At 53.2% G+C, this 441318-nt stretch overlaps 178 protein-coding genes across 178 annotated transcripts; 96 read left to right on the plus strand and 82 right to left on the minus strand.

The window, feature by feature from the left end:
* Positions 1-643: 643 nt before the first annotated feature.
* SIT2 (Siderochrome iron transporter 2) lies at positions 644-2560 on the plus strand (the record flags this gene model as incomplete). Its single annotated transcript, XM_064838145.1, has 3 exons — positions 644-906; positions 964-1577; positions 1626-2560. 3 exons carry the CDS (start codon positions 644-646, stop codon positions 2558-2560), a joined length of 1812 nt encoding a protein of 603 aa, XP_064694230.1.
* A 1147-nt stretch (positions 2561-3707) lies between these two features.
* Positions 3708-5845, plus strand: LTS14_005448 (uncharacterized protein; the record flags this gene model as incomplete). Its single annotated transcript, XM_064838146.1, has 7 exons — positions 3708-3831; positions 3859-4121; positions 4194-4377; positions 4439-4719; positions 4770-5111; positions 5193-5220; positions 5274-5845. The coding sequence occupies 7 exons, from the start codon at positions 3708-3710 to the stop codon at positions 5843-5845; spliced, it is 1794 nt and encodes a 597-aa protein (XP_064694231.1).
* A 282-nt stretch (positions 5846-6127) lies between these two features.
* On the minus strand, positions 6128-8005 carry LTS14_005449 (uncharacterized protein; the record flags this gene model as incomplete). The annotated part of the gene is made up of 1 exon (XM_064838147.1): positions 6128-8005. The coding sequence occupies one exon, from the start codon at positions 8003-8005 to the stop codon at positions 6128-6130; it is 1878 nt and encodes a 625-aa protein (XP_064694232.1).
* Positions 8006-8290: 285 nt separating this feature from the next.
* RPO26 (subunit common to RNA polymerases I, II, and III) lies at positions 8291-9000 on the plus strand (the record flags this gene model as incomplete). The annotated part of the gene is made up of 4 exons (XM_064838148.1): positions 8291-8349; positions 8403-8726; positions 8785-8904; positions 8964-9000. 4 exons carry the CDS (start codon positions 8291-8293, stop codon positions 8998-9000), a joined length of 540 nt encoding a protein of 179 aa, XP_064694233.1.
* A 456-nt stretch (positions 9001-9456) lies between these two features.
* On the plus strand, positions 9457-10376 carry LTS14_005451 (uncharacterized protein; the record flags this gene model as incomplete). Its single annotated transcript, XM_064838149.1, has 2 exons — positions 9457-9522; positions 9588-10376. The coding sequence occupies 2 exons, from the start codon at positions 9457-9459 to the stop codon at positions 10374-10376; spliced, it is 855 nt and encodes a 284-aa protein (XP_064694234.1).
* An 840-nt stretch (positions 10377-11216) lies between these two features.
* Positions 11217-12202, plus strand: LTS14_005452 (uncharacterized protein; the record flags this gene model as incomplete). Its single annotated transcript, XM_064838150.1, has 4 exons — positions 11217-11593; positions 11666-11770; positions 11825-11973; positions 12030-12202. 4 exons carry the CDS (start codon positions 11217-11219, stop codon positions 12200-12202), a joined length of 804 nt encoding a protein of 267 aa, XP_064694235.1.
* A 366-nt stretch (positions 12203-12568) lies between these two features.
* Positions 12569-13084, minus strand: LTS14_005453 (uncharacterized protein; the record flags this gene model as incomplete). Its single annotated transcript, XM_064838151.1, has 2 exons — positions 12569-13018; positions 13058-13084. The coding sequence occupies 2 exons, from the start codon at positions 13082-13084 to the stop codon at positions 12569-12571; spliced, it is 477 nt and encodes a 158-aa protein (XP_064694236.1).
* A 2964-nt stretch (positions 13085-16048) lies between these two features.
* Positions 16049-20857, plus strand: LTS14_005454 (uncharacterized protein; the record flags this gene model as incomplete). The annotated part of the gene is made up of 1 exon (XM_064838152.1): positions 16049-20857. One exon carries the CDS (start codon positions 16049-16051, stop codon positions 20855-20857), a length of 4809 nt encoding a protein of 1602 aa, XP_064694237.1.
* A 690-nt stretch (positions 20858-21547) lies between these two features.
* Positions 21548-26557, minus strand: SIN3 (Transcriptional regulatory protein sin3; the record flags this gene model as incomplete). The annotated part of the gene is made up of 3 exons (XM_064838153.1): positions 21548-24919; positions 24979-26299; positions 26463-26557. 3 exons carry the CDS (start codon positions 26555-26557, stop codon positions 21548-21550), a joined length of 4788 nt encoding a protein of 1595 aa, XP_064694238.1.
* Positions 26558-27048: 491 nt separating this feature from the next.
* FCY1 (cytosine deaminase) lies at positions 27049-27737 on the plus strand (the record flags this gene model as incomplete). Its single annotated transcript, XM_064838154.1, has 3 exons — positions 27049-27210; positions 27365-27648; positions 27695-27737. 3 exons carry the CDS (start codon positions 27049-27051, stop codon positions 27735-27737), a joined length of 489 nt encoding a protein of 162 aa, XP_064694239.1.
* A 40-nt stretch (positions 27738-27777) lies between these two features.
* On the minus strand, positions 27778-29084 carry HEM12 (Uroporphyrinogen decarboxylase in heme biosynthesis; the record flags this gene model as incomplete). Its single annotated transcript, XM_064838155.1, has 3 exons — positions 27778-27872; positions 27931-27996; positions 28058-29084. The coding sequence occupies 3 exons, from the start codon at positions 29082-29084 to the stop codon at positions 27778-27780; spliced, it is 1188 nt and encodes a 395-aa protein (XP_064694240.1).
* A 268-nt stretch (positions 29085-29352) lies between these two features.
* On the plus strand, positions 29353-32352 carry msh1 (MutS protein 1; the record flags this gene model as incomplete). The annotated part of the gene is made up of 1 exon (XM_064838156.1): positions 29353-32352. One exon carries the CDS (start codon positions 29353-29355, stop codon positions 32350-32352), a length of 3000 nt encoding a protein of 999 aa, XP_064694241.1.
* Positions 32353-32826: 474 nt separating this feature from the next.
* On the minus strand, positions 32827-33456 carry LTS14_005459 (uncharacterized protein; the record flags this gene model as incomplete). Its single annotated transcript, XM_064838157.1, has 1 exon — positions 32827-33456. The coding sequence occupies one exon, from the start codon at positions 33454-33456 to the stop codon at positions 32827-32829; it is 630 nt and encodes a 209-aa protein (XP_064694242.1).
* Positions 33457-33906: 450 nt separating this feature from the next.
* On the minus strand, positions 33907-35133 carry LTS14_005460 (uncharacterized protein; the record flags this gene model as incomplete). The annotated part of the gene is made up of 1 exon (XM_064838158.1): positions 33907-35133. The coding sequence occupies one exon, from the start codon at positions 35131-35133 to the stop codon at positions 33907-33909; it is 1227 nt and encodes a 408-aa protein (XP_064694243.1).
* Positions 35134-35340: 207 nt separating this feature from the next.
* Positions 35341-35606, plus strand: LTS14_005461 (uncharacterized protein; the record flags this gene model as incomplete). The annotated part of the gene is made up of 2 exons (XM_064838159.1): positions 35341-35364; positions 35400-35606. 2 exons carry the CDS (start codon positions 35341-35343, stop codon positions 35604-35606), a joined length of 231 nt encoding a protein of 76 aa, XP_064694244.1.
* A 2946-nt stretch (positions 35607-38552) lies between these two features.
* On the plus strand, positions 38553-40552 carry LTS14_005462 (uncharacterized protein; the record flags this gene model as incomplete). The annotated part of the gene is made up of 2 exons (XM_064838160.1): positions 38553-38631; positions 38919-40552. 2 exons carry the CDS (start codon positions 38553-38555, stop codon positions 40550-40552), a joined length of 1713 nt encoding a protein of 570 aa, XP_064694245.1.
* Positions 40553-41595: 1043 nt separating this feature from the next.
* LTS14_005463 (uncharacterized protein) lies at positions 41596-42857 on the plus strand (the record flags this gene model as incomplete). Its single annotated transcript, XM_064838161.1, has 5 exons — positions 41596-41770; positions 41817-41904; positions 41977-42065; positions 42128-42557; positions 42611-42857. 5 exons carry the CDS (start codon positions 41596-41598, stop codon positions 42855-42857), a joined length of 1029 nt encoding a protein of 342 aa, XP_064694246.1.
* A 163-nt stretch (positions 42858-43020) lies between these two features.
* Positions 43021-44018, minus strand: LTS14_005464 (uncharacterized protein; the record flags this gene model as incomplete). The annotated part of the gene is made up of 2 exons (XM_064838162.1): positions 43021-43733; positions 43805-44018. The coding sequence occupies 2 exons, from the start codon at positions 44016-44018 to the stop codon at positions 43021-43023; spliced, it is 927 nt and encodes a 308-aa protein (XP_064694247.1).
* An 876-nt stretch (positions 44019-44894) lies between these two features.
* On the plus strand, positions 44895-45523 carry LTS14_005465 (uncharacterized protein; the record flags this gene model as incomplete). Its single annotated transcript, XM_064838163.1, has 2 exons — positions 44895-45273; positions 45333-45523. 2 exons carry the CDS (start codon positions 44895-44897, stop codon positions 45521-45523), a joined length of 570 nt encoding a protein of 189 aa, XP_064694248.1.
* A 37-nt stretch (positions 45524-45560) lies between these two features.
* On the plus strand, positions 45561-46691 carry LTS14_005466 (uncharacterized protein; the record flags this gene model as incomplete). Its single annotated transcript, XM_064838164.1, has 2 exons — positions 45561-46349; positions 46407-46691. 2 exons carry the CDS (start codon positions 45561-45563, stop codon positions 46689-46691), a joined length of 1074 nt encoding a protein of 357 aa, XP_064694249.1.
* Positions 46692-47197: 506 nt separating this feature from the next.
* On the plus strand, positions 47198-48418 carry LTS14_005467 (uncharacterized protein; the record flags this gene model as incomplete). The annotated part of the gene is made up of 2 exons (XM_064838165.1): positions 47198-47223; positions 47335-48418. 2 exons carry the CDS (start codon positions 47198-47200, stop codon positions 48416-48418), a joined length of 1110 nt encoding a protein of 369 aa, XP_064694250.1.
* A 523-nt stretch (positions 48419-48941) lies between these two features.
* LTS14_005468 (uncharacterized protein) lies at positions 48942-49905 on the minus strand (the record flags this gene model as incomplete). The annotated part of the gene is made up of 2 exons (XM_064838166.1): positions 48942-49830; positions 49901-49905. 2 exons carry the CDS (start codon positions 49903-49905, stop codon positions 48942-48944), a joined length of 894 nt encoding a protein of 297 aa, XP_064694251.1.
* Positions 49906-50223: 318 nt separating this feature from the next.
* Positions 50224-51768, plus strand: COQ6 (putative ubiquinone biosynthesis monooxygenase; the record flags this gene model as incomplete). The annotated part of the gene is made up of 1 exon (XM_064838167.1): positions 50224-51768. The coding sequence occupies one exon, from the start codon at positions 50224-50226 to the stop codon at positions 51766-51768; it is 1545 nt and encodes a 514-aa protein (XP_064694252.1).
* Positions 51769-54799: 3031 nt separating this feature from the next.
* SNF3_1 (Plasma membrane low glucose sensor) lies at positions 54800-56342 on the plus strand (the record flags this gene model as incomplete). Its single annotated transcript, XM_064838168.1, has 2 exons — positions 54800-56024; positions 56080-56342. 2 exons carry the CDS (start codon positions 54800-54802, stop codon positions 56340-56342), a joined length of 1488 nt encoding a protein of 495 aa, XP_064694253.1.
* A 572-nt stretch (positions 56343-56914) lies between these two features.
* On the plus strand, positions 56915-59741 carry SSB1 (Heat shock protein ssb1; the record flags this gene model as incomplete). Its single annotated transcript, XM_064838169.1, has 9 exons — positions 56915-56957; positions 57012-57062; positions 57119-57411; positions 57463-57841; positions 57916-58400; positions 58459-58499; positions 59070-59136; positions 59202-59261; positions 59316-59741. 9 exons carry the CDS (start codon positions 56915-56917, stop codon positions 59739-59741), a joined length of 1845 nt encoding a protein of 614 aa, XP_064694254.1.
* Positions 59742-60234: 493 nt separating this feature from the next.
* VPS53 (Vacuolar protein sorting-associated protein 53) lies at positions 60235-62881 on the plus strand (the record flags this gene model as incomplete). The annotated part of the gene is made up of 2 exons (XM_064838170.1): positions 60235-60280; positions 60333-62881. 2 exons carry the CDS (start codon positions 60235-60237, stop codon positions 62879-62881), a joined length of 2595 nt encoding a protein of 864 aa, XP_064694255.1.
* A 298-nt stretch (positions 62882-63179) lies between these two features.
* LTS14_005473 (uncharacterized protein) lies at positions 63180-64460 on the minus strand (the record flags this gene model as incomplete). Its single annotated transcript, XM_064838171.1, has 1 exon — positions 63180-64460. One exon carries the CDS (start codon positions 64458-64460, stop codon positions 63180-63182), a length of 1281 nt encoding a protein of 426 aa, XP_064694256.1.
* Positions 64461-66066: 1606 nt separating this feature from the next.
* On the plus strand, positions 66067-69634 carry LTS14_005474 (uncharacterized protein; the record flags this gene model as incomplete). The annotated part of the gene is made up of 2 exons (XM_064838172.1): positions 66067-68232; positions 68285-69634. 2 exons carry the CDS (start codon positions 66067-66069, stop codon positions 69632-69634), a joined length of 3516 nt encoding a protein of 1171 aa, XP_064694257.1.
* A 1261-nt stretch (positions 69635-70895) lies between these two features.
* Positions 70896-73286, plus strand: LTS14_005475 (uncharacterized protein; the record flags this gene model as incomplete). Its single annotated transcript, XM_064838173.1, has 2 exons — positions 70896-71080; positions 71135-73286. 2 exons carry the CDS (start codon positions 70896-70898, stop codon positions 73284-73286), a joined length of 2337 nt encoding a protein of 778 aa, XP_064694258.1.
* A 557-nt stretch (positions 73287-73843) lies between these two features.
* Positions 73844-74366, minus strand: LTS14_005476 (uncharacterized protein; the record flags this gene model as incomplete). The annotated part of the gene is made up of 4 exons (XM_064838174.1): positions 73844-73899; positions 73955-74080; positions 74190-74249; positions 74324-74366. The coding sequence occupies 4 exons, from the start codon at positions 74364-74366 to the stop codon at positions 73844-73846; spliced, it is 285 nt and encodes a 94-aa protein (XP_064694259.1).
* A 231-nt stretch (positions 74367-74597) lies between these two features.
* On the plus strand, positions 74598-76396 carry ECM39 (alpha-1,6- mannosyltransferase; the record flags this gene model as incomplete). The annotated part of the gene is made up of 2 exons (XM_064838175.1): positions 74598-74613; positions 74829-76396. The coding sequence occupies 2 exons, from the start codon at positions 74598-74600 to the stop codon at positions 76394-76396; spliced, it is 1584 nt and encodes a 527-aa protein (XP_064694260.1).
* Positions 76397-76465: 69 nt separating this feature from the next.
* LTS14_005478 (uncharacterized protein) lies at positions 76466-77009 on the minus strand (the record flags this gene model as incomplete). The annotated part of the gene is made up of 2 exons (XM_064838176.1): positions 76466-76724; positions 76879-77009. 2 exons carry the CDS (start codon positions 77007-77009, stop codon positions 76466-76468), a joined length of 390 nt encoding a protein of 129 aa, XP_064694261.1.
* A 313-nt stretch (positions 77010-77322) lies between these two features.
* Positions 77323-77965, plus strand: CYP3 (Peptidyl-prolyl cis-trans isomerase H; the record flags this gene model as incomplete). The annotated part of the gene is made up of 3 exons (XM_064838177.1): positions 77323-77528; positions 77587-77716; positions 77774-77965. 3 exons carry the CDS (start codon positions 77323-77325, stop codon positions 77963-77965), a joined length of 528 nt encoding a protein of 175 aa, XP_064694262.1.
* Positions 77966-78131: 166 nt separating this feature from the next.
* LTS14_005480 (uncharacterized protein) lies at positions 78132-80348 on the minus strand (the record flags this gene model as incomplete). The annotated part of the gene is made up of 1 exon (XM_064838178.1): positions 78132-80348. One exon carries the CDS (start codon positions 80346-80348, stop codon positions 78132-78134), a length of 2217 nt encoding a protein of 738 aa, XP_064694263.1.
* Positions 80349-83178: 2830 nt separating this feature from the next.
* Positions 83179-84395, plus strand: LTS14_005481 (uncharacterized protein; the record flags this gene model as incomplete). Its single annotated transcript, XM_064838179.1, has 2 exons — positions 83179-84289; positions 84343-84395. 2 exons carry the CDS (start codon positions 83179-83181, stop codon positions 84393-84395), a joined length of 1164 nt encoding a protein of 387 aa, XP_064694264.1.
* An 86-nt stretch (positions 84396-84481) lies between these two features.
* LTS14_005482 (uncharacterized protein) lies at positions 84482-84885 on the minus strand (the record flags this gene model as incomplete). Its single annotated transcript, XM_064838180.1, has 2 exons — positions 84482-84539; positions 84605-84885. The coding sequence occupies 2 exons, from the start codon at positions 84883-84885 to the stop codon at positions 84482-84484; spliced, it is 339 nt and encodes a 112-aa protein (XP_064694265.1).
* A 1784-nt stretch (positions 84886-86669) lies between these two features.
* LTS14_005483 (uncharacterized protein) lies at positions 86670-87115 on the minus strand (the record flags this gene model as incomplete). Its single annotated transcript, XM_064838181.1, has 2 exons — positions 86670-86990; positions 87041-87115. The coding sequence occupies 2 exons, from the start codon at positions 87113-87115 to the stop codon at positions 86670-86672; spliced, it is 396 nt and encodes a 131-aa protein (XP_064694266.1).
* A 1065-nt stretch (positions 87116-88180) lies between these two features.
* On the plus strand, positions 88181-89346 carry LTS14_005484 (uncharacterized protein; the record flags this gene model as incomplete). Its single annotated transcript, XM_064838182.1, has 4 exons — positions 88181-88201; positions 88255-88533; positions 88608-88853; positions 88906-89346. The coding sequence occupies 4 exons, from the start codon at positions 88181-88183 to the stop codon at positions 89344-89346; spliced, it is 987 nt and encodes a 328-aa protein (XP_064694267.1).
* Positions 89347-89795: 449 nt separating this feature from the next.
* On the minus strand, positions 89796-91188 carry PEX13 (Peroxisomal membrane protein PAS20; the record flags this gene model as incomplete). The annotated part of the gene is made up of 2 exons (XM_064838183.1): positions 89796-91090; positions 91143-91188. The coding sequence occupies 2 exons, from the start codon at positions 91186-91188 to the stop codon at positions 89796-89798; spliced, it is 1341 nt and encodes a 446-aa protein (XP_064694268.1).
* Positions 91189-91883: 695 nt separating this feature from the next.
* On the minus strand, positions 91884-93321 carry TOS1 (target of Sbf; the record flags this gene model as incomplete). Its single annotated transcript, XM_064838184.1, has 2 exons — positions 91884-93008; positions 93073-93321. 2 exons carry the CDS (start codon positions 93319-93321, stop codon positions 91884-91886), a joined length of 1374 nt encoding a protein of 457 aa, XP_064694269.1.
* Positions 93322-94190: 869 nt separating this feature from the next.
* On the minus strand, positions 94191-95342 carry TVP38 (Tlg2-vesicle protein; the record flags this gene model as incomplete). Its single annotated transcript, XM_064838185.1, has 1 exon — positions 94191-95342. The coding sequence occupies one exon, from the start codon at positions 95340-95342 to the stop codon at positions 94191-94193; it is 1152 nt and encodes a 383-aa protein (XP_064694270.1).
* An 822-nt stretch (positions 95343-96164) lies between these two features.
* LTS14_005488 (uncharacterized protein) lies at positions 96165-97190 on the plus strand (the record flags this gene model as incomplete). Its single annotated transcript, XM_064838186.1, has 3 exons — positions 96165-96255; positions 96311-96912; positions 96978-97190. The coding sequence occupies 3 exons, from the start codon at positions 96165-96167 to the stop codon at positions 97188-97190; spliced, it is 906 nt and encodes a 301-aa protein (XP_064694271.1).
* A 150-nt stretch (positions 97191-97340) lies between these two features.
* Positions 97341-98683, minus strand: LTS14_005489 (uncharacterized protein; the record flags this gene model as incomplete). Its single annotated transcript, XM_064838187.1, has 2 exons — positions 97341-98495; positions 98549-98683. The coding sequence occupies 2 exons, from the start codon at positions 98681-98683 to the stop codon at positions 97341-97343; spliced, it is 1290 nt and encodes a 429-aa protein (XP_064694272.1).
* A 509-nt stretch (positions 98684-99192) lies between these two features.
* LTS14_005490 (uncharacterized protein) lies at positions 99193-99583 on the minus strand (the record flags this gene model as incomplete). The annotated part of the gene is made up of 2 exons (XM_064838188.1): positions 99193-99369; positions 99428-99583. The coding sequence occupies 2 exons, from the start codon at positions 99581-99583 to the stop codon at positions 99193-99195; spliced, it is 333 nt and encodes a 110-aa protein (XP_064694273.1).
* A 24-nt stretch (positions 99584-99607) lies between these two features.
* On the minus strand, positions 99608-100294 carry LTS14_005491 (uncharacterized protein; the record flags this gene model as incomplete). Its single annotated transcript, XM_064838189.1, has 3 exons — positions 99608-99781; positions 99847-100071; positions 100127-100294. 3 exons carry the CDS (start codon positions 100292-100294, stop codon positions 99608-99610), a joined length of 567 nt encoding a protein of 188 aa, XP_064694274.1.
* A 609-nt stretch (positions 100295-100903) lies between these two features.
* Positions 100904-104512, minus strand: CPA2 (carbamoyl-phosphate synthase (glutamine-hydrolyzing) cpa2; the record flags this gene model as incomplete). Its single annotated transcript, XM_064838190.1, has 3 exons — positions 100904-101011; positions 101064-102418; positions 102475-104512. 3 exons carry the CDS (start codon positions 104510-104512, stop codon positions 100904-100906), a joined length of 3501 nt encoding a protein of 1166 aa, XP_064694275.1.
* A 2197-nt stretch (positions 104513-106709) lies between these two features.
* Positions 106710-107777, minus strand: ARC35 (Arp complex subunit; the record flags this gene model as incomplete). Its single annotated transcript, XM_064838191.1, has 3 exons — positions 106710-106939; positions 106996-107657; positions 107713-107777. The coding sequence occupies 3 exons, from the start codon at positions 107775-107777 to the stop codon at positions 106710-106712; spliced, it is 957 nt and encodes a 318-aa protein (XP_064694276.1).
* A 193-nt stretch (positions 107778-107970) lies between these two features.
* Positions 107971-110952, plus strand: DIP2 (beta transducin; the record flags this gene model as incomplete). The annotated part of the gene is made up of 2 exons (XM_064838192.1): positions 107971-109135; positions 109169-110952. The coding sequence occupies 2 exons, from the start codon at positions 107971-107973 to the stop codon at positions 110950-110952; spliced, it is 2949 nt and encodes a 982-aa protein (XP_064694277.1).
* Positions 110953-111181: 229 nt separating this feature from the next.
* Positions 111182-112127, plus strand: LTS14_005495 (uncharacterized protein; the record flags this gene model as incomplete). The annotated part of the gene is made up of 2 exons (XM_064838193.1): positions 111182-111472; positions 111537-112127. 2 exons carry the CDS (start codon positions 111182-111184, stop codon positions 112125-112127), a joined length of 882 nt encoding a protein of 293 aa, XP_064694278.1.
* Positions 112128-113483: 1356 nt separating this feature from the next.
* On the plus strand, positions 113484-117186 carry LTS14_005496 (uncharacterized protein; the record flags this gene model as incomplete). Its single annotated transcript, XM_064838194.1, has 2 exons — positions 113484-116875; positions 116937-117186. The coding sequence occupies 2 exons, from the start codon at positions 113484-113486 to the stop codon at positions 117184-117186; spliced, it is 3642 nt and encodes a 1213-aa protein (XP_064694279.1).
* An 840-nt stretch (positions 117187-118026) lies between these two features.
* LTS14_005497 (uncharacterized protein) lies at positions 118027-119235 on the minus strand (the record flags this gene model as incomplete). Its single annotated transcript, XM_064838195.1, has 1 exon — positions 118027-119235. One exon carries the CDS (start codon positions 119233-119235, stop codon positions 118027-118029), a length of 1209 nt encoding a protein of 402 aa, XP_064694280.1.
* Positions 119236-119852: 617 nt separating this feature from the next.
* On the minus strand, positions 119853-120612 carry LTS14_005498 (uncharacterized protein; the record flags this gene model as incomplete). Its single annotated transcript, XM_064838196.1, has 4 exons — positions 119853-120019; positions 120079-120213; positions 120272-120540; positions 120593-120612. 4 exons carry the CDS (start codon positions 120610-120612, stop codon positions 119853-119855), a joined length of 591 nt encoding a protein of 196 aa, XP_064694281.1.
* A 1913-nt stretch (positions 120613-122525) lies between these two features.
* LTS14_005499 (uncharacterized protein) lies at positions 122526-124454 on the plus strand (the record flags this gene model as incomplete). Its single annotated transcript, XM_064838197.1, has 3 exons — positions 122526-123041; positions 123100-123175; positions 123229-124454. The coding sequence occupies 3 exons, from the start codon at positions 122526-122528 to the stop codon at positions 124452-124454; spliced, it is 1818 nt and encodes a 605-aa protein (XP_064694282.1).
* Positions 124455-124693: 239 nt separating this feature from the next.
* CFT1 (mRNA cleavage and polyadenylation factor subunit) lies at positions 124694-129296 on the minus strand (the record flags this gene model as incomplete). The annotated part of the gene is made up of 2 exons (XM_064838198.1): positions 124694-125925; positions 126278-129296. 2 exons carry the CDS (start codon positions 129294-129296, stop codon positions 124694-124696), a joined length of 4251 nt encoding a protein of 1416 aa, XP_064694283.1.
* Positions 129297-129745: 449 nt separating this feature from the next.
* On the plus strand, positions 129746-131618 carry LTS14_005501 (uncharacterized protein; the record flags this gene model as incomplete). The annotated part of the gene is made up of 2 exons (XM_064838199.1): positions 129746-130301; positions 130354-131618. 2 exons carry the CDS (start codon positions 129746-129748, stop codon positions 131616-131618), a joined length of 1821 nt encoding a protein of 606 aa, XP_064694284.1.
* A 462-nt stretch (positions 131619-132080) lies between these two features.
* On the minus strand, positions 132081-132915 carry RPS13 (ribosomal 40S subunit protein S13; the record flags this gene model as incomplete). The annotated part of the gene is made up of 4 exons (XM_064838200.1): positions 132081-132254; positions 132369-132415; positions 132586-132618; positions 132714-132915. 4 exons carry the CDS (start codon positions 132913-132915, stop codon positions 132081-132083), a joined length of 456 nt encoding a protein of 151 aa, XP_064694285.1.
* Positions 132916-133751: 836 nt separating this feature from the next.
* On the minus strand, positions 133752-137197 carry LTS14_005503 (uncharacterized protein; the record flags this gene model as incomplete). Its single annotated transcript, XM_064838201.1, has 3 exons — positions 133752-136699; positions 136753-136824; positions 136876-137197. 3 exons carry the CDS (start codon positions 137195-137197, stop codon positions 133752-133754), a joined length of 3342 nt encoding a protein of 1113 aa, XP_064694286.1.
* A 638-nt stretch (positions 137198-137835) lies between these two features.
* LTS14_005504 (uncharacterized protein) lies at positions 137836-138531 on the plus strand (the record flags this gene model as incomplete). Its single annotated transcript, XM_064838202.1, has 2 exons — positions 137836-138269; positions 138330-138531. 2 exons carry the CDS (start codon positions 137836-137838, stop codon positions 138529-138531), a joined length of 636 nt encoding a protein of 211 aa, XP_064694287.1.
* A 289-nt stretch (positions 138532-138820) lies between these two features.
* Positions 138821-140785, minus strand: RRN3 (DNA independent RNA polymerase I transcription factor; the record flags this gene model as incomplete). Its single annotated transcript, XM_064838203.1, has 1 exon — positions 138821-140785. The coding sequence occupies one exon, from the start codon at positions 140783-140785 to the stop codon at positions 138821-138823; it is 1965 nt and encodes a 654-aa protein (XP_064694288.1).
* Positions 140786-141316: 531 nt separating this feature from the next.
* LTS14_005506 (uncharacterized protein) lies at positions 141317-142378 on the plus strand (the record flags this gene model as incomplete). The annotated part of the gene is made up of 1 exon (XM_064838204.1): positions 141317-142378. The coding sequence occupies one exon, from the start codon at positions 141317-141319 to the stop codon at positions 142376-142378; it is 1062 nt and encodes a 353-aa protein (XP_064694289.1).
* Positions 142379-142739: 361 nt separating this feature from the next.
* LTS14_005507 (uncharacterized protein) lies at positions 142740-144092 on the minus strand (the record flags this gene model as incomplete). The annotated part of the gene is made up of 2 exons (XM_064838205.1): positions 142740-143497; positions 143570-144092. 2 exons carry the CDS (start codon positions 144090-144092, stop codon positions 142740-142742), a joined length of 1281 nt encoding a protein of 426 aa, XP_064694290.1.
* Positions 144093-144375: 283 nt separating this feature from the next.
* On the minus strand, positions 144376-145212 carry YTH1 (RNA-binding component of cleavage and polyadenylation factor; the record flags this gene model as incomplete). The annotated part of the gene is made up of 1 exon (XM_064838206.1): positions 144376-145212. One exon carries the CDS (start codon positions 145210-145212, stop codon positions 144376-144378), a length of 837 nt encoding a protein of 278 aa, XP_064694291.1.
* Positions 145213-145874: 662 nt separating this feature from the next.
* Positions 145875-148193, plus strand: LTS14_005509 (uncharacterized protein; the record flags this gene model as incomplete). The annotated part of the gene is made up of 1 exon (XM_064838207.1): positions 145875-148193. One exon carries the CDS (start codon positions 145875-145877, stop codon positions 148191-148193), a length of 2319 nt encoding a protein of 772 aa, XP_064694292.1.
* A 1967-nt stretch (positions 148194-150160) lies between these two features.
* On the minus strand, positions 150161-152044 carry LTS14_005510 (uncharacterized protein; the record flags this gene model as incomplete). The annotated part of the gene is made up of 1 exon (XM_064838208.1): positions 150161-152044. The coding sequence occupies one exon, from the start codon at positions 152042-152044 to the stop codon at positions 150161-150163; it is 1884 nt and encodes a 627-aa protein (XP_064694293.1).
* Positions 152045-152477: 433 nt separating this feature from the next.
* ATP3 (atp3 gamma subunit of the F1 sector of mitochondrial F1F0 ATP synthase) lies at positions 152478-153524 on the minus strand (the record flags this gene model as incomplete). Its single annotated transcript, XM_064838209.1, has 3 exons — positions 152478-152737; positions 152791-153389; positions 153469-153524. 3 exons carry the CDS (start codon positions 153522-153524, stop codon positions 152478-152480), a joined length of 915 nt encoding a protein of 304 aa, XP_064694294.1.
* An 807-nt stretch (positions 153525-154331) lies between these two features.
* Positions 154332-156985, plus strand: TOP1 (DNA topoisomerase 1; the record flags this gene model as incomplete). Its single annotated transcript, XM_064838210.1, has 2 exons — positions 154332-156794; positions 156851-156985. 2 exons carry the CDS (start codon positions 154332-154334, stop codon positions 156983-156985), a joined length of 2598 nt encoding a protein of 865 aa, XP_064694295.1.
* Positions 156986-157387: 402 nt separating this feature from the next.
* LCL3 (putative endonuclease lcl3) lies at positions 157388-158260 on the plus strand (the record flags this gene model as incomplete). The annotated part of the gene is made up of 2 exons (XM_064838211.1): positions 157388-157804; positions 157862-158260. The coding sequence occupies 2 exons, from the start codon at positions 157388-157390 to the stop codon at positions 158258-158260; spliced, it is 816 nt and encodes a 271-aa protein (XP_064694296.1).
* Positions 158261-159452: 1192 nt separating this feature from the next.
* Positions 159453-160254, plus strand: LTS14_005514 (uncharacterized protein; the record flags this gene model as incomplete). The annotated part of the gene is made up of 2 exons (XM_064838212.1): positions 159453-159624; positions 159689-160254. The coding sequence occupies 2 exons, from the start codon at positions 159453-159455 to the stop codon at positions 160252-160254; spliced, it is 738 nt and encodes a 245-aa protein (XP_064694297.1).
* Positions 160255-160791: 537 nt separating this feature from the next.
* Positions 160792-163128, plus strand: LTS14_005515 (uncharacterized protein; the record flags this gene model as incomplete). The annotated part of the gene is made up of 1 exon (XM_064838213.1): positions 160792-163128. One exon carries the CDS (start codon positions 160792-160794, stop codon positions 163126-163128), a length of 2337 nt encoding a protein of 778 aa, XP_064694298.1.
* Positions 163129-163177: 49 nt separating this feature from the next.
* On the minus strand, positions 163178-164339 carry LTS14_005516 (uncharacterized protein; the record flags this gene model as incomplete). The annotated part of the gene is made up of 2 exons (XM_064838214.1): positions 163178-163894; positions 163944-164339. 2 exons carry the CDS (start codon positions 164337-164339, stop codon positions 163178-163180), a joined length of 1113 nt encoding a protein of 370 aa, XP_064694299.1.
* Positions 164340-165853: 1514 nt separating this feature from the next.
* LTS14_005517 (uncharacterized protein) lies at positions 165854-166546 on the minus strand (the record flags this gene model as incomplete). Its single annotated transcript, XM_064838215.1, is given in 2 exon segments — positions 165854-166236; positions 166255-166546. 2 exon segments carry the CDS (start codon positions 166544-166546, stop codon positions 165854-165856), a joined length of 675 nt encoding a protein of 224 aa, XP_064694300.1.
* Positions 166547-167031: 485 nt separating this feature from the next.
* MRPL44 (39S ribosomal protein L44, mitochondrial) lies at positions 167032-167431 on the plus strand (the record flags this gene model as incomplete). Its single annotated transcript, XM_064838216.1, has 2 exons — positions 167032-167249; positions 167293-167431. 2 exons carry the CDS (start codon positions 167032-167034, stop codon positions 167429-167431), a joined length of 357 nt encoding a protein of 118 aa, XP_064694301.1.
* Positions 167432-167885: 454 nt separating this feature from the next.
* Positions 167886-169484, minus strand: LTS14_005519 (uncharacterized protein; the record flags this gene model as incomplete). Its single annotated transcript, XM_064838217.1, has 2 exons — positions 167886-168183; positions 168241-169484. 2 exons carry the CDS (start codon positions 169482-169484, stop codon positions 167886-167888), a joined length of 1542 nt encoding a protein of 513 aa, XP_064694302.1.
* A 289-nt stretch (positions 169485-169773) lies between these two features.
* Positions 169774-171354, plus strand: LTS14_005520 (uncharacterized protein; the record flags this gene model as incomplete). The annotated part of the gene is made up of 2 exons (XM_064838218.1): positions 169774-169864; positions 169952-171354. 2 exons carry the CDS (start codon positions 169774-169776, stop codon positions 171352-171354), a joined length of 1494 nt encoding a protein of 497 aa, XP_064694303.1.
* A 77-nt stretch (positions 171355-171431) lies between these two features.
* LTS14_005521 (uncharacterized protein) lies at positions 171432-173397 on the minus strand (the record flags this gene model as incomplete). Its single annotated transcript, XM_064838219.1, has 3 exons — positions 171432-172890; positions 172943-173213; positions 173277-173397. 3 exons carry the CDS (start codon positions 173395-173397, stop codon positions 171432-171434), a joined length of 1851 nt encoding a protein of 616 aa, XP_064694304.1.
* Positions 173398-174039: 642 nt separating this feature from the next.
* Positions 174040-177702, plus strand: prp10 (U2 snRNP component prp10; the record flags this gene model as incomplete). The annotated part of the gene is made up of 1 exon (XM_064838220.1): positions 174040-177702. The coding sequence occupies one exon, from the start codon at positions 174040-174042 to the stop codon at positions 177700-177702; it is 3663 nt and encodes a 1220-aa protein (XP_064694305.1).
* A 181-nt stretch (positions 177703-177883) lies between these two features.
* On the minus strand, positions 177884-183025 carry LTS14_005523 (uncharacterized protein; the record flags this gene model as incomplete). Its single annotated transcript, XM_064838221.1, has 1 exon — positions 177884-183025. One exon carries the CDS (start codon positions 183023-183025, stop codon positions 177884-177886), a length of 5142 nt encoding a protein of 1713 aa, XP_064694306.1.
* A 707-nt stretch (positions 183026-183732) lies between these two features.
* On the plus strand, positions 183733-186339 carry KEX2 (pheromone processing endoprotease; the record flags this gene model as incomplete). The annotated part of the gene is made up of 1 exon (XM_064838222.1): positions 183733-186339. One exon carries the CDS (start codon positions 183733-183735, stop codon positions 186337-186339), a length of 2607 nt encoding a protein of 868 aa, XP_064694307.1.
* A 449-nt stretch (positions 186340-186788) lies between these two features.
* MEX67 (nuclear mRNA export, poly(A)+RNA binding protein) lies at positions 186789-189003 on the plus strand (the record flags this gene model as incomplete). Its single annotated transcript, XM_064838223.1, has 2 exons — positions 186789-187226; positions 187459-189003. 2 exons carry the CDS (start codon positions 186789-186791, stop codon positions 189001-189003), a joined length of 1983 nt encoding a protein of 660 aa, XP_064694308.1.
* A 615-nt stretch (positions 189004-189618) lies between these two features.
* Positions 189619-190167, plus strand: LTS14_005526 (uncharacterized protein; the record flags this gene model as incomplete). The annotated part of the gene is made up of 2 exons (XM_064838224.1): positions 189619-189890; positions 189912-190167. 2 exons carry the CDS (start codon positions 189619-189621, stop codon positions 190165-190167), a joined length of 528 nt encoding a protein of 175 aa, XP_064694309.1.
* Positions 190168-190304: 137 nt separating this feature from the next.
* LTS14_005527 (uncharacterized protein) lies at positions 190305-191593 on the minus strand (the record flags this gene model as incomplete). Its single annotated transcript, XM_064838225.1, has 2 exons — positions 190305-190965; positions 191028-191593. The coding sequence occupies 2 exons, from the start codon at positions 191591-191593 to the stop codon at positions 190305-190307; spliced, it is 1227 nt and encodes a 408-aa protein (XP_064694310.1).
* A 1602-nt stretch (positions 191594-193195) lies between these two features.
* LTS14_005528 (uncharacterized protein) lies at positions 193196-193750 on the plus strand (the record flags this gene model as incomplete). Its single annotated transcript, XM_064838226.1, has 2 exons — positions 193196-193300; positions 193358-193750. 2 exons carry the CDS (start codon positions 193196-193198, stop codon positions 193748-193750), a joined length of 498 nt encoding a protein of 165 aa, XP_064694311.1.
* A 457-nt stretch (positions 193751-194207) lies between these two features.
* On the minus strand, positions 194208-194792 carry LTS14_005529 (uncharacterized protein; the record flags this gene model as incomplete). The annotated part of the gene is made up of 1 exon (XM_064838227.1): positions 194208-194792. The coding sequence occupies one exon, from the start codon at positions 194790-194792 to the stop codon at positions 194208-194210; it is 585 nt and encodes a 194-aa protein (XP_064694312.1).
* An 881-nt stretch (positions 194793-195673) lies between these two features.
* On the plus strand, positions 195674-198427 carry LTS14_005530 (uncharacterized protein; the record flags this gene model as incomplete). Its single annotated transcript, XM_064838228.1, has 2 exons — positions 195674-197503; positions 197552-198427. 2 exons carry the CDS (start codon positions 195674-195676, stop codon positions 198425-198427), a joined length of 2706 nt encoding a protein of 901 aa, XP_064694313.1.
* A 723-nt stretch (positions 198428-199150) lies between these two features.
* On the plus strand, positions 199151-199757 carry LTS14_005531 (uncharacterized protein; the record flags this gene model as incomplete). Its single annotated transcript, XM_064838229.1, has 2 exons — positions 199151-199438; positions 199599-199757. 2 exons carry the CDS (start codon positions 199151-199153, stop codon positions 199755-199757), a joined length of 447 nt encoding a protein of 148 aa, XP_064694314.1.
* Positions 199758-200126: 369 nt separating this feature from the next.
* On the plus strand, positions 200127-201270 carry LTS14_005532 (uncharacterized protein; the record flags this gene model as incomplete). Its single annotated transcript, XM_064838230.1, has 4 exons — positions 200127-200383; positions 200444-200571; positions 200619-201185; positions 201236-201270. The coding sequence occupies 4 exons, from the start codon at positions 200127-200129 to the stop codon at positions 201268-201270; spliced, it is 987 nt and encodes a 328-aa protein (XP_064694315.1).
* Positions 201271-201665: 395 nt separating this feature from the next.
* Positions 201666-203224, plus strand: LTS14_005533 (uncharacterized protein; the record flags this gene model as incomplete). Its single annotated transcript, XM_064838231.1, has 2 exons — positions 201666-202879; positions 202933-203224. The coding sequence occupies 2 exons, from the start codon at positions 201666-201668 to the stop codon at positions 203222-203224; spliced, it is 1506 nt and encodes a 501-aa protein (XP_064694316.1).
* A 211-nt stretch (positions 203225-203435) lies between these two features.
* On the minus strand, positions 203436-205331 carry SNX4 (intercellular trafficking and secretion; the record flags this gene model as incomplete). The annotated part of the gene is made up of 2 exons (XM_064838232.1): positions 203436-205212; positions 205246-205331. The coding sequence occupies 2 exons, from the start codon at positions 205329-205331 to the stop codon at positions 203436-203438; spliced, it is 1863 nt and encodes a 620-aa protein (XP_064694317.1).
* Positions 205332-205777: 446 nt separating this feature from the next.
* On the plus strand, positions 205778-207517 carry LTS14_005535 (uncharacterized protein; the record flags this gene model as incomplete). The annotated part of the gene is made up of 2 exons (XM_064838233.1): positions 205778-206199; positions 206260-207517. 2 exons carry the CDS (start codon positions 205778-205780, stop codon positions 207515-207517), a joined length of 1680 nt encoding a protein of 559 aa, XP_064694318.1.
* Positions 207518-208292: 775 nt separating this feature from the next.
* Positions 208293-210397, plus strand: LTS14_005536 (uncharacterized protein; the record flags this gene model as incomplete). Its single annotated transcript, XM_064838234.1, has 4 exons — positions 208293-208435; positions 208489-209195; positions 209256-210190; positions 210248-210397. The coding sequence occupies 4 exons, from the start codon at positions 208293-208295 to the stop codon at positions 210395-210397; spliced, it is 1935 nt and encodes a 644-aa protein (XP_064694319.1).
* Positions 210398-211096: 699 nt separating this feature from the next.
* On the plus strand, positions 211097-212119 carry LTS14_005537 (uncharacterized protein; the record flags this gene model as incomplete). Its single annotated transcript, XM_064838235.1, has 2 exons — positions 211097-211152; positions 211231-212119. The coding sequence occupies 2 exons, from the start codon at positions 211097-211099 to the stop codon at positions 212117-212119; spliced, it is 945 nt and encodes a 314-aa protein (XP_064694320.1).
* A 178-nt stretch (positions 212120-212297) lies between these two features.
* Positions 212298-212879, minus strand: LTS14_005538 (uncharacterized protein; the record flags this gene model as incomplete). Its single annotated transcript, XM_064838236.1, has 2 exons — positions 212298-212520; positions 212575-212879. 2 exons carry the CDS (start codon positions 212877-212879, stop codon positions 212298-212300), a joined length of 528 nt encoding a protein of 175 aa, XP_064694321.1.
* A 509-nt stretch (positions 212880-213388) lies between these two features.
* On the plus strand, positions 213389-214441 carry RPP1 (RNA-binding RNA processing protein rpp1; the record flags this gene model as incomplete). The annotated part of the gene is made up of 2 exons (XM_064838237.1): positions 213389-213523; positions 213581-214441. 2 exons carry the CDS (start codon positions 213389-213391, stop codon positions 214439-214441), a joined length of 996 nt encoding a protein of 331 aa, XP_064694322.1.
* A 1176-nt stretch (positions 214442-215617) lies between these two features.
* On the plus strand, positions 215618-217810 carry DAL81_2 (Fungal specific transcription factor; the record flags this gene model as incomplete). Its single annotated transcript, XM_064838238.1, has 1 exon — positions 215618-217810. The coding sequence occupies one exon, from the start codon at positions 215618-215620 to the stop codon at positions 217808-217810; it is 2193 nt and encodes a 730-aa protein (XP_064694323.1).
* A 435-nt stretch (positions 217811-218245) lies between these two features.
* tfs1 (transcription elongation factor TFIIS) lies at positions 218246-219281 on the minus strand (the record flags this gene model as incomplete). The annotated part of the gene is made up of 2 exons (XM_064838239.1): positions 218246-218315; positions 218449-219281. The coding sequence occupies 2 exons, from the start codon at positions 219279-219281 to the stop codon at positions 218246-218248; spliced, it is 903 nt and encodes a 300-aa protein (XP_064694324.1).
* A 255-nt stretch (positions 219282-219536) lies between these two features.
* On the plus strand, positions 219537-220514 carry LTS14_005542 (uncharacterized protein; the record flags this gene model as incomplete). Its single annotated transcript, XM_064838240.1, has 3 exons — positions 219537-219634; positions 219686-220106; positions 220161-220514. The coding sequence occupies 3 exons, from the start codon at positions 219537-219539 to the stop codon at positions 220512-220514; spliced, it is 873 nt and encodes a 290-aa protein (XP_064694325.1).
* Positions 220515-223298: 2784 nt separating this feature from the next.
* Positions 223299-223901, plus strand: LTS14_005543 (uncharacterized protein; the record flags this gene model as incomplete). The annotated part of the gene is made up of 2 exons (XM_064838241.1): positions 223299-223706; positions 223800-223901. 2 exons carry the CDS (start codon positions 223299-223301, stop codon positions 223899-223901), a joined length of 510 nt encoding a protein of 169 aa, XP_064694326.1.
* A 1639-nt stretch (positions 223902-225540) lies between these two features.
* OGG1 (8-oxoguanine glycosylase ogg1) lies at positions 225541-226773 on the plus strand (the record flags this gene model as incomplete). Its single annotated transcript, XM_064838242.1, has 1 exon — positions 225541-226773. One exon carries the CDS (start codon positions 225541-225543, stop codon positions 226771-226773), a length of 1233 nt encoding a protein of 410 aa, XP_064694327.1.
* A 1934-nt stretch (positions 226774-228707) lies between these two features.
* On the plus strand, positions 228708-229761 carry LTS14_005545 (uncharacterized protein; the record flags this gene model as incomplete). Its single annotated transcript, XM_064838243.1, has 3 exons — positions 228708-228858; positions 228916-229035; positions 229088-229761. The coding sequence occupies 3 exons, from the start codon at positions 228708-228710 to the stop codon at positions 229759-229761; spliced, it is 945 nt and encodes a 314-aa protein (XP_064694328.1).
* A 471-nt stretch (positions 229762-230232) lies between these two features.
* VMA21 (vacuolar ATPase assembly integral membrane protein vma21) lies at positions 230233-230679 on the minus strand (the record flags this gene model as incomplete). Its single annotated transcript, XM_064838244.1, has 2 exons — positions 230233-230369; positions 230529-230679. The coding sequence occupies 2 exons, from the start codon at positions 230677-230679 to the stop codon at positions 230233-230235; spliced, it is 288 nt and encodes a 95-aa protein (XP_064694329.1).
* A 335-nt stretch (positions 230680-231014) lies between these two features.
* FUN30 (DNA-dependent ATPase fun30) lies at positions 231015-234794 on the plus strand (the record flags this gene model as incomplete). The annotated part of the gene is made up of 1 exon (XM_064838245.1): positions 231015-234794. The coding sequence occupies one exon, from the start codon at positions 231015-231017 to the stop codon at positions 234792-234794; it is 3780 nt and encodes a 1259-aa protein (XP_064694330.1).
* A 471-nt stretch (positions 234795-235265) lies between these two features.
* On the plus strand, positions 235266-237138 carry LTS14_005548 (uncharacterized protein; the record flags this gene model as incomplete). The annotated part of the gene is made up of 3 exons (XM_064838246.1): positions 235266-235439; positions 235496-236557; positions 236611-237138. 3 exons carry the CDS (start codon positions 235266-235268, stop codon positions 237136-237138), a joined length of 1764 nt encoding a protein of 587 aa, XP_064694331.1.
* Positions 237139-237693: 555 nt separating this feature from the next.
* On the plus strand, positions 237694-239461 carry ALD6 (aldehyde dehydrogenase (NADP(+)) ald6; the record flags this gene model as incomplete). The annotated part of the gene is made up of 2 exons (XM_064838247.1): positions 237694-238986; positions 239045-239461. The coding sequence occupies 2 exons, from the start codon at positions 237694-237696 to the stop codon at positions 239459-239461; spliced, it is 1710 nt and encodes a 569-aa protein (XP_064694332.1).
* Positions 239462-239872: 411 nt separating this feature from the next.
* On the minus strand, positions 239873-240850 carry USB1 (poly(U)-specific 3'-to-5' RNA exonuclease; the record flags this gene model as incomplete). The annotated part of the gene is made up of 2 exons (XM_064838248.1): positions 239873-240537; positions 240595-240850. The coding sequence occupies 2 exons, from the start codon at positions 240848-240850 to the stop codon at positions 239873-239875; spliced, it is 921 nt and encodes a 306-aa protein (XP_064694333.1).
* Positions 240851-241168: 318 nt separating this feature from the next.
* On the plus strand, positions 241169-242464 carry LTS14_005551 (uncharacterized protein; the record flags this gene model as incomplete). Its single annotated transcript, XM_064838249.1, has 3 exons — positions 241169-241199; positions 241258-242078; positions 242135-242464. The coding sequence occupies 3 exons, from the start codon at positions 241169-241171 to the stop codon at positions 242462-242464; spliced, it is 1182 nt and encodes a 393-aa protein (XP_064694334.1).
* Positions 242465-242931: 467 nt separating this feature from the next.
* LTS14_005552 (uncharacterized protein) lies at positions 242932-243973 on the minus strand (the record flags this gene model as incomplete). The annotated part of the gene is made up of 2 exons (XM_064838250.1): positions 242932-243700; positions 243756-243973. 2 exons carry the CDS (start codon positions 243971-243973, stop codon positions 242932-242934), a joined length of 987 nt encoding a protein of 328 aa, XP_064694335.1.
* Positions 243974-244730: 757 nt separating this feature from the next.
* Positions 244731-246701, plus strand: LTS14_005553 (uncharacterized protein; the record flags this gene model as incomplete). The annotated part of the gene is made up of 4 exons (XM_064838251.1): positions 244731-244843; positions 244905-245199; positions 245255-245545; positions 245601-246701. 4 exons carry the CDS (start codon positions 244731-244733, stop codon positions 246699-246701), a joined length of 1800 nt encoding a protein of 599 aa, XP_064694336.1.
* A 314-nt stretch (positions 246702-247015) lies between these two features.
* LTS14_005554 (uncharacterized protein) lies at positions 247016-247784 on the minus strand (the record flags this gene model as incomplete). Its single annotated transcript, XM_064838252.1, has 3 exons — positions 247016-247113; positions 247176-247392; positions 247458-247784. 3 exons carry the CDS (start codon positions 247782-247784, stop codon positions 247016-247018), a joined length of 642 nt encoding a protein of 213 aa, XP_064694337.1.
* Positions 247785-249641: 1857 nt separating this feature from the next.
* On the minus strand, positions 249642-252396 carry LTS14_005555 (uncharacterized protein; the record flags this gene model as incomplete). Its single annotated transcript, XM_064838253.1, has 2 exons — positions 249642-252280; positions 252339-252396. 2 exons carry the CDS (start codon positions 252394-252396, stop codon positions 249642-249644), a joined length of 2697 nt encoding a protein of 898 aa, XP_064694338.1.
* Positions 252397-252978: 582 nt separating this feature from the next.
* LTS14_005556 (uncharacterized protein) lies at positions 252979-254455 on the minus strand (the record flags this gene model as incomplete). Its single annotated transcript, XM_064838254.1, has 2 exons — positions 252979-254323; positions 254421-254455. The coding sequence occupies 2 exons, from the start codon at positions 254453-254455 to the stop codon at positions 252979-252981; spliced, it is 1380 nt and encodes a 459-aa protein (XP_064694339.1).
* A 189-nt stretch (positions 254456-254644) lies between these two features.
* MPH1 (3'-5' DNA helicase) lies at positions 254645-258472 on the minus strand (the record flags this gene model as incomplete). Its single annotated transcript, XM_064838255.1, has 1 exon — positions 254645-258472. The coding sequence occupies one exon, from the start codon at positions 258470-258472 to the stop codon at positions 254645-254647; it is 3828 nt and encodes a 1275-aa protein (XP_064694340.1).
* Positions 258473-258946: 474 nt separating this feature from the next.
* LTS14_005558 (uncharacterized protein) lies at positions 258947-259502 on the plus strand (the record flags this gene model as incomplete). The annotated part of the gene is made up of 2 exons (XM_064838256.1): positions 258947-259257; positions 259316-259502. The coding sequence occupies 2 exons, from the start codon at positions 258947-258949 to the stop codon at positions 259500-259502; spliced, it is 498 nt and encodes a 165-aa protein (XP_064694341.1).
* A 76-nt stretch (positions 259503-259578) lies between these two features.
* Positions 259579-261006, minus strand: LTS14_005559 (uncharacterized protein; the record flags this gene model as incomplete). Its single annotated transcript, XM_064838257.1, has 2 exons — positions 259579-260837; positions 260901-261006. 2 exons carry the CDS (start codon positions 261004-261006, stop codon positions 259579-259581), a joined length of 1365 nt encoding a protein of 454 aa, XP_064694342.1.
* A 159-nt stretch (positions 261007-261165) lies between these two features.
* Positions 261166-266018, minus strand: LTS14_005560 (uncharacterized protein; the record flags this gene model as incomplete). Its single annotated transcript, XM_064838258.1, has 2 exons — positions 261166-261875; positions 261926-266018. The coding sequence occupies 2 exons, from the start codon at positions 266016-266018 to the stop codon at positions 261166-261168; spliced, it is 4803 nt and encodes a 1600-aa protein (XP_064694343.1).
* Positions 266019-266042: 24 nt separating this feature from the next.
* Positions 266043-266314, minus strand: LTS14_005561 (uncharacterized protein; the record flags this gene model as incomplete). Its single annotated transcript, XM_064838259.1, has 2 exons — positions 266043-266075; positions 266126-266314. 2 exons carry the CDS (start codon positions 266312-266314, stop codon positions 266043-266045), a joined length of 222 nt encoding a protein of 73 aa, XP_064694344.1.
* A 743-nt stretch (positions 266315-267057) lies between these two features.
* On the minus strand, positions 267058-270277 carry LTS14_005562 (uncharacterized protein; the record flags this gene model as incomplete). The annotated part of the gene is made up of 3 exons (XM_064838260.1): positions 267058-267430; positions 267487-269605; positions 270052-270277. 3 exons carry the CDS (start codon positions 270275-270277, stop codon positions 267058-267060), a joined length of 2718 nt encoding a protein of 905 aa, XP_064694345.1.
* Positions 270278-270610: 333 nt separating this feature from the next.
* LTS14_005563 (uncharacterized protein) lies at positions 270611-271599 on the plus strand (the record flags this gene model as incomplete). The annotated part of the gene is made up of 2 exons (XM_064838261.1): positions 270611-270670; positions 270736-271599. 2 exons carry the CDS (start codon positions 270611-270613, stop codon positions 271597-271599), a joined length of 924 nt encoding a protein of 307 aa, XP_064694346.1.
* Positions 271600-271844: 245 nt separating this feature from the next.
* Positions 271845-272710, plus strand: LTS14_005564 (uncharacterized protein; the record flags this gene model as incomplete). The annotated part of the gene is made up of 2 exons (XM_064838262.1): positions 271845-271929; positions 271986-272710. 2 exons carry the CDS (start codon positions 271845-271847, stop codon positions 272708-272710), a joined length of 810 nt encoding a protein of 269 aa, XP_064694347.1.
* A 249-nt stretch (positions 272711-272959) lies between these two features.
* On the minus strand, positions 272960-273628 carry LTS14_005565 (uncharacterized protein; the record flags this gene model as incomplete). The annotated part of the gene is made up of 1 exon (XM_064838263.1): positions 272960-273628. One exon carries the CDS (start codon positions 273626-273628, stop codon positions 272960-272962), a length of 669 nt encoding a protein of 222 aa, XP_064694348.1.
* A 361-nt stretch (positions 273629-273989) lies between these two features.
* On the plus strand, positions 273990-275414 carry LTS14_005566 (uncharacterized protein; the record flags this gene model as incomplete). Its single annotated transcript, XM_064838264.1, has 2 exons — positions 273990-275235; positions 275383-275414. The coding sequence occupies 2 exons, from the start codon at positions 273990-273992 to the stop codon at positions 275412-275414; spliced, it is 1278 nt and encodes a 425-aa protein (XP_064694349.1).
* Positions 275415-275544: 130 nt separating this feature from the next.
* On the minus strand, positions 275545-277857 carry VPS33 (Vacuolar protein-sorting-associated protein 33; the record flags this gene model as incomplete). The annotated part of the gene is made up of 3 exons (XM_064838265.1): positions 275545-277256; positions 277525-277720; positions 277771-277857. 3 exons carry the CDS (start codon positions 277855-277857, stop codon positions 275545-275547), a joined length of 1995 nt encoding a protein of 664 aa, XP_064694350.1.
* Positions 277858-278192: 335 nt separating this feature from the next.
* HTS1 (Cytoplasmic and mitochondrial histidine tRNA synthetase) lies at positions 278193-279779 on the plus strand (the record flags this gene model as incomplete). Its single annotated transcript, XM_064838266.1, has 1 exon — positions 278193-279779. One exon carries the CDS (start codon positions 278193-278195, stop codon positions 279777-279779), a length of 1587 nt encoding a protein of 528 aa, XP_064694351.1.
* Positions 279780-283585: 3806 nt separating this feature from the next.
* LTS14_005569 (uncharacterized protein) lies at positions 283586-284752 on the plus strand (the record flags this gene model as incomplete). The annotated part of the gene is made up of 1 exon (XM_064838267.1): positions 283586-284752. The coding sequence occupies one exon, from the start codon at positions 283586-283588 to the stop codon at positions 284750-284752; it is 1167 nt and encodes a 388-aa protein (XP_064694352.1).
* Positions 284753-284982: 230 nt separating this feature from the next.
* On the minus strand, positions 284983-285795 carry LTS14_005570 (uncharacterized protein; the record flags this gene model as incomplete). The annotated part of the gene is made up of 1 exon (XM_064838268.1): positions 284983-285795. The coding sequence occupies one exon, from the start codon at positions 285793-285795 to the stop codon at positions 284983-284985; it is 813 nt and encodes a 270-aa protein (XP_064694353.1).
* A 583-nt stretch (positions 285796-286378) lies between these two features.
* On the minus strand, positions 286379-288444 carry OSM2 (Osmotic growth protein; the record flags this gene model as incomplete). Its single annotated transcript, XM_064838269.1, has 4 exons — positions 286379-287945; positions 287995-288232; positions 288285-288353; positions 288411-288444. The coding sequence occupies 4 exons, from the start codon at positions 288442-288444 to the stop codon at positions 286379-286381; spliced, it is 1908 nt and encodes a 635-aa protein (XP_064694354.1).
* Positions 288445-288965: 521 nt separating this feature from the next.
* Positions 288966-290993, plus strand: LTS14_005572 (uncharacterized protein; the record flags this gene model as incomplete). Its single annotated transcript, XM_064838270.1, has 2 exons — positions 288966-289046; positions 289569-290993. 2 exons carry the CDS (start codon positions 288966-288968, stop codon positions 290991-290993), a joined length of 1506 nt encoding a protein of 501 aa, XP_064694355.1.
* Positions 290994-291437: 444 nt separating this feature from the next.
* On the minus strand, positions 291438-292211 carry LTS14_005573 (uncharacterized protein; the record flags this gene model as incomplete). Its single annotated transcript, XM_064838271.1, has 1 exon — positions 291438-292211. The coding sequence occupies one exon, from the start codon at positions 292209-292211 to the stop codon at positions 291438-291440; it is 774 nt and encodes a 257-aa protein (XP_064694356.1).
* A 523-nt stretch (positions 292212-292734) lies between these two features.
* Positions 292735-293849, minus strand: BUD16 (putative pyridoxal kinase; the record flags this gene model as incomplete). The annotated part of the gene is made up of 2 exons (XM_064838272.1): positions 292735-293729; positions 293786-293849. The coding sequence occupies 2 exons, from the start codon at positions 293847-293849 to the stop codon at positions 292735-292737; spliced, it is 1059 nt and encodes a 352-aa protein (XP_064694357.1).
* A 547-nt stretch (positions 293850-294396) lies between these two features.
* On the minus strand, positions 294397-295366 carry POL30 (proliferating cell nuclear antigen; the record flags this gene model as incomplete). Its single annotated transcript, XM_064838273.1, is given in 5 exon segments — positions 294397-294414; positions 294465-294754; positions 294811-295240; positions 295295-295335; positions 295354-295366. The coding sequence occupies 5 exon segments, from the start codon at positions 295364-295366 to the stop codon at positions 294397-294399; spliced, it is 792 nt and encodes a 263-aa protein (XP_064694358.1).
* Positions 295367-299685: 4319 nt separating this feature from the next.
* LTS14_005576 (uncharacterized protein) lies at positions 299686-301618 on the plus strand (the record flags this gene model as incomplete). Its single annotated transcript, XM_064838274.1, has 2 exons — positions 299686-299734; positions 299790-301618. 2 exons carry the CDS (start codon positions 299686-299688, stop codon positions 301616-301618), a joined length of 1878 nt encoding a protein of 625 aa, XP_064694359.1.
* Positions 301619-302028: 410 nt separating this feature from the next.
* LTS14_005577 (uncharacterized protein) lies at positions 302029-304323 on the minus strand (the record flags this gene model as incomplete). The annotated part of the gene is made up of 2 exons (XM_064838275.1): positions 302029-303692; positions 303801-304323. The coding sequence occupies 2 exons, from the start codon at positions 304321-304323 to the stop codon at positions 302029-302031; spliced, it is 2187 nt and encodes a 728-aa protein (XP_064694360.1).
* A 1611-nt stretch (positions 304324-305934) lies between these two features.
* LTS14_005578 (uncharacterized protein) lies at positions 305935-308067 on the plus strand (the record flags this gene model as incomplete). The annotated part of the gene is made up of 2 exons (XM_064838276.1): positions 305935-306704; positions 306762-308067. The coding sequence occupies 2 exons, from the start codon at positions 305935-305937 to the stop codon at positions 308065-308067; spliced, it is 2076 nt and encodes a 691-aa protein (XP_064694361.1).
* A 712-nt stretch (positions 308068-308779) lies between these two features.
* LTS14_005579 (uncharacterized protein) lies at positions 308780-309939 on the plus strand (the record flags this gene model as incomplete). Its single annotated transcript, XM_064838277.1, has 2 exons — positions 308780-308820; positions 308931-309939. 2 exons carry the CDS (start codon positions 308780-308782, stop codon positions 309937-309939), a joined length of 1050 nt encoding a protein of 349 aa, XP_064694362.1.
* Positions 309940-310968: 1029 nt separating this feature from the next.
* On the plus strand, positions 310969-312835 carry RLM1 (resistance to lethality of mkk1p386 overexpression; the record flags this gene model as incomplete). The annotated part of the gene is made up of 2 exons (XM_064838278.1): positions 310969-311018; positions 311086-312835. The coding sequence occupies 2 exons, from the start codon at positions 310969-310971 to the stop codon at positions 312833-312835; spliced, it is 1800 nt and encodes a 599-aa protein (XP_064694363.1).
* A 768-nt stretch (positions 312836-313603) lies between these two features.
* Positions 313604-316870, plus strand: LTS14_005581 (uncharacterized protein; the record flags this gene model as incomplete). The annotated part of the gene is made up of 1 exon (XM_064838279.1): positions 313604-316870. One exon carries the CDS (start codon positions 313604-313606, stop codon positions 316868-316870), a length of 3267 nt encoding a protein of 1088 aa, XP_064694364.1.
* Positions 316871-322004: 5134 nt separating this feature from the next.
* CKA2 (Casein kinase II subunit alpha') lies at positions 322005-323616 on the minus strand (the record flags this gene model as incomplete). Its single annotated transcript, XM_064838280.1, has 4 exons — positions 322005-322454; positions 322519-322596; positions 322648-323441; positions 323502-323616. The coding sequence occupies 4 exons, from the start codon at positions 323614-323616 to the stop codon at positions 322005-322007; spliced, it is 1437 nt and encodes a 478-aa protein (XP_064694365.1).
* Positions 323617-324778: 1162 nt separating this feature from the next.
* PFA4 (Palmitoyltransferase) lies at positions 324779-325566 on the plus strand (the record flags this gene model as incomplete). The annotated part of the gene is made up of 2 exons (XM_064838281.1): positions 324779-325034; positions 325097-325566. 2 exons carry the CDS (start codon positions 324779-324781, stop codon positions 325564-325566), a joined length of 726 nt encoding a protein of 241 aa, XP_064694366.1.
* Positions 325567-325669: 103 nt separating this feature from the next.
* Positions 325670-326872, minus strand: LTS14_005584 (uncharacterized protein; the record flags this gene model as incomplete). The annotated part of the gene is made up of 1 exon (XM_064838282.1): positions 325670-326872. One exon carries the CDS (start codon positions 326870-326872, stop codon positions 325670-325672), a length of 1203 nt encoding a protein of 400 aa, XP_064694367.1.
* Positions 326873-327277: 405 nt separating this feature from the next.
* Positions 327278-328532, plus strand: LTS14_005585 (uncharacterized protein; the record flags this gene model as incomplete). The annotated part of the gene is made up of 3 exons (XM_064838283.1): positions 327278-327329; positions 327416-327669; positions 327732-328532. The coding sequence occupies 3 exons, from the start codon at positions 327278-327280 to the stop codon at positions 328530-328532; spliced, it is 1107 nt and encodes a 368-aa protein (XP_064694368.1).
* Positions 328533-329037: 505 nt separating this feature from the next.
* On the plus strand, positions 329038-329698 carry BNA1 (3-hydroxyanthranilic acid dioxygenase; the record flags this gene model as incomplete). Its single annotated transcript, XM_064838284.1, has 2 exons — positions 329038-329099; positions 329161-329698. The coding sequence occupies 2 exons, from the start codon at positions 329038-329040 to the stop codon at positions 329696-329698; spliced, it is 600 nt and encodes a 199-aa protein (XP_064694369.1).
* Positions 329699-330982: 1284 nt separating this feature from the next.
* LTS14_005587 (uncharacterized protein) lies at positions 330983-333073 on the plus strand (the record flags this gene model as incomplete). The annotated part of the gene is made up of 2 exons (XM_064838285.1): positions 330983-332468; positions 332529-333073. The coding sequence occupies 2 exons, from the start codon at positions 330983-330985 to the stop codon at positions 333071-333073; spliced, it is 2031 nt and encodes a 676-aa protein (XP_064694370.1).
* Positions 333074-333365: 292 nt separating this feature from the next.
* Positions 333366-334134, minus strand: LTS14_005588 (uncharacterized protein; the record flags this gene model as incomplete). The annotated part of the gene is made up of 2 exons (XM_064838286.1): positions 333366-333919; positions 333969-334134. 2 exons carry the CDS (start codon positions 334132-334134, stop codon positions 333366-333368), a joined length of 720 nt encoding a protein of 239 aa, XP_064694371.1.
* A 234-nt stretch (positions 334135-334368) lies between these two features.
* Positions 334369-336966, plus strand: NOP14 (nucleolar complex protein 14; the record flags this gene model as incomplete). The annotated part of the gene is made up of 1 exon (XM_064838287.1): positions 334369-336966. The coding sequence occupies one exon, from the start codon at positions 334369-334371 to the stop codon at positions 336964-336966; it is 2598 nt and encodes an 865-aa protein (XP_064694372.1).
* A 446-nt stretch (positions 336967-337412) lies between these two features.
* LTS14_005590 (uncharacterized protein) lies at positions 337413-340205 on the minus strand (the record flags this gene model as incomplete). Its single annotated transcript, XM_064838288.1, has 1 exon — positions 337413-340205. One exon carries the CDS (start codon positions 340203-340205, stop codon positions 337413-337415), a length of 2793 nt encoding a protein of 930 aa, XP_064694373.1.
* Positions 340206-340628: 423 nt separating this feature from the next.
* Positions 340629-341245, plus strand: LTS14_005591 (uncharacterized protein; the record flags this gene model as incomplete). Its single annotated transcript, XM_064838289.1, has 3 exons — positions 340629-340704; positions 340738-341117; positions 341168-341245. 3 exons carry the CDS (start codon positions 340629-340631, stop codon positions 341243-341245), a joined length of 534 nt encoding a protein of 177 aa, XP_064694374.1.
* A 1475-nt stretch (positions 341246-342720) lies between these two features.
* NPL4 (nuclear protein localization protein 4) lies at positions 342721-344571 on the minus strand (the record flags this gene model as incomplete). Its single annotated transcript, XM_064838290.1, has 2 exons — positions 342721-342834; positions 342901-344571. 2 exons carry the CDS (start codon positions 344569-344571, stop codon positions 342721-342723), a joined length of 1785 nt encoding a protein of 594 aa, XP_064694375.1.
* A 536-nt stretch (positions 344572-345107) lies between these two features.
* Positions 345108-346038, plus strand: sec66 (Translocation protein S66; the record flags this gene model as incomplete). The annotated part of the gene is made up of 2 exons (XM_064838291.1): positions 345108-345629; positions 345706-346038. The coding sequence occupies 2 exons, from the start codon at positions 345108-345110 to the stop codon at positions 346036-346038; spliced, it is 855 nt and encodes a 284-aa protein (XP_064694376.1).
* A 513-nt stretch (positions 346039-346551) lies between these two features.
* ZRC1 (Zinc resistance conferring protein) lies at positions 346552-348207 on the plus strand (the record flags this gene model as incomplete). The annotated part of the gene is made up of 1 exon (XM_064838292.1): positions 346552-348207. One exon carries the CDS (start codon positions 346552-346554, stop codon positions 348205-348207), a length of 1656 nt encoding a protein of 551 aa, XP_064694377.1.
* Positions 348208-352679: 4472 nt separating this feature from the next.
* Positions 352680-356868, minus strand: LTS14_005595 (uncharacterized protein; the record flags this gene model as incomplete). Its single annotated transcript, XM_064838293.1, has 2 exons — positions 352680-356207; positions 356263-356868. 2 exons carry the CDS (start codon positions 356866-356868, stop codon positions 352680-352682), a joined length of 4134 nt encoding a protein of 1377 aa, XP_064694378.1.
* Positions 356869-358000: 1132 nt separating this feature from the next.
* LTS14_005596 (uncharacterized protein) lies at positions 358001-359233 on the plus strand (the record flags this gene model as incomplete). The annotated part of the gene is made up of 3 exons (XM_064838294.1): positions 358001-358334; positions 358391-358761; positions 358817-359233. The coding sequence occupies 3 exons, from the start codon at positions 358001-358003 to the stop codon at positions 359231-359233; spliced, it is 1122 nt and encodes a 373-aa protein (XP_064694379.1).
* A 644-nt stretch (positions 359234-359877) lies between these two features.
* Positions 359878-361251, plus strand: LTS14_005597 (uncharacterized protein; the record flags this gene model as incomplete). Its single annotated transcript, XM_064838295.1, has 3 exons — positions 359878-360001; positions 360086-361118; positions 361143-361251. The coding sequence occupies 3 exons, from the start codon at positions 359878-359880 to the stop codon at positions 361249-361251; spliced, it is 1266 nt and encodes a 421-aa protein (XP_064694380.1).
* Positions 361252-362001: 750 nt separating this feature from the next.
* LTS14_005598 (uncharacterized protein) lies at positions 362002-363047 on the plus strand (the record flags this gene model as incomplete). Its single annotated transcript, XM_064838296.1, is given in 2 exon segments — positions 362002-362930; positions 362948-363047. The coding sequence occupies 2 exon segments, from the start codon at positions 362002-362004 to the stop codon at positions 363045-363047; spliced, it is 1029 nt and encodes a 342-aa protein (XP_064694381.1).
* Positions 363048-365564: 2517 nt separating this feature from the next.
* Positions 365565-367229, plus strand: LTS14_005599 (uncharacterized protein; the record flags this gene model as incomplete). The annotated part of the gene is made up of 1 exon (XM_064838297.1): positions 365565-367229. The coding sequence occupies one exon, from the start codon at positions 365565-365567 to the stop codon at positions 367227-367229; it is 1665 nt and encodes a 554-aa protein (XP_064694382.1).
* Positions 367230-367605: 376 nt separating this feature from the next.
* On the minus strand, positions 367606-369529 carry LTS14_005600 (uncharacterized protein; the record flags this gene model as incomplete). The annotated part of the gene is made up of 4 exons (XM_064838298.1): positions 367606-368647; positions 368699-368836; positions 368892-368996; positions 369057-369529. The coding sequence occupies 4 exons, from the start codon at positions 369527-369529 to the stop codon at positions 367606-367608; spliced, it is 1758 nt and encodes a 585-aa protein (XP_064694383.1).
* Positions 369530-370283: 754 nt separating this feature from the next.
* Positions 370284-371344, minus strand: LTS14_005601 (uncharacterized protein; the record flags this gene model as incomplete). The annotated part of the gene is made up of 2 exons (XM_064838299.1): positions 370284-371221; positions 371278-371344. 2 exons carry the CDS (start codon positions 371342-371344, stop codon positions 370284-370286), a joined length of 1005 nt encoding a protein of 334 aa, XP_064694384.1.
* Positions 371345-371655: 311 nt separating this feature from the next.
* Positions 371656-375216, plus strand: LTS14_005602 (uncharacterized protein; the record flags this gene model as incomplete). Its single annotated transcript, XM_064838300.1, has 1 exon — positions 371656-375216. The coding sequence occupies one exon, from the start codon at positions 371656-371658 to the stop codon at positions 375214-375216; it is 3561 nt and encodes a 1186-aa protein (XP_064694385.1).
* Positions 375217-375950: 734 nt separating this feature from the next.
* On the minus strand, positions 375951-377379 carry TIF1 (translation initiation factor eIF4A; the record flags this gene model as incomplete). Its single annotated transcript, XM_064838301.1, has 4 exons — positions 375951-375961; positions 376024-377025; positions 377117-377260; positions 377343-377379. The coding sequence occupies 4 exons, from the start codon at positions 377377-377379 to the stop codon at positions 375951-375953; spliced, it is 1194 nt and encodes a 397-aa protein (XP_064694386.1).
* Positions 377380-377815: 436 nt separating this feature from the next.
* On the plus strand, positions 377816-379413 carry LTS14_005604 (uncharacterized protein; the record flags this gene model as incomplete). Its single annotated transcript, XM_064838302.1, has 2 exons — positions 377816-378171; positions 378306-379413. 2 exons carry the CDS (start codon positions 377816-377818, stop codon positions 379411-379413), a joined length of 1464 nt encoding a protein of 487 aa, XP_064694387.1.
* A 99-nt stretch (positions 379414-379512) lies between these two features.
* Positions 379513-380301, minus strand: LTS14_005605 (uncharacterized protein; the record flags this gene model as incomplete). The annotated part of the gene is made up of 2 exons (XM_064838303.1): positions 379513-380178; positions 380254-380301. The coding sequence occupies 2 exons, from the start codon at positions 380299-380301 to the stop codon at positions 379513-379515; spliced, it is 714 nt and encodes a 237-aa protein (XP_064694388.1).
* Positions 380302-380812: 511 nt separating this feature from the next.
* On the minus strand, positions 380813-383861 carry ALA1 (Alanine--tRNA ligase; the record flags this gene model as incomplete). The annotated part of the gene is made up of 2 exons (XM_064838304.1): positions 380813-383718; positions 383765-383861. The coding sequence occupies 2 exons, from the start codon at positions 383859-383861 to the stop codon at positions 380813-380815; spliced, it is 3003 nt and encodes a 1000-aa protein (XP_064694389.1).
* A 259-nt stretch (positions 383862-384120) lies between these two features.
* LTS14_005607 (uncharacterized protein) lies at positions 384121-384843 on the plus strand (the record flags this gene model as incomplete). Its single annotated transcript, XM_064838305.1, has 2 exons — positions 384121-384241; positions 384296-384843. 2 exons carry the CDS (start codon positions 384121-384123, stop codon positions 384841-384843), a joined length of 669 nt encoding a protein of 222 aa, XP_064694390.1.
* A 992-nt stretch (positions 384844-385835) lies between these two features.
* LTS14_005608 (uncharacterized protein) lies at positions 385836-388106 on the minus strand (the record flags this gene model as incomplete). The annotated part of the gene is made up of 2 exons (XM_064838306.1): positions 385836-385901; positions 385998-388106. 2 exons carry the CDS (start codon positions 388104-388106, stop codon positions 385836-385838), a joined length of 2175 nt encoding a protein of 724 aa, XP_064694391.1.
* An 829-nt stretch (positions 388107-388935) lies between these two features.
* Positions 388936-390389, plus strand: SEC9 (Protein transport protein S9 plasma membrane t-SNARE; the record flags this gene model as incomplete). Its single annotated transcript, XM_064838307.1, has 2 exons — positions 388936-390173; positions 390227-390389. The coding sequence occupies 2 exons, from the start codon at positions 388936-388938 to the stop codon at positions 390387-390389; spliced, it is 1401 nt and encodes a 466-aa protein (XP_064694392.1).
* Positions 390390-392102: 1713 nt separating this feature from the next.
* On the plus strand, positions 392103-393331 carry LTS14_005610 (uncharacterized protein; the record flags this gene model as incomplete). Its single annotated transcript, XM_064838308.1, has 3 exons — positions 392103-392148; positions 392205-393056; positions 393114-393331. The coding sequence occupies 3 exons, from the start codon at positions 392103-392105 to the stop codon at positions 393329-393331; spliced, it is 1116 nt and encodes a 371-aa protein (XP_064694393.1).
* A 2991-nt stretch (positions 393332-396322) lies between these two features.
* PWP1 (rRNA-processing protein) lies at positions 396323-398034 on the minus strand (the record flags this gene model as incomplete). The annotated part of the gene is made up of 2 exons (XM_064838309.1): positions 396323-397444; positions 397498-398034. The coding sequence occupies 2 exons, from the start codon at positions 398032-398034 to the stop codon at positions 396323-396325; spliced, it is 1659 nt and encodes a 552-aa protein (XP_064694394.1).
* A 255-nt stretch (positions 398035-398289) lies between these two features.
* LTS14_005612 (uncharacterized protein) lies at positions 398290-399809 on the minus strand (the record flags this gene model as incomplete). Its single annotated transcript, XM_064838310.1, has 2 exons — positions 398290-399714; positions 399738-399809. 2 exons carry the CDS (start codon positions 399807-399809, stop codon positions 398290-398292), a joined length of 1497 nt encoding a protein of 498 aa, XP_064694395.1.
* A 527-nt stretch (positions 399810-400336) lies between these two features.
* LTS14_005613 (uncharacterized protein) lies at positions 400337-401170 on the plus strand (the record flags this gene model as incomplete). The annotated part of the gene is made up of 4 exons (XM_064838311.1): positions 400337-400834; positions 400883-400941; positions 401000-401064; positions 401118-401170. 4 exons carry the CDS (start codon positions 400337-400339, stop codon positions 401168-401170), a joined length of 675 nt encoding a protein of 224 aa, XP_064694396.1.
* Positions 401171-401668: 498 nt separating this feature from the next.
* Positions 401669-402751, minus strand: TRR1 (thioredoxin-disulfide reductase; the record flags this gene model as incomplete). The annotated part of the gene is made up of 1 exon (XM_064838312.1): positions 401669-402751. One exon carries the CDS (start codon positions 402749-402751, stop codon positions 401669-401671), a length of 1083 nt encoding a protein of 360 aa, XP_064694397.1.
* Positions 402752-403568: 817 nt separating this feature from the next.
* LTS14_005615 (uncharacterized protein) lies at positions 403569-404885 on the plus strand (the record flags this gene model as incomplete). Its single annotated transcript, XM_064838313.1, has 2 exons — positions 403569-404169; positions 404224-404885. The coding sequence occupies 2 exons, from the start codon at positions 403569-403571 to the stop codon at positions 404883-404885; spliced, it is 1263 nt and encodes a 420-aa protein (XP_064694398.1).
* A 480-nt stretch (positions 404886-405365) lies between these two features.
* On the plus strand, positions 405366-406835 carry LTS14_005616 (uncharacterized protein; the record flags this gene model as incomplete). The annotated part of the gene is made up of 2 exons (XM_064838314.1): positions 405366-405527; positions 405621-406835. 2 exons carry the CDS (start codon positions 405366-405368, stop codon positions 406833-406835), a joined length of 1377 nt encoding a protein of 458 aa, XP_064694399.1.
* Positions 406836-408223: 1388 nt separating this feature from the next.
* LTS14_005617 (uncharacterized protein) lies at positions 408224-410854 on the plus strand (the record flags this gene model as incomplete). The annotated part of the gene is made up of 2 exons (XM_064838315.1): positions 408224-408718; positions 408740-410854. The coding sequence occupies 2 exons, from the start codon at positions 408224-408226 to the stop codon at positions 410852-410854; spliced, it is 2610 nt and encodes an 869-aa protein (XP_064694400.1).
* A 249-nt stretch (positions 410855-411103) lies between these two features.
* Positions 411104-411734, minus strand: LTS14_005618 (uncharacterized protein; the record flags this gene model as incomplete). Its single annotated transcript, XM_064838316.1, has 2 exons — positions 411104-411353; positions 411538-411734. The coding sequence occupies 2 exons, from the start codon at positions 411732-411734 to the stop codon at positions 411104-411106; spliced, it is 447 nt and encodes a 148-aa protein (XP_064694401.1).
* A 538-nt stretch (positions 411735-412272) lies between these two features.
* ERV46 (ER-derived vesicles protein erv46) lies at positions 412273-413787 on the minus strand (the record flags this gene model as incomplete). Its single annotated transcript, XM_064838317.1, has 4 exons — positions 412273-412440; positions 412515-413615; positions 413679-413715; positions 413777-413787. The coding sequence occupies 4 exons, from the start codon at positions 413785-413787 to the stop codon at positions 412273-412275; spliced, it is 1317 nt and encodes a 438-aa protein (XP_064694402.1).
* Positions 413788-414578: 791 nt separating this feature from the next.
* On the minus strand, positions 414579-416411 carry LTS14_005620 (uncharacterized protein; the record flags this gene model as incomplete). The annotated part of the gene is made up of 3 exons (XM_064838318.1): positions 414579-414817; positions 414903-416248; positions 416269-416411. The coding sequence occupies 3 exons, from the start codon at positions 416409-416411 to the stop codon at positions 414579-414581; spliced, it is 1728 nt and encodes a 575-aa protein (XP_064694403.1).
* Positions 416412-417052: 641 nt separating this feature from the next.
* Positions 417053-422272, minus strand: LTS14_005621 (uncharacterized protein; the record flags this gene model as incomplete). Its single annotated transcript, XM_064838319.1, has 2 exons — positions 417053-421272; positions 421297-422272. 2 exons carry the CDS (start codon positions 422270-422272, stop codon positions 417053-417055), a joined length of 5196 nt encoding a protein of 1731 aa, XP_064694404.1.
* A 2111-nt stretch (positions 422273-424383) lies between these two features.
* LTS14_005622 (uncharacterized protein) lies at positions 424384-425979 on the minus strand (the record flags this gene model as incomplete). The annotated part of the gene is made up of 1 exon (XM_064838320.1): positions 424384-425979. One exon carries the CDS (start codon positions 425977-425979, stop codon positions 424384-424386), a length of 1596 nt encoding a protein of 531 aa, XP_064694405.1.
* A 320-nt stretch (positions 425980-426299) lies between these two features.
* On the minus strand, positions 426300-427518 carry PPE1 (Protein phosphatase methylesterase 1; the record flags this gene model as incomplete). Its single annotated transcript, XM_064838321.1, has 2 exons — positions 426300-427284; positions 427340-427518. 2 exons carry the CDS (start codon positions 427516-427518, stop codon positions 426300-426302), a joined length of 1164 nt encoding a protein of 387 aa, XP_064694406.1.
* An 890-nt stretch (positions 427519-428408) lies between these two features.
* LTS14_005624 (uncharacterized protein) lies at positions 428409-430106 on the plus strand (the record flags this gene model as incomplete). Its single annotated transcript, XM_064838322.1, has 2 exons — positions 428409-428600; positions 428655-430106. 2 exons carry the CDS (start codon positions 428409-428411, stop codon positions 430104-430106), a joined length of 1644 nt encoding a protein of 547 aa, XP_064694407.1.
* Positions 430107-441318: the final 11212 nt, after the last annotated feature.

Consider the following 441318-nt stretch of genomic DNA (forward strand, 5'->3'; position numbering starts at 1 on the left):
ACAGCCGTCCGCACGTGCTGCAAGCATGGACTTCCTGCAGCTGAAGTTGGACTCTCTCTGTCGTCCCTACCAGCTGCTCCAGTCTTGCGGACTCGTGTCGCTGCGCCAAGACATGGACGTTCATGAGACCGCGCACGACGCGACAAGAGACTGGTAGTCTAACTCCATATAAAACGGGACCCGTCGCTATTTTCTCGGCGATTTACGGACTGGCCGCGCAAGCAAGGCGATCAGATAAGATCGTCGATTTGCCCAACTCGGCATCTCGGAAATGAAGTAGTAGCATCGAAAGCCCACCGACCTCGGCGCCTAAAATTGCTCATTGACCGATATGTTGAGAAAAGTGGACGGGCCAAGAGGCTTATCAGATCTCTTGATTTGGTGGGAGGCCAAGACCAGCTCCACCCATGACCGCATATATCGGACCACCCTCTTCGCATGGTTACGTTGGTGGGATCGCTATATGTCGGACGAGCCTTGGTCGAGTGTCAAGGCGTGATGCTGACCTTTTACGCCAAGTTTTGTATGCTTCCTCGCTCTGATACAATAATCTAAGCGGTGCAAAGCTTTTTCTGCGCGCTGTTTTGCCCTCGTGCTCTCCCTTTGATCTTTGCGCAGCTCTGCTTCCCTACTTGCGCTCAAGATGGGCTTCATCAACACAGTCCGAATGCGTAAGGAGCCTCACATAACAGGCGGAGCCAGCCAATATGACGAAAAGGATGAGCCATCAGACATCGAGACCGCCACTCCGAGTGACTCGGATACTTTGAGCCTGGAAGCCAGGAATGAGAAGGAGGTCCAGCAGCACCCCGATCGAATCACGCAACAAGCAGAACTAGGTGTCCAGAAAGCCGAAGCTGCAGCGTTGGTTTGGGGCAAGAAGACTGTATATGCAACTTATGCTTGGTATGTTTCTTGACATGCGGGCTAACCGTTATCAGATCGTGGCTGACTGCCCGTTAGGATCTGGCTATGCTTCTTCATGCTTGCCTTCCAGCAATCCATTCAAGGTACTGCTACCGTCGCTGCATACGCCAGCTTCTCTACAGCACCTGCAATCACGACAGCCAGCATCCTCGCCAACATCATAGGAGGCGTCCTCAAGCTACCGATCGCCAAGACACTGAACTTGTGGGGTCGAGCAGAAGGATATTTGGTCTCCTTCGGGGTATACCTTCTCGGCATCATCATTCTTGCCGCTAGCAATGGCCCTAGTAGCTATGCCGCTGGTTACGTGCTGTACTGGATCGGCTACGATCAACTCTACCTGATCATGGACATCTTCGTTGCAGACATCTCCGGTCTGCGCAATCGCGCCTTCGCTTTCGCCTTTGTCTCGACGCCTTTTATCTGCACGGCTTTCACAGGTCCATTGGCAGCGCAAGCATTCTTGACCACCGGCACCTGGCGATGGGCACTTGGTGCTTTTGCCATCATCCAGCCTTTCCTTTTCATCCCGCTAGCAATCGTATTCAAGTGGCATCAGAGGAAGGCTGAGAAGATGGGATTGTTCAAGCACGAACGCAGTGGACGTTCGATTGGCGCCTCTGTACTTTACTACATCCACGAGTTTGATGGTAAGTGCATCAGCATGATCTTGGCAAGCCTTTCTGACAGCTTTGTAGTGATCGGCGCCATACTCCTCATCGCCGCGTTCGTGCTCTTCCTCTTGCCGTTCAGCTTGGAGACTTATGGCAGAGCAGCCTACAACAGTGGGTCCTTTATTGGCATGGTCGTCGTTGGCTTCCTTCTCTTCTTCGTCTTCGCGGCCTGGGAGAAGTGGCTCGCTCGTGCTCACTTCATCCGATGGGAGCTCTTCCGTCAGCCGACCGTCCTTGGCGCCTGCTGCTTGTCCGCCATTATATATTACAGCTTCTACTCTTGGGATCTCAACTACTACAGCTTTGTCAAGGTCGTCTATGCCCTGCCAATCTCAGAGGCTAGCTACATGACGCAGATCTACAACGTCGGCTCTACCTTCTGGGGATGTGTCTTTGGCGTATATATCCGCTATGCTAAGCACTTCAAATACTTTTGCTTGTTCTTCGGTCTACCACTCATGATGCTTGGCGCCGGACTCATGATATACTTCCGAAGCTTCGACCGCGGCATCGGCTACCTTGTTATGTGCCAGATCTTCATCGCCTTCGGAGGTGGCACTCTTGTCATTGGTCAGGACATGGCCGTCATGTCCGCCTCTGATCGATCTGGCGTGCCAATGATGCTATCACTCATCAGCTTGTCTTCAAGTGTCGGAGGTGCGATTGGCGATGCTGTCACTGGAGCCATCTTCTCCAACACTTTCCCACAAGCACTCGCTCGTGCGCTACCTGAGAATCTTGCCGGTCAAGCTACTGCTATTTATCTCGGCGGCTACACGACACAAGAAATGTTCAATCCAGGCACTCCAGCACGCGTGGCGATCGACTATGCTTGGGGACAGTACGAAAAGTATGCCGCCGTCTCCGCTGTGGCTAGTCTGGCGCTTGGGATTCCAGCAATAGCTGTATGGAAGAACTATCGGGTGGACAAGCAGCAGAATAAGGGCACCATGATTTGAGCAATTGCTGGCATCCTTTGTGAAGACTGGTATATGTGAATAGCCTTTTACTAATAGGAAGACGTGCAAAGCCGTTTGCAACCGCATATGCTGGTGCCTGTGCTTCGTCCTTCTCGATCCATGAAGCTGGCTTGTTACTTGGCAGTTTGTTCCTCTCCCTTCGTCCTATAGCACTTTCGAACGCCGATAACGTACCCGTCTTCGACCATTTCATCAGAGCCCTGCGGCAGCAGGTCCATGGCAGTACGGTCGTCGACTTTGAGGACAAATAAATAAGGCTCGCCACAACCTAGACGGCATCCATTCGCATCTTTTAGCCAGACTGTCCATCATAACTCGGTCGATCGGCTCCGCGCCACGGCCATCTTGCCGCTGGGTGACTATTGTTCTCACTCAGCTACCCAGTACGCAAGTTCCTTACCCTCGACACAGCAGGTCCACATACGATGCTACCTTGGGATCCTAGGGCTGCATTGCTTGTGCCTGATCCGCGGATGCAGTCTCGCACATACACTGTGAGGTCGTGGGCGAAGGTACTTTTAGAGTCGGCAATATGGGGAGGCAACCAAAGGGTCTGTGACGAGTAGGGTTGACGTTGATGGACGGCGGAGAAACACAAGCGAGTATCACATGGTTGCAAGTCTTCGACTTAGAACTTGCATCATGATGTACCGCTAGTGTGCATGGTGAAAAGATTGCAATCTGCTGATGATAGGATACGCTACTCTTAGCTGATCCGGGTGCGCTTTTCCTGGCCTATTAACATACCGAGCTTACCTTGAACGCCACCAAAGTCAAAGTCTACCACCCCATGGGGCTGACTGCACTACCACTGCATGTTTGCGGAGAGACCTAGACCATGAGATGTCGAAGGTGATCAAGTGGATGTTGCCAGAATCGGACGGCATGGGAGTCACAAGCTTCGTACGTCGCTTGAGGTGCCCAATGTCTTGAACAAGGGCGCCTCTTGCCCAGGTCCAGGGCTATCTTGATACGGTACGCGTTATCCGTCAGACAATCGAATACTGTGCGTACGTATCGTCGATTGATGCTTGGAGTAAGATAAAACACTGATCTATCTCCGTCCTCCTTGTCAGCACTCCAACACTACGAATCTTCCGAAACAATCCTTTCCACAATCGTCGATATGTACGAGCCACAGGAGAAGCCACAGGACATGGTCTCCGAGCATATCGAAGAGCTACCACAAGGCCATGGCGAAGAACCAGAAGTCGTTGGCTTCGTCGCCGACACCAATGAGTTACCACCAGGTAAGCACCACTCATTGGCCTCCATAGGTTCGATGAATCTCTCACTAACATCCGCGATGGGATACTTCCGTTCGAAATATTTCCTCGGATCCCTCTTCGCTACCGGCATGGGCCTCCTAGCAGCAGTAGGACAATTTGGATACGCCGCTCCGGTCCTGGGTATAATCGACACCGATCTAGGTCCAGATCCGAACTTCATCTGGATATCTCTCATCTACAATGTTGCGTTGTCTGTGTTCCTCCCGATCGTTGGTAGACTGAGTGACATCTTCGGGCGAAGATGGTTCTTTGTGAGTGTGACCACCACAGAGCACGGGAGCCGCGTCATGGTCTTGTACTGACAGTGCCTTCGCTGTTGACAGATCGCCGGAGCAGTCGTCGGAGTCGTCGGAACCATACTCTGCGCCACAGCCAAAAGCATCAACATGCTCATCGTCGCCAATGCCATCTGTGGATTTGCAAATGCAACACAGCTCTCCTTCCACGTCGTCATGGGCGAGCTTGTCCCGATCAAACATCGTTACCTCATCAATGCCATACTATACGGTAAGCACGCCTCCTGTCTGCCACTCTCACATAAAAACATACCGATGCTGACATGAACAAGTCTTCTGTATCCCAGGTAGCGGCTTCGGCGGAATCATATCATACAGCTTCGCAGTGCACTACCCATCCATCTCCTGGCGTGGACCTTACTGGATACTCGTTGGTATCAATGCCGTTGCTCTCGTCCTCTGGGCATTATTCTACTTCCCACCGACCTTTGACATGAAGCACAAAGACCAAGGTACAGCAAGCAAGAAAGCTTTCTGGATCAAGAACTATGACTATGTTGGCACGGTTCTCTTCACGATTGGTTTCGTCATGTTCTTGATCGGACTGAATTGGGTAAGTCGTGCCATTGAGTTGTGGAGGAGGCCATGCTGATGTCAAGATAGGGCGGCTCAGTATATCCATGGACTTCAGGCAAAGTCATCGGCATGATCGTCGGTGGCTTCGCCGTCCTTGTCGGCTTCGTGCTTTACGAGATCTATATGCCTCTCAAAGCACCCTTTATGCCAATGCACTTGTTTCGGAACACTGGTTGGGTTGTCGCCAGTATCCTCCTCGGCATCGGTGCAGGTGTCTACTACGCTTTCGCAATCATCTTCCCAACACAGTCGGCGGTGCTGTATGGCAACGGCGACATGATCTATGTTGGGTGGCTCTCGTGCATCCCTGCCTGTGGGATCATCTGCGGCCAGATCTTTGGCGGTGTGCTGGGCAAGCGGGTTGGGAAGGTGAGGTATCAATGTATGGCCATGGTAGGTATACCCGTCACTATTCCTCCGAAACCAACGAGCTGATGCTAATTTGTGTAGTTCCTCGGCGGTGGCGCATTCTTAGGTTGTAAGTATTGCCTGCTTCGTCTCTATCTGAAATCATGCTAACAACCTCCAAAGCCGCAGCAGTAATCAACACAACCAACAAGAACATAGAAATTGCCCTCGTCTTCCTCGGCTGCTGGTTCATCGGCTGGAACGAAACCATCTGCCTCGCAAACGCCACAATCATCGTCCACGACCAGCAGGAAATCGGCGTAGCAGGCGGCGTCGCAGGATCGATCCGCGGCGCCATCTCAGCCATAAGCCTGAGCGTCTACTCTGCCGTCCTGACAAATCGACTTACCAAGACCGTTGCGAGCGAAGTCCCGACTGCTCTGGTGGGGGCAGGTTTACCGGTGTCCTCGGTGCCGGCGTTTTTGAAAGCTATTGAGGCTGGGACGGCGGCGGCTTTCCAGGCTGTGCCGGGTATTTCGGCGGAGATCATTGCGACAGGTCTGCATGCTTACAAGGTGGCGAATGCGCAGGCGTATTCGACTGTCTACTTGACTGTGATTGCTTTTGCTGTTCTTGGCTTCGTTTCGACCTTCTTCGCCGCGAACACGGAGGGCAAGATGCTTGATTCCGTGGCCGCGACATTGCATGGGCAGGAGGCGTTGGCAGACGAGAAGGATAAACGAGATGTAGTCTAGGTCGTCGAGATGACCCGCCGACTTCCTGTCCGCATTGAAGGATATATCAATGCAGTAACGTATCCAGAATAGATAGTGCGGCAAAACAAGTCTGGACGCCTTCCGTCTTCAAGTACTCGAGGCATGGGCCAATTCAGCTCTAGGCACACGACCCTGGTGGATCGTCTCTTCTCGTTGAGCTTCCGATGCCTATTAAGATACTACACCGTCATTACACCATGTCAGTCAATGATACATGCTTCGTACGTAACCTCCGTCATTTGATCTGAGCTGTCGTGTCTTCTACGACGTCTCCATCAGCGCAGGGTCAATGATCAACCCATGCATCCCCCCACCGCCATATTTGCCACCCTCGGAGACATCCTCACGCCTAACCAAACCAGCCAAATCGTTCTCCTCCTCAACACCCCTCAACCTCAGCCCCATCATCTCCTCAACCTCCCGCCCCAAAAACTCCTGCTCTCCCGCCTCCACCTCCATAAACTTCCGCTCGCGCACCGGATCTCTTGTCAAAGCCGCAGTCAAACTCATCCTCAAAGCCTCCTCCTGTTCATCAACAACAGAATCCGACAAATTCTCCGCACCACCAACCCAGAAGTCGCCTCCGGCAAGAGCGTCACGCTCAGCGATCCGATCATTGATATCGTCGATTTGCCAGCCGTGCGTCATATCCAGATGCTCGGAGAGATGGTAGTCGGTTGCGAAACGATGCTGGCAGCCTGAGACGAGACAAGCGATGCTGCGGTTCGGAAGGGAATCGTAGCCGTGTCCAGTGATCATAGCCAGAGTTCCCGTGACTGTATCATCAGCTGGGGTCATGACCTCGTCCCACTCGGTAGGCGTAGTCATCGCCGTACTGGCGTCCTCTTCTGCTTTGATGGCCTTCTTCCGTAGTCGGACTGGCTTTATCTTTGCTGGGATACCCAGGTGCTGCGTTCGGATATGCTCCTCCAGATTCGCTTTCGTCCCGAAGCCATGACCACATCCTACTCTGTTCCAGCCTTCAACTTTGTTACTGCTCTCAAGGTTCGTCTCGCCGCAGATGAAGCTCCGTGATTTCTTGTGCACGGATTGGTAGTGCACTTTGAGGTTTCCGGATTTGGTGAAGCCGCGGCCACAGCCTGGCCAGTCGCAGATATGAGTTTGCCGTTCTGATAGAGCGGAGTGCTCGATATCCATGTGGGCTTTCAAAGCACGGTTTGTTTCGCATTGCTTGCTACACTGAGCGCAAGTAGGAGGATGCGCGAGGCGAAGATGTTGCTGGAGTTCGGTGTATGTGGAGAAACCGACTCGCTCAGTGGCTGCTTGCAGCATGTCAAAGTCCAGATCTGGCATGCTGGTTGAGGGTACAGGAGAGCAAATTTCGCAAAAGTAGCGGACACCAGAATGCTCTCGTGCGACATGGTTCTTGAGCTGCTCAGGTTTGGAGAAAGAGGCGTGGCACTCTTCCACCTCACCATTGCTCAACATCTCCATATGCGAACACTCGAACGGCTTCTCGTTGAGATGATCGGTCTTAATATGTCGTTGTAATGTCTCCTGCTTGCGAAAAACTTTGCCACATCCTGGGTGAGTGCATGTGGTCTCCTCCTTCGCTTCATGCGCCGCCAAGTGCCTTCGAAGTCGCGTCGCGGTCGTGAAAGTTTTTCCACAGGTCACCTCGTTGCCACTGTCGTCTGTGCTGACTACATGCGTGCACACGTGATCTCGTGCTTCGCTATGCACGTCGATAGTATGCCGGGTCAAATGCTCATTGCGCAGAAACGTCTTTCCACACCCCTCCTCATGACATACAAACGGTCGTTCGTTCGTATGACTCCGCATGTGGATCTGCACTCTCGCTGGCCTGTCAAATGCCTTTTCACAGCCAGCCACTTCACATAAGAACTTTTTCGGCTTTTTTGATGTCGATGTCGCCGTGGTCTCGGCTACAGACTGGCCTACAGAAGATGGGATTGAGTATGCCGGTGAAGCCGATACGCTGTACTCCCGTGCTGGCGTGTCCACTTCCATGTCCTCTACAATGCTCTCCCATACCTTCTCCTCGTCGCTGCCGGTTGTGTTGGTGCTGGCATTTTTGCGAGCTCTTTTCGGCGTCAAAGTACCAGACTCGTGTATGGCAGCTTTTCGCTTCCGAACTTGGGGCGGTGTTGTCGACATGTCTCCTCACATCTACTTCGGCTCCAGTCAATACTATCAGCTTCATCTCGAAGTCCACCACAAAAAGTTTAAGAGCGCGCCAAGATTTCGCGACGCTCGGCCTCACGTTTCGCCGAACATCCGAGAAACTGGAGAAGATGCATGTGAAGCAAAAGTTTGGGAAGGTGCGCGCGACTGAAGCAGGTACGATTGTGCATCTTAATCTTCTCTCACCATTTGAGCAACACACCCTCCCGCACCCGATTGCCCACTCGCTGCAACGTTGGATTGGATTAGAGCGCCATCATGTCCGACTACGGCGGAGGAGGCGACGATGATCGCATGAACGATTTCGGCGACGGAGAGTCAGTAACCCAGCAATAACAACAACCAAGCAAAAACTAACAGCGAGTCCCAGAGACAACGCCGACAATCTCATAGAAGAAGACGACCTCCTCGAAGACTACGACCGCCCAAATGGCGAGGGCAACGGCACAAACGAGAACGGCGAGCCTCTCGACCCCGACAACCCTGCCACGAACGGCGAAGGCCTGGACAGCACTGATTTTGGCGCAAATGGTGTGGTAGAAGTGGGCGAGCAGGGCAATGCGCCGAATGCGGCGGATAATACTGTCAAGGGGGTGAAGAGTAAGAGGATTCCGGCGGAAAAGAGGACGACGACGCCTTATATGACCAAGTATGAACGGGCGAGGGTGTTGGGGACGAGGGCGTTGCAAATTAGGTTAGCCGGAGGACACTGTGAGGTGGGGAGTGGTCGGACGAAGCTAATGTCATGACAGTATGAATGCGCCTGTTTTGGTCGATGTCGAGGGAGAGACAGATCCGCTGCAGATCGCTATCAAGGAGCTGCGGGAGAAGAAGGTGCCGCTTGTCGTGCGGCGGTATCTGCCTGACGGATGGTATGTTGTTGCATGACTGTATATTTCATTCAGGCGGGCCTGCTGACAATACTACCCAGGTACGAGGACTGGACGTGCGAAGAACTGATCAACTAGGAATTGGCAGTTTCTGAGCCGGCCGATTTATTCTGAGTCGTTATCAGGCATCGTCAGCGATATCGATAACCAGCACGAGGATCATAGAGGAAGAGGTGATTGCTACTAGCGAGGCGTTTGGCGCGCATCATGCTCAGATTAGCATGCAATATTGTTACGATACTGAAGCAGAAAGGACATCAAAAATATCATTATTCGACCCATCAACCATAGCTTCCTCTTTCGGCACAATGGAAGCTCTTGCCGCTTTCACAAAACATGTGAAACAATTAATGCGGCTCTGCTCTGTCGACGTTAATGCCGGAGCTTTCTACGTCACTCGAATGAAGTCAAAAGTCCAAGATCCCTTTAAACCCCGCCAACACTCCAATGCCAAAGGACCATCTTTACCTCACGATCTGGACATATAATCTCCTACTCGTCTTGACAGTAATCCAGATCTGATCATATCACAACATGTCGTTCGAAACCACCGGCACCATCGCCAGCTTCGGCGGCAAGCTGCTCAAACTCGCACATCAGGTACATATTTAACCATCATACAAGGAGCAGAGTACAACAAGTCATACTAACACGATCATCCTCAGTCACGAGCAACCGCCTGCCAAATGAAACTCAACCTCTATCTCCCACCCGGCGCCTCCTCCTCCAAACCCGCCCCCGTCCTCTTCTACCTCGCCGGTCTAACCTGCACAGGCGACAACGGCGCGGAAAAGGGTTTCTTCCAGCACATGGCGTCCAAAAAGGGCATCGCGATCGTCTACCCGGACACCTCCCCCCGTGGCCTTGGCCTAGCAGGTGAGGACGACGCATACGATTTCGGCTCCGGAGCCGGCTTCTATGTCGATGCGACAAAGGAGCCGTACAAGCATGGGTATCGGATGTACACTTACATTACCGAGGAACTACCTCATGCGTTGTTCGGGGAGTTCAAGGAGCTGGATGGGAAGAGGATGTCTATTACCGGACATAGCATGGGTGGCCACGGCGCCTTGACGCTTTTCCTGAAGAACCCGGGGAAGTACAAGTCCGTTAGTGCTTTCGCTCCCATCACCAACCCGACGAAATGTCCCTGGGGCGAGAAAGCATTCAAGGGGTATTTCGGCGAGGAGGATAAGAAGCGGTGGAGTGATCATGATGCCACGGAGCTCCTGAGCCATTTCAAGGGCGACACGGATATTCTGATCGATGTCGGCACAGGCGATAATTTCTACAAGCAAGGACAACTTTTGCCGGAGAACTTTGAGAAGGTGGCGAAGGAGAAGGGGAAGAAGGTCAATGTGCGGTATCAGGAGGATTACGATCATAGTTATTTCTTCATTTCGACTTTTGCCGATGATCATGTGGAGCATGCGGCCAAGTATTTGGGGGTGTAGTGAGTCTCTCACGCTAGGTCTGATTAGAGGATGAGGATAAGGCTGATGGGCTTAGGGTGCAGTGACAAAGGCGACTCACGAGCGAGTGCTGCGACGAGGGTGAAATTGTGACGGGAATATAGAATGGTAGCGTATACACATCGTGGACAGAAGGATCCACTTTGTTCGTCAAAGACAACAATAATGCTCAGCCAGTTCAGTTCAAGTTCATGCTGACTCGCGAGCTGTCTCATCGCCATCTCCGACTTCCGTCCGCCCGTCTTGGCTTTCTCACGTCGCTTCACGAATGAAACGACTTGGCGGGTGGAGATTCTCCTCTCGCTACAAACATCTTCCACAACATATATGAGGAAACACATCTCTCGCGATCTTGGCTGTGCACTTCTCCGTCTTGGCCAGTGTCGTTGAAAGTTTCAACTTCCACTTCCACTTTCTTTTCTGTACGGTGAGCTGAGTGGGCGACAGGCGATAAGCTCAATGACACGCTTCAACTCTGCCACAGGTGTTCTTGGCTGGAGCTCCCCTCTGGACCCGGAGAAACACAGAGTCTTGGAGTCCGTTGCCATGAGTTCTGAATAGATGGTCTGCTCGGGACACTTCTTCGGCTTGGCATACTGGCTCGCTTTCGTGGTTGGTGGTGAGCTGACAGGTATATGTTTAGAAGCAGTCGTACGATCCTGATATTTGACAGACCGTATAGACTTCCCTCATCATTTCTCACTCGCCCGAATATAGCGGCCGGCTCGCTATACCACACTCGCTAGTTTATATTCATTCGCCCTTCTCCATTGCCCGTCAAATCGAACGCTCTCATACCCACAAAGTCCAACCTGCGCAACCATGCACTTCACGACCTCCGCCATCCTCCTGGCCCTCATCACTACCATCTCCGCCAGCGCCATCGCCAATCCTCTCCCAACGGCCGCTCCACTCCTCTCTCGCCGCGCCACCCGCGCCTCTTCCGGCAACGGCATGCCAGCCTCCTCCGGCACCACAGCTCTCAGCGCCGTCAAGACCATCGCCGCCGGCCAGACCTTCGACGGCGGAATGAAAGTCTATGATCGTGGCGTCTCCTGTACTGGACAAGCGGAGGGAGGCGACAGCGATGCCGTCTTTATCCTTGAGAAGGGAGCGACGTTGAAGAATGTCATTATTGGGCCACGGCAGATTGAGGGCGTGCATTGTAATGGCGGGTGTAAGCTTGAGAATGTTTGGTGGTATGTCTTCTTTCCCTGCTGGATCAGGGGTATTGCACCACGTTTGGGTGGAAGCTGACGGTATGAGCTCAGGTCTGCTGTTTGTGAAGATGCGTTTACTGTGAAGAAGCAGGCTGCTGGCGAGACCACTACCATCAAAGGTGGTGGAGCCTTTGGCGCTGAGGACAAGGTCCTCCAGTATGTCCTCACCCTTGCTCAACCATCTGATCGACTTCTGATCATGATATCTAGGCACAATGGCGCAGGGACAGTCTCCGTCTCCGGCTTCACCGTCGACAATTTCGGCAAACTCTACCGTAGCTGTGGAAACTGCAAGACCATGTATGAGCGTCATGTGATCCTCGACAGCATCACGGCATCCTCGGGCAAGATCCTTGCTGGTATGTTTCCTAAAATGTGCGTGGAGGTGTTTATGAAGCTGACACAACCCTGCCAGGTATCAACTCGAACTACGGCGATACAGCGACCTTCTCGAATGTCAAAGTATCTGGTGTCAAGGATATCTGTGTCACCTACACTGGCAACAGCAAGGGTGACGAGCCGAAGAAGAACGGTTCTGGACCGAGCGAGAGCTGTCTTTATGATAGCGGTGATGTTTCTGGTGCATAGATGTGGTGATCATAAGCGGACGGTGGACGATCGTGAAAGAACAGTAAGGCCTTTGTACTGATCGACGAATGGTTGTATTCTGTAGGAGATTTGATGGACTAGTAGTTTCTGCTCTGCGAGCAAATCTCGGCTATGCACCATTGCATATCGACTCTTAGCTCGCCCGGTACTTTCACTGAGAGAAAATGATCCCACTCATAGAATCACGAGCTTATGAAGTAGGGAGGACCTTGGTATTTCGCCAACGTTGGTCTCATATCTGAAAGCGGGCAGCCCTGCAAGCGAGGCATCATCAATCTCGTAGTGATCGTAGTAGTCGTAACCTCGTTGCGGCTTCCCTCCCCGCCAGAACAAGATAACCATATCTTATGTGCAGTCCTCGCATTCTTTTGCGTCGGCTTTCGTCGGTTCTGAATTGTTGTCACCCATAATCGCACTAGAACTCTCGGCAGCGGAGGCAGTCGCCACCAAGGCGTCATTGGCTCCAGGAGCCGGACTGCTTGTTGGTGCACTTGACTCCGTGGCTTTCGCAACTTTCGAGGAGGGCCTGTCAGAGTGACCCAGATCCTTCTCTGGCTGGATGTGGTCGCGGACCAACCTCTTCAGGATCTTAGTCTCTGGGAAGCCTCCTTCAGCCTTGCGGTCCCAGAGCAGTACTTCTCGTGTCTCAACAGGTCCTTCAGTGGTAGTGTTGTATGTCAGGTGCACAGTGAAGAGTCCTCCGGTGGCTGGTATCAGAGCGATTTCTCCTATGCTCGTGCCAAAGGTAGAGAGCAGTTCCTGGCCAAAGTATGCGGCACGAAGCATCCATTTGCACTGGGTACAGAATGTGATTGCTATCCTTGGGAGATGTACGGAAGCATCGTGTGTAGTGGACTCCATGGCGGTAATATTATCTAATATCGGTGTTGGGGATGAGATGAAGATTTGTGAGGCAAAGGTGGGGCCAAGATTACAGAAGGAATTGCGTGCCTGCCGACAGCGTCTCCACGAATATTAGTAGACGTTCGCTGCGCTCTCCATGTCGGTGACAGGTGGAGACGCTTCGAAGCAACTCTTAGAGCACAGGAAGACAAGCTTTGGTAGGAACATAGATTCACCACAGAGGGGCAGGTAGCGTAAGAGCTTTAAATTAAACAGAGTCAAGATGAAGGAGCATTAGCCTCCCCAAATGACCTCCTATAGAGTTGGGCACCTGGGGCGGTATGAGATTACATCTGCACTGTTTTGCATAAGCTTCTTAGCTCTGGTAAGAATGTCGTTCATGGATATCCCACAACAGCTACATTGCCAAGTATCAGTTCCGGCGAATGAGTTGAGCCTTGATGGCACTGAGTACGGTAACACATCCTTCCAAGGTTCTCATTGTGAGTGGTGGTATGTTGGGGTTGAGTGTCATGTTACTAATATCACAGCTAATGCTCCCTCAAAGGGGATTGCGGCCTTGCCATACCTACGGAATGCTGACTGTTTTGTTAGCCAGCATACTGTAGATAGGCTAGTGCGGTGCCTATCCGGGAGCTTTCAGATATACTGATCACGCGGGTCGAATCTGTGCCCTGCCAACCGAAATGCATTGCAATTGCGTGAGGGTTCGTGGGCACAAAGCATCGTGCTCTGCGCCCGAGTTCCAATCGGCTTGTGGATGCTACGCCAAGCCATGACCGGCTCGAATGTCGTCGGTGGAGATGATGACTTTGAACAGCCGGCAGTGTATCTCGTAACATCACCTCGCTTGACGATGGTTGAGATAGCGAAACAATCTCAGGACTCCCAAAAGTAACGGCAACAACCCGGATTCAGCGCCATGCAGAAGTCAGCGAGCCATACCCCTACTCGAGCAGGGGAAGCATCCGGTTGTATGTTGCGCGAGTATGATGTTGGTACCCAAAACGAAGAGGCACATCTAAGGTGGGTGAGGTCGAGATAACGAGTCACGGTAGGAGCCCACCCTGCACCACAAAATCACCTGACCGCGCGCTCCTGTTGTCTCCCGTTGCTGGCGTATTAGGCTCGACCATTCAGGGCGCGTAGAGACGTGACGACCAGGATTCCGGTTCTTCGGCGCTTAGATGCGGCACGGCACATGGCGAATGTGTAAACAATGTCAGAACGAGTCCACTTTGCACTGGGCGTGGGGAGACCTCGTGGCAGACTGTGTCAAGCTATGCTGTCATGATAAGGACGATATGCATACCGCCAGTATCGGACTGTACTTGAGGGATGGCGGCCCTCATGTACAGCCAGCGAGGACAGAGTCACATTCCACCATGCAAATGTGTGCTCGATCTCGACCGGACGATCAAGATATTAGCCGTTTTCACACCTACTAACATGCCAAGTACTTCAGTGGAGGTTGGCTTTGACCTGGCCAGAGCCTCGTCTAATCCTTCTGCTCTGGCTCTTGCACTCTCATCTATCAACGGCCGGCTCGAGGCGCGTCTGTCGAAACTGCCACGATCCGTCGTCGGACCGTCAGCATTGTGGAGGAGTAATGTCTCGAGAGTTCGATTGCTCCGAGCGGGTGTTCGCGAGATGAGCTCGACTGGATGTCAGCGACTTCGTCTCACATCGGCCCGCAACTCAACAGAGGACTCGGGACGACGCATGTCAACCTCAATCTCGACTTCAGCACCTCCACCAAAAGCATGCTCTGCTCAAGCAGGCATTCTGCAGCACAGGTATCGTCATACGCAGGCAGCCTCGTGCAGTCGTCAGCTGCGACGTCCACACGTTGTCTTTCCAAACTCGAAATAGTGGACCCGTGCATGAGCCCACGCTGGCTCCGCGCTCATGCAAGCACTTATGCAAAGGCATGACTAGTCAGCGAATCGAAGTGACCTTCGCCACATCTCCAACGTGACTGGTTCGCATATCATGCAAGCAAGCCTATTGCGAATCTCTTTAGCATGCAGATGGCACGATACTTTGAGCTGTATGAGCCGCAACCAGTGTTTACGCAGTGATCCTGCTCGTGTCAAAGGATTCGCGGCGTCTAGCTGACCAGATGGAGAAGCGCCCTCAGCTCCACGCGGCCGCGTATCGGCGGAGTGTGTGTTGCGATGATGGGCGTGGACCTTGCTCAAGTGACTCTACCTACAGCCCTCTCCGCTTTCTTCCTCACTCTGAGTGCTTGTTATGTTCCCAATTTCATCCACTTCGTCCACTTTGATTTACCATGAACTGGGCCCAACCCGCGAATCAAAGTTCACCAGGGTGCAAAAACCAACATTTGGAACGCTAGAGGGCGAGCCCGACGGGGCGATTGGCGGTACCCCACAGCACGATAAGATCGCAGCTCGTCGTCAGCACGAGACAAAATATCGTCTGGTTTATTCTGCTTCTCACCAGTGTCCTTCTGCCACGTCACACAGAGTCGCCCGACTCCGGACGACTGTGGCACAAACCTGCGGCGCAGGCTCGATCGACGTCTGCCGGCAGCGCAGACATCGTATCGGTACCTCCGGTAGTGAGGTGGCGGTGCCTGCAGGGCGACGTAGCGGCTCTGCGACACCGACAGGCCAGCACATGTCCGACATGCGACTATTCTGGCAGCCTGCTAGAACAAACCTTCAAAGTAGGTTCTTGTCTTTCGACTACATTCTACTATACTTAGCTACCTAATCTTTCGTATTGTATTGCTGGTTGTTTGGCGCTGGTCGCTGACGGCGTTGTGTCATCTTAGAGCGGTTGTCATCCTGCGCCTACACCAAAATATTAATGATCGCATCCTCCGAACACGAATCTTACGAAAGCGCACAACATATGTCCTGATGGTTGCCACGCTTGGAAGTTGCAGGAACATTGTTACACTGCGTGGGAGGGATCCGAGAACATTGAACTGCCATGTCGGCATCGTTTCGATCACATTTTCGAAGCACACCTAGCCAGCGAACTAGTGAAAAGGTTTCTGAAGAGCAAAGGAAGCGGGATCGTCGAACATCGACGGCATTGACGCCTGCTGTCGATGCGACCAGGAGATCTGACCAGAATGAGGCCGTCTTGACGAAAAGAGCCAGTCGGAGTATCACACCTATTGCGGGTTCTGAACATGGCACAAGATCATCCTCCCGAGCTGCGACGACAGTACCAGCCATACAACAATCTTCAACTGCAGGTCGACGATTATCGGTTGCACCGCCCTCGGAAGATGGTGGTCCCGGCTCTTCCGCCCCTTCAGGGCACCGCCACATCTACTCTCCTCCGCCTCACAACGTACGCACGCCATCACTCTTTTCTGGCTCTTCGGCTTCGACCTTCGACAGTCCAAGGTCTAATGTGTTACGAAAGAAACCTTCGATGGTTGACGGTCAAGCTATACGGAAGCCGCTCAATGCCGATGGTCTTGGGCTTGAGCGAGCGACGATGAGTAGTAGGAATGAAAGCAGGCATCGTGTTGCTGATAGCAGCGTGCTGGGCATGTTGCCACCGAGTGCAAAATTCGATGATATCAGAGGCGCGAATAATCGCAGCCGGAGCGATTCGAGGAATTTTGCCACACCTCCCTTGGCTACTCTCTATGCCCCGTCGGCGACACCGTCGACACGATACACGGACTCACCCTTCAGCCATATCCCGACCCCAAGCTCCGCGTCAACATATTCGCCCGCCGTCCTTGCAACCTCGGATATAAGCAGCACAATGAGACCTGAAAGCCCTGCTCGGAAACGCTCGTCATTTGGGCGCAAACAGGATCACGGCCAGCTAGGCTTACCACCAGTCCGCGAATCCTCCACATCTTCATCGAACTCCACTATCAAGCCTGGGGCCGCTTTGACGTCTACAAAGCCGAATGAGATACATCAACACTCAACGGCTGCAAGGCCTTTGGCTTCATCAAGGACACCTTCATATGCTAAGCCAACAGCAAGCACAGCTGCGCGCAAAGTCACGCCACCGGTGCAAGTGCCACCCGAACTAGCACACCTGAACGTCGACACACCTCGCAAGCCTTCGTTAGACAAGCCTCTCCCGCCTCTACGTCCGAGCAGGGATGGTACGCCCAGCCTTCCGGACATATATCAGCAGAGCAGGGTTGTACAGAGCGATCTGCCAACACTATACACCACATACCACAAACGTACACCATCACAAGAGACACCAGTCAGCGCTAGCTCTCCAGGCTTTCGACAACGCTTCGGCTTGACATCCAAGTCATCGTCCAGGCAGCCGTCACCACGAATTGACTCTGCTATCTCACCTCCTCCATCTGCCAGACTCTTTGCTCGTGGCCCGACGCCTGATTTGCAGCAATGGCAAGAGAATAAATTGCGCCGCCAAGACTCACCAGCTGTTGGTCCTGCGCCGAGTCCTAGCAAGTCACCACGATTCGCCTTCTTATCCCGTAAGCCGAAAGCCGACTCCAACAGAACGACGGAGAAGCCCAAACGTGAGCTGAAGAAGGGACCCGTTGCTGGCACTGGGCATGAAGGCTATGGCCGATTCGGGGCACGCGGCCGTAGCGGCAGTGTAGCGAGTAGTACTGGCATCAGATCACCAAGTGCCGACAGCGAGGCGGTCAGCGTACCTCACGTACATCCTCCGCGAAAGTCAAGCGTCGCCAGCAGTGGCGATAGCTCGGAGGTGGAAGACTTCATCCGGGAACGTCAGAAGCCCATGGTCCTTCGTGGCAGTGGCAGCACGTACAGTGTTGCTACGTCGACTTCTGAAGTCATGCCAGCAAGCCGACACGATTCATCGAACTCATCGTCCGTGGATAGCTACCGGCTGCAGCTATTGCCGTCGGCCATGCAAGGCGCTCATGGAGGTTCTCCCGTCAAAAGACCACTTCCGCCTCGGCGTCTCCCGTCCGACAGTAGCGAGGACGATATGGCGGCACGGTATCCGAGTCTTGCGACGCGACGCTCGCTCACTCGACTGCCGCCTTTCGACACCAGACAGGTGAACATGCCTGCACCAATCAACACAAACCTCCCTACTACTCGTCAGCCAATGGATAGCGATGACACTAAAACATCGGCGACAGACTTGCGTAGCGATGAAAGCATGCTATGCGGCAATAGGAAATACGCATCACCTACACCAAAGCAGATCCCCTCTGCAGAGACGAAGCCATCGAGAAAGTGGAACTTCTTTCAGCGCGCACAAGCTTCGCCAAGGTCGAAAGGCAAGGGTAAAGCGCTTGACCGGGACTACAATATGCTTGAGTCTGGCGAGCGACCATACGACCACGTTGCACCATATGCTATGCTAGACGCAGAAGAGCCGCTCGACCTCTCCGATGTTCAAAGGATCCTTCAGCAAGCTGATTCTCTTGCGGAGGAATCTGCATCTGAGGACCACCGTGTAGTCAAAGTTGTGCCATATGAGCATCGGCACTCCAGCCTGCTGCCATCACCGCCCGGTCTGGGCATGTCTGTGAGCGGACTCAACATCAAGGTCAAGCCGTCGCCACCAAAGCTTATCGTACCGCAGTCAGCCTCTCTGCCTCACAAGGTGACCTACGTGCAATCTTTTGCGCCCAAGTCGAGCCATGTACCGGCAGCTTCCTCGACTACAATACCACATCAGGAAGTCATGTCGGAGTTCAGGAAGCCTGAGGGATCGGAAGGTGAGACCGCACAGATCACTCCAGAGATGCGAGCCTCACCCTTCCTCACATCGGACAACCCAAGTGACGACTCCCCGAGACAACCACGACTCTCACCAGTCGGACGAATCCCGCGAGTTGTCTCAAGGCGCGACCGAGATCGGAAGTTACCTGACGTATCCTTCTCCAGGCCATTTGTAAACACGCAGCCACGGCCGACTGTGAAGCCTCCAGGCGCATTGTACAATCAGATTCGAGAGCTGGCCAGTCCGATTGAGCCCAACTCTCAGCCCACTTCGAGCACCAGTGCACAGTCAGATGGTTTGGCGGGTGACAGGAAGAGCAGCTTGAACACTGAGCCACCAAGCGTGTCGACCAACCGGACAAGCATGGAAATGACGCACAGCAAGGATTTCAGCGCTTTCACGCCGCGCAAGAACTCTGACGTGTCTTACACAAATACCAGCTCGAGCACTGCCTCCTGGATGGCGTCCTTGGTGCGGCCAGGGCTGCAACTTGATGACCACTGGGCGGAATACAACGACCTTCTTGATGACATGCTGCCTCAAAGGACACCACTTTCGACCGGATCGTCTCTCGGTGCGCCTTTCCAATACTCGAGCATGCTGTACAACACCAACAGTCCAGCACTGCCAATACCTTTGTACTACAGTCAGCCACCATCGACGGAGCTGCCAGCTCCGCCACGGTCTCATACAGTCCCTGCTGTACTGAGTGTGCCCCAGCAGATCGCACGTTTCATGCAGCCGTCGATGTCACCACTTGCCACTCCGCATACATTGTCTGATTTATACGAGACGTATGGCAGTCAGTCAACGACCCAGCTGGTACCAAGCAGAGCGAGTCTACCACCGCCATTCCGTGAGTCGGCCACCAAGCCAAACCGGACAAGCTTGCCATCTGCACGAGCGAGTACTGGCTCTTCGACTCATAGCCGCTTCTCCGTGCATTCCCGTTCAGCGTCTGTGCCTGATGCCAACAACAACATTCGGAACTCTGTTTCCAGTCTCACTGCAAGTGCACGTTTCAAGCGTGACACACAACTGCTCGACATTGCAGAGGACGACGGCGATAGTCAAGTAGGGACCGCGAATTTGCGCTTCGCAGCTCTGATGACGAGCAAGTGGCTTTCGTTCGGCCAAGTCATGTTCAGTCCTGCTCAGAACATGCTTTCAAATGCTGCCAACGAGCCAAAAGTGCTAATCCTGGACGGCCTCGGGAGCGACTGGTCGTATTACGTTGCTCTGACATACCCTGGCGTTGCCGTTCACAACCTCGGGCCCGGTTGTGCTAACGGATCGACCTCGTGGCCTGGCATCTATCAGAAGCCGCCGGCTAATCACAGACACTACCCGCTCTCAAGCATATCGGCCGTCTTCCCATTTCCCAAAGGCTGGTTCACGGCCGTCTCGCTTCGCTTCCCTGTAGCTGCCCCAGACAGCGCATACCAGGCCTGTATCTCCGAATGCAAGCGTGTACTCAGACCAGGCGGCCATCTCGAAGTCGTAACCCTCGACCTCGATCTTGTGAATATGGGCAGCAAAGCACGAAGTCTAGTCCGTGGTCTTAAGACAAGAATGCAGAGTCGTGACCCGGATGTCAGTCTCCGCAACGTCAGCGATGTCTTCGTGCGCATGATCGGTCGTCGTGGGTTCGAAGAAGTGCAGAGGTGTATCGTTGGCGTACCAGCCGCCGGCCGCATTCCATCGAGCCGCGACATCAGCAGTCGAGGCAGTTCTGACGAAGCCAGCAAACGCCGTGCCTCACGTGATAATAACAAGAACCGAAGTGATAGTTCCGACCAGGACTTTAACTTTCAAGCCCTTCTCGAGGACGCCAGGAGCAACAATATCACCAAACCACACAAGAAGAGCGACGACGAGAATATTACGAAGATGGTGGCTAAAGTCGGAAGATGGTGGTACTCGACATGCTACGAATCTGCCATGCCTTCCAACGATAGAAGCATTTGGAACGATCATGCTCTGCTGCGCGAGTGCGAGAAGCAGGGCACCAGCTTCCGACTACTCATCTGTCACGCGCAGAAACCTGCCCAAGCAAGACGACGCACAGTCAGTGTGTAGTCATCTACCTTACAAACTTTCCTTTCATCTACTGGAAGGCTGGACCTAATAGAATATTTCGGGGAACATATATAAGACGAACGGACGGATGGATGGGCAGAGTGAGACTTTCTTTCTTTTCGAGCGTTCTAGCGACCAGTGCTTTTCATGATACCAACGAGCGTCGCGCATGTACTGTGGAGGATCCTCCACTTTGTTTCCGGTCTATATGGAAATGCATAGCGCTGGCACAAATGGGACAGGGAGAAAGACGCATCTGGCTTCACAGCCACGGGCTCACGCCTGCATCGTTATCTAGAATATAGGATGAGAAAGCAACATGTCGGTCTGCATCTCCCAATACTATACTCTCCGGCACCGCACGACTGAGACATAACTTGAACCAGCTTCGATCTCGTTTGACTTACGTTCTCGCGGTCTCATCATGTAAATATATATGAGGACAAGGACAAGGACGAGACGGCCGAGAGGAATCCAGGTTGGTGTGGAGAACATGACACAAAGCAAGCTACCTCCATATATGGCCGTGGTACCATCATGCATGAGACCAACCTGATGGATGTCTTCTGCTCTAGCCATGGCCGTAAGCACAAGATAGTGGCGCAGCCACCTCCCAAGCAAAGATCCTCTGAACGCCTTGAGTCCCAGATCCACATTCCACCCAAGTAAATACCTCTCAAGTCAACTCGATTAACTCTCATCCATCGCCTCCGCCTCCCCATCAACTCTGTCCTCACCATCAACATCAGTGCCCTTCTCCACCAAATCCCCAAACCTCCCATTCCTCCTCTCCACCTCCTCGCGTGACAACCCCTTCATAGCCCCATTCATCATCAAAAACCTCTCCCGCATCACCTCGCTCCTCTCCTCCCTCGCACCCTCACTCCCCCTAATCCCGTCCATACCCCCACTCCTCTCCCCCTCCGGCTCAACCCACCCTTCATGCGTCCCCGGGGCGAATTTGGCCAGATACCGATCGACCTCGATTCTAAAAGTCAAATTCTCTTCGCTCTTGGCCCCAAGAAGACGGTTCATCAACCGCTCATTCAATGCAGCCGCGTTAGCCGCAGCGCTACCACCCGCACCCATCCCACCATCGACCGCAGACCCGCCAGCACTGCCGTCGGGGTCCGAACTCTGCAACGGCGGCGAAGGCGGGAAAGAAGAGCTCTTCGGGTCCAGACCCAGACTTCTCGCATTCCTAAGCAAGAAGGGGAGGTGCAAGGCACTGCGGGGCACATTATCCGTGTCGTCGATGTTGGAGTAGGAGGCGATATAAGCACGCCACTTATTATCGCGGTCGAGCGGCGAGAGGGCGTCGTCATAGTAAGCCGGATCGTCCTTCCTGGTGAGGAAGAAAGAGATGGTTTGCTTGCTCTGGTCCTGTGTCACAATCTTGTCAGCACGCAGATCCCATTTCACCATCCCTCCTTCTGAGAAAGGAGTACTACTCACAAAATCAATCCGATATAGATCCCCCTCCCTAATCCCCTTCTCCACCGCTCGTCTATACTCCATCTGCTGCGCCACCGTCGTCGTCTCCCGTACCCTATCGCGACGAAACGCACAATAAATCTCCCAACTCTTCTCCTTCCCCTCGTTCGCCAGAACCAACAACGCGAACCTCGACGTGGCAAGCACCATCTTCTCAAAAGCATACATCGGATAACCGGACTGCAGATAGAACCGCCTCAGACACTCCTCCACCTCACTAAATTCAAGATCGCCCTTGATAACATCGGAGAACTTCGCAAGGACTTGAGCGTAATAACTCGGTCCTCCTTGCTCTGGAGTGGTGGTGGGGAAGAAATCAGAAGGATGTCGATCGATGATCCCCAGATCCGTCGCAGGCTTCGGCTTATCCGCATGCTTGACCGTCTCCGCCACGGCAGCCTCAGCGAGCTTGAGTTTGAGCAGGCGCTCGTACATGGTGTAAAACATGCGGACGAAGCAGTAGATACTCGTGTTGGCCCAGAAGCGATAGACGTCTCGTTTCTGCGCCTCGTTGGGGTCGATGGGCGTGTTGTTGTTGATTGCCTCGTTGCCTTGGCCGGGATGCGCATACCATTTCATCGTCGGTTTCTCCGCAGACTTCGCAGTCTCGGAAGCGTCTTCGGTGGGTGGGTCGAGCGTCATATCCTCCGGGTCACCACCGGCATTAGACGCCACGTCGGGAGTAGACGCTCGCGAAGCAGAAACCGCACTCCCCTCCCTCTCCTTCCGTCCCATCTTACTAGACCTGCCGCGATCGAGAGCAGTCCGAAGCAAATTATTCCCCTTGCCCACCTTTCTCCCTCTCATCACTGCGTCCCTCTCCTCACCACTAGACACCAACCCCGCCTCCTCAACCAACTCATTCGGTGGCGTCTCCCCAAACTTCTCCCGAATTTTCGCACTAAACACCTCAGCATCCAGTCCAAAGAACAAAGGAACAAACTCCCTAATCAGCGGGCCCAGCCTCGGATGCTCCGTCTCCATAGTAACATGCACATGCTGCAACAGCAAAAACGCCACATCAACCACGACCTCCACATCCTCCACCACAAAAGCCAACTGCGGCCTCCTCATCGTCCCCGGCGCACCTCCCTCCTGCCGTCGCATCTCCTCATGCTTAGTCGCAATCTCACTCTGCAGCGACTTCGTCTGAAACTGTCTCTTATCCCCCTTGGAATTATTCACAGCCTGATGATCCAGACTCCGCCAGAACATTTTCTGCGTCTGTTCGCGCCACACCTTCTCCCATTCCCTCTGGCCCATCTTCCACGTCTCCAGACGCTCTTTGAGTCTGTTGAGCACGACGGGGATGACTTGGTAGGGACTCGCGGACAGCTCGGTGACGACCGTATGGCCCTTCTCTCGTCCGTAGATCTTCATGATGATCCGTTTGTAGATCGTCTCGCTCTGTCCACCAAGACCAAGCGGAAGGGTGAAAGCCTTCTGCTCCGCTTCGGTCATCCTTCTCAATTGCTGCGCCAGCGGCTCCAACAGCTGGATGGTGCGCGCACAGGCATCGATGTTGTAGTCGTAATCATGTCGCTCCTCCTCAATCCGGTGCAAACCCTCCTCATGCACATTCTTGCGATGAGCAATGAATCCACTATCCTCCGACGCCCACGTAGGATGCGAAGCCCACTCGTCGTTAAGCACAGAGTTGCACAGCTCGTCGCGACCACTACACGTCTTCAGTCTTTCGCGCTTGGGTAGATGACGGTAGCTGGGACCCAGACCGCGACAATTGCTCAGACTGACTCTACCAGTCGGTATGCGCGGCTTGTTCTCGATGAGCAGATCTGCGTCTTCGGCGCCCAGGAAATTCTCAAAGTACTTCATCAATTCCGGATGTCCGCCGATGAAAGCTCGGCCGCGGTGAGCGAGGGTCGAGCGATCAATGAGGTCTTGGCTGAACAGGTTGCAGAGCTTCAGGAACTCGTTGAACGTGCCTTTGTTACTGATAGCCTTCTTGACGCGATCAAAGAAAGCCAGCTCGTCATGCGTCGCAGCAGTCGTCGTAGTCGGCGGAAGCGGCATTGGCAGAGCAGGAATAAGCGCAGGTGAAACGGGTGGGAGATCGGTGGGCGCCTTCGGCACAGCATGCGTCTGCTTTTGTCTCTTACCCGCCGGGCCAGCAAACGGTACCTTAGCACCAGAAGGTCCAGCCATACTATCCGCCGTGCCCTGTCGTTCAGGCTTCCTCTTCTTCGTGTCCTTACTGATCGGCGTAGGTGCAAAGTTGCCGACCGGCGGCAGTCCACCGCGTCCATGACTCGGCGTGCCCATGTGTGCTTCACGCGACATCACTGGACTGCCATACATACCGCTTGTATCGCGTACATTCGACATCATCACACTTTCTTCAGCAGCCTGGCGGGCGCGTTCTGCAGCTTTCGCTTGCGCGGCAGATTCCGGTAAGAATTGCTTGAAGTCCTCCAGCAGATCTGGCGCGTTGTTGAAGAGTCGCGTGACTTGACTGTAGACGTCTTGAATGGGTTTGGATTCGCGTTGGTATGTTTGCAGGATTTCGAGGAATTGCTTGTAGATATCCGGATGCGCGGCGAAGCGGTTCTGCGTGAAGATAATGTCAGTGCGCATTTTCACGTGTGATAAGGAGTTCGCTCACTCACCTTGATCTTATTCACATAGCTGATCGCGTGATTGAACTCCACGGGACCACGTTTCTCCATACCAGCCTCACCTTGACCTTGTGCATCCTGCTGCCCAGGCAATGGTGTGGCCCGAGGTGAGATGCCAGCGCGCATCCCGGCCACACCCGCAGCAGCAGAGACAGCACTCTGCAAAGAATTGACCCCACGCTGCTCCTGCGCATGCATCGCCTGCTGCTCCTGTTGTCTAGCAGCCTCCAACGGCGATAGATGCTGCCCCGAAACGGCCGGACCAACTGGTCGACCACTGGGACTAAACATCATCTGGCTACTCGATGCACCAGGCTGAGGAGTGAACGTGCCGTTTGCAGGCCTCAGCCCATCTGGACCATCCTGCCTGCTAAGCGGACGAGGTTGCGGCATTGATGACACCGTTGTGCCCATAGGCGTCGTCACTCGAATCGCGTTCGGGTCATCTCCAGCACCGCATTCGATCCGATACCCAGGTGGCAAGAACGTGTTAAATCCTTGTATGAGCTCCGGATTGCCTGCGAATAGCGTGCTGACCCTACCAATGACGCCTGGGGTATCTATTGCGCCTGACTTGAAGTCCTTCATGATATCCAGAAAACGGTTGTACACGTCCGGAACCTCTGCAAACTGGACCTTCACCTGATCGAGATAGCTCAACGCGTCGTTTAAGATGGGCTGCTGGCCTTGTCCCTGACCCTGACCCTGTGCCATCTGCTGTTGCTGCTGCTGTTGTGGAGGCGCGAAAGGCATTAACAGACTCGCCTGCATGGGCTGCCCAGGCGGAGGTCCCTGAGCAGGCTGTACCGGTCCACCCGCAAACACATTCCCAGGTCCGGAAGGCGCACCGAGCGGTATCTGAGCCAGAGGGCCTGCAATAGCTGGATTGCCAAGAATGCCGTTCGGACCGTGTACTCTGCCTGGGCCCACAGCGACGGGCTGATGCAGCATCGGCGGTCCAGCGTGTGCTTGATGAGGCGGCGCTTGTTCGAGCCTCTGACGTTCGTGCTCGCGTTGCCGTCGATCCTCCTCTTCTTTGATGTGTATCTCTACCTCGCGTGCTCTTTCCCGTTCAGGAACGGGTGGCTGGCCTGTTGCTTGTGTGATGCCTGGGAGAGGGAAGCCGGGTGGTTGTCTTTCACGCTCTTGTGGTTGTCGCGGAGACTGTTGGCTGAGGTTGGCTAGACCTGCGATGCTGTGTGATGGGTGTGAGGATTGGTGGAAGGCGTACTGGGCGCCAGGTGGTGGAGGAGGTGGTGGTAGCCCACTCAGGCTCGATTGCGGCGAGTGTGCGGTCTGATGCTGAGGTGGGCTGTGAGACAGTGTTAGCTTGACGCTTCGTACGTCCTCCCACTTCACAATCTCGTTCGGCTACAATATGCGGACACCCGCAGTGTGAAGAGGACAGCTGCAGCGCCGAGGCGGATGTGGTGTGTGCGCTAGCGATGAGATGAGGGCAAAAGACATAGACATACCCAAAACTCGCTCCAGGTCGCGGAGCTTGGGACTCGTTACTGGGACCATGTGTGTTGCTCCCTGGTGGACCAGGCCATCGATGGCTCCCTTCCATCTTGTCGCTCCAAGAAACTGCCGCTCACTTCACTTCTACTCTTTTCCTTCCGGTGAGAAGCTTAGTAGCTCGTCCCACAGCTCTGTCAATTGGTGTCTCGACGCGCAAATCAAACCCGTCGTCGCGTGCCTCCCGCGATCTCTCGTCACAGCAAGCAAACTCGTTACTCATACACGACAATCGACAAACGAAGGAAGACCAAGAGGGTGTCGTTAGTCGTTAGAGATTGCAAGACTTGGTGGTGCTGGTGGTGTACTGAATATTAATGGAGTAGCTGGAGAGTCTGCGCCAGAGTAGGGGTCGCATCACCTTCCCCAGTACTGAAACCACAAATCCATCGCAACGTCACTTGCCGATTGCGGCTCGGTCCTCGGCAAAACTCAATTCGTCAGGTACGCATGAAACAAAATATCCACCTCGCTCCGCCATCACTGCTTTCCTACCTTGTGAAGATTGTTATGACCATCTGTAAACCCTGGTCACCGCCCAGCATGTCAGAACACGATGCAGGTTTCAAGGCCGCTCTGGAAGAAGCCAAGCAAGGTGCAAGCGAAGGCGGCATCCCGATCGGCGCATGCCTTGTTTCGAAAGAGGGAAAGATTCTTGGACGAGGCCATAACATGAGAATCCAGAAGAAGAGCGCTACTTTGCATGTACGTGGAGAACTCTATGCCCGTACAAACAAGTCCACACCATCATACCATCTATGCTTTTGTTAAACCCCGGTACCTCGCAAATACCATGATTTTGCCACCACGCCACATCTCATTAACCATCAAACCATTTCCACTCACACCCTCCATTCAGGCCGAAGTCTCCACCCTAGAAAACGCCGGCCGCCTCCCCGCCTCCGCCTACGAGGGAGCAACAATGTACACCACCCTCTCCCCCTGCCACATGTGCACTGGCGCCTGCATCCTGTACAAACTCTCCCGCGTGGTGATGGGGGAGAACAACACGCTTGTCGGAGGCGAGGAGACGCTCAAGCGGGCTGGGGTGGAGTTGGTTAATTTGAAGAATGCCGAGTGTGAGGCGTTGATGAAGAAGTTTATCGAGGAGCATCCGGATGATTGGTTGGTTTTGATGCGTGGGTGAGTTGGCGTGTGGAGAGAGTTGTTGGCTGATGTGTTTGTGTAGGTATGAGGATATTGGGGAGCCGCCGAAGAAGGGTACGGAGTAAGTTGGCTGGTTATGGTGGTGGGCGGTCCGGGTGGGACAGACTACCAGTCACTACTCATGATATTGCGATCGTGTATCCGCTGCTCGGCCGCTTCGACGTCGACTTTAGTCGGGACAATGCCTTCTTGGTAGAGTTCTGGTGAAGTTTTCTGGTTGGTATGGAGTCTCTCACAAGACAGCACGGAGTCATGTACCTGATAACCTATGGATCTCTTCAAAGTAGAATTTGAGATCGTCCGGGTTGACGAAGGGTGTGATGCCTGTACACGTCGTTAGCATACTCCAAGAATTCATCCCAAAGACAACCAGGTCTGTGCTCACCATGTCCCAAATTAGCGATCCACCCCTGCTTCCCACCCCCGAACCCTTTGACCATCTCCTCCACCACTTTAGTAATGGCCTTATGCCCTCCGTAAAGAACACCGGGGTCAGCGTTTCCCTGCAAGACCTTCCCATGCTTCTGCGCATCCGCATGCGCCTCAGCGGGAGCATGTAGCCAGTCCAGCCCAATGACATCATATTTCGTCTTGCAAAGATCGTCCAGTGCATACCAAGCACCCTTGGCAAAGACCACCATCGGCACAACTTCTTGCTCCAGCTCCTTGAGTCGAGCGGGGAGGTGATCACAGATGTGCTTCAGATACGGCAACGAGAACTCCGCAAATTGCGTGGGTGCGAGTTCGCCCGCCCAAGAGTCGAAGACCTGAATGATCTGTGCTCCAGCCACGACTTGTTCAGCCAGATATTCGACGCAGAGCTCCGCGATCTTCTGCAACAACCGCTTCGCCTCGTCCGCATACTTGAAGATCCAGGTCTTGGTATGTCGGAAGATCTTGCTGCCGCCGCCTTCGACCATGTAGCACATCAATGTGAACGGGGCGCCGCAGAATCCGTATAGTGGCACTCGGCCCTCCAATTTCTGTCGTGTCATGGTAATAGCTTTGTACACATAGTCCAGTTCCTTCTTGACATCCACACTCCTCTCCATGACCTCCTTGTACTGCGGGTCCTCAGGCCCCTCCAACGGCTGTGGGAAATGCGGCCCTTTCTCCGGCACCATCACGACTTCCATCCCCATCGCCTGCGGTATGACCAAGATATCCGAGAATATGATCGCGGCATCTATTAATCCTTCGTAGCGGTCTATTGGTTGGAGCGTTAAAGTGGAAGCTATTTCTGGGCTGCGACAGCATTCGAAGAAGTCTTTGTTGCCTTTGGCTTCGTGGTATTCGGGGAGGTAGCGTCCCGCCTGACGCATTACCCAGCATGGAGGGCGTTCGACTTTTTGGCCGCGGGCGGTGCGGAGGAGGAGGTCGTTTTTTAGAGGGGCGAAGTTGTGTTGTGCCATGATTGCGGTCGTGCGGGGCGTCCGTTCAACTGTGGTGTGTGGTGTTGCTAGGTGAAGAAGGATGTCGATGTAATCGTATGCCGAGGCCTGAAGAAAGTGGCATGTGTCGTAATTTGATCGAGATGACATCAAGGGAAGGCACGAGCTTTGTGGGGCGATTGAGCTCGGACAAGGATCGCGAAAGTCGCGTCTCCTGGAACTTCGACAAGTCAAGATCCTATTGATGGTCTCGGAGTAGGCCATTGAGTGTGGTTATCACTCTACCTTCATGAGACTGCGGACATCGCTATGTAGTGCTGCTGTACGACTAAGATCAGTGTCAGCTCGTCCGACACTCCACGAACCAAGGCCACTCAGACCTCATCAGAGTGCCGTACCGACGACATGGCAGCGAGGCGCCAAGACCAAGACAACTGTCAAAGCCAGCAGTTTACCACAAGGCATACTACCACCTTTACCTCCGGATGAGAGCGAGAAAGTCCAGGCCAGATCATACCCGCCAGTCCTACAACAACATCTCAACAATGTCCGGAAGTTCACCGACTGCGTCGTCCTCACTCGTGTGGGAGACTTCTACGAGATGTATTTCGACCAAGTCGATGAATATGCTCCTCTGGTCAACCTCAAAAGGGCCAAACGAGCTACAGCGCTTGGTGATGTGGCGATGGCTGGCTTCCAGCATACTCAACTAGATCGCTACCTGAAGATGTTCGTCCAGGATCTCGGAAAGCAAGTCGCCATTAGCGAGCAGATCCGTTTGCCTGACGGAGAGCGTATTGGTAAGGGACCGATGTATGATCGAAAAGTCACGAGAGTGGTGACTGCGGGCACACTCATCGATGAGAACTTTATGGATCCGTTCGAGAACAATTACCTTCTGGCTGTGCACTTTGATGGCGTGCTACCAAGCCCGACAGGCCAGGCTTCTGATAAAGGAGCGTATGAGCGGTATGCTCGTAGCATGAAAGTCGGCCTTAGTTGGGTTGACTTGTCGAGTGGCGAATTCAACACACAGATCAGCGATCTGGCCACCCTACCAAGCCTGATCGCGCGGATTTGCCCACGCGAGATCGTGCTCGATGCAGGCCTTGAGGATGCAGGCCAACCACGTTTGCAGAAGCATCTCGGAGATGGTAATCACGCTATGCACTTCCACGCTGCTACGACTGGGATCACAAAGGTCTCAGACTGGACACCGATGCTGGAGCGAGCCGTGGCAGACGACAAGATCGGAGACTTCGCATCGCAAGAAATTGCGGCCGGTAGTCAAGTACTGGACTATATTCGTGAGAAGCTTGTGGTCACGAATCTGCGACTGCAGCCACCTACGCGGAAGTCGGATGAGGAGTACATGTCTATTGACAAGCAAAGCCTGCGAGGTCTCGAGATACGTAGCACGCTTCGTGATGGCACACTCCAAGGCAGTCTACTGCATGCTGTACGGCACACGGTGACCAAGAGTGGCGCTCGGTTGCTCAGCCAGCGACTCGTAGCCCCATCTATGTCCCTATCTATGATCAATGACCGACTCGATCTTATTCAGGAATTGCTCAGCAGCGATGCGCTGCGTGAAGATATCGTTGCGCTGCTGCGGCAGACTGCAGACACATTACGGCTGTTGCAGCGCTTCTCGATTGGCAAAGGTGACGCGGATGATCTCCTCAACCTCGCAAGGACTGTCGACGTGATGGGTCAGGTGGCAGAGCTCCTTCATGACCATATCATAGCACGTCAGGAGCCTCTAGAGGTTACACCCGAAGAGCCTAACGCACGGCCCATGGATCTGGACTTTTTGTGGGACATCTTGCACCGTCTCGACTTGGAAGGACCTGCTAAGCTAGCCAGAGTCATCGAAGACGCTATCGACGAGGAGTCTCTGACACGTCAGCACACCATCGAAGCTGAACAGCAGGAAGAAGCGGAAAGCGTGGTCGAGGGAGTGATCAAAGCTGAAGAGGCAGGTGAGGAAGCGCCAAAGCGTGGAAAGCGTGCCTCGAAAGCTACGCCCAAGACAACAGAAGAGACCAGCAGTGAAATATGGATCATGCGCAGAGATGCATCCAAAACACTGGAGCGTGCTCATGCCGACCTGGACAAGCTCGTACAGATGAAAAGCGAATTGGCCGCAGGCCTGCGAAACCAGCTGAAGTCTGAGAGTCTGACGCTGCGCTGGAGCGCGCAACTTGGCCACTTCTGCCATATCAAAGGCAAAGATGCTAATGGCAATCTAGCAGCATTAGCTGGTGCTCGCGTGATCGGGTCAACAAAGAGCACACGATCTTTCTACCTCGCAGATTGGACACACCTCGGCGTCCGCATAGACGACTGCAAGTTACGTGTTCGCACAGAAGAAGAACGAGTCTTCGGCAAACTGCGTGCACAAGTCATCGACAACCTAATGAAACTCCGCCGCAACGCTGCTGTCCTAGACGAGCTAGACGTAGCCTGTTCCTCCGCCACAATCGCCAAAGAACGCAATCTTGTCCGTCCCATCCTCAACGAAACCACAACCCACCATATCATAGGCGGCCGCCACCCCACAGTCGACCTGGGGCTCAAGACTCAGGGCCGACCGTTCACATCGAACGACTGCACAGTTGGCGACAAAGAGAAGATCTACCTCATCACCGGCCCCAATATGGCAGGCAAGAGCACCTACCTCCGCCAGAACGCTCTGGTAACTATCCTAGCACAGACAGGTCTCTTCGTACCCGCAGACTACGCTTCCATCGGCCTCGTCGATAAGATCTTCTCTCGTGTCGGCTCGGCAGATAATCTGTACCAAGACCAATCAACCTTCATGGTCGAAATGCTAGAAACGGCCGAAATCCTGAAACAAGCTACACCTCGCAGCTTTGTCATCATGGATGAGGTTGGTCGTGGGACGACGCCCGAAGATGGTATCGCGGTGGGCTATGCTTGTTTGCATCATTTGCATCATGTCAACCGGTGTCGAGCGTTGTTTGCTACGCACTTCCATGCATTGGCGGATATGACCAGAGATTTCGAGAAGTTGGCTTGTTATTGTACCGATGTTGCTGAGGAGACAGATGGTAGTTGGGCTTATGTGCATAAGCTGAGGAGGGGCGTGAATCGGGAGAGTCATGCTTTGAAGGTTGCGAAGTTGGCTGGTCTGCCGGAGGAGGCTGTGCAGGTGGCGAAGGGGGTGCTGGATAGTCTTGGTCATGGTCAACAGGGCCGGCGGAGCTCCGAGGCCAAAAAACTTTTGGTGCTGGCGCTGGCTGAAGCAGGAACCAATGGACAATGACGTTGTCCTCGACTCTCGCACCCTCCCCGTCGTACACAGCTTTCTGCGTCATTGTGAAGTCCCACGAGCTCTCGCGACAGTCAGTCTAGCGCTGTGGGAAGTTTCCAGACCGGAACGTATGACTGTCGTGCGAGCGCAACGCCACAGTAGGCCAGATTCGGAAGGAAAGCACACCTATATTTCGGCTTCCACACTTATGCATGCGGATCCAGTCATGAATTGTGAGAGATGACGAGTCAAAGTATAGGACGTTTTCGAGTCTCGGATCACTTTTGGATGTCGAAGAAGGATAGATCACACGTGCAAAACTGCGAGCGAGGTTGATCGAGCGTGCGACATCAGACTTGGCAAGATGGAAGGCAGAGGTCGCTTCACTCATGCACGTTTATATGTAGTGGTATGGCAGCACATGATATACCTGGCAGCATTCCACATTTGAAGGCACTAACCAAATTGTGCCATGTCTAAAAGATATCAAGCCAACTTCTTCCGCCTCAACATAATTTCCTCATTCCTCCTCAACTCCTCCCGATTTCGCTCTACCGCCATATCAAGACTCGCCTGAATTCTGCCCGCAATCTCCTCAGCGGGCGTCTCCATACCCACCAACCCAATGAACTTGCCCACTTTCCTTCTCTTGATCCTAATCCTATCCTTCTCACTTAGACCTGCATACGGGTTGACTCTCCGACTACTGCCTTCGCCATTGCCTTCATCCTCCGGCTGAGAAGGTAAGACGGGATTCTGCAGATCCTCCACCGTCTTCATGACATCGGACAAGAAGTCCGTTTCCTGCTGACTCAGACGTCTGGCAGCCGTGGCGACGCTGTTGAAATCCGCGATCGATGTGGGCTTGGCGAGGAACTCTTTGTCCCAATTCATTTTGGCTGGGTAATGTTGGGTCCAGGGGCCAGGGGTGGATTGGTGGTAGTGGTGCGCTATGCTGTCCAATTCGTCTTCGGTCAGGAGGTGGAATGCCAAGAGGGTTCTTGGAAAGGCTGGGTGAGGTGGGCCAGAGGGTAGCGGGACGAGAGGGGCGAGGGTGAGTTGGAGTGTTGCGATTTTCTTTGCTAGGATGCTATTGCGACGGGTAGTTGGAGCCATTGCTGCGGGTTGTACGTTCACAATGTTCGGTTTCTTCGATGATGGCGACCAGCGCTATGTGTAAGCACGGGATAGGAGGTTCCAGCAGATTAAATACTGTACGAGTCTTATATCTTGGGGTGTTGCGAGCCCTCTCACGGCTCCCCGACCAGTGACCTCTTTGTTCGATTGAGATGAGATGCCGGCTTGGGTACTAGAATCATGACTATGGTGACAAAGGATCTGGAATGTCTTGTCTTGACGACACTCTTTGTCTCACCTTGGCAAGAACATTACCTGCCGACTGAAGTGGAACACGCCCATATGGCACATGGCATAACGCATCTATACAGTGCGTTTAGTTGGTGCAGGTGAAGAGGAGTCTTGCATTCGTGGCGTTACGGAGTGTGGTATCATGCCTGTAGATCAACGCCTTTAGCCTTTACCCGATCACTAACTCATTAAAAGCACTCATGCTTCTTGCTCGACTCTCTCCCACGTCAAACTTCCTTGACTGCTCTGCATAGCTTCATCCCTCGCGTTTTGTACGACTTCCGGCTTCCTACCGGCACCCATCATCCATCCAATGATGGTGGGTGGCATCCAGCTGCCGATGATGTTGTAGACAAGGCTTCCGCGACCGACGTGGAACGTCCTGCTTGGTCGCTGGCTGACGAGCGCATCGAAGACAGAGTCGTGAAGTACACGTAGAGGTGTACCCTTTAGCCTAGGCTGCGGCACGCCCTCTCGTCGTTGCTTGATAGTGACGGACGGGATCTCGATGTTACCAAGCTTGAACTGAGAGACACTGACACCGTCCTGCTTCAGCTCAGCGGCCATTGATGCAGAAAAGCCCTCCAGAGCACCGTATGTCGTGCTCTCAATGGCGTGCATAGGTGGTCTAAGAGCAGGTGTGACAGAGGGCGTGAGAAGGAGCACTTTGGCCTTGTGCTCAATGATGGACGGCATAAACAGCTGAGTGGTGGCGATGGTGTTCAGGACCTTAGCATTCAAGGCGTCGCTCCATTCCTCAGAGCTAATATCCTCAATTCGGGCCGGCATACTCTGCGTATCCGGCACCATGATCAAGCCGGCCATAAGCAGGCGGTGCGGCTCGGCGCCATCAAAAGCATGGTGGTCGCGTTCGAGCAAGGCCCGGAAGCGAGCCACTTGATCCTGGGCAGTACATGGGTCGACCAAGTCAAGCTGAAGAGGTAGCAAGTCGATCCGCGATTGGGCCCGGATGTACTGCTCATCTTCGCTTGTATTGGCCACCACATATACTACGAAACCCCTCCGTTCGAGATCCAAATACAGCCCGCTAGTAATCGGGTTCGCCACCGCACCCGCGATGACTACCACATCCGTCCTCGCACCACTGGCACTTCGTCGCGCCCTCCGCTTCCGCTTGCTGCCATTGTTCCGGATGTAGATGAATGTGCCTATTGATCCCGTGACAAGGAATGCGATGGCGGCGGCTGAGAGGCCTTTATGCCTACTAATCCATCGCTGTACGATTTGGAGAGTCGTGGGTGGAGGAAGTCGCTTTGGTACAGGTAATTGTCTGGCGAAAGGCGTGTCCGCAGGCATCCATTCCCTCAGCTGCCCAGCAACCTGCTCAAAGTGCCTCTCCACATCGTCCGCAATCTCCGTAAACTGTTTTCGTGCGTAGTCGAATAGCTGTTGTGCGTCCGTCATCGTTCCGAACATGCCTCTTGGAGGATGTAATGAGATAGACTTATGATGGACGTGGATGAATGAACGATGATCGAGCGTCCAAGCTCGAGAATCACATGCTCGAGGTCAAGTGTGGGGTCACGTCTCCACTATACACTCACATACCTTGCATTGACAGCGATACTGATCGAAGAGAGGCCTGTAGCCAAATGACATTTTCAGACCTTCATGCTAGGATTAGAAGCTTGGGATGTCAGTTGCTTTGCCTACACTCGAGGATAGAGTAGCCAGTCAACCTTCTGGCGACCAACAAATTCCAGAGCCGGAAGCAGCTCATGTTCGAGATCATGGTGACGCGGTCCAAGAGGATACGGACGACGAGCGAGAAGCTAGCGAACTACGCACACCGGCTCAGCTCCAAGCGACAAAGCAAGGACGCCTTTCTCGGATTATCAGTCCTGGACTACCTCGGACCTTATGGTATGGTGGCGTAAAGAAGCTATGGATGCACAATGTACAGATAGCAGTACCTCATGTGGACTGCCGAGATCACCTAGGTAGGTGCGTCCACGTGAGACTACTCCAGCGCATGTTGTCATCGGATCGCCACTCACTCAAGTACAACATCATTCTGACCAGTGCGTAGCGAACGAGCGTACCTTCCTAGGCTACCTACGCACCTCAGTAGCCCTATCTATCCTCGGCGTAACAGTCGCACAGCTCTACCGACTCCAGCATAGCCCAACCCCATCTGCGACCTTTGGCTACTACATCCTCAGCAAGCCTATAGCAGGTATCCTACAATGCGCCGCGATCCTAATGATCCTCCTCGGAGCCATCAGATTTTATCGTCAGCAGCATGCTATGAGTGTTGGTAAAGTACACGCTGGTGGCTGGGAAGTCTATTGTGTGATATTATTAATCTTGCTGGTAAGTCAGTGCTCTACTGCTTGTTGCCCTTTCGGACAGGCTGATGGGCTATATAGGTCTTGTTTGCAATGTTTGTTGTAGACGTTGGCGCGACTTGATTCGTTGATAGCTCTGGACTAACGGGAATGTTCGATAGATACTTGTCGGTCTCTTTGTCGTACATGTTGCCGTGGACGTCTACAAAGAGGATACTTGACTGGGAATATTCGAGCGCTCCCGCTGGGCAGCAGAGCGCAGCACGTCAGCCGGCGACCAATCAACTAGAACCGTGCCGTCGCTAGGATTGCACGTCCTAGATAGAAGAGGGTGCAGAAGACGTTCGAAACGGAAAGGTCGGGTTCGTCACTCGATACTCACCTCAAGTTTGAACCATTCCGAAAGTGCCTATGCTTTCTTCCACGGACTGAAAGTTACTCGATCTTGCACAAAGCGGCAGAAATCCAGCAATGCTTTACCAGTAGCATATGTTACAGCAAGCCCATCACGTAATGAAAGGTAGCCAGATATTCTCCGAGGTCGACGCGGCAAGCAAAACAGTTGTGACGGTCGATCTGGGCTTCTAGCATTCTGTATCGCTGGGACTCGTGCCGTTGAACCGTTTGCGGCGCCTACGATCACGTAGACCATGTGCCGCAGAAGACACCAAGCCACTGAGATCATGCGGAAGTGCTTGCCAGTGAGATTGTTGAGAGAGCAGTCTCTGCCGGGACGAGACTCCCGACATCGTATCGTTGAAGTGGTATAGTCTTTTACCATTGCTCCAGTAGCCGCACGCATTCGTTACCTGATCGCGTGCCCTCGTCCAGAACGGTCCTTCACCTCGCCCAACACGCAGGGGTACCCCAATCCCCTGGCTCTGTAAATTGCTGGATGCGGTACGTAGTCAGCAATACCATGACACTGGGAAACTCGTGCTTTCTGCAAACGGCAAGCTGATCTGACGATATAGAGCGAAAGGAGCTCTAGAGAAGACGGCCATTCGGAAGCGAAATTGAGGCTTCTATGTTTGTATTGGTCGAGTCGTGATGGAGCTAGTGAGAGCCGAGGTGAGACTTTCAACGGCGAGGCGGCGGCATGATAGACGCCATGCATGACTCTCTGCTGTAAAGCCTCTTCGCCGTTCCCACTGGCTGTTGGACCGACGTCGAGCGTTGAATGCCTTCACCTCAGCTCGCGCGTTGCGGCTGGGAGTGGACCATTTCTTGCGCGCTTGTATTTTGGGGCACGGCGCAGTACAGCAGTTTTCCAGTGGGACTGCTGCAGTGCTGTGGCATCTCGCCATGACATGCAGTCTTACGAGAAATGGCGCACGGAGCTGATGCCTAGACCGGCGGACTCCGTCGCGAAGGATTGCACGAGCCTCGAGCACGCGAGATGAAACAGAAATTGACACCCGAAGCCCATGATGGAAATCATCGAAGATCAAGCAACGCCACGACACGTTTCCGTGGTGGGCTGTCACTCGCGTGAACTTGCGCATACGGAGAGACACAGTCGAAGTATCGCCCCTACTTGTCCAGAGTCTAGAGAATGCCATCTGGTCACAATTATCACCAACGGTCCAATCACGTTTCGCAGGCCATTTTGTGCAGCAAGATACCAAGAGAACAAGATGCAGGGGATATGCAGGTCCGAAAGACTAGAGCTAACGCTTGTAGGACGCTAGCGTTATGCACGTCGTTACTGGCCGCTGGGATCTTTGAGCAACTGACTGCACGGCAGTGGCCAGCCGCCTCGATACAGTAGTAGCGAACTTCCTTCGCTGTCCTGTGCAGGGCGACCAACGCCATCCCGTTCATGCGACCGGCCAGTGGTTCTCAGCATGGTCGGCTCCGCTTTCGACAAGCGTTGGCGACTGACGCGACGGCTGCATGGGCGTTTCTGTCCGCGACTGCGCGAAGGACACTACTATCTGCGGCTTGGGGCCCTGGTGCACTACTCTGGGTTGCATCCGCGCGAATGCCACCAGTTCGGGCGTGAAGGGGCAGGTCGCGAACATGGTTTGCACGCTTTGGTAGGCCAAGGACATCCTTCATTCGCGTGGCCAAGTGGGGGAGATGTGGACGATCATGTTCTGTGCACCGTACAAGGCTGCTGACATCTCTTCCTCTTCCGTCGCATCCCTCTTCTGCTCTATTTCGTACTGCTAATACTGCTTCTCTCATTCACTGTACTCTGCGCCGTACCTGGGACGACGAACACACTCTTTTACTCTTGATAATTTGGACGCTTGGTCCATGGTACCGCTGTGTATCCATCCACCATCAACGCCACTGTAACGTCTGGACCCGCAAAACCTTTACTGGAGACCGCATCACTGTGCCTGGAGCAACCTCAAATATGTCTTCCTGAGCGGTCAACTACGTCGACACTGTACATACGATCATCCAAGACAAATACAGAGCGCAGGCTCGCTATTAATTCGGTCACTGCTATAATCGAGCATACACCTGGCTCATCTGGAAGAGTGTTCTAGTGCTGAGGTCTGAGCTGGAAGGACAGAACTCACCATGGCGAATGAGACGGCGTTGCGAGGTGGTTGCGTGGCGCCCTTTTACGATGTCTCTGCTTTTCCACAGGATGGTGGCTGTAAGTAGTGGATCACTGGCTGTTCAGACGTCAGACTGCTGACGCACACGTAGTCATACAAGGACGATTCTGCGCACCACTAACAGGACTCCTCCCCGGAAACCCTACCTGCTGCCTACCATGCCCTGCGAGCGATTGGGCCTACTCAGATTCCTTCAACACATTCAACACTGTCGCAGACTGGCTAAATGTAACTGGACTAATACTGCTGGTGTTCATGCTTGTATCATATATCATACTACCGGCGCAGAAGACCCGAAGCCATTACCTATCAGTATGTCTGATAGTCTCGGTCATGATGATAGCACTGGGCTTCACCATACCGCTCGCGGCGCAACCGGAACAATGCTATGACCAGATCACACCAAACGACATGTACTCTTCGACCGAGTGTGCGTGGAGCGGAGCATTCATCGTAGCTGGTGGGCTTTCCGCAACCATGTGGATCTTCATTCGAGCACTATCGATGAACCTACAGATCTGTTTCGATATCGTCCCCGGAAAGAAGTTCTTCTACATTTCGCAGGCGCTGGGCTGGGGCATACCAGCAGTACTTTTCACGGCCACAATGACCGTGACGGGCGTGAGCTTTCGATTCGGCTCTGCTTGTCACGTCAACCACGAGACCTCAATGCAGGATTTTTGGGGACCTTTGTTGGGCTTCGCCGGTGCGGCTGGTATACTGCAGCTTGCGACTTTCGGATACTGCATCAATGTGTACCTCAAGAATCTGTGGCGCGACCAAGCGCAAGGTTCCACCCACGGATCAAGCTCTGGGCTTCCATCCTTCAATGGCAGCGTACGCACACAGACCGCGCGAGCTGTTTATCAGCGTCTCAAGAAAGTACTTTGGTTACAATGGCGAGGTATCTGCATCGTCACTATCATTTTGGTCGATGTAGTCTTCTTCTCGATCGTCTTCGTGGATTTGGACAGCCTGCAGGCTCAGCTCACGCATGACTTCGCCAAGGTCGAGCCCTGGCTAGAGTGCCTAGCATTCAGCCCGACAGATAAGGAACCGTGCTTACATTTGGTCAGCGACTGGCTGGTTAACGAGCCTACAGTCATCGCCGTCCTGCTCCTGCTATCTTTGACGGGACTCCAGGTCTTCCTATTCTTGATCCGTCCATCGGTCATCACAGGATGGGGCGAGTTCATACGCAACAAGTTCTCTGGTGAAAGGCAGGAATTTGTCAGTCTTGATGCCCGACAAGACAACATGCGAGCAACGCCACAGCCTGGAGCCGAAGCGCCGAAATACGACCACGTCCGTGGCCACCAAAGTACAGTCTTCGAGATGCAGAAGCCTCAACTGAAGGCATTGAACATAGATCTGGGCTCGAAGTCACCCTCGACTGTTTTATCGAGCCCCGATGAATCATATCGGAGTCCACTGAAGTATGGCGAGAGTACTACCAACGTAAATGAGGGACGAAGCATATCGCCGCCACTCGGAGGCTATGTAAAGGGAGTGATGCCGCCAGAATACTTCGGGAGTGTGACACCGGATGTCTCGCAAGCCTTCAATGCTCCGTCGCCACCTCCGGTCTCATACCAGGGCGCTAGTGTACAACAAAAACAACCGCAGGACTACTTCGAACAGCATCAAAGAAGAGGGTATCATCGCCAAACGTCTACCGAATCTGTAGGATACCAGAACAGAGGTGACGGGTTCACACCAGCTTCGACAACGCACCAGCGGGCTACTAGCCAGGACAGGCAGTATAATGCGCCGACGAATTCGTTCTCGGGACCAAAGACGCCTTCGCGGCAGTCGAGTACGAGATCGACGCTGTACGAACGAGATACAAGGGAGATGTATAGTAGAGGCGGTCTGGCATTGAATCCTCCGTCGGAGATTGGCGAGTCGGAAGAAGATCTTTCGCTCGAACGACGACCTTTGAGCATGCCTCGATCATGACCTTGGCGTGATGTTAGCACCAGGGTGGAGCTACGTACATGACATGAACATAAGAATTTGTACATATTCGGCTGTATATAGATACCTGTCAGGTACGCCACGAAAAGCATTCTTGCCAAAGCATTGAAATGACCCTTACGGATCTGCATCAATCTATAAGTCTTTGAAACCTGTGGCAGACTTCCAGAAATATACATCGGACGATCTACGTCCTAGTTGTGGCTTCCTAACCGATGCAGCACTGTATGACGCTCACGCAGCTGAGCTGGATTAGTCTGCTAGGTGTGCTTTCGTCCCAGCCATCCCGCACGTCATATGAGCAAGCACGACTCCAGCCGCAAGCTCATATCTCCGACGATAGCCACGGGATGCGTCGACGATTCATCCTTCGGTCCTTCCCGTCTGACTTGCGCCCAACTTGGAAGCCACGAAGTCGATCGCAGCGGTGTAGCCAAAGACTCCAAGGCCGCAGATTACACCAACAGCCTTGTCGCTCAGGTAGCTATGATGGCGGAATGCCTCTCGAGCATGTATGTTACTTGCATGAACCTCCACGAATGGTATCTCGACGCCTAGGAGAGAGTCCCGAAGCGCCACGCTAGTATGTGTCAAGCCTCCGGGGTTGATGATGATGAAGTCACAGTTGCCACGAGCCTGGTGAATTCGATCGATGATAGCTCCTTCCCAGTTCGATTGAAAGACGTGCAGTTCGAGGCCCAGCTTTTCTGTTTGGGCTTTTGCTAGGTCCTGAACGTTTGATAGGGTAGTGCTGCCATAGATGTGAGGTTCCCGAGTACCAAGGAGATTGAGGTTTGGGCCGTTGATCAGGAGGATTGTCTTGGCCATGGTTCCTGGTATCTCAGCGGTGCTGTGATGTCTACGTTAAGCTACATCGTACTACAACTCCTTCAAACGTGTGGTGTGTGTACAGTGAGAGATCAGTCCTTCGACCGGAAGAAAGCTCTTCCAGCGATGGAAGTGCTCAACTTCACCACCACTGAATTCTACCGTATTTACTTCTCACAAATCAATGTCAGGTGACTATGCCGCAAACGGACGACGTCAATCTTGAAGAGGTGTATGCGTTCGCCTTGCAGCTGGCTAAAGATGCCGGCAAGCTTCTCGATGATGCCTGGCGTGCACGATGCAATGGAGACGGTCTGGTCGATCAGGTCGAGAAGGAAAGCTCTGTTGACATTGTCACCCAAACCGATGAAGGTGAGTAATCTGGGATTTCTTCTCTGCCCTGGCTGTACACCTCCAGCGCGTGCTGGGAGTCATTACTCACGAACCTTCAAAGACGTCGAGGCCTTCGTCAAGATGAAGATCGAAAGCAGATTTCCCGCCCATCAGTACGTTTGTCTGCCATATGACATAGCCCTCGATGGCGTAGATCTGATCTGATTCGCGCTGACTTTACATAGTTTCGTGGGTGAAGAGGCGTACAGTAAAGGAGCCTCAAGAGACTATCTAATTGGACAGGACCCTACATGGTGTGTAGACCCATTAGATGGTGAGTAGCATGTCTGCCATAGTATTGCCATGCGATCACCGCACTGTACTGACTAAGGTCAGGGACTGTCAACTATACCCACATATTCCCCATGTTTTGCGTGTCTATAGCATTCTTGCTTGAAGGTGCACCAGTCATTGGTGTGATCAATGCACCTTTCATGCACCAGACATTTTCAGCTTGTCGCGGGAAAGGCGCTTGGCTCAATGAGACTCAGAGACTACCGCTACTGAGAAACCCCATTCCGCCCATGCCAAAAGATGCTCCAAAAGGTTGTGTTTTCTCGTGTGAATGGGGCAAGGATAGACGAGATCGACCTGATAGCAATCTTCATCGGAAAGTCGAGAGCTTCGTGAATATGGCTGCCGAGATCAGTGGTAGAGGTGGCAAGGGTGGTATGGTCCACGGTGTCCGGAGTCTTGGTTCTGCCACCCTGGATCTAGCGTACTGCGCCATGGGATCGTTTGATATTTGGTGGGAGGGCGGATGCTGGTACGTGACTACTTTCCAGACACTATGGAGAGTCATGCTGATAGCTTATCTAGGGAATGGGATGTTGCGGCCGGCATCGCCATATTACAAGAGGCGGGAGGCCTGGTCACGACAGCAAACCCGCCAGAAGATCCTGACACAGCTAAAATCGAAGAAGTCAAAGTTGGAAGCCGACTGTATCTTGCTATACGACCCGCTGGCGATTCTCCGACGGAGACCGCTCGCCAGGGCCAAGAGCGTACAGTGCGTGAGGTCTGGAAGCGTGTCAGGCATCTTGACTATGTTCGACCAGATGCATAGACAAGTAGACAATGCGAAGTCTGCCAAGATATAGAGCAGGCTTCCAACACTCGTGAGACGGCGTTTGGATGAAAGCAGCATACCATAGATATACATAGCCCCCTTGTATTGTGGAAGATACGCTAAATGACAATTCATAGACAACAAACCTGTACACATACATTCATAAGCGTGACTTGCTCAGCTCCCCAGCAATAATGTCTTTGACTTTCTGCACAGGCATATCGGATATCTCTTTGCCCGTCCAGTATCGCTGTGCTTCCAGCCCTTGATATATGACCGCTTCGGTACCGAGTATGACCTGCCACCCTGCCTTCTGAGAGAGCTCCGCAATCGCTGTCCAGGGCGAGGGGTGGTAGCACATCTCCAGTATCGCACCCTTGCGCGATTTATCGAGGAACACTTCAGTGACTCGTCTGGCTTCTTGCTCGTCGGGAGTCTTGGGAGGAAAGTTCGGCACGCAAGCGACGATAGCCCCTGGGCCTTCAAGTTGCTTTGCCTGATTGGCAGACGATACATGTATCAGCCCGTCCCCGTAGCCTTGTGTTCGACACCAGTCCACAACAGCATCGACTTCAGCCTTGTCGCGATTCACGAGATAGACAGTAGAGCAACCCATAAGCTGGACTAGAGCATAAACAGCAGCACGTGCTGCTCCACCTCCACCTATGACCATTCCTGGCCGGTCCTGGAACACGGGTCGTTGGGTATTATGAAAGAAGCTCTCTGCTACGCCGATGGTATCGGTGTTCGTGCCAACGTACTTCGAACCACGCCGAAAGATGGTGTTAACCGCGCCGACCGCGCGTGCTTCCGCCGTTAACTCGTCCAGATATGGGATAATAGCCAATTTATGTGGCATCGTCACTGATGAGCCTGGGGCTGGATTAGCTTGAGCACCTAAATATTGAACGGCGGACCTGCTATTCTCCAATGGACCAACTAACCATACAATCTGGGGTTCCGCAGTAGCTCAAGAAAGTGTTTTATGTCTGTGGATGGCAGGAGTTGTTGGCTCCAATTGAGTCCAAAGTGATCGAAACATGTCTGATGGAATAGCGGACTCATTGAATGTGCAATCGGGTAGCCGAAGAGATATCCATGGCGATCCAGAGTGTCTATCGGAGGATCTGGACACGTTATAATCGTGGTTGTTGACATCGTGGACGCTCTACGACAGTGCTTGGAAGGCGCAAGGTTGAGGACCTGATACTTCGGGCAATTGGCAATCAAGACCAGAGAAGGTGAGAAGGCACCTCTATGGTGCTACGCTGTCTCACGAACGAGTTGTGCGTGTTCCGCCATTGTCAACGGAGGTCTTCCCTTGCCTTGCTCGGCGCCATGCTGGTGACAGACTGGAAGTTGTGACAAGTCGTACCAGTGGAAGAAACCTCTTCCCAGTCCCACAGTCGGGGAACTTAGGGCTTCTCGGCGACAGCCGGTGGTCTCACAGGAATCACATCTGCTCGGGAACAACTCTTCGCTGCCTTCGGACTCCCTCGGGCATAAAGGAACAACAACAACACTTGTCTTCACTTCCATCACTACGTTCTGCCATACCAGAAGAATATGCAATGCCAAGAGAATTGTCAAGTCAATTGCAAGACTGTTTTGTTCATTCATTTATCCTAGGCTTAGTGTAGGACTGGGGGCGCTAGTGGAACCTACGCGGTGCCAAGACTTCTCTAGCCGACTTCACTTCTGCTGGTTGCCGACGCCGTCTTCTCCACCTTGGGCTGCAGATCATGAGCGTTGATCCGCCCGAATTGAAGCCGCCATGGGAAGGTATCGTGGCAGGGAAGTCTCTTCTTCCCCGCCGATTCCGGAATGCGCCTCGTGAACAAGGGACAGGGCTGGAAGATCTGAGCCGAGAGTGACTTCGACCTGTACACACTTCCACGGAGCAATACATATATAGATACCCCAGCGGGGACTCCGCAATCGCAACGACTTCCTCTTCCCACACTCTTGCATCTTTTTACCCCAGACACTGCGACTACGCTCTTCGTCTGAGCCTGGAACCAACACACGAAGAACATGGGTCTACTTACCCTCGTCGAAGACAGGCCTACGCCTAAGGCTGTCTACAACTGGAGAGTCTATGCCTGCGCTGCGATTGCCTCTTTCGCATCATGCATGATTGGATATGACTCTGCTTTCATTGGGACCACGCTGGCTCTGCCGTCCTTCACAAAAGAATTCAAGTTTGCCGCCATGGCCCCGGAACACCTGCTTCTTGTTAAAGCAAACATTGTCTCTGTGTATCAGGCTGGTGCTTTCTTCGGTGCCATCTTCGCTTATGCTTCGGCGTTCTACCTTGGCCGTAAGAGAAGCTTATGGGTGTACGCCACGATATTTATCCTCGGAGCTGGTCTCATGTTAGGCGCTAATGGGCAGCGCGGCCTTGGATTGATCTGTGAGTGTGCAATGGAGAAACTCCGTTGTCCAGCGTAAATTACTGACACCACTGATCAGATGCTGGTCGTGTCTTGGCTGGTTTTGGAGTCGGCGGAGCAAGCATGGTTGTGCCCATCTACATCTCAGAGCTGTCACCGCCCGCCGTAAGAGGGAGGCTGGTCGGTCTCTACGAGCTTGGATGGCAGATTGGTGGCCTGGTCGGCTTCTGGATCAATTGTGAGCATAATTCTTACTGGGGATATGTGTGAAGGGAGGCTGACAAAAACAGATGGTCTCACTGAGACTATGGCTCCTAGCCACAAGCAGTGGATCATCCCGTTTGCTGTGCAGTTGATTCCAGCAGGGCTATTGCTAGCAGGTGCTTTCTGGCTTAGGGAATCTCCAAGATGGCTGTTCTCCAAGAACAAGCGAGAGCAGGCTCTGAAGAATCTGGCGTGGATTCGGAACCTCCCGGCCGACGACCTCTATATTGTGGAAGAGGTTGCATTCATGGACGCCGCTCTCGAAGAACAACGTGCTAGCATCGGTAATACCTTCTGGTCGCCGTTCAAAGCTGTTGGTAAGAGCCGACAAGTCCAGTGGCGCTTTTTCCTGGGTGGTATGCTCTTCCTGTGGCAGAATGGCAGCGGCATCAATGCCATCAACTACTACAGTCCCACAGTGTTCAAGAGCATCGGCATCACCGGCACCAGCAGTAGCTTTTTGACGACCGGCATCTTCGGAGTAGTCAAGACTGTTCTCACCTTTGTATGGCTTCTATACCTCATCGACCGACTGGGTCGACGTAATCTCTTGATGATCGGCGCTGCCGGGGGATCTGTATGCATGTGGATTATTGGTGCCTACATCAATGTCAAGGGCACGAAGACAAAGAGCACCCAGCTTAGCTCTGGTGGCATTGCTGCTATCTTCTTCTTCTATCTATGGACCGCTTTCTACACACCTACTTGGAATGGTACACCATGGGTTTTGAACTCCGAGATCTTCGATCAGAACACTCGCTCGCTTGGTCAAGCGAGCGCTGCTGCTAATAATTGGTTCTGGAACTTCATCATTTCACGCTTCACACCTCAGGTAAGCCTTCCTCACCAGAAACTGACAGCGACGAGCTACTCTAACTCACGCCCTCAGATGTTCGCGACCATGGGTCCATCAGGATGCGGCGTATACTACTTCTTCGCCAGCATGATGATCCTCTCGATCCCATTCGTGTATTTCTTGATACCGGAGACCAAGGGAATACCGCTTGAATCCATGGATCGATTGTTCGAGATCAGGCCAGTGCGCAAAGCTCACGGACAAGTCAATGCCGAAGACAGAGCAAGGGAGGAGGACTTCCGACATGATGCAGAGGGAGCAGGATTGACCGTGGCAAAGGAGAAGCTCGAGCACCGAGAGATGACAGAGGAGGTTTGAGATGGGATCATTGATCTGGCTGGGAGAATTGACCTCTTGCACCTGAAAGATCATGTTTTGTACATAGTGTATCACTGGATCCTGCAGGACGATGTCGATCCAGTTCACTTTTCCCTGCTCCATCACGAACGCATACCCATTGTTCACGAATGACCAAGGCCATCCACTATCACCGAATCCTTCGTTATAGTATACATGAAACGCAACTGGTTCGTAGACTCTTGATCCACCACATTTAGGCGTGGGAGCGAGTGTGCTGGAATGTCTTCATCCATCCGAGCGGGCGGCAAGTGGCGGCGATTGAAAGAAGACTCAATACGGCCGGGGTTTCGCCAGTGGCAATGGATCCGGAAGAATCTTCTGCACTCCATTAGGCTTCTCATTTCTCCTACGGGACAAAAGTGGACAGTGGATAGTCAGGGTTATGTGTTCTTCAGTAACAGACGAACCTCACGTCTTTCTGAGCTGGACTGGACGCACTAGCGTCTTCGATTATGGATGAGACGATGGCGTGGTACAAGGGTGGTACAAGGTTAGTACGGTCTAATCTGTTGATATCTTGATATACACTCTCTTACTGTCCTCATCATTCAGTCGGAACATCTGTTCAAAGTCTGACCGAGACGTAAACTATCATATCCAGCACTCACCTCAGGACACTAGCCAACATGCCTTGTCGACCGGCGATATCCTCACATTCTTTAGGTCGAGCATGGGTCCACGACATGCCCAGCAAGCTCGACCAGGCTTTGAAGTATGGTTTCGACATTGAGCTGTTCTACGAGGACCTTATCTACGTCGCGAAAGCTATGCCGGATGGACCCACACCCCAGAACCTGTTGGCCGCAGCACAAATCATACGGTCATTATGCGATGAGCGAGACATTGCTATTGTCTGCCTGCAGCCATTCATGCACTACGAAGGCCTCCGAGATAGGCGAAAGCACGCTGAACGGATAGATGAGCTCCAACTGTGGATCAGGGTGGCGAAAGTGCTCAATACTAAGATCATCTCCATCCCGTCAACTTTCCTTTCCTCATCCAGGGCGAGCGGCGACATCGATCTCATCGTAGCAGATCTGCGAGAAGCTGCCGACCTAGGCGCAGCGGACGACATCCAATTCGCATACGAGAGTCTTGCTTGGGGTACATACGCCGACACCTGGGAGCAAAGCTGGGAAATTGTACAGCTAGTCGATCGCCCAAATTTCGGTATCTGTCTGGACACTTTCAACATGGCCGGGAGGATGTACGCCGATCCAGCCTCGGACACACGAAGAACGCCGAACGCTGCCGCGGAGACAAAGGCATCCATAGAACGACTAGTCAAGATCATCGACCCCAAGAAGATCGTCTATGTCCAAGTCGTGGACGCAGAGTACCTTGCAGAACCTCTCACAGAGGGCCATGAATACTATGTCGAAGGCCAACCAGTTCGTATGAGTTGGTCGAGGAATTGCAGGCTTTTCTATGGCGAACAGGATCGTGGAGCATATCTACCCGTCAAGGCTATACTGAAAGCTATCCTGACTGATCTCAAGTGGGAAGGTTGGGTCAGCGCTGAGCTGTTCAACACGAGCCTGACTAGTGCTTCGCCGAGTGTGCCTGCAGAACATGCTGAAAGAGCGGCTGTTGCGTGGGAGAAGATGGTGCGAGACTTTGATCTACAAAGCGACTTGGTTCGTGTCAGGAGTAAAGGTCTTGACCTGCCACGAGCGCAGCTATAAGCTATGGCGTCCGACAACAGAGGCTATCGCCATGAGCGAAGCATATCCAGCTACAGATCACAGCATCGAATCGAGGTTGAAGCAAAGAGTACTGGTAATTCCCTCGCCCAGGAACGTGGTGCCATTGTGCTTGCAAGCGACAGAGGAACTCGACACATCCAGCTTCAGTCATGATGGACTAGGAGCCTCTCAAAGACAATCGAGTGAAGATGAGGATCGATACGCCGCTGGCTGTGCCCTTGGCTGTGACTGTGAGATTCCTGAGAGCTCTGTATGGCCTGCTACGGACCTGTATGCGAATATCTCGTCGGGACCCGGACCGCGCAATGGCGGTGGAGTCCTGTTCGATAGGCCAGGGTGTGGGGAAGTTGATGGGGACAATTTCATGACTACACGAAGTGACTGCTCATTAATACGCGCCCAGCAGGTGTTGGATGCACACGGTATAGTTGAGCAGCGTGAACGGATCAAGAGACCAAGACACATTACAGTACAATGATAGAATACCATACCGTACAACCCACTACTTCCCCTTCTTCAGCGCCTCCAGATGCCACGAAAACACCTTCTCAAACACCCACTTCCCACCCTTCTCAATTACATCCCCGTGACACGGCACAATCCTGTCGAAATCCCACCCGGCGATCTTGCCCATACTCCGGTTGAACCCCGTCCTATCACTGGCACTAAGCGCATACCACAACAACCGCTTCTGCCATATCGCGGAACCGTGCGTGGTATTAATCGCATTCACAATCCTCGTCAAGATACCCGAGGTGGCGCTCACACCAGTACGGCTGAACTGTTCCGTGGCCGGCAAGTTGAACATGAGATCGGCCTCGATGAGCGTCCGCGTGGGTTTGTGGTGGAACACCAGTTCATGATTCGCATGGGCAGAGACGTACTCGTACTCGAACTCCCGATCGAACTCCTCGCTAATCGTAAACGCTGCCTTGCCCTCAGCATTGATAGGAAAGACCCTCCACACATCCTTGGTGAAATTCGAATACCCCTGCTTCGCCCTACTCTCAAGCAACGGCTCCGGCCCTATCACCACAGCGTCCGGGAATGCTTTATGCCATGGTTCAAGGAAGATGTGGTGTTCCTTGTCCAGAGCGGTGATGTATTTGATCTGGCCGTTGCCGAAGGATGCGACTTCTGATTTCACGGCATCTGTCAGGGCGACGGGGCTGAAGACTGCGAGATTCCCTGAGGCGAGCTGGACGATGGTGCCGCGGCCACCGACTTTTATGCGGCCGACGCGGAGAAAGGGGGCGGAGAAGATTTTGATGGTGGGCGCGAGGTTGCGGGTGATGGTGACTTTTTCCGGGTCCGAGGGGATGAGTTTGGAGGCGTTGGAGGCCATGGTTGTATCTAGTTTTGGGTGAAGGCTGTTGATGTGGAAGGCCGTCCTGTATGCCGCAAGATATATATGGAGGACGCTCCTGCCTTTTGTACACTTTCTTCGCAGTCTGCTCTTACTTCATTCGGAACTTCGGCGGGTTGGTAAATGCGATTACGATTACTATACTCCGACGCCTCAAGACAATAGAATACAAATAAAGAGAAGTAGAGTGCTGACAGGGCAGGAAGAATTTGATATCTTTGCTCGTTATCGTTTCGCAATCGAATGATGACCTGATGTCATCTCATCGCTCAGTCAGCCTCGGCCGTATCGCTCAATGAGGTAGACCAGCGCGCCGAGCCGAGTAATGCATATGCTTGTGCAACGACTATACACAATAATTGTCAGACGATAAGTAGTTGCATTGACCATATCATCGTCTCCGGATCCTCGGTCAACAATGTCCTCCGCAGCGACGTTCAAACGATTACTCGCTCTTCCTCCAGCCGTCAGACGAAGCTTCTACTCAACAGCAGTAAGCAGCAGCGAGCCGGAAATCTACGATGTCGTCTGTGTCGGAGGAGGACCAGTGGGATTATCTTTCGTCTCGGCCTTGCACTCTCATCATTCCACACGACATCTGAGGATAGCTCTTATCGACTCGCAAGACCTCACCGCGCCTCATTTGGATTCTCCCGGAGGGACATATTCGAACCGATGTTCCTCCCTCACTCCCGCTGCCGTACGGTTCATGAAGAGTATCGGAGTATGGGAGAAGATCGATCAGCCACGGATACAGCCGTATCACGCTATGGATGTGTGGGATGGAGTGAGCGGGAGTAAGATTCATTTCGATCAGCAGCAGGGTGCTGGATTGATTGATGCTCTCGCTGAAATGGTCCCTGGGAACAGGTTTCAGGCGAGCAGGAGGAAGTATGAGGCTGGGGAGATGGTTGTGGCTACAATGTGCGAGAATAGAAACCTTACGGGCGCGCTGTTGAAGCGGATCGAGGAATTGAAGGATGAGCGGTCTTCTTCGACACTGAATATGCTTGCCAAGACAAAAGTTGACTCTATCGCTCTTGGCGCAGAAGCGGCAGATGAATCCTCCCCTGACTTCTCACAATGGCCCATACTATCCACCTCGTCCGGCCAAAACTTCGCTGCTCGCCTCTTGGTCGGCGCAGATGGCGCAAATAGCCCTGTCCGACGCTTCGCAGACATACCCTCACCCGGCTGGGACTACAACCAACACGGCGTAGTCGCCACCCTGAACCTCGACCGCGACCTCAACGCCTCCGAACTCCGAACGGCCTACCAACGCTTCCTCCCAACTGGTCCAGTAGCACTTTTACCCCTCCCAGGCAAAAAAGCCAGTCTCGTATGGTCCACCTCACCGGCTCACGCCACGGCCCTGAAAGCCCTCGCACCAGAAGAATTTACAGCAGCAGTAAACGCTGCGTTCCGTTTAATGCCTGTAGACATTAATCACATGCTCTCAGCATCATCAGACTCCACCCCAACCTCCGAGCTCTCCTGGCGCGAACCCGCCACCCCACCAACTTCTACAGGCCTGCCTACCAACTTCCCTCGCATTCAAAGTCTCCAACAAGGCAGCTTAGCATCCTTCCCTCTCCGTCTCCGCCACGCCAGCACCTACACAGGCCACCGCGTAGCCCTGATAGGCGACGCAGCCCATACAATTCACCCACTAGCCGGGCAAGGTCTGAACCTCGGACTCGCTGACTCCGAGGCCCTGGCCAAGCAGCTCGTCTACGGTGTGGAGCACGGGATGGATATTGGATCTTCTTGGTGTCTTGATGGGTATAATAGTGAGCGGTGGGCGAAGAATAATGCTGTGCTAGGGGTGGTGGATAAGTTGGAGAAGATTTATAGCGCGGGTTCGGGGCCGGTGGTTTGGGGTAGGAGTGCAGGGGTTGAGGTGCTGGAAAGATTGGGGTGGGTGAAGGGGTTGATTAGTGGGGCGGCTGCTGGGAGGGGTTGAGGAGGTGGGTTCACGAAATGGGTGCGAGCAGTGATTGCTGCTCTGTACGCTACGCTATCTTGACTTATGACAGAGCTACCTCTGCATACATCAACGGACGGCGTTGCGAAGCGCGCAGGCAAGTTCACAATGGTTGATTGGGGTTGAGAGGCATGTCGAGTAGGCGGCACCGCACACGAAAGAGTCTCGGATGCCATGTACTTGTTGTATGGTTCCCGAGTAGAAGGAAAGTGAGTCTCCAGGAGTCCGAAGCTCGTGGGCTCAACGTCACTACATGCAAACCTGTTACAATTATGATTTATGCACGGACCCGGACTCCGCTACCACACACGTCTCCCTCAAGCCAAACTTATACCTAATGATGAAGAAGTGTAGTCGATGGTCTCCCATCTATATGCAAGGCTTTCCGCGACATTTCGCTCGATTGCGGAAGGTATGGGGACAAGAGACAGACTGCCATTCGGTCCCTGGACCTTCACCTTGCCACCATGACGATCAGGCGATAAGCTCTGGGATATGATTACCTCATCTTTCGCCGCGAGACTAAGAAGAAAGCTACCGACTTCTCACGGAGCGGCATATCCCCGCATTCAACGTCTGAAAGCAGCCACCAAGGATGTTAGCGACGGGGAACATTATCTGGAAGCCAACGATAGTCTCTTTCACCTTGGAAGATACGTGGGCAGCCCCTTGTGGATCCCCTTCCAGCTCTTCCCGTGCACTCTGGAATCTGATCACATGCAAGCAGGAGGTCACGGGCTGAGAGTATCGCGCAAGATGGGCTTGAAGGCTATGACCCTTCTCTTCATGGGCTCCCACGACGACATGGCTCAATCGGGTGTAGCGATAGATCGCTCGTGTGGGATTCGTCATAGGAGTGGTATGATCAAGCCGCCATACTCTTGGACGAAAACATAGCTGGCAAGTTGTAACGAAGTCCGACGAGCCAGGAGGAAAAGCGTAGACTAGCGGTAGCATCGTCCCTCGCACGAGCGATGCCATTGTACATACCACTGCTAGTCAATGGAGGCTCCCACGCGACCAGCTGTCGGAGTACAACCTGCATTACTTCGATCATGAGTGTTTCTTGACATACCAGGTCTGAGCCTGAAGATCATCGCCCGCCCATTTTCATGCCTATGAAGGTTATGTGACTCAGGCAGTAGTGCTCGTAGCAAAGATATGCAACTATTGATCTGAGCTGGGGTTTCGTAGTCATTGCTCTTGAGGATTCGTAGCGAGGATAATTCTGGCCGTGAGCAGTACTTGGAATTGAGGAACGAAGGATGATCGTTCGAGCAAAGATCGTGATCGCGTATCCGTGGCATGGCCGACTACATCGCCAGTCGTCTCGATTCTACATCGCTGGTGATCCTCAATGCTGCAATGAGACGGAGGCTTATGTTCGTCATGCTCGCCGAGTACCACGTCGACACATGGCAAGGAGTCGGTTCCACGGTGCTATGTATGCAGCACTTCGGCTCAAGCCTGCTAGGGGCGGAGGATGGAAGGCGGATTGATATGAGCGATATCGATTGGTAACAAAGATGGCCAGAGCCGCACAGCCGTATACTCTCGACGCCATGGCTGGATGAGACCGAAGCTCAGACGCGTGGGACGGCACAATTCTCGGTGAGATTGTTTGAGCGGCGGACTGACTACGGTGTAATCTCACCACTACCTCCACGATGCGGAGTGCTTGTGGACTTGATGGCGCACGCACGTCGTCTCATGAGCGGATTAGCGAGAATGTGGGCAATGCCATGTACCAGGATGAATATTACTACACTGTGAATATGATCATCACATTATTCATGCTCGTCGTTGGAAAAGAGATCTGGGAGGCTAGCATGCACCCCGCACCGGAGCGGGTGTGGCTTGAAATCTGCCGTTGTCTTGCGATGACCTCAATCATCCTTTCTTTCAACTTTAACGATACACAAGGAGGCAGCTGATCGCACGTAGCCTACAGTGTTTGCTCATCCCACCGATTGATGCCGGTGTGAGCCCCGCTCGAACAGGAGCCACCGCTGCTGCACTACTGCAGCTCCATGCAGACGACCCATGTTCAGAGGTGTGGAGGAGAAGGGCCGAAACACATGCGGACGTATGCGAGGACGTCGGCCAATGTGGAGACGAAACTCGATCGGAACCGAATCTCGAACATCACCGTGAAAGCCTACAGCCACCGATTCGCACAGGTCTTCGATGCAGCCTCAAACCGTGCATGCCGCCACACACCGCATGAACAGCTACAGCAAGCGAGTGCAGTCTGTTGTGACGAGCCGTCTAAAGAGCTTCCCCACGTCGTTGTTGGCACCTTGCCGGATCGACAATGCAGTGACCGGCATCGTTGTATTGCAAGACAAGGTCCATTATCGTCAGTCGAGGTCCTTCTCGTCTCTCCAGGCTGTCCATAACGCTCGAGCATAACGCTAAAGACCAGGTATAGTCATTTATGATAATGGGGATTGTACTAGCCCACGCGAAAGTCATGCCATCACGTTGCAGTCAAGCACTTTTGGCAAGGCGGCTTGTCGTACAGACAAGAGGCTAGGCCTCCTTAGTCGCCTTAATGTCACTTGATCAGTTACCAACGGAGGGCAAGCGTACATTGGCGCGCGGGCACGGATGGCTTAAGGTTCGGAGCTACCTGGAGGACCCCAGAGCTTTGGCGTCTGGAAAGGACTGCATATAAGACAGAACGGCTGTCCTCGAGAAGACTTCTGTGATCCAGCAGACTCTTTGTGCTCGATCCTGATCTGTCACACCGTATTGTGCTACTCGACTCACAATGCCTATCGCTATTCGACCGCCGCCGGGTACTCCTGGCAAGGCCTGGCCGTAAGCACTGCTCACTCGATCCAATTGCAGACGGTTGCTAATAAAAGTCAGAGCTATCGCCGTCGGCTTATTCGTCGCTTTTGGTGGCGTGTTATTCGGATATGACACTGGTACTATTGGCGGCATCCTGGGTAAGAGCAGCAACCTAAAATTCTGGTTTAACACCGACTGATCTCTCTCTCCAGCGATGCCCTACTGGCTAAAGCAATTCTCGACTACGAACGTCATCGATCCCAAGACTGGTCTACACACCCTCACTGCCTCTCAATCCTCCGAAATCGTCTCGATCCTCTCTGCTGGTACCTTTTTCGGTGCTTTGACTGCTGCCCCGGCATGTGATTTCTTTGGACGCCGAATTGGGCTCATGATCTCTACTTTGGTCTTCACGATCGGTGTCATCCTTCAAACCGCCGCCACTGAAATTCCGCTCTTCGTCGCCGGTCGCTTCTTTGCTGGATACGGCGTGGGCATGATTTCTGCATCTATTCCTCTTTACCAGAGCGAGACTGCACCGAAGTGGATCCGTGGCTCGATCGTCGGCGCATACCAGCTTGCTATCACCATCGGTCTGCTCCTCGCATCCATCGTCGACCACTCTACCCGAAATCGTCAAGACAGTGGGTCTTACCGTATCCCGATCGCCGTCCAATTTGCCTGGGCTATCATTTTGGTGGGCGGCTTGATCATTCTGCCCGAGACGCCAAGAATGTACATCAAGCGTGGCAAGCCAGAATCAGCCGCCAAGTCGCTGAGCAAGCTTCGCCGACTCGATGTCGACCACCCAGCGCTGGTTGAGGAGCTTGCTGAGATCACCGCCAACCACGAGTATGAGATGTCACTCGGCAAGTCGTCCTACCTTGATTGCTTCAAGGGCTCTCTCGGCAAGCGTCTGGCCACCGGCTGTCTTCTCCAGGCTCTGCAGCAGCTTACTGGTGTCAACTTCATCTTCTACTACGGCACGTCCTACTTCACCAACTCTGGCATCAGCAACCCGTTCATCGTCAGCATGATTACATCAGCCGTGAACGTGTGCTCGACTTTCCCAGGTCTCTATATGGTCGAAGCCTGGGGTCGCCGCCCACTTCTTCTCTTTGGCGCCATCGGCATGGCTACCTGTCAGTTCATTGTCGCTGGCGTTGGTACAGGTATTGGTGTTGCAGATCAGGTCGGACAGAAGGCTCTCATCGCTTTCGTCTGTATCTATATCTTCTTCTTCGCCTGCTCGTGGGGTCCTTGTGCCTGGGTCGTCACCGGCGAGATCTTCCCGTTGAAGATTCGTGCCAAGGCGCTCTCGATGACCACCGCATCAAATTGGCTGCTCAACTGGGCTATTGCCTACGCCACACCATACATGGTTGATAACGGCCCTGGCGATGCCAACCTGCAGAGCAAGGTTTTCTTCATCTGGGGTGGTAAGTCTCAACAATATGACGGCCTTTGAACATGAATACTGCTGATTCATCGTAGGATTCTGCTTCATCTGTATCTTCTTCGTCTGGGCCATGATCTACGAGACCAAGGGTTTGTCTCTCGAACAAGTCGACGAGCTCTACGCCAAGGTCGGCAAGGCATGGCAATCGAAGGGCTTCGTTCCCACGGTCTCCTTCCAAGACGTTGCCGATGTGGGCGCTGACGGCAGCGCGAGGAAGCAGAGTCTTACGGATTTGGAGAACAGTGCTATGAGGAAGAAGTCTGTCTCGCATGGCGAGTACGGGCAAGAGAAGGTGTAAGACGCCGTTGAAATACCCAAGATGAGGTGTGTATGAAGGAGAGCGAGGCAGAGATGACTCGTGGGATCTTTGGTATGGCTGAAGCACATCAATTCAAACTACTGTATCATGAATTGTATTCGACGAGAATGAGACCAAGACAACTCTGAACCAGACCACATCAGGTCAAATACCATTCTCCATTGAAGTGTAGGACTAAGGAAGTCTGTGACGGCTTTCAGTAGGATTGAATAGCTGTCATGCCCCAAGAGATCCTTGTAACCCGGGCATGAAGTGTAGTAGCGTCATGTTCAGGAATTGTGCTGTGCTGTGCTGCTCTTGTCATTTCCTGTTACAGTGGCAAAGATCAGAATCCGCTTCTGTTGGCGGTGAGTGCGGACAGTGAGGCTCAAATCCTTGTCTTGGCGCTGGCTTGAGTGAGAGGGCTCGGAAAGCGGACCGAGGCGCTGATCAGTTTTTTGAACAGCAGAATTGTGGTGGGCCTCAGAATCGCAGCGAAGTCGAACTTTTTCCCATTGCATTTCTGCAATTCTTCCCACACACCTCCACATCACCCTACACAACCACACAATATGGCGGACGAAGTATACGATGGTGCCATTGGCATCGATCTTGGTACGAGCTGGAATTGGACGGAAGAATGAGGATATATGGCTGATGTTTGTACAGGCACGACCTACTCATGTGTGGCCAACTATGAGGGCGCCGGCGTTGAGATCAGTGAGCACGACCGAGATATATGAAGATTCGGATAGATACTGATACATCTTGCGCAGTCGCCAACGAGCAGGGTTCCTTCACCACCCCATCCTTCGTCTCTTTCACCTCCGAGGAGCGCTTGATCGGTGAGGCGGCGAAGAACCAGGCCGCCATGAACCCCGAGAACACCGTCTTCGATGCCAAGCGTCTTATCGGCCGACGATTCGACGACCCCACCGTCAAGAAGGATATCGAGACGTGGCCATTCAAGGTCGTGGATGATGACAGCAACCCTAAGATCGAGGTCCAGTATCTCAACGAGACCAAGCAGTTCTCCGCTCAGGAGATCTCCGCCATGGTTTTGGGCAAGGTCAGTCGCATGTTGGAATTTCGAGGAAGCTCATGGACTAACGATTCGCAGATGAAGGAGATTGCTGAGACCAAGCTCGGCAAGAAGGTGGAGAAGGCCGTTATCACAGTTCCAGCTTACTTCAACGACAACCAGAGACAAGCAACCAAGGATGCCGGTGCCATCTCTGGTCTCAACGTCCTACGTATCATCAACGAGCCTACCGCTGCCGCCATTGCCTACGGTCTCGGTGCTGGCAAGTCTGACAAGGAGCGCAACGTCCTCATCTACGATCTCGGTGGTGGAACTTTCGATGTTTCGCTTCTTAATATCCAGGGTGGCGTCTTTACCGTCAAGGCTACTGCCGGTGACACCCATCTTGGTGGCCAAGACTTCGATACCAACCTCCTCGACCATTTCAAGAAGGAATTCCAGAGGAAGTCCAAGAAGGGTGAGTTGCTTAATACTGCTCCATCGCTTTCGTTAGCTTTTGAGGCCATGACTGACTGACTTCGTACTTGTTAGACATCTCTGGCGACGCTCGTGCCCTTCGTCGTCTGCGGACAGCCTGCGAGCGTGCCAAGCGTACCCTTTCCAACGGCACCCAGACCACCATCGAGATCGACTCTCTCTACGAGGGCGAGGATTTCAACGCCAACATCACCCGTGCCCGTTTCGAAGAGATCAACGGCAAGGCTTTCAACGGCACCATGCAGCCAGTCGAGCAGGTGCTTAAGGATGCGGCCATCGAGAAGAGCAAGGTCGACGAGATCGTGTTGGTTGGTGGCTCCACTCGTATTCCTCGGATACAGAAGCTCCTGTCCGACTTCTTCAACGGCAAGAAGCTCGAGAAGAGCATCAATCCTGATGAGGCTGTTGCCTACGGTGCGGCTGTTCAGGCTGGTATTCTCTCTGGCAAGGCCACCTCCGCCGACACCCAGGACATGCTCCTGCTCGATGTCGTCCCACTCTCGCTTGGTGTGGCTATGGAGGGCAATATTTTTGCACCAGTGAGTATCCTTTGGTCACAATACTTTCCCGTCATTTACGATGCTAATATGCTATCAGGTCGTCCCTCGCGGTAACACAGTTCCTTGCTTGAAGAAGAGGTACAACAGTCCCGTTTCCTTTGTTATCATCGTCTTGTTATATGTTTTGCACTTCCTCGACTTCCCGCTGGCCCGTCCCTCACCAAACGCCACAACTTCGAATCCCGACGAGCCACCACAGCACGATCATACCGGAGGACGTCTCGGCATATCATGTCGACTCTCGCGACCCTGAGAACATAATGGCGCGTATGCAGCCGATCCTTCACACTGCCACTTGCGGGGTGGTGTATCTCAAGCATTCTATGGCCTTCTAGTGCGTCTGAGTCGGCCTTCAACGTAGCACAGCCGCTTCATCCGCCACGAGATCGTCATCTTATCTCATTCGTTGCTTGGATGGCATCGGCATCGCTATCAGCTACATCTCCGACATCTCACAACCTCATGAACCTTCCCGGATGGCCATCAGCACATGATTCTAAGAGGACTTCCGACGAGAACGGCAATGTGCCCCCCATATCTCGGGATCCTTCGGCACCTGCGAACCCTCGGACATCCTTAGCATATCATTGCGTTTCCTACTTTATCGAGACTTTGTTACGCATGCTAACCCTTCTCGCCACGGTGTAGGACATTCACCACAGTTGCCGACAACCAGCAGACTGTCCAGTTCCCTTGCTACCAGGGCGAGCGCACTGTAAGTTTCTACCATACTCAGAAAATGAATGTCAAGACTGCATGATCACTGATATGTTCTGATAGAACTGCGAAGACAACACCTCCCTCGGCGAGTTCACCTTGGCTCCTATCCCCCCAATGAAGGTATCACCTCCCGGCGCACCCATTGTTAACATGTACACTCACTGACTACTTCAGGCTGGCGATGCCGTACTGGAGGTTGTATTCGAAGTGGATGTCAACGGTATCCTGAAGGTCACCGCCACCGAGAAGACTTCCGGCCGCAGCGCCAACATCACCATCTCCAACTCCGTCGGCAAGCTCAACTCGGCTGAGATCGAGAAGATGGTGGAGGATGCCGCCAAATTCAAGACCAGCGACGATGCTTTCAGCAAGAAATTCGAGTCGAGACAGCAGCTCGAGTCGTACATCAGCAGAGTCGAGGAGATCGTGTCTGACCCAACCATGAGCATGAAGCTCAAGCGTGGCCAGAAGGAGAAGATCGAGAGTGCACTGTCCGATGCCATGGCCCAGCTCGAGATCGAGGATGCCCCCTCGGAGGACCTAAAGAAGAAGGAGCTGGCGCTTAAGCGCGTGGTCACCAAGGCTATGTCTACCCGCTAAGTGCTCAAAACCAAGCACGGGTCACGATAGGCTGGTCTGCTTCTGCATGGCCGCCACACCAGATGTCTCTTGCATGCGCATGAGCCGGCGTTCTCGGCGTCCTGCTTGTTCGCATGTCTTCCTTTTCACGATGGCGAGCATATAGATTGCAACGAAGCAACGGCCCAACAAAAGTTAATGCGTGGGGTCGTTAGTGGACGAGGTAGCAAGATTGTATGCTATTGAGAGAAGATGACAGACAATACTTCGATCCATCATCTCAAGTTCTCAAACCGTTCCTTGCTACATATCATCTGTTCGGATATCTCGTGCCGTGAAGCTGTTCCTGATATACGTGAATGTTCGCCGATGCTTTGCCGTGATTGGCTGTTTATTGGAGGTGCTCACATGCTATTGACATATGCGATCTAAATGCCAATACCATAGAAACACAACAGCATTGCCAGTACGAATCGTGGAGGTCGAACAGAGCAGGACTACCTGAGCACTACTCATGCAGCAGACGAATGGCATAGCGCCGCTTGATGCTTTAGACTCCGGTAGCGTGAGCGCCCTTGCTATTGCGCCTGGCCATATACTGACCTGAGGCAGTGGACTACGACCCCATCGACCACCTCAATACTCTCTTCTCACATCCGACTACCCTCTCGGCAGTACCTCAAGTCGGGACTGCACTACGGCGCCACCAAGATGAACTCGACCACGACATCTCCACGCTTGTTAGGACCCAAACGGACCCGGACGCAGACAGCATACAACGCATACAAGATGCCAAAGCAGAGCTGGAACAGTTGTTTGCGAAGATCGAGGGCGTGCGGGCGAGAGCGCTTGAGGCGGAGCGGACGATCACAGAGATGACGGCGGATATCAAGCGGCTGGACAGCACGAAGAAAAACCTTACACTCTCAATGACAGCATTGAAGAGGCTGCAAATGCTCACGACCGCGTACGAGCAGCTCCGAGGCTTGAGCCATTCTAGGCAGTATCGAGAATGTGCGCATCTGTTACAGGCCGTCATACAGCTTATGGCACACTTCAAGAGCTATAGGAGTATAGACCAGATTGCAGCTTTGAGCAAGAATGTAGCAGATGTGCAGCGAGAGCTTCTGGAGCAGGTGTGCGGAGACTTTGAGGTCACGTTTGCCAAGGGCGAGGTGCAGCAGAAGAGGGGTGTGCTAGCTGAGGCTTGCCTGGTGATGGATGCTTTGGGCGACCAGGCGAGGTCGAGACTGGTGACGTGGTATTGCAATACTCAGCTGCGAGAGTACCGGCAGGTGTTTCGTGGCAATGATGAGGCGGGGTCTCTGGACAATATTGCTAGGAGGTACAGCTGGTTCAATCGCATGCTTAAGACTTATGATGCTGAACATGCGATCTTATTCCCGCCACAGTGGCGAGTGAATGAGATGCTTGCAAACGCTTTCTGTGAGACTACGAGGGACGACTACAAGGGCATTCTGCAGCGGTCGATGAGGAGGACAGATGGCCAGCCACCGGATGTGAATCTACTGCTGTCCTGTTTGCAGGAGACGCTGGATTTTGAACACAGCCTTGAGCGGCGTTTTGCCTCAGGAGAGTCAAGATCATCCATCGATACGATCACGTCCAGTGAAGAAAAAAGGCATGGCTTCAGTCAAGCCATTTCCGAGGCATTCGAGCCATATCTCAGTATCTGGGTTGAATCGCAGGACAAGCAGCTTTCTACGCTGATACCCAAGTACCGACAACAGCCGATAAAAGCGGCAGATGAGGAGTTCCATGCTCAGCTTGTGATACCTTCTTCTACCGAGCTCTTTCATCACTACCGGGTCACGTTCGCACAGTGCGCTAAGCTATCGACCGGCACTAGACTACTGGAGTTGTCACAGACATTTGGCAGATATCTGGACGCCTACTCACAACAAGTGCTGTTCTATCATCTGGCTGAGAAGACAGGCGGCCCATCCGTGGAAGGCGCAGTCATTGTACTCAACACCGCCGACTACTGCTACCAAACTACCAACCAGCTCGAGGAGAAGATCAAGTCCCGTATTGATGACGACCTACAGGACAAAGTCGACATGCAGTCACAAGCCGATGCGTTCATGGGTGTGGCTTCAGCTGCTGTGCGAGCACTCGTGCACAAGACTGAGATCGACTGCGAGCCTGCATGGCGAGAGATGCGAGCAGTACAGTGGAGCAAGATGGACAGTGTTGGTGACCAGAGCGGCTATGTCTCCATCCTTCTGCAACGAGTGAAAGATCGCAGCAAAGAGATTCTGCGCTACCTACACAAGCCGCAATATGCACGCGCTTACTGCGACAACCTTGTGGACAGCATCACGAATACCTATATCAATAATATCGCAGCCAGCAAGCCTATATCCGAGACTGGTGCGGAGCAAATGCTACTGGACTCGTACGTGCTCAAGAAAGGTTTCCAGGAGCTAGCTACACTCAATGCTGAGCCTGGCACACCTCCCAACCAAGCCTTTATCAAACGTGTTAACCAAAGCACTGCTAAGCTTGACCCACTGCTTAAGACTCTACAAGTGCGATCATCGCCATCCGAAGCGTTGGTGCAAGCCTACCTCATTCATATACGCGACCGCTCAGAGCCCAATTTCCGCAAGATACTGGAGCTTAAAGGCATCACACGAAAGCCAGAACAGAGCCATCTAATGGAACTGTTCAATGCGCACAAATCTAGCTCAGCGAATGAAAGTCTACAGGCTACGAATCCGCTCATCGGCTCATTGCAGCTTTCAGCCCAGCCTACTGTTGCCGCTGGAACCTTACAGGCCATCAAGGACAGCACTCTGCCGACATCGTCGCCATCATTACCCGCACGATTTGATCCGTCCAACTTTGGCACTGCGCTTATGAACGCTGCTCGTGATGCCGGTGATCGCATAGCTAGCCCGCATCTTGGTGTGGCCGCTGGGATTGCGCCATCGGCTCACAATACTGCTGCTGCTAGCCGTGCTACTAGTCCACCCGCTCCTGGCGGTGATATGGACATGAACGGGGATGGAGAGAAGGTAGCGAGCTTGAATGAGAACCTGAAGAATATTGGGAAGTTTTTTCGAAGAGACGTGGGCAGTTTTGGTGGCTTCGGACGGAGAGAAGATGCTTCGCGGAGGTCGTTGGATAGGAAATAGTGCTATTACTAATGCACCTCAGGCTATCACTGCAAACTCTTCCCCCATGCCGTGTGACTTTTTTGACAGCTGCCAGCCGATGTACTAGCTTACGTTACTCAGCCCCTCAGATGAAGAGACAACATATAAGTACTGCCAGTGTGAAGTGATATTGAGATGAGTTTGGTTGCTGCTAATTGCAGCCTATCTTAGCGTCAACGTCACAGCAGATGACAGGAAGCACGCAAAGACAATGATCAACCGGCCTTGAGGTGACAATGATCACCAGTGCCAATGGTAGACGACTTCTGTGGTAACCTCAAACCTTCCACACGCTCCCCTTCTCCTCCAACCCGAGCACCTCAGCCAGCAAACCCAGCTTCTCATTGCTACCCTCGTACAAACCATGATGCACAGTCAGAACAGCGAGGGCATTCAAGCTTCTGCGAAAGTGCTCAGGCTCCGTGGAATGAAAAGCACGCGTATCGCGCCCGTGGACTTGCTTCACAAGCTGCTTGTTCTCCTTGCTGATAAGCCTGTAGATGTCGTCCACCACTCGATCGACCCAAGCGGCGGGGGCAGGATGAGTGGGCAAAAGCTTGCTCACCGCCTCGTCGTAGTATGTGGCTGTGAGTTCCTTGACAGCATTGTTGGCTTGTTGGCTGTTCGGCAAGTTACAGTACTCGATCCAGAAGCGATTGGCGACGGTGTTGCGCAGACTGGTACGGCGAGTGGCGATGGCTTCCTCCCACTCTTTGTGAAGCCGAGTAAGCTTCTGCCTGATCAGACGGTCTTTCTCGCGCTCGATGCGAGCGGCATCCTCTTTGCGAGCGCCAAGACACTCGATGCAGAGTAGGCCTTCACCAATCGGATCATCCTTCTTGACTGGCATGCAGTGCTCGTGCTGCAGACGAGCGCATCTAGCACACGTCATATACCCACTGAGTTTACCAGCTGGGCTGCCCTCACAGTCACACAGAACCTCGGGCGGAGAGTTGATACCTTTCCTCCACTCCTCCAAAGGATCACCAATCTTGGCAGCCAACTCCTCGAGCTTGGTCATGATATGTCTTGATGACCTACGTCTGCCCGATGTTTCTTGCTTGATGGCCGGACTGCTGACCACGATCTCATCGTTGTCATCGTCGTCTTCATCTTCTGCCTCAACGGGGTCAGACGAGGATGGAGCGGATTTCCTGGGCGCCATAGTAGCCTTACGCGGCGCCGTCTTGCGTTTGCCCCCTACTGAGTCGTCAAAAGCTGAATGGCGGCGCTTGATGCTCGAGGCCGAAGACTTCTTTCCGGCACCCGAGTTCTGCAGCCTCGCATGGTAGCCCTTCCGCGCATTGGCGCTGCGGTTGACGGTCCTGCAAGCGCGGCAGATGAATCCCAGCTCGGCCTGCTTCTTGCCAAATTGTGTCGATTTCCCGAGCTGACAGGTCACATGATGCCACGTCACGCAGTCGACACAGAAGACCCAGGTCGTCAGCTCCTGCACAACTCCACCTTCGCAGTCGCACTTCTTCTCGCCTTCAAGCTCATCTGCACGCTTGTTCTCGAATGTGAGGCCGTTCGATCTCGACTTTGGTATACCTGCCATCGCGGCGGTTGCTGGCGAGCTTGCCGCCATCAGATGTGAAGTGGGTGTGCAGGATGATATGTAGGTGTTGTGGGTGAAGAAATTATAGCTTTCCTGACTTCAAAGGTCGCGATGACGTTGAGGCAGTTTCGTGTCCGAAGTTTGCGAGCGTTGTTCTCACGCTCGAGGTGCAAGCTTTTATATGCACGATCTGGCGAATGGGTGAATGGTGGGTCTTAGCTCCCAGATGTCATGCGCACCAAAAGCTTCACTTCCGACGTCACTCAATAGGTATGCCCTCTTGTCTCCTCTCCAGCTTCCGCCGTATATCATCGGCATACTTCATAACGTCACTGCTTCAGCACAGAAGAGTCCCACGGCGCTCTCGTCCAGCACAACCTGCAATGCATATATTACCAAACGCGGCGTGTATCATTCATCCTGCTCATTAACGGGCAAACAGTCTGAGAGTCAAAGGGGTACAGAGCTTGCGCTAAAGTCTGATGGTTGGGCTGTGGCACTCCGCAGTCAGCATCGATTTATCCAATATCACGTCCCACAACGCCTACTCGTTATTGCTCACTATCTACTTCCAGGTGCTTGCCCGCTCAAGGCATTTGCGATTGGAGCCATCCTGTGCCCGGTAGCAGCGAAGTGGCATTTGAGTGCTAATCCGTCCTTTACTGATATTTGGCCCCACATTGGTGTTGTATGATACACTCGCGTGCACTATAGAGAGCTGTTGTGGTGTTGTGCAGAGTATGGTACTGTGCCAAGGGTTCGTAATTGACCCATCGTCCAAGGTAGGTGGAACTAAACTCTGCGCACGTCAGCAAATCTTCGCGACCGACCGATATATCAAGAGGGACTCACTTTATTCGGGGTTGTTATCTCGACCACGTCGCGAAGATAGAATTAGAAGGAGGGGAACAGCATGTAGACATGAGAAGCGCATACTTAACACCATCCCCGCTCTCGATATACTACATATCTCGTAGATACATTACAAGCCTCGCCGCTACCATCACCCATCAGGTATTTACACGTGGTGAGGATTATAGTACGTAGCGTTTGGAAGACGCAAATATTGTGGAACCGCGGCGCTGACACAGAGGGTTCGGTCTGATATGTGATTACAAGCAAGCCACCTCTTGATATTTCATCTCCGAAAGTTGTCCACCTTAACGTTGATATGGTCAGAATGTGAGTATACGAGGTGCTGGGTCGAGGGCGATGGCTACGGTGTGTTTGTGGCAATGGTATGTGTCGCTGCAATGAGCTGAAGTGGAAGACGTCTCCACTCAACCCGCAGAATTGGTGTCCCGTGAGGAGTCGGATTCTCCCACCTGTGCCTCGCCCTCCACCATTGCATCGATGCCTACATCGTGATATCTCCATCAGACTCTGCGTTGTTTTTGTGCCCTACACTGATGAAATGATCCACGCCCACCGCTTGAGCAAATCTCCTCCACAACCTGTTTTTGCCTCACACCTTTCGGCTCCGCTCTCGGCAAATTGCGTGGTCCAGACGCCGTGAGCATTCACCTCAAGCCTCCGATATACGGATGTACGAAACGCAGATGGCGCAACACAACGCCGCCCGGTAGAACGATCAGTGAATGCAGCAATGGCTCACACGATCGAGATTGGAGTGGGAGGTGGCGATATCACTTTAGCAGCGCCTCCCTCTGCTGATATATCATCCCTCGGCATGGCTATGAAGCCTTCATCAACGGCAGATGAGGATGACTCAAGTCTTTCCTCTACCGCAACAGACATATTCGACAGTAGCGATGCACATCCGAAGGCAGAATGGACATTGGACAGCAATGGGGCTTGGCGCCGATATGGCTCATCTGAGTCCGCCACTAGCACCGGCATATCATCAATGTGCTCGTCTATCGTGGCCGACAAACCCGACGATATAACGATCACCGTCAGTCCTGCAAGGAAACGAACGGCAGATGGGTTGATAAAGCATTCTAGCAGCATTATCAAGATCAAGGCCGAGGACAGTCCCGCTCCAGTAATAAGCACTGAGGCAACCACGACAGTGACTACGAACGACACGCAATCGCCACCTCGGAAAAGAAGAGGCAGGCCACCCAAAGACAAGACAACTGCCAGTATACCTGCTGGAAAGCTTCGCAGGGCTTCCTTGATATCCCAGCTGCAGGACCGCGTGCGCCCACGATCTTCGATCCCTGCGTCACTACCCAAGGACATCTTCGCAAGCGAATGTATAGAGGCTACACACGCCTCTAGACTTGATCCCTATTCCCTCCACATTGGTGAGCATGAACTACTCTCCGATCTGCTGATGAATACGGAGGTCACAATATACCTCAACATCCGCAATGCCATTCTTCGAATGTGGAATCAGAATCCCCTCTGCACTATTACTGTGGAGGAGGCAGCAGGTTGTGCTCGTGAGGGTCGCTTCTTTGGTCTGGCTGAAGTAGCATACAAGTGGTTGGCGAGGAATGGTTACATCAATTTCGGCTGTTTAGAGGTACCACGAGAAGCTGTGTCACTACGAAAAGGCACGAAGCAGAAAACAATCGTGGTCGTGGGAGCAGGCGTGTCTGGCTTGACGACCGCAAGACAACTAGAAGGTCTCTTTGCACAGAACAGTGAACATTGGACGGACGCTGGTGAGCGGCCGCCACGTGTCATCGTCCTCGAAGGCCGCAGACGAGTAGGTGGCCGGGTATACTCCAAACCTCTTAGGAGCCAGGTTGAGGGTAGTTTACCAGGCAATCTTCGCAACACGGCCGAGATGGGAGCCATGATCGTGACAGGATTCGATCACGGCAACCCACTCAATACTGTCATTCGTGGCCAACTCGGGCTCCGATACCATTTGATGACCGATGCGCTCACCATCTACGACACGGACGGCGAGCCTGTGGAAGAGAAGACGGATCAGATCAATACAGAACTGTACACCGACATTTCAGATCGAGCAGGCGACTTCCGTGCGATGCCCCAGAAGCACAACACGCTCAAAGGCGATGAAGAGCTTATCGATCGTGCTCGTGATCCCGTCGCAGGCGGCTTCTCTGGTTTCCAGCTCGAACCTCTATTCCCTGTCGACAATGCGAAACACCGAAAGCCCGTGCTGAAGAGAGGCAGAAGAAGAAACGCACCACCAGGCACGGAGAAGCTCACCGGCAGAAGTCGAGTCATAGAGGAGAGTGACGCCACCCAAAGCGCTGCCCGAGCGGCAAAGATCATGGGCTGGCAGTTAAAAGACGGTGTGGCCAGAGATCAGTCGATATCGCTACGACGCACAGCGCAAGATAGTCAACACCCGACTCTTGGCAGAGTCATGGACGAAGCGATCGAGCAGTACCAGGACATCGTGGATCTTACACCACAAGATATGCGGCTGCTCAACTGGCATCATGCCAATCTGGAATACGCGAATGCTGCACCAGTATCATGGCTGAGCTTGTCTGGTCACGACCAAGATACGGGCAACGAGTTCGAAGGAGCGCACTCTGAGATTATCGGTGGATACACGCAGCTTCCTCGTGGCCTAATGCACTTGCCCACGAAATTGGATGTACGCTTCGACTGCACCGTGGACAGCATACACTACAACGAGAATCAAGATCCATCGCTCAGCACGAGAGTTGTCTGCACGAATGGGGAGGTCTTTGAAGCGGATGAGGTCGTACTGACCGCTCCTCTCGGCGTTCTAAAGGCAGACGTGGTTGACTTCGACCCACCTTTACCGGGCTGGAAGCAGGGTGCTATCGATCGCATGGGGTTTGGCTTACTGAACAAGGTGTGTATGCCATATTTTAGACCATTAAAGCATCGCTAATTATTGTGGACAGCTCGTTCTCCTGTACGACAAACCATTCTGGGACAACAGCCGCGACATGTTCGGATTATTGAACGAAGCCGAATACCAAGACAGCCTCGATCCTGCACATTATGCCAAAACCCGCGGTCGCTTCTATTTGATTTGGAATGCTTCAAGAACAAGCGGGCGGCCCATGCTGGTGGCACTCCTGGCGGGACATTCGGCGCATGAGGCGGAACAGACGGATAGTAGTACACTCCTCGAAGAGGTCAATCGCCGACTACGAAAGATCTTCTCGCCTGCCATCATACCCGCGCCTATCGAGGTCATTGTCACGAGATGGAAGAGGGATCCGTTCACGAGGGGCACGTATTCCTACGTGGCGCCACAGACACGGCCGGGTGATTACGATCTTATGGCTGAGCCGGTCGGCAATCTGCATTTTGCTGGTGAGGCGACTTGTGGCACGCATCCTGCGACTGTGCATGGTGCATTCCTGTCTGGACTGCGTGTGGCTGCGGATGTTATGGAAGCGTTGACTGGACCGATCTCACTGCCCAACCCGCTTGTTGGCCCCGCACCTGTCAAGGCAGATCCATCCGTGCCTTATCACTATTCACAGCGCGCATATACAAACAGTAGCGCCACCACGAACGCCTTGGTTTCGATGAACTATACTAGTCAAGCTACGTTGGGAGCATCGGATGTGACGGAGCCAGTAATCAAGCAAGAGCAGGACACCACAACTCTCGCCGCCGTACCACCTGCGACCGCTGCACCGGCAGCATCACTCATCAAACAACCCTCTGGCCCACCACGCAAGTCAGTCTGCGCCGCCGATACCTCCTTCTGGGTCTCCTCCGCTGCCTACGAATCCAGTGATCTCGACTACGAAGCCGGGGTGATCGGCGCGATCCTCGTAACCATAGGTGACCAACCCGTGAAGCCTACCCGACCAGGCGTCAACCCATTCCTCCTCTTCACGAAAGAAAAGTGGGAAGAATGTAAGACCTACTGCGCGGCGAACAGCACGCCTGCTCCACGTAAGAATTCTGCCGGGAGCACTGCTCCTGCCGAAGGCGCTGGTCGCGATCAGATCCGCTCGACGATAGGTAAATGGTGGAAAGCTGCTTCTGAGGAAGTGAAGGAGCCTTATGTGGCGCAGGGACGCCAGGCGCAAGAGGTGGCGGACAAATTGCGCAAGGAGTATGAGACGAAAGCGCAGTGGTGGGATGCGGAAGCGAAGAGGATAAGAAAGGAGTATGTGGAGAAGATCCCGCCGCCGCAGGGTGTAGGCGGTGGGGGTGGGGGTGCCAGCGGGCTGGGTGTGAGTAAGAGGAAGACGAATACGAGCAATTGTATCGTCCTGGATCGTGCGTAGGTGTGGAGGTGCGCGATGGCCGCACTACCTTGAGCGGTAGATCTGTGCATGTTTGCAATTCTTCATCACACCCACGACGGCGTTTCTTGGTATCGGTAGACATTTCTAGCCTTGCTTTCCCGAGACCAAATGCTATGTATTCCTCCTTCAACTCGTTCGCTGCTCCCATGTCGTTCTGCCTTCCCATTGTTGAGGCTTGATTGGTTAGATCCTCGTGTCGAGCCGCGGCCAGAATGTTACGACGTCGCATCTCTAGCTTCACACTCTTCGTATCGTGATGGTATAGGCACGCCATGCCACCTGCTGTACCATTAGCTGCAAACATTATGTACGTCCCGTCGACCAGGCCCACCTGGCGGCCATTGAGTCTAGACTGCAGATTTTGACGCCCGATAGAGTTCCAGAACAACTTGGCCTATTTCCTGTGCCACTACTGCCGCTAGACCACGTGGGTTGCTGTCCCTCGTGCTTTGTGACAGGCTTAGCCGAGTGGTCGGTATCGTGGTAAACCAGCTTCGTGGTGTGCCCGGTGGACCAGTACGCAGAAGTACGCAGGTACATAGCGATATTGTCTCACGCAATCTCAGGTCGGATGTTCGGCTGGGCGGCAACGCCACTGTCATCATCATGGGTCAAGCTGATGGGGCAAAGACTGCTCTCTGGCTGGTGTGCAAGGTTCGTAGATCGTCGCGTGTCTATTTATCCAGTGGGTGGTCGGGGCACAGCTTCTCCACAACCGAGACCCCATACTGGCATTAAATCGATGTAGCTCTAGGTACTGGCCTGATGCGGCACGGAAGTAGTGGTGGTGGACAAGGCTACTCGAGGCGACTATCCGGACTGTTTTCGATCTGCAGATCGAGTCCATCCTTGCCTAACTCTCCCAGCAATCACTATACGCACCAAAGGTGATAGGCGATATTGACATCGGATCGATACTTCGTCAGGCCCCTCCTTCGCGCCAAGTGTTGGTTCATTTGCGCCTCGCAGATCATTTGATGGATGGGTAATGCATGGGATTTATTGAACGACAGCATACACACCAACCCTCGTAAACGCAAGACCGGGCGCCTGGGCAATATCTCCAGTCGTGACTAGAGCGAACATCACTACCTAGACGTCAACAATACATCACGGCTGTCCGATGAATGCAAGGGCTCGACCAAGTCACGGGATATTGCTTGGGTGGAGATATATGGACTACAGCACATCACTACGCATAAACATAATAGCATCATAAGCACCAGCATAGCACGCAAACATGTCTTTCTTCGGCAAGTTCAAGCCCGGCTCCACGCCTTCGCAGGCAGCTGGTGCGGCGCAAGCAGCGAAGAAGGACGTACAACAGCCTACACCACTGGAGAAGCACTTGTCTGACTTTCCGGGACCTGTACGGCACGATGGTAGCGACAAGTTCTTTGGGTTTGAGAATTATGGATCTACATGGTATGGAAGCAGCGATAGCATTCCCACATATACCAGCTAACACCTACGCCCCAGCTACGCTAATTCAATAATACAATGTCTCTACTACTCGGTGCCCTTCCGAGACAATGTCCTCAACTTCCCATCCAAGCCTTTCCTCGAAGCGATGAATCAAGAAGTCGCCAATTCGCAGCAGACAAACGGCAAGCTTGCTAATGGTGGGCCTGCGCTACCACGGTCACCAAGCATGACACCCTACCCGAACCCGACATCGCCTGCGCGGAAAGTGTTGCAGCCGACATCACCTGGTGGTCCAAAGCCAGAGGAGAACAAGGACAGCCCAGACTATCGCAAGAAACAGGCGTTGGCTGCGGGTCCTGTACTGGATATGGTGAATGGCCAGGCTTACCAGTATGGCATGGACGAGTCGCTGTTCACTTCGCTGAAAGACATCTTCGAGGCGATCATCAACAACCAGAGTCGGCTGGGTGTGGTGTCGCCTCATAAGTTCCTAGAGATACTGCGGAGAGAGAACGAAATGTTCCGAAGTGCGATGCATCAGGATGCGCACGAGTTCTTGAATCTGCTCCTCAATCAGGTGGTGGATAACGTTGAACTATTTTCGAAACAGCATCCAGATCTGAAAATCCCGCAGGCAAATGGTGGCGCGCCCGAGGAGACTCCAGCAGAGAAAGGACTCGCGAGTGCAATGTCTTCGGCTCTTGCATCTGCTCATCCGACGTCTGCGAATGGTCTCGATACACACTGGGTCAATGACCTGTTCGAAGGCACTCTCACATCAGAGACACGATGCCTCACGTGCGAAACAACCTCTCAGCGCGACGAAGCTTTCCTTGATCTTTCTGTCGATCTCGTGGCACACGCAAGTGTCACGTCCTGTCTACGGAAGTTCTCGGAAGAGGAGATGTTGTGCGAGCGCAACAAGTTTCATTGCGATGAATGTGGTGGTCTGCAAGAAGCGGAGAAGAGGATGAAGATCAAGCGACTACCCAAGATTCTGGCTTTGCATCTGAAGAGATTCAAGTATACTGAGGATCTGCAGCGATTGCAGAAGCTGTTCCATCGGGTAGTCTATCCTTTCCATCTGCGACTCTTCAACACAACAGACGATGCCGACGACTCAGACAGATTATACGAGCTATATGCGGTGGTTGTGCATATTGGTGGTGGTCCCTACCATGGACACTACGTCTCCATCATCAAGACACAAGATCGAGGCTGGCTGCTCTTCGACGATGAGCTGGTAGAACCAGTCGACAAATCATACGTCCTCAACTTCTTTGGTGGCGAGCCAGTGCCTGGTCTTCAAGATGCGAAGCAATTGGCCTGTGCCTACGTGCTGTTCTACCAAGAGACGACACTCGAAGCAGTGCTCAAAGAACAGGAAACAGAAGGAGGTTTACATCCAGTCCCGACTCGTGTGAGCGATGCCGAGACAGCACTAAGCGGACTCTCGCCAGTCAAGACGACAGGCCACATCGATCTCCGCCAGACCCAGACAGTGACCACACCCATCCTCGAGCGCATGGAATTCATGGATCCCCTGGCCCACGCCGAAACAGCGCCCGAAGGCGTCTCGCCTCCTGTGACAACAGACAACAACCGGGCATACTTCCCAGCCATGCCGAATAACCCCATCCTATCCAGCAACAGTCCGGCGACCGCGGGTACGCCAAAGAGCAAGAAGGAGCTCAAGGCAGAGGAGAAAGCCAAGAAAGTCGCGGAGAAAGAAAGATCGAAGGCTGAGGAGATCAGGAGGAAGGAGGCGAGTGCTAAACGAGTCGAGGCGTGGAAGGCGCAAGATGCTGAGTACAAGCGTGTGTTGGAGGAGAGTAAGCAGACGGCTATGGAGGAGACGAAGAAGAGAGCAGACGATCCCAATGCTCCTGCTCCCCTAGATGGCGCAGCCGCGGGCTCGACTACTGCAGGTGTTAGTGCGGCGGCGGCCGAGAAGGAAAAGGGTGGTGCGCTGAGCCGGTTCAGACATGGCAGTATGAGTCTGCGAGCCAAACCGAAATTCTTCGCGGGTAAAGAGGGAGGAGAGAAATTAGCGACTATCCCACAGGGTAATGGTGCGAGTGGTGGCGAGGTCGAGGCTAGTGATGGCGCGAAGGCGCGGAGGAGGGAGAGCGATGCCCTGGGTGATGAGAAGAAGATGCGGAACCGGTTCAGTTTGGGCAGGAAGAAGAGTCAGTTACTGCCGTGAGGGAAGTCTTTGAGCATTGGCAGTGTTTGTGGAGATTTCGTGCATATGGACGATTCGCCGCGAGGCGGGAGGATTTTGACATTGGAGCGATGGCGTTCTGTGGCGTATGCGGATCTTGAGAAAATGTTGTCTTCGACCCTTGAACGTTTGTGCATAGGAGGGAAGGAAAGTGGAAAGCACGATGTTCGTGGTCTTTTGGTGAAGTGCTGCGTATGCTTGGGCACGTTTTCAAGCTGTCTGTAGTATATCTAATCTTCTTGCTGCTATGCTTTCTTTCTCCTGTGATACGCTCGAATGAGTCGCTTCTTGTGTGAGCCGAGTAAGGATCCGCACGGCGGATTGACCCTCCTCGCGATCTCGAGCTGGTGGTTGTACGTCCGCGGCGCCGCACTGTTTGATACATATCAGAGGACAGGACGGAGCCAGAGCATGCACATCCTGTTGGACCTGATGCCGTGAGGTCTAGACGTCTTTGGCCTCTTCAGCACTGGCGACTCGGGCTGTCTAGTCGGGCTTGTAGGTGTATTTTCGGATTTGTATCTTCCTCTTGCTGTCTTTCAACCAAACGCAATGGCCCAGACTATGATGAGTAGATTCAGGAAGATGAGCGGTACTATTTCTCATGTCAGCATGAAATAACGGTGGGTGTGTGCTACAGGGCCACGTACTCCTCATCAACGTCCGCACAGAACTGATCAGGTTGATCATCTTGGCCTTGACGCTGGTGTTGTCTTGCATGCCGCCGCCAAAGGATGGCTCGGACTGTTGACTTGTGCCCCAGCCGACTGTTGTAGCTGTTGTGTTAGCCTGTGCTACTCATGCATATGCACTGATATTTCGTCTGCGGATTGCCTTGACAGCCTTCCGATTGAGGCATGGATGTATGCAGGTAGTGCGTCTTACTTCGTGCAAGGAATCGATCTTCGGAAAGGATGGCTATGGCATTGACGACTAGTATGGAGGCTGTATCAAAAGTCATCAGTCATGGCGGTCCGTCACATGCTGACCATATACTGTGATGTTGTTCGAGCACATACCTTGGAAGAGGCCGCCGAAGTTGGGGAAGAACAGAGAAGCCATGTTGATATGAGCCCTTCCAAGATTCTGGAACGCAGGTAGTCGTTGCTACAAATCGCTGATATTTGTGTCGTCGTGGAGGGGTGAGTGCTGGCTTGTGGTGGGTGAAAGTTGTCAGGTCCAGCTTTCGTGCCTCTGCGCCAATCACTCATGTCCCTCTCACAACATGCAACGTGGCGAGCAATAGAGATCGGTGCGTTTCGAGGCACCATCAGTAGAGGAGGTGGGAGCACGATGGGCATGTCTACTGGTATGTATACTTGCTATGACTGCGTGGTCTTTGACCATATCACAAATCGATTCAACAGCTTCTCCCTTGGCTTCGACCAGGGGACTATGAAAGGCCTTACGATATATGCGTCATCCTTCGAGTCGTGTGATAAAAGCCATCCGACTCATGTTCTCGACATTCGAGCTGTCTGCGAGTCGGAATAGACAAAAAGTCACCGTATTAACACATCACAGATATTGCTCTGGGAGCATTGCTCACCTCAGTAATGCTCCTCCATCTGTTCGTCTCACCATATACCAAAGTCGAAGAGTCCTTCAACGTTCAGGCGACTCACGACATCCTCCGCTACGGCCTGCCCTGGAGCAACACTACACTCAACCACTATGACCATGTCGACTTCCCAGGCTCGGTACCAAGGACGTTTGTCGGTGCCTTGCTCCTCTCAGGCTTGACGATGCCTCTTGGCGCAGCTCGCCTTGTCATCTCGGACCCCCCGTTCGTGCAACTACTCGTACGATCCGTGCTGGGTGTGCTCAATGTCTGGTCGATATCGAACATCCGACTATCTGTCAATACAGCCTTTGGTAAAACAGCCGGAGTCTGGTTCATTCTTCTCACAGCCAGCCAGTTCCATATCATGTACTACGCTTCTCGGACGCTGCCCAATATGCTTGCCTTACCTCTGACGAACTTGGCTCTCGGTAATCTGGTCTTGGTCAAGAGTGTCAATGCAAAATCTGCTCGGGGAGCAAAACGAAGACGATTGGCGCTGTACCTCCTGACGATTGCTGGCATTGTCTTTCGGTCCGAGATCGCCATATTACTCGCTGCTGAGACAGCGTGGATGCTGCTAAGACAACGAGCAAGTCTGAGAAAGGAAGTTATACCGGCTGGGCTTGCTGGAATTGCAATCGGTCTGGCCACTACCGTTAGTGTGGATACATTCTTCTGGCGCAATGATTACAGCGGCAATCCTGTCTGGCCCGAATGGATTGGCTTCTACTATAATACTGTCCTAGGCAAGAGTAGTGAGTGGGGTACCAGTCCTTTCCACTTCTACTTCCTCAACGCTCTGCCGAGACTACTTCTGAATCCGATGAGTCTTGTTCTCATACCATATACGCTGTCCTTAAAGGCTGTGCAACATATCGGCTTCGATATCCTGGCTCCTCAAATCCTGTTCATCGCAGCATATAGTCTGCTCCCACATAAGGAGTGGCGCTTCATCATCTATAGTATACCTGCCTTCACAGTCGTGGCATCAGCTGGTGCCGGCTGGATCTGGACGCGAAGAATGAAGAGCACGCTTTACAGTCTAGTGGCGCTCACACTCGTCGGCTCTACGATCGCTTCTTTCCTCGCATCTATGGGCCTCCTCTATATCTCAAGCCTTAACTATCCAGGTGGACAAGCGTTGGCCAAGCTACACAGCCTCGCGCCCAAATCTGCCTCGCAAGGACAAAAGGAGGGCGTCAGAGTGTACTTGGGTAATCTTGCGTTGCAGACTGGCGTAACACGCTTTCAAGAGTTACACCCAGCGTGGTTATACGACAAGACAGAGTACGAAGAGAGCACTATGCTTGATCCGCTGTTCTGGCAGGAGTACGATTGGGCGGTAGTAGAGCACCCGGAACGCATCATCGGGTCATGGCAGCCTGTCGATGGTATCGAAGGCTACGCAGGCCTGGCACTACGAGACGACAGTGGAAGGATATGGCCGCACGTGCGGAAGGAGACAAAGCTATGGATACTGCGTCGTGAGCTCACGCCAGCTGAACAGAGATCAGGAGACGTAGTTTGAAACTCTGTGGAATGCTGTCAGTCACACAAACGAAGGCATGTCGATCTCGTACCGCGGGAATAGGGAAACTCACTCAACCAGATTTCCGTCTGGATCACGGCAGTACACACTCCTTAATTTGCCAACAGCCCCCGTACGATCCACAACTTTGCCACCCTCGAGGACTTCGATACCTGCAGTATTGAAGGAGGACAGCACTTGGTCGATAGAGTGGTCGGTGATGAAGCAGAGGTCGCCCGAACCAGGTTGAACTTGGCTTGCTTTAGGCTCGAATTCCTTGCCTAGTTGATGGAGATTGAGCTTCTGGTTGCCGAAGAGGAGGGCGTGCCTAAAAGGCAGGTTGTCAGTCATGCGAGTGTACGGCGGAAGCTAGTCGTAGGAGAAGATAGACAGTGGCGGTCACGAAGGGTAAAGAGAGCCGGAAGGTTGATGACCATGTGACACGCATCAACGCTGCGAGATATTGCTTAAGATTGGCATACCTTTCTACTCCACCGCCGGTGAGCTTCTCGTGCTTCATGCCCAGTCGGCTTGTATAAAAGTCGACAGTCTTTGGGATATTTCGGCATGTGAGAACGACATGGTCGAGTGCTTTGACGGCAAATGAACCCATCACTAGATCGAGGACGGGTAACAGCACTTAAATGTAGTGGTGACGGAACAACAGCCAAAAGCTATGCCGAGCTCGGCGGATGGTCCAAGCTGAAGTTTTGACTTCACTTTTGGATTTTGCTACAGCTTTGACATGACTCGTAACACTATCTGTCGGTATAATTCATCCTCGCCATAACAGATACTCTCCTTGACAAGCCACCTCCCGTCACGATCTCTCAATCAGCCAGCGGATCGCCGGGACTTCTCCAACCCTCCAGCACTTGGGACTTCCACGATCACTGAAGCTATTGGCTGAAACAGCAACCAGAACCATGGCCGCCACAGAGCCAAACCCCGTCACGTTCTTCGACATCACCTTGGGTGGCGAGCCACTAGGTCGTATCAAAATGGAGCTCTTTGCCGATGTTGTGCCTCGAACCGCTGAGAACTTTCGTCAATACTGCACTGGCGAGACCAAGGATCATTTGGGCAAACCACAGGGCTATAAGGGGAGCAAGTTCCATCGAGTCATAAAGGAGTGAGTATCGCGAGTCATTTCGCGAACGCACTTCCAGCACGCTAATGTTTCTGCAAAGATTCATGATCCAAGGTGGCGACTTCTTGAATGGCAATGGCACAGGTTCGATAAGTATCTATGGCACGAAGTCATTCGCGGACGAGAACTTCAAACTACGACATGACACCGCTGGACTGCTTTCCATGGCCGTGAGTATCATGTTCTGGCGTCATACTCGAATCTTTGTTAATACTGATGATATGTAGAACTCAGGACCGAACACGAATGGCTCACAATTTTTCATCACGACTGTGCCAACACCTTTCCTCAACAACAAACACGTGGTATTCGGCAAGGTCATCGACGGCATGGATGTGGTCAAGAAGATCGAGAACGTCAGGACGAGGGATGAGAAGCCAACCCCTGATGTTGCAATAGCGCAGTGCGGCGAAATGTGATGAAGCTTGCCTAAACGCATCGTTTGGTCGTGTTGAACTTTAGCACGGTGTCCGGCGAAAGGGAGAACATCAAAGCCATCAGTAGTACTCGTGGGGTATCTGGAAAGTGACACTATTTACACACCACATCAACGTTGTTCATTCTCGTTCCACTCATACGATCAACTCAGACACTGTATGTGATCTTCTCGACGCCGGTATACCAGGCCGGACGACACTTGTACGCGGCACTCGTGTGGCCGGAGTCTGAGTATACGGGCCCAGGTAGCCGCTCGAACGTCAACAAGCCACCAACACTCTTATCGGTATTAGCAACAGCAATCTCCTCGCCTCCGTCTAGAAGCGCAACACCAGCCACTGACCCGACGAAGCGCAGGTCCTGCCGTTTGTTGAAAGTCTGCGGATCGTAGATGCTGATGATGTCGTCATTCTCAGCGACCACCAGAGCCCCATCGTCTGTAAAGTGCAGGGATCTAGGACAAGACATCATACTGGGCAATTTCTGTAGTGGTTGACTCCAGTTCCGAGCATCCCAAACCAGAGTCTTGCCATCTTGTGCACCACTAGCGACGTGAACACCGTTCGAGGACCAGGCGCACGCAAAGCCATGGTCGGTGTGACCACTCAACGTCACCAGAACCTCGCCACGCTCAGCATTCGTGATGTAGGCATCCCGGCAATCACCAACGATGGCACGCAAGCGTTTGTCTGGTGCTGTGGCCGAACAGTTGATCGCGCTAGGGTACACAAACTCGGAAGCAATTCGCAGAGTCTCGACGTCTAACAGTCGTACATGATGGTCGTTTGAGCAAAACACGGTCTGTGGTGTGCCTCGTCGTCCAGTCACTGTGTTTGCATGTGTCACAAGGCCGTTGTAGGCGTGCGTAACATGCCCGTCATGTATAGCCGCACCATGAGCGCCACCGACTTTGAGCAGAGCATATTCTCCGTTGAAGCCGCCCGCCACCATGAAGCTAGCTGTGCACGCTTCTTTGTATGCCGCGAGGCACATAACACGAAAGTCCGTAGGAAGGTTGGCAGCAGTGCCGCTCTCTACTGCTGGGTCTCTCATAGTCGGGCAAGCAAGTGAAGTTCTCATGACCTTGTTCCCGGTGGCATAAAAGACGTCGGCTCGACTGGTGGCGGCAAGGACATTGCGTAGCTGATAATGTGATGTTCGAGCGCGATGTTGCGGTGTAAACCCGCGGAAACGATATGCACTTGGCGCGTCTAGAACATGACTTGCAGGCCTACCACTACGTGCTAAGGCGACTGGACTCGAAGGGTGCATCTGTATCCTGGCGGCCAAAACATGCTGTCGATCTGGGCCAATCAGCTTCCAGCGTATGCCTTGCCAGTCCAGGTCATCAGAAGCAATATCATGGCGCGCCAGGTGTTCAGGAGGTCTGCGTAGCCGTAGTGATGGCTGAATACCGACCGTATGCGGGATAACATCTCTTCGAGTCACAGATCGTAATCGCCAGTGATCCAAGAAATCAGCAACATCGTACTCGCGTCGTGGATCGTCAACTGGCAGCCACTCTTCTACCTCCATATCAACAGGGTCAGCTGCCACAGATCGGTCATGCAACGAGTCTGGCTCCGAGACTTCCGGACCAGTGTTTCGTACTGCTGGTAGGAGACGCGACTCAGTCAGAGCTAGTATCACATCGGGTGTTAAGGTCAAAGGAGGTCGAGTTGATGTGGCCTCCAGTCCTGTGCGCACAGCCACGGGCTCTTCGGATCGCGTGAATGCTGCGGTCTCGAGGAGGAATCGAGGCACCTCATCGATGTCGAACCCATCGAGTGCGAAAAGTAGCCTTCGGCTGTCCTCTTCAACCCACAGTTCTTGTGTGTGAGGGCGTGGGTGAGCAGTGCCAAGTACTGTGCTTTCGCCTGGCTGTATTCTCGAAAGGACCGCTCGCTCCAGCGGTACAAAATGGTCATGATCTGTTCGCGCGATAGGTCCTGATCCAAGTTCAGCAGGTGGAGTAGCATCTTGCGATGCACGGTCGGAATCTGGCTGGGCTTCGGTGTCGCTGACGTTGCCTTGTATGGTGGTCACCTCCGCGTCTTCCTGGTCAAACAGGGGAACGCCACCGGAATCGTCTTCGTCCTCGTCTTCTGTAAGATCAGGTGTGGGCAAGCTAGCATCGCCTGAGAGTCCATGAAAGTTCCATGAATACTCGGGAAATAGCACAGAGATCTCGCTGGGACAGAAAGTGGGCTCGTCCAGTACGGCCATACAGGCGTGCGCTCGAAACCCGTCCATGGCTTCAGACTTCCGCTTCTTGCCCGAGAATGCTGAGTTGTGATAGTAGGGTGACCGCCGAGGTGGCGAATATGATATTTGAGGGCTGTTGAAGTAGAACATGCCGTCCATCGCGATTACTCATACCGATGTTGCGGTGCACAGCCGACGTGCAGCGTTCCTCGCGCTAGAATGCAGGGAGTCCACTGGCATCAGCTGTCAGAGGGTATGCTTGCGGTGCCAGATGATGTGCAGGAATCCAGAGCCAAGGAATGGAAGCTGAAAAGGCGAGCACAAGAGGTGTCAAAGATCTTCCTTCTAGTGGTCCGAACCGTAGTTTCAGCTCCTGGGCCACGGATAGCTGCAGATGCTGACTGGGATTCGAATGAGACGCGTGGTATGCGGACCCGAGCAGGCGAAGCGAGGCCGACTTCTACGGCAGATGTTCCATTGTTAGACTCCTAGTTGTGCGTCTGTCGACCACTGCAACACGGAAGGGTCACAGAAGCGTTGGCGCGCAAGGTATGAAAGTTGGTGGCAAGGGTAGGTGTTCTCGTGGTCAGGGTCTTCACATCGCCCCGCACGACGAGAATACCACGTGCCGTCAAGACGACACTGACACCCTGCGCTTCTGGTAGCGACCTGGGATGTTCGGCGACGTGCAGAGTGCAGAACAATAGTGGCAACGGCACTTCTATTGCGTACTGCACTCTGAGCTCAGCCAGCAATTTGCCCCTCGACTCAACGGTCGTGGCCCGCAGCGATCCTCCACCTTCTTTGACGTTTCGAGAGTGGGCGACCAGAGATGCAACACCGTCACCTTGTGTGACTGGAAGAATCCCACCCTGGCAGGCGTCCTCAGCGCCCGGTGAGCGATGGCGGCACGCAGGTTTTGTCCACGCGAGCTCCGTCACAAAGGGCGGACAGTGTCGATATGCGGAGAGCGAGAAAAGGTATCTTGAAAATTGCCCAGCTGTCCAAGCAAAAATTATGGCCCGACCAGGCAGAATGACCAGCGACTTACCGGTAAATTACGAGTGGATGCATCTCGCCCGATACGAAAAGCACAACATGCGCGAGCGGCTAGATTTAGCAGCCTGCAGCTGTCAACGAGGAGCCGGACTGGGGTTTGCAAGATTCTTCGACAGTTGCATTACTGGGACCAATGAGACGATCACGAGAGATGTTTCCTGCACTTGAGCCACTAACAAGGCAAATGCAAGCCGTGGCGGTATGCCAAGCGACTGTTACACAGCATTCAATGTTGGCCAAAGTCGCCGAATCAAGCCACTCACGTGAGCGCAGCATGGCGTCAATGCCGCCATACAGTCCAAGGTCAAGTTGTTGTAGACCTATACGCCGGCATGATTATAAGTCCTGAAACACATCAAGAAGCTAGAGGATCGAGCTGGCATGAGACCTGTCTAAGAGTATACCCAACGCAACTTATGCACAAGACCGACATTAAAATTTGTCTCGCCTCATCCAGCAAAGCTAGACTCCTGGAGAGTGACAGCTGCAACCAGATTGCATTGCGACCGATATGCCAATAGGTTAAATATTAAGAGGAAAGATATCACGAAACAATAAGCAACGACAGGAGCTCTGCTCTGGTACACTGGCGCTATTGACTGAATGTAGGATGTTGAGATCGCATGTGTCTTCTGAGATTGTCCTTCCGCAAAGCACGAGTACTTTCATCACGGGAATGCTTGCAACCCTGTACTGGACAAAAAAGGTTGATGGGGGAAGGCACAACCGCGGAATGTTTTGTATCACAGTGCCTGCGCAGGTCGTTTGCAAATTCGAAACCGTATTCGCAGCCTGCGTGCTCGCACTTGAATGGCCTGGTGTGCCGCTTGATGTGTTTACTGCGTTAGGTAAGCGGGACATCCAATATATATCTGCACTGGCAACCGTCTCGCTTACTTGAGAAGGTACTGCTTGGCAAATGTCTTGGAGCAGTAGTCACAGTGGTATTCGTCTCGTCCTACTTGGTCCTGCGATATGTGTCTATCGCCGAGCTCTGGTTCGTTGTTTTGTATTGGTGGATGGACGCTGGGTGATGGCTGCAACGAGGAGACATCGTGTGAGTTCGAGTCTAGATTACCGCGATGTGACAATGACTGATTTGTTGATGAGCTCGAGCTCTCCTGTCCAGCAGGATTCGCAACTGTCGGTAGACTCCACGGGACCGGTGGTAGTGGCCCTGGATTTTCGGGATTCAGCCAAGCTGGTTCGATAAGTCCTTGACAAAGTAGATGGTGTTGATGGCTTGGGCTGGTCGAATCTAACGAGGACTGTCCTGGAATCAGAGGTCTCTTCTTGCTGGTGAGGTCGTTCTACCGGACTTGCTTGGTGCAGGAAAAGCTGCGAGAACACGTCCAGGCAAAGTCAGTCAAGTCACAATCGAATCCGACGGAACAGAAAACAAATCGAATGAGTGTGGTGAGTCGTGCCACCAAGGCGACTGGAGAGAAAAGAAGACGTCCATCACAGGAATTCAATGGCTTCTTAATCGACCGCTGGACTTGCACCCCGCGAAAGCTGTCTGTGCGAGAAAAGCCGACGAGAGATTTCTCTGTGCTGTCATTGGATGTGCTGCCCATGGTAGGCCTCATATTCCCCCACTGCACCCATTCCGCATGAGAGACTGGTATTGTCATGGTCGATGCCTGGCCTGCATATTGCATCCGCTAGCACTGCCCAATCGTCTAGAAGCCACGAGACATGCCTGTCTGTGAAGACCAATCGGGTACTCGCTCATTCCAAGAAGCCCAGCATTTGCTTCTCCAGCACGGTAGGAGCTAAGGATACAGCTCATGGCCGCATGAGAATGTGCCTCTGTCAACACTGGAGAGAATGAGGCATATAAGCCTTGACGATCCCCAAAGGAACCTACTTTCCATCACAATCATCCGAAGTCGTTCACATCCAAAAAGCGGGCACGTTATCAGTCGGTATGGACATACTTCTGGTCGGCACGGTCGAGCTCTTGCGGACCTTCCTCGATAGCGTCAAAGCGTGTCCCAACGACCCACCCAGCTTCTACATCGATCTCGAAGGGGATGACCTTTGCCGACATGGCACGGTGTCCCTCATCACAATACTGGTCGTCCCGCATCATAAAGTCTACCTCATCGATGTCGCGACACTGGGCCGATCAGCCTTCGACACCTCGACAGCGGACGGAAACACGTTGCGCCAGCTTCTTGAATCTGACAGGATCGCGAAGGTCTTCTTCGACATACGCAACGACTCTGACGCTCTCTACAGTCTCTACGGCGTGAACGTGGCCGGCATTGAGGACATTCAATTGATGGAGCTGGCATCCCGGAACTTCTCCAAGCGCTGCGTCCATGGTCTGGCCAAATGCATCGAGAATGATGCTAAGGTGGACTATGAGACCCGCCGGAACTGGCGAAATGTGAAAGACAATGGCCGTCGGCTCTTCGACCCTGCTCGTGGTGGTAGCTACGCTGTCTTCGCAGAACGTCCCATGTCAACAGAGGTCCGCGACTACTGCGTCCAGGATGTCGCTCTGATGCCGAATCTTCGCGATGTGTACCGTGCCAAGCTGTGTGATGCTTGGTGGAGGAAGATCGAAGACGAGACCAGGGCTCGCATCCGTCTATCACAGAGCGTAGGCTACAATGGCAAAGGCCGACACATGGCTCTTGGTCCCAGCCACTGGATAGGCTGGTCTCCGAGTATCTCTCAACGTAGCGAACGCACACTCTTGGAGCGGCCAGTCCCAGCAAGCGACCACAAGGAAGATCCAACTCCAAAGGCTTCAGAGCAGCAAGCCACAGACACATCACCAACACTGAATTCAGGTCAAGCGAATCCTGAGACTGAAGATGCGTCCCTCGGACCAGACGGTCGCGCCTTGCAGCAGTTGTCTCTGCTTCGGTCTCACGATGTTGATGACGATTCTGAAAACGGCAGCAATGGAGATCGGTACGGCACTTCATATCATGGTGGAGGGTTACACTACCACAACAGCAATGAAGACGATGATCAATACAAGGACCTCACAGCCTGCGACTCCGAATGTGGCTACTGCGGGCAGTGTCCGTACTGACATTCTCTGCTCCCGAATATTTGCGACGAAGCTCCTTGGCAGCTATGAGAGCCGATTCAACACGGTTCGGGGAGCTCGTATGTATGGTCGTCTAAAGTTGGATCATGTAGCAACCTCCAAAAACAGTTCATATAATCGTATCAGAGCTCTACAGTGTAATGTCGTATCACATGATCAGACTTCAGAACCCAATACCAGGATAAGGACTCCTCGCCACAGTAGCATCGAACACATCCGACCTAGCGAACAAAATCAGTCAAAGCCGCACCATCTACCAATGAAATCGAGGACGCAAGGAACATACCCAACACTAAGCACCTTCAGCATACTCTTCTGCTCCTGTTGTCGTGATCTATCATCTTCAGCCTCTTCGTTGCCGACTACACCATTCGCGCTGCCGTCGCCCTTGACTTTCTCCTTGACCCATTTGCCAACAGCTTTGATGGGATTCGTTGCTCGCTTTTCGTAAGACTTGCTTGAAGGCGATGTGGCCACCGAGCTACGACGGTCGTCACTTGTATTGGACTTGCTGATGTGTAGAGGTGAGGCCTGTGGGAGGGTCATGTTGGGTGCGAACGCTGACATTATGGTTATTGCTGTGAGAAGCAGTACCAGATCGTTCGTGGAACAATTTCTTGTGGTGAGTATAGCGTGGAGCGGTAGTTGATCACCTATGACAGTACCGGGGGTGGCTGGCTACATGAAGTACAGCACAATGATATCTCAATACAATGGAAGGCAGAGTTCAAAAGGCATTGCAAGCATAACACAGTATATCTATGCTGAAGGGCGGCGCAATGCCAGCGTGCTCGATGGTCGTCACTACGGCCCCTCTCCGAGCTATGTGTAACACATGGCACGCCTGACAGATCATCGTGCCAACCGACAAGGTCACAACATCTGTATGGCCTGAGAGAATTGCAGCCAACTCCTCTCATGCTGACTTCGGTAGTGATCGGCATCAGGGCTTGCTGACGAAGACCGCGTGGCTTGAACCCTGCGGCAGCCGTGCAGCCCGAACGTCCGCTAGTCTGAGTGGTTGCTTTCAACGACTCGACAGATGATCACATCCTCCTCCGTCCTTGGCTGCGCCTGCTCGCTCCCTAGAGCTTCAGCCTTGGCTTTTGTTGCTCTCTTGCTTGTCTGACCAGTGGCACATTGTCGCTGTGCATGCCATTTCCATGTCTGAAGCTGCCCTTGAGCACTGATATTGGTCTCGTGTTCTTCGGCGAATGCTGCGTTTCAAGACGAGAACTGCGTGCTTGGATGCGAGATATTTCGAATATTGTTGCTTGATGCTTCCAGGGATTCGAGGAATTACGTCTGCGTGGCTTTTTGGCTGTATGGCGAACCTTGATCCGACAACCTTAGAGGTCTCGCTTGCGGCCATGGAAGCGGCCCAGCTCTGCCAACGACACTCTGTGGCCCGATGCTTGGACGCCTAATGGCCATGGAGACTAAAGCGATTCGTATAATATCCGAGTCGACGTCATCTGTGTTGCAACAAATGTGCCAACGCATGGGACATGTGGGCGCTCTCATGGCTTCCACTCAGACATGTGGAACCAGAGACAAGGCCGGATTGGGAAGTCGCTGGAACAGCTGCACTTGATGTGCTGTCGACTATTTGAACGGCGCATTGTTGAGAACCATCTCATGTTCGAGCGCTTAGTCATCGTCGTCTTGACGCTGGTCTTCGCCATTGGGACGTAAGATTGAGCTGGTACGTCGCTGCTGCCGCGAATATGTCGAAGGTGGGCGGGGCTTTGTTCACGAAGACGATGTAGGGTCGTGGACACTTATAGTGGTCATCTTGACGGCCATAGCTTTGTCCGTGAATCCTGGGCATAACCTGGCATGATCACCCTGAAGCAACCGTGCTTTCAAAGCCGGTAATTTGCCTTATCGCAATCCTGCTTTCCTGAAACAAATACGTGCACTTGTCAGCGACTCGGACATCGTGTTGCGGTAAGGCGAGTCATGTTCTGTTGCCAAGCTGTCATAACCATGTAAGTTCACAGGGTCCTAGCCTATAGGGAGTAACGTCGCAAGTTCGGCTTGTCCCTGAATCTTTGCGGGTGAATGCTCGGGCCGGTGTAGAATCAAGGTATGGCTGCTGCGCCCAAACCGCAGTATATCAGCTGAGTGTCTCAATGTGGAAAAGATGTTAAGAAGTAGGCGCCGCTATTTCCTTTGTAGTGTGGCAAATCAGTGCACCAGTGCGCCTGCCAGCCCGCTGTATGGGTATCTCTTAGACTGGATATGCTGAACCAGTGCACCCAGTTCTTGCGCCGTTGCTGTGCCCATGAATTGACCACTGTCCCATCGCCAAGTCTTCTCGATCGGCAAGTCAAATGCCTCTTATGTCCTCAGCCTTCGACTTCCTTGCTCCTGTCCCTCAGGAATTCCGACAGCCATAGAAGTGGCTTGTCTGGCTCATGCATGGCGATGTACTTCATGCCTTCGAGTAAGTGCGGTGTGAGATGTTGGTTGAGGAATTGTCGAGTTGGTCCTCCGTGAGCTACTGGTTGAGCCGGTCGCGCAGGAGGCATCGAGTTTGTTCGGGTTGACGCTGCGGGGGGAGTGGGAGCTGCGAGGGTCTGCTCCGGTGGAATGACAGCTGGGAGGTTCGAGATGGGTTGCGGAGGCGGTTGCGCATTCGTGGCATCCGGGAGGGCCTGCATGCTGGTCTGCGTTTGGGTTAGTAGATCACTGTGAAGGGTGAAAGCAGACTGTATACCTCGTTTGCGGATTCCATCTTCATCTCCACATCAGCACCATTAGCAGAGCTGCCATTGGCAAGAGACTCAGCCATGATGAGGGAGAGGCTGCGCTGCAATGGCGACGTAAAGAAATGTTAATCGTGAAGAGCGCGCACGTGAATCGCGTCTAAACAAAAGTGCCAAGACCCCTCCTCGGGCTCGACGTCACCTCACGATACACCTAAGCACAACTTCACCTTTGATATACCCCTGAGTACATAGACAGGAACGTGACGATCAAGCCTTGCAGTTGAATGTACGGGAGGATCTTCCATGCTTGCACCACATCACTGGCCTCGTCCTCTGCTCCCCAACAATGCACTCGGGATTTGGATGCCAGCATCTCCTCAAGCGCAACCCAAATAACATATGTCAGTGAGCAAAGACAAGGTCTGTACCTCACAATCATCTCCAGATCGTTCGGCAGCCATGTACAGTATGCTAGTAGAGAACGACCAATGTTACTACCGAGCTTTGAGCGCCACAGACAACAGAGATTGTAGCTAAACAGCATCAAGCACCACAACATATCCATCTGTGTACTTGGGGTCCCACCTTTGCTACCAGGTTGGTATGAAAACAGGAGCCCACTTCGCAGACTGCATCGACACGAGGCTAGGCCTATCCAATGGTATGTGATGCTAGAGAGATGTGCGTGCCGCCCTGTTTTTGATCAACACATGCTATTCTTCATCCTCGACAGCAATATCTTATGACCTATGAGAAACCATACAATCGCCGACAAGATTCCCATCGATCTGGCACACTCGCGATCGTGGTAGGCCGACAGGCCTACCAACGGCTCAGTCATGTGATATCAAAGGTTCACTTGCCCTTCTCGGACTGCATGGTACCTTCGCTTACGTAGTGGCGTACTCTCTCACATATGTGCGACCTTCGATGCTCTTTACAAGGGCTTAAGTGCCCACCACCTTCACCCTTCGACCTCGAGCCCTCCACGGCATTGCCATCCTCAAGGATCGTGACTCACAACTTGATTCATCGAGGTCGGTAGATGATATATATCTGCCTGTACGATATGCTCATACTGACAGACTATAGTGGATCACTGTCCTCTTCGCGCTTCAACAAGCCGCCTCTCTGAATCGTCTCACACTATGCCACCCAAAGGCAGCAAGGTAAGGCTGGGATCTTATCGAGGTCGTTCTCAGCTTGCTGATATGTCCTGTAGAAGTTGAAGGCAGAGGCTTCACCAGAGCCGGCGCCCAAGACGCCAACTAAAGCGTCGAAAGCTGCTCCCAAGGACATACCTACCAAGCAAACACCCAGCAAGAAGCCAAAGGAACCTACCGTCTTCACGAAAGTTCCAAAAGAGACGACCACCACTGGTGTCATCCCCATCGACGTTCAGCTCGAGGGCTCTTCTCAGCAAGCTCTGCAGACCAAGACTGGTGGCTATCGCGTTGGCCTAAAGCTCGACTCGAGCATTGCCTTCTCGGTTAGCAAGACTGTGAGTTCTCTCCTATTCGCCCCCAGTAGTATCGGCCTCTGAAGAGTAAGTATGACGGCTGACGACTGCGCAAGTACATGATCAATGGCGGAGATCTCGACGGCTGTCAGGTCATCCTGCTCAAGCCCGCCAAACCCTTCAAGTTCCTCGAACTTCCCAAAGAAGCTCGGAAGCGCGTCTACATGTTCTACTTCGCTCAACGTGGTGTCATCAACGAACCCATCGTCCTCGATGCGAAGCGTACGAACAAAGACGTCTACTCCAAGACCTACGCCGACGGCAGCAAGAACCGTGTCGGACTCTTGGCAGTCAACAAAGAAGTATCCCGCAAATCCACTACTTCAGCATGCGCAAACACTGATAATCCTCCAGGTCTACGACGAAGCCATCCAAGTCTTCTACGCCCACACTCTCCGCCTCGAATCCACCACCACTCTCCTCGACTTCATGGGCCAGATCCCAACGAACATCAAACCTTACCTCAAGTCTCTCACAATCAAGAACTACATCAAAACCTCGTCCCGGAATAGCATGCACTTCCTAGCCGAAGCCAAGAACCTCACTCGCCTGCACTTCGAAGCCGGCGTCTTCGGTGAAGGCGACCCAGTCAAAGCGGCCAAGCAGTTCTACGCCGACGCTTACAAGTTCCTCGAGGCCATCGGGGCGGGGAAGGGGGATAAGACGGCGGGGGTGGATGTGTTGAGTTTTGGCAAGGAGGCGTTGCAGTCCAAGGATGACAAGAAGAATCTGAAGCCGTGGAGTGACGTCTTGGTGGAGGAGTTCAAGGAGAATCTGAGGTTGAAGGTGAAGTGAGTGTTTCAATTTTCTCTCTTTTTCTCTGAGCACAATGGGCGCCAGATGACTGATATTGATCACCCCAGGTGATCTGAGATCTTGACAGCTCGTTGGCTTACAACTTGCTCAGGGGCTTGGACTTTTCCCCGTGGGTCTGCATTTGCGGGTCCAACAAGCCCGCGCATACTTGCGTGGAAGAGATGCAGCGTGGTCCCGGCGGATGGTGAGCTGTCAACGGACAGCAAGCAACGGCTTCTACGACCTAAGCGCCGCCTCACGCGCGTCCATGAATGATGACAGCATATTAACCTTAACGATCTGTGACTGAATTGACATAGTACAGGGAGATTTGCGGAAAGCTGATTTCTTGCCTTTGTGTACACATTCACTCACTACCTACACCCGCTTGAACGCTTCGTGAAACCCTATGCGCCACACGCTAAGTACCCAGATATACGAACAAGAGACTACGAATTAAAAGCTGCTCGCTGGAAACTCTCAACACTGATATCGCCAGGCTTCCCTTCCACTGTCGGCGGCGTCTTCGCCTTGACTTGCGCCTTCTCCTTTTCCGTGATAGTCATGCTATTCGCCCTGCTGCCGCCACTGGTCATGCTTCCGGTCATTGTGTTCACTCGTGAATGACCAGGGCTTGACACATTGCTCTTAGCCGCGATCTGCGCTTGCTGCGGCCTTCGCGCAATGGTCTCCAGGTATGTAGATGGTAGATATCCCATCTGGCCGTTGCGAGCGCGACATCGCCACCAATCGCTCGCTTGGCCCATTGGATCTGTCTTGGATAAGACCGCAACGAGATCGCCTTTCTTCACTTCTAGGTCAATGCTTTCGGTGAACTGCTGTCCGGGTTGTTGCTGGGGTGTGTAATCGTACATGACCTTGCAGAAATCGAGTTTGCTTGGGTCGAGTGGCTGCTGACCATCTGTTCCATGAGGTGACATGGCGAGCTGTCGTTGTTGTTCGGCTTCTTGTGATGCGGCGAGTGCTCGTATGAGTTTACTCATGAGATATGGTAAACCAAATACAGCCACGATGAAGAAGATGAACGGCTTCCGGCTTGGTTTTGGTTGTGCTGCTGCACCATCTGGTGGTGCACCGCCACTGAAAGCGGCAAAGTTCGCTGGTGTAAGTTCCTTGCTGGATGCAGGTGGAGGCCGGCCTGTGAGCTTCGCAATCGCTGTTCGTATCCACCTCATAACGGTGAAGATACCCAGTATACTGCCCAGCGTCTGCTTCAAGGTCGAGAACTGATCTGCCACGCTTACCATAGCAAAGAAGCTGGAATGCGTGGCCATATACGTGCTCTCCAACATCTGTGCAAAGCCACCGAAAGCTCCCACGATACTCTCAATCATCTGGAAAGTGGCTTGTGTGCTCTGTGTCATGGACTGAGTCATGCTCGGCTGCTCTTGTCCGTACATGCCCGGTTGCCCGTATCCTCCCATGCCATATCCACCACCCATCCCGCCATATGGGGAGCCGTACATGCCGCCTCCTCCCATCCCGCCGAAACTCCCATAGCCACCTCCACCAAACCTGCTGTAGGGAGAGCTATAGGACGAGCCCATGCCGCCATATGGGGATGAGTAGGGTGATGCCCGATTGAGTGGTGAAGAGTATGCTGAGGCATTGCGCGTGGCAAGCTGATTGAGGGAGTCGGGTCGTGTAGGTATTGATGGCGCGGCGGCTGATTCGATGGCGCTCGTGGTGGCTGTAGTTACCGGTGTGGATATTGGTATGGCTGCTGCTTGTTCGTTAGCGATATTGTCGTCCGAGCGCATCTCATCGTCGCTGACCTGATCCGCTCCTCGCCGTCTCCCAAGGCTTCGGCGGCGAGGCCATTTTGATGGCACGTGAGGTGAATGGGGTGAACGCTAGGCCGGACCTCTACGCTGGTGCCCACCGGCTCTCGGGTCTACTCCTTGCGATTTGCGTAAGACTGGCAGCGCGCTCACGTCTTCGGTATCGTTAAAGTCCTCCAAACGTCATATCCACTTCTTACGGTAGGTGAATAGTATCTGCTCGTGCTTCCAGTGTTGCGCGACTGTTTGCTCACTCAATCCAGTCAACAAACGTATGCGATAGTAAGGTCAGCCGGTCAGTAGGAACTCGATATCTCAGCTTGCTACTGTCATAATAGTGCAATAGACTTTGCGATGTTCAGCCATCTCGGCGGCGTTTTGCGTTGCCTCGGCTCAAGATTCACGAAGGCGACAGGACTCAACAACTATCACATGTCGCTATGCTCTGCTAGTATGTCTGCGTCCGATAGCAATCTAGCATCAAGATGCCGACAGACATAGCGTGTCACAGCGAAGTCCACTAATATGATACCGAGTGTCTCCAGACCGCTCACGATATGCCTTTGCCACCAATCTACTGCAGCTACTAGAAACATGTACAAGAATGCAACCACTGAAGAGCATCATCCAAGATGGACAAATTGAATCAAATTATCCAGCGATCTGACCCCATCATCTTGCACATAACCGTATCCCAGACTCCAATGCGCCACGACCACCATATTCAAAGCATGTTCAGCTACCCAACTTGAACAGAGAGACAGTCTTCGTCTGCTGAAGCGTCGACCCACAGATATCATTGATCACATCCGCATCCATGGCCTCTCCAAAATCCGTGTCATCGCTCAGAAGCTTGATATGGATATTGTTGTTATACAACACCATAGCAGCCTTCATCGGCTTCTCAGCAGGACGATCAAAGTAATCGCTGTCGCCACCAGCGACGTTGCCGTGCAGCGTACTCTTCATACGCTTGTCACCCGGTGCCAGAACCTCAAATATGTCGAATTCTCCGCAGCCAGAAGTCCAGCAGGAACATGTGGCTTGGCCGTATTGCAGTGTCCGTGGGATCTGAGCATTGAGCATCCAGACTGCGGGCATGTCCACGGGGTCATAAATGTTGCTCGCGCTCTCACCAGTATATGGCATTTGGAACTCGAAGAAGAAGGCTTTGCTGGGCCCACCGAAACCGTGGTAGGCAACTGTCTGGGACCGACTGTAGCCACAATCACTTTCCCCACACTCTTGGTTGGACATGATCACGACCTCTGCGCTGGAGGGCAACGTTGTAGCAGCCAGGGTTTGGTTTGTGGAAGATCCGCCTTTGCCGTCCGCGCTTGCGTATGACAAGGAGTTGCCAAAGTGGTAGTCGAAGGTGCCGGAGCCTGAACCGCCATTGTGGTTCAGAAACACAAGGCCTTCGCTTGTCTGAGTGGAGGCGTTGTAATATGCTTGTCGACTCCAGCCGCCAGATGATGAAGCTATACTTCCACTGGGTGATGAAAGGGAGGACGGAGACGAGGAGGGTGCACTGCTTGACGAAGATGCCGATGATGCTGCAGCCTGCATGTCTGATGCAATGTCTGCTGCAGGCGCTGACGATGCAGCAGCAGGTACAGGTGGTGCGGAGGTCGACTGCCCACTCCACTCGTTCACCCAAGTCTGCACGATGCCATTGATTGTGGCTGTCACCATGTCACCGACTGCAGCATTTGCCTCACGTGCCTGATGGCGACGTGCGTGTGCGTGAGCATGTGGATGCCGCTGTGCTGGTGAGTGACGCTTCGGTTTTGAAGAGCTGAATGGCGTATACACAGCAAATTGATTGATCTGGATCGGTCCTCGGAAGTGCATCGATACCTTGTGACTCGAGTCAGTACCAGCACTATCAAAACGATACCGCGACTGTGATGAGTGAACATACCTCCTCGTCCAGTGGCGACAAATTGCCAGAATACGACTGCGGCGCACTCTGACACTGGCCATTCGTGGGATCCATGCTCGTGATCCGGTTGTACGACCCAGTACCACCAACACCTGTATATGTGATCGCCTTCACGGCCTGGCAATACCAGTTATTGTTGTCGTCCGTCGATCCATCAGCACACAAGTCTCGCTTGTCGGCGGCGACAGTGGCTGCAAGCAGCGCAGTTGCGGATAAGATGTACTTCATGGTATGATTTTGTCGCAATGTTCAATGCTCGTTGCGTTGCGAAGTCGTGGTATGTCTTGCCACTCAACCCGGCTCCCTTTACTGCGATCTGCTGATGATGTCGTTCCTCAACAGCCAAATATCCCGTAAAGACCGACAGAAGTGAACATGTGTGTGCGCGAGGTCGAGTGAACAATGAACGGAGTACAAAGCCCACGAGTATCGGAAGCAGTTCGTTGCCAAATGTTGTGAAACGTCCTATATTTATTGACGGACCCGCTGTTTGAGCCTGATCGACGCTATCCTAGGCATTGTCGCAGGCTGTCATCTTTATGCCGCATCCACTTCTGAATCCTTGTAGATATGTATGATGGAGCACGATGCACTGAAGGGTGCCTGTAGCCGACCATCTTGCATGATGTTTGGATCAGCTGCGCGTTCTGGAATGCTTCGGGGTCTAGAATGCGTGTCCGCTTTCGTCGACCATCCTATCACGTGGCACTCATGTACCGACAACATGTTTACTGCTGTTAGCAGACTAGATGAAGCCAATCAATGCGACGAGATTACCTGGACCGATGCCATGAGCATCCTCGTGGCGCCGAGGTACGCAGTCGGTCTTGGGAGTACTGAACCACGTCAGCAGCCGTGGCGCCACGCAGTGAAGCCGAACGGTTATGCTTGCAAGCATGTGCGACAGGAATACGGAGAGAGTCAGCGCAACGATGCACAGATCGTAGCCGTAGCACATACAAGGTGTCTCTATACTGTACAGGCCATCAGATTGTACAAGCAAAGCTGCATCAATATTCGCAGCGTCTATCCAAGGCCAGCCAAAAGTGACCAACACCGTCCAAGACCAGTAAATGCTTCGCGCGGGCTCGAATGTGCTATCTTCTGCCATGCCTCGGCTCATCGTCAAGATGGCCATCTCCATCGTCAAAGACATCACGCTCGTGAGCATCTTCGTCGTCCGTGAAGTCGTCTAGATAGCCTCCTCGACCACCTTCCAAGTCATCCTCATATGTGGTGTGCAGCGATACATCGTCGTCCCTCCGGAGCACATTGGTAGCATACCGCGCACTGGGATCATCAATGTAGTCACTTCCTACTCCAGCCGATCTACTGCCATCTGCCACTGCTGCTGCCTCTTCTGCCTCCAGTTGGGCCGCACGCGCTTTTGTCCTTGCATATATCCAGTACCCAGTGCCCGCCCCAGCAATCATGCCTATTATGATGCTCATGTATGATATCATCTTCGTCCTAAAGTCCATCTTGTCACCATGCTCGGCCAAGTCGCCCAGTCTGCTTCCAATGAAGATGTGCAGCAGCAGCTTCGGCGACACAATCGCCGTTGCAATCATGAAGTTCAACCACGTCACAGTCGGAATCGTGCTGATAGCACCGTTGCTCAAGCTGTATGGGAGAGGACACAGTCTGATCATGATCAAAAGCTTCAGTCCATCATGCTTTAGTACCAGTGCCAGCGCAGCAAACCGCTTGTTCTTCTCCGTCAAGCGACTAACGAACCCCTTTAGCACTGATCTTGACGCAATGAAAGCTACTGTCGAACCTGCCACTGATGCCGTGCTCATGATGAACCATCCCTTCATACCAAATACAAATCCAGCAATAGTGACGCAGGTGCTGTATCCGATCATGGGAGGGAAGGATACGAAGAAGGTCATAAACCAAAGGATCAGCCATCCGCCTGGTAGTTCTCGCCATCTCTTCGCTCCAGGCGCAAGCCATGCGAATATGCGTTGGTTGTAGATCAAGCCCAGTATTACGAATACAAGCAGTACTATGTTCAGGACTACGAGCCCAATCTGTTGTATAGGTGTGAACTTCAGCCACAGCTTCACGGCTCTTCGTTGAAGGTTTTCAGCATTCTGTTGCCATTTGGGTCTTTGTTCGATGGACTGTGAGTTTGATCGTCGTCGCCACGATGGCGCATTTGATCCCCTGCTGTGTGAGAGTGGTTCGTCCTCGTCGTCGATCTGCGCCGCAAGAGCGCGGGCAGTGTCGGAGTATGCGGACATGGTTCAAGTGAGGATGGAGGAGGTAGGTAATGGATGAGGAGAGTGAAGCTAGAGATACTGGTGAGAAGTGTTTATACAAAGGCGACCTTAAGGCGCCAGCAATAATATTATTGATGCATTGTTGTTGCGCATTGGACTGACTGTGGCTGTGTATGCGCTGGTTCTGGTTGCTGACGAACCACGAACGAGCAACCTCGCATCGAGCCCGAAGGATTGGCACGACGCCGCTACGTTCCGCGCCGAGAGTCATGTCTGGGTCGTCTTTGGTTTGACTTGAGACGCCCGTGCTCGATACGTGTCGAGGGAGAGCGTGATCTGCCAGGACCTTAAGGGCGAGCATTCATGAGAACACATATCTCCCTGCACGTACATCGCCCTTGCCAGCCTCAAAAGGATCTCCTTCGGCCTTGGAGATGATGGATCGTGGGGATGCTGCCAGGGCTCGATCAAACGATCATCGTGACGCAGAGATCCAGCCTGCCATTCACCAACACACTGCAGGCATGTAGGAAGTCTCAAGGTAAGTAATCGTTGATGATCATTCCAAGAATCACTCCGTAGCCCCTCACAATGCCACCACTCCTCTCCACAGGCCTCACTGCGGCCCGATCAGCTGCAGCTGTCCAGCAACGACACATGGTGACGACAGTATTGAAATGCACATCCACAACACCTTTTATAGGATTCACAAAATCTCAATCAATCCGGTCAACGTTCAACTCATCTTCCAAAGCAAGCAAAAGATCACAACAACTTAACCATCACTTCTCGACGACAGCAATCGCCTTCACGCAATTCAAAGGCACTTCAGGCGACGTCAGCATGGCTTCCGACGATGCAAGCGCGCACAACAACCAGGACTTCACCTTTGACGCCATCTTTGGTGTCAAGGGCAAGGTCGCGTTGATCACGGGTAGGCTCTACCAATCTCCGTCGATCGATGTCCAGATTAACAGATCATCTGCTAGGTGGCGGTTCTGGTATTGGCCTCATGTTTACCCAAGCCCTTGCCGTCAATGGTGCCAAAGTCTACATCGTAGGCCGTACGGAGGAGAAGTTAGAGACCGTGGCAAAGACCTACAGCCAAGGCATCTCTGGCGAAATCATCCCATTGGTAGCAGATGTGACGGACAAGGCTCAAATCTCCAAGCTGTATGAGCAGATTTCTAGCAAGGAACAACATCTCGACATCTTGATCAACAACGCTGGAATTATGAGCGGCAACACTGTCCAGACCGAAGGCAAAGACGCCAATGAACTCAAGAAGAATATGTTCGACTCCGAGAAGAACAGCTTTAGCGATTGGGACGACATCTACCGCACGAATGTGTCAGCATGCTACTTCATGTCGACCGCTTTCTTGCCGCTCTTGGAGAAGGCCACGGAGCATGGCCATGGCTGGAGCGGAACGATTGTCAATACTTGCTCCATCTCCGGCCAGGTCAAGACGATGCAACATCACCCACAATATAATGCTAGCAAGGCGGCCACTATCCACTTGACTCGTATGCTTGCGAACGAGCTAGCACAAAACGGCATCAAGATTCGAGTGAATTCCATCGCTCCAGGTGTAAGTAGAACGATATCGGATCCAAATAACAGCCAGGATCATTGAATGCTGACCCCTAACTATAGGTCTTCCCATCTGAGATGACCGCTGGTGGCGAAAGCGGTGCCAATCAGAAGAGCAGCTTGCCTAAGGACCAGTTCGAGAACAAGGTCCCCGCTGCAAGACCTGGCACCGACAAGGACATGGCATCCGCCATTCTGTTCGTCGTTACCAACACTTACCTGAATGGCCAGACCATTACGGTTGATGGAGGCTACACATTGATGTCTGGCAAGTAAGATATGGCCGGAACTCGATCTATGTGTATTCATACTACAAATTTTAGTTTTTTACCACACTGTACGATAGGACGGAGTGTAGCATGCATGATACAGCTGTTCGATATCTCAAGAGTGTTGTACCAAGCATCGCTGTATCTGCTTGGTAGATCAATCATGCTTGCTCGCTTTGCCGTTCATTATATTCTGCGAAGTTGCCTGCCCGATCGCATCATTTCCAGCCTGCTGCCTTTGCAAAGCCTTCCACTTCTCTTCTGGGATGGTTAGACAGTTTATGCCCAAGTAGCTGCAGATAGCATCAATGACCAGGAAAGCCCACCGAAAGTAGACGACCACCGACAAGATGAAGTATGCCCAGAGATAGAGGTGCTCGACCGTCGCGGACATAGCGGGCAAGCCGAAGCGTGGCAAGTTGACAAGCACAGCACCACCTATCAGCGGTGCCAGTAGTCCAGTCCAGTATGGAAATGGCTGGTGTGTGAGATGTGCTAGGATCGTCTTTGTGGTCATTCGGCCGAAGACGAACGACAATGTGAGACACAGTAAACAAAGATGATTATCGTTGAGCAGATTCGAGTATGGCGAGCCTAGCCAAGCGATGATAGATGCGGTGAAGACTACCATAGGGATCCATTCTAGAAAGACTGGTGCAAGTGGCAGACCTTTCGCTTTCCGTGCTTCCCATACATTATAGACGCAGCTCGGAAGATGCGCAATAGCGAAGCTGGTCAGCAGCAAAGGCGCCCAAATGTCTTTGAAGGACAGCGAACCAAGTATGCTCTCGAGTCCAATATAGTCTGCCATGGGTTCGTGCCAGATGTGCGGACCATACACACCCGAAAGTATCATGATGGTGGAAGCAATCATAAGGCCTTCCGTAGGACCATTGAAGTATCCCAGGTAGAGCGTGTGCGTATGATATGTCTCCCAAGTTGAGAAGAACATTGGTAGGCAAGGGATCAATGCTGTCAATGCTCCCAGCGGCGTCGGACCGAGAGCCATAGCGGAGACCTCAAGCAGGGAGGCGAGGGTGCAGTTCAGTGAGTCGATACCATGGTCGAAGAGCTCACCGAGACCGGATGAAGTGCCAGTCCGACGTGCTTGCTTCCCGTCGATATTGTCCATGGTTGAGTAGGCCCAGACGCCAAAGGCATAGCTGTAGCAGACCCAGCCATACTTAGGTCCTTCGAGTGCCGGATCCAGCAACTCAAGCAAGGCGACATTTCCGAGTACGAAGAAGAAGCCGAGCAAAGTCACCATGTTTGGAGCGAGCCATAGTGGCAAGAATTCCACACAGGCGTTCCACTGCATGCAGTCTTAGTCCAGGATTAATGGGCAAAGTGTGGTAGAGTACCCACATAATGTCGAAGGACATAGTATGATACTGGCGACTTGTCCACAGACGAGTACTTGTACGTCTTGAAGTGTTGCAAAGCATCTTCAGATATGCATTCTGCTGCCGCCTTCTCTAGCACAGTTGTGAGTGTTGGCATCGCTTGGCCTGCTGTTCCACCTACTTTGGTCGACCATTGCTATCGTGCCTACGGGACGTCTAGACCAGGAGTACGTTACGGAATCATGATTATTTATGAGCACAAGATACTGTTATTGATGTTGTTGGAAGCGATTTTATCGCCAACCTGAGAAAGGGAGACGTGACATCAGCATGAATTTGAGATTGACACGTGAACGCGCTACGGGAAACGAGGCATTGGCTGGCCATCCAGACGGAAGAAATACAAAGTGACATACCTATCGGTTGGTATGTCATGAACTTTGCCTAGAGAGACGACGGAAACGGCTTTAGAAGAATCTGACGAGATGGGAGACGCAGGACATCGTCTTGAAAGCTACAGGTCCTCAGACCGAGTACACGGATGATCTTGACGACCATCATTATGATGAATGCAGAGCAAAAAATCCTAGCCTTGTCATGAAACCAATGCGGCTCGTTCTTCGGAGTGTCTTCTTATATTGCTCCGCCGACCGCCCAAGCTCTGCTCTACTGTGACCGCTTGGCGTCTTTTGCGGCCCTCACCAGCGACTTCGCCTTAATCTTTGTGCTTAGGTCGACGAGTGGTAGCGAGGGAATCGGTACCTCCTGGATCTCAATAATCGCGGCGAGCGTTAAATACCACCCGAATACTGCTGCAGCGAAGAAACATGCACCGGTGCCGATCTACATGCGATCATCTGTAAGTAGCTGTCTCCGCCTTTGGCGTCTCTTTAGTACTTACAATCATCTGTTCGCCGTAAGCATTGTTGGCCAATGCTAGTGAGAAGAAGCCTGCCGCTGCCATAGAAAATCCGATCGTTGCGACAACGAAGATGAGAAGAAAGACTATATTCGTCCGTAGCGAGCCAATCAAATAGATGAATGACAGCAGAGCCATAGCCACAGGGTAAAAGCCTAGATCTCAGTCAACCAGACGCTCACGCGCATGCTGCCGGGCGCCGTAATACACACCATAGCTTGCGTAGAACTGAGCTTCACCGCCTCCTCCAGTCGCTGTATATGCATCTACTGCGTTGTAATATGGGATGAACGTGACGCCGAAGGTGAGGAAATGACAGCCATAGCCGAAGAAGACCTGACGGTGCTGTTGTCAGAGACTACGACATCTTGTATGCGGCAGAAGACTTGTGCTATACTCACATAGCAGGGGAAGTTGTTGCCGAGGATCCACTCGCCAACTCCAGCAATAATCAGGAGCATGCCACCGAACCAGAGTGTCGCACCCGTCGTTGCCACAGCGTTTCCTCCAGAGCCGCGCCATCCCATCAGTGCAATGGAAAGAGGTGTCAGGCCGACCGAGAAACCGAGGAGCGCAATGGGGGTAGGATTGCCGAATCTCTTCCTCAAATCACCAGCAACAGATGTCTGGACAGCTATTGTGTTAGCATATGCGTTGGGGTTGCAGGTTCGTAAATCGTACCTGAGGCTGTAGGTAGAGGCGTTCGAAGACGTCTGGTGGCATTGTGCCAGATGTCATCATCCGGCGAAGCGCATCTGGGCCAGCATTTCCATTAATCTGGCCATTGGTCGCATAGTCGTCGTGGTGGGCCGTATTGCCCTCCTCGGTGTCTTTGGGATCTCGCTCCATGTCGTCTTACGCCAGTCGTTCTGTGTATCGTCGATGTCAGTCGCTATAGCACAGGAGCAAGTGCAAAAAGGATGAGGGCGGCGACGACCTCTTAACTCCCTCGCCTAAACCTCCACTCCACGATCATCGCCATGGACGAGAACTGCCAATGGCCAGTGCCGAGACACACGGACCAAAGTCTGGAGGACTCGGCCAACCCAGCTTCCAAGCCCATGGGGAAATGTAGATCGTTGTTGCTACCATTTCTGGGGACGCGATTGATTCGATGGGTAATAGACTTCAGCGCCAAGGTGAAACGGCAGCTTCCAAATGGATGCATATTAAAGAAGGCCGCAGCTACTCGAACTCGAAAACGCGGAGCACTTGTCATTACAGAGCCGTCGCGGTGTGATTATAATGGACCGGCCTCCACTCCGACCTCATGCTGTGCAGTGCGTAAAGATCAGCAGACCACGGCTTTGCTTGTGTCGGAAATAATGTTTTCATGAAGTACCTCGGGGAATAGAGCTGATCGAGAATTGTGCTTTTGCATATCTCATACTAACTTAATGTATACGTTGCCCATCCGACCGGATATGAACAAGCCGATGCTATCGCAGGGAGATAGACCTACAATGGCTTTCCACCGATGAATTCACTCCAACTGCGAACTTCAGGCGGAATGCCTTCTGCTCTTGGCAGCTTCTCGCTCATGCACTGTGCGAACAGTACTGCGGTCTATTGAGATGTTAGCGACCAGATCTGATGGAATTCAGCTGCTTTTCCTTACCTTGGGCTCCATGAACAGAGGCACACCAAAATCAACTGCATTCCTGCGCATGACATAATCTTCGTCAACCATGCTACTTGCCCGCCTCTTCGCAAGGTTGAAAACACCCTTGAGGTTGTACTTCTCGAACACTTCTCGCAGTGCCCTCTTATCTTCCTTAGGGAACTCGATGACCTCAACACTGACACTGCCATCTTTGCTGCCCTGTTCCAAATGGTTCTTCACCTCATTATTGGCAGCGTAGAACTTATAGCCAAGAGGATTGAGGTAGTCGACGATGATGGCAAGGTCCGGGGTCTCAGTCGTACCACCAAAGAGTAAACCAGTCCCCGGCTCCGGCATCTTGAAGTTCATCGTACTTTGCATCGCAGTCCAGTAGGCTTCGATCAAATTCTTGCCAAAGCAAGCCATTTCGCCTGTACTCGCCATCTCCACGCCGAGGTAAGGATCAGCACCGGCCAGACGAGTCCAGGAGAATTGTGGCACCTTGACGGCGACATAATCACGTTGCTCCTTCATCGGGTCCACGGGCGCCGGCACATCCTTGTCGACAAGTGCATGAGTGGCGACATCGATGAAATTGGTACCAAGAACCTTGCTGGAGAAGGGAAAGGATCGCGAAGCACGAAGATTACATTCGATGACCTTGAGCAATTCCTCGCCACCATCAGGATTCTCGGCGCAGATAATCTGCATGTTGAACGGTCCAGTGATCTTCCAGGCCTTTGCGACCTTCTCAGCAATGTCCTTGCAGCGGTCCAAGATCGCTCTAGAGAGGTCGGTGGGTGGAAGTACGAGAGATGCATCGCCAGAATGAACACCAGCTTGTTCAATATGTTCGCTGACGGCATGAATGAGAAGCTTGCCATTGGAGGCGACACCATCGACATCGATTTCCTTGGCACCCTCGATAAATTTGGTAATCACGACGGGATGATCGGGAGAGACACTACTGGCCGCGACGAGCTTCTCCTCGAGCTCCTCAGGGGTCCGGATGACGGTCATAGCAGCACCAGACAAGACGTAAGACGGACGAACCAGGACAGGATAGCTGACAGATTCCGCGAAATCTTGCGCGTCTTTAAATGAGGTGAGTTCCTTCCAGGCAGGTTGATCGACGCCAATGGAATCGAGAATCTGTGAAAACTTGTGTCTGTCCTCAGCCTTGTCGATGTCCTTGGGATCGGTGCCCAACACCTTTGCCTTCCCAGTCTCCTGCAATTTGAGAGCGATATTCTGCGGTAACTGGCCACCAACGGAGACGACAACACCAGAAGCAGACTCAAGCTCATAGATGTCCATGACACGTTCATAACTAAGTTCTTCGAAATACAGGCGGTCAGGGCAGTCGAAATCTATGTGGGGAGTCAGTCAGTATATCAAGGACAATCTCATACAACTGGGAACATGCCTGTCGAAAATGTCTCGGGATTGTAATTTATCATCACAGTCTTCTTCCCCATATCCTTGAGCGAGTTGACAGTATTGACGGCGCACCAATCGAACTCAACCGAGCTGCCGATCCTGTAAACACCAGATCCTAAGACCAAGATCCCATGATCCTTGAACTCGACATCATGGCTCGAAGCGTTATATGTCGTATAAAGATAATTTGTCTCAGCCGGGAACTCAGCAGCAAGAGTATCGATCTTCTTGACCCAAGGACGAATACCGAAGTTCTTCCGACGAGCACGAACCTCTTCTTCAGTACAATTGACAGCTTTCGCAATCTGTATGTCACTGAAGCCAAGCTTCTTGGCCTTGAGCATCAACTCCTTCTTGACGCCGAAGAGCGATCCAATGGCTTCGAGTTCGTGAGTGCAGTCGACGATGTTCTGGATTTTGTACAGGAACCATTTATCGATTTTGCTCAGTTCGTGGACGCGGTCGACAGTGTAGCCTTCGTGGAGCATAGCTTGACCAACAGCAAGCCAGCGACGGTCAGTAGGATTTTTCAGGACGTCGTCCAAGTCTTCGAAGTGGTCGCCCTGTAGGCCATGGAATTTCGGATCGACTTGTCGGATGGCCTTTTGGAAGCTCTCTTCGAAGACACGGCCAATGGCCATGACTTCTCCGACAGACTTCATGGATGAGCCGATGGAACGGTCGACATTCTGGAACTTCGCCAGATCCCATCGAGGGATCTTCGTGACTACATAATCCAGCGAGGGCTCGAAGTTGGCCGTGGTAGTCTTGGTGACAGCGTTGACAAGGTCAGGAAGATCGTATCCGAGGCCGATCTTGGCGGCAGTGTACGCGAGCGGGTAGCCGGTAGCCTTAGAAGCAAGAGCAGAAGATCGAGACAAACGAGCGTTGACTTCGATGACACGGTAGTCAAGACCATCAGGCTGTAGAGCGTACTGAACGTTGCATTCACCAACGACACCAAGATGACGGACGATCTTGATAGATGCAGTGCGGAGCATATGGTACTCCTCGTCGCTAAAGGTCTGAGACGGTGAGACGACAATGCTGTCACCGGTGTGAACTCCAAGAGGGTCGAAGTTCTCCATGTTGCAGACAGTGATACAGTTATCGTTGCCATCTCGAACGACTTCGTACTCGGCCTCTTTCCAGCCCTTGAGAGACTTCTCTACCAAGATCTGAGGCGAAAGAGTAAGCGAACGGGCGGAAAGATTACGGAGCTCTTCTGCGTTGTCCGCGAAGCCAGAGCCCAGGCCACCAAGTGCATACGCTGCACGAACAATGACAGGGTACCCGACTGTCTCGGCTGCAGAAAGCGCGTCGTCGATGGTCTTGACGGCGATACTTTCAGCGATTGGGATATCGATCTCCTTGAGAGCTGTGGCAAACATGTCTCGGTCCTCGCTGGTCTCCAGAGTTTTGACACTGGTACCGAGGACTTGCACACCAAACTCTTCCAGAATGCCCATCTTTTCCAAATTGACGCCAAGATTCAATGCAGTCTGCCCACCGAAAGAGAGGAAGATGCCATCAGGTCGCTCGCGCTCAATCACATGTCTGACGTACTCCACAGTGACTGGCAGGTAGTAGACTTCATCCGCCAGCACGTGAGCCGTCTGAATCGTAGCAATGTTCGGGTTGATCAGGATGGACTGCACTCCCTCCTCCTTCAACGCCTTCAGTGCCTGAGATCCGGAATAGTCGAACTCTCCAGCTTGTCCAATCGCCAATCCTCCAGATCCAATCACCAGCACTTTCTTTACATTCGTCTTCTTCTTGGTAGTGTCCACAGCTCCACTAGCCAGATATGCCTGCGCATTCGGTGCCAGCTGTGGCGATGCTGCCGCTGCACCTGCCGTAGACTGTGTGAGGCTGCGGATTTGTCGTGTGACTGGGCTCATGGGGTTCAACAGTGGCTTCCTCTGTGAAACAAATGTTCGTCCCGCAGTCTGAGGCAGCCTTCCTTTGCTCATATTAAGCATCCCATGGCGCAACTGTCGGGAAATACACCCGCTGAGAGCCATAGCTGCTTCTGCTTATGTGCTCGTGTGGTTGGCAGTATGAGGGTCTTCTCCGTCTTCTTATTGGTAGTTTGTAGATTTATCTGGTGCCGTCCTCGGCGGTAATCAATTCACGTTCGCCTTCCACAGATGGTCGGAGATGTAGTCTGTAGCATATACAATCAGCGACCGCCTGTGTACTATCGCTGCCGTACAATGCCTATCTCCAACGGCACGTCTTCGGGCACGTGCAGTGGTGAGGAGAAGCGATTGTCGTACCTACCTTGGGAAGTGAAGATGGTGGGCGCAGAAGTCATGAAGCCAATTTTGAGCCTTCACAGGCTATGGTGAGAAGTGGTGAGGAGGATACCAGACGTGGTTATCTGGAGCGATAGCTGTGAAAAACAGAGTCACAGATTTGCTGGTCTGCTGCTCCAGAAAATCTTGAGCTAGCCTGCAGCGTGTGGTGGAGCTTTGATCGCGGGCCGCACCTTTCTTATCTCTTGCCATTGGGATTGGCGACACTTCATTCTTACACTATGATACGCCACATGTATCTACCTCTATCGTCAAAACTGCCATGCCTACTTGAAAGTGATGAGCTGGCCATGTCGAAGGCTTACTAAATCAGCTTATGGCATGCCTTCTCGAGATATAGTCCTGAATCATAGACTACCACTCAATTTGGTGGACACTAGCGATATGTCAAGTGGACGATCTGCCGATATTCCGTGATCGACGGTCAATGTAGGGAGACAAAGGCAGAGATCGAAAAACTCGACCGCAAGAATTCCGTCAATCAATAAGACGAGGCTGTACTCTAGCTGAAAGCCGATGATGGATGTCTACCTGCTTAAGTTCGTCTTGCTTTCGCTCGTGGCTCCCATAGCCCCATCATGACGGAGCACAACATGGCGCAAGCACAATACCTGCTCTTCACTTGTCGACAAAGTTACTCGTCGTCCAAGTCGAAGTTCCCGCACTCCTTGCCGCATTCTGCATACCAGTTCTTAGAGGATCCGTGACGCTTGCCAACCCAATTTCTCATTGCATCGTGGGCCCCAACCTGACGCTCTTGTGCCCTCTTCTTGTATCGTGTCTGACGGTGAGGCTCGAGATCATACTCGGATCAACCCTGTTCTGGCAAGCGGCTATCAAATAAGTAGCCACGTAGCCTTCCGGGCATCACCATGTAGTCGCTCTCCTCGAAGATATCATCGTCCACGGGTGCAAAATCCTCGTGTGAGTATCGGCACATAGGATCCGGACAATCATCTCTCGAGGAGGGAGAGTAGGGACACCAGCGATGGATGCATGCAGTCTCACTGATGAGGCACTGTTCGCAAATTGGAACTTCGGTACATCGAAGCCCGTGTCCGTGGCAATGGTCGCAAACCATAAACTTGCCTGGCACATGGGCATACGGGTCGACAGCCTTGAAGAATGATGTGTCAGCAACAATGCTATGAAGCACGAGAGGTCTGTACTGACCTCGGGAGCTCGATAGCTCTCATTCTCCTCCCAGGGACTCTGCTCGCTCGATCTAACCTGACTCAGATTCTCCTTTGTGTGGTGATCTCTGTAGGGGATAGCATCAAACTACTTTCCGTCAGCAGACTCAATCTCGCCACCTCGAAGGTCTCAAATACCTCTTCCTCTCCATCAGAGTATATCTCCGGCTTGTGCTTCTTGTGAGTGTTCCTCAAGAGATCGAAGATCACACGTTTAGACTTCTCGGCGCAACATTCGACTTCAACATCACCCTCAGAACGTGCTGCGATCTAAGCAGTGTACAGGAGGCCCCAGGTTCCCCGTAGCTTATCGCAAATGCCACAGTGACAGGGGCTTAGTATGAAGGGTGGTATGTTCGCGGACATGCTTGTCAAGTATCGTTGTCTGCCCTCTGGTACTCGTCGTGATGGCGCGCTGCGGTGAGTCGCGTATGAAGTTTGAGAACTGTGCTTCCAGTAAATGCCAGCAAAATCAATCAACGAATCCAGCTGATGTCAGAGCGCGAGAAACTTCGTCCTCATTTCCGAGCAAGGAAAGCGCGATCGACGAAGGCACGTGATAGAACAGAACCACTAGTCGGAACTCAGGCTTGCATCCATTTTCTTTGACAGCAGCTTCTTGGATTCAGGAAGCCGTCAGATGCTGAACAGCGGCTTCAGACATACTTACGGAGACTACCTACGAGCCAGCGTCGTACAAGGCCACTCGCTCATCCTTTCACGGTGAATGTCCTGCCCGATGCAGTCTTCCTTTCCTTCTCCTCTGCTTCGGGCCTCGCTCTCCGCAGTACCTGCAAGAAGTCTGCTGTCCGCCGCCGCATCCTCGAGTGGATATACGCTTTCGATGCTTTAATGTGGTAGTGGAAGTAGTCTCGGAAAGTCTCAATGTGGGAGATGACTTCTGCTCGTCTCTGTGGGGTCAGGTGGCGAGGAAAGAGCACTACATTTCAGTCAGTAAAAGGCTCACGTTACCTGGAGATGATCGATGACACGCACCAAATGTGACGTAAGTGACTTCGCCCTTGCCAGCCTTGATACCAGGTATGCCTTGCAACTCCAATGGCGGATCGTCTCTGGCGAGCACTTGCGGTGCATTCTGGACGCCTCGTTTCCGAGCATCCACGAACTCCTGAAGGAAGACCTTGCCGTACACTCGATCCGTCTCTTCGCGGAAGATCGTACTGAAGATGACAGTCACTCGATCATGACTCGCTTTGATGTATATCGCTTCCTCCTCCCGGTAGTGGATCGCCCGCACCTCACCACCTTCTCGCACGCCTTGCGGTGCAGACTCGGATGTGTACTGTCGTGCTTGCTCCTGTAACGATGCGAATTCGTCGAAGGCCTGCTCGAAGGGTGCGGCTAAGGCATTGCGTTTCATCAAGCTTATTCTTCGAATGAGATCGGTCTTTTCCTCTTCACTTTCAGGTAGCTGTTCGAGATCGACTCCGACGCTGAAGTCGTATCCACTCTCCGGCTGAACGATGAGAGAACCATACTCTCGCTGTAAGACTTCTTCCGCGCCGTACTTAACCAGTTCCGGGTAGCACTTTATGGCGAGAGATATGAGGATCTTAGACTTTGATTCTGGTGTAGAGATGTGGAAGGAGGTGTTGTCGAACTCTCCTGATATCTGATCGATCGAGGTCGGGGTTGCTCTACAAGTCTGTTAGAAGGCGTCTGGTATGCACACAAGAAGCAGTTCTAGCTTACCCGGGCGCAAAGCGATCCTTGAGCAGGCTCTCTATGAGCAAGTTGCCATAGTCTAGAAGCAACATGCTGGTTGGACTCGCTCAATATTTGGTAGACAATGCGCAATGGCCGTGAGAGTTCTACTTTATAGATATCAACCTATTGCGTTGGACGGCGTCGTCACTTCTCGAGTGGGATATTCGATGCGGCTCTGCGGACCCTCGGCGATAAGATCCACCGAAACGCGGGGTGCATGAGCCGACCTCGATTTTTTGAAGAATGGCTTGTGAAGGCGCAGGACGTGATCGTCTTGACTTTGCTACCGCCATGGTCCGGTCTTATAGGCGCTACGAGCCTTTACACACCTTCGGTACGATATGTACTGGCTTCGCCAATGCTCTCTGGACCCCGGATCATAGTATATTGAACAGCAGCACTGCAAAGTCGACCGGTGCAGGACGAACATATGTCGGCGCGAATGAAGATGTGCTTTGCTGGGATGTAAAGAAAGGCGAACTGTTGTCGCGATGGCATGACAAAAATAACAAGAGCGAGGTGACTGCTTTGGCTCAGTGTAGTGCACAGCCAGACCTCTTCGCTGCTGGATATGCAGACGGTGCAATACGAATATGGGATGGTCTTTCAGGACAAATTGTAGTCAGCTTCAATGGCCACAGAAGTGCTATTACACAGTTGCAATTCGATCTGGAAGGAGCACGATTGGCCAGCGGAAGCCGCGACACGGATATCATCATCTGGAACTTGCTTTCCGAGACCGCGGTATTTAGGCTTCGAGGCCACAAGGATCAGATCACTGGACTATCATTCCTGAAGACTGCTGTGCGCCGAAGACAGAGTCCACACACCGACAAAGGCATCGATGTGGGCGAGAGTGAAAGTGAAGGAGAGGTCGAAGAGAAGTACCTTGTCTCTACCTCAAAGGATGCTCTGATCAAGCTATGGGACCTCACAAGTCCTCACTGTGTCGAGACACATGTTGCGCAGTCGGCTGGTGAATGCTGGGCTTTGGGTATCAGTCCTGACGGAGACGGTTGCGTCACTGCAGGCAATGATGGCGAGCTCAAAGTGTGGCAGATGGACCTCGAGAAGCTGGCCCAATTGAGCAGTAGCATCAATGATGGCAAGAAACAAGATATACTCACTAGTCAGGGTATATTGCAACGGCAGGGACGTGACAGAGCCCTCAGTATCATTTTCCACCCTAAGCAGGATTATCTTGCGGTGCACGGATCAGACAAGGCTGTGGAGATATGGAGACTGAGAGCGCAGGACGAGGTGCATCGACACATGCAGCGAAAGCGGCGAAGACGAAGAGAGAAGGCAGCTGCAGCTGGCGAAGCACCTCTACCCGAAGCAGATGACGTAGATAGTGCACCTGTTGTAGACGATCTCTTCGTCTCGTACGTGACTGTACGGACTGGGGGTAAGATAAGATCAGCCTGCTGGGCAAGTGTAGGCAGCCGAACAAGCAAAGCTCTACAGCTGGTTGTCTCGACTACGAACAATCAGATCGAGCTGTACAACGTCGCCACATATCGAGCTCAGCAGAAGACAGCTACTAGGGAGGCACCGGAGTACAGTCGCAATCTAGCGGTCGACATACCAGGCCATCGCACCGACATCCGAACCCTTGCTCTTTCTTCCGACGATCGTATGCTGGCATCAGCTTCGGCTGGCCAGCTGAAAGTGTGGAACCTGAAGACGCAATCATGCCTACGCACAATCGATTGCGGGCAAGCATTATGCTCAGCGTTCCTACCTGGCGACCGAATAGTACTGCTCGGCACCAAGACCGGTGATCTCGAGATTTACGACGTCAGCACGAGCACCTTGATCGAAAGCATTCCTGCCCACGAAGGTCAAGCCATATGGACATTGGCTGTCCACCCGGATGGCCGCAGCGTAGTGACCGGCTCGGCCGACAAGAGTGCGAAGTTCTGGCGTTTCGATGTCGTGGATGAGGAAATACCTGGTACGCGACGGACGACACAGAGGCTCAAGCTCACGCAGACAAGGCAGCTCAAGGTGTCGGACGACATTCTAAGCCTATGCTTCAGTCCTGATCAGCGCCTGCTAGCTGTTTCGACACTCGACAACACTGTCAAAGTCTTCTTCGTAGACTCGCTGAAGCTATTTTTGACGCTGTACGGCCACAAGCTACCTGTGCTCAACATCAGTATCAGCAGTGACAGCAAGCTCATCGCCACATGCTCGGCCGACAAGAACGTCCGGATATGGGGCCTCGACTTCGGCGATTGCCATAAAGCATTCTTTGCACATCAGGACAGCGTGATGCAGGTAAACTTCATCGCTCATCCGCCCGAGCGCGACGAAGCACATCTACTCTTCTCCGCATCAAAAGACGGTGTCCTCAAGTCCTGGGACGGCGACAAATTCGAGCAGATCCAAAAGCTCGAAGGTCATCATGGTGAAATCTGGGCCATGATCTTGAGCCGCACTGGTGAGACAATTGTGACAGCCTCTCACGACAAGAGCATCCGTGTATGGGAAGTAGGTGATGACCTCGTGTTCTTGGAGGAAGAGCGGGAGAAGGAGCAAGAGGAGATGTACGAATCGACACTCGCCCAGAACCTAGATCGTGATCATCAGGATGAGGATGGTCAAGCACAGGATGAAGTTGCGGCTGCGAGTAGACAGACCATCGCCACCCTCACACATGGAGAGCGGGTCATGGAAGCACTGGAGATAAGTCTCACAGATCTCGAACTCATGCGAGCCTACGAACGCGACAAAACACGGAACCCAAAACTTGCCATCCCACAGCGCAATCCCATGTTCCTCGCCCTCGGCAACATATCCGCCGAACAACATGTTCTCAGCACCATCCAGAAAATTCCTAGCGCTGCTCTTCATGATGCTCTGCTGATCATTCCCTTCACCACTCTTCCCACTCTCTTCATCTTCCTCTCCATCTTCCTACGCAAACGCATGCGACCGGATTTGGCATGGAGGGTGGTGTACTTTCTTCTGCAAGCACATATGCAGCAGATCGTCGCGTCGGCGCAGATGAGAGATGTGCTTGAGGAGTGCTTGGAGGCATATGAAGAGTGGGTGGAAAGTGAGACGAAATTGATGGGATTTAACCTGGCTGGTTTGGAGATCATGAGTCGGGATGTCAGGGAGCGGGAAGTTGTGAGTGGGTACTTGGACGAAGTTGTTGAGGAGGAGAGCGAGGAGGGTAAGGGGAGGAAGAAGAGAGCCTTTGCGAATTTGGCTTGAGCATCTTCACCAGGCGTCCGAAAGGCCGGTGTTTATTGGAAGGTGCGACTGTGTATGATCAGATATGAGGAAGGCGCAACTGTTGCTATGCTAAACAGGACCATGAGACCTTGACATCACTGCTGTTAAGCTCATGTGACGAACATCTGCCCACGACTTTAGTGGCATTGCATTTCATCACCCCTTCACTCTCTTGACCTAAGTCACGCTCAGTATACCGTACCACATCATGGCTACACTGAAGGAGGCCATGGCTGCTCGAGAGGCAGAGTGGCAAGCAAAGAAAGAAGCAGAAGCCGACAAGCATGCCGAGGAGCCCGATTCATGGACTCGCAAACCAGTTAAGACCCAGCAGAGACTCTCTACACCTATCGCAACTACGACACGACGCCGACGCATCGAACATGCCCTTGACCAAATCAAAAGCGGAGGCTTCCATCTTGCAGACTTGCAGAAGGTCTTGGAGAACATCGATGGTGACTATGCCGCGGACGGGTACAGCGACGATGCTTCTTCGCAGGTATGTGCTCCAGCGCTGTTCCATATCTAAAAGTGAGTCCAAACCTCTCTGACCTCATTGCCAGGACGACGCCAGCGATGCGAGTGGCAGTGCAGCAGACTACCTCCTCACCGAAGGCTACAGCAAGAAGAATAAATTCATAGTGTGTGATCACTGCCGCTCGCACGGCTTGCCCTGCGACGAAGACGCCGTGTGCTACCAGTGCATCTACCACGTCGTCGCTTGCGTCCATCACTGGTGCAAACTCTCCCGATACAGCAAGGAAGACTGTCCTCGCGGAGATTGCCATTACGTGCATAAGGACTACATGCCCACGAGCGACTGTTTCGAGGATATCGCGTGGCTGGTCCTTCCGGGGAGTCTTAAGGGGTATATGTCTGCTGGTCGCAAGGGGAAGAAGTATCGTTATGATAACTACGACAGTGAGACTGCGGAGAGCGAGGAGGGTTGGAACTCTCAAGCTGTCAAGGAGATTCAGCAGGCTGCTTTGGATGAGATGTCGGCTGTTGTGGCGAGGGGCGAGGCGAGCTGGGAGAGTGTTGTGATGACGTGTGAGTGTGCGACTATGGAGGCCGAGGAGGGGGAGAAGAGGTTAGGGGAGAAGATTGCGAGGAATAGGAGGGAGGATGTTGATATGTTTAGCTGGTTGGGTTGAGTGAGTGCTTTGTTATGAGGCTGTAGCGAGGAGCGGGATGTCAGTACTGAGGTGAGCGACGAGGATCGTGGGAGCCTGCGGCAGTATGGCTGTTGTGATGTCCTGTCTACAGCTGTGGACAGTGAAAGTACTGCAATGTCATACTTTTGGCTTTCCTCAATGACCCCTTGCCTGATCATGTGCAGTGGTTATTAGCGGTTCCCTCGTGCTTCTGCAGCTTGCCATGTGCGTGCACCCAACATTGGTACGCGTTTCACAAGGTCCATGGTTGCCACTCCGAACCAGGGATGGCTGTTTGATCTCTAGAGGAGGCAAGAGACGGAGGATTCCGTTTTTCTCAATGCTAGGTTGAGAGTTGTTTGAATCTAGACACGTCACTCATCCATTTAGGGAGTTATCGTTCATCGTAGGTGAACAATTCGATGTCATTTTCCTGCTAAGCCTATCGATCTCCGCCAGAAGATGGCCACAAGTGGGGAGCACGATGTCCTGCGGACTGCTTGACGAGCAGCAAGACTCATGATAATGGCTCCGGCAAACAGTGTTTGTATTCGTAACGATCCAGCCTCCATAACGATCATTGGTGTCCCGGCGAACCTTGTGTTGTTTTGTCCCACTCCAGCAACCAGCCCATGAGCCCGCGAGAGTTTCGTGGCCGGGCAGCGCTTAGCCTCGCACGAAGCACATGTCTTATGAGCACATGTCGTCTCGGTCAGTCAGACAACCATCGCATGTCTATAGAAGTTCCCTCACTGTCCAAACTCTCGTCATATCGTCTCAGCCGTTGGTCGTCTAGCGATTGCGCGGAAATTGGCTTTCCGAAGCCAAGAGCCCACCCAACGAATCAGCAAGCTCAAACACTCTCTTCAAGTGGCCCCTGCACGGAGCCGTCGAGGAGGAGACAGAGTGGAATGAGAGACGCGAGAACATCCTTCACTACACCTCGACATACGGCCACATCATATCATATCGGCGGTCGATCTCACCACAGTCACTCTTTCACGGCATTCCCATCATTACGACTGACATATAGCGGGCCTGGACATATATTACCTCAGCAATCTAACCAACCAAGCAGCAGCTGCAACGCCGGGCGCGATCTGCGGAGTGCGGACTCGATCGAGCTTAACTGGCTGCATGATTGCATCGAAGGCACACGGCACAACTGTACCTGACCAGCAAGACGTCATTTGTGTGACAGCTACTAGCTAAGGCAAGGTAAGAGGCACGCCCACGCAACCAACTCTGGCACACGAGCTTTGTCTGGAACAACTGCGACAGGAATTGGAGATTGGGTGGGAAGCAGTGGTTCAGGGTGGTCACTCCAGAAAGTCAGCTTCTGCATCGGACTTGCGGATGCGCAGTCTCCTTCAGCAGCTGCTGGCCGTCGGCCCAGAGCTGGCTGCCTTCATCCTCACATCGCCACTCCTCAATGCGCGAGGCGCACATGCGATAACACAGGTTCCATCACCGAACCTCGATCTTTCATCGTTGGGACGCGTGGCGCTCGCGGGAGACTTCGACAGCATCTCGCTATACAACTACGAAGGCCAGAGTGAGGCGTCTTTCAACACCAATGGCAGTCAATCGCTGCTCACACAATATCCCGATGGCTCCTTTCAGTCGTTGGCCACGGCGGACGCCAGTATCATGACCATGTGTCCCTTCGTGCAAAAAGACGGATCGTTAGCGGGTGTGGTCATAGGAGGCAACTTCACGAGTCTAGGAGGCGTAGAGGCACAGAGTATAGCGTTATGGAACCCGAATACTACGCAGGTCACTGCATTGCCTGGTCTTAGTGGGAAGGTATCGACGGTGTATTGCGATGCGAGCTCCGGGACCGTGTACGTGGGTGGATCTTTCATGGCAGGGAACAGCACGAATGCAATGGCATGGACGACTGGGTGGACCAATCTACCGTTTGCTGGGTTTAATGGACCAGTGACTTCAATTACGAAGAATGCGGCGGGTAATATCGTGTTCGGTGGTGATTTCGATGGCTTGGGGAATACAACTACACCACAAAACCCTGATGGTCAGGTCATCAATATTGGTTCTGGGAATATTACTGCGCAGGGCTCTGCAACCAACAGCGATCCGCATAGTATCATCTGCAATACCAACAGCGGCACGGACTGGCTACTTCAGGACAATACTGCTGGGTACTGGCAAGGCAACTTCTCGTATGGCTTCAACCCGACGAAGCTACGGCTGTACAACGCGCAATCTGGAGGTCGTGGTACGAAGACTTTCTACTACGAGGACCTCAACAGTGGAGGTATCTTGAACCTCAACTATTTGGACGCCAACGGAGAGAATCAGTCATGCTCGTCTTCCTGCCCACTCGCAAACAATGCCAGCGCGCAAGACTTCCACTTCGTACCACCCGTCGGCATGAATGCCTTTCGCATAAATATTGTGCAATGGTATGGATCAGGTGGAGGATTGAGCGGAATCGAACTATTCCAGGATGACATCTACTCATTCGCTGTAAACGACTATAATGAACCAAAGTGCGACGATGTCAGCGCCGGCTCGGCTTCTACTGCCACGCCGTCCAACTTGTGGCAACGAGTGAACAACAACGGCAATTCGAGCTCCGACTACTTGTCGGCCTCCTTGCAGAGCCCGGATCAGGTCAGCCCGAGCACTGCTGTCGTCTTCACGCCCAACATCCAGCAGTCTGGCAACTACTCGATCACGGTCTACACACCCGGCTGCTTGCAGGACAGTTCCTGTTCGACTCGAGGTCTGGTCAACGTCACTGGTACCATGACATCGAACACCCCACCGGTGACCACTACGCTCTACCAGTCCAACAACTATGACAAGTACGACCAGGTCTATTACGGGTATGTCGACGTGGACACCGACAACTTCAAGCCCAGTGTCACACTCGTCCCACAAGCTGGCCAGAGCGTGCCCTTGACTGTCGTTGCCCAGCGCGTGCGCTTTGAGCTCATCACCACGACCGGCGGCCTGAACGGACTGTTCGAGTACAATCCCAATCAAGCTGTCGTCAGCACAGACTTCTCGACCTCCAAGATCAACGCAGCTGGCGCGAGTCTATCGTCTGGCGCTATGGTCAAGGCTGTACAGACTATTGGTAGCGTGCTGTATGTCGCCGGCAACTTCAGCGGCAACGGCATCTCTAATGTCATGAGTGTTGGCAACAACGCCACTGCACTTGCTCATGGTGGTCTCAATGCTGCTGTGCAAGCTCTGTACCGCAACGGCACGATGCTTTACATGGGTGGCAACTTCACGAATACAGCCGATAACTCGGTGACGGGACTCAGCAATGTTGCTTCATATGACACATCAAGCAACTCATGGATTGCCTTGGGAGGTGGCGTAAATGGTCCGGTAACCTCCTTGGTACCACTAGCCATCAACATCACTAGGGGCAATCTGGTCGAGTGTTTGACAGTCAGTGGTAGCTTCACGTCCGTCAACCAGGTCGACCGGAACGCCTCTTTCTCTACCCAAGGCTTCGCCGTCTGGGTGCCTAGTCAAAATAATTGGCTTCACAACATCCCCACCTCGACCGTGGCCATCAGTGGGCAGCTGACGACCATGACAAACGTGACTGGCTCCTCGCCACTGTACGCTGGACAGATATCGGCGTCAGGGCTCTACAGTGGTGCGGTTGAGCTTGTGGGCTCTGGTCGCTCGTCGCTTGAGACCCTTGGCCTCACGCTGCTGCCGAGTAGTGCGACCAATGGCTCGTCTTCTGCGTCGCGCAGGCGTGCTATACATGCCGAGGAGAGTTATAACGGGGTGTACAATGGCCTCTACTACGCCAAGAGTGGCCTGAACATCACGATCGTTGGCGGCCACTTCCGAGCGAAGGCCAGCAACGGCTCCACAGTCGAGAATTTGCTCTTCATTAACAACACTGCTGGGCAGGAGTACACTGGAGTCACCGGCCTCGATAGTGACTCGGTCTTCGCAACCTTCGATACCTACGATACGACCCTTTTTGCTGGCGGCGAAGTCGCTGGCACCATTGATGGTCGTGGTATCAAGGGTCTGATCGCTTACAATCTATCGACTGCCGAGTATGCTAGCACTCAACCTGCTGCCCTCACCGGTGACACAGTCATTGTCAACGCCATTGCCACCCAGCCTAACGCAGCCACCGTCTATGTCGGCGGCAACTTTGACGCAGCTGGCTCATTACCGTGTGCCACGCTTTGCTATTACGATGCTAGCACATCACAATGGAACTCGCCCGGCACCGGTCTTGGTGGAGTAGTTGCCAGCATGGTCTGGTCAAGCACCACTACTCTCGTCATTGCCGGCAACCTTACCATCAATGGCGCTGCTGCCGCTTTGGTCACGTACGATAGCAAGAAGCAGACTTTCTCACAATACAGTAGCGCCACCACACCAGGTACCATCGAGGTCCTCGCCCCTGCAAATAGTAAATATAACGAGTTCTGGGCAGCGGGCACTGCATCCAATGGGTCGAACTATCTCGCCAAACTCAGCAACAATGTCTGGACTGGTGTCAGCCTGGCTGCAGGTACCACAATTCGTGGTCTACAGGTCATGGCATTGACTTCTGATCACGGGAACACAAATCTGGTGGCCAGCAACCAGGCGCTAATGATGACGGGCAATATCGTCGTTCCCAATTACGGCAACTCCAGCGCCGCGCTCTTCAATGGCACCACTTTCACTCCTTTCATCCTCACAGGGCGACAAGATGGCAGTCAAGGTACTCTCGGCCAACTCTTCGTTAGGTACGTACTAAATGTGTCCTCTTGACTTTGCTCCCCTCGCTAACCTTCCCTCTTTCAACAGCAACCCACAAAACCTAATGTCAAACACCAAGAAATACCTGGCCCTCGGCCTCGTCGTTCTCATCGGCCTAGCAATATCGCTCGGACTACTGATGCTGATCGTCATCGCCGGTATCCTCATGGAAAGACACAGGCGACGACGAGAAGGCTATGTGCCGATGCCGATGGACAAGGCGAGCAATCTGGCTCGTATACCTCCGGAATCGTTACTTGGAGGTCTGGGCGAGAAGAGCGCTCCGCCGAAGCTGTGAGGGGTTGGATGCGAGTCGTTCACTCTGAGAATTGGTATGTCGTTGACGATTGCCCACGAATTTCCTTGCATATATTATAGACTTTTGAGATATGGATGGAGGAGAAAAGTAAGATAGGCGCTGCGGCTGGCAATGGTACTGGTAACATGAAGGTCCTTCCGATGAACAGGAGCGAATTGGAGGACAGCAATTGGTCAATTGGGAAGAAACTTTTTCTTTACTGTGTCGAGAAGATACCCAAGGGAAGTGTATTTTGCATGCTCTTCGTGTCAATCATTGGCGAGGGATGCATCAGGAAATTTGGAAGCAGGGCATGTGGAGGACGAGGGTCGTGGCTGCGACGTGCTTGTCGTGTATAGATGGAGTCTTATGTACAATCTAATAGCAGCCTCTAATGTATACTCTAAATCCAATTAAAGACCACATGTCTTCTTCCCTCATTTACTTACGTCTGCTAATGGTATCCTCGATTCTGTCTGCCTACAGCCATGATCATTTGCGCCCAAAGGTTAACGGAGAGCTTGGCTGCTAATGAGCTCGCCGCATAGCTAGACGTCTCAAAGGCCTGTGCTGGTCATGTGGCAGCATTGTCGGGCACGTTTAGGTCCTTCGTCAAGCGACCGCCGTGTTGATAAAGATATGTGTGGCGATGCAGCCACTGGAGAGGTTCGCCGCACCCCAAGTCGCGGTCTCATGTAGGACTCAAGGCCAGTCTATGGCTAACTTCTGGGCTCTCCAGTGTGACGAGAATCAGCGCATAGCTCTCTATGAGCTTTGCTCGCTCTCAGGCTGACTTTCTCTGCGATTCATCATTGACCTTGCACGGACTCAGATGCAAGCTCATGTGATCTTCCTCCCAACATTGCCGACACCTCGGCCAACAACACTGACCACCACCTCGTCCTCCTCATCACCATCCCTCAAACCCCATCCACTGAACCCAAAAGCGCGCAGATCCCTGGCCAGTTGTACGACTTGCTCCGAGCCAAGCACATCCTTGCTCATCGCAATACGGCCAACATCCTCACTCCCCAGCGCCATAAGCGTAAGCATAGTAGGCGCTGCGACCGCACCCACACACCCTCCTTGCTCTACAGCCTCCAAGAGCTGGTATGCACACTTCTTGCCGAGCTCTTCTGGAGCTTCGCCACCAGCTGGCGGACTGGTGATATCTGCTGAGTACAGCATATTCGTGTTCGTCTCAGCGACCAAGCTAAGCCCGAACCCCAAGCCTATTTTCTTCTTCGCGGCTGGGTTGTCTTTGCTCGGTGCCGGCACAAAAGGTGCGGATGAGACGTCGGAGAAGACGTAGATGTCTGGCGAGAACTCATTCAACACTCCTCTCGCTGCCTCAATCAGACGTGCATTGTTTGCCCCTGCTACGCCTGTAGAGTATGCCACACCTCTTATCCTCTTCACTCGTCCTGCATTCATGAGGTGGATGGTCTTGGGCAATCGCACTTGATGTCCGAACACGAGTTGTACCTCTCCGCCTCCACCTCGACCATCTCTTCCACTGTTCGAGCGTCGCAAGATCCTGAGCTCGAGGTTATTCTCAATTCCAAAGCTTCTGAACGACGGCAGTATAGCTGTGCGCACAGTATCCGCGCTGATATCGCCAAGCTCAGTGCTGGAGGTGATCACGCCAGGACCAGTGAATATGACGTTAACCTGCGCCTTGCTGAAAGGCGCAAGCAAGCATAATGGTACCAGGAAATAGCTCACACCCCGTCTACACTCTGCAGACAGTTCATGCCGTATCACACCACCTTGCGCCCCATATCCAGCTGCACTTCCAGTGATGAGGCCAGGTTTATAGACGACTGTAGTGCCAGTGTACGAGAACTCGATCTGGGAGCCATTCGTGATCGCTTCCAGTAGTCGGAGGAAGGAGACTTCGTGGGGCGCTAGACCTGGCGAAGTATGCGACGAGGACCTGATTTGGGATATCTTGATCGTTCGACCTGTGAGAGTGGCAAGGACAAGGCGCTGGACGAGATATTTTGAGCCTGTGAACTTCAGCGCGGCGGGCGCTGGTGCCGTGGCCATGACCGCGACGGGCTATGACGAAGTGGCAGGACTGTCCTACCCTGCACGCAACTACACTCCTTATAAGCAAGTCATTATGCTTACTAGATTGTAGATATGTCGAGATGTCACATGCAAGTTGCCCATGAAATTTCCAATTCGGCTTCACTTTGCCAAAAGCTGGGGTCTTGCACGTGGCGAGTGGGGCGCGGGTTCTTGATCCACGCGCGGATCTAGGACACGCAATTGTTTGTTCCACTAGACCGCTGATCATGACATCTATAGGGCTGCAGACGGACGTCGCAGCTCAAGTTGTGGTCACAACAGTCCCAATCAACGACAACAAACGACGGTAAAATGTAGATAGACCATAAGCTGGGAGTGTAGACTGAGGACAAACCACATCTATGCCGAGTTGAGAGCACTAAGAAGCTACTATCAATGGGTATCAACTTCGAGCCGGGCCTGGCGCTGTGCTCCCAGACTCATCACAAACAAACGAGACCAAGAGGGAGACTCGAACTTGATCGAGCTCCGTGCTGTGAGGCACACTGCATTCTCCCATTCCTCCTTCAGCCAATGCTGCATTTTCCAGCCCGAACGCCATGCTGCTGAGATGTGGTGCTGCTTACTCGCAACTACCAGCCACCCTGCTGCTGGCCACCCTGGGGCTGACCGCCATATCCGCCGCCATTTGACTGTTGCTGGTACCCTCCTCCGCCACCGCCGTAGCCGCCGCCGCCGCCGCCCTGCGGGTAGCCGCCGCCACCTCCACCGCCTTGACGCCAGTTGTTGCCGCCTCCGCCTAGAGCTTGTGTTAGTGCATGTCTCAAGACTGGGCCTCATCGTAATTTCGCTGCTTACCGCCGCCGTAGCCACCTTGACCACCACCATAGCCGCCTTGACTCTGACCGCCTCCATATCCGCCGCCACGTCCACCACCGCCGTAGCCGCCACGATCGCCTCCATAGCTTCCACCACCACCACTGTAGCCGCCGCCTGGGAATGAGGTCAGAATGTGAGTGACGTCACATGTTAAGGAGAGGCAAGAACGTACCACGTCCACCACCGAACCCTCCGCCGCCGCCACCACCGCCGCCAGCACGTTCAGAAGCCTTGTCCACACGGATAGTGCGGCCATCGAACTCAACGTTGTTCATTCCGGCGATCGCGGCATGAGCGCCAGCGTCATCACTGAAGCGGACGAAACCGAAGCCACGGCTGCGACCAGTATCTCTGTCCTTGACCACAATGGCCTCGTCAACCTGACCGAACTCCTCGAACTTGGTGCGTAAGGTCTGATCGTCGGTGTGCCATGCTAGGCCACTATTGGATTGTTAGCGAAGGTCGTCGTGAAGTCTGCTCATGGTTGACGTACCCAATAAAAAGTTTGGACATGCTGTCAACACGTTCCAGGTAAGGACCGACTGCTTTCCTCGTAGATATTCCTGCTTAGACTGAGACCTGTTGTTCAGGTGGTCGGTGTTGCTGAAGAAGTTGCTAGGAAGTCGTGAAGTGTATATGTATCGGTGACGTTCGGCTTCGATTGCGACAGCTCACAAATAAGTCAGGCGACCAGGATAGCACGTGGCACTAGGCGAAGTGAGAACCGCGGTGATCCTTGTTCAAGTGAAGGCGACAGCAAGCCGAAAGTGAAGAGCACAACACAAACGAGCCGTTCGGACAGATCAACACAAAAAAGCGCAAGCCGCACAGAAAGCTCACACCAGGGCCGAAACTTTGCGGCGAGAAATGGCGTGCGAAGGCTCGTGGCTATGAAGGATGTGAGAGTTCGCAGGAAGAGAGGAGGGGCAAAAGCAGACTGGTCAGAGACCCCTCATGTACTACCTACTGCACTACTGTACCGTCTGGATACATGCATGGCGTGCGGCGGTACCACAAAAGCAGCAGGCGATGCTAGGGCACTCCGCGCAAGGCAGTGGAAAGGGCAGGCCGGCATACGGGCTGCATGGTTGGAAGTCGATAGAGTTGGGCCGCTTCTTGATTTTCGACGTCGAGCTGGGTGTGTGAGTGGACACCATAGCTAGCTCCAGTTCGCGCTCGCAACGAATAATAATCCCTCACTCCTCACTTTATTTGCAAGCTCATCGTTAGCTTGATCCTGTGCCATCGAATGCATGCGCGAAGGTACAGGTATCGTGGGCTTGTAGGCTCGTTTGGGCGCTGCCATTGGGCGTCAGGCCGGCAGCTAGAGGGTGGAGCGTTGCTTTAACTGCATGCGCGGATGCAGCTGAGTGCTTGCCTACCACGATACCTTGGTCGTGGCGTCCGCGCCTTCCTCATCATGACACCCTCATCGTGCAGATTGGGAGGGGCAGTAAATGGCTCTGCGGCGTACCGGTGGTCTGATGAGGACATGCGGTTGTAATGTGGTGTGTCGAAATGCTGTAGAGCGGATTGCCCTGCGATACCGGAGAGGTCACATCAACAAATCTTATCGTGGAGGCTCGGACAGACTCTCGTCGGGTCCCGCGCCATCTTCGGCTGCACCATGCAGTTGGCTACATTTGGCGTACATAGGGCTCTCCATCTACAGAATTGCATCTCAGAAGCGAAAGGCTATATCACATCTCTGCTTATCCACGGCACACCGCTCCAATCCACTTCCACAGCACCGGATCATCAAGTGAGGTCGTCTGTACAGAAAAGCTTGCTCCGATCGTGAAAGTCTACCAGAGCAGGACTAGCAGAAGTACTCCTCTGCATGATGCCTGCTCCCCGCTCGTGGCAAGGCGTATATGCCGCCTTCGTCGACTAGAGAGGCAAGACTGGAATAACGCTAATAATAGACGTGGCGACGTCGACTCGGGGAGGCCAGACGCCTGTGTACAACATCGTCATTGAAGTCGACACTTCACGACAGACCAGTCTGCATGCCACACCGAAGTCAACATTGGGTCGTGATAAGCAGAAAGACATGAGTGCATGGCGCTGTGACACATAGGAGGAAGACAACCCGGCCACCGGGCAGTAAGAATGCACATAATTTCACCTATCTTGCAGGTAATATGAGTGCCTTTGTATGCGATAATGTCTTCAGATGAGGATGCCTTTCGAGAAGGTAGGCAAGAGCGACTCGCATGACACAGCAGTTCGCTCCTTCCATCTCGTTTTCTTCTTCCGCCTTTGGCGGTGGCACTTGCCACTCACGGTCAATCCTAGACGAAATTATCTTGCATGCGCATGGCTAGATAAAACACGAACAGCCATAGGACTCCAGGGACCTGTGCTACTCGAAATTGTGACTCGGGCAGTATTCAGGCAGACGGAAGCGACACCCTGCAGATACCATGGATATACACCGCTGGCTCGATGACACAGCAGACCGGGAACCACCGGACGAGCAGCGGCACACTGTCCCAGATCATATGCAGACATATGCTGGAGCCATCGACCAAGACTCTGCAACCAAGCTATGTCGACGTAAGCGCAAGCGCGCGTCGAGCGACAGCTCTCTGCTTGAATACGCACGTCACGAACATGCCAAGGAGATGCGATATGCGCGTCCAACCGAGCATGTCCGCGACACTGCGCCGACTGCCAGGAGGAATAGACTGCAAGACAGATCTCTAAGCGAAGGCTCTTCACCACGAGCAGAACAGCACAAAAGCTACGAAAGACGGCCACGCCACAAGACCAAAGCCGATCGCTATGAGCCTAAGAAGCGGCACGAGCGCCAGCACAGCCCTCGCGAGAAGCCTGCATCGAAGCGACGGGCGTCACATCGCAGTGTAGATAGCGGGCGCCCTACTGGAGTTGTACAATCATTCCAGCTGAAGAACGGACCAAAGAATAGTCGTCTTACTGTATGTCGTACAGCAATGCCGAGAAGACAACCAATACATGCTAACATGATATGGATAGTTGAAACCCGATTTGACAGCCGGTATTTTTCGACATGGTCGCGCGTCTGCGCAAGTGCCTCCGGGTGGCGCAGGACGTACGTTGGTACAATTCGGCCTGTATTCAACTACCGTGCTAACAAGGCCATAGTACCTGATCTAGTGTTCAACGAAATGCGCTTTCTGCAGAAGCCGAAGGATCACCAGGACAAAACTCCTGCGAGACCAGACAACGAAGCAGCCACCAAGAAGGACAGGCAGCAGAGACGAGAGGAGGAGATATCTGCCTACTTCACAGTCGGTCGTGATGCCGCTCAGCATGACCATCCTAGGCAAAGGAACAGCAGAGACCCGCCATGTAAGGAGAAGGGCCACCGCCTACACCAGCGAAGTGCCGCTAGACCTCCTCCTGTAGACCTCCCGGAGAAACCTTTCCTAGGATTCGGTAGCAAAGGTCAGCATGCCACTACGCAGGAGCCCACGACGAACAGCAACTGCACCTGGTCTGATTCTCAAACTCCAAAACCGAAGTCCATACCGCCACGTGCAAAGAAACGAGTGTCCGAACCGAAGCCCACCCGGCGATCTACAGAACCCATCGAAGCTTGCACCCGTGAAAAACGTGTGCCCCGGAGAGCGACCACCAAGACAATCTTACCATCTGCGCCCCATACAATGCCGTCAGAACCGCCCATCCATGTTTCGCTTTCGGCAGACGAAGAATCTCTGCCACATGACTCATCCATGTTCCACACCTCCGACATCTTGCGTGTTCATCGTAATATTTCAGTCGAGACGCCCGAGGAGAACCAACAGTCGGCGTCATCAACGCCGACCGGCAAGCTATTACGCAAAGCATTCGAGGCTGTGCATCGTCCAGCTGCTAAAGAGTCGACTTTCTCGGCACAGCAACAACGGAAGCGACGGGAATCTGCCATCACGAGCGATCGAATCTTGACACCTGCACTACGTATACGACCTCTGAGGCCGACAGCGGTGTCGTCGACTACAGCAAGCAAACCACGACCAGTCCAAATGTACGAGGAGATGCTGGAGGAGCCCGGGCGAAAGCAAGATCTGGTCTCACCAGTGCATATATATGCCAATGCACAACAAGCAGAAGCACTTGCCTTTAATCCCATATTCCAGCAGCCGAACCCTATGCACGATGGGTACGGAGAGCAGATGCGCGAGTCTGGAGACCTCTACGAGGTAGGCGCTACACCAACAATACGTTCGCCTCTAATGTCGCAGCTATATGTGGGGCCGCAAGAGGACTTTGGACCAGTATCAGGAGGATACGACGCTCATGACTATGTAGGCAATGCACGAGACGAGGGTTTTGCAGGCTTCTGGCGGCCAAACAGGTTATACTGATACCTGCGAATGCTACATGCTCACCAAGAACAATGTTATTGATTTGGCTGGAGCACAACATTACCCGGCTTTTGCTCCAAGAAACTAGCACAGGCCGGTTCTCCTTTCTTCAGCGGTCGTGTTTGTGGATCGATACAGTGCACAACAATGATCTTCCTGCGCTAGCTTTCATTGATCCTATGGGTATCGTACAACACGGACTACTAATACAACGAGAGAATCGCCATGAACTACTATCATCACAAATATCCCAATCCACCACCAGAAATGACTTCAAGATCGCTCCTCAGCGCCCACGAATCCGTACCCGCACGTCCGAGCACTTCTGCCCTCCTTGTAGCTCCTAGTTCACTGATTCTCTGCACTAGACTCCCATCCAAGACCCCACGACTACCAACCGCTGGTGTGGCAAGGGTATCTACAGCCCGGTAGGCGCGAGGATTAAGACCTGCGGCGTGTTCGAGTAGGTTGGTGAGTTGGGTCTGCAAGGCAGAGAGACGGCGGTAGGTGGCTTCATCCGTGATCGGTGTCAGGAGGCCGATGGAGCCAGAAAGTGTCGGGAGTAAGACATGATTGAGTCGATGGTGTTGAGGCTGAGATGGCGGCTTAGCCTCGCCGTTCGTACCATCGGCATTGCCGTTCGTCAATGGTCGCGCAGCAGCAAGATCCTCGGCTTGCTCGGCGAAAGGCGACAGTGTCGATGGTAGTAGCATCATGCCTGCCAGCGTGACCACATGTCCCGTATCAAAAGCCGCACGATCCAGAAGCCGTTGTCCATGACCGGTGGCGGGATCTTCGGGATCATACTGCAGACAATGCAGAGCACCATCCCCATCAGCGACGATCACGCCTAGCGCGCCGCCCATAGGCAAGAAGTCCGCATCTAGGACCTCAACACCAGACCCGCCTCGGCCAAGGATAGAAAGTCTATACGGCTCCTGCGTCCACCCACCAATCCAAACACCCTTCTTAGCATCCCCCGCAAGCCAAAGTCCCGAACTACCCAGACACTTCAACGTCGTAACAAAACTCTGCTGCGCATCCAGAAAAGCTACAGGCAAGCATGAACCATCCTCCTTGAGGCCTCTAACCATAAGTTTCATGCCTTGCGCTGTGCCTATGAATCCCCCACCCAGACCTTCTAGTGCTGTGACGGCGCCCTTGGTCTCTTCACGGGACAGCAGGTGCATCTGGACGCCACTTTCTTCGATATCGGGATCGGGCACGACGTCGATGAGGTCGAAGACTGTTACTGCGCCGAGGGCGGGGGTGTCTTGGCCTCGGATTGAGGCGGTAGTGGCTACGATGAGCGAGCGCTGTTCGTGTGTGCGTTCGGAAATTTCGATGGGCAGGATCTTGAGGGCGGTGAGGGTGTCCAGGTAGGGGAGGCCGAGGGTCTGTATTGTGGCGTGGTTGCGAGAGGAGAGCAGGTGGAGGGTATAGTGTGGTAGTTGTGGTCGTAGAGAGATGTCTGGAACCTGTATGTCAGCATCGATCACATGGATCGCGCGCAGTTCGAGAGCACCAAGTAGAGAAGTAAGAAAGTGTTTGTCTCCCCAGCGTTTATGACACAGCTCCACACTCAATTAGCAGGCCGCTTTGTTTTTGCCACAGGAAAATTTGCTCTTGCATGCAACTACTAGACGTCGCTCCACCAGTGCCGTAGGGGCTGTTATACAAGCGGACGCATATGCTGTGATGCTTTCAATCGTGCTGGGAAGTACGCCTAGAGGGTTCGAAAGGGGTAACGAAAGGGGAAAAGACGAGAATGTGGGTAGTGCTGGGCTCAATCGAGCCAAGACAGAAGAAGGGGGACAACTTACCGTCAACCACCCTACCGACCTCCCCATCCTCCACCTCTTCCTCTTGCCCACCGCCTTCAATCCAATCGACATCTCGACAGGACGCGACGACATACAGACCTCTACCCTCATGATAGCCAACCCTTCTCACTTCCCTCGGCTCCTGGGACGCGCCATCTGTAACAGCCATCTTCTCAACACTCCAGCCCGTCTCGAAAGTCGCACGAGCAGGAAACAAGCACTCTTGCACACCATTCCCGCCGCGCTCTACAAGTGCGAAACCTTGTTCGCAGCCCGGTGCGCTCAGTGGAGCTAGAGTTTGCAGAGCCTTGACTTCTGGTGGTAATCGTAAGCCCAGTACTTTCGGCAAACTGCCGGGATCCTTAATGATAAAGCTTGGCGATCTGCCACCGGGCACATATACGACATGTCGTCCACCAACACACATGGCGCGTAATGACTGCGGACGCGTCGCAACGTCCCCATCCTCGTCCGCCTCCGCTTCGTCGTCGTATGTGGGAACGTAGGTATTAGGCACCTTTCGGAACCTGAGGTTCCCGAAGCCTGCTTGTTTTCCCTCCTCAACGACTGCCGCGGCCTCGGAGTCGTAATAGAATGGTTCGTAGAACACAAGTTCATCCATAGCCGTTCTTAAGACAAGAAAAGGTCGGCTAACCCCTTCATTCCCCAGATCAGCTACCAGGATCTCCGTCAAAGTCGCCTTCGCACCTCGTCTCAAGGGCGCATCCGGGGTCAAAACAGGCGGCAGGAAAGGTAAGCCGGCTGCCACCATTACCCGCTCGAAAGAGGGCAACGCGAACACATGCAAAGCCATGGTCTCGCCATCCAGTAACCACATTGTCGGCGTGTCCGCAGTCAGCGGTCCCGAGTAAAGACATCCACCAATCCACGTCTTTTCCTCCACCTGAGCAGGGATATCAAGCATCTCCACTTCTCCCTGCTTCTCCTCAGCCTTCAGCACGACTACCCCTCCACCTTCTCGCAGAACAAGTACGTAAGGATCGCAGACGTCCACGGCCACAGGCGTCAACAAGTCTTGCGCCTCGCCACCATCGTCTTCATCGTCAATCAAGGGAATGATCTGACTAAGACCAAGCTCTCGATCGTACGTTCGGATTTCTGTAGCTCGGCATTGCAGGAACATGGTGCCATGTGCCAATGCGGCGACAGCAAGAGTCGGCCCTTCCGAGTCAAAATCGGTGTCCGTTAACTCCTTCAGATCACCGTCCGGCGCATACGTGTAGACTCGTGTAGATGTGGGATCGGAGACGAAAAGGTGCGTGTCATGCTCATCTGCCTCCGTGGCAGAATCCTTGCTGTGAGCGCGGACGCTCCAGATGTTCCGAGCACCCAGTAGTTCGTCTCTGCTGCGAACTTTGGTCGGGAGGATATCGCGATGCATGAAAGCTAGCCGGCTGGCTTTGCCTCTTCCTACTGCAGCGACGAGCTCGAGCTTATCAGGTGCAGCATCCGGCGAGCGTCCTAGACATGTGTCGTTGATTGGTCCGAGCGATTGTAGCTCATCGTGCAGCTCAAAGCGGTAAGCCGCCGCCGAATCTGCCGCCGTCTGCGAGGAGACCGCGACGGTCCTCTTGACAGCTTCGGCAGTAGGCGCGTACAGATCATCCTCGTCAACTTCTTCCGCTTCATCCGCGTCCTCGGGAGCAGGAGCTGAGGTTTGTTGGTCCAGCATCTGGGCGTGCGAACGCTTTCGACTAGTTGAAGGTGCGTCCTTGTCCCAGCTGAGCAATGACGAATTCCCGTCTTCGCTGCCGATAAAAAGCTTTTGCCCGTCAAGCGATACAAGACACGAAGGCGCACTAGCATTGACTGACCCACCTCTTGCGCTGCTCACGCGTGTGACCAATAAGCCGCCGATATTTCGGCCGGTGAGCCTGAAGTTCAAAACAGCCAGCGAGCCATCATGGAGCACGATCAGCAGGTCGCCATTCTTCGTGTCCAGAGTCTCAAGCTCGCAGTCTTCTAATTTCAGCTGCAAGTCCGATTGATCAGTCATAGCGAAGCCGCTAGCCCTCTTCGCAAACTCATTGACAGCCACAGCATTTGCCTTGCCATTCTGATCGATATGCACGAACTCGTTAGTGCCAACAAGCAGTGCTCCGCCTACGGGTAGTGCGAGCGGGACCACTTTCCACAGATCTGAAGGCAGTTTTGGAACAGATATGAGGTTGGTAGAAGCGCGCTGTTCGAGATCGAGGGTGAAGACTTGATAGCTTAGACAATCTTTCCTCTGGTCCAGCAATGCCTGAGAGGGCTGTTGAGAAGCTGAGAGGATGCCGAAGGTGGGTTCGCGGTACTCGTGCAAGAACGCCAGGTCGACTGGATGTGTCAAGGACGGATCCAAAGTTGTCAGAGGCGTTACGAAAGACGCCTTGTAAGGGGTGAGTTTAGCATCGCCATTGATTTCTATGCCATTGGTTGTTGTCCTCTTCAGTCCGTCAGCAGCAGCATCTCCCATATCAGCGTCGAAGCCATCCTCCCTCTCCTCCTCAGCCAAGTCATCGCCATGTTGTCGAAAAGGCAGGATAGCGAGATGCCTCTGCCCAAACCTCAACGCCGCACACCTTGAGCTCGGGTCGACAGTCAGACTGCTTTCGCAATCCTTCAGACTCGGGCCGAAAGGCGGTAGCGAGACATTGTCTCCTTCGTAGTAATGTATGCTGATGGTGCTGATGCGGTGATTCTCAGGATCCCATTCTACCAAGCTGATTTTGGCATCTTTGAGGCCGACAAGGAGTGCATGTCCACCGCTTGCTGTAGTGGAGAGAGCGATGGAGCGTAGAGATGTCACCGTGCCAGAGAGAGGGTACTCGCCGATGAGGGAGAGCTTGGATTGTGTTGCATTGCCATTGCTGGTATTGTGTGCATCTCTGACCTCAAAGACCTGGAGGAGGGATGTCTTGGCGACGATCAGGTTGTTGGAGTTAGCCGAAAGAAAGGGTAGGGACACGGCGTGAGTGACGGCGGTGGGGGGGAGAAGCTCGGTGTAGCACTGCATCGTCTAGCTCATCTTGATCAACTCCATCAATATTCATTTCGACGCGTGCTGGCGAGCTTCCAGTTGTTCTATACTGAGCTAAGCTGCATTTGGTATATGCTTTCGAGTCATGTAGAGCGGCGAGCTCGCCAAGCTGCCTGGTGACGCATGTTCTGGGGAGAGCTCGCAGCCACAATGTGGAAAGCAGGAAAGAGCTCTGGACTCCTGCCGCCTGTGCCGCGTATCGAAGAGGAGAGCATCATATATTCATATCCACCTCTTCCTCATGCTGGTTTTGAAAAGGCAGGAACGAAGAAGAAGAGAGTCACGCCGACAGGTTTAGGCCAGACTAATACCACGACCAGACTGGGGCATTGTCACCAACGCCTAGCTAGTCCCCACCCCAGAACGACTACAGGAGACATTGGAGACAGCCATACTCGCCCTTACGACACTATCAGTACGAGAACATGGCCCTCATCGAGACCTCCCTCATCTGGGTCGCCTACGCCGTCTGCCTCGGCATCCTGGCCCTCATCGCTGGCATCTTCGTCTTCATCTACCAAGCCCCATCCACCCGCTCCATCGCCGTCACCACCATCGTCTTCCTCACCACCTTCGCCCTCCTCGCCACCCTCCTCCTCATCCCCGTCGACATCGCCCTGACCAGCTCTACCACCAATCGCAGACTCGGCGCCAAAAAGGACTGGGCCAATCCCAATGCCGTGGATAATATCGTGTTTCAGCTGAAATGCGTGTATTATGCTTTGTACAGTCTGGATGCCGTGTTGTGTTTACTGGTGGTGCCGTTCACGTACTTTTGGTGTGAGGAGTATGATGAGGTTGCTGCGGAGGAGGGGACGCAGACGGTGGGGAGTCGGCTGTGGGGTGCCTTCAAGTATACCATTGCGTTTATTGTGATCGCGTTGTTGTTGTTCTTCGTGGGGTTCTTCGTGCCTGTTGTGAAGAAGGCGAGGAAGGAGCATCCTGACTTGGACTACTTCAAGGATCTCTTGACGGAGAATCGTGAGTTCCTCTCATCTTCCACTAGCCATGACCAAGCTAACGCTACTATCAGATGGCGAGCGTGCTCTGACCTTCTCCATCGGTGTCCTCATGACCATTGGCACAATCTTGTACTGTCTCTACACAGCTCCAGGATTGGCTCTCCTACCACTAGCCCTCATCAAGACCGCCCCTCGCATCTCCGCCCCACAACTAGCAGCCACCACCCACAGCCAACTAGAACAAAACCGGGAACGCCAGCGCCAACTCGAAGGCCGCAACGAAGGCCGCGAAGGTGGTCTCGAAGCCCGTGACCGCCGCGAGCTCGAGTCCCTCGTCCGCGAAGAACGCACCCTCCAACGCCGCTCCCGCCTCGCCTCGGAGCGCGAAGGCGAAGGCCGCAACTTCTTCATCAAAGCCTACCTCAAGCTCGGCGCCATCTTCCGCCCCATCGCCCTCCTCGCCGGTCTACTCCTCGTAGTAATCGCCCTCGCAATCTTCGCCAGCATGCTCATAACCAGCATCGACAAGATCAAGAACAGCGTCTGCGGCACCTCATGCGGCTACCTCTTGGCGCATACCCAGATCTTCCAGCCCGTGAACTGGATCCTCACCCTCACAGCCCGCATCTTCCCAATCGACTACATCCTCTGGCTGCTCCTCACCCTCCTCTTCTTCTCCGCCTCCGTGGTAGGCGTAGCCAGCATCGGCATCCGCTTCTTGTGGATCACACTCTTCCGCATCAAACCCGGAAAGACCACACCAAACGCAATGCTCACCGCCACCGTGCTCCTAACCCTCATCGTCCTCGCATTAAACTACGCCATGACCATGATTCTAGCCCCACAATACGCAACCTTCGGCCCCCAGACCTTCTGTGATCGCCCCTCACACCATCCCGATCAGCAGCCCAATTGCACGGAACATCACAGTGCTGTGAAACCTTGCACCGAAGCCGCAGACAACCCAGTCGCGCGCATGGTCTGCACCCCCTCCGTCGTCTCCACCTTCCTGAACCGCATCACGGTCAATTTCCCCTACCTCGGCGTCGTAGATTTCTGGGCCCAATTCGCCTTTCTCGGGATCTTCATCGTGGTCTTCTTAGTCATGTTATTCCGCGTCCCCCAGCTGGATGAGGAGGAAGTCGATGATGATCTAAGGGAGCAGGAAGAGGAGGGGCTTCTCGCTTCGACCGGAAGACGGTTTGGGGCGACGTGGCAGGATATTACGGGCCAGGCTAAGGGGGTGAAGAGGGCGGATTATGGGGCTTTGGATGGGGAGAGTGCGGCTGATCGAGGGACGGCTGATCATGGGGAGGAAGGACCGGTGGGTCGGTGATGAGGTTGAGATGGGAGGAGAAGATGGTATGGATGGCAGATGGATGGCAGAAACGAGTTTGCATGTATTGGCAAGGAGACTGGGAAAGTTGCATTCTGTAGTTTGTCGTTTCTGGCTTCGTCGGAATACCCTTTCATGTTCAGAAGATGCATCACAGACCGTAATGTAGGTACACGAGAAGGGGGATTTGATTGAACTTGTTTCTGCATCCAGTGAATCCGTGTCGCTCTTATGAATAGTCTCAGCGCGTATAATGTGATGACCATGTCTGAATTGAGTGGTGCTGATGAATTTTGTTTTGTTAAAATCGAGCTCAGCTAAATTCTGGTAGCAAGTCCGGTGGTGACATGCGTACGACCATATTCCGCTGCTTGATCGTGCGTCTCATAGCTCGGTCGACCTGATCCTCCCAACGCCATGCGCATCTCCTCCTTCCTTCACATCCTTTCCAGGAGACTACATCTAAGCGACCATAGTAGAAGCAGTAGCGCTCTCGTACCTCCAGGTGGGTGGCAGGGCGCCGACGGTCTTGTAGTAGCGGGACAGGCGGTGGATGCGGGACTCGATGAGAATGAGGCGGAATTTGCTGTCCTTGTCCTTGCGGTTGCGCTCGAGATGCTTGCGGACGGCGACGGCCTGGGAGAATCACGAGTGTTAGCAGTGTCCGTCCAGCACCAAGCATGTGGGCGTGGGTAGAGTGGAAGGGGGTTGCGATGCCGTTGTGTTAGAGCACTTTTTGCTCAAACTCACCTTCTTGATCAACATGTACAGGTCCTCTGGGATCTCGGGGGCGAGGCCTGTGATGAAAAATCACTCCGTCAGTCAATTGTGACCGAAGCAGAGGCATAATATTGTGTATTGTCTTCTCGCAGAGCACAAGTCATGCGGAATCATGTATTCTTTCTGTCTTGCCACACCACGTATGGATATGTGCTCTCTCATCCTTCTCAAACGGGGTATACCATACCACTGCCCTTCAAGATTCGGAGGATCTTGTTACCTGTAAGACACAACACATGTTAGCGTGATATGCCTCATCCACACTTCATATCCCATCAATTCCCATCTTTCGAAGTATGTATGGTGTATACGCACCAGTAACGACCTTGACCTGTGCCACACCATGACTATCCCTCAACACAACACCAATCTGCGACGGCGTCGCGCCTTTCCTCGCCAACTTGCAAATCTGATCCACAATCTGCTCGGGTGTGGTCTTCAACCAGGCCGGGGGAGTGCGCGAGTATGGGATGGCCGAGGACGCGATACCCTTTCCTTTGCTGTGAAGACGACCCATGATTGCGCTTTGTTGTGGTGGTGGTGGTAGTGGTGGTGATTGTCGAGGGGTTCGGTGGCCGTAGGAGTCGTGCTTAGTCGTGTGCGATTGACGATGCCGGCCACGAATTTGTTGCGGGTGCGCGTGCCAAGAATTGCGAGCGGGAGATGGACGGGTGTTGCCGGCGCTAGTCGGAGGAGCAAAATCTCGAAACAGAGTCGTGCCTTCGTCTTCACGCATCTGCATCAGAAGTGATATTAATATTGTTCATGTATACCATAAGCATCATCCCATTACTAATGTACAACTCCGCCACGCACTCGGTGTCCTCAACCTGTAAGTGCATTACCACCCTCCACCCCCCTCACCCAATCACCTGATGACAACCTACACAACATTACTATTATTTCTGGTACCTCTTATGTCAGAGCTGCCTCGCAGCTCGATGATCTAAATGGACTTCTGATCTCCTCGACCCTCAAATCGCCTCAAACATAAAATCACATCCCTTTGGCCAAGACTGACAAAGTCTTCATAGGTACCTCCCACTTGCAACCCGGCCATATAGCCTCAAAGTGGAGGCTATGCCCGTTCTTGTTGCGACGCTGTAGTCTGATGCAGGACCATGACGACCATGAGACATTGGAGACGATGGCTTTCCATGCATTTGGCTCGTATGAGATAGAAGTACATAGCATAGCACAGGGTATCAGTTCGAGCAAAACCTCTCCGTCAAAAGCGCACTTTGCCACCCTTCCAACATCTTGTACATCTCACCCATCCTCCCTCAAAGCGCCACACAAGTAGACACTCATACCAAGAAACAGCTCCGGTCTGCGTCCACCTTCCACCTCTCCTCAAAACCCTCCCTCATCCCCAGTCGGCGCGGCACTACTACTCTCCACCCCACTATCCGTCTCGTTCTCCTCGCCCAAATCATCATTCTCCATCTCATCATCTCGCACACCCGTATGCGCCCTCAAAGCCCTGCGTGTAGCACTCAGACTCGCACTAAAATCGTCCAGCAACCGATCCATCTCGCTCACCATAACATTCGGATCTGCGTCCTCCAATAACGCATCCGGGTGTGGCGCCACGGGCTCAGGAAATTCGAGTTCCTTCTGCGCGCCACGACCCGAGCGCTGGCGGTCCCGACTGGCTACCGATGTATGCGAGGCAAAACCATTCGTGGTGCGAAGACCTTGCTGCAGAGGATAGTCTTGCTCGCCCATGTGTGGGATATGGTGAGCAATATACTGCGGACTCTCGTCCAGACCCGAGTTCTGACCAAAATCCGGCCAGTGATTCATGCTCGTTTCACTCTCCGGTATCTGTATCCCGCCCATGCCATTGCGCACGGCATCATTCAGACTCCGGCTATAGTCGAAATCGAAGACATCGTCTACGCGTGGCTGGGAAGTCTGTGACATCCTTCGATCGAGTTCGGAGTCTGTGCTCGTCAGACTGCTACCACGAGAGTGCATCTGCATATGCTTGTGACTTCTTCGACGCAGATTTCCGCCTTCGCTCTGCCACTGCTTGTGGAAGGAGAAGCGATTGCGGTCAATCTCGTTCTGCTCGGGGTCTTCTTCGAGGTCGAAAGGATTGCCAGAGGTGATATCCGTCATGACTGATCCTGTAGTTGAGCTGGCCGTAGATGGTCGGACGATCTCGCCTGGATCTGCTAAGCCCATGTCCAAATCAATCATCGAAGCCATAGAATCTCTGACTGGCGAGGATGACCCTTCCATCAAAGGCTGCAGAGGCTGTGTAGGGTGCATGTGATCTCCGAACTTCCCCAAGGGTTCTGTAGCCATATGTCTGAGCGTTGGTCGAAAGCCTGCAGCAAGTCCATCTGCTCCGGTAGGTGGCAGGTGCATCGACACATCTGGCTCATCTGGCTCAGTCGGCTGAGCTGTCGAAAAGCTCCAGTCCATGGTCGCACGTTTCTTCTCCTCTGCCGCTGAAGCTGCCGCTGGAAACTTCCAGTCCCGAGTCGCGCGACGATCATCTCTTTCGTTCGCACCGTAGTCGAATGATTCATCGTCATTCTCATGCCGTCCCGTAGACCGTGAGTTGCGAGCCCTGAGCGTAGGTACATCGCCGAAATCGAAGTTGAATGCTGGAACGTTCAGGTCCATCGTTGCAGCACTGTCAAGATCGATCATACTCTCCCGTGTGGGGGCTGTACCGGGAAAGTTACGAAGAGGCAGATCAGACAGAGGCTCATTATCGTCGTCGACAGGCGTGTGCAATTCGTATGGCTTCTGCTCCGGGTTGAAGAGACGATCCAGGGAGCGCTCGCCACGATTTGCGCTCAGCTCCTTGAATTCTCTTTCCATCTCTTCGAAGCGAGATAGATCCTTGGTCACGAGTGGTGGCAACCCAGCTCCCGCCGGCACATCAAAATCTTCATTGGCAAATTCTTGAGTTGCAAACATCTGGCTGTAGCGCCGTCCAAACTCCTCGTTGAAGGTGTCGGATGTGCTGAAGTTCCAGTCCAGCGCATCGTCATGCTCATCTTCCTCTGGCTCGTCGGTAGGCACGACAGGGGCTGCCGCGCCACCGGCGAAGAAAAGTGACTGTCGCTGTCCACCACCAAACTCCCACACCGCATATCGTTCGATGAGCTTGACCAGATTCTTGGTCGGGTACTTGTGCTCAGTGCCGGCGATATATGGATGCATCAGCACCTCGTCGGCGGAGGGTCGTGCTTTCGGGTCGCTGTTCAAGCAGAAAGCGACAAAGTCCCGAAGGCCATCAGAATAATTGCCACCTTCTAGTCGTGGAGCTGTCGAGAGTGCCTCCGCCAAGCGGTTTGGTTGAACATTTGAGTAAGGCGGGTGTCCTGCCGCCATCTCATATAGAGTGACGCCGAATGCCCATATGTCGATCTCCATGCCGTAAGCTTCGGCTGTCTGCATAGCAGTCGTGTGCATCTCCATAGGTAGATAATGTGGTGTGCCGATAATAGTCCTTCGCTTTGAGGATGTGTCTTCCTCCACCATGCCTACAATACCGAAGTCGCCCAATTGAATCTCGCCTTCCTCGTTAACATAGACATTCGCGCATTTGATGTCGCGATGGATGACACCGATTTCATGCACTGCTTTCATCGCCACTGCGAGCTCCCGCGCGATTGGTATGATATAGTGCTCCTCGAAACCTTGCCGCGGATTCGCCCTCATCAAGGTCCGTATGCTGCCGCCTGTACAGTAATCGCTAACAATCCACAACTGGGAGTGAATATCGAAAGCGTCGTGAATCATGTTGATGTTCTTCGCCTTCTTGTCCTTCAGTTGCTGAAGGATATCGACTTCTTTCCGAAAGGCACTAATACCAAGGTCTTTCTCCGCGACGTGTTCCTGGAAGTCAGAATCGTCGATCATGATGATCTTGATCGCCACTAGTACACCAGTACCGCGCTTCTTGCACTTATACACTCGTCCGAAAGCTCCTTTACCAATGAGCTCGAGGAAATCGTAAGGAGGCACATCCACTCCCGCTCGCTCAGCATTTCTCACCACCGTTTGATACATGTCTCGTGCATCCTGCATCTGTGCCGATCGTTTTGGCGCCCCATACGCCGCGGGTGCAAGCCGTGATCCATCCATCCTGCCGGAAGACTTCCTCAACCCGAAATGCGAGAGGAAACGCTCACCACGGCTTACCGGTTGTGGGGATGGAGCAGGTCGCCCTGTATCCTCAGAGATACTCGGAAGTGAATTGCTGGACTCGTCGTTGCCGTGCACTAGATTCCAGAATTTGAGGAGCTTTGATGTGCTCTCCTTCTCTAGGACGTCGGCTGCGGCGACGGATCAGTATTGAGAGGCAAGCAAAATGGAAGGGCAAACTTACGATGTTTGACCTTGGGCTTAGACCCATGAAGCTCGCCACCAACAGACGGATCGAGGAGTCTATTACGGAGCTCTGCTCGATGTCAGTCAGATTCTCCGAAAGAGGGAGAAGGAGGGGGCCTACTTTCTGAGAACGAGCTTCCACGACGACTACCAGCCCTGGATCGAGGTGTGCCTTGCTCGCGTGGTGGACTGTTGAGCTCGCTGACGGTGGGCAATAAGTCGACCGCGTCCTCGTAAGAGAAGTTTGGACTGAAAGATCCGGCTGGAGACTGGAAAGGAGTGCCCGGCGCACTCGGTGTCGGATTGGTCGAATTGCTTGTCGACTGCCGGAGCGCTGGTAGGCTATCCGGTGAAGTGGGCTCGTCGGAGTAGGATCCGGTAGACCGGTTACTGGTAACTGTGGCTTTACGCCTTCGCTTAGCATGATCTCGGCTTCCTAACATGGTGGCGGTTGCGATATGCGATTAAAAGGTTGGAGAAGTGTAGGTGGTGAAGGTCAAACATTGCGAAAGGGGCAATGTCGAAGTGAAGTCGAGGTCATATGCTCACCTTACGTTATTAGCCTAGCGTGAATGCGTTCCTAAGATGCGTCCCAAGCTGTATAGACGGTCTGGGACTCTCGGTGAAAGTCATCACTGGGTCGTCCAATCGCCAAGCGTTCTCCTGCGCGTGATCATGGGTCAAGTTGCCACTATCCCGGATAGTGGAAGTAGCACTTCGCTCGTAAATAATTGAGTTATGATTTTGTGTCGATGGCTCGAATAACGAGATCGACCATATCATATACAAAGATCTCGAAATGCATACTGATATCTGTACCTTTTGCACCAGTCCCAAGTAGTCTATCGCGCTTGGAAGAGCATTTGCGCTTAGATGGCGCTAAGATAACCATACGCCGCTCCTATCAGATCTGACGTCGCTACCGACCCGAAAAGCTGGTACAGCCACACGGCCATGTGGGTAGACAGGAGCATATCCACATTCACTTCCCACCTGTCATGCTCTCGAGCTCCTTCTCAGCCACACCTCTATACCACCAAACTATCTCTTAGTTCGCCGACCATCGACCATATTCATCACAATGTCTAAACCAGCACCACGAAACATCCCATCAACGAGAGCGCCCGCCGGAGGTCCAGCTGCCAGGCCAGCAGTCAAGCCCGTCCTCAAGACACCCGCTGCACCAGCCGTCAAACCAGTCCTCAAAACACCTGCTCCTCAGAAGAAAGCTCCCACCACTGTTTCACGAGCCCCAGTGGCAAACAAGGCCCCCGTGTCAAAGGCAGTCACACCACGACCCGCTGCTCCAGCGGCCAGAGCACCAGTCCAAAAGCCCAGAGCACCGATTCAAGCGCCCAAAGCCGCCGCCCCAGAACCAGGTGTAGCGGCGAAAGCAGGCAACTGGATTAACCGCACGGTCCAGGGTAGCGTCGCAAATGTAGGCAATTATGCTGGAGGCTTCGTAAACGGTATCGGGAACAGCGTCAATGGTATTGGTGATGGTATTGGAGCTACGTAAGCGCAAGCGCTCAGTCACGATACTTCTCAGCCCTCGGTACTGATATGAGATTACAGCATAACGAACACCACCCGCGGCTGGGGTCAAGGCGTCGCAGGCTACGGCAACAGCATCAAAGATGCTGTAGGTGTAGGCGGAGCACGAATCTCCACTGCCGGCAACCCACTAGGTATTGCCGGAGCAGGCGCCAGCCAGGGCGCAAGCTCGGCTACTAAGGGAGCTGGTGGAGGGTCAGGTGGTAACCCGCTGGGCATTTAGAGTGGACCAGATGAACTGAGCTGTGTGGCTGAATACGTGTATGGCAGGTATGACGTGTTGTATCCGGGACGACTTATCTATATCTGAATGTTTGAAAGGCATGGGTAATCTACGAGAGACGTCTGCAGTGTTTGTGAAAAGTATGAGAACGTTGATTGTGCGGATATGAGGGTGACTTAATGCATTTCTTCTCCTGGTATCATGGACATTCGTCCTGCCGATGCGAAGAGGTTCGCCCTCGAAACAGCAACGCCACGCTAAATAAGCAGACCAAGCTCATCGCTGAAATTCAACTACTAACAGAAACAACATCGTCAGCATCCGGCATATCATCTTCTTCATACCCCTCATCCGAGTCTTCATCACTCTCCTCCTCATCGTTGTCCGGCTCAGCCTCATTATCCTGCTTCATACCCGCCGGATCTTCCCACTCATTATAGTCACCAGCTACCCAATGCTTGCTCATAGGCAGCGTATATGGGTCGAAGGGAAAGTAGGCCTCGAGCTGTAGGTGTGCTTCGCCCAGCTTGCGATCCATAGCTGTCTCTCTTCGTCCAACTTCAGAGACTGGCCGCGCTGCATAAGCGTTGGTCAGGCGTACCCGCTTATTGGTCTCGATAATAGAGAAAATGTAGAGGAAGCGAACATGATGGGCCAGCTTGGCGAATTCTCCAACAATCGCTGGTGAGCACACCTTTAGTGGATTGAGGCGGGACTGGATATTCTGCTGCAAAGTCTCCTTCATAGCGGGCAACCAGGCTAGCTCGCGTCCTTCGGCCAGAAGATCTTCTTCGCTAGAGTCTTCGTCGCCTGCCTCCGGATCAGCGGCGCCGAGTGCCAGGTCACGCCACCGGAAGCAGAAAATGTAGAGGATGGCTTGCGCGATGGCATAGTAGACTGCATATGTTCGCTTGTCGGGGCCGCGACACGCCGGTTCGTATCGCTTCCGCATGCTGTCGAGTTGTTGACAAAGACCAGAGAAGATCTCGCGCACTATAGTCGTGGGTAGATGTGCGCCTCTTGCTGCGAAGCTCGCCAGGTATGCACAGGCGTGCAGTCGGAGCGAGAGCGGTCTGCCACCGTCGAAGATGGAGTGTAGACATTGTCGTGCGAAGAGGTTGCCGTGCTCTGGAAGTGTCTGAGAGAAGTGGAAGACGAGGAACTGTGCATGCCGCGTTCGATGTGGTAGAATGAATGTCTCGAAGTGTGACAGCAATTGTTGGTATGCGTCGTTGAGATCTGCCTTGAGCCCACCCTGCACAAGCGGGGTGTAGTGCGCGAACAGCAAGTCCATTGTCGCATCGAGTTTTTCCACCTTCAGATTCAGTTCGTGTTGTCTTTGCTCGTCCTCAGTCATAGTCTCCTCTGACTCTGACACTGACTCATCATCACTGTTGTCTATATCGTCAACCTTCGGTGCTTGCTTCGTCTGTAATAGCGCCTCTTCTTCATCGTCCTCGAGGTCGTCGTAATCTAGCTGTATTTGCTCGTCGATGCTGACAAGTCGTTGTATGAGAAGTGCTAATATCTCTGCCTTGATCTCAGGCATCGACTCTGCCAACCGTAATAGTTGTCTTTGATACTGTATGTACGATCTCGTTGTCGCCAAGTCGTTCGGAAACTCAGCTTTCAGTTTGAGCACAAGCGTTGTCGTCGCAGATGGTATTCTTTGTAACAGCATCTTGAGTACTGCATGCACACGACCGAACATGATAGCACGGGAGACGGGAGTTTCTCCTTGCAAGCGACCAGTGGCTGCAGGTAAGCGGGCAAAGTGCGAGGCCAGATTTTCCATGATCGCCGGAATGTACTTCGAATGAGCGGTTGCGAGAGTGATAAGAAATTGCATGTAGAGTGCAACGAAAGTATCGTCTCTACCCAGCCATGACAGCTCGAGCAGGGTTGTCGCAAGCTTTGCACAGTGACCTAGAGAGCTGATCTTCGCGATGGTGGCCAGCAAATACTTCTTTAGCAATTTACTGCTGGGTGCTTCGTCGGACTCTACATCCTTGCCAAGCAGCTCCAGCAGTCCAGCATATCGCTTGTCATCTCTACGGTCTGCAGGTGCGAGATGGCCTTCTATGCCCTGCCGCACCTCTTCCTTTACGAGATCGAAACTCTTCTCGCTGTAGTCGTCCGCAATTGTCCGCACGTCCACAGTCGGACTGAATGCGACTTTAAGCCTCTTCGTCGACTGTGAAAGGCGCGACTCATCATCGGTATCCAGATGTGAGCTGTCGCGCTTCAGGCCCATGGTTGGTCGTATGATCGAGGCAGGTGTTGGTGGCGGTAACATTGCGCCTGCTGGCGACGCGAGTGATACCATGGCGAGAGATCGTGTAGGGGCATGTATGAGAGATTGCGATGTTGTAGCGAATGGTATGGCGGTCACCGACTGCCGGCTGCCTTGTGAAATGAATGCAAGTCTTTCGAAATGTGATTGATTGTGCCTTTCGGCTAGCTTTTTTAGCGGGCCACTAGGATTGCAGCTCACGTGCTCACATATGACATCTCACGTGCTCAATTAAACAATACTCCACGGCATGTACTGATGTCCGACGAAAGTAGATGTTGAAAGTGGCACCGGACTACATTTCGATCTTGTCTCAGACCTACATCACTTGCTTAGCTCCCAGAAGTCTTGCCTCCACGACCATCAGATCATGGACAACACAACATGCTGATGAAGGTCGAGCAGAAGGCGAATATATGACGCTTGCTACATTACAGTTTGAACCGCGATCTCACATTTGAGTCTTTCCAATTCATATCATTTCCTTTGATCATGCCCGACCAGGACAATGATCTCCTGGCCAGACTGAATGCTCTCAAGCCAACGACTATAATCTACTCCAAATCATCTGTGGAGAACACCAGGCACACGTCAGCTGAACACCAGCTAGAAGCTCGTCTAAAGTCTTTGCGAAGCTCATCTTCGCGCTCGAATACAGGAGCTGATGGTGGCAAACCGAGCAGTCCGGCTCCTTTCGATCGCGCAGATGCCTTGCGAGCGGAAGTACAGGACGAAGTTGCCTCCGAGCGAGATCCTATCCGTGACTGGCAGCAGAATGAAGTGGACGAGCAGACTTTAGAAGAGCTTCTGGCGGAACTTGGTCCGGATGATCAGTGGAAGCTGGACCCTCAGGATCCCAAGCATGTTGCCTCATTGCTGAAGGAGGCGAAGGACGCCTTGCCTGAGACAGACGAAAGCCACAAAGAGCCATCCGTCAAGGACGAAGATTCGCGGAAGATTGAGGCTAAGGACGTGCAAGCTGAAGGTCAAAGTGAAGCCGAGCAGGGAGAGGACCTCAGCAAAAAAGAAGATCAAGAAGACGAGGTAGAAGCCAACGAGTACGTCAAGAAAGTACTCGCAGAACTAGACGTTGAAGCAAGATACGGAGGAAATTCTCCCGACGATCCTGAGCCCCAGGAACATAAAGAAGACGAGCAATCTTCCACTCTCAACCTCCCATCCACCCCCTCAACCCTTCCCCCACCATCCTACGAAGACAGCGAACTAGCCACCCGCTTCTCCAAACTAGGTCTCGACCTCCCGTCCGCACCCTCCGCCCCACCCTCTAGCAAACCAAAAGTCACGGCCAGCATACTACCCGGAGGCAGAGCCAAAGGCAAATCGAATCTACCAACACATACGGACGACGATATCGACTCGTGGTGCTGTATCTGTAACGAAGACGGCGGGGTCAGATGTCTTGGCTGTGATGGCGACATTTACTGTCAGAATTGTTGGCGGGAGGGGCATGGGAACCGTGCGGGACAGGAGAGGGGGCATAGGGCTGTGCAGTTTGTGCGGAAGGGTGGTGGAGGGGCTGTGGTGGCTGGTTGAGTGCTAGCATGAGAGCGCTTGTGATACCCGCCCGCGACGACTACATAGTGTACGGTAGAGTACCGACCAGGCTACGTTCATGGAAGGACGTGGTCAGGATGATTCATGTGTTGACACACTGCCAGCCGGTCACTATACTTGCAGTAGTGCTACCGAGACGTCCCGATCGTCCCGAAGCGACTTTCAAGACGGGACATGGTGAATGTCGATCTGATCTTGTCTCGCGTGCTTGCACACCTTATCTATCAGACAAAGCCTACACATTCACCACTCAGAATAACTCAAACAACCACACCCACACACCTCCTCGCGCACTTCTTTCACACCACCACGACTCTCGCCTTTGCCGTCGCTGTCTGCGTCACCGCACACCTGCCCACTCACAACCCCCATCCCCATAACATCGCCCCACAATCCCCATCCAAAGCCCCGAAACCACAGCATCCCTCAAAACCACCAGATCTTCAAGTCCCAGTCTCGCGTCCCTAACACATGAACTCGCGGCCGCGACAAGTAGATCCCAGACCTCTTTGCCTTTAAGCCCACCCACCACAACCCCATTAGAATGAGAGGCAAGACGCTGCCTCAGCACTCGCACTTCCCTCCTCGTCATGGCATGGTGTACTGCTTTCACGTCGTTGGTCAGATCAACGAGATACTGTGTCGGCCACTGCGGTAATGGAAGGGAAAGCTCATGCGGCGCGAGGTTCTCATTGATCTCGCTGATCATTTGCCATAGGTGCAGATGTTCGGGTGTGCGAAGATACTGGATTGCTAGTTCCGGGTCTGTGGTCATGAAGGTGTGCCAGCAGTACTTTGCTTGTCTCAAGCTATCTAGAAATGCCTTCGTGTCTGTGTCGCGGCTCCAGACCTCCGCCCCTGAACGGCACTGGGTATCTCTGGTCGACACATGTGGCCGAAAGTCATATTCGAGGAAGGCTGATGGTCGGCTGGCAGTGGTGAGTTTCTGTGACTCGAGTCTTAGTGCAGCTTGTGAATGGCCCGCGACAGCCTCTTCTTCCTCGTCATCTAACAGGCCGGCGGGCAGGAAGTACTGTCCTTCCTCCGCTGCATCAAGCTCATCATCCTGCCCAGCCACTGCCGATGACCCCTGCCGTACTGCTCAGGCTTCTAGGGTAGGCATCAGATCTACCGGTGGCATTGCTGCCCGTTGTACAGTATCCATTACACCTTTACCCGCCTGACATCCAACACTCCGCCGCAAAAGCGCATGCACGCAAACATCCCGCAAACACCGCGCTCGTGCTTTAGTGAACAGCCGATGCAGTTTCGCAATGTCGATCTGATCAGTGAATACTGGCGTGCTGTTTGCGCGGAGCTGCGCAGCTGGAGCACGCGCGGCATCTGCTTGTGTGCACTTTTTCACGAGCTCGTGTTGTCGCGGTAGATCCTCGGTACCACTGACATCCGAGGATACGCTCTGGGTGGATGAGAGCTTGCTGTCATGTACAGAAGCAGATGGTGAAGCCGCTATGCTTTCAATTGAAGTGGCGCAAGGAACCGAGTTGCTTCGCGCATTCACATTGACGAAGCTTTCTAGGCTGAGGTTGTCTAAGCCGACGCCGCTTCTCCACTGCTTCTGCGAGAACTCCCTGGGCGGCACGAGGAATTGTGTCCAGTCGCCTCCAGTCGGAGGAAGGTCGGGTATGCTCGTATTGTTCTGATTTGACGCTCTGCCCCTGCGCTTGACCATGATATCAGGACTGTAAATATCCAGACAACAGTGGAGAACCGCCAGCGGCATGAAGTCACTTATGTACTTCCGCCACTTTCGGCCTTGTGGCAATCATGCGGGTGTTGTTCGCCATCTTCTGCTTGTCTTGCTGGTGAAGAAGCAAACAAATTGCACTGCTCAAGCTGTCGCGAGAATCACAATGCTGAGCGCGACATGAGGTCGCATATCCTTTGATGCATAACCTCAACACAAACCAATCCTGAACACCAACGCTAGACCATTGGAATTCTACTCTTACAGCCTAAAACCTCTTCTTAAAGCTCCTCCCCCCACCCCTCCTCATCCCCTTTCCCCACCGCCCCATCCCCGGCTCGCCCCTCGCCTCCCTCTCCCTCTGCCTTTCCATCTCAGCGAAATACTCCTCCTCCCGCTCCTCCTGCTCCCGCTTCTCCGTCTCCACATCCCTCCCCTTCCTCACCTCCGGCTTCCTTGGATTCAAGTCCTCGTCTTTAATCCACCGCATATGCGCGCCGTGCTCACAGCTAACAACTTTATCGGGTCCAGGTGGGTGAGCGCGGCCGTTAGGGCAGAAACCGGCAAGGTAGAAGGGGCAGGGGGTCGGGTGTTTGATGTGGCGGAGTGAGCAGTAAGGGCCTAGCGGGCAGAAACCGCGGGTGTAGTGGGGACAGGCGGCGTCTCTCAATCTGCTGTTGGGGGAGATGTGGAGGTAGGTGCAGTCGTCTCCCTGCGGACAGATACCATACCGAGTGAACTCTTTGCATTCCCGCTCGTCGCGGAGGTTGAAGGTGTGGGCGAATTCGCAGTGGTCGCCTTTCTTGCAGAGACCGCGTTGGTAGTGCTTGCAGATGAGGTTGGAGATGCCGCTGCGCTCGTTGGGGGGGACGTAATGCCGGTTTGGGCAGGTGGGACCGTTCCTGCAGTTGCCGGCTTTGAAGTCGGGACAGATGGGTCGCGTGACTTTGGAGGGGGCGCCGAGGGTCGGGTGGTAGTAGGAGAGGAACGGGGCGAAGTTGAAGTGAGGTGGTGTTGATGTTTGGGGGTTGAGGATTTGGGAGGTGAGGGATAGAGAGGGTGGTGTGGCATCAGGTGGCGCCAGTCTTATTTCGACGTCGGCCATCGTGGGTGATGATGGGTGTGTCACAGGTAACAACGTTGTGTTTGTGATGTACCTCGAAGCTCTCACATGCAACTTGAGCTTGTCCCCGAGTTTGACTTTAGAGATCTGGGGTAAGATCTGCCGCAGGGAGACTTGTGAAGAGCTCTCCACTAATACTTTAACACTGCCAATATACGAATATAATTCAAATGGAAGGATTATGCTGAGAGGATGCAGTGATGGGCAAGGAAGCACCTTTCACCGCCTCCAAGCATTCACTTCAAACCATGATCTAAAGGTCAAGAAGGAAGGTACGAGATGTGGCTTATATCATCTCATCTTGCCATCGACACTGCGCTTACCACTTTGGGTCATCAGCCCGGAAGCCTCTCATAACCTTGGTGCCCACGATGTGAGCTTGCTTTGGTCATTAGCATATGCTCTTGCCTGCACCTCCCTCCACGCTCCACGAAAGCTACACGGTCGCAGTCGACCACCACGCTCTCTTGTCATACATACTAACGACGAATACGACGTCACGACCACCCTTTGCGAAAACAGACACAGACACCTCCCACGCGGAGATGATGAGGCTGGGAGGTACCGCTATACCCATCACGACATCACACGAATCAGCGAGATAGAGATCAGCCCGCGCGTAATATACTACCACCGCCGCCAAGATGGTCTCCGAACGCATCTACGATCTATGCCGCCCCATACTCGAAGATGAAGCTCTTGGCGACGAGGACAAGACGGACAAGCTGGAGGACATGCTGAGCAGTGCTCCCGTCTTGCTGAAAGGCAAGGCACTGGAGGATGCTGTGCTCGGCGCATTGTGGCAATATAAAGCTGCGACAGACAAGACATCCTCGCCACCTCCAGCCCGTGGCGCGACGCTAGTGCGGTCACGTTCCCCTGCTCCGTGGCTGCAGAGGGCAGGCACGCCAGTCTCAGGCACCAGCTCACCACGTCCTTCCACCGCGACTCCTTCGCATCCTCCCGGTTTCGGGCCGGGACCTCCAGCTTTTGCACGGACGAAGTCTTCGACCGCTTCTCCATTCGGCTCACCACGGCCTTCGCCACGCTTGCCTATCGCAACACCAGCTATCCCTCACAGTCCTCGCTTGAGCGCTTACCAGTTCAGTGAGTCTTCGCCTACGACTGAGAACTATGGCGATTATGGAAGTGACACGGTCGACTGGCTGGTGAATGACGATGCAAGCAGTAGTACCAGCTATGGCGACTCGGGCTTCAATAGCTCCTCGGAATTCATGTCACCTTACACGACTGAGATGAGTCCATACGACATGCTACGATCGATCTTGCAGGACCACAAAAGCGACGACGAGCTAGAGCAGGTGCTCGAAGCCAATGGCTATGATTTGAGCCAAACAATTAATGCTCTTATGGAGGAGCAAGGCATGAATATAAATGCCATGGCTGCTGCAGTACAAGAGCAGCAGACTCGTAACATACTAATTGGGAAGAGCATGTCTCCATCCTCGCGACCAGTGACGCCGGCTGGACAGCAAAAGTCGCCAATCGTGTGTCGATACTGGCTCACGTCGGGTCACTGCGCACGTGCCGACTGTCGCTTCGCCCACGAAGTACAAAATCACATCTGCAAATTCTGGCTGCAAGGTAATTGCCTGGCAGGCTCGAATTGTCTCTTCTCGCACGATCCAACAGCACTCATGCAACAGCTGAACATGAGCGCCAGTGGGGCTAGCACACCATCTCAGCTTGCCCACTTCCAACTGCAGGACTATGACTCCTTTCCAGCCTTGACACGAACCACCAGTAATCCGTACGAGGAGGAGGAGGTGGCGAGTGTCGACCCGAACGTCCTCAACGCCATGCTAGCCCAACAGCAACAGCAGCAAGCACCTGTCCAACCACCACCAGGCCTCTTCCCAAGCTTCGTCCCTTCCGGTCCACGCAACCAACACAGCAGACCCAGCTCTCGCCCAACAAGCCGCCACACCTCCCGAGCACCAACACCATCCCAACAACCCAACTTCCAAGATGACGAAGCCTTCCCCTCTCTCGGCTCCGCCGCAGCAGCCAAACCAGGAAAACGCCACCACGGCAAACGCGGCGGCCACGGGCACCACAACCACACAGCCACTCCACCCCAACCCAGCAGTCTCGCCGACGTCGTCCGCATGTCTCCCTCCCCCGGTCCCACCAGCAGAGAAGCAATGAAACGCGGCCTCCGCGCCAATAAATCCTTCACCGCCTCGCGCGAAAACAGCGCCGCCGCCCTCGCCATCCCACCTCCAACCGACATCCCCTGGCTCGACACTGGAAGCGGAGTAAATAGCGCGTATATGAAAGCCCGCCAAGAAGCCTTTAAACACGGCGGCCTACGCAACAAATTCCTGCAATCCGCCGCTCAAGCCTGGAACCGCAATGATGCTCGAGGTGCGAAGGCGCTGAGTTTGAGAGGCCAGAACGAAAACAGCATCATGCGGGAGAAGCATCGCGAAGCGGCTAAGATCTTGTACGAAGAACGCAATAAACACATCTCCCCCTCCTCCTCCTCCGGCTCAAAGCAGCAAGAACTCTACGTCGACCTCCACGGCCTGCACCCCGAAGAAGCCGTCTCCTACCTCTCCTCCTGCCTCGCGGACCAAGCCCGCTCTTCACGACCCGTCTACGCGATCTGTGGAACAGGCCACCATAGCAAAAACGGGAAGGACAAAGTGGGGAAAGCTATCCGGACGTTTCTGAACGAATGGCGGTATGCTTTTCGCGAGTTTTCGGTTCCCGGAGATCGGAATAATGTTGGGGGGATTTTGGGCGTGGATCCGGGGTCGTATGATCGGGAGGCTGGGGGTAGTGGTAGAGGGGTGGGGGAGGTTTTGGCGGGGGGGAGAGATAGTGGGGTGGAGGTTAGGGGCGATACGAAGGTTTTGTTGTTGAGGGAGGATCCGAGGCGGGTGGGGGTTGGTGTTGATGATGATGATGATGATGGAGAGGACGGGGAGGAGGGGTAGGGTTGGTAGTGGGTGTGGAATGAAATGAAGTGAAATGAAATATGAGGTTATATCATCCACGTATGTGAGACTATGCCTTACGTGCTACTGAATTGGTTTGACCCTTATCTGGTTCGCCAATCTGCTGTGTCTACTGATTTTGGAAGCAACTTCGACTCACGCTGCACAACCAACCTGCTATACTGTACCGTGTCCTCGATCCGCAGGCTCGTACATTAGTCACTGATAACTTGTGCTCCCGCAGATCTGAGCATGCAATCACCTCTAGGTCTTGAACAGCAGACCATGGTTCTCCCTATTACTGTCGACATTTTTTCGTCTCTTCCCATTCTCACGAACTTCATTGGAGCACGATCCGATCTAAGCGCCCCGAATCCACTGGGGAACGTCGCCCGCTACGGCGCTGGTCTTCTCGAGCCCTCCCTCAGCCAAAGCAGTCGATGGTGAGGCGCACGCTGAGGATCTAAACGTCCTGTCCCAGGGCATGTGAAAGTGGACAACGGACGTCGTGGCAGTCTCCAGAATGTCCGCTGTAGATCAACATCGGTCGGAGGGATCACAGTCTTGGAATCTGAAGAACGGCATGAAGTCGTCGGCAGGGACGTCTGCGACAGCTTGCGCACCGATTAGTCGACCCAGACAAGGCTACGCTAATGCACGGCGGGATCGGTACCATGGGGCTCGGGCGAGAAGGCAACGGTCAACCGGGCTGCATGGTGAACTCGACCACCAAATCCCAACGGCATGTCCTCGCCAATGCATCTGCAGCGATCAGTGCATGGCATAACAGCTTAGTAGCCTATCGGATCCTCTGGCCCCGCGCCTATGTTACCCAGGCGAACTATGCCGCTTCGATCTCAGTCCTTTCACTGTCCGCGGCTTGCGGTATACAACACCACAGGAACAGATCTCCTGCCTGTGATCGCCACGCGGTCCCATTGGTGAACCATCCCGTACGTGACAGACGCTCCTGCTGCAAGAGATCTGCCCCAAGGCCGTCTGCCGAAATCTAGACGGTGTGGGGCTGAGGTGCCGATGCATCTACGGCAGTGCATGAGGCGATCTCTAGCAGACGAATTATGATCATGATCCTCGTAAAGTGGTGAGGCATTTTTGGTCAGTGCAGATTCCTGAAGAGATATTAAAGTGAGCGTGATGCACACGAGTCGACAGTATTTCTTCCGCTGTTCACATTTCCACTTCCCATATCGTATCAAGGAACCCATACAGCCCTTCGTACGCAATCTTGCAATAATATGCGCGAATCATAGCGGACTCGGCAACAGATTCGTCAACGCCACGGGCCTTGTTGGCTTGTCTGTCAATAGTACATCGTCTTCCACCCCAGTGAGCGACACAATCGTAGCGTCGGAAGAATCGAACGCGATGAACAATATGCTTGGCATTATTGGTCTGGTCATAGCGGTCCTAGGTGTCGCCGTGGCCATTTACTATGGTCATCTCCAGCTGAGAAAGCGTCGGGCCATACCCGGAACTCCTGCATATTTGTTTGTCTGGACGACACTCGCGGCCATAGGGTCCCCAGCATGGTATGCGGTAGCAGCATGGCATCGGCTCCGTGTCGACCTGTCTGGGCATTCGCAACCTTTGTATGTATCTCCATGAAGGCCGATGCTAAACGATAAGATAGCAAGCAAACTGACCCCTAACAGACCAGCGCCTTGATCCGGACACGACGTGTATCGAATGGGCATGCAGTCCGACGCGGGCGAAGCGAAGTCGAGTGTTTTCAGCTGCCAGTCAAAGCGGCCGAGAAGTAGAAAGAAGTCTGGAAGAACAGGTTGCTCAGATAGTTGCGACAGCGCCCAGGTATGCTCATGCTGGTCATGTGGATGAATGAGATGCAAACGAGAGTGATGTCCTGGTGGCCTGACTCTGTAGCGGTGCGAGAGTAGCAGACTCACATACTTCACAATAATGAATTTTCATGCTCGGCACGTCCGCGATCACATCGTTCCATCCGGCGCAAAGCTCTGGAAAGCCGGCATGTCCGCAGTAAGAAAGTAATTCCAATCAAAGTCGCTATTGTTCAAGATGTCCAGACTCCAGTCCTCACTTGTCGCCGTTTGAGGCGTGTTCAGCTGCTGCGGCAGCATAGCAGCGCCTGCAGCTGTTTGTGGCGCAATCACGGTACCGTTCATATAAGCCTGCGGCGCCAGTGGTTGTGCAACAGACATTGTACGTGTAGCAGCGATGGGTGGTGATGCCAAGTTCTCAGGTCTCGGATCACAATCTGCATCCTTCCGAAGGCTTTGGCCGAGTATGCCTGAGTCCTCGTCCTTACGCTTCTTAGACAGCCGGATGAGGAAGCGTGCGGTTTTGAGAGCTTCTTTCATCGCCACAGTGGGAAAGCGTGCTGTGACTTCTTCGAGAGTCCGCACGGCGTTTGAGATGTGTGCTAGAGACTCTCGGACATCCATAGCCAGGAATACGCAGACTGCCTGAAAGGGCACATTTGCGACGTGCCACCATGGCTGACCTTCGTTCGCTAGTCGTCTTGCAGCTTCGAGTCCGTTGAGCCCAATGCTGATGATGCGGTTTGTGATGTCTGCCGACAATGCAGGATTTGACAATCGTATCCGACGGTACCCACAGAGCGCAATGTTGGCTTTCGATAGCATGATACCATCGTGCTTGACCTCGTAGTCTTCGAGCTGTCTCAGGAAGTCTTCCCACTGCGACGCTTGATTGAGTCGCTCGGGATCCAGGCAGCATGATACACTGTATAGATTGACATAATCTGTAGTGAAGTCGCCTTCTCGCGGCGAAGGAAGCTGGCACGTAATACCTCGTAAGGCTACTCGCGTTCGGCCATACTCGAAGCTGACCCAAGTGTTCAGCATGCGCGCCACCCAGAACGTGCGACCTCGAATCTCGGAGTCGTTCAGATGATCGTTGGCATGAGAATGTAGCGCATGATTGCTCTTCTCCTGGTGTATGCCAGTCGACTCTACCAAATGCATGGTCGTACAACTCGCCATCCATGTTGCATGCGGATGATACGTGCAGCGAAGATATAATGTGCGCAGCATCCATGATTGTACGTCAATCAGACTTGGCGGCTGCATCGTGCTAGTGTTCTCCAGCGACAGCTTGGCAAGGCTGACTATCGGATTGATGTCGAAGCTCTGCTGACCGTTCGACCATAGATGACCCAATGCTGCGATGCCTGCTAGCATGTGGTCTGGTAGTCTACAGACTTCGGGCCTTGCCCACCGCAGTCCTAGCTGCTCCATTACCCATCGCTGTTCCAGGAAGCCCCAAAGGATATGTACATTGAGGAAGTAGAGTCTCGCAAAGCTATACATTTGGTCCTGTCCCAGTAGATCTGTGAGTGAGGGTGAAAGTGGAACTACATGTTCGCCACTACCCAGATTCCACCCAAACGTGAACAGCTTGGGACCAGAACTTGGATCCAGTCTCAGCCCAAGCAGTCGTGTGAACGCAATACTCGAGTTCGCCTCCATAGACCGCACCTTCGTCTGGTCCTCAAAGTTCGTCCTGTCTTCCTTGACTGGCTCGGGTCGAGGAGGAGTGTCTTCGTAGATTGGCGCATCTCGCGCCGGGCCAGCATGATGCTCTCGTTCATGTAGCGCCTCGCCGGCCTCTACGAGCTTGCTTCGCTTGCGAGGATGTTTTTCGAAATAGCATTTGTACTCGAATTGTGTACACATGTTGCACGGGAGGTTGCCATCGCATCGACGTTTCCTCAAGCGACACGGCTCACAGGCTTGCTTTGCGCGCTGTCGCTTTGATGAAGACGGCGGACTATTGCTGCCTTCGTGCTGCTGGATGTTGCTGCTGCCGTCCATGCCATTAGCCGGCTCCATGGTTGCGGAAGTTGTGCGGATGCTTCGGAGTTGTGATCGGCCAAGACTGTTTGTCCGGTGCATGAGCCTGGCTCTGTCTAGAAGTGTTGACAAAGCAACTCAATAGGCTGTCAAGTCACTAGTATGACACCTCTAGCGCTAGGATCCCAGCTTGCAAGACTCGTGCTGTTTTGGTTGCGATGAGATCCGAGCAGTGAAAGGGATTGTTCAGCATTGCAGTCTCTCGGCAGAGCTTGCCGAAAATGCCAACGATATGGAGGCAAGGCGCGGGGAGAAGCTGAGACAATCATAAAACCATGCTCTCGGACGGGACTGCACAGAAAGGATCGAGAATGTCAATGCAACATAGCCTCCTCGCGTAATTTCTTCGCAGAACAAACGGAACAGTTTTACACGCTCTCTACGGATACTAGTATGTACACACTGAGCTTCTCTAACCCTCCGAAGCAGACGCACCAGTAATGATGTCCACCAGCTCGTTGGTAATCACAGCCTGTCTCGTTCGGTTGAATAGAATCTGGAACCTGGTGATCATGTCGCCGGCGTTCTTCGATGCGTTGTCCATAGCGTTACGGCGGGCAGATTGTTCGCAAGCATGGCCCTCGGCAAGAGCCCAGTAAAGGCTGTTGGCAAGAGCGTACTCGCGGAGGTTGGCAAGGACTTCATCTTCAATCTCGAAGGCGGCGAAGTTGGCTATCATAAAGAGTTAGCTAAGATTCGCTTGGATACGCAACTTATGCACTTACGTGACGCAGCGATAGCCTCCTCAGAGAAAGCCTCAACGGTGACGGCCTCGTAGGACTGAGCGTTCAAGAACTTGTTGTAGATGATCTTGATGCTGGCGTAGTCCTCGGGAAGCAGGGAGATCTGGTCGGCAATGGCCTGAGCGTCTGCGAAGGTAGGCACATCCTTGCCGATACCAGCGAATGTCAAAGCCAAGTCCTTGGGGTTGCTCCTGCTCAGTTGCGCCTTGCACTTCTCGCCCACAATGACCAGCTGGTAATCGCTAGGGTGCTCAGTCATCAGACGACGCACGTAACGCGTCATACCAGAGTGTATACCACCACAGAGACCCTTGTCCGAACTGCACACCACAAGCAGAGTCTTCTTGCCCTCGCTCTCAAGTGGTTTAGTCTCAGCCTCCTCGAAGACAGTATTGGAGGTCTGACCGTATGATCGGGAGGTGTTCATGGCACGTTGGGCGCGGGTGAGCTTGGTCGAGGCGACAATCTTCATGGTCTTGGTGATCTTCTCAATGTTGCGGATGGACTTGAGACGGCCCTCGATCTCACGAAGGGTGGCATAGTTGGCGGACTGAAGGGCGGGAGTGGCGGCAGTGACTGGGCTGATGCGCAATGGCTCTGTTAGCTTTGCTGTCTCTCCATGCGGAAGAGCTTGTCGGGCTTGCTGCGTGGTGTACGTACCGAATGGTGAGCGCCGAGCCAGCCTTGAAGGCCGGACGAGCTGCCCGAGACAGCATGATGACGGCTGCTCGAGTGTAGGTGTGATGTGGATGGGCGTGAATGCTTACGGGTCCGTCACTGCAGCAAGCTCGTCGATGGAGGTTTCGACGGGGCTCCTGGACGCTTACGGGAAGCTCCGGGATGGGTTGACACGTGACTGTGCCTTGACTTCTACAACATTCAGAACCAATTGTCCCGTTCTTTCTACTTTCCCATTCTTCTAGACAGGCTCGCGCAGCTGCGTTACTATCATCAACTCCACTGCACTGTCCTTACCACGACAGCAATCATTATTACCACAACACGGCTTCTTACGAGGCTCCAGACACAACTCCGCTTAACAGCAGCATCCAAGTCGCGTTTCGCTAAGTCCAAAAGCACCTCGCGCGTCGAGTTCACAGAGCGATACACGTCTCGCATAGTCGCAACACAACTCGCGCATACGATCAGAAGGCCTTGGCCATGTATCAGGACGATGTCGGACTCAGAGGATGACAGGCCTTTAATCAAGGGTATGTTATTGCATCACTGCGCCCTTGCAAGTTGACTTCACTGGCGTGTCAATTCGGCGAAGTCCTGCCCCTCAGCTGAATCGGACTTGGTCAGAATTTGCTCACTTTCACAACTTCACTTCACCACAATCAATTGCTCTCAACAGTCTTACTATTGTTTGCATGTGACTCAACATATCCCTTCATAGGAATGCCGGCTTCCAGTTTCCAACGGTCAAATTTTCATCAACACACAAAACTGGTCGTGTGCTTCAACTAACAACGATTGCAGCCAAGTCAAAAGACACAATCTCGAAAGCAGTTGACGCCGCCATGGACAAAGCAGCACCGACGAATGGCCACGTCGCTCCTGGTATCAGTCTGGCCATGGGTCCTGTCGATACAATGGAAGTTGATCCTCCAACGACAAATGGCACTGCGGGCAAAAGAAAGTCATCGATGGCGAACGGCAAAACTTACAAGGATGAGAGCGACTCGGACGATGTTCCACTGACCAAGAAGCGTAAGACGAAGGCTTTGGACTCGGACGACGACGACGTACCACTCAAGAAGATAGTCAAGCCACCCAAGGCGTCTGCTGCACAAATCGGAGAATCTGATGACGATGACGATGTACCACTTGGTCAGAAGTTGCAGAAGGAGAAAGAGGTCATCGAGAAAAGGGCTGAGAAAGAAGCTGCGTCACTGCGTCGCAAGGACAAGAACGAGGAAGCCAAACGTAAAGCGAAGAAGCAGAAGAGTGACGACGAAGACGATGAGCCTATTGCCAAGAAGAAGAAGGCTCCTGCGAAGGCCAAGAAGGTCAAGAAAGAGGACGATGAGGAGGACGACGTGCCGCTCAGCAAGAAGGCACCCGCTAAGAAAGCAGCTGTCAAGAAAGAAGATGCGAAGAAAGCGGGCAAAGCCAAGGTCAAGAAGGAGGAACAGACCGCCGAAGACGATCAGGCTGAGGACGAAGAAGAAGAGTACAGGTGGTGGGAGGATCCAACCAAGGGCGATGGAACCAAGAAGTGGAGCACTCTCGAGCACAACGGAGTCATCTTCCCGCCTGAGTATGAGCTACTACCGAAAAATGTCAAAATGGCTTACGATGGAGTACCTATTACGTTACACCCAGAAGCTGAAGAGATCGCGCACGCTTTCGGGAGCATGCTGAATTCGACTCACAACGTCGAGAATCCAACCTTTATCAAGAACTTCTTCGCCGACTTCAAGGAAATGCTCGACAAGACGGGCCATGCTACAGACAAGGACGGAAACAAGGTCAAGATCACAAAGTTCGAGAAGTGCGACTTCAAGCCGATCTTCAACTACGTCGACGCTGCACGCCAAACCAAGAAAGCTCTTCCGGCCTCGGAAAAGAAGAAGCTGAAAGCGGAGAAGGATGAAATAGAGGCACCGTTCATGTATTGTACGTGGAATGGTCGCAAGCAGAAGGTCGGCAACTTTCGTGTCGAGCCGCCAGGTCTGTTTCGTGGTCGTGGCGAACATCCAAAGACCGGCAAGTGGAAGAAGCGAGTCGCACCCGAGCAAATCACCATCAACATCGGCAAAGACGCAATGGTGCCGAGACCGCCCGAGGGGCATAAGTGGAAGGAAGTCAAACACGATCAGGAGGGTACATGGCTTGTTATGTGGCAGGAGAATATCAACGGCGCATACAAATACGTTATGCTGGCTGCCAACTCCGATGTCAAGGGCCAGAGCGACTACAAGAAATTCGAGAAAGCCCGTGAGCTGAAGAAACACATCGACCGTATTCGCAAGGACTACCACAAGGAGCTCAAGTCTGAGCAGATGGCTGAGCGCCAGCGTGCTACCGCCGTATATCTCATCGATCAGTTTGCGCTTCGTGCCGGTAACGAGAAGGGCGAAGACGAAGCAGACACCGTGGGCTGCTGTTCGCTCAAATTCGAGCACGTCACCCTTCGCCAACCAGACACTGTCATCTTCGATTTCCTGGGTAAAGATTCAATCCGCTTCTACGACGAAGTCAAGGTCGATCTGCAAGTGTTCAAGAACCTCAAAATCTTCAAGCGCGCGCCAAAGACCGAAGGCGACGAGATCTTCGATCGACTCACTACATCTGGTCTTAACAAGCATCTGTCGAATTACATGACTGGCTTGACCGCGAAGGTCTTCCGTACTTACAACGCGTCTTGGACTATGTCAAACCTGCTCAAGGACATGAAAGCGACGGGGACAGTGCCTGAGCGCATCAAAGCCTACAACGATGCCAATCGCCGTGTGGCCATCCTGTGTAACCATAAGCGTACCGTGGGCGCTGGTCACGCTGCTCAGATGGAGAAGATGGAAGGCAGGATCGATGGTCTTCGCTATCAACAATACCGCCTCAAGCAGCAGATGCTCGATCTTGATCCAAAGCTCAAGAAGAAACGTGGCGCGGAGTACTTCGACCTACCAGAAGGTATCGACATTGAGTGGGTGAAGAAGCACCAAGAAGAGCTCGTGACCGAAACCCGCGACAAGATCCGCAAGAAGTTCGAGAAGGAGAACGAGAAGCTTCTGGCGGATGGCGAGAAGGAGATGAAGGCCAAGGAGCTCGATGAGCGCATGGAGCCTGCTGATGAGTTCGAGGCGAAGTTCAAGCGCGAGAACAAGAAGGGCGGGAAGATCGAGGCGGACGGCAAGGCGCCCACACTGGACAAGTTGGACGCTGCGCTTGAGAAGCTCGATACGAGGATTGCTACGCTTAAGTTACAGAGTGAGGATCGTGAGAGCAATAAGGAGGTTGCGCTGGGGACTTCCAAGATCGTGAGTTCAGGACCGGCCATTCGTGACAACATGAGGCATGCTGACAATCTTTGCAGAACTACATCGATCCGCGTCTTACCGTCGTCTTCTCGAAGAAGTTCGACGTCCCAATCGAGCGCTTCTTCTCCAAGACGCTGCGTGAGAAGTTCGACTGGGCCGTCAAGTCTGTCGATGAGGATTGGGAGTTCTAGAGGCATGTGCGAGATGATCTGTTGCGGGATATGGCCCACCAGATGCGGCTGTGTCTCATGACAGTCTTGCACCCTAGCCGTGCCATTGCCATCTATAGTGTAGTATACCTGTACAATACTGCTATAAATCCTGCCACCCGACGTCCATGCAATTTCCCGGGCATGTCACATGATGTACCCAAATGCTATTATTGCTCCTCTTGCCTCGTGCCGTGAGTCAATGAGTAGTAGGGGAGACTCGCTCTCGGATGCTTGTGTCGAGATTCCATCACGGGCATATTATGTATGATTGAATATGCCGCTAGCTAGTTCGGGGAAAATGTCAACCAAGCTCCATGTTGCGGCACAGCAACGATTGCCGCGCTATCACGAGCTCTCCACGCCTTCCCACACGTACCAGCAATGCCATTGTCAGACTGGCTATGGAACCGCAACACGCACCAAAAAGATGACGGCGAACGTATACTGCCAGCGTTGCCCGTGCAGCATGCCACGAAGGACGAAGCCGAGCATAAACAAGCATCACGATCACAATTCCTGGAGCCTCGAATCATTACAGCCTGTGTGATCACTGCTGGAGCGACCTTCGCGGCTCTACGTTTCTACCGAATGTACCTGAAGCGAGTACCGACCGCAGGCCACATCAAGCCAACAGATTTCCACAAACGGAGTCTATATGGCTACGTGACTAGTGTTGGTGATGGGGATGGCTTCCACCTCTTCCATACGCCAGGTGGTCCTTTGGCAGGGTGGGGTTGGTACAGAGGTAGAAGGCCACAAGAGAGTGACAGGAAGAAATTAAAGGATCAGACTATCTCAGTACGTCTTGCTGGTGTCGACGCGCCTGAGTGTGCACACTTTGGCAACCCGGATCAGCCTTACGGTCCTGAGGCTCTGGCGTGGCTGAGGAGTGCGATACAAGGGACGTATGTGCGGACGCAGGTTCACAGGGTTGATCAGTATCAGCGAGTGGTGGGGACTGCGTATCGACGGAAGTGGCTGTTCTTTCGGTCGGATATTGGGCTGGAGATGCTGAAACTTGGACTGGCTACTGTGTATGAGGCAAAGAGTGGCGCGGAATTTGGAGGGAAGGAGGAGGTGTATAGAGCTGCTGAGAAGAAGGCAAAGAGCAGAGGCGTCGGCATGTGGCAGAATCCTGGGTTGGTAGGGAGATTACTTGGGCGTAAGGCGACTGCTGTCGAGACGCCGAGAGAGTATAAGACAAAGGTCGCTGCAAAGGAGAGGGAAGTGCAGGTGGGAGACAAGAAGGTTTGAGGTGTTTACCGTCATTGTTATCTTTGGCACTTGCTCCCCTTCGTGGCGATTGACCGTACGGAGCTGGTTGAATCATGGCCCTTTTTACACTTGCTGGCCTCATGTCGATCTCTCCACCATCATCAACAGCATCTGTACGCCACGGCGGTTTGCAGTAGCAAGGCTGGCTTCAGGGCATGCACATAACCAACCAGCAACACAACGACCTGGTTCCAAATATGGATGGAGAAGTGATGAGAGTGCATTCCGATGTCACTGTCCCGTGTGCGACAGACGTCAAACACTGTCACAACGCCCAGCGGCTACGACTCAATGGTGATTATCTAAGCTAGAGTCGCGACCTCGACGTTAAAGATCGTCGGGGAAAAGCGAGGATTTGACGATACAACGCTTTTAAAAACGCAGATTCCTCCTCCATCTTGTGACCTTGTGGCGAACATTGACGTAGCGGTCCGGCGGCCAGTCTAGTCCTCGCTCCTCGCTTGGAAGAATTGAAAGATGGATTTTGGCGATCATGGAAGCCACCAAGCTTTGGCTTCGCCATCTACGCGAAACGGCGCTAGCATCGAAACATCCCTGCTCGCATCCACACGGGCTCCTGGATCACGGCACACGGCAGCTTGTCAAAAACGTGGCTGCATCGTTATTTGCTCTACCGTACTACAAACCATGAGACGTGGCCTGGTGACTGGAAACATGGCGCTGTCGTGTCGTCGTTGGTTGAACGGATATGGCCATATACAAGACACCGCTGGAAGTACAAAGCAACATCCCTACACTTGCTCCGTATGGCGTTCCTCCTCCCTGCAGCCATGTTCACGCGGATACTTCCCCGAAAACGATCTTGCCGATCGACGGCCGTGCTGTAACGTAGAAAGCTTAACCAGGAAAAGCTTGTTACAATCGCCTCGCACCACATCCCGCCGCACCAATGTCTAGCTCGTCTAGCAGCCCACCCGTCAACCGGCAAGCCATGTCGTGGTCTTGTGGTACTATGAAACTTGGCGGCTTATATTGAGGATCGACTACTCATCGATGTGGATGATGTTGTGCCGTGTCTGGGGAGGTATAAGGTAGACTGTCGTCCGGCTCCCTTGGGCTTTGATCCTGCACAATCATAACTACTGTCCTGACAGCTTCCAACAAGATCTCTTCCTTTGCTCCTCACAGTTTCCGGTCACACTCTCTCATCATGTTCACCAAATCCATGATCTTGGCGGTCGCTGCCGCTTCATCTGCCTATGCTCAGCAAGCTGCCTATGCCCAGTGCGGCGGGCAGAACTTCCAAGGTAGCACAACATGTGTGTCTGGCTACCACTGCGTCGCGCAGAACTCCTACTATTCCCAGTGCATTCCGGGCTCTGGTGAGATGACGCTCCTGTCACTTTAGCATGCTAGTTCAGTATTCGCTGACCTCTTCTGTCCCAGGCTCTGGTAGCAGTCCAACCACAAAGGTCACCTCTTCGGCGGCTTCTAAAACTTCAGCAACCTCGAAAGCCGCTGCATCCACCTCGCCCGCGACTGGAAGCGGTACCTACAAGGCTTCTTTCACTGAGTACGGTTCTAATGATCAGAACAACTCGGGCAATTGTAACGTCCCTACCACGGCGTGTGGGTTTTATACGAATCCTGGTGGATACTCTGCCGCTGTATCTCAGAATGAGTTCGGTGTGGGGCCAGGGGCGGGAGCTGGTCCAGGTTGCGGGACGTGCTGGAGGCTCACTATTGAGACGGACAGCTCTGGTCACGCCGTGAGTAATGCCGGCAACAGCATCATCGTCCAGGTGACAAACTTGTGCCCTGCTTCTGGAAACCCGCTTTGCGCCCAGAACGGCCTTGGTGGTACGAACCAGTACGGAGCCAACCTCAACTTCGATACGTGCATCGACTCTGGTGCGTCAAAAGCTCTGTTCGGCAACTCTGGTGTCGGATTGGGCGTTGGCACGGCGGTCCAGGTTGACTGCAAGCTATGGTCAGGCACAGTCGTCCATTAGCCCGCTCTCACTTCGAGATGTCGAATTCCAGATCGACATGGTCTCTACAGGTGTTGGGTCATCGTTGGAGTATTGTACCAGTCCGTGTTACAAACCTGGTATTTGACTGGTGGTTGCAATAGTCTTTCGCAACGTGGTCCGGGAGCACGACTTGATGTAATGATCGATGGTGGCCGGCGGCGCCAGCTCTCTTGACATCAACATTTTGTTTAACTATATTGCATATGTTTCGTACCGCCCATCGATTGTGGCATTATTTTCTGCAAGTGCCGCATTGTTTGCATCGAATCAAAGCAGCCAGCTGTACCGGGATTGTGGCACAGGGTGAACTTCGCCATCTTCACCCGCTCATCTGAAACCTCATGCTCTCTATCTACCGTCTGTAACGCGGTTTGCAAGCGCCCAGCATGGATCAATTACTATAGTGTAGTACAGCGAGTAATCACATCAGTATGTATATGCCTGCCTGGAAGTACGATACCCTTCTTTGCGACTTTCGATACGGTGTTGCTATCTCGGAACCTTGACTCCGCACTCATGCAATCCATCGCCACTTTTTTATACTTCCTACAATGTCTACCTTCCATTGTTGCTCAGAGCGAGTATTTGGCTACCGTGAACATTGGAATCACTGTTCCACCTCTCTCGTCGTATAGCAATAGTACTCAGGATGGGATCCAGTCAGCAACCGCCTCACTCTCCAGCGTCATCAGTCGTGTCAACGGTACTAACACGACTCTGGATGCTGGACATTTAGCAGCCAGCATATGCAACCAGCAGAGGATCTCGTACAGTTTGGCCTCGGAAGCATGGCAGACCATGGTCGCGCCCACGACGAATTGCTCGACATCGACAAATACGTATGGTATCACCCAGGAAGATCATGCAATCAACATCGAGTGGACGACGTTCTGCGATGGTCACCCTCGAACCCCAGATAATTTCACCTATTCCCTCACCACCAAGATGACAACTTTACAGGTACCTGTGTGCGGAAGATCCACTCGACTCAATAGCGGACTCTACCCCAGCTCGTACCCATCATGCACGATTCAACCGAGCGAGTGCAACAAGCTCTATCAAGACAACATCGATGCCGCTGTCGCCATGATCTATACGCCGCTTTGTAGCACGGTGCGATCGTTCAAGCCGTCATGCGGAGATTGCACAGTCTTCGCAAATGGCATGCAATTGTTCTACTGGCCGACAACTACGACTTCCGGGGATCTGTGTCAAGGCAATGGGACCACGATCACGGCAGCACCAACAGGTCAAGGTCCAAATACTATGGTTGTGGGCAACAGCACGTATATCTCTCCATCAGCATACTACAGCTTCTCGGATCTCTTCGCAACAGCGGCCAATGGCGCGATGTGCGGCACTGCACAGGCCCGTTTCGAGGTGCCAGTCTGGACGTTCGATTTGTCTTCAATCAGCTACTCTCCGGTGAATCCTGCTCAGACACAGTTTGATGCCTACACACAGTCAATGAACCTGGCTGACTTGAACTACCCTGTACCATGGAGTGCTTACCGAGGCCAAATGTTATGCGCCAATAATATGTCAGCCTGTGCTACTATCTCTTCACCATACATGCCTGAGCTGGCCATACCGATCTGGCTGACTGAGGTACAGGAGCAATGGACAACTTGCTCTGTGCTAGCCAATGTCTACGACCCGCCACAAGCTCTGAGTCAAGTGGCGCAAGTGCAGCTCCCAACGATACCTGCGAGTCCAACGTCCGCGACAGCCACTGTATCAGCTACTCCGGGCTCGGGGGTCATGCCGACCCAACCACTCTCCACCACAAGTAGCTCTCAGTCACTATATTCAAGCACGGCGATTGTGGTTGGTGTTCCGGAGGGTGGAACGAACGAAGCGTCGAGTCTTGCGAAGGAGACACAGAGTCTGCTCGTATCTACGGTGTCTAGCGCAAAGCTCTCGACTCGATCCGTGGATACTATCGTCAGCAACGTATCGGGCGCTGGAAGTACAGTCGGTACCTCTGGTATCACGGTCAACAGTGCGGACCCCAGCGTACTTGACGCGGGTGTCGTGGCTGGTGGCTCCAGCATCTCGATCGATGGGACTGCGCCATCGATCTCGCACAGCACAATGAACGCGGTGCAAGCTACGAGTCTGGCAAGAGGTCCGATAGACGATCCGGTTTCTCCAGCCGTTGCTGCCACTACTATGAGCTTAGTGGAAGTGCACAGCAACCCTGCAGCAAGTGGTGTTGCTAGTGCAATACTGCAGGTGTTTTCAGACCCCAGCAGAGTTCAGCCTGCTGCTCAGGAGACAGTAGAAGGCGTGGTGGCGGTGCTAATCAGTGCGCTACACAGCCAAAAGAGCTCGCCGAGTAGTGACATCCCGAGTGGCGGATCAAGTCCATCCACATCCACGTCAGGTCTTAGCGATATGGACCCTGTGCGGGCGAGCACGACCAAGAGTATTGCGATATTGCCAGAGTCCGATGGAATTGCGTCCCCACTCAACTCGCCAACTCAGTCAAGGCCGGTGCTTCCAAGTGTCGCTCTAGCCAGCAATTTATCGGTCTCGGAAACTTTGTCATCAGCTGCCCTTGAGTCTCAGTCGACAACGACTTCTCTCAGCGGACTGCACTCAAGTCCTACACTTATGTCTCCAAACTCGCTTACTACAAGTACAACATCCCAAGGTAACCCCGCGCCAGCTGTGACTGGTGTCTCTACCGCAGCAGCACCGGGTTCGGCATCACGAGCAGCGTCCACACTTGCTGCATCGCCAGCTAGTACAATAATTTTTTCGAGGGAAAGCTCAGGGGTTAGAACATGGGATTCGAAATTGGCAGCCTATCTGATTGTGCTCACTGGTCTGTTGACCTTCCAGTACTAAAGGCGGCTTTGGCCCGACTCGGTTTTTAAACCTTCTCCAAGGCAGCCTTTCAAGTTTTCTGTGAGGTATCATAATCTCTCAAGAATCGCCACCTACCCTGCTCATTCCAGTCTTTCTGCTTCCAATCATTCGCGAACTTCGGATAGAAGTCGACGACATCGAGCAAATGCGCGTCGTGAGCGATGACCGCAAAGACGTTGGGATGTGCATCGAACTCCTGGAAGTTGGCCAGACTGATGACCACCTGCTCCGCATCATCATGGACCGGACCAATTGGCTGCATGAAAGGCTCAGTGGAGCTCTTTTGGGGATGGATGGCCTCGAACAGAGCACCCAGGCACACCGGAGCATGTTTCGCATAAGGGGCAACGAGCGGGTTGGGGTTGATCTCTCCAGGCAGAGGAAGCCACTTCGTTGGCCTGAACTCGCCTCCGTGGTGCGCAATGTCTCCTCCCATCAGGATGAATTCTGCTGGCTCCGCTGAGACTCGTGCTAAAGCACACATGTGGCCTGTAGCGTGGCCTGGCGAGTCGACGAGGTAGAAACTGCCATCTCCATAGAAATCAAATGCATCGTACCGGCCAAGCTTGAGGCCTTTGCCCTCCGCGACGAAATCGATTTCTCGCAATACTCTACCCTCCCAGGCACCTTCATCGACTTCACTATCGGGAACTGTTGGGTATCCAGGCACAAACTGAGACTTGAAGCCGGGTCCGACGATAAGATCTGTCGTCCCTGGGAAGGTCGACGGGTTGCCGGTGTGGTCCTATCGACTTATCAGTGGGTGTCAGCTGGAACGAATAAGACATACTCACAAAGTGGTGATGACTCCAGATGATCCCGCCAATCTTCTTGGGATCGTCTCCATGCTCGCGGAGAATATCGATCACGTCTTGCTTGACTGTGACTTCAGCTCCGAAGGCATCGATCCTTTCAACTATAGCCTTCGGACCATTCTCCCTCCAATCCTTGCGAACACCAAGGTCAAAAATTAATTGATCGTCCTTGCTTGTCTTTTCAGGGTTGCTGTGCTTGATCAAGAAGGCGTAGCACGGTGCGTCCAGCATGTCAAATCCCGGCATAGCTGGGTGCATGAACGCTGCGACTGGGAGTTTCCCTCCATGGGCTGTGGTATCGATGATCGCTACATCGACGATATGCTTGGATGGAGGAATGTTGAGCTCTGGGAGCTTCTCTAGTGTAGATGGCATGTTGTCGCTGGCGGTGATGGCATGGTAAAGGGATAGTCTACAAATCTGAAGTAGAATAGTGTTGCATAAGGTAGCTGGACATTGTACAAGCGGGGTCCAAGCTGTTGCGATTTTCCAACAACATTGTGCTTGGACGTTGCCTATTGCTAAGCAGACTCCTTCGTAAGCCGGGTGTACGTACTCGCTTGCCCAGTCAAGTCCTAGGGAGTGGGTCAACTCAAGATCGCGCAGAGGCTGACGAGCAGTGTCCTACTACTTGCCCGCTGTGTGAAAGCTACATCTCGCCCGCCCCTGGCCGCATGAGCAGGGTGAGCGGCTCGTTTTGACTCGCTCCAAGTGCTTATGGAGAAGTTGGGAAGCACGTCAAACATTCATGACTACGATCCCTGGAAACCATAGCTGTAATTTGGCGATCAGATGCAGACTCGAGTTGCTTAAAGCATCATAATAACATTCTTGTTGTGCAATTAGCGTGCTAGTCAAAAGTTCTTTTGAGGTCTGCTATGAAGAATTCAGCAGGCTGGAGGTCAAAAGAACATTCAGAACCAAAAGAAACTCCCTCGGGTGGGCTCGAACCTGAACAGCAAATCAACACGTATTCAGACACGCGGACCTTTGAGATAAACTTACCACCAACCTCCTGATTTCAATTCTGCTGGTGCAAGCCAGACATAACAGTCAAACGCGCTAGCCAATTGCGCCACGAGGGACAAACGATTGGGATCGTCCGTGGAATCTGGCATGATTTCCACGATTTCTAGTGGTTGCAATAAATGATCCTTTTCTAAATTAGGCCGAGGTTTTTCCCCGCCCTGACCGAGATCAAGTGTTAGACCTAGTATTTTATTGTGCATTAGGGTGCTGGTAGGTGAGGATGCCAGTGTAATGCCTCGATGGCCATGATTGCCCGTCGTGCCTCGTTGGATGACTAGAGATGTACACAGGCAGCTGCTGTTCCAGGTGCAAGGTGACTATAGGCAAACGACCTGGCGGAACGAGATCTTGATGGTGCACTCAGCAGAGCAGGTGTTGGCCAAGAACGATTTCGCAGAGATTCTAGTGTGATTGTCGAGGCCCTAGCTGGATATTCGAGGCGAGGAAACCACCTCGAGACCAGATTCCAGAGGGTGTAGAGACGGTCCTGATCCTTGTTTAAAGCAAGCGGGTATAGGGGAGTAGATCATGATTGGCATCAAGACTATTGCACATGGCGGAAAGCATGAGATTGGATCAAGGTGAGTTGCGCCTTCCTCACGCTGCAAAGACGATGCACTAGCTTAGATGAGAGGAAACAAACACCATCGAGCCACGTGAACGTCTACATCAACCCGCTCACGAATGAGCCGTGATGAGGCAAAGACATCGTATCATTACTGATTCGCTCTACGCCCGAAAACTACCGCCACGCTAAAGTACATCTTCGCCGTACCCATGTCATCTGCGCCCTTGCATGCAAGTCTCGTCTATACCCAATCCGCCCTCGCTGAATCGTACATCATGACGAGCTGCTATCCCTACAACACCGTAGCAACCACGCTGAACCCCACAAGCGCCGCAGCACCAACAAACATCTCAGCCGATCCCATCGCACCGTTTGTGTTCGATGATGCCGTAGCAGTAGGCTTGCTACTCGTGATCCCAGCCGTGCTGTTACCAGCGTGTGACGGACTCGAGCCAGTCCCGGATGGCATCGTTCCGTTGGAGGGCACGACTGGAGCTACGGGAACGATCGGCGTGGTAGATGCGGTGGAAGTGGTGCTAGCACTGGAGGATACTGGTGCGCTAGTGACAGCTGACGAGGTTGGAGCCGTGGTATACAGATCCCAAGAACTGCTCGCCGAATCCGTTTCCCACGCACTCCAGCTTCCCGTCGTCGACGCCGTCGCCGTGGCAGACGCTGCAGACGACGACGTACTACCGTAGCCACCCAGCGCCGCGGCACCGGTCGCCCAGGCAGTGTTGTACGAGGGAGAGTAGGTGCCCGTGCCGCTGTATTGTGGGCAGCCTGGAACGTCTGTCTTGGGAGGAGCACGTCCACCGCCGCAGTCCAGAGCGGCGCACATTTCGCCGGTGCCGGGGACGTACCAGGCTATCGAGGCGCCGGCTGGGGAGGAGACATCGGTGGAGGTGCAGCCGCTTAGGTCTGTTTTCGCGAGGGCGAGGGTGGAAAGAGCGGCGGGGAGGAGGAAGAATGTTAGAGACGGCATAGTTGTGGTTGTATTGAGATTGTGCTTTCAGGTAAAGATCTCCTGCTGTGATCGTATGTGATATATAGCTGTTTGGACTGTTATAGCGAGCGACTGTGATGCAGGATAAAGAAGACGAGAGGCTCAGAGGTAGTTGTAGAAACAGGTCGAGGAAAGGGGATGCTGACAAGGCATCAGCTTACATCTATGTCTCTACCTGACCCGCACTGGTGCGACAATGGTCAACACTTGTGCAACTCTGTAACCCAGTCAATAACGGTATGCGGCACGCGACCCAGCGAGCGGGAACATGCAGAGACGATGAGTAACAACGAGGTTCTGCTAGAATAGCAAGAGAATTGAGGCTGCGCCCCGTCGTCCAGACAGCGAGCTTGGCATTCCCGCGTTCGCCGCATCGGTACCACCGATCTAAAATCTGGCCAGCAACAGCATCGTCGCCAGATATTTGGCGTACTGTGGGATAGCTGCGGAGGAGAGGAGACAGGATGCTAACGAAATACATCACCGGCGTCACAACCGCCTTCTCCCCCTTCAACGCCCGCTCCGGCAAAACCGTCCGCAACTTCCTAGCTTCGCTACCACCCAATGCGCGGTCCAGTATGGCGATAAGTGTGAAGTTGTTTGGGCAGGGAGAGGCAGAGAAGCCGGCGAGTTTGAGCTTGAAATTCAGTACGTTCAGATTGCAAGGCGAGATCTGGAAGGGGTAGGGCGTTGTGGTATGGCAATGCTGACTTTTATTGGCGTAGAGGACGGCAAAGAAATGCAGCTCGATCTGGAGAAGATGAAGATAAAGGATATCCAGGTGGAAGTGGATCGGCACTCGAGGATTTTGAGGAGGAAGGAGGAGCTATCTGGGTAGATGGGTGGATGATGCAAGTGAAGTGAGATGAAAGATGATGGACACCGTCGCGACTGGCTATATAGCGAACAGCTCTCGAGACGCGCTTCTGGGCACCTCGTGGCCATGTGCGCGGAGTATCACACCCGAAGCAATTTCGATAAAGTCAACACAACAACAGTACTGGGAATTCAGGACCTATGGCGCGACTGGATAACACGAGCTGTCGACGCCGGGATACGAGAGGCTGCTAGCGTGTCTGTGCGCTTCATGGACCGTCGGAGGACGACAGATCTACTGCTGCCTTCAAGGGGACGTATGCGAATGGCAGGTCGCAGTATGACAGAGGATGGGCCGTGTATGGCTGAACCGCGGAAAGCGGAAATGTGGGATTAGCACACGATAGTTGGTCTGTACAGCATGATATTTACAGGTCAAATCGCAACGTCTGCGAAGCTCGAACGCGCCCACATAAAGATCTTAGCGAACTCACGAAATCCATTATAGATCATCATCCCCATCGTTTTCATCTCCAACGACCTGCGCCCCTTCGTCAAGCTCCGGACATAGAAGCTCACCAAGCTTCGCACTCTTTGTGAGCACTTCCAAAGGCGTGCCTTGCATGCGATTGGCCTTGGCACTCATGTCCTGGCTTATGAGGGAAAGAGTGAGCTCAGGCACGAGCACATTTTGAACGTACCCTGAGACACCTCCCGACACGCCTGCCGAGGCGACGTTTTTGTCTTTGATGGCGTAGTCATTGATATCGGAGCCGAAGGTGGCGATGATGTGGTCGGTCCTGTCTATTGTTAGCGCTGCCAGTCTGTTAAACCGGTGGCAGGAATTGAATACATACATTACTGTCTCGCCTCTGGGTCCGTAGTACCCAGCAGTCGTACCCATCTGTTCCTTGGTGCTTGTAGCAGCCTGCAGTAGAGTCTTGGAGCCAGTCTTGACTTTCTCCTCGAAGCTCTTCTTGAAGGCAGACTCGAGCTCGCCACTCATGATGCTCTTCAAGCGCAACGTGTGCTTCCGCTGCTTCAACCTCGCGGGCAATCCGGGCCAATCAATCCTAGGGTAACCTCGTTCATTCCATTCCAGTTGTGCTTCCGCCCGCTTATGATAACTGCAAAACCGTTCTTGCCACTTGTATGTCCATGCTCGAGCCTGCGGGAACATGTCCTCAAAGTCTTCACGTATTGAGTATGGCATTCCGGCTTCGCATAGGGTACAGTCCATAGTACGCTCGTATGGTTCCACTTCAGGAAGTCCAAGTGCTGCGAGCTCCTGTTCTGTGTAAGCTGGCTCGTCTCCGGGTAGAGACGACAAGTCCGAGTCCGAGCCATTTGCTTCAGCCTCGCAGTCACCGACCCCGTCTCCCCTACGTCGTGGTTGCCGAAATGTAGTCGGTCCATCTTTGCCACTGAACGCCAGCATGCCGTCCGGTAACTTCATGGTCTTGAAAGCCGGCGCCTTTGCTTTCTCAGTCTCCTGCTTCTTCGTCTGCTTGACTTGAAACACTTTCTTCTGTTCCTCTTCTCGTGATCTTTGCCTTGCAGCTTTGGCGCCATAGCCTGTGGGCCTGAAAGACTGTGGTCGAGCATGCACGTTCTGGGTGTATTTCATCCGCGGCTTCTTGGCTTGCGAAGACTCGGAGCTGAAGATGAAGCCGTCATTGTCGCTGCCAGCTGCATGGTCGGAATCGTCTGCACTTCGCTTGCTGCCCACACTGTTCGCTGGACTCTTTGGCTTAAAGTGCTTGAATGTTGTTGGTACGACCTCCTCAGACGGTCCGTCTAGCTGAAGATGCTGCTTGAACTGTTTTGCTGCTGTCACTGGTGCTACTACAGGGATATGTGAAAGCAGCTTGAATCCTGCTGGCTTCTCATCACCACTCGAAAGTGGATCGGCGTATATATCCCCCTCGTCGACAAGCTTCTTGCCACTTCCTCCCGAGTCAGTCGTGCCATTCGAAGATGTTGGTGTTGGAAGCTGAAACGCTATGTCTGTGGTATCTTCGTGATCATCGTCGCTCGCATGCGGCTTCCCGTTGACCGTCCGCAGCAACTTGGTCACTCCCGACCTCCGCAATGTCGGCATACTGTATCGTCCCGATCGAGCTCGCGAAGCTCTGAGGCCTACGGCATTGATTGGTATCGAAGGTCAGTCTGCCATTGGAGTGGGGAGCTGACGCCTCCATCTCGAGTTCTCGACGCGGGCGCAGGATGGCGCGCCTTGAAAGCTTGGCACGTCGCGAACTCTCGTGACACAAAAATGTGGGGAAGCGAAAGTGCATGTGAAAGTGAATGGAATTACTTGAGCAAAGTTGTATCCACATCAAACAGTCAACCAATTCCTTGGTCAAGCTAGCCTCAACACATTAGTGACCATGAAGAAGTCTACTAGTGCTCGTCGGGTGTCACGGAAGGTTGGCGCCGAAGAGGATGACGGACCAGCGAACGGGATAGCAGAGGATTCAGGTAAGTCGGCATGCAATGCTGTCACGAACGAATATCTTCTGACAAGCTTCGACAGTCCTTGTCAGTGGCTGACCGATGCCTCCTTAGGACCCACCCTCCAGCGACAGACTGTCAAACCACGAAAGTCTGGTGTTCTACGAAAGTCACTGGGACCGTCCGCAGCATTCCACGACGATGACGAGCCTTCTGGTGTCGTCACTCCCAAGCGTGGAAGCCTCTCAAAGATAGCATCGCAGCGCAATGCTGCCTTACGGACGAGTGCATTACCGAGAAAGCGATCGCACGAGGAGGACGAGGAGCGGCCAAGCTACACCACCGCCTCATTACAGGAGCTCAAAGACAGCACGCCCTCAACGCCGCAAGACTTGGCATCTGGCACGGAAGATGCAGCTCTACAGGACGTTTCAGAAGCCACTCGCGGTCTCGACCTCTCCTCCAAATTTGGCTCCTCCTTAGCTCGCTATCAAGCCCAACAACTCTCCTCCGCCATTCCATCCGCAGCAGAGATCGCGGAAAAGAAGGCCCGTCGAGCCCGTCTAGCGCAAGAAGACAAGGCAGACGAATATATTTCTCTCGATCCGGACGATCCAAACCTTGACAACGATGGCGGCGACGACGATAACGTGATGATCGACGTGAACGGCCGTCTCGTGCTGAAACCCAAAGATAAATGGAACGAATCCGAGAGCCGTCTCATCAAGGACGACGAGGATATACTGGAGAATTTCGAGGACTTCACCGAGGATGGCAAAATCCATCTTGGTCGTAATGCTGAGCGTGAAGCGGAGAAGAAACGAAGGCGAGAAATGGCAGACCAAATCGCTGCGGCCGAGGGCAGCGATGCAGACGAGTCAGATTCAGACGCCAGTGAGCGAGAACGAAATGCCGCTTTCGAGGCTGCGCAGACCAGGCATGGGACCTATGGTTCTACACACGATGCTGTCAAAGCAGATCCTTACGCGCATTTACGACCCAAGACACCTCCTATGACTTCTCTTCTGCCTACTCTAGATGGTGTACTGGATCGCTTGAGGAAGCAGTTGAATGATATGCAGACTAGTCGCGCGCAGAAATTGCAGGAGATGCAGATGCTGAAGAAGGAAAAGATTCGGTTGGCGGAGGAGGAAGTTAGGATTCAGAAGGCGCTGAAGGAGACGGCGGAGAAGTTCGATGGGCTGATGAGGAAGAAGGGAATTGTTGGGACTGGCGGGACGGGTGTGGCGGCCCCGGGGGGGCTGTTGACTGCGGGAGAGGCGAATAGAGTGGTGACTGGGGATGCAGATCATGTGGGTGTGAATGGGGACAATGAGCAGAATGCTGGGGAGGGTAATGATCAAGACGGCAAGAGCGGAAATGAGGACGAGAATGAGGTCGAGGAAGTGCAAGAGGCACCGGCTTCGCACATGGGGCTAGGCTTTGCCGGCATGAGCACCGCACCAGGACTAGGCATGGGCATGGGTCGACCACCCGCAGCAGAAGACGATTGGTAGCGATTTCTCTATACACAGTCTCTACATAATCGTCATCATCATTTCATACTCTCATACCATCCCATACCCCTTTCACCTTACGACTTCCCAAACAGTATATCCTCAGCAATCTTCTCCGCAAGCATATAAATAGTCGCCTGTGGCTGTCCCGGTGGCAAAAAAGGAAACGAGCTCGCATCCACTACCCTCAACCCCTGTACCCCGATCACCCTAGCCTCCGAGTCCACAACAGCCATCGTATCGTTCACCTTACCCATCGCGCAGGTCCCAGCCGCATGATAAAGCAGCTGCAAATTCTTCCCGATCCAGTCCAAAATCTCCGCATCAGTGGTTATATTCGCACCAGGCGCGAGTTCAGGCCCGAGAATGACTTTCTGGAGAGCGGGCGTGGCCCAGATTTGGCGTGAGCGTTTGAGGGCCGCGATGGCTATCTCCTTGTCCACTGGATCGGCAAGCCAGTTAGGGTTTACGATGGGGGCGTCTGCCATATCTGAGCTTGAGATCGTGATGTTGCCGTGGGAGACCAGGGCCAGGAGACCAGAGCTTAGCGTCGCATAGTTCCCGTTATCCGGCGCGCCGCCCGTGGCGAGGGAGTTGGCGATCCACTCCGCCTCTGGCCAATCCGGCGGGAAAGTCGACGCCAACTCCGTTCGTGTCGAGGCCGAGATATTCGACCAGGTCTGGTTGGAGATCTTGTCGTAACTGATCCAATCGCTGCCCACGTTGGTCAGGGGCCCGGTTTTCTTGGTCAGGTAGTCGTTCACTAGGCCGAAGTAGGCTGGGGAGGATAGGATCGAGGTCGTTTCGAGGTTCACCTCGTGTGTTACGCCGAAGAGGACGTTGTCCCACATGTTCTGGCCTACGCCGGGGCGGTCGGCGAGGAGGGAGATGTTGTGGTTTCTTAGGGTTGAGGCGGGACCGATACCGGAGACCATGAGGAGTTGGGGGCTTTGGAAGGTACCGGCGCTGAGGATGACTTCTTTATTGGCGGAGATGGCGAAGTTGACGCCGCCGGCTTGGGCTAGGACGCCAGTCGCTTTCTTTTGGCTGTTGAAGAGGAGTTTCTTGGCGAGGGTGTGGGTGTAGACTATCAGGTCCGTTTCTTGCATTGCGAGGGTCAAGAAGGCGGTTTGCGAGGAGCTTCGAGTCTCGTCTGCGGGGTTCTCGGTATGGGAAGTATAGGAGCTTCCGATTAGGCAACCGCTGTTGAAGCCATTGAGCGTGTAGCTGCCGAGTTGTGCAAATGCTTGGGTCATCCAGCTACCTACTGCGTAGATGTAATTCGGGTAGCTGACCTGTAGGGGACCGCCGTCTGAAGACCAGGCCGAGAGATCGTAGTTGATCGTGGTGTTGGCGTTGAGACTCGTCTTGTTCGGTGGTGTGAAATGGACGCTCTTTTTGTAGTAAGGTAGAACATTGTTCCAAAGGAAGGAGTTGTCTCCCACGGTATCGGCCCATTTCTGCATTGCTCCGATAGTGGGACGATTGAAGTTGAGGTAGTTTCTCGCGCTCGTGCCTCCAAGAGTCTTGCCACGCCTGGGGGGATTATGAGTCTACCATTATGTTACGCCATTCGAACATCACTTACGCATAGTGGATCACCCGCCCACCAGCACCAGGCTGAGGCGTCGTCTCAAACAACCAATCGATCAATGGGTTTACGCCATCAAGACTATCGGTGTTGGTTGACAGGAATGCAAAGGCTGGGATCTGGCTGTTGTTGCCGTTCTCCAATTCGTAAAAGCCACCGGCTTCGATGACTGCGACCGAGTAAGAGCCATTTTGTGCTAGACGAGTGGCGATTGTGAGACCAGCAGTACCGCCACCAACAACCACATAATCAAAGGTCGCATTCGTGCCTAGTGGTCGTCGTCAGTCGTCAATGTCTGATTTTTCACTATCTCTCGTTAAAAAAATCTCACCAGGCACTCCGAAGTTGCTTCCTGTCAGCCAGTTGGATCTCCATGGAGAAGCCGCGGTGCCTACAGGCAACAATGCCACACCAAAGGCTATGAGCGGTGAGTATGTACTAGACACAAGCATCGCTTCGAGAGATACCGACGGTGATCAAGCAGACCGCTGTGTAGAAAATCGGAAGCAGCTCCTACCTGAGAGCGAAGCGGCGGCTCGCGACCCTATATGTGCCGCTCAAGAACAAAGCAGACGGTATGTATATGCATTGGCAACGACCATGCAGACGATAGTATGGCGGACCGCCACCCCATGAGCCGTCGTCTACGGAGGCTACATCCAATGGAGCCAACAGCCGGCATACCGGACAAAAGACTAGGCTTTTGCCCTCGCTTCTGCGCATGCAGATGCGCCAAGTGGAGTTCGCGGCGGACGGCACTAGATCGACTGAGGCGAATATATCGAGTTCATCGGGCCATTCAGCATCGAAGCGAGTATGTTGATGGGTAGAGTACAAAGAAAGTAGTCCATCAGCTATGATCATGTGAAGTTGATAGTGATCATGTCGAGGCATCTTACACAGCATATCGGTTGTTCTCTAGCAAGTGGATCCGAGCCAGATACCGGTCGAGATCACGTGCACGCGCGAGTCAGCGACTAATGCCGAGCCCCGGATTTCTGTTTCTGGTCCATTATACATCCTCTCCTTCGAGGTGACTACACCCAACACCATACCACCACACAGCAGCTTAAGGGGACGCACACACCCCCGTCATGTCCGACGCCGACTTCAAGCGCGTTCGTGAAGCCCAGGCTGAGCGCAATGCAAGTGGAAAGAAGTCTGGCAAAGGCGGCGCAAATGGCCAGCGACAAAACGAATCCAAGGTCTCCCTCACGGATGCTATGGATACAGACCTGTACAGCAAGGATTCCGGAGACAAGTTCGCTGGGTACAACACGTCTATCGCTGCGGGGGATGATGAAATGATGGCAGATGCGGATGAAGATGACGAGCAGGACGGGCGATTGGTGGGTCAGTACACGGCTACGGCTGCGCAGATAGGGGAGTGGGCGACTGGAGATACAGCAGAAGATGACATCTTGGAGTCGCGAGAGAAGAAGGCACAGATCGCGAGTCGAGAGACGGACTACCAAAAGCGGAGGTTCAAGCGCGGATTCGAGGATGGAGAGGCGAAGTCGTACAAGGAGACTATGCAGGAGAGGGAGATGGAACGAGAAGAGGAGCGGGTGCGAAGACTGATTGAAGAGCAAGACAAGGAGAAGATTGCGAGAGGTGACGATGACGACGAGATGGATGGCGTGGTGGAACATCAGGCTACACTTAAGGATGGCACGCCCGAACGAGACGTCAAGAAAGTAGAGAACGGAGATGGCGAGAATGGTGCTACAGAGGCAAAGCCGAGGGTGAGGAAAAGGAGATGGGATACTTCAGCTGAAGATGCGGCTACTGCTGAAGAAGGTGCAGCGGACACAAATGGAAGCACTACGAACGGCGGCACAGTAGCCAAGAAATCACGGTGGGACACTACTGCTGCTCCAAACGGCGATGCTGCAGCAACGAAAAAGCGCTCGAAGTGGGACGTCGCAGCAGCAGCAGGCAGTGCCACACCAGCTGTCGGCCCGGTACCTGGTCAGGCCATGTCTAGCTTCGGTACCGACATCTCGAGTCGCAACGCTCCGCTATCAGACGAAGAGTTGGACGAAATGCTGCCCTCGGAGGGCTTCAAGATCCTGGAGCCACCACCAGGTTACGAGCCTACCCGTGCCCCAGCACGGCGTCTTGCGCCTGCAGCCACACCCGCCAATACTGGGGGATTCATGATGCAGGAGTCTGTCGATCCGCGGTCAATGGGCAAACAGCTACCATCCGACATCCCAGGCGTAGGCGATCTTCAATTCTTCAAGGCCGAGGATATGGCCTACTTTGGCAAACTCGTGGACGGCGCAGACGAGAATGAGCTTAGCGTGGAAGAGCTCAAACAGCGAAAGATCATGCGATTACTACTGAAAGTAAAGAACGGCACACCACCAATGCGAAAGACCGCCCTCCGCCAAATCACAGACAATGCTCGGCACTTCGGTGCCGGAGCACTCTTCGACCAGATCCTGCCACTCCTCATGGAGAAGTCACTCGAAGACCAAGAACGCCATCTTCTAGTCAAGGTTATTGACCGTGTTCTATACAAGTTGGACGACCTCGTACGACCTTACGTGCACAAAATTCTCGTGGTCATCGAACCACTTCTCATCGATCAGGATTACTACGCCCGTGTTGAAGGCCGAGAAATCATCAGCAATCTGGCCAAGGCTGCTGGCCTGGCACACATGATTAGTACGATGAGACCTGATATCGATCATGTTGACGAGTATGTGCGGAACACCACTGCTCGAGCTTTCGCCGTGGTGGCTAGTGCACTTGGCATACCAACGCTGTTGCCTTTCCTGAAGGCCGTGTGCAAGAGTAAGAAGTCATGGCAAGCTAGGCATACGGGTGTCAAGATCGTGCAGCAGATTCCAATCCTTATGGGTTGTGCGGTTCTGCCGCATCTGAAGGGTCTGGTCGACTGTATTGCCGAGAACCTCAATGACGAGCAGGCGAAGGTCCGGACTGTCACGTCTCTGGCTCTTGCTGCGCTGGCTGAAGCTTCGAATCCTTTCGGTATTGAGTCTTTCGACGATATTCTAAACCCTCTGTGGACAGGCGCCCGGAAGCAACGTGGCAAGGGTCTTGCAGGTTTCTTGAAGGCTGTTGGGTATATCATCCCTCTCATGGACGAGGAATACTCGAATTACTACACTGGACAGATCATGGAGATTCTGCTTCGAGAGTTTGCTTCCCCCGATGAGGAGATGAAGAAAGTTGTGCTCAAGGTCATTTCACAATGTGCTGGCACTAGTGGTGTCACTGCACAATATCTAAAAGAGAAGGTGCTGAACGATTTCTTCAAGAGTTTCTGGGTGAGGCGCATGGCTCTGGATAAGAGGAATTACAAGCAAGTTGTGGAGACCACCGTGGATCTGGGCAACAAGGTCGGCGTCGGCGAGATCGTGGAGCGTGTTGTCAACAACCTCAAGGACGAGAGTGAGTCGTACCGTAAGATGACTGTAGAGACGATTGAGAAGGTCATCTCTGCTATGGGTGCAGCAGATATCAACGAGCGACTTGAGGAGCGATTAGTCGATGGTATATTGCACGCTTTGCAGGAACAGAGTGTGGAAGACGTCGTGCTACTGAACGGCTTCGGCACAGTAGTCAATGCTCTCGGCGTACGTTGCAAACCATATCTCCCTCAGATCGTCAGTACCATCCTCTGGCGGCTGAACAACAAATCCGCAACTGTGCGCCAGCAAGCCGCAGACCTGATCACCCGCATCGCAATCGTCATGAAGCAATGTGGTGAAGACGGCTTGATGGGTAAACTCAGCACAGTCCTCTACGAATACTTAGGAGAAGAATATCCCGAAGTCCTCGGCTCGATCCTGGGCGCTATGCGCAGTATCGTCACGGTGGTAGGAATCGCCAGCATGCAACCACCCATCAAAGACCTTCTACCTCGCCTCACACCTATCCTGCGCAATCGGCACGAGAAAGTGCAGGAAAACACCATCGACCTCGTAGGCCGTATTGCGGATCGTGGGCCCGAGTCAGTCAACGCGCGAGAATGGATGCGGATCTGCTTCGAACTCCTCGACATGCTAAAGGCGCATAAGAAGGGTATCCGTCGCGCGGCAAACAACACCTTCGGCTTCATCGCCAAAGCCATTGGGCCTCAAGACGTCCTCGCCACTCTGCTCAACAACCTCCGAGTCCAAGAACGCCAAAGTCGTGTCTGTACCGCCGTCGCCATTGGCATCGTTGCAGAAACCTGCGCCCCGTTCACCGTCCTCCCGGCTCTGATGAACGAGTACCGCGTCCCTGAACTCAATGTCCAGAATGGTGTCCTCAAATCCCTCAGCTTTTTGTTCGAATACATTGGTGAGATGGCGAAAGATTATGTCTACGCCGTCACGCCACTCATCGAAGACGCCCTTGTCGACCGCGACCAAGTCCATCGCCAAACCGCTGCCTCGGTGGTGAAGCATATCGCTCTCGGCGTCGTCGGCTTGGGCTGCGAAGACGCTATGCTCCATCTCCTCAACCTCCTGTACCCGAATATTTTCGAGACTAGTCCACATGTCATTGATAGGGTCATCGAGGCTATTGATGCGGTAAGAGTGGCTGTGGGAACGGGCGCGGTGATGAATTATGTCTGGGCTGGGTTGTTCCATCCGGCGCGCAAGGTCAGGGTGCCGTATTGGAGGTTGTATAACGAGGCTTATGTGCAGAGTGCGGATGCTATGGTGCCTTATTATCCGGTTGTGGAGGAAGATGTGGCGGCTATGGTTGGGAGGGTGGAGTTGGGAGTGATGATATGAGCTGAGAGTAGGAAGACTATTTTTCTTGTTGCAAGAAGAGACAGCAGCGTTCCATGCTTTGTAGCTTAACACGGCTTAGGTCTCACATGACGTTTTGGAGAAGGTCTGACGGTCGTAACAAGCATGGCGTTTATCGTGTATCCTACTCCCGCGCAATTAGTCATCTATGTACCGACTCCCTCTACTTCTGCCAAATCTTCCAGCTAGCCTTCCGTTTCTGAGGCTCACCTTCAAACCCATCATCCTCATACCCTTCTCCATCATCGAATTCCCCGTGGTCACCATACCCGCCTTCATCCTTCTGCACTCTTCCACCACCACCACCACCACCACGACCCCACGGCCCACTCTCGGCACCAATACCGAAGAATCTCTCCGCTTTACTTGGCCGTCGGCCTTGCATTGCTGGGCCATGTCTGCCCCCCGCGGCGCCAAATTTCTCGTTGGGATTGATGTATTCGTCTGAAGGTGTTAGGCTGCCTTCGCTGTACTCGTTGTAGTCTTGTTGGCCATCGCGCCATGGCTCGTTGGCTGCGTGCCGAGGAACGGCACCACCACGCACTTGCTGCTGCTGGTGGGGTAGCTGGCCTTGATATTTGGGCCGAGTACCTGGATTCGTGTTGCCTCCGCCTTGCGCATACTGAGGGTAAGGATTATTGTTTGAGCTTACGGCATTGAATCTCTGAGGCTGTGTCGAGCCAATAGGTGGCGAGGAGAGCGTGTAGCCTTTCTGGTAGGCATCGGCTTCTCGTGAACGGGGCGGCGCAGGCTGAGTTTCGTATCCGTCCGAGTGCATGCCGTGACCCATAGCATTTGACTGCTGCTGAAAACCCTGCCCACCCATCATACCTCCACCGCCTCTAGATGGAGGCGGGGTGGGCGAAGGACTCCTGCTCATCCCGTCCTCACCAACCTCGTGACCTCTTTTGCCACGTCCCGTCAGCCGTCGTAGGAGTCCGCCACCTCTTTTCGGCTTCTCATTGAACTTCTCGTCCTCAATTCCATCACCAGCGTGTCCAACACCTTGCCCGTCTGCGTGGTGCACCGGTTGATCTTCGCACCACAAAGCCGGAACCAGTAGTCTGTACCCAATTGTCTCGCCAGTAGGATGTTTCTGGTCAACCTCCATGCAAAGCGAGATGTCCAGACCACCTTCGAGATCGATCTTACCGATATCGTCGTTGTCGTCGTCTTCTGCTCCACCTTTCGCAGCCGCTGTTCTCGCTTCCTTGATCGATAAGTTTGTCGGACGTCGCAGAAAGCGGTTGATAGGTCTGCCGCCCTCTGCTTCGTCATCCGCCGGATGTGGAGGGAAGTAAGAGCCTTGAGCCTCACCACCAAGACTATTAGCCCGTTGCATCTGCATCGGACCCCTCGGCTCCACCTCCTGCTGCCCGTAACCCGCCGACCCAGGCCTCTGGTCCTTCTTCCCCGAACCAGAAAGTCTTCGCACCAGAGCTGCCGGACCACGGGTAAGAGACATGGTTCTCTTCATCGAACCTGGTGGGAACCTCCTGCCCTCGCCATCACCACCAAATCTTCCCTCTCTCGGACTCATCATCCCCTCTGCACTCTGCCCATCCATCGAAACATTATGCGGCCCCAACCTTGGCGAATGCGGCGGTGTGGATCCAGGAACGTACTCCCGAATCGTACAATAATTCCTTCTCGGCAGCAAACATCTATTATTCCTCTTACTGCCATCCACATCCTTCTCAAACAATGGGATCATGCTCTCCTCCGTGAGACCCTCTTTATCCAATTTATGCACTCGATTCCGCTTGTTGAGCACATCAGCCATCATGTTCGGTGGTGGGGTGTTGACGATGGCGGAAGAGATAATGTTGGGCATGTATCTCCAGTCCCTATCCTTCCTCAAACCACCAGTCGCCTTGCGGCCAGAGTAGAATTGTCCGACAGCACCAAGGTGGACGTCACCGCCGAGAATGGTGATGCGGACCTCAAACTCGCGACTCAGTTCTTGAAGTTCCGAGATGAACCAGTTTCGCTCAGCTTTATGATGTTTCGCCGTCCAATGGTCATCCAGATCATCCAAAATCTCGACGCCGCCATCAAATTTGTTGACGAACCCACCCAGCATTCCCGCGCGACCAAGAGCTTTGATCGGATCCATAACCCGGCTCGTAAGAATATTCTCCAGAAAGTTCAGACGCGGGTAAGCAATAGGCACACTCAACAACACAATCAAATGCCTCACCTCCTCCCCGCCAGTCCTGAGCTCATGCCGCAGCCGATCAAACACAACATCGTAAGTCTCCTGACTGAGAATCTCATCCCTCATCCTCTCGGTCCTGCAATCGAGGCCTAAGAACCCTACCCGCTTCCCCAACCTCACATAGACACTCCTCGAAAGCTGACTGATATACGGTCCCGGGCTATGGCCCAAGATCCAACTCGGCTCCTCCTTCTGCGTCTCAGTAACCAGACTCTGGTGCTGGAAAAGCATATAGAATTTGAAAGCCACGGCGCCCACCCCGGCAAATACAGGCGAAGCCATGAAATGATGAGGATAAGATCCAAACCCATCAATAATATCATGATCGTCCCACAGATTCACCATCGGGATCTGCGCATTCGCCATGCCGAACAGGCCCTGGGAGAACCACATGCAATACCTTTCCAGATAAAATGACTCCAGCTCCTCTTGCATTTCATGCGTGAAAGGGGCAGAGTGCTTGTGCTCCGGATTCTTCATCTGCAACCATTCCTTGAACAACTCCGTATCCCTCATAACAGCGTCGTTGTAGATTTGATCTCCGCCACCGAGCATGACATGGAATGGTCGCATCTGATGTCTATTCATCACATCTCGCCATAGCGGGTCGGGGCCAGAGAAGAGGTGCGGGTCGACGGACATGGAGAAGCCGTTGCAGGAGTGGAACATCGTGTGCATCGTCTCGCCCTTGGCGGGCACCCAGAAGCCTATGGCTGGGCCTTTGTTGATGCGGTATGCTACTCGGTGTTGACGACTTCCGAGTTCGATCTCGATGTTGAAGCGCCAGAACGTGTAGCCGCGTTCGACATGGAGGCGGTGGGCGCGGACTTCGCGGTAGCGACCTTCCTTCTCTGCTCGGTTCTTCTTCACGCGGGATTTGTCCTGGAAGGTGATGTGTCTGCTCTCCCGCCCGTTTTCCATGGAATTCTGTGGCCCGAGCGCAGGTGTTCGCGTGGCGGCGAAGAGGCCTTGTGGGTTCTCTTCTCGACTGAGGTCGACCTCGCCGTCGATCTCATGGACGTGTCGGACGTACAGAGGTCGACCTGTTCGGGAGAGCTTGACTTGACCTGCTACTGGGTCTTCGTACTCGGGAGGGAGCTCGTGGCCACTTTCGAGCAGTTCTTTGGGTGGCGGGGTGTGGAGCTCCATTTCTTGGGCGAAGAGGCGCAGGGTTGGAACGGAAGAGTAGTCTGACTGTCGATCATCTGTTACGATCATGATGCTGCCGCGCCAGATCTCCTTGTCACCGGTATTTCCATTTGTGGTGCGACTTCCAGATCGAGATGGCGGTGCTGCGTTCTCGCGCCTCATACCTGTGTATCGGAGGAGCGGACCACACTTGAGGTAGAGAGGCGGACGAAAGTGTTTCGCCTCTTCTTCATATGGTCCATCCATCTGAGGTGGTGCAGCATTCCGCGTCGAGCCAGAAGAACTTGACGGTCCTCCCTTTTGTTCTCTCTCCTTCTCCCACCACGGCGAATTCTTGTCTTCGTCTCCGGCACTAATCGCTGCTCCAGGTCTGCCCTCGGCGAAGTCCTCCAGCCGCACACGCGCCACACCAGCAGACCGCCATTCATCCAGCTCTCTGCTTGGAGCTTCGTAGCCACGCGGCGCATCATGGTGATGGAACACGCCGCCGAAGCTATGATGATGCTTTTCTTGGTGCGGTCCGTTGCCGGCGTTGTGCTCCTGACTAGCGCCAAACCCAACCTGCTCCCTCATATCTCTTCCAGCAGCCGTCTGCGGCGGAACAGAGTATGGCACCGCATGCCCCTTACCCGTCGCAACTTGCGCTGGTGGAAGAGGATCAGGCTCCTGATACTTCCCAGCATTCTTCGTACCATTCAAACCACCAATGCGATCGGATTGCAAAGCCTGCCTGGTCGCATGTCCAGTGTCCTGACCTCCACGCTGCTGATCCTGCGAAACACGCCCATCATTACCATTACCTCTACCATACCACTCCACATCAGCCGGCTGGTTGCGCTTCTGAAGTTTTCTAGACCCCGAGCGACCCAGCGCAACTGCCGTCATAGGTTCCGGCTCCCGTGCATACGAAGGAGACGAGCTCTCCTGCACGCTACCCTCTCGCGTCAAACCACCTTTTCTCCGCTCATGAGCAGCCTTGCCTCTTTCCGCAGCGCTAGTACCTTCAGCCACACCAGCTCCGGCCATTGCAGCCGCCGCACCAGCAAATCCAGCATCTCGAGCTCGGTGCTTGTACTTACTCCCACTCCGACCGAGATCATTGTTGCCGGTACGCACATCCTCCTCCGCTCCTCTCTGCCGAGCAGATTCCTGCATACTCCTCCTTCCCTCCGGCTCAACCTCCCTCTTCAGGGCATCACTAGCCCTATGGAACTTCTTGGACCCATTAACACCCTCTCCATCCCTCGATACATCCGCCGAAACCCTTACGGGCTTCTCGTCCCTTCTCACGCCCTCGTTCGGTCGTCTCGTAGTAGTAGCAGCGCCGTCACTAACGATCCTCCTGTCATCCCTACCACTTCTATCCTTTACACTGAGTCGTCTCTCTGCTTCTTCCAGCTTGGCTCTCTTCTCGGTCTTGTTGGAGAACTCCATTTCTAGCTTCTGTAAGGGTGAGCGATCGGGCACGGAGCCGCGGCGTAAAAGCTCGGAAGCGTTCGAGGCTGTACTAGCCTGTCGACCTGTCTTCTGCTGCCCACCTGTGCGAGGCGAGACGAGGTCTGGTGACCATGGTTTATCGCGCAGATTGTCCGGAACAGCGTTCGGATCGACTCTCAGTGGTTGTGCTCCAGCACGGGCATCGCTGTTACTGGTGCTGTATCCCTGTCTCTCCATCTCTGCGTCGCGATCGTTGCGAAGGTCGCGCACTTTTCTGCTTTCGCTTCGTTGCACGCCGTTGGGTTGGGTCGGACGATATGTCTCGGCTTCACCTACGCCGTTGTCGCCAGCTCGTTCGCTGTATGATCGTCGCTTTTCACTCCCTGGCTTGCGAGTCGGAGGTTGATAGTATTGATATGGACCTGGCTGAGATTGCTGTTCGTACGTGCCAGTCGAGGGGTTCTCGGACCAGAGTCCAGATTGGCGACGAGTGTCTGCCATGGCTGTCGTACGGTGGCTTTACTGGCGCTCAGCTTCCTGATCTTGCTTCTATGCTTTTTGCTTTATATCTTTGCGCCGATGAGGCAAACTTGACAAATGTATTCTACACTTGGGCTTTGACAGGTCATGATCTGGGGAAACGGTGGGACGGGATGGATATACAGGTTTGTTGGAGCACGAGAAAGATGGCTGGTATCCTGGCAGCATCATGCAGCTCATCGGCCACGGGTCGCGCATGCGCCGGAGTTTTTGCATCTTGCCAGAACAGGCTCATGCACGATCTTATATGTACAATAAGGCCAACACCCTCTTGCCATCACGCTGGCATATGTTTGGATGTATTCTGCCAGATTGTAGTGATCATATCGTGTCGAACATTGGTTTCATACACCATAATCAAGCAAGGATCCAGCTACACGGAACGACGGCAAGCTGAAACGAAGAAGAAAGCCAAGCTTTACCCGACCGACGGGGACGAGGACCGACCCGCTCGACTTCTCGGCTACCTATTCAAGGTTGAAGTCGGAGTCCACGTATTGACGAGACAAAGAACCATCCTCGAGCTTGCTTACCGTCAGCTACGACACCCAATTTGCGCTTTCGTTTCTTACACTCTCTCTGGAATATGTCATTCTGTGAAAGATAAGGCATGTGAATGGTAGGGGCATACTCTTGTGTTGCGACAGCTCGTCAGGAGCAAGGAGAAGATGAGAATATCGAGCTGGCTGCCTTCAGGGCTCTTATTATGTCTTGCTGGGGACACGTGGGCACGACAACACCGCAATTATGATGCTCATGACTACTATGTGGTAGAATTGCGATCAGGACAACGACCAGAAGACTTGTCACGAACACTGGATCTGCACTATGATGGACCCGTAGGCGAATTGGACAATACCCATTTCTTCCGCGCCCAAACTCGACAGGACGGTTACGATCATGTTAGAGAAGCACAAGAAGAGCTGCGATTACGGCGGCGGCGAAGAGACGTTGGCGCAGCAGAACCGCACATCCTCGACCATGTTCTCCTGAACAAGAAGCAAGACCTCTCCACTCGCTTTCCACTGGTCAAGCGTGGCGTCATACCTCCTTCGGTACGACAGAGCACTGTTGGTGATCCTACCCTCATACAAGAAGGCCTCGATATTGCGAAGACCCTGGACATCACGGATCCGATCTTCCAAGACCAGTGGCATCTCTACAACCACATCCAACCAGGCCACGACATAAACGTCACCGGAGTATGGGGGCAAGGCATCACAGGCAAGAACAGCACAGTCTGCATCGTTGATGACGGTCTAGATATGGACAGCGACGATCTCCAAGCCAACTACTTCCAGGCCGGAAGCTGGGACTTCAACGACCAAGTTCAGGATCCAAAGCCTCGGCTTAGCGATGATCATCACGGTACTCGATGCGCAGGCGAGGTAGCAGCGGCGCGGAACAATATTTGTGGTGTAGGAGTAGCTTATGATGGCAAAGTCAGCGCGTGCAGGATCTTGTCCAAAGTCATCTCTGATGCCGATGAGGCCATAGCCATGAACTACGCTTACCAGGAAAACCAAATCTACTCTTGCTCCTGGGGACCACCGGATGATGGTCAGAGTATGGAGCAGCCGGGGCTCTTAATTCGTCGCGCGATGTTGAAGGGAGTGCAAGCGGGCCGAGGAGGTCTGGGTTCGATCTACGTCTTCGCTATTGGCAATGGTGCAGCGAACGACGATAATTGCAATTTCGATGGGTACACGAACAGTATTTACTCTGTCAGTGTAGGGGGTATCGATCGCAAGGGCGCGCATCCGTACTACTCGGAGAAATGCTCGGCGCAGCTCGTGGTCACTTATTCCTCTGGCTCCGGCGATGCTATTCACACTACCGATGTGGGCAAAGACAAATGCTATACAAACCACGGTGGAACCTCGGCCGCTGGACCACTGGTCGCTGGTATCTACGGATTGATGCTGGAAGTCAACCCTAGCTTGACATGGAGGGATATACAGTGGTTGACTGTTTTGACTGCAGTGAAGATCGATCAGGAGAGTGACTGGTCGCTCAATACTGCCATCCAGAAGGACTTCAGTCATCAGTTCGGGTATGGAAAAGCGGATGCGTGGGCGCTTGTCGAGGGCGCGAGAAACTGGACGAACGTCAAGCCGCAGGCGTGGTATTATTCACCATGGATGCACGTCAAGCACCCTATCCCGCAGGGCGACCAAGGATTGACGAGCAGTTTCGAGGTCACGGCAGACATACTAAAGATGGCTAATTTGGAGCGTCTGGAGCATGTCACTGTCACGATGAATGTAGCGCATACACGCCGTGGCGACTTGTCAGCTGAGCTTCGCAGTCCTACTGGTATGGTCAGCCACATCGCGACCCACCGTCGCAACGACGATGCGAACAGCGGCTACGTCGATTGGACCTTCATGTCCGTAGCTCACTGGGGCGAACCTGGTGTTGGAACCTGGACAGTCGTCGTGAAGGACACGAGTGTCAACGAGCATTCCGGGAACTTCACGGACTGGAGGCTCAAGCTCTGGGGTGAAAGTATCGATGGTAGCAAGCAGGAGCTCCTGCCTATGCCGACCGAGACCGATGACGATGACCACGATGTCATCACCAATCCAGACGTGGCCACTACTTCCGTTGCAGTGCCAACAGAAACCGGAAAGCCAGAGGGTAATCCAGATGACCACCAACATCGACCCGTCAACGCCAAACCCACCGAATCGTCCACCGTACCTCCCAAGGAAGGAGATAAGGAAGACGACAAAGTCGATGAACCCGCCACCTCGTCCACCCCAACACCATCCGCAACTCCCAGCGCAAACACCGACCGCCTCCTCCCCCACATCTTCCCAACCTTCGGCGTGACGAAGTCAACCCAAGCCTGGATCTATGGCTCCATCACCCTCATCCTCCTCTTCCTGATCGGACTAGGAGGCTACTGGTACCATCAACGCCGCCGACGCTCGTGGCTAAACCGCGACGACTATAATTTTGAAATGGTGGATCGTCAGAATCCGGACGACGATGATGATCATGATAATGGACACGGACGTGGAGGTGCGAATGGCAATGGGAATGGTCATATGAACGGTGGGGCGAGAGGGAAGCAAGGGAAGAAGGCTGGGAGGTTGTACGATGCTTTTGCTCCTGGGAGCGACGATGAGAGTGAGGGGGATGCTTTTGGGGTGGGGAGTGATATTGAGGATGAGGGAGAGGAGGGGGAGGAAGGGAAGGGGTTGGTGGGGACGGGAAATCAGAGGTATAAGGATGATGAGCCTAGGAGGGAGGGGGTGGATGTGGGATAGGATACGATATTGTAATTCTGCTTGGGTGGCTTAGGGATGATTTGGTCCCGTGGCAGTGTGTATTCCTGTAGACCTAAGAGTTGATGCTTCTTACTGCCGCCTCCTTCACTGCGTTCTTGTACTAGTCACGTGTGAATAAAGATGCCTTGTTGCCTAACACGGGTCGATCCGGCGGCTGACTCATCGCTGTCAGCGGCTTTGTTCTTGTACAAGCTTCGTGCTTCGTACTGCATTCTTCATACAACAACTTAACAACGCACAACGCATTTGACGCTCTCTTTTAAAATACCACGACTCGTTTCGAGTACACACGAGGACGCATACGCCAGAACAGCGATTCCTCGACATAACTTATTGAAGGCACATTCCACGACAATCTACGGCATCAGGCTGGCCTAGCCGCCCAGCTCACTCTCACTACCGTGAAGAAACCTCACATCACCGCCAACATGCCTGGTAGCCACGCCGCACCACGCGCAGCTCCTCGTGGCCCAGCCGCTACGCGGCGCCGCGCCGGACTTAGAGCTGATCGCGACGGCGATGTTGCTATGGGTCTCCCCATCAAAGGCCGCGCAGGCGTCGCCAAGAGCAGCACACCCACAGGACCGCGAAAGGACTCGGCTGCACGACCAGCACGCGGCGGTATCCTTGGCGCGACAGCACAACGAGCCATCCTCCGGCAAGCGGCAGGCACGAGGGACGTTTCGATGAAGGAGGGCAGGATCAGCGTCACACGAGGAGGACTGGTGGAACTGAAGGTGTCCGGCTGGAACAAGAGCAAAGCGGCCGACAATGCCGATGGCGGGGTCAGCGCTCTCATAAAATGGCTGGAGAAGAAAGCGAGCAGCAAACTTGGATCAAGAGCCCGGAATGTGAAGATTAAGAAGGTATGTCTGCGCCAGCATGCCTATCGCCGCACCCTGTTTTGCAGCGTGCACGCCGCAGCCATGGTCAAGAGAAGGAACACATCCGGTCCGCCATCGTTAGCAGCCAATCTCAGAACGACGACCGCGATGCACTACTACCTTGGTCCACGCGTGCCCGACGCCGGCTGATCGGCTTTTTTATTGGGTTCATTATGGAAAGTTGGCGAAGAATACTAATTTTGATATATAACAGTCTCACGTTGAAGGCTCAGACCTGATCATCAAGGTGCCATCGGAGGATGCGAACGCACTGGTACGGATGAATGGTTATGGATGGGCAGGGTCTACAGTCAGCATCACGCGCACGGATGGGGCAGCTTCGGACACAGGCGGGCCACCTTCGCAGGCGGAGGCGACCAAGGCGATGTTGCGTGGTGTACTGGAGCGACGTTACGACCCAGACACCAAGTTTCTCAACCTTAGCGCCTTGGGCCAGGATGAGGAGTTGAAAAATCAGCACATGTTTGACAAGAAGTCGACAGCTAGCAAGTTCTTCCCAGCTATGATGGTCGTCTTCGACCATGCTTTCGACAAGAAGGAGGATCGAGATGCGGCAGTGACGAGTGTCTCCTTGGCAAACAACGACCTCGAGGATCTTACCGCAGTCTCGACACTCTCGCTACATCTGCCAAAGGTGCAGAATCTCGATCTCTCAAACAACAAATTCGCGAAGCTTGGCAGCCTCAACAACTGGCGCAGACGCTTTAACCACCTTCAGCACCTCATCCTGACTGGCAATCCATTCGAGCAGAACGAGCCTAGCTACCAGCAGGAAATCGTCAACTGGTACCCCACGCTCCGCCAACTCAACGGGATACAAGTACGCACGGAGGAAGAGATCGCGAAGAAGGCTACGATGATGCCCGATCTACCCTTTCCGATCCGTAGCGCGCTCTTCAATGATGAAGGCGGCATTGCGGAGAACTTCATCCGCACATTCTTCACCGGCTTCGACACTGATCGCGCGACTCTGGCAAACTACTACTACGACAACGACTCTGAGTTTTCCTACGCTGTCAATACCTCCGCGCCTCGCGATCCAAACGCAGCCGATAAGGCTGAGACTGGTAATTGGGAAGCATACCTCAAACACAGTCGCAATCTTAAGAAGATTTCGCAACTTCCTGCGAGACAGAGCAGGAAATCTCGTGGTGCACAGGCCGTGGCCGAGGTCTTTGCGGGAATGCCAGCTACCAAGCATCCAGATCTTGCGGCTGAGGCGAGGAAGTGGATCGTCGAGGCTAAAATGGTTCCTGGTGTGCCTGACGTTAGTGGTGCCTCGCCTGGTGGTGTTGATGGGTTCCTCATCACCATTCATGGCGAATTCGACGAGCAGGACATCGCATCTGGTCAGGCAAAGAAGAAGCGGAGTTTCGACCGCACCTTCATCATCGGGCCCGGTGGTCCCGCCACTGTGCGTGTCGTGAGCGACCTGCTTACTATCCGCAGCTACGGCGGCACTCAAGCCTTCGAGCCCGACAACTTCGAGGGCTACAACATGGATCCACAACAACAACAAGTCCCGGATGCAGCTGCACCTGGTCTCCCTGCGGGGCTAGACGTGGCACAAGCGGAACAGATGGTTGCGCAGCTTATGCAGCAGACGAATATGACGCTGCAGTATGCTAAGGATTGTCTGGAGCAGGTGGCGTGGAACTATCCCATGGCGCTGCAGGCTTTTGAGAGTGTGAAGGGGAATTTGCCGCCTGAGGCGTTTGGGTCTGCTTTGCCTGCTTAGTCTGCAGGTGATGGGATCCAGAGGTATTATCAGGTTGGGAAGGGAAGACGCTGTGTGGAAGCGAAGGGGTGGTGATTCAGGCGTCGTGGATGGGACGTAGGACGGGGAGTGCTTGAGTAGGTAGATTGTGATGCTCTTAGCGATGGCGCTGGTCAGATCAGGTTGGGGGGCAAACACGTTATTGCTGCTTTTCACGCATTAAGATATCAAATTGCAGCTATGATCTCCTCCTTAGCAGATCGCACAAAATGCTCGCCATTGATATGGTGGCTTGAGCTTCACAAACAGCGTCAGCTTTTCCTCTACCTTCTTCTTGCATAGCAACCCAATTATCCCATTCGTGATGTGGTGACACATACTAAACCTCGACAACAAGCTTGGCAGCATCCGAAATCGGCAAGGCCACGCCCTGCAGCGCAATGAGTGTCTTTAATGTCTTAATCTACACCTAGTTTGATACCAACATATATAAAAACCAATTGCAAACCTTTGTCGCCTGGATATGAGTTCCAAAAGGCGCTACATCGCCCATTACAGCTTCCACGACACGAGACAAGTCCCATGAGCTGCACACCTTGAAGTGCCTTCAGGAGGCCCTGATCTACTGGAGTCACCATGACCACTTTCACAATATCTCCTGCGACATCTGAACTGGATCTGCAGAATATCAAGAAGCTGTTCGAGGCGTACGCACAGTCACTGGGCATCGATCTCACATTCCAAGACTTCGCCAGGGAACTTGAGGGCTTACCTGGCAAGTACTCGCCACCTAACGGTGCTCTACTCCTCGCACGTAGCAACGAGACTGCAGAATCAATAGGCTGTGTGGCTCTCCGACCACTTCCTGCGACTCAAACCTCGGCAACAACACACGAAGCAACGAATGTGTACGATTCGCTTGCGACTAGATCTCGATCGACCATCAGCGAAATGAAACGTCTCTACGTGTCTCCTGCAGGCCGAGGGACAGGTGTGGGTAAAGCTCTTGCTGTTCGCGTTGTGCAGGAAGCCAAGGATCTGGGCTTCGAGGCCATCAGGCTGGATACGCTACCCTCTATGGAGGCCGCAAGAGCGCTGTATAGGGCGTTGGGGTTTCGGGAGATCGAGGCCTACTATGAGACGCCGCTTGAGGGCACGATATTCTTGGAGCTGACGCTGAGGTAGTCGAGTAGGGCGGTGGACGGCACTACTCTCACAGGGCGCACAGCTACTGATGCTGAACATGGAAATGCGCATAGCGTACCACTGCATCTTTACATGTTGATGCCCGCAAATCTTTGGTCGACTCATATAGAGCGATTTTACTCAGCATCTATGGGACATACAGGGGCGGTATCGCCAACTTGAATACCGCCACGCTTCTTCTCGTTCGTGTCGTGGTACGGCAACTTCCACCCCCCTTCATTCTGAGGAACACCTAGCCATAATCTCATCAAATGCCTTCGTACCCTCTCCCTGCCTCTGTCATCGACGGAGCCTGGTGGGTAGTCTTTATACGCTGTCCTAGCGTGGAAGACATGAGGGTTGCAGAGGAGTTGGATGTCACCGGGATCGAGAATCATATGCAGCGCAAGGCTCGTACATGTCTCCTCGAGGATTTGTAGTGCGTGCAATTGCCTCTCGCTAACTGGTGGGATCTGTGCGTTCGAGCCTTCGCTGAAGCGTAGAAGGGACGTGACGTTGTTGGGGTCGAAGCGGCACCATACTCGTGGTTCGCCTGCAGAGTCATTCTCCATGAACATGATTGCGGAGCGGTAGTACGGTTCTTGGCCTTCCGAGACCTCGCCTTTGCGGTCAAAGTACCAGTTTGGAGTGACCAAGGTTTCGATGACGTCTGGATGTGTGCGTTGCAGAGTATTGAATACGTGGTGGGTAGAGACGATATCACTTTCACCACCTTCGAGAGCTTTGGCTATGCACAGGAGACCTACTAGATCTGCTCCATCCGTGTGAAAGAATTGCCTGTAACGGATCAGCATCATGTTCGAAGAAAGTCGCCTCGAGACAGAGATAGTAAGACAGACTTTGCATTCGTCCGGTATATTCTAACTTTATCCTTTTGTGTAGGATCTTCACCAAGATCTTTCACATGGCCCAAGATATGACCTCGACCATTTTGGCTGGTAAAATGACCAAAATACGTCCCAAAGCCAAGATATGCAGCCGCGGATTTATGTAGACCCCAGTCCTCGACAGGTACGCCCTTGAACAAGATGAAGCCTTTCCCATTCAGAACCTCATTCCTGACGGTGTTGAAGAACGGCCCAAGAGTTGGCAAGGGAAACTGCTCCCTCGAGATACCTGTCAATGGTTTATCAGAGGCCAAAAAGTCGTCCGCGGCCTTTGAGAGTTCGGCTATCTCGTCATCCGAGAAGACATTAGTCCAGCGTTCCGGATGATCCCGATAGTCCTCTGCTTGCCAGACCGTTGGTCCAGTAATCTGCTGCGGGAAGTTCTTGTACGGCCTCAAGAGTTCGTAGTTTGGAGCATGTTGACCAGAAGTCTTAAAGCCATCTGGAAATATGGCCTTGCTAACGCTGCCGGACGTGTGAGATACTTCTGAGGTTGTTTCGGTAAGTGCGGGAGCCATTGTGCGAAATATGTATATTGGTCGAGCAGGTAAGAGAGAAGTAGGAGATGCCGTGTGAGGTACTTGCCTGGTTGCCGAGCTCGGGAGGAGGCCGAGCTATAGCGTGCTCATATCCAGCCGACTTTCGCCCGAAATATCACCGGCTGAATTTCGGGCCTCAAGCCTTCACAGGCCTCAAATGCTATACCTTACAGCTGTCAGACAAGATTGATCAGGATTGAGAAGAGCGAGATAGAGTACAGTGTCGCCGGGATGGGATGGATCACGATCGTCGCCACGAATAAGAGCAGGCCCTGAACGGCCCAAGGGGCCACACGGCGACTGATTGTTTGACTAGCTTGGAGGTGCTCGCCACGAATTCGAAGTCTTTGGGAGGATGCGCAAGCCAGACCAGGCGGTATGAACAATCGTTGCGGTGCTTTCGAAAATGCTGATATTAAAGAGTCGAGATTCATGGTATAGTAACCAGTGCGACCGAAACGGGAATATCGTGTGTAGTCCAGTTGAGTTAATACTACTCCGTGTGCCATGTGCGTAGGGATCTCGTGTTTGGGCACTAGGCAGCAAACGAGGTTTGAGTACTTTTGGCGGTCCACTCCCCGCAGAATCATCCGATGGCTACTTGGCTTCGTAGGCATACTCTTGAGCAAAAAGCGCCTTTTCTGTGACACATGCTGTCGAAACTGTGAGGAGTTCGGTGTCGATCGACCAGGTATGCAGGATCATGGCGAATAGTTGGCTCAATCCGAGGTCTGAGAAGCCAATATTATCTCTGAAGTTCGAATATGGACAGGATCAGTGGAGAGGCCACCGCCATTCCCAATTGGTGGTTAGGGTTCAGGTCTCGCAGCGGTCATGCACAGGGCTTGTCACATGATTAGTGGCACATTTGGTATCGAGCACGTGTCCGTAGCCATGGTGCGGCTGTTGACACGGACACTGACCCTGCCACTGCCACTGACTCTGATGTCGATGGCGTGAGTAGTGTGCATCAGTGGGCCTTCGATCCTTCGATGCATCGTTCCATGACATTGCCACTTACGTGTCAAGAGCCGGTCCTCCCACGCTAATCCCGTTCAGCTGCGCACGAGCGCATGGTTGCTGCAAGCCTTCGTCTACGTACCTTTGCACAAAAGCTTTCGAGGGGGCGGAATCATCATTGCTGTCCAGGACAAGAAGGTGTTAGAGAGAGCGGTCGAGGATGGACCGGGAGGACCTTGCACCGATCCGCTCTGTGAAGCTCAAGCTAACGTAAGGCGCTAAAGCAAGCACTAACGTAGCGTCTAACGCCTAATCCTTTCAGCCACCTGTGTTGATCCACCCTCCAGTACCACCACACCCGCTCGCTGGCAGCACATTGTTCACCTGCGTGTCTAGCGCCAGCTGGCATTCAATGTCACTTACCTGACTATCTACCTTATCTCCACGCCGCAGGCAAACATCAATTCGCAGAGCGCCGAGATCCGACAAGGAGACACCCTTTAACGGCACAGCACGATTGCATTCGCTCCGAGACTGTGCACTAGTGCTTTGAGAGTGGACAAACGCAGGGTTGCACGAGCAGCAGTCTGACGAGCGATACCCTCCGTCCTGGCGAACTCGATGTGGAAGAGACAATTCAGTACCAACGGCGACAATGGTTATGGAGACGACGGGTATGGCTATGGCTCCGGCTACGACGGCTATGAGAGCTGGTGGTGGACTCCTGTAAGCACACATTAATCAACGAAGCATGTGACTCTTGGCTGACTTCTATGACCGCAGGCTGGCATGGCAGTCCGCTACGTGATCGTCGCATTGCTTTTTGCTAGTGTCTTATTGTTCTTCGTCGGCGGCTACTATCATGCGCGCCGCCGTTTACGCAAGGGGCTCCCACCACTCCGATATCATCGATGGTTGGTACGACAGCATATTCTGAACTCACAACAGCAGTACGGACGCCACCAAAACCCACCAAACGCATACCAGATGGAAAATTACGCACCCCCACCTCCTGCGTACAACCACGCCGAAATGCCGCCACCGGTTTATCAGCCTCCGCAAGGTGCGAGCAAGATCATGGCGGATCAAAGCTACGTGCACGTGCAGCCTCTGCCGCCAGTCCCTACGCAAGAAGAGGGTGAGAGTAGTGGGAGACCGCCGGTGCCTCGCCATTGAGGATTGCATACTTGAGATGGTGCGCAAGATTGGACATTGTGGATGCATAGCGACGATCATTATGGCGTTTGTGCTTTGGCCGGATGATTGGTGCAGGGATTGCTCAAGAACTCTGCAGCATCTTGGACTGGCGGTTCGTTCGTTTCGCTACTCTGCATACGAGCCGCCTTGCGACAGCCGATCGTGCATATGGCGATTACTACTTCACCTCGTAGCGGTATGTAGAAACTGAAATTGGTGGACATTATGTTGATCATCATCGGCTTGCAAGTCTGTACTTCCTCTACCAGATCGAGAAGGATGACCGGAATGCTCCTTCCCATTCTGTAAAGAACGTCCGATCATGCAATGCAAAGCATTGACACATTGTGGCCGTTGCACATTGAAAAGAAGCATTATGTATGCTTGTCATGAGCTAACGCAGGTACATCGCCCCGACCTAGTACAGACAGACATCTCATTCACACGTCGCCAGCATATTGTTGACGACACTAACGAGTGATCTGTTCTCCATCGCAGCAGCCACACGCTCCTTGTCGCCTAGCTGCTTATTGACTTCGTCTGCAGTCTTTGATGTGCCCTCCTTGATACGGACATCTATCCTAAACCGTGGAGGCAATGCATTGACAAGTCGAACCTTGACCCCAAGCCCAATGACAGTGGTAAGAGAACACGCCGAGGTAGTAGGCGTTACCAACACCGTGACAGTGCTAATGCGTGATCGTGGGGAGGTGGGCCGTACAATCTTGATGTCGTCAAGCGTCACCACCCCAAGCGAGCCGAGGGACAGAGGATGCTCGGGGTCCGAGATGGTGGAAATGAGATCGTAGACTTCCTGCTCATCAATCTCTTCGCGCTCCTCGTCTGACGAGACGTCTGACAGTGCCTCAGGCGGGGATGGCGCATCCGCCAGGCTCGGATATGCAGGTGCTAAGGCATCGAATATTCCAGGCCGCTTCGCCGTTGGCGCAGACCTGCGGCGGGATGGCAAATCCGACGGGTTGATGATTGTGGGATTTGCGTTATCCTTGTCGGCCTCCATGGTGCGTGGGCTTGGGCGATCAGCGAGTGGCTTGCCACCTGATTATATAACAAAGCCGCCTGATATGGGAGGCAGAGACGAGTAGCTGCAAGTGATGTGCGCCGCCGACTTGGTCCGTGTGGCGATACTGGGCAGACTGACGTGAGCTTGGGTTTCAAGACGTTGTGTGGTTGCAACGTCGGCAGACTACTGAACCTTGGTGGAGCCGAAGAGTGCAGCAAAGTTTGCACACTAGCGGCATCCCTGCCCCGCCGTCCGCTCACATCCCAGTCTGACACCAGCGACACCAGGAACAGACGAACCAAGATGCAGGGGAATGGCGTCGCCGAAAGTAAAGGCAAATGGACGATAGAAGGCGGCGGCTCTCGCATGACGTGGCCAGGTGTCGCCCAAGTCCCACGCGCTTACACGTTGCCTTGTGTGAGAAAGGATCTTGACAAATGCCCGCCATTTGGCATGTGATCCGAAACCAAAAGCTAACGTCCCGAGGTGCCCTACAGTACCTTGCAGTTCTTCTCATCGAAACCCTCTGCATAGCGCCACTTCCTTCGCGGTTCTGCTTGTCGTACTCTCGGAAGATCGCCAGGCCGGTCTGTGGGGTGTTGGCACTGTTGGCGTAACCTCGCGAATGGGTTCGAAGGAGTGCTTGCGCTGCACGTACCCACCCACCTCCTATGCGCGCGGACTGACAGCAAGGATGCTTGTATCATTCTCCTATGCTTGCCATCCCACGCCGCAATAACGCCCATAGCTCAGTCAGCAGTACGTCGGCAGGCCCGGCTTAAGGCTCTAAAACTCTGTTCATCTATAGACGACGTCTCTAAAGGCAAGCCCGTCCCTAGCTTCTATCTGGCATCGTCTCCGGAAAGCGCCCACTGGATATGGACGGCGTCGCATCGGTTCCGCCTACAGCGGCCCACACCAAGCAGTATGTCTTCGTCGATGAATACAACAGGCATAAGCGGCTCAAGGTCATGCGCGCCTGCGATGGCTGTCGGAAACGCAAGATCAAGTGCGATGGTGCTCTCCAAAACGGACCATGGCCCTGTGGAGCTTGTACCCGACTAAAGCTCAAATGTGCTCCACCAACACTGGATCCGGACGAGGACCAGGACGGCTTGTCAGCGACAAGTGGTCAAGGAGTGTTCTCTGCGCAACCTATCTCTTTCAGCAACAATAACCATGTACCTCCTCTGTTGCAGTCTCCAAACGGCCTACCAGTACCCAGTACTGTCCCTGAGTGGGCCGCCAATGTGGCAGCACCACCAGTTCTGACGCCGCCTTCGCTCGCTCAGCCATCTAGCACAGGCACACACTATTACGGCCAAGCACCACCGCATCTCAATGGACGATATCCTAGCGACGAGTATTTCTCCTCATCGAACGGAGGAGCATCGCAATTTCGGCCTGCTCCCAATCTTTTCCGCACTCAGACAGAGACTTCAGGTAGCTCTGGTGGCGATCCACAGGAGGTCGACGCCACTGTCAAGGAGCTTTCCGAGCACATGGGCGACCTATCAATTGACGTGACCAGTGCAGCACCATACATTGCCAACGAGAAGAGATCATTGGCGGAAACGCCGGCGGTCGATGAAAGTGATGTTACCCTACCCGCCTCAGTCGGCACTGATTCGACAATAAGGATTCCACCTGAAATGATGCCGTGCGAGGAGCGAGCTCTGGAATACTTTGGCTACTATTTCAACTATGTTCATCCTTACGTGCCCGTGCTCAACCGGCAAGCATTCTATGAACAATGGAGATCGGCTCGGCATACGATCTCACCACTTCTACTAGAGGGCTTATTCGCCTGCGTTGCACGGTATCTCGAAGAGCCAATTGAGCTTCGAACATGGCTTGCGCTTGCATCGAGACATGAAGAGGGTTTCAAAGACGTGCCACGTCTAAGCACTATTCAAGCAATGATCCTACTCACGAAAGCAAGAGAGTTCGTGCCCATCAGAGGCTACTACTATCGATCGTGGATGGCTGTCAAATATATGACATCCATGGCATTCGACGTTGGGCTGCATGAGCACTTCGACCAGCACCGTTCTGGAAAGCCTTGTCGGTATGCGAATACCGACTGCACAATACGCACTCGTATATGGCAGGTCCTGTTTCAACTAGAGTCCACAATAGGTGCTCCACAAGGCAGGACTGACTTTGCTGTCGAGCTTGGTACCGTTGAGTTCGATGTCCCTGCCGTGGCAAACAACATGGACAGTTTCGAATACCAGACCTCTCGAAGGTACATGTACATGACGCAAACGTTCAGATTGATCAAGATTACGAACAACACCTGGCGGAGGACGCGCCGGATGAAGCCAGACTGGGCGCTCGACCCAGCTTTCATACAACACAATGACTACCTGCAAGCCTGGCCAAGCTCCCTCCCATCTGATATGCAGGTTAACTATCCTGACGACGGGAGTCCGCCTTGGATCGGCAACGATCACTTTAAGGCTTATGTGCACATCTACTATCATCTAGTAATCGTCATGCATTATAGACCGCAGTTGCAGGCACTACTCCAGAACCGCGATCAGGCTTTCAGAGGACATATTGAGATCTGCTTAAACGCTGCCATAAAGATGTGTCGACTGCAGGAAGCGCTCATCAGAGATTTTGGCTTGCATGGCTTGACATTCATGTTACGAGGCGTGGGCTTCACAATTTACTGCGTTCTCACATGTGCTATGCTGCATCTTGTAGGTCTGGTCGTGCCCTCAAAGCCGACAAAAGCTGACATTCTCTAGGCTGCAGTGACCTCCCCAGATCCGGACTTACATGGTAAAGCACGCATCTACTTTACACGACACATGCGTGTGCTGGAGCAATGCATCATCTCCGCAACACCAGAGATCCGGACACAGATAAATAACTTGCGAGAAGCCTTTAGCGCAGACACGAGCAAGCCTTTTGAGCTGAAAGCTTCGTTGGGCGTGCGGAGTCCAGTAGCCGAGAGTCAATCTACACCTCCAGGTATGCATTCGATGCAGCAGCATGCAGTGTTGTCACAATCAGCAGGATGGCAACATCTGCAAGATGACGTATCGTCAAGGACTATCAGTCCAGCCAGCGAATACTCGCAACCATTCGATCCTGCACACGGCCAGAATATACCTGCACATCCTACAGGTCCTTATAGCAGTGCAGGCTACCAGATGGCGCCGCAAGTGTCCTACGCCACGAACGCTGTACACCAGGTCACCTCCGCACCTCAAACAGGCTACGCACTCGAACCAGTCATCAGCAACGAGCAACAGCCCGTCTGGGATCCCTCAGGCATCTTCCAGCAATGGAACTCAGCTTTCGGTGGCGCACAACCACAGCCGCAGCCGTCGCCGCAGAATGTCCAGGCTCCGGATCCTAGGATGGCTATGACTTCTGCAGCAGGCCTGCCACAGAACCCTTCTCCAACGAGTCACCCATCAACATATACGTCTCAACCATTACCGCCCAATGGCACCAGCGCGGTGTTGCCGGAACAGACTTTGCCGGCCATGCCGACCGTGACACCCGTCATGTGGCAAGATGCTTTCACCACTGCTTTCGTGTCTGGCCATGGACATAAGAGATATCGGCAGGAAGACGCTGGATACTACGACCAATATGCCAAGCGAAGAGGCTGATGGGTTCATCCCATGGCTGTCACCAGTCAGACAATACCTCGCTCGTCTCTCTAAAGCCTACATCTCGAGTCAAGGGTTCGCACTTTCCTCGTTGATCCGCACGTAGCTTGCCAGGAACAGAACTCCGCAGAATTCGATGGTCTCGCCGTCGTTCCGAGGAGCAGAATCGTTTGAGGTTAGGGCCGGCAGTTTAGGTTGTCGTCTCGGATTGCCCTTCCTGCGCCGCGAACGGTCGAAGCAGTATCAGAAACGGTGAATAGTGTCCGGATGAGTAAAATGATGGACTGGCAACGGAGGATAGCGCCTTCTTAAGCAATCTCGGCCATCCTTCTTGTCACAAATAGATACATCGGCCAACCTGCACTACACGGCTTGGTGATCCGTCTTGAAGCCCGCACTTCGGCGTCTGTGTCGATCATTTGCCTCTTGCGTCCTCATCTTGCAGCATGTTTGCGGGGTCAAGTTGCCGGCGGAGGATTTCTGGGGAGGATCAGCATCATCTGTTGCCAACCTACCACCACCAACACAACATCCGTCAATCACCGATGCCCTTGCGGTCGGTCTGTTCGTTGCAATGATGTGCCGCTGCACGAGGTTTCCACGAGGCTAGCGAGAAAACATGATGCGCATATTGCTTGGCAATGTAAGATATGATACTTTGAAATGCAGTCTTCTTTGGTTTGTCTACTTTCCGCATTCCCTTAGCCATAAAGCCGTTTCACCATGAGGCTCTTCAGGAGATCTGCTGGTCCAGCAGATGACATATCACCGGTCGACAACACAGTATCTGGCTATGATAACGAGAAGACCACCGACGTCCTACACGCAGAGAATGCATCAACCACAGGGCCAAGTCACAAATGGAAGGTCTCCAAGTCTGGCGATGGCGATGTTGCCATGGCTCTGTTCAACTCTCCTGACGAAATTCATGAGCCAGTCGACCCGGCGGAAGAGAGTAGGGTCGTGCGAAAGATAGATCTTATGATCCTGCCTTATCTGGCCGTCTGCTACGTACGTGGCACTGCTGGCGAATTTGTGTCTAGAAGCAAGCATCGCCAGCTCCAAACAAGGAGTTGATCGTTGGTCTACAGTCTGTTCTGCTGGTGATGTTTGCTTCTACTGCTAGCGCACGCTACTTTTGTGAACTGAGGAACGAGCTGACCCGACGAAGGCGTTCTTCTACATCGATAAAACAACACTATCCTATGCCGCGATCTTCGGCATCCGCGATGATCTCAAGCTGGTCGGGACGGAGTACAATTGGCTGTCGAGTATCTTCTACTTCGGCTTTCTAGCTTGGGTGAGTTCCTGTGGTGTGGAGAAACGTTGATGGGCGTAAACTGATATAGCACATCCGGTAGGCAATTCCGACGAATCTCTTAATGCAGCGCTTGCCTGTCGGACGATATCTGTCGGTCATCCCATGATTGTAACGGAAAGACTCAAGGGCTAATTTAGTTACAGCGGCTTCAACATCTTTCTATGGGGTGTCTTCCTGATGATGCAAGCTGCAGCCAAGAATTTTGCAGGACTGGCCACTCTACGGGCCTTTGCGGGAGCTGCAGAAGCATGTAGTGATCCATCCTTTGTGAGTGCAATAGAGCGAAGCCATGGTCATTCTCCTGTAGCATGATACTGATCAGAATTGCAGATGTTGATAACTTCAATGTGGTATACACGCCGCCAGCAACCCGTCCGCATGGGCCTGTGGTACACTGCGAACGGGTTCGGTATTGCTCTTGGTGGCCTCCTTGGCTTCGGCATCGGTCACATCCGTGGTGCTCTTGCGTCCTGGAAATACGAGTTCTTGATTATCGGAGCTTTGTGTTGCATATGGGGTATTGTCATGTACATCTTTCTGCCCGATTCGCCTATCACGGCCAAGGGACTGTCAATGAGAGAGAGGCGTATCGCCGTTGAAAGACTGAGAGAGAATCAAACCGGTGTTGAGAATAAGTATGTCACGTCCTTCCCTACGGCATGCGCAGAAGAATGGAGGTACTGATTGTCTTCCAGGCACTTTAAGTGGTATCAGGTCCGAGAGCTATTCATGGACATCAAGCTGTACCTTTTCTTCCTGTTGGGAGTTGTTGGGAACGTCCCGAATGGCGGCATCAGTAATTTTGGCACCATCATCATCAAAGGTATACTATTCGCCTCTCGTCCATGAGAATCACACTAACAAATGCAGGCTTCGGCTTCAGTACACTGGTCACCACGCTCATGCAGATACCGTACGGCCTTATCATCGCCATCTCGATCCTGAGCTGTGTCTTTCTCAACGACTACATGTCCAGGAAAGGCCGACAGACTCGATGCTGGTTCATCTTGCTGTACCTTTGCCCCAACATCGCCGGAGCATTCGGGTTGCGCTTTCTCGCAGCCGACAACAAGGCCGGACGTCTGGTGTCCTACTATCTGACTGGTCCTTATAATGCTGCTTTCGTCATGATATTGTCCATGACGACTGCAAATACAGCAGGTCATAGCAAGAAAGTGGTCCAGAATGCCTGCTTATTCCTTGGCTATTGCACGGGCAATATCATCGGTCCCTTCTTCTACAAGACTGAACAAGCACCGGAGTATCCACTCGGGATCTGGAGTATGATCGTGTCGCATCTCATCGAGGTTGTTCTGGTCCTCGTACTACGCTTCCACCTGGCGAGGGAGAATAAGCGACGCGACAAGATCCAGAGCCAGATGGAAGGCGGTCTAGAAGGAAGAGATCTCGACGCTACTGCCTTTAGTGATATGACTGGTGAGTACATTGCCAGTGCAGATGATGAACTGTGCTAACATGCTGAGCAGATCGCGAGAACCTAAACTTCCGTTACATATATTGAGTAGACCGGTATGGTCCCTAATGGGCAGTATGTTTCAGGGAGTGAGCAAGCAGTCCAGTACAGTTCACATGCACCACATTCCAAGAGCTGTCAGCCATCGTTAAATGAGTCCCGATGTATGAATTTCGTGTGATAGTGTCTCGTCGTTCCAGCCAATCGCGTAGCGTCATGCAAGTGAAAGGAAGGCGCGACAATGCGACTTCATGTTTTTGAACTGCACTTCATCTCAATCTTATTCATCTTCTCCTTCTCTGATAACCGACCACGTTACATCCCTTCACCGCGGCGGATTGGCCTTCTCATTGACAGGCAGAGCGCATGATTATCCTTGCCGTCTTGACAATATCCCGTGCCACTTATACTATTCGTGGCTTCAGGGGCCAGACCGGAGCATCATGACCCCACGTCCATCATCCCCAACCTCCTTACTATGGGCACATCAGATCAAGCGCGAAAACGGCCACATTCTCGAACGAATTCGAAAATTGGAGCACGACAATGTCCAACAAGACCAACGACTGAAGGGAGCAGAGCAGGCCGCCATGTCTCAGGCTAGCGAAGATATTGCTAAAATTACCGAGCAAGTTAGTGCCATCGACCCGGTAGCCATCAAGCAGCAGCTGTCAGACATCGAGAACGATGTAGCGACTAGACTCGAGGACGTACAGGCTGAAAGCGAAGCGACAATGCTGAAAATGGCAAGTCTAGAGCAAGACGAAATGCTGACCGAGCAGGCAAGAAGGAAGGCTGCCGACAGGGAGACAGCCTTACTCAAGCGCGTGGCAGAAGTAGAAGCAGGCCTGCAGAGGTATCGAAGCTCACTCGATCAAGTCGGGAGGCGAATTGATGAGCATTCGATTTCGAAAATTGCAGATCAGCTTGCTGGTCTAACGAAACAAGTGACGAAGGAAGGCTCGCAGATGAAGTTGCTGGAAGAGAGCATTGCTGCACTTGAGACTGCTAACATCGAGCTGGTCAAGGCGAACGACGGACTTGCCGAGCAGATCAAGGAGCTCTCATTCCTGCCCATATCAGTGGTTGCCACTGCGCGTCCAGTCACCGGCTCGAAGAAGCGCGAGGTGGCAGAGACTGATGCAAATGCGGAGGACGGATCTACCGCCGCTCATCCACCTCGCAAGAGGCGAAAGAAGTCTCACAAGTGGTCTGGTGGTGGCGCTGACAAGGATATCATTGATCAGGCCGCTGCCATGATCATCAAGCCCCCAGCCCGGCCGTTAGTATCACCTCGGACCACCCTTGGGCAGCCTGCTGTGAAGCCTTCGGCCAAAGCTGTGAGAAAACCGCAGCTAGTGAGAAACAGCGAGCAGCCAACGTCGTTCAGCAAGAGGGCTGCACCAACTCCAAAACCCGAACCTCCTCCCAGGAAGAAACCTGGGCCGAAGCCGAAACCGAAGACAGCAATCGCACCCGTCATTGCTCCTCCAATCGCACCAAAGAAGCCTGTTGCTGGTAAAGCTACATCAAAGCCTGCAGCGAGCCCGGAACGCTTCTTCGAGGGCCAGGCCGACAAGCCTATCTTGCGAGCAGGCAAGGGATGGGTGGAATATGCGGTGACTCCAGAGCAGAGTGAGCGCGAATCACAGGAGTTGTAAGCCCGTGTACGTTCACCTATCGCACAGAGTGAAGACTGACTTGTTACAGTAGTCAGATCGTTGATATTACCAGTGGCAGACCACGCAGATCGCTGCCGGCACAACGAGATTCTATGGCAGGTCCAGCGCCGCAGAAGCCTGATCGCAGTGTCAGGAAGTCGGCTGGCGCTGCAATCAAGCAGGAAACTACGGTCAGCGACGACACAGGTATCTTGACCTCGCCAGGAGCTACAACGGCGCCTGTGTCCTTACTTCCACAGCAGCCAGCACGCCGGCGTGTGATTCCGCAAAAGGACGACGGATCACTACTTCAACAATTCAGCGCATGCTTCTTACCATGAGCTTCCAAGGTCCCCACCAGCGTGTATGGAGTTCGAACAACTTCACCATGTTCACCATGTTCAAAAGCACAAGAGGCGCTAAACGCAGAGCATTGCGCATGAATTTGAATTGACGTTACACATTATCCTATGCTTATCCATAGCTAGGGTCGAGAATGCTAGACATTGCTGTACGTTATGCTACTATCCAGCTCCACCTCATCCGAAGCACTCACTGCGCAGCTCCCGCACCTTCCTGCGCCTGAGCCTGCGCCTGCGCCTTCTCCATCTCCTTAACAAACTTCTCCCAGATCAAAATATTGCCCTCAAAGAACGCAATATTCGCCTCCGCCAGCCCCCCAAGTGTATCCCTGAACTCATGGGCCTTGATCCTCTCAAAATCACCCACTTCTTTCATAGTCTCACTATCGAACGCCTGACTCGTCTTCCTCGCGGCCTCGACCTCGGTCGTGAGCCGACTGATCTGCACCTCGAGCTTCCTCTGCCGCTCCCGACGCGATTGCTCATGATCTACACCCCTCACGTCCTCTATCTTCTGCCGCAAGAATCCCGACGCGCCCATACTGCCATGCGAAGCAAGCGTGTCGCGCTCTTGCGCAGCTTTGTTCAGGTACTCGGTCAGCCCCTCGAAATCGAGCTGTTTCTGTTCGCGAGTCTTGAGGAGGGATTTGATGCTCTTGATGTAGGCTTCCATGTCGTGCAAAGAGCTAAGGTAGTCTTGATCGGTATGCTCTTTCAAATCTCGCCAGCCTCCACTCGTTTCGTGCACGCTTGCGGCGAATTTGGTGAGTTCGTCTTGGACGCCTGGTTCGAGGGCGGCGAGTTTCTGGAATTGGACGGCGAGGTCGGCGTAGTCGGCTTCGAGGTCGCCTTCCCGCTTCGCTACTCGTGCGACGGTTTTGCTGACGGTGCCTAGATCGTCGTCGAGTTTGTTCGCCCGCTCGCCGACGTCTTGGAACTTCTTGTCGGTCTTGTGGGGCTTGGTGAAGGCGTTGAGGAAGCTGTCGGTCCAGGTTTCTAGCACGGAGCCGCTGCCGCTTTCGCTGCCGGACATGCCGCGTGTCGATCTGCCTTTCATTACGCCGTTCCAGTCTATGGATTCGAGGAAGAGAGTGAGGATTGCTGCTCGCCGGAGCACAGGATGGAGTGTCAGGCGTTTAAGGAATCGTGATAGTGAGAATGCTCTCCTGTTGATGAAGTCCGAGCCGAAGCGATCACCGCGTACGTAGCTGAGTTGCTGCTTGTCGGGTATTGGAGGAATGGCGCATTGCGGGTACTCTCGCCCGAGCATCTTGTGGAGGAAGTCGAAGTCTTTGAAGCGGCGCCGTACTGAGGAGTGCGTGGACTGGTAGGATTTGAAGTCTGTGTCGGTTGTGACCAGGTATGTGATGTAGGTGTTTTGTGTACCTTCGCCCTCCTTCTGGGGTTTCGTGACCTGGCAGTTGAGGGATCCCTCCAAGCCAGGGCCGGCCAGATCTACCGCATCGGCGTTGGGTCCAGCTTGCGGCCAGTCCTGGTCATACTCGTGGTTGCCTGGCCCTTCCATTTCTGCTTCTTCACTATGCTGTGCCTGCCTAATCGATCTTCCAGACGTCCGCCTCCTCTCCTTGCGCCTGAGCCCAGTCTGGTCGATGTGATATCCGTTGGTGGCCTCTCTACTGCCGTCAAGCTGAGGAAGTTCGTCGTCACCAAGATCCTCAAAGTCGGAGGCTGCCACGTCTTCCGCCTCGGGCTCGGCGTGCTGCGATGTTATGTCCACCAGCGAACTGTCAGAGAAGATGGAATTGGCGTCTTCAGCTTCCTCGGCAACTGTGTGAGTCTGTGGGTTATGTGAGGTGAATGTGGGTGGGGCTTGATGTTGCACATCCCACACGAATTGGCTTCCCAGAAGCTCATCATCGCTCGGACCTCCAGCTCCAGCTCCACCTGCCATGATTCTCCGACCGTTGCGCCTTGCTCTCAATTGGCTACCTCTCTGCTGGTTCTGCCTTTTGCATGCAATGAAATGTTTGAACACGTACCTTTGAGAGTATTCGCTCACGCAGCGACGCTTCCGTATCTCCGTTTTGACATTAGATGTGTGCCATGGTGGAGGTTGATTATACATGTTGATTTATACGACTTGGTACTTGCCATTCGTCAATGTGGACATAAGTGACACCTACGTCATTGAAGGCTCTAAACAACTCGATACTTTGACAGATTCATACCGCGAGATGCAAAGGAAATGCTGTCTATCCGGTGTTCTTGGTACGACACCGAAACGTGCTCTCGTTGTTCGTTCAGGTACGACGATCCAGGGATATCGCATTGCCATGAGTAAGCTCGTAAAATCATCTGAGATCCCTGTCCGCCACGCTTCCTTCACCGGATCCATCATGACGGGCACGGAAGCGAGGCCTTCCGTAGCCTAGTTTACTACGACTAGCCACCCAAGTTCAGCTGGCTTGTTTGACCATATAGTCAATGATGTGGACGTAATCTGACACAAAACATTCACTACACTCCGTTCCTTGAACTCGTTCCGCTGGTTCTGGCCGTCGACTTCCCACCATGGCAGACTATTTCACCGCCACCCGGCTCTCCTGGGCAGTGGGCATAGTCCTCGTCACCCTCGTCGGCCGCTTCCTCCAAAGATTACACAAGCAACGAGGTATGGTCAAAGGCCTGCCTGGCCCACCGCACAGCTACATCTGGGGTCACCTTCGTGCGTTCGATTATGTCCTGCGGAAGCAGCCCAAGCGAGCCGCGCCACAAACTTTCGCTATCTTCCTCAAAGAAGAATATAACCTGCCTGATGTATTCTACGTCGACGTCTGGCCCATGGGAGACCCAATTCTGATGATCTTCGACACGGATGTCATGGCTGAGATCACGGTCAAGAACAGCTTGCCAAAGCATATCGAAGTGGACAAGTTCTTGCAGAATTTCGGTGGTCCTGGAAATCTTGTCAGCAGTGAAGGCGCACTATGGAAGTATGTTAAATAAAATTCAATACATTGTACTGTTGTCGAGATACTGACCAGGTGCAAAAGGAAGTGGCGAAGTGCTTTCAATCCAGGCTTCTCCGCAGCACATCTTATGAGCCTGGTGCCAGTCATGCTGGATGAAGGCCAAATATTTGTTGACATCCTCAAGAAGCGTGTGAGGAACAATGAGGTATTCCGTGTGGAGCGCGACACCACTCGACTCACCGTAGACATTATTGGCAAAGTCGTCTTGGACGTAGATCTCGCCTCACAGAAAGGCTACAACGAGCTGGTCGATGCATTCATGCAGCAAGTCAGGTGGCAGCGAGTCGGTGTGCAGTTCAATCCCATTGAAATAATAGACTGGCCTCTACGCGACGCTGTTCAGACGTACTACAATTGGAAGATGGATCGCTACATCGGTAATGCTATCGACAGACGTTTCGCCAGCAGAGAGGGTAGAGGCAAGTCAAAGGCTGTGATTGATCTCGCCCTTGAAGCGTACCTTAAAGAGGTCAAAGGCGCCACTGGTGAAGTGGACTTGAGCAAGGTCAAAGGGATAGATCCCGAGTTCCGCAAGGCTGCAGTCAACAACATGAAGACCTTTGTCTTCGCTGGACATGATACGACAAGTTCGACATTGTGCTACGCCTACTACTATCTGTCGAAGTACCCGGACTGTCTGGCGAAGATCCGCAAGGAACATGATGATGTGTTCGGCCCCGACCCCAGCGCTGTCACCGAACAATTGCGAGAGGATCCAAGACTCTTGAACAGGCTCGAGTATACTCTCGCCGTCATGCGAGAGGTTCTACGTATGCAGCCACCCGCATCTACGATCCGTGCGGGTATCAAGGGCTTCTTCGTGCACGATCCGAAGACAGGAGAGGCGATGCCAACCGATGGATTCATGCTGTGGCCCGTTGACGTCGGTCTGCATCGCCATAGCAGATACTGGCCCGAACCCAACGAGTTCCGACCTGAACGACACCTCCATTCGACATCCGCGCATGGTGAGAAGCAAGATGACTCCGCCAATTTCGCTTCGAATCCAGCGTGGGTAGCTTTCTCAAAGGGTATCAGAAACTGCATCGGGCAGGAACTGGCTGTTATTGAGACCAAGGTTATCTTGGCCATGACTATCAGGACGTTCGACTTTCATGCGGCTTTCGATGAGCTGGATAAGCTGAAGGATGATGGGAGTGGGTATCCTAGTGATTCTCAGGGGATTCAGGAGCAATTTGGCGACGAAGCGTATCAGATTCAATTGGGTACGGCGAAACCGAGAGAAGGGATGCCGTGCAGGGTTAGCTTGAGGTCGTGAGTGGTAGCGACAGGATCTTAAGATCTTAAAGACTCGTGCAGGACGTATGTCGCCATTAGAAACAAGTGGGCATGATGTACGAGCAGCTTTGGTGAAGTCTGAACTGGTGTGCTGCACCTAAGTACGTGTCTGATCCTCAACGCCGCGTCCACCGCGCATCATACGCATCTTGCATACCACCCGCATCTTCCGGGTCGTACGGGCAAGCATTTCGTCCCGATCGCGCCATGTGAAGATTGCGCTACACTCGAAACAGCAGGTGCCAACGCTAGCGCAGCGTCGGACAGAGCAAGCTTTCAGCGGCTGGAGCTTGAGCCGAACCATAATTTCATTTCCGTCTCCAGGTTTTCCCACCACCCAGCAACCAATGCAGGCTTGGTCTTGACATGCTTCTAGGTTACGAGCGCACCACACCACAAGCGGCATCATGCCCGCCGTCGGTAGCGCCGACCAAGATCAGCGTACGTCACGTCAGGATGGAAGAGCACGCGACCGAGGCTTATCAAGTCTTTTGCCGTCAAGTGTATCGCTAGTTTTCCTGCTACGACCATTGAGGAAGCTCCTACACGAGCCAAGGTGAAGTCAAGGTACTGATACGAGCGGGGGACTATGCAAGATATGGAGATGATAGACCGAACCACCGTACCTTGCATGAACCATTGAGTAAGTGGCCTTCTACCAGGTTATATGATTCACCTTTCTCACTTGCTTCAAGCCCCAGGACCTTCGTCAACCTTGGACAACTGCTTTGTTTGAGCTCATCCCACCTCCAACTATGGGTAAATTATTGCCTTTGATCGCCTCTGCGCTGCCAGCGTATGCTGTTGTTCATGAGAGCTTGAATGCTTTGCCCTTTGGATGGAGCCCCTCGCCTGTGAGCGTTCCTGACAGTACACAGCTTGACCTGTCCGTGGCATTGTAAGCAAATCCCTCACTTCGTACTCAGTGAGTCAAAACTGAACAGGAGATAGGCAATACCAGAATCTCAACACACTCGAAGCCAAGCTCGCCTTTGTGTCGACTCCTGGTAGCCCGGGCTATGGCAAGTACATCGATCTCGACCAACAGAATGCCATTTTTGGAGCGAACCAACAGTCCGAGAACGGTGTAATGTCGTGGCTTCAGGGCGCTGGCATTTCTGGCGCCTCAAGTGAGGGTGGAGTGGTGAGCTTTTCCACTACTGTGGGTCAGGCGAACGAACTTCTTAACACGACGTTCGGTCTATACACAAATGGTGCAATGACTAAGCTGCGCACGATGGAGTATTCGGTGCCTGACCACCTCGGGGATGCCGTCGACCTCATAACCCCAACCACTTTCTTCGGGACCACGAAGTCCCAGCGAGCGATCCCAGTGACCGAGACTGCTGCTGAGACCGTGCCATCGAAGAGACAAGAGGATCCCAGCTGTCAGACAACGATCACGATTCCAATCTCAAAGAACAGGACGAAAGCATATAGTGTGCTTACCCCCACTTGTCTGAAGGAGCTGTACAACATTGGTGACTATAAGGTCGATGTCAACTCTGGAAGCACTATTGCCTTCGGTAGCTTTCTGAACGAATCAGCTAGCTACTCTGATCTCGCCATCTTTGAGCAGCTGTTCAACATTCCTAGCCAGAACTTTACTGTCAAGGCATTGATTAACGGAGGTGTAGACAACCAGGATCCTAATACTGGTATGTGGAATGCACCGGTCGACGGTTTCTGGCGAGCATGAGCTGACATTGATCCAACAGAACTCGATGGCGAAGCAAATCTTGATGTTCAAAACATCATAGGTTTAGTGGACGGCCTCCCGGTCTTCGAGTACATCACCGGCGGCCTTGCACCCATCGTTCCTGACCTTCTAGAGCCCAATCAAAGTGTGGCTAGTAATGAGCCTTATCTTGAATACTACAACTATTTGTTGTCCCAACCCAACAGCAATCTGCCATATGTCATCTCGAACAGCTATGGTGACCACGAGAACACCGTACCTGAGCGCTACGCCAAGCGTGTCTGCAACCAGATCGGTATGATGGGCCTCCGAGGGCGCACGATCCTCGAGTCTAGTGGAGATGAAGGCGTAGGAGCTGTTTGTCGGGACAATGCGGACTCGATGCAGCCGCAGTTTACACCACAGTTCCCAGGCACATGTCCATATGTGACCGCTATAGGCGGAACACAGCTTGTCAACCCTGAGCAAGCGTGGAACGCGTCCAGTGGTGGCTTCTCTTTCTACTTCCCGACAGCTTGGTATCAGAAAGCCGCGGTCAATACCTATCTGAACGATTACATTAGCCCGGGAACGAAGCAATACTACTCGAGCAACAACTACACCGACTTTGCTGGCAGAGGCTTCCCAGACATCAGTGCGCACAGTCTGTATCCCGATTACCTGACCGTGATCGGTGGCATCCCGCAGCCCAATGGCGGTACTTCTGCTGCCTCACCCGTCGTTGCTGCCATCATAGCACTTCTCAACGATGCTAGATTCCGGGCTGGTCAACCTGCTCTTGGCTTCGTGAACCCACTCCTGTACAGCAAGGCAGCCGGCACATCGGCAATCAATGACATCACGCTTGGTGGTGCGGTGGGCTGCGCTGGTGTCGATCTCCAGAATGGTCTCGTCATCCAAGGTGCTGGTATTATCCCTTACGCCTCGTGGAACGCCACTGTTGGATGGGACCCTGTGAGTGGTCCGCCGTTCAATGCTTCGATAATTGTCTTGCTAACGTGTGCTTGTTAGGTCACTGGTCTTGGTACTCCCAACTTCCAGAACCTCAAGAACCTTGTGCTGTCAGTGGGTGGACAGAAAGGTGGTTATGGCAACGCTCCATGGGGTGGACCATGGGGCAGCAACCCAGGCAACTGGGGCGCCAACGGTGGCGGATGGTAGACGGCTTCTCACGTCTCCCCGTAGCTGCTCCAAACCGGGTGAATGAAGGTATGGTAATGCTGTCAGTGCCCAAGAGGGCCGAGTAGCTCACTAATCCAAATAATGATACAATGCTTGCTTTGAGACGACATTGCTATGCTCAATGCATGTCCAATGTCACTCTCCATGCAATTGCACTCATGACTACTGGCCATTCGTACTGATTGTTTCACATGTGGTCACATGTCGCTCACTCACCTACGCCGGCCTTGCAAGGAATAGCGCAATTGATTGGTTGCCACTGCCTCAATCATTCACCTCAAGATGACACTAACCTTTACGACGACATCTCCTTCTGCTAAAAGGCATCTTCACGCAACAAAACATCGCAGTACCATCAAAGATCCGGTAGAAAGTGGCAAGATGCGTGCAGACAGATACATTATGCGTGTGCTTTAATGCTTATTGATGAGCGTATTGAGGGCTACCTCTCTGTTCAGCCAGCAGGATGACTCTGTGACGTTGCCGGAGCCATCTACATCCGAAGAACAAGACAAAGGGAGTCGCGAGTGTCGGCGAAAAAAGCTACGAAAGACGCAGGTCAAAGCTGTAGAAGCCACGACCTCAACAAGACGGCAGCTCGCTATTGTTGTTCGAGCAAAGCCTACATCAAGATCCAGCAAAGTGATCTCGCGTAGGAGACTGCATCTGAAACAATCAATGATATTCGCAGCACAGCTGGCTTCAAATAGCGAGCAACAGACCGAAACGACATGGTGAACGCCAGTCACATCTCGCAAAAGGAAGTCGAAGAACCGAGTGCTGGTTCCACAAGCCACCATCACTAATCATAGGAGCGCTTCCAGACTCTCCCAGTCACGAGTGTCCTATCGCTATGGTCCAGACATATTCCCTTTCCTTGAGCTTCCACGAGAGATCAGAGGCCAGATCTACGACGACTACATCGCCGACGACCGGACCAGTTCGGACACAAAGATCTATGGGTTGATTGCCCTGCGACATGTTCAGCAAAGCAGTCTCCACCGAACATTCCTGCAAGTTCACGGTGACCAGAATTTTATCCAAACGAATCGACAGATTGCTTTCGAGTTTGTGGAGACACTCCACCGCTTGAGAGCGAACATTGTGCATCATCTGTTCTTGATCGCATCGCCAAGTCATTCCGAACGTCCACGTCTGCAGCGCGCCGTGGTGACGGACCTCTTTAGTAGGCTTAAGAATGTTCGTCGCCTGGTCGTTAGTATCGGGCTCTCTCAGACCTTTAGAGAGAAGTACAGTGGGCTGAGTTGCTACCCTTCATGGCCTGGTCACTTCGAAGATGGAAGCGCGACTGTCCTCGTCCATCAGTTGACCGCTTGCACAAATCTAGAGGATGTCGTGATCGAGTGGGCATCAGCACTGCCTGGCAACTGCATCACCTATTCCTCTCATCGTGAGAAGCAGAGCCTTAAACTTCTGCACCTTCTGGAAGATGCAGTCGCGCCCCTGCCAAAGATTCGGCGATCTGCGAGTTTCGTGCACCATTATGCCGCTGCTTCCACACCAAAGATCGACTACTCGTACAGTAAGAAGAGCTATAGCTTCGAGGAACGCCTGGCTCGCCATGAACTCGAGCAGCAGGCGGAGCATGCGCAGGTGTTCGCCAAGTTTCTGCAAGACATGGGGGTCTTGTCTATGCCATTCCCGAAACATCAGGATTTGGGCTTCATCCTGCTATCGTGAGAGCACGACTGCCAACACTCACGACTGTTTCAAGTGCCTCTGCCATCAAGGTCGGCTTCAGGTGATGTATCATTAGCAAATCATATATCATCTGTCATATAGGCTTGATAACCCTGTTCTTCTTCTACTCAGCTTCGGGCTCATAACAATACCGATCAAGACATCAACCCGAAGCACTTCACTCCTGCCAATCGTACACCTGCCGGACCTTGATGACCTTCTGCCCTTTACTCCCCACAATCCTGCGCACCTGTCTCCGCTTCCCGTCGACAATGGCGAAGCCCATGACTTGCACCGCTTTCCACGTATCTGTCATACTCTCATTAGTGGCCTCGACAACTTCGTCGCCGTCCCAGTCCTGCTTAAGGAAGTCATCTGTGAGGTCAGCGACCTTTATGAAGCTGAGTAGATGTGTTAGCGTCACCGTCGAATATCGTGAACAGTGATCATGATACCGATTTTGTCCTTTCACCTGACCCCAGATGGCATTCTTCGTCTCCATCGGTTCCCAGTCTAGGACGCGAGCTTCTTGGTTCGTGATGCCTCCCGTTGAACGTTGCACCTGATCAAGGTGGGCTTTGCCACCGTCATCGGCGTACTGTTTCAAGACGACAGTGACTGTGCTATAGGCAACTGCTTTGCGGATGATCCAGCCGATGTTCTGCAGCTGCAGAAGCTCGTCCACGGAGTCACTGAGAGTCTTATTGAGCACGTAGGTGCCGTTCATGTCACGCGTAGTCTTCTCTGCTGGGACAGCCATGGTGGCGGATAGTTACTGGAAGTTGATAAGGTACTCGTCGACTGTGGACGAGCTTGTTTAAGTCTGTCTTTGGAAATATGGTAGCTGTAAGGAGTGATTTGAGGTTATGATTCAAGATATAGGTAGTCCAGAGAGCTCGTGCAACCGAGCAGCTACTTCAATGCCGGCATGTGATGAGACACATGCAGTACCTCATATTGAGCTGCAAACTCAGGAGCTCGAACAAGCCACTACGAACCTTAGCGAGAAACGAGACACACAGATATGGGGCGAGCATGTCATCTGCTCGTGCAAACGATGTGTACTCCCAGTGGCCTGTGCTTGTCGCTTGGAAGTGAACGAGAACTCGCCGAGGCTCAATTTTTGTGAAAGTCATGGCATACGGATGAGCGAGAACATGCTCCTCCTATACAACTTCAACACCAGGTGTAATTGCAGACGATGATTCATCACGCCACAGATAGTACGTACTACAAGCAGGCGACGAAAAGGCGTCGCAGAGCACCAGCATGTTTTACGACCTGAACATCCCGTATGTCGCCAACGATGCACATCTACCCAGGACATTGGCTTTTCTGAGCGAGCTGGGCTACGGTGTCGTTGCGCTCAACCATAGCATAGTTGGCAAGTTGCCGGCACAGATTGTAAGCATACTATCTTACACTCTTACATGAGATCTGTAACATATTGACCTTCTCCAGTCATGCGCCATACCTAGCCCGCTCCCACAAAAGGACATCCCATGCAAACTCGAGATCCGGCGCCGCGTCACGCTGACATTGACCGAATCCTACCAAAATGCTCGCCTCGCCGAGTTGGCAAAAGCCTACGACATTCTCGCGGTCCGTCCAACCGACGAACGCACACTTCAGCTTGCCTGCAGCAGTCTAGACTGCGACATCATCTCCCTCGACCTCAGTCAGAGACTCGGATACTACTTCAAGTTCAAGATGCTCTCTGAAGCGATCAAAAGCGGGAAGCGATTCGAAATATGCTATAGCCAAGGCCTGATGGGTGATAGCAGTGCACGGAGGAATCTGATCAGCAATGCTACACAGTTGATTCGCGCTAGTCGAGGACGAGGCTTGATTATCAGCTCCGAGGCGAAGGCGGCAGTAGGATGTAGAGGCCCTTGGGATGCGGTCAATCTTGCTACTGTGTGGGGTCTGTCGCAGGAGAGAGGGTTTGAGGCTGTGAGTAAGGAGGCGAGGAGTGTGATTGTCACGGCGCAGTTGAAAAGGACCGGGTATAGAGGCGTTATTGATGTTGTTTATGGTGGGGAGAAGCTTGAGGTTGTGGAGGAATTGAAGCAGGGTAAGGAGGGTGGGAAGCAGGGCAAGGAGGGCGGAAAGGCGAAGCAGAATCAGGCGGCTGTTAATGGGCAGAAGCGCAAGGCGGAGGGAGATGCCGATGGCGGCGCAGAGACGGCTGGACAGCCGATCAGCAAGCGTGAGGCGAAGAGGAGAGCGAAGAAGGCTCGCATGGGTGGCGAGGAGACCGATCAGGCTGCTCAAATTCCTGCTACGGGAGCTGTGCCTGCCAAAAATGGCGAGCACGGGTGAAAAGCATGAGGCGGACGATGTGCCTCATTTCGTGCTTGCTTAAGAAGGTCACCAGACGACGTACTTGGCTCATACGCAGCCGCTTCCTGCAAAGAGAAGCGTCGCTCATGAACAGCATATGGGCGTGTAGAAACATACAGCTTATCACGTGAAGCTGAGATCGGAGGGCTTACGTTATGCCTTTCGCGTGATCGTGTGTCAAGAAAGTCTGTTGGCGTAGACTTTGCCGGTAGACTTGACTCAAGATCTTCCGATATATTGTCCTAATATGATCATTGGTGAACAACATGCCTCGTGCAATCCATCATACGCTCCATATGTCGACTCATGCGCCCATCAAAGCTAACCACTTCCAGGGCCCAAATTTACATAATAAGGATTTCCACTCCACGTCTCATCGGAACCTCACCCAAGACTTCCCGAAGTGCCAGAAACATGGGATCAACCGCTGTTTAGCCTTCATCCAAAAGCTACCTCTAATTGGCTCCCCAACATCTCTTATCTCTGCCTTGTCCATGGCGTAGCAACTCTGCCTCCAAAGGGCGTTTTCCATTATGTATATTTTACGTACATTGACATGGGCTGCCGAAGCGATGGGCATAACAGCAGACGTGGTGGATGAGGGTGAGCGTGAGCGTGAGACCTTGCTAAGCCTCAGACGCATGTGCCCTTTCGTCAGACAAGGTTGGTTATAATAGTGGATGGGCACACGACATTGATCCTTCTTGTCCTCCTTCTCTTTCATGCTGTTTGTCTAGTCTTGGGCACGATTTGGACAGTCGATATTGACATTACTAGCATTCTTGAGAGGATCCAATGACACCAGTCACGCTCAAGCATCTCATCCTGATTACGGCCCTCTGCTCTACTTCGGATCCGGCGTGATCAGCGCTTTGCTTCTTTATCCCTGGAAACCCCAGTCGATAAGCCCTACAGTACATTCGCCCGTTGTGTAACAGGAATCAGTCATCCTTGATAGCGAAGATCGAGGGCACCCTATCTGGCTGTTTGACCACACGGAATATCTATACTCACCGATAGTCGCCTATAGGCCTCTATCGCGGATCATCTCGGACCCTAGTGCCTGCGTGCCTATCTCGACTTCACTATCTGGATACAGGCCTCATACGTCAGTAGTGCAGAACAGTACTGGTCCAGGCTCATCTGGTCGTGATCATGGCGACTCTAATGGCTGCTCCTCCACTTGCACCACGACCTATAGCCGCTTGGTCTGTACCAATGCCTTTCATGGATAACAAGGAGAAGCGACCGGCTCTGAAACAACTGCAACAGACTGCCCCAGCTGCACGTAGTAGGAAGGAAAGGCCATGTGATGGGTGTAGGCGACGGAAGTCAAAGTGCGTACTTCAGGATTCTGGACGATGTGTGTTGTGTGAGTTCCACAAGCAGGATTGTACTTTTGTTGAAAAGGCTCAGCCTAGGAAGCGGAAGTTGGATGAGGGTGCGCTGAATGATGAGAGTACAAGTAGGAGGAGTGAGAGCACCACTCAGGTGGCGAACACGGCCTCGAATGTGCAGCGATCGCAGGCTCAGACGCCTGTCATTCCAACCCCAAGCATACCGGCCGCACCTGTGAGAAAACCTTTTGCTGTGGACGAAAGTCTCAGTCTACAACGACATCGCCACTGCAAGCTCATCGGCCAGACGACAGCACTGGACGCATCCCTCATCAGCCTTGGCACATTCGATGAGAAGAACGAAACGCAATCACGACTTGGCAGACTCCGTCAAGTCCATACTGGTGAATACTTCAGCACCCACGACGATGCCGACGTAGCCGTTCCAGACGACGAGGCACGCGCGCTAGCAGAGATCGACGCCATTGTTGGGCAGTATGGCTCTACACTCATCGACATATACTTTCGCAATGTGCATCCCAGCTATCCGATCATACAGAAGCAGGCTTTTCTCGATCGACAGAGACATGGCGACAGACAGTTCAACCCGCCATTGCTCGCCGCCATGTACCTCCTCGCCTTGTCCTGGTGGGACCAAGACCCAATCCTTGCGCCTTTCCCAAAACCAGATATGAATCGCCTAGAGTACATCGCCATCACCAGCCTTACAATCGCCATGCAACGGCCCAAAATGTCCGCTGTACAAGCCGGGCTCCTCCTACTCCAAAGAGCCAAAGCGAGTACATGGACACTGACCGTGCAACTCGTTGCTCTAGGTCAAGACATAGGTCTCCACCTTGACTGCTCAGACTGGAGTATTCCACTCTGGGAACGGCGACTCCGCAAACGACTAGCCTGGGCCTTGTACATGCAAGATAAATGGTCTGCCCTGATGCACGGCCGACCCTCTCATATCAACCCCGCCGATTGGGCGGTCCTGCCACCCACTCGATCGGATTTCGACGAGACCATGAGTGCTACCATCAACCCAGCAACCACTACAGTAGGTCCTGGGCCTACGGGGGCGAGGAGCGCAGGAGAACCAGAAGATCCAGAGATCTTGAAGGGAAGACAGATCTTCATGCAAATGATCACCCTCACCACCATCCTCTCCGAGATTTTGACAACCTTCTACTCCACGACCGCCATCGCCTCCTTCGCGCGAGCAGGCCCCTACGCCACCCAACTCGTCCTTAATCGCGCGAAACCGGTGCAGATACGCTTGAAACAATGGTTCACCGATCTCCCGGCGGAATGCAAAATGGACTCATTCGAGACCGGGAAACTATCAGGGACGGGTTACTTGCATCTAGGCTACTTCGCAGCGGAAATAAGTATCCACCGCCGGATCGTGCAGTCACTCGACCCTGCGTCAGCTGCTCCTACTACTACGCCGACAGCGTCAAAGCCAGACCCCTACATCCTCTACATCTGCCGCAGCGCAGCCAAAACCCGCCTCATCAGCGCCATGGACTTCGTCAACCGTCTCCGTCCGGAACATCTCAGCGCGTTTTGGTTCTTTGCTTCCGCGGCCAATTTCTCGTTGATAGCGACGTTTGGCGCGTTGTTGCAGGCGAGTAGTCCGGGGCGGGAGGAGGTAGAGTTCTACTCTTCGCGTTTGAGGGAGTTTGGGTGGACGTTGAATGTTTGTGCGAGGCGTGCAAAGTGGGTGGGTGAGGCGGTGGGGTTGTTGGAGGGATGGGCGGAGGTGTTGGCGGGATTGGGGGAGAAGCCGGTCGCTGGTTTGCAGTATGTCCCGCACCCGAGCGCGAAAGGTCCGTTGGGTTTGCTGGGGTTGGAGGAGGGTGTGGATGATGGGATGGAGGAGGATGGGAGTGAGGGGGATGATGGGGATGATGGTGAAGGGGATGGTGGAGGTGAGGGAGAGGGGACGGATTATGGGGTTGGGGAGGTCATGGAGATTGATAGTAGTCATTGGGAGTATGCGTGAAGACAACGTGACGCATGGAGAGAAAGTGTGATAGGATAGAGGTGATACCCAGATAGAAATTTGTTTCACTCGTTATGGATTCGTCATACAAGAAAGCTTGCTATGACTACACGCTTTGGGATAAGGTCGCGTGCTCTCAATTGTTCCTGCGTTAGCCATATACCGTCTCGCCTCAAGCAAAACCGGCCAAGAAAAGCTGTGGTATCATTCCGTACCTCCAAGAGAAACAACGTGCGGGCAGCGTCCTCATTGCCGACAACCCGCCTCATGCACCAAACCAATCCGTCAGGTAAGCACATTCCGTGGAGAAAAGCTAAGAGAACTTCCACCGGTTCCCACACATAGTGCACTCGCAGAACGTCGTCAGCGGCTCATCGGCAGAACGGGTTTGGGCTTGGGTGTAGGCGACGCGGGATTGGCGGCATTTTCCACAGGTCAGACTTGAAGGAGGTCAGTATGCGATTCAAAGAGTGTCTGGGGGATGCGAGGGAAGGTGAGATTTTGTCTGAACGCAAAGAAGACCCCATATTCCATGCCCCGCCACAAGAGAGTGGTAGAAGGATGGAGTATGAGGTCTGATCTCGAATGTGCGTTCTGTGACTTCAGTCGAGGATGTATGGTAGGGTGGGTATACGCACGTAGTAGAAATCGCCTTCTCCTCCTGCGCCGTCATCGCCTTACTCATATTCTCCTTCTCCAACGCCTCGTCCAATTCCCTCTTCTCCTGGCTCTTCAACTCATCGGACGTCATGTTGACGAACCGTTTCGCGCCTATCTTCTCCTCTAGCACATCTCTTCGCAGTCCCTCATTCCCCTTCATTTTCAGATTCTGGAATAGTGACCGGATCTTCTGTTTGTAGGCTGCGCTGGTGTCCTGCTTGTGCGACTCGTAACACGCTAGTTCGACGGAGCGGGCGATGGTTATTACATTGCTGGGTGGGACAGTGGAGAGGTAGGCGAGGCCGTTGTAGATGAGGCCTATGCAGGCGTTGCGGGCGGGGTCAGCGGTGAGGGCGGTGTTGACTTCGTCGGCTTTAAAGTCTCGCTTTTCGGGCGGGACTTTGCTTTTGCGTGCTGCGGGTGCTGCGGGTTCCTTCTTCACAATTCCATCTGCTTTCGGTGCCGGACTGCTCGTCGCATCTCGGCTTGCTCCGTGTGCAGCTGCTCCTACTGCTCTCGCTGTTCCCGGCGCCGGTGAGCTCCCCTTATGTTTCGCACTCCCTTTCACATCGATCTTCCATTTGTTGATTAATTGCGAGGCTTGTTGGGCGACTTTGGGATCCTTGTTTTGTCTTAGCTTGTTGACTGCTATGCCGATTTTGCTTTGCCGTAGAAGGTCCTCGGTCGCTGTGAATTTGGTGAGGGGTTGGAGGAGGGAGAGCAGGGTCGAGGGAGGGTCGCCGCCTTCGGCTGCCTTGACGATCTGTTTGCCTGAGTCGGCCAGTGAGGCGGCGGTCATGGTTGTCGCCATGCTGGGTGGTGTGTCGCACGTGACGGCGTGGGAGGAGTGTGTGAGGGTGGCTAGAGTATGGATATGGCCCGTTGTTGTCGTGACAGTGGTGTTGTGCCCCCTGTGAGAGTTTGTGTGTTGATGTTCGTGGTAGTTGTTCATGGAAAGCACATCCATATGTACGGCCGGACCGCGCACGAGCCACCTTGCGCCGGCTGTGTCCGCAGGCTACTGGAGCTTCACATGTGCTCGCGTGATGGAAGTCAGCACCGAAAAATGTCTCGAGCATTCACTGAACTCATCGCATTGTCCCGATCGAGCAGGCACGTCAACAGGCAACAAGGTTTGTTGCCTGTACGCGAGAGCTATGTGAGGTACGTAATGAGATCGGACAAGCACGTGAACAGAACTCATCATGTTGACAGACCACAAATATGCGCTCAATGTGCCTTGAACATACGAAGATGGAGACGTCAAGGCCCCATACCACCATCGCCACCTCATAGACCTTTCAGCACGTATCCAGCACTATTTAAGAAAGGTGGCAAAGCAGCTCGTGAAGAGAAATCAAGCACATCTCCCACCAGTGCGAAAGGAAATGCCGGCGGCACAGCCACGGACGACCCCTTCGACTTCACCACCCTCGAAGCCGATATCGCATCTGCCGTGGAACGACTAAAGAACAACCTCTCGAGACTCCGAGCAGGTGGCCGCTTCAACCCTGAAGTCCTGGAGAATCTACGAGTACAGCCGGATAAAAGCAGTAACCAGACTGTGAAATTGAGTGATGTGGCTCAAGTGATACCCAAAGGACGGGTGGTGCAAATTATGGTTGGGGAGAAAGATGTGCGTCCATCTTCGTAAAGCCAGTGAGAGGATGTGAAGCTGACGAAAACACAGCACATAAAGCCCATAACCACCGCCATCCAATCCTCCACCCTCTCCCTGACACCCCAAGCCGACCCCACAGGCACCAACCCATTACTCCTGCTCATCAACATCCCGCCTCCTACAGCCGAGAGTCGGAAAGCCGTGGTCGACGAGGCTTCCAAAGCTGGCGAGAAAGCTGGAACGAGTCTGAGGGATGCAAGGGGTAAACAGCAGAAGAAGCTAAGGGCGCTGCAGGTGGCGAAGAGTGCACGGCCGGATGATCTGAAGAAGGCGGGGACGTTGATGGAGAAGGTTGTCGAGAAGGGGACGGGGGAGGTCAAGAGGATTGTGGATTCTGCTAGGAAGGTTTTGGAAAGTGGCTAGGTCCTGCCTCGCTACGCTGATCAACGCCCTTGTACTCCCATGGCAGAATTCTACTACTTCGCCAACAAATCTACTGCTCGTTGTCCCGCGGCGAGCACTATGCTAGGTTCTTTCGTGCTCCTAGTGTTGTACCTCACATTGCCCACCCTGACCTCAATGGCCCGAGGACACCGCCGCTTACACTATGCTCCGCACGATCACAGCGCCGACATCATATTCTCCATGCAGGCGTCGGATATGCAACCGGAAATGATTGAGTCCTTGACCAGATCTTGGCGGCACGAAGACATCCCGGCACACAGCATTGATAATGCTCTGGGCTACCGAGGAGTGGGGCTTCACCGTGAACGCTCTCCCGGTGGCGCTCCATATCGAGTTTCGTGCCGAAGCCGTGCTGGAGCGCCCAGCCGACTTGTGGACAGGCGAAGGGCTTGGTGTGGCGAAATGCATGTCGCCTGTTCTATCTGTCAGATCTTTTCAGCATATTCCTCCATGAGAAGGAGGCTTACTTTGCATCACTTTCGTTTTTGGGAAGGGTACCACACATGGCACATGGTGCCAACGGCACTATGCGGGATGTTGCTGATGAGTCTAGTGCATGACTGCCTAGGTGATTCCAAGATTGGATCTCATCTTTACCATGTTCCATGTCCGATACGTCCCAAGCCGGCCAAGCACATTGAAGATCAGCGAGCAAAGCCGATGCACTGGTGTCTTGTACGTCCAGAGTACTCGAGCAAGAACCCACTTGGAAGTCCGAATCGAGAGTTAGGTTACCGGTCTGGGTGGAAGTGGCGATGGTCGCTTGGCCGGAAGTAGTCGGACCATCGTAAGGACGCTGGTCAGAGGGAGGCTTATGCATTGCCGTCCAACTCTCGGTGTCATTCAGATACGCTCGGTAGGACATCGCGGTGAAAGTATAATCTCACTGTACTCATCAAATAGGTACGAGGGACGAAACGAAGCAGCAGTTGGGCGTTTTGGTGATGGCTACAGAAGGAATACATGTTGCTTCTTATATCTACAGTCAAGGGTGGCATACAGGTCTGTCGATGCCACTGGCCTTGTCACAGCGACTCTATGTGCGGTCAGTAGTGTGACAGTACCCTATGAGTTCTTCACTACACGCAAGCCCGAAGGATTCGCTTTGTCATTGAGCCACGACTTGTGGCCGCAGGGAGTGTGTGCTTCCTCCTGAGCCAGTCACTAATCACGAACAACAACCCTAGTGAGCAGGAAGTCAACATACCCTCGTACATTACGAGGGCATGCAGCTGTATGCAGATTGCGAGCAGTGGCTAAAAAGTGCTTTGCTGCTGCTGTTATGAGCCTAGACGGCGATGGAGCATGTAGGTCAGTGACTGGTCACTGATTGCGCCACAATGCCAGCCTTACGGGAAGCATCGGGCAATGTACTTCTGCTGCATCTCATTACGGCACAGGCCATTTGAAGGGATTGCTTGTTGATACGAACTCGCAGAACCAGATTGCTCGTTGCATGAAAGAATTGGATGTTACTGCTGACACATACGACACCGAATGGCGCCCTACTCATTGGAAGCACACAGAAGTCCTTCACGCAGTAAGAGCTCCGACGTTGCTGTTCGATCGAAAGAATGGTCAAGCCGTCCTTGGTACGAACGATCCGACAGGACTTGGAGAGCCGTTCTGTCGGATGTGGAGCATTACACAATTGCGACCTTACTGACGCTTGCCCTGTGCTGGCATCTATTCTACCTGCCTGTACTCATCTACAGAGCCGCTCCATCCAGCTTGACAGGTCTTGCAATGGCGCCCCTTGCACTGATAATAGCATTGGTCTTCATGGCTGCCTTGATATTTCGACCCGTGCCGACCTCCCTGGATGGTCGGGCAGCGTTCCTTATGCACATGGTGCGCACCACGGCAGTACTATTGTCCCTGGGTCCCACGCCGCTTGCCACTCACCTTCTGGATATCGTAAAAGATGTTCTGTGGTTCATCTGGGTTTATAGACCGCGTAAGCTGGACAAATATGGAAATCTTTCGCCGAAGCAAATTCTTGAGACGAGAGATGATACTTCGATTGGAAACTCCATCGGTGACAACATGCCTGCTAAATTTGGAAGAAAAAGGCCAGGGGATCACTCATCAGCGACCAGTCTGCGTTTGCTTCGTCGCCATAAGGACTCCTTCAAGGCCGTTGAACCGGGTAAGCCTCGCCTACAACGGTCCTTCAACCCAGGTCCTGGCCTACTCCAGCTCGCAGAATACCCGGAACTTCTCAACTTAAGATGAATCTACGGAGTGCTGCGAAGAGCAGCAAAGCCGCAGCTACAGAGACAGGAGTACGGGGATGTTTTGTCATGTCCCAAACATGAGGGGAAATGCCACAGATGCAGTCAATGCGATTCATTCTTTTTGGTGTACGAGTCCCGCATCAATGATGGCCAGACGATTTGTGCTTCTTGTACACTGGAATCTAGGAATAATCACGCACCTCTCAGGAGAACAACGGACCAAAGCACTGCCGATCTTATTCAGGCTCCAAGCATCTCTGCTGCTGTGGAGTCTGATGGCCAACCCCGGGCTGGTAACATCATGAGCGAATGCAAACTCGTGGACATCCTTGACAGCCGTGACCCTGCTAACAGACACTGCGACCAGGCATCTCTGGTCTCTCCTCTACACGGCTCCGGTCTTCTCTCGCCCGGCACGTCAACAAACCTCGGCGATGTAGACAATGGAGCTCAACATGCAGACCAACAAAGCCGCTGCTCTTCACGACGGGATCAGTAATCAGCCATGGAAGAGCATTCTATTGATGCGGACCTCCATCACGCCTCTAATGTGAGCACACCTGACCGCAGCAACAGCTCCGCCGACACATTGCCAAATGCGAACAGCTTGCAAAGCCGACTGGATCTTCTCCTCTCTGTCATCACCGAAGCTGATGATCTGCCAGCTCAGCAAGCTCGAGATGATGCTAGGCCCAGTAGCTCAGCATCTAGTATGGTACCACACAAAACGCCGCTACAAGCTTTCCTGCATTGCAAAGAAGATTTCCCACTATACTACACGCAGCGTAAGAAGACAGCTGTCAGCTCACCGCCGCATGTTCAGTCATTGCATACGAAGGACCATGCTCTCGTTGATGGTGCTGATACCACTCCCGGCACTTCTCCCGGTGCCAGCCAGTCTGCGAGACAGAGGGTAAGTGATACACCTGGTACGAGCACTCCGCGCAAGAAGGCGGCAAGCGACAGGTCGACAGGCTGATCAACCAGGAAGAAGCCTCCGAGACAGATGCTTCTAGTGGAGATGGGGATCGGGGCAAGCGACCACGGCGAAGCAAGGATCCCCAAGCACGATGCAGGCCTCAAGGCCTACAATGTCCATTCTACATAGGTGCTCCACATGAGTATCGACATCATGAGATGTCGTATGCCTTCATATCAAAACTACTGTAGGTCCAACCCTGATCGACCAGAATCGTACTTCGCTGATTGAAATAGGAAACATCTTCAGAGCGCTGAGCACCGCATTTTCGTATGCGCTGCTTGTGTCATGCGTTTCGGGTCGGCGCAAGAATTGCAAGAGCACAGCCACGACAAAGCATGTCGTGACAGCAGCTGCCGCCGCCATATACCCAGAGATACGATCAGTACAGGTCTGTGTGGTTGCACAACGACCTCGAAACGACAATGGCTTGGTATCTACCGCCTGATATATCCCGGAGCATGCGTTACCTCAGGAGTTTGTCGATGTCCCCGGCGGTTTTCCATTCACCGCTGCGGAGTCCTGCTTTGGAGTCCAGTCGGACACTGTCATGCCGGACTACTTGCATCAAGGCCTTGGGCAGCAGTCGGCGGCACATTATCTTGACATCAGCCAATTTGGGCGATATGACGAGCAGGGAACCGATCAGACTTACTGATGAACGATCCACCTCTTTGCGATGCCTACGGTGAGGTCATGTGGCCCGAGACATCGCAACTTCAGACCAGCTCAGAAGGCCTGCACGCTACTTCAGATGGCTCAGCGAAGATCAAGCTCAGCGACGCGACTCCAGTATGCATGGCACAGTCCACTGGTTTTCCACCTCTCCTACCATCGTCAGCCGACAGCAGTCGAAGCTCAAGCTCAATGCCACCACTCGAAACGTCGTCCATGCATCTAAGCGCTTTGCAGTCGCAATTCGATCTACTCGAACGGCACCTCAAGGCTCAATTCACCAGTATCACGCCTTCTGACGGCGTTGAGTGTTGCACCACGTGCGCGCCGTTGGCAAAAGATCTGGAAAGCACCAGAATGATGCTCAGGTTTGTTTTCAAGCGATTTCAGGCTTCTGGTAGTACGGAAGCTGCTGAAGGGGGGGACCTTGCTGAGTTCGTCGCAAGTGTGATGGGTAGTTGAGTGTCCTGCTGATATGTTACATGTACGGATCTGCCAGTAGACGAGAAGCCCTATCGCTTCGTGACGGATTCTCCGAATGGCAGTGAAACTGGTTCTGTCGTGGTCTGATCGTTCCTGTGACTGTCATACAATGTGGATCTACCATCTGGTCAGATACCAATGGGTGCCCAGCTGAGGGCATGGCAATGAATGAGATGCTTCCTAGGTGGCTTTGATCGCGGACTCAGACTTGCTCAAGTAGCGGTCGAGTACGTGCACCGTTGATCACTTCAGCGGTACTGGTCGCATCGTCAGCTAGATGCGTCCTGCAAATATGTTTCTTTCTTGCTCGATCCAAGGAATGTCGTCAGACGGGATATCGTCCGATGGAGTATCGTATGATAGAGCGCATAGTCTACCAGTGTATTATTCATTCTTATGTAAATGTAAACTCTTACAGCCACAGCGTTCTGGATGCAAATCTCCCTCAGAGGCTCAGAGTGCAGTCGAGGTGTAAAAGCAGTTCGCGAAACTGTCGCGAGTCACGTCACCAAGTCGCGACTCTCGGACTCCTTCCCGAGGCTCATCCTCAGAACTTCCATGAAGTACTGGCATAGCTCATCCACCACCACGACAATCACAGGATTCTATCATGGGCGCCCTCAACCTCGCCGAATGGCACAAGCTGCCCGTCTCCCTCAAAGAACTGTGCATCAACACCAGTCTCCGCTGCGGCCAATCCTTCCGATGGCGCAAGAGCGATGCGGGCGTCTGGTCCATGGCCCTACACAACCGCATACTATGTCTCCATCAGGATCCGGAATACCTCCACTACAAGTCAATACCGCCGTCGGCACTACAGACCCCACCTACACCGCCAAGCTCGAATCCGCCGTCGGTTGCACCCGAGACGAACGATGATACCCTTGACCTCCTGAAGCACTACTTCAACCTTACGCCGAACCTGACAGAACTATACCAGCAATGGTCAGCAGCAGACGCGAACTTTGCCAAGAAGGCGCCAAAGTTCGCTGGCGTACGAATACTGAAGCAGGACGCTTGGGAGGCATTAGTGGGCTTCATATGCAGCAGTAACAACAACATCATACGGATCAGTCAAATGATACACAAGCTTTGCATAAACTACGGCCCCTTACTCGGCCACTTCGAAGGAGAACCCTACCACGATTTTCCAGAGCCTGAGACACTCGCACAAGAAGGGGTAGAAGCAAAACTACGGTCGCTAGGATTCGGGTACCGAGCAAAATACCTCGCGACGACGGCACGAATTGTCAGTGAGAAGCCGAAGGGATGGCTAGAGTCTCTCCGCAACCCCGAGTCGCCTCTCCTTGGCGCAAAAGCACTCCCAGCAGGCGAGTGGGCTCCAGAAGGTCGCGAAGGCTATCGAGAAGCCCACGAAGCGCTCCTGGAACTTCAAGGCGTTGGTCCCAAAGTCGCCGACTGCGTCTGCCTTATGGGTTTAGGCTGGGGTGAAGCAGTACCAGTAGATACCCACGTCTGGCAAATCGCACAACGAGACTACAAGTTCGGCAAGGGCAAGCATGCTAGCTTGACGAAAGCGACGTACGATGCCGTGGGAGCGAAGTTCAGGAGTCTATGGGGCAAAGAGGCGGGCTGGGCGCATAGTGTGCTTTTTACTGCGGATTTGAGGGCGTTTGGTGAGAGATTGGTTGCTAAAGTTGAGAAGAAGGAAGAGGATGTTGAGGTTAAGGTAGAGGAGGGCGAGGAGGTGGAGACGGTGGTTGAGAAGGAGGTGAAGGTGGTGGAGAGGGGAATTAAGCGGGAGTTTGAGGAGGGTGAGAGGAAAGTGCTGGAGGTGGAAGGAAAGGTTGTGAGGAAGACGAAGCGGAGGAGGAAGGTGTAGATGTAGCGCTGGAGTAATATCGTGAAGTCGTGTATATGCGTGGCAGTCGCCTTCGTTCCCAGCTTTCGAGTGGCTCGAAGCGCACTCTCTCGCCTCACTTTCAGGGGCCTGTAGCTTGTGATGGTCATTTTTGCGACGACCACATGGTGAACATGTATTCACTGGTGCTTATAGCTATGCAAGCTTGAACGTGCACGACCGTGTCACCCAGGTGCCTGACGGATCGGGAGAAGGAGAGCAATGAGTGCATATGAAGTGATAGTGCTGGTCAGGTGTGGTACTCACGTGATGATGGAGATCTCTTCGGTGAGACTTTTGCTCAACCACCCTCTCTCGCGCATTCATGTCAAACATCACAGACTGATGTGCACATCCGCAAGAAAGAGCTCGGGTGAAATATCATCGTCGTGTGTTCAAATCACAAAGATCTGCTTCATGGCACGCGTGCGAGACCAAAGAAAGTCGTTTCTGGCGGAATTCAAGAATGAGGCTGCCAAGACGGGGGCGTCCTCTAGCTTGAGATATCTAACGACCAATGAGCTCAATATGCAAAGATGACCGGCCTCGACGCGTGGAGCCAAGAAAAACACCCTTGAAAACGTCGACCTCTGTGCCGCGAGAGTCCAGTTACGCAGAGTGGCAATTTTATTGTTTCTACAGTAGCGTCTTTGTAGATCAAAAAGCGTCTACAACGGAACAGAAAAGCGGTAGGAATGTAGCAGGATCGTCGCTCAAACGACAGTGTAGAAAGCTCTGATAGGTCGAGAATCAAAAAAACCCGAGACTCGCATTCGCGGGCATGCAAGTATCCATGTACATTGCATGTATTTTGGTTGAGAGCTTTGCAAATCATGTTGAACAAGCAAATCGTGCTGCCCAGCTACATGTCCATGTCTGCTTGTGATTAATATTGCCAGGAGCGAGGCGTGCCACGGTGATGACCGAATGTTGCTGCCAACTTCAAAGCAATCCGTCCAGTTTTCCGTCCAGTTTTCCATAGACCGCCAACACGACCTAGACTCATGCAACCTCTTTATGCACTTCGTGTCTAATCGCCATCAATTACCACGCTAAAGCCAAACCCCACGTCGAAAGAGGATCCCAGCCACCCAGCCGGAGCTTGTTCCAATCGTACGTCGAGCCACTCCGCGCGGCAGCATCTCACACACGCAGGCCGCTGCACAATCGGGCTCTCGGAGGCTGCGCGTACACCATAGCTTTATTTAATATTCATGCGGGAAGCATTAGTTCGCCTGCCAGTAGCTCTGCTCGTTCTCATAGCTTTTTTCACCTCCTCCATCATCGTCAACCAGTCTGGAAGACACACGCTCGTTTTGACAAGCACGTGGATAATCGCCGCCACCTGAACAGCCGGCCCAGGATCATCAGACAGTCACTGCGTTTGTCGCTACGCACCGCTTCAGACCGTTGAGTCCGTCACTACAGCTGGTAGCGCATCCGACCAATTCCCCGACACATCCAGCTTCAACGAACGACGATCACGAACCGCACCCTGTCCACCGCCGAAACAGACGGACTCAGACCCGCCCACGCCACTACTTCCCCAGACATTCAACGCGGCACCAACCATCACCGCCGGGCATGGACCAGCCGCCGTCATCATCGCCGCGTGCACGTTCGCGCGGCTTCTCCTTTCGCAGCGATAAGAGCGCTGGCTCCAAGGGAAAAGTGGACCTGACCGAGTCGCCGGAGGACAAGGCTCGTCGCGATAGTATCTATAAGAACACAAGCAAAGCTAATCCCAATGCTGCGCTCAATGAGGCGCAACCCGGTGGTAAGACATCCTTCCCCGTTATGACACTGGTTGCGTGATATCGTTCCTTGCATCATTGAGCTTTAGCTGTCGATAACTTTTTTTGCTTGAGCTTGGAGCTTCTCGTATTTCTTGACCTTATGTCAATCAGATCTTCATCATGACGGACATCGAGCGTGCTGCCACGAACGTCAACATTACTGGCATTCAGAGTGATGCTGATGTGAGCAAAGTACTCAACCTTACCGAGCAGTCGACGCTCGCATCACTACGATCTGGATCGCATAAGGATGTCAACGGCAATGTCATTGGTAAGCTCAGAATATCGAAGTGAAGATCCTAGTCCTCTTGCTAATGCTCATCAACAGTTGACCCTGACTTGTCCAACCCAACTCGTCCCCGTCTGGAGAGACCATTAGACACAATTCGATCATTTGAGAAGGCCATCGATAATGGGTACAAAAGAAGATCATCATACCTAGCTTCTCGTAAGTTGGCATGGATCAGGTGGAGATAAGAGCTACATCTGACACTCTACAGAACCAGCACATGACCCCAGCAACCAAAATGGCAGCAGGAGAAGTAGTGCCTACTTCGGTGAGTCTTCCCAGCGTAACTCCAAACGCCGATCAACCGCCAACAACCTGTTCACAGGCTACGAGTCCGGTCCAAGCCCTGGTCGACACTCCGCTATGAGCGGAGGCTACTACGGTGACCGCCGACCCGACAGCCAATTCGGTGGTAGCCCAGGCCAACAACGCCACCGATACGGCAACCGCGTCATGTCCGAAGGCGCCATGCCTTCACACCAACAACGACCATACGGCCAGCACAACTACCATCAGAGCCAGAATACGATGAACACCGATGGCAGCGATAGCACGGGTCCCTGGGCGAACAGCACAGACCCTAGTAGCGAGAATAGCTCGATTGACCGGAACGTGTACGGCAACAATGGCGGCGGATACGGACAGAATGGTTATAACAGTCGCGCACCTATCACGGAGGAAGGTAGTGCTGGACCGGCGTATGGTGGACCGGTGCAGTACCCTCAACAGCCGGCTCCGCGCCGTCCGATTCCGCTGGGAAATGCTACGGGTGAGCCTATTGCCCCGCCGCCTCCGGGCAAGCTGCCTTCGGCTGCGAGGGGCAAGCCTGGGCAGGAAGAGAAGAAGAAGGGGTGGTTGAAGCGCCGCTTTAGTAAGAAGGAGTAGTAACCACTAAAGCATCGATACGAACAATCACGAACTTGGGCTGCACAGTGCTCTGGAGGCCATGAAATTGTTTATTGATGGCGTTGAAATTGTGGGAGTGGATAATCTTGCATCGCCAGGCGTTTCTGGGTGTTTGGGTGGCGAGTATTGTTCAGCATGGCAGCAACTATAAGCCTGTATACGATGCGAAAGGAGATGGTGGTGTGCACGTTGGAAGTAACGGCAGGACTGCCGGTAGCGTCTCACGTTTGCATCAGCACACCGAAAATGGATACCGTCAGAGCTGAAGCAGACTTCGAAGGGGCGAATCACTCGACTCCTCGACCACGAAAAATTTGAGAAGCATATGCATGTGGTTGGAGCAGGAGTAGACAAAATCACACGGGCGGTGCTTCTGCGTGATCCACAATTCGAACTGTAATGAAGCATTTCCAGCGCCCAGACACGCCGCATCTTGAAGTCGTCCCTGCCTCATCGTGATTTCTTCTTCTCGTCAGCAGCGTCCATTTCTCGTTCCGTCTTGTCGTCTTGGAAGGCGACGATGATGTAGCCGATCAGGACGACGTTGGCCATGATTGCTGCTAGGGCTCCGGCGTATGTTGCGTTGCCTAGACGTGTGTCAGTCTTGGAGGTGTCCTGGGTGAGATGTGAAATGTGAGTATGTACCGGAGAACAAGAGATTGACAGATGCAAAGTAGGATCCTAGCGGTAGAGTGATCATGGCGAAGGTGAAGCCTAGGAGTTTTGCTATGGTGGCGCTATCATACTCATATCAGCCTCGTGATGTCCCGTGCAGCATATGTTGTTGGTATTTGCGTACGGAGCCACGGCGGGTGTAACATCGCTCTTGATGTTCGCGGTGTCGTCTTGGTCGAGGGCGGTCTTTTCCTCTGATATGATTCTTCTTTGCGTCGCCATAATTCGATCTTGTGAATGGTGAATACTCTTTCTTTGTTTCGTGGTAGCCTTTGATTGACGTCGGCTTCTGCTGCTTGCTGCGCCGCGCTAGCGAGAGACTTCACTCGCGTCTCGCGTGCTCTTGTGTTACACGGACTTCTTTGGGCTTTTCTCCATTCACTGACTATATATTTCCACACACGGTTCATTGGATGGGGAGTGTGCTTTGCGTGGTGCTCCTCTAAGCAACAAGGCTTCAAGCACGATCGACAGACGCATAGAGTGCAACAGCGTATGTGCTTCACCGGACAGACATCGAATCGCACCTTCACGAATCACGACCACGAATCCACACGATGGCGGACTCGGATCCTATATCTGACTCGACGCCGAATAAGAGGAGGAGACTGAATGGTACAGCCAAACCTTGGGACTCGGAGAACGACAGCGGCGACGACCTCGTCGGCGAGGAGGACTATGAGACTCTTGCTACCATGCCGCTGGCCGCTGCCAAGTCGAAGCAACTGTCATACCCGGCGAGCGCCTTTCACACAGATATGGACTCGATGACCATGAGAGGCACGCAGCAGCCACAGCGAACAGCTCATATGACACAACCTACACAATTACTGTCTTCCCAGCAACGATCGCAGCACGTCACACAGCCTACACAGCCACTCACTCAAAAGAGACCGTCCCCTCCGAGTAGTGACGTTCTGGTCGGTCGGAGTTCTCCTCCAGCTGCAGCTACTGTCTCTCCTGCGCCAGCAGGGCCTGCACATCCTGTTTTCAAGAGACCAAGAGGCAGCTACCTATCACAAGCACTTGCGCCGGCAGGCACAAACTTTCGCCAACCTTTGGGTGTGCAGTCTCGGCCGACGCCTATCGCACTCGATGACAGCGATGACGACCCACCAGTACTGCATAGCTCTGACGAAGAAACGCAAGGCTTGAGCTCGAATATCAGACCGACTGTGTTTCGGAATGGTGGACGTGGGCTCGACTCCACGCCAAACAGGAGCAGTGCTCCCAGTAGCGATCAGACAATCCGCGAGTCGCCTCGACCGGTTGCTTCGAGTGGCGGGCCAAGCACCTTTGCTAGTCTCATGGCTGGCTTTACGCACGACTCGAGTCATCAAAATCAATACAGGCGTCCTGCTGCAGATGATTTAGCAGCATCATATGGCGGTGTCACACGTCATGTACGGCCACAGCAACGTCAGCAGATGCCCGCACGTGCTGTTCCGGTCAATGCCGTACGATACAGGACTCTCGAGGATGTTGAGGACTATATCGTACGGAAGAAGATAGAGAGCATACGCCTGATCTTGACGGACGAGAGCGTGCAGCGTTGTCATGATGCTCTTGCTGCCAAGCGTGGCAACGTAGATGATGCCATGGAATGGCTAGCTACGACAGAGGACCCACCGCCTTTCAGTGACGTCGGTGGGAGGCGGAATGACGGCCCCGATGATGGCCCAGATGAGCTGTCGACTATGAGTCCAGTCATGAGACGTGGTGTCGCCATGAGCAAGTCCTCACAATTGCAAGCATCGCAAGCTCCACGACCAACTGCCAAGCAGGAGGTCAAGATCCCCTCGAAAACGATTGCGGAGCGCTATGGTGCTACTCAGCGCAAGCCGTCACGTCCTACCCTCGCTGATGAGTCGGAAGAAGAGGACGAGGAGGAGGTCAGACCGAAAGGTAGGCTACTCAAGGGACGGAAGCCCAATCGAGAGCCAAGTCCGCCTTCTTCGCCGCCGGCACAGAAGCCGCCTCAGCCGAGGCAAAAGATTCAGCAAAAGCAGAGGGCTGTAATCACCATCGACGACGACGAGGACGATGACGACTCGGGTGTAGGTAGGGATGTAAGTGAAGACGTCGAGGAAGTGGCTCCTGTCGAATCAGCTTTCGAAACGCGCCTGCTCAAGATGTTCAACGATGCCACTGCACGAGAACTATCCGAGCTCTCTGGCCAGCCGGAGGACATCACTGCTTTCGTCATTGAGCAGCGACCCTTCGCCAGTGTGGATGTCGTCCGCACGGTCAGCAAAGCTGGACCAAAGTCGCGGTCTAGACCGATTGGTGATAAGCTAGTCGACGACTCGTGGGCTATGTTGGCTGGCTATGAAGCTGTCGATGAGCTGGTAGAGGAGTGCGCCAAGATTGCCAAGCCGATACAGAAGGCATTGAAGGGTTGGAGCATGAATCGTGACGATGGAGAGCTGGAGCTCATGAATCTGGATGATGCACATGACTCTGGGATCGGCACTCCAGCGAGCTCGACATCTTCCGATGACTTACCAGCCAGGAGGGGCAACTTCCTGAAGCAGCCGAAGACTATGGATCAGGTTCTTAGGCTGAAAGATTATCAGCTTGTGGGTCTAAATTGGTTGAATCTTCTGTGGGACAAGAAGATCTCCTGTATCCTCGCCGATGACATGGGTCTCGGCAAGACTTGTCAGGTCATCTCGTTCCTTGCACATTTGCAAGAATCAGAAGTCGACGGCGTGCACCTCATCATTGTGCCTGGGTCGACGATCGCCAATTGGCTACGAGAGTTCGGCCGCTTCGCCCCAGACCTTCGTGTAGTCCCTTACTATGGCACGCAGGCAGAGCGCGCTGAGCAACGTGTGAGAATCGAGGACGAGTTCCACGAGATCGATGTCGTCGTGACCACCTACGATGTCGCCGTCAAAGTCGAAGACAACCAGTTCTTGCGGAAGCAAATCGATCCCGCGGTCTGCGTGTTCGACGAAGCACATCTGCTTCGCAATCCAACTACGGATCGTTACCAGCAACTTGCGAAGATCAAGGCAGACTTTAGGCTATTGCTTACTGGCACACCACTGCAGAACAATCTACAGGAACTCGTGGCCATCCTCGCCTTCATCATGCCGGGCATTTTCCATGAGAAGCGGGATAGGCTTAATTTCATCTTCGACCAGAAGGCAAGCACGAAGGATACTAGCAATACGGCTATGCTGGCAGCTGATCGTATTGCACGCGCGCGCACCATGATGACGCCTTTCATCCTACGGCGAAAGAAGGCGCAGGTCCTGGAACTTCCAGCTAAGCATAGTCGAGTCGAGTGGTGTGACATGACCGCCACGCAAGCCAGTTTCTACAATGGTCTTATCGTCGAAGCTAGGGAAGCCCTCCAATCAGGTAGGGCTGCCGAGCGAGCCAAGAAGAGCTCAAATATTATGATGTCTCTTCGTAAAGCTGCGATTCAGCCGCTCCTGAGTCGACGTATATACACCGATGCCAAGATCGACAAGATTGTGTCAGCGCTCGTCCGACATGAGGAGTTCTCTACTAACCCGCCAGAGAAGGTTCGCGCTTACATCAATGGCGAGGCTAAGACTGGCCAGAAGCTTGAGGGAGGCGATTACGGGCTGCACAAGTTCTGTGCTGAGAGGCCATATCTTGATCGCTACACGCTTAAGAAGAGAGAGTGGATGGACAGCGGCAAGGTGAAGAAGTTCGAGGAGCTTGTCACGGCATATGCCAAGAACAGCGATCGCGTGCTAGTCTTCTCACAATTCACCACGCTCATGGATATTCTTGAGGCTGTGCTTGAGACTCTGGGTATCAAGTTCATGCGGCTTGATGGCTCGACCAAGATGGAGGTGCGGCAGGATATGATTGACCAATTTTATGAGGACAAGACCATCACCGTCTTCATGCTGTCAACTCGAGCTGGAGGTGCAGGCATCAACCTGGCTGCAGCGAATAAAGTCATCATCTTCGACTCTGGCTTTAACCCGCAAGACGACATCCAGGCTGAAAACCGTGCTCATCGTGTTGGTCAGACACGTGAGGTTGAGGTGGTTAGGCTTGTGACCAAGGGTACGATCGAAGAGCAAATTCATGCTCTGGGTGAGTCGAAGCTGGCGCTTGATGAGAAGGTTGCTGGTGATGGGACGGAGGAAGCGGAGAAGGTTGGGAGGAAGATGGTTGAGAAGATGTTTTTGGAGAGTTTGCAGAAGGTGGAGGTGGATGGGAAAGAGGAGGCGAAGGCGAAGGATGAGAAGAAAGGTGGCAAGGGCAGGGATGGGGATTTGAAGAATATGTTCAAGTCTGGGCTGGAGAGTAGTGGGGTGATGGTTGCTTCGAAGCAAGCACAGTTTTGAGCTGGGTGTGGGAGGTATATGTTAGATGATTGTATATGAGGGATATGGGCTATAATGGGAGAGTGAGTGCAACATGAACGTAAATACTTATCGCCGCACTGAAGACAAAGGTCACATAACATTAGACAGCTGCTCAGTCTCTTTCCAGAAGTCTCCCTTGATCATGCATCTCGAACTGCCATATGCAACAAACTCGTGCGTTCACATTCGTGATCGAGATCATGTGATTGCTACTCAAACAGACATGTGTGACGGTACTACCCGCGAGCCGTCTTTCGTTTTCCCCACCTTCGTTCCAATGCGCTCGGAGCTTGACTTTCAAGCCAGCTGGCACTCGCGAATCCTCAATTTATTCCTCCACAAAGTCGATTGGACTTATATATCCTCCGCCCTCACACATATCGACCTGAGAAGAATTCACCCTTCTCTCGTCATCTTTCTTTCTACACACTGAGAGGCAACACCGCCATCATGCGTGTCACCGCCCTTCTCGCCTTGGGCTGCTATGCAGCTATTTCACATGCACAAGACGACCTTGAGGATGCTGCATCTTCCGTCTCTTCTGCTGCTGCTGAGGCTTCCAGCTCAGTTGGCTCGGTGGTAGAGTCGGTCACATCCTCCGCTGTGGCCAAGCCAACTTTCACAGTAAGTCATACAAACAGTGAACATGTTATGTCTTCATGTGCTAACAGCTTCACCAGCCCACAACCCTCAAGGCACCTTTCCTTGAGCAGTTCACAGATGATTGGGATAGCAGATGGCAGGCCTCGCATGCCAAGAAGGAGAACACCGAAGAGGAGTGGGCGTACGTTGGCACCTGGAGTGTCGAGGAGCCCTCCGTCCTTCGCGGTATGCACGGCGACAAGGGCCTCGTACTCAAGGACAAGGCTGCCCATCACGCCATCTCTGCCAAGTTCCCCAAGGCCATCACCAACAAGGACAACACTCTTGTCGTACAATATGAGGTCAAGCTCCAGGGCGGCCTTGAGTGCGGTGGTGCCTACATGAAGCTCCTTCAAGACAACAAGGCCCTCCACGCCGAGGAGTTCTCCAACGCCTCTCCCTACATCATCATGTTCGGTCCCGACAAGTGCGGCGCTACCAACAAGGTTCACTTCATCTTCCGCCACAAGAACCCGAAGACTGGCGAGTACGAGGAGAAGCACCTGAGCAACCCACCGCCAGCTCGCATCACCAAAACTACCACCCTCTACACCCTCATCGTCCGCCCCGACCAGACTTTCGAGATCAAGATCGATGGTGGCAGCGTCAAGAACGGCTCTCTTCTTGAGGACTTCAGCCCGGCTGTCAACCCCGAGAAGGAAATTGATGACGCCAAGGACGAGAAGCCTTCCTCCTGGGTTGACGAGGCCCGTATCGCAGACCCTGAGGCCAAAAAGCCAGAGGACTGGGACGAGGATGCGCCATACGAGGTTGTCGACGAGGAGGCCACCATGCCTGAGGACTGGCTTGTCGATGAGCCATCCATGGTCGCTGACCCCGAGGCTGAGAAGCCAGAGGATTGGGAAGACGAGGAGGATGGCGACTGGGTCGCTCCTATGGTCCCCAACCCCAAGGGTGAGGGTGTTTCTGGTCTTGGCCCGTGGGAGAAGCCAATGATCCGCAACCCAGAGTACAAGGGCAAGTGGAGCGCGCCTCAGATCGACAACCCGGCATACAAGGGTGTGTGGGCTCCTCGCAAGATCGCCAACCCTGATTACTTCGACGACAAGACTCCTGCCAAGTTTGAGCCTATGGGAGCTGTAAGTGGTACCAAATTTGCATGAGAGGTGCAGCTGCTGACATGACTACGTAGATCGGCTTCGAGATCTGGACCATGCAGAACGACATTCTCTTCGACAACATCTACATCGGCCACTCCGAGTCCGACGCCGCCGCTCTTCAAGCCGAGACCTTCGATGTCAAGGTCGCCGTCGAGAAGGAGGAAGAGGAGGCTGAGAAGCCCAAGCCTGATGAGAAGTCTACCGACCCCAAGAGCCCTCTGGACCTGAAGTTCATGGACGACCCAGTCTTCTACGTCAAGGAGAAGGTCCAGCTCTTCTTCGAGATCGCCAAGCGTGATCCCATGGAGGCTGTCCGATTCGTTCCCGAGGTCGCTGGTGGTCTGGCTATTGGTCTTGTCACGCTTATCCTGGTCGTTGGTGGGCTGATTGGCGGTGGTGCCGCGGCCGCCCCTTCGAAGGAGGAGATCAAGAGGCAGGCAGATCAGGCTCAGGCTAAGGCGAAGCAGGTCAAGGATCAGGTCGCTGACGCTGTCGCTTCGGGCACTGAGCAGGTCAGGGATGAGGTGAACAAGAGGAGCACGAGGAGCTCGGCTCAGTAGAGTTTGAATTGGGCTGTTGACATGTGTATGCGTGCGAGCGAGGATGTTTGGAGGGATGTGGAGGAAGGCGTCTTACAAAGATATCACTATTGCGCGAGGGATGGGGAGAAAGATCTCTTGGTAATTTCGTGGCTACATGGACCTATGCTGTGTTGTAGAAAGCGTATGAATGCTTATGTCTTAGCGGAAAATGTCTTCAACTCTATTCCATGCCTTTCGTATCACGCTTTCCGTCGTTCCTTCTCCCTTCGTTCTCTGGCCTTGCAGTGAAGGCATTGTGCGGCTATGAGCGGCTGTATCGGAGGCGGTACGGCACTGGGGAGCTTGAGTCGGTCGGGATCATATTTACCGAGGATAGAATGGATGACATTATGCTGGGCCCCACATTGCGTTAGATAGATAGGTTTCTATTGTTTTATGTGTTCTACATTACACTTTCTCGGTCAAGCATTGCTGTCACTTTCAGTAGTCGACGGCGAACAGAACTGTTGATTGCGTAGGAAGCAAGCTCGGCTTGAGCTAGACGAAAGCTCACCAGAGCTAGACTACAAAACCATGGCCGCAAGACGAGTCTCGAGTCGAACCCTCCAGACCTTGACCAGACGACCAATTGCAGCTGCCTCCTGCAAAGCCACGAGAATGGCACCTTCACATAACATCCATGCGACGGCCGTACGAAGACTCCACGCCACGACCTCCCACCTCAACCAAGCCCTCGCGACCTCCGCATCTTCCTACCCGACCTCCCACGACCAGATCCAGAAGCCCGCCGACACACCCGCATTCGTGGACAACAAGTTCGTCGCTTCGCAGGCAGAGCAATGGATCGATCTCTACGATCCCGCGACCAACAACCTCGTCACTCGTGTTCCGCAGCAGACCGATGCGGAGATGACGGCTGCGGTCGATAGCGCCCAGAAGGCTTTTCCGGCGTGGAAAGCTACGAGTCTGTTGCATAGACAGCAGTTGATGTTCAAGTATGTCGCTCTGATCCGGGAGAATTGGGATCGGTTGGCTGCGAGCATTACATTGGAGCAGGGCAAGACTTTCGCGGATGCGAGGGGCGATGTGCTACGTGGACTTCAGGTCGCGGAGACGGCCTGTGGGATTACTACGCAGATGCAGGGTGAGGTGTTGGAGGTTGCTAAGGATATGGAGACGAGATCTTATCGCGAGCCGCTTGGTGTGGTGGCCGCGATATGTCCTTTCAACTTCCCCGCTATGATTCCTTTGTGGACCATCCCTATCGCAACGATTACGGGGAATACCTGTATCATCAAGCCTTCGGAGCGGGATCCAGGCGCTACGATGATCCTGGCGGAGTTGGCGGAGAAGGCTGGGTTTCCACCGGGTGTGGTGAATATCATTCATGGTTCTGCTAAGACTGTGGACTTCATCCTCGATGAGCCGAGGATCAAGGCGATTTCGTTCGTCGGAAGCAATAAGGCGGGAGAGTATATCTACCAGCGTGCTTCGGCCAATGGTAAGCGTGTCCAGGCCAATTTGGGAGCGAAGAACCATGCTGCTGTGCTTCCGGATTGCAATAAGAATCATGCTCTCAATGCTATTGCTGGTGCTGCTTTCGGCGCTGCTGGGCAGAGGTGTATGGCGTTGAGTACTTTGGTTCTTGTTGGCGAGACGAAGGACTGGGCGCCGGAGATTGCGGAGAGGGCGAAGGGTCTGAAGATGAATGGTGGGTTTGAGGAGGGCACGGATCTGGGTCCTGTTATCTCACCGCAGGCGAAGGAGAGGATTGTCAGTCTTATTGACTCGGCGGAGAAGGAGGGCGCGACGATCGTATTGGATGGCAGGAATCAGAAGCCGGAGAAGTATCCTGATGGCAATTGGGTGAGTTCATGCAATTGTCTTCATCCTGTGATACGAGTCTTGACTAATACTGTCCCAGGTCGGCCCAACAATCATCGCCAACGTAACAAAAGACATGACCTGCTACCGCGAAGAAATCTTCGGTCCCGTCCTCGTCTGCCTCAACGTCGACACCTTCGAGGAAGCCGTCGACTTGATAAACAGCAACGAATACGGCAACGGCGTCGCCGTCTTCACCTCCTCCGGCGCCACCGCCCAACGCTTCCAGAAGGAGATCGAGGCCGGTCAAGTTGGCATCAATGTCCCTATCCCAGTACCATTGCCTATGTTTTCTTTCACGGGCAATAAGAAGTCCGTGGCCGGGGGTGGGGCGAACACGTTTTATGGGAAGCCGGGTATGATGTTTTATACGCAGCAGAAGACTGTTACGAGTTTTTGGGCGGCGGCGGATGCTACTAGTACGAGGGCGGGGACGAATATGCCTACGCAATCGTAGATAGGGCTTGGGTATGGGTGGTGCGGTTGGGGAGGGTAGATTATTTTCTCGAGCCTCATGTAAAAGTGTATATGACTGGGGTCGCGCAGATTGGATGACTGCTGTCGAGTGTGCAAGACCTGTCGTATCACAGTCCATATCCCATGGCTTGTCTTCTCATAAATCATAGTCATGCACGCGGCTCAGCAAGTACCGAACTGTCTCGTGTAGATATCGAGGGACAACCCAGCGCATCGCTATTGGTCACACACACCTTCACGGCCAGACCTGAAGCCACATATCCGAGAGAATCGTGCAGTCGACTACATCTTCGACGAAAGTCATGCAAATCGCGTCGCCCAAGCCATGACCAAGAGTGTATGACTACTACCATCATGAGGAAGAGGCTCATATTCGACATAAGAATACCGATTATCTGAATCTCCGTAGAGCTGGCAATGGAATGGTCTCTACGTCTTGTCCAATACGGACCTTCATCTCCGCGAATGCTACATCAAGCTCAGCGTAAGAGCCGCTTGTCGATGGACTGTGGTCGTCTGACAAAGCTGGATCCTGCTTAGCTGTAGCAGTCAGATGAGTACCAGATGTCGTCTGTGCTTCCAGTGACCAGGCAACGCTTATATGGGAGCGGCCAGCTCTTTCCTCGTCGTCAGCGGATTCCGATGGAGTGGCAGCTTTCTCGTCATCTGCGTAGAGTAATGGCTGGTCGAAAGCGGAGGCGACAGTGTTGCATGCAGCAAGCAGCTTCGCGAGCTCGTCTCTGGGTGGTCTACCCAGCTGGAGTACCAAGAACCAGCGGGTCGAAGTTTCGTTCGGATGCCATCGCAAAGACACAGGTTTTGCACTGAAAGTTCTCGCCGTACTTGTTATGATATTTTGCTTGAGCTGCTCCAGGAATGGTGCCTTTTGCTCGGTCTTCAGGACCAGCGGTCTGGATAGAGAGACGTGAAGCGGCAAGGACACGCCTAGATCGTTCTGCAGAAGACTGTGAATTTCGACACCGTCGTCGCTTATATTTGTAGATTTCTGGTTGATACAAGAAGACAGTATTTTGTACTCCTCAGGCGTAGGGTTCCCTCAAACGTGTTAGTCACCTACCTTTGTGCTCTTCTTCAGGAGAAGCTTTTACCTACATTCTAGGTAGACATGAGCAGGCCAATTGCCCTCAATGTGCGGCGTCACACGCTTACGACCACCGTGCAAAGCCGGGTCATCTTGCGTGCTTGCTCGCACAGTTGACGAGTACAGGTCTCGGAAGGCACTTGGCAAAGGAGGCAGTGAAGACGGTTTCTTCTGCTCGCCACCCACCTTTCTCTTCTTCGCTGGTGGTGTGGTGGTCGTAGCCTCTGCCTCGTCGGAGGAGGAACCAGGATACCCTACCAATGCCATGATATCAAGATTGTAGTATAGATTGCGGTGACGTGTGGCCGTTCATATCTCGTGGCTTACTATAATAATAAACAGTTGACGGCCGACTAATGCCGCATCTGCAGGGGTGACAAAGTCGTACCTGGGCAGCAGTGACGATCGACGCTCTAGCATGACGTGGCGGCTGCGCGTTTTCCTCTGCATCGTCAAGTAGAAGCAGCTCGGGGGCCGCTTCCTTCCGAGTTGATGCTGAGGGCGTTCTTTTGTACTTTCCCTTACATACATTATCTCGCCATATCTCTGGTCTTATACCCTATTCGACCACAGCAACAAATCATAATGGCCTCAATGGATTCGAAGGGGGCTCACGGTAAGCATTGAGGAATGCTTGAGAGCTAACTGTGAATCTAATGCTGATAATTACGCAGCCACCCTGATCGACCCAATGCATGCGCCAGAGCCGTCCGCAGAGACCGGCCCTGGTACTCACTTCGGCTCTACTATGCCAAGCAAGCAGCCAACCAGTACAACAACCACCGCCGCCGCCTCACACAAGACCTCACTGAGCTCCCAAAACCCTTTCCGTGATGGTGCCTCTCCTCCAGCAGCGACAGCAGGATCAGGGAGCAGCAAAATACCCAACGTCCGCACCACCGAACGCCCCTCCAGCCGCGAAGGCTTCCCAGACTACCGCGCCGAAGCCTTCAGCGGCCACAACACCCGCCCGCTCCACTCCACCTCCAACAACCAATCCCCACCTGCATACGACGAGGCGACATCCGGCCCGAGTCGTCGCCGCGGCAGCTCGCTTAGAGAGCGCTATCCCGGCGACACCACTGCTAAACCGCTGGATATGATCCGCAAGGACAGCAGGAAAGCCCATCGGTCCCCGCACCTCAACAAGCGTAATATGCAAAGTCCGGACGTGATCGATCGGCTCGACCCGGCCTTGGGAGGTCATGCTTATCATCACGAGGGCCCTTACGACGCCGCTGCGTTCGCGAGGAATAAGGCGTATGATAAGACTAGTCCGGTTGCCGCGCTGCAGACGAGTAACGAGGAGGCTTTGAGGGCGACGCCGAGAGAGAATGTTAAGGATGCTTTGGACAGGCACAAGCCGCTTGATGGTGTTGCTGTCGTGCCTCCGGGCGTGCCGGATCAGTTCGGTAGGACTTACAATTATGAGGAAGGCACGGATATGATGAGGGAGGGGACCGATGATGCTGGGTATAAGCGTTGGCCTGGAAAAGTAAGTTCCCGAAGATCGACTATAGTAACAATGATGCATGCTGACTCGAAGCCCAGGACTACGATAAAGACGACCTAAAAGGCCAATCCGAGCCCTCCTTCTCTCTCGACCGTGCCCTCCAGGCCCACAAGATCGACGATAACGGCATCGAGATGGAAGACCATGCTCACCTCATGAAAGACTACAACAGGGCTAAGGCAAGAGGCAGTCTTGACGACCGCGACCCAGTCGCCATTGCAGGCGACGACAGGAAGTACGCGGACCTGGAATACAAGAATCGTGAGGATGGCGAGTCGAGCGCTCATAAGAGTGGTAGTATGCGCCATGTGGGCGAGGGGTTGAAGAAGAGGATTGGGAGCTTGAGGCATAAGAAAAATGATGAGTAAGTGCTTAGACTTACTGGTGCTGAAGGTCGAGTCAAACTGTAAGATATGAAGATATGGTATATGTATTCACCCGTACATATAGTCTGGGGCCAAATGCGGCATGATAGAGCGATACTTCGCAGGTGGTAATTCATAGAATGCAAAACATCGGACCTTTCGCAACTCCACCTTCTAGCCAGAGCCGTGTTTGCGAGTAGCCATAACACGAAGCAGCCCTTTTGAACGAAGAATCTGAGGTGATATTATGACAGGAAGCGGAGTGCAACCAACCGCTTGCTTACGACGAAGAGACACGAACATTCTCACGCCGGTAGCGCATCAGGAAGGCACAACCAAGAACATTCTGATGGTGTCATATTCAATACTCACATAGATACATGGCCGCGTCCCACTCTATGTAAACTGCGCAATATGAGCCCTCCAACGCCTCGCTAAGCGATCGAACGTAATCTGTACAAGCATATTCGTCAGACAATCCTCTCAGCAGGCCGGCCAGTAACGGCACCAGAACGCCACCTTAATAATTGCCCAATTATATTCCGCCGCATTTCCACTATCGAGGTAGTGGAATCCTCCGCAGGTGTGGTCGCGTACGCCCAGAATTGATCTCGTGTTGTTTGGAAGATGTCGAGATCGGCGAGGACGATTTGGCCGGAGTTGAAGGCGTTGAAGATGTGGGCGTCTGTTCGGGGGGAGGTGGAGGCGAGGGTGTCGTCAGCACGCTCGGTTGTGCTGGCTCGATTTGGGACGGGCTCGGTTGAGGTACCGGATGGGTTGAGAGTTTGCATCTCGATGTCTTGGTGTTCGCCTGAGCGGCGGACGCCGCGTTCTTCGGCGTCGTGGTCTTGGCGGATGGCGGTCGCGGTATATTGGGTGCCTGAAGACGTCGTGACGGAGACAGAGCTGTCTTTCAGTCTCGTTCGGGTGATATGGGTGGACAAGTGCACGAGCTGTAGAATCACGACTAGCAGATCCAGCAGAAGTAAATGCACTTTACTGGTTGGTCCTTTCTGGCCAATAAAGTCCATGGCCAGTCCGCCGTGAAGATAGCCTCGGGTTGCTTCGCTGCCAGATGGTGGGGCGTATATGATATGCAACAGTATGCATAGGATGTTCGATCCGAGGATGGCCCCGATATATGGCTTGTTCAATGGCGGAGCTGGTGGAGCAGCTGGTTTGGGCGTCAGAAAGACGAACTGTATTAAACCTCGTATGAGAAATCGTATGAAGGAGCAGCTGACAGTGTTAGCCCTGTTCTACATTGCCTTCCGAGTCGACGCCGGCAACATACTCCATATAATAGATGGCACTCAACTCGGCATAGACGAGTATATCCAGGTTCCTGAGGACATCGTCCAGCAAGTCCCCACGCTTCCTGTTGAACAGCTGTCTATTATTCTTCTTCCGCTCTGCCAATTGTGCCGCCGTGGGCACTGCTTCCGTGCTTGGTCCATTTGTTGAGATATCGGAGGTGTAGGCTGCTGCGGAAGAGGAGGGCTCATCGCTCATGGCTTGGTTGCGGAAGGATTATATGCTCGCATTGTTTGGCAATCATCTGGGCAACTCGAGGCAGTAATATAAGGTGTCAACGCAGAATACAATACCAAGCCATAAGGCAGATGTTGCTCACCAACAGCATGGACATGGGAGCTCCATCGGCCTTGAAACGGCTCATCCTCGGCGTCGCAACGCGTGCCGACCTCTCTTCAACGCGAAGGGTATACAAGGAGATCTCTTCACCAGCTGCCCAGGTCATATTCTACGACAGTGTGAACTAGATTAATCAAGCCCTCATGCTAGCCCCAATCCCCATCAAATCTGAGAACGCAAGAAAGAATCCTGTGGATAGAGTCTGCATTCACCGACAGGCCCAGCACACCATGGTCCGTGCCCATTCATCTGGTTGTACGCGACCCCTTCGTGAGCACCCTGGCCTGGAGACAGGTAGCCAACAGACCGGTCGACAGACTGATGTCGCGCTTCCCGTTCTCGACATTATGTATCGAATCTACCTAGAAGAGGCAAGACGATCAAGCCTTGTGGCTACCGAGACGCGCTGCGTGGCGAATCGAAGACGCGCTATTGGAGCAATGCTTCGAGCGAAGAACGACGTGCATGCGGCTCCAACACCCACTTGCTCAGCTTCAGTCTGATAGCCGCATGGGCTCGATTAGCTGTCGTTCTCACTGAGGCTATGGTCGTCTTTCTCTCTCTTCGTGTACCGTCATAGGATAAGTACAGCATATGATATTGTTATCATCTCACAATGGCAGCGCCTTCTCCAGCGCTTGCTGGCCTACCGTTTCCAGACCTCAATGGACCAGAGTTTCAGCAAGGTCTCAGAGTTATCGTTGACCCGGGTGAGGCTACGCAAGTTGAGTATGTCGTTCGTTGCTGAGAGCGAATGAAGTACTTGTCAGTCCTGACCGCATAACCTTAGTGTTGTTGCTGTTCATGGCCTGAACCCGACGAACTCTGCCTCACATGCCCTCTCCACCTGGACGAAAGATGACAAGCTATGGTTACGAGACATGTTGCCGAACGAGGCGCAGACCGCACGGGTGATGCTGTTTGCATACAATGCCAATGTGACGTTCGACTCTTCGACGGCAGGCATCTTGGAGCAGGCGAACAACCTGCTCAATAGACTACGAATGAAGAGAAGGGGAGAAGAAGCAGAAAGGCGACCTCTTATATTTATTGCACACAGTCTGGGCGGACTCGTGGTAAAGCATGTAAGCCGCTGGACAACGTTAGGCCTGTCTCAGTACACCGCTGACTCGTGATCAGGCCATCGTGACGGCCGCGAACGTGAATCGCTACAAGCCAATCCATAGGGCAACTTACGGTCTCGTCTTCTTCGGCACACCACATCAAGGCTCGGCAAATGCAACTTCTCTCGGCAAGCTCGCTGCCAATATCATGCGTGCGGTGTACCATGAACCTAAGAATTCGTTCATGGACTCATTGGAAAAAGACTCATCCTTCAGCCAGAGCCTTTCGAATGAGTTTCGAAGCTTCGCGGAGAACTACAGGATCATCAGCTTTTATGAGACAAAACCCATGCACGGCATCGGCATTGTATGACCAGATACCAAAGCATGGCTGAAGAGAGCTGTTTGCTGACTGCTTGTAGGTTGTCGATCAGACTTCCGCAAGTCTAAGTCTTGGAGCCAACAGGGAGTGGCCCATTGCGCTCAATCGTGATCATACTTCGCTGTGCAGATTCAATGGTTCGGATGACCAGGATGATTACGAGCAAGTCGAGGGTAATGTTTGCGAGATGATTGAGGAGGCAATCAAGCACTCTGGATCCGTTGCAGGTTTAGGTATCACATCGTCTCCACCACCGGCTGCAACATACAGTCCACCACTTGCGGCCACTACAGCCTACAGCCCGCCACTATCCGGTGCTACTGCCTTCACTCCACCAATGCCGCATACTACGCCTTACACTCCACCACTACCGCATACCACTTCAAGTCCAGATATCAAGGGTGCAAACACATACCCAGGTTTGACCAATCAGCTTCCTCCTCCTGCCCGCAATGACTCCTACCAAGGTAGTATCCGTTCAGAGCCCGCCATAGACAGCCGCTCAATCGTCGAGTCAATAAACCAGTCGACCATGTCCCTGGCCCTGTCCGACGCCTCCTCGGAACAATACCCAAATGGAGCAAACGACAGCAATAAACGGAACAGCACCTCAACAGTAACGACCGAATACAGCACCCTGGACAAACAACGCACCAACAGCGGAACCAATTCCTCGGGACGCCGTCAAGTCCAATCACCCTCCTTGTTCTCGTCCATCTCTATGAATATGTCGGATGGTGAAGGCACAGCCTTCCGTCTCGCCGCAGCCGAAGGAGACTACGCCCGGGTAAAATTCATGCTAGAGAAGGGCGTCGGGATCGACAACTCCGGCGTCTGGGACGGCTACACCGCTCTCGCGGACGCAGCCCTACATGGCCAAGAAGAAGTCATCGAGTTGCTCCTCGAGAAAGGCGCGAACCCGGCATTCCATTGTATCAGTTCGAAGAAGAGGTATGGAAGCAAAGAGAACACTCCGCTGAGTTTGGCGGCGGCGAAAAATCATATCGGGAGTATGAAGATTTTGTTGCAGCATCATGTTTATGCTCCTTCTGAGATCGAGAGGGCCAGGGCGGCGGCGAAGGATAGGAATCGCTTGGATGCGCAGAGGTTGCTTAACGACCCGAGTTCGTGGCACTTATGATGCTTTTTGGTTTGAATGGTCATGCAGTGTTTTATGATACCCGGTGCGAAAGCTTTCTATGCATATACTGTATTGTTACGAGCTGGCAGCGAACTTTTTGACGCCAGTTCCGAGCCTCTTGCCTGGCATATGGCTGTGGGAGATAATATCAACTTCAAGATGAAGAAAAAGGTTTGTTGGCAACTTTGGTACAACTGTCTACGTGTTCTGCCAATTTTATCTGATGATGGCTCACTGAACACGCAATGTAAGTCAAATTACCTAAGCTTGATGCCCAATGAGCCCATACACTTCGGGTGATCATACTCTGTCGTCTAAGACATAGTGACAGTCGCAGAACCCTTGCCGTTGAAAGCCTCGACGGCGAAGACCTGGAAGTTGAAGTTGCCGTTGCCGAATCCGGAACGGGCCCCTAGAAGTGATATTTAGTACCGAACGACATCCCACATACGATTTCGTTGATGATCTACTCACAGTAGTTGAAGTGGTTACCAACGGTGACGCTGCCGGAGCTGCGCTTGCTCTGGCGCACAGAGAAGAATTGCTTGAAGGTGGAGGTACCGGTGATGGATGGCTGGTTAGTGCGGGTGTCGGTGCAGACGTTGTAGCTGCCTCCGTCAGAGGACAGAGAGCCAAGAGACTGAGCACCGCTGCAAGGGTTGTAAGAACCGTAGTTCTCGACAACGTAGTACTGGAGCGAGCGTTAATGCCTAATCCATCAACGTCTCAGGGTTGGCTTCGACCAGCTGGACTTACCTCTGACTGAGGAGAGTTGACCCAGCCGTACACGGACAGGTAGGAGCCGCTGGATGATGCCTGGTAGTTTGCCGAGTACGTGATGGTACGGGCAGCACCCTGGGACCAACCAAGACCGACAACGAAGTCGCCGTTCACACCGTTAGTCCAGTACATAGAGTAGGTACCGGCACCGAGGTTGTAGGTAAACTGGCCAAGGTTGCCATTGTAGTTCTGAACGTAGTTGATACCACCTGGGTTGCGAGACTCAAGGCTGGCCTCAGCCTCTGGGACTGGGGCGGCGATTACGCTGGCCACAAGGGCGGCCAAAGCTGTGGTGAACTTCATATCGATCGAGTGATGACTGAAGAGCTTTGTGGTTGGTGGAGGGAGACTGCGGATGCTGTGAGATGAAAGAGATGATGATGTCGGCCTACCGTCGTCCTTATATGTCACCTTGCTCGCTGCCTCGACAGCCCTCGTCCCTTTTACCCGCCATCTCTACATCCTGCGCAGTCATACTTACCAGTCGTCGCATGACCTCAAACGCCATGAGATGGCCAAATGTCAATTGCACTACCGGTTGAAGGACGATTAATCTATATAGTGGAGGGAGTCCTGGTCATGTGGGAGAGTCTGGGGCCTGCATGGCGCCAGGCCTGGAAGACCCGAGGTCCACATCATGAGCCCTTGTTATGCTTCATAGCTGTGCACCAAACAAATTCTATGCTTCAATGGAAGCTCGCTGGTATTGGCAACGCCTGCAGGGATTAGGTGAAACAAACGGGGACAAGGTTGTTGCCGTTCGCCAAGCCGTACTAAGCAATGGCTACGCTGTCCTTGTATTGAGCCTGTGAACAGGTCAAGCACTAGATTCGCTCGCTTGTTGCGCGTCACGGCTAAATATGACAGTGCGGAAGAGCGAGGTAAAGTAAAGCTGTAGGGCCCAAGAGTAGTAATTGTAAAGTATCCCGGTATTGCTCGGATGCGCAGAGGCGGAATAGCCATCTCGCTAAAGACTCAATAGCCTATCAAAGTAAGTCGTCTGATCCAGCAAGCCGGTGATATGGCCAGCATGAATGCGATCTCGGATCTCGCGTTTCAAGCTGAGGGCGTTCACTTTCGATTCATCCTGGACACACGTGCTTCGACATCTGTCAATGTACGATCCTCTTGATACCCTGGCCGCGATCAAACTGTTCAAAAGACAATTCCAACGACATGTCATGTTTGCAGACGCAGCTTGTACAGAGCTGTGTGGAAAGAGTGGTATGGCAAGTCACGTTCTGACACAACTACACACGACCGTCCTTCAGTGAGCGGCTGAATAGACTGCAGCATTTAACCATATCCACGCCTACTCGTAAGGAAGGGCCCTAATGTGAGAGGCTCTTGGCATCTTGTTGATCGTCAGGTCAGTGTCTGTATGCGGTAGTCACAGAAGAGCTACAGCCACAGTAGTAACATCCATTGTCTCATGATCGTATTCTCCACTTATCTCCGAGATGCGATATGCCCGTCGGAAGGCCACCGAGCCGTGCCTCGATGTGTATACCTTATGGCGGGCTTTCGCAATGATTGTCGACAACGAGGTCGAGTGGAAGGCCGTATCCAGCGTCGAGGAGAGAAGAATGGAGCAGATTGCCACTGTTTATGGTCTTCTTACCACACCTGAAGCATATTCGCATACATAGGGCAATGCATAACGACCAGCATTTTCAGACGTCTTGACGATGAGCAGCCCTGTCCGCACTACCCTTGAAGGATGCTTGGCCAGGCCTGTAGTACCTTGCGTACCATGAGATGAGCCTGAAGGCAATACCTATGACCGTCGATCGCCATTTCGAGATCTGCATTGAGATATAAACATCCATGGTAATACCTAGAGGATAACTTCGGGGCGCTGAGCCCTCTCCGGGAACCGCGACCCAAACACGAGCAGCTTCCGACTATCAGCCAAACTTCGGACGCTCGTACCTGACGTCTCACCCTGGGGTGTCCACGCCGTGTTCATCGTCCATAGTTGTGAGAATGGACGTAAGACTTCCACAACGGCCTCAGATGGTCCCTGAGCCCACGCTCCTCGTGGCCTTCTTGCATCAGGGCAAGGGGAAGGTGTTCGCCCATAATACTATCAAGCAATGTGGTCGAGGTGATTGTACAGATCTGGATCGATTTTACTCTGTTGTGAGCTCCCGTCCATCTCTATTCATACACTTCATCGACCAGCCAGGCTCTTCTTCCATCGGATCCGGGTCTATCGTCGAACACGTATCGTTTGGCAAGAAGTCGTATCCGCCTGTCTCGCGTATCCTCATCTTGCCACTCTAAGCCATCGAAGTCGTCCACAAATCTACTACCTGCCAGATAGCTGACAACAGCGCCCACAGTGTCAGGATGCCTTGGTATCTTTGGCTCCCTACGCCGATTCAAGATCACCATGATACTGACAATGGTCATGAGAGCTAGGACGCCGATAGAAATGTAGGCCGACGCGAGGAATTGTGGCCAGGTCTGACCTGTGGCATATGGGACACCGCCTATCACAATATTGAGTGCCTCGCCGAGCAGAGTAATGCAGGTGACTACAGCGACGAAGTAGTATCGGTTAAAGATTGCCGAAATGGTCGACAGAATTGGCGTGTCGTGGGGTGTGAACAAGACGGTGCTCCTTGGACCCGAAGAGTGCTGTGCCATGCGTGTGTAGGGCGACATGATGACCTCACTCTGCTCAACAGATTTCCAGATTGCGGCCAAGACCGTAACTGCGCCTGTGAGTATGAAGCGAGGACCAAAGCCATTGCTGCTGAAGAATCTGTTGAAGGGATCGTCCGCTGCATCGACGTAGTACGCAAGCACCATGGCGAGGGTGCCAAGCGTCACTAGGAGCAACACGAAGTCTAATATGCGGTATCGATGCGACTTGCTTGAAGCGCTTACAGGCTTGTAGGTGTGCTCGCCCGCTGCGTAAACATCGTCTCCTCCAGACACCGCCATGGGTACTATGCCATATGCTAGCTCCCCAGGACCCGACTTGTAGAAGTCGAGCTTGTATCTTCGGCCTTGCAGCGACTCTCTCATGTCGCGTGTACTGGCACTGCAAGGTAACGTGGTGATATCGTCCACAAAGTCAGGGTTTCGCGAGAGTGTGCCCACAGTAGCTATCGAGCTTGGGTTCGCCGGCAGGCCGGTCTTTGATCGAAGCAATGCCACCATGATCAGAAGAAGTGCCAGAGCAGCAAAAGCCAACAAGCCTTGCAGGGCTCGCAAGACAGCAACGTTGCCAGTCATCCTCGCGCTACAAGGGTTCATGCCTGCGGTTGGATACTGGCACCCCCAATTCGTGTCGACATAGATCGCTTCGGAGCCAAGAGCTGGCAGTAGCGATGCCAGCAAATACGTCACTGCAGCCAACGCCATTGTCCATCTGCCCTTGAGTAATGCTGCTGAAGGCTCCAGAAGGCTCGACTGTGAATGGTAGAAACGGAATAGTGCTCGCTCAGCAAGCGCCCCATTGGGCTCGTTCAATTGCCGAAAGGGTTCGATAAGTGAGAAGTTGTTGTATATGACTGTCCAGATCATGCGATATCCCACAGCAATGATGACGGCCAGATATGTTCCAAGGAACACTTGAACAGGGTTCCAGTGGTGAGGGATAGTGAAGTAGCCTTTGCTGTAGTTGCTGTCGGACTGAGCGTCTTTGTCGGCGTCACCGGTGGCCTGAGGAAGCTGAGTAGAAAGTACAGTATGTCCGCCAAGTATGGTAGTTTGTGTGGTGCCCCCGGACGTAAATACAGAGGTCGACCCACCAAATACACGGGTGGAAGTGTAATTACCAGAGATCAGCAAAGAGGTTGAAGCACCGTATACACTGCTGTAAGTGGAAGCGCCCGTCACAATAACAGAGGTTGAGCCGCCTGAGATGCTTGTGAGAATTGTTTGTCCGGGGACAATGGCTTGCACGACAGGCACGGACGAAGTGATCAGGGTGTAGCGACTGGCAGGGTAGAATGATGTAGCCTCAGTGCTCACCGTATTTCCGTTACTGTCCGTGGTAGTATAAGAGCTGACGACTGTTGCAGATGCTCTGGAGACTGGTACGGTTAAAACCGTTGCACTCGAGATCGTAGTAAGCGTTTGTGCTGTCGGAGAAGGTGTGCGTGTGTAACCTTGTTGGTTCGTTTGTGACACAGTCTGGGTGGTTGCGCCTGCCACGTATTGCCCTGATCCGGTGGAATACGCCATCGTTGGGGCAGCCGTTGAAGTTGTTACAGTCTGTGTCGCATCTGTTGAGACGTAATTGCTCTTCTCAACACTGGATGCTATGAGCAAGCTACTCGTGGTTGCTCCAACCGCATCGTTGTTATTCCCACCATTTTGGGATATGGTCTGAGTTGTTGCGGTTGCGACATAGTTGCTCGTTTTCACCACACTAGTAACTGCTTCTTGGGTTGTGGATGACAGGGATACAGTTTGTGTGGTCTCCGTTGCCACGTAGTTGCTGGTAGGGGCTTTGCCAACGTCGATCGTCGTTGAAGTAGAAGATCCAGTGTCGACATCGGTGGTAGTAGACGCAAATGACGCGCCCGAGGCGCTGTTAGACGTAATGATTGATGAGGAGTTCGACTCTATAGCAGCTTCACGAACGGCAAGACCGAAGAGATCTGATCTTTTCGAGGGCGACGTGCCTCGCGCAAATATACTATGGTTCCCATGCGGTAGCTTAACCACAGCAAGTTCGATTATGCCTATCAAAACAGTTGTAAGGATGAAGATAGAGGCTAGTGACAGTGTTCGTAAAATTGTTGGCTTGTAATCGAAAGAAGGTCGCTGCTGGAGGTGGTCTGCAAGTACATGTCAAATTGGCATAGTGACCACTGGCAGTCTGCTGAGCCTACTCACTGCCATTTTCACCATGACCCCTCGTGGTCGGCATGGACTTGCCTCGCATTGTGGCCATGGTCGCGTCGCGAAAGACGCTGAGGCGCTGGTAACGAGAATCTGCCATCGTTATGAAGGGCGTCCGCGCCTGCCACAGGAGGTAACGGTGAAGACATGAGGCATGAGTTACCCAAAGCTTATGATGGAAATGGTATGGATGAGAGCGTTTACCGAATGGATTCAACCTTGGAGGCGCAGCCACATCGGCCGTGCCGGGCTGAGATTTGGTCGCACAGACATACCAGTGCCATCAACAAGCCTTCCTATGGAAGCCACTCGACGATACCATCCATCGTTCTCAGGCTTGCAGCTGACATGTCCGATTTCATGAGCCGAACTTGATTACTTGAGCATTTTTGCCGGGTCTTTCATGTTTCTGAAAGGCACACGATCGCCTTTGCGTGGAGGTGGAAGTGGAGGACGGCTTGGCGAAGTGTATCTAATTTGGGACGGAAGCGCTACACTAGAAATGGTAGCAGCCAAGGTACGACGACCATGGCACGCCATCTGTACAATGATAAATATCACGATGTTGTAGCATCGGATCAAAATCGTCGGACGGTCGTCGTTGATGAGGATAACCTTCTTCACCATCATGGTCTCACTCCCTTTTGACGACAGCGTCGACCATGCAACCAGCAGCACCAAGATAATTGCTCGGCTCGCACAACTCCATCAACCTCGTGGGATTTATTGCCATACTAACAATGTCTTCCGACGCCAACTGGTCGAAAAGTGTCGCCTGATCGCCTGCATCGATTGTCTGCTTACACGCTTCGTACACGATATCGTGTGCTTTCTGTCTTCCTACATGGAGAGCCAGCTCCATCATAACAGCTTCAGCAACGATGAGTCCACGAGTCGATTGCAGATTGCGTTGCATTTGATCCACGTTCACGACCAGCCCTGACACAGCGAATTTCGCTTGACACAACGCACCAACGACGACAACGAAGCTCTCCGGCACTGCCATCCATTCGAGATGCCACGGTCCGCTTGCTCGTTCAAAGTCGGTGATCATGGCATCCAAACACAGGCTAGCGTTTGCTCGTAGGATCTTAGAGGCTGCCAAAATCACCTCGCTGGATATTGGATTGCGCTTCTGCGGCATAGTTGAGCTGGCACCACGATGAGGCACGAAAGGTTCACTGATCTCGCCGAACTCGTTCGAAGACATGACGACGAAGTCTGTCGCGAGCTTGCCAAGTGTGCCTCCAACCAGAGCGAGGAAGTTGATGATCTCCGCAACGCCGTCGCGTGCCGTATGCCAGGTAATGACAGGATTGTATAGATCGAGCTGCCGAGCAAGTGCCTCTCGTACTCGCAAGCCTTCCTCCCCTGCGCCAAGAGACGCGAGTGTACCAGCGGCACCACCGAACTGGACAAGCAAGCATCGTGGCTTGAGTTGCTGCAGTCGCTCGAGATGACGCTGGAAGCCGGACAAATAGACTGCGCACTTGTAGCCAAAAGTCACGGGGAGAGCATGCTGCAGATGAGTTCTACCAGCCATCGGTGTATCTCTATGCACCATTGCCAACCTCGCCAAACTTTGAGCTACTTCCTTCAACATCTGCTCCACGACCGCAAGACCATCCCGCATCTGCAGCATGGTCGCTGTGTCCTGTATGTCCTGGGTTGTGGCGCCCCAGTGCACCCACTTACCAAACTCCTCGCCACAGGCATGGGAAAGTTGGCGCACCAAGGGCAAGATTGGGTAGCCAACGATCTCCGTCTCGTTAGAGAGGCGTTGGTAGTCTGGGTCGATGGTTTCGCAAGCTTCTGTAATCCGGCTGCCCACATGCGCCGGGATAGCACCAATCTCGCTCTGCGCTCGAGCAAGAGCGGCTTCTACATCGATGCATCTTCGAATGTAGGCTTTGTCATCGAATATGCTACGTATCTCGTTGGTACCAAATATGTTGCGAAAGAGCAAGGAGTCAATCGCGCTGCTAGGCATTGTCAAATTCGTGCAACGAAGTCTGTTCCAGCTACATCTGAGCGAGAGAGTCTGCTCTTTCAATCGACTTTGTTAGTGATCCATACGATAGTAATTTGGCCCTCCAAGCAGGAAGCTGCATGATCGAGGAAGCATATGTGGAGTAGCGATGTCGGCACAACGCACCCGAATAACTTGTCGATCAATCGATTGTGCATGGTTACAGACCTCTGCCATAGCTGAGAGCCATCAAGTAATCATGTTGCAGACCGGACTGACTTGCAGAATTTGTTTGCTACTCAAGCTCACCTAGGCTTCACAAAGCTATAGACTACTCTGAATCGCTCTCGGCTACAACACGCTGCTTCCTGGCCCCCACCAGGTCTTTCGCAGCGCCATCTGCACCATCGTCCTCACTTGCATCAGCCTCATCGTCTTCGTCCAGATCAGACAATACGACAGCTGGTCGCCTGCGCAAACGACCAGCCTTCTTCTGATGACTTAGCTGTGACGTCTCTTGAGTACCCGGAAGCGAGCTCGATAATGTCTCAATGATCTCGTCAGACCTGGCAATGAAGGCATCCAGCTCGCTGTCGGGTTCATCATCATTGTCTTCGCCACTTGTATCATGCGAGCCTAGATCGATACCTTGCGTGCCAATACGCATGTCAGTTGGTGTTGGCTCGGGCTCAGACTCCTCGCCTTCCATAGCTGCAGAGCCATGAGACCACACTCGATGTATTGCTTTGTTCTTGCGTGGACGTCCACGCGGAGTCTTGGCCGTTGCTGCTCCCTGCGCTGTGGCGTCCTTCGGCCTTATAGCGCTTGCTCGTTTGGCCGGGAGTTTCTTGACTTTCGGCTCTTCCGTAATATCCTTTGGCTCTGGAAGATCGAGTTCGGAATCATTCTCTCCCCTGTTTGGACTCACAAGCCTGCGTCGAGCAACACCAGGGTTAGACAATATCGTCGTGTCTAGATCTGCTTTCATCTGCTGGACTTTCTCGTCATTCACGGCGTGTAATGCAGCTAAAGCCTTGGATGTTGCCAAAGCAGCTCGCCCGTGCGGAACGTACTTTGTTCTGCCAAGGTCGCGTATGAGGTCTATGCGCTTCGTAGCATCCGGTGCTCGTATTGCCACGTCCTCATCATTTGCCGCATTTCCATACCTGCCCTCCAGCTCCGCTTGCCGGGCGTCAGTCAGGAGGACGTCGCCAAGAAAGGGCAGCTGCATCGGATCTGGCTCTGGGGACGGCGCTGGTTTGGCTCGCCTCGTGGGTACACTCTTCTTCGCAGGCGTGTTCTTCGTTTTCGACACTGGTTTGTCACTTGCTCCATCCTCATCGTCCGATGCCAACTTCGATGCTTTAACAAAACCCGTCCGCACGCCATCTGGCATGTGGAACTTTTTTGGCGGTCGCTTCTTGGCCTTGCCCTTTGACTTCCTGCTCTTTTCGTTCAGGTCTACAGGTTGGCTATTCTCGATCGGTATCTCAATCACACGTCGGTCCACAACAGGCTTAACTTCCTTCGGTATGATGCGCGGACTCTGATCGTTGCGATAATTGTACTTGCTCTCGTCCGCGATCGACTTTTGGATATACTGGTAATTGTCTTGAGCCTTGGCATAATCATTTTCCTCCTTGCCCTTCATGAGAAGCAGAACGACCTTACCAACACGTTTGCGCCCAGTCCTGCCAATGCGCTGCAGCATACGAATCGGTGATGATGAGGCATCGTAACAGACAATAAGGTCGACATCTCCAATATCCAGACCTTCTTCACCAATGGACGTCGCGACCAAGGTGTTGAATTTGCCAGCCTTGAACTGTTGTATCACTTCATTCTGCTTCTTCTGGCTCATGCCCTCAGATGTTGCGCTTCCGGCCTGCCCAACGAACACATGCGGTCTGATCATCGGCTCGCTACGCTTTAGCACTCTGCAGATCTCTTCCGTGCTGTCACGGTACGATGCAAACACCATCACACGAGTGGCGCTCGGTGGAGCATTAGACCCAAGTGCACCCTCGCCAGCATCTAGGAAGTGGTTGAGGACGACTTCTCTAAGATATTCTAGTTTTGGATGGCCGATGAAGTCGGGGTCCTTCATCCAATCGTTCATGCGACTCATCATCTGCGTGAAGTCAACGGACTGCACTATCTCCTTTGCGTTCTTGCCCTTAGTCTCTCCACTGTCCACAGCTCGCTTAAACTTAGACACAGTCGAGTAGAATGGTCCAATGCCATGATTTTTCAGTAGTCCAATGCCATGCGCGACTTGTGAGAGCACTGTGAAGATTGAGTTCACCATTCCCTTCAGGGACATTGGTGCTTTCCGTCCAGGGTCAGACTGCATCCACTTCTGTCTCGACTGTGTCAGACCAAACGCACTTAACGCCATGGGATCTTTCGACCAGTAGGCGTTTTGCGCATTCAGCTTCTGCAATGCTGGCTTGATAGCTTTGCTCATATGCTCCATGATCAGAGCTTGCTCGTCGCTGTAGTCGAACAACTCGACATCAGTCTGCTTCTCGTGCGTGTACGGTCGGATGTCGAGGGACTGCTCGGTCCGGAGCTCTACTCGAGCAATACCCAGATGGTCAATAACCGCTTGGACTGCTTCGACGGTTGAGCCGGGTGTAGCGGTGAGCGCGAGAACTCGAAAGCTAGAATTGAATCGTCTCAAGAAAGTTATCACTTCTGTATATGCATAGCTTCCCGTAGCCTTATGTGCTTCATCGACCACTACCAGAACAACCTTTTTCGGGTCGCAGATACCAGTCTTGAGGTCGTTGATCACAGTTTGGGGCGTCATGAAGAACAGTCGCTTTTCCAGCCACTCTTCTGCTCGCGCGCCAGGTGTGGTCTCGCCAGTCATCAGAACAGTATCATGTCTAGATATGCCGACAATGTGAAAACATGCACCCAACTGCTGAGCGATAAGTGGTTTGGTAGGTGCCATAAAGACGATCTGAGCTTTGGTTGTCCATCGATAGTAGTTGAGCATGACAGTCGCTGCAATGAACGTCTTACCGAGACCAGTGGGTAGTGCGACCAAGGTATTGTGAAACAGACTTCGAGAGACGATGTTATACTGATAGTCTCGAATAGTGCCAAGATTGGTTGGATAGACCCATGTCTTCATAGCGTCTTCGTCCAGCTTGTGGTGAGTCGGTGGCTCCTCGCGCTCCTTCAACGGCCATGCGTGCCTTTTCGTGGCAGCCTGAGACGTAGAGATCTCCTGCGTTGCTGGCTGGCCAAAGATGGTCATCTGCTTCAGACCCGTCTGTGGGCCACGTAATCTCGATGCTTGGGCGGCTGCAGGCTGTGAAGACGATATATCGATGATAGGGTTTGGTGGCGATTTCTCGGGTGACGATGATGAGAAAGCATCCGCAGGCAGATCTGCGAGCTCCTTGTGCATCTCCATCGAAGTCGTCGGCACAACCGGAGCGGTCGTCCTCCGTGCAATGCCCAGATCTTCCGCCAAACCATCTTCCTCGGCTTGCATACGTGCAGCAAGAGCAGCGTCGTCATCCATCTGCACTCCTAGGCCAGTCCGATCATCTCTTCGGAAGTGGTTTCGTAAAGTCGTCTGCTGCCTCACCAATGGCATCGATGGTCCTTGACTGGATGAAACCGAGGCAAGGGTGGACTTGCCACCGTGGCTGAACAGAGGCGGAGGAGGCGGTTTTGGCTTCTTCCATACTGCACCTCTAATCCTGCTGGGGCTGGAGTCCAGATGAGCTTGTGTCTGCGTGAAGATGGTGTCTGGTAACTGTCCGCCGTTCCTAGGAATATGGATCTTGTACTTTGCATTCTTGGGAGCCTGCGGCTTCTCCCCAAGCTCTTCTGGAAAGTAGTATCCTTCAGGATCAGCTTCGTCTGCGTCTGCTGCGCCATCTTGGGTGAATGCTGCTGTTGATCTGAAGAAGTTCGATGGCACAGCCCGACCATCTTCTTCGTCTCCGATCTCGAGCGCTTCTGCACCATCCGAGTCCGCTGCATCTACCTGTGCTCCAGTATGCAGTATCCGCCTACGCTTCATGGGCCTGCCGGAAGGCTCGAATTTGCCACCATGCGGTGATGCTTCCACTTGAGTAGCAACAGCTAGAAACTCAGTATCATCGTCATCAATGCCAAAGTCATCACTGTGAGGCATTGCATCGCTTTGTCGTATGGCACACGACTATCTGTGAGCTCTTTCACTTCTCACGCATTTGGTGAAGTCGCCAATACTTCCGAACGCGTCGTGGGACGCGACTTTTAACCGAGGTTCTTCCGAGCCCCCAAGCACCTCGAATCTGCATCTGTCTCTCACAAATCCAAGCTCGCCTGCATACACCATGGGATGAGCACCGCAATGGGCACGTACTTCTCACAGCGTCTCACGAACGAGTCACGGTAGTACACGGTCTCGCGGTCTCGCGGTCTCGCTACAAAACAACAGCCATAGCTCCGGCACGCTCATCAGCTTACCAAACCGCTATTTCCGTGCTGCCCGCTTGGCCCGCAGTATGCTGCTGGGTCTGGCCAAAGGCAGTATGAGGCCGACAATGGAGCTTCATATAGCTTGTACATTCATCTGCCTTCCATCAAGGTGACACCCACGACTCACTGCATACATTACGCCATCATGCCCGGACTTACAGGTGATCCGAATCAACACGATGCTTCCAAATTCTCGGACTCGATATCTGGATCGTGTCTCTGCGGAAGTATCACAGTGACTATCACCGATCCTGAACTCTTCAGCAAGCCTCGAGGCCATCTATGCCACTGCTCGAATTGCCGCAAGGTGGCTGGCTCTTTCGTCTCGAGCAATCTCCTCATCGAAGCCGAGAAGGTCAAGATCGACGATCGCGATGGCACTTTGACGACTTATGAGGACCGCGCAACTGGTAGTGGCAACCCTGTATACAGGTTCTTCTGCAGCAAGGACGGGAAGTAAGTCTGCTACCAGTCAGCCACTCAGTATCGCTCCCGATACTGATACGTTGACTAGCCCCATCAAATCAGAGACTCAAGCCTACCCAGGCAAGGTCGTGGTCAAGATGGGCATGATGCCACGCATCCCTCAACCAGAAATGGAGAGCTTTGGTCTCCACAAGCACGCATGGCAAGGCAAGCACAAGGACATGCAAACCTACAAGATCCGGTTCGCCGGTCCGGACAAGGAGCTGTTGGAGTGATTGAAATTGTAAAGCAAACACATTAGCTAGCTAAATACAAACAATGCAAACCCATTCTGACCATCGCGAATATCACTCAATGAGGATTGACAGTACCGATCATTGCCACACCACCCGGCATAGCAGGATGCGACAGAGGCGTGATTGGAATTTGCTCTTCGACGAACCTCTTCTCCTTCCTGACTCTTCCATGCATACCATTCAGGTAGTTGGTAGCAAACGTTCGGCATGTGAAGCTACTCGAACTGGATACGGGCGTTGCGAAGACTGTAACGGGCGGGGCTGTGATATAAATGAATTGGCTCCCTCCTTCTGTGATGGTGATCGTTCCGAGGACCGTGGTAGTGTCTGTTGTAGCAGAGGCTGATACGGAGATGGAAACAGATATTGCCGTGGTTGTAGCAGTTGTACTTCCTGTAGTTGTCCCTGTAGTGGTAGCTGTAGTTGTCCCTGTGGTTGTACCGGTAGTAGTAGCCGTGGATATTTCAGTCGTTGTGGCTGTCGTTGTACCAGTCGTCGTTTCTGTCAAGGTGACCGTGACGGAAACAATTTTGATCAACGTTGTAATGCCGTAGGTAGAAACTGTGGTGATCCCGTTCGAAACAATCGTGCTGAATTGGGTGCTGACTCCGAAAACGGTTGATGGAACGACGGTGATCGACGGGCTGACGCTCACGATGGTGCTGATGATCGTGCTGCCACCAGAGACGATGGTGGCCGTTGCATACTGGGTTGTGGCGACGGTGCTGTATCCATAAGTCGAGACAATCGTCTGGCCATTAGATACCACAGTAGACACCTCCGGTTTGGCTGTCTGGACGACAGTTTGGTAAGTCGAAAAGTATGTCACGCCCCCAACAACGGTCGTAAGGGCGCCGCCGCCTGAGCCGCCCGTCCCACCTCCTCCGTTTCCACCCGACCCACCGCTTCCTCCGTTCCCGCCAGACCCTCCTCCTCCTCCGCCAGACCCACCATTTCCTCCGCTTCCTCCAGCGACCGTTGAAACGATGGTCTGCTGGCCAACGACAGTCTCGTACGTGGAGCCACCACGGATGATCGTTTGTGTCTGACCTCCGGTGACATATGTCACCACAGCTGGAGGCATAGTTGTCATAATGACGGTTGTCCCAGCACCTCCGCCCCCTCCACCTCCATATCCACCCGCACCTGTACCATTCCCAGGTCCACTATACGGCGTCATGAGTCGAGCAGAGTGGGTGCCAAGCTGGTTTTCACCGGTATACCCACTTTTTAGCACACAGTTATTAGTAGTTGATGTGCTGATGTAGCTAATTCCCTTGCACTCGCTTGCTTGGTAGAATGTCATGGTATTGTCTAGAAAACTGGTCAGAATTCATCGATATCTCATGTGCGTGATCAACACGCCATTGCACTTACACATGTCGCAAGCCGATACGCAGGAGGCGAGTGAGTTCGAGTCTTCCGTACTCAGGGTGCTGTCAGTAAAGACGGTGTCACATTCGATGTAGTAATTCATGCCCATTGCGTCCACAAAAAGCTCGCCGGATGTGTAGGGGCATGAAGGTGTCGCGGTGCTGCCAGTCACTATAACGGTACTTCCGCCATTGGTGATGACCTGAGTTGGCGGTCCACCACCTGAGCCTCCGCTCCCGTAGCCACCGCCTCCGTTCCCACCTGATCCTCAATTGCCGTTACCACCAGTCCCTGATTCACCAGTCCCTGATTCACCAGTCCCTGATTCACCAGTCCCTGATCCTCCGTTGCCACCGGTCCCAGACCCACCTGAACCTCCATATCCCGATCCGCCACTACCTCCCATCCCCGATCCACCATTCCCCGATCCACCGTTTCCCAGTCCGCCATTTCCTGATCCACCGCTGCCCAACTCGCTACCTGTTCCAGTTCCTTTGGGGATCTGAGTGTAAGTGATAGCCTGCCCATTGTTATTCGTCGTCGTCACAACGACCTGTCCGCTTTGAGTAGCACCACCTCTACCGATGATATAGCCAGAAGCTGGACAAGTCATCGGCATGCCGCAAGCTGTAATCGTGTGCGTCGTGAAAATCGTGGTAGTCCCAGCTCCTGTGGTTGCGGTAAGCGTGCAAGTGCTTGGATAAGATGGGCCTAGGGTTGGTCCCGAAGTCACAGCCCCTGTGACTCCTCCAGAATTGCCACAAACGACTGTGGGCGTGAGAGCGCAGGTATAGCACAACGAAGCTGCGGCACCGTTGGGGCAAGCGCCGGTCGGCCCAAGATCACCATTTCCTGATTGCGGGCTGGTATATATGTAGGACGATCCGCTAGGACCAGTGGTAAATGTTCCACCCGATAGTAGAGATGGCGTGATTGTAGTTGTGGGGGTAATGGTGATGGTGGCCCCAGAGGGGAAAGCTGTATTGTATTAGTGTTGTGGATTTTTCGGACGGCTATGCTGAACTTACATGTCGTGACTGTAGGCAAATTCGACGCTCCGCCAGTTGAGCTTGAGCTGGTCAAAATGGGCGTGGTGCTAGGCTTCGTTACTTGAATACCAGATATTGCACCATTGACTACAATCGAGCCTGTCACGGGACCGAGCAACGTGCAAGCATTGCCGACATAATTGAAAGCGATACAGCCTGTGGTTGCGTCGCAGAGGGTAGTGCAGCTCTGATAACCTGGTTCCGCACTTTGTCTTCTGTGATTGCCAGGCGCAGGGTTCAGCACGTTACCTTGAATGAGATATCCACAGCGGATTGTGTAAGTCGCTCCGTATGCATCTGAACAGGTCAAGTTCGATCCGGGACTCGCGCAGTAAGGTGCCGTATTGGCAGGACAAGCTGGTGCGGCTGAAGTAGCGCTTGAGGTGGATGTTGAGCTGCTGTTTGCTGATGGTGTGCTCATGGTCAAATTTGAGATGCTGCTACCTGAAGAAGTAGAGGTCGAGCCGGTTACTGATATGGAGCTGGCGCTCGTGCTAGCCACACTACCACTCGGGGTCGTGATGAGAGAGCTGGAAGATGTAGACGAGTCACTCAGATAGCCTGCAACTGATTCACTAGCCATCGAGGTTGTGCTAGTAGCTGGCGGTGTGGTGTACACAGTGCTGACGTCTGCCGGTCTTAGTGCTCCAGCCACTACTGTCCCATTAGTAGGTACACTGGTCGTTCCTGTAACGTTGCTCAACAGCTCGCAAGTGCCATCTTGGTAGTTGGCCGCTTTGCAGCCCGGAGCGTTGTCACATTGTAGTAGGCAGGAGTTGACGTTAGACGCTTTGGCCCTCGTGAGCACGGTTCCGGTGTATTGTCTGCCATAAGTGACATTGAAAGCATTGCCATAAGCGTCCTGACAAGCCCCACCAGAAGCGGAGGGAGTAGCGCTCGCATCACACATAGCAAGACTACTATTGCTTGAGGTGACTGAAGCTGAGACAGACGTGGATACGGTAATGCTTGGTGTTTGAGTGACATAGCCGGAGGTCGTCACTATCATGGTCGATGATCCGCCGTTGGTGCTTACGACGGTGGTGCTCTCGTAAGTTGTGTACGCCACTGAAAGACTGGTCGACGAGCTAGAGCTAGTTGGCATATTGCTTGATACACTTGTGCTGCTCGAAGAAATGCCGCCTGACACGGTGCTGCTTTGGCTGGATGTGCTAGATTGACTCGAGCTGCTTGTTTGTGAAGACGTGCTTGGCTGTATCGAGTTGCTTGACGATTTAGAGCTGCTCAAGCGCCCAATACTACTCGCGGTACCAGTTCCGGTCGGTATCCCGCTGCTCGAGCTGGACCCAATGCTAGTTGTCAGACTTGTGCTGCTACCCGTGGACGATACAGACTGCGGAATACTGCTAGTACTGCTTGCCGATGCGGTGCTAAATAACACGCCAGAAGAAGAGCTAGAGCTTGCTAGACTGCCAGGAGACTGGCTGACACTACTCGTGCTGGGTGTGGCACTGCGAGAGCTGCTTGAAGATGTGCTACTTGGGCTGGGCTTGTGCACTAGGGGCGACAAGAAGGCTGCTTCTATACCAGGTGCGGATGTTGTAGATTGCAACTGAGCTTTGAAGAAGCATTGCGTTCCCGAGTAGGTCACGCCCACGCAGTTGGTGTTGGTAGCACAAGCATTGATACAGCTCGGGAAGTCGGGCTCGCTCTTGACATCAATCGCTCCAGGACTAGTATTCGTGTCGCACAGGATGGTGTATTGATGCCCATTTGTATCGGTGTACGTGGTGTCGTTGGCGCCTGGACAGACTATGCTACCCGATGGAGTACTTGTTGGCGATGACGTACCGGAAGACATCGTCCCGGACCCGACAAAGCTGGATGAGGTGGTCGAAGGGCTGGGTGCGGCATTCGCAACAATACCTGCGACGTGAGAGCTATCGCTTGTAACAAAGTGGTCGGCGCCCTTTTTGAAGTAGCATATACCGCCGACCGTATATGACATCCATGTCCAAGATGTACAGCCAGTGGTGCTGTCGCAACCACTCATACACTGTGTAAAGTCACCGCGTGAATAGGACTGCGTACCGAACACTCCGTTCGCCGTATCACTATTGCAGTAGATGGTATAATTCATGCCGTTGCTGTCGGTAAGCTGTGTGTTGTTTACTCCCGGACACAACGCTGTAGCTGATGGGGAGATCGGACTTGAGGATGAGCTCGTCGTACCCGAGGGTGACGAAGAGACTGCCATGCTGCCAGACGGCTGCTGTGAGACGGATGACGATGAAGAGCTGGACATGCTGCCGCTGCTGCTCAAAGTCATAGAACCGCCACTCACAAGCACACCAGTGATGACGAGCGCGTTACCAGCGACAGGTCTAGCGTCTGCTCCTTTCAAATAGCAAGTACCTCCTGGCGCACTGCCGGAGTTCGGGACGAAAGTGAAAGCTCCACAACTTGCTGTCGTGTCGCAAAGTCCTGCGCAGTTGCGATAATCTCCAGTATTGAAGGCCATCATCTTCAATTGGCCACCCGTGGTGTCCATGCCGCAGTATAGCGTGTACGTTGCGCCGCTGGCATCCACGACTTGGGTGTTATTCACGCATAGAGCAGCGGAAGATGATGCGGCCATCGACGAGGACGATGTTGTAGATGAGCTCGAAATTGAGCTACCTGATGGTGATGAGATTAACCCTGTAGATGTTCCACCAGACGATAATGTAGTCGTAACAGAAATTGTAGTGGTCGTCGGCATAGAAGAAGTTGCAGTTGTTGTTGTAGTGCTGATTGTCGTTGATACAGATGATACTGCTGATGTGCCACTGCTCATGATACTCGTAGATCCAGACAATAATATAGTGCTCAACGACTGAGTGATGGTCACACCGATAGTAGTCGTTGTAGGCACGGAAGAGGTGACTGTGGTGGTTGTCGTTCGGGTAGTCGTTCCCAGTGGCGTTGAAATTGAGACGCCGCTCGAGGTGGTCATCACAGAACTTGACAACGCCGCGGTTAGCGACGAGGTACTAGAAGAATTGCTGGACGATCCGGAAAATGTCGAAGATGGGGATGAGCCGGAGGACGACGAGGATGGAGTGAAGGTCGAGGAGATCGGTCCAGTGTATGGTACACTGCTCATGCCTGTAGTCGACGCGCCAGGGCCGACAACAGAATTACTGACACTTATGCTGGGCGTGACGGAAGACAAGCTGGTCGAATACGTTGAGCTTCCTTGGGCTGCACTTGGCATTTGGTAAACCTTGAGCGAGTTGATCTGCCAGTATGCCTCCTGGAAATAGGTAGGATTGTTGCCAACGAAGTCCGTGCATGAATTCAGGCTCTGATTCGCGGGTCGACTCTGCGGGCAGTCTTGATACTGATAGTAGACTTCACCAGCCCAAGCACCGCAGAAGTCAGTATTTATGATGATGCTCATGTTATTGAAATGGCTGTCAATATTACAGCTGTAACCGCCGCCACTCTGCTGATTAACGGTGGGTATACCGAAGGTCGACACGTTGGGAGAGCCATTCGTGATACTACTCGGGATGCTACCGCGAGGGAAGAACCAGGTCTTGATAAAGTTCGATGTCCATTCTGTGGCATAAACACCGCCTCCATTCATGTTGAAGCCGGTTCCATAGTTGTTCGGAATGGTCGAAGAATTGAGAAGCGTTCCACAGCCTGAATTACCATTGACATTCTTGTCGCAATTATATGTCTGGAATTGGCCAGTCTGCCCTGCGCCGTCTATTTGACATCCAGGGCTGGTATGCAACGATACCGAGTCCGAGGGACTTGTGTTGATGCCTTCGATCATATCAATCTCGCCATTGGTTGGCCAGTTTGGTCCAAGCAGCCAATACGCAGGCCATGTGCCACAACCGGTGGGCATGTGGGACAGATCAAGGATGAACAGGCCATGGGTGTAGGTATTGTCACTGATAATGCGCACAGAAGGTCGACCTTTACCTCCTGTCGGCCAGAGGTTCGTAGTATCAGGGATGATTCTCGCGGTGTTGTTGGGGGTTGATACAAAGCCATTGGCGGTCGCGACCGTCTGGTTGACATAGCTTCTGCTCGTTAGTGATAGTGATACTCCCATGTTTTGTATATCAATCTAGACGTACTAGACGTGTCCATAGGTGCCTGGGTCATAGCCCTGGACAGACCATCAGCCTCACACCGTTACTTGAGTGTGTGGAATCTTACACTGTAGAAGTTGAATTTGCCGAAAAAGGTAGAGGGGTCGTAGTTGTCGACTAGCTGGTATGGCGCGGCATTAGGTGAACCGCTGCCGTTCAGGAACAGTGCTCCTGGTATGCTCTGGGAGAAAGCATGTTGGACCACTAGGAGAGCTGTGACGATGCTCGTCCCCGAAATGAGCGGCGAGGACCACATTGTGCTATACAAAGAGTGACTATGCCTTTGGTGTGCTCTCCAGGAACAGGGAAGGGTGTATAGGGTGCAAGATGGCCCTTTGGAACGCTACTTGGACGCGTTGTTGATGGGACCTGCCTTACATTCCACGATAAAACCCAGCCGTCTGGACACATACAGTCGGCCACATTCTCCATCCGATGCCAAGTCTACTTCCCTGACAAGCAATCATGATCCCCAGTCTGCTGACGTATACAGGCCGGTGGTGTGAGGCATTGGAGTACGACCAGGACCGGTCATCAAAAGCAGGGCGTGGCGTGGTTAGAATGATTTCGGGATACTTTGGCGCAAGGAAGTCTTCCTTATCACAAAGCGGTCATCCTTCCGTACGACTTGGTCGGTACATTCAGAGTATGGCCTGCCACCGGCCATGCAGCTGATTCGGCTTCCCATCTGGCCTTGATGTCTCACATTCCCGTGGAGAGTCACTTGGATGAACGAAAGAAGGTCCGCAATGTAGGAAGACGGACTACGAGAAAATCGTGAATTCGAGATGCCCGGTCTTGCTTAGCAGAACGCCAACGCACGTGACTTCGGGCTGGGCCATAAATGACGGCGACAAGAGTGTTTAATGCAAACCATAGTCGCCAAACAATTTTCAATAATGACTGCCTCAATTCCACTGACCAAAGCTGCATGTCCAAAACTCTACCATACAAGCATTAACGCAGTTCCTCGAACCCGCCAAAATACCAGCTCCCAATTCAAGGATACTCAAAGAATGCCACAGTCTGACAAAATGTGCTGGGATTCGCCGCTTGAGGCACAACTGCCACTTGATCGATCTCGACCATATTCGCTGCAGCTTTAGTGTTCAAAGCATAGATGTAGATGCCCTCGCTTTGCTGCATACTCACCATATATTGCTGGCAGTTCTCCGTCAACAAACAACCTTGATCGTAATTGTTGAAGAAGCTGTACAGACCGGCGCCGTAGACGAAGATGTAGGTGGAGTTGAAGAAGTTGAGGCCGATGGTCTTGTAGCATGTAGCTATGAAGCACTCTTCGAAGGTGGGGTCGGTGTAGCGACTGTCTGGGGTCCAGGAATCGAGAGCATTTGGGTTGTCTTGAGCGTACCTGGAGTGATAAGATCAGTTCTTGCATCTATCTTCATGATCATACACTGAACTTACATAGTCTCGCTCTGGATGACGCCCATGTAAATGTCCTTTGCATTGGCGACATTGTAGTTGTACAACATGCTATGCTCAAATGCCGTCCCATACATAACCACTGGACCTTGACTCTCGACCAGGACACCGCGACCGTTATATATGTCGATTTGATTGTGATCGGTCAAGTCAAGTTCATGATCGGAGACCCAGCCCCAGTTATTAGACATCGTCAAGGAGGCCGTGTGGGTGATATGCAGGAGCATGAACGAGCCGATGCATTTCGGGTCGGCCGTGTGCTGGACCGTGGGTTTCTTGGTGCAGGTGTCGGACTGTAATTTCGTACCGTTGGAGCCGGCGATACGCCAGTGCACATCCCACATACCAGTAGCAGTAGGGTCGCCGTTCGCACCAGCTAGATTCCACTCCATCATGATGGCTCCAGGTGCCGCCCCACGAGTTTCGAATACGAACTCGACCATCTCGGTAGTTCCAGTATCACCTGGGTTGCCAACACGTATAGCTGGTTTAGGATTTGTCGCATCCGAAAACGCCGCTGCGGACCCGTCGACCATGATCATAGGCCAAATTTCGCCCTGCATCTTGATGTTGTTCGGGATCTGAAGTGTGTTGGATATCACGTAGGCGCCGTGATCGAAGTAGGCGACCTCATCAGCAGCCACGGTTCCGAGGAACGCCTGAAGACAGGCAGTGTCGTCTGTAATTCCATCGCCTGCGCACTTCCCGTTGGTGATCACAGATTTGAACTTAGTATATGGCACGCCCTCGTACTGTGGTCGACTTCGCTCCCAGATCCTGTTCGAGGGATTCGTGGTCTTTGGATCGAGGAGACTTGGACTCTTTGGAGGTGCCGCCATGGGCTGCTGGATGCGAGCATATTTTGCTGTAGGTTCGTAGCAGGTGAGGTTGTGGACAACCTCCTCAGCCTCGTAGGCGCTGTACCAAGTGCCCTGCACAAAGCTAGGTATGACCTGATTACCTGCCAGAATAACAGTGTTGTTCGGGAACTGTATAGCTGGATCGGTGTTCGAGAACAGAACATTGTCCAATACGAGCGAGCCTGCAGACGATGGTGTGCTGTTGCTGGTGAAACTTGTGATGATGCCGTATTGCACGTTGTTAAAGTACGAGTCTTGCACGATGGTGGAGCTCATGGCGGGAACCTCGCCACCCTGCGAGAAATCCATACCAATCAGGCAGCCGTTGAAGACCAAACTCTTATAAGTAAACACCCAGTTCCAGTTCTGGAAGACACCCGTCTGACAGTTGTTGAAGGTCAAGTTGCGAACTGTGAATTGCTGATTGCCGGCGAAGAATCCAACATTGCCGCCGTTGAAGATGAGGTCTTCCATGAAACCACCAGACCCGTTGTCCATGAAGATACCCATATGTTTATTGGTTTGTCCAGGACTAGTGGCTACCATGTCGAAGACAATGTTCTGTAGACTGGTGGCCTGCGCAACCTGCCAGTGCAAGCAATGCTGCTCCTGCTTGGCTGGTACATTAGTGATGTCCAGAATGAAGTTGCGTATCTGGCGGTAGAAGTTGTTCTGGTTCGTATACCAGGAAAATCCATACGCGAGATACACATCCGCATCGAATAAGCCAATGCCGTAGAAGTTCGGCGTTGCTATAATTCTTGGTAAATTATTCGCATCGCCGATGAATTGCGTATAGTAATACTGTATCAGAGGGGTGCTGATAAGATAAATACCAGGCGGAAAAAAGATAATGGCGGGTGTTGTGGTCTGGCTATCGCATCCGAAGCCGCAGCGATTGCCGTCTGCTGTAGCGTTGTTGATGGCATAGGTGTCGTCCGTGACACCATCGCCTTTGGCACCATAGTCTCTCACGTTTCTCCATATGACGAAAGAAGAATTGGCACCGTACGGCGTCTTGCCTTGCCGCTTGATCTGAGACATCCAGTATGGCGCACCGGAGCCGTAAGAGTCTGAAGCGACACGTTTGTGGTTGTGGGTGCCTTCAGGTGCTTCATTGTCGCCCAGACTGTAGTATTGCAATTGTGGATCAAGGCCAGGACTGTCCAGACTGGAGAGCTTGATACCGAGCTCCAACGGTGACAGTGCTGGGAGATCCAGAGCGGCGCGAGCGGTGGGGACTATTGTGAAGAACAATATCATAAGCACTGTCGCACATATTGCCCTCGTCCGTGAGAGCACCATGATGTCCTTGAGTGATCACTTATACTGCGCACTATTACTGTAAAGACGGACAACTTGCTCAGACACCAGACAGTGTGGATGGACGACCGGCAGAGGAAAGCTGCTTCGACGCGTGCTGAGAAGGCTGTTGTTTCGCGCACCCTGGGCTTGGAATGTAGCCATTCATCCCTGGATTGGAGAGCCAAGCCGCCCAGATGAGCTGAACCATCATGGCCCCATCTCCCCATTTTGGCCGTATGGTGGAAGGGCTATTGAATCCTCGAACAGATGTGCTACTCGCCGCAAAAAAACAGCAGCGCAGCACAAACGTGCAAGCACGTCCAGATACGTGGACATACATGTAATCAGTACGCAGGCCCTGCAATGCCCATTCTCGCCTCACGCGCAGCCTTCGCCTTCGCAGCTCGTGTCTGCTGTGCTGGCGTGATGTCCTGCTGTGAAGTGGTGGTGGCGGCCTCGTCCACTGTGCTCTGGCTGGTGTCTTGAGAGCTGTCCATTTGCTGCTCAAGCTCCCGATGGCGGGCAGTATCTCGCACCATCTTACGGTGTTCATAAGAGATAATGTCGTCCATGGTCAGGCTGATCTTGGTCGCTGGTCGGGAAAGCATGATGGTGATCGCGAGGCTCGTGTGAAGCAATCACGCGTCTCCTAAATGCCAAGAATGATGTCGGCTGTGATAGAAGCTAGGAAGTATGCTATCCCACCTGCCTGCTGTATAATGTATATGTTAGTGGTAAGATGTTGTAAAGATGGATCGCAAAGCAGAAGCCGTGGATCTTCAAGCCGACCTTCGAGCCTCGTCTTCAGCTTCGAGCACTCGCGAACGCGAAGCAAGTCCACGACTACTGAATAGATGTATTCGCATGTTTGACAGCACTAATGCCTTGATCGATTATCAGTCGTCCGGGCAGCAAGCCTCTCTGCCTAGGACATCACCACAATGTCTCTCACCTTCAAGCTACTATCACTGGTGATCCGGACGGCCGCAAAACCAATAGGTGTAGGTATACTGTTCCTTGCCGTGCTATTCCATGCATTCTTCCGAGACTGACGATGGATCTCTAGAACTACATCAAACGACAAGCCAAAGAACATGAAGCCTTCCGCAAATTCGCAGTCAATCGAGCTCAGTTCGTCCATCGGATCGACATGCGTATGCGGTTAGGAATACTCCACGATGCAGATGCACAGCAGAGACTACACGAGCGGGAGCAGAAAGCAGCAGATGAGCGGAAGCGAAAGGCTGAAGCCCCAACTGTGCGGACGGAAGTGGATCAGAAGCAGCATGAGGAAGACAAGGCATTGGGCAAGGACGAGATTACAGAAGCCAAGAAGAAGAAAGAAGACGTTGGCAAGGTCAAGATCCGTCCGCTAAGTGAGGCTAAAGCGATTGAGCTGGGCGCGAACTTCTTCTCAGAAGCCTTCATATTCGCGGTTGCGGCAGGATTACTGGTATGGGATAGTTGGCGAAGTAGGAAGAAGGAGAGTGCAAGACGGGACGATGTAGCCGAAAGGTTGGGCGAACTTGAGGCAGAGGTCGAGAGATTACGTGGGAAGTACGAGCCTCAGCTGCTTGCGATCACAGAGAAGGTGAAGCCGTATGAGAAGAAGTATAGCTGGTGGAATCCCGCTGGATGGTGGATGCGGACAGAGCCACTGGGTGGAGGCGGGATGCCTGTCGCGGACGAGGTGGGTGCGACCAAGCCCATACCTGGCAATGTGCCTGTGTCGCAGCCGGAGAAAGCGATCAAGCCTACAGTACCCTCGTCGAAACCGAAAGAGGTTAAAGGGCAGATGACTGGCAAAGCCCCTGGCGCGAAGGCCGCTGATACTGCCAAAGTCGAGCTTCGGGCGACTACAGGGACACGAATACAACATTCGCTGTCCAAAGGAGTGGACCGTGTTCCGTCGGTGAAAGAGGAGCGATGAGTGTGTACAACATCCCACTTGTGTGTAAGAATAAAGATACCCCACTTTCTGTATAGCAGAGCATAGCGATGGCGCTGGAGGTCCTGTCTGTATGATATGTAGCGAGCAAGGAAGGTACGCAGGCTTCTTTCTTCAGACCTCACGCTTTCGCGACCTCACTACATCACAATGATCCCAAACAACACGCCAATGAACACTTGCGATTTCAACTACGCATGAGATGATCAGCTCCACAACACAACACAATGTTCTGCGCTAGCCTTCGTCGACGAGCCTCATTCAGTAGCGTTGTACCAGCACTGATTGCTACAGAAGATCTCAAGCTTCGAGGTGTAACACAAGGCCATCGCAGTCATTCCTCAATTCATTACTGACTTCGAGGGCAGAATCTCGACTGGTGACCCACGACATAGCAATTCCACTATCGACAACTCCCGACCGTCAACTACGACTCCTGCTCCTGAGTCCAACCTCTGTCTCTGAAGCCAAGTTGGAGGGCACAATAGCTCGTGTTCGCCACTTCGCTTCCTTGACAGGCGGACAGGACATCAGCATTATATTCTCGCTTGAGGCTACGGGTACAGGCAGCACAGACATGCTCGCCTGTTCCAAACTCCAAGCAGTACTCATAGACCACTACGGGAGCATCCCTTACATTCCCATCATCCCCGTCCCCACTCTTGCCAGTCTGCCAGAACAAGTCAAGAAGTACGTTTTCAACCTCACCCGACCACAACGTATCGCCGCTCAACCACCACTACCCTCTCCATTCACCTTGCTCCAGCACTGCACAACCTCACCTCCGATGCCACAACAAACAGCCTACTACCTCTCGGATCTGTTCGCGAACCTCAAGGATCTGGCATCAGCATGCTCCAGCATCACATCGGCACCGAACTCAAGCTCGCCATCTGCTCGAACGGCTGGGACCAATAGGATGCTTTCTTCCCAGGACAGGAACCACGGAGAGATCTTTGACGCAGATGAAAATATGCCGATCTCGAGCGAATCAACCGAGCACGCGAAGCTGAAGCAGCTCAGAGATCTGGTTGGAGAGCAGCAGTGTAGAGCCATTGTAGACTTTTGGCAGGAGGAGTATGTGATGGATTAGAGAAGATCCGCTACATCTCCAGCGCCTGATATGAATGCACCATACCAATAGGATGAGGCGTCGTGGATGGTTTCTGAGCTTTCTCGCACTATATCGCGTGAAGAGAAGCCGACAGTCAAAGTCCGTGTTACTTCGTCTAATCGTGGCATTCAAGATTCAAGACAAAGCCAGCATATGAAACACAAGCTCGGACAGTCCCAGAAACGCCAGCTCATGCAATCATCCCATATTTCTTCGAGGCTTCGAGGCTTATTGCGCATAATTCAAAACACTTCCAAGCATCCACACCTCTCCATTAGCAACGCGACTAACCACCTTTTCCACCTCCACCTTCCCGGGCATAACCACTGCTTTCCCGCCTGGCCCTGTACTCTCCCACCACACCTCATCACCAGCCAACGTCTTGACTTTCTCCCCCTCTTTCCACGGCGATTGTGGCACGATATGCGCTTCGCAGAACTTCTTTAGATTCTCCTGCGCCCTTGCACTGCCATCATTTCCGCCGTAGGCCTTGGCGCCAATCTTATCGTAGTCTGCTGGTGACTCCCATGGCTTTCGTGGTAGATTCTGTATTGCGCTATTGGAAGGTGCGAGCACGGTAGTGTTGAGGAGACTTGTGTCTAGGCGGGTTGAGAGAGTGGTTATGTCTCTGGTGAAGCCCGCAAAGATATTGATGGTTCGTTGTGTGCCGAGGACGTCGGAGAGGATAATGTCGCCTTGTGGTGGTGGAGGCTCCTTCACGGGAGAGTCGTCCTGAGGCATTTGGATGCCAGGGCGGACTAGAGGCTGTTGCTGTTGGTTGTGGTTCGCTTGGACGGATGGCGAAGGTTTGGCGAAGAATGGCAGCAGCTGGGCTTGTGTAGTGCCAAGCAAGATCGCAGAGGCGACGACAGTGGTTGCTAGAGTATAAGACCTCATTCTGAATATCAACGCTATTCTGATGGACAAGAATCTTCTATCGCAACCATCTTGATGTGCTTGATAGTGATCGTGTGCCCGTACGTCATATGGGATGTTTCACACGTGATCTAGCCCAATATCGACACAGTAAGCACGACTGCCGAGGTGAGATTCCGAAGTTCCACCGGTTCCACAATCGCAGGCTTGGGAGGATCGATGGCATGGGTCGTCTCGAATCTAGCTAACGACATAATAAGCCTTCTAACCGCGCAAGTTGCCGACGAACTATATGCTGCAAGGCCTGCATATAGATGATGGGTCTGTCAACCCTCCACGCTACTTGCGCCCGGCATTCCAAATCGAGATATAACACGGCACGATGCAAGCATGGGTGACAGAGACGCCGGGAGGCGGCGATGAGCAGTCCAAGTCCCTGTATAACGAGACGGGCGCCCGACGCCGCCGTGCGCACCCCAAGTCCCGCAATGGGTGTCAGCATTGCAAGCAGAGGCGCGTAAAGTGCGACGAGGTGCGACCAGCGTGTGGACAGTGTATTGAGAGGAAATGGAAGTGCGAATATCCGCCGCCAGAGAAAAGGGCGCACTTATCGCCACCACCGCGCAATGATTCCTCCGAGTCCTTGGCGATACCCAAAACCGAGCCTGAAACACCACCAACATCCATATCAGACTCGGGATCACCTGCGGCCGAATCCCGGAATGCCATACATACCGGAGTCATAGCCTACCTGGAGCGCACAAGTGTACCTCGCCGGAAACTGGAGCCAGATGGACCACAAGTCCGCCTGGCCGTAGAACTTGTAGACCACTTCCTGGACACGACCGAGCTATGGGTAGGCTCTTCGGTCAGCCAGACGATCATACAGAGACATGCCTTTCCCATGGCATTCCACGCCTCGTACCTTCTCCACGCCGTCCTGGGTTGCGCCGCCTCGCATCTCCAATTCCTGCATCCTGGGGAGAAGAAATACGAAACCGCGGCCCTTCACCACTACACGCGTTCCCTGCAAGCCTATTCCAGCCAACTCGTGCACGATATCGAGCACGGCGACGGCCAAGCCATGATGGCGGCTAGCGGCCTCTTAGCAAAACTCACTTTCATCAACACAGTCGCCATGAATGCGGACGAACCCCTCTCCCCCCGAACCAGCCCAGTATGCTGGATCCGCTCCATGCAAGGTGTCAAAGTCATCCTCTCCACCCCGAACCTAAAAACACAACTTCAGACCGGATTTCTCCTACCCATCCTCCAGCGCTACAAAACTCCCCCACCCATGGACATAAACATGAGAGTGGACGTCCAAGACCCCGACTCGCCCACAAGCATGTTAGCGCGTCTACGGGACTTCTGCGCCATCTCCTCCCTGGGAGCAGCAGATCCGTATACCCCCATCATCACCCGCCTGGCGCCCTACATCTTAGCAGTCCCGGACCACGATTCCGTCGACGAGATGATGGCCATAGTAGCCGGCGTGGAAACCTCTTTTATTGAGTTACTGGAGCAGTGCGATACAAGGGCACTATTGATCCTCTGTTATTGGTGTGCGAGGTTACCGTTCATTCAGCAGTGGTGGACGGGCCCCTCGGCCAGGATCGAATGCAGACGTATGTGCGCCTACTTGTGTCCATGCGTTATTGAGGTACCCGGCAAGATGCTGTGGGTTTGATATGAGGTAGGAGAGGGACGTTTTTGTGGCACAGGCGTTCTATGGGCATGATTTTCCGCACATTTCGCTGGCCACTCGTAGCCAGTCGAGTTGGGGCTCGCCAAGCTGCCGGCGTAATTGAGGTATTGCTAGGTGTTGAGGATCTGGGATTGGGAGGCAATATTTGATGCCGGGACGAAACGTTCATGTATATCTGATGAGAATGAAACTCTTGCACACGCTCCGCTTGCAGAACTAAAGCATCACATCAACCTCCAAATCCCCTTTTCTCAACCATACCTTCCACGCCCCTCTTCCCACTAACCATACCCGTCGTAGCAATCACCAACTTCCTCCCACTCGCCTTTTCGATCTCTCCACTCATGAACCGCAACGCCGCTACCTCCGCGAACGTCACACCGCCCAGGAAGAACACGATACTTGTCCGTGGCCCTTCCTTGCTTCCTCGCAGGACACTCCGTGCATGGCTCACATCAGCATCGTGACCCCTTTGCACCACATCTACCGTCGCGCCCTTAATCCTCGCTAGCACGTCCTCGAAGCCTCGCCAGCCTGTTCCGGTCAGAGTGGAAGGAGGGGCACCGCTTCGAGGCGGACTGACGAGGTTCTGGAGGTAACTTTTTTGGAGCACAGCTTGTACGAGTCGCACGCTTAATGGTGCGTAGCCCGAGAAAGCATAAGCAATGTCGTTGGGTTCCGATTCCTCCACTTCATCGATCCATAAGTGTAAACCATTACGTACGGCATTCCAATCTGTAGCTGTCTGGCCTGCTGAGCCGGAGATGGGGTTGAGATATCCTCTATGACTTTCTCTTGGGATGAGTAATCCAGCCTTCTCGAGGTTGGCAAGAGTGATGAGGTGTTGATACCCATATGCCTGGACAATCATTCGCTTGAAGTGCTCTAGTTCCCGTTGACGGATACCGTTGCTTAGGCAGCTTTCAAGACATAGTAGGCGGAGGACTGTTTGCAGAGGCATATCACGCGCGATGAGCTCCTCGACGATTTCGTGTGTTGTGCTGCCTTCGCTCCCTATGAGGAGGTTTTGCTCTACTTCTAGTGTCCGCCGGAAAGTGTCTGATTTGGTGAATTTGGTTATTTCTTCGGCAAGACTCGTGTGGATCTTGAGGCTGGCCTGTTCCGCTTGGTATGATGGCAGTTTCTGCACGAAGGACTTGAGGTCGGACAATGGTTGATCTAGGTTATGGATGTTCTGCTGGTCGGACTGGAGTCTTCGTGCAGTCTTATTGAGAAGTGGGCCGATACTTGCGAAGTTTGCATCTCGAATCTCGGGGAACAGCTTGTCTGTGCTGTCGAGCGGTACTTTGCGCTTCGTTGCTGTTGTTGGAGTGGTTGTTGGAGTAGCAGTCTGTTGTTGCTGTGGTGCTGGCGCTCCACCTAGCACCGACGAATCCACCTCAACGGTGTTGTTGGCTACGCCAAATACCTCATCCAGAAGACCTTCGTAAGTGAGTTGAGTGGCTAATATAGTTGGGAAGTCTACTTCTCGATCAATGATGATGAGGTTTTCGACCACGGTACTCGGCGTCAGTCCGAAAGAAGTGAGATAACTGTTGTTCGGGTCAGACGATGCATTGACATCCTCTTCACTCCGCATACGCTGCAACAGATCGGCGAGCTTTCTAGCGTTATCGCCTTTGCCTAGGATGCGCGGGAAAAGGCCATATTGCTTTTGCAGCAGCATTAGAGCCTTGGCTGAAGCGAAGATTGGCGTAGGATCCTTGCGCAGAGTCAAGTCGTTGAATGAATCTTCGAGCTCCAGAGATAATAGATCATGGCCAAGCGGCACGAACTGCATGGCCAGCTCTGTGATGTTTGCCTCACCAAGCACGCCATGTTCTTCGAGTATCAGGTTGCTGACTAGAGTCCGCCGAGGTACCCAGATAACAGCAAAGTCATGGTCGATCTTGCTCTCGCTTCGCACGAGACGGATCTGCTCTGCTGCTGTTAGCTTCTTGCCTTCGTCATCGCGCTACATATGACGCATGTAAAGAGACGACGATTGTGTATGTGAGCACACTCTGATGGCTGCTAAGATGGTCTTGCTGCGCAGCATAATGATTATGCTTTGCCGAAGCTTTCATCTAGGATCGAGATTGAGTACGGAGAGAGGAAACGCTCTTCGTGCTCTCTTTGCAATCCTCGGGCATCAAGTCGCGTGGGAGGTAAAGCAGTCATACGATTCGCTCTGGTTTGACGCACTCACCTGCTACCGTCTGCACCTGCTTGGCCTTCTCGCCACGCACGAGAAAGATGATATTTCGTTGGCTGGAGTCGACATTGTGGTTTTCCAAGAAGAAGAGCTTGTCGACACCATACTCCTGAAGGGTGCTGAACTTGACGAAGAGGCCGATAGTCCCGGCCAGTGCTCGCTCGATCACCAGGTTCTTCTTGCCTCTGACCTATCGTCATCTTAGCACTTGGTCATGACAAAGCACATAGCAGTACCTACGCTTTCAAGAAGGAGGAGTAGATCTCGCCTGGCTTTGTCAGTGATGTCCTGGGTATTGATGGCCTTCCCGGCCGAATGTGCTGCCATTACATGTCGGATATGAGTTGAAGTAGAAGAGGTACTAGGCACGGATGAGGCTCAAGCCATGCGGCTCAAACACTGGCGCCAAAGCATGGACATCAATGTGACGGTGACGTGGGGCAGTCGCGATTGAGGGAACTTTTTGAAGGATGTTGTTACTGAGTCAACATTGGCATTCATCAAATCCACATATCCTGACTCACTGCTGACCACGTCGACCTTCTGACTGCATGAACATCAGCTCGACCCTCCGATGCTTCAGACGTAGTCTTGTCCCTCTCACCAACCTCAAACAACCATATCGAACATTCGTCCACGCGACGAGCACAACGACTACGAACATGGCGAAAGACAAGGGAGACAAATCGGGCTACCAGCTCAAAGTCCCCAAAGGCACGAAAGACTGGGACGGCAAAGACATGATCATCCGCAACAAAATCTTCGACACAATCAAAGAAGTCTTCAAAACCTATGGCGCCGTGACCATCGACACCCCCGTCTTCGAACTGCGCGAGATTCTGGCGGGAAAGTATGGCGAGGACAGTAAACTCATCTACGACCTCGCGGATCAGGGTGGCGAGCTCTGTTCGCTGCGATACGATCTCACCGTGCCATTCGCAAGATGGCTGGCCATGAACTCGAATATCAAGGAGATTAAGCGGTATCAGCTCGACAAGGTCTACCGGCGCGATCAACCTGCTATGACAAAAGGCAGGATGCGGGAATTCTATCAGTGTGACTTCGATATTGCCGGTTCCTATGACCCTATGCTGCCGGACGCTGAATGCATGAGTATCACATGTGAGATCTTCGAGAGATTAGGTTGGCAGGGACGATACATGATTAAAATAAATCACCGCAAGATCCTCGATGGTATATTCCAAGTGTGTGGTGTACCAGAGGACAAGATACGCACAATATCGAGTGCAGTGGACAAGTTAGACAAATCACCTTGGGAGGAAGTGCGGAGAGAGATGGTCGAGGAGAAAGGACTGGCAGAAGACGTAGCAGACAAAATTGGCGAATATGTGGTGTTGAAAGGCGGCGTCGACCTGCTCGAACGATTACAAAAAGATGAACGATTATCAGCCAACGAATCCGCCAAAGCTGGTCTGGCGGACATGGAACTCCTCTTCCGCTACCTCAAGATCGATGACGTGCTAGACAAAGTCTCCTTCGACATGTCGCTCGCTCGCGGCCTCGACTACTACACCGGTGTGATCTACGAAGTAGTAACCGAGGGCTCCGCACCGCAAACATCCGAAGGCCAAGATCTCCAATCTACCGGCAAGAAGGAGTCGAAACCCAAGAAGCGCGCGACGAACATGGATGGCGACGAGGACCGCTCAAACGATCCTAGTGTGGGTGTTGGCTCAATAGCAGCCGGCGGGCGCTACGACAACCTCGTCTCCATGTTTTCCGGCAAACAGCAAATCCCCTGTGTCGGCATCTCCTTCGGCGTAGAACGAATCTTTAGTATAACGAAACAACGTCTCGCAGCCGATACCAACGCCGCTCAGGTCCGAACAAACGAAACAGATGTCTACGTCATGTCCGTTGGCGGCGCCGGCCTAATCGAGCAACGGAAATCTGTCACCCGAAGACTACGGAGGGCAGGTATCAAGACGGAGACGGCGATGAAGGAGAAACCGCGGTTCGATAAGCAATTCAAGGACATGGAGAGGAATGGGACGCCTTTTGCGCTTATACTGGGGGAGGATGAGTTGAAGCAGGGCAAGTGTAAGATCAAGAAGAATGGTTTGCCTGAAGGTGATCCGGAAAAGGAGGGTGTGCTTATTGAGATTGAGAAACTTGAGGAGGAGGTTGGTGGGAGGGTTCAGAAGTGGTATGACGAGAGTGCCCTAGCTGAGAAGGCCGGGAGTATGAGTCTCGAGGAGGAGGCGAGAAAGGCGCCGAAGACAAGTTGAGGTCCGAGTGTTTGGGCCGGGAAGCCTTAAGGTGGGCAGCATCCAGTGCAGTCTATCGTATGCACGCTTTCTTGAAGCCTCGCGGGGCAGGGATGATTCCGTCAAACGAGGCTCCAGACGCGAATGCCTTTGAGACGGCGTGTGGACAGAGTGCATATCCACTTCACTCGCGAACAAGTCATGCCGTAATAGCTGGCATCCAGCGAGGGAGCTTTAAATGCTGCTCTTGTAGTGATCTTATCGAGTCCATACTGCCACATACTGTATGCTGAAGAGCTGATGGGTATGGTGATCCTCCTCTTCCGCTGTACTCTCTGACGTTCTCTCTCTTTCTCCTTCGATCAAATGCTGCTATCATGTCAAGCTCATAGAGATCGTGTCCGTGGCTTATACGGGTTCATGGGTCCTGTCGTTCCGCTGCAGGATCACGAGGGATACAGATTCGAGCGTCTGTGCAGAGCCGATGGCTACATTCATCTCACTTCGAAGCCTACAGTGGGTGGTATGCGTGTAGACCCTCAATGTCCGATCCTGCGGTTCGACCTGATCTAGGATGGAACGAGTGTTCGCTCGTCTGAGTCCGTGTCTCAACACTCTCACCGCTCGCTTGTCGGTTGCCATATTTACGTGGAGTTATTTAGATGGTCGAGAGCACATACGGTGCGCGAAGCACCGTTGATCGTCTGGCCCAGCTCACACGTCGATCTCCACGCGCGTCCACGTGGATCCACAACGACTAGTAGATCGCTGATCGATTTTCAAATCCAAATCATGGCGAACAAGCATACGTAAGATTTCTTCGCGTAGCCAAGTCTGGTTTGGTAGCTTGTTGGGTGAGCCAAGTAGACTCGGGATACCATAGGTCTTGGAGAATGCGTGATTGCCATGACTCCGCCATCGTGCACGCCTGAAGATTTCGAAGACGTGGTATTGCATTTGTCTCAACGTGTGGTCTCATTGCGTCTCGTGGTATGGATCTTGCAATGCGCGATGCCAGTCTTGTCCAGTCCGGCAATTCTTCCACTGAAGCTGTCGACTTCTGTGGTATGCGTGATGCAATCGTGCGCGATGCTGTTCTTGACTATTGCTCGGATCATTGTGCAAGCATGCAATTGCTCCGCGGGGTGTTCAGATAAAGCATTATTGAATGCGAAGTATGCATTAGCTCCATATTCTCGTCAACGCCACAAATACGTGCATACAGTAGCCGCACATTAGTGGCGCTTTCTCGAAATGCTGCTTCGCTGCTCATTGCAGTCCGCGGGCGTGACTCAACGGCAATGCCGCACTACGTCAGGCAGGACCCAAGTGCGAGGGCTCAGGGTCTGGCGAGCCTGCTACAGCTTTAGGCTATCTGTTTGCCATGAGCCGCTTCGTCACCATTCATACCCATAATACGAGAAGCACGGGATCTGCACGCGTGTCCTGGAGTCTGTTGGTACATAGGCTTTTATAGACGTGTGCCGAGGCGTAATTGCCGCTTCAGGACGTCTTCTTCACGCTCCTGGGTCTTGCCATACTGTCTGGAGGCTGGATTATGTGCTCTCGTTTGAACGCTGCTCGAGCAGGTTGGAGTAAAGCATGGTGTCGCTCTACTTTGCGTCACAGACACTGCCAGCATAAGCAGTTGGTACCTGGGGAACGATTTTCAGGCGAAAGCGAGGCGCCGCAGGATCGGGTGGGGTGGTGCCATGGCGTTCGGAGCTGAGATACAACGGCTCCTCTACTGGAAGCTGCAAGTGAGGGTGCCTCTTCCGAAGACTGGTTGCCGATATACCAGGATCCCTGCTACCTATTGCAGGAAGTGCATGTGCCTTTGACCAGGGTGGTGCAAAAGTAGCTGCTCAGAGCAAAGCAGTCACGTCGGCTCTCGGCTGACGGCCTTCCGGATTGGTTATTAGTGCACTTGCTGCTATAGCAGTAGCTTCCCTATGGCGAAAGCTTCTGCAAAATACCGGAAACGAGCCGAGCTGCTCACATAGAGGGAGATCGTGTTTACCGCACCGGGAAGTCTTGAGCGAGGGCACACGACGAGCTTACCGTAAGTTTACTCTCTATCACGTTATTGGCCCTGGCACAGGTGTTGCCGTATTGCCAGCTATTGGCTGCGGAGCCAGGCCAAGAAAGGCTCTTGCTGCTGGGGTCGCTTTCACTATACCACAGAGCTAGGAGGTTGGGCGAAAGTATGAAAACACCACCTTTCAGCATTTCCAGAGATCGGGACTTGACGGGGAACGATGTCTCGAATTCGGGACGCTATTGACGCATGCAGCAGTCTGCGAATCAAGCAAGAGTCATTACAAGAATTCCAGAGTAGGGAATGCTCGACGTTCGACGATGGAAGAGGTCGAGTCTGGAGGTGAAGTGGTACAAAGCTTGTTGAAAGCTTCGGCCTAACAACCCCTTCTATTATCTGTTTCGGGACTAGTGGGATCATCGGGCCCGGCCGTCGAGACCCGATTTCGTCTCTACACAATGCCACCACTGGTCAAGACTCAGGACCACTACAGCATCGACAACTTTGTTCGCCGCAGACCCCGTAGGCCAAGGACGCTTGCAATGTTACGGCGGTACAATGCAGACCGTACATTACTCTCTCGTAGGCCAGGGGACCATGCCTCGTAGCGTTGGGCTGAACAAGAGTTACAAGACTCCATTCGAAGCTTATGTGGTGAGAAGATACGAGGGCCTGGCGAAGGATCTCACCAAGACTTCCATCATCGGCTTGGCTATGATGATCCGATCCATCGAGGCACACGTGGGATTTTGCTCCGGATCGTCGGTGTCGCCAGCACGTGCGAGCTTCTCCAGATCGTCAGCGTTGCGGAGCCAGGGCCGTTCTACACGTTCTGATCAACATCAATATCGAACCCTGTACCTCTTTTCCAGCAGATGTGCGTCAGGGGCGCCGCTGAGCCTCAGGCGGCAGACCGTCTCACATCGTATGGAAATACTGCAGGAGGTGTACAACCACGATGCCGTGTGCCGGACTCGTCGCTGGTTGACTGCAGTGGCTTCAAGCCACACTGCTGGGGTTCTACAAACTGTACAGTAACTGGCGGAGAGTCAGCGGCTACAGTAAGCTACTGACGATCGTCATTGTGCATAGCCATCTCATTGTCCAGGTCTGCGAGTTGGACCCCACGTCAGGAAAACGCCGCTGATGTGGATTCTCTCTGGCAAGCTTTCGTCTCTATTGTCTCAGTTCAGGTACATGCTATGCCGATCTTAGCCTCGAACGCCCGCTCTCGGCACACCGAAAGACGCACTCTCAAGCTTTCTTCTTGGACACTCTTCGACTCTGCGCGGACCTTACCACACGTGGCTTGTTTTTGGTCCTCTTGCTGGAAGGCCAACATCATATCTGACTTTCTCGTCGGCGGCAGTCTGTGCCCTCACGGCACCACCTTCCTACAACCCATGCTGAACTCTAGTGTAGCTGCTATGTTTCTGGAGATTGCGATACTGCCGTGAACTCAGTTGCGAACTCTACACCCCGTCCACATTCGTATTCATGCACCGCTGTACTGTAGTACAACGACATCACCCAAAGACATGCCAGGGCCGCATGACGTCGTATCGCCAGTGTGGATGGCTCGAAGGCCACCAGAGTAAGCATATAAGGACAGACGAATGCCTGATCAATCCAACATCATCCAGCACAACAACATCTTCAGCACTCCAACAAGCAAAGAAGCCTCGAGACCTTCAAGCTCTTTGAGCGACCCAGCAGTCTTATCATTACCGAAACACCTCCTCCTTCATCAGCTCTTACCACCCACACCTTCATCACTACCTCCATCAAGATGCATTTCAACTCTGCCATCGCTGCTGCCATCTTGGCCTTCTGCGCTTCTGGTGTGCTCGCTGCACCTCTCCCACAACTCGCCGGCGAAGGAGCTGCAGCCAACTCCATCCTCTCAGGAACCGACAACGCCGTAGGCTACGGTGTCGAGAACGCTGAGAACAACATTGCCGGAAATGTTGCCACTGTGAAGGCCAGCCTACCAGCGGTCCCAAAGACCCGCCGCCAGCTTGCCGGTGAAGGCGCTGCCGCCAATTCCATCCTCTCCGGAACCGACAATGCTGTCGGATATGGTGTTGAGAACGCTGAAAACAACATTGCCGGAAACGTTGCCACTGTGAAGGCCAGCGTCCCAGCGGTCCCCAACACCCGCCGCCAGCTGGCTGGTGAAGGTGCTGCTGCCAACTCCATCCTCTCGGGAACCGACAACGCAGTCGGCTATGGTGTCGAAAACGCTGAAGACAACATCGCCAATAACATCGCCTCCGTGACCGGCAACTCGCCCAGCTCAACCGGATCTACGACTGGCACTGGCAAAGCTCCACCTCCACCACCACCACACCGCCGCCAGTTGGACAAGATCGCCAACGGCGCTGCGGCTATCAGCAATGCAGCTGGTAGCGGTGCCGAGACTGCAGCAGTCACCAACGCCGGCGATTCTCTTGATGGCACGCTTACGAGCGGTGCTGCCAACGCAGGTGCTCAAATCGCCAGCACTGAGGAGTCTACAATCGAGGGCGCTGGCAGCTCCGCCCCCAAGTCTCGTCGTCAGCTCGACAAGATCGCCAATGGTGCTGCGGCCATCTCCAACGCAGCTGGTACTGGTGCGGTAACAGCACCACTTACTGATGCTGGTGACTCTCTTGATGGTACTTTGACGAGCGGCGCTGCCAACGCTGGTGCGTCAATCGCCAGCACTGAGGAGTCTACTATCGAGGGCGCTGGCAGTGCTGTTCCAAAGTCTCGCCGTCAACTCGACAAGATCGCCAACGGCGCGGCAGCTATCTCCAACGCTGCAGGAACTGGTGCCATCACCGCTCCGGCTACTGATGCTGGCGATTCCCTCGACGGAACGTTGACCAGTGGTGTTGCTAATGCTGGTGCGTCCATTGCCAGCACCGAGGAGTCAACCATCGAAGGTGCAGGGAGCTCTGTTCCAAAGCTTTAGATTTATGATCTCACGTTTCACGATTGTATGATAGCGAAGGTGTTGGGGAACGGAAAAGGCGCTTCAATTTGAGCGTTTCTGCAGTCTACGGAGGGTGCGAATTGATTTCAGGTTTAAACTAAAAGATAGATCTTCTTCGATAATTTAACTGCCTGTCCACCAATACTTCCACTCCTCAGACTCCTCATCGCTAGCCAAGCTTCCACTCTGATTCTCTCCTCAGATGAACATTAACACAAACTTATCCTTGTACACTCAGTCATGGCTGTTAGTTCGCATGAGATCATGTCCTCAGTCACGTCCAATATAGCTTCCGTACTGATCGTCGTGGCGACCTCTGCCGCCGCGACAGCAGCCGAAGATAAAGCTGATGACGCCCCGGGTTCCAGCCAACTATTGCTTGAGAAGGCCCATGTCGCAATGTGATCGGTAACCAGACCATAATCCCAAGTCCCCGAATCATCTTCCGGGAAGTTCTCAGTCTTCCAAACCCTGAGAGACTTGACATGAGGCAGATTCAAGAGCATGTCTAATTGGACGTTGTATGCTTTGAGGAGGTTGACTTGCTCCCCAGCACGATCGAGCACGACGTCGAGCTCCAATCTGCACAGGTTCGGAAGCTTTTGCAGAAGCTGAGTGATCCAGCATTCGTGACACTCTGCTTCCGCAAGATCTAGGCTGGAGCTTAGATGGAGCTTGAGATGCAATGTCCTCACTCCCGTGATCGGACGCGGAATGGTGAAGGTGATCTTGAATTGCTTGTATTGCGCGATATGGTCCTCGACCACAAGAGTCTTGGTGTTGAGAGCCACCGATGTGTATTCGTCGCGGAATTGCTTGTTGATGAGCTGCAATGGTCGGGAAGGAAGTCCTGTCACTTTTGCAGGCAAATTGCCACTCCTGAACCATTTGTGGGTGAGCCTGGCAGGAGCAGATCTGGTGGACAGATGAGTGTAGATCAGATCTCTCAGTTCTCTTGGTAGGCGGAAGAAGTGACGGTCGCTCGTAGCCGTCATTTCTCTCATCTTCCTCGTGTCGGTCATACTGCTGTCGGGTGTAGTGGGTCTCTTGAGTCCCACGCAGGAGCACGATTACGAGTGATGTATCTGTCGAAGTACTTCCTCCTTAGATTATTCCATTCTCCTGCCAAGTATTCTGCAGCACCCCTGTTTCCAAGATGACTCATTCAACAGCGTGCTCAGAACTTTTGTCCTTAGGTTGGTGACTGGCCTATGAAGGAGATCATTACAAGCTTGCCCCCTTCCGCCTTCAGCTCGATAGAAATCACGTGGATCCTTAAGTGCTGATCACTCTCAATTCACTTCAATGCGGCCTCCAGATCTGATGGCAGAGCTGTGGCTGGTTCCGACTTGCCACTGCCTCATCATGGACTCTCCAAAGCCAACCGAAAAGGACAAATATGCTTATTCCGACCTCTTCAGCTTGCCCACGGCTGAAACGTCCAATAGCATCCGACGTACTGACAGCATTCGCCGGAGGGTGCGGGTTGTCTCGCAGATGGGACGGGCCCTGCACGGCATTCTGAGCATTTATACAATAAATTCATGCAAAACCTACAAGGCTAGTCGGAACAACGCCTACCTTCCCGAACATTCACAACCATGCCTAATACTCGAGCGTAATCTCCTGTCCCTTCACCCGTCCAATAACAATACCAGCAGCGTACTTGGGAATAACCTCATCATCGTGCAGCATCTCAAACTCCTCGCTCGCATCCTTGCCCATATGCGAGAAGAGTGCCTGAGGTCCACCAGGGTGCTCGTCAACCCAGTCAGTGACGTTCATCACCACACCCTTGACGGCGATCCATAGATCCTCCTTCTTGTTGTGCTTCGCCACCTCCTCGAGACTGTACTCGTCATCTGGAACCTTGAATTGGCTGATGTCGTTGGGCTTGCTGACCTTGGCTGGGTCGCTGCTGTCTCCATTCTGAGTCATGACAGGGCCGGCAGACTTCTGTGATTGTTGTCGCATTCTGGCCTCGTCGCTCGAGCCTGAGCCTGCGCCAACACCTTCCGACCACTCGACCGAGACCTTGCCGGGCTGCGATGGGTCGATGTGCAGGCTGATCTGGCCAAGACGTTGTGCTGCAACACTTGTGCTGCCGTTGAGGACTTTCTGGAAGAGGTACTTGCTTGCGCTGTCACCGGCCACACGACCGTAGACGACACAGCCGAGAAGTGATGAGCCACCAAGTCTGTTCGCACCGTGAACACCACCAGCCAACTCACCACAAACGAACAGACCATCGAACGGCTTGCCCTCCTCGTTTAGACACTGTGCCTGGTCATTGATCTCGATACCACCCATGGTGAAGTGAAGCACAGGCTCCATGTGCGCAACGTGGAAAGTATCGTTGACATCAAAATGGCCGTTGTGGTAGTACTTCTTGCCGAAAGGGTCCTTCTCCTCGCCATCGTAGTATCGGTTGTAGTCCTTGAACGTCTGCTTGAGATCGTCCTCTGAGCAGCCAATGTCCTTAATAAGCTCGGCACCGGTCATCTTCTTCATCAGCCCTCGTCCACTGTAATGTCTTGTGTGGAAGTCGAGAACGCCAGATGCCTTGCTGTTGAGTACGAGTCGAATAGGCCATAGGTCCTTCTTCTTCTCTTCCCACAATTTGTTCGAGACGTAGTCACGGTGCTCAAGCTCGTCGGTGAAACGCTGGCCCTTGCTGTTGAGCAACAAACCACCCTCACCACGTAGAGCCTCAGCGGCCAGGAACTTGGTCTTTGCTGTAGGGTCCTTTGGATCAACCAAACCAGTCGGGTGCACCTGCACCTTGTCCATGTCAATACCGTTTGCCCCGATTTTCATCAGCATCTTGTGTCCGTCACCAGTAGCGTGTGCTCCATTGGTGGTCGAGAGGTCAAAAGTGTCCGGTCGCCACTTCTTGAGCAGACTGTCCTCGGTAAAATCAGCTGCGTAGCCGCCAGTCGCCAACACGACCGGGCCCTCAGCCACGGTCTCCTCTCCGTTGAAAGTGTATGTGACGCCAGTGACGTTGTTGCCTTCCTTGTTGACACGGACGACCTTGGCCTTCTTGATCAACTGAACACGATCTGGCTCCTTCTCAGCGAGCTCTTCGAAGCGCTGCATGAGTGCGTATGTGATGGCCATGCCGGGAAACTTTGCATCGTGGCCGCGGTGAGTTCGTGGGAAAGAGTGACCTCTGTACACAGTCAGCATTACTCAACGTGTCTGTAAGGGCATATACATACCCTAATCGTGATACAAGGGTAAGATCTAGGTTGAAAACTTCCTGCAGCCACTCCACAGCTGCCGCAGACTTGTAGGTCAAGACCTTGATCAGATCTGGTCGTGCCTTATCACGAGCAGACTTGAGTGTGTCTTCGTAGAATTGCTTGACACTGTCGGCAATCTTGGTGTCGACCTGAGTCTGTGTGAGGGCACCATTGATACCGGATGTGGCCTTGGTGGAGTTGCCACCCATGAAGTCTGCATTGTGATCAGTATTGATTTTGCAGCTAGGGTTGAGCACTTTGCATACTGTTCTTGTCAAGGAGAGCAACGTTGCCACCAGCAAGGTAGATGGTATGCGCTGCACTCAAGCCGGACACTATGCCTTCCTGTCAGCCGAGCATTGTATACACCAATCTGATGGTTCTCGACTTACGGCCAGCGCCGACGACGATAACTCTCGGTGCCATGTTGGATGGTATGATGATGCTGCGATGGAAATGAAGGTAAGCGTCGTTGACCAAATCGATTGCAAGAGAAGAGGTAGTCGAGGTTGACACGTGAAGAGTAGAAACACGGCGGAGACCCCGGACCAAATGTAAGAGTGGATGCCGAGGTGCGGAGGCGAGGCTGTGGGATTCGAGATCTGGGTACAACGGTACGGAATGGCAGAACTCTGTGCTTCTTGATGGGAATGACCTTGGGGGATCTTGGAAGACTTTTGATAGCTGCTATTCACATGTTCGAGCTCGTGCCCTGCATTAATATTCTCACCTTGGGGGACGTCTACATCAGCCTGACCAGATCATGAGGTCGGCGACTGTGCTTAGGCCGAGGCATACATGTGAATGCTGGCGATCTTTTGCAGCCAATCAGCACTCAGCCTCCAGTCAGCCTGCTGTCTCACGGTGCAACTATCATCGAAGCATCTCGAGTGCACTCAGCTCGACATTTATCTTGGTTGTCTTGTTATACAGTGGATGGCTTAGAGATGCCCGGCGTGGCACAACCGTCCATCGCCTTGCCCGCAATAGCCGATGCCAGTCCTGCGCCGGATATGAAATCAAGTAACGTAAGCCGATGCGTATGCACGATTGCCGACTTCTCTGAATCACACCACGTCCATCTCCTCTCAAGATCCGAGTACCGTTTAGCTCGCAAGATCTTCGGAATCCCAGTGATTGCGTCTTGTATTCCGGGACCAATGTGCGCGAACAAGTCGTTTGACTTCACAGTCGAGACGGCATTCCTATCATCCTTCCACTTTGTCCTTACCGGACGTTGAGGCTCTGCGCCCCAATGAGTCTTCATGAGCCTTTGCGGCCTCTTCGATGGCCCTTTGAGGCAAGGTGTATGTAAGAGAGGAAAAATGTGACCATTCACACCGGTGAAGCAGGTTGGCAAGAGCGTTTTCTTATCTTTACTGAACGGCAAGCGCGATCGACTGAGTGGCACTTGCGACATCCTTCACTTGTTGATAAGAAGTGTTTTCTCTCCTCTATACCAAAACGTCTCTCACGTGATCATCATTACTTCTCGAATACATCGACACAGACTTCCACCTGGACTCTGCTTTGTCTGAACAGCATTGAAGAAACATCCGCCTCACACTGTGTGGGCTGCTTCGATGGCAGGCATACTTGACAGCACTGAGCTAATTACTGGACCGTCATTCGAAATCGAGCTTCCCGCGCTCGATGCTCTTTTCCCACCTCACTACGGGCGCCGCCTCCTGATCTTCCAGTGTACTTCCGAGGCGCAGCGCCAAGACCAACTCACATCATTGCGAGCCGGCCTCAAGAACCTGGTCCAGAAGTGTCCCTTCCTGGGCGGCACAATCATCCCTCATCCACTTGACCCGGCTGTCCACGACGAGCTCGGCAAGTGCACCCTTGAGCCTGGCGACGGGTTGGAGCTCGTGGTCAAGGATCTACGATCGCACCTGCCGTCGTTCGATGAACTCAAGGCTAATAACTTCCAGCCGGCCAGTCTGCCATATGCAGCACTGGTCCCGGTTCCACACGATCTGCGATGTGACTATCCTTACGTGGCGTGCAAGGCTCAGTACACGCTCCTCGAAGGCGGTACGGTCCTCACTTGGGCCATCTCTCACAATGTCACCGATGGTTCCGCCAACAATGAGATGTTTCGCATGCTCAGCGAGGACGTCAGATTATCACAACACAAAGGAGCCGCCAATGGTATCATCGAAGTCCAAGACACCAGCGACCAGAAGCCACTCGCACTTGACAGAAGCGTGCTACGGAATGTGACCAGCGACAAGCCATTTAACATCAAGGAGCATCCCGGCTACGGACGAATGCCGAAGCAAGCAGATGCAGAAGTCATCCACGCCCCGACCACGACACCCGTGTGCATCCAAATTCCGGCTTCCAAGCTTGAGACACTCAAGGCAGACGCCACTCCTTCCAAGAGAAAGCAGATCTCAACCCATGATGCGCTTGCTGGACTGATGTGGCGCTCGTCACTACTGCTTCGTAGCCATCGTGCAGCACCTTCATTTCACCTACCGCACTCTACGACCAGCACGCTCTTCTTCCCGTCCGACGGGCGTCGCCACATTGGCCTACAACCAAACTACATCGGCAATGTAATCTATCAAATGGCCGTTCGCTCCAACCTCGAAGCCCTGCTCTCCGCATCTGGTCTCAAGCACGCTACCGGCGCAATCCGCGACGCCATCACAGCCGCGACCCCTGAGCTCGTCAAAAGCTACCTCGCAGAAGTCAACAAGCGCTGGATCGACTGGGCTTACATGACCGCTGACCTTGGCACTCTCGATTGGGCCACCGGCACCAACTGGACTAGCGGCTGCATCTATGGGTACGACTGGGGCGAAGCATTCGGTCCGTTGGTGCGATTCAGATACCCTGGTGAGCCTGGCCTCAACGGCATCATGCCCAAGTTGCCAGATGGGTCTGCTGAGGTCATCATCAGTGTTGTGCCGGATGAGGTGGAAGCGCTTCAGAGTGATGACTTCTTTGGGAAGTACGTGTAAGCCAGTTAGTGCAAATCGATCTATTGCTATCGGGGAGGGTAGGGCTGGGAACCTTGGCTACTGTACACATAGGAGCAGATGGCGAAGGGCGGGGCTAATGCCACTAGGCTGGCATTGGGTCAGATGGAGGGCACGGAGCTTATACGTCCGCATTTGAGGGTACATAGCCATCCAGGATGGAACCTTCGACAAGACTACCGGTCAGGTCAGAGAGCATGATGATTTGACGCGAGATCGTCTGGCACGCCATAGCAATACATAGCTAAGCTTACAGCAATGTGAAAACAATGAACTCCAATCTATGGCGCGTCGTAACAACGTAGCATCGTGATCCAAAAGGGCTACAACCACAACTCCTCCCGCCAAAATTCCCGCAGCCATTGTCAGTCTCATAGAGCTCCCCAAGTTCATCCCAAGCTTGGCAGTGCTGACAAGCAGTCACCATCACGCCGAGTCATTCTCTTCGCCACCCTTTCCATCCGCCTCACAAATCTCACCTTTCACCGAACTACTCGCCACACGATGCAGCGACCGATCCTCCGCATCCCACTCCCATGCCAACTTCCTCGACTTGCCAAAGTTCCACCCAAAATCCCTACCCGCATAATCGCAATAGAACAGCCTTAGCGATGACAGCTCAAGGACATTCGAGAGCTTATACTGCATCTCCATGAGTTTCGCCTCGCACTCGTTGATGTACTGATGAGGATCGATGACCATGTCGACCTGGACAGATTGCAGATGTCGCATTTTGGTGCAGAGGTTCGAGAGCCAGCGGTGATGCATTCGGACTTCCTTCGTCACACGGCACTGGTTGCCGACATGGTCGGGGGCATCGCAGGCGATCGCGATGTGGACCTCCAGATGACGGGCGTAGGCGATCTCGCTGGGCAGGGTGATGTTGTCGCCGTGGTACTCGGGACGGTCGACTATGATAAGTGCTGTATGCTGCTCTGCACGCTCCAGATACTCGGACTTGAACTGTTTGCTGATGAGGAGGAAATTGGGGTCGGCGACTCGACGGCCTCGGACTCGTGCGCCACTCTGGTCGGGGTACTTGCGCTTGTAGGCTAGACTGTCAAAGTAGATTTGGTCGCGAAGTTCCCGGGGGAGGCGGAAGAAATCGAAAGTGCTGTCGTCTTTGGTCGTGAGGCTGGTCTTTGGTTCACTGAGCTGGGAGTCGGTGCTGGACGAATCTGGCGACCTGCGGGGAGCCATGTCACCGTCAGGCCAGCTGCGGTATCAAGGCTCGATATTGATTAGCTGTGTTACATGAATGTCATGGGCTGGTGACGGCCACGTCAGAAAATGATGGCATGCGGGAGCTGTTTGCCGTTGGAGTGAGGTGAGGTGCAGTGGTAAGCTCGCACGTGCAGACCCGGCCAACCTCACTTCCTTGAATGCTCCGACACTTTACATTGAACGTCACTTCGGGTACAAAAGGCTCATCAACGCCACGACACTACGTCTCTTGAGCTTCCAAGGTAGTCACCGGTCTAGCAGCGTTGTCATTTGTGTCCCAGAGCTGCATCGCCCAACTGCAGAAGTGCCTTAGGCGCCCCACCTTTGCCCCAGACTCAGTATTCGAGTCAGCTGTGAATCGTCCCACAGCGCCAAAGAGCTATGTGAACGAAGAGACTGGAAATAGCATGCTTCAAGAGCAGCCTGGTAGAAGAATCTTGATGATCAGCTCTATCTCTACATGTCAACAAGCTCGTCTCACGCTACCGCCACGCCCACTTCAACCATGATTCTCATGTATCGTTACATGTTGTGCCTTGAAGCACTCCATATCTGGTGGCGATAACAGCACTGGAATGTTACGCACGACTCGGACCTCTGCTGCCCTGGTCAGCGAGAGGTGCCGTTGCGTAGCCTTCTCCGCCTCGGCTTCTTCTCCTTTGCCTTCATTCAATGCGCCGTCCTGCTCGGCCTTTAGTCTCTCCGTGGCAGCGTCGTAGTGAGCAGCTGTGTCTTTCAAAACAGCATGCATACTAGCCAGGACCTTTTCTGCAGCTTTCGCCAAAGGCAGGTCGGTGGCTTGCACATCATCAGGACTTCTCCAGCTCGCTCGACCCAGCACATCCGCATCCTGCGCAGCTTGTCGTAGTCGCGCTACCATGAGAGAAGCAAACATATCACCAGTGCCGGAGAAGAAGACAGGAAGAGCATCGACAGTGATCCGGAAGAGTCGGGGCTCCATGTCATCTGTTGCCGTGGATCCGATGATAGTCAGCTTCGCGCTCGCGGATAGATCCTCCTCGACCTGAATTGGCGTGTTCGACGATGTAGCAGGTAGTCGTATACTTGTGATGATGACGTGCGGTACTCGATAGTCCTTGTGAAGTTTTGTTATCGCCCGCTTCATACTGGCCAGATCATGTATCTTGACCTCGGACAAGAGCTCTGCCTCGAATTGATTCGGTAGTATGAGATCCGCATCCTTCAACAGACTCTTGTATACAGGCACTGTGTCTTCTGCCACGTATATCCTACCATTGTCGCCCATGACCGGATCGAGTACCCAGAAGAAAGAGCCAGGCTTCGTGCGCGACCGGCTCTTGAGCTCACGTGCTATCCTGCCGACTTGCTCCGCCGTGGCAGATGAAGGGCAGTAGCCGGACAAGAGTACGTCGAAGCCATCAAGGCGAGCATTTTTGAGACCATCCCATAATTCTGCGAGCTCCTCTGGTTGTGATTTGCGCCCCTTAAATCGTCTGTAGCCTACGTGGTTGCCTGTGTTGCAGTATTCAGTTAGTACAGCGTTGTTCGAGAAGGTCGCGTGCTCGTACTATAATTGACGGTATGTATGGCGGAAACTTCGCAGCCGAGCGTCTGCATGCAGAACGTGGCCATTGTGTTGCCGACATATCTATACAACCTTAGCACGACTTCCTAAACTCTTGAGCCTCTCACACTTACCCGGACGTCACCTTGTTGCACAGTCAGCCGTGCTCGATGTCTCATGGTGGAAGAGCACCCACATGACTGGCTATGGCCAGGACGTGAGTCTCCGGCACCAGTGACTCGGCCATGGCAGCCGACTCGCTATATCGTATGGCGTACAATCAGTCGTGATATGAAACGCGCAGCGGTTAGATTGGCTTGTATAAGTGTGTTTTACAGTTTTGGATTGGCTATGATATTTTGACAAAGTACGATCAACAAACCGCGTCGAAATTCATGCTCTGACGCAAGCGCTTCCGATTCTGGCTCGTGCAGGCGAAACATTTCCACAACACGCTCATGCTTTCCAACCTCCTCATGCTATACATTTCCTCATACGCATCTAGACGGTCGTTGCACGATCGCTCGTTGTCGTAATCACCAGATCGTAGTTGCAGTATCCCACCAGCGCCGCCATGGTGTTTGACATTATCCACATTGTTTTGCGGGCCAAAGTTTACTCCTCGTCACCAATCTAACCACTGTTAGCTTAGGTCACCAGTATGTACGGAGGAATGGTCTCACCTTGGGTGCGAGGTAGAATCTGAGGTAGCTGTTATTGCTCAGTGCATACTCAACGAGCAAGGGAACCTCGTTGCTTAAGCACAACTTCACGGAGTCGCTGAGACCACTGGCCTTGCAGAAGTTGACGAGGTACTTGAGCGAGAACGTGAGCGCCACCGGCTCCGACAGGTTGATCTCGATGTTCCTCTCGGGCTTCTCGACGTCTGTGTGTGAGCGAAGGGTGACAGCACCCGAGCCGATGTCGCCGTTGCATGCGAACTTCACGCCTTCCTTCGTGCACTCAATGGCCACTGTGAGAAGGTTAGAGGATCAATGAACATGTCTCTCAGAGTACGGACATACGCACCAGACTCCGACAGCGCCGTTAGATCTCGGCAGATCCTCTGGAACTCTGAGCTTGGCATTGAGATCGTAGCAGCGTATTCTGTGTCCGGGATGCCCAAGTGCTCTTGATCAATGTCCATCAACTTGATATCGTACTCGCTGATCCTGTCGTTGTCCGCACTCTCGAACACCATGTTCACAACATCTGGTGCATCTTCTGCCTTGACTGTGAGAATGTCCTCGTTCTGCGCACATCGTAGCACCTTTTGCAATGAAGTCAAATTGATGCCGAGGGCGATGTTGCGGTCGCATCGGAAGGGTGAGAAGGATTCGGATTTGAGCATCATAGAGACGAGGGCGACGTGAGAGTTGTCCATGGCTTGGAGGGCGATGCCGGAGTCATTGCAGTCGAAGTTGCAGTCTTGTACGAGGTCTTTGATGGCATCGACGACCTGTTGCGGAGTCAGCATGCGAGTGAGACTGATGAAGGAGAATTGGTATGTTACCTTCTTGAGCAGCTGTGCCTGCTCCAAACGTGCCTCAAGCACTGTTGATTTGTTAGTACATGTAGTGTTCATGTCGTCAGGAAAGGCAGTTCCTACTGATGTGTAGCTTTTCACTGATCTTTCGAATTGTCTGGATACCGTTTGCGAAGGGGCTCTCTGTTGTCGTCGTCCTTGATATTGCTTGAGGCGAGTGTTTGTACAGCAAAGCAATGTCACGCGAAATCCCACTTTACGCGCTTCGCGTCTGGATGAGCTAAGCTCTATATGGACGGGAGCGGAAGTGGTGGGTCTCATTGCTAACACGATTCATGTGATCAGGTACACAGCTCATTATTGCGTGCGGAAGAACATAGGCGATGAGTAGAGTTGGGAGATGACGCAAGACGATGGTATTGAGATAGACCGATTTGTTGAACTTCCCTGCCATATCTACCACAAGTGCGTGAGCAGTCGAACTCGTATGTCCGTTGACTTCACAGTCCCAGAACCCAGCATACTCCGTTCTGTATCTACTAAGTCGTGCTTCGAATCGCACATACTGGATTGTGCAGCGTGATATGGTTGCTGATGAGGACCGCGTGGTGGACTTTCACGTGTTCTCCGGTGCATTCAATTCGGCGTCCTGATACCAAAAGGCCCCAGTAATGCCACGGGCACGCTTTCACCCGGAGCGAATGTCATCCATTCTGTGCTCTGAAATCGATGGTCGTAGTCGTTGCGAAGGCGTGGCCACTTGTCAATGCCGGTTCACATTTCCAGCCTCTAGCAGGTCACAATACCTCCAGGCTACCACTCAAGATGGTCTTGACACAGCGAGCCCAGACATGCGAACCCGAGCCACGCTAGAGCTGCGAAGCATCGATCTGGCGCAACATGGTAGCCAAAGAGGCTAGCAACTCAAGCCTTGCACAGCCCATAGAACAAGGTCCAGGTGAGCACAAAAGACATGAGCCCACCAAACAGATCCCCCGCCCAGAGATCCCCAAGAGGTTGAAAGAAGTACGATTCGGGCTTGCTCTCTGCCTTGAGAGCGTATATGAGCATGGAAACGGTAGCCGTGCCGAGAAAGTAAAAGATGAAGCCAGGGAATGATTCCAGTCCTAGTGTGCCGGCGGCGACTCCGAAGAGCGATGCAGTTAGTGCGCGAATATTCGAGACGGTCTGTGGCGAGCGTGTCAGCGGGTTGGAAAGGGCGCTTTGGCTTGGTTGAGGTTACATGGCATATGCCTTGGTCAGGGATGAGGAGGAGAACCAGTCGGACTTACGCGAGCATTATGCTGAACACTCTCCTGTACAATAGGCCGCCTGGCTAGGTCCTTCTCGTCTATCATCTTCGATACGCCAGACTCCGGATCGTTCCTGGTGCGGAAGTCTGATGCGCGGACACGTGCAGTGCTGCTTTGGCCTGCCCAGCTATGTGGCTTCCGTGATGGCCGGGTGTCCTCGCGCGCACAACGAGACTAGGATGAGCCAAGGCAGTGTGAGTGGTGGAGGTAGGGGTCTATGAGATAAGTCCAGATGGAGTGTCGTGCGGAAAGAAGATATCAGAATCGCTGATTAATGGCACAAGTAAAGCATCCAAGCCAAAAGGCGATGTAGGTCGAAAGGCTTTCGGCACTGCAGGAAACTCCGGTCCGACATGTGCAACGCAACGTCACTTCAAATCATCAACTTGATGCGAAGGACAACAGCAACACGAGAAAGTCAATGCCTCCATGAACTCCTCCGTACGACATGTGAGACGTGAGGAGCGCTCGTATTAGATTCTACATGAGAGATTGCACCTAGTTTGGCCTACTGGCATAACACAGATGATTCACCTCTTCTCGGCCGTAAAGCAGTAAGATTCTCTCAGCTACGGATAGTCCTACATTTTTGCACCGCCCTGGATGCTACTGTACACAAGGCACTTGCCAGATCTAGATCCCATTGCGAGTAGTGTGAGCCCTGCCCATATGCACCCACGCCATCGTATACTATAGCGCCACCATTTGAAATGACGAACACGAATGACTCACTTGCCAACCATGTTGCGGCTGAGCGATCTAGTCGAGGAGGCGACCGTAGTCGTCGAGGAATCTACGTTCGTTAGCGAGGAATTTGCATACACGAGACATGTCGACATACTGCTGCAGATATCTGCTGAGCGTGTAACCCTGTATAGCGGCCGCTGCCCTTAGCAGCTGTAGCGCTCTGGCAAAGTGAGTCTGATTGATGCGTGGACTTGAGACGTTGCCTAGCGACATATACGCTTCGGCAGTCTGTAGGGTGTCAGAATCCGTCATCAAAGATAGCAAGAGCACATACTGTAGCCAGCATCTCTCCCGAGAGCGATCGTTGCGCCGTTGCCGCGGCCAGTGCCCTTTCTAGATAGTCAATCGCAGGCTGTAGCGACCCACGCGCCTCCACGTAGTCCGCCGTGCCCGAGCGGCGTTCAGCCTCTGCCTTAGCTGCAGCAGACTGCCTCTCGTCATCGCTTGTGGTCATGGAAGGGGCGGACCATTGTGAGCTGCCCTCACTAGAAGATGAAGCTCCATCGAGACGATGTATGCGGGTCAGCGCTGGCTGCGCACGAGCAAGCCATGCTCGCCCGAGTCCTCGCAAGGCTTCGACGTTCTGAGGTTCGATTTGCAATATTGACATCCATTGCCGTGAACACCAGTCAGAGATGTCGACCACTTCTCCACTACCGCTGTCGACCAACGCCAGACGCTGCAGGCCTCCCACCAGCCAAGTCTGCTCCGTCGTGCGATCTCGTCGGCGCATCACAGTAGTGTTGTCGATATGTGCTATCACAGATCGTGCAATCGCCAGAAAGTTGCGCCAGTCCTGAGGCGATGTCCGCAGCATGGTGTATATCTGACTGACCGCAGTCTTACAGACGTGGATTCGTTGTTCATCATTCATGATGTTCAGTAGTGATGGGTAGTACAATGGTAGTCGATGTAAACAGCCGAAAATGCTGGCATGAACCCGACTTGCCGTTATATATCATACGCTGCGCTCTTGCATTCGATATCGCGGAATCGTATTCGTACCTCACATGCTACGGTAATGTATGTGTCGTTACATAGGACAGATGACAGTGCGCCTTTCTTAGGGCGTCCTTGAGGCACACGATCTCGAGCAAACAAGACCCAGGAATGACATATCGAAGCCAGCCCTGCATGATCGGACACGGCCCACAGTATGCGAAGTCCAGCCTGTAGGCCACTAGGGAAGCACGAAAGCACGCGAGCGTGGTGTGAAGTCACTAGAGTCATTTTGCCACATTTTGAGTTGAAGAACATACTCGTACCAGAGGCGGTATGCCCGACGCATAGCCTCGATGTTTCTGACCCACGATAGCGTATGCTTGTGGTCGCCTATCAGGCTCCAGTTTCGGTACCGACTACCATCCGAAGTGAGGAAGACGCACATCATTCTTCAGCCGCGTGAAGAAGCAAGAATCTTTGCTGGAAGATGGACGGGACTGGGTAGTTCCAGAGATACCAGTGGCAGTAGACTTCATGATTGCAAAGCATTTGAGAAACTAGGCCCGGTCTAGTCAACCTCTCGAGACGGTAGGCCCGACTCTAGGCAGTAAAGAGGAGTCCTAGATCTACCGTCTCGAAAATTGAAAGTCCAGCTGGCGACGGAGGGTCCAAGATAACACAGTTGCACTGTTCATGAATAGAGAGTGATTGCTCACATCTCGAAGTCAGTCAGCCGGGATCCCGATGCGCCGAGCATGCGAGCCGAATTCGTCCGACGGGATACATGTATGCGATGTAACGAAAGTGCGAGGGAATTGTTGCGCTGAACCCACCAGACTGTTCAGAGGTAAATGTTCGCGCGCCCCAAGGGTGGTAATCACATAGTAGTAGGCCATGACGCACGCCTTGTTGCCAGGCTGCCGTCGCGACCGTCGTTCAATGAACTTCCATCAATAGCTGGTTCCCCTTGCCGTGAGTGGTCGTTGTCAGATGCACGCTCCCAGGCACCTGACCAGGACGCCCGCAGGATCGTCATAACCGCGACGGCAGAAGGTCGCAAGGATGGAAACAGAGAGGACAAAGAGATCGAATCTTGGGTTCCCGTCATTGCAAATTGGTTGGCAGGAGAGGAGGAGAAACAAGCTTTCTGAACCGTGTCGCCCCACGTTCTTTTGATTATCCAGTCAGATAGGGGCTAAAGCCTAGAGCAGACCAGTTGCGAGAAACGGTAAGGCCAAGTTGCGCTGTGCTGGCGATAGTAGTATACCACGATCTTGTTGTCTTACTTGTGCTTCGCTCCAGCAATCCAGTGCCTTTTATTCCGCGCCTCCGGATCACTATATCATCACCAATCTTCGGATCATTTGCACATCTTATAAAGCGGAGCCAAACACTGAGCAATGACGTGACGATGGCATGGAGGTTATATTCGATGAGAGCACGCCTCTAGCTGAGTATCTAGAAGGTATGTAGCTTCCGCCTGGTCTGAAGTATGCTATCATGCTGACATACACTTATAGGTGACGGCACTTTCGAGCCGGAGCCTCCTGTCGTTCCTACGTACGAGAACGAGATCTTGGATGTGCATGAGAACAACCAGGGTTTCGCGCCAGTGAATGGAAGCATAGCACAGAAGAAGAGTAGGCCTCGCTTGAGTCTCTCACCAGCGCATCCGGTACAACGGAAGGGCACAGTCGGTCAGATACACGATGTCTGCTCTACAGCCGTGAACTCGCGTCTAGGGCGTGCGGACAATGCTAGATTCTTGGAGCACTTTCGATATGTGATTGTCGCGTCACAACTATTGAACGAATACTTGGACCATGGGTCCTTTCAGCCAAATGCGGACACGGCATCACTGCCAGAGCGAAAAGCGGACGGTCTGGGCCTGCCTTTGACGCCAACGACCTTGTATGGTGCAGCAGCAACAGCGGCGAGCGCGTTCGCTCTAGTCTACATACTTCATTGGGCACTCGTTCGACGCGGTGGCGGAATAAGCACGAGCCGAGTGCTACTTGTGACTGCAGTCTTTGTCACCACTGCTATCGTGGTATATGCATATCTGCGGCGGCAATGGCTGAAGTTCGTACGGCGCAATGCAGTAACTGCAGCATCAAGCTTAACGGCCAATTGGCAGGCATTCGAAGTCTCGGCGAGTACTGCGCTGTCACTCATCCAGGAAGTAGAGCTGGTTTCGAAGGGCTACCGTTTGGGCACACCGCTCCCACCTGCGTCTCGCCTAGACGACAGTAGCACAGCTCGAAGGTGCAGCAGATTACGTAAGGCGCTGCTCAAGTCCTATCGCACGCTACTAGGAGCCTGTACTGAAGCATGTGGGACACTAGCAACACTGATTGACGAAGATGACCTTGAGAGATACTATGAGATATATGATATTAATGCCCAAGATGCCAAAGAGAGCTTTATGGGCGAGGAAGGTGTCGACACGGAAGATGAGTTGGAGTCGCTGAAGGCACTCCGTGTCCTAGGCTACAGAGCCAGTGTGCTTCGACGCGTCACGCTATGCTCGCTTATGGCATTAGAAGCAGACGGTGGTAAGCCAGATTTCCACCACTGGCGGATGTGTATAGAGGTGATGCAAGGCATGTCATCGCTGCTCGGCGGCTCCACAGACAAGCTGAAGCACGTACTTGGCGACATGGAAATCATCAACATGCCCATCACGCCAATCAAATCAACCAACCCGGCAGCTCGCGAGAAGATGCGCACTCAAGTGCGTAAGATCAGCATGCTTTCCTCCGGCATCCGTGGCCTCCAGGCGAAGATGCAAATATTGCGCGAAGAAACCAACAAATCAATCGAGCAATCGGAAGACCTGACTGATCTCGGCCCTTCGCTAATGGCACAATACGACTCCATCGGTGTAGACCTCCGCGATCTCATGCAAGCCTGGGAGACCGGCAAAGCCTCTCTGCAGACCAACATCACGAAACAAGAACGTCGCATATCCATGAACTCGAGCGCCGGCTCCTGCATCCGCTCTCCTGTCTCCAGTCTCGGTGGCCTGACAGCCGTAGAAGAAAGCGGCAGTCCAGCAGATGCGCTCAAAGCTTTGACCGGCGACACATTATCCAACCGGTCCAGTATGGCTACCACGCCTTCCGACGAGGAGCAGGTCTTCGAAGCAGTCGCTATGCCACGACAGCGCAGCTCTCTCACACGCGAAGAACGTATCGTCAGAATGCAAGAGGAGCGGGATCGGCAGGCGACGTTGAGAGCGAAGCGGGAGTCGAATACGAATATGCTTCGTGAGCTTGAGACGGTCATGAACCTGCGGCCACGACCGAGAAGCAGGACTGGTACTGCTGCGCGTATCACTTCGATATAGTACTTGATGATGAACATAGTTGGATAGTATAGGATATTTGTACAAGCTAATACGTACATGTCAATAGTCCTGCTGTCGACCTGATAATGCTAGATTTGGCTCCGAGTAGAAGTCTTTTCATATTGCAGCCTCTGCTGGACATTTTGAATCGCACATCGCATCCATCCTTGCCCGACTGCGCAGTCCTGATATGATCGTAGTGCCCTGTCCGCCGTGGACAGAGCTCCTCTCGGCTTATGCTCCTCCACGACTCCTCACAAGGCACGAACTAAAGCGTTGCACCAACATGTGGACTGCCTCCAGAAAGCAGACATAGAATCGTGTAAGTAGCATAAGTAATGCGGCGCCTCAAGTAGCCTCGATACATTATCGGAGAACGATTCTGTTCGCTCCTAGGAGTGTTGATGCTCTCAATCAACGAAAGCATCAAGGTCATGCTCATGGTGACCCCAATCAATGTCCGAGAAGTCTGGGCCACTCTCAGCGGTGTCATTCTCTGCTGAAGCCTGCTCAGCCTTTTGCCCTGGTGGCGAGGCACTACTAGCAACGCCATCGAGACCCTCATCTGATGGAGCAGTAGTGGCCGTCATGATAGCAGTAGGTGGTTCGAAAGGTGCACCGAGGCTCGATGGGCTGTTGTTACCTTGCATGCGAACTTGGCCTTGAGTAATGAGAGGTGCGTACAGCGGTGCTCCACGGCCGTCGGTATTCATGATGAGACCTTGGCCCAGCAGCCAATTCGGTGCTGGCTGCGCGGCAGGCTGAGCTTCTTGCCCAGGAAGAGACAGGCGCATGCGCTTTCGAGGTTTCTCCGTCTCAGTCAGAGTAGAAGAGAGCCGCTTCTTCGGGTCGCGATCACTTTGTGCACCATCGAACAATTTCGTAGGTGCCAGTGGCGTACCAGACCCGAAGCTACGACGCAAGCTACCATAGTACGAGTTCACATCGACTTCGTGCTCGCCATTCTCTTCTTTTCCAAGGCCAGTAATGCTGTCCGTGTGAACAGTGAAGGCTTGGTATGGCAAGGAAGGGCCACGGTGGAGCTGAGTGGATGTGACCGGTGAGGCTTGGTCCCATACTGAAGTCGGCATTGCCGTGCCGCTAGACGGCTCGCGCAGAAGCGGCTGTTGTGGGCGAAATAGCGGTACATAGGAGCCGACGTCAAATGCCGCGTGATGTGATTTAGGCCGTGCTAAGATAGGCGCAGGGGTGAGGATCCCGACCTGGTCTTGCTGTGCAGCCATAGTGATCGGTGGGAAGATCTGATGCTTCTCCAACGGCTGAGGCGTAGAGTTGAGAGCCAGAGCGAGCGCTTCAGGCTTCTTGGATGTGTTGATCGGCTCCTTGAATGTGTACCCACGAGCTTGTCTGTGGTTCTCTGATTGGCCCACAGTTCTGTTCGAAGCGAAAACTTCGGACGCCGGGCTTGAGTTCAGTATATCTTTCATGTCGGGCATGGTGCGGCGACCATCAGATGTGCTTGTCTCCCTAACATTGCTCCTCTTAGACCAGTCCGTGATCTTGTCATTCAGCGAACTCGCAGGACGGGAAAGTGTCCGTGGCGTTTCACAAGGCTTCTTCGCGCTTGTTGTCGCGCCGATACAGTCTTTCTCCGCAGTGGACGACGCATCTGACATCAGTGGTGAGAACGCAGAGCGATCAGACTTGGCAGGTGAAGGTTCACGGGAGGCAATCGACGAGCAGCCGTCTTCTGCATAATTCACCTTTTTGTTGCGGACACGGGCACTCCTGCGCACGACCTCAATCTCCTCTTCCGCGCTATCGTGCTCGGCTGCCCTGGCCTGTGTAGCCCTTGACTTCTGGGGTCGAGCTGACATAGCTCCGCGTTGCCGGCCGACCTTACGATCTTGATTTGCGACAGGCGACATGTTGCGTTGTCGAGCCATTTCTGCTTGCTGAGCTACCCTGACATTGTCCGCAAGCGCAGAAATGGTCTCTCCAGTGACTCGTGACGGTACCACAGGTGGGTAGGTTGTGCTCGCAGTTGTGTACCCTGGAGTGGCAGCAAGATGCGTGCGAGCAGGACTAGGAAGTTGAGAGTATTGCCCGGTAACTGTATAGGGTTGCTGCTTTGACATTTCAGTGCCCCAACACGGTTGACCTGATGTTGAATTCTGCGCGGTTGGTGCTCCGGCTACGAACGTTCCGAAAACAGTCTGACCTGGTATGAATGGGGCTCGTGGCCCGGCGTTGCTGAAGTCGCCGTAGCGGGGGCGCATGTCCTTGTAGTAGCGAAGAGCCTGCTGAGTTATGGCGGTGGCATCAATCTGAGTAATCTGTTGGCGGTTCCTCTCGACGGTCCACTCACCCCGCTTAGCTACAAGCCATTGGTGCTCCTTGCTGTGCATGAGAGCTTCATCGCTCATCCCTCGGAATTTGGCTTCGGCTATCAGCTGACCACGGGTGTTGCCCAAGTTTACTAGCTGGGTGTCAATGATGCTAATGTTGGACTGCGCAGTAGTGGCCGCTTGATGAACATGGTCGAGAAAGGGTCCATCCACAGATTCGCTGCAGTAGTATTTTCCAAGGCCGCACTGGAAGTTCGGTCGTTCGCTTGAGGAGTTGTAGTCCGGGCATTGGTGTCTGATGTAATGCGGATTACCAGCAACCAGCGCATGTTCGCAGTCGTGGGTCACGATTCTGTTGTGCCCGCAAGCAAAGTAGACGAAGCCCTGGAAGCACATGATGATCGACACAGACCGTAGCTTCAGTCCTGCTCAGTGCTGCCGTGATGGCATTCGTCCTTCTAGAGCTTGCAAGGTGTGTTGAGGTCGGTTGCTGCTCTGCTTCGGTCTGTCGAGTGTTTGTGCTCCGCTGGACTGACGTCGAAATTGTTTTGAAGCGCCAAGCCCCGCCTTCCTCGTCGCGACATTTGCACGTGTAGTGGGGCGTTCGCCTGATGAGCGCGTGATCGAGGACTGGCGGCCACCCATACTCTACTTCATTCACCAAAGGTTGCAACTCAAACGTGGATCTCGGTACGAGCTTTTGCCTCTCATGGCCGAGCAAAACTTAAGCCCGCACCCGATGTCGTCTACTTGTTGCGATATGGTGGCGTCTCTGGAGCCTGGATTTACCCTGCTAGTGGTTTGAGTCGGCTTCGAAGAGACACAACTGGGCCACCGCTGCCGCTGTAATCTTAGCTGGGCAATTGTCTTTTCGATTGGGACACCGATCAGTTTTGCTCCGCGCTATGAACCGATGTTCCAAACACCTCCTGCGGGTCGGAATTGGTCCTGGATCGGTCATAGCTTCCTAACAACATCACCGCTGGATGGTTCTGCATATGCTCCCTCGAAGCCCAGAGGGTAGGAGATGCGAGGTATCAGCCCACGAGCAGAGTCCAATGCGGACAATGAGTAGATGATGATGTTGATGCAAGCGGTGACATCAAGTAAAAGACGTTCAGCTAACCGTCAGCGGCCACATTACTGGTCACCTCGCGAGTGAGTCATGAGCAACTCAGGACACACCTTTGCCTTGCCTGCCAGGCACTCACCATTCTTTTGATGAGACTACAAGCCAATGAAAACATCACAACAAGTCTGAGTAGTGTCAAGCGCCCCTTCGACACGTTCTGACGAGGGTATAGCACTGAGGCCCGCAGTCGAAAGAAGTTGTAGCGAGCCGCTACTCATGAGAAAGACATATCTCTGGGTCGTGGACGGCTCAGAGTAGGCTTGATCCCTAGGACGTTGCAGTGTAAGGAAGGAAGGCACGAAGGAATGAAGTCAGGAAAGCGCGTTCGGCTCCTTCCTCAGCGCTTGTCCCAAACTGGCAGCGACAGCTCGGCAATCGGCAGCGTTGCAGGGCGTTGCGATCAACACAAAGCGTTCGCATGGCAAATGTCTTGAAGGTCTGATATCTTCTTGCATGAGGCCAACACCAACGCTATTAACTCGATGGAATGGCGGCTCCGTCGACTTTCAAACGATATTGTTGAAGACTGAAACTAGCTGCAGTCACTGCCAAGCTGTAGGCGAAAGCTTGGTCTCGATCGTAGTCACGATCGTGGGTGGAAATAGCCTTGTCTACCGAAAACCCGAACGCCCGAGCCCGTGGTACACCAAGCTCGAACGGGAGATTGTTCAAATACATTGGATAGGTACATTATGTTCTCACATCATCATCGAAAACCGCCTCTTTCTTTGGGTGTGCATGTGCAAGTTCGCTTCATTTCGTACACTTTTCCATAAGCTTGAGGGTTGCTTAGGTGACAACAGCATTCAAATATACTTTCTTCGATTCCAAACTCTCTGAGACCAGCTGGACGCGCATTGCGCTGACTACAGAAGATGGCGCTTGAGCACAAGGTTGAACACACGAGGGGTAATGAGAGTCATCTGGTAACAGATGAGCCAGCGACGGCCGCAGGACCGGGAGCTACTACCACAACGGCGATACCAGAGAACGTGACAAGCACAGAAGGACTGGGACATGATCTCTCACACAAGGACCCTGATTCGAGCGCCTCTAGTCAAGACGCTGTCGATGAAGAGAAGCTGCACGATGAAGAGCAAGGCGAGGTTGCTACGAAGGAGGAAGGACAAGGAGGACCGTCCACAGAGGCACCAATAGAGCGATCGAAAGGCAAGATTGCGATCATTATGCTGGCCCTCTGCATGGCGGTCTTCTTGGCCGCTCTCGACGTCACGATCATCACCACGGCCCTCCCTACGATCAGCGAGCACTTTCACAGTTCGTCTGGCTACACTTGGATCGGTTCTGCTTTCTTGCTCGCCAACTCTGCCTCCATTCCAAGCTGGGGTAAAGTCAGCGATATCTTTGGTCGCAAGCCTATGCTCTTGGTCGCGAACGTCATTTTCATGATTGGATCGCTGATCGCCGCTCTCTCGACCAGCATTGGTATGCTCATCGCTGCTCGAGCTATCCAGGGTATTGGAGGTGGAGGACTGGTGATCTTGGTGAACATTGTCATTGGAGATCTGTTCAGCTTGCGTAATCGCGGCGCATTCTATGGCATGGTCGGAGCTGTGTGGGCTATTGCATCTTCAGTAGGGCCAATCATTGGAGGCGCGTTCACTCAGAAGGTCAGCTGGCGATGGTAAGTGGCGATCTAACAAATGAGACATCGATGGGTTCGAACTGACACTTTACGCAGGTGCTTCTACATCAATCTACCTCTCGACGGTCTGGCTTTCATTATCCTCTTCTTCTTCCTGGACCTCAAAACTCCACGCACACCCATTATGGAAGGCCTCAAAGCCATTGATTGGGTTGGGTCATTGAGCATTGTGGGTGGCACTCTAATGTTCCTCTTTGGCCTGCAATACGGTGGTGTAACAGACCCATGGGGCTCTGCCACGGTCGTCTGTCTGTTGGTCTTCAGCATCGTCACCTTCGCGCTCTTCGCCTTTTGGGAGATAAAGTACGCCAAGTTTCCAGTCATGCCTATGGGTTTGTTCAACGAGCGCAGCCGACTAGCGACACTGGGCGTCGTCTTCTGCCACGGTTTCGTCTTCATCTCGGGCTCCTACTACCTCCCACTTTACTTTCAGGCCATCCGAGGCGCATCGCCTCTTCTGTCCGGTGTCTACCTCCTACCCACCGCCTTGGCCTTGGCGTTCACTAGCATCGGAACAGGTGTCTTCATCAAGAAATCTGGAATGTTCTTACCACCAATCTATGGTGGAATGCTTTTCCTGACCTTGGGATATGGCCTCTTCGTCGACTTCACCTCGACAAGCGGCTGGGGCAAACTGATTGCGTTCCAGATCGTGGCTGGTCTGGGTATCGGTCCACTCTTTCAGGCTCCTATCATTGCACTGCAGGCTCACATCAATCCTCGGGACATTGGCACAGCCACAGCCACCCTAGGCTTCGTGCGACAGCTTGCGACTAGTTCTAGTGTCGTCATTGGCGAAGTCGTCTTCCAAAACCAAATGGCCAAGAAGTCCGCTGCTCTCACGCAACTTCTTGGCCCGCAACTGGCGCAACAGCTCGGTGGAGGCAATGCCGGAGCGAACTCTCAGATCATCGACCAGCTGCCTGATGCGCAGAAAGTCGTTGTGCGGAAGTACTTCGCACAGTCTCTGCAACCGATGTGGATCATGTACACTTGCGTTGCAGCTGTCGGGATTGTTTGCGCCCTGTTCATCAGGCGGAAGGTTCTCAGTGCACAGCACGAGGAGACCAAGACTGGTATCGAGGCCGAGAAGGAGAACGCTGCACAACGTGCTGCTGAGCGCGAGGCTCGACATGAGAGCAAGAGGCAGTCGAAGCGCACGAGTCATGCTGCTAGCGATAGTAGCAGGCCGCATAGTGCTATGCCTGGCAGTCGACCACACACTGCTGGCGGTAGTAAGGAGGAGATCCCTCCTATGCCGAGCATGTCTACGGAGAAGTTTGCGACGCAAGATGAGGCGAGAAATCATACTCTTTCTACCTTGGAGTCGAGAGGGCAGTAGTGTTGGGCTTAGAGTCATTCCAGCGGGTTACATTGTATGTACGGAGTTTGGGTGGCTAAGTTGAGATACCAAAAGCATGCGATCTTGCGCTGCGCCTACATTATTTAGAGTAGACTTCGAGTTGATTGCGAATAGCTCGGTATGGATGTCCACAGCAGTCAGTGTGCCTACCACCTTGTTCTGAACATCTGTCTACAGGTAGTACTCCTCGTCGTCGGAGCTAAGCCCAGAATAGCAGCAGCAAGACCCTTGCTCATGACGCACCACGTGAACAAAGTCCAAGCGGCAGACCTGGAGGGGCACGAAACCTTGCTGTGATCTCGAAGCTTTGCGCTACACAAACGTCTGGTGTTTGCTCTTCTACTATGACGGCCCAGCCTCACTCGTTTCACCGGTCGAAGGACTCATCGTAGCATAGAGCCGCAAGGACTACAAGAAAGCAACCCATAGCAGTCAGGCTCGCTGGCCTTGCTGACCTCCATTCACTTCTGAAGCGCATTCGCGAAACGGTAGAAATTTGGATGCGCCGCGCTGCCGAGTCCACTTTTGACATCGCAGCAGACTCGGCGCTAGCACATTACGTACGCCCTGGACGCTCGTGATCGTGACAGTCACACTTATTTAGGGCGAACGGAGTACGGGAAGAGGAAGAAGACTGCTACTCGGCTTTGCACGTATAGGTTTGGTACACTAGCCCGAGCGGCAGAGTGGGATGGCGTATAATCGTGGTTACAACCCGGATGCTCTGCCTGCGTAAGTGGTTATATCTCACACACATCCGCCAGCTGTTGTTCTTGAGGCTCCGTTTGGTGAATGACAGTATATCACTACGGTCCCGATCGACTGACGCGATACGCACACAGGCATGCTGAACCCGAACAAGCCGCTCAGATGTTGAATCAAGGTCAAGGCGGCGGCGCTCCACCACCACGAGCGCATAGCGGATCTGTTGCGTCGAACTACAACAAACCTGTTCCTCCGCCACCGCAGCAGCAAAAGTCACGGCCGGGTCAGGATGATAGATATGGGAGGCAACCGTCGGGTGGATATGGACAGGCTACACCCGGCGCATATGGAACAGGAGCAGCACCACAGCAAGGGTACAACGACTACAGTCGACCATCGGCGCAGAACGCTAGGTACGATTCTTACAACCAACAACAACCACAGTCACCTCGATATGGTAGCCAGGGCGGCCAGGGCGGCCAAGGTGGCTACAACCAGCAACAAGCACCACCTCCAGGTCGCAACCAACTCACATCGCCACCACCCACTAACTCAGGCCCACCGCCACAAGGCTATCACAACCGACCACCGATACCAGAGCAGCAACGTCCACCGACTGTAGCCCCACCACGAGACGGCAACGACCGCGACGCACTGTGGCCACTTTTCCTGCAGGTAGACAAAGATCGCTCGGGACAACTATCCGAGGAAGAACTCCGACGAGCGTTGGTAAACGGTGACTACACAGCTTTCGACCACCATACAGTCAAAATGATGATCCGCATGTTCGATACCGACCGCAGCGGCACAATCAATTTTGACGAGTTCTGCGGGCTGTGGGGATTTCTGGCGGCATGGAGAGCGCTATTCGACCGCTTCGACGTGGATCGATCTGGTAACATCAGTTTGCGGGAGTTTGAAGACGCGCTGGTGGCTTTCGGGTATCGCCTGAGTCCACAATTCGTGCAGTTGCTGTTCGGAACATATGCGAGGAGTCACTCGAGAGGAAGAGGGGATGATGGGGAGAGGGAGAAGGTGTTGAGTTTTGATTTGTTCGTGCAGGCTTGCATTAGTCTGAAGAGGATGACGGATGTGTTTAAGAAGTATGATTCGGATCGGGATGGGTATATCACGTTGAGCTTGTAAGTGTGCTGCGGATCCTGTGTGGAGAGGATGTCTGCTGACTTGTGTGTGATTGCAGTGAGGAGTTCTTGACCGGTGCGCAATCTCTTTTCTTGTTCAACTCGATCTCCGCCCAGACGGATACTGGGTTATACTGACGAATTGCGAAGAAATTATCAAGCAACGATGAGCATGGCTATCCAATTGCGAAGACAAGTTCGCGGCATTGAAGGGGCGACCGAGAACAATTCCATGGCCGAAGATGGTTCCTGCTGGAGCTCTTATGGTCCGCGGAGGCACGAAGAGAGTAGCAGACCATAGAGCATCGTCTCCACACAGCAAGTGTGGTGATGACAGTTGGTCGCACGTTGAAGAGCTGGCAGGGTCCAGCCCAGGCTGAGAAGAATCAATCGGGTCCTGGCCGCGTGGATGAGAACGCGGGCCGAGCAGATTCCATAGATCAGTGATATCAATGTTCCACAACACAATTCGACCAGCTATGTTGTTCTATTGCAATACCGGAGACGCGGTACCATGGTATAGGTAAGAGTGAAGTCGGCTTAGCATATACCGACCATAGTAAAGAGTGTGTGCAGAGTCCAAACGCGGTGGTTTGGGTTCATCGTTCAAGTTGATACGAAACGGGCGGGAATGCGGGCGGGAATGAGCGGGCCGCGAAGGGGCTGTGTAGCAAGTGCTATTCTCGCTCTGCCTTACCTTCCATGCGAGTTATTCATAGCAACCACATGCGCCCGACTCGCAACTTTCGTCATCCGTCATCTACTTCTGGTACTGTAAGTGCACTACCGGCAGTGGGGTGGAGGAGAGACAGTACTGTAGAAGCTTGAGTGCTTATACCGACACGCCACGTTCCTCGGTAGATTCGGAGCTGGTAATTGCTTTGATTACGACGCGCGACACATCTACAACGCTCAACCGAAGCTGGACTGGACTGGACGATTGCTATTCCGCGACATTGGCAACGCTGGAGTGACAGGCACGTACGCACGCGGTGTCTTGCCGTTCGTCTGAGCGCTGGCTCCCAAAAAGAGTATGGGCAGACGCAAGATCGAAATCAAGCCCATTCGCGATGACCGTAATCGGTATGTCCTGCCGTTCACTTGAGCACCTATACACATTGTACCTTCCTCGCTAACACTTTCCCACCAGATCAGTAACCTTTCTCAAGCGCAAAGGGGGCTTATTCAAGAAGGCGCATGAGCTCTCCGTCCTCTGCTCCGTCGATGTCGCTGTCATCATCTTTGGGCATAATAAGAAGCTATATGAGTACTCGTCATCGGACATCAATGAGATAATCGGACGATTCCAATACTATGGCGGCGCGCATGAGCATAAAGGCCCGGCAGACTTTGCGGACAAGGGTGGAGGCGATGACGATGAGGACGACGAGGGTGGTGAGGAGGGCGATGAGCAGAGGAACACACCCGTGCCGCCCGATGCTGCTATGATGCATGCGCAAATGCAGAACCATCCTGGCTTCCAGCACGTCAGACACGGCACGCCTTCTGGATCGCCACCCATGCACAATGGAGCCATGCCGCCTCAATTCGTGCGTGGTCCGTCTCCACTACCGCCTGGTATCTCACGACCTTCATCGAGGACTCAACAACACCCAGGACATGTACGTCGAGTCAGCTCGAATCTTGCCCCGCCACATATGCAGCCATCTCAAGGTCCCCCACAACAGCCGAACTATGCTTATACGCCTAATCCACCATTCTACAACCCACAAGCTGCCGCTGCTGCTCAAGCTGCTCAAGCTGCGCAAATGCAACAACGGCCAGTACAACAAGGTCACCAGGCTACTTATCCTCCACCATACGCGCAGGCTCCACCACAACATCCACAAATACAGCAAGCATTCATACAGGAGCAACGCAGATCTTCTGGTCCACCAGCATTTCCACCACAGCCACCACCTCAAGCGAACATGTCACGGCATCCGTCTACCGATCACTTACAACCGCCGCAACCACGACCGCATCCGTCGCCGCAGCCTCAACAAGGTTTAATGCCGCCAAGAGCAACGCCTTCACCACAGCCACCTCAGCACCAGTTCGCCAGCCCGCATATACCACAGCCCCGACCACTACCCGCTGCCGCCAAGGCACAGAGCATATTCACGCCAATAGATGACAGCAGATCGATGCTTGCTCAACACTGGGGCAGCAACATAGATCCGCGGATCGACCCGGCAATCAAGCTCGAAGATGCTCCCAGGTCAGCTTCTGTAGACCTGGCAGTGATGCAACGAGGTAATCCAAGATCGAATGGCACGTCTCCTAAACCACCACCAGCAAGGATGCCGAAGTCACCACAACCTCCACAACGAGCTGGCAGTGCCGCGAGCATGCCGGCTGGACCGACTAGGACTTCTACTATGCAGTCTGATGCTAAAAGACCTCGGCTGAAAGTGCAGATACCTAGCGAGCAGTCTGGTGATGAGGGAGGTACGGCATCAGCACCGGGCGATTCGGCTACAGCACAGCCAGCAGCCAATGCCCATCAGCCTCCACACGATAGAGTCGTGCTGCCACCTCCTTCGCCAAGTGCAGGTGCTCTACTATCAGCCGGTGCACAAGGCCCTCCGAACCCGTTCGCTCGACCAGCACCACCTATGAGCACGAATCCGCACGCTATGAACCGAGACGCAAATCATATCGAGACTCCTATCAGCGCTTTACCGAGCAGATTCATGTCGGACAATCTTCTGCCTTCGCCTAGTCAGTTTTATCCAGAGTTCTTTGGTGGTCGGTCTGCAGATTCGAACTTACTACCTTCGCCACTTAATTTCCAGACACCGATTATACCTAATGGTCAAGGGTGGCGAGAAGAAGATCGCAAAAGACAGAGCGAGGATGGAGACGGTGGGGGTGATGTCAAAAGGGCTAAGACTTAGAAGGTCGAGGCTGGGATGGTTGTGGAGTACGAGGTGCCCAGGATCTTCTCATTGCCGCCAGTCGTTAGAAATCAGAATTTGACGATCGGCGTGCATGGAGTCGAGCCTCGGCGCTCACAATCTATGGCACGGTCGAGCCAATACGCAGTGCCAGAGGCTGTCACGGTAGCACCGATAAGTGCGACAAAAGCGGAGAAGATATATGCAAGGCCGTTCATGGGCGAGTTCAGGGCTCCCGTGGCTATCATGACTGCGCCGCAACAGAAGACACTCGGCGTGGATTATACTAGCAGGGGGAGCGTGGCATTTTGCTCGATATATGAAGGGCTTTGATGAACTAGCCATAACGAAATACAGCTTCAAGGAGATAGGTGGGCATTTCCATGAGATAGCATTGCTTTTTGACCGCAGCCACGAGATATACCTTTCCTGACACCTTATCCCGCTCTCGTTCTTCATGTACCTTTGGTCTCATCGGCGAAAGCCGTTATCGTCTTCAATCGCTGCTCGTGTGCTTTTTGCAAGTTGAATGTGGCCCAAGCTCCCTTTTTCCGTTTGCTCATAGAGCAGCGTGACTCTTTCTTTCCAATGACTGATTTCAGAACACAATCCTCCACCAACAACAACGATACACATTAAATTGCCAACGCATAAGAGGCTTCTTGACCTCGACACTCGAGCACTGAAGCGACAATACTGCGATCAGCGCTTTTCCGGCGCATTTCCTATGTTCCATTCCAATTCAAACACACACGATCTTTTGTAAGGATGGCGTTGAATGCCGCTTCCCATAATATCACGGGCGAGAAGACGGGTCCTGTGAGCGGCCAACCACCACCTTTGTCTGATGAAGCCAAATCTGCCATTCTGGACTCTGCCAATGGCGACCCCAAAGGCCACAATGCTCCCGGCAAAGACGGCGGAGACCAGGACGGCGAGAAGAAAGTCAAGTCGGAAAAGGAGCTAGCCAAGGAGCGAGCAAAAGCAGACAAGGCGGCGAAATTTGCGGCAAAGCAAGAGAAGTCCAAGGCGTTGGCTTTGGCATCACAGCCCAAGCAGAAGGAGAATAAGAAGCCGCAGCAGGAGAGACTTGCACTCTACAAGGAGGAGACGCCGAAGGGTGACAAGAAGATCCTCAAGCCGTTGGATGATGAGTATCACAAGGCGTATATACCTGCTGTGGTGGAGAGTGCGTGGTATGACTGGTGGGAGAAGGAAGGGTTTCATCATCCGGAGTTCACTAAGGATGGGGAGGTCAAGAAGGCTGGAAGTTTTGTTGTCGCGATACCCCCGCCCAACGTTACTGGCTCGTTGCATATTGGTCATGCTTTGGCGACGGCGTTGCAGGATTCGATGATCAGGTGGAATAGGATGAAGGGGTTGACGGTGCTGTATGTACCTGGATGCGATCACGCTGGTATCTCGACGCAGAGTGTGGTGGAGAACATGTTGTGGAATCGGCAAGGTAAGACGAGGCACGATCTGGGTAGGGAGAAGTTCGTGGAGACGGTGTGGGAGTGGAAGGAGGAATATCACAGTAAGCTCAATGTTGTGCTGAAGAGACTGGGTGGGTCGATGGATTGGTCGCGGGAGGCTTTCACGATGGATAAGAATCTTTCGGCGGCTGTAAGGCAGACGTTTGTGCAGTTGCATGACGAAGGGTTGATCTATCGCGCGAATCGACTTGTCAATTGGTGCACGAAACTGACGACTGCACTCTCGAATCTGGAGGTTGATCAGAAGGAGCTGGCTGGATCGACAAAGATTGATGTTCCTGGCTACGACAAGAAGATTGAGTTTGGTTCCATCTGGAACTTCAAGTATCCCATTGATGGCACGGATGAGACTATCGAGGTCGCAACTACTCGTCCGGAGACTATGTTGGGTGACACTGGTGTTGCTGTCCACCCGAACGATTCTCGGTACAAGCACCTCTTGGGCAAGAAGGTCAAGCATCCTTTCGTGAATCGGCTACTACCCATCTTCGGCGACGACAGTGTTGAAATGGAATTCGGTACTGGTGCCGTGAAGATCACACCTGCACACGACTTCAACGATTTCAGGCGTGGAAAGGAGCACAACCTCGAGTTCATCAACATCCTTAACGATGACGGTACGATGAACTCTAATGCTGGTCCATTTGAAGGTCACAAGCGATTCGATGTACGGTATACTGTCATCAGCGAGCTCGAGAAGAAGGGTCTCTATGTCGGTAAGAAAGACAACCCGATGTCGATACCGATGTGCTCGAAGTCGAAGGATGTCATTGAGCCCGTCATGAAGCCACAGTGGTGGATGCACATGAAGGAGCTCGCCAAGCCTGCCATCGAAGTCGTGAGGAATGGTGAGATCAAGCTGAAGCCAGCGTCCTCAGAAGCCATGTACTACCGATGGATGGAGAACATCGACGACTGGTGTCTGTCCAGACAACTCTGGTGGGGTCATCAGGTTCCTGCTTTCTGGGTGAAGACGAAGGATGGTCCGGCATACGATACAGATCCTGAGTACTGGGTCACGGCTCACGACGAAGCACAGGCGCGAGAGAAGGCGGAGAAGAAGTTCATAGGTAAGGAGTTCGAGCTGCTTCGTGATCCGGACTGCTTGGATACTTGGTTCTCGTCTGGTCTGTGGCCGTTTTCGACTCTTGGGTGGCCAGAGAAGACACACGATCTCGAGAAGCTCTATCCGACTTCTATGCTGGAGACTGGCTGGGACATCCTCTTCTTCTGGGTGGCGAGGATGATCATTTTCGGGCTGAAGTTGACCGACAAGGTGCCTTTCACCGAGGTGTACTGTCACTCTTTGGTGCGCGACTCGGAAGGCCGCAAGATGTCCAAGTCGTTAGGCAATGTCATCGACCCTGTAGACATTATGGACGGCATCGCGCTCAACGACTTGACCGCCAAACTTGCAACTGGTAATCTCGCACCAAAGGAGGTGGAGCGAGCAACGAAATGGCAGAAGTCAGCGTTCCCAGACGGTATCGATGAGTGCGGCGCCGACGCCCTCCGCTTCTCGCTTATCAACTACACAACCGGCGGCGGCGACATTAGCTTCGAAGTGAAAGTCATGCGCGGCTACCGCAACTTCTGCAACAAGATCTATCAAGCGACGAAATTCGTGCTTGGTGCTCTGCCGGATGATTACACGCCTCCTGCACGGGGTGGCAAAATGGGCAAGGAGTCGCTACCGGAGCGCTGGATCCTACATAAGCTCAATGTTGCGGCGAAGAAGATCAATGAGGCGTTGGCCGCGAGGGAGTTCTCCCAGGCGACGCAGGCAGTGCATCATTATTGGTTGTATGAGCTGTGCGACGTGTACATTGAGAACAGCAAGTCCATCATTCGCGATGGCACGCCAGAGGAGTCGAGCAGTGCACGGAATACACTATATACCGCTCTAGACGGCGGTCTGCGCCTCATGCACCCTTTCATGCCTTTCCTGACCGAGGAGCTGTGGCAGCGGCTCCCTCGCCGCGAAGGCGACAAGACGAAGAGTATCGTCATCGCCGCGTACCCCGAGCACGACTCGGAGCTGGAAGACGAGACGAGCAATCGTGCCTACGAACTTGTGCTCGGCTGCTCAAAGGGTTTAAGGAGTCTGTTACAGGAGTACAGTGTCAAAGACGACGGCCAAGCTTACGTCCAATCGCTCAACCCGGACGCACAAAAGATTGCCTCGGCTGAATTCGCATCTATCAAGGCCTTGGCTGGTAAGGGTCTGGGCAATGTCACTGTGCTCGAGCAGGGGGCGAGTGTGCCTGCTGCTTGTGCTGTTTACCCTGTTTCAGCTGATGCCTCGGTGTTTTTGGCTCTCAAGGGGGATGTGGAGCCTGAAGCAGAGATTAAGAAGATTCAGCCCAAGATGGCGAAGGTTGCCGACGCTGTCAAAGAGCAGGAGAAGTTAATTCAGGGACTAGGGGAGAAGGTGTCAGGGGAGATTCGAGGCAAGGAGCAGGGTCATCTCAAGGATCTTCTGAGCGAGCAGCGGGCTTACGAGGAGAGTTTGGCGAGGTTTGAGGAGATGAAGTTATAGTGAGTGATGGCGTGAGCTTGTTGGCTTTTTGCAGAAGATTCTCAAAGGAGCAAGCGGCGAGTTGCTCACACGCTGCTCGCACATAATGCGATACATACGCGACCATAGGAGTGACGTCGGTAGTGTCGGGCAGCCATGCAGCCACGAAGCGAGGATGGCTTTTGTGACAGACGCCACAAAACGTGTGCATGGCAGTACCGCTTGTAGATTATATTCTGCTGATTGAGCGACTATGCTAATTGAGCGGCGTGCAGATACTCCCCGAAGAACATGCTTCGGCCACACGTCCGAGCGGGACGTAGCGATACAGTGCTGCAACTATCGCATGACATCTTTCAACTTTGGGTGACTTGCCCGACGTGGACACCGTATCCTATGCTCGTGGAGTATCACTTACGCGTTGGCCTGGCAGCGTACTTCACGATGCCACCCCGATATATTCGTGGGTTTTTTGGACGTTCCACAGCATTAGTGCAGTGGCCGCGGCGTTCCACCTGGACAGCCACGAACGGATGGCGCTACGTCCCGAGGCTCGTCGCAGGCGTTCCTGCTTCCCGCTTGCATCTTGGTATTCTTGAAGTCATACGTAGGGCTGCCTCTGGACGGACATGGATGTGATCTTGGTAACGTTTCCGCCGACCTGTGTCCGGTAACATGCGGGCCCTACTCCCCAAAGTTGGTGTCGCTCTCTATCGAGCATGCTCTTCCGCGAAGGCAGTGCGTGTACGAGTGTAAGCAGTGCCCGATCCTCGTGTTGGCAGCCTTAGTCTGCCACCTCCCTACTGTTTCAGTCCTCTCTTGTGACCTTCCGGGGCGGCCGAGGTAGGCGAAGGTTGGTTCACGCGCTGAATACAGCTTCATGAGCTATGCCATGCCATACGCCACCAATATCCCACCGCCAGCCTGAGCGATGTTCGCAATAGCCCACAGTACTGCATCCAGGTCCGCAGGCTAGCTTCAGCGTTTTCAGACATTGAAATTGGGCTATCGAGGTCGCACAATGCTATCCTGCATCGGCATCGAGAGGCTGCTTCACCCACCCGGTACATCCCCATGAACATTCATGAAAAGATGCTTTGCGCTGACTGGTAGGAAGTTTGCCTATCGTACCCTCATCGACCAATCAAATTGATTCGGTACCTGTGTGATGTCACGGGCCATGTGTGTAATGGCAAAACCAAGCCCATCAGAACATTGGAAACTCGGGATCCCACTCTTGAGGCACTCTGTTGCCACAACAGCTCGTTTGCGCTTGATACTACACAGGCCACACTTCCGCAGTAAAGAGCACGTGTTACTGGCGGCATTGCTTTGCAAACCTTCCAGCTCGTTTCGGTCATGCTCTGGTCATGACCATGCGGTTTCACTCGGACTTGGACAAGGGCGACATCGACTGCTCGACCGCAGGTGCAACGAAATAAGACTCTCGCCGATCGGGACCACATCACGATGGTATTACCACCGTATCTGGCATTCGGAGGGACCTCGCTTCAGGATTCTCGTGCAGCATTGGCAGTACGCAGTGCCGTGTCACGTAACAACCTTGGATTTCAGCTCGAGCGGCGCGATGTAGGCTGAAACTCACCACTCAAGATAAGTACAGACTGTCGCCGCTCGTTCTTGTTCCTGGACATCATCATTACGAACCCACGCGAATCGTTTGGCACAGCTCGCTCAAAACCCGATCAGCCGTCCACCAAGTTGACATGACCACATCCCGAGACAATAGAAGCTCAAGCAGCCGCTCCAAACCAAACAAATACAAGGAAGGAACCAAGACAGTGGTCGTAGATACGATGTGGGTGATTATGAGTCTCGCTTTGAGCAATGGCTAATCGAATAGCAGAGATACTGTAAGCAACGCCGCCACAGCTGGCAGTGCTGGCAGCAAGAAGGGCTCTTGTTCAGCAAAGTTTGAGAGACCGGACCCCATTGCCCTGGCACGCTGGATACTCGAGCATGACAGACTCGAATCCCTCAAGGCTACCGGCAGGACGGAATAGCGACTCGACTTGCGCGACAAAGTTGGCCAGGGCTCTCGGATGCAGGAGTCACGGGTACAGCTTCGACATCACTTTCAGTACAGTAACCAGTCGGCGCTCACGCGCGGTGTAGAAGTCAACAGGCTGGACCACACTCATTCAACATTTCATACTGGCAAGATCACTGGGTATTGGCTTGTCCGTATATGTAGATGATCTGGACAAGACTGTGACGCTTTTTAGAACATTCTATTGTTATCAGCATTTAATTTGGCTTTGCAATGAATGACGGAGAGCTATAGTACTTGTCTACAAATCCTCGCTCCGATCTAGTACCCCTTGGTGCCGTTCAAGTGACCGAGTACCTGTCCGAGCCATCTAACATGTGCGTGCCACGACAGACGATGACAGATATGTGAAATGTACGATGGCGTCTCGTTCCAGAAGGTCTAGGGGACAGCTAGTGACGGTCCGTGTCCAAGGTTGTCTAGCAACAGTCAGCATTATGGTCTATGGCTATGCTGCCGCCGTGACACCAGCCACAAGAGTATCTCGTGTCGTATTTGTCATCAGCAGATAGTAGAGCGATGCAGGGAGGAATGCTGTCCGAGTTCCGTGAACGCCTCACTAACGGGTGGTCCTTCGGTCACACATGACGCACGAGTCCCAGGTGACAACAGCGGAGCGCCCAGGTCTTATGGGAAGAACCAAAGTATTGACCCGCCTCGATTACATGACATGTCAATGCCCGTATCGACGTGAAAACTAGCAGTTATCGCTCTCAAGACTCGACAATCGTGCCTGCTCAAAACTGCGGCGAGCAAAGAAGAAAATGTAAAGTCTAGATTCGCACAGAGAGCAGCATGATCCGAGCGTATTTTTCCTTGGCACGAATCGTGGCCGACTTCACTTCGACTCATACCATCTTCCTTTCCAGACTGCTGCACTTTTGCATCCATCGTACCTTGATAGTCTGCATCTATTCGATTACACCCATAGTGAGATGGTCCAGGTATCGTCGCGGCTGCCACCGGCTCCTAAGCTTGTATCACCCTATCCAAGCAGCTTTCCGTGTTGACCGGGGCCCAGCATGAACGCCCATCGTCTGGGACACCCCCTATAATACCATTTTCGAGCCATGCGGAACGTTCGCATGAACACGCTCGCTGGACGTGCCAGCATTTTCCTAAGTAAGCATACGTGTACGACCACGCCTCCGGTGCGTCTTCGAGCATGAGCATCCCTACGAAAAACACAGACATTCTGCGGCATCGCCGTAGCCGCGGACCGTATAACTCTTACGTAGACGCATGAATGGTTGATGGTCGGCAATACAGCTTCCCGTGTCGAGGGTCTAGATCGCCCAAGTAGTCACCAGAACCACCACGGATTCTCCTCTTGCACTTCCGCTTGGTTACCGGCCGTACAGCAACCTGCCTCGGCTGAGTTCTGCTCGCCTATCTCGTCCACAGGAATCTGTTCGTGACCACACCAGATCTCCAGGTACGATCTCATCCCGCCTTCCACCCTCGGAGAGCCTGTTCTTGTGGCATAGTCCATTGGGATCACCTTCCCGTTCCATTCCCGATACCAACCACAGCTTTAGGGTAAAGATTACCCTATCTCCGCGGTCCGATACAACTTGCCCTTACTACCTTTTGCATTCGAAGACTGTCACCCGGCGCTGAAGGGCACATGTTGTGATACCGTGTTCCACACACCATGGATTCAGTGACTATAGTGTGTGCTTCATCTGTTGCATTTCCAGACGATAGCATTGGCTCCATCGATGTGTCTGATGACATTTCGTGGAGAAGCTGTTACACGTCGGCCTGCAGTCAGGTCCAAGTCTGGTCCAGTAGTCGGACGTACATGGGACCGCGGTCATGGTTCATGCGCACCCGCGTCTATCGACAACATCTCCCCACTAGCTTCACATCAGCTTCACATTGATGAAGAGTCGGCGGGTCGAGTGTCCCGCCTGTGGAAATACTCAGATTCGCATTCTGACACATGGTAACACGGATAGTCCTTGACGGAGATTGCGAGCGGAATGACAAGAGCGGGACATATAAGTCGAGTCGTCAACCGATCTTTGATAGTGCACTCGTCCGTCCATCTCCATACCTTCAAATCATAAGACACATCCACCGTCGCATGAGCTTGCTAGGAAGAGGCACTAACGATGGAGCCCCACTGAGAGCCAACAACGTCGCCACCACCAGTACCGTCACCAATACCACGGTCAACATCCCAACCACCAACAAAAATAAACAGCAAACGCTGAACGCTGACCGTTGCAATGGTGGCTCAGACGATGCGTATGGAAAGATATGTGTAGAGACTTGACCAGCATGCTAACTTGACTCAGCGCTACGAGCCATGTCTCCAACGATATGAGCGATACGTCTGCAAGCGAATTGCGTCGCACGGTGGTCCTCCCGGTCATGCTGATGAGATCTCTTGATTTCATCGATCCGTCGGAGACCTTCAGAATTACTGGTCAGGCCTCACGCAAGTAGAGTGGCACATCCCGCCACCAGGTCAGGAGGCACAAATCCCAGCGACATACCGCCTCTCCTCATCATCGCTCGCTAACAGTACTCTTGTCGACGAACCACGGATCGCTTTGCTAAAATCTCATCGAGCACAGCTCGTTGCTCGACCCCTTCGATCAGCTCGACGGACTTTCTACTATATAACACCCATCTGTCTGCGGATGAGCACTCGCGATCATTCTTCTAGCGCACAAGCCCTGCTCTCGTCCAAACCATCAGCGAATTCCACACGAGTCACTAGCATCTGCACATGATATCACTGACATCTGGCGACCATCTACACACAGCATCTATCTGAGCGCAGTACCTTCATCCCAACTAAACCGAGGAGAATGCTGACAGGTGGCTTCCAAACATCTTCACTTTATATCACTTACGCATACATTTGGCAGCCACTCCCTTTTCCTCGCCTTGCTTATCGCGACTCTTCGTTAAGCATGCACAGGCAAAGCGATGCCACGACTCTACAGATTTCTGGCATATGCGGGTGTTTGAGTTATGCATGTAACCATACTACCAGCACAAGCTGGCACTTACATCACTATAAGAAAAAGAAAGTGCCAACGGCTAAAGCCACCATGAATGCACCATCGCTTAAACGCTACCAATTCCCATCTCATCGTCCTCCATCCCCAGCTGATCTGCCGGCTTCAAATGAGGTGAGATCTCGCCCTTTGAGACCACCCCAGGCCGCTGCGAAACCGGCTCCCGTGCTGTATGCGGCAGAGCGTTCTCGCTCACATCCGAACCAGACGCGGAGTCATTCGAACAACAATCCCTCGCATTCTGCATGTCCTGCTGCCATTGCCACGCTTCCGAGCCGACGACTTCCGCTTCCGCCTCGAATCGTTCCGCCATAGCGAGAGGAAGGAAATGTGAGAGTGTGAGAGCTCGGTCGATATCTGGTTCGCTGAGGACAGCGGTATAGAGGTCCAGCGTAGCATAGGCTTCGCGTGCGAGGTTCTGCGCCCATGCTGGTGGTGGGTTGACGGGTCCAGCGTTCCTTTCTTGCCAACGTTCGAGTGCGGCCTGAATCTGGCGGGCCTGTTCGGTTGTATAAGATCAGCCTGCTTGTCCTTGAAGATTACTGATGGACATTGTTTGCGACCTGTTGATCGGCGGCTTCGGCTTGGCGGACGGGGGCGAAGTATTGGTGTGCCATTGCTTCCTTTGCAGTCAGACGTTCCTAGCAATCGTCAGTCAAAGCAGCACAAGCGTTGTGAAGCATGTCACGCACCTGATGATCATAACGCAGCAGCTTGTCCAGGAAATCAAGCGCATCATTACTAATAAACCGCTGATTCTCCGACGTCACAAAAGCATGCCAGCTCTTCTTCGGGAACCTCCCCAAAATATCATCGTACTGCGCATCAAGCTCGATATCATATTTGTCCAGATAATCGAACAGATCCTCCGTCCCCAAGACCTTGGCAATCTTGACCAGTTGATCGCTATTGCTGTTCCCGTGAAAGAATGGCTCTTTTCGGAAAATCATGCTTGCGAACATGGCTCCCAAGGACCACATGTCGAGACTGTAGTCGTATTCTTGGAAGTCGACTAGCAGTTCGGGACCTTTGAAGTAGCGCGAGGCTACACGAACATTGTATTCTGTCCCGGCGTGGTAGAATTCCGCGAGACCCCAGTCTATCAGGCGAAGTTTGCGGTTCTCGTGGTCAATCATGACATTGTGCGGTTTCACATCCCGATGCATTATTCCTTTGCTGTGGCAGTAGTCGAGGGCTTTGAGCAGCTCGTAGACGTAGTAGCGGACGTCCATGTCGTGGAATTTGGGATAGAGGGTTCGGAAGTCGGTGTTATTAACGTGCTCGAAGATCAGGCTGGGAGTTTTGGACTGGCTGTCCCGGACGACGTCGAGGAGGGCTACGATGTTGGGCCCGCCGGAGAGGTTCTGGAGGATCTTGATCTCGCGCTTTATCTTCTTCTTTTTGACTGGCTTGAGGACTTTGATGACGCATTTTTGGTAGTTGACGACGTTGATGCCTTCGAAGACTTCGGAGTATTTGCCTCTGCCTGGAAGAGGATGTCAGCTCGAGATTGTGACACGTGAAGAGCACGTCTTTGTTGACTCACCTATCTTGCGCACCACCTCGTAATTCTCCAACACCCCCCAGCTGATATTCACGCTGTCGTAGTCCCAGTATGCGCGTGGCATCTGCTGATTGACGTCGGCGTACACCCGCGCCATGATGTCTCTCGCGTGCGCCGGCGTGGGCCAGCCGGTCGTGTTGGTGTTAGGCTCGCGGTCGCTGATCGCGGGTGGCGCTACCTCAATTTAGTATGCGGTGCGGCGGCGAGGTTAGGGTTATATCGTTTCGTCGTTATATCAAGAGTGCTACAGAAGTGTGGTGGATATGTAGATGAGTATGATATAGTGGGGCAGTCAATCGATGAGGTCGGCGGGCAGAAGATGGCGCGATCGTGGGAGGAAGCTTTGCCGGGACGCCTTCCGAGACACGCCTTCACCTCACTTGCATCCACCACCATCAACACCATTCACAAACAAACTACACGTTATGGACACAGCACTCCTCCAACGCCTCTCGCCTCCTGGAGTAACAGTGCTCGTGTGCTTCTTGGCCTACACCTCTCAGATCCTATTCCTCTACATCGAGCCTGGACCGCCACGAACGGGAGATATCTATTTCTTTAATCTCCTCGTGGCTAGTCTACTGATATGCTACTACCGGGCTTGTTACACGGATCCCGGACGCATAGCATCTAACTGGCAGGACAAGCTTCTGCTGAATGGGAGTAAAGATGAAGCAACAAAACTACCTCTACAGCAACGATGGTGTCGCAAGTGCGAGATGTATAAGCCGCCGAGGGCACACCACTGCAAGACCTGTAAACGGTGAGATTCTTACCGTCCTACCAATATGAGACTGTCAGCCATTCTCATATTATTTGCTTCTTCAGCTGCGTAATGCACATGGACCACCATTGCATCTGGACAGGTAGGCACCTATAAACCATCTCAACGGAAGTAATAGCGTAAGTAACATTTCTTCTTTCTCCACTAGCAAACTGCGTCTCCTACGTCGTCCTCCCGCACTTCATCCGTTTCCTCTCCTACGCTGTCGCGGCAATGTTCTATCTGGAGACTATGCTCTATACGCGCTGTGCGGTGCTGTGGCAGAAACGGAGTCTTCCTAGCGTATGTCCATCATATCCTTCCATCATATCACGTATAGTCCGGCAATACTCACTCATACTGCCCATCGATCTAGTACCTAGGGCCAAGCACCTTCCAGCTAGCTCATCTTTTCATGCTAGTGGTGACAAACTCCCTCACCCTCTTCGCTCTGACAATCCTTCTCGGCCGCACTTTCTGGTCTCTGTGTCTAAACATGACTACGATCGAGGGCTGGGAAGTCGAACGCCACCATGCTATTCTCCGACGTGCGAGAGTCCTAGGTGGGTACCTGAACGGTCCAGACGGCAGTAAAGTCTGGATCGAACACCAGGAATTCCCTTTCGATGTGGGTATCTGGAAAAATATCCGCCTCGGCATGGGGACGTCGAATCCATTGGTATGGTTCTGGCCGTTCGCCAGGAGTCCCGCGATAGAGACTGCACTCAATCTCCACCACAACCTCATCGATGGTATACCGCTCACACCCAGTATTCCTTCCTCCCCACCACCAGCCGCTGACATGACCGATTAGATCCCTCAAAACCCTGGCCGCCACCCGACCCCGACCGTCTTTTCCGCGCCGCTCGCAAGCCACTGGAAGGCACCGGCTTCACACACGCGATGGATATTGAGAGTTTTCGTGCCCGGCAGGCAGCTGATTTGGCGAGGTACGAGGATGCGGATGGTGAGTATATCGTTCGTCGGCGACCTTTTCATGAAAGGTTGGAGGACAGTGAGAAGTTGGATCGTGGTAGTGGTGGTGATGGGGGCCAGCGAGTCTATGAGATCGAGGATGATGACGAAGAGGGTGAGGGCGAGGTTGAGCCTGCGCTCGTGGAGATGGTGCAGGGCAAAGATGGCGCGGGCGAAGAAGGATGGCGGAATAAGGAAGGGGAGAGGTTAGCTGATTTCGGGGTGGACGAGGTGGCGGACTTCTATGATGAGGACGATTTACCGCTTGCTGAGCTCTTGCGGCGAAGGCAGGGCTTGAAAGCGCAGTGATGGGAGCACGCAGGATCGGTCCATCTGACGACTTTAAGAAGTGGGACTAGGCCGTGGCGACTGGTGGACGGCGTCTGACGTAGTATTAGAGCATCTACACCTTTTACAGCCCTCTCACCCTCCCCTCTAGGTCCTTTACCCAACCCTGCACGACTTGCCCATTCCTCCCATTCGCCTCACTCGCCTCCTGCACCGCTGCCTCCACTTTCCCCAGCCCTGTCCGCCACTCGGCTAGCTCGGAATCCATCTCCGCTTGTCGCTGCTCCACCCTCTCCAGCTTGCTCGCTGCTTCCGCAGCCGTCGTATGCAAGGTTCGTAGACTTCGCAGTCGTGTGAGGATTGCTGGGATGGTGGGAGAAAGCGATTGCAGGTTTGGAAGGAGAAGGTACAGTTGTTGCAGCTTCGCTAAGTCCTCGAGACTTAGTGTTGCTGTTTGTGTCTCCTCGCCGTCTTCGGTGCTGGATAGTTGGGATTGTGAGAGGTATTCGGCTTCCGAGCGCAGTTTGTGGAGACGGTTTCCGGCTGCTTCTAGGCGTGCGAGTGATGTGGCGGAGGCGAGGGCGGAGAGTTGTTGGTCTAGGAGGTTTAGGGCTGGCAGGATCGGAGTAGAAATGGCGTCCGGATTTGTTGCTGCATCTATAGTGGATATGCCTAGCGCTTGTTCGAGGGCGTGGAGCCGGGTGTCGAAGTCTGTGATTCGGGATAGTGTTTGTTCGTCTGATAGGTCTTCTTCGTCTGGTGGTATGCTGTGGCCGTTCGTAGTCGCAATGTTGGCTGCTTTCCGTCGGTATCTCTTCACGGGCAGTTGGATACTCTGCAATAACCTCCCAAGATCATCCAGTTCTGGTGCGGCCGAGTCCTCCCCGTCTTCCTCATCGGCATGGCTTTCCTCCGCCGCCTTCTCCCGCTCCGCCTCGAGCTTGCACTCCTCGATCTCCCGCCTTAACCGCGCGATCCTAATATCCAGACTTTCATCATCGCCATCTTCTACCTCGTTCGTGCGTGGTCTGACTTTAAACCCTTTCCGCTTCCCATCCACGCGGTCACTAAGGTCCACTCCTCGAGTCTCTACCCTTCGACTCCCAGCACTGAACTGCAATCTCGCTCGCTCAGGATACAGTCTTCGTCTGCTCACACCATATCCATCACTCTCCTCGTCCTCATCTTCGCTCGTGGCATCTGTTTCTGCTGGCGATCGAGGCGATGTTTGCACTGTTGATGTGTCGTCTGCCAAGTCAGCGGTCTCGTATACATCTGGTGCGGAATCATAGCCAGGGAGGGCGGCGAGGCGAGTGGCGTCAGTCATGTTGTCAGTAGCTTATATTGATGATTGTCCCACGGAAGTGTACATGTACGCTGAAGTTCGGATGCCAGATCGACCCCACAAAAACGCGTTGGCACGTGAAAGAGGCATGACTTCCTGCGCTACAATTTCCCTTTCCTTGTCATGAACATGGCCGTTGATAGCACGAACCTCGATCGCAATCCATGGCAGTGGACTCTCTTACGGCCGAGTTGATCCCACGAGCTTGCTCCCATATCACTTCTGTGTGCTCCGGGCTATGTTCACGAATCGCGATTACTGAACATCTTCAGTAGCACGGACTCAAACCCCGGATAGCAATGACATGAGTAGGTAAAAAAGCTCGCCTTGCCTCGCACGGCATGTTAGAAGGTAAGTTCGTGGCAGGACGTATGAGCTGAGACAAAAATGACTGCACCAAGCAAGAAGATCTTCATCATTGGTGGCACAGGCGCGCAAGGTATACCTGTAGTCAAGGGCAAGACTTCACACTCGCGCCTGCGGCTCAAGGCCTTCTTCACATTACAACTGACCTGGTGCTCATAGAGCTTGTGAAGGACAACGCCTACTCCGTTCGCATCCTCACTTGGAATCCTAGCAGCAAGCGTGCACAAGATCTCGCCACTCTCCCCAACGTCGAACTCCAAGAAGGCAAACTCGACAGCGATGAGGAGCTTCGCCGGGGTTTCCAAGGCTGCTGGGGCGCCTTCGTCAACCTCGATGGGTTCGTAATTGGGCAGAAGAACGAGATCTTCTGGGGTATCAGGTCTTATCAGCTTGCTCAGGAGGCTGAGATCAAGGTATCTTTATTTCATCCCATCACTTTCTCTTGCACAGAAAGCTTCTGACAGCGTAGACGTAGTTCTTTGTCTGGGGTAATCTAGACTATGTACTCCGAGAAGCTAATTATGACCCCCAACACCACTGCGGCCACTACGATGCCAAAGGTGCTGTTGGCGAATTCATCCTTGCGCAGAACAATTGGCATGCAGAGAGGGCTCGTAAGGCACCGACTCGAGAGATGAGTTCTATGGGCGCCGCTCTCTTCACCACTGGACCATATCTAGACATGGCTCTATCGAAATTTACTCCCATGACGCCCAAGATCGCTGAGGATGGTGTTGTGGAATGGCAGATCCCCCTCAACAGCGGCGCAGTCGTGCATATTGCGCTCGAAGACTGCGGCAAGTACGTGAGATGGCTCTTCGACCATGCCCTCGCCCTTGACGGCCAACCAGGACGATCCCATGGCATGAATCTCGCCGTAGCGAACGAACACGTCAAGTACGAGGACCTCGCCGCAGCCTTTGCAAAAGTAACTGGCCACCCTGCTCGCTTCATCAATGTGAGCGAAGAGGACTATTGGTCCGCCATGCCCTCGGAAATGCTCTCGCAGCGAATCGGGAAGCAGTACTCGGACATGCAGGACACGGACGGAAGTCTAATGACCTTCCAGGAGAACTTCCGGAGTTTCTGGAGAATGTGGCAGGCTTGTGGCGGGGAGGAGCCGTTGATCAAACGGGATTATAGGCTGTTAGATGAGATTCTGCCGGATAGAATCAAGACGGTTGGGGAGTGGATGGAGAGGAATCGTGAGATGGCTGTGGCGGTGGTGGAGGTAAAGGCTGGAATGATTCTGAAGATACATGAGGATCGAGCGTGATGTGAGCTGTCGTGGTGCGGATGATGCATGCATGCATGCGAAAAAAGTTAGGGGTCGTGACCAGCAGTGGCATGTGTCTACCTTCTGAGACTACGATTCCTTATACAATTCAGCGTCTGGACCATTGAAAATGCTTTTTGTGGTCGTGAAGATATCCTCTACGGGTAGCCAAATGTACGAACGAAACGAGGAACTCGCCCTCCGGACTTAGCGGCTCTTCTCTTTCTATGACTTCATCTTCACCACGACCATGTCCGTTGGGTAAGCTCAAGGCGACATCAGTAATCAAGCAGGTAGTAAACATACTCATGACCTTTTCATATCGTTCTCGCTATATCCCACCAGCATTGAGATGCGTAGTCTGCTCAAACCCGCAACTCTCAATACCCTGACGAGACAAGCTAATATACGAGTACTACCACCATTTGTCGCATCTACAGCAGCACAACCAACGAGGCAGCGCATATCACTTTCCCGCCGCTCAATATCTACCACATCCCCAGCGATGGCTCCATCCACAACACAATCCGCAACGAACCTCGGCTCGCCTCTTAACCTGCCCAAATGGTACGCCACAGTCACCCACTCTACCTCCACTTCTCAACTAACCAGTGATATGATACTCCAGGCTAGAAGAGAACTCTCACCTCCTCAAACCCCCAATCAACAACCACCTCATCTACAACGATCCCCTCACCGTCCAAATCGTCGGCGGCCCAAACGCCCGAACAGACTACCACATCAACTCCACCCCCGAATTCTTCTACCAGTACAAAGGTCGGATGCTCCTCAAGACTGTACAAGCTCCAAAGACTCCAGACGGCAAGGAAGAGTTCAAAGACATCTACATCAACGAAGGCGAACTCTTCCTCCTACCAGGCAACGTCCCACATAACCCCGTCCGGTTCGAGGATACCGTGGGCGTGGTATTGGAGCTGCCGAGGCCGGAGGGTAGCGTGGATCATCTGAGGTGGTATTGTTCGGGTTGTGGGGAGAAGGTTCATGAGAGTGGGTTTCATTGTACGGATTTGGGGACGCAAATCAAGGCTGCCGTGGAGGAGTATAAGGGTGATGTGCAGGCGAGGACGTGTGAGAGGTGTGGGACGGTTAATGAGAGTGCGCCTAGTGAGGAGGAGAGGAGGAGAATGAGAGATGGTAGTTTGTAGTAGGGGTGGGCGTAGGTGTTGTAACCATGAATGGCTCTGTACCAAAACCGAAGGCAACTTTCCTCCACAGGCATATCAGAAACGTCTGCGTGCTTGCCTCGTTCAACACGAGCTTTATGCAGCGGATGAGATCGTTTCTGCATGGTGGTCCAAGCTCACTGCCAAAAGCCAAATTTCGTGACGAAGGTCTCTACCCTCTTTTCCTGCTCATGTCTCACGAGGCCGGCACCACCACTCCTGTCATGTCTGGATTCGATAGTCGTTCACGTGCATACAGTCAGGACGAGAGCAGTCAGGGCTTGAGGAGAGGAGAAGGAGGGCGGGGCGGGAGTGGCAAGTAGGTGAGGCGTGGCGTCTAGAGATAGTTGTGCATTCGTCGACCAGTAAAGTGAACGGTCGACGGATGGGCAACGCATTTGCACACTTATACGAATGGTATGTGGTAGAGTCTGGTAATAGGAGGGCGGTGTATGTAGATGTCTTTGGGTGTGTGAATACAGAATCTACATTCTGATCTTCAGGAGTGTGTGCCTTCATTGCGAATCAAGCTTGCATCAGGCCTTCATTGAACACGTCGGGATGTTTTATTCCACTCATGATGCCTAAGGCTTTGGTCTGTCGTCCTCGAACCTTGTTGTGCTTACCTTCACCAGCGGCCGGCAGAACCTCACCATCTGTCGATCCCGGTGCATGATACTCGCTCAGAGTGAGTACGCCTCTGCTCGAGAGTGGAGGCGCTTGCCATTTTCCGTGTTGAAGTGGTTGCTTTTATCTCCATGAGAGTACAGAGGTGATGGAGACACTGCAGGTTCGCATAACCAAGTACATTGGAGACATGCGAGCGGGGATACCTGGGTGACAGGAGGGTGCTATTATCACCGTGTCATAGCGCTCGATCATGAGATACTATAGTAGAACATTTCAGTATGTAGCAAACAAATCAGAAATACATTATTCGTCCGCTGTGTTTCCTCAACTTCACTTTGAACTTATCCTCATGCCCCACATCTCCCGATCTGTCTAGGGCAAGTATCCTCATGCTTCCTTCCAGCGGTGAAGTCGTTGATCGGGTGTTATCCTCACGTTTGGAAATGGTATGGTGTACTGTTTAGTGAGGATGTCTGTTCGTGATGGATATCGTGTGTCGCATATATATCGTCTGTCTGCTCGTCTACCAGGAGAAAGCATATAGTACCAAAGCCGATTGTGCAACCGTCCAGCCGCAAGTGTGCCAGATCAGTACTGCTATTGATGCCAATACCACCATCAACAAGAATACTCACCATGGCTCCCTCAAGCAATCAACCCCTGAAGCCAACAGCCTCCTCGTTCAACCCAGCAGCCTTTTCTTTCGTCCCTGCTCCTCTTCTTCCGGCCCCTCAAAGCTGGCAACAAGCATCCAGTCCTCGAATAGTGCCCTACGCCGACAAGATCAATCGACCCGCCGGCCCCGAATGGTTCAACCTCTACCTGCTCACCCCAACAACAGCCACGATCCGGTACTTTCCCTCCACGGCCCCTCTCAATGAGATCGCTATGAAAACATACTTCACAACAACCATCAGTGACCTCCGACACAATGACGACAAACGGGATGATCTCCTGATTCTGTTGTCGAGGGGCCAACTGGAGTGGAAGGCCGAAGTGAACTATCCTTTCTGCCTGACTGTGAAAAATGCTCGGGCTGCTAGTGAGAAAGATGATAAGGTCTTCGACTTCATCTTCCGCCTCTTTCGAAATCAATTAAAGGATCGAGAGACCGGACGAACAGCAGACTGGGTCGCAGAGAACTTAATGCAACAGATGGAAGTCGATGTCCAAGGATATAGGCGGCTCATGATGCTTCGTTACCCTGCCGTGGCTGTGAGCGAGCCCATCGGATTGCTAACTAGCTACGCTTTCTTCGATGTCTGGTACCACGTCGACGTGAAAAAAGCCGGCATCCACGCCTCCACGTCAGTGAGCGTGGTCACAGAGACGAAGGGTATCCACCCGTATCCATCTATGCGTGATCCCAACCCAGCAGGCCGCAAGGAAAGCGAATGGATCGATTATCCTCACCAGGGAGCTATGAAGATGATATCAAAAGTTCATGCCATCGAAGCCCTTTCCTCGTGGTCGAAGGACAAGACTGTGGAGCAGATCGAGGAGCAGATCCGGGACGATCATGAGAGAATCTTATGTGTTCTGGATAAGATGGCAGAGGACGATGAGGCGAGTTACGATCAGTGCATAAGATACGTCACCGATAGCTTCGCATCGCATGATCCGGTCGAGACGGCGCTGAAATGGCAGAAGGCTATGAAGAAAGTCGTTCCCAGGGAGCGGAACGTCACGGATGAGATGATCGCGAAAAGGAAAGCTGTGCTTGCATCGCCGAAAGAGACTCCGCTGTTGATCAGTCCGGCCGACTCTGGTTACGCCAGTGGTAATAAGCATGGAGCTGATGTTTCGAAGTTTTCCTTGACCGATGCGCCAAAAGACGATGGGATGGTAGTCGACAGGTCGAGACAGGATGCTGAAGAGATGGCGGAGGTCCAGGCCTACGATGGTAGTATGAAACTTACCTCGGGGAAAAGGAGCAACCCAGTCCCGTCAACCGCCGGACCTGCCACACAGCAAGCCATTGGATCAGAAATAGCTGGCCCTGTGAACGCCAAGGCCAAAGATACACCAGAGGCGGAGTCTGTGGTGCGTAGAACCGACTCGATCTCCGAAGCAGCTGCGCTCGAGGCAGCAAAAGATGCTATGCCAGCAGATGCAACAGAAGGTACGTCCCAGGTGCCTCACCTCCAGACTTGACCATCATCACTGACCCCACTTCTCACAGCAGCTCTCGAAGATGACGACTCACCAATTGAATCCAAACACCAAGCGCGACAAGGCGAAGTCGAGATCGACGAGGACGATCTATACTCACACCCTGACCCCGCTGTCGAAGCAGTGAGGAGAAGACAAGAAAAGCGAAACGAGCTCTACGCCCTCATCAATGCCGACCGTCTCGCAGCGGGGCGTGCTCCGCTCTCGCCGACCGGAGGCTATCGTCCACCTATTGGCTCCCGGCCAGAACGTGTCTCGGTATGGTGTCCCAAGCGAAAGATGTACGCTCCTAGCCCGGCACGCTGGTGGTTGATACATGCCGAGCAAAGAGAAGCGGATGAGCAGAAGGTAGGTGAGGCCAAGGCGGCGAAGGAGGCGAGAAGGCGAGTATTGGAAAAGGCGCTTCGGGCGCTGACGCCGAAGACATTACCCGCTTGGTTGAGGAAGGGAAATGAGTCCAGGGAGAGACGGTGGCAGTTGCAAACTTGGGCTGGGGAAAGCAGGGAACAGGAGCGGGAGCGGGCGAAGCTGGGGTTCCGGCCGATGGTTTGGTAGGGGTTGTGTTATGTGCTCCGGCTGAAGCTGGCACATCGCGACTGTCTGGCATTCTTCTCGTGCTGCGCTCGATCCTATGGTGTGGGATGTCGATGATCGATCGATGCTGGGCGGCCGTGGCCCGTTATGGGTTGCGGTAGCTTATTGCGGACTTAGTGATGAAGAAGATAGTATTTCTGCGCATGCTGCGCATACAGATCTTGGTGGACCATGGCGTTGTGATTTAGCAGACAGTACTTTCAACCACTAAAAGTACTTATCCCTTGTTCTCATGACGGTTTTCTCGTTTCTCTCACGTCCCATCATGCACAACAACAGCCTCCCTCCTCCTTCTTCTCGCCTCCATAGCATCTTCTTGGCTCGGACTCACCGTCCTCTCCCTCGGAACATCAGTCCACCCAGCCACCGGATCAAGCGGGCTAGGAACAATCACGCCTTCCATACCCTCAATGCTCATAAGATCCGGTGAGCTGTCGGGTGTGGCGATCTCCGTCACGTCGTAATCATCGGTGTGGTCCGGGAAGGGGCCCCGACGGCTTCTAGGCCTGGTAGTCATGTCCGTAGGGCCGCCGAGTAATCTCTGTGCACGCTGACGGGCTCGCAAGGCGTACTCGTAGCCCACTCCTGGGTCGCCGAGGGAATCACCAGCGTCGAAACTTGATAGATATTGGTTCACCATGTCTGCACGGTTGCGGACGTGGATATCGTCTGAGATCAATCCAGCTTCGTGGACAGCCGTGGCTTGATTGTCTCCCTGGAAACGCTGGATGATGAATGCCTTGGCTGCATTGGCTATTTTGGGATTTGGTGAGGTGGCGAGGGTGCGAAGGACATTGAGATCGATAGCTGATATTGTCAATATATGCAGAGTACAAACATGGCTCAATGCACATACCATGCTCTGGCTTGCTCTCTCGCTCGTCGTCTTCCTCCGGTTCGGTAGGCTCAATCTCCGTCAGGGCGAGGATGTCTGTGATGGCATATCGAGCGCCGTAGGCTGCCACGACAAAGAAGGCGGCAAAGCCTAGCCAGATGTAGCGGTCATCCAGACGGAGCGCCATAGCTGGCCACGGTAAGGCTGTGTTGATGAAGCATATTGGGTTTGATATTGGTTGTTGTCCATGTTCAATGCTTCCGCGTGAAGGGCAGCATGTGCTTTCCACTCATATCACACACGCCACAGCGGATACGGATCCGGACCGTCCCCGCATCTTGCGCCACGATCTGATCTAATCTTTGGCATAACTCGACAAAAAGTTCGGACAAGAATCACTCATTCTCAAATTACGGCAACCATGCCACCCTCACAGCTAAAGGCGCTGAAAAGCTCATTGCGTGAAAAGGGAATCGTTGGCCCTCAAAAGTCCAAAAAGCAGAAGAAGTCCAATCATAACCGACAAAACCCCCAAGATCGACAAGCAGCACTCCAGCAAATCCGGGACAACTTCAATCCTTTCGAGCTACGACAATCAGCACGACCAGCCAAATTCGCCTCGGTGTCGGTGAAAGATGTCCGCAATGGCAGCGGTAAATATGCGCAGGCCTTGCATCGACCGGGCGTCACGAAGAGTGCTGGCGAAGAGATGCGCCGGAAGCAACTATTGCCCGAGATGAGACAGAGGAATAAAGTCGGCGGACTGGTGGATCGGAGGATTGGCGAGGGCGATGCCAGTCTGACTGCGGAGGAGAGGGCGGTGCAGAGGTTTGCGCGGGAGAAGTCGGGCAAGAAGGGTGGGAACTTGTTTGATCTGGAGGGCAGTGATGATGAGGCCATGGTGGGCTTGACTCATTTGGGAAGAGGTCTGGATGACTTCGATGACGATGACCTACAAGGCGGTGGGTCGGATGGTGAGGGCAGTGATGGTGAGGGGTTTTTGAAGAGGAAGCGGCCGGTCGAGGACGAGTATGAACAGAAGGTCGAGGAACCTGAGGAGGAAGGCGAGCAGGAGCCTGAGCGGAAGAAGACGAAGAAGGAGGTCATGGAGGAGGTCATCTCGAAGTCCAAGTTTCATAAGTACGAGAGGCAAAAGACGAAGGAAGACGACGAGGACCTGCGTGAGCAGCTTGATGCGAGTATGGGCGACATGCTGGCCCTTCTGCAAGGTCGCAAGGCCGCGCCAAAGTCTGCTGTAAAGGAAACTGAGGCTAACGGTGCGAGCATTGGCCCAGCTATGGATCCTGGCAGGCAAGCGATGATGGAAGCAGATAACGATAAGCAGTACGAGCAGAGGCTGCGGGAATATCGACAGGAAGCGAGAGCGAAGCCTGCCGAGCGGTCGAAGACAGAGGAAGAGAAATTGAAGGACGAGGCTGCAAGGCTGAAAGAAATGGAGGATCAGAGGCAGAAGCGTATGAGGGGTGAAGGATTATCTGAAGACGAAGGTGAAGATTACACAAGGGGAGCGAGAGATGTCGGTGGTGACGAAGAGGAGCGCGAAGTCGACATCTTTGCACCCGAGGACATACCCGATGATGCAGCCGATTTCGGCTTCACTGCTGCGACCGCTGCTCCTTCAAAGCCGGACAAGGTGCAGCATGAAGACGAAGATGAGTTTCAAGTCGACGACGAACTAATAGCGAGCGACGCCGAAGTCGAGGATGTCGAGCTTAGTGACTCAGAAGAGTCCGAAGTGGATGATTCTGACGCCGAGTCTAACGATGATGCGGTCGCCAAACCTCGAAACGAGGAAGAAGAGGACGAGTTCGTCAAAGGCATCCTAGGCACTGGAGCGAATTCGGCTGCTCTGTCCTCAGGGAAGTCTGCGATGGAAAGTGGAGGACTCTCCTACACATACCCCTGTCCTAGATCTCACGCCGAGCTCCTGGACGTGATCAAGGGCCTCCCAACTGAACAACTACCTACCGTCATTCAACGCATACGTGCGCTACACCACCCCTCCCTCGCTGCAGCGAATAAAGAGTCCATGATCGACTTCTCTCGGAGCCTGGTCGATCACATCTCCTACATGGCAATACACACCCAGGAAGCTCTACCTGTGATTGAGCACCTCATTCGCCACGTCCATAGTCTCTCCCGATCCTACCCGATTGAAATCGCGCAAGCTTTTCGCAAGCACCTCTCCGCTTGGCACGAACGATCAGGTAATCAGCCTAGTAAAGGCGACCTGATGATCCTGGTCGCCATTGGGTCTATCTATCCGACCAGTGACCACTTCCATCAAGTTGTAACACCTGCGGTCACGCTGATGGCACGCTGGCTAGGTCTCAATGCTCCCGAGAGCGAGGAGAAGAGCACGACTGGTGCTTTCATGGTGGGACTGTGTGTCAGCTATCAGCGACTGAGCAAGCGCTATGTCCCGGAGGCTGTTCGCTTCACTCTGCGAGCTATGAGCAATCACAAACCTGGCAAAGATGTGAAGATCGACCTAGCAGCACACGTGCAAAATGTAACAGACATGGCCGACCTCTGGAAGGAAAAGTCCGCATTCACCGAGGTCTTCACCCCTTTCCTCCCCCTGGTCAAGAGTGCCGGCACGAAAAAGGACACACAGCACCTAACAATCCTCCTCGCACAAATCCATCTCCGCCGCCGCCCCCTCGAGCTCCACCACCATAAAAAGCTCGCGATCCGCTCCTCCATCCCCAAATTCGAAGAAGGCTTCAACCCAGACAAACACTACGACCCGGACAAGGAGCGGTCGGAGAAACGGAAATTGGAGAAGGAGGTCAAGCGGGAGAAGAAGGGTGCGCTGAGGGAATTGAGGAAGGACGGGAATTTTGTTGCTCGAGAGCAGTTGAGGGAGAAGAGGGAGAGGGATGCGGAGTATGAGAAGAAGCAGCGAAGGTTGATCGCGGAGATTCAGGGGGGTGAGGGGCATGAGAGTAAGGTTTATGAAAGGGAGAAGAGGGCTAGGATTAGGGGTAAGAAGTGAGGAGGGTCCGGAGGTCGGGGTTTGAGTGATTAGGGTGTGTATCTACGGTTGCAGATAGTGTGTAGCGAAGACCTTTCACTTTGCCAGGCCACCTTCTCTGGACACGGACTTGTGGGCCGCTCCAATTCATCCGAATTGGGCTCCGAAAGATGACCACACGACACCGTGCAGTGTATTCTGATGGTTCGTGTACTGCCTTTGCTCTTGGAAGCCGGAGATGTCACTGTTGAGGTGTCATCGTTATTGATCCTCACAATTGTTTTGTGACATAACTAGCAAACGCTAGATCAAAGAGCTGCAGGCGACTTGCTTCTACGTGTGCCATGTCGCAGAATCGCAGCGCTCACTATGTGCGTATCTGCGCGGATGCTAACGTCAAGAGCAAGCCTCCGCAAGACCACAAGGCATGACTTGGACGCTGTTGTGGAACGTGGGCTTCGGCGGCTCTACCCATTACTTCGCAATGCATTCGCCACCAGCTCGTCCAAGTCCAGTGCCATCTCACCGTCAGATAGCCGGTTGATCATCAGCTCTCGAAGCTTTCCGGAAAGATCATGCACAGCATCCCCATCTGTCAGCCCTGCAAACGCAGAGTGTAGCCCCGTAGCGTGCTCATTCCATCCTAACAACGATGCATCCTCATCAAGCTTCCTGGCCCAGCACGAGATCTGACGTACAGAGATCGGAGACCTGATCTCAAGATCATGCATGGTCTGTCCTCGTAGTATGCGTTCAAGTGGCAGTCGCGCCGACTTCGTCCTTTGCACTTTACCGTCTGTAGTACGTCGATGTTTGGTAGATACATTCTCAATACATTGATCTGCCTCGGTCGCGGACTGTATGGTCTCGGGCTCATTCTGTCTCACGTTAAGCGGCACGTTCGTGCTAAGCTCTTGCAGAGCGCGTGAGGGTGGACGACTAAGTTTGCGACGCTTCGGAGGCGGCACAGTAGTCTTCGCCATCTGTTCAGCATGAGCTTCGAGGACCGCCAGATCGCTAGCTGGCACGAAGCCACGATAGACTGGCTTAGAAGTAGCATTCTCGGTCTGCAGTGGCTCGTCTATGTGGGAAGCAGATCGACAACGTTGTAGCTGACCATAGTTGCGACGTTCAATAATCGAAGCCGCTTCATGATGTGCTCGATCCACAGAGCCAACCCAGGCCCGAATATCTTGATTGCGGCGTGGAGGCGTCAAAGGTCGTGGCTCGTCGAGCAGATCTTCGAGCTCGCCTTGTCTGACCAGACCGGCATCTTCTCCTAGCACACGGCGCCTTGCGCTCTTTGGATAGGACTTGCCGCTGTTATCCAGATGATCAAACCATACTTTTTCACGAGGAGTACGCTCGGTAACGGGTGTGATGAACGGCCGCTTAGTCGGAGATGACGATAGATACTGCTTGTTTGGACTCTGGCGAGGGCGCCTGCTTGGGTATGGTATTGATTGCAAAGACGTACCTTGTTCTGGAGTAGACGAAGTCGCCTCCAAGCCATTATTGTATGTGGGAGCTTGACGCTCATCAGGCTGGTCAGATAGGTCAATCGATGGGTCTGCGCGTGGCTTTATCGTTCCGTCTCCTGGACTGTCATTCTGTACAATCTGGAGCTGTGCCGGAAGGCGTCCGTCACGACTATTCCACATCTCAGTATTGCGGCCAGAGTGGTGCGGGTGTGTAGCGCTGGGAGAAGGAGATGATGGTCGAGGCGTGGGCAGACAATGACCAATAACGTCCTCCATACTTGTCCCTTCTCGACACGGAGACGTAGCATTAATTGTGAGTAAGACCTCGTCATCACGTGCTGGTTCACCTGAAAGAACGTTCTGCTTCCTGGTCGCATTGATTTTGGCTGTCACCCAGGGGTTGGATACTGTGATGTCTTTTCGTGCTTGGCGCAGCTCCTCACACTCAGCCTCCGTACGCCCAGTAGGCGGTCTTGTGTCCATGATGTCAACATCCTCTTCGTCACACCCGTACATGTTTCGTCGGAAAGTGTTGCGCGGAGGTAAAGTTGCAGAGATCTCGGGCGACACCGCTCCCGCGTGGTTCGGATGTCTAGGGAGGTCCGGTAAGAGTAGAGCATGGAAGTCATTCGAAGACTCCTCCAGCGACGTGGCGGACTCGTCATGCATAGCGGGACTTGCATGCTGGGGCGGTGATGCTTGAGCCGTGTGCTGGCTTGTGGTCCCTAAGCCAGGTACTGAATACACCGTAGCGAAGAGCTTGCGGGCTATCCCAATCAACATAATCGGCTCCTCGAACAGTACATCGTCCTTGGATGGCTCCACGTTCGGATCGTAGCTTGCGGAGGGACAGGAAATGAGCAAATTGATGAAAGGATCCTTAGCACTGCTCCATCTCGATCCAGCGCCCTTCTGGGCTTCACGGAAGATCTTGACAATCTGCTTCATTGTGCCTCGCATTGTCGACACAGGTCGGCCGTCGATCGAAACGAACGAACCAGCATTGATGACTTTGCTCACTTCTGCATTTGGCCGTGGCACAAGAGCTCGCAATTCGTACCCACCTTCCGCAAGCACGATCCACTCGCACTGAGTCACGCACGCAGATCCCATGATCTTGATGGCAGCATCTTCAGCACCTGCTCCTGACTTTGGAGCATACATCCAGTTCCCCTTGTCATTCTTGGCTTTCAGTACTCGGAAGGACAATCTGACATGTGGTCTCGCAAAAGCATATGCCTGCAATGTCTGCTTGATGTGCTTTAACGTCTTCTCAGCATTCTTCAGTGCGTGCTGTCTGCGGACTGGTTGTGACTTGACGAAATCTGCAACGCAAACAGTGGTCCCGACTGGGAGTGATGCTCGCTGCTGGCTGACTACTTCACCAAGACGGTTAATGGTCATAGTAGCTGCCACTTCTTCGCCTTCTACTCGGGTACTGATGATCATGCCGCCACTCAATTCTGCTGCTGCCGCTAATGCTTGTCCTCGAAAGCCTAACGTGCTGCCGCCAATACTTCGCAAGTCATCAAAGTCCGCGAGCTTGCTGGTGCAGTTTGGTCTGGCCGCCATGGCACGATCTTCTGGCGAGATTCCATGGCCATTGTCGCGGACCTGAATGGAATCGAGCGTGTTGGCACTTATTTCGATGGCTATCGACGTAGCTTTGGCATCCAGTGCATTGTCGACGAGTTCCTTGATAAGTGCCGACGGGTCGTTCAAGACTTGTGAGGCGCCCAACAAGCGTACGGTATTGTCCTCGAGCTTCTGGATGGCCATATTCGCATCATGTTCGTTCGAGGTCGGTCAAGTATTCATGCCGGCATATATTCAGGCCTCATGTAAATATTCGTTCTCCCTCGATATACAAGAAACAAATTCAGATTTCTGAAACACATGATACTGATATGAGATGAAGTGGCATGGAGTGTCGTCTCGATCGCGTCGTGAAAGACGCGTTTGGGTTTACGCGATGACGTTGCCTCCCAATCGGGAAGTTGCGCTTCCGCTGCTACTTCAACGACAGCGATTACTCTGGTCTTTATTCGGACACCGGAGCTTGTGTTGTAACTTCATACCACCAGACATATCATGGCACTCAATCCGAGATTCGCCGGGCAGAGGCTTGTTGCACACGCGTCCTCCAACAACATTCACACCCTCGAGCTCTTCCTCGATTATGTTTGCCCTTTTTCCAAGAAGATGTTCGACACAGTGTACGACTCAGTCTTTCCCGTTGTGAAGGAGAAGTATCCGGACAAGGTACAATTCATCTTTCGTCAGCAGGTATGTCATTTACCATGATCCGTAGCAGACTGCAAGCTTAGACCTCTTCATATTCAACCATGGCATCCTTCGAGTACTCTTGTCCACGAAGCCGGCGCTGCAGTCCTCCGGGTGAGCCCCGAAAAGTTCTGGCCATTCAGCAAAGCTCTTTTCGATCAGCAGAAAGACTATTTCGACGTCAATGTCGTCAATGAGACTCGCAACAAGACTTATGAGCGTCTGGCCAAGCTTGCGGGTGGCGTGGGTGTCGACGAGAAGAAGATTTACATCTTACTGAAGGTCTCCGATGAGCCTGGAAAGGGCGGCGAGCTCAATACTGGGAATCAAGTCACGGACGATGTGAAGCTTATGGTCAAGGCTAATCGGCTGACTGGTGTTCATGTTACACCTACTGTGCTGTTCAATGTAGGTCATCCCTATGCATTCTCATCAGAGGCAAGGCTGACCATATACAGGGCGTGGTCGAAGGCGGTATTGCAAGCAGCTTCTCGAAGGAGGACTGGGAGCAATGGCTGGAGAAGAATGTCGCATGACCACGCTCGGGGGGTAAGCTTTGAGCAGGTCTACCCGTCTAGTCGATAACAAGCACACGGGAGTGGCACGTGAAGTATAGAAAGTATCAACTGCCTCGTAGCCAAGTGCTAATGGCTGCTTTTACGGTCGTTATACCTATTCCTTTCATGTTCCACCACCTCGAAAGACAAAATGCTCGCCGTGTGCTCTGTTCTCCACCTGACGCTTTCACGGCCTGGCTGCGCTGTCATTCATATGACCTCCAGGCATCGAATCATGCCTCCAAGGATCAACACAATTCAACCGCGTCCCACAAACTCCACATCCAAGAATCGGCCACTTCGCCACCTCTGAAACTCCCACGGGCAACCCATCCTCCCTCTTCTGACACTTACACCCTTCATTCCTCCCATACCTCTCCTCAAACCTCTCAGAAGGCGGCGTGTCAGGCAACAGCACTCTCGATGCCTCCACCACACCCGTGGGATCGTTCTCGGCTTCTGCCTCGTAAGCTAGGCGTTCGATTTTGTATTTATGGCTTGCGAGAGCTCGTTCCAGGTAGCCTTCTGATTGGTATAAGGTGCAGGTTGGCATGTTGTAGGTGCCATCAGGGCGTGCATGTTCATGGACCTGCAGGCCCATGCGGCGGAGGTATGGAGAGGGCGCTGTGGGTGTGCCTGGGCTGCGAGGTGAGCTGAGATGTGAGGAGGCTGTGCCTGAGCGGGAGCGGTAGGTGGTTGAAGGTATGGCGTTGTTGTTGTCCGACATCGTGGCAGGACTTGATTGTGGTATGGGATATTGAGTCCGCTATACGGACTTCTGACCCCTCGCACTCACGTCTATGGGCGGCAGTCGTGATACAATCACTGTTCTTACAGCTTAGTCTTGGGCTGTGTATAGCAAGTGATCAGTATAGGTGTTTGTGTTGAAATAAAGATCAGAAGGAAGACATGATCCCATAGCAACTTGTACGCCGTAACACAGCGGCGACGGGCAATGAGGAAGGTCTGAGGAGTTGTTGATCACTGCGGTACTGGAAGAGGTACGGTGCGAATGCACAATATCTAGCTCTCAGTCACCGCAGCATCTTGCCATAGCAAAAGCGTCGCTGTGCCGGCGCTTGCCACAGTGACGGACGAGGAGAGCAAGCTTCTCTTGTCACACCTCACAACCCATCAGTCCACAGCAGCAAACTCGACTTCGTTCGCCATCTTGCCCACTGAGCGCTCAACAGCGGCGTACGAGAACGTGCAGATACCGGCTTGATCTGCTCTCGGTCTAACCACCCAAATTCGCACCCCTAAACCTCTTACTCAACATCGCAGTCACATCCTCACTCCCCCTCTTCGGCATCCGATCTTGATACTGTTCCAGTATAGCGGCGAGCGTCATCCAGCCTAGAAAAGAAGTCCAGAAGTCAGAGAGCGTCCACAAGCAGACATAACAGTTTTTCTCATCGTGGTCTTGCGACTTCTTTGTGTTTGTAGGTCTACTGTTACATCTGCTGCAGGATAGTCTGAAGGGTGGCCCAACCTGATGTGTGCATGAGTTGTGCGCCGAGGGAGGCGTCGTGCGTGACTGCGATGGTGCAGAGGAGCTGTTCTTCGTCCTGCGATGGGTGTTAGCAAACATGTACTCTTTGGTGGCAAACCACAAGTGTTTGTGCATGACATACCTTGCTCAGGACGCCGAGATTGTGGATGAAGCATAAGAGATGGAAGTCCGAGACGGCGAGTACACCCTGAGTATCGTCCAGGGCAATCCTGTTTGCACCAGCTTTGAGCTGCGTCTGCAGATCCCGCGGCTCCTGCGCCTCACCAATAGCATCCCGATTCTCAATCGCAAACCCAGGTTTCACGAATTTCGGCGTCGTCTCGTTGGGGAATCCATGCGTGAGCGTGATGAGGAGGTATTCGACCGGAAAGCTCGGCTTGGCATTCTCCTGCACATTCGCACCATACTCGTTAATGCGACGGTAGAAAACTTCGGGAATATACCGTACGCGGCCGAGCTCGTTGTCTTCATCTTCGTCCTGCACAAGCATGACACCTGGTTCCGCGGAAGGCTCGACAATATCTGCCCGTACCATTTCGACTGCAGCGTTCGAGGCTTGGTAGGCGGAGATGCCGATTTGGCCCTTGTCATCACCCGATACCACACAAGTGACGAAGTTGCTGCCAAATTGCCCGGATTCGCTCCACTTGCTGGGTCGAGGGTACTTGGCCTGAAAGCGTGAGGCCAACTGGATTTCGAGAGAGGAGAGGAAGAAGGAGTCGACGTGGCGTTTGCAGGCTGCGGCACCTTGTGATGAATCCTCTGGGACTGTGAGATCGGTAAATATGACGCCAACACGCCGGAGACCGCACTTCGATGCAAGCTCATCGATCGCATCCTCGCTGTCCCACTCGCCGAGCGTCACACCATCGATCTCATCAGCCTGTGGAGGCTCATATATAGCTTCGACGACCGCCTTCGTGCCAAGGGGAACAATTTCGTACTCCTCGTAGTGACCGTACATGAACCCGATGCGCTGCGTGCCGCCTGAGTTTCGCCACCAATCGAGGTACGAGTTGACGATTTCCGGGTTGGCAAACTCGACGTGATCCACCATGCGGTACTCCTGCGCCTGTAACGAGATGGCGGAAGGCTGGCACTTTGAGCAGATGCCCTGTGGGAAAGGCTTGTGGCCAGAAGGACAGTACGGGTTTACCCGGTAGTATGGTTCGGTCAAGGGCGGCATGTAGGAGCTTCCGGACTCGTACTTGTTCTTGCCCTGATTCACTTTCCGTAGGTACGCATGATAGGAGCTGTGCTTGATCTTGTTCTCGTCCAGGTACTTCTTGTCATACGGCTCGATGGGCATGCAGTAGTCGCACATACCCCTCGGCCCATGTCTGCACATCTTCTCGTCTTTCTTTCGGTGTATCTTACCATCCTTCTGGTCTAATCGGTCATCAAGAGGCGATTGTTTGACGCTATCCCATGGGTTCTTCACCAGTGTTGGTGCGGCGATCTGTACGCTGGATACATCCTCTTCAGGAGCCACATCCTGACCACTGAGCTTGTTTGCAGGCACAGAATGACCATTCTCAACAGGAGTATCTTGCTTGAAGTCGAGGAAGATTTGCGTGCCGTGTGTGAGGCCTAGTCGACCGAATGTGACGTCCTTGAGGGACTGTATTGGGCGAGAGTCGGCACCGTGAGGCTTCGGACTTATTGTGATGGATGAGGCGATGACGTCGGATGGAAGCTTTTCTTGTACTTGTGGCAGCACACTGGAGATATCTGTGTCGAGCTCGACGTTCAGTCGGAACTGGCCCTCCTTCGACTGGAATCTAAGAATCATATTTGCTGTGATGTGGGTGTGGTGTGGAGGAAGCTGTTTGTAACAGTCTCTCGAGAAGCACAGAAGCACGGAAGCACAGAAGCGGTGCACGTGATCGAAGCAGAGTGCCGTTATTACGAAGCCATCAATATATTGAGCCTTTCTGGTCTTCCACGAAGCTCGATTGTATTCTAGTGCAAGGCAACCAACAGCTTGCGTGTGAAGATGTCTTTCATAAGCTACGCAACGTACCGAATCGATTATTTAGTGACGTTACGCACGCGGAGACTGGTCGATCCCTGCCGCGTGAATGACGGGTAGATCCGGCGGGCGCAACGTTGCCATTTCTGGACTTTCGAGACACGGATTATGGTGAGGCCACTTTGCTGTCTGGACAAATTGCTAGGAAGGATCAATTAACATCGCTGGACGGTCAAGACATACCACTCCTAGCTCCACGACCCTTTGTATAGCAATGAGCAGGTTCCTCACAAGATAATACAGACCAGGACTCCTTCCACACCAAAACCCAAAGTAAGCGCACACGACCAGCAAACATGGACGACCAAGTACCTTTCAACAGCACCTTCAACGGCACCTTCAATTCCTCCTCAAATTCCACAAACGGCACATTCGAAGGCTTCCAACCACCTTCACCGCCCAAAAGCTTCTGGACCAACCTACTACTACCAACTCTCTACCTCATAATAGTGATAGGAAGCCTATACACCTTCTCAAACCTCTACCGCAAACGGCAAGTCGCCAAAACCGCCTCGTTAGAACCCTGGTTTCCTGCACATCGACAACGAGACATCTACTTTTCACTCTTACATCTGGACCCGGCGGAAGCGGGAGGAGAGGATGACGAGAAGAAATTGAAGAGAGTTCCGGATTCCATTCTCAAGGCTGCGTTGATGCAGAGAGCACTGGAGGATATACGACGGATAGTGCAGTTGAGGACGTCGAAGCAGGCACTTCAGACGCTATTACAGAGGGGTAGTGTGGGCGATGAGCTGTGGCAGCGTTTTCTCAGAGCGGAGCAGGAGATGGAGGCTGAGGTGAAGGACGTCGTCAATGAGGTGAGTTCGGCAATCTGGCAGTCGAGAAACATGCTTTATTGCGGTAGTGTATACTGACTTGCTGTGCGACCTGCAGGCCAACGACTTCTCACCAAACTGGGGCCAAGTAATCTTCCAGTCCGCAAACGAGATGAACCAGAACATTGTCATCAAACAACGAATTGCAGAGCTACAGGAGAAGCTTGCATCAGATAGAGCATGGTGGGACAAGAAGAAGGCAGGCATCCAGTCGGATTTTTTGAAGGAGGTTGGAGCATCAGAATCGAGTGAGAGTACGACTGCGGCTACACCTGCACCCGCAGTACTGAAACCCGGAAGCAGTGATGAAGAAGGTGTCCTTGTGGACTCCGATGTACCGACACAGGCGCAGGGTGGTGCGAATAGTAAGAAGAAGAAGGGCAAGAAGTAGCGTTTCGAATCTTGATTCTGACTTTCTTGTTATGTGACTGCTGATGGTTTAGCGGGTTGGGTTGGGTCATGGTGCATGGCACTGCGTTTTTGAGGCGAGCCAAAGCATATATGCGAATGCTGCTGAGATTTTGGCATGAAGGTTTTCGAGAATACGTTCTTGAGCTCGCGGGTTGTATATACTATTCAATGCTATATCCACGCATGGCTCAAGCCTGCTTAACATGTTCAGGACCTCGTCCTTTGTGCTCTTTAGTCCGCCGTAGAACCAACGCCACAGAAGCTTGCTGAACTGACTTTCTGCCAGTCCCGCAATTGACACTCCACACTGTCATCACGCCTTCTGACTTCGTGCATCGTTGCGCCATTTCTGGTTGCTACCGTCCTTCCTTAGCTTGAACGTGTGTGATAGACTGACCGGCACGATATGAGTACGGACAGGTAGCATACATAAGCACCATCACCGCCTGGGACTGCAACTTTTTGGACGGACGAATCACAACCTCCACCCATCATGGCGCTCACGAAGAGCCAACGCATCATCATCCTGCTGGTCATTGACGTCGCCTTCTTCTTCACCGAGCTGATCATAGGCTATGCCGTCCACTCCCTCGCCCTGGTCGCCGATGCCTTCCACATGCTCAACGATGTGCTCTCCCTGTTCGTTGGTCTCTGGGCTGTCCAGGTCGCGAACCGCAAGAGCGAGAGCAAGATGTACACTTATGGCTGGCAGCGAGCAGAGACGCTAGGAGCGTTGGTCAACGGAGTATTCCTGGTGGCGCTTTGTGTGACCATCTTTCTAGAGGCGATTCAGCGGTTTGTGGAGAAACCAACGGTCACTCAGCCGAAGTTGATTCTGATTGTGGGGTGCTTGGGTTTGGCGAGCAATATCTTGGGACTGTTCCTGTTCCATAATCATAGTCATGGACCTGGTGGACACAGTCATGGCCCTGAAGGACACTCGCATGAGCATGGAGATGACGTGCATGCTGCAGAGGAAGGGCACAACCATCCACATCTTGCTGAGGAGGGCGGAAACGTGGTGGATGTACTTCCACAGCAGCGTATCGCTGGTTGGCCGACAACCGCAATAAACCAGACTGCTGGAAGTGATTCTACGGCTGTAGAGGACACTGCTCAGAGTCCCAGCGCCAAGTTCGCCAAGCGCGCACATAGCAGGTCACGTTCGCGGACGTACTCTGGATTTAACGACATCGAAGTCAACCCATCAGCTTTCCGTCGCTCCATCATCGCAGCCAGCCGTATGGAGCCCGTGCAGTCAGACGAGGACACCGAAGAAGAAGCAGTGGAGGAGGACGGCCACGACGAGACACACGACCACGATCACGCCCACGAGCGTAGTGCTCTCGTCAGTAACAAAGCGAATGGGAACTACGGCGCTATGGGCAAGACAACAAGCCACACGAAGCACATCCATCGCCAACCAAAGGAAGCTGGTAAAGGGCATGGCCACTCCCACGGTGATCTGAACATGAAGGGCATCTTCCTCCACGTCATGGGCGATGCTCTAGGCAACATCGGCGTCATCGCCACCGCCTTGATCATCTGGCTCACCAAGTTCGAAGGAAGATTCTACTTCGACCCTGCCATCTCTCTCGTCATCACATTCATCATCCTCTGCTCCGCCATCCCTCTCTGCAAAGCAGCATCCAGAATCCTACTCCAAGCAGTACCACTAGGCATCAGCATAGACGACATCAAAGACGATATCGAGACCCTACCCGGGATCATCAGCTGCCACCACTTGCACGTTTGGCAACTGAGCGATACGAAAATGATTGCCTCCCTTCACGTCCAAGTCGAGTTCGAACTCAAGGATGAGGGGAGTGCGAGATATATGCATCTTGCGAAGACGATCAGGGAGTGTCTGCATGAATACGGCATCCACTCTAGCACAATCCAGCCCGAATTCTGCCTCGATCCTAACCACTCACATGCGGCGCAGAGTGAGAGTGATGGTGCGCATGAGCATGGCCATGAACACGGCAACAGTGGACATCTGAGTCCCAGTGCCGGAGGCGAGCCAGGTAGCAAGGCGGCGAGTGTGAGGACTGCGGACGCTTGTTTGCTTGACTGCGACGATAAGTGTGGAGCAGGCAATGCATGCTGTGCTCCGCCGGCAAAGGATGACCAGGGCCATGCGCATTGATGTGGTTTGAGCTTTGTGGGAGGAGCGGCTGTACGGTAGTGTTAGGTGTTGATGGCGTTATGGGTCGTAGAGGGTACAGCACGGCTGATTTCAGCCCAGGAATCGCTGCAGCGGGCGTTGATACCTGCATATTGCTAGTATCTAGATTAAGGTTCGTGTCGAACAATGTTCGCATAAGTGACTTTCGCCCTCTCAGCCTCAGTCGCCTCACGAATCGTGGCCATAACTCGCCAACACTATTATTTACAGCGCCTGCGCAAGTCATGCATCGTGTGCTCTCATCTGGCGTATGTCATGTGGCTCAAGGTATCTACCATAGAAGCAGCTTGATGTATTGCACGTCCAGTGCGACTGTCGTAGTAAAAGATAGTGATTTTTACGTGCTCCGAGTCTGGTCCGGCAATGAACGTAGAAAATGTGGCGTATGTAGATTGGTCGTGTCAAAGCCTCAACAGATGCACAGTCTTACTGACGGCGTCATGTCTTGCGAGTTTGTATGCCTGTACCACGTAGAGATTTTGGAGAATTGGATGCGCATGCACGTACAGTCTCCCACACGCTTGTAAACACAGTATGATCTTCTGGAGCGTAGAGAGACAGCAGCGCGATGATGATAACTTGACGTTCTCGTAAGCTGTAGGAACACACTTAGAAGGATGAAACAAAAAGCAATTCCACAATCATTCCTTAATAATCATAAAGTCATTCATACTCAAGAGCAGGAGTACCGGCGTTTCCTGGAGCCAGCTCATAGCTTTGCCCATTGAATCAACTTGTCCATAGATTGGCAGCTCGCCAAGGATGGGCCGTATGTGAGTTCCTGAAGACAATTGATATGAAGCTGGCCAGTATAGGTGGTGTTGTGGCCACGTCACGCATATGGCACTGACCTGATTGGGTGCGACGAACTCCCATAGCCTCAAAGATACGGGGATATGGTGTCAAGCTCCGTCAACCCGAAGGTCGTTGCTGCGCTACAAATATGGTTGGCGCTGTGAATACCAGTCGCAGCTGTGAGGACAGCGACCATAGTGCCGCAAATCAGCATCTGAGATCTCCACCCATAGAGTATGCGGAGGAAGTGCCTGCCAGGAAAGAGGATGCTTCTTCTTCCAATGCACTAGAAGCTTGTCATGACGCGGATAGTAGTAGTTGCAGCCTAGCATCGAACAGTGGTAGTGCTGCTTCGCTTGAGCGTGGACCACATCGCAGTGACGGTCGTATTCAAACTCTCTAGTGAACAACTTTGGAGGATCGTGCCAGTAGCAGATGATTGGTGGATTGCGCTCGCGTTGCGATGTCGACCGTGAAGAAGACGGACCGGTGATGATATGCGGAGCTCGTACGATGGGAAGGGGGGCAGAGCGTGGGCTTTGTTGTGATGATCTGGAAGAGCGATTCGAAGACTCAGCGGCGCCCTCGGATCTTAATCGTGAGGGCCGATGCATGGGCACCGCTAAGGTGGGAACCGGGTTGTGCGAGCTTATCGGGACACGCCGAGATGGTCGATGAGGCCCAAGTGATGCTTCTCCAGAATTCACGTCGACACGTTCCCAGCTTGGCTCCGCAACCTCGCCAAATGCGCTGCGGTGCCATGACATTGGAAGGTCATCAGTAAAGATTGACGGCTCGTATGGAACATCACTTCGAACGCCCACGCTAAGCCCTAGATAGAGTCAGCCCAGATGTAAGACTGGAGCAAGAGGCGTACTACCTTGCAATATGCCCTCCTCGGCGATCGATACGATCTGGCGAGCATTTACAAAAGCGTCCTGGGAAAGAGATGCCGTAGCCGACCTTACATCCCAGAGTCCTGCCTATGGGTCAGCTTCGATAACAATCTTGGGGTGGTCTCACGAACTCTGGGTTGCGGAGTGCGACTCATCGAGAACTGTTCGAGTAGGCAGGGGCACTTGTAGCCTTGGATCACTTCCAAACTGAGTGCCCTCTTGGGTAAGTAGTTGCGAGTTGTAAAGATACTCGGCCTCCGCGGTCGAAAGGATATCTTGGTAGTCTGACGAATCGAAAAGTGGATCGGGGCCGCCGAAAAGACTGTGCTCCAGTATGTCGTGGGAGCCTGGCACTATTACAGACGATCTCCGATCGATGCCAATGTTGGCACGCCTCAAATGGTACATGTGTATGCTCCAGGTACAGGGTGAGTCGGGATCAGACGAGACGCCTGAGATTGGTTGCGTAAACAAAGGGTAAACTCTCGGTGGTCCGAAAAGTGGGAGACGACGATGATGTAGATACTCAACCAGAAGTTCGAACGGGGTTGATGAGAGCTGAATAAATCAATGCCAGTCGTCCGAAACATGTTTATACGAAGCTCGAAGGTCGCCCGTGCGTGGTTGAAAGGTCCGTTGCACCACCGAAGTAGCGGTGACATCATTTGAGACGTGTCGTATCCTACAGTAGTGTCGCCCTCGTCGAGGGCATCCAAGCAGATATAAAGGAACCTGAATGCGAAGCACCAGGCGAGTTTCTGCATGTAAGCACAGACCACCTAAGTGCCTGAGGTTTGCCAAGAAATAGGGCCGCCAATCGATCCTTTCGACGCAGAGGCCGCCCATTGCCTTAGGGGGGCAGTGTGGGCCCACATTCGCGCGTATGTTCGCCGTTCTCGACCTCCCTTAGCTGCGGTAAACTCTGGAAGACCCGGGGTGAGGTTGGAAGCGTGCCGTGGCGTGTAATCCATGTGCGAATGTCCATTGTCCTGGGGATTAGATGGGTCGAAGGATGGAGCTAGGCTGGTATCGCGTCTGTTGAATAGCACATCGGTCGTGGCTGATCTAATCACGCCTTTGTCTTCAGGTAAGGTGCCGATCGATGCAAATGAGAGTCAGACGCCCGAGCCGATCCAGAGAGCTTATAGGTATTTTCCTGAAGCATTTCGGTTGGCTTACAGCCTCCTGACGCTTGATCCTGCATGGTCAATGTCGGTGAAGTGCACTGTGTCAATGCTGGGTAAAGATCGTTAAAGTGTGGAACTCTGCCCTGATCCAGGCTCCAATGGAGAGCACCTCAAATCGTACCTACCTTCCAGCAAACCCGGATCTCGCGATTGTGTATGTGATCGCAAACTGAACAGTGCCAGGCTAGCTGTGTATCCTAATGGTCACTGTCATAGTGGGGCTTAAACGCTCATAGAGCTTTATGTCTGAAGAATGAATTAGCTGCGGTGCGGACATATGCAAGCTTTGACTTACATTGCAATTAACGATCGTGTTTTCAGCCTCCTCTCCCGGCAGTAATGATTGGCTTCACAAGAGAGGCCGCCGTGCCATCGCTACGCGGGTGAGAAGGGCCTTACAGTGACCAGAAGAGCCTGGGTCAATTCAGACGTCAAAAGTTGCGATGGTCCGTCGGAAGGCCGCTCTGGTCAACTTGGGAGATGAAATCATCCATGAGCAATCTCGTAGTCAGTCTGGCACAAAATTCCGACGTGTTTTAGGAAATGGCGTTCCTTTTGCCAGATCCGAAGTGAAAACTCCATCTTCAAAGGTTCGGGTTGGATGGATTTGGGCAGAGATTCGACCGCACACAGCAGGATTTCGTCCATAGTCGAGAATCGCGCGAATCCACATAGCTAGCATTCCAAGGTTAAAGTTAAAGATCCGGATCCGAACAATATCAACGAGCAGAACCTAGAGTAAGGGCATTGAGCATGGCGTCAAGAGTCCAGGAATGAGGACTTCAGAGGTTGCACAGCGTATCTGATGCCGCAATGCATATTCGAAGGAAATCAGTGATTGCTATATGTAGCAGTGTGGCCAAACAGCCTTACCACATCATAACAATACCTCGTTGACCGGTACGGATTTGAAGTCTGGTGATTGGCTGCCTGAGGACCGTTGTCACGTAGCAAGGCTAGAAACCGGTGAAGAGCATCGACATCTGGATGCCATGGCCGAAGATTGTCCTGTGGGTTGACGTTGCCTTCGTCTCGGACGTTCCGGAGGGAAGGCAACGACATTGCCTAATTCATGTTGCCTTGGGCGCCAATACGAGGCGAAGCGTTTGCCTTATTCGTGGCAGCAGGGCGTAGGACTGCGCGCGAGGCTGGGCGTTGCTAGCGCGGGCGACTGGCGCGTTCTTGAGGGCGACACAGCGCGAAATGGTGCGGGACATTCAGAGATGTTGTCCGCGAGGGCATCAAATAGCATCTCAGCACTGAAGGTTCTCGTCCAGTAACAGTCGTCATGGTGTGAGCATGACGTGGAGAGTAAGAATGTAGGATGCGAACAGGCGGTGGAGTGAGCTGAAGTCGGCCGGGGCCCGGAGAATGTTCACGCCGAGCAAGAGCGAGAAAGCGTAGCGATCACGTGTTCAAGACATTACGTCTTCTGTATTTGATCTAGAGACTCTACCGTACTATACATGGTCCAGACATAGTACTGCCAAGGCCCTGCCAAAATACTAAGAATGCGGCCAACCAGCACGAGAGAGAGGACCCTTCTATTAATCAATCACGCCCTCCTCTGCTGCTGCTGCCACTGTCCCCCACCACCCTGCTGCGCACCCTGCAAAGCCTGCTGACTCTCATACAACTGCCTCGCAAACGGACTCGAGAACCCCCCATTCCCACTAATCCCACTCTGCCCCTCCGGACTTATCGGCCCAGCCTGCGGTAAACCCTCGAAACCCGGATGCAACGAACCGCCCGACATAGCCGTGCCCGGCCTCTGCCCCTGCCCCTGACCCTGCTCCTGCCCACCTTGACCGTAACCATGACCCTGCTGCTGGCTAGCCAAGACCGCCGCACTCCTAGCCATCATAGCATTCTGCTGTTGCTGCAACTCCCGCATCTGAGCTTGCTGCTGAGCCTGCTGTTGAACATACTGGTGCTGAGCCTGATTCTGCAGTTGCATAGCATATTCCTGCCTCACCCTCTCCTCGTTCTCGTATTGCTGATACTGTCTAGCCGCGATCGCTTGCGCGACCATGGGATTATGCATAGAATTCCGATTAGTCGTCTTCTTGCCTTCTTCCTTTTCGCGTTCGCGGGCGGCAAGGGCGCCGAAGAGGCCTGGTTGGTGCTCTTCTTGCAGCTTCTTGTGTTGGGAGGTGGTGTAGTTTAGGAGAGGCTGACCAGTCGCACGAGCGACATGCATTTGCTCCCTTGCAGTCAGATTGCTTGGTTGGGCGTTAGGCTGATTCAGGTACGTTCCTGCTCCACGGGACTGAGGGCGACTGGGTGGTGTGCGTTGAGCACCAGGCTGGGCATACTGCGTCCAATCGCCCGATGGTGTACGTGATAGTGGAGGTGGCGTCTTGGTCAACGACCGTCGTAATTGGTGCATACTACCACCGGAAGCCGTGCGGTGATGTTGTGCAAGGCCCGACCCAGGCCGCCTGATAGGGGCCTGCTGAGGCTGGGCAGCCAAGGCAGCCCGGTGCGCAACCCACTGCTCCGGTGTCAAGCTCGCACTCCCAGTTGTACCGACAGGTGAGGCTTGAGCTTGAGGCTGCCAAGCCATGCTCGCTCTATCTCCGGGCGACCCTGCGAGCGGACTGGCCGCCCCTGGCCCACCGAAGTAAGAGTGACGAAAATTCTCTGTTGGCGTGGCACGATTCGAGTCGCGCAGACGGTCGCCCGATCTTGACCGGCTTCGGTCGTGGATGCCACCAGGTGTAAGCGTGCCACTGGTAGTCGGCCTTGTGGAAGGCTTGTAAAGTGGTGTGGGGCCAAAGTCAACGGCTGGCACTTCAGCCGTCTTCTCCGTCTCGTCAAACGCCCACGTATCAAGCTTCCCAGCACTGTTCTGGCGAACGTGAGTGGGTTTGTAGTCTGGGTCGCCTACGGTCTTGAGCTTGCCAGGTCTGACGTATTCTATCGGCTTCTTTCTTTCCTCATGCTTCGAACTGGCTACGCTAGCATAATCGGGCTGTGTGGATGCCATGGAACTGGTACGATCGTTGTCCAATATGCGCTCAAGTGCATCGGAGTCGATCAATGCGCCCTCAAAACTTTCGCTGGCCACGGGTGAGTCGGGCGAGTCATCATCCGCAACATTACGTGACTGTCCTGTGGAGATAACATTAGATAGAGCAGGTGAGGGTGCATCTTTTTTCGGCACGGGCTTCCTTGCAATACTCCGACTAGACTTCATAGACGTGAGCGATGGCTGCTTTCGGAGCGTCCTCTGTGTCCCGTTGTATAGTCTATCATCGCTCGCACCATCCATCTGCTGCAATGGCTCAGGCGTTTGTCGTGCCGAATAGAAATGTTCTGCGTCCTCAGCGCCCATGTGCGACGGATTCTCGATCGAACTTATGCTCTGTCCATGCGAGATAACATTTCGTAATGGCGTGTTGCTGTTCTTGCGTGCGCCCATGTTCGCGGAGTCGTTCAATATGCCTTGCGATCGATCAGCAGGCATTCTAGGTTGGTGTTGGAGGTACGCTACCGAGCTGATATGGTTTTGCATCGGATACTGCTGGCGCTGTTGTAGCTCACCAGTCCACTCTTCTTCTGGTGCGTCTTCCCTCTGTACAGCATCCTGCATTTGGTATAGTGTCGCCGCGTCCACGTTGGAATGTGCACGACGCAGCTCTGGAGCTTGATATGGCTCATTGGCGGGACGATCGTTGGGGCTGTGCGTGAAGGCGGGTGGAGACAGTACTGGTGCTGGAGGTGGCAAGAACGCCGACGTCTGCGGCTCGAGCGAAGCGAAGGTCGGTACCGCATCACCGGACTGAATGCGCTCAAGTGTGCCAGGTCCATGAGCACGGTTGAGATTCGGGCCGAGCAAGCCACCATGTCTTGGAGGTGCTGGCGGTACCACTTCATCGTCAGTGCTCGACTGTGGGTCGTACGATAATCGCGATGGCGTCTGCGTCTCATATCTGCTGCGGTAGCCTTGCGCATCCGAGACAGATCGCTTGTGAGGGCTGCCTGTGGACACGCTGGGAGGGGCGGAGTCGACTCTCTGGGGTGGGGCAAAGCGATCGTCTGGTGCACCTCCCATGACAGGTGGCGATGCGGATCGTGAGCCTGGTGCTGAGTCGTATGTGCCAGTCTGGTCGAATCGCACACCTCCTTTTGTGGGAGTCATTGAACTGCGTCCAGTGGTGGTGTTTCGTCGTTGAGCGGGCAGGCGTGTGGTCTCCATCTGGTTTGACATGCGTGTGCCTGTTAGCTTCTTCAGTTCTCCTCTCCACTGTCGTTCACTCCACGCTTGGCTGCCGTCGGTGTGAATCAATGCAGAGACATCGAGGATGTCCAAGTAGCCATACCGCCTATCCGAGGGCATGGCAAACATGAGTCCACGTTGGTCAAGTGTGTCCGCAATGAGTCGACTTGGCCTCCCGTACAAGTTGAAGGTATCGAAGACTGGGAAGAGCCATCTCAACATCATCTCGAATCCAGTCACAGCCGCATGCACTTCAGGCATGACAAACACGAAGCCCTCCGTTACTTGCTCAGGAGAGCCGTGGACAGTGACCAGACCTTCCAGCTTGACCAGAGTCGATTGATCGATGAGTGGCTTCGATTGTGGATAGATAGCATACGCAGCATAGGCATCCGTAATTGTAGCGATCGGTCTCGTCTTCTTTGTGATCTTTCGTGTGTCGTAGAATTTGATGTCACCCTTTGGCATCTTCACTCGCTCGTATGCCGAGGTCTTCTTGAGTGTTTTCTGTACCTTGTTGTATTCCTTCTCGTCTGGCGGAGTGATGACGCACCAACATCTCTTCCAAGCAGTTCCAGCACCGAACCTCACACGAGCCCAGTCTTCATGAGGGAATTGTGAGCGCGTCATGATGGATTTGATGTTGTTCAAGGACTTTCCTTTACCTGCGACGAGCGAGCCGGTGTATGCCTCTTGCAGAGTCGAGTGTTCGAACATGGCCAGTCGGATACCAGCCGTCCATTGTGTCAGGGAATTGAGCGAGTTGAAATGTAAGAGGTAGCGGTTGTTGGCTGCCGTAGATATGCTGAGCACGTTCTGCAGACTGCCGCCTTGTGCTCCGTTCATGGGCAGAGACTCGATCTGTCATGACAATTAGCCAAGATTCACACGTCACTTCTTCGGCAGCTCCACTCACCATCTTGATAGACGCATCGCTCAGGTTGATAAACGTAGGCACAACCTCGCCGTCCTCTCCCGCCGCGTCCAAGGCAGCAGCGTCCCACAGCGACAATACCGTGCCAACCAACTGTGCAAAGCACTCCACCCACACTCTATCCGGGCTTGGCCTGCCCCTCGAGTCCAGATCGTGCAGCTTCAAGAAGTAGCCTTCCTGGTATAGTTTATTGCTGTGGCTGTTCAAGTAGCTGAAGATCGGCTGCAATTCCGGTGGAGTGTCGAGGGCAGCCAGATCCATCTGTGGCGGCTGATATGTCTGCATCATCACGCTGCTTGGTCGAGTGTTCGCTCTCGAGTCGCCTCTTGCTCGTGAGGGTGTGAAGGTAGGCGAGCCTGGCGATTGCTTGGCGAATGCATCGAGCTTTGCGAGCTGAGCTTGCGATGTAGCCGTGTCGATGTTCGGAGGTGGCTTCTGGTACTTCAGGTTCTCGCTAGGCGCTTGAGTGGGTTTAGTAGGCGTGGGCGATGAAGGTGGATCGGTGGTGGGCGAGCGAGGTCCGTTGCCCCATTGGCTCATGAACGACAAGACTACAGCGAGCACGTTGTTAGGATCAGATAGCCACATGTTTGAGGATGATCTTTGCCATGCTCCCTGGGGTTTGCTAGTACGTACCACGAGAACGAGGCATGTTGTGCAACGTCTACTGTCTCCCGGACTGCTCGAGCAGCGTGGCCGTGATCTTCAGCAGGCTCCCGTGACGGCCTTGAGCAGTGTTCCGTACAATATTGTATCTGGCAAGCAAATGGAAGAGCGCTATAGCGAGCGACAGAGTGGTGTAACGAACGTATGTGCAGTCCAGGCTTATGCAGCAAGAAAGTTGTCCAATTCAAGGTGTACTCTAGTCGAGTGATCGGATGCTCGGAATAATTTGTGGCGCCAGCTGACGCATGCAACCCAATCCGATACACAAAACGACGTAATCTTCGGTTTTAGAACGACAGTTGAAACACAATTTCAGCAGGAGGAGAGGAGGAGAGGAGATCTTGGGGGTAGAGCTAGATTATTATATGCACGGATGGCTGCGGAACCAAAAGCCCTTCTTATACAGACGATTACTACGTACTCCATGATCTAGCGGAGTCTATGCCTACTTGGCTACAGTGCCATGCAGCCCATGCACATCGCGATCGCTTGGCCTGCTCGCTTTCCCACCCGCGGGCTTACGAGGCCGCCAATGCCGTGCCATGTTGTTGGCCGTTGATGTGACCTTATTGGACGTCTGAGATGCTTGGAATTAGCGCAGTCACAAGCTCATATCACGAAGATCTAAGCCGAGGAATCATCGTGCCGTATCAAGAAACACAGGCGACCATAACAACGATTGGAAGGAATTGGAAGAAGTAGTACTGTAGAAGCAGATGACATAAAACAGCCCGGCACAGACCATCCCCGAGCACCCACTAGCTTTAGCGAAAGGATCGCCGAGTCGCAAACGCGCCGCGGACGCGCACACTGCCTCGTCTGTTAATCCGTCACACTGCCGGTGGTGGGACATCACTTGTCGCATGAACAAACAACTTCGGCTTCATCTATCAGTCTTCTCGTTCATGTAGTGATATGATCTCAGGTGCGCTGAGTCACAAACATTGACCGCGACAGCTGCCTACACCACAACCGACTACGCCCGCGACATCTGCTTGACTGAACTATCCCATCGTTTTGGTCGAAGTTCCTACAATCCAGCACGATCGCAGCAATGCGGACCAAACAGACCGGGCCGAAACGTCCCAAGCACGACGTCAACGACACCCCAATCAACAGCCCACCAGTCCCAGATGTGAAGTCGCCAGCCCAACCACATGAGCTCTCGGACAAGGAACGCGCAAAGCTGAGAGACTTCCTGGACAAAGATGGGCCCTCGCCGCCATTCTCGATCACGACCATACCTCTCAACAACCCAAAGAAGCGCAAACGCTCCACCACAAATCTACACACGCAATCAGATCTTTTCGAGGATAGGCTGAGTGTGCAATATGAGATCAAGCCTCTGAATAATTGGGAGAGTCTGAGGCGGTATAAGAAGTTTACGGGTGAGCACAATACATAAGAGATGGGAGATGTACGCCAGGACTAACAAATTCCTTAGTCGGCAACGAATCAATCGCAGTCGGAGAACACATCCTCGTCAAGCACGACATCTCCGAAGACCAAAAAATCGACATCGCCGCCCAATGGAAAGCAAAAGTCCTCGAAGTCCGCGCCCTGGACCCGGAACATGTCTACATCAGAGTCGCGTGGCTGAATCGACCGGAAGACCTGGATTCTGGAAGAAAGGATTATCATGGACTGAATGAGCTGATCCCGACAAATCACATGGATATCATTGATGCGATGACGGTGAATGGGAGGTTGGAACTGTATCACTGGGCGGAGGAGGACGACGAGAGTGCGATGCCCGGGATTGGGGAGCATTTCTGGCGACAGACGTATGATTTTGCTGGGACGAAGACGTTCTCGGTAAGAACAGGTTACATTCAGTCGGAGGGGATAGCAGTGCTGACTTTGATGATAGGAACTCCGCCACATCTGCATCGACGACCGACCCCAGAATCCGGACAAGATGATTCTCCAATGTCCCTCGGAAACCTGCGGGAGATGGATGCATCTGAAATGTATAGCCGAAGCAGCCGTAGGTCAGACGAGCGACTCACAACAGAAACAGAGCTCGAACGCGAAACGAAAGTCTACGTCGATGAAGAAAGGCGCGAGGGCGAAGACGCCGGAACTTACTCCGGGCTCGACGGCGCAGGCGAAAGCTTTGAACCAGGCGACGGGAGTGACGGCGGAGGTGTTTGTCAAGGGTTTGCCGGCAGATGAGAAGGATGGGGGCCCGCCGGAGGGGAGTACGAGGGTGGTTGTTACCAGGGAGGATGGGGAGGACGAAGTGACGGATGTGAAGTGTTTGTTTTGCGGAGCGGCGATTGAGTAGCACGCTTGAGTGGCAGGGTGCGCTAGGTGATGTCCTACTGGGGCTGGGGATGTGTCGTAAATTTTCGAATGCGGAAGCAGCACGAGTACCGAAAAGAGACATGAACACGTTCTCCAAAGTCCTACCGGGCAACGCATCCCGGGGCGACATCCGCGTAGTATGAGCAGCCATCAATGCCTTCATTACCGATTCGGCGTCTACATGCGACGACACTCATGTATAACGCAGGGGGTAAGCTTTGCGCAGAGCCGCTGGGAAGAGCCTCAGCGCGCCGCGCCGTCGAATCCCCCTCCCGCTCCAACTGTTGAAGCAACGATTCCACCAATCCCACTCTCCGATCGTCCAGATTTAGCGGGTCCGACTACTGACGGACCTTTTGTCAAGACGACTCTGGCTTCGTGACTCTCCGTCCCTGCGCCATGCGAGATGCAGCAGGTGCAGTAGCATGAACGCTTTGCAAGTCATGGTACATTTCGGTAGCTCCTCTCCTCGCTCTTATTGCCCGGCGGCAATCTCATGCTAGGTACGGTACCTTTGTTTTCATTTCCTTCGTCTGATTCTGGCGAAGGTCTGTTTGTCTGTCTGTCTTTACTGTGAATTGTGATTATTGTTTCAGTGGTACGCTTGGGTGAGAAGACGTCGCAATGGGTGATACGGAGGCTGTCTCAGACCCCACCACGCACCCCGCGGCAGCCGTTGGGGGTGGTGTTGATGTTGCGCCTGGTGATGTTGCTCGCAAACCTGCGGTGTTGATTATTGGAGGATTAGGTGAGTGGATGAACAGAGGCCCAGATATGACACATCGGTCAAGATGAAGAGTGGGAGGACTGACATGACCGTCGCAACCTGTAGGATACATTGGACGGTTTCTAGCACTTCACATACATACCAACCGACTTGCATCCACTCTCCGGCTAGTCGACAAGCAACTACCACAACTAGCATCCCTCGCACCCGAATTCCAAGAAGCATGTTCGAACGATAACTTCCTCCAGGCCGATGCGTCTCGCGAACAATCCCAAGCACGAATATTCGACCTCCCACCAAAACCAGACGGCACGAAACAGGAATTCGACTATGTCTTCAACTGCGGCGGCGAGACACGCTTCTCACAGGAAGATGAGGTATACAAACTTCGAAGTTACCAATTGAGCTTGACGACCGGCCAGGAAGCTGCGAAGCGAGGAGTCAAAGCCTTCATCGAGGTCAGCACAGGACAAGTCTACAACCCCAACAGCAAACCGCAGAAAGAGAACGACAAGACGAGTAAACCGCACACCAAACAAGCAAAATGGAAGCTAGCGGCGGAAGAAGAATTGGCGAAGATACCAGGACTCAGACTCTGCGTGTTGCGGATGCCGCACGTCTACGGCCCATACGCCGGCCGATGGCTAGGGACCCAACTCGCCTTAGCACGAGTCTACCAAAGTCGCGAGCCAAAAGAGACGATGAAATGGCTCTGGGGCAGCGATCTCCGCACCAACACCCTGCATGTCGAAGACGCCGCCCGCGCAATGTGGCTAGCAGCCACCTGGCGCCGCCAAAACGACCGCCTCCCCAACACCCCCGCCTCGGAACGCATCGTCTTCAACGTCGTCGACAAAGGCGCTACGACACAGGGCCAGATGGCGCAGATCATCAAGGCGATTTTCGGGATCGAGACCGGGTTTCAGAATGCGTTGGTGAATACTTTTGCTCGGCTGAATTTGGAGCATGTGGTTGATGATGTTAATGATGATACCCTGGACGATTGGGCGGATTTGCAGGAGGCGGCGGGGATTAAGGAGAATGGGGGGCCGTTGAGTCCATTTATGGAGAAGGAGTTGTTAAGGGATGCGGATTTGAGCGTGGATGGGTCGAGGTTTGAGGTGGTGGTGGGATTTAGGTGAGTCTCCTGCCCCATTTTCAGTGCTTTGCGTGCGGGTGCGAGGCGGGACGCATGGTTTTGGGGCTCGATTGCTAATTTGGTCGCAGACCGAAGCATGAACGTATCACACGACAGGAAGTTGAGGGGGTGATAGAAAGCTATAAGCGGATGAAGTGGTGGCCTTAACAGTACACTTCACTGCACGGAGTTGCGTACTCATCTGGTATAGCAACAGGACTTGTATACCACTATACCCATGCATACTGTGCTCATAACAGTTACTAGAGATCACAGTATGAGAAATTGCTCAGAAATGTGCCAGAACAGGTGGCATGGTCCGTGCGCATATCGTGGCGCTTAGCAAGAGGGACTACATGTTCAGCGCTTACACGTTTCAGACTACAGACTTCACGGCGCTTTGCCTTTAGACAACTATGGCTCTCTTACGATCGGTGTAAGTGATGGTATCGATGGCACGTAAACTTGCAGGGAAAATGGTGCCTCCTAGTCGCGCCAGATGCTCGCCTCGTCTGGGAGTCGTTGTACAGATCTTCAAAACTTCCAGGTAGGTACGATATCTTTTGCCTTCTGCCCTTCAACGATGCTTCGGTCAGCAAAAGCTACAGTCACTCTGCTAAACATAGCTATCACCCATTGTGCCGCGATACCAGCAGGACAATCTACTCTCAATACAGATGGCTCTTCACAGGCCTCATTGGTTACAATATCGACCGAACGAACCACCATAACATCTTCTGCTTCGCTCATCGGGCCGACAAATGCCGTAGGAAATGCGACAAATGGTATTTCAGGTCTTGTGCGCTCACAGTGTATGAGCGATGGGATCACTACCAAGGCACCTTGCGTAGCGGTCTGTCCAGCCAATGGCACGGAGTGCTTGATGGCTGCGAGCGTCGAGGTTCAGACTTGCAGTGCACTATGGCAAGACTACTTGGCCTCCGCATTTTCAGTGTACCGTGGTCAGGATCTCGGTTCAGCCTGGACGACTAGTCTCGCAACAGTAACACCTACTGTCACAGGCACGGAGACAATCTATACAACTTTCAGTCCCGCCAGCGATGTCTTTACGATTGGCCTGGGCTTTGGGGCTTCGAAACCGATCACGTATACGCCTGTATATGCTTTGGGAGATCCAGCGGTGAATACATACACCAGTATCGACACCATCAATGCATACACTCTCACGGAGATCCTGGGCCCCACCCCAACTTGCAAGTTTACAAGGGTGACTTCGGACGGTCCTCCATCGACAGACTGTGGTCGGTGCACTCTGGTAGGCGGCACAGTCGAGCTCTTTTACTGGCCGACCGCGACGAACAATTACACAAGCCAAAATAAAAGTCCTGCTACAGCTACATCTACACCACTTTCTACCATCCTCAATGGAACAACGCTACTCTCACCAACTGCCTATATCTCTTTCCAGACAGCTTACGCCACTAACAGCTGTAGCCGTGTCGGCATCGCGCACACTGGTGCCATCATCGGTCTGCCGCCCTCGGAGGTCTCTACTTTAGTTCACTGGGGTGGCAAAGCCGCCGCTTCAGGCGCAAACCAGTATGGTCCGCTCGATTATGCTGACCTGACTGGCCTTCCACCGGCGTCGGTATACGAGAGCCAGCAATCATGCCAGATCGGTGGGTGTCGAACGATCTATCCGACTTTGCAGCCTACGCTTGTGGTACCTAATCAGATGAGAGCGTTGGACCAGGCTTGGCAGGATTGTGGGCTGGGCTTGGAAGGGTTATATGATCCTCCTATCGCGCTTACACCACAGCCTGTGCTGGCTATGCCTACGGTTCCAGCTTCGTATGTCTCATCCACAGTCCTGGCAACTTCAGATGCATCGCCGGAGCCAGCACCGACAAGAAGCACTACCTTCGTATCGACCATATCGTTGAGCTTGGGAAGCACACAGGAGTCTAGTGTCCAGACCAGCAGAGACCCAAGTGAAACTTTGTCAGTAGATCCTACAGGCCAAACAGCGGCCACAGAGTCAACGACGTCCTGGCCAGCATCATTCACGTATCAGCCATCCAGTATCAGCGACAGCAGTGTAGAGACTCCCGACCAAGGGAGTGGTACCACAACAATCAGTTCTAGCAGTATCGCGCAGACTGGAACCTCGCCTAGTAGCCGGCCGATGCAGACATCGCCAACAGGTACCATCGTTACAGGATCTACCACGAACGCCTTGTCCATACTTGTATCGGCGCTCTGGACCACAGGCCTTGATACGTCAAATGTGACGCAAAGCAACGCTGTATCGCAGATTCCGACCTCGTACGCATCTGTACGAACAGCGGCCACTGTTTCTGGTCCTTCTAGCATGACTACTCAAGGTGCATACAGTTCAGGACTTGCAAATCCTACGCCATCAATACCCGTTACGAGCTTGTCCCCCGTCACAATTGACAGCGCCGTATCTCGGTATCCCTCGGCAAGTGTACCCACCAACGCCGTCTCAGGCAGTGGCACGCAGTCTTCGCCAACGGGTATGTTCCAGGTGTCGCCCGTCTCTAGCTCGATTTCACGGACGAAAAGTGGCACCACAGGTCCATATGGTATCAGCGTATCGGCGGAAACCACGCAACGGCCTAACAGTCTACCTGCCATTGTAATGGCTCCCAGCGCTTCGGGCACTGCTACCACAGCTATGTCAAGGTCCAGCGTCGCAGAAAGTGGAGCCGAAAGTATGCCAACCTCTACAGCTGTGGAAAGCTCAGCAGAACCTAGCAGATCATTTCTGTCCAGTCGGGCGTTCGTGGACCGCTGGCTTATCCTGCTCTGCGTCGCCTACCTGGGAGTACTCTTCTCCGGATGACAGGGACTCTAGACTCACCTGATGACGGTTTCGAGCTCCATCAGCGCTGGGCAGGGGAAGGCTCTAGATCCTTCATTCAGCGACTCATCCCTTGTCCTTCCTCCCACGCAGTCAATGGGCGGGCCTTTCACTCTCGTCTGCAGGCAATTTGGTTCTGTCTACAGCCATCAAGTCCCGTCAGGTAGCCCTGAGGGCAGCAGCATTGCCCTTGGAGGTGCAGTCTGTCTGAGAGCCACACGCGATCGAAGACCGGGCCAGACGTTTTAATTCTATCAAAAGGCATGTCTTGCGGCTGCCATAGCCTAAAAGCAAGACAGACCTTCGAGTCGCACCTTGAATGTGCAGTGCTTTTGGAGTATGCGTCAGCCACACAGAACATCACATACACCACCTCTAGCAATGTTACAGCTCAGTACTGCAATGTGCAAGCCGCGGCGTCGCTCCATCAGCTGTTGCCGCCATCATGGCTGCGGAGGTATGTCCACAAGTTGCCAAATGAGCAGACTTCGCAGCCTCTGCTGCGTCAGACTGGATATGTAGACAGGAAGGGGTCGCATGCTTGCCGAAACATTAAGCAACGAGCAGGACGGATCACGGCACGCTCGAAATGAACAAAGAGCCACATGAAGTGCAGTATATCCGAGTAGAGTGTGGAGAATTGGGTCGAGCACGCCTTTTTGCTTGAGCGTGCGCCTGATGATAGCACTCTATGCAGCCATAACCGTTCTGGTTTGCTTTGTCTTGCTCTTGGAAGATGTTGGCAGGTCGGGTTCTGTACCATTGTCAGTCTGCTGATGGACTCCTAGACGGCCATGGTATGTATCAGCTAGTAACGGTGGATGGCGAATTTAGAAACACACGCGTCGTACATGCAGACTGTAATGACAGGAGACGCAAAGGTTTCACGATCCATCTGCGGGATGCCGGGGGCAGTTTTGAGAACTGATGGTCCGTCTCGAGACGTCTCAAATTCATGCTTGTGATTGGCCGCAGGTCGAAATGCCTGATCGTCAAGCGGCAAACGCTCTGACCCATCATCGTGGTTCTTCCAGATCTTCCTTGCATGACTGGCAGATCTCGAGTAACGTTGAAACAACCACACCCCTATCACCTTTGCAATGCACGAGTTCGCTCGACATGCCACGGATCACACACCACTTGCGTGCGGTTTGGCCCCACAAACGTTCACAAACCCGAATATCCACGTCCTGATGCACGCTGTCAGTGGCCGCCAAGTACCACCATGCCTTGGCCATGAGGGCGCTAGGCTTACGGCATGTTGGTAACGGTCCTATAGCAGCCGTTTGGACTGTGTCACATATTTTGAGGGCTGCAAAGTCGCTCAAGATAAGGCATCTCGACCTCGGCTGGTTCACACGTTTGCAGACTCAAACGCAGGAGAGCCCACTGCGGCCACTGAGACCCGTTGAACAGGCCCCCATCCAGTACGTCTGGCCTGGACTGTCCCAGCAAGACCCACAGTGCATGAACCGTTGCAACATTGTAAAAGGTTGGAACATGTCCTCTCCTTTCTCCCTGAGCTCGTCCAGCAACCGTCAAGACTCTTATCATCTGTCGCTTCCATACCAGCGTTGATCGCTACAGTCACTCTTTTGAACATGTCGTTCACCACACTCGTTACGTGCTTCCTTGCTTTGGGTACCACTGGTTGGGCCCAATATGTTTTGGAAGACGATTATTTATCTGGAGGCAGTTTCTTCGACAAGTTCTCGTTTTTTGATGCTCCCGACCCGACTCATGGCTTCGTGTCTTACCAGGGTCAGTCTGATGCGACCAAGCAGCATCTTGTCAACAGCACCTCCGGCAATGTCCGCCTCGGGGTCGACACCACGAACAATGCGCCCAATGGGCGCAACAGCGTTCGTCTAACCAGCAACAAAGCATACTCTTCTGGCCTCTTCATACTCGACGCCGACCATATGCCATTCGGGTGTGGCACTTGGCCTGCCTTCTGGCTAGTTGGACCGAATTGGCCAGCCGGTGGTGAAATCGATATCATCGAAGGCGTCAATGAACAATCCACCAACGACATGACTCTTCACACCTCCGATGGTTGCTCCATCACCAACAACAATGCTTTCTCTGGTACACTCCAAACCGACAACTGTTACATCGATGCGGCAGGTCAGGGCAACAATCAGGGCTGCCAGATCACTACGACCAACACCCAAACATATGGCGCAGGTTTCAACGCCAACAAGGGTGGTGTCTATGCCACCGAGTGGACGTCCTCTGCCATCAGCATCTACTTTTTCCCACGCGGCGCCATCCCCTCCGATATCACTTCAGGATCACCGAATCCATCCAGCTGGGGCAAACCATTAGCACAGTTCCAGGGTGGATGCGATATCCCTTCCTTCTTCAGCGATCAGCAGGTCGTCTTCGACACCACTTTCTGTGGCGATTGGGCGGGCAGTGTCTGGTCGTCTGGCTCTTGTGCTGCAAAAGCAGACACCTGCAACGACTACGTCGCCAACAACCCATCTGACTTTGTTGAAGCTTACTGGTCGATCAATGCCCTGCAAGTCTACCAAGCCGGCAGCGGTGTCTCGCCTAGCTACTCGTCTGCCGCGCCCTCAAGCACACCATCATCAGTTTCTTCCTCCTCCGTCGTCCCATCGAGCATATCGGCGACGTCTCAATCCGGTCTACCCACTTCGGCCTCCTCTGTCTGGACTTCCAGCTTGATACCAACAGTAGCACCCACCACTTTTGCTACTTCAAGCGTACCATCCCCAGCATCCTCGTTCACTCGACCGGATGGGCCAGGGCATGGACCGATCCACACGAAATATGCCACAGGCAACGACTCATCTTCGCCGTTTGCATCGGGCAGTGGTACTGGTGCCCTGTCTGGCATGTACCCATCTGCTACTGGTCTCGTCGGCACCGCGCCCGTCGTGGCGCCCTCCAACGTCTCTGTAGCCGCAGCCACAGCATCTCCTCCCAGTATTTCAGATCCATCGTCGCCGTCAAGCGTTTCTGTTGCAGCTGCCAGTGCGTCATTTGAGGCAGCAGCCCTACCCATCTCAGGCACTTCATTCGCTACAGCTTCTGCGACCACGTCGGTGGCGGTACCGGCCGATCCAAAAACCTCAGCAATTTTTCCGAGTGCGACGTCCGATGTCGAAGGAGGGCCGGACTATTCCGGCTGGCAGGGCCATTCCTGGCGCTACCACCACCACCGGCCTGCTTCGACTTTGGCAGCTGGTCAGAGGCATATCCAACGGCATGCTAGGAGACATGGAGCAGGAGTGCTCTAGATTAGATTCGGGCTAGAAGTGAGGTGGTGGTTTGGTCGCGCGCATCGCTCCGGATATCAGTACGAGCATTTTATATAGCTCCATCCATGCCTACAAGCAATCACTAACGAAATCTGTGCCACGGCTTTTTTACTTTTCACTAGCCGCTCGAACTCCAACGATGTAGTGTGCAGTCTTCCTCCGTCCAACACTTGGGTCCGCACAATGATAGATATCGCATAATGAGCTGCCAGCCAAACGGCTTCGCGGTGTGGATCAATTCACTTGTCGGTACAGTTAAGCACAATCACGACCGCATGCTGTCAGATCATATTCTCACACCAAGCTAATACTCTCTCTCTACAGCGGCTGAGTCACACTCCATCCTTCAAGCCCGCTAAACTCTGAAGTTCGAAGTACGCGTTGCCAGATAATCATAGGCACCGCTCCTAAAGGTATCCGGTGTCAGACTCAGCCCCGCCGCAGCGAAATCCACCAACTGCGGAGTTCCGCCGGTATTACTCCATTGCGGCCACTGGATCAATGGCGTAGCCGTGCCTAGAGCATTAGGATCCAGGTGATTGACAAAGGATATATAGTACTGCTGCACAGTCTGCGCATCGATACCAGCCTCCAAACCTGCTTCGCCATATGCAACGAGGATGTCTGAAGCGTGGAAAGTACCTAGAACCGGGGTGCCGTAGAAGTAGGTGTTGAGATAGGACCAGGCTTTGACTTGCTTGCTGACGGTGCTTAGGTATACGCGCCTGGTGAGGGTGAAGACTGTGTCGCCTAGGACGGCCGCGATGCGTTTGTATTGTGGGTAGATATTGTTCAGCGCTCCAGTGTTGAAGGGCGAGCCTGCGGGTTGGCCGAGGAGTGGTTGGTCTGGGTATTGTGCCAGTAGGCCAGCTACATCCGAGTGAGCGTTGGGATTGCCTGGGAAGTAGGAGGCGAAGTAGTCGGTAAATTGGGCGTTGGTGGAGATATTGCTTAGACCTAGGGAGAACAATGTGCCTTCGTCTTGCTGATCTCCATTAATGACGGGTACTTTAGCATAAGCACCCTTCCCAAGAGCGACTTCTGGCGAGACACTAAAGAAGTTGTCGTGAGGATCTGGTCGAGGTAGGTAAGACAGATCAAGAGATCTGTAGCTGAAGATGCCGGGTACGGACGTCGTAGCGTCGAGGAATTTCTGGTAGGGCGCTGCTCGTAAGCAGGCAAGCACGTCACTGCTGCCGCCACATCCAGCGTTCTGCGCGACGGTGTTGAAGATTGCTTGTGCTTGCGGTGCTGTCACTGGGTCTGCTGGCGTAACGGAGCCCGAGTCCATAATAGCACCGCGAAAGAGTGGCTGGCCTTTGTAGGTGTTATCACCGCCGTTGATGATGGTCTGGTCGAAGACACTGATCGCACCAGCTGATTCACCCCAAATCGTTCTACTCAACGTCAGTAGAGTTCATTCGAAAATCTCCTTTCAAACGACCTACACTTTACTAGGATCACCACCGAACGCAGCGATGTTCTCGGCGACCCACTGGAGACCAAGTCTCTGATCTCGCAGACCAAGGTTCGTTGAGCCTTCGTTCGAGAGCTGGCTGCCCGCAAGGAAGCCAAAGCCTGCAACACTGTGTGATGGTTAGCCGCATACCAAGGACTTGATGAGGATCAAGAAGCACATACCGGTAGCTCACAGCCACATAAATCACCGGTGCGTTGAGCGAGACACTCTTTGTGATGATATTCGAGCCATCATACATCCCCGAAGAACCAAACTCGAAGCCACCACTACACGGGACAGAGTGGGTCAGGGTTTGTAGCCATGCTCGTTAGATGGCCTGGACTTACCCAAAGATCCAGAAGAGCACGGGTAGCTTGGCATTACTAGCCGTACCAGCGGGCCTCTGTACACTGATGAACAGACAGTCCTCGCTCTGACTGTCTATAGCCTGGAACAACGGCGTGTTGGCCAGCTCGCCGAGGACATCAGACGGGAGGCTCGACGTATTCGTCTGTGAGAAGAACTGGGGACATGCCGGAGGATTGGCAGTAGCTTGTAGGGTGCCGAAAGTAGCGCTCACGGTCTGCGGTGGCTTGAGCCGTCTGGTGCCTGTTGGTGGTTCGGCAAAAGGTATGCCTTTGAAGCTGTCGACGCCAAGGGAAGAGGATCCAACCACGGTACCGTTCTGGATTTTTACTGCTGGTCCTGCGGCGCGATCTTCTATGGGTATGGCTTGCGCTGCTAGGCCTAGTGCGAGAATGTATGCTAGGATGGAATGCATCTTTCTTGAAATCTTGGGAACGAAAGGAGAGCTGAACATGCCTGCCTACAACACAAACTAGCGACTGGCTTCCTAGATGTACTTACAGACGGACCTGCCTGGTACCATACCAAGCCTCGGCATATTGACAAGTAGACTGGTCTTTTGCGCCATCACGCAAGTCTCCAGTGCGGCAAGAGACAGACTTGTGCAGGAGTAGCAGGGGTCATCGCCCGTTGAAGCTTTATGTCCCGTCAAAGTATACTTTGGGCTTACCAGAACAGTACGTGATCGGCATGGTAGTGCATCTGGAGAAGCCGGGGACAGGCTGGCGGGACAGTGACCACTGACAACCAGATCGCCGGCACTACCACGAGCGACATTCGGCTCATCTGGGATTACTACGGTGTCTTACAGGTATGAATCCTGTTATGTAAGAGAACATCATGCTCTTCGTGTGGGCCTCGCATGTTCGAACGACAGCCTGCCATCGGGACCAGAGCACAGCGTGACGTCTGGCGTCAAATCCGCGGCATGGAAATGTCCTCATGACCGGTCCAGAAAAGGCAGTGTACCCGTCTGTTAGTATAGAGTGTACATGCAGGTACGGTGGAAGTGTCTTATTGTGATGGGGGACAAGAAAGATGCCTCGGCGATGTCGCGAAACCACTTTCTCCATGATCCGCAGCCCGTACGCCAGTAGCCGCCGTACGAGAACGATCTGGAGAAGGCACGTGATGATAGGTTTTGGTGAGTGTGTAGTGCTTGGGTACAGTATTACGGCTGAAGATAATGCACAGGGTATATCGATCGATCAATCAGGGCTGTCAGCATCACCTCCCGTAACCACACCAGGCCCAGTCGAAGCCCCTCCGTCGCCTTCCTTAGGCTTCCTCTTCCTCTTCCGCTTCTTGGGACCTTCTGATGGTGCTCCGTCGTCCCCAGCTACACCACTGATTACCGCCTTCTCAGCAGCCTGAGGATCCTTCTTCAAAGCCTTTCGCACCGCCGCCCTCTCATCCTCCACCTCTCTACCCGCCGACTTCTGCTTCACCGGCTTTGCTTTCTTCGCACTCAGCGGATTCGGTCCTTTCGGTCCTTTCACCTTCCGCTTCTTCTGCATAGGCAGCTCAGCCAACGGATCCTGCGCAGCGACTTCTGCATCCTTCGCCACGATAGCCTTGACACGGTCAGGCATGTCTACATCCTCATCGTCATCCGCTTCTTCCCGCCTTCGCTTCTCGCCTGTGATAGCACCACGCCTGCCCTTCAGCCCAGCCCTGATCTTTGCCCTCTCCTCTGCGTCTCGCACGTTCTCACTCTTGATCGCCATAGGCTCCAGTATCATGACACTCTTGTTGATGTATATGAGCGGCACTCCTGCCACCTTCCGCAATCTCTGCCTGACCTCAAGCTCCTGCGTGGCAACGACATATCGGTTCTTGTTCGTGTTGCTTCCTTTCGGGTCGACCACGCTCTCAAGACATTCCAACGCACTCAAAGGCTCCTCTAATTCATGATGTCCACATCTTCTCCGCTCTGCCTGCTTCGCGACCTCGATGTACTCGTCCTTCTGCCGTCGCTCGATGTCGTTCGTGGTGGGTATGTCGTAAAGATGTCTTATGCAGCATTGCGTGATCATGGGCTTGATCTCTCCATGTACGACTCCAGCGAGCATCTGGCCAAGCTTCATCTTGAAGCGAGCAGCATCTTTTATCACGCCAGCGTCCACCAGGACTTGGTATGGCTCACCTGTCGCATGGCGTGTTAGCCCTGTTTTAGTATGTATATGGAACTGATTAACTTACGGAACCCGAATGCCAGACCATACTGCTGCATAAGCTTGCGGTATGTCTTCGATCGCTTCGCCCGCATTGTGATGGTCGGTGCAATGGTGCGACAGAAAAGTACTAAATCTTCATCAAATAAGAAACAGTCAAAATCATGTCAAAGGCCGAATTCCAACGGCGCGCATGGACGGCCCGTGCAATTTGCGGGGAAGCCCTGACGGATTTCGAGGGCATCGTGAGCAGGCAAGCCGTCTTCGTAAACCAATGGTCTGGGCCGGCTTTGTCTGCGCTATTTTCGAACATCATTCACTGGCAGCACCGTAATACGCACCTGCGACTATAGCGAGCCATACAGCAAGTACTGCATGATCATGCTGTAACATTACCACACATAACATGGCTGCCTCGAGCGCAGATGAGACAGCGGCAGCGACGAAGCATGAGGCCGAGGACGATGGGGGCGATCTGCCGCAGCTCAAGCCTGCGGTGACACGCGAGCAACGGCATCACGATGCGAAAGGTGAGCCTCCCGAGGCCGACGACTTTGGATTGCCTGTGCGAAAGCCTCGGAGAAGAACGTACGATCTGGACGAGTTGGCTAGTCCGGAGCTGGCCAGAGGTGAAGTGCAGGTAGAGAGTAATGAGACCAAGGGAGCAGAGGAGGGACCAGGAGGTGAAGCAAAGTCGCGACCTGAAGCCGATGCCACATCTGAGGCGGACGAGAAGGCCGAAGAGCTGTCCAGACCACCGGAAAGTTCAGCAAGTACTGCAGCGGACGCCGAACCTGAACCTGGGCATGAGGCTGTAGAGGCATCGAGTGCGAAATCAGCGGATCGCGAAGAGAGCGTAGAGCAGCCGCGAGCAAGCAGAGAAGGCCGCAAGAGTGTAAGCAGTCCAATCTCACCAAGTCATGGCAAGCAGAAGTCACTGGGCACAACTTCAGAGTTCTCCCACCAGCAGCTCACGAACAATGCTGACGAGGAGGAAGAGGAGACCGAGCTGAAGTGGCAAGAAATGCCTGCTCTGGCTGAGCATCGCATCTACGATGACTGGGGCAAGGTGCTAGCCAAGAGTTACGACGAGGTTGAGAGTAATGCTTACGCCTATGGTGATCTTGGCGGCGCAGGCAAAGGCTATACTCGTGTACAAATTGACGAAGATGCTCAGTCTGCCACTAGCATGGACGAGAGTACGGCGTACTTGTTTAAGGAGCAGTATGCCCGGAATGCCTTGGACGAAGAGGACGATGAAGGCAGAGATATTGCGTCGCAGATGAACACGACCAAAGAGCTCCTGACTGAAGGTCAGCGGATAGCATACGTTGGTGTTGTCAGACTCGCGATCAACAGGATGGCGCACGATCTTGAAGCTTTGGAGAAGACGAAGAATACTAGGAAAGTCATTGAGCTGTCCTCCGAAGCACTTAGAATGTGGGGTCAGAAGATGATGGTGCGGCTGTATACGCATATGGAGATCGACCAGGCCGAGCAAGTCATGGTGGAGCAGCTCGCAGATCATGGTGTACTGCCTTCTGATCTGACGCCAGCATTGATGCAAAACGCGAGAGTCAAGAATCCCAAGGTCGCATCTGAAACATCTTCGATCGCATCGGCTCGACCTTCTTTACCTTCGCCACGGCCTTCTAGCACACTTTCGAAAAGTGCCTCGAACGTGGCGTTGTCTGTACCTGGCACACCTGGTATACCGGAGTCTGATGCGCCACCAGCTTATGAGGAGAAGACTGCAGATGACTTACGCTTGCAAGACGCATCAGAACTGCAAGGCAAAAGCATCGACCTCGACTTGCGATGGACTGTGCTCTGCGACTTATTCCTGCTCCTCATCGCGGACAGTAACTATGACTCGCGCTCACGAACATTACTCGAAAGAGTCGGCGAAGCGTTGTCGATGGAGTGGCAAGAGATCTGCCGTTTCGAGAAGCGTGTCACTGATGCGCTGGAGATGCAGGAGCAGGCTGAGAAGGAGAACTGGAACGAGGAAGAACACATGAAGGAGCGGGAGAAGCGGGCGCGGAAGAAGCGAATGATGGTCATGGGTCTGTGTACTGTTGGAGGAGGCCTCATTATTGGTCTTAGTGCTGGTGCTCTGGCGCCTGTTATTGGTGCTGGCCTTGCGGCTGGATTCACAGGTATTGGTGTAGCAGGGACAGGCACCTTTCTTGGTGGTACTGGAGCTGCAGCACTTATTGGTACGACTGGTACACTCATTGGTGGACGCATCGGTTTGAAGGGCGCAAGTCGGCGCACAGGCGCTGTCAAGACTTTCGAGTACAAACCTCTGTTCAACAACAAAAGAGTCAACCTGATCGTCACTGTGGCGGGGTGGATGACTGGCAAAGTAGACGATGTGCGACTGCCTTTCAGCACTGTCGATCCTGTGATGGGCGATATCTACTCGGTCAACTGGGAGCCAGAGATGCTGCAAAGTACTGGTGAGACCATACAGATCTTGGGCACCGAAGCTCTTACACAGACAATACAGCAGATCCTTGGCGCTACGTTTCTAGCGACTCTCATGGCTGGCTTGTCACTGCCAATCGTGCTCACGAAGCTCGCATATCTGATCGACAATCCTTGGACAGTCTCACTAGCCCGCGCAGACTCGACAGGATTGATCCTAGCAGACTCGCTCATTGACCGTAACCTGGGATCACGACCTATCACACTCGTAGGCTTCTCCCTCGGCTCGCGTGTCATCTTCTCCTGCCTACGCGAACTCGCACGTCGCGGAGCCCTAGGTCTGATCCAAAACGTCTACATGTTCGGCTCGCCAGTGGTAGTTAAAAAAGATGAATGGATTCGAGCTCGAACAGTCGTCTCAGGCCGCTTCGTGAACGCCTACGCCCGCAACGATTGGATTCTAGCCTACCTCTTCCGTGCCACCAGCGGCGGCGTAATGCGTGTAGCCGGTCTCAACACAGTCGAAGATGTAGGAGTCGAGAACATCGACGTCACGGTCACGGTACCGGGTCACATGGCATACAGAGGCATGATGCCCACTCTCCTTCACGAAGTAGGCTGGGAAGTCGAAAGCGAAGAGTTCACCGAGATCGAGGACCCCGACCCGGAAAATCACGATAAGCGGCAGCGGGAACTCTTGAATGAAATCGAAGAAGCGAGGCAGAAACTTGAGGAACAGCCGGAAAAGAAAGGTTTCCGGGCCTTCTTCTCCCGCAAAAAGGCCTCGGAGCGCAAAGCCTGGGAGACATACGACGAGCGCTCGACCAAAGTCCTGCAAGGCGATCAAGCGGAAAGCGAGAAGTTGGCAGCGGAACAGGCGAACGTGATGTTCGACGTCGATGCTATTCGCCGGGAGGCTCTGCAGCTGGCGCTCGAGGGCCACGATGTCAATGAGATCAAAAGCCATATGCAGATCAAGGAGATCGCGTCGACGCTTCCGGCGCTGAGGATTGAGAGTCCGACGCCGAGTGCCAAAGCTAGTAATCCTGTTGATGGGGCCGAAGCGTTGAAGAGGACAAGGACACCTGATGGACAAACTAACGGCACGACTTTGACGAACGGGCACACGAACACGAATGTGAATGGAGATGATGATGATGAGAAGCATGATGATAAAGGGGAGGAGATCACGATGTCCTTTGACCCTCCGGAGAAAACAACCGCGCCGGTGCCTACCCCACGCACACAGCCTCCTGCATGGCTAGACGAGCATAGTGGAACAGCTTCCACCGCTACATCTTCCAGTCACGACCTCTCGAAGACGGCGGTAGAACGGCCGACCTTGCAGAGCAGGAATACCACGCCCGCACCCTCGACCTCGACCTCCATCTCCACACCTTCGCACGAGCAGAAACCAGCGAATGGCGCACCACCAGCTCCCGCAGCGGGGAGCGGTACTAGTAGGAATCCCTGGGCGGACGAGGAAGACGATCTGGGTGTGAGACGCAAAAGCGAGGTGGAGATGTCTTTCGAGTGATCAACGGCATCAAGCGCACACTAGCAGGCGACGTCAGCCGGCAAGGCTCTCCCACGAGTCAACGGGGAGTGGCACTCATTATATAGCAAGGACTTTCTACGTACCTGAGCACAGCGGCCATAGCTCTCAAGGAAATCTTTAGATAACCCAAATCGCTTGGATGCTCCTGAGTAACAGACCCATCGGCAGTCTCTCTTCGCCACCATCCCCCCTCAGTGCTGTTCAATCCTCCCTTTTAATTCCACCTGACAAACGCTTTCGGTCCCCTCCGGTAACCTGTCGAATAAATAGCTCACAACAACTATAACAATGACGATGACGATGATAATAATGAAAAGGTGTGCAGTAAACAAAACATTTCCACATCGATGGCACAGGAAACACTGTAGAAAACTACCAAACCCAATCGATCTAACAAACACTCATAGCATAGCATAGCAGGAAACACGCTTTGCATTTTGTTCCCCCGAAGAAAGCAGCAAGCATAACTCCGACGTCCAAAAGATGCGATTCATGTGCCGCCATCCGATTACGGCCAGAAAAGCTAGCAGCGCAACTCTATCACGAGAAGTGCACCCTTCGGTCCTCTCCTCCTCAGAGCTATGCGCTCCTACATCTCAGGCCCCTTTTTACAATGTACCTCAGTCCACCTACACGGATCCGTGCGCTAGAGAGCTAGTGTCCCTAGGACAAATCTGCAGGTGGTCTTTCGAGAAGGTTTGTGTGTTGTGAGCTTAGATGAGATCTGTGACATTCAAAGTCAGTACTTGTTCGAACACGTTAGCCAGCACGGAATGTCAAACTCACCAGCAACATTCATCGGCATCTCCTCAATCTGAGTGCTGTAGAACTGCTCAATCTCACGCATCATGCGCACATCATCCGCCGTGACAAAGTTGATCGCTACACCCTTGCGTCCGAAACGTCCACCGCGTCCGATACGATGGATGTAGTTCTCGCGATTGGCGGGCAAATCATAGTTGATAACGAGGGAGACCTGCTGGACATCGATACCGCGGGCGAGCAAGTCGGTGGCGATGAGTACGCGCGAGGAGCCGGAGCGGAACTCCTTCATGATGACGTCGCGCTGGCCTTGGTCCATGTCGCCGTGCATGGCGGAGACGGTGAAGTCGCGGGCCGTGAGCTTGTCGGTCAGCCAGTCCACCTTTCTGCGCGTGTTGCAGAAGATGACGGCTTGGGTGATGGTGACGGTCTCGTACAAGTCGGACAGGGTATCGAGTTTCCAGTCCTCCTTCTCGACCGCGATGTAGAACTGCTTGATACCTTCGAGCGTGAGCTCGTCCTTCTTGACGAGGATACGGACGGGGTCGCGCATGAACTTGGTGGTGACCTCGAGGACGTCCTGGGGCATGGTGGCGGAGAGGAGGACGACCTGGGTGGATTGTGGGAGGAACTGGAAGATGTCGTAGATTTGCTCGGTGAAACCGCGGGACAGCATCTCGTCGGCCTCGTCGAGCACGAACATCTTCATGCTGTCGGTCTTGAGGATGCGGCGCTGGATCATGTCCTGCACGCGGCCGGGGGTGCCGACGATGACTTGTGGGCCCTCTTGCAGAGCCTTCATGTCGTCTCGCACGCTGGTGCCGCCGATACAGGCGTGGCACTCGATGGACATGAAGTCGCCGATGGCAACGACGACCTTCTGGATCTGCTGCGCCAACTCACGGGTGGGTGCGAGAATCAGGGCCTGGGGCGCCTTGATGTTGGGGTCGATCTTCTGGAGGACGGAGATGGAGAAGGTGGCGGTCTTGCCGGTACCGGACTGGGCCTGGGCAATGACATCGCTGCCTTTGGGACGTGTCAGTGATATTCTCATTCTTCTACCCGCTGCCCTATGCCTCTTCTGCCTCTTGCGCTGTGGCGGTGATTGAAGACTTACCCTTGATGACGGGCATGATAGCACGCTGCTGAATAGCAGATGGGCGCTCGAAACCGTAGGCGTAGACTCCACGGAGGAGCTCAGCCTTTAGGTCCATGGCGTCGAAGGAGTCGGTGGTCTCATCGTAGTTGGACTCGATCTGGGCTGCGTGGCGCACATGGTATATCAGCATCACATGTCTTCTGCGTGTCTTGGCACTGGGATGTGGATGTGGATGTGGACTCACCCGCCTCGATATCCTCAAGGCCCTTTCCGTCAGCCATGATTGCGAGTCGGTCGCGAAGCTCACTGGCGCTGTGCCGTGAGCAGGTGGGAGCCGGTGAGTGGTGGGTAGGCGGGGGGATCCTTCTTGGATGCCGCCGCGCTTGGAAAGGCTGTTTGGTGTGTGTGGAAAAACTAGATACCTGACTCTCGATTAAGGAGAGTCTTCTGGTCCTAGTGGTTGTGATATGTAGTGATTTGTGAGTGTGTGGTGGGTATATGTGAAATGACGCTGTGGAGGGGAAAATTATTATCAAGGTCGCCCTCAAAAATTCGAAACGCACGGACTATATTTCGCCTCAAATCCTACCCGTGAATTCGTCGTTCCAACGAACGTTTGTCGACTCCCACCATTCACGAGCCGGCTACACCGTGATTCACAGTGGCGACCAGATCTTTCGTGACTTGCTGCTTACCTCCAAGTAAACACTACCAGCCATGACTGTCCCTATACCTCTGACAGACGAGCAAGCATACTCCCTCCTCGACCAAAGCCATCGACCAGCCAAGCGGCAAAAGGTCGTCGAATCATCGACTCCTCAACATGCCAGTGACTCGACCGATGGCAGCCTGGTCAGGAAGCATCCACTAGGAGTCAGGCCGTCTGGCAATGCTCTCACATCTAGCGAGAACCAGAAGCGTGCTTGTGGCTACTTGTCTTCCCTACCGGATGAATTGCTCATGCAACTGCTCGAGTCACTGTTTGCTGTAGACCTGCTTCGAGTAGGTAGCACATGTCGAGCACTACATGCCTTTACTCGTAGTGAAGAGCTCTGGAGAGCATTGTTCGTAGAGTAAGTGGCCTGCCTCTCATTCTCTCTTTACCAACTTTCTGAGTCGAGTTCTGTAGATCATGCCCGACTTCCTTCTCATGGCAAGGCACGTGGCGTTCCACATATCTCCATCAAGACATATCACTCGAGCCTAGAATCAACTGCTCCCATCTCTTCTCTGACGTCCTACATCGACCGTACTTCTGCGCTCACGTGCCACTATCTCCTTTCGCAGAAAACATCCCAAGACAGAACCAGGTAGCACGTCTCGACGATTTATCCGCCGAAGACTTCGCAGAAACATGGGTGAACAAACCCTTCATCCTCACCTCCCCAGTCAAACAATGGCCAGTCTACAAAACCTGGTCCATCTCCTACCTACTCGAAAAATATGCCGACGTCCGCTTCCGAGCCGAATCGGTCTACTGGCCATTACACACCTACCTCTCCTACATGTCCAACAGCCACGACGAAAGTCCCTTCTACCTCTTCGACCGCTCCTTCGCCGAGAAAATGTCCCTCATCGTCTCCACCGACCCAGACGAACCAGGCGCAGACTACTGGCCCCCCACCTGCTTCGGCACCGACCTCTTCACCCTCCTCGGCCCCGCCCGCCCTGACCACCGCTGGCTCATCGTCGGGCCCGAACGAAGCGGAAGCACCTTCCATAAAGACCCTAATGCTACGAGTGCATGGAATGCCGTGCTGAAGGGGAAGAAATACTGGATCCTGTTCCCCTCTTCCCCCACCCTACCACCACCGCCTGGGGTATTTGTGTCAGAAGACCAAAGCGAAGTCACCAGTCCCCTAAGTATCGCCGAATGGTTACTAGGCTTCCACGCCGAAGCACGACAGACGGCGGGATGTATCGAGGGGATCTGTGGGGAGGGGGAGGTCTTGCATGTACCTAGTGGATGGTACCATCTCGTCTTGAATCTGGAGCCGAGTATCGCCATCACGCAGAACTTCGTCCCGAGACAGAGGGTCGGGGCGGTGCTGCAGTTTTTGAGGGATCAGAAAAAGAGTGTTAGTGGGTTTGGGAACGATGTCCTGGATCCTTATGCTTTGTTCGTCGAGAGGTTGAGGGAGTATGATGAGGGTCTACTAGAGGAAGGGTTGAGGGAGCTTGAGCGGTTGGGCAAAGGGAAGAGGGGGAAGTGGGAGGAGCTTACGAAGGCTGTCGTTAGGGACGAGGCTGATGAAGAGAATGGTGGCGGCTTCTCCTTCGGCTTCGGAGGCGGAAATGACGAGGATGAAGACTGAAGTGCGTGTGTCTATAGCCAAGATATACATGTGTATAAAACAACCACACACTACCCAACCCACCTACCCCTCTACAGCATCCCCACCCAACCCATTCCCTCACGTCTCAGCAAAGTTATAGGGACCCCCCTTATCCTTTACCTCAACCCTCATCCTCGCCTCCTCCACCTCCTTTCCCCCCACCCGCAGTCCACACTCCATCACGTCTCCCGTAACTACACTCCCGACCCCCTTCGGCGTCCCCGTCAACACCATATCCCCCGGCTCCAACGTCATGACCTTTGAAATATCGCTCAGCTGCCTCGGGATGCGGAAGAGCATCAGCTCCGTACTATCCTGCTGTTTCACCTCCCCATTGACCTTCAAGTACAACTCCACGCTATGCGGGTCCGCGATTGTAGATTTAGAGATGGGACCAACGATCGGCAGAAAAGTATCAAACCCCTTCGCTATACTCCACGGTAAACCCTTCTTCTTCGCCTCCTCCTGCACATTCCGGCCCGTCATGTCGATTGCCAAGAGATAACTATCAATATACTGCAGAATCTCGCCATCGTCCTCGGTATCCAGATTCTGGATCCTCTTGCCTATCACAAGTCCCAACTCGATTTCGAAATGCAGGTTCACTCCACTAGGGCGCAGGACGGGTCCTTCGGAGGGAAGCAAGATGCTGCTGGGGGGTTTGAGGAAGAAGAAGGGTTGTTTGGGCCGTTGGTTGTTGAGTTCTTTGACGTGGTCGGCGTAGTTGCGGCCTATACACATGACCTACTCAACCCCCATTATGTTAGTATGTGGCTCTTAGCTTTGTTGTAGCTCGGTGCCGATGGTAGGTGTGTGTACCTTCCGGCAATTACTGCGGATCGTGCTCAAGGCGGCAGAGGAGGCCATTGTGGTGGACTGGCTGAACACTCGTCTTTGGGATGTAGATATGGGTGCGACTCGTGAGTCTGGTCGAAGAAAGACATGGCGACTAGCGGCTCGACCCAGGCTATTTGATGATGGAGCTCTTGCGATGGCGGAGGAGCTCGTGGAGCTGCAGAGCGCGGCATATGCTCTCGGGAAAGCAAGTGCCGAGCGCGGTAGGGCTGGCAAAGACATGTTCAAGAAGAGTAGATGTAGATATGCAGTAATGGATACTTTCAAGGAACGAATCCGCAATATTGCTACTTTATTATCCAGACATTGCATTAGCACAGCGAGACATTCAATAGAGCTGCTATGAGGAGAAGTGGGTCAATCTAGGTGCTCGGACTTCCACCACACAGAGGCAAAGGCCGATATATATATGTAAGCGAGCAAATGGTAGAGCGAGCAGATAGTAGGCAGTATACTCATACACAGCTCATATCAGCAGTCCAGCATGCGACCACCATCGCCTCATCATGAGCACGAAATCCCGCTACACCTTCAACTCCTCCAAATACCTCCTCGCAACTTCAACCGCCTCCTCCACCCTCTCCACCTGCGTCCCCTGCCCCAAACACGTCCCCCCCTTCCCCCCCGCCTTTCCCCCTACAACCTCAGCAACCGTCCCAGCCCACTTCCCAGCATCCACGCCCTTCTTCTGCGCCTGCTCGGAGACAAAACACCCATGCATCACCTTATCCTCGGCCTTGAGAAGCAAGTAGACCGTTTTATCCTTCTGTTTCGTACTCACCATCTTGATTGCCTCTTGCACGGCTTTAGAGCCAGAGGAGACGGGGAGGCTGAGAACGAGGGTTTGCGCATCTTTTTGCGTGGAGAAGTGCTCGGTTATGGCGTCTAGGACTTTCTTGTTCTCGGCTTTCTGGGCCGATTTCTGATGGTCGAGGTTCTCCTTCACCACTTTCGCGACACGATCGCGGAGTTTGGTCTTGGCGACGGCGGAGATTTCGGTTCGGCCGAGTTCTTGTTGGGACTCTTTGGTGGCGGCTTCCTTGTCAGGGCCGTATTGCATGGCTTCGAGCTTGGTAATTTTAGCGTCCCATTCTTTGGCTTCCCGTTGGGCGCTGTGGGCTGTGGCGCCCGTGACGGCGACAATACGGCGGATTCCCTTGGCGATCCCGCTTTCTTCCAGCACGACCAGATCTTTGATTTCAGTCGTGTTCTTGACGTGCGTACCGCCGCAGAACTCGACGGAGACACTTCGCCATTCGGAGCGCTTGACATCCTCCAGCAGCTCTTCTACTGGTACACCGATACTAACGACTCGCACAGGATCCGGGTATGTCTCGCCGAATACAGCACGCACACCTTCGATCTCCCGCGCCTTGGACAGCGGCACGTCTTTAGCGTATACCTCGCTGTTTTGGCGGATGTAACTCGTGCATAGATCCTCCACCTTCGTCAATTCCTCATCCGAGCAACCAGCTTTGTGCGAGAAGTCGAAACGCAATTTCTCCGGTGCAACAAGTGATCCACGCTGGTTGATCTCATCACCCAGAACTTCTCGTAATGCAAAGTTGAGGATATGGGTACCGGTGTGGTTGTTCCGAATGGGTTGCCGCCGGAGCTCGTCGTACTCGCAGAGGATTTCGTCGCCGACCTTTAGCTCGCCATAGTTCATGAAGCCGGTGTGCATGACATAGCCCGCATAGACCTGCACATTCTGCACATCCAGCTCAGCAACACCATCAATCACGAGCCGTCCAGTGTCGAATTCTTGACCACCTTGCTCGGCGTAGAAGTTGGTGCGATCGAGTATGAGACCAATCTGATCACCTTGCGGCGCCTCTGATGTCGATTGCGGGAAATTGCCGCCATGGTAGATCGCCCGAACAGTACCTTTGACATTGTCACGCTGAAACTTCGGCGAGTCGTCCGTCTTCGGCACATCAGGCATCTTCTCGAGCGCATTGATGTCGTGCACATTCAGCTTCAGCAGATCAGCAGCCGCCTTCTTCTCACCCTTGCTGGCTTCTCGCGCCTTCTCTTGCGCCTGCGAAACCTCCTCATCGTCGATCGTCAGGCCGCGCTCTTCCGCCATCAGCTTCGTGAGATCGACCGGGAAGCCATAAGTGTCGTATAACCGCCACACATCTGAGCCCGAAAGACTCGTCGACCCCTTCTTCTTCGCCTCTTCCGCATACTTCTCGAACATATTCTCGCCACGATCCAGCGTCTTGGCGAAGCTGAGTTCCTCCTCGTCCAAGATCTCCTTGATATCGGCTTCCTTGGCTTTGATCTCCGGGAACATCTCACCAACTTGCTCAACAAGCGTAGGCACGATCTTGGAGAAGAAGTTGCCAATGTCCGTGTTGAAGTACTTTCGTGCATAGCGAGCGCCTCTTCTCAGCACTCGTCGTACGACGTAGCCTCTGCCAACATTGTTGGGAACGCCACCATCGGTGATGGCGAAAGTGAGGAGTCGAACGTGATCTGCGACAACACGATATGATGTATCGATGTTGTCTGTGTCCTCCTCGCCGAATTTGCCTGCGTATTCGCGGGCTCCAGTGACTTCCTGTATACGCTTGAATAGTGGCGTGAAGACGTCTGTGTCGTAGTTCGATGGCTTGTTCTGCAGCACTGAGACTAGTCGCTCGAAACCCAGACCAGTATCGATATGCTTGTTTGGCAACGGCTTCAGTGATCGATCAGGCTCTCGGTTGTACTGAATGAAGACGATATTCCAGATCTCCAGCACATTAGGATCGTCCATGTTGACCAGGTGTGCAGCGTTACGACCACCGATGCGATCGTAATGCACTTCTGAGCAAGGACCGCAGGGGCCCTGATCACCCATCTCCCAGAAATTGTCCTTCATATTGCCAGGGAGAATATGATCCTCAGCGACGCCAATGTCCATCCAGAACTGCTTGGCCTCAAGATCCGGCTCCAGACCAGCATCCGCCTTGCCTTCAAAATAAGTAATATACAGCCGATCCGGGTCCAGCTTGAAAGTCTTGGTCAACAGCTCCCAAGCATATTTCGTCGCTTCCTTCTTGAAGTAGTCGCCGAAAGACCAGTTCCCCAGCATCTCAAAGAACGTATGATGGTAGCTGTCCTTACCCACGTCGTCCAAATCGTTGTGCTTGCCACCCGCACGGATACACTTCTGCGAGTCGGCGGCGCTTTTGAGCTTGGCAAAGTCGGAGTTGGGGTCGACTGTTCCCAAGAAGATGGACTTGAATTGGTTCATGCCAGCATTTGTGAAGAGGAGAGTCGGATCATCCAGTGGTACGACTGAGCCGGAAGCGACGACTGTATGCCCTCTCTCCTTGAAGAAACTGATGCTGTGAGTCAGTGGGTTTCTTAAAGCATCTCGATCGACGAGTGGTGCTGCAAAATGACATGATGTCGAGTAGTGATCGTAGTTGAAAATCTCTGGTATATGTCTCGTAGGTACTTACTCAAGAAAGGTAGACCGCACTTTTGGGGCCTGTACTCATGTTAGCTCTATGTTTTCCAATGGCACTCAAGAATCGACATACGGTCCACTCGGGCGCCTGGCCCGCCGTGGAGCCCATCTTGTATCTACGTTGCTGTAGTCCGAGGTCGATACAGCGGTATGGTAGTGATTTTGGTACTTTTGCAACTCCCAAAATGCTCGGTGGCAGGCTTCTCCACACTGTGCGCATGCAAATGCCGTGGAAGCTTCGCGATCCAGACCAGAAGGCACCACGAGCTTCAGCCGCACCTTAGGCAATACCTTATATCAAGGACGATGGTATATTCGAGGGCAATCAGTGAGTGAAGAAGAGTCTTTTGCTATGGGAGATGCAAACGATGGCTGCAGCTGTTGCGACGAATGGGATGCAGAAGCTCGCGGGGACGAAGCGACGTGCGGATGAGTCAAGTCTAAATGACGATCAACGCTTCACCAAGCGTTTCAACTTACTGAGCATTGGTACGAAGAGGTGCAAATGGCAGGAGTGGAAGCCAATCGCTCACAGTATCATAGACAACCATGCGCGTAATGGGAACAGCAACCTCTACATTCCAGTCTCCAACACCGGACTATCCACAACCGGAACAGCCATTGCATTACCGGCAGGCACAGTGCCATGGGAAAACACGAACGGCGACGAGCTGATGAATGTGGATGATACTCGTGATCGAGTGTACATACACGACCTCGATGCAGAGCTAGCAGATATCGAGCCAGAAGAGGAGAAGCTCATCTTCCTCCCGGACATCGAGAAGCGCCTCAGTCGCATACCACATCAGGTCTTGGCCGGCCAACGCAGTGGCGATGATGATCACCACGAGCTCGTGCTGTACAGCGTGCCCAAGTCTCTGACTGTGGACGAAGGACAGGACTCCGTACGGAAGGCTATCATTGAAGCGAGACAGAGGGCGAGGAACAAGGTGGTGGAAGAGGTGAGGCAGGAGGATATGATGCGGCAGTATAGTTATGGGAACCACGAGACTGCGACAGAGACTGCGCATGGGTACTCTACCGGGTATGAGGAGGAGCAGGCGGATCCGGACGCTATGGACCTTGGTTGAGACTTCGTAGGAGGAAGATTTACAGACTACTGATATAACGTCACGGATCGAACTAAGCCTGTCTTCGCCGTGTCCACCAACCGCCAGGTCACCTGCGCAGAGTCAAAAAGTGAGCTAGAAAGGTCGAAGAGCTAGTCCTCGGGGCGACTAGCTCGCCGCCATGCCATACGATCTATACATGACCTATGCGAGAATTCACAAAAGATGCTTCTGACCTCCTCGTCTTACCCGCCCCACCGAATGTGTAAAATACCCATCTCCGTCTCGTTCCCTGGCCACGCCTCACCGTTCTGTATCCCATGCACGTAAGCATCACCCACTAGAGTATGATACCCAGCATCGGCCTCGCGCAAGACGAAGGGAAACGGCGCACTCTGGAACAAACAGACCAGATCATCACTCTTGCTTGCTCCTGGCACCCATGCGAGTCGTCCCTCGGTCGTGGTAGCCAGCAAGCGGTCGTCGTCGATGTAATGCGTCCTCAGCGACTGGTCGGTGAAGGGTCGAAGGTGGTGATACATCTGGTCACGATCGATGCGTCTTGCATGGTCTAGGCTGTACTTCTTGGATGCGCGGGTCATGGCCAGGTCCAGGATTTTGCGGTGGTTGTCGTATTCTCCGCATTAGAATGATAAAGTTAGGGAAAGTGTGCCCCTCGGTCGTATCCTCGAGGAGCGCCTGCACCTAAAATATCTAATTATTGTCCTAATAAAGCCTTAAATAGGGTAAGGATTCTAATAATAGTCAAGTTAGAGGTATTATTACTTTTAGTACGCGTTATAACGCGGCGTAAGGAGCCTTAGGTAGCTTCCTAGGTATAGGCGCTCCTCGAGGATACTACAACTTTAGGTCTTAGCATGCGACAGTCATTTTGCGCACAATTGTGGAGTTCGGTCATAAGCCAAGAACCTCTCTCGCCGCAAATGTGCGTGTTGCGCCGAACGATGATGGCGAGTGGGCATCGCTATCAGGTTTTCGTATGAACGGTATGACTACTTGACGAACGTGTACAGGGTCTGAGCTTTCTTCAACGATAGGGTTTCACGGGCTCTGAAAGGCTGCACGATCAGTAGTACATGATATACGGGAATAACCACACTTTATACACGACATGATTGTGTCTTGGCACCTCAACATATCCGTATAGTTCTTACATGCTTCTCGTCGGTCGGCCAGACATCTGCATCCTGCGTGGCCTGCACCCAGGCGTCGCCAATGAGCTTGTAGTGCCCGTCTTCATGATAACGTAGTACGAAAGGGAAGGGAGCACCTTCAAGAACGTAAATATAGTCATCGGGTTGTGCATGAGCTGGCACCCACCCAATCCAGCCGTCGGTCGTGGTTGCCAGGAGCCTCGTGCTGTCGATGAAGTGGTAAGGTAGATCCGGCTCGAGAAAAGGCATTAGATCCTTGGTCATGCGGTCGATGTCAACCTTCACACCCGCCAGATCTTTGTTCACTCTCACGGCTCTCTTCATATAGGGCTCAATCATGGCTTTTGCACATTCCGACGTCAACAACGAGCCGGCACGGCATCGGAGGTCCTGACCATGCGCCATGAGCTGGCCAAACTCATCCTCTATACAGTCGTATGCTATGGCATATTGTTTCGCAAATTTGTAGCAATGCAAATAGTGTGGAACAGTCTGCACTTTGATCTCTTCTTCGAAGTCCTCAAGCGATAGAGCATAACGACCATATGCATACGATCGTCGCTGTGAGCGTGGCAGGATCCGGTCAACTTTGAAGCATAAAGCAGCTCGGACTATAAGCACTTCGTCGTTGTCCGGTGCGGTCGTGATATCTTGCCATTGACTTTGCCCACCGGCGCAATTTTCAACGGAGAAGTTGATGTAGAACGACGCTTTCGTCAGACTCTCGGACGTCAGAGCCTCCAGATCGGGTACCCATGACGGCAGACTGGGCGAGCGTTCCTTCCACTGGGTTGAGGGCCAGGCTAGCACAAGCGCTGGGTTCGTCTCAATGAAGTCCCTGGTTTGCAGGATGGATATGGTGAAAAGCCTCCAAAGCTCGGAGATGTCGAGCTCGTAATCTGGATATAGTAAGTCCGACTTGCCGATTATTCTTGACAGAGCACGCACGGCATAGACTCGATCGTGCGACTTTTTCATACTGCCCCTCAGTGAAGGAAGCTCAATAACATCAAGTAACTCAGTGACGGGACAGGCGTTAGAGTGGCGAGAAAGTCGATCGATCTTGCCGCCGAGCTGTACCTGTGCGTGAATTGCAAGGTCTTTCAGGTCCCACGCTTCTGCCTCGCTGAGTGTGGTCCAGTCCGCGAGTTTATAGTGCATCTCGGCTGCATCCACGAGATCCTGGTATGGGAAACAGCATTGATCGGCGTAAAAGATAGCCTGCTTGGCCTTGACAACTTCCTGTATGACCCAGTATCGCCCGTACCAAGCCGAGCTCCAAAGGGATTCGAGAGCACTCAAGCCTTGGTCCAGCGAGATCGGGAACCCTTTCAACACCGGACATTCCTCCCGAGGTGATTTGTCAATTCCTAAGCTCCAGTTCAACCTCCTTGGCATATAATGCAATAGACTTGACATTCTGAACGCATAAAAATGGGCCAGCATCTTATCGGGCTCGCTAGTCTTCATGATGGGATTGCGTATGTTACCAGTGTAGCCCTGCTGATAGTCTGTGTAATATTCAGACAGCTCCTCCTCGGTAGCAACATCCAAAACAGCCAGACACTCTCGATATTTCTTGGCGTGTTCATGAAGAAGCTTAACGATCGTACTTACCAAAGGCGCAGGACTGGCAAGGTATCCCAGCCAAATTCGCACCTCAGATGCTTTCGAATAGATATCGGCCATGATGGCAACCTGCTTGCTCTTCTCCACGTTCATCCCAGGTTCGTCGCATTGATCGATACAGATGGCGTCAACCCAGATGACGAGTGACTCATCAGGTCGTCGCATAGTGTGCAAAGCATCTCGCAGAGATGCCATAAGAGGTAGCTCCTCCCAGTCATCAGGCTTATGCCCGTCCTCAAGCTTGCGCCCGTCATGAAGCTTCAGATGTCCCTTCGTACTGACTTGGTCGCCCCATGCGTACGACAGAGCACAAAAGTCCGGTGCATGGTGGAGGTCGACCACTTCAAGCCTGCCCGAGAGCTGCTCTTCATTGCTGCCTGGATCCAGGAATAAGATCCGGATCTCGTCTTCATGCAGAGGCTCGTATGCTGGATGGTTGATGTTGAGGTCGATTGCAGAGTCAGGGCGGGGGCCATCCATGGCTCAACGGTACGAACGCAACGACACCATCCATGATGCGGCAGTCACAGCTATAAGAGAGAAGAGTCGAATAAGCGCTTAGAGGACCAGGCGAAACGACCATGGTTTACTGAGGCGCAACCTCGCACGAAAGGCTGCGAAACCTCGCGGCGAGGCATTCCGTCGCTACTGTGACCTGACGATATAGACCAATTTCGTCTCCGCGACGGCAGCTTCTGCATCGTTAGGACTTCCCTGTACACTTTCTCAGCTTTGTGACATTGTATGCCTGTCAAACGTGGCGTTATTGACGCTCAGGATCAGATTGAACACAGCAAATGGGCGGCAAAGAACTCCGCCCAATCGGCAGCATGGGACAGTAGTGCTCGGGAGCAAAGTGGGACGGAGTACTCGACCCCTGTGGCGGCATGCAGGTCCAGCGGCGGCACTACGCATGTTGGGCGGCTGCACAAATTGTCGCAACACGTAGCCTAGTCATTGTACCGAGTACCACCGTACATGACTGCTAATCTCGCTCAGCCTGTCACGCAAAAGCGAAGTTGACACGGCTGAGCTAATTGATGGATGCTTCCTCAGCAATAACCCAAGATCCCGAGATTTTGCGGTTTATGACGGACGCGGGCGGAGCGCGCCACCCTGGCCGACCGCCCGAGCCTTGAGTTTGCTCCAGCGTGGGGTTGTCCTAGCTGAGCCACTACTGCGGTTTCAGCTTACGTGCCGTCCTTAGGGTCCAACATGTGCATTTGCTCGTGCCTGCACCTCCACCTGCCACTGACATTCTATACCGGCTCACGTCCAGAAGTATAAACGAATACTACAGTTTATCAAGATGGGTTGGAGCTCCAAGAAAGACAAAGTCGATGCCGGCTCAAGCGACGCTGGGCTAGAGAAGCAGAAGTCGTCCTTGTTCGGCCGTAGCAAGGCGCCCAAATCATCTGCTACACCAGCAGCAAGCAACCCGTATGCAGCGGCACCACCTACGAACGACCCTTACGCCCAGCGCAATACAAATCCGTATGCCAATCAAGCTGGACCGAATGATCCATATGCGCCTCGCTCCCAATCATCGCTTACTCAACCTCCAACATCATCTTTTGGGAGCCTGACACTGAAAAGCGAAGCGGGAACTCAGCCGCCCAGCTACCAGTCTGGACCCGCACCCAACAGATATGAGAAGTCGCCAGTACCACAGGGTGGATATGGTGGAGCACCACGCTATCAGAGTCAAGGCAACGGACAGGCAAATGGCTACGGCAATGCCAACCCTTATGGCAACGATCGAGCTCCCGCACAATCACAATACGGATCAGGAGGTTACGGCGGCTTTGGTGGTCGGGGAGGAAGCCAGGAAACCATTACCACGGATGCTGGCAGGCAACAGCTTTTTGGTGACGCGCCATCACGAGCTCAAAAGGCCCAAGATCAAGGGCCAGCTACGAACCCTGAACAGAATGGTGACTCGAGCTACGAGAACTCCGGTGGCTATGGTGCGCCTGGTGCCTATGGCTACGGTGAGGAGCGCGAGTTGACAGCGGAAGAGATCGAGGACCAAGAAGTACAAGGAACAAAAGACCAGATCCGCGATCTCAAACGATCAGACGTATCAGCGACGCGCAATGCTATCCGCATCACCGAGCAAATTGAGCAAACGGGACGCGACACTTTAGCTCGCCTTGGTCGGCAAGGCGACATGCTTCATAATGCTGAGTCTCATCTCGATAAAGCCGGTTTCGAGAATAAGCGTGCCGAGGAGAAGGCAAGAGAACTAAAGACCCTCAATCGGAGCATGTTCGCGGTACAATTCAAGAACCCGGTCGGTAGAGATAAGCGCTTCGAGAAGGACATTCAGCATGAACTGGAGAAGCACAAGCATCAACGTAAGACTGTAGAAGATAGTCGCGAAAGTAGGTACGACAGTCAAGTACGAAAGGAGGGAGCGCAGCGTGATCTGCGTGGTAAGACCACGCAGCCCGCGAACCCTGAGCGCAAGCTGGCCGATCGTAGTAGATTCCAGTTCGAGGCCGACAGTGACGATGACCAGATGGAGGACGAGATTGATGACAATCTGTAAGTGTCTGCAAGATACCTCTGATGGCCTAGACAATACTGACTCGTTCCAGCGCTGCATTGCACGAGGGCGCGAAAACTATCAACAGGATCGGCAAATCTATGGGTGCCGAGCTTGAGAGTCAGAATAAGCATCTTGAGCGCATCAGTAAGAAGACTGATAAGGTGGATGATCAGATCGCTATGAATCGGGCGAGGTTGGACAGGATAAAGTGATTGGAGTCGCCTGATGATAGAGCTCTGTTGGATCATTTGTTCTCTTGAAGCGCTATGCCAGGGAGCGAATGAATGTCGAGGCTAAGCAGTCTATCAAGCTGTAGCCCGATAGTAGACATCGTTGTCAGGTATACAACTTCCAACACGCTGGTCAGACGTCCACTCACAGCTGCCGTCGCTTGCGCCTCCACTCCTGACGAACACCCTTCTTATGCACCGCCTTCCAGCAAAAGTCCACCATCTTGCTTTCCCCACCCACGTAGCCGTAATGTACGTCGTTGATTGTCGTGGTCGTTCTTCTCCATTTCTCCAGCCGTGCTTTGCCCATCAACGCCTTCGAAGGAGCTTCACAGTTCCGGAACATCCCAAGCTCGAAGACTGAAAGCCCATTCGATAAGCGGAAGATACAGGCATAACCTTGGCGCTCCTCCACGACGTCGTCACCTGTGGCTTCAAGGATCTGACAAGTCTCGCCGACAAGACTCCTCTGATCCAAAGTATCGACGTCTGATGCCCAAATATGCTATTGGTCAGCTCGTAGACATGCTCGTTCCAGATCATGATTCCGAGCATGCCATCTGCCTCGTACCACTCGTGTCTGTGTGAGTCCTTGATGTCGGGGTCGGCCGTGTCGATGAAGGCAATACAAGATTGATGGCGCCGGACCTCGCCCAGCTTGTCCGCAAAGCCCCAAGAGATCTGGTAGTTTGATCGGTTGCGGAAGGCCAAAAGGATGTTCTAATTTTACTAAAGTCGAGCTCGGGGCTGCCTGGTCTTAGCGAGTGTCTGCTTCAGGGCGGTGACAGCACTGCCGAGCGTCGTCACGGCATTTGTGATGGCTGCTACCTGGTCGCTCAGGCAATCGACCTGGGCCGAGAGGGTTTTGATCACAGCTGGACAAGAACGCTACAACTCTGCTGCTTGCGATGGTCTATACCAGTCAGTAATGTGACACACAGACGGCAGCTTAGCACATACCTTTGACTTATGTTGAGCTACTGGGAGTGAGGGCGAAGTCTGGGATGCTGTTATGGCATCGAAGCAGTCAACACTTAATGCTAAGTTGCCCCGAATCAGGCCGCGAAGATAAGCGCGCAAAGAAGCTCGAGTCGCATATACCTTGATTGGCCCCGCAGCATAAGCTTTGACGCCGAACAAGGAAAGAACGACAATTCTGTCACGTGAAGACATGGCGCTCTTGATCTGTTACCTCGCTCTAGTCGTGAGCCGTAGCCTTGCAGGCCTGAGATATACCTCGTCACCAACGTGGCCTTGGACAATGCATCCACAATCGTCTCTTCTTAGACTCGGGAGTGCTCTTGGAGGGCATGGAAAGGCCTTGTATGCCGCATGTTTCGTGCCGCATGATTCTGGAGCATCATTCAGACACACTCTGTTTCATTGAAAGCACCGTACCGTGTGCATAGTTGTGTCAGATGCTTCCAAGCGAAGTGAAGATGAGACGATTATGAAGGTGGCAGTCATGTGGGCTCGCGCCGAGCTCCGTCCTGCGAGGCCAACGTCACAGGGCTTCCACTTTTCGAGTCGCATGTCAACAGAGCACGAGAACAAGGCTATCAGTCCTCGTGACCTATCAAAAGACTCTGTGAACGATCTTACATCTCACCTACGGTTGGCGAGCTCAGCAACATAGGTAGCGCCCGACTACTTATTCCTCCGATGGTCTGATCAAGAGCAACACAATCTGGCACCATGCCTCCGCGATACTTCAAGAACGACGCGCCGGCAGCGAGAAGAGGTAACGAGTTCGAGAGAATATATGCAGCCTTCAACGTGACTAACAAACCACTCCAGACCCACGCCGCCAACTCGAAGCCTCCCTCACTCGCTTAGTAAAAGAATACCCACCCTCAAAACTCCGCCCTGGCGGTGGGCTCTTCCATGGTCCAGTGAGCGTTGCCTACACCTTCCTCGTCCTCCAACAACTCTACCCAGACCTCGAGATCGAACAACGACACTTGGGCACCTGGTCAGCCGCCTACCTCGAGCACGCCCAGAAGAATTTCCAGACATACCCCGGACCACAACCAGGAAAATGTGGTGTCATGGACGATGTGCTGTGTTTGTTGGCAATTGGAGCGGCGAGTAGTAAGGAAGCAGAGATGGCGCAGGATCTGTGCGATTACTCCGCTGAAGTGCTGGATCCGGATACGGAGAACGAGTGGTTGTATGGTCGGGCTGGATACTTGTACTTACTACGGCTAGTCAAGGCTTCCTTCATCGACAAACCGGAGATCTTGAAGTTGATCACGGATACACAAGACGACGTCATCGACGTTATCCTGGAGACACCACGACCGTGGAAGTGGCATGGCAAGGCATATGTCGGAGCTGTGCACGGTGCATTCGGCATCATAACGCAAATCGTCCTCACGAATCCTACCAAGTATGCGCCAAAGCTGGAGATGGAGCTCGCGGTACTCCTGACATATCAGTACGAGAGTGGCAACTTTCCGAGCAGTATACCACCAGAGAAGGACAGGCTGGTGCAAATCTGCCATGGTGCACCGGGTGTGGTTATCAGTCTGCAGAGCATACGAGAGTACTTCCCAAGCCTGAAGGACAAGATCGAGAAGGCGATCGCTAAGGGCAGGGAGTGTATACTCGAGCGGGGACTACTGACGAAGGAGCCTTGTCTGTGCCACGGTATACACGCAGTATTCTCCCTATCGTACTAATATGGCCACTGACACATCTTCATAGGCATCTCCGGCAACGCCCTAGCACTCGAAGACAAGGACTTCGAGCACTTCCTCACCTACACCACAGGCCACGAAATCAAATCCATGGAGAAAGACGGCCTGCTCGACCCTTCATCAGCTCCGGAATCGCTCTTTGGTGGCGAGGCCGGGCGAGCTTGGACATGGGCTGTAGCGGATCGTGGCTTGACGAAGCGGGTTCTCGGGTATAATGATCTTTGAGGTGAGACTTGTTGATGGCGCGATGAGTGATGATACCCATGATTCTGATGGTTGAGGCTCGTTCGGGAGGCGCTTTATGGTTCTTGCGGTGAGTGACTTGAGTCAATGTTCTCATTCTAGCGTGCGGATGGCAGAGCATGGCGTGGTAGTGGGAGCAAAGGCGATACGATGACTTTACGATTGATGAAGATGCTTGCATGCATTATCGAAGATGGTCGGGGCCAATTGGGAGCGCCTCTATGGCCTGAGAGGTACGTCATGTTTTTTCACCTGGCATGTGATTGTTTGTGGTATAGGTATGGCATAGCCCGAGCAGATCCTGCATAACAATGAAATATGTCTTATGTCAACCCGAATCAAGAGATTACCGCCAGGAAGCAAGCGACATATGTGGACAACAAACCAGGACTTGTAAGCTCTCATGATCGCCTCTCCGTCTCCATGCTCGTCGCTCTTGCTTATGGGTCACTGGTGGAGACTCGATGGTTCATGGCGCTTCAGGAGTGCTTGGGAAAAGCCATTTTCCGGGAGCTCGAGACTGGATTTATACAGCGCTCGAGATGTCGAGTAGGTGCTTGATATGCCACAGAGCGAAGATCATCGGCCGAACAGCTGTCTCTTCGCCTCGTTGAGCCGGCGTATTCTTTGCTCAGGTAGGAGGTAACGGAAGATGTTCTGCAAGCGGCCAATGAGCTTCGGTCCTGGAAGGGCTTATAGTCTGTCCACACGAGACGCTGGGAAGCACGCAGAGGCAAGAGAAAGGGCCCTGCTGGGCTTGCGAAGAGCTTCCTTCACATCGATCTCGTCCTGCGCTCAGCCCGTTTCTGGACCCAGGAGAGCACGTGGCCACGACCCAAGACGGAGTGCTCTTACCTCGACAGACCCCTCTTATCTTGCGTGCCTTCCTCGTCAACGCTCACTGCGTTTCCAGGGCACTCAACGCCTTGATAAGAGGGCACTCCCGCGAACACGTGTGCCCTTCGACCGAATGAGAGGGCTTCCCGTGGCCAGTCACTCTCATCAGAATGGCGTAATGGCATGTGCAAACGGCGGCAGTGAGCGTTTGTTCGTTGGCACAGCGATAAGAAGAACTCCTGCGGCTTTCTCTCACACCTTGACCAACTTACAACCACAACACTGCGAGAAAGCAACCCCTTCAGGCAGATACAACGGACCAGCTTCCCTCGAGGCTCGAGAACGATCACATCAGCCCCCTCACAGACTCGCCAAATTCCCTCCGTACAAAACCGCAAGACTAGCTTACACAGTGGTCAACAGCCGCAGATCCGCCTTCCTACGACTACACTAATACATCAGAGTATTTTGCTCAGCGAGCAGCAGCTCCTCAGCCTCCTGAAGTTCAAAGACTCGATTCAGCACCTCTGCGTTCTCCACCCCACTGGCACAAGAAGTTCTCCTTGAACAACCACGCCTGTCACTGTAGCAGTCACAGAGGCCGATCTCGACACATTCATCTTCATACGCTAGGACGTTACAGCACGACTTCCTCCCCAGCTGGCCACTAGAAGACAAATCTCTGGCAGAGAGAAAACACAGTACACTCTCCTCTCTATAGATGCGCTGTTGCAACAAAAAACTCATTTTCGTCAAGAATAACACAGCAGCTTCCCCTAAAGAACCACTACAACACGTTACCCAGCACATATTTTCTCCAATACAGCACAAAGTCCTCCTGGCCAGCTTTGCCACTGCAGACACTTGCAGAGATCTTCTACAAGGATTTCTCCTTTTCTACGATTTCGCCATATCAAGAGAAAGTCCACTCTGATCAATCGTATTTTATACTGTACAGCAGAGGTCCCTTGCAGCAGCAAAAGCAGTCAGTAAGAACATTCCAATCGCCTGGCCTTGCTAAAACGTATCACAGGACCGCACACTAGCTACTGCGCCGTCCCATAGGAGGGAGAATCAGAAGCCCGCCGAAATCTCGCCCGCTTCCGCCAATCGTCCGATCTTGCATCGTAACAAGACCACATCTGCAATCGTCGACTCGCTCACCACGTTCAAACGCTCTCGCTCTGGTGTCAAGGAGCCCCCACCGCTTCCTATGCCTCGTCTGGACTCGGTAATAGCAACTCGGGATTGGGAGAAAGTGTTGGAGCAAGCACAGAGTCGTCTGGACGAAGGAAAGCATGAGATTTGTCGTGGCTTGTGCTGAGAGATCGTAATCGAGGATGGTGTTCGTCCAGAGACGAAAGTCTACGCCTACAACATCCTGTCGATGCTTGCATCGTCTGGAAATGCTTACATTCACCTCAACAAGTCGACTAAGCTCGTCAAATCGTCTATAATAGACGAACAGAAGCAGGCGAAGTTGCTGAAAGCGATTGGTGAGCTTCGGGCCTTCTTCAAGTACGGATCGTAAAATCCAAGTAGTTTCTACAGACGAGATGACAGTACGATAACATTCTTCCACGGAATCTTCCCGTATATATTTCTCGAAGATACACTACTGCAGCGTGATATAGGGGCTTGAAAACCCATAATTGTAAGAGGGATGTGAATGAGTATACCCCTTTCCTGCCTATACAAAACACCCATTTCCCCAAAAAGTGCAGAAAACTAATAGCACTGCCGGGCGATATGATAGCTTAATAGTCTGTATTTTTCATGGGGATAGAAGTGAATATTGTCTTTATTCTGCTCTCACAATCCAGCGTTCCCACAAGTCTCTCCAAAAAATATGATACTGCCGGAGAACGTGATGGCTCAAAATTCTTGCAAGTCGTGGGGATGTGATTGAGTATATCCTATTTTTTCGTAAGAGATTTCCTCGAATCTGCTTGGAAGATGAAGTACTAGTGGCGAATATCACAGCTCAGAATTGTGATTTTCCGTGGACATATGAGTGAATATACCATGAAGTTTCGCAGTGGTCTCACAACTCTGCTTGGAAAATATGGTATTGACGGCGTGGCTGGCAGCTTGAATCCAGACATCTCTCGTAGAGGTGTCTGATACACTTCTACATCAGTCCTCATCCATACTCTCCCATCCACCCTCACCTCCATTCTCCTCTGCTTCGGCTTCTTCCTCCTCGATCTCATCATCGAGTTCTACACCGACCAATCTCTCCTTCGCCTCTCCATCAACCTCCGGTATCCGGACCCTCGTGGCGAAAGCCTCACGTACAGCACGATTCGTACTCGTGTCCCATACCTGCACAGCACCTTTACTACCCGCCACAGCCAGTCGGAATGCTACAGCATCATCGGGCGCGAAATTGGCGGAGAAGACTTTGCCTACGCCGAGATCGCGGGAGACTACCATTGAGGGCCCAGCCTCCGTCACGTTCCAAAGCTTGACTGTGCGGTCTGTTGACGCTGTGGCTATGAAGCCTGGTACTGTAGGATTGAGCGAGAAGGAGGATAAGCTCTTCTCGTGCGCTTGTAGGGTCCACGTTGCCTTGCTCTGTTCAGGTGTTGTGGGCATGTGCCTCGCATCGAAGCAGTGGAGTATGCCATTCTCGGTGCTCACGTAGAAGTTGTTGTCATTATGAGGGTCCCAGCGCAGCTGCTCGACATCGCTTTCCACGCCCCAGCGCGGCACTGTAGTGTTGGGCGCGCGCATGTCAGCTGCGACGATCGTACGGTCATAGGAGCCGGAGAGGAGGACAGCCGATTGAGCTGGATGCCACGCTAGGGCGCAGACCTTATCTGTGTGGTGGGTGTAGGAGTGTGCGGCTGTACAGGTGTTCAGATCCCATAACTTGGTGGTCTTGTCTGCAGATGCTGAGGCGAGGAGGTGGCGATGTGAGCGGTTGGCCGCCAGTGATAGTACGGAGTCGACGTGGTAGTGCTCGTTGGCCTTCTTCGACTTCTTCTTCTTCTTCTTCATTGCCGGCTCCATAGGTGCTCCAGAAGTTGTTTGCGATGATTGACCAAGGATCGCTGTTGGGTACATGTTGTCCACGACATCGAGATCCCAGAGCTCGATATCCGGGTCCATTGTACCCACTGCAGCAAAGTTGCCAAACTCGGTCGCTTTGTTCGGTCTTGTGTCGAACCACTCCACGCATAGTGGTATCGCGGGTAACATGACATCGTGATGAGTGTAAAGATTTCCCGACCCAGTGTCTTCGTACACGTACACCTGCTCCTCGTTAGCACCTATCACTGCAGTCTATAGTTGGCAGCATCGCTCACCTCGAGTCCAGCGACTTCATCCTCGACCTTCACAGCCAACACTAGATTATCACTAGGTGTGATCTCCAGCTCTTCTCGCTCGTCGTCGTCCGACGCATCTCCAGTGGTGGGCAGTGTCAGATAAGGATCATCGTTGTTATCCTTGTAGTACGATAATGATCCCAGTGTCCCAAAAATGCTTTTGTCCATCCCCTCTTCCTCGTCGTCTTCTGCACCGTCCTCATCCATCGCTTGAGGTTCATCATCATAGTTGTCGAGGTCGTACTCCTTCAGATCGTCATCTTCTTCATCCTCGTCTACCTCGTCTTGCTCTTCGGTGCCATTCACTGTGTCCCTGGCAGCTACACTTTCTGCTGCACCATTCGCTTTCGCAATACTCTGCTTCGCATCCTCAAGTCCCTCTCGAGCATCATCCAATTCCAGCTTGCTAGCCTTCACAATTCGTTCATATTCGTCCTCGTTGAATTCATACTTCGTAGGATGTGCCGCTGCTTTTCCTCGAGGTACCCAAGTTGTCGCTGTTATCATGCCCGACATGATGCTTGAGTTATGATGTTATGGTTTGCGACGGGATATCCATGTCACATGCGACTCCATTCTCAAAACTTTTGTTCAAACAATGACGAAGGCAAGGGTAGCGCGGTGATGTTCCGCCCAAAGTCTTGGCATGACCACGATCAATATGGAGAAATGACGGATGAATGCCCTCCACGCACTACCAGCAAGATGGACGGGGTGAGATTGTGCGAGATCAAGACTCATGGATGTCTAAAATATCTCCCAGCAGGTAGCTCAGCCATCTCCACCTCTTGGACGGACTCGCATCCACCCACTACTACCCTTCTCGTTCCTGTGAGCCTGCTGTCTCGCGATCGCCTTAGCTACAAGATCGTCTTCAGCGCCATCACTTGGTCTGATGCTCATGATGCTCATAGCAGGATCAACTTCGACCCCACCAACAAGTACCGCAATTTGATCATTCTCGGGCTGCTCCTCCCCTTCCTGCACCGAGACCATATCCCACTCGTCCCCAGCTATCTCATGGTTAAGAATGTTCTGTAGGTTCTCGATCAACCCAGACACTGGTGGTAGCTTCGCCTGCCACTCGCGGATCGTGCGTACAGCATCTGCACTACTTAGCGAATGATGTGCGGTACCGTGAGACCAGGCTCCAAGACGAGGAGCCTCTGAGACACTGGGGCCTCTCCTCGAGTTGTCTGTCCGCGTAGTCGCAGAAGAGATGTTGCGCAGTAATGGTGGACGTGGTCGATCATCACCTAAGAATAGATCATGGAGGTTTTTGCCCATGTTGTAGACATCGTCAATAGTGTTGATGGTTGATAGACCCTGCGACGTGCAGAGCCATGCCACGTTGTAGGCCAAGAAGATCACGCCTTCAGTGAACCTTAGATATTCGAAGTGATTTTCCTTGAACAGCCGACTCAGGCCCCTGGTGATGTGCAAAGGTCGTGGAGCATTCTTTGTGATGAAATTGGACTCGGCTGGCGCTTTAGTTGTGGTTGGCGGAGGCGCCTTATTGGTAGCGGCTTCGGAGTTAAATGGGGCTTCGAGCTTGTACGCAATCTCTTCCGGCAGTATGGTAGCGTGAGAGTCCTTGTTGAATGGTAAAATGACTTCTGATGGCAAGCGTATGGACAGATAGTGACAGCAGTTGCCAAGCAGCCGGCAAACATTGTCAAGACCAGTAGATATCAGCTCGTGCGATTTCGGCCTCCCTTCCTTCTCGCTCTCTGGCACCCGAGATTTCTCGTAAGGCTTGATACGTGCCAGTCTACGCAGATCAAAGATCGGTACACCACCAAGCCAGTACTGCACTTCACCACCTGAGCCTTGACGTCTTTCGAGGCCGGCAAGGAGAGCAGACTCTCGACAGAGAAGGCTGCGAGCATCGACTGTCCGATTGTGCACTTTCTCCTGTCTTTGCCGGGCCTTGGACGAAGCAAGTGAGACAGGATCCAGTGCCCTCGGTTTCTCCTTTTCCAGCTGCTTCCTCTCTGCAGCGATCTCAGCACGTCGTTTCACATCGCCTTCTCGAGCCTGCGCGATCCACTGCTTGCCACGATCCAGCTGCTGCCGAAGCTCGTCTGTCTTCTTCATGATGTTATCGATTCTCGCCTCAACAATCTGCTGTTCATCGATGGCTTTCCGCCGAGTATCTTTCCTGATGCCAGCAGTAATAGTATCGAGGTCGACATCCTGTGGTAAAGCAGCGATGATACCATCTCGACCGGGTTGTACGACAGCCTCCACGGACGTGTGATGCTTTTCACGATCCAGAAGTCCCCTGACATGTTGTAATCGAGGTGTATAGAGCACAGCTTGCGCGCAAGACGCACATGTTGGCTTGCGCTTGCTATTGAACTCCCGCGAGCATATGTGGCAATCCATCACTTGTTCAAAGTGGCGACCAGGGTGCTATCAGTCAGCTTCTATACGTCGAGCTTCTCTCCTTCTCCTTTTCATGACTGTTCCAGCAAGCAAGCTATCCGCTGACTCACTGCGCTATCCCGCTCTGCACAATAGGATTGTTGTACAGTATATGTGCAACACGGGATATGTCTACGATGAAGGAGGGTGACGTTCGCGCCTGCCTCGCGTTGGCCTGAGGCGCGTGACGCGGTCAGCTTGACTTCATGTCTCGCGCACCTTTTCCTATTCACGACCAATATCTGAACATGACGGTATGTCATCTTCCACACTGACTGGTGACATACGGGAGCAGCCACAAGACGAGCCAAGAAGAAGGTCGGGTAGCTCGTCTCCTGGCTTTCCAAGCTCTCCGCCCGTTGTTTCTACCGCAGTGGAAGAGACAGAAGGAATGGCCACAAATTCACGAAAGCGCTCTCATGATGACGAGCAAAAGCTTCAACAGCACGCTGCTAACGCCACAGATGATGAAGTTGCTCAAGATAGGCCTATCAAGATATCAAGCTCCCAGACTGACGACAACGATTCCGAATTGCCAAGCACGTTTAAAATTACACAGCCCATGATGCCTCCGCCGTTAAAGCCAGCAGATCCCTCACAGCGAGAGGAGCAACAGCCTCCTCGATCCGGCCAAGGTAGTCAGAAACCTCGTGACGCTCAGACAGATCTTGCGTCGACCCAAGCAAAAGCTTCGCAATTGGAAGATGTAACGAGCGAATCTACCATTCCAGACGATGAAGAAGTGCTGCACTCACTCATGCCGAGCGAACCACAAGACGAAATCGCAGACTTCGACTGGACGGATCTGCAGGCTCGTTATCATGATAGAATGACAGAGCTCCAGCACAACGAGCTGAAGATCGTGGACGAGTTCAGTCAGCTTTGCGATGTATGACTTCGTCCAAAATCTCAATTGACACAAGCTGACCACATTTAGTTCTTTGGTATTTGGGCAGATTCGATGCAGACGCACGAAGTAGGACGCAGCTTCAAGAGGTTTGCCAACACGGGTTTTGATGACATGGCAAGGGCAGTCGGCTTACACATTGATCAGACTGAAGACACAAACGGCATATGTCCGACACGAGGAAGACGAGCTCGAGCAGAAACGAGGTCATTGTATGTTCACAATAGTAGCCACATTATAGGACCCTGCTAAAATAAAATTGCAGATATCAAAGTGGTCGATGCGTTCAAAAGTGCGCTTCAGCTCCTCGGAACATGAGGGCAGTCAGTAACGTCTGCTCAGCAGCATCGGCAATGTTGAGTGACCCTGACGTGTTCGAAGGCATTACCGGCTATTCTACGTTTCTACCAGCGTGTATCACGGAAAGCTCGTCGCCGGCGCCTGAAGACCTTTCTCGACCACGACCATTTGCCGCTTTCGCACGCAAGAGAATCCCACGCGAGCAGACTACACCGAGAGCATGTGCCCATCACGCGGCTTGCTGTACAATCCTCTGAGGAATACGATTGAAATGATGATATGATTTGCAAGCGTTCGAGCGTCGCTTGATCTATGCTAGCTCTATCCTTCGCGCTGATCATTTCGCGCTTCTCACTACGGCTCAGTATGCACTAGTGCACAAGCGCATGCTCTAGAATCTCGACCGCATCGCTATGCATTCTCGCTATGTCTGATCATCTCGTCCTATCGACCCTGCAAAGACAAGCAACGATCAGCCGCAAATCAAAAAGCAACAAGGGGTATCCGACGAGTCTCTTACAGCAAAGGGTTCTCTCGATACTCCGGCACATCACCATTCGTCTCTGCCTTGCCCTTCTCCGCCCTACCCTTGACACCATTGACGCCGTTCGGCACATCAATATCCTCCTGCTCGGCTAGCCACTTCTCAGCTTCCAACGCGGCCATGCAGCCTGACCCTGCAGAAGTCACAGCCTGCCTGTACTTCTTGTCCTGGACATCACCTGCTGCAAAGACGCCAGGGACGGTGGTTTCCGTAGTGCCAGGTGTGGTGATGATATACCCATCCTCGTCCATCTTCAATTGACCCTTGAAGAGCGCTGTCGCTGGCTCGTGACCAACTGCGTAAAATAGTCCATTCGCTGGAATTTCCTCGGTCTCGCCAGTCTTGCTGTTCTTGATCACCAGACTCTTCATCAGGCCTCGAGGGCCTTCGTCGCCTTTTATCAGCACACCTTGAGTATTGTACCTGATCTCGACCTTGGGATTGCTGGCCAATCGTCGTGCATTGGCTTTGCTTGCTCGAAGCTGATCTTTTCGTACGAGCACTGTGACCTTGGAAGCCTTCTTCGTCAAATATACACCCTCCTCCACGGCACTGTCACCACCTCCGATGACCACTAGAGGCTTCTCGCGGAATATGGGTAGAGAGCCATCACACACAGCGCATGCAGAGACACCATTGCCCCAGTACTTCTCCTCTCCAGCCAGATCAAGCCTCCTCGCTTTGGCGCCAGTGGCAATGACTATGCTGTCGGCTGTGTGCACCTCCTCTTCCAGATTGTCGTCGTCGCCCATAGGATGTAACCAGTACTTGAAAGGCCTCTTGCTCAGGTCTACTTTGCCGACTGTCTGACTGATAATCTCGGTCCCGCATCCCTCACTCTGCGCCCTCATTTCGTCCATGAGCTCGCTACCCCTAATCATCTTGTAGCCAGGGTAATTCTCCACCTCATCCGTAGTCGTGAGCTGACCACCAGCCGCTATGCCCAGAGCCAGAAAGCCTTCATACATCACTGGCTTAAGGTCGGCGCGGGAGGCATAGATGGCAGCTGTATGGCCTGCTGGCCCGGAGCCGATGATGACAAGTTTGCTATGCATCTTGCGACTCTGCTGGACGATCGAAGTAGTGGTTGGTGAGGCCGAGTTGGCCGCTTCGCTAATGAGTGATCCTCCGCTGCTTTGACCTGGTTTGTAGAATGCGGCCGCTGCTGCAAGTGGTAGAGAGACTGAGGAGCGCAAAGGCCTTGCGGCGCGGAAAGTGCGAGAGAACAGTTTGGCGACCTTGTATGCAGGATCGCTTGGTGGGGCGTATTGAAGATGTAAGAGAACAGTGGGTTGCCACAAATTTTGTAGATTTCGTGCTCACGCGATGATGGAATCTTCGGCGCGGTACGTACTGGTACTCGGGCGATCAGGTCAGCAAAGTAATCAAATGCAGCGCTCCAATGTGCGATATGATTCCAAGAGATCACCGACGTATACGATATGTATTCGAAAATAGACCGACGATTTCAGATCTCTAGATGCTTCTGGCGACTAACGCTCACGTCATGTACCTGCGGCCCCTGGCAAAGATACGGCGGATAAATCTTGTTAGACCCGGGAATACTGATAACGACTCCCAAGGAATGGAAATACTCTCTTCCAATGATCTGGATGGCATGAACGTCTCTCTTCCGTGGCACCAAGCTTCATGTAGTCAAAGCAGGTTGACCACGCACGGTTGTTCCAACGTGGTGATGAGTGTCTGTCGGCAATATACCGAGACACGGAAGGTGGCGTCTCCCAACTCGACTAGCACTCCGTACATCGACTTTCACGTGGTCGAACAAATGGCTGCTAGGTGCTGAGCATGATGGCGAGAAGCAGGAAGGTAGGCAAAAGCCCATAGATGAAAATGTGAGATCTCGACAAGATGACCTCTCACCTCACTTTCACCCCTCTCGCCATACCCACCATGATGCACATCTTCTCCAAGCTCGTCGGTGTCGCTGCTGCCACTCAGGTTGCCCTCGCTGCACCTCAGCATGGCTATGGCGGTGGAGGCCGCACACTTCGATTCACCAACAGTGGCACATTCCAGATCTCAGTCTTCGAGGATCTTCACTATGGCGAGGCCGAAGACCTAGTCTGGGGTCCCCAGCAAGATGTTAACTCGACCCGCGTCATGAACAGCATCCTGGATGACGAGCATCCGCAGCTGGTAGTGCTCAATGGCGATCTGATCACCGGTGAGAACACCTACAAGCAGAATAGCACGAACTACGTGAATGAAATTGTGCAGCCACTGTTGCAGAGGAATCTGGCCTGGGCCTCAACATATGGGAACCACGATAGCGACTTCAATCTATCTCGCTATGAAATCCTGCAGCGCGAACAGTCTTGGACACTTTCTCTCACCAGACAAGACGTGCATACAAGTACTGCCGGCGTGTCCAATTACTGGCTACCAGTGCACGGCTCGAACGGCGACCAGAAAGTCCCTGAGCTGCTCTTATGGTTCTTCGATTCGCGAGGTGTGCCATGAGATTTCATAATTTATCTGCAGTCATCAGGCTGACCGCATTCAGGTGGCAACTATTACCAACAGACAACAAGTGACGGCAAGTCAGTAACCCAGCCAAATTTCGTCGATCAAAGCGTTGTCGACTGGTTTACGGCGACCCGAGCTCAGTTGTGCTCGAAGTATGGCAAAGACGTGCCATCCTTAGCCTTTGTACACATTCCAGTCAACGCGATGCTCGCCTTCCAGCAAAGCAAGAATGATACTGGTGTACGACTGCACTACGAGCCTGGCATCAACGACGATGATCCTCTTGCTCAACAAGGCTACGCTCAAGGCCAAGGCGATGTCTCTGGCACAGTAGCCACCTATGGCGGTCAGGATATCCCCTTCATGCAGGCGCTTCTCGATACACCAAACCTCATCAGTGTTTTCTCTGGCCATGACCACGGCGACGACTGGTGCTTTAAGTGGGACTCGAAGCTCCCAGGCATGAACTTGACTGGTAATGGTCTTGATCTCTGCTTTGGCCGACACAGCGGCTATGGAGGCTATGGAAGCTGGACTCGCGGGAGTAGGCAGATTCTGGTCACCGAGCAGCAGCTTAAACACAATATTGCCGAGACGTGGGTACGGTTGGAGACTGGTGAAGTTAGTGGTAGTGTTACGCTAAATGGGACTTATGGGCGGGACTACTATCCTGCAGTGGCCGATACATCATCGTCGTAGTAGCGCCATACCAAATCATGTACACGAGATCAGCATTACCTCGACTCGGTACTCATGTCTATCACATTTACCGTCAAGCCTATAAGGCGAGCAGGGGTTGGTGCACCTACCCCATGATGAGCCCGGCTTACTCGCAATTTTCCGCTCCGCAATTTCACCAACTCTACTAGCCAACGGTCTGGCGAGCTTATCAACAAAATGGGAAGGCCTCGAGAACCGAAATTGGACTTCATGGCTTGGTAGCCAACGTAGGATTGGACGATTGAGTCGCTGTTACGGTAGAGGCGCACACAGGTACGGTATACACGATCGTAAGTATATTGCGACGCCCTCACGCCGGGGCGCGCTCTCTCTGCTCCCTCCATCCTGTCTCTTCTGGTTGATGTGTTGAAGACGGAGACGACGGTCGTTCTATGCTATTCTACTAATCCATAATACTACGTCGCTTCACTCGTTCAGCGGCTCTCTTCTTCGCGAAAAATGTACACACTCTTTTACGCCAGTCTTCTGGCTACCGGATTCGTTGCGACGACTGTCAGCGCTGCTCACCATGGACATCACCATAACTTGCATGAGGAGAAGAGAGAGATCATGACCAAGTGGGTTTCGCCTGTGCCGGTCTTCAAGCCTACTGGATCGATAGTGAGCAATGCGACGAATGCCACAAGCACTGCTTGTGGATGCACGACCTATACGACGACTTGGTATGGAGAGCCTACTCTGGTACCGATTCAGAGCACATCGATTGCCTCGAACACTACATCGCTCGTCTTCTCGACGAGCACTAGCATTCAACCCGCGACAGCATCGATAAACAGCACCACGAGCTCCAGCACTAGCACCCAGCCAACGACATCATCTACAACATCGTCGTCCTCATCGTCTGTCCCGCCACCACCATCAACGACGTCTACGACATCTTCTACTTCGTCTTCGGCTTCCTCGTCTACTCCTCCACCTCCCTTGACCACGTCCTCGACAAGTAGCTGGGTGCAGACGAGCTCCTGGGTCCCACCTCAAGCGTACTACGCATCCTCAAGCTCTTCGGCAGCTCCATCATCAAGTGCTGCTCCCTCCTCCTCAGCCGCTCCGTCATCAAGCGCTGCACCCAAGCAATCCGGTAGCTCCTCCTCCGGCAGTATCTCCACCAACGGCAACCAATGGGCCATGGCTTACACCCCCTACGCCAATGACGGAACCTGCAAATCCGCCAGCACCGTCGCCTCTGACATTGCGGACATCAAATCCAAGGGCTTCACCAGCGTCCGTCTCTACGCAACAGACTGCTCTGGACCCCAGAATGTCGGTTCAGCGGCCAAGGCCAATGGTCTCAAGATGATTCTCGGTATCTTCATCGATGGTTCAGGTATTGGAAGCAAGACGAACGACCAGATCAGCACTCTCACCCAATGGGGGCAAGGACAATGGGATATGGTTGGAATGGTCGTCTTCGGCAACGAGGCCATTTTTAACCAATATGCTTCCGCTTCCGCTCTGGCGGCAGGAATTTCGGACTGCAAGAGCAAGTTCCAGGCTGCTGGGTACAATGGCCCTGTCACCACGACCGACACAGTCGATGCTATCACCACCAACGCCAACACCATCTGCCCTGTCGTCGATGTGATCGCGGCGAACATCCACCCCTTCTTCAACGGCCAGACAGTCGCCTCCAATGCTGGTGACTTCGTGGCCTCTCAACTGAGTATGTTGGCCGGAAGCTGCAACAACCAGAAGCAAGCTTATAATATGGAGACGGGCTGGCCAAGCCAAGGCGGCTCGAGTGGCGTCGCTATCCCCGGTCTCAACGACCAGAAGACGGCTATCAACAGTATCTTGTCAAAGGCCGGATCGAGGTCGGTCATGTTCTCTTACCAGAATGATATGTGGAAGGCTCCAGGTAGCTTGGGTGTGGAGCAGTACTGGGGCTGTGCGGACTTGTTCAGTGGGTAGCCGGACATATGATTGAGGACGGTTGGATGATGCGTCAGTTCTTAAATCTTTTACTCTTATGTTTGAGCAAGGTGTTTGTGGCTTCTTTGGCTTACTACGCATGTACCTATGTTCATAACTTCGTGTCTTGATACCCACTTCCTGCAATGCTACTTCTTTATTGTTGCGCTTGAACTTGAATACACGGAAGGCGAGTCACTGGCTGAATACTTTGATTCGCAACCAGAGAAAGTAAGATGATAGTACCTCCTTTGGTACAATCACAACTGATCTCCGCACAGCAGTTTCACAAAATGGTCATGGCCATTATGTCTAGCCGCATGAATAGGCAGCCAGCCCTTGTCACCAGAGGCTTGCATCGGGTCTGCGCCAGCTTGCAGGAGAACTTGGATGGCTTCTTGATGTCCTGCTTGTGCAGCGGCATATAAGGCAGTAGTGCCGTGGTAGTAGCTACCCACAGCATCAACATCCGCCCCAGCCGCCAGCAATCGCGTAACAAGTGGCACGTCACCAGCTGTAGCAGCAGCTTGCAAAGCAGAAAGACCTTTGTACCTGGATATAGGTCCATCCACATTGGCACCGCGTCCTAGCAGCAGCTCTACCGTCTTAAGGTGCTGACCCTCGGCTGCCGCTGCAAGAGCTGATCGACCAGAGTTATGAGCAGGTAAAGCATTGATATCAGCACCGTGATCTAGCAGCACCTCCAGGATATAGGGGTGGCCGCCTCCAGCTGCTGCTTGAAGTGGCGTGAAGCCATAATATCGAGCAATGGGAGGATTGAGATATGCTCCAGCTGTGAGAAGCCTACGGACTACGTCGAAGTGGCCTTGCCCAGCTGCAAGGCTAAGAGCAGTACGGCCTCCATTGTTACCACCAGGTGCATTCACGTCTGCTGCTGCGGCTAGGAGTGTTTCCACGACTTGCAGATGCCCGTTTAAGGCGGCTGCTTGGAGAGCTGTCTTGCCATACCAGCCCGTAGGAGTAGCGTTAACATGGGCTCCATCACGGAGTAGGTTGCGTACAGCTTTGATGTTGCCTTCGGCACTGGCTAGCTGTAGTGGCGTCCAGGTGCTTTCGTCTTCAATTTCATCTTCAATCTGTTCGTTCAGAATTTTGGGAGGCTTGGCATTTGGTGTCCATGTTGTGAACGAGTATGCTGCCATACGTCATGTCTTGAGCTGTAGCTACATCGGTCGTGATTGTACGAATCGTTGTACTCGAGTGTCATGGTTGCCTTGTGACTGAATGGTTGCATGGACCCTGCAGCTCGAAGACGCGCTTCGCGTGACTCTGGAGAGTTAGAGCTATGTTCTCCTCGGTATCTGCATAAACTATAGTCATGGGAGAACGTAATGCTGCTGACGAGTAGTCCTTCGAAACATAATGCTATGCTTGGCAGATCCATACCACATCCCAAGTCCAGCCGATTTGATGAAGCCGACGACGACAATGACTTTCCAACGCCACCTGCTAAACGAATAAAACATGAAAGCGTCGCTGGTAGTCCTTCCAAGCAATCGCCGAGGAAGCGATGGATCAAGGACGAGGTGCCGGATTCAGAGGCGGACAGTGATAGTGAAGAGATAGAAGAGCATCCTCGGGACAGAAGGACGGATCTCGAGACAGCACTACCACCTATCCAGACCGACAAGGAGGCAATCCAGCGATATGAAGAGACCAGAGCAGCTGAACAGGCGGAGTTGGATCTACAAGGGAGAGTAGAAGGTCGCAAGTGGATGAGAGGCAAAAGCTCGATTTACGTGGACGCATTCAATCTCGCTCTGGACAAAGTGCTCGAGGAGGAGAGTCATCTATTCGACGAAGCAGAGCATACCGTCTTTTCGACATGGCGAGAGCTGAGTTATGAAGCACAATATCTATATGTAAGGCTGTTTCTGCGAAAGACGTCGAGCTGGCATCGAATCCAGAAGTTAGGATATCACAGCGACACTGCCGACTTGGCCACTGCCATTGAGGATCTTCAGCTCGCCCGAGACTTGCCATCGTCGTCCTCTGCAGAGGCTGACGAGCATCCTGGTGAGTCGGAAGCACCCGAAGGTACTACTCTGGCCATCGATTTCTCCCTTGCCGATAAGTCTGAGGACTGCATAAAAGACCTCGAGGAGGCATCTTCTTTACTCTTACTAGATGAGCTAAAAGCGCTCGCCAAAGATGCCAAGGTTCAAGGCAAGAACAAAAAGGAACTCCTTCGTGCTTTCAGACGTACAAGTGGCAAGCAGACAGGTCTAGGCTTCTCGAGTTTCAAGCGCTCGGATACCGAAGGATCGGTCGTTTCTACTGGGTCTGGTCTTGTGGACGAAGATGACAGGGAATCCACGCCTTCCAGACCGGAGAACAGAGATGTTTACTGGGTTAATAAGATCATGGCAGAGACCGGTCCTTGCATACGACTTTCGCTGCCTACGCTAAAGCTTTTCGAGCGTGTTCATCTGGTCTTCTACAGGTCGACGGAGTGGACGGAAAAGTCCTTGACCACCATAATTCTCGCTCGTATAGCACGTTGGAACTTTCCAGAGTACATCGTGTCTCGATCTGCAAACATCTTTGCATCCCGGACACTGCTGTTGGAGTTCGAAGCCTCTTTGCGTACACAATTCCGAGTCGACAACGTACTCGAGTTTAACGGTACACCCACCAGAGAGACTCTAGATGATGTCCTCGATGTCTTCGAGGAAGTCTACCCTCGTTGGAAAGTGCTGTTGGCGGAGGAGCAGCAGAAGGAAGACAGTATCTATAGCACGGGCGAAGGCGCATACCTTCGCCGGCTCTCACCAGCCTGGGTGTACACACGTATCGTACATAAAGGCGCGTACGTGCTAGCCAAGTTCAAGAAGCATCTTCGCGAGCATGAGGTCCTGTGCGAACTACTGCAGCAGCGTCTCTTCCACACTAGTCGGCGGGGTGACTGGTATCAGCGCAAAGCTCTACTAGAGGAGCACTACATGCATCTTCACCTACCCTCACCAGCAGACTGCAAGGACGTGGAGAGCAAGAAGAAGCACTGGAAGCGCGTCGCCCTTCGTACCTGTGAAGAAGGACTGCAAGACCAGCTGACCCACCTCATCTTCCACCACGACCTGCAGAAACGTACGATGAAGATAGAGAAACAGCTGAAAGTGCCCAAACGTCTGCAGCACGACTTTCAGCACGTGCTCCTCACCAAAGCAGCCGAACGTAACTTCAAAGGCATCCGCATCGAGCGTCTACCCTCTCACAACAGCAGCAGACGCAATAGCGAACAAAATGTCACCACAACAACCACACCAAAACCCGACCGCCGAGGCGCCAAAACAATCTGGTTAGATCCCCACCCAACCCCCATAATCGACGCCGAGACAGGGGAAGAGACAATACCGGAGAACGAATGTAGCGTGGAAGAAATGTGCCTTTCCAACTACCGAGCCCTGGGCTTCAAAGGCTACCACAGCGAATCCGGGATCCTGCGCACGCTATTCGCCTACCTCTTCACGGACATCCTATTCCTCTACATCCCCAACGTCTTCCAAACCGAATTCCAGACGTGTCCGCTAGATCTACATACGGATGCTTTCTACCCCAGTCGCATCTCCGAGGTCAACGCCAGGTTGAATGGGATCTCGAATGGTGAGGCGGCGGCTTTGATCAGGGATGTTTGGCAGATTCATGCGGAAAGGAAGACGTGTATTATTGGTCTTGATTGGGCTTTTCAGCTCGAGGATCTGTTGGAGATTGCTGGGGCGTGGAGGCCGGAGGCTTTGAGTACGGTTATGAGGGTTTTGGTGCAGGAGTATGGGCAGAGGGGGGGTGGGGTGCCGGATTTGTTTTTGTGGAAGGCTAGGGGGATTAAAGATGAGGATGGTGATGGGGAGGAGGCGAGTGGTGAGGTGATGTTTGCTGAAGTCAAGAGCGAGAATGATCGGTTGAGTGATACGCAGAGAATGTGGATTGATGTCCTCTCTGGAGCTGGGGTGAGGGTCGAGTTGTGTCATGCTATTGCTCAGGAGGTCCGGGTACAATGATGGACAGTCACAGATGTGAACAAGACACTACTTGGCTTCATCGGAGAGGGAGGAGATAGATGGATGACATGATTCATGCCGCCTACGTGTCTCGAGGCATGAGCTGGTCACCACTGCAGCATGGGAGAGATCTCACCCGGTGCACCATTCGTGGTCACCTCAACACCATCGCAAAGTCGTAGTCGTAGCCCATCCCTGCTAAGACGCCATCAGAACACCCCAGCTTCCCTCCTCTCCTCGCGCAACCCTTCAAGTGAAAGTGCCATCGAGATCCGGATCAGTAGCCTCTTCACCCTCAGCTTCGACCGCAGCAGACGCAGCTATGCCACTCTTCTTCGCACGCTTAGGCTTCTTCTCGCCCTCCGAGCTTTCGCTGCAAGCTTTACGCTTCGGACCACGCTTGGCTCCGCCTTTCGTCTTCGCCTGTGCATCGCGTCCATCCACCTCATTACCCGAATCGACCGCTCCACCGGCATCTTTGATCTTCTTGCTGATGACCCTGGTACACGTACATCCGTCAGCGCTGAACGAAAACGAACAAACGTACGAAGGGCAAGCATGACATGGCAGATCCCCCGCACCCTTTCCTCCTCGAGCAAGCCTCCCTCAGTTGCTCGCAGGCCTGCTTTGCTTGAAGAGGAGTGGGTGGAGACGAGCAAAGTTGAGGAGAGCAAGATACATACCACATTCCTCTCTTATACGACTCGGGCTTGATATTCCCACCAAACTGCTGCGCAGCCACGTGGTAGACTTTACTCTGATCCGCTCCGTTGATGTGAGCTACGGCGAGGCAGGCGAGCCGGTCGATGTCGCCTGGAGTACAGAGTTTCTTGACGGCTTGCCAGGAGAGTTTGCCGCCGCCGTTGTCGCCTGGTGCCATGGTTACAGGGAGGGTGCTTTCAATCACAAAAGAAGGTCCCGTCACTCTGGGAGTATTGTCGGGGGACGTCGGGGTGGAGATGGATGGGCTGGAGTGTTTGTCAAGGAGCGATGTGTGTGTGACCGGAGAAGTGATTGGAAGGGATATGCTTCTCGTAGAAGTCTTGCTGAAGCTGAAGTGTTTGAATAAGGGCGAGTAGAAGTGAATGAAGGTGAGGAGTGGCGAGGTACTTATAGCCTGGTCTGGTCATGAGGTATATGAGCTTGGACCACCTCACTTGAAGACCCAACATGGAAGGCGCGATCGAGTCTGCAGGTAACCTCACTCAGCATCCTCACTGCCGCCATGCATCGCCTTCAGCGTCCCAACCCATGACATTCGCAGTCGCATGTAGGAAAGACATATGCACGCATGAAGACTGATCTCAAGATAGCTTGACATACGCTACACTGCAAGCAACTTCAATTCTAGATAGCATACCATAGCATACCATCCCATAGCATCACGTACACATATTCATGCCTTGCATCACACTAACCTAACTCGAATGCATCTTCTTCACCCTCTGGCCCCCCTCATACAACGCCCGATCCACCGCAGCAGCAACCGTCAACGTCCCACCCACAACCGCACAAACCCCCACCAAGAACCCCGAGAAGGATTTCGTGCGGGCTTCGCGATTAATGACCTTCATGGGGGAGATGTCCTGCCAAAACACCCGAGTCAGCAAAACGCCCCAGAAATCTCGTTGTTGCTATAAAGAAGCGATGGGCGACTCACGTAAGAGAAAAACACGCCCGGAATGCCCCCCCTCGCGTGCAACCTCTCCTTATGCCCCTCGCTGCCCCCATCCCCGCCCGCCAAAGACCGCTTATGACTCGTGACAGAATACTGATGCGTCTCAATACTCCCCTGCTCCCCTTTGCCATAACCCCCCAACTCCACCAACTCATGCGGTAAATCCAATATCGACCCCGTCCGCTCCCACCCGAGGGGCAGGTAAGCCGTACTCACCACCTTGACAAAGTACATGTAATTGTAGGCCTTTTCCGTCGTGCTCTGCGCCGTGCCGTCTAACGGATTGAGGTGGTGGTTCGACCACGCCATGCCTTTTTTTCCGACCCGTTTCACCACGTCGTCTGGTAGTTCCGGACCGAAGCGGAGGTGGTGCACGGTATGCGAGAAGGTATGTTCGATCCCCTCCCCGCCCGCGAAGTAATTCTCCAGGTCGTGGACGTGCATGTTCCCATTACTGAAACTCTTTCCCGGGGCGAAATGGAAGTTGCCTACGACCTTGTTCACTCGGATCCCCCCTTCGATCCGACATCCTTCCCGTCGTTGTTCGTCCAGGTGTTCGCTGTAGTGTTCCCGTTCACATTGCTCTACATTCTCCCCTCTGCCGAAAGACCACGAGACGCCGGCGTAGGCCTCGCGGACTTCGGCGCAGGTGTTGCAGCAATTGGGTTTGATTGCATTGCTTGGAGCAGGAGCGCCGTAGCAGCCGCCGCAGTAGGAAGGGTCGAGATGTTTACTTGCCTCTTCGTCTGCTTTGCCCAATTCTAATACCGATCTATCGATCTCTCCGCCTCCTTCCCCCTCCGCCCGTAAGCGGACTTTATTCACGCCATGCATCACGCCTGTTTGCACCTCTCCACTCACGTCCATGACGTCCAGAGTCAGCAGTTCGCAGGGGACGCGAGGGAAGGAGATGTTCATGTGGATTTCCATCTTCTCGCCTCGGCCTTTGTCGACGATGAGTTCCGGGTGCACGGTGATGCGGCGGTAGTCAGCCCACTCGCCCCAGACGAGGTAGAGGATGAGGAGGAGGGAGGTGAGGGTCACGATGCCGCCGGAGGTGGTGCGGATGCGGGCATCTTCCACCTGCACATATCGTCAGGGTCAGGATATTGTTGGTAGTGGGAGAGCTGGATGGGTAGGGCTTACGGTCTTGGTGAAGGCATCGAGCCGTGTGAATCTTGATCTATTGGGTTGATATTAGTACACATTGATTGGCAATCAAGGTATACTACAATAGTCCTTACTTAGCAGGCATCGCGAAAGTATCTCAAAAGTCCAATGCCGAATCGACCTCTTTAACGAATGGCAGTATTTAGTAGTAGCCCGCAGGCTGAATCGTAAAAGTCGGTCGTCCTGTCGAGTATCGTCTTTTCCTACAGTAAAAAAGGTCGATTTAGTGCATCTTAGCAGTATCAATCGTACGCAGTCGCCAGCGACAGATCAGTAGGAACAATTGACAATCCAACCTATTCATTACCCCGAATGGCCAGCTGGAGACATTCTCAAGCACGAGCTCCGACTTTCAGCCTCCACCTCCTCCTCCGCAATCCGATCGAGTTTCCCAGGGCGGCGCTAGACCGCACGAGGAAGCTGCTGATACACGGGCTTTGGTACCGGCTGATAGTATGAGATATCACGTTGGGATGGAAATGGTGTATAATAGATGCTTTAGTACAGTAATTAAGTCGGCACGAAAGCCTTCTTCCCTCACAGCGCAGAGACCATTAGCCCAGGCCCACTGTGCAATGCAGGCTGTGCGAAATTTCCCTCCTGCACCCAACAAGAAGATGCTTGTCCCATGGCGAGCCTGGGGACACAAGCCATTCAGCAGTAAAACCCTGCCCAAGCTCGAGTAGTTGCCATGTTGCGTGCCTTCATGCCCATCAACAGCATGCAGCACATCCTCCTCAGGCCACCGCAACAGCATCCTCCACCCCGCCCTCCCTCCCCTGTTGCCTTTCTCCCATCCACTTCCCTCCCACCCACTTCCCTCCCACCCACTTCCCTCCCACCCACTTCCCTCCCATCCCACCCCAGCCCATCTCCTTACCAAGCCCCAACATCAAAATACTCCTCCCCAAACAACGTCACCACAACGGTGCGATCCGCAAACTTCCTCCCCGCCAACGCCGCAAGAGCCTTCTGCGCGCTCTCGGGTGCCTCATACTTGATATAAATCTTCCCGATGCCGTTGCTCTGACGACTTCCAGATGTAGGCCGGGGCATTTTGACGTCCAGGACGGGCCCGTATTTGCTGCATTCTTCTTTGACGTCTTCAAGGATTTCTGTAAAACACACCATCACGTTAGCAAAAGTCGAGGGGCATGGAAAGTATAACGGCTAGTAGGGGGTAAGATTGGAAAGACTCACCGTCCGCCTCCTCCCCATCCATCAACTCCTCGACCGTAATCATATTCATCAAACACAACACCCGCCCCACCTCCTCCCCCTCCTTCGCACTCGTCCCGGCCATGAGAGACATAGCATTAACACTCATCTCCCCACTAACCTGCTGGATCCCAATACTCGCCCGGGAAACCCTCAACTTGCTCTCCCCCAACTCCATCCCATCCAGGCTCTCCACGGCAATATCCGTCGCCGTCGCCGCATCCTTGTACTCGCAGAAGGCGATCCCGCGACTGCTGCCAGACGAGTTATCGGTGACGAGGACGAAGGATTTAAGTTCGCCGAAGGAGACGAGGAGTTCTTGGACTTGGTCCTCGGTGAGGTAGGAGGGGATGCGGGTGATGGAGATTTTGTTCTGGGTGTCCGGAACTAAAGTGGAGAGGACGCCGGCTTCGTTTTCTGTCTCGTCCGTGATGGCGGGGACGATGTAGTCCTTGGGTCGTTTGATCTGGAGGCCTTGAGCAGAGCTGCCGTTGGAGTCGCCGTTGCTGGTGTCCATAGCTTCGGGCTCCATGTTTATGCCGTCGAGCGCCATGCCGTTGGTGGCGTCCTCGGCGGTCTTGAATTCGAGGAGGGCGTAGGTGCGGTCTTTGCTTAGTTGGGCAGAGATGCAGGGGTCTTGGCCGCGCGTGACGTTTAAGCCGTTGAGCTGGAGGTTGAAGAAGTCGCTCACGCTGTCGTCGGTGGCGGAGGAGGGGATGTTGTACACGAACAGCCGCTTCGATTGACGAGCAGTAGCAGGCTTGAGCGCGCTCTTCCCAGCCTGGTTGCCAGGCTGATTCATAAACGCCTGCAGCTTCGAAGGATCCATCGGCTGCTGTCTCGGCGCTCCAGGCAGAGGGAACATACCCGACAACTTTGCCTGCTCCGCCGTGACATTCTCATAACCAGGCGGCTTGATATCCCACTGCGTCAACCGCCTCTTCCTCTCAAGCACAGACACCACATCCGTCAAATCCGGCGTCGGCTCTTTGGCCTTCCTTGGCGGCGGACTCCCGCTCTTCTGTCGGGCCTGGCGTTCCAGCTGCCGCTCATCATCACGATCGCGTCCACGGTCTTCGTTCCTGCCATCACCTCCTCGATCCCTCCTATCGTGGTCTTCGCGAGGCTTCCTCCTGTCGTCAAAGAGGTCCCGATCGCGGCGGTCGCGTCTTCTATCTCCACCTCCATCATCGCGTCTGGCGTCCCGACGCGCGGAACCACGGTCCCAGTCTCTATTATCCCTATCCCTTCTGTCACGCCCTCCGCCTCCACCACCACCACCACCACCTTGATATCTCTCCTCCCTCTCCCGCTCACGATAGTCCCGACTAGACGAATACGTGTCTACCTCGAAATCCCTCCTGCCTCCTCCTCCTCCTCCTCCTCCTCCTCCTCCTCCTCCTCCACGCCCATGCCCACCACCAGCAGGCGAGCGGGAGCGGCGGCGGTCTCGACGATCTCGGTCGCCATCGCGGTCGCGTCGGCGGTCATCGCGGGACTGCAGCCTCCCGTCAGACATTCTGACTTCTCTGCTTTGTATGTGATAATCAAGCTCTTACGTAGTGATCCCGCGAGTTCAAGCGGCCGTTGTCTGGGCAGCTGCGGGTCAGTATGGAGAGGTTCGAAGCTGTGGTGGTTAGAAGCTGTGTTAAAATGTACCTCTGCTGTCGGTCATTGGGTCTGGGTTTGCAGTGAAGGGGTGACTGTCTTCGCAGCAATGATGCGTGAGAAAGTTGCTTCGGGAGAGCTTGCAACTTCAGCCTCCTCGAAAACGAGAAGGAGGTCCATGCTCCCGAAAGCTTCTTGGCGAAGAAGTCGCGACTTTTGCGAAAGCAAGAGCGTGCACACTTCCACCATATGATGAAAATGGCCATGACAGACAATGTCTCTTATGATGAAGAACCGCCGTTACACGTTTCAATATACTATACAAGAGTAAAGACTAAATCACACAACTCGCTAACATGATACATATATCTCCCTGCTTTTCCTTCCCATCCCACCACACGCATTACCACGAAAGCTAACCCAAGTAATCCATCTTCCCATCATTCACTCACCCACCCTCCCACCTCGCAACTGACCAGGCTGCTCGGCGGAGACAGGCGAGTATGTGAGTCGAAGCCACTAGCTTACTTCCCTCCACCACCCAACATCCCACCAACAACCGGCAAGCTCGAAAGCGCACTCTTGCCATCCTTCTTCCCCTTCTTCTTGTCACCACCACCCAACCCGAATGATTCGAGAAGGCTGTTGATACCCAGACCGCCCATGACACCATTGACCAGTCCGCCAAGACCAAGCCCGTTGAGCAACTGTCCAACAAGGCCCAGCACACCAGCCAACAACAGTCCAACCGCGGCCAGAATCTGGAACAGCGGCTGTGTCATCAGACCCCAGAGCGGGTTCAGCTTCTTCTTCGCATGCGGCATGCTGTTGAGCTTCTTCTTCGCATCGTCCACGGTCGTGACAACGGTGCCCGTCAACTCCTTCAAGTTCTCCGCGAGTCGGTGCTCCTCCGGCGTCGCCTCGTTGGTACCAGCACGGCCCTTGGCCTGAGCGGCGATCTTGCCATCGGGGTCGAGGCCACGGAGGGACCCGTTGCATTCTTGCAAATGACGACCGGCTTCCTCGATCAGGGGCTTGACCTCGTCGACCAGCGCGTCCTCGTCCAGCTCCTCCTTGGGCGTGCGGTCCGCCTTCTCCATCGCCTCCTTGATCTGTTTGCAGACGGGCTGCACGCGCTCGAGCGTCTGGCTGCAGATGTTGCTCATCTTCTCCGCGATCTCGCGCTCTTGCTCACGCTTGGCCGCCTCGGCGAGTTGCTCCTCTGTCGGACCTTCATACTCCTCCTCCACGATATTGTCGATGAGGGTACATTCGCCGATCTTGTTGCCGTCGACGTCCACGACGTTACCGGAATCATCGATCTCCTGACCGACGCAATGGCCAAGATCACCCATGGTAAGCTTGCCCAAAATCTCGCCCTGCTCGTCGCGCACCTCACCCTCCTTGTTGACACGGCGGCCAGACATGGGGTTGATACGGCGTTCCTTCTCCTCCGGCTCCCACCTCTCAGCCTTGCCGATCGTGTTGCCGTTCTTGTCCACAATATCTCCGTCCTCCTCCACACCGTGACCCATCAGCTTCTTCACATCACCTTCAATGATGCGACCGATGATGTCGCCAGCAGGGGTGGTAATGGTGCCATCCTTCTGGATCTGCAGACCCTCGAAGCCGGCGAAGGGACCTTCAGGATCGCCGTCCTCGCCAAAGACCAACTCGCAGCGGCCGACGACGTTACCGGCATTATCCCAGATTTGGCCCTGGCCATCAACCTTCTTGCCAACCATGGTCTTGACGTCGCCCTCGACGACACGACCGATGATCTTGCCGTTGCCATCGACAGCATTACCGTGCTTGTTCACGCTCGTGCCGGCAAGAGCAGAAAGATCAACGTCAGCCTGCTCCTCCTCCTCATACGGCTCAGCATGGCCCTTGACATTGCCGTACTTGTCGATGATATCACCGTCCTCATCAACGGCCATGCCAACAAGGCGCTTAGCATTGCCCTCGACGAGCTGACCGACGACGTTCCCGTCATCGTCCTCAACCCAGCCATCCTTCACCACGCGCAGGCCCTCCAATCCAGCGAATGGACCTTCGCCGCGGTGGACACGTTCGCCTTCTGGAATGACCTCGCAATGGCCGACAACCTTGCCGGTGTCGTTGTGGATGTCACCGTTCTCGTCGCAATAGCGGCCAGCCAACTCCTTGGCGTCACCCTCAACGAGACGACCGAAGGGGATCCCGTTCTCGTCAACGACATAACCTTGCTTGTTCAGCTGCTTGCCATTGAGGATGCTGTTGTCGACCGGACCTTCCTCTTCCTCGTCAGGTAGAGGCTCAGCATGACCCTTGACATTGCCGTACTTGTCAACAATATCACCATCTTCATCGACGGCAAGACCGACAAGACGCTTGGGGTTACCCTCGACAATCTCACCGACCACGTTGCCGTCCTCATCAGCAACCTTGCCACCCTCAATGACCCTCAGGCCTTCGAGACCGGCGAAGGGGCCCTCAGGTTTGGCCTCGCGCTCGTCGTCGGGAATGAGCTCGACACGACCAATGACCTTGCCCTTGTCGTTCCAGATCTGTCCTTGGTCGTCGAGTTCCTTGCCCGCCAACTCCTTGGCGTTACCCTCAACCAAGCGGGCGACAGGTACACCCTCGTCACCAATGACAAGACCGGCCTTGTTCACCTTCTTGCCCTGCAGGAAGGAGAGATCGGCCTCCTCGGCGACCTCCTCCTCCTGCTCTTCAGGCTCCCAGCGCTCGGCGTGGCCGACAACAGAGCCCTTCTTGTCAATGATGTCACCATCCTCATCAACGAGACGACCGATGAGCTTCTTGGCGTCGCCTTCGGTGATGTAACCGACTGTGTTGCCTTGGTCATCTTGGACGTATCCGTCCTCGACGACGTGGAGGCCGTCAAGACCAGCGAATGGTGCTTCGTCTTCTGGGTCTTCGACGGCGACAGTCTGGGCACGACCAATAACATGGCCCTTGCTGTCCCAGAACTGACCTTCGGCGTCGCAAGTAGTGCCAGCCTTGGCGAGCTTCTTGGCATCACCCTCGACGAGCTCACCCACAACAGTACCGTTGGAGTCGATAAGCTTGCCGCTCTTGTTGACGGTCAAGCCCTCGAGGACGGAGAGAGGAGGCAATTGATCGCCAGCCTCTTCCTCCTCACCTGCCTCCTCAGCTTGCTCTTCCTCCTCGCCTTCTTGCGGCAAGGTGCGGACATGGCCAACGACGTTACCCTCCTTGTCGAGGACCTCGCCTTGGTCATTGCACTTCTTGCCCGCGCAATCGGCAATCTCGCCGTCGACAAGCTCACCAATGGGCTCACCGTCCTCGTTGAGGACTTGACCCTTCTTGTTGACCTTGAGGCCCTCGAGGATGTCGAGGGAAGGAAGGTCGGGTGTAGGTTGCTCCTCCGGCTTCTCCTCCTCTTGTGCTTCGGTCTCACCCAGCTCCTCGAGCAACTCACGGGTGGCCGTCTCAGCCGCCTCGCCAGGAACGACAGAAACGTGGCCGATGACATTACCCTGCTTGTCGAGGACTTCCGAGCGGTCGTTGACCTTCTTGCCAGCGCACTGCTCTAGGTCGCCATCGCGCAGCTCACCAATCTCCTCGCCATCATCATCGAGGATCTTGCCCTTCTTGTTGACCTTCTTGCCGTTAAGGATACGTGGGTCGAGGAGAGGACTGCCGCCGAGCTTCTCAGCCGCGCCTTCAGCCAACTCCGTCTTGCCGAGGACGTTGCCATCCTCGTCAACCACATTGCCATCCTCGTCGATCTTGAGGGTGTCGGGGTCGATCTCGCCGTCGACGATCTTCTGGCGGAGCTCCTCGTCTTCGATGTGGCCGAGCACATCACCTTGGTCGTCAAGGACGTCACCTTGAGCATTGAGCTCGTGGCCCTCAAGAGCCTCGATACCGGGGAGTTGGTCTTCGATGCCTTCGAGCTCAGGCTCTTCGTCGCCAGCTTCACCCTCGGCAGCCTCTTCGCCGTCCTCAGCAGCCTCCTCGGCGCCTTCCTCACCCTCCTCAGCCTCGCCTTCGGCGTCATCTTCCTTGGGAGCGGCTTCGTAGATGCCTTGCACGACAAGCTCGGCGGCATCATCGTGAATCTCGGCATGGCCGACAACATTGCCCTCCTCATCAATGAACTCGCCCTCAGCATTGAGAGTGGCGTTCTTGAGCTCCTCGGGGTCACCCTCAGTCACGCGACCGATAGTGTTGCCCTCGGAATCGTAGATGAGACCGTCGATCTCGCAGGTGAGACCTTCCATGATCTCGAGGCCAGGCAGGCGAGGACCGTCATCTTCCTCTTCCTCCTCGTTCTCGCCCTCGCCTTCCTCCTCGCCTTCCTCGCCACCATCGAGTTGGTCAAGGTACTCGTCAGCGCCCTCGGGCAACTCGACACCCTCTTCCTTGGCGGTTTGAAGTTGCTTCTTGATCTCCTCAGGAAGAAGCTCGACACGACCAACGAGATCACCATCATCGTCAAGGATCTCGCCCTCGTCACCGATTTGGTAGCCGCCAAGGTCTTCAGCATCACCTTCAGCGAGCTTGGCGAGTGCATTACCCTCTTGGTCGCGAACAAACCCCTCATCATCAACCTCGAGGCCCTTGAGGATGGACATGTCGAGAGGCAGGCCCTCGGGAACCTGAGGCGCGCTGCGGTCGGTAGGCTCGGCACCCTCGGCGCCTTCTTCAGCCTCCTCAGCAGCACCCTCGGCTTCATCCTTGGCGCCCTCGACGCCCTCAACACCCTCCTCACCTTCTTCGTCTTTCTCAACTGCACCTTCAGCAGCTTCTTCACCGTCCTCGCCAGCGCCCTCAGCGTGCTCCTCACCGTCTTCGACAGCGCCCTCAGCGTGCTCCTCACCATCCTCGACAGCACCTTCCGCTTGCTCCTCACCATCCTCAGCAACGCCATTAGCCTGGTCCTCGGCGCCTTCGCCAGCCTCATCAGTAGTCTCACCAGCGACCTTCTGGCCCTCATCGGTGGCGTCCTCAGCGCCCTCTTGCGCCTCCTCACCAGACTCCTTGGCCTTCTCAGCGCCCTCCTCAGCGGTCTCCTTGGTCTTGTCAGCAGCACCAGAAGCGCCCTCCTTGCCCTTGTCGGCGATAGTACCCGCCTGATCAGCGAGTCCCTTGGCGCCGCTCAACAGACCATCGCCTTCCTGCTGCTCCTGATCATCAGCAGTGTCTTCGGTCTCGTCGCCTTCCTGGCCAGCCTTCTGCGTGGCGGCATCATCGTCTTCGGCATCGTCAGCCGTGTCTTTGGCCTGCTTGGTAGCGCCGCCGACTGTGTCGTTTTCTTCATCATCGTCATCATCATTAACGGGTTCGGGAGCTTGCTCCTCGAGGCCTCCCTGTGCGCTGTCGCCGGCCTCCTTGACTTTGTCGAGGGGACCTTCGTCCTCCTCGTCATCGTCCTTCATCTCGACTTTGCTCTGAGCTTGCTCGCCAGCGTCCTCGGCCTCGCCTTTGGCATTCTCGGCACTGTCGTCGGCTTGGCCTTTGGCGTTCTTTGCGGAGCCCTGAGCTTTGCCGGAGACATCGCCGCCCTTTGCGGACTGGGGAAGCTGAGGTGAGTCAGTCTCAGGCTTCTTGCCAGCGGCAGCTTTAGGTGTGGATGGCTTCGCGGAGGAAGCAGATTGGCCGAGCTTCTTGGGCGTGGGCTTCGATGGTGTGGCGTCCGGTTTCCTGGCCAACTTGGTTGGAGTCTTGGGCGCAGAACCGGCCTGCTTGCCTGCGGCTGGGGAAGGGGCCATGGTTTCTTCTGTTTGTAATGTTCTGTCGGATTGGGGCGTAAACTTCCTTGAGGACCTCCGAGATGAGGGTGTGGATGTTCTACTCGGGGTTGGAGGGAAGGAGTAGTAAGCGTATTGATTGGTATTGCTGGTCATGCAATACTGTCACAATGGTAGGTAAGTAAGTAATTGAGAGGTGTGGTAAGGGTCAGGAGAGGAGCAAGAAATTATGCAGGAAGTGTGGCTATGCTTGGGACTAGGTAGACTTCATATACGGCCGGGCAACCAGGAATACTGGCGAGCCGCGGTGGCTCAAGCGTTTCGTGCACGCTGTGTGGTTTCACTGGATGACGTAGAAATGGGATGGCAGGATGGCAGGCAGGCCGGCCTTGGAAGTTGCTAGGGGGGAGCTTCCCTGGCGTCAGCCGCGTGGTTCGCTCCAGAGCCACAAGAGGCGCGAGCTTGGGAGAGCTGTCGCTCGATGGGCCGATGGCGCGCGTTTCCCGTGATCTGCATGGGTGGAGTGGAGGCTGGGGCCCGTTCCCAGGATGTCTGTTGCCGGGTTGGCATTGGGCTACGTCACAAGCGTCCGACGTCAATTCTACACATGTCATCTCGTCTCGTCTCCTTGAACATGCAGCGAGCCGATGCCGCGCGATGAGTATTGAAGCGATATTCATGTCATTTGCACGCCGACTGCAGGAGGTGGCTGACACGACTTCAACCAGAGTTCGCGATATAGCAGTGACAGTAGTGACACGCTCGATGATCAGACAGATTGTTGGCCGTGGAGAACGATGGCTTGTGCGTGTGGCATGGCATGGCAATCGGCGATCGAGCCTTCCTCCGCCGCAAGCGCCGGCATAGTGCATGTCGTCTCATCTCTGTGTGGCACTGGCACAGCATCACCAGTCATGTCTGCAGACTTGGTATATCGCAGCCAGTAGCAACACACTCTCGCCCGTCATGCCCGCGCCACATGCCGCTCTTCGCGTTCTAGAGCTTTGGGAGCAGACAAATAATAATCTGCTACTGCTTCCAGCATCCACTTCAAGCTACGTAGCCGGAGGTCTCCACCTCGCGTCCCTATTGACTTCAATACCCATGCGAGTCTCACACCCCGACCCCTACTAGCGACCTCCACCCCGCAAGAAGAAAGACAAGGATCTCAGCTTTGGGCAATCCGACGTCATGGTTGAATAACCAGTTCCAAGTAACACGAGAAAAGGGAAACCCCTCTTCCTCTCTCTCTCTCTCCCCCTGCAGAGGTGAAGTCAGAAGTTCGAGACGAGAAAGCCACAGGGCGACAAGCTCCCGTAGCACGTTGCCAAAACAAGTTTCCAGCTTCGCCGTTGCCAAGCCCAATGCAGGAAACGCGAATTTGTGGGAAAGTCTACGCACGCGTTTCATGACAGCTGTGGCTTTCCCGGCCAATGAGACACGCGAACCCTACTGGACATCCAAAGCAGGGAATTGCTCATCCCTCGGAGCAAAACATCCTTGTTTGCATTCACTGTTCGAGCATTTCTTATATTCCGGTCGATGGTACCTGCAGCGGTATGTGGCCGTTATTATCGAGTTGCGCCATCGATATAGTAATAATGGCGTGTCCATAACATCGATATTGTTCTGCCACACGAAAGGTGCAAAATGACTTTGTAACAGGGAGATCGGTGAAGTGAAAAGAATTAGGCTTCGGAGAGGCTTTGGCACGAGCACTGACACCTACCAACGTTTTCGGCCGACGACGTCAACGGTATACGGGCGCGTAAGGAGCAGCTTTTGTTGTTATCATCACTCAATCGAGACGATAAGACACCAGGGCTATTGGAGACCCTCCATCGAAGAGTCCAGCGTCTCAAGCTTACTTAGTAGCTCTACTCTGCGTGTGGACTGAAGACGGAGCAGCATAAAAGTGTCGCGGCATGACGGTGACCCGAGCAGTACGAGATATATCACCCTCTGTTGCTGCCTATCGACGTTTGGGGATCCATCGTAGGATTCGATCTCAATTGAGATCAGTGGCACGATCAGATGATCTCGTGGTTGTACCAGATAAGAAGAATACGGTATGGTATAGGGCAAGTATCACAAGGGTCAGCCGACAAAGCAAAACCCACAACCACTATCAATTACTTCCTTCCACCAACAGGCTGATCAGCACCAGCTCCCACATCCTCCTCTCCCACCTTCCCATCCAACCCCAACCCCTGCTTCAACCTCAAACTAAAGCTCCTTTCTCTCCTCTCCCCCTCAGCCTGCTCCCTCAAAATCTCCCTCTCCCTCTGCGCAGACTTGGACATATCCCTCTCCTTCTCCTCCCTCTTCCTCTTCTCCTCGGGGTCCAAAATATCCTTCACCGACTTCTCCACACTCTTGACCTGCTTCTTCGCTCCCAGATATCCCTCCAGACCGAGCAGCACCGCGTAAGAGCGCGAGATATTGCAGTGCGAGAGATCGGCTCCTACGTCCTTGAGATGTCGGACGAAATCCCGGAAGTTGCGGACGGGAGGGGCGTAGTGGCCTGATAGTGGGGAGAGTTTGCGCAATTCGCCCCGTTTGAGCTTGATGAGGCCGGCGGCGGAGACGCGGGCGCCGTGCAGGAAGGAGGAGTGTTGGAAGGCGCCGGATTGTTTTATTCCCATGTAGAGGCGCATGGAGGTATCGGCGACGAAGATCCAGGTGTTCTTCTTCGTGGTCTTGCGGAGGAGATGGTTCTTGACTGTGTCGACGGAGAGGTGGTTCAGTTTGCCCAGGCCTTTGGCGTTGTGCAGTTCTTCGTTCGTGTATTTGGACTCGTCCTCTTGACTGCCGCCGCCGATGGATGAAAGGTCCGAGTCCTCGTCATCAGACGGCGAGGGTTCAGGGGCTACACCAGTCGTAACCTCCCTCCACGTCGGTGTCGGATCATCCACAGGCACGATCCCATTCACACTATCCTTCCACTCATGACTAGTCGTTATCACCTTCCCATCCTTGGCCCAGCAGAACCTTCCCTGTCGGTCAATATTGACCAAATACCTCTTCCTCTCCTCCCGGGACAGATACCGCACTTGTTCCGTATCCAACCTCCTCCTCGGCCGATCCTCCAAATCCAAGCCCTTCCCCTCCCCGTAATCCAGCCAGTGGAAAAAATTCTCATGCGTGGGTGCCTGTTTCCACTCCTGATGGTACCGTCGCAGATTACTTCCGTACCGGTGTTTCTGATCCACCATTTCGAGGAAGTACTCTAGACCCATGACCTTGGCGTTTTGCTCCCGCTGCTGCTTATCGGCTTTTTGGCGTGTGCGGATCTGGCGCCGTTGCTCATCGGTTTTGTTCTCGCCGTCGCTTTCGCTCGTGTCGTCGCTGCCGGCCCGGTAGGCAATGGCGCCTACTCTTCGCCATCGGTCCTGGACTTTGTTGCCGGGGGGCGAGAGGCTGGTGCGCTCGGCAAGGGAACGGGGGGAGGTGAGATTGTGGTACTTGGCTTCTTTGATCGCGTCGGTCCAGCGGAGACTCGGGGACAGCTCATAGCCGCGCAGTGCTCGTCGGTCTCTGTATCCTCGGAAATTCCTCTGAATCACCTCAGCAGCATGTTGCTCAGCATTCGCTTGCTGTTCCTTCGTCGTCTTCCTCGCCAACTGTTCGGCTCGTCTTGCCTTGATGATCTCGGCACGTCCTTCTTGTTCCGTCCAGATCTCTCTCAGCTTCTCCGCCGGCGGTAAGACATAGCGAGGCTTCTCCATTGTAGCATCATAGCGGCACGTCCACGGCAGAGGACCAATTGATCGTCGGACACGGCCAAGCAAGCCAAGTGAGACCTGCGATAAGATAATCCTGGCGGGTTTCACTACGTCATCTTGCAGATAGAAGGCACGATAGCACGTGATGAGCATGAATAATAACAAGAGGTACGGACTGTTGGATGGCGTGAAATACTCTTCAGGAATCTATCGTGTTTATCAAACCTAGCAGGCCATGGTGTCGAGCAGTTGGCGACAATAGCCCAGAAATGCACCACAGATACTCTGCTAAGCCGTACTCCCTGCCAGCCCTCATACTACGATCAGACCTTCTTCCCCTGAGCAAGTAAATCCGACACCTTTGGAGGCAACACCATAGCACTTCTATCATTCCGTCCGAAAAACTCAACCAGCAACTGCGCAGTCTTCTCCGGCACATCCTCCTGCACAAAATGTCCCGCCTCAGGCACAACCACCAGCTGAAACTTCCCCTGCATCTGCCCAATCATAAGATCTTTATCTAGCCGATCAGTCCCAGCCAGTATCAACTCTTTGGCTCCTCTACCCGTGAGGAATTTCTGGCTCTGACCTCGGAACCAGCCATCCCACCAGGGCTGCGTGGCGCTGTAATCGGTTTTCCATACGTACTTCCCCGATGGCAATCGTGTGAGCATGCTCGGGACACTTATCGCTGCGCTTTCTGGGTTGCGGATGGTGCGGGTGCGGACGTGCCATTGGACTGCTTCGTCAAGACTGCTGAAGATCTTGGGCCGGGTGGCGAGGTAGCTGGCGATTTGTTGGAGGGCTTCGATCGCGTAGCCTTCGACAAAGTCGATTACGCAGTAGCCTATTATTGCATTGCCGAGGGCGTAGTTGACTGCTAGCTGTGTGACTATGGAGCCGCCTAGGCTGTGGCCGAGGAGGACGGTAGGTGGGAGTTGGGTCCAGCCGAGCTCCTGCTTGGTCATGTTGATCATTGTTTCGGCGTCGGCGGTCATGGTTGCCAGGCTGAAGTCGACGATCTCTTCTCCTGACTGTGGGTTCGTGACGATAGAGCCATGGTTTCGTGCTTCGAGGCTCAGAACGCCGGCGTCTGGTAGTCGTTTCCGTAGCTCGCGGGTGAACAAGGCAAAGGACAAGCCGCATGAACCAGCTCCGTGATGGCAGATAAAGAGAGGGCCTTTCTTGACGTCTGTTGGTGGCGTGAAGTAGACGTGATATCTCGCTTTCTGCGTATCACTGTCGACGTCGAAGTAGAATTCTTGATCGAAGAATTTCGTCCAGTGACTGGCGGATGCAACCTCTTCACTAGTACCAACTTTTAGCCGTGCATCTTACCAAAGGGTCCTCCCTACAAACACACCTTGAACTCGGCCTGATAGTGTTAAGTGAAGCACTCGAATCAGCAGACGAATCAGAAGAGCACTCATCGGCCTCTACTATTGAAAGGCTCGACATGGTTACGGGTCGTGGATTGGGCTTAGGTCGTGGCGACGGCTGTGGTGCTTCGCCGTCATCGGTGTTCCGTAATAGGTCTGACATGTTCGGCCTTGTGCGTCGTACAGACGGCAGAAGTGGCAAGGGTAGCTTCGTTGTTGAGCTTGTGGATGCATATGAATCACCAGACTCCCGTTATTACTAGTAGTGGCGACATGCAGGGAGTCTTCACATGGCAATCTTGAGGTTCATGCTTCTTTGCGTACCCGTTGCGTGCCTCGAAGTGTACCAGTGAATGGATTGAAGGACAAGAACTAGGGCAAGTCAAAGGCCCATCAAGCATTATCGAGGGCGCTGTATGTGTACAACCTCAGGCAGGAAAGGTCTAGACATGGCCAACAGATTGGAAGAAAGTCGCTTCTGCACTAGCTTGCGATTTCCAAGGTGCAGAAGATCGTCATGCGGGAAGGAGTGCGCAAGGATGTCAATGCTGTTGATTCTGGGAAGCGATAGGATCGTTGTGCTGCCTTTCGCGTGTGCTGAGGATGGTGGCTGAAGGTTCCATACTACAGCGACTCCTACAACTTCAGATTGAACCGCTTCAAGCATGTAGATAACGTTTCGAACGAGATGCTTTCATGAGACTAGAAATGCCAGGCCGCGAAGCATGCGCCACAATGAAGAATGAAGCTGCAGCTCCCTGCCACATGACGTCCGATCGCCTCCCGCTTTACGGGAACTCTGTTGATCGGCAGAGAGAGCTCGAACGGCGTGGACCAAGGCAACGAGCACCAGCTAGTGAACGTGCTCCGCCTTCAGTAGAGATCCTGTGTTACCTGAAAACTCATCTCCAGAGAGCCGAACAGTTGTGGTCCAGCATCGAGGCAAGCAAAAGTCGTGCAGAGATTGTACACTGAAGAGCTTGCTTGCGTCCCGTGTGTCCAGCGGCAAAGCGGCAGTAAAGGATTACGGTGGAAGAGCAGAGATAGTGAACGATGAGTCTTTGGGGCACGAAGAAACAGAACGGCACCGACGATCACGCCGAAGACGAAGAACACCACAACGACGACAACATGGCACGTTCGCAGCCCAGCAGGAGCAGAGAACCCAATGAGCGGGACAGACTGCTGCCTTCCAACCCGCGACCACCACACCAAGATGGCTATCTTGACCCGGATGACCCAGCTGTGAGTCGTCCTTGTACTGCGAGGATATACACATCTACTGACGTGATGTGACAGGTCTCGCCATACAATCTATGGAGCGTCCGAGCCCTCCGCTTCTTCAGCGTCTTCTTCCTCGGCCTGACCTTCCTATGGTGGGTGCTCCTCCTGGTCAGCATCTTCGTCAGCCCACCAGGTCTCCACACCCGTGGCTCCGGCTTCTTCGACTTCTCCTACACCACCTTGACCACTGGCCTCCTCCTCACCTCGCTCCTGTTCTTCTCGAACCCGAGCTTGGCTATGAGAGTATGCCAGGGCATCATTGCTGTCCTTCTGCTCGTGGACGTCATCATCATCGTCTCCGTCACTCGGCTGAGGTTCGAGGAGAGCGCACCAGGCATTGCGAGCGTGAGCTGGGCCACCGTCATAGCCATCTGGTGTGTCTTCCAAGACCGTATCGTGGCTTGGGGTAAGCGAGAGGAGGAGGAACGCCTCACAGGCCGTCCCGAGACTCGCCGCACACTCAGAGAATGGATCGGTGTTCTAGTGGCAACCGTGATCTTGGTTGTCTACATCCTCATTGTCCTCCTCATGACTGGAACCCTCATCCTTCGCGCTCGCGACACCGGACTTGAGATGGACGGAACCCGATACTACGTCGACGGGCACAAGTACCAAGTCCACCTCGCTTGTGTCGGAGATGTCACCACGGACAAGAATGGCGAGCGCAACCCTACCATCCTGATTGAAGCCGGCGAAACCCCATCAGAGTACGACTTCGAGCACTGGGCTTACGCAGCTTACCAGAACGGCACAATCGACCGCTACTGCTACTGGGATCGTCCCGGCTATGCCTGGTCTGACAATGCTCCATCTCCTCACAGTGCTGGCATGTCTGCCGACAACCTCGCCGAGGCATTGGCAATCGCTGGTGAACAAGGTCCGTGGATCTGCGTCTCCGCGGGCTACGGCAGCATCGTGTCTCGTATCTTCAGTGCCCGCCACTTCCGCGACGTCAAGGGCCTAATGCTTATCGATCCACTTCACGAGGACCTCCTGCACCGCATCGCCAGCCCATACCGTGGCTTCGTGCTCTGGGGCTGGGGCGTCATCAGTCCGCTGGGCATCCAACGTCTCGCCGGCTCCATCTTCAGCGGCGTCACGCGCGAGGATCGTGTCTTCGGTGATCGGGCCTACCAGGGCGGCAAGTTCATCAAGGCTCAGCTTCAAGAGAACTTGGTCGCGGACTCCTTGACCCGCAGCGAAGTCTCATCTGCCAGGACGATCCAGACGCCTGATACCCCTCTCGTCATCATTTCGTCGGGGATTAGCACGAGAAGGGACCAGGAGTGGGCTGACAAGCAGAAGGATCTCTCCAAGCTCACGGACAAGCTGGTCAGTTGGGATGTCGTGAACAAGGCGCCACATTTCGTCTGGCGGACTCTTGAGGGAAGGACGGTTATGGAGAAGAGGTTGGGTGAGCTGGTGAAGGCGAGCAAGAAGGTGACTTATGCGACAACGGAGGAGTAGGTTGGGAGAGGAACGATGCCGCACGGGGGTGTGACGTGGGGTGGTAGTGCGTTACTTTGCGATGCCGTTGTTGAAGCTCGGGCGTTGCAACTTTGGTACATAGCCTTCTCAATCTACTTACGACTCCAGCTTCTCTATGTTCGAAGAGCATATGTTCATCGCCCGTAATCCCAAACCGTCATCGTTCTTTCATTATATTGACGCCGAAGAACCTCATTGACTGTCCTTAAGTTTCATTATATTGGTGCCAAGTATAAAGCCGCGAAGCTGTGAATTTGGAGATGCCGATTCTTGGTGACGGAGGTATAATTATATGCAGAATTGCTATCGCGCGCGGGGCCGGCACCTGCCGAACGTCTAATTTTATTAGTAATTACTATATTAAACTAGATACTACTTAGGCTATATATCTTTTAGTACTATAGTCGTTCTTATTATTAGTTAAGGCCTTAGTTCTACTAGTTTTACTATAGTTAAGGTATTATAGTTCTTACTATAGCTATAGTAATAACGTAATTAGCGCCTTATATAACTATAAAGCTTTAGAGCTTAATTAAAGATACTACTTTATTAAATAGCTAGATTACTATAAAAACTAGTTATTTTAGTAAGTAGATAGTAGAGCGAATTCGTTAGAACTTATCGCTCTATAGTTAACTATATCTACTATATACTAAAAGTTATAGTTAACCTCGTAAACTACTTAGAACTAAGTCTAAGGTACGTATCTACTACTATATATTACCTCTAGCTCTTACTAATTAGTAAGCTAGTAAGTAATTAATCTACTTATTAAATAGCTAATACTATTCTAAGACGAGGTAGTACTAGCGCTATTCGATAAATTCGGCGTCTACGTCTTATAGAGCTATATCTTAAGAGTTATAAAGGATACTAGCTAGTCGAAGAAGGTAGCTAAATTAGAGGCGAAGTAGCGTAATATCTTATTAAAAGTAAACTAGTTAAATAAGCTACTTTAGTAGTTAATAGATTAGCTAGTCTTCTATAATAAGTCGGCTTATAGTAAGAAGACTAGCTATTAAAGGTATACTTAGTCTCCTTATAGTTAACTAGTAATATTACTAAAAGATACTCGATAGTATAATAGGTACTTAGTCTTACTAGTACTTACTATTAATAGTTATCTAGAGGGCGCTCTAATTATTAAAGGTAGCGTAATAAAGGAAGTCTTCGTTTAGTAGCTATAAAGGGCGAGCCCTTAGCTTATATACTAGTATACTAGTACTAGCGGCTACTTCTAGAGTAGCCGTTCTCCTTCTCCTTTTACGCGGACTTAGACTAGATTCTCGCTCCTTTATCGAACTTACTAAATACTACGTAAGCTCCTATATATACGCTACTCCCCTATAATAGTAGCTTTAAAATAACTGTAAGGTTTCCGGCGTAGTTACGTAGGGGATACGGCTACGGCGAAGGGGTTGTAGCAAGGAAGAGGGTAGGGATAAGTCGAAGAGCGTACTCGCCGTACGTGCCCTAGCTACGCTAGCGGTACGCACGCGATATCTCGTACGATAGTAACGATAGTAAACTTAAGGAGTAGAAGAGAAGGAAGTCTCTACTTCCTTTTCCTCTATCTCCTCTCCTTAGCCCCCTCGCTTAATGCGGGAGCTAATATGTTCTATTAGGTGTCCGGATTGGACACCCTGCGGACCCCCTGCGGGGGGCCGGAACATATTACGTAACTATAGTGGACTGCAGACAGCCTGCGGTCCCCCTGCGGTCACGTGCAGGATACTGTAGATGTGGTACGACACCTTATAGACGCCCCCTCTCACGCCTAAGGTCCTTATTAGGCCCGCAGTAGAAAAGGTAGGCTTCACTTCGCTTCGCTTTGCCGTAGGTATCTCCTATAGAGATCCCCAGCTTAACCATAAGGACACCCTGCGGTGCCTCGTAGGTTCGTGGTACTGCAACTATAGTTGAACTTATGCCTAAGTTAGGAATTCACCTTGTAAATATGCCTCAGTCACCCTGCGGATAGCTGCCGAGAGTGCTCAGGTGCTTAGCGAGTTACATACACTTAGGGCTAGCTGTTCGCGTAAGTTAAGCGGACATCGAGGCCCCTGCGCTTGTTTGTTTATTTACACGCCGCGCGTTAAGAAACAAGCAGGCCTGATTCCGCTTCTTACCCTCACTCGGACTTTAAATGTTACATCAATAGTCTTCGTAAGATCCTTCTAATCGTTAACAATATCATCTACAACACCTATATAGCGACTAGCAGGGCACTATTACACACATAGGTATGTTTAGGGGTTTGCGGATCCTATGCGGTGTGCTGGCGATATATGACCTAATTATAAGTAGTAATCAACAATCAACAATTAACATAGCTAGTGCTTACACTAAGGGGTCATACTTGCTAGGCATTACATCATTAATGTTCGAGGACAACTCTATCTAGGAATGGTCTGCAGCCGCAGCCGATCCCGATGCTGAGGCTAAATACTCCACCTGCAAGAGGTGTGCTAAGAGCATTGCCGTAGGCCGTCGTTACGAGCGACCAGACTACAAGGCGTGCGGGCACTATTCTGGTAGTAAGAGAGCCGGATGTGAACTCGTAAGCTGCCCTTAATGAAATCCCGCATGCGATTCGATGGCTGACTACGACAGCTCCCTCCAAGATTCAACGGTCGTGTTACTGAAGTATCCGAGCTGCGCAACAGCTTCGTCAAGGCGTACTGGGTACAGTACCACACTATCAACGTTACTGCGCAGCGCGTGCTAGCCGATAACGACGTTCTTCAAGCCGCTATAGATGTTAGTCTGGCCTAGCGCACACTCGCTCGTGAGCTGCGTGAGTTTGAAACAAACGCCAACCGCTCGGGCACCAACACCGGCATGCCTACTCGCCGCCTACGCTCCGTGCAGGAGCATATGTCTCTGGCAGCAGATCGTGAGGCTATACGTGATAGCACTCATCTAGCGCAAACTCCTAACACTCGCCGCGTAGGAGGTGCTTTTGCTGTGAGTAACTCACCCTTCTACCTAGAGGACCGCATGCTAACTTCTAATAGGAGAACATCACACGCAGCCGCACTAAGGAGGTCCTAGCTACGTCGCTCCTGTTACTACGTGCTACAATTAACCAGCACACCCCTTCCCGTCGCACCTCGGGTGGTGTGTCTGAGATCGCTAGCTTAGGTGGCATGCGGCCTAACTTGCCCCCACGCGGCGATCCTGTGACGCCTTCACGTTTAAGCAGGAGGTCCGCACGTAACACTAAGGCCGTGGCAGCAGAGGAGGTGGATGAGTCTAATTCAGACTTTATGGACATCGACAACCTAAGTGTGGATAGTAAGTCTGACAACTCTGTGTCTGGCGACACGTTCATGGCGAGCCGCATCTACCCCGGCCTCCGCCCTCGCATTCTAGCAGGTTAGGACCGCATGAGCGGCGCACTCCTAGAGGGCGCTCTTCAGCCTCGGATCCAGCCGCCATCTCCCACCATCCTCACCGGTAGGGAGTTCGCCACCCTACATCGCCGCCGCACCCGCACCGCCGCCGTTACTACTCCCTCTCGCCCGCCCACTACCCCGGCTACCACATCAAGCAACAAGCGTAAGAGCAGCGGAAGAGCTAGGGAGTCGTCCACAAAGCGCACGCGGTTCGCAGACGAGCAGTCCAGTGGTAAGAAGTCCAACAAGCAGACCTTTGCCTAGCTCATAGATGGCGCACGCGCGATGGCCAAAGCCGCAATGGTCCAGCAATCACCGTCGCCACCACCATTCGCAGGTGAGGAGGGTGGCCTGGTGAGCCTTTTCCATCGCAACTTCAGGGTGACCGACTTCGACAACTTCACTCCGCACGATGCTCGCAGGCTATTAGCCGCATCGTCAGCCTAGTTCACGGAGTAGGAGACTAAAGCTATGTCAGCTACTGAGGCCCGCGAGGGGTTGCGTGGTGTGTTTCACGCCTAGTCGATGGAAGCAGCACGTTAGGATAAGGAGGAGGCCGAGCAGGCCGGAGAGGCACAGCAAGCTCTCACTCGCCGCGAGCGCTACAACTGGCTTGCCAGCCTCATCCCTAGCGATCGTGAGGCTTTGCCTTAGCTTGAGGACACCAACGTCGCCGGCCCCGTTAACACTCCTACTAGCGAGCAGCAGGAGGAAGCTACTAGCGACAAGTCTGCTTCACCGACTGCGCTCCCTACTCTATTCTCCCTTCTCACCTAGAAGGTCAGTGCCTAGAAGACTCCTACTGCACCTGACAACTAGGTGGTGGCCGTACCGCACAACGTCCGCCTGCACGTAGCAGCGCATCTTATCGGCTTCGGCCACAACATAGCACGCATGCTTACCGCATGCTGTGCTTAGCGTTCACTAGGGTTCTTAGAGTTTTTGCAGGGTTTTCTTAATTTGGTTTATTCCTTGGAGAGTTTCTTAACAGGGTGGTTTGGTTAAAGGAAGGTTAGATTGTAAAGGGTGGTTGTATTGCTGCGTTTTTTGAGTCTTCCCAAAAGTATAGGTAGTTACCGTATTCGTAACCGCATGCTTACCGCATCTACTTCTTACCTCTTCCGCTTCCTTCGTGGACTTCGCCACTCCTGTAGTAACTCCTCTATAGAATCGAAGTCATCCTCTAGTATCTATTGATTCCATTCGGAGTTATATCCTTTCTATGACAGCAAGTACTCTGTCTTACCGCCTCTTCTCCTCTTACCGAGAATCTTCTTAACTTCGAAGACCTCGTCGCCGTTAGGCGCCAGCTCTAGGGCTTCGGCATTCGCCATCTTGCTCCCCGCACGCTAATAGAAGGGTCTCAAGAGAGATATATAGAAGGAGTTATGGATCTTGTACGAGGGTGGTAGTTCCAAGCGGTACGCTTAAGTGCCAAGCCTCTCGACAATCCGGAAAGGACCGATGAACTTCGTAGCTAGCTTTCGACTCGGCACCTTCATCCTTAAGTTCTTCGCGTTTAGCAACACGTACTTATTCAGCTGGAACATATGTGGAGTATGTTTGCTGTTGTAGTAGCGCTGTTGCTAATCTTGTGCTAACCGCAGGTGGTCCGCAGCGCTTCTCCGAACTTCTTAGATGTGTTGCAATCTCTCGACGGCAGTGGGCGCCTCCCCTTTATGATGAACGCCCTCGTTCAGGCTGGACCAATTTGGATGTCTGCCCAATACCATTTCGAAAGGAGTCTTTAATGTGCTAGCATGCGTCGAGTTATTGTACGCGAATTCAGCGTATGGCAACATCGACGCCTATGCGTCCTATTGTTCACCAACGAACATCCGCAGGTACGCTTCTAAGGTTTGGTTCTGCCTCTCTGTTTGGCTATCTGTCTGCGGATGATATGCGGTGCTTAGTCGGCGTTTCATCCGGCATTAGAAACAGACTTCGGTCCAAAACGCTAAGGTAAACAGCGAACCTCTGTCGCTTATAATACTAACGGGAAGGCCAAACTTAGAACCGACTTTGTCGAAGAAGATTCCGGCGAAGTCGCTAGCCTTCTAGCGTTCGGTTGCTAGTATGTATAAGGCTATTTTTGATAGCCGGTCCACAACTACTAGGATTGCGTCGAACACTTCACTACGAAGCTTTGAAGGAGGTAGACCTGTAATAAGGTCTAGTGATATCTCCTCCTAGACATCCGAAGGGACTAGCAGCGAAGCAAGCTCTCCGAACGGCATAGTTCTTAGAGCCTTGTTACGCTGGCATACTTAACAGCTCTTTACAAATGCTACAACATCGGAGTCTATTTCTAGCTAGTACACCGTGCGGTTCGCAAGCGCCTTAGTCTTATGAAATCCGAAGTGTCCTGCCAACTTCGAGTCATAGCTTTTAGCAAGGATTTCTTGCCGAAGAGCGGGTTTATTAGGGATGTACAGTCTTCCCTTAAACCGAAGTAAGCCATTCTAGTTAAGTTTCCAAACTTGAGTCCTCCTACTAGGAGCACGGGCTTGCTTTTCCTTCCATTCCTGTACGAAGCTATCTTTCGGCTGCAATTCTACGACGGCTTAAAGGAAGCTAACTCCTATGTCTATGGTTGCAGTTTCGCTCGTTACTAGCAATCTGGCTACAAAGCGTAGCACGTACTGCATGCATTTAGTAGCACCAGCATTAGGGGTGGATGTATTATGATCTTCCGCAGGCGAAGTGTGCCTCGGATCCGCATGCGGCATGCGTGCGGTTGCGGTCCCCAGATATCCGCTGACCTTTCCTACTCGAGCGAGTGCGACCCTCGTGGCTTTACGGATCGTCTCGCCATCTGCCAGCTTGAGCTTGTTCTAGAGAGTTAGAAGGAGTGTATTAACCGCCTAGTTCTTAGTCCAGTAGTCCGGTCTTCTCGACGGCTAATCCGCTAGGTTAGTCTTTCCTAGCCGATGAGTGATATCGAAATCAAACTGGCCTAAGAAGATAGCCCAGCGTGCCTAACGAGGGTTGAGCTTTTATACAGTATTGATACTACGAAGGTTGTTATAATCAGTTAATACTTCAGTAACGTACTTGGCTCCTGCGAAGTAGTGGCGCCATGTCTTGAACGAGTGGACGATCGCCAAGAGCTCCTAGTTATAGGTTTGCTAGTTGCGCTTAGCAGGTTGCATCTTCCTTAAGGTGAAGGCAATAGGATGCCACTTGTCGTCTTCAAACAGCTGAGACAGGATTCCGGATATACCGAACTTAGAGGCATCTGTCTTACACCGCATGCGCCTCTCCGGGTCGAAGTGTCGCATAATCGGTGCTGTAGTGAAGCGACTTTTCAAATCTTCAAAGGCTTTCTAAGCATCGTTAGGCTAGTGAAACGGAGTGTTCTTGGCTAACAGATTCGTTAAGGGCACTGTTACTTGTACGTACCTCTTAACGAAACGCCTATAGAAATTCGCAAAGCCTAAGAAGCTCTAGATATCTTTTACACTCTCGGGAGTAGGCCATTCGGTAATGGTGGCAACCTTTTCGGGGTCTGCCAGCACCCCATCCGTCCGGATGATAAAGCTAAGGTACTTGACCTCTTTGGCCGCGAAGGTGCACTTCTTTAGATTGGCGTACAAGGCTGCGGACCGCAAGCGGTCCAACACCTTCTTCACCGCTGCCTAGTGCTGTTCGATATCCTTACTATAGGTGTAGATCAGGATGTCGTCTAGATACACTATACAGATGCTATCTAGCAGCCCGGCTAATGCGCGGTTAATGTACGACTAAAAGGTGGCCGGAGCATTCGTAAGCCCGAATAGCATTACGTTGTACTCAAAATGGCTATACCGCGTGCGGAACGCAGTCTTCCACTCATCTCCCTCGCGGATTCGGATGCGATGATACGCCTCCTTCAAATCCAGCGTCGTAAAGAAGTAGGCACTAGTGAGCCGGTCAAGCGTTTCCTCGATAAGCGGGAGAGGGCATCTGTCCTTAATCGTAGCTGAGTTCAATACTCGGTAATCGACGCATAGCCGCAGTTCTCCGTCCTTCTTCGGAACGAAAAGGAGAGGAGCTCCTGCGGGACTCGTGCTATGTTGGATCCGACTACTAGCTAGCTCCTTATCCAGATATGCTCGAAGTACCTCGAGTTCTCTAGCGGAGAGAGAGTACAAGGGCCCATATGGAGGCTCCTTGCCTTCTTAAAGGTTGATCGCATGATTAGTAGCTCGATGGGTCGGCAGCATGCCTACGGAGTCGTTGTTAAACACATCCTCGAACTCCTGCAAGGCGAGGGGAATAGTAGTTTCCTTAATGCCGACCGCATGAACTCGTGCGATGCCTCCGGATGCGGGTAGCACGGCGTATACCCATCCGATAAGCTAGACCGACGTTTCCGGGAAGCGAGAGATGAGGCTGCGGAGGTGGGTAGAGGAGACGATATTAATCTTGTCCTAAGTCGCACCCCAGCGCTACTCATCTCCACTATTGAAGATGTCTATCCCTAAAGTGCGCAGGGTATGTCTACCTAGTAGGACATCCGCATCTTGGAGATCTGTTCTATACGCAAGGATAGTACGCTCCCGTTCAACCCCTCGAGCATCCTTTATCTAAAGGGAAAACTCATATGCTCCGTAGCATGGGGTCCGCTGTTGGCCCAGCTAGCGGAGATCTAGTAGATCAGCCGTCTGTTTTACTAACTTATAGCGAACAGCGACTCGCTAGTCAATAAGAGTAACTTGGGCTCCAGTATCTAGGATACCCCGGACACTCTTAGATCCGTCCGAAAGGACGATAGAACTATCAAAATAGATTACTTGCGCTGCTTCAATCGAGCGTGGCCCTGCTTCCTTAGAAGTAGAGGCAACAAGGCCGACGCTTTTCGCTTTACTGGGGCAGTGTTAGGGTTCCAAGACCGTTTCGGCTTCGCTGGATTGGGGCAATTAGGCGATATGTGCCCCTTCTTGCCGCAATTGTAGCATTCGAGGTAGGAGTGATCTATCCTCGTCTTGTCTGACGTCCTAGCCGAACTCGAGGTTGAGGTTATCGAGTGCGGAGCGCGTGCGGTATGCGTCGCGCCTCCGCTAGTCCTTCCCCTCGGCTGTGACTTTACTCGCTTTTCGCGCACGACAGTCTTAGTTATAGTTCGTTTACTATCTCGAATGTTCTTCTCGAGCCTGGTCGCCAGATTGCACAACTCCTCCCGGTCGGTAGGAACCCAGTTGTGATTAGTTACTGCGATCCTCAATTCGGGCCGCAGGCGAGAGTAGTAATGGTACAACTTCTGCTTCTCGGTATATAGATCCAGCTGCTGTTCTAGGGTCTCCATGTACGTTAGGAAAACCCGTGTAGACTAGCCTTCGCGCTGTTTGGCTGCCGTGTACAGCTTATGGGTATCTAACAAGCGCGCGATAGGATCATCTAGCAAATCCAGAAGGAAAGTCGTGAACTGGCCCCAAGTAACGAGGGATTGCTAATCTAGATTCGATCGCCACCAGTTCACCCACCTGTCTCTAGCATCACCCTCTAGGTATTGCATAGCCCAGGTAACCTTCTGGAAACCCGCGTTGTATTGGCGAGAATCCTAAAGGAAAGCTAGCTCGCAGGCCAGAACGAAATCGGAATGCTCCTTAATGGACTTACCCTTGTAAAGGGGTGGCTCCTTAATTGGCCGCTTGCCATACTATCGATAGCTATCCGGCGAACGGTCACGCTTCTGGCCGATAACCCCCTGCGGTGTGGATGCGGCATCTACAGCGACATCACCCCCCAGAGTCTCGGAATCAGCGCTAGCGAGGATAGCGTTACGGGCTTAAGTAGCGCGGATCTTCTCTCGAATCAATCGACGCTGCTCTTCCTGCACTTGGGCAAGCTAAGCTTCTATCTCTTCGATAGTCTGTTCTTCACCTAGAAGCGGCTGTTCCGCTGCGGGTGTAGGATGGTGCGAGGTTCCGCCCTGCGGCTCGTCGCTGTCTCCATCCTCGACGTCGCCTAGGTCTTCAATTCCTGAACGCACGTCTTCCGCTAGCGGCTCGATTCCCTGCAAAGGCACTGAGCCTTGCCGAGGAACTCTCTTCGGTCCCATCCTCCGAGTCGCTACCCCGAAGACGGGTGTGAAGTTTACTCTGTAAGGTTTCCGGCGTAGTTACGTAGGGGATACGGCTACGGCGAAGGGGTTGTAGCAAGGAAGAGGGTAGGGATAAGTCGAAGAGCGTACTCGCCGTACGTGCCCTAGCTACGCTAGCGGTACGCACGCGATATCTCGTACGATAGTAACGATAGTAAACTTAAGGAGTAGAAGAGAAGGAAGTCTCTACTTCCTTTTCCTCTATCTCCTCTCCTTAGCCCCCTCGCTTAATGCGGGAGCTAATATGTTCTGTTAGGTGTCCGGATTGGACACCCTGCGGACCCCCTGCGGGGGGCCGGAACATATCACGTGACTATAGTGGACTGCAGACAGCCTGCGGTCCCCCTGCGGTCACGTGCAGGATACTGTAGATGTGGTACGACACCTTACAATAACGTTCTACTAAAACTACGACTAGGTTATTACGTTCTAGTAATAGATAATTACGCTATCTACTATAGAGATAAGATCGTCGCTACCTATAGCGATTTTAGTATCTAGCTTAAATACCTACTACTATATTCGCTAGACTATAACCCTATTAAAATAACCTTTAATACCCTTAAGGCGTAGATTCGATAGTATAGTAACGAAGCTAAGTATTATCTTAACTTTAAGAACTTCCTTTAGAGGTACTTAGATATAGTAGTAAGCGGTAATATACATAGTTACTATCGATAGAGTAGTTATAAGTATTAGTTAGTAGTAGTTATAGTTTTTAATAACTACCTTACGCTAATTAGCTAGGAAGCTATAGTCCTACTAGAAGGGAGTAGAGCTAGATAGGTAGGAGCGGGCCCTTAATAGCCTATAGATCTTCTCTAAGTAATTTACCTAATATAGTTAGTACTATCGTAAACTTCGTTAAAGTAATATTAGCTTATCTATAGTTAATAGTCTTAGTAAAATATATATTAGCTTTATAATATAACGACTTAATATAAAGCGATATAGATAGGTATAAACGAAAGAGTAAAGATAGAGGATTTATTAAAGATTAAAAATATATAATTCTAATATAGAATAACTAAGATATTACTATATTAAAATTAAGTAGATAATACTAAGTAGCGGCGGTAGTATTAGTATAATAATACCTTAATATATAGTAGGTAGCCTTATTTTAAGCTAATTACTAACTACTTACTTACTTCTATTTCCTTAATACTCTTTAAATTATAGCTATTACTATTAATAGCCTACTTAATCTTATCTATATATTCTTCCTTACTCTTAAACTAGCTACTATTCTTTACCTATCTAAAGAACGACGTTAGCTTACGAATTAGCGGCGCTAGCGAGCTTTAAGGAAGCGGTAGTAATAAAGACTTACTTTTAGATAGCGGCGGCGTAGTACTATACCTCTATAGAGCCTAAGAGGTTAGTATCTTTACTAGCTTATTACTAACGAAGAACTATACTAAAATAGGCTACTAATAAGCTAACGGCGTATTAGATTAGTAAGCTACTATTATCCTTTGCTAAAGCTTCTTTACTTTACTAGCTATAAGAGCCTAAAGTACTACTATATTAATAGTTATATAGGACTAGTAGCGACTATTGTTACGGACATTAGGTCCGCAATAAGCAGACTAACTAATTGAGTTCAGGGAGCTAATAAGCTAGGTCTATAGGGGCGGCTATAAGAGGGTTACGTAACACCGCTTACCTAGACCCTTAAGTAAGTAGCCTACTTACTCTTACTCTC

This window comes from Recurvomyces mirabilis, assembly GCF_035927965.1.
Source record: "Recurvomyces mirabilis strain CCFEE 5264 chromosome Unknown scaffold_13, whole genome shotgun sequence".
Classification (NCBI taxonomy): Eukaryota; Fungi; Ascomycota; class Dothideomycetes; order Mycosphaerellales; family Teratosphaeriaceae; genus Recurvomyces; species Recurvomyces mirabilis.